Source organism: Dendrobates tinctorius, unplaced genomic scaffold, assembly GCF_039654945.1.
Source record: "Dendrobates tinctorius isolate UK_male_01 unplaced genomic scaffold, ASM3965494v1 ptg000022l, whole genome shotgun sequence".
Lineage (NCBI taxonomy): Eukaryota > Metazoa > Chordata > Amphibia > Anura > Dendrobatidae > Dendrobates > Dendrobates tinctorius.
Window position 1 is genome coordinate 82,308,070 of NW_027361690.1, and position 576,716 is coordinate 82,884,785.

General features: G+C 45.4%; 3 protein-coding genes and 1 long non-coding RNA gene across 10 annotated transcripts; 3 read left to right on the plus strand and 1 right to left on the minus strand.

Moving 5' to 3' along the window:
* Positions 1–29,852: 29,852 nt before the first annotated feature.
* CERS3 (ceramide synthase 3) lies at positions 29,853–438,424 on the plus strand. Of its 5 annotated transcripts, XM_073568813.1 has the most exons (14): positions 29,853–29,943; positions 141,825–141,966; positions 189,295–189,436; positions 262,378–262,429; positions 323,598–323,774; positions 386,245–386,362; positions 405,001–405,119; positions 425,432–425,489; positions 427,199–427,249; positions 430,012–430,104; positions 430,453–430,581; positions 430,670–430,776; positions 432,660–432,813; positions 436,840–438,424. In XM_073568813.1, the coding sequence occupies exons 5-14, from the start codon at positions 323,599–323,601 to the stop codon at positions 436,954–436,956; spliced, it is 1,122 nt and encodes a 373-aa protein (XP_073424914.1). In that variant the 5' UTR covers positions 29,853–29,943; positions 141,825–141,966; positions 189,295–189,436; positions 262,378–262,429; position 323,598; the 3' UTR covers positions 436,957–438,424. The 5 variants fall into 5 exon arrangements, with proteins under 5 accessions (XP_073424914.1, XP_073424913.1, XP_073424915.1 ...); XM_073568812.1 differs by lacking the exons at positions 29,853–29,943; positions 141,825–141,966; positions 189,295–189,436; positions 262,378–262,429 and adding an exon at positions 292,075–292,106; XM_073568814.1 differs by lacking the exons at positions 29,853–29,943; positions 141,825–141,966; positions 189,295–189,436; positions 262,378–262,429 and adding an exon at positions 294,099–294,114.
* LOC141084239 (uncharacterized) lies at positions 350,494–362,232 on the plus strand. The gene is made up of 2 exons (XR_012230960.1): positions 350,494–360,464; positions 361,262–362,232. It is a non-coding gene; the product is annotated as an uncharacterized lncRNA (long non-coding RNA).
* A 7,612-nt stretch (positions 438,425–446,036) lies between the features above and the next one.
* Positions 446,037–484,864, minus strand: LINS1 (lines homolog 1). Its single transcript, XM_073568816.1, has 8 exons — positions 484,698–484,864; positions 480,059–480,258; positions 467,931–468,139; positions 458,519–458,608; positions 454,511–454,652; positions 451,973–452,572; positions 448,063–448,246; positions 446,037–447,607 (listed from the first exon to the last, which is right to left on the minus strand). Exons 2-8 carry the CDS (start codon positions 480,189–480,191, stop codon positions 446,863–446,865), a joined length of 2,103 nt encoding a protein of 700 aa, XP_073424917.1. The 5' UTR covers positions 480,192–480,258; positions 484,698–484,864; the 3' UTR covers positions 446,037–446,862.
* A 6,889-nt stretch (positions 484,865–491,753) lies between these two features.
* ASB7 (ankyrin repeat and SOCS box containing 7) lies at positions 491,754–559,493 on the plus strand. 3 transcript variants are annotated; one of them, XM_073568819.1, is made up of 7 exons: positions 491,754–491,948; positions 496,147–496,191; positions 498,018–498,115; positions 500,723–500,830; positions 511,107–511,362; positions 514,753–515,358; positions 556,075–559,493. In XM_073568819.1, the coding sequence occupies exons 5-7, from the start codon at positions 511,125–511,127 to the stop codon at positions 556,212–556,214; spliced, it is 984 nt and encodes a 327-aa protein (XP_073424920.1). In that variant the 5' UTR covers positions 491,754–491,948; positions 496,147–496,191; positions 498,018–498,115; positions 500,723–500,830; positions 511,107–511,124; the 3' UTR covers positions 556,215–559,493. The 3 variants fall into 3 exon arrangements, with proteins under 3 accessions (XP_073424920.1, XP_073424919.1, XP_073424918.1); XM_073568818.1 differs by lacking the exon at positions 500,723–500,830 and having other exon boundaries at positions 491,754–492,259; XM_073568817.1 differs by lacking the exon at positions 500,723–500,830.
* The last annotated feature ends 17,223 nt before the right edge of the window (positions 559,494–576,716 follow it).

Sequence of the window (576,716 nt, forward strand, 5' to 3'; positions counted from 1 at the left end):
CATTATTGCCCCCTAGTGGACTAATTAAATGTGTTCATAGATTGCAAAAAGTTATGCTGTTGATGACTGTGATTTTTACTTTGATATTATATTTATAGATATTGTCACATAAATCACAGAAGTGCGTCTAGCATGCAGTTCAGCGATGTGCAATTACAGTAGCTAAACCCCTAAACCCACTTTCAGAACTAATGGTGATACAGTGAACTTGTGTTTTGCTGCATATCCATAGGTCATTAACATTAAAAATAAATTTGACTGCTGTTGTTTTTAAACCACGTGATCGGTGTGCTTGTATGATTTTTGGCATCAACATGGACGCAACATGGGTGCAGCATGTGAATGCAGCCTAAAGCTTTATTCAGACATTTATATCAGGGTTCCCCAACTCCAGTCCTCAAGGCCCACCAACAGATCATGTTTTCAGGATTTCCTTAGTATTGCACAGGTGATGCAATTATCACCTGAGCAATACTAAGGAAATCCTGAAAACATGATCTGTTGGTGGGCCTTGAGGACTGGAGTTGGGAAACCCTGGTTTATATGACTGTGATGCTTTAGGGTGTGTGCACAAGTTGCGGATTCTGCTGCGGAATTTTCCGCGCGGATTTGTCTAAATCTGCAGGTAAAACCGCAGGTCAAAAGCAGGTGCCAAACTGCAGCAGAATCCGCACAAAGAATTTACATGTTGCTGATTTGAAACCGCAGCAAATCCGCGTGGAAAATTGTGCACTGCGGATTTCATTTCCCATAGACTAAAAGGGTATTGTACACTGCAGCAGAAACTGCTGCGGATCAGCAGGGCCAATTCCGTTGCGGATCCACAGCAGAATCCTCAATGTGGGCACAGACCCTAAGGCCGGAGTCACACTGGCGAGGAATACGGGAGAGTGAGAGGCGCAAAAAGCACGCATTAGACACGGACAAATGATTCTCTATGGGGTCACTCGCACCAGCCGTATATTTCTCCTCAGTATCCTACGCTCCGTGCCACTCGCAGCATGCTGTGATTGTCAGCGTACTACGCCCGTAATACGCCAATGCAAGTCTATGGGTGCGCAAAAAATACGGATTACACACGGACCACACGTGTGACCTGCAAGCAATACGCAGGTCTTTTGGCTGGTGAACAGGAAATGGGCCAATCCATCTTCAGGAAGCCTAGACATGCAAATGAGCTCAAAAACCGCTCCAGACATCCAGGAAGTCAGCCTCCACGGAGTACAGCAGCATGGCGTCCACATACATTAATGTAGAGCTCCTCATTGTGCTGGTGCAGGAGCGTCCAGAAATATGGGACCCACGCGACGCAAACTATGCGAACTGCACAAGAAAGGAGGCGTCATGGAGGCGCATCTGTCGCCAGATGTACCATGACTTTGGTGACAGACCACGTGATGAGCAGCATAAAATTCGTAAGTGCAACCATAAAAATATAATTAACCTTAGCGCGCGCTATAAAATGAATCTACAATCAGCACCCCCCCCCTTCCTGTGCATGTACTTTTATTAGCCTCATGAGGCCGTTACATTAGGATGTGACACGTGGCTTCACACAGCCATAATTAGGGGTTAGGCCACAAGCTCCTCATCCTCCTAGCCAATAAAATTAGTTTCAGTGGAGCTAATGAGACCCTGGGTATCGGCCCAATTACATATGCCACCATGGGTAGAACGCACACCCCAGAAGGCCCCATGCCTAGACTACTGTTTGAAAATGTGACCTCTCAAATATGTGATTTTGACAATCTTTCCTGTCACATTGCAGTGGAAGATGTGATGAAACGGTGGAGAAGCATCCGGGACCAGTACCGCCGGGAACGCCAGCAGCGGTCCAGGAGTGGGGATGCTGGCCATGTAAAGCGCAAATATATATACTATGACCGGCTGAACTTCCTCGCCCCATTTCTGGCTCTGAGACCGTAAGTACATACCTCACACTACATGACACAAAAACATTACATAAATACTTTACAGGGACAAAAATATTGATGTATTTTTGCCTCTGTTCTATTTCATAAAAGAACTCAATCCTACCTTACGGATCGAGGAACGGCCTCAGAGGCAGAGCCCATTATAGATCCTGTAGGGGATGAGGTGGCTGGCCCATCTTCTCCCCCTACGAGAAGGATGGCTGAAGAGGAGGCATCACCAGAACACACAATGGCTGCCCTACACAACACACCACCAGGACGGTCTGCTGCTGCAACCTCACCCATCCTGGAAGAGCCGGGCAACTTGAGCAGCAGCCCAACTGCCCAGATCAGGCCCTCCCCACAGGCTGCTCTAGCATCACGGCGAATAAGAAGAAGGCGCCAGGTCACCATTCAAGAGAGCAGGACCAATGTGGACACAGGGGTGCTGAATTACTTGTCCAGAGTCACTACAGATGATGGTGAGGAGGCCTATGCACGTAGCCTCACCCTTTATCTCCGTGCCCTTACCCGTGAGGTCAGGCTCCGTACTAGGGGATGTATTCAGATCCTGCTTGATGCAAGCACCCCCCCCCAATACCCCATATTAGGTGTTTGAATTTCTGGAGAGGTGGCAGCTCTCACCAAGAAATTTAATGCGCATGAGACCATCCACACAGATGCTTGCTCAAGCAGGGTCTGAACAGCCCCTAATACGTGGGCCAACACCTCAAGCCCTTCCTCCCCCTACCCATCCTTCTATTCCGCAGCCCCAAATGTCTTCCTCAAGCCAACCCCACCAATATGGCCACTTGTACCCACCCAGTGTTGGAGGCTGGTCCCAACCTGGTTGGGGACGATCTGGCTATCTTGGTGGGTATGAGCCACGGGCCTACCAGAGCCAACAAGAAGCCCCTCACCATCATCATTACTCTGGCCAGTATCCCCAACAGGCCCAGGAGGCTGGACAACTACAGCATCATGGGCAACAGTATGGCCCCACACAGGGCGATGTTGCCCACAATGTCCAGCAGCACCCACAGGCTGTTCCTCCACGTTCCCCTTCCCTTACATATGAGGATTTATGATTCAAAAGTTTGGAGATGTCCAGTGACATGTAACTGGTGCTTCTAATCTAGACAAAAAACAGGTGTTCTCCTTCACCAACATTTAGAACATAATTTAACACTCACATTTTAAAAACAATGTTTTCCAAACATATGAAACAATCCATCATGACAGGCAACGCTACCTCACACCTTTCACACAGATATTACATGTGTGTATAAAAGAGAATATTTAAATGCGCTATATAGAGTTGAGCGACTTTTGGTTTTTTAGGGTCGCGTTTCGTTTCGTGAAACCCGACTTTTCCAAAAGTCGGGTCGAGCAAGATCGTCCGATTATAGGGAAAAGTCGGGGTCGTCCCGAAACACGAAACCCAATGTAAGTCAATGGGGAATAAAAGTCGGCAGTGAGAGGAGGACAGGAAACACACCAACAGTGCCCATTTGAATGCCAAAAGCATCAATTCTTCTTACTTAAGCTTGTCAACCTTAATTAACTTCATAATACAAGTTACGCACTGAAAAATGGGGGTTATTTGGCTACAGACTGTGGGGGGGGAGGGCTGGCTCCAGGTTTTCATGTGCCCTGGGCGAAAGAGCGCCCCTTTAACACATACCACAACTCATCATGCTCCGATACGGCAGAGAAATAGCGGTATAGTACAATGAAAAATACTTCACTTTTTACATCTCATGACGAGGCCCATCTATTTCTCCATACAGAATCATTGGTCCCATATAATGTTTGAAACAGTATATGATGAGCTCCACATAATGCTACAGTATATGTTGGTCCCCATGGATGAAGCTCCACTGTCTTATGGGCCCAAATAATGCTCCAAACATAATGGGCCCCATTTCTAATGCTCTAGTGTATAATGGGCCCTGTAAATGCTGCTCCAGTGTCTGATGTCCACCTTTGGAATGTTCCAGTGTATGGTGGGCCCCATCTATCATTCTCCAGAGTATAGTGCTCCCCAAAAATTGCTGTCCCAACATTGAAAACAATCAAATAAGTCTCCTCGCTAGGGAATCCCTGTACTTGTCTGGACTCCTCGTTGTCCCCATCTTCCATCTCACTGCACAGTATTTCAACTTTGCAAGTGCTGTGATCCTGAGCAAGCAGGGGGGGCCCACTCGTTGGCGACGGCACTGGCACAGGGCCCCTGATAGTACGGTGGTGTGTCTGATGGCGGGTGGGCCGAACCTGCACTTTCATCTGCAGCTTCCTCTTTGTCACCGTGTAAGATGGAACTGTATATGGGAAGGGTAACCTGAGTTTCATCAGGGTCAGATTCAGGCCGTGTAGCGTGCGAGGGGAATGTAGTGGTCTGGGTCAATGTACCAGCAGATTCATCGAGCAGTGGCTGGGCATCAGTGCACTTGTGTCGCCCCCAGGAGTACGGTCGCCACAGTGGCATTACCTTCTTCCTAGGGAGTGTGATGTCATGCTTGGGAGCAACGAACGATCTCTCTAGCAGGTTAACTGATTGGGCGGCGTTATTCCCACGAGTCATGACCCTCCAAACAGCGTTCATGAAGGCAAAGTGTTTGTTTTACGTGGGCAGTATGGTTGCAAAGCTGAACCTTAAAGGAATGTCCAGAAGGGCACCACCAGGAGTGGAGCCTACGGTTAAATTCGACTCCACCTGGGAAACCTCAACCATGCCAGCTACAGAACAGATGCACACATTGCAAGCTTAATTCCGTTAATGAACGAGACTCCGTCATGCCCCGCGGTCCGAGTCCGGCTTACTAGAGGGACACGTGAGGCTCTGGCACATGAGATTGGCCAATAACTGGTGTGTCATGCCCTTACATGTCCGTGGCTGCATGTGCGCTACACTGAAAAGGCCAGTGTTTGTCGCTTACAGGTGCAGATAACCCGCTGAACAACGTTAGTGATGGGGATCACTGATTACAATTATTACACGCGAACAATGATTTCCCAGTAAGTGCAGGTCAACCGCAGTTCCGGAATTAGGCCTAACCGTCATTCCTGAAAAAATGAAAAACTTACGTGTGCAAACCACAGGTGCTGTAGCTTGCTTAACAGCTCGCCAGCCGTTCTCACGCCCAGTATGGATTACACGTGATTGCACAAAGGTGAGAAAGGGTACCGTATCCCCAGATAACATGTATGTATAGCGTACATATTCAAAATATATGTCTATACATCAGGAGGCAGGCTCAGACGGTGTTAGGCCCAGTATGGATTGCACGTGATTGCACAAAGGTTAGAAAGGGTACCGTATCCCCGGATAACATGTATGGATAGCGTACACATTCAAAATATATGTCTATACATCAGGAGGCAGGCTCAGATGGTGTTAGGCCCAGTATGGATTGCACGTGATTGCACAAAGGTTAGAAAGGGTACCGTATCCCCGGATAACATGTATGGATAGCGTACACATTCAAAATATATGTCTATACATCAGGAGGCAGGCTCAGACGGTGTTAGGCCCAGTATGGATTGCACGTGATTGCACAAAGGTTAGAAAGGGTACCGTATCCCCAGATAACATGTATGGATAGCGTACACATTCAAAATATATGTCTATACATCAGGAGGCAGGCTCAGATGGTGTTAGGCCCAGTATGGATTGCACGTAATTGCACAAAGGTTAGAAAGGGTACCGTATCCCCAGATAACATGTATGGATAGCGTACACATTCAAAATATATGTCTATACATCAGGAGGCAGGCTCAAACGGTGTCAGGCACAGTATGGATTTGACGGCCCAGACTACACAGCGGAGGAGCAGGGAGAGGTAAAGATTGCAAATGCTGGGGCCCTGCCCAAGCAAGGGGGGCCCACTCGTGGGCGTCGGTACTGGCACTGGGCCCCTCATAGTACGGCGGTGTGTCTGACGGCGGGTGTGCACCACCACGGTCAGAGACACTTGATTGCACTATGAGGGACCCTGTGCCAGTGCCCGCGCCCAAGAGTCGGCCTACCCACCTGTCCAGGGCAACGGCACTCGCACGGTGTCGTGCGCTAGGTGGTGACCCCGGCCATGGGGGGGGGGCAGCACAGTTAGGGAGTTTTAGAAAGTGGCATATGTTGATGTTGGACATTCAGCTGATGCAAAAGGTGAAATAGGTCAAGTCCCAGGAAGAGGTGGACCAAAGCAAGCCATTTTTCTGTCACCCTATGTGTCATCAGGGGAAGGTGGGACAAAATCCTTGGAAACCCATGCGTGGTTCATTTTAATGAAGGTTAGATCATCCACATTTTGGGTTGACAGACGGGTCCTTTTTTCTGTCAGGATTGATCCAGCTGCACTGAAGACTCTTTCCGATAGCACACTTGCAGCTGGGCAAGCGAGCTCCTGTAAGGCATATTGTGCCAATTCAGGCCAGGTGTCCAGTTTAGCGGCCCAATAGTCAAAGGGGAATGACCTGTGTGGGAGAACATCGATATGGGAGGAAAAGTAGTTTGTAACCATAGTTGACAACTGCTGTCTCCTGTCACTTTCCATCGATGCAGTATTACCAGTTGTGTGAGCGGTACTTGAAAAATCAGTCCACAACATTGTCATGAAACCCCTGTCTCCAACGCCACTTCTGCTGTGTGCACCACGAACACCTCTGCCAAGCTGACCCCGGCCCGTACGGCTCGTGTGAGAACCATCACCGCTGCTGTGTGCTGGGAATGCCTCAAGCAACCGATTTACCAGAGTTGCTTGTTTATTAGCCAATATTAGGTCAAGGTTCTCCTGTGGCATGATGTTTTGTAATTTGCCTTTATAGCGTGGATCAAGGATGCTGGCCAACCAGTAGTCATCATCGTTCTTCATTTTGGCAATGCGGGGGTCCCTTTTTAGGATCTGCAAGGCATAATCTGACATGTGGGCCAATGTTCCCGGTGTCAATCATGCACTGCGAGTGCTGGTTGGAGGAGCACTTTCTGGCAAATCCACATCCCTCCAGTCACGCACAAACCCTGTACCAGACCTTGCCATGCCAACATTTTCACTTGCCCCACGAGATGCATCCTCCTCCCCTAAGTAATCATCCCCATCATCCTCCTCCTCCTCCTCCTCCACCTCGTCCAGGAGAGGTCCCTGAGCAGACAATGGCTGAATGTCATCAAGGATTCCCTCCTCCTCTTCCTCCTCATCAACATTGGCTGCAGAAGCCTGCTCCTTAAGGTGCGTCAAAGTTTGCATGAGCAGACGCATAAGTGGGATGCTCATGCTTAGGATGGCGTCGTCTGCGCTTACCAGCCATGTGCATTCCTCAAAACACTGAAGGACTTTACAGAGGTCTTTCAGCTTCGACCACTGCACACCTGTCAACTCCATGTCTGCTCTCAAAGTGCCTGGCCGTGTATCCTCCCACAAATGCATTATGGCCTGCCTCTGCTCGCACAGCCGCTCCACCATGTGCAGGGTGGAGTTCCACCTTGTTGCAATGTCGATAATGAGGCGGTGGTTGGGAAGGTGGAGCAATCGCTGCAGCTTCTGCATACGAACGGAGTGTACAGGCGACCGGCGGATGTGAGCGCACAGTCTTCGCACCTTCTGGAGCAGGGCTGTTAACTCCGGATAATTTTTGAGGAAGCACTGCACCACCAGGTTCAAGGTGTGAGCCAAGCAAGGTATGTGGCTGAGTTTTGAAAGGGCTATGGCTGCCACAAAATTACGGCCGTTATCACTAACTACCTTGCCTGCTTCAAGATGTACACTGCCCAGCCATGACTCAGTTTGTCGCTGAAAGTACTCGGCCAGCACCTCGGCGGTGTGTCTGTCGCCCAAACACATCATCTGCAACACAGCCTGCTGACGTTTCCACTAGCTGCTCGATAGGGGGACACCTCGTGTGCAACAGTGGCAGCTGCAGATGGAGTGCTCGTACGACTGCGCTCTGTGGACGAGCTTTCGCTTCTGGAGGAGGAGGAGGAGGGTCGAACGCCTACAGCCAACTGTTTCCTATACCGTGGGCTAGGCAGCACTGTCCCACCACCGCTGTCCCCTGTGGACCCTGCATCCACCACATTAACCCAGTGCGCAGTCATGGACACGTAACGGCCCTGGCCATGCCGACTGGACCATGCATCAGTTGTGAGGTGCACCTTTCCGCTCACTGACTGCTTGAGTGCATGGACAATGCGGTCTTTCACATGATGGTGGAGGGCTGGGATGGCTTTGCGAGAGAAGAAGTGGCGACTGGGTAGGTCATAGCGTGGTACTGCATAGGCCATGAGTTCGCGGAAAGCTGCGCTTTCCACCAACCGAAAGGGCATCATCTCAAACGAGATTAGTTTGGCAATGTGGGCGTTCAAACCCAGTGTACGCGGATGAGAGACTGAGTACTTTCTTGACCTACTCATAGTGTCTGGGAGGGTGAGCTGGACTTGAGAGCTGCATATGGTGGAAGTAGCGGTGGACAGGGCGGACTGAGAGAGGGTTGATGATGGTGATGGAGTTGGTGTTCTTTCTGATGGCCTAGAATCAGTCTTTCGTTGATATAACAGTGGGATTCCCTGACTGCTGTGGCCTTGCAACGACACCTCAACATTTGCTGCTGTGCTAACCGGTTGGCTTACAGTGGGGGAAACAATGTAGCGTTGCTGACTACCTTCGTTGTGATCAGTTGCACATGTGGCACTTGAGGTTTGGTGTTGTGTCCACGCTTGGAAGTGCATGCTGGTTAAATGTCTAAGCATGCAACTGGTATTCAAATTTTTCAGATTTTTCCCTCGGCTAAAGGTCTTTGCGCACTTCTTACAGATAACCTTGGCCTGATCATGAGGATTTTGTTAAAAAAAGTGCCACACTGCACTCTTCCTACTTTGGCAGACATTTTGCGGCCTCGCACGCTGTGATGTTTTGACCCTCTGGACAAACTGTCCAGCAACTCTTTTGATTTTTGGAACCTGTCTTTGGAGTGCTCCGGGCCTGCCAGATAACAGCTGTTGCGATGTCGATGTCTGCTGTGGATGCTCCTCATCTGAGCTATTGGAAGCAGCACCCTCTTCCCCCAATGGATGCCAATCTGGGTCAACAACTGGGTCATCCATCAACTCCTCTTCATTGTCATGTGCACCTTCCTCTGTGTCACCGTGTATGGTGGTATAGTGTGCGGGAAGGGGCTCCTGAGTCTCATCAGGGTCAGAATCTAGCTCTGTACACTGCGAGGACAATGTAGTGCTCTGAGTGAATGTACCAGCAGAATCATCCATCAGCGGCTGTGCATCCGTGCACTCCATGTCAGATTCATCTTGGCCTGGGTAATTCACCATTTGACTTGATAATCCAGGCATGGTATGTGAAAACAGCTCCATGGAGTAATCAGTAGTATGGCCTGCGTCATCCTTCAATCTTGGTTGGGGTGAAGGACACAAGGAAAGGTGTGGTTCATGAACATGAGCCTCCAATGACGACTCTGTGCTTTTACTTTTTACAACTGAAGAAGAGGAGGCGATAGAGCTGGAGGCTGAGTCAGCAATGTAAGACAAAACTTTTTCCTGATGCTCTGGCTTTAAAAGCGGTTTGCCAACTCCTAGAAAACTAAGCCTTCGAAGCCTTATGGAGCCAGACGATGACGCAGGCTCAACACCTCCTGCATTCGGTCCTATTTTGCTCTTGCCACTACCATCAGATCCACCACCAACACCATCATTACCAGCTGCCAACCCCCGCCCAATTCCACGGCCTCTTCCACCAGCCTTCCTCATTTTTGGTAGAAATGTAGACAAAATCCAACAAACTATATAGTAATGTAAAACAAGGTACAAGGTGTCTATAGGACAGGGGAGATTTTGAATTTCTGCTCACACTAGTGGACACTGGACACTTTTGGATTGTGAGAGGCCCACTGAATATCTGAGCACTATGTCACAGGCTCGATGGCACAGCTGTGACCAAAGTGACTAGAGGATAAGTGAGATTTTGAATTTCTGCAGACACTTGTAGACACTGGACACTTTTGGATTGTGTGAGGCCCACTGAATATCTGAGCGCTATGTCACAGGCTTGATGGCACAGCTGTGACCAAAGTGACTAGAGGATAAGTGAGATTTTGAATTTCTGCAGACACTGGACACTTTTGTATTGTGTGAGGCCCACTGAATATCTGAGCGCTATGTCACAGGCTCGATGGCACAGCTGTGACCAAAGTGACTAGAGGATAAGGGAGATTTTGAATTTCTGCTCACACTAGTGGACACTGGACACTTTTGGATTGTGTGAGGCCCACTGAATATCTGAGCGCTATGTCACAGGCTCGATGGCACAGCTGTGACCAAAGTGACTAGAGGATAAGTGAGATTTTGAATTTCTGCTCACACTAGTGGACACTGGACACTTTTGGATTGTGTGAGGCCCACTGAATATCTGAGCGCTATGTCACAGGCTCGATGGCACAGCTGTGACCAAAGTGACTAGAGGATAAGGGAGATTTTGAATTTCTGCAGACACTTGTGGACACTGGACACTTTTGGATTGTGTGAGGCCCACTGAAAATCTGAGCGCTATGTCACAGGCTCGATGGCACAGCTGTGACCAAAGTGACTAGAGGATAAGTGAGATTTTGAATTTCTGCTCACACTAGTGGACACTGGACACTTTTGGATTGTGTGAGGCCCACTGAATATCTGAGCGCTATGTCACAGGCTCGATAGCACAGCTGTGACCAAAGTGACTAGAGGATAAGTGAGATTTTGAATTTCTGCTCACACTAGTGGACACTGGACACTTTTGGATTGTGTGAGGCCCACTGAATATCTGAGCGCTATGTCACAGGCTCGATGGCACAGCTGTGACCAAAGTGACTAGAGGATAAGGGATATTTTGAATTTCTGCAGACACTTGTGGACACTGGACACTTTTGGATTGTGTGAGGCCCACTGAATATCTGAGCGCTATGTCACAGGCTCGATGGCACAGCTGTGACCAAAGTGACAAGAGGATAAGTGAGATTTTGAATTTCTGCTGACACTGGACACTTTTGGATTGTGTGAGGCCCACTGAATATCTGAGCGCTATGTCACAGGCTCGATGGCACAGCTGTGACCAAAGTGACTAGAGGATAAGGGAGATTTTGAATTTCTGCAGACACTTGTGGACACTGGACACTTTTGGATTGTGTGAGGCCCACTGAATATCACAGCGCTATGTCACAGGCAGAAATTGGCTAGTGTATCACAAACTACAAGGTGTATGTAGAATTGGGCAGAGTAGGAATCTCCCTAGAGTGCAGGTCTGTAAGAACGGAACATGTCCTCGACTTATTCTCACAGAGTGACACAGATAGCTTCACTGTGGCTGTGATAACAGCCGTTACACGGTACTGTGTGAGGAGCGTACACCGCTGTATGGTGTGAAAAAATGCACGCTCAGTACCTCAGCAGGACAAAAAAAAAAATTGGGATTGCTTTTAAAAAAGCAGTTTGCAGCTCAGTACCTCAGCAGGACAAAAAAAAAAAATTGGGATTGCTTTTAAAAAAGCAGTTTGCAGAGCAGTGGGTAAACAGCAATGCAGCTGTCAGGAAGCCTTAGAAGGCAGCCCAACAACCAACACCACTGATACACCACAATATAGCCTCCCCTTGCACTGCACACACAGTGACTGGTGTGTTGTACAGGCACAATCGCTAGCAGCAGAAGAAGTTTTTTTTTCTTCTTCCCTGCCTAACGCTCTCCCTACAGAATCAGCAGCAACCTCTCCCTATGCTAAGATCGGCAGAAGTAAGATGGCGGTCGGCGTGCACGCCCTTTTATACCCCCTGTGACGCCCACCAAAGCAAGCCAATCACTTGCATGCCCTTCTGAAAGATGGTGGTGACCCGTGCCTATGTCATCACATTGCCCACAGTGTCCGTGGATCCTGATTGGCTGAAAAAGAGCGCAAAACAAACTTTTGAAACGCGACTTTGGCGCGTAAGTCGCCGACCTCGTGGCCGACCTCATCCTAGGGTCGGGTTTCGTTTCATGAAACCCGACTTTGCCAAAAGTCGGCGACTTTTGAAATTTTTCGACCCGTTTCGCTCAACTCTAGCGCTATACTGTTACATGAAAGGATGAAAATACACTAGTCACTTGCTAACGCATAGGAAAGGCGTGCTTGCCTTTAGTTAAGTAGTCAACTTTGTTGTTAGCAATCTCTAGTAAAACAATTTGAGGCGACCAGCATTCAGAATATCACGCTCTCTCTATGTCTTAACAAGTGAGTTTTGTATTTTCATCCTTTCCAGTATAGCATGCTTAAATATTGTCTGTTCTACAGACAGGTAATATCTGTGTGAAAGATGTGAGGTAGCCTTGCCTGTCATGGTGGAATCTTTCTATGATTGGATAACATTATGAGGAAATGTGAGTGTTATCTTATTGACTTTATTTAGGTGATGGAGCTCACCCTTTGTTGCCTAATCAAGGTTAATGTAGGCATGCAGCAATGTTGTAATTGCATAATGTTTGTTGCAGTTTTTTTCTGTAATGTTAATGTTACACCAAGTTAAAGAAGGCACAAAGGGTCATTTTGGCCATTGCCAAATTTGTGTTATGGCAAAATTATGTTTGCCTTTAAGCAAAACAAAAAAAAAAGGCAAAACTAAAAATTTGTCTACTCTAGTTAACGTCTCTGTGTGATTTTTCACAATCCCTCACAACATACTAACAGACACCAACCAATGCAATGAAACAGTCATAGAATCATAAAGGCTTGAGTAATATATATTTAGACACACTTTTAAAGAAACAAATTATAACATAGACACAGCATTCTCTTGCCAAGAAGTTGCCCCCTCAGGTGAGATAAAGTAATTCGTGAATATATCACGCACTTTGAGGCCAGAGAGCGGTCTACGTTGAGGGATGATAGGTGGTCTCACCCTGCGCACATTGTCCGGCCTACGCACAACACCATCAGAGGAGGAACAATCATGTATCCTGGTGAAGTTATGCAGAACAACACAGGCTTTGACAACTTCATTCACATTTTGCTCACTCAACTGAATGGCAGACTGGAGTACCAGCCATTTGGCACAAAGAATCCCAAAGGAACACTCCACCAGTCGCCTAGCACGTGATAGGCGCAAGTTAAAAATTCTGCGCCTGTGGTCAAGGTTGCGCCGGGGATATGGCCTCATGACATTGCGTGATAACTGAAAGGCCTCATCAGCCACAATGACATAAGGGACTGATTGTTCGGGGGAGCCTGGTAGCTGGCGTGGTGGTGGTAGATCCAACTGGTTGGTGCGTAGCCACGACCCATTATGGAAGTATTGAAGACTCTAGAGTCTCCCGTCCTTCCATAGGCCCCAATGTCAACAATTATAAACTTGTATTGAGGGTCTACCAGAGCCAACAATACAACAGAAAAGTATTGTTTATAATTGAAGAATTGGGAGCCTGAGTTCGGCGGCTTACGCACCCTGATATGTTTGCCATCCAGGGCCCCAATACAATTTGGAAACTGGCAGTCCTCCTCAAAGTCCCTTGAAATCCTTAACCAGTCTTCCATCCTGGGCTCGTGTAGGACCACCTGATGGAGTCTTGTCCAGATTTGTGCACATGTAGACCTCACTATGCCTGAAATGGTTGACTTTCCAATGAGAAACTCATGGTGGATGGCGGCATAAGACAGGCCAGTGGACTGGAAGCTGTAGAACAACAGAAATTAGTACAGTTTAGAATGGCTAAAGTAAAAAAAAATCAGTTACATGCCGACCAAACTTGTTAGAAAATGAGAGAGAACAACACACACATATTTGGTGGCACAATGACTAAGTGATATGCAGGACATATTAGATGTAACATTCTGCTGTGTCAGGTGAAACATATTTTGAGTAAGATGAGGGTATTAAACTTTGTCCAAGAAGGCCAAAAAACATACTTTAGCACACACATTATGAACATAGAGAATGTGGTTGTGTAGTACATACCGTATTGTGAGTAGAAGTCGCTCCTCTGCAGATATGGCTTTGCGCATCCTAGTGTCCTGAAAGGTGATCCCAGGGCGCACTGTCTCCAAGAGGCGATCAAATGTGGAAATGCTCATTCGACAGTACTGGTAAAATTTCTCCGGATGCTCCCGCAGAGACGAATAGAGGCGGTGAAAATGACCTCTTGTGAGTCGTTGCCTCAAAAGTGGATGTACCCACATGCGTCTCCTCCTCCGCGGATCCACTATCACAGGATATGGTTGCCCAAAGCGCCGTGACAAAAGCCAGGTAAAGAGAACCTGCTCAGTTGTATTGAATGTCAGACCCTCTGCCATCCTGCACAAAGAACACCAACACACCTCGTGAAAGCAAGGTGACAAATGTACAGAATGTAGGCAGCCACCTGTTTCTGAGTGTCTAAATAGGCTGCAGGCTAATGATTTAAATTGTTTGCAGGCCTCAAAACCGTTAAATGTCCATTTTGCAAGGCTGCGAGAAAATCTCGCCATACGGATTGCATATGGATTACATACGGATACACACATGCGCAAAATACGCGACCTCACCTTGCTTACGGATGACCTACGGACCACTATTTAGTGGTGATACAGGAAAGATGTATATCTTTGTACCGTGTTAGCCAGTAGATAGAAAAATATTCAGGATTGACTACTGAGGACTCTCAATCCTGAATATTTTTCTATTTAGTGGTGATTCATCCGTATTACGCATGTAAAATACGGAGCGTATTTTGCGCAGGTTAGTGTGACTCCAGCCTTACAGTTCGGTGTTTCAAAGACGTCTGAATTACTCTTAAGAATATTGTGTTTCTAGATTAACTGATACGTGTGTGATATTAAAAGATGACTATTTCCAGGGGGTTTGCTAGACCTCTGTAGGAAACAGAAGCCCAAAAGCATCCTCCCCCTTAAAAAAAATTTATAACAAAGACACTAATGCTATAAAACACATGGTACGTATTACCTACAGTGCCGCATCATTACATTGTCCCCGTGTGTTTCCTATGAGGCTGTAAGTCTAGTTCAGAAAACAGTTCCTGAATTCCTGGTGATTGTTCATTCTGCCTCCCAAAAATTGAAATAGAATGTGATCAAAAAATGTCAGCCCAAATGTGTGCCCAAACATGGTACCAATAAAAACATCAACTCGTCCTACAAAAAACAAGCCGTCACATGACTCTGTCGGCACACATATGGAAAAATTATAGCGCCCAAAATATGGCGATGCAAAAACTAGTTTTTGAAAAAAAAGTGTCTTTTAGTGTGTGACAGCTGCCAAACATAATGTGGAAAAGGGGTATACCGCACACCTGATTGAGCGACTCTAGTGCCTAATCAGGATTCCAATCCATAAACCAAAAGTAGCAATAAACCTGGCACTGAGGATACTTTGATCATATAGCAGATTTATTTGGCAATCCACAAATTAATGTTTCGGTCTGTTTAAACAGTTCCCGTGTGGGAACTGTCAAAGAACAGTGCTGACAAGAGCAATCTGAATTGCTGTAGAAAGGTAGCCAAACATAAACAACCAATATAAATCTGGTATCGCTGTAATCACACCGACCCGAAGAATAAAGTCACCTAATCATTTATACTGCAAGAAGAATGGTATAAAAAATAATAAAACCAATTCTTCACCTGCTGTTGATTCGTTCATTTAGCCTCCCAAAGATCGCAGTAAGGCTTGGCTCATATTTATCCTGTGCTCTATGCTGAGCGCGTACACTGGTAAATCTCTTACACATTAAAATCTCTGAAATACATGATTTAGACAGAATCCCCGGTGGAAGATTCCATATAATGAGGCAGATGGAGGCCCTGTGGATGCTGTCTGGCCTGTGATCCGGCAGTGTCTGTCTTTTTAGGCGTGCATAAAAGCGCAGTTGGCCACAGTTTTATTGCACTTCTGAAAAGAAGAACAATGCTGAACAGAAGCATGGGTTTCATCTGAATCACATCACTTGGAGATTTAGATGAAAACCCCAAAGTAATTGCTCAGCGTAGAGTGCCAGATAAATGTGATCCCAAACGTTATGTTAAATGTTCCCAATAGAAGCATCAAATCAATTCACAATAAAAGCAAGTCCCCACTCAGGTCCATCACCTGTTAATGGAAATATAGGGGGCTTCCATGTTACTGGAAGAACATAAAATCTGGAAAAGCAAAATGGCTCCTTGCACCCCAAAAGAAATACAGCGAATTCTGCGCTCCCAAATCCAAATGCCCCTTTCTGTTCTGAGACCCACAGGATGCCTAAACCACATTTAGCATCCACATATTTGGCATTTCTGTAGAGATGAGAGCCCACCTAATTTGCAGGTGCATGCCTCCAGAAGCACGAACTGGTCATAATGTACTGGTCACAACAATGTACTGGTCACTACAATAGCAGTTTGCAATTTTCATTTAGCAACATCCACTGCTGCTTGTTTTTGGAAAACATCCATGGAGTAAAAATCGTCACTACACCTGTAGATAAATTCCCAAAGAGGTATAATTTCCAAAATGGGATCACTTGAAGGGGAATTCTGCTCTTCTTGCACTTAGGGCTCTGTATATGGAGTTCGCAATCTATTCTAGGTAAAATATGTGCTCCAGGAGGCAAGTAGCGCTCCGTCCTTCCAGAGTCTCTCCATATGGCTAAGCAGTACTGTACAGCCACGTATGGGGCATTTTCACATTCAGCAGAAATTGTGGGACAAATTTTGGTCCCATTTTTACTCGTTTCCCAGTGTGACAATATAAAATCTGGGGCTAAAACAAAATTTTGGTGGTAAAAATGTAATTACTTTTTTCTTCTCAACCAAATGGAATAAAATTCTGTGACCCACTTGTGCTGTCAATATGATCACTGCACCCCTAGATTAATTCCTTGAGAGGTGTAGTTTGTGAATTGTGATCTCTTATGGGGGTTCTGCTGTCCTGGCACCTTAGGGGCTCTGCGAATGTGACATGGCACCCTCAAACTAGCCCAGCAAAATCTGAACTCCAATATGGCGCTTCTTCCATTCTGAGCTTTACTTTGTGCCTCAAAAGTAGTTTTCGACCACATATGGGGTATTGGTGTACTCAGGAGAAATTGTACAATACATTTTGGGGTCAATTTTCTCCTGCTATCCTTGTCAAAATGAAACTATTTGGGGCTAAAACAACATTTTTGGGTGAAAAATATTTTTTCTGCATTTCCACAGATCAACGTTGTAAAATTCTGTGAAGTACCTGTAGGGTCAAGGTGCTCATGACACAACTAGATAGATTTCTTAAGGGGTCTAGTTTCCAAAACAGGGTCACTTGTGGGGAATTTCCACTGTTTAGGCACATCAGGGGCTCTCAAAACATGACATGACACCTGCAGACCATTCTATCAAAACCAGAGTAACAAAACATCACTCCTTCCTTTCTGAGCCCTGGGGTATCTGCGTAATCAGGAGAAATTACATAACAAAATTTGAGGTTCATTTTCTCCAGTTACCTCGTGAAAATAAAAAAATTGGGACTAAAAAATTTTTTGTGGGAAAAATATGATTTTTTTATATTTTCACTGCTCTACGTTATAAACTTCCGTGAAGCACCTTAGGTCATAGGACCTTCATCAGAATAATCTTATTAGTGAAAACTAGAAAAGAGATCCTTTGTTGTTTTATCCCAGTAGAAATAAGCAGTGTTTCCACAGTTAACATAATTTTGTGCTGGATGTCATGTGAACTTATTGTAATGAAGGCTTCAGTAAGTGATCTGGTATCATGGGTAAATGCTGGACAACATGGGGCTGGATAAGCAATGGGAGGAGACAGCGCTTCAATAGTATGCAAGAACCTTGCGACAGGAATAGCGCTCGGTGCCCCGATCCGTGGTGCAGGGATACCGCCGTTCAGGGAAGACGCAAGGTTCTGCTTATTTCTACTGGGATATAACAACCAAGGATCTCTTTTCTCGTGTCCACTAATAAGATTATTCTGATAAAGGTCCTATGACGGACCAAAAACGTTTAACTTCATTTTGTCTGGATGCATTGTAATACCATGGCCGCCGGGGGGGTAGCTTCTGCGGTCATTCCAGTACTCACTATGCTGGAGGCTGTTTCATCACCCGTATGCTGTTCACTTTGGGGACTCAAATGACTGCAGACGGAGGCTGTAAACAACTTTAACAACTCAGCTTTAATCTCTTCAGGACACAGCATATCAACAATGGCTACTGGACTCTTTACTCGATAACAGCAATACATCTTCATCTACAGCAGTACGTCACTTCCTCCTTCACTTCACACGTATGAACCACACGGACAAGCTGGCAGGTCACACGGAGCACGATGAACACGGAATACTTCCCTTCTTCCAGAGCCTGACTTCAGCCCACGAAGGTACCTGACTTATCCGTTACAGCTCACCCCTTTATGGCACTGTTGCTCCTGTTCGTGTCCTAGGTTCGCAGCTCACTAGACTCTCCACAAAGCTCCCGTACTCCAGCTGCTACTTCCACAGGGGGCTCTCCCACCGACCTCCCTGGCTTGCACCACTCCAGACACAGGCTGGATTCAATAGACTGGCTTGGGTTGTCACTTCAGCTCTTCCTTGCTAGCTGACTTGACCACTGAGACTCCTTCTCTAGTCTCTTTAGTCCTGCAGTCCCCAGTCTCTAACTGCAGAACCTCCAGTAACACTACGTACTGGCTACTACTGTAGGCATTCGCTGTGCTTCACTTCTGTCCAGTATAGCTACCTCCGGCTCAACTAACTCGTGGAGGGAAAACTATCTCCTTTTCTGTATCTCACTAGCCACTCCTCTCAGGTTCCCTCCTAACAGTCTTCTCACTAGTTGAGCTCAGTACCCCCATCTAGTGGCCCTTTTCTAATACTACAACTAACTAACTAATGTGTGGATGCAAACATACACACACAACATACATACAACACACAGATAATACACAATAATGTTACTATTTACAGGGCGAGGCCCTTGACCTCCTCACACTCCCCCTTCCTGTAATCTTTGCCGTCCCTGGCAATGCAGAAGTTTCTCCAAAATAAATCACACATATTAATTTCTACAATATGTCCACATCTATATCTTAAAAAATTTTTTTTCCACATTTTTAATTGCTCCTATTAAGCATAAACACCTTATTTCACATATAAATATATACATTTTTCCATGTAAAAAAATATTATTTTTTATATATATTTTTTCATAAAATATATCAACCTTCTTTACTTAAGAAAACACAGTTGCACTGTACAAATTACAGCTACCCAAAAGACATTAAAGTGCAAACATTATTATTATTTTTTTAATTTGAGGTAGTACCAATATAAGAGCACACAAGGAATAGGGAAAAAAACAAACATGTCCCCTCCCCCCCTTCCTGTGAGGGGAGCACTTCCAATGTTCAGGTTTCACTGACAGGGACAAGCACTCCCTGTGGCCGCAGTTCCACAGAAGGGCTCAACAGGTGCCCAAAACAAGATGAGGAAGAAAAAAGGGAAAAAAACAGTTCATTCCAACAAGTCCCTGGACCGTACAACAGCCCTCCGTGAAAGCACAGCAGGATTCCCATACCCTGCGGGGACACGGAACAGTCCCGGTGAGTGCAACAGGCCCAGCCAAGTAATACGGTCAGGGTGTTCAGCGGTGCGGATCAGGAGCAGACGCATTTCCGGAGGCTCCTGAACGCAGTTCCTCAACATTCCCAGAGGTCTCATCCTCCCCTGGGCACAAAATCACAGTCATGGCATAATAGCCGCGGGGGCAGCACTCCTTATAAAAGGAGACCCAGTCTCCAATTTTGAGGGCTCTACCTTGCTTCACAGAGACGGCATTAACATATATCTTCCTCCGGGTGCCCTCTTCCTCTATGAAGCCGTAACCCCGCTCCACATTTGTATATACCAGCTGCCCATAGGTATGTGGGACATGCATGGCACTCTCTCCACACTGATGTAAGAGATCCCAGATCTCCTCCTTTGCCTTCTTCCTGGCGATGATGTCCATGATCCACATGGACGGGGACGCAGATGGCGGGGGGCTGTTACTTCCAGGGGAGGGCTGGCTGAAAAGTGGAGGGTCCGGGGTCTCGGGAGGCATCTTGCGGGAGTGCGGGTGCATAGCAGGATGGACCTTAGGCCGTGTGTCCCCGCAGTGGGACAACGCTGGGGCCGTGTGATCCACTGATGGCGGAGGCTGAACAGCAGTCACCTCCATCTGCACCGCAGCTCCGATCAGGCCAGGTCCCAGCTGCTGCTTAAACTTTTGCCAGCGGGAAGCCAAGGTCTCCTCTGGCTCTGTACTCTCTTCCACTGCAGTGTCACCACCAGGCTGGTCCTCTGCAGTTTGCTGGGGTCCTTCTTCCTCCGGCCTTCCTGTAGAAACAGCGTCCGCGTCTTCAGGCTCCTCGGGGTGAGAGGCGGGTCAGTGTCGCTGCCTGCGATGAGTGCGGGAGTCTCCGGAGCAGCAGGGCCAGGTGTCGGTGGCTCCGTGGGCAGCGGGACTGCGGTCCGGGTAAGAGCTCGGCTCTTCTGTAGCTGCTTCCAGCTCCAGGTGACACGTCTGGACTCTTCCTCCCATCACCAGCGCCACTCCGTGCACCCGATGCCCCTGCAGCTGCACCGATACATCGCAGACGCTGTCTCGTGTCTCACTGATGTCAGGCCACAGCACTCAGCACATTTTGCAGGTCCACTCCCGTTTCCGGGTGGGGCTCTCGCCGGCATCTCCACCGATTCCTCAGCATTCAGTGGGAAGGGACGGGTGTCCATCTGAACATACCACTCCTTCCAGAGGTGGACCCGGGAATACTGACAGTCCTCATTTGGCGCCATCCAGACGCTATCACACCAACAAAGTGCTCCTTGTTGACAAGAACTGTCCGGTTTGGCGCCAGAATTCTCCATCTTGTTGGCAGTCATTTTAGGTTTCACAGGAACACTTGGCAGATCTTCTGCTTTGATCACAATCGGTGTGTTGGTCTCATTTTTCAGCATTTTTCCAGTCACCATCGGTATTTTTATCATCATCATCATCACTTGCCCATCACTGCTTTCTTCAATTTGCATCTTATAGGGCGCTGCAGTCACTTGTCAGACTGTCTTCTTCCTCCCCTGTGGTCTCGCTGCCATTTTGGGCAGCGAGATCCTGCCGACTACGCCAAAAGGAATACCATGGCCGCCGGGGGGTAGCTTCTGCGGTCGTTCCAGTACTCACTGTGCTGGAGGCTGTTTCATCACCCGTATGCTGTTCACTTTGGGGACTCAAATGACTGCAGACGGAGGCTGGAAACAATTTTAACAACTCAGCTTTATTCTCTTCGGGGCACAGCATATCCACAATGGCTACTGGACTCTTTACTCGATAACAGCAATACATCTTCATCTACAGCAGTACGTCACTTCTTCCTTCACTTCACATGTATGAACCACACGGACAAGCTGACACGTCACATGGAGCACAATGAACATGGAACACTTCCCTTCTTCCAGAGCCCAACTTCAGCCCACGAAGGTAACTGACTTATCCGTTACAGCTCACCCCTTTATGGCACTGTTGCTCCTGTTCTTGTCCTAGGTTCGCAGCTCACTAGACACTTCACAAAGCTCCCGTACTCCAGCTGCTACTTCCACAGGGGCTCACCCATGACCTCCCTGGCTTGCACCACTCCAGGCACAGGCTGGATTCAATAGATTGGCTTGGGTTGTCACTTCAGCTCTTCCTTGCTAGCTGACTTGACCACTGAGACTCCTTCTCTAGTCTCTCTAGTCCTGCAGCCCCAGTCTCTAACTGCAGAACCTCCAGTACCACTACATACTGGCTACTATTGTAGGCATTCGCTGTGCTTCACTTCTGTCCAGTATAGCTACCCCGGCTCAACTAACTCGTGGAGGGAAAACTATCTCCTTTTCTGTCTCTCACTAGCCACTCCTCTCAGGTTCCCTCCTAACACTCTTCTCATTAGTTGAGCTCAGTGCCCCCATCTAGTGGCCCTTTTCTAATACTAAAACTAACTAACTAATGTTGTGTGAACGCAAACACACACAACATACATACAACACACAGATAATACACAATAATGTTACTATTTACAGGGCGAGGCCCTTGACATCCTTACAGCATAATCAAATCAAATCAAATTTATTATCGCCAAGTACATATTACATATATACAAGGAATTCTTTGTGGCAAAGAGGCAACATAATATATAACAACAGATACAACAAGTAACATCTAACAAGACAGATACAGTATATAGTCTACACATGATGATTTAATTGTTGAACAGAGAGTGGATAGAAGCTGTTCATATGGTGGTTGGTGCTGCATTTGGGGACTCTGAAGCGACGTTTTGAGACGGATCCTGAAAATGAGGAAATTTAAAGGAACCGCTGGCCGGGAAGGAGAGAGAGAGAGAGAGAGAGGGAGAGGGAGAGAGAGAGAGAGAGAGAGAGAGTGACGTTGGTGGATGGAGCGAGACATGATTTCCCAGATGTGCTCAATCGGATTCAGGTCTGGGGAACGGGCGTGCCAGTCCATAGCTTCAATGCCTTCATCTTGCAAGAACTGTTGACACACTCCAGCCACATGAGGTCTGGCATTGTCCTGCATTAGGAGGAACCCAGGGCCAACCGCACTAGCATATGGTCTCGTAAGGGGTCTGAGGATCTCATCTCGGTACCTAATGGCAGTCAGGCTACCTCTGGCGAGCACATGGAGGGCTGGGTGGCACTCCAAAGAAATGCCGCCCCACCCCATTACTGACACACTGTCAAACCAGTCATGCTGAAGGATGTTGCAGGAAGCAGATCACTCTCCACGGCGTCTCCAGACTCTGTCACGTGTGCTCAGTGGGAACCTGCTTTCATCTGTGGAGAGCACAGGGAGCCAGTGGCGAATCTGCCAATCCTGGTGTTCTGTGGCAAATGCCAAGCGTCCTGCACGGTGTTGGGCTGTGAGCACAACCCCATCTGTGGACGTCGGGCACTCAGACCATCCTCATGGAGTCGGTTTCTAACTGTTTGTGCAGACACATGCACATTTGTGGCCTGCTGGAGGTCATTTTGCAGGACTCTGGCAGTGCTCCTCCTGTTCCTCCTTGCACAAAGGCTGAGGTAGCGGTCCTGCTGCTGGGTTGCCTCCTACGGCCCCCTCCACGTCTCCTGGTGTACTGGCCTGTCTCCTGGTAGCGCCTCCAGCCTCTGGACACTACGCTGACAGACACAGCAAACCTTCTTGCCACAGCTCGCATTGATGTGCCATCATAGATGAACTGCACTACCTGAGCCACTTGTGTGGGTTGTAGAGTCTGTCTCATGCTACCATGAGTGTGAAAGCACAACCAACAATCAAAAGTGACCAAAACATCAGCCAGTAAGCATTGGTACTGAGATGTGGCCTGTGGTCCCCACCTGCAGAACCACTCCTTTATTGAGTGTGTCTTGATAATTGCCAATAAATTCCATCTGTCGTCTATTCCATTTGCACAACAGCATGTGAAATTGATTGTCAATCAGTGTTGATTCCTAAGTGGACAGTTTGATTTCACAGAAGTTTGATTTACTTGGAGTTATATTCTGTTTAAGTGTTCCCTTTATTTGTTTGAGCAGTGTATATGGCATTTATACAATTCTTGCAGCGACTTATTGAATAAGACCGGAGCTCAAAATTGAATATAGTCGCTCAAATACATTTTTCCTCTCTGCTCCACGAATTTTGTATATGACCACATACCGTATATACTCATGTATAAGCCGAGATTTTCAGCCAATTTTTTTGGGCTGAAAGTCCCCCTCTCGGCTTATACACGAGTCATATACCTGGGGGTCAGCGGGGGAGGGGGGGCGAGGGTGTCACAGATCATACTCACCCGTCCTGGCACTCTCTGTAGCCCCCTCCCTTCTCCACTGTCTCCCTTCCTGCCTTCAGCGGTCACGTGGTACCGCTCATTAAACTCATAAATATGCGCATATTCATGAGTGGTAATGAGCGGTATCCCATGACCGCTGAAGGCAGGAAGGGAGACAGTGGAGAAGCGAGGCTGCAGAGACGTTCCAGGACGGGTGAGTATAGTGATATTTACCTGTCCTCATTCCCATGCTGCTCACCGCCATCTGCTGCTTCCTGTGTCCGTAATGTTTAGCCAGCAGGGGGAGCGGTGATGTGGTTAGTGTGCACCATGCCCTCTGCTGGTTGAACAGTCATTGACAGAGGACGCGCAGACAGTGGTGAGCAGCGATGGACCCCGGACAGGTGAATATCACAGGTGTCGGGTCCTGAGCAGGAGAGGTGAGTATGGCATTTTTTTTTGCAGCACCAGCATATGGGGGCATAATATATGGGGCAGCATATGAGGCATATTCTATGGATCAGCATATGGGGGCATATTCTATGGAGCAGCATATGGGGGCATATTCTATGGTCAGCATATGGGGACATATTCTATGGGGCAGCATATGGGGGCATATTCTATGGAGCAGCATATGGGGGCATATTCTATGGGGCAGCATATGGGGTCATATTCTATGGGGCAGCATATGGGGCATAGTCTATTGAGCAGCATATGGGGGCATATTCTGTGGGGCAGCATATGGGGGCATAGTCTATGGGGCAGCATATGGGGGCATATTCTATGGAGCAGCATATGAGGGCATATTCTATGGGGCATTTTATGGGGGCATAATCTATGGAGCATATTATGGGGGCATAATCTATGGAGCATCTTATGGGGGCATAATCTATGGAGCATCTTATGGGGGCATAATCTATGGAACATCTTATGGGGCCATAACCTTTATGGAGCATTATATGGGGAATATTATTCTATGGAGCATCTTATGGGGCCATTATTAAACTTTGTGCAGCATTATATGGGGTGTATTTTGTATGGAGCATTATATGGGGCTCCTGATTCAATATGGATATTCAAAAACATTTAACCTACTGATGTCTCAATTAATTTTACTTTTATTGGTATCTATTTTTATTTTTGAAATTTACCAGTAGTTGCTGCATTTTCCACCCTAGGCTTATACACGAGTCAATAAGTTTTCCCAGTTTTTTGTGGCAAAATTACGGGGGTCGGTTTATACACGGGTTGGCTTATACACGAGTATATACGGTAAATAAATTCCTTTTTTGCCATCACCTTGCGGATAGTGTGCGGTGAATTTTCTTCACTCTGTTTACAATGATGGTCCAGCCATCAGCCATTCAGAAGGGGTTGTCCAAATAGTGGACAACCCCTTTAAGGCCAGACAGCAGCTACTATGGCTCTGATTCATCAATTCCCAATACTGATGCTGTTCATTCAGGGCTCAATGAGATGTGCTGGAGTGAGAGGCGCTGGATTCATTATGCCTCTTATAGAATCCTGCTGCATCTTAAAATTTTTCGACTAATCAAAGTGTTTTAAGCCAGATTTGTGGCTGAAAACACTTTGATGAATTGGGGCTTATGTGTCTCTATCCTCGAACATTGTCACATACTGCACCACTACATTGCAAACAATGTAGAATGCTGCATAATGTATAAATATAGAAACTTATGCACATTATATACAAGTACACAGCACACATACTGGACAACACAGTCTCATTACATACACCTGATATAAAGAGAAGGCTGGTAGTGCAATAAGAGTCTGCGCTGCTGTGGTAGAATTCAAGATATCTTTATTGCCAACGCGTTTCCTGAGCCAGTCCCAGCTCACTTCATCAGAGCATGCCCTGTTGAAGTGAGCTGGGACTGGCTCAGGAAACGCATTGACAATAAAGATATCTTGAATTCTACCACAGTAGCGCAGTCTCTTATTGCACTACCAGCCTTCTCTTTGTACCAAGTCCTTGGACCTCGTGCAGACTGCTGCAGCTGTTTTATGCGATTATAGGTGTTGTGACTCTCACAACCCTATCAGGTGAGCCTAACACTTGCTGTGCACTCTACTTTCCATACAGACCTACGCATTGGAAGCGCCCTGTCTCCCCCTTTTCTATACTCCAGACATAGTCACGCAAGCACACACATCATACATGTACTTACTGTACAAGTGTTTCTCACTAAATTAGAATATCATCAAAAAGTTAATTTATTTAAGTTCTTCAATACAAAAAGTGAAACTCATATTATATGAGTCATTGCAGAGTGATCTATTTCAAGTGATTATTTCTGTTAATGTTGATGACTGTGGCTTACAGCCAATGAAAACTCAAAAGTCATTATCTCAGTAAATTAGAATAATTAACAAAAGATACCTGCAAAGTCATCATGAGCGTTTATAAATGTCCCTTATTCTGTTTCAGTAGGCTCCACAATCATGGGGAAGACTACTGACCTGACAGATGTCCAGAAGGCAGTCACTGACTCACTCCACAAGGAGGGTAAGCCACAAAAGGTCATTGCTAAAGAAGCTGGCTGTTCACAGAGTGCTGTATCCAAGCATAGTAATGGAAAGTTGAGTGGAAGGAAAAAGTGTGGTAGAAAAAGGTGCACAAGCAACTGGGATAACCGCAGCCTTGAAAGGATTGTTAAGAAAAAGCCATTCAAAAATTTGGGGGAGATTGACAAGGAGTGAACTGCTGCTGGAGTCATTGCTTCATGAGCCACCACACACAAACGTATTCAGGACATGGGCTACAAGCGTCACATTCCTTGTGTCAAGCCACTCATGACCAATAGACAATGCCAGAAGCGTCTTACCTGGGTCAAAGAGAAAAAGAACTGGACTGTTGCTCAGTGGTGCAAGGTGTTGTTTTCAGATGAAAGTAAATTTTGCATTTCATTTGGAAATCAAGGTCCCAGAGTCTGGAGGAAGAGTGGAGAAGCCACAATCCAAGCTGTTGAGGTCTAGTGTGAAGTTTCCACAATCAGTGATGGTTTGGGGAGGCATGTCATCTGCTGGTGTCCACTGTGTTTTATCAAGACCAAAGTCAGTGCAGCCGTTCACCAGGAAATTTTAGCGCACTTCATGCTTCCCTCTGCCGAAAAGCTTTTTGAGATGGAAATTTCATTCTCCAGCAGGACTTGGCACCTTTTCTTACCTTTGACTCTGCAAAAACTCTTACTGTTTCTCTTATTCATTCTCGTCTCGACTATTGTAACTCTCTTCTAATCGGTCTCCCTCTTACCAAACTCTCCCCTCTCCAATCTGTCTTGAATGCTGCAGCCAGGATCATATTCCTCACCAATCGTTACACCGATGCCTCTACCTTGTGCCAGTCATTACACTGGCTACCCATCCACTCCAGAATTCAGTATAAACTTATTAACCTCACTCACAAAGCCCTCCATGGCTCAGCACCACCCTACATCTCCTCCCTTGTTTCAGTATACCACCCTACCCGCACCCTCCGTTCTGCTGATGACCTGAGGTTAGCATCCTCAATAGTCAGAACCTCCCACTCCCGTCTCCAAGACTTTACACGTGCCGCGCCAATTCTTTGGAATGCACTTCCCAGGTCAATACGATTAGTCCCCAATCCCCACAATTTTAAGCGTGTCCTGAAAACGCATTTATTCAGACTGACCTACCGCCTCAACACATTAACCTAATCTATCCCTGTGTGGCAGAGCCAAAAGTTTTACCATAACCAGGTTCCCCGCATCATTCTCCCACATGCTTTATGCATCCATTAGCCCTCTGTGTCCGTACTGTCACACACCTAACATTATGGCTGGTCCATACAATCAGGGCAACTGTTACCACCCACCTTTCGTGTCTACCTCTTTCCTCATAGACTGTAAGCTTGCGAGCAGGGCCCTCTTTCCTCTTGGTATTTGTTATAATCTACTGTATGTGATTATTGTTATGCTGTAATGTCTATTGTCTGTACAAATCCCCTCTGAAATGTAAAGTGCTGCGGAATATGTCGGCGCTATAAAAATAAAATTTATTATTATTATTTATTATTATTACCTGTCCAAACTGCCAAAAGTACCACCTGGTTTAAAAACAACAGTATCACTGTGTTAGAATCTGTTCAGTTTGTGACTATCCGCCATTTTCTTGTAGTGTTCTGGCTGCTGGTTTTTCCTCTGGTGCTGGGCTTGTCTTGGGTCAGGTGATTGTATCACCCTTTATTAACCTGCACCTGTCTCCCATTCCTTGCTGGACAACAGTGTTAATCAGCTTGAGTTCTGACTTGGAGCTTCGCTTTGCCTTCTGTGTGTTTAATTAGTGCAGTGGTGGGATCTCTGGTTCTGCTAGTCTTAGTTTCTGTTTTCAGTTTGTTTATGCAGCCTTCTCTTTGTTTTCTTCTAGGAGGGGACCTGTTTTTGTACCTAGTTCTTAGATCTTTCAGGGACCCCCTTCCCCCTATCTATAGGTCTTAGCTTAAGATTAACCTAGGATTGTCGGTGGGTTTATTCGCAAGGAATGGGTCGCCCACTCCATCGTAGGGTATCAGCCTAGTCGCAGTGCAGGGTCAGTTTTCCCCCCTCCTACGCTAGTCCTGTGCTGCAGTACCATAACATACTGTGCTTGATTGGCCAGCAAAGTCGCTTGACCTTAACCCCATAGAGAATCTATGGGGTCTTGTCAAAAGGAAGATGAGAAACACCAGACACAAGAATGCAGATGAGCTGAATGCTGCTATCAAAGCAACCTGGTCTTCAATAACACCTCAGCAGTGCACAGGCTGATCACCTCCATGTCACGCTGCATTGATGATGGAATTGATGAAAAAGGAGCCCCAACCAAGTATTGAGTGCATTTATTGAACATACATTTCAGTAGGCCAACATTTTGTATTTTAAAATCATTTTTCAAGCTGGTGTTATAAAGTATTCTAATTTACTGAGATAATGACTTTTGGGTTTTCATTGGCTGTAAGCCATAATTATCAACATTAACAGAAATAAACACTTGAAATACAGTGGGTATGGAAAGTATTCAGACCCCTTTAAATTTTTCACTCTTTGTTTCATTGCAGCCATTTGGTAAATTCAAAAAAGTTTGTTTTTTCCTCATTAATATACACTCTGCACCTCATCTTGTCTTGCTCAGTTTGGCTGGACGGCCAGGTCTAGGAAGACTTCTGGTGGTCTCAAACTTCTTCCATTTAAGGATTATGGAGGCCACTGCGCTCTTAGGAACCTTGAGTAATGCAGAAATTTTTTTGTAACCTTGGCCAGATCTGTGTCTTGCCACAATTCTGTCTCTGAGCTCCTTGGCCAGTTCCTTTGACCTCATGATTCTCATTTGGTCTGACATGCACTATGAACTGTGATGTCTTATATAGACAGGTGTGTGCCTTTACAAATCAAGTCCTATCAGTTTAATTAAACACAGCTGGTCTCCAGTGAAGGAGTAGAACCATCTGAAGGACGACCACAAGGAAATGGACAGCATGTGACTTAAATATGAGTGTCTGAGAAAAGGGTCTGAATACTTATAACCATGTGATATTTCAGTTTTTTCTTTTTAATACATTTGCAAAAATTTCTACATTTCTGTTTTTTTTCAGTCAAGATGTGGTGCAGAGTGTACATTAATGAGAAAAAAATGAACTTTTTTGAATTTACCAAATGGCTGCAATGAAACAAAGACTGAAAAAGTGAAAATACTTTTCGCACCCACTGTAGATCACTCTGTGTGTAATGACTCTATATAATATATGAGCTTCACTTTTTGAATTGAAGAACTGAAATAAATTAACTTTTTGATGATATTCTAATTTAGTGAGAAACACTTTTATGTGACCTTAATACAATGTGCCATTTATATTTATACAAGCCCCCTAAGCTTCATATAACCCTTTTCATTTTTTTGTTGCTCAAATGTCAGCTGTCATTTTGTGTTGACTGACACATAGACTGCCATTGGGAGCGAAAGTAATTGTATGGAATGCTGTATATTGTCAAGTCTTTGAAAAGTAGTACCAGTCAGTACCAAGCCCTGGGGAGGGACTGCTGGAGAATCAGGGCGTGTTCACCTGACATGGGAATTCTCACCTTTGAGATCAAGTCCTGGAGGTGTCTGTTCTTCCCTGCAGTTTTCTACAACTGGCGTGCTCCTGTGAGCTGCGACGGCCGTGTTCTTACCCAGACCAGTCTGATATTACACAGGTAAGGGACAGTGTGAAATGTTAACGTGAAGCTGCATACAAAATGACATATATATTATTTCTGCTGATCTATTATATGGACTGTAATCTGATTAAAATCAGTAAACGCTGCAGTTTTTTTAAAAAATTTTTTATTAATTGCATAATGTTAGTGTTCTTGTGTTAATACATTGACAAAGAAAAGTGAGATAATAGATTTTAATTTATTGAGTTGTGTGGTGCATTCATATCTATGATGCTGAATCGTAAGAAGTTCTCGGCTACTTTAGTGCCGTGAAGCAAGACTGTGGCTGTGACACAAGCTGCACGCCCAAGGATCGCAGTGTATTGAATTAAGTATGGCCACGTTTTAACCTATAAGATGCCGTGTCATAGAAGACACAAGGAGTCCATTAGATTTGGGTTTCATGCTATTTGCACTCCATGGCCTCAGTAGTGTGCAGGATTCGATGTGACCATATTCACTTTCATTATGGTGTTCAGTGGCATCGTGATACTGCGATTTTTGGAGGCCGGGAATTTTGCAGCCAAAATCACAGTGTAACCTCAACGTAAAAGTAGCCATATAATTAGTTAGAACATTATGTAATGTACCGTAAAGATGTAGTCAATTCTCTGTTATCTAGATCACTTTGGAGTAACCGAGTATCTTAAATAATTAAACGCAATTATGCAAATCACCTATTATCTACTTAAAATTATGACGAAAGACATGCAATGTGCCTCACGGTCAATTATCGCTCCCAATTCCTCATACTGCCAAGGAAATATCACAGCTAGATAATTGTAATAAATCAACAATTATAAAGTAAAAGATTCTTTCCAGTTCATTCAATATTGATTGCATTTTATCATTTTGGTATCTTTCCTGTCCGAATTTTGATAAGAATAGAACTATTATTATTCATATCATACAGAGAATAGTTCTAGAGCCAGGTTAATAGTCCTATATTTAATGATCTGACTAGTGGAAAAAAATGTGAGATTCCTTTACCTTACACTAGGAAATGACTTGCAGAATTCTGCTTTATGTGACACTCGGATACTGCACAATGCTATACAAAGAGCCCAATAATAAAACACTGTGTAATAAGCGTCTGAGCTCCTCTTAGTGTTGGTTGCAAACAGGAAAGATTTTACAATTTTGTCTGTCAATGCAAGGAAATGACTGTTATAAAGTTATATTAACCAGCTCAGGACCAGGTAATTTCCCTCATTCCTGAACAGGCACAATTTTGGGTGTTTCTTTTGTGTGCATGCGCGCTTTCAACGTCTCTAAAAATGTTTCTCGTTTGGATATTCAAATAGTTTTGCATCTTTTTTTCCACGATACATCTGGCTTCATTTTTATTTCATTTTTCTTTTTTTTGGCAGATATTTGGGGAAAATGTAAAGAAAAGTAGAAAATAAGTGTCTACTTTTCACATTTTTTGTTAATTTTTTTTAAACTAAGGATCACTAATAACATTTTACATTGTCCTCCCCTCTCCGAAGAAATGAATTTTATATATTGATTTTTTTTTATATACGGACTGATTCAGACTTGAGGTATCGCTCTTTTCTTTTTTTAGTTTTGTTTCATTTATTTTTTTCTATTATAGTTTTGCTTTTTTTAATTTATGTACAGTCGTGCTTACATACCCTGGCAGAATTGCTGCTTTCTTGGCCTTTTTTCAGAGAATATGAATGATAAAACCAAGCCATTTATTGTCAAACTACTGTGTTTTCTCTTTTTATGGTTCAATATATTTTTATTGAAGTTATAATTAACAATTGATGTTTCAACATACATCAAAATCAAGTTCAGGTTGCACAACAGGTACAATCAACAAAATCTAAGCACAGGGTAGGCCATTTATATGGATACACCTAAATAAAATGGGAATGGTTGGTGATATCAACTTCCTGTTTGTGGCACATTAGTATATGGGAGGGCGGAAACTTTTCAAGATGGGTGGTGACCATAGCGGCCATTTTGAAGCTGGCCATTTTGGATCCAACTTTATTTTTTCAATGGGAAGAGGGTCATGTGACACATCAAACTTATTGAGAATTTCACAAGAAAAACAATGGTGTGCTTGGTTTTAATGTAACTTTATTGTTTCATGAGTTATTTACAAGTTTAGGATGACTTATAAAATTTGTTCAAAGTGCTTGTGTTGGATTGTCAATGCAACCCCTATTCTCTCACTCTCGACACACAGATAGCAACACTGCAGAAGAAATGCTAGCACAGGCTTCCAGTATCCGTTGCTTCAGATGCTGCACATCTCGTATCTTCACAGCATAGACAATTGCCTTCAGATGACCCCAAAGATAAAAAGTCTAAGGGGGCCAGATTGGGAGACCTTGATGGCCATTCAATTGGCCCACAATGACCAATCCACTTTCCAGGAAACTGTTCATGTAGGAATGCTCGGACCTGACACCCATAATTGATGGTATGGTGTGGTATATGGGGTAAAAAGATAGTGGGGCCATTCTTCATCAATGGAAACCTCAATTCCACTGGATATCTGAAATTGCTACATAATGATGTGTTGCCTCTTTATGCACTGAAGATGGCACGTTCCCTGAGTTTTTACAGCAAGATGATGCACCATCACATTATGGGTGTCAGGTCCGAGCATTCCTACAAGGAATCTGACCCCCTTATACTAGTATTTCTTCTGCAGTGTTGCTAACCAAGCTCTCATATAAACTACCGTTCAAAAGTCTGGGGTCACCCAGACAATTTTGTCTTTTCCATGAAAAATCATACTTTCATTAATCAAATGAGGTGCCAAATGTGAATTTAAAATCTATTCCAGACACTTACAAGGTTCTAAAAAAAGATTTTTATGTAGAATAAAAAATAATATTCTCCTTCAATCTTTTGCTTTCGTCAAAGAATGCTCCCTTTGCAGCAATTACAGCATTGCAGACCTTTGGCATTCTAGCAGTTAATTTGCTGAGGTAATCTGGATAAATTTCACCCCATGCTTCCAGAACCCCCCCCCACAAGTTGGTTTGGCTTGATGGGCACTTTTTGCGTACCATACGGTCAAGCTGCTCCCACAACAGCTCAATGGGGTTGAGATCTGGTGACTGCGCTGGCCACTCTATTACAGATAGAATACCAACTGCCTGCTTCTTCCCTAAATAGTTCTTGCATATTTTGGAGGTGTGCTTTGGGTCATTGTCCTGTTGTAGGATGAAATTGGCTCCAATCAAGCACTGTCCACAAGGATGGGGGCATTGCTCTAGAATCACTGCGTTGAGAAACATGAGATGGTGTCTCTGCAGTGTTGGATGTTGATCTCCATGAGTTCATTCATCCTCATTTTTCACAGGGTATGGCATGGCATTGCAAAATGGAGTGATCAACAGATATCAAAGAAACAATTTTCGGATTTAAACGTGCGCTGCTAGACAAAACGACTCCTTTCCAGATTGTGTACTTGTATACTTTTATTTTCCCAACGCGTTTCGAAGTCTCAAACTTCTTCCTCAGGGGATGACATGTACAAACAGACAGAGTAGCTCCCAGTTTTATACATACACATTTCAAATATTGGCGCCAATATTTGAAATGTGTATGTATAAAACTGGGAGCTACTCTGTCTGTTTGTACATGTCATCCCCTGAGGAAGAAGTTTGAGACTTCGAAACGCGTTGGGAAAATAAAAGTATACAAGTACACAATCTGGAAAGGAGTCGTTTTGTCTAGCAGCGCACGTTTAAATCCGAAGATTGTTTCTTTGATATCTGTTGATCTATGGTCACGGCGGGGCCATTTGGATGTGCAGCAGCTTTGACCTCTATTCCTTTATGCCTCTAACTCTCCTGCTATTGGTGAGTATAATAGCTTGAACTGTATCTCTTTTACCTGGGTAAGACCCTATTGCGCTCTTTCTCTTTTAGTTTTAACCAAAATGGAGTGATAGCATTCCTTATTCAAAATCCCTTTTACCTTGTACAAATCTCCCACTTTACCAGCACCAAAGCAACCCCAGACCATCACATTACCGTCACCATGCTTGACAGATGGCGTCAGGCACTCTTCCAGCATCTTTTCAATTGTTCTGCGTCTCACAAGTGTTCTTCTGTGTGATCCAAAGACCTCAAACTTAGATTGGTCTGTCCATAACACTTTTTTCCAATCTTCCTCTGTCCAATGTCTCTGTGTTCTTTTATGGCTTTTTCTTTGCCACTCTGCCCTGAAGGTCCCGGAGTCACTGTAGACGTTGACAATGCCAGTTGAGGACCTGTGAGGCGTTGATTTCTCAAACTACAGACTCTAATGTACTTGTCTTGTTACTCAGTTGTGCAGTGGGGCCTCCCACTTCTCTTTCTACTCTGGTTAGAGCCTGTTTGTGCTCTCCTCTGAAGGGAGTAGTGCACACCATTGTAGGAAATCTTCAGTTTCTTGGCAATTTCTCGCATGGAATAGCCTTTAGGGATGAGTGAGCATAATCGTGGGTATTCGGTACTTGGCGAGTAATGCGGTACTCGCGGTACTCGATACATAGCAAGTATTTCACTACTCGCATCACACTATTTGGTTCTCCCGCCCAGCAGTTGTCAATCACAGTAATGTCGCACCCTTCTTGGTTGTGGGCGGCATTACTATGATTGGCTGTCCGCCCAGCGTCATCATATGCCATGACTCATCATAGCCTGGCACTAAGCCCTGCTGCCGCCATTTTCTGCACATTGCATGTGGGTCGCCCTCCCAGGGCTGTGGGGTACTCGGTACTGGGCCGGTCTCTCAGAAGGGAATGTCACAGCAGCGGGGACCCGGTCCGTGGCCCTGGGCGCCCAATGTAAAAAAGGGGATTGAATGGTGGAATGTAGTTTATTAAATGAATAGTTCGTGACGCCACCTGTGGTGTTCGGCAAGTGAGATGTTAAGCCGAAGCTGCATGCAGATCCTCTGGGACTGGTGGTGTGTTGCAGCCAAGATGGTGAAGCTCCCCACAGGTGGAGCTGTAGTCCCAGGGCAGTGTAGATGTAGGGGTAGAGGAGAGGCACAGGCGGTGTAGAAGCTGGTACCCAGATGTAGTGGTACAGGGTGTGTTGGCGCAGGAATAAATGGAGGACACCAGGGCTTGTAGTTCCAAAGCTTTACTCACAGTCTGTAGTACACACAGGTGCCTGCCTCCGTGCTGTGTCCTCCGGGTCAGGGACTCAGTCAACCTCCAGGCCAGATGGAATGCTCCCTTCCAACACTCCGCCAACATGTGCCTTTCTGAACGTCTCCTCTTATAGCGCCTTTAAGTGAAGTACTCCTAGTACTGAGTTACACTGGAGTTCCTCCTGACAGATGTTCCCAAGAACTTTCCTTGTACGGCAGACAGCTGTAGCCTGCTTTGGGGACTCCTCACTCCTAAGTCCCGGCTCACTATCAATGTTGCTGTTGTGCCCCCAAGTCTGAGATGGGAGTAGTGCATTTACAGCCCACTACTCCTCCGGTGTCTGCTGCATGACCATTAGTATCCATACAACCTCGGGGACCGGGCCCCGGCCTTGCGCTTAGAACTTCTAGGCAGGGTTCTCTCCTAACCCAAGTCCTCTCTTCCCTTTTACTCCTACATTCCGTACTAGTCTCTCCTTCTTATGGAAGATCAGGTTTCTGTTCAGTGTCTTTCTCCTTCTTCCTTTCCTGTGCCAGCAGACTCAGGTCACTGAGATCTGCTGCAGCACCTCCTTCTTCCATCCCTCTCCCAGAGATCTTCTTCTCCTTACTCCTCTCTCTCTGACTGACTGACTGACTGACATTCTAAACTTTCCCACTCTTTTATGTATTCTAACTCCACCCGCCTCCCAGCACGTTTCGTGTTCAATGCAGGGAGCCACCAAAGGTGCTCTGCTACACTTCAAGCAGGGAGCCGCAATGTGGCTTTGCTGAACTACTGTGTTGTGTATTATGCAAGTTTTGGAGCGTGGTCAGGAGCCTCCAACCTACCTGGATGGTGCAGTACCTCTGTGGCAACTGAATCCTCAGGGGCGCCACACTTGCAGAACACAGCTAGTGTAGGGAGAGTGTGAGCAGCTGCTAGGGAGAGTTATGTTTTTTGGTGCAAATCATTCAGAAATCCTCTGTAAAACCCAAAAGCTCTTTTCAGAGCTGAAAGTATAAGGTCAGGGACCGAGTAGTGACCGTTTTCCCAGCTTTTTTGGGGGTCACATTTAACCCTGCAGGGCAGTTTTTTTGTGCTGTTGTGGTGCTGTGTTCACAGCAAATAGTAAGCACGCACGGTACTGCACAACTGACACGCAGCCAGCACCGCTGTCTTGTGTGGTGTCTCAGGTGCGTATTCTCGCCTTAAACCTCAGGGCAGTATTTTTGTGCTGTTGCGGTGCTGTGTTCACAGGGAAAAGAACGCACGCACGGTACTGCACAACTGACACGCAGCCAGCACCGCTGTCTTGTGTGGTGTCTGGGGTGCGTATTCTTGCCTTAGACTTCAGGGCAATTTTTTTGTGCTGTTTCGGTGCTGTGTTCACAGCGAATGGTACGCACGCACTGTACTGCACAACTGACATGCAGCCAGCACCACTGTCTTGTGTGGTGTCTGGGATGCGTATTCTTGCCTTAAACCTCAGGGCAATTTTTTAGTGGCAGCACCGCTGTCTTGTGTGGTTATTGGGGTGTGTAATCTCACCTAAACCTCAGAGCAATTTTTTTCTGTTGCTGCGGTGCTGTTTGTAAAACACAAAGCAGTACTAGGCTGTAGTGCTACCTTCCACAAAGCACTAGCTGCTCCTTGTTCCCCAATATCTGCATCTGAACATCTGCGACTATGGCAGAAAAATCCAAAATTCCTAAAAAGGTTGTTGTGAAGGGACAGGGACGTGGACGTGGGGTCGTTGGTGCCCAACAAGGCACAGAGTCTGGGAGATCGAAGAAGGTTAATGCATCTAGGTTCCTGGCAAAAATTTCCCGGTCTGGAGCATAAACGGGCCTGGAAGCCAGAATAACAAGAGCAGATACTGTCTTGGATGGCTGATAAGGCCTCAACGAAATGTTCTAGCAGCATAGCAGCACCCAATCGTCCATGACAAAACAGTCTACTGTCCATACAGATAATGCCGGGTCATTCTATTCTCAACCTGTTCCTAGTTCATCACCCGGTCAGGAGTCACAGGAAACATTTGTCCCCAACCTTGGTCACTTTGAGGATCTGTTTGATCCATTTCCTTGCATTGCCTCTGGCCTCTCACCGCACGACATTGAAGAGGAACGTGAGGGGATATCGTCTGTTGAAGATGGCCAAATATTTGAATCTCCACGTCCAAAAGAAAGCTACTTTCATCCACATGATATACCAGGTGAAGAGGTGGAGGCTGATGGTGATGAAACACAGTTGCCATCTGGCCAGTCGCCAATATCAACATGGAAGGAGGATGACATGGATGACGAGGTGGTCGATGTTGAGACCACCGATCCGACCTGGATCATTGGCACGCATAGCCAACACAGCAGCACAGAGGATGAAGGTGGATACGTAGCACCAAAAAAGGCACCAAGGGCTACTGTTTGAGCAGAGTGCGAAGTGTGTCAACTGTTGCCAAGAGCAATCCCTCTGTGCCCCAAGTCAAGGCAAGGGTGCATTCAGGCGCTGTCTGGAAATTTTTTTCCGCTAGTCCTTCGGAACCAAATGTTATCATCTGTAGCATCTGCCATAGGAAGCTGAGCAGAGGCCAGGGCAAAGGCAACCAAAGCACCACCAGCATGCGGAAACACATGGCAGCCAAGCACCCTAGTCGGTGGGCTGAACAACAGGGTACCAAATCAGTGTCTGCGACTGCGGGTCAAACCACTGCCATGTCGCCTGTGATATGTCCTTTCTAGAGTTGAGCGACTTTAGTCGGATCGGGTTTCATGAAACAAAATTCGTTTCAAATGAAACTGGTCCGACTAGGGCAAAAAAAGTCGGAGTTTCGTCCGAAACCCGACCCCAATGCAAGTCAATGGGGAATATAAGTCGGCATTGAGTAGATGAATGCCAAACCACAGACTCATTTGCGACTTGCCAACACAGTGGAACTCAACATATAATATGTTGGCAAGGGTAAGTGAGCAACAGAGGGCACTTTCTGAATACCAGCTTAAACATGCCCGTCACACTGAGACTCAGCCAAGACACATAACAACTGTCGAGTGGGTGTGGATCGCTGATATTTGTGATAGCTTTGAGTATTGCACCAAGCTTGTGAGCAGTGATCAGGCTATTATCAGCGTAACCATCCCTATGTTATGTCTGCTGAAAAAAATCGCTGCAGAATCAAAAAATGGAATCTTTGCGTCCCCAGCAGCTGGGTATGGAGCAAAATTTCACAATGGGTGATCCTACCCAGCCCAGCCAATATCATCAGGTCATATTGGGGGATGAAGATGATGATGAAAATCAGGAGGGAGAGGACTTCTTTTTCAGTGGTACCGAGGGGACACCTCATGCTACAGAGGGGAATCCCAACCCCAGCTTCATGTCTGTCCAGCATGGGTGGGCTGAAGAGGAGGAGGTGGAGGAGGAGAGTCAGTGTGAGGAGAGGATGGGTATTGTTCCTCGCTCAGGGGTCACAGAACATTTGCCTCTTTGCAGCTTGGCACACATGGCACACTTCATATCTGACTGTCTGTGCCAAGACCCTCGCGTAATCCACATTTTCAATAGCAACCTATACTGGTTGGCCACCTTTCTAGACCCACGGTACAAGGACAAATTTCCTTCGCTACTGTTGCAGTCACCAAGGGGTTTCACAATGGAATCCTTCAAGAAGGCCGTTGTCGATCATTTGATGGCAACAGCACCCTCAGATACCACTGCTAGCAGAGATACCAGCTCTGTGCAACAGCCTGCATTAAAGGGGAGAGATACGCCAAGCAGGTCCAAAAGAGGTGGTGGTAAAATGTCCACAAACTGGGCCATCTTCAATAACCCGGCTCATCACCAAGGACTAGTTGGAAGAGTAGCAATGTCAAGGAGGGAGAAGTTGATCAAGATGGTCAATGACTATCTAAGTGACCATACCTGCGTCCTTCCTGACGCTTCTGTTCCATGTAATTACTGGGTATCCAAGCTGCATAGTTGGCCCGACCCCGCCTTCTATGCCTTGGAGGTGCAGGCCTGCCCTGCTGCTAGTGTGATGTCAGAGTGTGTTTTCAGTGCCTCTGGGGCAATCATAACAGATACACGCACACGGTTGACTACAGAGAATGCAGACAGGCTGACTCTGATAAAATTTAACAAGGACTGGATTTTGCAACAGTATTTAAGCCCTCCAGATCACAGTATCCCAACCTAAAGTCACCCAACACGATTTTTTTTTTAAATTGGTGATCACATTCATCCCTCCCCACACAAGCCCCTTTTCTACTTCTTACACATGTTTTAAAAACCTGCTTCTGACACATGTACCTCATGGTCAATAAGCTAAAAACAATGTTACATCTAATATATAAAGCTCAATGTGGGTGTATATGTATGTATGTCCGGGATTGGCATCCACACCGTCGCAACTACAGCCACAAAATTTGGCACAGTCACACGTCTGGACCCCGAGAGCGTCATAGGCTATGTTGTGAGGTGAAATTTTAACCCCGCGCGTTCCAATTCACCAAACAATTTTGCCCCTATCTACATAATGGGGAAAAAGTGTATGTATGTATTGGCATCTGCACCGTCGTAGCTACAGCCACAAAATTTTGCACAGTCACACGTCTGGACCCCGAGAGCGTCATAGGCTATGTTTCTGGAGCGAAATTGTAACCCCGCGCGTTCCAATTCAGCAAACAATTTTGCCCTATCTACATAATGGGGAAAAAGTGAAAGGAAAAGTGTTGGAGGCAAACTGACAGCTGCCAGATGTGAACAAGGGGGACTTAAAGAATGAGAGCGATGGCGCCAAACAGTATATACCGTACAGTTGGGGCCCTGACTCACCACACACACAAAATGTGCCACACACTACCACGTGCTTCAACACATACAGTATACCACCCTCAGCACACATTTCACCACACATACACCAACCTCGCCACATAAAAGTCGAAACACAAAAGTCGCCACTCAAAACTCGCCACTCTGTCCCGGAGCTGTTTAAAAGATGAAAAATGAGCTGTGATTTGTTGCTATCAGCAACAGTTTTCTTTGTAGACAGTTGTGGTAACTGAGGCCTATTATTCTTATCATTTCTATGGTGTTATCGTCCTTCTGTAAAGCTGGAAATAACACAATTTATTACCGTGCCAACACAGACCACCCTCTGACTCAGACTGCAGGGGGAGCCCAGTATCACACAGGATAGGATTAGATACACGGCTCAGCAGTCAGTATCACACAGGATAGGATTAGATACACAGCTCAGCAGTCAGTATCACACAGAATAGGATTAGATACACAGCTCAGCAGTCAGTATCACACAGGATAGGATTAAATACGCAGCTCAGTACACAGTATCACACAGAATAGTATTAGATACACGGCTCAGCAGACAGTATCACATAGAATAGGATTAGATACACAGCTCAGTAGTCAGTATCACACAGGATAGGATTAGATGCACGTTTTTTATGTGCAATAATCATTATAATTTGTTATAGCTAACCACAGTTGGTTACTATGCCCAGGCAACGCCAGGCTCTTCAGCTAGTTAATTAATATTTCCCATCGGAGGCACTTGTGATGAGAGTGAGACCCTTCTTCCTTCATCAACCATGGTATCATGCCCCTGGCTAATTTTTGGAGACACTATGGCTATGCCTGGACACTGGGCACTGCCACCTCTCTGCTAGTAGTCCTACCTTCATCATAATTGTTTGGCCCTTCAGACCTGTCTTGCTTCCTTCATCAACTATGATACAGCCCCTTGGGCTAATTTTTGGAGACACTATGGCTATGCCTGGACACTGGGCACTGCCACCTCTCTGCTAGCAGTCCTAGCTTCATCATAATTGTTTGGCCCTTCAGACCTGTCTTGCTTCCTTCATCAACTATGATACAGCCCCTTGGGCTACTTTTTGGAGACACTATTGCTATGCCTGGACACTGGGCACTGCCACCTCTATGCTAGTAGTCCTGGCTTTATCATAATTGTTTGGCACTTCAGACCTGCCTTGCTTCCTTCATCAACCATGATACAGCCCCTAGGGCTAATGTTTTGAAAACACTATATCTATGCCTACACATTGGGCAGTGAGAAATGGAAAACGGTCTTAGGAGCGCAGGAAAGAGACTCAGACAAGAGATGGGTTTAAAACTTCCACCTGATGAAGACGGATCCTCCGTCGAAACGCATTGTAGTTTAAACCCATCTCTTGTCTGAGTCTCTTTCCTGTGCTCCTAAGACCTTTTTTCATTTCTCATTGCTCCTATCCTCCATTGGAGGTTTTCGGCTGGAGATGCGGTGGAGACCTGACATCCTTGTCTACCCTTGGGTGGCTTCCTAAGCGTTTCTTTATGACGCCTTATCACTGACTCTCTTACACATTGGCCAGTGGCACAACAAGGACAGTAGTCCAAGCTTTATAATTGTGAATCCCTTGTGATGATGATGATGGGTGGCTTCTTCCTGCGTTAACCATAACACAGCCCCTAGGGCAGATTGCTCTCCTTACACCACTTACACACTTAGCTGTCAGAAGATCACCTCCATCATCACTCGTTCTTACGGCCAGGGCTGTGGAGTCGGAGTCGGTGCTCATTTTGGCGGAGTCGGAGTCGGTATAAAATGGACCAACTCCGACTCCTAAAATATATAATAAATTGGGTACAGTAGTTCAATGCAGAATGTGCTGAATATTTTTTCATAGGAATTTGGGAAAGTTATGAAATCTCTATATATAAAACTGAATGTATGTATGTATGTGTGTATCACCAACCAATCACGAAGCATCTTTCATTTCACCAGAGCTGTTCAAAAGAAGCTGAGCTGTGATTGGTTGCTATGAGCAACAGTTTTCCTTGCAACCAATCACTAAGCATCTCTCATTTCACCAGAGCTGGTTAAAAGAAGGTGAGCTGTGATTGGTTGCTATGAGCAAGTTTTCCCACTTGACAACACCTCAGCAGACACTGACATGGTGGGAGAAATCTAGCATCCCCGGGAACATAAGCTCCCAGCCATTGTCTGCCCCCCTGAAAGGAGCAGAGAGCACATGACAAAAATGAATCCCCATCCCTTTCCCATATACCCATCACACATCCTCCACCCCATAGGCACATCTTCCCTCTTAAAGGGATCATTGGTATGGAAGTTAGAGCAAATCCCTCAGCGCTCTGGTTCTGACCCCAGGCCTCTCTTTAAGGGATCCCCGTAATGGATGTCAGGACCGTTCCACTCAGCTCTGTGGTTCTGACCCCAGGGTTTCTTAAAGGGATCATTGTTATGGAAGTTAGGGCAAATCTACACTGCGCTTTGGTACTGACCCCAGGCCTTTCTTAACCCCTTCACTACCAAGGGTGGTTTGCACGTTAACTACCGGGCCAATTTTTACAATTCTGACCACTGTCCCTTTATGAGGTCATAACTCTGGAACGCTTCCATGGATCCCGGTGATACTGACATTGTTTTCTTGTGACATATTGTACTTCATGTTAGTGGTAAAATTTCATTCATATAACTTGCGTTTATTTGTGAGAAAAACGGAAATTTGGCAAAAATTTTGAAAATTCCGCAATTTTCCAACTTTGAATTTTTATGCCCTTAAATCACACAGATATGGCACACAAAAAAGTTAATAAGTAACATTTCCCACATGTTTACTTTACATCAGCACAATTTTGGAACCAAAATTTTTATTTGTTAGTAAGATATAAGGGTTAAAAGTTGACCAGCGATCTCTCATTTTTGCAACACCATTTTATTTTTACGGACCACATCACATTTGAAGCCACTTTGAGGGGTCTATATGATAGAAAATACCCAAAAGTGACACCATTCTAAAAACTGCACCCCTTAAGGTGCTTAAAACCGCATTCAAGGAGTTTATTAACCCTTCAGGTGCGTCACAGGAATTTTTTTAATATTTAAAAAAAATTAACATTTAACTTTTTTTCACCAAAAAAATTACTTCAGGTTCAATTTTTTTATTTTACCAAGTGTAACAGGAGAAATTGGACTGCAAAAATTATTGTGCAATTTGTCCTGAGCACGCTGATACCTGATATGTGGGGGGGAACCACTGTTTCGGCGCATGGCAGAGCTCAGAAGGGAAGGAGCGCCGTTTGACTTTTTCAATGCAAAATTGGCTGGAATTCTGATCGGACGCCATGTCGCGTTTGGAGAGCCCCTGATGTACCTAAAGAGTGGAAACCCCCCACAAGTGACCCCATTTTTGAAACTAGACCCCCTAAGGAACTTATCTAGATATGTGGTGAGAACTTTGAACCCACAAGGGCTTCACAGAAGTTTATAATGTACAGCGGTACAATTAAAAAATCATATTTTTTCCACAAAATGATCTTTTCACCCCCAATTTTTATTTTCCCAAGGGTAACAGGACCCTAAAAGTTATTGTGCAATTTGTCCTGAGTACGCTGATACCCCATATGTGGGTGTAAATGACTATTTGGGCACATGGCAGAGCTCGGAAGGCAAGCAGCGCCATTTGACTTTTTTGTCTGGAATTGAGATCGGACACCACGTCGCGTTTGGAGAGCCCCTGATGTACCAAAACAGTGGAAATCCCCCACAATTGACACCATTTTGGAAACTAGACCCCCCAAGGAACTTATCTAGATGTGTGGTGAGAACTTTGAACCCCCAAGTGCTTCACAGAAGTTCATAACGCCCAGGCGTGAAAATAAAAAAATTTTTTTTCCCACAAAAATGATATTTTTGCCCCCAAATTTTTATTTTCCTAAGGGCAACAGGAGAAATAGGACCCCAAAAGTTGTTTTGCAATTGTAGGTAAGGGGTTAAAGGGATCTCCGGTATGAAAGTCATGGCAATTGCCTTCAAATGCTCTGGTACTGACCCCAGGCTCTCTTAAAGGGATCTCCTGTATGGAAGTTAGGGCAAATCCCTCAGTGCTCTGATTCTGACCCCAGGCCTCTCTTAAAGGGATCATTGGTATGCAAGTCAGGGCAAATCCACTCATCGCTCTGGTTCTGACGCCAGGGCTCTCTTAAAGGGATCCCCGATATGGAAGTTGGGACCGTTCCACTCAGCGCTCTGGTTCTGGCCCCAGGCTGACGGGATGATGTGGGATATTAGGGGGAGTAGTTCGGTGGCTCTGGCTGACGGGATGATGTGGGATATTAGGGGTAGTAGTCCGTTGGCGCTGGCTTATGGGATGATGTGGGATATTAGGGGTAGTAGTCTGGCGGCTGTGACGAGATGATGTGGGATATTAGTGGTAGTTGTCTGGTGGCTCTGGCAGACAGCATGTTGTGGGATATTGGGGGTAGTAGTCCAGTGCCTTTGACGGGATGATGTGGAATAATAGTGGGATAATAGAGGTAGTAGTCCGGTGGCTCTGGCTGAAGGGATGATGTGGGATATTATAGTAAATGTGGCAATGTGGAGTGGGCGGGGCTCTGCACTTAGCTTTATATATATATACAGTATATATAGATATAATCATTATAATTTGTTATAACTAACCGTAGTTATTTACTATCCCCAGGCAGCTCCGGGCTCTTCAGCTAGTGTCCTATAAATGGCTGTTCTATTCCTGATCTAAGGCTACTTTCACACACAGCATTTTTGCTTCGTTTTTTGAGGATACATTTTTCAGCTGCAAAAGCAGATCAGCTTTTTAAAAAACCGCATCACCTGAAAGGTTTTTGAGCTCATAGATGTTTTCAATAGCAAAAGCAGATTAGAAACCTGCTCTTTCTATCCATTTATCCATATCTGTCTATCCATATCTTATCTCTACCAAAAAGCATGAAAGCCAGGTAGCACACAGACTAACACTCCTTTTTTTTAGCACCAGTCAGGCACACCTCATAGCTGCCCAAAAGGACACCCAGGACAGGCATTGCTCATCTTCAGTAACACATCAACATCAATTGATAGTTGGAATAAACAGACTGCATTCATCACCACATCTTCTTAAGGTGCAGGCTTTATTTTCAAGCGTAGGGGTGTGCAGTATGAGGTTCTGCAGCAGCTGAGGTGTGCAGTATGAGGTTGTGTGGAACAGTATGAGGTTCTCCCCCCCAGGTTTGATCCTGGCCACGCCCATGGTGTGAATGTAGCCTGAGGATCTAGGTTTTGTCTTAGCTGAGATAAGTCAGTGCTCACTACAGCACCAGTGAAGCTCCTCCTCTACAGACAAGGGTACAAACTAAATATGTTCTATCTAAATATCTTTATTATTGTGTCATAAAAATGATTAAATGTCTGATGTTCACATTGTACTACAATAAATTTTTCACTTAAATGTAAGCAATATATGTTGGAGTCGGAGTCATGGAGTCGGAGTTGGTGTCGGTGTAAGGGAAATTGAGGAGTCGGAGTCAGAGTCACAGGTTTGGCTTACCAACTCCACAGCCCTGCTTACAGCACTTATCACTGGCACTGCGTAAGTGGCGTACGAGTCCCTCTCTTCCGGCAAAAAACCACAGGACTTCAAATAGTGTTTGTACATTCTAGTGAAGCTATTGTTTAAATTCACTCGTGCAGCCCCTGACCAGGTGCCCCCATGTAATATACATTTGTTTACAGCATACATTTTTTTAACATTTACACATTTTTTAGCCTTTTCCTCAGCCCCCAGACTGCTTTGTAGGGTCCTGCAGACAATTACTCGCATTTTCCATTGACTATCATTGGACTCGCTATTCGTACCGAATACCCGAGTATTAAGGTATACTCGGTATGAGTATAGCGAGTCCGAATGCTTCAGTACTCGCTCATCCCTAATAGCCTTCATTACTAAGAACAAGAATAGACTGTCAAGTTTCACATGAAAGTTCTTTTTTTCTGGCCATTTTGAGATTTTAATGGAACCAACAAATGTAATGCTCCAGATTCTCAACTAGCTCAAAGGAAGGTCAGGTTTATAGCTTCTCTAATCAGCCAAACTGTTTTCAGCTGTGCTAACATACTTGCACAAGGGTTTTCAAGGGTATTCTAACCATCCATTAGCCTTCTTACACAGTTAGCAAACACAAAGTACCATAGGAACACTGGAGTGATGGTTGTTGAAAATGGGCCTCTATACACCTATGAAGATATTGCATTACAAACCAGACGTTTGCAGCTAAAATAGCCATTTACCGCATTACCAATGTATAGAGTGTATTTATGAATCATTTAATGTTAGCTTCCTTGGAAAAAACTGTGCTTTTCTTTCAAAAATAAGGACATTTCTAAGTGACCCTAAACTTTTGAACAGTAGTGTATTCGTATGAGTCCAAGTTCAGCCAAGTGTCAGAGACTATGAGCTCTGCCATGTGAATAAGGTTATCTACCACCTCAACCCATTCCAACTTAGAAGAAATGGTAAAAGCAAAGAGAAACAAAGATTATATGTTGCCAATAACTTCAAAAAGAAAACAGTGTATCTATCAAAAATTATTTTAATAAATTACCAATAATTATACAAAAGTTACGTAATACATCTATCACAAATTGCATGGGTATATTTATAAATCATGTGACTGAATCCATGGGTCAAAAAAATCCACGCCCCCTGAGGAAGTGACATCTTGTGTACGCGAAACGCGCGTCGGGGTATTTGACCTGGGTCCGGACGGGACTTCTCGCACATCTATGGGTAATTATTCCTCACTATTCTTTCTTTTATGATGCATTGTGTGATGCATATGTAGCGGCATATTACTTTGTGGGTCAGAGGCAGTCACAGCACTGGAAATGTTAATTTACCCATATATAGTACTATATGATTTATATGTAGTGACATAACACTTTGTGATTTAAGGCAGTCACAGTACCTGACATGTTTATTTATTTATATATAGTACTACATAATATATATGTAACGGCATAGTGGTTGATGTGTACTAGGTAGTTATTAAACTGTAAATACTTATTTATCTGATCCCACTATATCGTTTGGCACATGTTTTGGAAGGATTGGAGATCTGTATACAATATCATCATGTATGTGCACATGTGTCTTTATTTAGTCCGGTCCTGTATCTTCTGGTCATTTTTTTGACCCATGGATTCAGTCACATGATTTATAAATATACCCATGCAATTTGTGATAGATGTATTACGTAACTTTTGTATAATTATTGGTAATTTATTAAAATAATTTTTGATAGATATACTGTTTTCTTTGTGAAGTTATTGGCAACATATACTCTTTGTTTCTCCTTGCTTGTAGTGTTATATTTGAGTCGCCTAGCCACATGGGTATTTGAGATTTATTGCTGGCATTTTCATTTGCTTAATCTCCAGTGTATGGGGATAATCTCATTGCAGCTAAAAATACTCGAAATAGTCCCTTTTTAATGGTAGAAATAGAAATAGGGAATATCGATAATAAAGCTGTTTCTGGAGAGATCAGTTATTGTTGAATAATTTATTGAAGAGATCAAACAATCCTGTCCACAATTTAGATATTCGTGAGTCATGTTATCTACAGAGGAGTCACATCTCCAACACTTATTTGTAATATTAGGATACATGTGGTGAATGAGGTCTGATTTCCTGTACCATCTGGGGAACATCAGATGTTACAGACTGGGAAGATTTAAGTGAGCAAGCTTCACTCAGTTGCTGCTGGTCATTTGGTTTTCTTCCTGTGCATCTTGAAGTTCACTTGTCCCCTGCTTGGTCCTGCATCGTTCAGATAAGTTATTTGTTTGCTGGAATCTTTTTGCATTTGATCCAGTTTTGCCTTTCTCTGCTTTCTGCTTTGCTGTGTGGGTTCAGCATTGTTTCCTGCTGGGACCGGTGCTCGACCCCGTTCCATATGCCATAGCTTATGTCAGTCTGTTCAGTATTGCTAGTCCCCTGTTATATCAGTGTCTTTTGTTTTGCTTCCAGTTCACACCAGAATGGAGAGGTCGTGCGGCCTCAGTATTTTTTGCATATCAGACGTGTTGGATTTTTTAGGGTTTTTTGCGTGATTGCAGACAGTATCCTTTCCTGTCCTGTTCTATCCAGACAGTCTGGGCCCCATCATTTGCTTACTCTATTTTCTGCCTGTGTTTGTGCCTCATCTTGTCTCACAGGCAATATATGTTTGAGGGCTATCTATTCCTTTGGGGTTTCTCCTCCGGGGCAGTTTAGCTTTCCTCTTTCTTGCTTTAGGCTTAGTTTACTATTTGGCTGTGCCGAGGTGTCTAGGGCATCGTAGGTACGTCCCACAGCTAATTATAGTTGCATTGTTAGGTTTATGGGTCTGCAATCCGCTAAGTTACCAACCTTTCTGGTTTTCTGGTTGCCTAGCTTATTTCCCGGCTATCCTCCTTGGTGACCTAATCATAACACCTCCCAATACAGATTGTTTTCAAAAACCGTTAAAGGTCTGCTCCACGCTTCATTGATGGTAATACGGTAATACAGTAATACGGCGATACTCCATCCAAGCCTGAACTGATGAATGCCTGGTGTAATAAGACTCTCTAAGGGTTTTAAGCCACTCGAGGAGACAACCTGTCTCATCTGGGACAATGGATTATCTAGTGTGCCTAAGAAACGTAAACCACTATCATCATGAGGATTACAGAGTGTTACGCTGTGGACACAGGTGACGAGAGTGGACCCACTGGACCGTGGCGCCGAGCTCTCCCCGAGCGAGCGCACCAAGTGGACCGACCCCTATACAGGGACCGTTAGGGAACAGACTCGGGAAGTTCTAGCGCCACGGCAGCCAGGACCAGGGGTCGGCTCAGGAGGGTGAACAAGTGATGAGGAACAGAGGAAGGTCCAGAGAGGAACCAGGGTGACCAGGGTCCAGAGACTGCGGAAGAGGAAGAAGGACGGAGGAAGGCGGGGGTCCAGGAAGAGGCGAACTGAAAAGGAAGGAGACACAGGGGTTAGGCAGGAGGAACGGACCGGAGGGACAGAGGAACACTGAGGACACAGGAACTAACAGGAGGCACAAGACACAAGGAATAAACTAGAGCGCAGCTAGCAAGGAACAAGCAGCAGGGAGCGCGGCCTAGACAACCGAGAGGCAACTCAATAGTCAGGCGCCTCCACTAAGGGAGGGCGGCCTGAAATACCTGGTGGTGGCCTCTGATAGGTCGGGGGGCCGGTCCGGGTCAGGTCACGGCAGACAGGTGGCTGCCGGTAGGAGCGTGCGGCTTATCCCTCCGGCGCGTGCGCAGAGGCACAGTGCGCGCGGCCGAGGGAAGTGGAGGAGAACATCGGGACGCCGGCCGCCGGAAAGCAAGGAGAGCGGAGGCGCGCGTGCAGGACGCGTCAGAGGAGAGAGTCGGGGCAGAAGCAGGAGCGGTGAGTATGGCAGCGGGAGCGGCGCTAACAGTACCCCCTCTCTTACACTCCCCTCCACTGCGTCTGGCTAAAAACCTCTTAAGAATGCGAGGAGCATTGATATTCTCCTGCGGCTCCCAGGATCTCTCCTCGGGACCAAAACCCTTCCAGTCGATCAAAAAAAAGGTTTTACCTCTAACTTTTTTCGAGGCCAGGATGTCTTTTACCTCGAAGACGTCATCAGACGTAACAGGAAGAGGAGAAAGATTCGGGGCCGGGTGAAACCGATTCAGGACAACCGGTTTAAGGAGGGAGACGTGGAAGGAGTTGGGAACCCGAAGCGACGCAGGCAACTCCAGTTTGTAAGATACGTTGTTCAGACGTTTGAGAATCTTGAAAGGCCCAATGTAGCGCGGTCCCAACTTGTAGGAAGGGAGCTTTAGCCTAATGTACTTGGCCGACAACCAAACTTGTTGACCTGGGAGGTAGTTTGGAGCATCCAAGCGTCTTTTGTCAGCGTGCCTCTTCATGCGTTCCCCCGACCTCCGGAGGGCCTCCTTAGTTTCGGACCAGATCCTAGAGAACTCTTGGGTCAGGGAGTCGGCTGCAGGCACACCGGAGGAACCGGACAAAGGTAGAGGAACACCAGGGTGCATGCCAAAGACTACGAAAAATGGAGACTTGGCTGATGACTCGCTGGGATGGTTATTGTAGGAGAACTCTGCCCAGGGAAGTAGATGGACCCAGTTATCCTGATGAGCGTTAGAGAACTGCCGTAACTAGGACGCTAGTACCTGATTAACGCATTCAACCTGACCATTGGACTGGGGATGGTATGCGGATGAAAAGTCCAGTTTTATCTCTAGAAGTTTACACAAGGCCCTCCAAAACCGAGAGGTGAACTGTACCCCTCGATCGGAAACAATATGCTGTGGAAAGCCGTGGAGGCGGAAGATGTGCTGGATAAAAATCTTCGCCAACTCTGGAGCGGAGGGCAGCGCAGGTAGAGGAACAAAATGGGCCATCTTGGAGAAGCGGTCGACAGCTACCAGGATAGTCGTAGATCCGGAAGACTTAGGCAGATCCGTGATGAAATCCAAACCAATATGTTGCCATGGAACCGAAGGAATCGGGAGAGGAAGCAGAAGGCCGGCGGGTGGTCGCCTAGGAATCTTGACCTTGGCGCAAGAGGGACAGGAGGCCGTGAAGTCTGTCACATCCTGGCGGAGTGAGGGCCACCAGTAAAAACGAGCGATGAGCTCAAATGTCTTCTTGACTCCGACATGTCCGGAAACTTTAGAGGAATGTCCCCAATGCAGTACCTTTTCTCTTTCAGCATCAGGGACGTAGGTCTTGCCGGGAGGAGGAGTAATCAGTCTCACCGGGGCCACAGTGATGATCTTAGCGGGATCGATAATGTGAGTTGGTTCCTCCATCAGATCAGAGGGCTGCAGAGACCGGGACAATGCGTCCGCCTTGATGTTCTTTGGCCCGGGACGGAAACGCAATTCAAAATCGAACCGACCAAAGAAGAGGGACCATCTGGCCTGCCGAGGGTTAAGTCTCTGGGCTGACTGGAGATATGCAAGGTTCTTGTGGTCGGTAAAGATGGTAAACGGATGGACCGAGCCTTCAAGGAGGTAACGCCACTCCTCGAGCGCCAACTTTATGGCCAACAGCTCACGATCCCCGATGGCGAAGTTACACTCAGCCGGCGAGAAGGCCTTTGAAAAGAACCCGCAGGTAATCAGGCGGCCGGACGGGGACCTCTGTGAGAGCACTGCACCTGCTCCGGTGGAAGAGGCGTCTACCTCCAGGATGAATGGCTTATTAGCCTCGGGTCGGTGTAGAACAGGTGCGGTCGCGAAGGCTTGCTTCAGGCAGGAAAAGGCCTCTTCAGCCTCCGGAGGCCAGGACGAGGAGTTGACGCTCTTGCGAGTGAGACTGGAGATGGGTTTGATGATGGACGAAAAATGTGGCACAAATTGACGGTAATAGTTGGCGAAGCCGAGGAACCTTTGAATCGCCTTGACCCCCACAGGGCGAGGCCATCGAAGAATAGCCGACAGTTTCTCAGGATCCATCTCCAGCCCAGAATCTGAAACGATGTAGCCCAAGAAAGGCAAGGAAGACTGCTCAAAGAGACACTTCTCAAGCTTCGCGTAGAGGCGATTCTCCCGCAGACGTTGTAAGACCAGACGAACACTCCTCCTATGGGACGCCAGATCCGGGGAAAAAATAAGGATGTCGTCCAGATACACCACCACGCAGGAGTACAACAAGTCTCGGAAGATATCATTGACAAACTCCTGAAAGACCGCGGGAGCGTTGCAGAGACCGAAGGGCATAACCAGGTATTCGTAATACCCGTCCCGGGTGTTAAAGGCGGTCTTCCATTCGTCACCAGGGCGAATGCGGATGAGGTTGTAAGCCCCGCGTAGATCCAACTTTGAGAAAATGCGGGCTCCCCGTAACCGGTCAAAGAGTTCAGGAATGAGAGGCAACGGATATTTGTTCTTCACAGTAATGTCGTTCAGGCCCCGGAAATCAATACAAGGACGGAGAGAACCGTCTTTCTTCTTTACAAAGAAAAACCCGGCTCCGGCCGGGGAAGAAGATTTCCGTATGAACCCTCGAGCTAAATTCTCACGAATATACTCGGACATGGCCGTAGTCTCTGCAGGGGTCCCGGGTCGCAGATCAATAGGGCAGTCATACGGGCGATGCGGGGGAAGAACCTCTGCCTCCTTCTTGTCAAATACGTCAGAGAAAGCCCAGTATGCGGCTGGTAGAGCCTCGGGACCCGAGGAGGCTGGTGGAGGGTTAGCCGGGCGGACAGGCCCCAGACACTTCTCTTGGCAGGGATGCCCCCAGCGGAGGACCTCACCGGAACGCCAATCCAAGACAGGTTCATGAGTCCTAAGCCACGGAAGACCAAGCAGCACAGCATGGGAAAGGTTGGGAAGGACGTAGAAAGCGATCCGCTCCTGGTGCAAGGCCCCAATTTGCAGACACACCTCCTCTGTTACCAGGAACACGGATTCACGTAGGGGTCTACCATCTACTGAGGCGATGACACGTGGAGTCTTCAGGGAGACCACAGGAATCTGATACTTCTTTACCTCCTTCAACCTAATGAAGTTCCCTGCCGCGCCCGAGTCCACATAGGCCACCTCCGAACCACGTCTCCGACCCAAAACCAACTGAACTGAAAGGGTAAGGGGGTGAGAGGAGTGAGACACACCTAGATCGGCCTCTCTTACCTGCCCTAGGTGGAGGAGTTTCCCGGTCTCTCAGGACAGAAGCGTAGGAAGTGAGACGCGCTGCCGCAATACAGGCACAGACCCTCCATCATTCTCTCCTTACGGCGCCGTTCTGCCAACTTGACCCGATCCACCTGCATTGGCTCAGACGCCGGACTGGAGGATGACCCAGGCGGATGTGGGCTGGACGGCCTGTGAAAAGAAGCAGATGGTCTCAGCGGTCTCCTGTCCCTAGCAGTCTCTCTAGTGCGTTCCTGGAACCGAAGGTCGATGCGTGTGGCCAACGAAATTAAATCCTCCAAGGAGGTTGGGGTGTCTCGCCCTGCCAGCTCATCTTTAATTTTGCCTGAGAGGCCACGCCAGAAGGCCCCAACCAAAGCCTCGTTATTCCACCCCACCTCGGAGGCCAAGGTACGGAACCGGATGGCGTATTGTCCGACCGTAAGAGCGCCCTGGGAGAGGCAAAAAAGAGACTCCGTGGCGGAAGACAACCGTCCGGGCTCGTCAAAGACCCTACGGAATGTGTCAGTGAAGGTCTGGAGACTGGAGACCACGAGATCGTCCCGCTCCCACAGGGGATTTACCCAGGAGAGTGCCTCTCCCTCCAAATGGGAGACAATGAAGGCAACCTTGGCCCGATCGGTGGGGTATTGTTGGGGCAGGAGTTCGAAGTGCAACCTGCACTGATTCAAGAAGCCTCTGCACAACTTGGGGTCGCCGCCATACCGAGGCGGTCTACCAAGCCTGGGAGGCGGAGAGGGTCCGGGATCTGAACTGCGGGACGAATCGCGTCCGGCGGCCGATTGAAGGGAAAGCAGCCGATCGTCGACCGAAGCCATATACGAAAGAATATGGGATTGGGTGTCCCGTTGTTGAACCAGCTCCTGCTGGAGGCTGGCCAGTTGGGAGGCGTTACCAGGATCAGCGGCCTGCAAGGCCGACAAGCGGGAATCCATGGTCTTCATGAAAGACATAATACGGGTCTGGTTCTCCCTAAGGAAAACCAACTCCTTTTGGGTAGCGGCCCCGGCGGGGTCCATGGCCTGACTATACTGTTAAGCTGTGGACACAGGTGACGAGAGTGGACCCACTGGACCGTGGCGCCGAGCTCTCCCCGAGCGAGCGCACCAAGTGGACCGACCCCTATACAGGGACCGTTAGGGAACAGACTCGGGAAGTTCTAGCGCCACGGCAGCCAGGACCAGGGGTCGGCTCAGGAGGGTGAACAAGTGATGAGGAACAGAGGAAGGTCCAGAGAGGAACCAGGGTGACCAGGGTCCAGAGACTGCGGAAGAGGAAGAAGGACGGAGGAAGGCGGGGGTCCAGGAAGAGGCGAACTGAAAAGGAAGGAGACACAGGGGTTAGGCAGGAGGAACGGACCGGAGGGACAGAGGAACACTGAGGACACAGGAACTAACAGGAGGCACAAGACACAAGGAATAAACTAGAGCGCAGCTAGCAAGGAACAAGCAGCAGGGAGCGCGGCCTAGACAACCGAGAGGCAACTCAATAGTCAGGCGCCTCCACTAAGGGAGGGCGGCCTGAAATACCTGGTGGTGGCCTCTGATAGGTCGGGGGGCCGGTCCGGGTCAGGTCACGGCAGACAGGTGGCTGCCGGTAGGAGCGTGCGGCTTATCCCTCCGGCACGTGCGCAGAGGCACAGTGCGCGCGGCCGAGGGAAGTGGAGGAGAACGTCGGGACGCCGGCCGCCGGAAAGCAAGGAGAGCGGAGGCGCACGTGCAGGACGCGTCAGAGGAGAGAGTCGGGGCAGAAGCAGGAGCGGTGAGTATGGCAGCGGGAGCGGCGCTAACACAGAGTATAGGAGACAACGGACCCGGAGCAGATGATAATTTATATTTATTAATTATTTTGTCCGAGGTATTTAAAAGAACATGATATAGAGGTGTTAGGGGAGATGTTATGGATCTAAAAGTATGACAGCCCAAAAGTAGTTTAGCAAGTGGGACGGGGTGTTCCTCCAATTCAGTCCATAGTCCCTTGGAAGGCTTTATGATGATGTGCAAAATGCTATTTAATATTGATGCTCTATGGTATGCCACAAAATCCGGGACACCCATGCCCCCCGAGGTTTTAGGTCTCATCAAGACTGTGTATGATAACCTAGCTTTGGATGCCTCCCCATTTAAAATTTAGAAGAAATTGCCTTAATCTTCTGAAACAAGACTTTGGGTAAATTATAAGGAATAATCTGGAACAGATAAAGAATTCTAGGTAAAATGTCCATCTTCAGAATGTTGATTAGGCCAAACCAGAAGACCGAGAGCCTGGACCAGTGTGATAGATCTTCCTCCAGGTTTCACAATAGAAGCACAAATTTCTGTGACGTATCTACTTGAATTGTAATACCTAAATATTTGATATGGCCCTTTCTCCATTTAAAGGGAAATGTGGAGCTGAGGTGTGAGGCCTTGGTTTCCGGAATGTTCAAGTTAAGGATCTCTGACTTAGAAATATTTACCTTAAAGTTAGAGAGTAGAGCGAGTCGCTAAAACACCGCTAGAATGTGTTTTCTCTTTTTAAATCATAATGACAAACCAAAACATCCAAATGACCCTGATCAAAATTTTACACACCCCACTTCTAAATTACGTGTATTGCCCCCTCTAACAGCAATGCCAGTTTGAAGTTTTTTGTGGTAATTGTGGATGTTCTATATTTTTTCAGATGGTAAAGCTGCTTAACCTTCTTGGCAAAGAGCATTAAATTCCTGTAAATTCCTGGGATGTCTAGCATGAACTGCGTGCTTGAGATCTCCCGAGAGTGGCTCAATGATATTGAGGTCAGGAGACTGAGATGGCCAATCCATAACCTTCACTTTGGTCTGCTGTAGACAATGACAGATCAACTTGGCGTTGTGTTTTGGATCATTGTCATGTTGAAACATCCAAGTACGTCCCATGCGCAGCTTCTGGGCTGATGATTGCAAATTTGCTCCAGTATTTTTAGATAATGGGCTGCATTCATCTTTCCTTCAACTTTGAAAAAGTTTCCTGTGTCTTTGTAGCTCACACATCCCCAAAAAATCAGCAATTCACCTCCGTGCTTAACTGTAGGAATGGTGTTCCTTTCATCATAGGCCTTGTTGACCTCTCTCCAAATGTAACGTTTATGGTTGTGGCCAAAAAGTTAAATTTTGGTCTCATCATTCCAAATTACTTTATTCCAGAAGTTTTGAGGCTTCTCTCTGTGCTGTTTTTCTTATTGTAGGTAAGTTACTTTGTGGCATTTGCTGTTATGAATGAGTCACCGTAGGAGGCAAAAACAGAAATACTAGCTAAGTCCAGAAAACCAGAGAAGTTGGCAGCTATCGGATTGCAGACCCCTGAACCTATCAACAACAACTAGCAGTAGCCGTGGGGCTTCCTACGGTGCCCTAGACCCCTCGATCACAGCCAGAGAACTAAATAGCCTGAAGACAGAAAGGGAAATCTAAACTGCCCCAGAGCAGACCCCAAAGCAATCGGCAGCCCCCAACATATAATGACGGTGAAGCAAGATGAAAAAACACTCACACAGATAGAAAGATAGGCTGAGCAAATGATGGGGCCCAAGCTAACTAAATAGGACAGGATAGGAAAGCTGCTGTCTACAATCCGCCAAAACCCTATCAAAACAAGAGCCAACAGGATGATAGGGAAAACAGCCCTGAAGACGCTAGGCTTCAAAAAGACTATATCAGCACTCAGGTATCTTCTGAAGACAGAGCAAAAAGGAATTCAGCTCACCCCAGCAGGGAATGGCAGAAATCCAGAAAAACAAGGCAAAACAAAACCAAAACACAAATGCAACAAGCAGAGCAGAAAACTTAGCTTTTGAGGAGCAGGAATCAGACTGGTCTCCTAGAATCTCTCAGAGAGCTCACCAGCAAGGCAGAAGGGCGTCGGCTGCCTTATATCCAGTCAGCAATTCCCGTCACCCAGTCATCATCATCCAGCTCAGGTGCTTGGTAATCAGCCTCACTACCTTCCTTCACCAGAAGAGGGAGTTCATCAGACATCAATGGTGAAGGGGAAAATGAACTCACAACAGTACCTCCCCCTTGAGGAGGGGTCACCGAACCCTCATCCACGCCACCAGGGCGATCAGGGTGAGCCCGATGAAAGGCACGCACCAATCTTTTGGCATGAATATCAGAGGCAGAGACCCAGGAATTATCCTCCTGACCATAACCCTTCCACTTAACGAAATACTGGAGTCTCCGTCTAGCCAGACGGGAATCCAGTATCTTCTCTACCTCATATTCCATGTTACCTTCAACCAATACAGGGTCCGGAGGTGCCACCCCAGGAACTACTGGTTCAACAAACCTCTTCAACAAGGACTTATGAAACACATTATGGATTTTAAATGTGACAGGAAGAGCCAAACGAAAAGAGACTGGATTAATAATCTCCAAAATCTTGTAAGGTCCAATAAATCTAGGCTTAAACTTAGGAGAAGCCACCTTCATAGCGATATTTTTTGATGATAACCAAACCATATCACCAACCTTAAACTGGGGACCAATGGTCCTATGTCGGTTGGAAAACCGCTGGGCCTTTTCCTGGGAGAGAGATAACTTATCCACCACTTGGTCCCAGATCTGGTGCATTCTCCCCACCACAGTGTCAACACCTGGGCAGGCAGAAGGCTCCACCTGCCCTGAAGAAAATCGAGGATGAAACCCAAAGTTACAAAAAAAGGTGACATCAAAGTGGCAGAATTAGCTCTATTATTTAAAGCAAATTCGGCCAAGGGCAAAAATGAAACCCAATCATCCTGATCAGCGGAAATAAAACATCTCAAATACGACTCCAAGGTCTGGTTTGTTCTCTCCGTCTGCCCATTGGTCTGAGGGTGAAAAGCAGAGGAGAAGGACAACTGAATTCCCAGCTTGGAACAGAAAGTCCTCCAAAATCTAGACACAAACTGAACTCCTCTGTCAGATACAATGTTCTCAGGAATCCCGTGCAAGCGAACCACCTGTTGCAAAAACAGGGGCACCAACTCAGAGGAAGATGGCAACTTAGGGAGAGGTACAAGATGAACCATCTTAGAGAACCTATCACAAATCACCCAAATAACAGTCATTCTCTGAGAGACAGGCATATCAGAGATGAAATCCATTGAAATATGGGTCCATGGCCTCCTGGGGACTGGCAAAGGCATCAACAACCCACTAGAGCGAGAACAAGGTTTAGACCGGGAGCAAGTCCCACAGGACTGCACAAAATTCCTGACATCACGAGACAAGGCGGGCCACCAAAAAGACCAACTCACCAGATTTCTAGTACCAAAAATACTTGGATGACCAGCCAATGCAGAGCAATGAACTTCGGACATCACTCTCTTCTTCCACTGGTCAGGAACATACAACTTTCCACTGGGACAACGCTCAGGTTTGCCCTCCTGGAACTCTTCCAGAGCACGTCTCAAATCGGGCGAGATGGCAGAAAGAACTACCCCTTCGCCTAAGATGGTAGCAGGCTTGGTCACCACTGGAGAATCAGCAAAGAAGCTCCTAGAGAGAGTGTCAGCCTTGACATTCTTAGTGCCAGGAAGAAAAGAGACCACAAAATCAAAACGTGTAAAAAACAAGGCCCACCTAGCCTGTCTAGGGTTCAAGCGTTTGGCCAACTCCAGGTAAATCAAATTCTTGTGGTCAGTGAGGACCACGACTTGATGTTTAGCTCCCTCCAACCAATGTCTCCACTCCTCAAATGCCCATTTCATGGCTAACAGTTCCCGATTCCCCACATCATAGTTACGTTCAGATGGAGAGAACTTTCGGGAAAAGAAAGCACAGGGATTCATTTTAGATGTTACAGGATCCTTTTGGGACAAAACAGCTCCTGCACCAATCTCAGAAGCGTCCACCTCTACCTGGAACGGGAGTGAGAAATCAGGTTGCCGCAAAACCGGGGCAGAAGTGAATCTTCGCTTCAGCTCCTGAAAGGAAGAAACAGCCTCCGGAGACCAATTCAACACATCAGCACCCTTCTTAGTCAGATCAGTCAATGGCTTGGCAATACTAGAAAATTTTGCTATAAATTTCCGATAAAAATTAGCAAAACCCAAAAACTTCTGGAGGGCCTTAAAAGAAGTGGGCTGAACCCAATCATAAATGGCCTGTACCTTGGCCGGGTCCATTTCAATAGTTGACGGAGACAGAATAAATCCCAAAAATGAAATCCTCTGTTCCCCAAAAAGGCATTTCGATCCTTTGACATACAGGGAATACTCCCTCAAGATCCGGAACACAGTCCGAACATGTTCCACATGAGAATCCCAATCCTTGGAGAAGATCAAAATATCATCCAGATAGATAATCAAAAATTTATCCACAAAGTCTCGGAAAATGTCGTTCATGAAGCACTGGAAGACAGAAGGGGCATTAGTGAGCCCAAAAGGCTTCACCTGGTACTCAAAATGTCCCTCCGGAGTATTAAACGCCATCTTCCATTCATCCCCATGCTTAATGCGGATAAGATTATACGCCCCCTGAGGTCAAGCTTGGTAAACCAGCAAGCACCTTTAACTCTGGAGAATAGATCCGAAATCAGGGGTAACGGCTACTGATATTTAATAGTAATTTTGTTGAGGGCACGATAATCAATACAAGGCCTTAATGAACCATCCTTTTTGGCCACGAAAAAAAACCCAGCACCTAAGGGTGAAGAGGATGGTCTAATATGACCCTTCTCCAACGCCTCCTTAATATAGGATCGCATAGCCTCGTGCTCGGGTACAGATAAATTGAAGAGCCGACCCTTGGGAAATTTACACCCCGGGCTCAGTTCAATTGCACAGTCATAACTCCTATGAGGAGGCAAAGACGCAGACTCATTCTCACTAAATACAGTCATGGCCAAAAGTATTGACACCCCTGCAATTCTGTCAGATAATACTCAGTTTCTTTCTGAAAATGATTGCAAACACAAATTCTTTGGTATTATTATCTTCATTTAATTTGTCTTAAATGAAAAAACACAAAAAGAATTGTCCTAAAGCCAAATTGGATATAATTCCACACCAAACATAACAAAGAGGGTGGACAAAAGTATTGGCACTGTTCGAAAAATCATGTGATGCTTCTCTAATTTGTGTAATTAACAGCACCTATAACTTACCTGTGGCACCTAACAGGTTTTGGCAATAACTAAATCACACTTGCAGCCAGTTGACATGGATTAAAGTTGACTCAACCTCTGTCCTGTGTCCTTGGGTGTACCACATTGAGCATGGAGAAAAGAAAGAAGACCAAAGAACTGTCTGAGGACTTGAGAAACCAAATTGTGAGGAAGCATGAGCAATATCAAGGCTACAAGTCCATCTCCAAAGACCAGAATGTTCCTGTGTCTACCGTGCGCAGTGTCATCAAGAAGTTTAAAGCCCATGGCACTGTGGCTAACCTCTCTAGATGTGGCCGGAAAAGAAAAATTGACAAGAGATTTCAATGCAAGATTGTGTGGATGTTGGATAAAGAACCTCCAATAACATCCAAACAAGTTCAAGCTGCCCTGCAGTCCAAGGGTACAACGGTGTCAACCCGTACTATCCGTCGGCATCTGAATGAAAAGGGACTGTATGGTAGGAGACCCAGGAAGACTCCACTTCTTACCCCGAGACATAAAAAAGCCAGGCTGGAGTTTGCCAAAACTTACCTGAAAAAGCCTAAAACATTTTGGAAGAATGTTCTCTGGTCAGATGAGACAAAAGTAGAGCTTTTAGGGCAAAAGCATCAACATAGAGTTTACAGGAGAAAAAAGAGGCATTCAAAGAAAAGTACACGGTCCCAACAGTCAAACATGGCGGAGGTTCCCTGATGTTTTGGGGTTGCTTTGCTGCCTCTGGCACTGGACTGCTTGACCGTGTGCTTGGCATTATGAAGTCAGAAGACTACCAGCAAATTTTGCAGCATAATATAGGGCCCAGTGCGAGAAAGCTGGGTCTAACTCAGAGGTCATGGGTCTTCCAGCAGGACAATAACCCAAAACACACTTCAAAAAGCACTAGAAAATGGTTTGAGAGAAAGCACTGGAGACTTCTAAGGTGGCCAGCAATGAGTCCAGACCTGAATCCCAAAGAACACCTGTGGAGAGATCTAAAAATGGCAGTTTGGAGAAGGCACCCTTCAAATATCAGGGACCTGGAGTAGTTTGCCAAAGAAGAATGGTCTAAAATTCCAGCAGAGCATTGTAAGAAACTCATTGATGGTTACCGGAAGCAGTTGGTCGCAGTTATTTTGGCTAAAGCTTGTGCAACCAAGTATTAGGCTGAGGGTGCCAATACTTTTGTCCGGCCCATTTTTGAAGTTTTGTGTGAAATGATCAATGTTTTGCTTTTTGCTTCATTCTCTTTTGTGTTTTTTCATTTAAGACAAATTAAATGAAGATAATAATACCAAAGAATTTGTGTTTGCAATCATTTTCAGGAAGAAACTGAATATTATCTGACAGAATTGCAGGGGTGTCAATACTTTTGGCCATGACTGTACATCATAAAAGTCCGCCAAATAGGAACATCATGCGACTGAGGAGAGGTGGAAAAAACCGGAGCCTCACTAAGGGCACACCGACAACCCCAACTCACCACAGACACAGATTTCCAATCCAAAACTGGATTATGAATTTGCAACCAGGGAAACCCCAGAACAATGGTATCATGCAAATTATGCAACACCAAAAATCTGCAATTTTCTTGATGGTCTGGGGCGACCCGCATTACCACCTGGGTCCAAAACTGAGGTTTATTTTTCGCCCAAGGAGTAGCATCAATCCCCCTCAAAGGGATAGGTGTCCGCAGAGGTGTCATCGGAAATCCACAACGTTTAGCAAAATCCAAGTCCATTAGGTTCGGGGCTGCTCCCGAATCCACAAAAGCCTTGGCGGAAAATGTGGACAGGGAGCAGATCAGAGTAATTGCCAGAAGAAACTTACGGTAGGTTGAACACCACCCACAGAAAACGTGTGTGCAAAACGTTTCTCTCGTTTAGGACAGAGAGAAATAATATGCGAGGCATCTCCACAAAAAAAAACACAGCCTATTATGCCTTCCGAACTCCTGACGTTGCTCCCTGGACAAAACTCTATCACATTGCATAGGTTCAGACACTTGTTCAACAGGTGGCAACACCTCTCTTGCAGTCTTGCGTTCACGTAAATGCCGATCAACCTGAATGGCTAATGACATAGAATCGTCAAGACCAGCGGGAACAGGAAATCCCACCATAGTATCTTTTACGGTTTCTGACAAACCCTTCCGAAAGAGAGCTGCCAAGGCATTATCATTCCAGGTAGTAAGGACCGCCCACTTTCGGAATTTTTGACAGTACAATTCTGCAGAATCTCGACCCTGGCTCAATGCCAACAGGGTTTTTTCAGCCTGATCAATAGCATTAGGTTCATCATACAACAACCCCAAGGCTTGAAAAAATGCGTTCACATTAGTCAGAATAGGATCATCTGTTTTCAAAGAAAATGCCCAATCCTGGGGATCGCCACGCAGCAAAGAGATGACAATTTTAACCTGCTGCGCGGAGATCCCTGACGAGTTAGGCTTCAAGGCAAAAAATAATTTACAATTATTTTTGAAATTCAAAAATTTAGACTGATCCCCAAAAGACACATCAGGAGAAGGGATCTTTGGTTCAGCAGCATGTGAATGAGCAAGGTAGGCGGAAATTCCCCGCACTTCCGCAGCGAGCTGCTCCACGCGATCAAACAATTGCTTTATCTCCATTGAGAGAAAAAAAAATTCCCCCTACGGCCTCAGAGATATAGAGGAAAAAATATACACAAAGAAATTCTGACACCTTTTTTTATTTTTTTTTTTACAATTCTTTCCTGCTATTGAGTACTCTAGGATCTGCGGTATGGCTGGTGATTCTGTTATGAATGAGTCACCGTAGGAGGCAAAAACAGAAATACTAGCTAAGTCCAGAAAACCAGAGAAGTTGGCAGCTATCGGATTGCAGACCCCTGAACCTATCAACAACAGCTAGCAGTAGCCGTGGGGGGTTCCTACGGTGCCCTAGACCCCTAGATCACAGCCGGAGAACTAAATAGCCTGAAGACAGAAAGGGAAATCTAAACTGCCCCAGAGCAGACCCCAAAGCAATAGGCAGCCCCCAACATATAATGACGGTGAAGCAAGATGAAAAAATACTCACACAGATAGAAAGATTTGTTGTTCCCTTCTGTTGTCTGTAAGTGCATATTTGCATGACTGGTGTTTTTCCTTCATCCCTGTACGTCCTTCCTCGTTTGTCTGGTTTGTCTATATTCATACACTAGTACTCCTCACTTCCCTGGGTGGTGAAGGGGGACCCATATAGGGCTGATTCAGGAATTCAACAAGGTACATGGTCCTGGCATCCTCACCATCATAAGTAATCCGGGGAGCATCAGAGATAGCTAGGGTACCCCTAGCGTTAGGGACAGGAAAGGAGACCCTGGCCTAGGGTAACAGAGATGTGACGCCAGTGCTACATTCGCCCTTCAGCGTTACATTACGTCCGGGCCATTAACCCCACTCACAAATCGGGACCCAGTGACTCCAAGTCTGTGGTACAAGCCTTGTACATAGAGGTTTGTGCTCAACGGGAGCGTCAAGACCAGCTGATGCAGGTGATTAATGTGATAGCAGCTCAGCTGCAGGATTTTTCCACTTCTGTGTCCACCCTGTCTTGTGCCTCAACTGCGACAGGTCCACCTTCCTCAGCATCGATATTGTCTCCAGGAAAGCAGACAGGAGTTCCAGTGTCTGGTGGAGCAGTTAAGCTTCAGCTTCCACTTTTGTTCTCCTTTGATGCAGATCCCAAGGAAAGCTGCAGTTTCATTAACCAGTGCCAAATCCACTTCAACCTCCACATTCATCTTTTTCCTTCAGACCAGACCATGGTCCTTCATGGTTTCCTGGCTGAGCCATGGCTTGGGCAACCCCATTTGAGAACATGGAGGTCCTGAGACTCGTGATGTTGGGAGATTCTTGGAGAAGTTCTGAACAGTATTCAAGGAACCTTGCCGCACCTTGTCTTCTGCATCGTTCCTGCTGACTGTAAGACAGGGCATGGAGTCCGTGGCTCAGTATCTACCATCCTATTTGGATGTCATTATACACCTGGCTATTCTGATTGATTGCTGTTTCCATGAGCAAGTTCTAAAACAGGTTGAAGAGTCTTCTTTTTTTCAGGGAGCCTACTGTCATGATCCAGTCCAGAGTTTGTTTTCTGCTGTCTTCTCTTTGGACTGGTCATGCGGGGGGTTAATCCCCTCCTCCTCGTTCTGGAGCTGGCAAGGCTATTTCAGTCCTCTGCAGCCTGTTGGACAGCGTCAGCTATACTGCAAGCTTCCAAGCTAATGCCTCTGACCTGTATTCCTTTAGTGTTCCTCCTGCCCCTGATTACCTGGACCTATGTATGACTTGGCTTGATCTCTGGACTCTGCTTTTTCCATTTCTGATACCACACTTTGCGACTGGCTTTTGACCCTCTGGCTTGTACCCTGACAACAGCTTATGTCTTACGTTTCTGATACCACGTTCCTGGTAGGTCCTGGCTTCTCGCTCGTCCCTGACTACGCACTTGCTATCTCCCTTAGCACTTCTGCTCCTGACAGTTGCTGACTTCGGCTAGTCTGACCACTCTTTCATTACCTGTGACACCTGTTCTGTTGCTCTGTGTTACTACACTGTGTGTGTGTGTGTGCAACCTCTCTTCCCTCGCCATCACCCCCTGGTGGAGGTTGCACTGTACTGCACTGCAGCACGTTACACCTACCAGGTCGGTTCCAACCTTTAAGTATCCTTTGCTGCCACAAGCTCCACCTCCAGCTGATACAGATAGGGTGAGCCAAACTCTCTGTACAAAAGCAATAATGAAGGTATTGTGACAATGTGTGCATGTGCTGTGGAAGCAGGGACCATTATGTTCACTTCCCCGTGAGGCCCAGGGGCCTCCAGCGTCTTGGTACAGTCGAGAGATGACCCTGGATGGAAAAGTTAGCTCTCCAAAACTTTTGTCCCAGGTTACCATGGTTTGGGGAGAGAGGTCGCTCTCTGTGGAAGCCCAATTAGATTCCAGATCCATTGCCAATCTCATCCATCCTGACCTTGTTTGTCAGCTTCAGCTTCCTATGCAACAGCTTGTTTGGCCCTTGGTTGTTGCCTACTTTGCTGGGCAACCATTGACAGAGTCTATTCGTCATCTCACACTTCCTGTCACAAATGTACTATCAACTGCCTTGCCAGTGTCTCTCCCAAGTCCCCACCTCCCATGCCTTTGGACCTGCCTTCCCTGCCTGAGACTTGCAATGCGTCTGATTCTGAATAGGAATCACTGCACATCTATAACCCGGCTAAGGTTGTTGAAGTGGCTCCTGTAAGAGACGTCCCTCCGGTTAAGACAGTGGCTTCAACTCTGAGGTGGAGAATTGAGTCCAGGAGCAAGCCTGCCGAAACTTCCTGCACCCCTTACAAAGAAGGGTCATGGGGGGAGTACTGTCATGACGGTATCCTGTATGCTTCCTCAGCACCGTCCTATTCACCGTGTTCTTCACGTGGCTTGCTGAGTTTTGCCTCTTGCAGCACTGCTGCATCTTGAGCTGGTTTGCATTTTGCCTTATGGGGCATGGCCGGTCTCTGCAGGAATTTATCCCTGCTGTGTTCTGCAGAGATGTGGTTCCCTTGCCTATCCAGTGTCAGCAGGCTCTATATCTGGCAGCTCCTCCCACCACTCCTTGCTAAAATGTTGGTTTCTAGCCTGTTTGTGCTTTGTTTGTTTCTCCCGTTACTGACCAGGCTAGTATATCTGTACTGTCTGATGCCTATACCTCTCCACTCCTGACCTCGGCTACCTATCCTCAACCTGTGTTATCTGCCCCGAGCTCAGACCATCTGAAAACATTTTTTGCTTTTGTCCTTCTGTTCACGTGCCTCTTACCCTCCGGTCAGTTGCAGCAGTCCCAGGGACTGCCCTGGAGTTATAACTGGCAACTACCTGCGGCAAGCCTATCCTCACTACCACGGGCTCTAGCGAAAACCAGGTAGTCACTTTATCACACCCCTCCAACATTAGCCTAGCCTATGGCGCAGTGGGTTCACATCCAGAAGCATTGCATTCGCCCTCCAGTGTTATAGAGGGTGAGTAAATTTTCACAGCTCCTGTCCATGGCCAGAGAGCACTGACCTGGACCGTGGTTGTGCAAAGAGATTGACTCATCTCTAATTATTGCATTCTTTTTACTGCTTCTTTTTACTACTTCTTTTAGCTACTTTTGCCGGCAGGGCCGGATTGGGACAAAAAAGCAGCCCTGCCACACAAACCTCAACAGCCCACATACTATAACACTCGCCCCACACCCAATCAGTGGATTTTGCTATACTTTGTTGTACCCTTCAATACTCCTCTTAAAGGCGTTATTTGAAGAGCCATGTGTGAATGCCGCCGCAGTGCGCATGATCGACCACTTCTTTAGCGTGCTGGTTTTCGGGATCGTGGGGGTCCCAGCGGTCGAACCCCAGTGACTACAAAGTTCTCAGGATAGGGGATAACTTGGCATAATCCATTTTAATGGGTTTTCCAATTGTAGTGCAGCGGTGGCACCGTAAGCAGTGATGAGGCAGTGACCCACAAAGTTCAAACATAAAAGTCTCTTTAATCTGTTATCTTCACACAGAAAAGTTCCAATCCACGCAATTGCATATAGCTTCAGTGCATATAACTTCAGTGCATATTATCAGTGTTCAATTCACACCAGTTCATAGCACTACATAGTGCCTCTGTGCACTACATTTGAATTACAGTCCCTAAACATGCCGGACTTCACCTTGTCCAGTTTCCATGGGCAACTGCAGGCCGTGCCAAAGTCTCACACTTACAGCCTCCTTTAGTCTCTTTACTCATGCACACAGCCATACACAGTACTTGATATCCTCCGGATCGCAGCTCGGCACCATATCCATCTGTTTGCAGCCGTTACACATGTCAGTCTTTCTTCGGGACAGGAACTATCTACCTCGGTTCACCTCCGGGCACAAGACATCCACATCCAATACCAGTCACCGTGTACGCTGTGGGTTGCCAGGCCTCACTCTGGCCCTGATACACCTGAGACTCCCAGACTCCCTCAGACTTCACTAACCCTTTCCTGCAAGGCTTTTATCACAGAAACCTGTGGCTTTCAGACACATGGAAAACCTGGGTCTGGAATGGAACAGACTGCAACACTATCATACTGCAGTCTGTTTCAAACACAACATCCAGAGCAGGTTTTCTGTACCTCTGCCTTGGACATTAACATGTCCAAGACTAACACTTGCTTTTATTATCAGTCTGCATTGCAGTCACAGCTACACCCGTGACTGCCATGCACAACTATGGCCTTCATACACCTCCGTGCATAGCCTGGGGAGACTACACAGCCACCCCTACCTGTGATATCGGTCACTACGTCACCATTGTAATCCCAGCTACGCCTAAGACCGCAATGCATTCCCACCATACCTCAATACGCCTCTGTGCATATCCTGGGGAGAACATACAGCGCCCCTTAGCTGTAACAGGGGTCACTGTCTCACACATTATAGATATACTAGCTGAAGAGCCCGGTGTTGCCTTGGCATAGTAACCAACTGTGGTTAGTTATAACAAATTATAATGATTATGTTGCACATAAAAACCGTGCATCTAATCCTATCCTGTGTGATACAGACTGCTGAGCTGTGTATCTAATCCTATCCTGTGTGATACTGACTGCTGAGCCGTGTATCTATTCCTATCCTGTGTGATAGTGACTGCTGAGCCGTGTATCTATTCCTATCCTGTGTGATACTGACTGCTGAGCTGCGTATCTAATCCTATCCTGTGTGATACTGACTGCTGAGCCATGTGTGTAATCCCATCCTGTGCGATACTGACTGCTGAGCTGTGTATCTAATGCTACCCTGTGTGATACTAACTGCTGAGCCATGTGTCTAATCCTCTCCTGTGCGATACTGACTGCTGAGCCGTGTATCTAATCCTGTCCTGTGTGATACTGACTGCGGAGCCATGTGTCTAATCCTCTGCTGTGTGATACTGACTGCTGAGCTGTGTATCTAATCCTATTCTGTGTGATACTGACTGCTGAGCTGTGTATCTAATCCTCTCCTGTGTGAAACTGACTGCTGAGCCGTGTATCTAATCCTATCCTGTGTGATACTGATTGCTGAGCCGTATATCTAATCCTATCCTGTGTGATACTGGGCTCCCCCTGCAGTCTGTGTCAGAGGGTGGTCTGTGTTGGCACTGTAATAAATTGTGTTATTTCCAGCTTTACAGAAGGATGATAACACCATAGAAATGATAAGAATAATAGGCCTCAGTTACCACAACTGTCTACAAAGAAAACTGTTGCTGATAGCAACCAATCACAGCTCATTTTTCATCTTTTAAACAGCTCTGGGACAGCGTGGCGAGTTTTGAGTGGCGACTTTTGTGTTTTGACTTTTATGTGGCGAGGTTGGTGTATGTGTGGTGAAATGTGTGCTGAGGGTGGTATATGTGTTGAAGTACGTGGTAGTGTGTGGCGCATTTTGTGTGTGTGTGTGTTCATATCCCCGTGTGTTGTGAGTATCCCATGTCAGGGCCCCACCTTAGCAACTGTGCTGTATATACTGTTTAGCGCCATCGCTCTCATTCTTTAAGTCTGCCTTGTTCACATCTGCTAGCTGTCAATTTGCCTCCAACACTTTTCCTTTCACTTTTTCCCCATTATGTAGATAGGGGCAAAATTGTTTGGTGAATTGGAACGCGGGGGGTTAAAATTTCACCTCACAACATAGCCTATGACGCTCTCGGGGTCCAGACGTGTGACTGTGCAAAATTTTGTGGCTGTAGCTACGACGGTGCAGATGCCAATACATACATACACTTTTTCCCCATTATGTAGATAGGGGCAAAATTGTTTGGTGAATTGGAACACGCAGGGTTAAAATTTTGCCTCACACCATAGCCTATGATGCTCTCGGGGTCCAGATGTGTGACTGTGCAAAATTTTGTGGCTGTAGCTACGACGGTGCAGATGCCAATACATACACTTTTCCCCATTATGTAGACAGGGGCAAAATTGTTTGGTGAATTGGAACGCGCGGGGTTAAAATTTTGCCTCACAACATAGCCTATGACGTTCTCGGGGTCCAGACGTGTGACTGTGCCAAATTTTGTGGCTGTAGCTGCGACGGTGCGGATGCCAATCCCGGATATACATACATACACACCCACATTGAGCTTTATATATTAGATATATATATACACACACACTGCTCAAAAAAATAAAGGAGACTGAACGTGTACAGAAGGGGGCGGTGCTTTGGGCAGAGCAGGGTTTCCGCTCCGTCCAAAGCTTCAACAATTCGGCCCGTGGAGACTCACCCTTATATTCTATGGACATTAAACATCAAATACAGCCTATATTCCTAAAAAGTTGAGACACTGTGTAAAATGTAAAGAAAACAAGAAATGCAATGATTTGGAAATCTCTTAGAAATATATTTTATTCATAACAGAGAATATAACACAGGTTAAAATGAGACATTTTCCATTTCATAAAAAGCAGCAGCACATCAAGTTGACAGAGGGTTAACGACTGGAAAAGTAAGTGGCTTTAATGAAAATCAGCTGGACAGTCAATTTTCAACTGTCACATGATTGTGTAAAAACAGAGCATGTTAGAGAGGCAGAGTCTCTTTGGAAAGATGGTCAGAGGTTCACCAATCTGCAAAGAACAAGAAGAGTCTAAAAATTGTGGAACAATTTCAGAAAAATGTTCCTTAACATAAAATTGAAAAGTATTTAAATGTCCCATCATCTGCAGTACATAATGTCAACAAAAGGAAACTCAACAGGAAATCTACCATCCAGCTTGTTATCAGCACATAGTTCCTGCATCTCTGATAGTATGGGGGTGCATTAGTGTCTATAGAATGGGCAGCTCACACATCTTTAAAGCACTATTACTGCTGGCCATTATATAGAGGTTTTACAACAACATATGTTGCCATACAGACAATGCCTATTTCAGGGAAAGCCTTGCATGATTCAGCAAGACAATGCTAAATCACATACTGGAATCTATCACAACAACATGGCTTTGCAGAAGAAGAGTTTAGTGATGAACCGGCTGCCTGTAGTCCAGACCTTTCACCAATATAAAAAATTTGGCGCATTATGAAATGGAAAATCTGGAAGAGAAGACCCAGGACTGTCGAAAAGCTAGAATCCTACATCAGACAAGAATGAGACAACATTCCTCTCTCAAAACTTCGGTCTTCTCACTTTCAAGATGTTTCTAGACTGTTGTAAAAAAAGAGGGGAATCTACACAATGGTAGACATGGCAGTGTCCCAGCTAATTTGAGATGTGTTGTTGCCATGAATTTCTAAAGTACCGTATATACTTGTGTATAAGCCGAGATTTTCAGCCCATTTTTTAAGGCTGAAAGTCCCCCTCTCGGCTCATACACGAGTCATATACCGGGGGTCAGCGGGGGAGGGCGTGTGGGGGTGTCACAGACCATACTCACCCCCTCCTGGCACGTCTCTGCAGCCCCTGCTTCTCCATAGGACTCCTGCGCCTGTGTTCAGGGTTGCGTGGTAAAGCTAATTAAAGTCATGAATATGCGCATATTTATTACTTTAATGAGCGGTACCACGTGACCGTTGAACGCAGGAAGAAGACAACCGAGGGAGAAGCAGGGGCTGCAGAGAAGACCGTGCGCCAGGAGGGGATGAGTATGACAGGGGGAAGAGCAATATTCACCTGTCCCCGTTCCATCGCCGTGCACCGCTCTGTCTGTCAGCTGGGTCTTCTGGCTGTGACATTCAACAGAGGGCGCGATGACGTAGTCAGCGCAGAGACTCGGGAGACAGAACGGCGATGGAGCGAGGACCGGTAAATATTGCCAGTGCCGGAGGCCCACATAGCGCTCCAGTGTCACCGCCTGCTCAGGACACTTGCACCTGGCCCCCAGTGAGAGGTGAATATGTCATTTTTTCTAATTGCAGCAGCGGCAGCAGCAATATATGGGGTTTTTTATGGAGCATCTTCTTGGGCCAGCATTAACTCTTGTGCAGCAGCATATGGGGGGTATTTATGGAGCATCTTCTTTGGCAAGCATTAACCCTTGTGCAGCAGCATATGGGGGTTTTATCTATGGAGCATCTTGTTGGGCCACCATTAACCCTTGTGCAGCAATTATATGGGGGGATTTTATCTATGGAGCATTTTCTTGGACCACCATTAACCCTTATGCAGCAAGGCCCACGGCTTATACATGAGTCAATAAGTTTTCCCAGTTTTTTGTGGCAAAATTAGTTGGGTTGGCTTATATGCGAGTCGGCTTAAACACGCGTATATACGGTATGAAAAAAATGTTTCGGCTCACCTCTTTGCGTCCTTCAGATAGCAGGAACCACACCGTCGCACGGATCCGTCCTGGCCTGGCGGATACAAGGCCAATCACACAGTAATCTCCAGCGATCTCAGGCAGGAAGGTAGTTATAAAAAATATTCCTTTATTTCTTTTCGTTAAAAGAACATGTTACAGGTAGTGGATACCCCAGTGGATGGTAAAAAAATTTAACGCGTTTCAACTCAAAAGAGTCTTAATCATGGATTACAAATTCTGACAAAATGTGACATTTTAAAAGTCTCCAGACAGGAGTGAGGAGGTGGTAGGCAATGCCCTCATTAGCATGTTAAATTGATGTGTCTAATTATCCACACCCAACCTCCTGGTTGAAGACAAGTTGAAAAAAAGAGAGAGAAAGAGGAAAAAAAAAAACACAAACAAAAAAATATACAAAAAACCCCCTCTCAAAATTATTTACTTTACATGCAATACCACAAAAAAAGGGAATACATTAAAAGAATATATATAAGAGGACTATACACACCTATTTCTGAACAGTTAACTACATGCTTGACAAAGCAAAAACAATTATTTTGGTGATATTATTTTACTTGTACTGCATGATCAAATCTTGTCTGGTGTTCAGACCTGTTGGGACTCTTGTACATAATTTAAATATCCAGTAAGATTCCCGATTGAGGGTTTTTCTCTGAAATTTCCACCTCTTACTGATCTTTTTATTTTTTCTATGCCTATAAATCTGAAATGGTTATGGCAATTAATGAAATGCTTGGACACCGCAGAGACATTCAATGCATCAGGATTAGTAGTGTCGGACAGATGTCTTCTAATGCGTTTAATGGAGTAATAGTGCAACCTACATACTGCACCTCACATTCCATGCACTGAATTAAATATATGACACCGGGAGTATTACAGTTTATAAAACCATGAATGGGATAAGATTTTCCAGTTTGTACCGATGTGAAAGACTTACTTTTAAGTGCATAAGAACAAGAGATGCAGCAACTGTGGCCGTTAGGCAACTTGGGAATGAAATGTACATTTGAAAGAGGAAATTGTTAAAATTTGTTTTTCTTTTAAACCCCATTTCACATATTTGCTGTATCGTTGATTAAGCAGTGGCAATGAAAGAGTTAAGCAGGCAAGCGTATTTATACAGTGAGCTGGACAGTTCCACTTCTCGGCAGCACTGTGCTGTGTAAATAGAGCATGTCAGGCAAGTGGGAGACACTGACAATATTTATATACACCTGTCCCATTGCCCAATTGCAAAACTATTGTTTTTTTTTAGCCAAAGCCTCATATTTCCTGAAAAAGCAGAATGCTGATTACATAAAACAATATTAAGTCACCAGTGCCATTACTATGTGGGGTGTAGAAGTATCATCATTCACACTTCAAATCTGTCTCAGGACTTTTCTGTTATTAAAGGGGAGGCTCGAGTTGCATAGGAGTTATAAATCTGTATCTTATGACTAGTAGAGACATCCGTTTTTCACTTACGTGCTCTATTAGTACTTTTTATGGATAGGACATGTGCTCATTATAATTTATGGTGCTGCTCATATGTCCATATTATTTGCAGAGCAAGAGATTGCAAAAAAAAATTTTGGACACTGACATACGGAAAAAACAAAAATCCATAAAGACATTTCCGGATATGTAACATATCACATTGAACATAACATTAATTATAACTGGGGAAGACATAAAGAAATTATAACTGGGGAAATGAGAGAGAGCTGACACTTCAACCTCCATTAAGTAGGGACCTCCTGCAGTGACCATGCAATTGCATCAGGAGAGCGGCTTTGAGAGCCAGACACAAAACCTGGGATTCGTTTATTCAGAGGAGGAGAAGTACGCTTCCAATTGTAGAAATAAATAAAATAATAAAATAAATAAAATAATAAATAAGCTTCCTCTAATCAACGCACTGAGTGCAGACTTTTTGGAGCCAGTGGTCAGTGATGAATATTGGGAGTTGTATCAATCCAATTTTTATGGCAGATATATTTACTTGTTTCATCCCTATAACTAAAAGACCTATCACATCCCACAACCAGCCCCCATGTGAGCTCACCAAGAGGAGTGGGCTTGATCTAATAGAATTGAGAGTTTTGGTGTCTGTCATTGTTCATTCTGGAAGACATAGTTCGCTGTGAGAGTGTTCCTCTTTCCTAATCCGAGCACTTCCCTTCATAAAGATAAGAGACATTCCTGCAACATCAGGTTTAGTACTTCTTTCATTATTCCTTATTAGTTTATATAATTGTATATACCGTATTGTTTTGTTCCCATTTTGTAACATCTTTGTATATCTTATATAAACACTGCCTACCTTTATGGATTAAATATATAAAATATAATAGCTATGTTTCTCTTGCTCTGTAAACCGCACCCCAGAAGCCATGCGCTATCTGTAACGGGTGTCCTATTGGCCTGTATAAACGAATGGTAGTGGCAGCTCGTAGTTCTTTTGCTATTGTGGAGTTGACAGTGACCATACCGGGGCAAATAATATAGTCTATGTGTTGGAATCGGAGGTGTATATACCATGCGCTCTCTGTGTATTCCCCACTAACTGGCTTAGTAGTGAAAGCAGCCACGGCCTCATCCATCACTCGTAAGTCTATTGCGTAATTGTCATGATGATTGGAGGTGGCGGAGTTGTGTCTCCCTGACAAACTGGTGGCAAAGGTAGGATGTGCATGACTCCCTCTGCTGTTATCTTTGACACCTGGTGGCAGTGGTGGGATCTGCACAGCACAACCCCCCTGGCTGTTATTCTTAACATCTGATTGCAGTGGTGGGATCTGGACCACCCTCCCGGGCTGTTATCCTTAACATCTGATGGCAGCGGCGGGATCTGCACAGCCACCCTGACTGTTATCCTTGACATCTAAGAGCAACGGTAGGATCTACACCCCACTCGGCTGTTATCCTTAACATCTGATGGCAGCTGTGGGATCTGGATGACCCTCCCTGGCTGTTATACTTGACAACTGGTGGCAGTGGTGGGATCTGCAAGACCCCCCTTTCCTCCCGGCTGTTATTCTTGACAACTGGTGGCAGCGGTGGGATCTGCAGCCGCCACAACTGTTATCCTTCATAGACACATGTCCAGTTTCGATCCAGGTCACACACCAAACTCACCACTGCAAGTCAATGAATCTGTGAAAGAAATTGACAGTCTTGGGATGGTAAGAAATGGCATGCAAACCAAAAATGGACAAAAACTTAATCTAGCCCATTGATGTTTTTTTCCTTGTGCGTAAAAATAACTGGACATCTTAAAGAGGCCTTACTGAGTGTCATGGTGAACATTTCTCTGTTAACCAGGATAGATCAGTGTGTTACATTTTATTATACTCTATTAAATTATTTTTGCATTAGCCTGGCATCCTATTAACACACTGTATGCCAGATTAAGACTAGGGCCAGGCAGTTACTTTGGCTGTCACACAATTCATGTGGTCATGGAGTGCTATATGCCGCTGTCACACATCGCAGTGTATTGCACACGAATCGGGTGGTCGTGTTGCTTCACCTAGGGTACAGCGACAACCAAGTTGTAAAAAGTCATACCCTGCAGAATTTTTTTTCAACTTGCTTGTTGCAATCATGGTACCTAAGGGGCTCCAGTTGGACCTCATTCACCTGTATTATGCTACATTGTAGCATCGGCACAGAGAACTATCTTTGGCTGCGTGACCTGCGCCAAAATCGCTGTCTAGCCCCGCTACCCCAGCCTAAAACTACTGGCAGATATTACCCTGCTTGTAGTGGTTGTCATGCTGGTTTTGCTGATCCTAACGCAGTATTCTAATTAGATCATTTCCACATTTACATAATTCTTTGTGTATTTTATAGTACACCAAAATCAGGAGTGGATCCCATACAGAGATAAAACATTTGTATACTTTGGACCCTAGTTTTGATTTACTAGTACTGATACAAAATACTGCCCCTTGAAAGTGGCTTTATGCAGAGGTTACAGCTGCATTGTGTGTCACTATTTTAGCCTTATGGGTCCGATTTATTAAACGTGTCTGCAGGAAAAAACATTGTTGACCACAACAACCAATCACAGCACAGATTTCATTGTGCCAGAACTGTTTACAAAATGAAAGCTGAGCTCTCATTGGTTGCTATGGGCAACAAAGATGTTTTCATAGACCAAATGGGATCATCCCGGAAGAGCTTTGACGTCTACAAATCACAGATTTGTTGCAGAGATTTATGCTGCTGTCCCATTAATCCATAAAGGGCGTCCAAAAATGCAACAACAACATTTAGAATGAATGATTGAATTTTTCAGTCGCAGAAATTTCTGCAATGAATTTGCATGTGAACATGCTCTTACTTCACAGGCTTCGGTCCAACCTGCAACTAAATACTTAAAGGAATATTTTAATGAGAAGTAAAAGTCCTTTGATGCCAACATGGTGTAAGTGTTACAGTTTTCAGCCCCTCATGACATAAATGATGTCATGCTCCTAATTAAAAACACAAAACTAAAATATGAAGACAAGCGCCCCAGTCTGCAGTTATAAAATCTGCGCTGTGCTTTGAAGTGGGATTAGATGTTGGTTGTTACACGCAGGCAGCATGAAACCTGCTTCAGCAAGTCAATGCTGCTACTGTATGAGCGTGCGTCCATCACCGAGCCAAGAACTACATAGAAAAACACATCAGAGGGTACGCTGTAATGTCTGCCACTAATGTACAGCAAGCATGCAAGTCTGCTCTCTCACATGGATCAGAAGTGGCTAAACCTGCCATCAAATCTGCCATTTGGAAAAATGATTCATTAGTTTTTAGTAGGATAAAATGTAAAAAAATAAGCAATGGGGTCTTATCCGAGTAAAACAAGCCAAGGAAAAGGTATAAGTGCTCACATTATAGGGTTGTGTCTCACGCGACCATTAACCCCTTCACTACCAAGGGTGGTTTGCACGTTAACTACCGGGCCAATTTTTACAATTCTGACCACTGTACCTTTATGAGGTCATAACTCTGGAACGCTTCTATGGATCCCGGTGATTCTGACATTGTTTTCTCGTGACATATTGTACTTCATGTTAGTGGTAAAATTGCATTCAAATAACTTGCGTTTATTTGTGAAAAAAACGGAAATTTGGCGAAAATTTTGAAAATTTCGCAATTTTCCAACTTTGAATTTTTATGCCCTTAAATCACAGCGATACGGCACACAAAAAACTTAATACATAACATTTCCCACATGTTTACTTTACATCAGCACAATTTTGGAACCAAAATTTTTTTTTGTTAGGAAGTTATAAGGGTTAAAAATTGACCAGCGATTTCTCATTTTTGCAACACCATTTTATTTTTAGGGACCACTTCACATTTGAAGCCACTTTGAGGGGTCTATATGATAGAAAATACCCAAAAGTGACACCATTCTAAAAACTGCACCCCTTAAGGTGCTTAAAACCACATTCAAGAAGTTTATTAACCCTTTAGGTGCGTCACAGGAATTTTTTGAATATTAAAAAAAAATGAACATTTAACTTTTTTTCACAAAAAAAATACTTCAGGTTCAATTTTCTTTATTTTACCAAGGGTAACAGGAGAAATTGGACTGCAAGACTTATTGTGCAATTTGTCCTGAGTACGCTGATACCTGATATGTGGGGGGGAACCACTGTTTCGGCGCATGGCAGAGCTCAGAATGGAAGGAGCGCCGTTTGACTTTTTCAATGCAAAATTGGCTGGAATTCAGATCGGACGCCATGTCACGTTTGGCGAGCCCCTGATGTACCTAAACAGTGGAAACCCCCCCAAGTGACCCCATTTTGGAAACTAGACCCCCCAAGGAACTTATCTAGATATGTGGTGAGAACTTTGAACCCACAAGGGCTTCACAGAAGTTTATAACGTACAGCGGTACAATTAAAAAATCATATTTTTTCCACAAAAATGATCTTTTCACCCCCAATTTTTATTTTTCCAAGGGTAACAGGACCCTAAAAGTTATTGTGCAATTTGTCCTGAGTACGCTGATACCCCATATGTGGGTGTAAATGACTATTTGGGCGCATAGCAGAGCTCGGAAGGGAAGCAGCGCCATTTGACGTTTTTGGCTAGAATTGAGATCGGACACCATGTCGCGATTGGAAAACCCCTGATGTACCAAAACAGTGGAAACACCCCACAAATGACACCATTTTGGAATCTAGACCCCCCAAGGAACTTATCTAGATGTGTGGTGAGAACTTTGAACCCCCAAGGGCTTCACAGAAGTTTATAACGTACAGCAGTACAATTAAAAAATCATATTTTTTCCACAAAAATGATCTTTTCACCCTCAATTCTTATTTTTCCAAAAGTAACAGGACCCTAAAAGATATTGTGCAATTTATCCTGAGTACGCTGATACCCCACATGTGGGGGTAAACCACTATTTGGGCGTATGGCAGAGCTCGGAAGGGAAGCAGCGCCATTTGACGTTTTTGGCTGGAATTGAGATCGGACACCATGTCGCGTTAGGAAAGCCCCTGATGTACCAAAACAGTAGAAACCCCCCACAAATGACACCATTTTGGAAACTAGACCCCCCAAGGAACTTATCTAGATGTGTGGTGAGCACTTTGAACCCCCCAGTGCTTCACTGAAGTTTATAACGTCCGGGCGTGAAAATAAAAAAATCGTATTTTTTCCACAAACATGATCTTTTAGTCCCCATTTTTTTATTTTCCCAAGGGTAACAGGAGAAATTGGACCCCAAAAGTTGTTGTCCAATTTGTCCTGAGTACGCTGATACCTCATATGTGGGAGAAAACTACTGTATGGGCACACGTCGGGGCTCGGAAGGGAAGTAGTGACGTTTTGGAATGCAGACTTTGATGGAATGGTCTGCGGGTGTCATGTTGCGTTTGGAGAGCCCCTGATGTACCTAAATAGTGGAAACCCCCCACAAGTGACCCCATTTTGGAAACTAGACCCCCTAATGAACTTATCTAGATGTGTGGTGAGCACTTTGAACCCCCCAGTGCTTCACAGAAGTTTATAACGACCGGGCGTGAAAATAAAAATATCGTATTTTTTCAACAAACATCATCTTTTAGTCCCCATTTTTTTTATTTTCCCAAGGGTAACAGGAGAAATTGGACCCCAAAAGTTGTTGTCCAATTTGTCCTGAGTACGCTGATACCTCATATGTGGGAGAAAACTACTGTATGGGCACACGTCGGGGCTCGGAAGGGAAGTAGTGACGTTTTGGAATGCAGACTTTGATGGATTGGTATGCGGGTGTCATATGCGTTTGGAGAGCCCCTAATGTACCTAAACTATTGAAACTCCCCACAAGTGACCCCATTTTGGAAACTAGACCCCCCACCGAGCTTATCTAGATGTGTGGAGAGCACTTTGAACCCCCAAGTGCTTCACAGAAGTTTATAACGCCTGGGCGTGAAAATAAAAAAAACATTTTTTTCCGCAAAATTATATTTTTGCCCGCAATTTTTTATTTTCCTAAGGGTAACAGGAGAAATTGGACCCCAAAAGTTGTTTTGTAATTTGTCCTGAGTAGGCTGATACCCTACATGTGGGGGTAAAACACTGTTTGGGCACATGGCAGAGCTTGGAAGGGAAGGAGCACCATTTGACTTTTTCAACGCAGAATTGGCTGGAATTGAGATCAGACGCCATGTTGCCTTTGGAGAGCACCTGATGTGCCCAAACAGTGGAAACCCCCAATTATAACTCCAACCCGAACCTCAACACACCCCTAACCCTAATCTGAGCCCTAGCCCTAACCCTAGCCCTAGCCCTAGCCCTAACCCTAACCCTAACCCTAACCCTAGCCCTAACCCTAGCCCTAACCCTAACCCTAGCCCTAACCCTACCGGGAAAATGGAAATAAATATATTTTCTTTTAGTTTTATTATTTTTCCCTAACTAAGGGGGTGATAACGGGGGGTTTGATTTACGATTTATGGCGGTTTTTATGTTTGGCGGCTGTCGCACGCTAAAAGACGCTTTTTATTGTAAAAATAGTTTTTGCATCACCACATATTGTGAGCTATAATTTTTCCGTATTTTGACCCACCGAGTCATGTGAGGTCTTATTTTTTGCGGGACGAGTTGACGTTTTTATTGGTACCATTTTCGGGCACGTGACATTTTTTGATCGCTTTTTATTCCGATTTTTGGGACGCAGAATGAACAAAAACCAGCGTTTCATGAATTTCTTTTGGGGGGGTGCGTTTACACCGTTCCGCGTGCGGTAAAATTGATAAAGCGGTTTTATTCTTCGGGTCAGTACGGTTACAGCGATACCTCATTTAGGTCGTTTTTTTATGTTTTGTCGGTTTTTTGCAATGAAAACTATTTTATATAAAAAATAATTATTTTTGTATCGCTTTATTCTGCGAGCTATAACTTTTTTATTTTTTTGCGGATGATGCTGTATGGTGGATCGTTTTTTGCGGGACAAGATGACGTTTTCAGCGGTACCATGCATATTTATATGCGTCTTTTTGATCGCGCGTTATTGCACTTTTTGTTCGGTGGTATGATAATAAATCATTATTTTTTGCTTCGTTTTTTATTTTTATTTTTTAAGGGGTTCGCTAAAGGGGTTAACTAATGGGACAGTTTTATAGGGCAGGTCATTACGGACGCGGCGATACCAAATATGTGTACTTTTATTGTTTTTGTTTTTTTTTATTTTGAAAAAATGGATTTATTGGGGAATATTTTTTTTTTTTTTACTGATTTATTTAGCGATTTTTTTTTAATTATTTTTAACACTTTTTTTTTTTTTTTTTTTACTTTATTACCTTGTCCCAGGTGGGACATCACTGTCCTGTGACAGATCGCTGATCTGTCACATCACAGATCACTGTGACAGATCAGCGATCTGTCACAGGCACTGCTGCAGACTTCCTCATGCCTGCGCTTTGCAGGCACTGAGGAAGCCAGCTTCCTCAGGCCCCCGTCGCCATCTTGGATTCGGGGGCCTGGAGGAAAGGAGCCCCCCACAGCAGCGCTGCACATTGCGCTGCCGTGGGGGGCTCAGGGAAGCACGGAGGGAGCCCCCTCCCTGCCGATGCTTCCCTTTAACCCCCGGTACACCGCGATCGCGTTTGATCGCGGTGTGCAAGGGGTTAACGTGTCGGGGGCGGTCCGTGACCGCCCCTGACACATTGTGCCGGGTGTCAGCTATGATAATTAGCTGACACTCGGCCGCGATCAGCGGCGCTCACCACGTGGGCGCCACTGATCGCGATGACGTAATATTCCGTCCATGGTAATTAGGTCCATGGACACATGGACGGAATATTACGTCAATTGTAGGTAAGGGGTTAAAGAGCCTCTAATCCACATACTGTAGAGTTGCCGGATATTGAACAAAAATAATTTGCCATAGAAAGGGAAGTAAACTGCACTTCTGGAATAGTTATAATCCTCGAATGGAAGTGCTGGCTTATCATCAAGCGTTTCAGAGTCACACTGACTCCTTCTTCAGGACATACCGTATTTTTTGGATTATAAGTGGATCGCCTGCCAGGGCAGTGGGGTACTCGGTACCGGGCCGGTATTTCACTGGGAAGTGTCACAGTAGCGGTGACCCGGTCCGTGGCCCTGGGCGTCCATGTAAGGGAGTGAAGTGATGGAATAAAGTTTACGAATAGATGATTCGTGACGCCACCTGTGGTGTTCGGCAAATGTTAAGCTGACGCTGCAGACAGATCCTCTGGGACAGATGGTGTAGTGCAGCAATGATGTTATAGCCCTCCACAGGCAGGGCTGTAGTCCCAGGGCAGTGTAGGTGGGTGTTGGGAAGGAAGATGTAGTGTCAGGCACCGAGATGTAGCAGTGCCGGGGAGGTTGCAGCAAGAAGGCAAGGACACAATAGGTTGCAGTTTCTTTACCTTTACTTGGCAAATGCAGTCCAGGGTCCTGAGTACAGATGGCAGGAGCTGGTTAGCCTGGAAGCAAATCAGGAATCACTCTGGCAGATGGGTTGTGCAGTCTCCTTACTAGCACTCTCTATTAAGTACTCCCAGTACTGAGTTACACTGGAGTTCCTCCTTTCTGATGTTATCCACACTCCACTCGCATGGCAGACAGCCGTAGCCTTCTATCTCTCTTGGCTCACCCGTCGCTGTTGTGCTTCCGAGGATTATGTGGGAATAGGGCATTTACAGCTTCCTATTCCTCTGGTTTCTGGTGCAGGACCGTTAGTATCCATACACCCTTGGAGACCAGGCTCCAGATCATGCGCTATCACTTGGACTGAGCTCTCCAGTTTCCTCAGTCTCCCCAGCTCTTCTCCTCCATGTCTGCACACGATGCCCTCCACACACTAACTGACTCACTCCTTCCTGGCCCCCAGAGACAGCTCCTCCCCTCAGTTCTGGGTTCAGAGCTCCCTCTGCTGACCCGGAGTGGGAACTGTGTTGCATGCAGTGATTAACTGCCAGAGAGACCCTTCATTGCCTCCAGGCGTGACATCACCCTCCCTAGGAGGAAGGCAATGCCACTGTGGCGACCATACTCCTGGGGGCGCCACATAAGATGCACTTTTTTCCTCCAAATTTGGGGGAAAAATGGGGGTGCGTCTTATAATTCGAATATACCTTACTGGCCACGGTGGAGCAGGGTCCCAGGGTCGCTGCTGGAGGAGGCAAGAGTGGCACATTGCTGCAGGCCGCAGGGTGTTTGGAGGTGCGACACAATGGGTGTTTGGTGATGCGGGGGCTCTGCCGACATTTTGTGAAAGCCCGGGACCCCCGCACTTCCTTGGTTTACATTGTAGTGGACTCCAGGAAAATGGCTGCCGGGGGGCAGCGCATGCACAGAATTAAATCTTGGCACCAAGATCTCGGGAGATGAGATCTCAGCACCATGATCTCCATCTGCGCATGCGCCGCCCCCGGCGGCCATTTTCTTAGAGTCCACCGCAAAGTAAACCATGGAAGTAAGGGGGCTCCAGGCTTTCACAAAATGTCATTGGAGCCCCCGCACTACCGAACACCCGCAGCGTCGCACATCGGAACACCCCTTTCTCCCAGTCTGGGGTCCGCAGCATCGCTCCACCCCTGCCTTTGCCAGCAGCAACCCTGGGACACCGCTTCATCGCAGCCACCACCCCCCAGTAAGCAATAAGATGCATGGATTGTAAGAAGCACTACCATTTTATTAAAAAAGGTTTTTTTTCTATTTTTCTCCTCAAAATTTGGCATGCGTCTTATAATCTGATGTGCCTTATAAACTGCAAAATACAGTAAGTTTATGTGTGGTTATCCCGAAGTCGGTGTGACCCTGAAACGTGTTGACGATAAACTAGCACTTCATATCCATACGTGGATTATAGTTATTCCAGTAAGCGCAGTTTACTTCCCTTTCTCTGGCACATTATTTCTTCTTAGTAGTTTTCCACAGTGACGTATCGTGGATTGCCAGGATCTGAAGCAAGGCAAGTATTGGGCTCTCTAATCCAGTAGGAATGCCCCTCTGAATGCCTCCTTAAGTCAAAAGCCCTCTAACAAAAATATAATTGTCCCCTAAGTGCCCCGTTAAAAAGTAATGATGCCCCCAGAGTACCCACGCCAAAAAATAATAATGTTTTTCAAACTTTGAAATGCCCTTAAGCATTTTGTACCAATGACAAACGACCTCATGCCCCTCATCTCCACCCACACCCACGGTACACCACCTCACTTAGACCATTGTCACATCCACTATAAATGTACAACAGATGGGCGCAGGAATTGTTGGCCCTTTATTCTGTCTTTGGAGGTGTGCTGTAGTTGACCAGTTCCGACACCAGGAACAGCTGGTTGTTGGAGGTGCCGGGTGTTTCATTCCCACCAATCAGACATTGAGGACCTATCTTAAAGGGTTTGTACGGTCAAAACTGATAAGTTTTGACTTATGAATCCCCCCAGTGCACGCAGTGTGTGCTGTGGGGATTCACTGGTTTCTGAGCCGGGACCGGAGGGTACTGTATGTTTGAGTTATACATACCCCTGGCCAGTGGGCGCAGCCTCATTCTCCATACTCTCCATATGGCAGATACAAGTGAATAGAGCGAGGTCGTACCCTGCTGGTATTCAGAGTGGTAGTCCTCTTGTTTTGGTCATCAGATAGTGTGGTGGGCCACTGCGGAGGCGCCAGATGTTGCAGAAGGGTCAGCTGGGCAATGTAGTCCCACTGGCAGCAGATAATGATATCATGGTAGCTGAAGTAGGTCACTGGACCCCTCATCACTTCCCTCGTGTCCACAACAATTGTCAGTAGCGGTGGTGTTTGGGTGCAGGTTTTGGAGCGCCCAGTTGAGAAATAGATGGTGTTATTGCAGATGTGGACAAGATCTTTCAGAATCTCAGGCCACTCATTTCCCTTGGTGGCAGAAGCGGTGCGCGGCATGCCGATGATGACTTGGTTTACTCTTTTACATACTCTATTACCTAGGGGATGGTAAGTGGTGGTTTGCAGTTTCTTGCAATCAGTGAGGATGTAGTCTGGGCATCCATAGGGTTGGACGAACTCGGTAGAGAAGACTTCAGCTGCAGTTTTGGCTGTAAGATCTTTGTCAGGAGCAATAGCAGCAAGCTTTGCAGAATGGTCCACCATTGTGTGGGCATATATATAGTCAGAGCGAGTTGGACACAATTTCACATGATCAAGAGCAACAATTTCTCCTGGTTTTTGTGACTTGATAGGGTGTAGAGGTGCTTTTTGATCTCTGCATCCATCTTTTTTGATGTTACATGCGAGACATTCTCAGCACCAACTTTCAATGCCTCCTCTCATACCAACCCAGTAAACCGTGCGGATGATAGCTTCAGTTTTCTGGTCACCAAAATGGCCAGAGCGATCATGATAGGCTTCAAGGATGACCAGTGCATCTCTCAGTGGAATGAGTATTTGGTGAAGTCTGGCGCCTGAGACAACGTCCAAAGTGTTTCACATTATGAGCCCTTTCTGGACAAATAGGCATTTTTTTTCTCTCTCCAGAGGTGGTTAAGTTCCACATCAGGATGAGCTTGGCGCAGCCGAGTTGGAACTCTTTCAGTAGTAAGAAAGTCATGGAGTTCTCCCAGGGACTCTGCTCTCTTCTTGTAATTTCTTCCACAGGGAATGCTCTTGAAGAGATTTAGCAGGTGGCTTGGAATGAGATTCTTGCTTCTCAGCAGAGACAGTGATGGCACTCTGTTGGGCAAACCTTGATGCTGGTATTGTCAAGTTGAGTTGTTTACCTGAGGGGAAACGAGAGCATCTCGGCATCCCCTAGCCCCCCACCTTTATATAATTCGTTATGCCACTCACCAAGACACGGAGACTAGAAATATTTTTTGGAATTTGTATGGCCACAGCAGCCTTTATTAACCCCTTAGCGACCGCCGATACGCCTTTTAACGGCGGTATTTAAGTGTACATAAACCACAGCGCTGCTAATTCACGGCGCTGTGGAGAAAGTGAATAGCGCCCCCCAGTGTCGGATTTTCTCCGGGGTCTCGGCTGCTGGGGCTAGCCGAGACCCCAGAGAACATGAATCGGTCGTTTTTTACCGACCCCGCTTTTGCGATCGCCGTTATTAACCCTATAACGGCGACCGCAAAAAAAAGAGCGTGATTGTGCATTAAATTTCTCTTTCCTCTGATGTGATCACACATCAGAGGACAGAGAAATAGGGTCCCCGATCCCCCCCGTACCTCTCCGTGGTCCAGGGTCGCCTCCCGGTGGTGCCGCGTCCCGCTGGCGTCCTCCGGTGGGAGCCGCCATCTTGGATCCGGAGAAAATGGCGGGCGCATGCGCAGTGCGCCCGCCGGGAATCTGCAGGCTCCGGATGGCATTCATTTTGATCACAATGATAAACTATCATCGTGATTGAAATAAACAAAATAGTACATAATCCCCCCCCCCGTTTATCACCCCCTTAGTTAGGTCAACATAACAAAATAAAGAAAATATTTTTTTTTCAGTTTTCCATTAGGGTTAGGGCTAGGGCTAGGGTTAGGGTTGGGCTAGGGCTTAGGGTTAGGGTTGGGCTAGGGTTAGGGTTGGGATTAGGGTTAGGGGTGTGTTGGGGTCAGGGTTGGAGCAAGAATTGAGGAGTTTCCACTATTTACCAACTTTGGGGGTCTAAAACTTGGGTCTAAAAAATCACTTTTGTGGGTTGGGCTACGGTTAGGGTTAGGGTTGGGCTAGGGTTAGGGTTGGGCTAGGGTTAGGGTTAGGGCTAGGGTTAGGGTTAGGGCTAGGGTTAGGGCTATGGTTAGGGTTAGGGCTAGGGCTAGGGTTAGGGCTCAGGTTAGGGCTAAGGTTAGAATTAGGGTTAGGGCAAAATAGGATTAGGGTTAGAGTTAGGATTAGGGATTAGGGTTGGGATTGAGGTTAGGGTTGGGATTAGGGTTAGGGGTGTGTTGGGGTTAGGGTTGGAGCAAGAATTGAGGAGTTTCCACTATTTACCAACTTTGGGGGCCTAAAAATTGGGTCTAAAAAATCACTTTTGTGGAAATAAAAAAGACTTTATTTTCACGGCTCTGCATTTATAAACTTCTGTGAAGCGCTTGGGGGTTCAAAGTGCTCACCACACATCTAGATAAGGTCTAATTTCCAAAATGGGGTCACTTGTTGGGGGTTTCCACTGTTTAGGCCCATCAGGGGCTCTGCAAATGCAACATGACGCCCGCAGACCATTCCATCAAAGTCTGCATTCCAAAATGGCACTCCTTCCCTTCCGAGCTCTCCCATGCGCCCAAACAGTGGTTCCCCCCCACATATGGGGTATCGGAGTACTCAGGACAAATCGCACAACAACTGTGGGGGTATGATTTCTCCTGTTACCCTTGTAAAAATAAAAATTTGGGGGCGAAAAGATCATTTTTGTGGAAAGAAAATGGATTTTGTATTTTCACTGCTCTACGTTATAAACTTCTGTGAAGCACTTGAAGGTTCAAAGTGCTCACCACACATCTAGATAAGTTCCTTAATGGGTCTAGTTTCCAAAATAGGGTCACTTGTTGGAGGTTTCCACTGTTTAGGCCCATCAGGGGCTCTGCAAGTGCAACATGATGCCCGCAGACCATTCCATCAAAGTCTGCATTCCAAAATGGCACTCCTTCCCTTCCAAGCTCTTCCATGCGCACAAACAGTGGTTCCCCCCCACATAAGGGGTATCAGCGTACTCAGGACAAATCGCACAATAACTGTGGGGGTATGATTTCTCCTGTTACCCTTGTAAAAATAAAAATTTGGGGCAAAAAGATCATTTTTGTGGGAAAAAAATGGATTTCTTATTTTCACGGCTCTACGTTATAAACTTCTGTGAAGCACTTGAAGGTTCAAAGTGCTCACTACACATCTAGATAAGTTCCTTAATGGGTCTAGTTTCCAAAATGGGGTCACTTGTTGGAGGTTTCCACTGTTTAGGCACATTAAGGGCTCTCCGAAGGCAACATGGCATCCGATCTCAATTACAGCCAATTCTGCGTTGAAAAAGTCAAACGGCGCTCCATCCCTTGCGAGCTCTGCCGTGTGCTGAAAAAGTGGTTTACCCCCACATATGGGGTATATGGGGTAGACGAAACAACAAAACCTCGTAGTGCGAGGAACACACCGACTCCAAAGTGCGGCCCAACTGCTCCAATACATTAAAAGATATCGGACGCCTCAGATAGCCCCCGCTTTTGAAATGGCGGAAACCCTTTGCCGCCTGTTTCACCAAGACCATCTTTGTCAAATCACGACAGCTGAGCAAGCGAAAACCAAAAGACAACCCCGCCAGAATCCACATGGCTTTCGCACCGGACCAACCCTAGTAGGCGCCGCGCCCCAACCAAGACAACAAAATTCCCTCCTGATCCAGCCCGGGCCCAACAACCGCGCCGGCTGCAAGAACCTCCTCCCACATGCGCCAAACTGCCCGGTATGCCTCCCAAGTTTTCGGGGCTAGAGAAGATTCAATCAGTGACTCCGCGGCCCGTAAGCCACTTTCCACAGCTCCTCTGGACAAGCTAAACCCATGATCTCTGCCTCTGGCGCCAAAGAGCGGAACCGTTCCCATTGCGAACGAGAAAGAGAGTTAGCTATATCATTCTTGACACCAGGAATGTGTGTCGCGGTCACATGTGCATTCAAATCCAAATATAGTGAGACCAACTGTTGCAACACTCGAATGACTGGGGGAGACGATGTAGTAAGACCATTAATCGTGCACACCACGCTGCCCATGTTGTCGCAATTGAAACGCACGCGCCGGTTCCCAATCTCCCATCCCCACAAATGCACGGCCACGAGGATTGGAAAGATCTCCAACAACATGATGTTGCGTACCAGGCCATCCGTAATCCATTCATTGGGCCACTGGGACGTGCACCACTGCCCCCTGAAGTAAGCCCCAAATCCGACCCCGCCAGCCGCGTCCGTGAACAACTCTAACGCGTCGTTGCCAACCACCTCATCCATTACCAACAAACGGCCGTTGTACCCCTCTAGAAAAGACTCCCAAACCGCCAAATCTGCTCTGAGTTCTGACGACAATCTGATGAAATGGTGAGGGGCTCAAATCCCTGCAGTCGCGCTTGCCAGCCTACGTGAAAAAACTCGCCCCATCGGCATAACCCGCAAAGTTAACCTTTCCCAACAAAGACTGGACATCGCGCAGTGACAATTTTTTCAAACGGCGCGCTCGGACCAACTCCGCCTGCAGATCCGCTAACTTATCCTCAGGCAGTTGGAACTCCCAACCCACCGTGTCGATGACAATTCCCAAAAAACGCAGGCACATACTGGGGCCCTCGGTTTTCCCCGATGTAAGTGAAACTCCAAAACGCTCCGCCACCCACTCAATGGCTTGCAAGATCCTGTGACAACGCAATGAATCCGCTGGGCCAACGCACAAAAAATCATCCAAGTAATGAATGACCGAATCGAAACAGGAAACATCTCGCACAACCCACTCCAGAAAAGAACTGAAGGCTTCAAAATACGCACAAGACAGCGAACATCCCATGGGTAGAGGCCTGTCCACAAAAAACATGCCTTCCCAATAGCAACCCAGCAGCTTCATGCTATCCGGGTGGACCGGTAACAGACGAAATGCGGATTCGACATCCGTCTTAGCCATGAGGGCCCCCCGACCACATTTTCGCACCCACCGTGCCATCAAAGGAGGAGTAAATCACCGAACAGATCTCTGGATCAATACCGTCGATAACTGACCCCCTGCGTGGGTAACACAAATGTTGTCGACACCGGTTCGCTTGTGCGCCCAGCCAGCTCCGACCCGCTCTGCCCGGCAGGCCCCCCAGCCTGTGCCCCAACCCAAGCTGCTAATGGGGATGGTGCAACAAAACCTTGCTCCAGGCGGGACAGCAAATTCCGCATGTCCGCGAGCACATCCCTAACACCCCCGACTGCGGCTACCCCGCCGAACCCCGCCCCCCTCCGATACCGAGGGATTCCGCCAACGGCCCCCCACCTAACCCCGATAATGACGAAATTGGATTACAAACAGTGGACGCAGAAGCATACTCACCAGGCTGTGAGGGGGCTGTGTGCCCTCCAGCCAGAAAACCTGGATCCGCGGATGCATCCTCGCGATTGCCGGACCTCGGATAGCGATGCTGCCCGGGACACCGCGCTGCGAACTCCTGTTGCAATGCCTGTGTCCCGCGTAAAGGCATCAATGGCCCCCCGATGTGCCTCCAGGCAGCCCGGAAAGAACCCACTGCCTCCATCCTTTGGTGTCAATGGTGCCTGCCCTGCAGTGCTGCAGGCCGCTGTCCCGCTGCTATGACATCTGCCGCTCCCTGTTCCAGCTGCCAAAGCAGGCCGTGCTGCCGCGGCCCCCCGCCGAATACGATGTCCCCCCGCTGTTAGGAGATGATGATGGCTGCCCTGCTGGATGGCAGGCCGCAGCTCCAACGTCGGTTGAACTCGGCCTTGAGGGGAAAGCAGGCCACGCAGCGAGCAGGTTACCGCCGCGGCCCCCCGCTGATGCTGGTACATGGCGCTGCCCGGCGCGTGACGGCTCTGCCCCCTGCCGAGATCGAGGAGTAGGCCTGGTAACTGCTGCGGGCCCTCGCCGAGCCTGCGGATTCCTCCCCGAGAGGGGCTCTTGCAGCGACGCAAGGCCCGGGGAACGGAGTCGGGTGAGAGCCGCTCCGGAGGCCTCACCCGCCTTGAGCGCCGCTCCATCACCGCTGCTGGTGCCGACTGCCCGGAGGTCCCTGGGACTGGGATAATCCCCGCTACCTGCGCCTCCAGCCACCCTGGAGGCTGGGACCGGGCCGCAGCCCGCAACTGCTCCAGCATCAGGTCCACCTCTGACATGGTAGGTGCTGCTTTCTTGTTGGAAAGCGGGAACTGAAGGGGGGGCGCCGCCACACTCCCCCTATATACACCCGAACGCCCCTCTCTTATGGGCTACTTCCCCACTAAACCTTTCCACCCCCCCGTCATGCTGGCCTCCGCCTCCGCCTCGTATGGGAGGGTGGGGAGGCTCAGCTCCAGCCATTTCTTGAGTAGAAAGGAGGCATTTTAACCTCTTCCCAGATGTCATCTCGGGGTGGTTCTTCTCCAACAAACAGTCGGGACAACACATCGGCATTGACATTTGATTTGCCGCTGCGGTATTTGACTGTAAATTTGTAGTTTACTAGGCTTAAAGCCCACCATTGTTCCATAGAATCAAAGAATAGTAGAGTTGGAAGGGACCTGCTGGGCCATCTGGTCCAACCCCCTGCTCAAAGCAGGATTCGCTAAATCACCCCAGACAGATGTCTGTCCAGCCTCTGTTTGAAGACTTCTATTGAAGGAAAACTCACCACTTCTCATGGCAGCCTGTTCCACTCATTGATCACTCTAACTGTCAAAAAGTTTTTTCTAATATCTAATCTGTGTCTCCTTCCATTCACTTTCATCCCATTGCTTCTTGTCTTTCCTTGTGCAAATGAGAATAAAGATGATCCTTCTACAATGTGACAGCCCTTGATATATTTGTAGACAGCTATTAAGTCTCCTCTCCTCTTTTGCAAGCTAAACAATCCCAAATCCTGCAACCTTTCCTCATAAGACAAGGTTTGCAGACCGGTCACCATTCTGGTCGCTCTTTTCTGAACTTGCTCCAGTTTGTTGATGTCTTTTTTAACATGTGGTGCCCAAAACTGGACACAATATTCCAGATGAGGTCTGACCAAAGAGGAGTAGAGGGCAATAATGACTTCACGTGATCTAGACTGTATGCTTCTGTTAATACATCCTAGAATTGCATTTGCCTTTTTTTGCTGTTGCATCACACTGTTGACTCATATTCAGTCTGTGATCTATTTGTATACCCAAGTCTTTTTCACATGTGCTGTTGCTTAGCCCTATTCCTCCCAGTCTGTGTATGCTTTTTTCATTTTTATTGCCCAGATGTAGTACTTTGCCTTTTTCCCTGTTAAAAACCCATTCTGTTAGTTGCTGCCCACTGCTCCAGTTTATTTATATATTTTTGAATCCTCTCTCTCTCTTCTCTAGTATTAGCTATCCCTCCTAGCTTTGTGTCATCAACAAATTTAATTAGTTTACCCTCAATTCCTTCATCTAAATCGTTGATAAAGATGTTGAACAATACAGGGCCCAGGACAGAGCCCTGTGGTACCCCACTTGAGACATTCTTCCAACTGGATGTGCAGCCATTTACGACCACTCTTTGGGCCGGTCACTAAGCCAGTTATGAATCCACCTAACAGTTGCCTTGTCCATTCCATACTTAGTCATTTTTTCAATAAGGATTGTGTGAGATACTTTGTCAAATACTTTGCTGAAGTCAATATATACTGTATCTACAGCATTTCCCTGATCCACCCAATCAGTGATTCTGTCATAGAAGGAAATTAAGTTAGTCTGACATGACTTATTAGTTACAAACCCATGCTGACTATGTTTAATCACTTCATTCTTATCCAGGTACTGACATACATGTTGTTTATTAATTTGTTCAAAGATCTTTCCTGGTATAGAAGTCAGACTCACTGGCCTATAGTTGCCTGGATCCACCTTCTTCCCCTTTTTGAAGATAGGAACAACATGTGCTCTTCTCCAGTCTTCTGGGACTTCTCCTGTTCTCTAAGAATTTTCAAAGATTAATGAGCAGGGATCAAAGATTTCTTCTGCTATCTCCTTCAGTACTCTGGGGTATAATTCATCTGGACCTGGAGACTTGAATTCATTTAGGTTAGCTAAGTGTTTCCTCACTATCTTTCTGTTTATGGATATCCTGGATTCTTCTATTCCCTTAATAGGACAGTGAAGAACAGTTGATGTTACATTTCCTTTCTGAGAGAAAACAGATGCAAAATAGGAATTTAAAAGTTCAGCCTTCTCAACATCCTGTCTTACCATTTCATCATTGCCATCCTGTAAAAATCCTATAGCATCTTTGACTTTTCTTTTACTTTTGACATATCCCCAAAATCCTTTATTATTGCTTTTGATGTCTCTTGCAAGCCACAATTCATTTTCAGCTTTAGTAATCTGATTTGTGCCCTGCAGGTTCTGCAGACAGCATTATATTCCTTAGATATGCCTCCCTCTTTCCATTTTATAAACATTTCTTTCTTCCTTTTTAGCATGTGCTTAAGTTCTGTGTTCATCCATCCTGGTTTCCTTAAATGCTTCCTATTCTTCCCTCTTTTCGGAATTGTTAACAATTGTGCTTTGAGAATTTCATTTTTCAAGATTTCCCATCCTTCCTGGACATTTTTGTCCTTAAGGATATCCAGCCATTGGATCCCTCCAATTCTCTTTCTAAGTCCCTTAAACTCTGCCTTTCTGAAATCTAACCTTGACGTCTGAGTCTTCCCAGGTCTTCCTACTCTAGTTATCCAAAATTCTAAAAGCATCAATTCATAGCTCCTAGGCAGGCAGTATCCAGGTGTGCTAGTGGATTATTGTCTGTGTAGATATTGAAGGGCGTGGCAGCCAGGTAATCCTTGAATTTTTCTGTAACAGCCTAGACAAGTGCAAGCAGTTTAAGCTTGAACGAACTGTAGTTGTTGTCATTTTTCTCAGTTCCGGCTGTGGCTGGCGTACGAAATCACACGCTCCTTTTCGCCCTGGACCTAGGACAAAACAGCATATCTGTATACAAAAGGAATGGCTGAGTGTAATCAAGATAGGTGGTTCGGTAAGAAGGGTCTCCACTGTTTGGAATGCTTGTTCTTGACCATTTGTCCAGTCTACTGGAAGTCTTTGGTTGTAGTTTTCCTTGGGACATCCTCATAGCAACTCAGTAAGTGTGTCAGACACTTGAGCAAAGTGAGGAATAAAGTAGCAATTGTAGCCTGCAAAACCCAAAAAGCTTCGGACTTCTTTAACGGTAGTTGTCGTTTTCCCGTTTTGAACTGCAGCAATTTTGTTGGGATCAGCTTGTACCTTTCTGCGTTTACCATATGTCCAAGTTAGTTTACTCGTGGTTTTAGCAAGTGGCATTTGGAGGGCTTGATTTTGAGGCCACGTTGGCTTAGTACCTTGAAGATGCAGACAGACGATGAATGTGGTCTTCATATGTCCGTGAATCAACAATGACATCATCAAGGTAAAGGAGGACACTCTGGAAATTTTCATGACCAAGACATCTCTCCATTAGCCATTGCAATGTAGCAGGGGCAATGCAAAGCCCAAAAAGCATAAAGTTAAAATCAAAAAGCCCCATTTGTGTGGTAAAGGCAGTCTTCTCTCTGTCCTCTGGCACCATGGGAACTTGAAACACCAAAAAAGACTAGGTTAGATAAAAACACCAAAATGCAGGCAGAAATGCTTACCTGTCAAGGCCACAGAACAAATCCACTAAACAAGGTGCAGCGGACCCATTGAGATGGCACAGGTGCAAAAATACCTGAAGATGGGGGCTGAAGCAGGGCACAGCCTGAGAGGAAGCCCCCCGTGACTGCAATGGGTGGGAAAGTATTCAAAATGGTTTTTGGTCTTGGTGACCTGGTTGGCTGGACGGGGTATGGGAGGAGTTAGAATAGGGGCAGCCTGGGGTAGTGGGGAAAAAGTGCGGGAAAAAATGCATTCTGGATCAAGGAGCAGGAAGCAGAAGAGCCACCTGGCAGCGCTAATAATATGGAGTCTGTGGATGCGCTCATGTCCAGGCTCCAGGAGGTGGCACGGTCCAGTAGTGGGGGATGGCTTCAGTCCCAGCTGTCCTCCCTCCTCAGTGCTGCGGATGGTCAGGCAACGAGCCGGCGGGGCAGGAGAACCAGGCCCCCGGAGAGATTGTCACCTGAGGTGACTGCGCGCAGCAGGCGCAGGCTGTGGAGCCCCTCCAGGGACCCTGCGGGCGGCGGCAGTGCGGGTGGAACCCCCTCACATGGTGCCCAGCCGGAATCCGCCTAGCTGGCCTGCGGGCGCTGCAAGCAGGATAGCGGGAGCCGCGCAGGAAGTACAGGCCGGGCAGGAAGGGACGAGGTCACGGCCAGAACAAGAGGTATTGCGGGACCCGGCGGCGCCTGGTCGGCACTCAGACGCAGGAGCAGGCCGCGGTAGGCCTGGGGTGCAGCAGCGAGGAACGGAGCGGGCAGAGGCGGCGACGGCGAGGATGACAGCAGCAGGTCACACAGCGGGTGGTCCGGGGGATGCCTGCTTTGGGCCTACAAGATGGGGCGCCAGACAGTACATGACAGCGGGCAGGTGTGGGCAATATGGAGACGTCCTGCCTGGCCCCAGCACTTCGGAGGTGGCAAGGAGAGTGGCAGATAGCAATGTCCTGCTGTCTGGCAGTCGGTCAGATGGCGCTGCGGGCCGGACGGGTCGGTCCGTGTCCGGGGATCGACGCTGGTCGCGCTCGGGTTTGAGGTCCATGGAGCGCCAGGAGTCACGTGCTCAGGTCGCCCCTGGTGACGAGGAGGCCAGGGGCGTGGGCCGGGAGCAGCGGAGGGGGTCAGATGGATCTGACTCGGCCAGTGAACGCCAGGATAGCAGAGGATGTCTGGACTCTGAACATTCAGCTGGCGGGGACACAGCACCCACGCAGCTACGTGAATATGGTTCCATGTCATGTTTGTCGCCCGCAGGGGCTGTATTGCAGGAGAGTGGGGGTAGTCAAGGGGAGGCTAGGGAGCAAAGGGGGTGTAGTAGGCCTAGCGAGGTGGAAGTGCCTGGCCTGCGTGATATTTTGAGCAATATGTCGCAAATTTTGAGGACACTTGAAGGGGGAGTAATGGGGGAGGCAGCCCCATCTCCAGTGGTGGCTTGGTTAGGGGGTTGGGAGTCCGGCACCAAGACAGAGGGGGAAGTGTTGAGGCCAGTCGAGTGTGATGGAAGGGCATCTGCGGGGGTATCGGTGTCTGTCCAGATGGAAACGGATAAAGGTGACAAGATTAAAGTGGACGATAGGGCTAAGGGAGAGGTTTACGTGTGTTTTGAGGGGCCGTTGGGGGCCCATCTAAAGAAAGAGGTGAAGGAAAAGATTTGGCGGGACGAGTATGTCGAGATATTTTCCCTCCTCCCGTTGGAGAAATTTAATTTAGATAAAGCAAAAAAGGACGATAGTAAGAAGGAGGAGGAGGAAAAGAGGAGGTGGCAGCTGATTCCGCAGACGTTTGTAAATTGGATGCAAGCATTCGCTATTTTGGCGAGTGTTGTGGGTGAAAAGTTTCCCGAAAATTGTTCAGGGCTGTTTTGCTATCTGGATGCTATCGGGGAGGTGCATCGTATTTCATAGAATCATAGAATCGTACAGTTGGAAGGGACCTCCTGGGCCATCTGGTCCAACCCCCTGCTCAAAGCAGGATTCGCTAAATCATCCCAGTCAGATGTCTGTCCAGCCTATGTTTGAAGACTTCCATTGAAGGAGAACTCACCACTTCTCGTGGCAGCCTGTTCCACTCATTGATCACTGTAACTGTCAAAAAGTTTTTTCTAATATCTAATCTGTGTCTCATCCCATTCAATTTCATCAAATTGCTTCTAGTCTTTCCTTGTGCAAATGAGAATAAAGATGATCCTTCTACAATGTGACAGCCCTTTAGATATTTGTAGACAGCTATTAAGTCTCCTCTCAGTCTTCTCTTTTGCAAACTAAACATTTATGGGGGCCAAGCGTGGCTACGATACGATGAACAGTTTAGACAGAGGAAGGCGGTGAGACCAGAGATAAAATGGGATCAGAAGGACATTGGTTTGTGGCTGAAGGTTATGGCTCCAGTAAGGTATGGGCAGTCCTTTCACGGGAGCGGGGGTAGTGGCAATCAAAAGGCGGGACACGGAGGTAGTGGTCAGGCAACCCAGTGAGGAAAAGAAAAGTCTGGAACGTGCTGGCAGTTTAATGACGGGCAGTGTAAGTACGGGAATAGCAAGTTCAAGCATGTGTGCTCCCACTGTAATGGGAGCTCCCACAGGGCTTTAAAATGTTTCAAAAAGGGAAAAGGGAAAAGGAAAGCCCCACGTGGGTACCAGTCAAGGGGGAGAGCCCAGTGAGAGTTCAAGAGATGGCCCCCTTTCTAAATAGATACCCGGCCCGGGCGGAGGCCAAGGTTATTTGGGATGGTTTTGTTGAGGGCTTCAGGATTCCCCCCCCCCCCGGTCATGCGGTTCCTTTTTCAATTAAAAATTTGCGGTCTGCATCGGTGCATAAGGAGGTAGTGGATGCTAAGTTAAAAAGGAAGTGGGATTGGGTAGGATGGCGGGCCCTTTTCCCAGTGCACCAGTTGTGGGTCTGATAGTTTCCCCCTTGGGAGTAGTTCCAAAAAAGGAGCCGAACAAGTTCCGTTTGATTCAGCATTTATCATACCCAAAAGGGTTGTCGGTTAACGATGGTATTGACAAAGAGTTGTGTTCGGTGGAGTATACCTCCTTTGATACGGCAGTGCAATGGGTACGACGTTATGGTTCAGGGGCTCTATTAGCTAAAACCGACATTGAATCGACTTTTCGTTTATTGCCGGTACATGCGGAAAGTATCCCGTTGCTAGGTTGTTTTTGGAATGGGGGGTTCTACCTCGACAGGTGTTTGCCGATGGGTTGCGTGATTTCTTGTTCGCTGTTCGAGACGTTCAGCACTTTTCTGGAATGGGTGGTAAGAGATGTGGCAGGTGTGCAATCTATCATTCATCATGTGGATGATTTTCTTTTTATCGGTCCCCCAGATTCATCGTTGTGTAGGAATGCGTTGGCAGCCATGTTTTGGGTGGCGGAGCGTTTTGGAGTGCCGTTGGCAAACGAGAAGACTGAGGGCCCTAAGACTGTTATAAGTTTTTTAGGCATCGTTATCGATTCAGAAAACATGGAATGTCGTTTACCGGAAGACAAATTGTCACTGTTAAAGCAAGAAGTTGAGAGGATTGTGAGGTTGCGGAAAGTCACGCTAAAGGATTTTCAATCTTTATTGGGAAGGTTGAACCTTGCCTGTAAGATTATGCCCATGGGTCGCATTTTTTCTCGTCGTCTGGCTGGGGCGACAGCTGGTGTAAAGGCTCCGCACCATTATATCCGTTTGACTAAGGAGCATAGGGAGGACCTGATGGTTTGGCAACGTTTTTTACAGAGTTACAACAGGCGGTCATTGATGCAGGAGGAAACTTTGACTAATTTTGACTTTGAGATCTACACTGATGCAGCGGGCTCTTCAGGTTACGGTTTCTATTGTAAGGGAAAGTGGAGTGTTGGGCAGTGGCCGGAAGCATGGAAGTCGTTCGGCCTTACGAAAAACTGGGCATTGTTGGAATTGTTTCCTATTGTGGTAGCTGTCTCAGTGTGGGGTCCGATGTTTGCGAACAGGAGGGTGCGTTTTCATTGTGATAAAGCGAGTGTGGTGGCGGTAATTAACAGTCTGTCAGCTTCATCCCCTTCGGTGATCAGATTGGTGCGAGTGTTGGTGCTTCGTTGTCTGGAGTTGAATGCTGGTATCTCTGCAGTGCATGTGCCCGGTGTTTCAAATTCAATAGCAGATTCTTTGTCTCATTTTCAGTGGGGGCGTTTTCGAGAGTTGGCGCCAGGAGCGGATGCCTTGGGCGTGGAATGCCCTTCTTATCTGTGGCGAGTGATTACGGAAGAGCGGGAAGTTTGATTCGGGAATCGGTGTCGAACCAAACCTGGTCAGCTTATGAATCCTCATGGCGAGTATGGCAAAGTTGGTTGTCAGAATGGGGTGGGGTTGAAAGTGAGGAAGATAAGATGTTGGCTGTATTGTTTTTAATTGGAAAGGCGGCCGACGCGGGTTGGTCTGTTTCTAAGGTGAACAAATTTGTAGCGGGTTTGGCTTTTGAATTCAGATTGCAGGGATCGATGGACGTTACGAAGCAATTTTTGGTGAGACAAGCGTTGCGAGGTTTTCGCAGGGGTAGTAAAACTTGTGACAAGTGTAGGCCTATTTCCTTCAGTATGTTGGAAGGGTTAGGTAGATTCTTGGAGGGTATTTGTACTTCTGGTTTTGAGTTGGCATTGTTTAAGTTAGCCTTTTCTTTGGCCTTTTTCAGAGCAATGCGTATCGGTGAGTTAGTGTCCCGTAGCAAGGACAAGGCTGGAGGGTTGTTGGCGGAAGATGTGGAATTCTGGGCGGGGAGCATTGCGTTTTGGATCCGACGTTCAAAAACTGATCAACGGGGACGGGCAGGCGTGTAGTGTTGGGGTGAGTCGAAGGTGCGCTTATGTGCCCACGTAGGTGCTTAGAGTCGTATTGGGTCGAGTGGTCAGGTAGAGTGGGCCCTTTGTTGTGCCGTGCGGATGGCACCTATTTGTCTCGTTTTCAGTTCATCGCTGTTTTGAAGAAGTGATTCGTGGAGCTTGGTTCCTCCCGGAGATGTACGGGTCCCACTCTTTTAGGATTGGGGCTGCGTCGGAGGCTGATAGTCTTGGTTTGGGGGCGAGGTGATTAGGAGAATTGGCAGGTGGACGTCGGATAGTTATTTATTGTATGTTCGGCGATAACTATGGTTGTTGGATGCTACGGAATTTGTTTGCATATTCTGTTATGTTTTTTCAGGTGGCGACCCCTTTCTGGCCTGGATATTCGGACACTCATACGTGTATTGGGGTGCGCTGCGAGCTGACGCAAGGCCAGATGGTAGGCAATTGGGTTTTCGGAGGACCAGGTGGTGATTCGTTGCTTGGGTTTTCGAGGTATGGTGTGGAGTAGGGTGCTCCCAGAATTTGTCAAGTCTGTTCGCCGTTACAGACCGCCCGACGTTATTGTCATACATGCAGGTGGCAATGATTTAGGAGTCAGGCCTATGAGGGAATTGATCAGGGACATACGTTTCGACTTTCTGAAATTGTGGATGTCATTCCCAAAAGCGTTGACTGTGTGGTCTGATATAGTTCCTAGAAAGAAGTGGAGGCAGGCGAGGTCTGTCAAAGGGATTAACAGGGCTAAACCGAGCGGTATCGGGATTTGTTTCTAGGAATGGGGGTATTGGAGTTAGGCATTTTGAGTTGGAAGCGGGCGTCGGTAATTTTTGGTTGGATGACGGGGTTCATTTGAATTCAATTGGAATTGATTTGTGGGCATTGGCAATACAGGAAGGGGTTGAGAGGGCCTTGGTGGCTTTGGGGCACTCATGAGCCTGAGGTGGTCGGGGAAGGATTTGAAAGTAAAATTGCCGGCAGTGTTAAAATGGTATGGGGGATCTGGCTTTTGGTTATGGGCTCTGGACGGGGTTTTTACCTCGGGAGCTCTGGTGGTTAGTCTCCTGGAACGGGAGTTACGGTGCCCTCGAGCTGGGGATGGACGGCTGAGGGTAACATGGTGGTCGAGTTTTTCCCATTGGGGTTTTGGACAAAAAGGTTTTTAGCCAGATCTTTTAACTCCAAGAACCCTCCCCTCATATTTTGCATTATGATGATTGCTTATTGTTAAATGTTATGGTATGTTAATAAACTTGGCCGCTGTGGCCAAAAATGATCCAAAGAACAAGTCGTAGTGTGTTTTATTCTAATAGCGGGAATATTGGTGGGAGGGGGTTAGGATTGAGAGGTATGTCTAAAGAGAAGGCTGAACTCGCCATATGCGGTCATGAGGCAGCCAAAAAACAGTGCAAAAAACACATAGCGATATATGTGAGGTATTAGTTTACATTATGGTCACAATACTTAAGCTCGCAACCTCAGTCAAAGGTCCCCACTTTTGCGAGTCCCTGCTCTAACAAAAAACACCATGGGAACTTGCCAGTATCCGCAGGTTAAGTCAAGGGTAGAGAAGCAAGAAGCAGATCCGAGAGCAGTCAGGGACTCTTCAATTCATGGCAAGAGGTGGGCATCCTTGTGTGTGATGTTGTTCAATTTGCAGTAATCCATGCAGATGTAGGGTTCAGCAGGTTCGCAGGATGCAGTGACGAGACACGAGACTGAGTATGGTTTGTGGAAAGTATCGTTTATGAACTGGAGCTGCTGGGGCTATACTGAACAACCAAAAAGGAGTAACACTAATTGTCCTCACAGGGACTCAACAACAATAACAACACTTTCTTTTAACAAGAATGCAACTAACCCAGCAAGGCCGGATATTATGGGGCCACGAAACGGCCAACCACGGGTCCTTAGCTCCTATATTAAACTTATCCTTCCAGGGGGGTCTGTTAGGATCACAAGCGTGGCCGCGTTGAGATCGCTGATGCGGCTGCCTTGACGCCTCGATATTCCGGCATGGAACTGGGCTCGACAGGCCCTGAAGAGACGATACCGGTGGGGCACAACAGGCCCTGAAGAGGCGATGCCGGTGGGGCGCCACAGGCCCTGAAGAAACGATGCCGGTGGGGCACAACAGGCCCTGAGGAAACGATGCCGGTGGGGCACAACAGGCCCTGAAGAAACGATGCCGGCGGGGCACAGCAGGCCCTGAAGAAACGATGACAGTGGGGCGCAACAGGCCCTGAAGAAACGATGTCGGTGGGGCACAACAGGCCCTGAAGAAACGATGCCGGTGGGGCGCTGCAGGCGTCTCCTTGCGGCTCTCGTCCCGCCGCGGAGTTATGACGCAGTCTCTAAATATAGCTGTTCACTAACCTCTGCCTGAGGCCCCTTAGCCAACCGGATGGGGGCCTCTCCTGCCGCCTGTAGCGAGGTGGCGCCTCCTGGGCCCGGTGAAAACAGGGCCGCAGCTGTGGGAGAAGGCAGGGGGGCAGTGTCTTGACCTCTGTCAAGGAATGGTCTGTCGCAGCGGTCAGTGGAGGTCGTGGACCTGTCACAACAGGGCGGGAAACAGTGGGGGCGGCTGGATGCCACCGTACGAGGGAAGCGGCCGCCAGTGAACGACTCTCAAGTCTGACGTGTCGGAGAGTCCGCAGTTTTCCTTTCACAGGCCCCTGTCGGTCTCTCCACAACACACCATCCGCTCCCTCGGTTCTCTCTGTCTCACCCGCCTTCCTGTCTGTTGTCCGGCTCCCTGTCAACTGCCACTTCAGCGTGCCCCCTGCTGCCTTTAAGCTTGCCCCGCCCCCTGTTTCCCTGACAACTTCAGTCAAGTCTTTCTTTTTACTGTCCTCCCAGTATCGTTCCCTCAAGAACCCTGAAGGTGGTCCCCTGGGTACCTGCCCATTCACTGTCTGGGAGTCCTACTCCCCACACAGAAACAGATGGAGCCATCTTTTTTTTCACAAGGAGGATTCGATGCTGTATGTAGTCTTACCAAAATCCAAAGGGTACTTACTGAATGCTTGATGATGACACTTGGCAAGGTTCAGAACTCCACTGATTCTCTCTACTGGAGTAGTGGCATTTCCTACATTTAGCTCAGTCAACCAGGGGTCTGAAAAAGCTTTCTTACTGTCTTGGGCAGTTTGGAATGTTGATTAGCTGTTACTTCACTTGGGATGATGTCTTCTGGTGAGAGTTGAGACAACTGCGGTACTGGATGAAATATGTGGAGGTTAACAGGTGTGTCACTTAAGTTAATCAGTCAAACTGACACTCTTCCGTTGGAGACAGTTACAATGCTATGAGCAGCTTTCACTAATGGTTGTCCTTCTAGCAGGATTGGTTCGAGGAGATACACTTTTTCCAAAAGAAAGGAGAAAATAAATATCCTAAAACATATACCGTATATACTCGAGTATAAGCCGACCCAAATATAAGCCGACTCCCTAATTTTGTCACAAAAAACTGGGAAACCTTATTGACTCGAGTATAAGCCTAGGGTGAAAAAAATGCAGCAGCTCCTGGTAAATTTCAAAAATAAAAATAGATACCAATAAAAGTAAAATTAATTGAGACATCAGTAGGATAAATGTTTTTGAATAGCCATATTGAATCAGGAGCCCCATATAATGCTCCATACAGTTCATGATGGCCCAATAAGATGCTCCATACAAAATACACCCCATATAATGCTGCACAAAGGTTAATAATGGTCCCATAAGATGCTCCCTAGAATAATATGCCCCATATGCTGCTCCATAAAGGTTATGGCCCCATAAGATGCTCCATAGATTATGCCTCCATAAAATGCTCCATAGATTATGCCCCCATATGGTGCTCCATATATAATGCTCCCATATGCTGCACCCATATGCTGCTCCATGGATTATGCCCCCATATGCTGCTCCATATATTATGCCCCCCATATGCTGCCCCATAAGATGCTCCATAGATTATGCCCTCATATGCTGCGCCATAGATTATGCCCCCATATGCTGCTCCATATATTATGCCCCCATAAGATGCTCCATATATCATTCCGCCATATGCTGCCCCCATATATCATACCCCATATGCTGATCCCATATATCATGCCCCCATATATCAGGCCCCCATATATTATGCCCCCATAAGATGTTCCATATATCATGCCCCCATATGCTGCCCCCATAAGATGCTCCATACATTATGCCCCCATATGCTGCCGCTGCTGCTGCAAATATAAAAAAATGACATACTCACCTCTCCGTCGCTGCGTCCATCGCTGGTCACCGCTATCTGCCACGTCATCTGTCAGTGATGTTCAGGCAGCAGAGGGCACGGCGCGCACTAACCACGTCACCGCGCCCTCTGCTGTCTAAATGTCACTGACAGAGGACACATCAGACAGCAGCAAGCCGCGATGGAGCGGGGACAGGTGAATATAGCTTATACTTAACCCATCCTGGCGCGGTCTCTGCAGCTCCGTTCTCCCACTGTCTCCCTGCCTTCAGCGGTCACGTGGTACCGCTCATTATACTCATGAATATGCGCATATTCATGAGTTTAATGAGCGGTACCATGTGACCGCTGAAGGAAAGAAGGGAGACCGTGGGACAAGCAGGGAGGCTGCAGAGACCACGCCAGGAGGGGTAAGTATGACCTGACACCCCTGCTCCCCCCTCCCCCTCCGACCCCCTGGCGTATATGACTCGAATATAAGCCGAGAGGGGGACTTTCAGCCCCCAAAAATGGGCTGAAAATCTCGGCTTATATTCGAGTATATACGGTATATTAATTTAAGTAGACACCACAGAATCCAAAACCAAAAAAAACTACTGAAAAAGAAAAACTCAGAATAATCAATATTAAATATATTTAATTTGAATTAATTATATAGACACCAACAAGAATTTTTGTAAAAACATAAAAATAAAAAATATATAGGGCGCAGGTCAGCATACACAGTAGGAAATATAAGGGGTTATAATCCCCAAAACATGATGTATCAGGGATGTGGGAAAGCAGAACATTAAAAATTGTGTTATTTAATTTAAAGTGCAGTGCATATGAGCATATTATTAATTTTAAGTCTGCTTTACCCATCATACCCGAAACTCATATTATATGTAATCCATCATATAGATATCAAGAGTAAAGCATCATGATCAGTAAAAAAAAACGTAAAGTGCACAGTGCAAATCTCATCATGGAAGTGACCGTACCATCAAGGTGAAAAGTTCAATGAACTACTGACCTGAATTCATACTGTGCATGCGGGCGCAACCACCTCACACTGCAACGCGTGTGTCACGGGGTTACCGCGACAGAACAGAGCCAGAAGACCGTAGAGGCTGATGGTTACTGCTTTGCCGCTGAGAAGAATCAGTTCTCCGGCGTATTAAGGGTGTTTGTGTTCTTTAATCAGGACAGGGGTCGGTCATCGAAATAATAGCCTGTTGTAAACAAATTACTACGAGAAAGAGCCATGAAGGAGATATACACCCCTGTATAATGTCTGCGTAGAGGGGAGACTTGCCTTTCCGCCCAGATGGAGGACATAAGTGGACAGCTATAATTTTAACGGTTTTACATCAATAAATAATATTGAAAGGAGATATAATACATTGCACGGACTAGGGTAAGACCTGGCGGGGCTGAGGAGGAAACGAGGTTCAAGCTGGTCATACAGATTAAGAAGGGGGCAGCCGTTTATGACCCCTTTGGACAAGTTTCTTACTAAGAGAGACTGTGTTGCGAGTGACCCCATGCCACCAAAGTCACAACGACAATCAATCCATAAAGGCACTCAAGCGAAAAATAAAACTACGTGGTCGGGCCCAGTGGGTATGGACCTGGACTCTACGCCCTCACTGTCTGCTCTGGTGTCACAGCAGGAGGACGGGGGGGGTCGCGTGACTCCCCATCAGAGACTGAGTCGGGAGAGATGGAACACCATTTTGACCACAGAGGATTGAAGAAGTATCTGGATCTCCTCCCTACCAAACAGGACTTCAAATCCCTGATCTCAGAAGTAAAAGAAACCTGTAAGTCAGAGATTAACTCAATCCGCCAAGATGTTGGGCTACTAGCAGACAGAGTGGACTCAATGGAAAGGGATCACGATGCTACTAGACAGTACATCATCAAACTACAAAAGAACGTGACTTCTTATGCTCAGGCTCTGAGTGAAACTAACAAACATCTGGAAGACCTGGACAACAGAGGACGCCGTAATAATATCCGAGTGAGAGGCGTCCCTGAGGCCACGGGTAATGAGGATGTCCATGCCATACTTGAAACCAAATTCAACACTGTACTGGAGTGCCCCACAACTCAAAGGATAAAATTGGACAGAGCACATAGAGCATTACGCCCCAGGGGGCCGCAAAATCAGTCTCGTGACATTATTTGCTGTGTCCATGACTTCCAATTAAAAGAGTCTATTATGGCTAAAGCCCGTGCTTCGGAGAGAATTGAATATCAAGGGACTCGGATTCAATTATTTCCTGATTTATCTTGGATCACCCTACAGAAAAGGAGACATCTGCAGCCACTACTTGCATCCTTAAAAGATAAGGGCATCCGATATCGCTGGGGGTTCCCGTTTGCCCTCATAGCCTCAAAAGATGGTCGTACGGTAGTGCTTCGATCTATTCGGGACCTCCCAGCCTTCTGCACTGACCTGGGGGTTCCTCCGCCCTCCCTGGTGGACTGGGAATTGGAGATGCCGTCCAGTCCACTCCGTCCGGTTTGGCAACAGGTGGACTCTAGGGGGGGATCTCCCTCATCACGACCTAAGGCACGACCGGCTCCGACCTGAGATAACAATTTTTCATATTTTTTCTTCCTTCTGGGAACTGGAGCCCTGTGTTTGAATCTCTGGTTTCAAGCTGGAGTCCCCCCTTGGGGGGCAGTTGGTGGGGGATCTTGTGCCCTCCCCAGTTTATTATAGGGACTTTGGTTGGTTTTTTCTTTCATAAGTAGCTGTTCACTTTTTTCTTTTTCTTTTATGATAATATATCTGGTTAAGACTCCTCACACTATTTGCATTGGCTTGCTACTAGGGCGGTGAGAATTGAACACTCCCCTCTCTTAAATGTTTAGAATCTAGCTTTTGACACTGACTGTGATAGCAGTGTGTCCATAGCTACAGACCCCCTTTTAAGGGTTAGAGTTACCCTGGTTCCTCCTACGGAAGAGTTGGTAAAGGAGGTCAGGGTTTAGATATTGGTAAAGTTTTACGTTATGCCAATCTTTTTTTCTCTGACCCTGGCCGGATAGGACGGTAGCGGAGAAGGCTTTCGCCTGTGGCTTCACTCCTCTCTGGTAATATTTGTGACATGTAAATGTTGTGATCTATGTGTTGTGTGTATTGTAAATGTCTTCTCCCATTCCTTATGTGTCTACCCTGATTGTGGTGAGGGAATCTTCTGTACCTCTTTGAGACCCATCCATCGTGGGCATCAGGCAATTTTGAGATGGGCAATACCCGGTTGGTCTCTGTATGTAATGCTAATTTTGCTTTCTGCTACTACAACCTAAAATATGGTTAAAATTTTAACACTAAATGTTAAGGGTTTAAACTCAAACATTAAGAGACGAATGGCGCTTGGTGAGATGCGGACCCAGCGAGCTGATGTGGTTTTCTTACAGGAAACACACCTGAATCTCAATGGGAACTGCAATTTCGCTAAACACCTTTACCCCACAATTTTCTTAGCCTCCCAGGAAAGGAAAAAAGCCGGTGTGGCGATTTTGATATCAAGGACCTGTCCCATCCAAGTTACTACCTCCCTGGCAGACCCACAGGGTAGGTACCTTATCCTACAAGGGTCATATAAGGAAGTTCCAATTATTCTGTGTAACATCTACGCCCCTAATACCTCCCAGGTCCTCTTTTTGAACTGGGTACTCCTCAAATTAACACGCCTCCCCTCCTCAGCGTGGATTGTGGGTGGAGATTTTAACACTATTTTCTCTGACTCATTGGACAGTTTGACCATTAACAATCAATTGTCGAGCCCGTCTCAACGTAAATTGACAGCTGCCTTTCGAAGACTGATCCGCAGGTTTGCCTTATTTGATCTATGGCGAGTTAAACATCCCTTAGAAAAAACCTTTACCTTCTACTCCCCCCCTCATGGCACACACACCAGGATCGATTTTTTCTTTGGCAACATTCAGACCCTTAGATTGACGAGCAATGTGGATATTGGTGCAATAACGTGGTCAGACCACGCGCCAATGACTCTCACCCTAGACAAGACAATCCCACGTACAAGAGTCTGCCACTGGAGGCTCAATGAGTCCCTCCTCAAGAGGGCTCCCTACAGAGACAAACTGGAAGCCGGATTGATGGAATACCTCGAGAACAATGAGGGGTCAGTGCCTAATTTTTCTACTGTCTGGGAAGCCCATAAGGTCGTCTTTAGAGGGCAATGCATAGCATTAAGCTCTCGTATAAAAAAAGATAGATTATATCAGAGAGATCAGCTCCTCAAAAGTCTCAGAGACTTAGAGAATAGGATGACCCTTAACCCAACAATACGTACCCTTAGAGGTATAGTAAAGACTCGTGCCCAACTGAGGGACTTAGCGGTCAATACAACAGAAAAATTACTACTTTATAGCAAGCATAAATATTATGACAAAGGAAATATACCTCACTCCCTTTTAGCCCGCCAACTTAGAGAGGATAGGGGGAACTCATCCGTTTATGCCTTGAGAGATTCTGGAGGGAATATGTTCTATGATCCCACCAAAGTCGCAAACATCTTTCAGGATTATTTGTCAAGATTGTATTCTTTGCCTAGCACTCTTCCTACAGACCCAGGAAAACAGAGGGACCTAATCCACTCCTTTCTTGAGCAGTCTAAGCTGCGTACTCTTACTAAGAACACTGTAAATACACTGAATAAAGAAATCACGGGTGAAGAGGTAGGAGAGGTGCTTAAATTACTTCCTAATGGAAAATCACCGGGTCCAGACGGCCTGACATACTTCTACTACAAGGCGTTTGCGGTTCGACTCACCCCCTATTTAGTTAAATTATTTAATAGCTTCCTCACGGGCTCCCCTATACCCGCAAGTATGCTACATTCTTACATTACGCTTATACCCAAACCGGGGAAGGATGCTATGGAATGTGCCAATTATAGGCCCATAGCACTCCTTAATGCTGATATGAAAATCTTTACTAAACTACTGGCTCTACGTCTTTCAGCGCTACTCCCTCACCTAATAGACAAAGACCAGGTGGGTTTTGTCCCATGTAGACAGGGAGGAGACAATACCAGGAAGATCATTGACTTAGTAGAGGTTGTTAATAAGACAGAGAGTGAAGCACTCCTTCTTAGTTTGGATGCGGAGAAGGCATTTGACCGACTGGGGTGGCCATTCATGTTCGAAACGATACATCATTTTGGAATTTTGGGTGCATTTATTACTGCCCTGAAAAGTCTATATTCATGCCCCTCAGCTTCGGTCAGGCTTCCTTATGCCACATCTCAACCCTTTCAAATACACAACGGCACCCGTCAGGGATGCCCTTTGTCCCCCCTTCTTTTTGTCTTGTGTATTGAACCATTGGCTGCTGCTATTCGCAATGACCCTAATATACGTGGAGTAATGGTACGAGATAAGGAGTTTAAGCTATCTCTATATGCGGATGATGTCCTATTGATTTTGTCCCAACCACATATCACCCTCCCGAATTTGCATTCCTTATTGCTACAATTTGGAAGGCTGTCGGGGTATAAGGTCAACCAGAACAAAACGGAAGCTCTGCCTCTTAATATTCCACAGGTGCGGGTTTCCTCATTACAGGAAAACTACAACTATAAATGGAAAAATATATCCTTGACATACCTGGGGATACAATTAACATCTAAGTATAAGCTATTATACCAGCAGAACTATCCTAGTTTATTTACTGAGATAAAAAAGCTCCTGCTCAATTGGAACAGGCTCCCGTTGTCTCTGTTTGGCAGAATCTCTGCAGTCAAAATGTCTGTTCTGCCAAAGCTACTTTACCTATTTGAGACCCTTCCGGTGTGTGTGCCATACAAAGAGTTGCGCAACATTCAGTCTAGTATACTTCAATTTGTTTGGGCCCACAAGAGACATAGAATCAAGAAAACCACTTTATTTGACAGTAAACTGAGAGGAGGCTTGGGGGTCCCAGATATTACTAGGTACTACTGGGCAGTACACTTACGTCACATCCCTGCATGGTCTAATCGCTGTGCCTTCTCTAGATGGATGGAAATAGAGAAGTTATGGCTTGCCCCAATACACCCCAACTCCTACCTCTGGGGCACCTCATCTAACAAGCTTGATCCACATACCCTGCGCCCTATAGCCTTCACTAAGAGGATATGGGACTGTTGTGTCAAAAAGTTTCCACTTAAATCCGAACGTTCTCCCTTGACTTCTTTTCTTTTTAATCCCAGAATGCCAGACGGTATGCAGGGTATAGCGACTAAAACATGGTTTGACAGGAAACTCTTTTGCTTTGCTGACATAGTAGACGCAAGTTCCAGAGTCCTTCTCCCCTACGCCAACATAGCTGCTAAATTCAATCTCCCTGGCAATTTCCAGTATCGGTATTTACAAAGTAAGACACCTGATGCATTCCCTTTTTGCCTCCTTAGAAGTCTCTATCCCTACACTATTTGAAAGATTATGCAGAGCTGGGGTTTCTACTAAAGGCCTCATCTCAGATATATATCGTATTTTAGTTGCCCCATGCCCAGAAGACAAGCCAAATCACACCTATATGAGGAAATGGGAAGATTTCCTTGGTGAGACCATTCCCTTGTGTACGTGGAAACGGATCTGGGATACTGCCTCAAAGACATCTTCGTGCTATGTTTATAAGGAAAATCAGTATAAATTAATTATGTATTGGTATCACACCCCATCACTACTACATAAACTAAACCCAACTATACCTGACAATTGTTGGAGGTGTGGAGCTACAGGAGGAGACATACCGCACATATTCTGGGTATGCCCCAATATCCAGGGTTTCTGGACGCTGGTGCAATCTCTTATTTATAAAGTAACTAACCTTCGGGTTCCCCTGGATCCTAAATTCTACATATTAAATATACCACTTGTTCAGCTGGGGAAGAGAGTGAAGCGGTTACTGTTGCATATGACCACAGCCGCCAGGTGTCTAATTGCCTGTAACTGGAGGTTAGCCCACCCACCCTCACTTGCCGATCTCCATTCTCGGATCCAAGATGTGAGAAGGATGGAGTATCTATCTGCCTTGTCAAATGACACGGTAGATCTTTTTGAAAGTGTTTGGTCACTCTGGGACACTTATTGGGCCAATAAAGAATAACAGTTAAACTTGGCCTTGATGGAAGCCTGAAATATTCACCTTCCCCCCCTCCTTATATTTCCCTGTCTAGTATTGTATTGTTCGTCTTGTCATATTCCCTGTTTTCATTGTATTAGTGGATATTAAGATATGTATACTGATTTCTGGTTTACAGTTATTGCTAACAAGGGGGTGTAGTAGGCCTAGCGAGGTGGAAGTGCCTGGCCTGCGTGATATTTTGAGCAATATGTCGCAAATTTTGAGGACACTTGAAGGGGGAGTAATGGGGGAGGCAGCCCCATCTCCAGTGGTGGCTTGGTTAGGGGGTTGGGAGTCCGGCACAAAGACAGAGGGGGAAGTGTTGAGGCCAGTCGAGTGTGATGGAAGGGCATCTGCGGGGGTATCGGTGTCTGTCCAGATGGAAACGGATAAAGGTGACAAGATTAAAGTGGACGATAGGGCTAAGGGAGAGGTTTACGTGTGCTTTGAGGGGCCGTTGGGGGCCCATCTAAAGAAAGAGGTGAAGGAAAAGATTTGGCGGGACGAGTATGTCGAGATATTTTCCCTCCTCCCGTTGCAGAAATTTAATTTAGATAAAGCAAAAAAGGACGATAGTAAGAAGGAGGAGGAGGAAAAGAGGAGGTGGCAGCTGATTCCGCAGACGTTTGTAAATTGGATGCAAGCATTCGCTATTTTGGCGAGTGTTGTGGGTGAAAAGTTTCCCGAAAATTGTTCAGGGCTGTTTTGCTATCTGGACGCTATCGGGGAGGTGCATCGTATTTCATAGAATCATAGAATCGTACAGTTGGAAGGGACCTCCTGGGCCATCTGGTCCAACCCCCTGCTCAAAGCAGGATTCGCTAAATCATCCCAGTCAGATGTCTGTCCAGCCTATGTTTGAAGACTTCCATTGAAGGAGAACTCACCACTTCTCGTGGCAGCCTGTTCCACTCATTGATCACTCTAACTGTCAAAAAGTTTTTTCTAATATCTAATCTGTGTCTCATCCCATTCAATTTCATCAAATTGCTTCTAGTCTTTCCTTGTGCAAATGAGAATAAAGATGATCCTTCTACAATGTGACAGCCCTTTAGATATTTGTAGACAGCTATTAAGTCTCCTCTCAGTCTTCTCTTTTGCAAACTATACATTTATGGGGCCAAGCGTGGCTACGATACGATGAACAGTTTAGACAGAGGAAGGCGGTGAGACCAGAGATAAAATGGGATCAGAAGGACATTGGTTTGTGGCTGAAGGTTATGGCTCCAGTAAGGTATGGGCAGTCCTTTCACGGGAGCGGGGGTAGTGGCAATCAAAAGGCGGGACACGGAGGTAGTGGTCAGGCAACCCAGTGAGGAAAAGAAAAGTCTGGAACGTGCTGGCAGTTTAATGACGGGCAGTGTAAGTACGGGAATAGCAAGTTCAAGCATGTGTGCTCCCACTGTAATGGAAGCTCCCACAGGGCTTTAAAATGTTTCAAAAAGGGAAAAGGGAAAAGGAAAGCCCCACGTGGGTACCAGTCAAGGGGGAGAGCCCAGTGAGAGTTCAAGAGATGGCCCCCTTTCTAAATAGATACCCGGCCCGGGCGGAGGCCAAGGTTATTTGGGATGGTTTTGTTGAGGGCTTCAGGATTCCCCCCCCCGGTCATGCGGTTCCTTTTTCAATTAAAAATTTGCGGTCTGCATCGGTGCATAAGGAGGTAGTGGATGCTAAGTTAAAAAGGAAGTGGGATTGGGTAGGATGGCGGGCCCTTTTCCCAGTGCACCAGTTGTGGGTCTGATAGTTTCCCCCTTGGGGGTAGTTCCAAAAAAGGAGCCGAACAAGTTCCGTTTGATTCAGCATTTATCATACCCAAAAGGGTTGTCGGTTAACGATGGTATTGACAAAGAGTTGTGTTCGGTGGAGTATACCTCCTTTGATACGGCAGTGCAATGGGTACGACGTTATGGTTCAGGGGCTCTGTTAGCTAAAACCGACATTGAATCGGCTTTTCGTTTATTGCCGGTACATGTGGAAAGTATCCCGTTGCTAGGTTGTTTTTGGAATGGGGGGTTCTACCTCGACAGGTGTTTGCCGATGGGTTGCGTGATTTCTTGTTCGCTGTTCGAGACGTTCAGCACTTTTCTGGAATGGGTGGTAAGAGATGTGGCAGGTGTGCAATCTATCATTCATCATGTGGATGATTTTCTTTTTATCGGTCCCCCAGATTCATCGTTGTGTAGGAATGCGTTGGCAGCCATGTTTTGGGTGGCGGAGCGTTTTGGAGTGCCGTTGGCAAACGAGAAGACTGAGGGCCCTAAGACTGTTATAAGTTTTTTAGGCATCGTTATCGATTCAGAAAACATGGAATGTCGTTTACCGGAAGACAAATTGTCACTGTTAAAGCAAGAAGTTGAGAGGATTGTGAGGTTGCGGAAAGTCACGCTAAAGGATTTTCAATCTTTATTGGGAAGGTTGAACCTTGCCTGTAAAATTATGCCCATGGGTCGCATTTTTTCTCGTCGTCTGGCTGGGGCGACAGCTGGTGTAAAGGCTTCGCACCATTATATCCGTTTGACTAAGGAGCATAGGGAGGACCTGATGGTTTGGCAACGTTTTTTACAGAGTTACAACGGGCGGTCATTGATGCAGGAGGAAACTTTGACTAATTTTGACTTTGAGATCTACACTGATGCAGCGGGCTCTTCAGGTTACGGTTTCTATTGTAAGGGAAAGTGGAGTGTTGGGCAGTGGCCGGAAGCATGGAAGTCGTTCGGCCTTACGAAAAACTGGGCATTGTTGGAATTGTTTCCTATTGTGGTAGCTGTCTCAGTGTGGGGTCCGATGTTTGCGAACAGGAGGGTGCGTTTTCATTGTGATAAAGCGAGTGTGGTGGCGGTAATTAACAGTCTGTCAGCTTCATCCCCTTCGGTGATCAGATTGGTGCGAGTGTTGGTGCTTCATTGTCTGGAGTTGAATGCTGGTATCTCTGCAGTGCATGTGCCCGGTGTTTCAAATTCAATAGCAGATTCTTTGTCTCATTTTCAGTGGGGGCGTTTTCGAGAGTTGGCGCCAGGAGCGGATGCCTTGGGCGTGGAATGCCCTTCTTATCTGTGGCGAGTGATTACGGAAGAGCGGGAAGTTTGATTCGGGAATCGGTGTCGAACCAAACCTGGTCAGCTTATGAATCCTCATGGCGAGTATGGCAAAGTTGGTTGTCAGAATGGGGTGGGGTTGAAAGTGAGGAAGATAAGATGTTGGCTGTATTGTTTTTAATTGGAAAGGCGGCCGACGCGGGTTGGTCTGTTTCTAAGGTGAACAAATTTGTAGCGGGTTTGGCTTTTGAATTCAGATTGCAGGGATCGATGGACGTTACGAAGCAATTTTTGGTGAGACAAGCGTTGCGAGGTTTTCGCAGGGGTAGTAAAACTTGTGACAAGTGTAGGCCTATTTCCTTCAGTATGTTGGAAGGGTTAGGTAGATTCTTGGAGGGTATTTGTACTTCTGGTTTTGAGTTGGCATTGTTTAAGTTAGCCTTTTCTTTGGCCTTTTTCGGAGCGATGCGTATCGGTGAGTTAGTGTCCCGTAGCAAGGACAAGGCTGGAGGGTTGTTGGCGGAAGATGTGGAATTCTGGGTGGGGAGCATTGCGTTTTGGATCCGACGTTCAAAAACTGATCAACGGGGACGGGCAGGCGTGTAGTGTTGGGGCGAGTCGAAGGTGCGCTTATGTGCCCACGTAGGTGCTTAGAGTCGTATTGGGTCGAGTGGTCAGGTAGAGTGGGCCCTTTGTTGTGCCATGCGGATGGCACCTATTTGTCTCGTTTTCAGTTCATCGCTGTTTTGAAGAAGTGATTCGTGGAGCTTGGTTCCTCCCGGAGATGTACGGGTCCCACTCTTTTAGGATTGGGGCTGCGTCGGAGGCTGATAGTCTTGGTTTGGGGGCGAGGTGATTAGGAGAATTGGCAGGTGGACGTCGGATAGTTATTTATTGTATGTTCGGCGATAACTATGGTTATTGGATGCTACGGAATTTGTTTGCATATTCTGTTATGTTTTTTCAGGTGGCGACCCCTTTCTGGCCTGGATATTCAGACACTCATACGTGTATTGGGGTGCGCTGCGAGCTGACGCAAGGCCAGATGGTAGGCAATTGGGTTTTCGGAGGACCAGGTGGTGATTCGTTGGTTGGGTTTTCGAGGTATGGTGTGGAGTAGGGTGCTCCCAGAATTTGTCAAGTCTGTTCGCCGTTACAGACCGCCCGACGTTATTGTCATACATGCAGGTGGCAATGATTTAGGAGTCAGGCCTATGAGGGAATTGATCAGGGACATACGTTTCGACTTTCTGAAATTGTGGATGTCATTCCCAAAAGCGTTGACTGTGTGGTCTGATATAGTTCCTAGAAAGAAGTGGAGGCAGGCGAGGTCTGTCAAAGGGATTAACAGGGCTAAACCGAGCGGTATCGGGATTTGTTTCTAGGAATGGGGGTATTGGAGTTAGGCATTTTGAGTTGGAAGCGGGCATCGGTAATTTTTGGTTGGATGACGGGGTTCATTTGAATTCAATTGGAATTGATTTGTGGGCATTGGCAATACAGGAAGGGGTTGAGAGGGCCTTGGTGGCTTTGGGGCACTCATGAGCCTGAGGTGGTCGGGGAAGGATTTGAAAGTAAAATTGCCGGCAGTGTTAAAATGGTATGGGGGATCTGGCTTTTGGTTATGGGCTCTGGACGGGGTTTTTACCTCGGGAGCTCTGGTGGTTAGTCTCCTGGAACGGGAGTTACGGTGCCCTCGAGCTGGGGATGGACGGCTGAGGGTAACATGGTGGTCGAGTTTTTCCCATTGGGGTTTTGGACAAAAAGGTTTTTAGCCAGATCTTTTAACTCCAAGAACCCTCCCCTCATATTTTGCATTATGATGAATGCTTATTGTTAAATGTTATGGTATGTTAATAAACTTGGCCGCTGTGGCCAAAAATGATCCAAAGAACAAGTCGTAGTGTGTTTTATTCTAATAGCGGGAATATTGGTGGGAGGGGGTTAGGATTGAGAGGTATGTCTAAAGAGAAGGCTGAACTCGCCATATGCGGTCATGAGGCAGCCAAAAAACAGTGCAAAAAACACATAACGATATATGTGAGGTATTAGTTTACATTATGGCCACAATACTTAAGCTCGCAACCTCAGTCAAAGGTCCCCACTTTTGCAAGTCCCTACTCTAACAAAAAACACCATGGGAACTTGCCAGTATCCGCAGGTTAAGTCAAGGGTAGAGAAGCAAGAAGCAGATCCGAGAGCAGTCAGGGACTCTTCAATTCATGGCAAGAGGTGGGCATCCTTGTGTGTGATGTTGTTCAATTTGCAGTAATCCATGCAGATGTAGGGTTCAGCAGGTTCGCAGGATGCAGTGACGAGACACGAGACTGAGTATGGTTTGTGGAAAGTATCGTTTATGAACTGGAGCTGCTGGGGCTATACTGAACAACCAAAAAGGAGTAACACTAATTGTCCTCACAGGGACTCAACAACAATAACAACACTTTCTTTTAACAAGAATGCAACTAACCCAGCAAGGCCGGATATTATGGGGCCACGAAACGGCCAACCACGGGTCCTTAGCTCCTATATTAAACTTATCCTTCCAGGGGGGTCTGTTAGGATCACAAGCGTGGCCGCGTTGAGATCGCTGATGCGGCTGCCTTGACGCCTCGATATTCCGGCATGGAACTGGGCTCGACAGGCCCTGAAGAGACGATACCGGTGGGGCACAACAGGCCCTGAAGAGGCGATGCCGGTGGGGCGCCACAGGCCCTGAAGAAACGATGCCGGTGGGGCACAACAGGCCCTGAGGAAACGATGCCGGTGGGGCACAACAGGCCCTGAAGAAACGATGCCGGCGGGGCACAGCAGGCCCTGAAGAAACGATGACAGTGGGGCGCAACAGGCCCTGAAGAAACGATGTCGGTGGGGCACAACAGGCCCTGAAGAAACGATGCCGGTGGGGCGCTGCAGGCGTCTCCTTGCGGCTCTCGTCCCGACGCGGAGTTATGACGCAGTCTCTAAATATAGCTGTTCACTAACCTCTGCCTGAGGCCCCTTAGCCAACCGGATGGGGGCCTCTCCTGCCGCCTGTAGTGAGGTGGCGCCTCCTGGGCCCGGTGAAAACAGGGCCGCAGCTGTGGGAGAAGGCAGGGGGGCAGTGTCTTGACCTCTGTCAAGGAATGGTCTGTCGCAGCGGTCAGTGGAGGTCGTGGACCTGTCACAACAGGGCGGGAAACAGTGGGGGCGGCTGGATGCCACCGTACGAGGGAAGCGGCCGCCAGTGAACGACTCTCAAGTCTGACGTGTCGGAGAGTCCGCAGTTTTCCTTTCACAGGCCCCTGTCGGTCTCTCCACAACACACCATCCGCTCCCTCGGTTCTCTCTGTCTCACCCGCCTTCCTGTCTGTTGTCCGGCTCCCTGTCAACTGCCACTTCAGCGTGCCCCCTGCTGCCTTTAAGCTTGCCCCGCCCCCTGTTTCCCTGACAACTTCAGTCAAGTCTTTCTTTTTACTGTCCTCCCAGTATCGTTCCCTCAAGAACCCTGAAGGTGGTCCCCTGGGTACCTGCCCATTCACTGTCTGGGAGTCCTACTCCCCACACAGAAACAGATGGAGCCATCTTTTTTTTCACAAGGAGGATTCGATGCTGTATGTAGTCTTACCAAAATCCAAAGGGTACTTACTGAATGCTTGATGATGACACTTGGCAAGGTTCAGAACTCCACTGATTCTCTCTACTGGAGTAGTGGCATTTCCTACATTTAGCTCAGTCAACCAGGGGTCTGAAAAAGCTTTCTTACTGTCTTGGGCAGTTTGGAATGTTGATTAGCTGTTACTTCACTTGGGATGATGTCTTCTGGTGAGAGTTGAGACAACTGCGGTACTGGATGAAATATGTGGAGGTTAACAGGTGTGTCACTTAAGTTAATCAGTCAAACTGACACTCTTCCGTTGGAGACAGTTACAATGCTATGAGCAGCTTTCACTAATGGTTGTCCTTCTAGCAGGATTGGTTCGAGGAGATACACTTTTTCCAAAAGAAAGGAGAAAATAAATATCCTAAAACATATACTGTATATACTCGAGTATAAGCCGACCCAAATATAAGCCGACTCCCTAATTTTGTCACAAAAAACTGGGAAACCTTATTGACTCGAGTATAAGCCTAGGGTGAAAAAAATGCAGCCGCTCCTGGTAAATTTCAAAAATAAAAATAGATACCAGTAAAAGTAAAATTAATTGAGACATCAGTAGGATAAATGTTTTTGAATAGCCATATTGAATCAGGAGCCCCATATAATGCTCCATACAGTTCATGATGGCCCAATAAGATGCTCCATACAAAATACACCCCATATAATGCTGCACAAAGGTTAATAATGGTCCCATAAGATGCTCCCTAGAATAATATGCCCCATATGCTGCTCCATAAAGGTTATGGCCCCATAAGATGCTCCATAGATTATGCCTCCATAAAATGCTCCATAGATTATGCCCCCATATGGTGCTCCATATATAATGCTCCCATATGCTGCACCCATATGCTGCTCCATGGATTATGCCCCCATATGCTGCTCCATATATTATGCCCCCCATATGCTGCCCCATAAGATGCTCCATAGATTATGCCCTCATATGCTGCGCCATAGATTATGCCCCCATATGCTGCTCCATATATTATGCCCCCATAAGATGCTCCATATATCATTCCGCCATATGCTGCCCCCATATATCATACCCCATATGCTGATCCCATATATCATGCCCCCATATATCAGGCCCCCATATATTATGCCCCCATAAGATGTTCCATATATCATGCCCCCATATGCTGCCCCCATAAGATGCTCCATACATTATGCCCCCATATGCTGCCGCTGCTGCTGCAAATATAAAAAAATGACATACTCACCTCTCCGTCGCTGCGTCCATCGCTGGTCACCGCTATCTGCCACGTCATCTGTCAGTGATGTTCAGGCAGCAGAGGGCACGGCGCGCACTAACCACGTCACCGCGCCCTCTGCTGTCTAAATGTCACTGACAGAGGACACATCAGACAGCAGCAAGCCGCGATGGAGCGGGGACAGGTGAATATAGCTTATACTTAACCCATCCTGGCGCGGTCTCTGCAGCTCCGTTCTCCCACTGTCTCCCTGCCTTCAGCGGTCACGTGGTACCGCTCATTATACTCATGAATATGCGCATATTCATGAGTTTAATGAGCGGTACCATGTGACCGCTGAAGGAAAGAAGGGAGACCGTGGGACAAGCAGGGAGGCTGCAGAGACCGCGCCAGGAGGGGTAAGTATGACCTGACACCCCTGCTCCCCCCTCCCCCTCCGACCCCCTGGCGTATATGACTCGAATATAAGCCGAGAGGGGGACTTTCAGCCTCCAAAAATGGGCTGAAAATCTCGGCTTATATTCGAGTATATACGGTATATTAATTTAAGTAGACACCACAGAATCCAAAACCAAAAAAAACTACTGAAAAAGAAAAACTCAGAATAATCAATATTAAATATATTTAATTTGAATTAATTATATAGACACCAACAAGAATTTTTGTAAAAACATAAAAATAAAAAATATATAGGGCGCAGGTCAGCATACACAGTAGGAAATATAAGGGGTTATAATCCCCAAAACATGATGTATCAGGGATGTGGGAAAGCAGAACATTAAAAATTGTGTTATTTAATTTAAAGTGCAGTGCATATGAGCATATTATTAATTTTAAGTCTGCTTTACCCATCATACCCGAAACTCATATTATATGTAATCCATCATATAGATATCAAGAGTAAAGCATCATGATCAGTAAAAAAAAACGTAAAGTGCACAGTGCAAATCTCATCATGGAAGTGACCGTACCATCAAGGTGAAAAGTTCAATGAACTACTGACCTGAATTCATACTGTGCATGCGGGCGCAACCACCTCACACTGCAACGCGTGTGTCACGGGGTTACCGCGACAGAACAGAGCCAGAAGACCGTAGAGGCTGATGGTTACTGCTTTGCCGCTGAGAAGAATCAGTTCTCCGGCGTATTAAGGGTGTCTGTGTTCTTTAATCAGGACAGGGGTCGGTCATCGAAATAATAGCCTGTTGTAAACAAATTACTACGAGAAAGAGCCATGAAGGAGATATACACCCCTGTATAATGTCTGCGTAGAGGGGAGACTTGCCTTTCCGCCCAGATGGAGGACATAAGTGGACAGCTATAATTTTAACGGTTTTACATCAATAAATAATATTGAAAGGAGATATAATACATTGCACGGACTAGGGTACGACCTGGCGGGGCTGAGGAGGAAACGAGGTTCAAGCTGGTCATACAGATTAAGAAGGGGGCAGCCGTTTATGACCCCTTTGGACAAGTTTCTTACTAAGAGAGACTGTGTTGCGAGTGACCCCATGCCACCAAAGTCACAACGACAATCAATCCATAAAGGCACTCAAGCGAAAAATAAAACTACGTGGTCGGGCCCAGTGGGTATGGACCTGGACTCTACGCCCTCACTGTCTGCTCTGGTGTCACAGCAGGAGGACGGGGGGGGTCGCGTGACTCCCCATCAGAGACTGAGTCGGGAGAGATGGAACACCATTTTGACCACAGAGGATTGAAGAAGTATCTGGATCTCCTCCCTACCAAACAGGACTTCAAATCCCTGATCTCAGAAGTAAAAGAAACCTGTAAGTCAGAGATTAACTCAATCCGCCAAGATGTTGGGCTACTAGCAGACAGAGTGGACTCAATGGAAAGGGATCATGATGCTACTAGACAGTACATCATCAAACTACAAAAGAACGTGACTTCTTATGCTCAGGCTCTGAGTGAAACTAACAAACATCTGGAAGACCTGGACAACAGAGGACGCCGTAATAATATCCGAGTGAGAGGCGTCCCTGAGGCCACGGGTAATGAGGATGTCCATGCCATACTTGAAACCATATTCAACACTGTACTGGAGTGCCCCACAACTCAAAGGATAAAATTGGACAGAGCACATAGAGCATTACGCCCCAGGGGGCCGCAAAATCAGTCTCGTGACATTATTTGCTGTGTCCATGACTTCCAATTAAAAGAGTCTATTATGGCTAAAACCCGTGCTTCGGAGAGAATTGAATATCAAGGGACTCGGATCCAATTATTTCCTGATTTATCTTGGATCACCCTACAGAAAAGGAGACATCTGCAGCCACTACTTGCATCCTTAAAAGATAAGGGCATCCGATATCGCTGGGGGTTCCCGTTTGCCCTCATAGCCTCAAAAGATGGTCGTACGGTAGTGCTTCGATCTATTCGGGACCTCCCAGCCTTCTGCACTGACCTGGGGGTTCCTCCGCCCTCCCTGGTGGACTGGGAATTGGAGATGCCGTCCAGTCCACTCCGTCCGGTTTGGCAACAGGTGGACTCTAGGGGGGGATCTCCCTCATCACGACCTAAGGCACGACCGGCTCCGACCTGAGATAACAATTTTTCATATTTTTTCTTCCTTCTGGGAACTGGAGCCCTGTGTTTGAATCTCTGGTTTCAAGCTGGAGTCCCCCCTTGGGGGGCAGTTGGTGGGGGATCTTGTGCCCTCCCCAGTTTATTATAGGGACTTTGGTTGTTTTTTTCTTTCATAAGTAGCTGTTCACTTTTTTCTTTTTCTTTTATGATAATATATCTGGTTAAGACTCCTCACACTATTTGCATTGGCTTGCTACTAGGGCGGTGAGAATTGAACACTCCCCTCTCTTAAATGTTTAGAATCTAGCTTTTGACACTGACTGTGATAGCAGTGTGTCCATAGCTACAGACCCCCTTTTAAGGGTTAGAGTTACCCTGGTTCCTCCTACGGAAGAGTTGGTAAAGGAGGTCAGGGTTTAGATATTGGTAAAGTTTTACGTTATGCCAATCTTTTTTTCTCTGACCCTGGCCGGAGAGGACGGTAGCGGAGAAGGCTTTCGCCTGTGGCTTCACTCCTCTCTGGTAATATTTGTGACATGTAAATGTTGTGATCTATGTGTTGTGTGTATTGTAAATGTCTTCTCCCATTCCTTATGTGTCTACCCTGATTGTGGTGAGGGAATCTTCTGTACCTCTTTGAGAGCCATCCATCGTGGGCCATCAGGCAATTTTGAGATGGGCAATACCCGGTTGGTCTCTGTATGTAATGCTAATTTTGCTTTCTGCTACTACAACCTAAAATATGGTTAAAATTTTAACACTAAATGTTAAGGGTTTAAACTCAAACATTAAGAGACGAATGGCGCTTGGTGAGATGCGGACCCAGCGAGCTGATGTGGTTTTCTTACAGGAAACACACCTGAATCTCAATGGGAACTGCAATTTCGCTAAACACCTTTACCCCACAATTTTCTTAGCCTCCCAGGAAAGGAAAAAAGCCGGTGTGGCGATTTTGATATCAAGGACCTGTCCCATCCAAGTTACTACCTCCCTGGCAGACCCACAGGGTAGGTACCTTATCCTACAAGGGTCATATAAGGAAGTTCCAATTATTCTGTGTAACATCTACGCCCCTAATACCTCCCAGGTCCTCTTTTTGAACTGGGTACTCCTCAAATTAACACGCCTCCCCTCCTCAGTGTGGATTGTGGGTGGAGATTTTAACACTATTTTCTCTGACTCATTGGACAGGTTGACCATTAACAATCAATTGTCGAGCCCGTCTCAACGTAAATTGACAGCTGCCTTTCGAAGACTGATCCGCAGGTTTGCCTTATTTGATCTATGGCGAGTTAAACATCCCTTAGAAAAAACCTTTACCTTCTACTCCCCCCCTCATGGCACACACACCAGGATCGATTTTTTCTTTGGCAACATTCAGACCCTTAGATTGACAAGCAATGTGGATATTGGTGCAATAACGTGGTCAGACCACGCGCCAATGACTCTCACCCTAGACCAGACAATCCCACGTACAAGAGTCTGCCACTGGAGGCTCAATGAGTCCCTCCTCAAGAGGGCTCCCTACAGAGACAAACTGGAAGCCGGATTGATGGAATACTTTGAGAACAATGAGGGGTCAGTGCCTAATTTTTCTACTGTTCTTCTACTGGGAAGCCCATAAGGCCGTCTTTAGAGGGCAATGCATAGCATTAAGCTCTCGTATAAAAAAAGATAGATTATATCAGAGAGATCAGCTCCTCAAAAGTCTCAGAGACTTAGAGAATAGGATGACCCTTAACCCAACAATACGTACCCTTAGAGGTATAGTAAAGACTCGTGCCCAACTGAGGGACTTAGCGGTCAATACAACAGAAAAATTACTACTTTATAGCAAGCATAAATATTATGACAAAGGAAATATACCTCACTCCCTTTTAGCCCGCCAACTTAGAGAGGATAGGGGGAACTCATCCGTTTATGCCTTGAGAGATTCTGGAGGGAATATGTTCTATGATCCCACTAAAGTCGCAAACATCTTTCAGGATTATTTGTCAAGATTGTATTCTTTGCCTAGCACTCTTCCTACAGACCCAGGAAAACAGAGGGACCTAATCCACTCCTTTCTTGAGCAGTCTAAGCTGCGTACTCTTACTAAGAACACTGTAAATACACTGAATAAAGAAATCACGGGTGAAGAGGTAGGAGAGGTGCTTAAATTACTTCCTAATGGAAAATCACCGGGTCCAGACGGCCTGACATACTTCTACTACAAGGCGTTTGCGGTTCGACTCACCCCCTATTTAGTTAAATTATTTAATAGCTTCCTCACAGGCTCCCCTATACCCGCAAGTATGCTACATTCTTACATTACGCTTATACCCAAACCGGGGAAGGATGCTATGGAATGTGCCAATTATAGGCCCATAGCACTCCTTAATGCTGATATGAAAATCTTTACTAAACTACTGGCTCTACGTCTTTCAGCGCTACTCCCTCACCTAATACACAAAGACCAGGTGGGTTTTGTCCCATGTAGACAGGGAGGAGACAATACCAGGAAGATCATTGACTTAGTAGAGGTTGTTAATAAGACAGAGAGTGAAGCACTCCTTCTTAGTTTGGATGCGGAGAAGGCATTTGACCGACTGGGGTGGCCATTCATGTTCGAAACGTTACATCATTTTGGAATTTTGGGTGCATTTATTACTGCCCTGAAAAGTCTATATTCATGCCCCTCAGCTTCGGTCAGGCTTCTTTATGCCACATCTCCACCCTTTCAAATACACAACGGCACCCGTCAGGGATGCCCTTTGTCCCCCCTTCTTTTTGTCTTGTGTATTGAACCATTGGCTGCTGCTATTCGCAATGACCCTAATATACGTGGAGTAATGGTACGAGATAAGGAGTTTAAGCTATCTCTATATGCGGATGATGTCCTATTGATTTTGTCCCAACCACATATCACCCTCCCGAATTTGCATTCCTTATTGCTACAATTTGGAAGGCTGTCGGGGTATAAGGTCAACCAGAACAAAACGGAAGCTCTGCCTCTTAATATTCCACAGGTGCGGGTTTCCTCATTACAGGAAAACTACAACTATAAATGGAAAAATATATCCTTGACATACCTGGGGATACAATTAACATCTAAGTATAAGCTATTATACCAGCAGAACTATCCTAGTTTATTTACTGAGATAAAAAAAGCTCCTGCTCAATTGGAACAGGCTCCCGTTGTCTCTGTTTGGCAGAATCTCTGCAGTCAAAATGTCTGTTCTGCCAAAGCTACTTTACCTATTTGAGACCCTTCCGGTGTGTGTGCCATACAAAGAGTTGCGCAACATTCAGTCTAGTATACTTCAATTTGTTTGGGCCCACAAGAGACATAGAATCAAGAAAACCACTTTATTTGACAGTAAACTGAGAGGAGGCTTGGGGGTCCCAGATATTACTAGGTACTACTGGGCAGTACACTTACGTCACATCCCTGCATGGTCTAATCGCTGTGCCTTCTCTAGATGGATGGAAATAGAGAAGTTATGGCTTGCCCCAATACACCCCAACTCCTACCTCTGGGGCACCTCATCTAACAAGCTTGATCCACATACCCTGCGCCCTATAGCCTTCACTAAGAGGATATGGGACTGTTGTGTCAAAAAGTTTCCACTTAAATCCGAACGTTCTCCCTTGACTTCTTTTCTTTTTAATCCCAGAATGCCAGACGGTATGCAGGGTATAGCGACTAAAACATGGTTTGACAGGAAACTCTTTTGCTTTGCTGACATAGTAGACGCAAGTTCCAGAGTCCTTCTCCCCTACGCCAACATATCTGCTAAATTCAATCTCCCTGGCAATTTCCAGTATCGGTATTTACAAGTAAGACACCTGATGCATTCCCTTTTTGCCTCCTTAGAAGTCTCTATCCCTACACTATTTGAAAGATTATGCAGAGCTGGGGTTTCTACTAAAGGCCTCATCTCAGATATATATCGTATTTTAGTTGCCCCATGCCCAGAAGACAAGCCAAATCACACCTATATGAGGAAATGGGAAGATTTCCTTGGTGAGACCATTCCCTTGTGTACGTGGAAACGGATCTGGGATACTGCCTCAAAGACATCTTCGTGCTATGTTTATAAGGAAAATCAGTATAAATTAATTATGTATTGGTATCACACCCCATCACTACTACATAAACTAAACCCAACTATACCTGACAATTGTTGGAGGTGTGGAGCTACAGGAGGAGACATACCGCACATATTCTGGGTATGCCCCAATATCCAGGGTTTCTGGACGCTGGTGCAATCTCTTATTTATAAAGTAACTAACCTTCGGGTTCCCCTGGATCCTAAATTCTACATATTAAATATACCACTTGTTCAGCTGGGGAAGAGAGTGAAGCGGTTACTGTTGCATATGACCACAGCCGCCAGGTGTCTAATTGCCTGTAACTGGAGGTTAGCCCACCCACCCTCACTTGCCGATCTCCATTCTCGGATCCAAGATGTGAGGATGGAGTATCTATCTGCCTTGTCAAATGACACGGTAGATCTTTTTGAAAGTGTTTGGTCACTCTGGGACACTTATTGGGCCAATAAAGAATAACAGTTAAACTTGGCCTTGATGGAAGCCTGAAATATTCACCTTCCCCCCCTCCTTATATTTCCCTGTCTAGTATTGTATTGTTCGTCTTGTCATATTCCCTGTTTTCATTGTATTAGTGGATATTAAGATATGTATACTGATTTCTGGTTTACAGTTATTGCTAACAAGCCTGTGAGACATATCTATACATTCATGTACTTTTTCTGTATCTGTTTAAAATGTTAATAAAATACACAGTTAAAAAAAAAAAAAAAAATCAGGACAGGGGTCAATCAGCCATGTGGTCCCTGCTTCAGGTTTGCTTGGTTGTCCTATAAAAACTAGGTCTGGAGAGAGAGAGGGAGAGAGAGGGACAGAGAGGGAGAGGGAGAGAGAGAGAGAGAGAGAGAGAGATAGATGAATAATTGCATTGCTCTGTAGTCCGGAGCATGTGTCTCGCAAAGCCCTTTGAGCCCCCCTGTCTCTTTCTCGCTGCAGTCAGGTTAAAAGTTGAGCATGAGGGTGAGTGGTCGATTACAGCACAGTGACAGTGCAGTACGATGCCTGCAGCTGTTTCCTCCTGAGTCCTGATCATGGCTGCTCCTATCACTGTCCTGAGAATGGATATGCCTAAGTGAAGCCACAGAACCTGGTAAGAGCAGCAATTACAGGTCAGAGTACAGTGATTTCCTCTCTGTGGTCCGGAGCTCTGTGCTGATCGCTATAGGATCAGGATTCACAGCCACATACAGCAGCGATCAGCATCAGCCCTGACCACAGTCACTAATCAGTGCTTGTAATGTGACAGGGCGACCTCCTGTCACTACTGTCTGTATGACACAAGACGGATATTGTCTGCTGAGTCAGGGGATTTATGATATAGATATGAATTCCCATGTGAAATAATAAGGGTAAACCACACACATATATAGTACAGGTGTGCATAGGAATCAGCATTTTTGGTGCATTTTTTTCGCTGCCAAAGCCTGCTCTCTTGGCATTAAAAACACTGCTTTCAAAACACCTATATTTTAGGGTATTTGCAGACGATCCGCAAATGGCAGCACTTTGGACATGTACTCCGTCTAAAGTGCTGTCATCTTTTGAACGCAGGTGATTCCGCATGTGTTCATTGAACTGTGCGGAATCACCGCGTCCAATACATTGTACGGGTGAGATTTCTCTTGCGGAGACTCGCATCTACGCTGGTTTTTTTATTGTATAGTATTCATTTTGTCTACAGTACATGTTTAATAAAGTTAGTTTTTTCACCAAAAACACAGCGAAAAACAGCTTTTCTAAAACTTTTTCATTGCTTTCTACGGGTGAAAAAAAATTGCTGAAAGAAGAGACACGCTGCAGATTTAAAAAACGCTGCAGTTGTGAAATTCAGTCAGGAGAAAATAAAAGGGTGTGCGGGAGATTCCTGAAAATCTCAGTCTTTGCTTGTGCTATAAAATGCTGTAAATTTCTTATTTGCAGAAGAAAAAGCTGCAGAAATTCTGCATATGAACGTGGCCAAAAGCCAAAAGCTGCTTTTTAAAGTGCCAGCAAAGCATATGAGATTTCCGAAATCTGCATGCGCTTGTTTTTTTTCTGACTGAATTTCAGAACGGTAGTGGGTCGCCCTCCCAGGGCTGTGGGGTACTCGGTTCCGGGCCGGTGTCGGCGGGATGTGTCACAGCAGCGGTGACCCGGTCCGTGGCCCTGGGCGCCCAAGTATTAGGGGAGATTGAATGGTGGAATGTAGTTAATGGAATAATTCGTGACGCCACCCGTGGTGTTCGGCAAGTGAGATGTTGAGCCGACGCTGCGTGCAGATCCTCTGGGGCTGGTGGTGTGTTGCAGCCAAGATGGTGAAGCTCCCCACATGTGGAGCTGTAGCCTCAGGGCAGAGTTGATGTAGGGGGAGAGGAGAGGCACAAGCTGTGTAGAAGTTGGTACCCAGATGTAGCGGTGCTGGGTGCATTGGCGCAAGAATGAATGGAGGACACCAGGGCTTGTAGTTCCAAAGCTTTACTCAGTCTGTAGTACACGCAGGTGCCTGCCTCCGTGCTGTGTCCTCCGGGTCAGGGACTCAATCAACCTCCAGGCCAGATGGAGTGCTCCCTTCCAACACTCTGCCAACATTTGCCTTTCTGAATGTCTCCTATTATAGCGCCTTTAAGTGTGAAGTACTCCTAGTACTGAGTTACACTGGAGTGCCTCCTGACAGATGTTCCCAAGAACTCTACTTGTACGGCAGACAGCTGTAGCCTGCTTCGGGGACTCCTTACTCCTGAGTCCCGGCTCACTATCAGTGGTTCTGTTGTGCCCCCAAGTCTGAGATGGGAGTAGTGCATTTACAGCCTACTACTCCACCGGTGTCTGCTGTAGAACCATTAGTGTCCATACAACCTCAGGGACCGGGCCCCGGCCTTGCGCTTAGAACTTCTAGGCAGGGTTCTTCCTCTAACCCACGTCCTCTGTTCCCTTTTACTCCTACGTTCCGTACTAGTCATTCCTTCTTATGGAAGATCAGGTTTCTGTTCAATGTCTTTCTCCTTCTTTCCTTACCCGTGCCAGCAGACCCAGCTCACTGAGATCTGCTGCAGCACCTCCTTCCTCCATCCCTCTCTCAGGGATCTTCTCTCCACACTCTCCACTGCTGACTGACCGACTGACCTGAAGTCCTAAACCTTCCCGCTCTTTTATGTCTTCTAACTCCACCCGCCTCCCAGCACGTTTCGTGTTCCAAGCAGGGAGCCACCAAAGGTGCTCTGCTACACTCCAAGCAGGGAGCCGCAATGTGGCTTTGCTGAACTACCGTGTTGTGTGGGATGCAGATGTTGGAGCGTGGTCAGGAGCCTCCAACTTACCTGGATGGTGGGGCACCACACCTCGGGAGGAGGTGCAGTACCTCTGTGGCGACTGAGCCTCAGGGGCGCCAAAGTAGCGCTTTTTAAATATGCAGCGTGTAACTTCTTTCAGTGTGTTTTCACCCCTAGAACGCAATGAAAAAATATAAGAAAGAAAGCTGCAGATATTGCAACGGCATTTTTCGCTGCCATTTTTTAAGTGGTTTTAGTGAATTAAACTATTAAGTGTCATTTACATGTTCAGTATTTGGTCAGTATTTCATATCAGGATTTGTAATGCAGAAACAGCAGTGGAACAATGAGAGGAAAAGTATAGTAGAAACCAGGGGTGAACCTAGCCTATCTGCTGCCTGAGGCAAACAGCAAAATGACAAAACACACAAAGTAAATTTTCATATCTATCCTGTAAAGCTGAGTACAATAGTGGACATTTTGATTTAGATAAATAGAAAAAAAAGGTGTCCAAACACAAGGATGTCAGCGCCATCACACGCACATAGAAGAACAACACGTAAGTATCCAGAACAAGAGTCAATAATGGCAATGGTAGGCCTGGCACAGGGCCGGACTGGGACAAAAATGCAGCCCTGCCACACAAATCCCACCAGCCCACAAACTATAGCACTCATCACCCCGATCATTGAATTTTTGCTCTTCTTTGTCGTCCCCTCATCACTCTCTTTAAGGAGTTATTTGAAGAGCCACATGTGAATGGCACCACAGTGTGTATGATTGACCACAGCGACATTTACATGGTGCTCTTTCCCAGGATCATGGGGGGGTCCCAGCGGTCTGATCCACAACAAACAGAAAGTCATCCGCTATCCCCACATAATGCTCCATACAGTATTATGGGCCCCATATATTACTGCATACAGTATACTGGGCCCAATATATTACTTCATACAGCATAATGGGCCCCATATATGACTTCATACAGTATAATGGGCCCAATATATTACTTCATCCAGTATAATGGGCCCCATATATTACTTCATACAGTATAATGGGCCCCATATATTACTTCATACAGCATAATAGGCACCATATATTACTTAATACAGTATAATGGGCCTCATATATGACTTCATACAGTATAATGGGCCCCATATATTACTTCATACAGTATAAAGGGCCCCATATATTACTTCATACAGTATAATGGGCCCCATATATTACTTCATACAGCATAATAGGCACCATATATTACTTCATACAGTATAATGGGCCCCATATATTACTGCATACAGTATAATGGGCCTCATATATTACTGCAAACAGCATAATGGGCCCCATATATGACTTCATACAGCATAATGGGCCCCATATATGGCTTCATACAGTATAATGGGCCCAATATATGACTTCATACAGTATAATGGGCCCCATATATTACTTCATACAGAATAATAGGCACCATATATTACTTTGTACAGTATAATGGGCCCAATATATTACTGCATACAGTATAATGGGCACCATATATTACTTCATACAGTATAATAGGCCCCATATATTACTTCATACAGTATAATAGGCCCCATATATTACTTCATAAAGTATAATGGGCCCCATATATTACTTCATACAGTATAATGGGCACCATATATTACTTCATACAGCATAATGGGCCCTATATATGACTTCACACAGTATAATGGGCCCCATATATTACTTCATACAGTATAATGGGCACTATATATTACTTAATACAGTATAATGGGCCCCATATATTACTTCATACAGTATAATGGGCCCCATATATTACTTCATACAGAATAATAGGCACCATATATTACTTTGTACAGCATAATGGGCCCCATATATTACTGCATAAAGTATAATGGGCCCCATATATTACTTCATACAGTATAATGGGCACTATATATTACTTCATACAGTATAATGGGCCCCATATATTACTTCATACAGTATAATGGGCCCCATATATTGCTTCATACAGCATAATAGGCACCATATATTATTTTGTACAGCATAATGGGCACCATATATTACTGCATACAGTATAATGGGCCCCATATATTACTTCATACAGCATAATGGGCTTCATACATTACTTCAGACAGTATAATGGGCCCCATATATTACTTCATACAGCATAATGGGCCCCATATATTACTTCATACAGTATAATGGGCACCATATTACTTCATACAGTATTATGAGCACCATATATTGCTGCATACAGTATACTGGGCACCATATTACTTCATACAGTATTATGAGCACCATATATTACTGCATACAGTATAATGGGCACCATATATTACTTCATACAGCATAATGGGCACCATATATTACTTCATACAGTGTAATGGGCCCCATATAATTCTTCTACCCAAACCCCGCTGTTCTGGTCTTCTCAGTGTATTCTGATCCTCCGCAGTGCTTGGCACAGGGACATCATTAACTTTACCTATATAATTGTCCACTTGGACTGATAGTAATAGTGATTTGTTTGTACCCTGTTGTCTGGTGCTGGCCCACTTTATGGGGGTGCTCAGGGCATATGATTATACACCAGTAAAAAGTATGAGAGGCTCAATATGACCAGTGCCACCTATTTTCCTACCTCTCTTATTCGACTGGTACTGTGGGCACACTGACTTGTACTGAGGAAAAGAAAGAAAGAACAGAGAGAAAAAGAAACCAGAGAGAGAAAGAAAGAAAGAAAGAAAGAACAGAGAGAAAGAGAGAGAAAGAAAGAGGGGAAAGAAAGAAATAACAGAGAAAGAAAGAAAGAAAGAAGAAGGAAAGAAACAGAGAGAGAAAGAAAGATTTTATAAAGATACTACAGCAGCCCGGCTCCCACTGTAGTGCCCACCTGAGCCTCCCGATGCAGGACATATCATGATCCGCTCACATGGCCGGCATCCCGAGTCCACGGCAATCCTGCTGTCCGCGCTGTTGGGGGAGGATACGGTGATGGATCTGAAGCATTCCCTGAAGTGCCTCCATGGTTCCGTCACAATCTCCTCCCGAAATTACCTCATTTCCAGTCAGCTTCTAGCACGTCACTTCCGGTGGAACGTCATGTGCGAATTATAAAGTGCTCCTCGGGGCTCCGCCGTGTACTCCTGTGTCCGCGGGAAAAGTAAGCTCCCAGCCGGGGCAGTGGGGCAGAATCTCTCACAAAATCGGGACTGTCCCGCTGGGAGGTATGAATGCTCCCCACCATACACCTTGTACACGTATGGCTCTGCATACATCATACACACAAGGTTCTGCTTTTTATGCCTCATACACACACGGCTCCGTTCTGTACACCTCGCACACACACGGCTCCACTCAGTACACACATGGCTCCACTCCATAAACCTCGTACACATGCGGCTCTGCTCCGTACACCTTGTACACACGTGGCCACGCTCTGTAAACCTTGTACACAAATGGCTCCACTCTGTAAGCCTTGTACACATGTGGCTTTGCTCCATACACCTCGTACACACGCGGTTCCGCTCCATACACCTCACACACACGCAACTCTGCTCCGTACACGTGCGGCTCCGCTCTGTTCACCTCGCACATGCGCTGCTCTGCTCTGTACACCTCGCACACACGCTTCTCTGCTCCGTACACCTCGCACACGTGCTGCTCCGCTCCGTGCACACGGCTCTGCTCCGTACACATGCGGCTCTTCTCCTTACACCTCGCACATACGTGGCTCTGCTGCGTACAACTCGTACACACACAGCTCCACTCCGTACACATCTCTGCTCTGTACACCTCGTACACACACAGCTCCACTCCGTACACACACACACACAGCTCAACTCCATACACATCTCTACAACGTACACCTCGTACACGTGCAGCTCTGCTCCATGCACCTCCCACACGCGCGGCTCCGCTCCGTACACCTTGTACAGACACACGGCTCCGCTCCGTACACCTCGTACACACGCGGCTCTGCTCCATAACCTCGTACACACGCGGCTCCCCTCCTTACACCTCGTACACACGCGGCTCCGCTCCTTACACCTCGTACACACACGGCTCCGCTCCTTACACCTCGTACACATGCGGCTCCGCTCCTTACACCTCGTACACACGCGGCTCTGCTCCGTACACACGCGGCTCCACTCCGTACACCTCGCACACACGCGGCTCCGCTCCGTACACCTCGTACACACGCGGCTCCGCTCCATACACCACGTACACACGCGGCTCCGCTCCGTACACCTCACACACTCGAGGCTCTGCTTCGTACACCTCGTACACACACACGGCTCCGCTCCGTACACCTCGTACACGTGCAGCTCTGCTCCGTGCACCTCGGTCCTTGTACACACGCGGCTCTGCTCCTTACACCTCGTACACACGCGGCTCTGCTCCTTACACCTCGTACACACGCGGCTCTGCTCCTTACACCTTGTACACACGCGGCTCTGCTCCTTACACCTTGTACACACGCGGCTGTGCTCCTTACACCTCTTATACACGCGGCTCTGCTCCTTACACCTCTTACACACGCAGCTCTGCTCCTTACACCTCGTACACACGCGGCTCTGCTCCTTACACCTCGCACACTCGCGGGTCTGCTCCGTACACCTCGTACAAACACACAGCTCCACTCCGTACACATCTCTGCTCCGTACACCTCGTACACACACACAGCTCCACTCCGTACACATCTCTGCTCCTTACACCTCGTACACACACACAGCTCCACTCCGTACACATCTCTACTCCTTACACCTCATACACACGCAGCTCTGCTCCGTACACCTAGCACATACACAGCTCTGCTCCGTACACCTCACACACTCGCGGCTCTGCTCCGTACACCTCATACACACACATGGCTCCACTCCGTGTACACACAAAGCTTCACTCTGTACACATCTCTGCTCCGTACACCTCATACACTTGCAGCTCTGCGCTGTACACCTCACACACTCGCAGCTCTGCCACAAACAACCTGTAAACCCCCCTGACCCCACAAATAAACTCATCCAGGACGATGACAGCCAGCACAGACAGCAGAGTCCTGCATAAAACAAGGGCTGATACACACAGGACCTGTGATGAGGTCATAGGAGCTGAGGAGTCAGGGTCACATGAGATCCGGATTGAAGACGCTAGAGATGAGGAAAGGAGCAACTACAGGACCTGTGATGAGGTCACAGGGGGAGGAGTCGGCCCTGACTCCTTCCCTCCTGTGATGATCTCATCAGTTACAGCCTCTTGCACAACCTCAGCACCAGCATGCAGAGGCTAAATTGTAGGTGCTGCGGGTAGAGGAGCGCAAAATGCCGCCCCCTGCTGCCTGCCGCTTCAGCACCCGGTTCAACTTGGCTCATTATAGCTGCGGCCCTGGTAGAAACACGTCACCACTTCTGGATTTATCACCCACTCCTGGTTTTGACTTGCACATACTGATGTGAAATACTGACCGAATACTCAACATGTGAACGTGGCCTCAAACATACTGTAGACAAAGCAAACATCCTCACTTTAAAAAAAGCTGAAAAAAGTGCAAAGAACACCAGAAACAAGCTGAAAAACAGGTGTTTTGAACGCAACAATTTTACTGCCAATAGAACAGGTCTTGGCTACTGGAAAAAATGCATGTGAACATAGCCATAGCGTTTCAGAGTAAGACTATCTGTGATGTTACATAGGACTGCAGGTGACATCTACTACATTATCTGTTCTCAGAGAGTTATTACTGCTCTCTCTGGTGTTTCACAGGATGAGGTCACAGTTGTGTGACTGGTCACGTAAGCCGGGAGGGCTTCTGTTCTGGAGTGTGCTGTGCATAGAGGGAATTGTATGGCGATCGATACACAGTCCTTTCTGAAATGACAGGTGGGCGTGGCGGTTGATTTGCAGTGCGGGGAAAACTACAATCCCAAAGGTGGGAGTGTCAAAATCGGGACTATCCCGCTGGATCCAGGACAGTTGGGAGCCCTGCTGTGTTATCTGCAGTGTTAAAAAAAAAAAAAATTAAGAGGGGATTGGGGGACAACTCTTTGTCTTGGGGCTTGGGCCCCCCAATCTTTTCTGACCTAGCAACGCTCCTGTGTAATGCTAATAGTGACAGACCCGATGGCTGATATAAGGCACCTGTATCAGCATCCGGCTCATGTAATGTAACCTAAATGTGTGAGTTTACAATGTTAGCAGTTGGGGCCCCACTTTAAACTTTTGCCTAGGGCCCCAATTTGTCTAAAACCAGTCTTGCCTCTGTTGCTTGTGAGACTATTATTTGTGAGTGGAATTTTCTTTTACCCTTGTCTCGCTCCTCTGTCTGTCGGGTTGGTGTACTTCGGTACACGGTAGCGCCTCTCTTCCCTGGGAGGGGGAAAGGGGACAGACGCAGGGCTAAAGCTAGGAGACAGGGCTAGGGCCGAGGCCCCGGCATCCTCGCCATCTGAGGTATCCCGGGGAACAGGGCGAGTTAGGGTGCCCCCTAGTGTCAGGGCCAGGAAAGGTGCCCCTGGTCCCAGTTTACTCGCCAGCCCAATCGTGACAGCGTGTTTCACATGTTGCTTCGTCAGGGAGTCGCTTTTTTATTTTTTTTTATTTTTATGTTTTTACAAAAATTCTTGTTGGTGTCTATGTAATTAAATAAAATTAAATATATTTAATAGTGATTATTCTAAGAGCTTTTCTTTTTAAGTACCGTAGTCTTTTTTGGTTTTGGTTCGAGGACAGCCTGATAATCTTGATTTTCAATACCTGGTTGGGCATTGCACAATACCATGGACTCTGAACTAGGCTGTAGAATCACTGGTCGGGAGTCTCAGATGCGGACATGGCACATTTCACCAATGCTTTTTGCAAACTTTTGCTGGGCGACAAGCACACGGATAGCATGCTGAATGGTCTGCTGATCAGAAGATGTAGCTGTAGGGAGAGAGGCATGCAAGGCAGACAACGCTTCTGGAAAACAATTTCTGAGAACATTCATACCTAGAACAATTACAGCAAAACCGTCATCCTCTACATCAGTTACAAGTACACCCTGTCTTTGAAGCTTAATATCCCCAATCCAAATAGTGGGCTCCTAGTAACTCTGGTTAGGTATGGGTTGGCCATTACTAGCTATAATGTTCATCTAGGCATCTAGAGAGTTATTTAAGTCGCTAAAGTCCCAATGTTCAAGATATGCCCGCTTCTGCAAAGTGGCTACCTGTGAGCCAGTGTCGACGTGAGCTTCAAGTGGAAAACCGTTTACCAGGACAGTTATGTGTGGTAGGGCGAGATGAAGCAAGGCACTGACATCGATGCTCCCACTGGACCTAATCTTCTTCCTCCCGAAGGGCGGTCCTCAGCATCAGGGGTGGCCCATTTAACCGATAGCACTGGGCCTCGGTGTGTCCATATCTGTGGCAGTGCTGACAGAACGGTCTCTTACAGGAAGCAGCTTTGTCTGGATGTAGACTTCTGGGTGGAGGCTCAAGGGAGAGAGTATGGTCCTGGGATTGGTCTCTGGAGCGTGAAGGTGGAATAATCAGGTTTTGATCTGCTGGGAGACTTGCTCAAGTCCTCTGACAATGTCATCTACACGGGCTTCAAGGGATGCCTTGGAGTCCACAGCGGGAGTCTGTGCAGATTGTGTACCTTGCATGGTACCTGGTGATGTCATCTGGGAAGCAGGAATAGACCCAGCAAGAGGAGCAAGGGTGACAGAGTTTCCCTCTGTATATTCATTGCCAAGGACACGGATGGCTAGGGTCTTGAAGTCTGCAAAGGTGAAACTGGGATGTTGTGCAGCAAGCATGCGGAGTTGGCTCTGCGACAGTTCAGAACCTACCCCCTCTATAAAGCGGTCTATGAGGATTTTGTCAGAGTCCACACTTTCACGGGGGGGTCAACCTGTAGAACAGAGGAGAAAACCTCTTGGAGGGATAGAGCATAGTCCCGTAGGGACTCACCTGGTTGTTTTCATCTTGCAAAGAATCTCATCTTGACCTCAGAAATGGATGTAATTTCAAAGGCATCCTTCAGTTTCGCAAGGATTTGTTCAGGCGTTCTCATTTCTGATGGGGGCCAGGATCGAAGTTCCCTGGAAGCAGCACCCTCCAACTGACCCTGCAGAATCTGCACTTGCTGTTCTGGAAAAAGTGGGTAAAACAGAAAGAGAGCCAGCAACCTGTTATGGAAGACTTTGAAGGTGTGTGGCTCCCCTTTGCAGAGTGGCAACCAGGGTGCCCCAGGAAAAAATGGGACAGAGAATGGGATGTTGCATGCGATGAGCACGGAAGAGCTGCTAGCACCAGATTGGCTGTTGTCACTGGGTTCACCCATGATGTAGATGCTGAGGTGACTTCTCACAATCGGATAGAGTCTCTGATATAGGCACAAAGATGAATCCTGTTTGTGATGCCAAAAATTGTGGTTGGCCACTAGGGAGGCGCCAGATATTATAGAAGGGCCAGCTGGGGAATGTAGTTCTACTGGCAGCAGATAATGAATGTATAAAACAGCAAACTTTATTAACATATATCAGAAAAGTTCAAAAATACTAGTAGAAGTCATGAGGACATAATACAAGATACATGAATGGGGGAAGAGAGCAAGTCTCCCGGGCCTCCGTGCTGTACAATCACCCTAGGTTAAATATGTCAACCCCCCCAAAAAAGTCAATAAAGTGCTTATCTCTCTAATTGCCATATATCTGTAAGGGTAAAATAAATGGGGGGCAGCAGAAAACCAATGTATGGTAGTCAGCACCGGGAGCCGGGGAAAAACCAGCAAATCTCCAAGCCTGGATTGCTATACCACAAAAAGTACCAAATTGGCAGAGTGTCGTCCACAATAGTGCAATTAAAACCCGAGTGGGTGTAAGGCTAAAGTGAGACGGCGCTTACCAGTAGCAGGCAGGTATAGGGCACCAGGTTAGGATCCTATCTTGTATAATACCCTCATGACTTTTACTAGTATTTTTGAACTTTTCTGATATATGTTAATACATTTTGCTGTTTTATACATTTATGCTCCTTTTTTCTCCTCATTGCATATTAATTTTGGAGTTTGCATGTTGGACTGTCTGGTGTTAATTTTTGCACCTTTAGCTCAAGATATCATGCTACCTGGTTTTGTTGGCAGCAGATAATGTAGTCACCGTAGCAGAAGTGGGTCGCTGGATCCCTCACTTCCCTCGTGACCACAATTGTCAATAGTGGAAAGCGGTACTTGTGGATGGTGTAGGACCCCCCCCGGGGGCACTCCTGTAGCGGTGGTGTCTGGGTACAGGTTATGAAGCGACTGTGGGGTTTGTGCAATCTTCTCAAGCAGCCAGACACGCAGGTGAACTTGTAAACATAACAGTTTTACTGAAAGAGGTAACGGAGTACAGTCTCTCTCTTAAAGGCAAAGTTCACAGTATATTGGGCATATGAAAGTAATGATTCTCTCCTCAGGAGACAAGAGAGGTTATGGCCTCTCGGGGCGGCTGGAGCAAAGTTCTCTTCACTTGCTATTAGAGGAAGTGCTATGCGCAGTCTAAGAAGTATTACACTGATGGAGGGACATTCACAGATTGGCTCTCTGTGGAAACACACTAAGGCTGTGTGCACACGCTGCGGATTAGGTGCGGATTCATCCGCGCGGATTTTGTAAAATCCGCAGGTGAAACCGCAGGTCAAAAGACCTGCGGTTTTACCTGCGGATTGCTCTGCGGTTTTGCCCTGCGGTTTTTCATCTCCTCAATAGAGGAGATGGCAAACCGCAGGAGAATCCGCAGAAAGAATTGACATGTCAATTCTTTCTGCGGATTGAAAACCGCAGATAATCCGCGCGGAAAATTCCGCACCGTCTGCACTGCGGTTTTTGATTCCCATAGGGAATCATGGTACTGTACACCGCAGCAAAAACTGCTGCGGGTCCGCAGCGGCCAAAACCGCTGCGGAATCGCAGCAAAATCCGCAGCGTGTGCACACAGCCTAAAGTGTGGAATTACTGACAGTTTTGAGCCTACTGTTCCCTTTTGCAGGGGGTAGGTTAAACAAAGTTGGTGGCATGGCAGCCACGTGGATCTGGTACTGGCTAGAAACAAACAGGATAACTAGCATGCAGGAGAGCACATGTGCAGCTTTATCTCTCCTGACTAGAAAACTTCACTCCTTTGTGGAGGCAATTATGTAAAGAAAGATGTCCCCTCAGCGTGCACTTGCATTGAAAACTATGATGGGAGCAGTAGTTTTCTCCCTCAGGCAGCTTGAACCGCCCAAAACTGGAAGTTAGCGCAGGAAGTCTGTGTGAGCCCTGAGCTGGGAGGCTCCTCACTTCCGTTTATATGGCAGCTTGTTGTGAGGAGAATAATCATTTAACATTTATATACACATTGGCCAGTAGATGGCAGCAAAGCACATTTATGAGTCGTCGGTATACAATGCAACGTATTACATTTTCTAACTCTCAGTGCACAAACTAATTCTCACACACTGGAACAAATCTACTGTCACACGACAACTGCCTCATTCAGCAGCAATAGAACGGGTACCGGGATACCACAATAGTGCTTACTTGTTGGCCCGGTATTCTTATTTGCATGGGACAGATGGAAGGTCAATGATATTTAAAAACATAATGACACATGGAATAACTTGCTTAATCCATTGCTTGATTTTCATGTGTCAGTTACTTGTAACCTTGAAAAGTAAATTATTTCAGACCAAACTTAAGAGAAGACACATATTAGATTAGAAGTACAAAAGCAGAGTAAATGCAGATGGCTGTCGGCTGAATGATGCTTCTGCCAATTGTTCGTCCGACGGCCATGTCCCATACACAGGAGTGCTTTTCTGTTTTCTATGAGAAAACCAACACCCAGACCTTTCTGACGACAACTTATTTCCATGATAAAGCGATTGGAAGTCAGAAATAGGACATGCTCCAATAGACATCTCCTCCGACAATCAGTTGTCCAGGGCCCCCATATACATTAGACTAGTGGCCAAATCCATCTATATTAATTAGGGGGTTCGGGCACCATTTGTGTAGTGTATAAGGGGGCCTTAAAGGCTGACATAAGCAATAGCTTCCAGCCGATCCCATAAACATAACTGGACGACTATCTAATGTGGGTGGGTTTACTATCCTGATGATGTCGGTTGAGATAAGGCCCAACCCTTTTGATTTCCGGGAAAGTCGCTTCCAGACACCTCCATCCACTCCATCCCAACAGAAAACAAAGAAAAGCTTGTCTAAGCCAAACCCGAAATAGGTAGTTGTCATTTTATTATCTAAATCTGGCCATATGCGTTAGCTGTCGGCCAAGTGATCACTTAGCTGACAACTAAATCTCCTAATTACGCCATACACAGAAATATTCGGCTTGTCCAAACTTTCCTGTGTTCTGTATAAGAGAGCCACTGCCAGAATAATCTGGCAGTGGCTCATCTACCCACCGAATAAAAGGATCAGGTGATTGAATTCCATTCCTTACCTGCCCTGACATCATCTGTTTGATGAGAGTCAGGAAGCCGCCATACACATTACACGGTCAGCTGAAAGAAATTGTCAGGATTGCTAACTAATGTGTTTTGGGGCCATATGGTGCACAGGTAGCTTTACAGATGATAACTAGACCAGTCTGTATAGGGAATCTGTCACCAGGTTTTTGCTACCTCATCTCAAAGTAACATGATGTAGGGGCAGAAACTGTGATTCCAGCGATATATCAGTTACTGGGTTGCTTGCTGTAGTTTTGATAAAATCACGGTTTTATCTGCTGCAGATCAACCAGTTCTCTGCACTCTGAGCTCTGTATAACCTGACCCACACCGCTGATTGATAGCTTTCTGTGTATGTGTGTAAGGAGGTGGCAGGTCCCCTCAGTTGCACCCTCTCCTCCATCCGTGTGACCCCCCGTGCATGCTATGTAAATATGCTATGCATTCGTTGCTATAATGTCTTCATGTGTATTAACATGTACTGTATATGATGTATTGTTGGTAACATTTACCTGCTATGTCTGTATTCATGTTAGAGACAGGGATAGCAATGGGTTAAAATGTGGGCTGTCTATGTACTGTGCCTTTAAATAACCTGGCCACAACTATCGCCCCCTCACCCTTGTTACATCTACATCCCAGCACACTCCATGACATTGTACAGCACCCTTGCCCATGCCTCCTGTTGATGCTCATTTCAATATATTAATTTGCTTTAAAACTAAGAGTGTGCCGTGATACAATCTATCAGCTTTCGGTGTACACTGTGCATAGGCAGAAACATGCTAATCAGTCATGAGGACAGGGTTGTACATAGCTCTTGAAAATGGAGGACTACACTGCAGCAGGTTTAGGCTATGTCCACACGGTGCGGATTCTGCTGTGGAATTTTCCGCGCAGATTTAGCTAAATCTGCAGGTAAAATGACCTACATTTTACATGCAGTTTTAGTGCAGTTTTAGGCCATGTGCACACGCTGCGGATTCTGCTGCGGATCCGCAGCAGACATTGTACAGTACAATGTTAGCCTATGGGATTTACATTCTGCTGTGCACATGCTGTGGAAAAAAACATGTGGAAAAGCACCTTTTTTTTCCGCAGCATGTCAATTCTTTTGGCGGTTTTTCACCCATTGACTTGCATTGAGTCAGTGGATTCCACAGCAAAACCGCAGATGAAAAGATCTGCGTTTTTTGCTGTGGTTTGGGGTGTCAAAACCGCTGTAGAGGGAAGTGATGTCAGCGGGAGGAAGACGAAGTGTGTGTGGGCGGAGTGTAGTGTAGGGAAGAAGACGTCGCCATCATGGAATACCGTCGTATGGATATTGACGTCGGGCGTTTGATAGACTTGGTATGTATGTATGTTTGTATGTATGTATGTGTGTGCGTCTGTGTGTATGTCTGTCTGTCATTGTGTGTGTATGTGCGTCAGTCTGTGTGCGTCCTGAGTCTCCATGTGACGGTAGGCCCCCAATTGTGCTCAATCGCCGCATGGGACTGCTGCTCCCATCCGCCTATAGGATGGGAGAGTAGTCCCTGCGGCGACCGAGCACAATGAAAGTGTTAAAACATGTAACAAAACACATACATGACATACAACATACAATACATGTATACATGACAGACATGACATACAACATAGAATACATACTCACCATACAGCACATCTTGTTCCCCGAAGCCCTCGATCACCTAGGGAAAAAATAAAATAAAAAAGCACCAAAATACTCCCTGTCCACAGAAATCCAAAAAACGAGGGTCCCGCGGCGATCTCTTCTGTCCTCGGACGATACACTAGCAGGAGCGGTGCTCCTGTAGTGTATCGCCGAGTTTCCTGGAGTTCTGTGGCTCCGGGACCTCGCTTTCTGGCTTTGAGCTGCGTGAGAAAATTCCCACACAGCAATGCCATAAAGCGAGAGTACCGGAGTCAATGAACTCCAGTAAACTCTGGCGAATGCACAGTAACACACTGCAGGAGCTTAGCTCCTGTCAGTGTGTTTCTGCAGCCATGGAGAATGGTTACATCTCCCGATGTGACTGTTCTCCATGGCAGATTGTCATGGGACCCTCGTTTAATGGACTGCGTCAGAACAGGTGGCATAAATTTGGTTTGTTTTTTCCTTTTTTTCCCTAGGAGATCGAGGGCTTCGCTTTGGATTGAGTGTACAATAAAAATTTGTCAAAAACACTGTTTTTTATTTCATTAAATTTCTTTTTTTCTACTTTTACATTGGATCAATAATGGATCGGCGTCTTATTGACGCCTCTCCATTATTAACCGGGCTTAATGTCACCGATCAAAGGTGACGTTAACCCCTTTATTACCCCACATCCCAACGCTGCACGGGAGTGGGAAGAGAGGGGCTAAGTGCCGGAATTGGCACATCTTATAGATGCGCCATTTCTGGGGTGGCTGCAGGGTGATATTTGTAGCCGGGGAGGGCAATATCCATGACCCCTTCCTAGGCTATGACTATCAGCCCACAGCTGTCTGCATAGCCTTTCTGGCCCTAAAATATGGGGGGAGCCACTTCAATTTTTTTTTGGGGGGGTCCCCCTTTTTTTTAGAGCCAGAAAGGCTACGCAGACAGCTGCGGCCTGATATTCCTAGTCTGGGAAAGGGGACATTGATACTAACCCCTTCCCAGGTTGTAAATATCAGCCCGCAGCTGTCTGCATAGCCTTTCTGACACGAAAATATGGGGGGACCCCAGGTCATTTTTTTTTTGGGGGGGGTCCCCCTTTTTTTACAGCCAGAAAGGCTACGCAGACAGCTGCGGCCTAATATTCCTAGCCTGGGAAAGGGGCCATTGATATTAACCCCTTCCCAGGTTGTCAATATCAGCCCGCAGCTGTCTGCGCAGCCTTTCTGGCACGAAAATATGGGGGGACCCCTCGTCATTTTTGTGGGGGGTCCCCCTTTTTTTACAGCCAGAAAGGCTACGCAGACAGCTGCGGCCTGATATTCCTAGTCTGGGAAAGGGGCCATTGATATTAACTCCTTCCCAGGTTGTAAATATCAGCCCGCAGCTGTCTGCGTAGCCTTTCTGACACGAAAATATGGGGGACACCACGTAATTTTTTTTTTGTGTTACCCAGCTAATATATAAAGCTCAATGTGTGTGTGTGTATGTCCAGGATTGCCATCTGCACCGTCGCAGCTACAGCCACAAAATTTTGCACTGTCACACGTATGGACCCTGAGAGCGTCATAGGCTATGTTGTGAGGACAAATTTAAACCCCTCGCGTTTAAATTCACCAAGCAATTTTTCCATTGAGAATCAAACTGTGCTCTTTCCTTTCTGAGCTCTGCAGTGCTCACAAATAGTGGATTCCCCCACATATGGGGTATTTGTGTACTCCATGCAAATTACATAAAAACTTTGGGGGCAAAATTCTCCCTTTTGTGTTTGTAATGTTTATGCACATCAGGTTTGCACAAACGCAAACCTAACACCCGCATAACATTGCATTAAAATATGCATTCAAAAATGTCACTACTTTCCTCCTGAACCGCGATGTGTGGCTATTAGGGTTATGTTTATGGCTGGAGTTTGGGTAGTGGTTTTCGATAAGAAGATTTTTAAATAAGTTTATAATATAATTTGCGTGTTTGATATAGTATGTAATGACATAATTGTATACATTGTAGGTCCGAGAATATCCCACAATATGGGACCAGGCAGAGGATAGTTTTAAAGACCGTTACTTTAAAGAAATATGCTGGAACAAGATCTTTGTGGACCTCTACCCGGAATGGCATTCATTCCCAAGTTCTAAGCAGTTGCAAATCGGTAATTATAATGTTATTGTACACTTTAGATTACATTTGTTAAGAAAGGGATAGTGAATTAATTAATGTTTTGTTTTTGTATTTTTTTTTTTAAACACAAACTTTATTTCAAATTTTCATAAACAATGCACCGTTTCATATATTAAATCGTATTTCCAATAAACAGACAATAACTTAGCCTATCCTCCTCCCATCCAACCCTCCCTTAAGCTAACCCTAGTCATCGTACATTTTCGGTAACCCCCCTCGCAACTTCGCACACACTTTATGCATAGACCACTTGGAAAACACAGATTATAAGCACCACATCTGTGATATAACACCATGTGTTTTATCCCCCGTCCCAACCAGGACCTTACACCTCACCTTCATTATTCACCTTCAATTTCCCCAAATTGCCTTGGATATCTTCCAATATATACCATTCTGTATACTTAAAGGGAGTTACTATTTTCCTTATTTCCTCTTCACCGCACTGTTGTACTATGAAATTCCTCCATTTTTTGAAAAATTTACCCGTCAGGCCCTCCTTATTCCTTTCCGCCTCCAGCTGTTCGATTCTGAGTAATGATTTAATCTGCCTCAACACCTCTTCCTCTGACGGCACACTTCCTTCAAGCCATTTGGACAATAAAGCCCTTTTGCCTATCATAGCCACTCCATGGAACAATTTTGGTAATTTGGGCCTCTGGTCCCCCCCTCCTGCTATTATTTGCCCCTTGTTCCTATAATGGAAGATCCACAGCAATGGATCCAGTTCGACTTCCACACTCCCCACTTTTTGTATAAATGTTTGCAATCTTTTCCAGAATTTCTGGCTCTCTGGGCATTGCCAGATCCCATGAAACAGGTCCGTTTTTGACCATTTACATTTGGGACATTGGATCACTCTGTTTATCTGTTGTGTGTTTGGGATGTTAAAACCATAGATTGCTCTATGCATCAACCGAAATTGTGTATCCCTCCACCCTTCATTAATCACCTCCTTCCTCATCGTCATCCACCCCTGCAATATCTTGTCCCCTACTTCGACGTCCTCTAATTGTCTTGCCCATGCTCTCGAGTTTTGTTCTGGGCATATTGGAATCAAAACCTCCCTCATAGCTTTATATAATGCGGAAATGGTGTTCTCATGTCGATCTTCATAATAATTCGGTCCATGTCATTCGTCACCTGTTCCATTCTAACATCCCTCAATTGTGACATTAACCCTTTTTCTATCTGTTTGTATTGAAGGATTTGGAATGTGGATAGCCCATATTTTGTCACGATTTCCTGGTATGTCAACCATCTATTCTCCGTTTCATGTAATAGATCCGTCAACCCTTCTATCCCCTTATTCCTCCATTCTGAAAATAATTTATTGTCCCTTCCCGCTGGGAAATCTGGGAATTTCCATATATTGAGATGTTTGGAGATTCTCCAGGACAAACCGAATTTTTTTCTCACTGCTTTCCAGGCCATCACCGTATCTCTACATACCAGTGAGTGTTTGATTTTCTTCGGTATGTTAGCCAATGATGTGTGAAGTAATGCCCCCAAATCCCAGGGTTTACAGAACTTACTCTCTAAACGTATGTCTGAGTGCCCGTTTGTCTTCCTTAACCAGTCTATGGCGTGTCTCATCAGGCATGCCACGTTATACCCTCTAATATTTGGCATTTTGATGCCTCCTTTTTCCAAAGATTGTATTAATTTTTCCGTTTTGATTCTCGGTCTTTTCCCCCTCCACAGGAATGTCGAGAATGCTTTATTCAGTCTATTTATGTCTGTATGCTTCAATAACATGGGGATTGTCTGCATTGGGTAGAGTAACTTTGGAAAACTCATCATTTTTAAAAGATGATTTCTACCTAGCAATGATAGCGGTAGCCCCTCCCACATCTTTAGTTCCCGTTCTATTTTCTTTATCAAAGGTTTGTAATTCAATTCGTATATCGACGCTGTTGTACGTCCCATCTGTATTCCCAAATATTTAAGGTGAGACTGTGCTATCGGTATCCCAGAGATGCCATCCCTTGTTCCATCGGCCACCATTAATTGCATCTTTTGCTCATACAGAAACACTTTGCTCTGTTCAATTTAAAGCCTGACAAGCCCCCAAACTCCTCTCTGTTTTATCACTTTTGGGAGATCCCTCTGAGGGTTGTTCATAAATAGTATGATATCATCCGCAAATAGGGCTGAACGCAGTTGTTCCTTCCCGACACTAATACCTTCGAAACAATCTCCTTCATTTAACAGTCTAGACAGTGGCTCAATGGCCAGATTAAACAGGAGGGGTGACAGTGGACATCCCTGTCTAGTCCCCTTGCTCAATGGGAAAGATCTCGACAGGAACCCGGGCGTCGCCACCCTCGCCTGAGGATTCGCATACAAGTTTTTGTATTTTTGCAGAGAAAGATTTGAAGCAGAGGTGGCGGTCCGTTAGGGATCGATTTCAGAAATACATGACCTGCTTGCATAAAAGTGGATCTTCACCACCTAGGAGGCACAATTTCCCTTTCTTTGAAGAGCTGCAGTTCCTTATAACCAGCCGGACATTTCAGCGGTAACTATTTCCCATAAAAAAAGGAAATTGTTAATGATATATATCCTTTAGCTTTCAATGTGGCTTACCACTATTGGCTGTCTATTGAACGCTGCGTACACCTGCAGCATTCAATCCGCAGTGTCAAGATGTTACTGCAAAGTGGGTTTTGATTTTGGGAAATCACGCAGCCACTCTGCGTACAATCTTTGAAGTTCTAGACATGCTTTACCGTATATGTGGCTTGTCTTTTGACACCAAAGCATGTATAGTTATCTTGCGTTGGCGCTCTGTCTCCGCCAGATAACTAGAACACTGTATTGATGTATTGTATCATCATGCAAACACAAAAGTGGTCATCAATTTTGGCGCCACGTGATTTTTTGTGCTTAAAAACTGTTGGTCATACACAGCGTGGAAACATACACTAATTTTTTTTTTGTTTTCCCACAGTACTCAAGGGAACATTTGTCCTGCAGAGGAAGAGTCCGAAGATGGAGCAGGTTCCTCTGGAGCCGTTGACAGATCTTCGCCATCTGTAGCAACTGCTTCTGCTGGGGCAACTTCTTTATCAGCTGCTGACCCATCTGAAGCTGCTAGCCCAGCTGCAGCTGCTGGAGCATCTGTCTCCACAGAAGCGGTTGGTACTGAAAGAACTGCCTATCTGGTGAGAGGTGAGCCAAACAAGAAAAACCCAAAAAACAAATTGGGGATAAAACCGTAAAAGCCGCCACAGAGACTCTGGAGTTGCTCAAAAAAACAACTTCAGAGGATGTGTTTGACTTTTTTGCATTAACGATAGCTAATAAGGCTCGCTCACTGACGCCGGATAGGCAGTCTATTTTTATGAGCCTGGCACAGATGAGTCTGACAGCTTTGGAGGACCCTGCTCCAATCGCTCGATACAATAACATCCTCATGGGTCTTTTCGGACTCTTCCGGCCCACACAAGTACCCCAGCAGCCCTCAAACTTTGGACCAACCCAAAGGATTGGACCCTCAACACCAGCCCCCTTAAATTCAGAACAGTCATCATCATATGCGTACGGATACTGCCCAGATTATCAATACTTATAATCCTATGTTTGGGAGACACCCAGTTGTAGTTATAATGTTAACCTTTCTCCTTCGGTTCTATGAAAAATGGACATATTTTGAAAGCTCGCTCAGCACTTTGGCATGAGCGCTGTTGATGTTGAATGCTCCAATGACAGAAAATAGGTGTTTATTCAAATGAGAATGCTAAAGAGGTCTCCCAACCCTCTTAAATGCCCTGTATGGATAAAAATATCAAACTATCATTTTCATCCATTAAAATCCACAATCCTCCTGTGACAAGGAGCTGCAGGTCTCCCTCTCTACTCTTTGTGTTGCTTATAGCCACCAATAACATGTAACAGAGAGGAGATCTTAAGGCTAAGTTCACACGTAGCGGAACGCTTGCGGAAATTACCGCGAGAATTCCAGAGTTCCATTCCGCGGGAAAATCGCATTTTAAATTCTCGCGGAAAAACTAGCATTTTGCAAGCGTTATTAGCAAAATGCTAGCGTTTTCCAAGTGATCTGTAGCATCGCTTGGAGAACTGATTGACGAGTGTGACCAACCTGTCAAACAGAGTGTTTGACGAGTGTGAACAACTTTTTACTACTGCGGCCGCCTATGCAGCATCAGTAGTAAAAGATAAAATGTAAAAAAAAAAAAAAAAGGTGTTATTCTTACCTTCCGACGTCCCGCGCAGCCGTTCCCAGTGATCCTTTGCGAAAATGCCCGCGATGACGTACGTTCTCGCGGTTATTCGCGATGACGTCGTGTGAATGACCGCGAGACTTCGCGATCCCACGAGAACGGACGCCATCGCGGGCATTTTCACAAAGGATTACTGGGAACGAGAGTGTGGAGAGAGGCGGGAAGGCTGCGCGGGATGTCGGAAATCCATATAAATCTTTCAAATTCTTTACTAAATGTACTACAAAAACTACGCGTTTCGAGGAGACAAACCGCACCTCTTCTTCAGGCTACAGTACAGAGTTGTGTGGCATCAGATGGCTGGCAGCAATTCAATTAATCAATTCAAAAACTTAAAGGGAATCTGTCTTGTCTCAAAACACTATATTGGGTTAGTTTGCTGGTCAATAGCATTTCTAAGCTGCCCGGCCGCTGTACTGAAATCACAGCTATCGAGAGAAAAGGAACTTTATTCCTCCCAGCAGCCTTGGGCTTTCAGTCATAGAGGTGCGTCTTCGGTCACTGCTCTGTACATAGTGAGCAGCGGCTGTAGCCACAACCCTGCCACTGACGGGACAGCTGGCGCAGCACAGCATCAGTACAGAGCCGCTTGTCAGTTTGTGCCAGGGCGTGGTTATAGCTGATGGTCACTATGTACTGAGCGGTGACTAGCTGAACCTCTATAACGGAAAGCCTGAGGCTGCTTGGAGGAATAACGTTAATTTCTTCCCCGCAGCAAGGCTCTCAGTGCAGCAACTGGGCAGTTTTGGAATGCTATTAACTTGCAGGATATCTGTTTCTATGATTGTCCTATAAAAATTTGTGATATTCACAAATATCAACTTTTTGTACCAGAATCTATTTATACATTTTGAAGAAATGACAATGCTTGTCATGCTTTGTTGCTTGTTAATAAAATATTTTGATATGTTCTACTTTCTTGTCATGGCTATATGAGTGCATGACTATGTTATGTAGGATATGTGTGATGGTATATGTGCAAGTGACTATGTGATGGAGGATATGTGTCATGGCAGTGACTTAGCTGTATCCGCCTGTTGTGCCTCAGCCGTGCTCGCCTAAATTGTTGCCCTCCTGTCTGAATCTCAGCCCGACCAGCTAGCCAGTGCCCCATCCATGCTCTGTGCTTCCTTGAACCCACGCTGTCTCTGCACTTTGCATTGCGTGCCCTCTTGGCACGCGTAGGCCCTCGCATGTACCCTGGCGTGCCTCCTAGCATGCGCAGGCCCTAGCCTGAACACTGATGTGTCCCTTATCACGCTCCTTGACTTGGACCATGGTGTGCACCCTACCACACACCCTGGCTTTTACTCTGTCTTTGACACTGGTGTGCCCCCTAGCACGCACCCTGCCTGGAAACCTGCCTTGGACCTTGGCGTGTATTCTAACACGCACCCTGTGTTGAACTATGGCGTGCCTCCTTGCCTCAAACCCTGGATTGCCTTCCGTATGGCCGGAGCATGCTGATCGCTGCCAGAGTCCCCTTGCCTGATGACTGCGTCCTTATGTCCACAATCTGATGTCCAGATCCTGTCGATAGTTGCCAGATGTCCGTAAACCAATGCCATATAGCCCTTGTGGAAACAGTTATGCCACCTGGCACGTATCATGCCTTGGACCGAGTCGTGCCCCTGCACGCACCTTGCTGTGCTTCTCTTTATCCAGTACCTACGTGTACATCCAGATGAAACCATGTGACCACGTTTATTGAGGAAACTCTGTGACCACGCTTTATGTCTTGTTTCCTGCACATCCCCTGTTGTCAGACACTCACACTCGTGTCTTCCAGGAGATGGCCGTCTGGTTCCAGCAGTCATGGTGGCTCACCCCCTTGGTCTTGGCATTGACACTCCCTGTATCGGGGGTGGTTCATCACAAGGTCAGCTTGACCTCTGTGTGTGGGTGCCACGACCCAGAGTGTCCACTCTAGAAAAAGACTCAGCAATAGCTGACTCCCTCACAATATGTATGATGTGAATCTGGGACTGGGAATACGGGATGGAGAAGAGGTTTGATAGTATCTGCACACTGCACTATGTAAATTTAAAAAAACTAAGCAACCCAGTAAAAAAAAAAAAGTAACACACCTGAAATTAAGCTTTAAAATTTTTTATTACATAAAAATACATAGTGACTTTAAATTATTAAACCCCCCCCCCCAAAAAAAAAGGTACTTCTTTTGTGTCGCTCCATCTTCTTCCATCCTTCACTGCTGTTCAGGCTGCCCAACACCAGCGCAGGAGTATTGCCAGTGCACGGCACCTTCAGGACTCAGGACCCACATTTCTCGTGCTCGGATTCTTCTCTGCTGCTGCACCTAAAAAAAAATATATTGTTTAGTGCACAACACAGTGATAAACCAAAGGCTGTGTTCACATTGCGTTAAAGGTATGCATTAAACGCATCCATTACATAGCGGCATTACCGCTATATAACGGATGCATTTAACGCACCCATATGGTGCCACAGACAAGCGCATTGCTAACGCATGTCATAATTAGGCTAGGTTCACATTGCATTATAGCAGTCCTTTCAACGCATGCGTTAAACTGACTGCGCTAACGCAACTTCTTTTATGATTGCATTATGTGATCGCGCTAGCAGTGACGGACCATTGAATGCTGCAGCCCACGTCCAAGGATCCGTGACAGAATGACAGCACATCGCTAACACATGCCAATTATGACGTGCGTTAGCAATGCGCTCGTCTACGGCAGTCTATGGGTGCGTTAACGTATGCGTTACATAGTGTTAATGTCGCTATGTAACGGATGCATTAAACACACACGGACACAATGTGAACCCAGCCTTTGCAATGTGCTGTCATTCTGTGACAGAACCCTCACACGCGGTCTGCAGCGTCCGAGAGTCCGTCTGTCACTGCGGTTGCAGATGCAGCATCTGCACTAGTGGAATCACATAGCGCAATCATAAATAAGTGGCGCTAGCGCAGTCCATTTGCATGGATTGATCGGGCTGCTCAAACGCAATGTGAACCTAGCCAAAGACATATCAGTATTTTGTGACATCTACTTTCGCTTACTTGCTGTGTGTGACGATTGAAGATATTCAGCAGGAACTCAAGAATCCAAATTCTATCGGGCCTGCGGAGCCGTAGAATGGCGCTGTGCTCTAGTGTGAGCTGGCCGCTCTGCTGATCATTTTCCTGTCTACTCATTGTGTTATTTGGCAAGATGGAGAATGGAAGAAGAAGGGGCTGGACAAGGAAGTGACATCATTTTTTTTTTCTCCAGTCAAGTTTGTAAAAACTTTATAGGTCTCCATTGCTTCAAAAACCGCAGGCAAAACCGCAGCAACAAGAGAACTGCGTTTTCTTCCAAGAGCTGCGTTTTTTTTGCAGAAAAAATCCGCAGACAAATCTAGCCTTAGTGCAGTTTTTGTGCGGATTTCCCCTGCGGTATTCACCTGCAGATTTCTATAAGGCTATGTGCACATGCTGCGGAATGCTCTGCGGATTTGGCCGCGCTGATTTAGTAAAATCCGCAGGTAAATCTGCAGGTCAAAAGACGTGCGGTTTATCTGCGGATTAGCCTGCGGTTTTGCCCTGCGGTTTATCATCTCTACAATGAAGGAGATGGTAAACCGCAGCAGAATCCGCAGAAAGAATTGACATGTCAATTCTTTCTGTGGTTTAAAAACCGCAGCAAATCCGCGCAGAAAAATCCGCACCGTCTGCACTGCGGTTTTTGATATCTATAGGATATTATGGTACTGTGCACCGCAGCAAAAAACTGCTGCGGATGCACAGCAGAATCCGCAGCGTGTGCACACACCCTAATGGAGCAGATGAAAAACTGCTGCAGAACTGCACAAAAGAAGTGACATGCTGCAGTTTTAAATCTGCACCAAATCTGCGCGGAAAAATCTGCAGCATGCGTACAGCATTTTTTGTTTTACATAGCCTTAAATGGTACTGTACATCACTTGCAGTTCTGCTGCAGTTCTGCAGGGCCACATCTGCTGCAGAACTGCACCAGAATCTGTACTGTGTGCACATACCTTTAGGCCATGTGCACACGCTGCGGTTTTTGCTGCGGATCCGCTGCGGTTTTGGCCGCAGCAAAACTGCAGCAGTTCTGCAGACAGTGTACAGTACCATGTAAGTCTATGAGATTTATTCTGCTGTGCACATGCTGCGGATTTTTAACTGCGGAAAAACTGCGGTTTTGGATCCACAGAAAGAAAGACATGTCACTTCTTTTCTGCGGATTCTGCTGCGGTTTACCATCTCCTCCATTGTAGAGGTGATAAACCGCAGGCCAATCCGCAGGTAAAACTGCAGGTCATTTTACCTGCGGTTCCGCAGATAAAAAATCTGCAGACCAATCCACAGCGTGTGCACTTAGCCTTACTGGTACTCTGGGATAATTTCCTGCTGAACAGTGATTTTATCAAAACTGTAGCAAATATCCCAGTTATTGACAAATTGTTGGAATCGGGGTCTTTTTCTCTACATCATGCTGCTCTTTGATTAGAGACACATGTGACATGCACAAATTTTGCAAATTTGTCATTCTGTGTTTTCTTTTTGTGTTTTAGTCAGTGGGTGGTGTGAACACTGTCCGACCGACTTGTTCACATTTGTGCATGTCACATGTGTCTTTAATCCGTTTTTTCCTTGCCTAGCATGGTTTGGGAGACCCCACCCCTCTCTTGTGTCACATGCACATAAAGAGCCCTCTTACACCACGTGCCCACACTAAGAAGCGCCTGTCTGAATCCTGTTCATTTAGACACTGTTCATATGTTCAGGCTTTAAATGCATTAGATAGGGACTGCTCCGTTAAGGGTTACCGTGACGAGGTGGAGTGACATGGTATACATTTTTTGCAAAAACGTATCGACTAAATACCCTGTATTTGTTATCATCTTTTTACCAGCACTTGCTGATTACTGTCATATTTTTTACTGCAGAGTATTTTTGCAAATTTGTCATTCTGTGTTTTCTTTTTGTGTTTGCTCTTTGATTAGGTAACAAAAACCTGGTGACAGATTCCCTCTAATGAATGTATTGTGAGATATATATAGACTTATTATTGAGGATTTCTATGCTGCCCAGTCCTCTACTGATTGCTACTCCCTTCTGCAGCAATGATGTCCTGTTACAGCATTAGGTTATGTTCACACGTTGCGTTTTTGCAGCATTTTCAGCTTCTTTTTACAGTACCAGCAAAGTCTAGGAGATTTCAGAAATCTCACGCACACACATTGGTTTTATGGTCCTGATTGCTTTGGAAAACTGCTGTGTTTTTGCAAACTTCAGCATGTGTGGCGCCCCTGCGGGTTCAGTCACCACAGAGGTACTGCACCTCCTCCTGAGGTGTGGTACCCCACCATTCAGGTAAGGTGGAGACTCCTGACCACGCTCCAACACCAGTATCCCACAGAACATAGTAGTGTAGCAAAGCACCCTTTGGTGGCTCCCTGCTTGGAACACAAAGCGTGTTGGGAGGTGGGTGGAGTTTAGTATGCACCAAAAGAGCGGAAAGAGTTTAGGATTTAGTCAGTCTGACAGAGTCAGTGGAAGAGTGAAGATCCCCTGAGTGGGATGGATGAAGGAAGTGCTGCAGCTGACCTCAGAGACCTGGGTCCGCTGGCACAAGAAAGACATTGATGGAAAGCCTGACTCTCTCCATAAGAAGGAAGGATTAGTACGGAACGTGAGGAGAGGAGGACTAAGGATCAGGGTTAGAGCAGAACCCTTCCCAAGTTCACAGCGCAAGGCCGGGGTCCGGTCCCCGAGGTTGTATGGATACTAATGGTCCTGCAGCAGACACCGGAGGAATAGAAGTTGTCACCACTTTATTCCCACACAAGACTTGGGGGCACAACAGCAACGATAGTGAGCCGGGACTTAGTAGCAAGGAGTCCCCGAAGCAGGCTACAGCTGTCTGCCGTACAAGTAGAGTTCATAGGAACATCTGACAGGAGGAACTCCAGTGTAACTCAGTACTGAGAGTACTTCACTATAGGCGCAAAAGGGAGACGTTCAGTAAAGGCACTTATGTTGGCGGAGTGTTGGAAGGGAGTACTTCACCTTGCCTGGAGGTCGGCTGAGCCCCTGACCCAGAGGACACGGCACGGATGCGGGCACCTGTATGCTCAACAGACTGTGAGTAAAGTTTTGGAACTACATGCCCTGGTGTCCTCCACTTATTCCTGCGCCAACACACTCAGCACTGCTGCATCACTGTACCTGACACCGCACCATCTACGTCTCCTCCCTATCTCTGCACCTACACTGCCCTGGGACTACAGCCCTACCTGTGGAGGGCCACACCATCATTGCTGTCAGGAGCCCCGCACTGCACTTGCTCACTGAGCCAGTGCGGGTGTCCTGAGTACAAAGACAGTGCTCAAAGATACCTGTGGAGCAGGGCAGCAGCGGTGACGATGCGTGCTTCAGAGTATCAGGACCTGAAGCACGTGACTGCTGGGGACGTGGCATTAGCTCCACAGATCTAGGAGCTGCAGGGAAACTCCTAGAAAGGTAACTACAGGACAATGTTACCAAGGGGCATAGACAGAGACAGAAACCAGATCAAGCCGGGTCAAAGCACGAGATAGCAATACAATACCAAAGGTTTAGACAGAATGGATAGTCAGGACGTAGCAATAGGTCAGAAAACCAGAACGGACAATAGACGGTACAATAGGGACAAACTGTAACGGAGTAACGATAGCCAAACCAGGAGGTCAGAACCGGAGAAGACAATAGTACCAAAGCGAGAGACGGAGTACAGAGTGAGGGAAGAGGCCGGGTCATATAGGGGAAGCAAACAAGCAACGCAGAATACATGCACACCAGGGGTCAGACCCACCAGAACAACAGTATAGCTGACAGAGAACCCTGGTAAAGAGTGAGTATAAATACCCCTCCCAGATCCAGAACGAGGCCACGAACACTTAACGCTGTGAGTGCAGGGCAAGAACCCTGTTCAAACCATGACAGTACCCCCCTCTTAACGGGGGGCCACTGGACCCCCAGGCTTGTCTGGGTATCTGGCATGGAAAGCCCGCACCAGACGATCGGCATGCACCGAACTGGCCGGAACCCATGACCGATCCTCCAGAGAGTACCCCTTCCAGTGTATCAGATACTGGAGTCTCCGGCGCACCCATCGGGAGTCGACAATGCTCCCTACTTCATACTCCAGCTGCCCCTCTACCAGCAATGGCGGAGCATTTGATGAGGGATCCTCTCTCACCGTCCCCACAGGCTTTAACAGGGACCTATGGAAGACATCAGAAATTTTAAAGGAGGTGGGCAGCTGCAGTCGACTCGGTAGGCTACTGGGTTAACAACCTCCACAACTTTGTATGGGCCAATAAACTTGGGGCCCAGCTTTATAGATTGTATCTTAAGCTTGATATTGCGGGTGGATAGCCACACCTTCTCCCCTACTGCAAATGCTGGACCTGACCCCCTCCTCCTGTCACACTCTCAGCTCCAGGACAACCTGAATCCATGCGGGAAAACTCTCCAAAATGTGGGTTAAACCCATAGTTGATCTGAAAGGGAGACTTCCCAGTAGATTGACTCACACGACCGTTGAATGCAAACTCTGCCATGGGCAATACCTCACACCAGTCCTCCTGCCTGGAAGAGGCATCTCAGAATATGCCCCAACGATTGATTCGTGCGCTCCGTCTGTCCATTCGACTCTGGGTGGTAGGCAGAGGAGAAGGACAACGAAATCCCCAGCTTTTTGCAAAAAGCCCTCCAGAACCTGGCTACAAACTGTACCCCTCTGTCTGACAACACATTCATAGGCACTCCATGCAACCGAATTATATGCTGCATAAATAAGCGGGCCAGGGTTTCAGCAGATGGTAACGCGGGGTGAGGTACAAAGTGGGCTTGTTTTGAAAACCTATCCACCATCACCCATATCACCGAGTTGCCCTGGAAGGAGGAAGATTTGTGATAAAATCCATGGACAAATGTGTCCACGGTGTATCCGGAATTGGCAAAGGCACCAACTCCCCGGCCGGCCGGACCTGAGAACTTTTAGAATGAGCGCACACCCCACATGCAGTCACAAACTTTTTAATATCTGTTACCATATAGGGCCACCAGAAACCCCTCACAATTGCCCCCCGGGTAGCTGCAATCCCAGGGTGAGCACTCAACATAGAATCGTAAAATTCCTGCATAAGTCCGAGACGGAAACTTTCCGGTACAAACAATTTACCCGGGGGTTTACCACCCGGAGCCCAAGCCTGGGCCTCCAAAATCTCTCTCTGTAACTCAGATAAGATTTTGGCCACCACTACTCCTGGCTGAAGAATGGAGGAGGGAGGTTCTGGAGGGGACACCGAATCAAAGCTTCGGGATAAGGCACCAGCCTTGATGTTTTTAGATCCCGGGCGGAAAGTGATGGTAAACTGAAATCAAGAAAAAAAAAGCACCCACCAAGCCTGTCTGGGGGTCAATCTCTTGGCGGACTCGATATAGGCCAAATTTTTGTGATCAGTGATGACTGTAATGGGATGAATAGCCCCCTCCAGGAAATGCCTCCATTCTTCAAAAGCCAACTTTACCGCCAACAACTCTCTATTGCCGACATCGCAATTTCTCTCGGCAGAGGAAAATTTTTTAGAGAAGAAGGCGCAAGGCCTCAGATTAGTAAGGGTAGGAGGGCCCTGAGACAAAACTGCCCCCACCCCTACTTCCGAGGCGTCAACCTCCATGATAAAAGGTCTTGACGGGTCGGGTTGTACCAATACAGGGGCTGAAGAAAAGCACTTTTTTAATGTCATGAAAGAATTTTTTGCAGCTACAGACCAATGTTTTACATCAGCTCCCTTGAGAGTGAGGTCCGTTAGAGGGTTTACCACCTGCGAGAAGCCCTTAATAAATTTCCTATAAAAGTTAGCAAAGCCTAAAAATCGCTGCAACCCTTTCAAGTCATGAGGCTGCACCCAATCTGTAACAGCCTGGACCTTCTTAGGATCCATGCGGAACCCCTCCCCTGACCCAATCAAGCCCAGAAATGATACTTCTTGCATGAAAAATGAGCATTTTTCCAACTTGGCATACAAATGATTCTCCCTCAGTCTCAGGAGAACCATCCGCAAATGGTGCAAGTGAGATTGACTGTCCACCGAATACACCAGAATGTCATCCAAATAGGTGACCACAAAACGACCAATTGAATCAGAGAAAATTACATTAATAAAATTCTGAAAAACAGCAGGAGCGTTGGTGAGACCAAAGGGCATAACCAAGTTTTCGAACAGCCCTTCAGTCGTCAGGAATGCTGTTTTCCATTCGTCCCCTTCACGGACTCTTATAAGGTTGTATGCCCCACGTAAATCCAGTTTAGAGAACCGCTTGGCCCCGGTGAGTTGGTTACATAGATCAGGAATTAGGAGGAGAGGGTATGTATTTTTCACAGTAATTTTGTTTAAATCCCGAAAGTCGAGGCACGGCCGCAAACCACCATCTTTTTTCTTAAGAAAAAAGAAGCCCGCAGCCACAGCAGAAACAGAAGGCCTAATATGCTCTTTGCGGAGACTCTCGGTAATGTACTCCTTCATGGCTAGACGTTCGGGCCCGGACAAATTGAACAGGCGAGCCTTGGGTAACTTGGCTCCAGAGACTAGATTAATGGCACAATCAAAGGGTCTATGTGGTGGAAGCGCCTCAGCCTCACTTTCAGAAAATACGTCTTCAAAATCTTTCAGGTACTCCGGAATACCTTGCAGATCGACAGACGAAACTGACACAGATTTTACTGGGGTGACAAGAGTTGTCAAGTTACAACATAGACCGTTAGCCATACAACCCCACTGAATGATCTGCCCCGTGACCCAGTCAATAGTAGGATTGTGACGTTGAAGCCAAGGCATACCCAGTGCCAGTCCAGCCGGCAGATTATTTAGAACAAAACACCTTAATTTTTCCATGTGAGTGGAACCCACTTTCAGCGAAAAGGTATCAGTCATGAAACAAATTCCCTCCTGGGTGATAGGAGAAGAATCAATTGCCACAATTTTAACAGGATCTTTTAACCTTACTGTCCCTATCTTATGAAAAGTCACAACTTTGGCATCGATCAGATTAATAGAAGAACCACAGTCAACAAAGGCGGTAGACCCAACCGGACCGCCTGTAAGTTCTAGTTCCACCAGAAGCAGAATTTTAGTAAGTGAGGAAAAGGGTACCTGGGAGTCTGGGCAACCTCCTCGATTGTTACCCAGACTCAGTCGTTTTCCTGACGGCTTCACTGAAGAAGGGCAAGAAGGACAGTTCCTTCTCCAATGTCCAGCGGATCCACAGTAAAAGCACAATTGGTTGTTTCTATGGCGTCTCCTCTCTTTTTCCTCCAATGACGTGGCACCAACCTCCATGGGCTCAGGACTAGATGCAGAGTCTCTCAGATTGGAGAATAAAGGGGTCTCCTGCAGCATGACCCCTCTTGCTCGCAGCCTACGGTCCATGCGGACAGCCTGGATCATAGCATCCTCCAAAGAATCCGGTGGAGGATGAAGGGCTAGGGCATGTTTCAAACATTCAGACAGGCCTCTACAGAAAAAACCCCGGAGGGCAGCATCATCCCAGGAGACCTCCACTGCCCAGCATCTGAACTCAGAGCAGAACCATTCAGCAGAGTGCTTCCCCTGTGTCACACTCATCAACATATCCTCTGCCAGACGCACTCTATCAGGCTCATCATAAATGTGCCCCAGAGCCTCAAAGAACAAATTCACAGACATAGGTTCAGGAGCAGAGGAAGAGAGAGAGAAAGCCCATGCCTGTGGAGCCCCCCGAAGTAGGGAAATGACGACCCCCACCCTCTGGAACTCATCCCCGGAGGAGCGGGGCCTCAGAGAAAAAAAAAGCTTGCATCTGTCACGCCGTTCTGTCTGTGTCTGCTTGTCGGCGTGACAATGCATGTTTTTGCTTTAACCCTTTGCTCCTTTCCCCCTAATTGAGCTGGGATACTGCTGGCTTTTACCTGTATGGAGCCTGCTCAGTTCCCTGCTCTGCTGCATAGCTGCACATGTGGTGTTAGGTCTTTGCTCTGATGCTTGACCATCAGCATGTGCGGTCCCTGGTCGCTGCTGTGGAAGCTGTCCGTGGGATGAGGTCATTTGCAGCTGGTGCATGACTTTCCACGTGTGTCTAGGCTTGCAGACAATGCCAGGTGCTCTAAGCTGCAGTTCCTGCACAGATTGTGCTGCAATGGTTTCTGTGTGTGCTTAGGGCGTGCGCAGCCACACCTTCCCTGCTTTTATCAGGGTTAGTGTGTGTGCTTGAAATTCTGTCCCCAGCCAATTGCTGAGGGGCAGCCCCTTTATAAACTTACCCTGCCCTATGGGCGGGGCCAGAGCTACTCACAACTCACAAAGCTCCTGAACCTTGCCATGTGTGTCTCGTGTCTGTGTCCCTGGACCTCGTCTGTCTCTGTTTTGGTACCAAATTCCCTGCCTTGATTCCTGCTTTGTCCTGTTCCCTCGCCCTGCCCCGGAGGCGGTGTATCCAGGCTTGAATCCTTGATCCTGTACCTATCCCTTACCTGACTATGTCTGAACTGTCTGCTGTGTTATGTTCCTGGAATACCTCTGTGTTTGGAGCCCCGCACCCAGTGACTCTGAGACTCTTGCAACCGGTGTTCCTGCTGAGCATCTATTATGCTGTGCTCTGACTACCATGCGGTGCTAGCTCCATGCAGGCCCAGCAATCCTGCGGTGTTAGTACCATCACGCTTGAGTTCCTTCCTAGGTCTGATGCCCGGAGCCTGACGACCGCAGTCTGGAACCTGATTACCGCTGCCTGGAGCTGGATGACCGCAGTGGTGCCTGTAGGTCGTGTTGGATGTCCGGAACCAAACGACTCCCGTCTGATGTCTGCCGGTGACTCTGATGTCCTGTGGGTGACCCTGATGTCCTGCCTGCATCTGGATGACCTCGTGTATCCTGATGTCCTGATGACCTCGTGTGTCCTGATGTCCTGATGACCTCGTGTGTCCTGATGACCTCGTGTGTCCTGATGTCCTGATGGCCTCGTGTATCCTGATGACCTTGTGTGTCCTGATGTTCTGATGACCTCGTGTGTCCTAGTTTTGTCTATGTACTGTGAGTTGTGCGGTGTCATTAAGTCCTACGTCCTCTTTGTCCACATGCTCAGCTGCCACAGTATCCCGGTCGCTGCCCTTCCCGAGTTCGGGTAGGCCCGGGTCCCCCTCTGTGGTATAGAGGGTCCATATTGCGTCCCCGGGGGATGCCCGCCCCTCGCCATCGGCGTGGAGGCGCTTGCTGGGCCACGTCTGCGGCCGCAGTCGTGACAGCATCCTTCTCTGAACGACCTGAACTCCCTTTTATCCCCTGAGAAAGGGTCTGGCAATTTGACCAGAGATTCAGGGGATGCCAATGACACATCTCTATCCCCAGCACTAGGAACCCCTGCAGCAATAGCCCCCTGCACAGTATCCACCAACTGTTGCTGGGTATGGGCCATCGTGCGCTGTTCCACATTAAGTTTGTGGAACATTTGGGTCAGGTGCTTGACCTGATCAGCCAAAGCTTGTATGGGATCCATGAGGATAACACACTTTTTTTTTTTCTCTTCAGAGGAAAAAAAAAACTGAAATGGTCAGCTATAATGTCAGGAACACTGCACTGCACTTGCTTACTGGGCCAGTGCGCGTGTCCTGAGTACAAAGACTGTGCACAAAGATACCTGCAGAGCGGGTCTCAGTGGTGATGATGCATGCTCCAAGCTCACAGGACCTGAAGCACGTGACTGCTGGTGGCGTGGCCTCAGCTCCACAGAGCCAGGAACTGCAGGGAAACTCCTAGAAAGGTAACTACAGGGCAATGTTACCAAGGGACATACACAGAGACAGAAACGAGATCAAGCTGGGTCAAAGCACGAGATAGCAATACATTACCAAAGGGTTAGACAGAATGGATAGTCAGGACATAGCAATAGATCAGAAAACCAGAACGGGCAATAGACGGTACAATAGGGACAAACTGTAACGGAGTAATGATAGCCAAGCCAGGAGGTCAGAATCAGAAAAGACAATAGTACCAAAACGAGAGACGGAGTACAGAGTGAGGGAACGGACCGGGTCATACACGGGAAGCAAACAAGCAATGCAGAATACATGCACACCAGGGGTCAGACCCACCAGAACAACAGTATAGCTGACAGAGAACCCTGGTAAAGAGTGAGTATAAATACCCCTCCCAGATCCAGAAAGAGGCCACGAACACTTAACCCTGTGAGTGCAGGGCAAGAACCCTGTTCAAACCATGACACTGTGTTTGTAAATAGTTGCACCTCTTAAGGTGCCCTCTCTTGGTTTACATAGATCTTTTATGAATAAGAACTACCTCATCATGGAGCATAGCTCCAACTCAAGGACACTGCAAGAAATCCCGGCTGGGAGCGGTGTCCAGCACGTGCAAGAATTATTGATGTCTTAATGTGAAGTATTGTGTGATGTGTCTTATAAAAATGTTGACTGATTTTATAAAGAGCTTACTTGATAGTAGTATTTAGGTATTTGATTAGGAACGGATATTTTACAGAATTTGGTAATGTTGAATAAAGATTTGAATGCAGGTGATGAACCAGGCATCAGCGGTTGTCACCCAAGTCTAGTAGAGACAGTAAAAGAAAATGTGAAGAAAAATGTGTTGATGATAGTACTTGAAGTGGTAGTGAGTTTACTTCCATAGCACTTTAAAATTAGGTAATTATAGATAGCCTGTTAAATTGTTTGCAACGCTCAAGAGTGAGTGCCTCCCACATTGGGAAGTTTAGATAAGAATTGTTTATCAAGCATTTCAAAAAATTTTTGTATGTTCCTTTGTTTGTCTGATTTTGTTTCACTTGCAGCCCGCGGACGTGCTGTGTTTAACGGGGGGGGTGTGGCGCCCCTGAGGATTCAGTTGCCACAGAGGTACTGCACCTCCTCCTGAGGTGTGGTACCCCACCATTTAGGTAAGGTGGAGACTCCTGACCACACTCCAACACCTGCATCCCACACAACATTGTAGTGTAGCAAAGCACCCTTTGGTGGCTCCCTGCTTGGAACACGAAGCGTGCTGGGAGGCGGGTGGAGTTTAGTATGCACCAAAAGAGCAGGAAGAGTTTAGGATTTAGTCAGTCTGACAGAGTCAGTGGAAGGGTGAAGATCCAATGAGTGGGATGGATGAAGGAAGTGCTGCAGCCGACCTCAGTGACCTGGGTCCTCTGGCACAAGAAAGAGACATTGATGGAAAGCCTGACTCTCTACATAAGAAGGAAGGATTAGTACGGAACGTGAGGAGAGGAGGACTAAGGATCAGGGTTAGAGCAGAACCCTTCCCAAGTTCACAGCGCAAGGCCGGGGTCCGATCTCCGAGGTTGTATGGATACTAATGGTCCTGCAGCAGACACCGGAGGAACAGAAGTTGTCACCACTTTATTCCCACACAAGACTTGGGGGCACAACAGCAACGATAGTGAGCCGGGATTTAGTAGCAAGGAGTCCCCGAAGCAGGCTACAGCTGTCTGCTGTACAAGTAGAGTTCATAGGAACATCTGACAGGAGGAACTCCAGTGTAACTCAGTACTGAGAGTACTTCACTATAGGCGCAAAAGGGAGACGTTCAGTAAAGGCACTTATGTTGGCGGAGTGTTGGAAGGGAGTACTTCATCTTCCCTGGAGGTTGGCTGAGCCCCTGACCCGGAGGACACGCCACGGATGCGGGCACCTGTATGCTCAACAGACTGTGAGTAAAGCTTTGGAACTACATGCCCTGGTGTCCTCCACTTATTCCTGCGCCAACACACTCAGCACTGCTGCATCGCTGTGCCTGACACCGCACTATCAACGTCTCCTCCCTATCTCTGCACCTACACTGCCCTGGGACTACAGCCCTACCTGTGGAGGGCCACACCATCATTGCTGCACCACACTATCTGTCCCAGAGGATCTGTCTGCAGCGTCGGCTTAACATCTTCATTGCCGAACACCACAGGTGGCGTCACGAATCATTCACTCATAAACTTTAATCAGCATTCGCACACTCAACATTTCCGCCTTTTACAATGGACGCCCAGGGCCACGGACCGGGTCACAGCTACCGTGACAACTCCCATTGAAATCCACCAGGCCCGGCTCCGAGTACCCCGCCGACCTGGCGAAGACCCTGGGGGGCTCCACATGTCACTTCTTTCAGCATATGTGCAGCATTTTTTCACCCATAAAAAACAATGGGTAACTTGGCAGGTATCAGTTTTTGCTGCGTTTTTTTTTGTGCAAAAAAAATAAAGAAAGTTAAATCAGGCATTTTTGGGGGGCACTAAACTTTATCAACATGCACAAGAGGAAGCAAAAAACGTTGCAATAAAAATGCAGCAAAAAAAATCTGCAAAAACTACTTTTTGTAAGCAGCTTCTTTACTACCAAGAGAGCAAAAGTTGCCTGCGGGAAAAACGTAGAAAAAACACAACATTTGAACATAGCTTATATATTATATGCTTATGCTTGTACTCTGGCAGTACTGAGTTTTTTTTATTTATCCTCCCGCCTCACTAAAAAAAATACAATGAAAAGATAATTCATATTTGGGCTCCAAAATGTCACCAAAGACTATAACTTGTTCCACAAATAAGCCACCATAATTACAACTCTCTTGACATTTAAAAGAAATGTGGTTACACAAAAACAGATCATTTAAAAACTGTTTTATTGTGGACAAGCAGTAAATATTAAAAAATATATAAAACATGAATACCTCAAAATGTTAAGTTAAAAAGTATACCTTCATATAGCTGCATCAGCTGAAAAATGTATAACTATTTATGACCTTATAGTGTAACTGCACATATATATACAATGCAAATAGCAGGCGATCAGTGGTAGGCTTGGCCCTGAAACCCCAACCAACCGCACAAATAAAAGCTCTGAAGTGCGCAGCTCCTGTATGCATCGTTCACACGGAACAGTGTATGGGCTCAATGGTAATCCTACAGGTTCGTACAATCACTGCCATAAAGCAGTGTATAGATACATAAACCTACTATTGAGCCCATACACCGTTCCGTGTATACACTGCATCCAAGTTCTGTGCACTTCTGCACAGTATGCTTTGTGCGATTGGTATATATATATGCGATAGATCGTGAGTGTAAGGCCGGGGTCACACTAGAGAGGAATACGGATGAGTGAGAGGCGTTAAAAGCACGCATTACACACGGACAAATGATTCTCTATGGGGCAGCTCCCATCAGCCGTATATTTCTCGTCTGTATTCTACGGTCCGTGCCAATCGCAGCATGCTGCGATTTTCAGCGTACTACGTCCGTAATACGCCAATGCAAGTCTATGGGTGCGCTAAAAATACGCATTACACACGGACCAGATGTGTGACTTGCGAGAAATACGCACCCTGTGTCTTTTAGAAAAGCCGGCAATTCAGTGCGCGATACAGTAAAATCACACTGACAGGTTTAATAAAGAAAGAAAGAATAGATATATACACATAGAATATATATATATATATATACATACACATGTCATTGTCATTGAGACACATATATATAATTGACAAATTACCGCGGGAGCCCACACATTTTTTACAATGAATTAACCCCTTAAATTAACACCTACACCTCTCAAATTTTACACACCAACCCTCATCTAATTACTAATGAAAGACATACAAAAAAAAACATGAAATGAAATGGTTTACTGTATGTAAACCATGTGTCATTTCATGTCGGATTGGGGAATGATTTGACAAAAGCCGGCAATTGAATTAGCGGCTATTCTGCTATGAAGAACTCCTTGATATATAAATATATATATATATATATATATATGTGTCTCAATGACATGTATATATATATATATATATATATGTATTCTATGTGTCTATATCTATTCTTTCTTTTGTGTTATAAAACCTGTCATAGGGCTCCATTATATGTCCATTTTGCAAGCCTGCGAGAAAATCTCAGCATACGGATTGCATACGGATTACATACGGATGCTTACATGCGCAAAATACGCGACCACACCTTGCTTACGGATGACATACGGAGCACTATTTAGGGGTCATTCATCCGTATTACGCCTGTAATCTACGGACCGTATTACGCCTGTAATCTACGGACCGTATTTTGCGTCGGTTAGTGTGACCCCGGCCTAATAGAGAATGCATCCACTCAAAGGCAGAGCCACTTACCCAAAATCAAGCGTCCTCCACCCCCCATGTGCTTGGGTAGCAGGGACTGTTTCACAAAAGAACCATTTGGCACAAGACCTGCTAAGCATGGACACCTTTGTGCTTGCTAGTGCCCACATCATGCTGTACATTCCTGTGCAGGACTTCGATGTGGGTGTTGAATGTAGCCAGAGTGGCTGGCCATGGAAGAAGCAGCTGAACCAAAGGCGCAGAATATTGTAATGGGAGCCGCAATCCACTACACTGCTGAGTGCAGGGCACAATGGAGTGACTTTGGATAAAAGAGCTTCCTTCTCCCACCCACTACCCCAATCTTGGTACCGCCAACATCACGCTGCACATTTATGTGTGCTGACTGCGAGTGTAACAGCAGTTACTCTTCTGTAGACTGGTGAGTGGGTGGCATGGCATCGTTCTCTCTCAACTCCTAACATCTGCTGTTGAGTGAGGGCCACAGTATCCTCTACAGCCTCTGCAGTGGAAACATTTAGATGTCAATGGCTTAGCGTGTCATGTGGTCATCCAACCACATGGTGGCAGTATTTTGGCTACAAACTGACACAGGACGCACCAATATACAGTGTGTATACAGTCATATGTAAAAGTTTGGGCACCCCTATAATGTTAACCTTTTTTCTTTATAACAATTTTGGTTTTTGCAACAGCTATTTCAGTTTCATATATCTAATAACTGATGGACTCAGTTATATTTCTGGATTCAAATGAGGTTTATTGTACTAACAGAAAATGGGCAATCTGCATTTTAATAAAATTTGACCGGTGCAAAAGTATGGGCACCCTTATCATTTTCTTGATTTGAACACTCCTAACTACTTTTTACTGACTTCCTGAAGCACTAAATTGGTTTTGTAACCTCATTGAGCTTTGAACTTCATAGCCAGCTGTATCAAATCATGAGAAAAGGTATTTAAGGTGGCCACTTGCAAGTAGTTCTCCTATTTGATTCTCCTATGAAGAGTGGCATCATGGGCTCCTCAAAACAACTCTCAAATGATCTGAAAACAAAGAATATTCAACATAGCTTTTCAGGGGAAGGATACAAAAAGTTGTCTCAGAGATTTAACCTGTCAGTTTCCACTGTGAGGAACATAGTAAAGAAATGGAAGAACACAGGTACAGTTCTTGTTAAGTCCAGAAGTGGCAGGCCAAGAAAAATATCAGAAAGGCAGAGAAGAAGAAAGGTGAGAACAGTCAAGGACAATCCACAGACCACCTCCAAAGACCTGCAGCATCATCTTGCTGCAGATGGTGTCACTGTGCATCGGCGATCCCCAGGATTGGACTTTTTCTCTGACACCTGGAAATCCTATTCTGATTAATGTGGATGCATTTTTTCAAGCCTTGGGGTTGTTGTATGATGAACCTAATGCTATTGATCAAGCTGAGAAAACCCTATTGGCATTGAACCAGGGTCAGGATTCTGCAGAGTTATACTGTCAAAAATTCCGAAAGTGGGCGGTCCTTACTACATGGAATGACGGTGCCTTAGCAGCTCTCTTTCGGAAGGGTTTATCAGAAACCGTAAAAGATGTTATGGTGGGATTTCCTGTTCCCTCTGGTCTTGATGATTCTATGTCATTAGCCATTCAAGTTGATCGGCGCTTACGTGAACATAAAACTACACAGGAGGAGCTGCCACCTTTTGAACAAACGTCTGAACCTATGCAACGTGATGGGGTTTTGTCTAGGACGCAACGTCAGGAGTTTAGAAGGCGTAATAAGCTGTTTTTTTTCTGTGGAGACGCCTCTCATACTATTTCTGCCTGCCCTAAACGAGAGAAACATTTTGCGCACACATTTGCTGTAGGCAGTGTACAACCTAAGTTCCTTTTGGCAATTACTCTGATCTGCTCCTTATCTACATTTTCCGCTAAGGTTTTTGTGGATTCAGGATCAGCTTTGAATCTGATGGATTTGGACTTTGCTAAAGTGGTTTGCACATGTGGTTTTCCCATGATATCCCTGCGGACTCCTATCCCTTTGAGGGGTATTGATGCTTCTCCTTTGGTGGAGAATAAACCCCAGTTTTGGACCCAGGTGATAATGCGGGTCGCCCTGGACCACCAAGAAAATTGTAAATTTTTGGTGCTGCACAATTTGCATGATACTATTGTTCTGGGTTTTCCCTGGTTGCAAACTCATAATCCTGTTTTGGATTGGAAATCTGTGTCTGTGGTGAATTGGGGTTGTCAGTGTGTTCTTAGTGACACTCCTGTTTTCTCCACCTCTCCCCAGTCTCATGATATTCCTGATTATTTGGCTGATTTTTCTGATGTATTCAGTGAGAGTAAGGCCGGAGTCACACTGGCGAGGAATACGGGAGAGTGAGAGGCGCAAAAAGCACGCATTAGACACGGACAAATGATTTTCTATGGGGTCACTCGCACCAGGCGTATATTTCTCCTCCGTATCCTACGCTCCGTGCCACTCGCAGCATGCTGCGATTGTCAGCGTACTACGCCCGTAGTACGCCAATGCAAGTCTATGGGTGCGCAAAAAATACGGATTACACACGGAATACACGTGTGACTTGCGAGAAATACGCACCCAGTGTCTTTTAGCAAAGCCGGCAATTCAGTGCACGATACAGTAAACTCATACTGACAGGTTTAATAAAGAAACGAAAGAATAGATATATACACATAGAATACATATATATATATATATATATATAAATCCAACAATGTAGACCAGCTCACTCCTGTGAACCACCTGGAACCTCAGCTGACCTGGTTAACTCCGTTGTGCCCGGATCTGGATGTAGGAGTCCATCCATACAAATGTGAACAACGACAAGGCAAAGTCCAGCAATAACGTGAGCAATCCAGGATGCTGTTAAAAAATTTTTTCTTTTTATTCAGAAATCCATTAAAATGCAATGGTCCAAGCAGTTCAAAACAGCAATAACGCAGGAAAGTCGTGCTCCATTATATGCCCATTTTGCAAGCCTGCGAGAAAATCTCACCATACGGATGCCATACGGATTACATACGGATGCCGACATGCGCAAAATACGCGACCACACCTTGATTACGGATGACATACGGAGCACTATTTAGGGGTCTGTCATCCGTATTACGCATGTAAAATACGGAGCGTATTTTGCGCAGGTTAGTGTGACTCCAGCCTTAGTCTGCATCTTTGCCTCCTCATAGGAGTTATGACTGTGCAATTGAGTTGATGCCCGGGTGTAAATTTCCCAAAGGTCGGCTTTTCAACTTATCTGTACCCGAACATGATGCTATGAGATCTTATATCAAGGAGTCTTTGGAGAAGGGTTATATTAGACCATCCTCTTCACCCTTAGGTGCTGGGGTTTTTTTGTGACCAAGAAAGATGGTACATTAAGGCTAAGTTCACACGTACCGGAACTCTCGCGGAAATTACCGCGAGAATTCCGGAATTCCATTCCGCTGGAAAATCGCATTTTAAATTCCCGCGATTTTCCCGCGGAAAAACTAGCATTTTGCAAGCGTAATTAGCTTGCAAAATGCTAGCGTTTTCCAAGCGATCTGTAGCATCGCTTGGAGAACTGATTGACAGGTTGGTCACACTCGTCAAACATAGTGTTTGACAAGTGTGACCAACTTTTTACTACTGAGGCCGCCTATGCAGCATCAGTAGTAAAAGATAAAATGTAAAAAAAAAAAAAAAATGGTGTTATTCTTACCTTCCGACGTCCCGCGCAGCCGTTCCCAGTAATCCTTTGCGAAAATGCCCGCAATGACATACGTTCTCGCGGGATCGCGACGTCTCGCAGTAATTCGCGATGATATTGCGCAAATGACCGCGAGACTTCGCGATCCCGCGAGAACGGACGCCATCGTGGGCATTTTCGCAAAGGCTTACTGGGAACGGGAGCATGGAGAGAGGCGGGAAGGCTGTGTGGGACGTCGGAAGGTAAGAATAACAATATTTTTTATTTTAAATTCTATTTTTTACAGGGATCTGGTACCCAAAGCCCGGAGGACAGTCTCCTCTCCTCTGGACCGTGGGTACCATCCGCAAATGTTCTGCTTACTTTCCGCATGGTGTGCACAGCCACATGCGGGAAGTAAGCGGAACAATGAATTCCTATGGGTGCGGGATCGCCGCGATTCCGCAAAATTAATGAGCATGCTGCGGTTTTTACCGCGAAGCGATTCCGCCGCGGAAAAAAACGCAGCATTAGCACAGCATTGCGGAATCCCATAGGAATGCATGGAATGCTTATTTTTTGCGGCAAAATCGCGCGGTTAAAACCGCTGCGGAAACGCGAAAAAAATGCAACGTGTGAACTCAGCCTAAGGCCTTGTATTGACTATCGTTCCCTTAACAAAATCATTGTTAAATATCAGTATCCATTACCTCTGATTTCTGATTTATTTTCTAGAGTTAAAAGTGCCTGCTGGTTTACCAAGCTTTACGTCAGGGGCGTATAATCTTATTCGCATCAAGCACGAGGATGAATGGAAGACGGCGTTTAATACTCCGGAGGGACATTTTGAGTACCTGGTGATGCCTTTTGGGCTCACTAATGCCCCTTCTGTCTTCCAATCTTTTATGAACAATATTTTCCGGGACTTTGTGGATAAGTTTTTCATCATTTATCTGGATGATATTTTGATTTTTTTCCAGTGATTGGGATTCTCATGTGGAACATGTCCGGACTGTGTTCCGGATTTTGAGGGAAAATTGTATGTTGAGGGATTGAAATGCCTCTTTGGTGTACAGAGGATTTCATTTTTGGGATTTATTTTGTCTGTCGGCTATTGAAATGCACCCGGCCAAGGTACAGGCCATTTATGATTGGGTTCAGCCCACTTCTTTGAAGGCTCTCCAGAAGTTTTTGGGTTTTGCTAATTTCTATCGTAAATTTATAGGTAATTTTTCTGGTATTGTCAAACCACTGATTGATCTGACCAAAAAGGGCGCTGATGTGGTGAATTGGTCTCCAGAGGCAGTCTCGGTATTTCAGGAGCTTAAGCGAAGATTCACTTCTCTCCGGTTCTACGGCAACCTGATGTTTCACTTCCATTTCAGGTGGAGGTAGATGCTTCTGAGATTGGTGCAGGAGCTGTTTTGTCCCAAAAAGATCCGGTGACTTCTAAAGTGAATCGGGAATTGTTGGCCATGAAGTGGGCATTTGAACAGTGGAGACATTGATTTGAGGGAGCTAGACATCAAGTTGTGGTCCTCACCGACCACAAGAATTTGATTTATCTTGAATCAGCCAAATGCTTGAATCCTAGACAGGCTTGGTGGGCCATGTTTTTCATGCATTTTAATTTTGTGGTCTCTTTTCTTCCGGACACTAAGAATGTTAAGGCGGACGCCCTTTCTAGGAGTTTCTTTGCGGATTCTCTTATTGTGACCGAGCCTACTGCCATTTTAGGTGAGGGGGTAGTTCTTTCCGCCATCTCACCCGATTTGAGACGTGCCCTGGAGGAATTTCAGGAGGACAAACCTGAGCGTTGCTCTGTGGGAAAATTGTATGTTCCTGACCAGTGGAGGAAGAGAGTAATGTCTGAAATTAATTGCTCCATGTTGGCTGGTCATCCAGGTATTTTTGATTTTTGGTACCAGAGATTTGGTGAGTCGGTCTTTTTGGTGGCCTGCCTTATCTCGTGATGTCAGGAATTTTGTGCAGTCCTGTGGGACTTGTTCTCGGTTTAAACCCTGTTCTCGTTCTAGTGGGTTGTTGATGCCCCTGCCGGTGCCCAAGAGGCCATGGACCCATATCTCAATGGATTTTATTTCTGATGTTCCTGTCTCTCAGAGAATGACTGTTATCTGGGTGATTTGTTATAGATTTTCTAAGATGATTCATCTTGTACCACTCCCAAAGTTGCCATCTTCTTCAGAGTTGGTGCCCTTGTTTTTACAACAGGTGGTTCGGTTGCATGGGATTCCTGAGAACATTGTGTCGGACAGAAGAGTCCAGTTTGTTTCCAGATTTTGGAGAACTTTTTGTTCCAATCTGGGAATTCAGTTATCTTTCTCCTCTGCGTTTCATCCTCAGACCAATGGGCAGACTGAGAGAACAAACCAGACATTGGAGTCCTATTTGAGATGTTTTATATCTGCTGATCAGGATGACTGGGTCCCATTTTTGCCCTTGGCCGAATACACGCTAAACAATAGAGCTAGTTCTGCCACTTTGATGTCGCCCTTTTTTTGTAACTTTGGGTTTCATCCTCGATTTTCTTCAAGGCAAGTGGAATCTTCGACCTGCCCAAGTGTGGACACTGTGGTAGACAGAATGCAGCAGATTTGGGGCCCAGTGGTGGATAAGTTGTCCCTCTTTTCCAACCGGCATAGGACCATTGGTCCCCGGTTTAAAGTGGGTGATATGGTTTGGTTGTCATCAAAGAATATTCCTATGAAGGTTGCGTCTCCAAAGTTCAAGCCACGATTCATTGGACCTTATAAGATTTTGGAGATTCTTAATCCTGTTTCTTTTCGATTGGCTCTTCCAGTTACGTTTAAGATCCATAACGTGTTTCATAAATCTCTGTTGAAGAGATTTGTGGAGCCAGTAGTTCCTATGGCGGCACCTCCTGACCCTGTATTGGTTAAAGGCAATGTGGAATATGAGGTAGAGAAAATATTGGATTCTCGTTTGGCTAAACAGAGACTCCAGTACTTGGTCAAATGGAAGGGTTATGGCCAGGAGGATAATTCTTGGGTCTCTGCTTCTGACATTCATGCCGATAGATTGGTTCGTGCTTTTCACCGGGCCCATCCTGATTGGCATGGATGAGGGTTCGATGACCCCTCCTCAAGGGGGGGTACTATTGTGAATTCACTTTCTGGCCTACCTCTGGTTGCTGGTGAAGGTAGTGGATATGCTTGTATTGACAGAGGGGTTGCGAGTTCTCTTTCCGAGCTCCCTCTGGTGGTAACAGGAGGATATGGAGCTGATCTAATTAACAGAGGCCTGCCACCTGATAATGAGGAGGACGATTGGACATTGGGAGTTTCTGACTGGATTTAAGACAGCCGACTCCCTCTATCCCTGCTGGTGATTTTTTCCTGCCTCCTGAGGTCTTAGTTTCCAGCTCAGTCCCTGCATGCTCAAGCTAAGTGTTCTTTTGCTATTGTTCACATTTGATTTGGTTTTGTCTATTTCAGTTTTGTGTGGTCAGCCAGCCCCGTCTGGGGCTGTGCTGAATTTCCATCCTTTTGTTATTGTTTGTGCCAGTTTGTTTTTGTCCCTTATTAGACTGGTCTCTCTTTGCTCTGTTTTCAGAATATACCAGAGTGCTGATATAGTGGGCGAAGTCTAGTGACTTCAGTATTTTTTCTATCAGACGTGTTGGGCATTTTTTGCAGGGTTTTTTGTGTGATTGCAGACATTGTCTTTCCTTTCCTGTCCTGTCTAGTTAGTTTGGGCCCCATCGTTTGCGCAGCCTATTTTCCTACCTGCGTTTGTGTTTTCATCTTGTCTCACCGACAATATATGTTTGGGGGCTATCTATTCCTTTGGGGTCTGCTCTGGAGGAGTTTAGATTTCCCCTTTCTTGCTTTAGGCTTAATTAGTTCTCCGGCTGTGTCGAGGCATCTAGAATCATCGTAGGTATGCTCCACGGCTACTGCTAGCTGTGTGGATAGGATCAGGGGTCTGCAATCCGCTTAGCTACCAACCTCTCTGGTTTTCCGTGGCTTAGCTTGGTCTTGCTTTCCTCCTCGCTGACCCAATCATAACAGCCTCCAGCCTCTGGACACTATGCTATGAAAAGGAGGATGAATGAACTCATGGAGATCAACATCCGACACTGCGGAGACACCATCACGTGTTTCTCAACTCAGTGATTCTAGAGCACTGCCCCCATCCCTTATGGGAAATATGTAAAACATGCAAAACAGAAGCCGCGGAGACACCATCACGTGTTTCTCAACGCAAGCAATGACCAGCCAGGTCTTTGCCCGGGAAGGAACAACCACGGGAAGGGCAGTCTCCAATGAAGGAAACCACCTATGCCAAAACATGGTATCCATCCACATACAGCTGTTTCGGGGTATTGCCCCTCATCAGTGTGGAGTAGGAAACTGGCTGGTAGGAGCAATGCCTAGTAAAAAGACTATGAAAAGGAGGATGAATGAACTCATGGAGATCAACATCCGACACTGCGGAGACACCATCACGTGTTTCTCAACGCAGTGATTCTAGAGCACTGCCCCCATCCCTTATGGGAAATATGTAAAACATGCAAAACAGAAGCCGCGGAGACACCATCACGTGTTTCTCAACGCAAGCAATGACCAGCCAGGTCTTTGCCTGGGAAGGAACAACCACGGGAAGGGCAGTCTCCAATGAAGGAAACCACCTATGCCAAAACATGGTATCCATCCACATACAGCTGTTTCGGGGTATTGCCCCTCATCAGTGTGGAGTAGGAAACTGGCTGGTAGGAGCAATGCCTAGTAAAAAGACTATGAAATGGAGGATGAATGAACTCATGGAGATCAACATCCGACACTGCGGAGACACCATCACGTGTTTCTCAACGCAGTGATTCTAGAGCACTGCCCCCATCCCTTATGGGAAATATGTAAAACATGCAAAACAGAAGCCACGGAGACACCATCACGTGTTTCTCAACGCAAGCAATGACCAGCCAGGTCTTTGCCCGGGAAGGAACAACCACGGGAAGGGCAGTCTCCCGAAACAGCTGTATGTGGATGGATACCATGTTTTGGCATAGGTGGTTTCCTTCATTGGAGTCATTGCTTGCGTTGAGAAACACGTGATGGTGTCTCCGCGGCTTCTGTTTTGCATGTTTTACATATTTCCCATAAGGGATGGGGGCAGTGCTCTAGAATCACTGCGTTGAGAAACACGTGATGGTGTCTCCGCAGTGTCGGATGTTGATCTCCATGAGTTCATTCATCCTCCTTTTCATAGTCTTTTTACTAGGCATTGCTCCTACCAGCCAGTTTCCTACTCCACACTGATGAGGGGCAATACCCCGAAACAGCTGTATGTGGATGGATACCATGTTTTGGCATAGGTGGTTTCCTTCATTGGAGACTGCCCTTCCCGTGGTTGTTCCTTCCCGGGCAAAGACCTGGCTGGTCATTGCTTGCGTTGAGAAACACGTGATGGTGTCTCCGCGGCTTCTGTTTTGCATGTTTTACATATTTCCCATAAGGGATGGGGGCAGTGCTCTAGATTCACTGCGTTGAGAAACACGTGATGGTGTCTCCGCAGTGTCGGATGTTGATCTCCATGAGTTCATTCATCCTCCTTTTCATAGTCTTTTTACTAGGCATTGCTCCTACCAGCCAGTTTCCTACTCCACACTGATGAGGGGCAATACCCCGAAACAGCTGTATGTGGATGGATACCATGTTTTGGCATAGGTGGTTTCCTTCATTGGAGACTGCCCTTCCCGTGGTTGTTCCTTCCCGGGCAAAGACCTGGCTGGTCATTGCTTGCGTTGAGAAACACGTGATGGTGTCTCCGCGGCTTCTGTTTTGCATCTGGACACTATTCTGACAGACGCAGGAAACCTTCTTGCCACAGCTCGCATTGATGTGCCATCCTGGATGAGCTGCACTACCTGAGCCACTTGTGTGGGTTGTAGAGTCCTTCTCTTGCTACCACAAGTGTGAAAGCACAACCAACATTTAAAAATTACCAAAACATCAGCCAGAAAGCATTGGTACTGAAATGTGATCTGTGGTCCCCACCTGCAGAACCACTCCTTTAATGAGGGTGTCTTGATAATTGCCAATAACTTCCATCTGTTGTCTATTCCATTTGCACAACAGCATGGGAAATTGATTGTCAGTTAGTGTCGCTTCCTAAGTGGACAGTTTGATTTCACAGAAGTTTGATTTACTTAGAGTTATATTCTGTTGCTTAAGTGTTCCCTTTATTTATTTAAGCAGTGTATATATGTATAAAAATATATGCATGCACATTGCTCAGCATAACTGTGTATGCCTCTTTTGGAAAGTAAGATTTTTACTTTACATATCAGTGAACGCAATAACAATTTCCAAAATTTAAACCCATGACATTAAAGTAAGGTCAATGATATAACTTTCATTACAAAATCCTCAGTTTTATTCAAATTAACTGATGCAAAAATAAATACACCTCACATCAAAAACTACTAAATGTAGTATTTTGTATGACCTCCATGATTTTAAAGGACAGCGCCAAGTCTTTTAGGCATGGAATGAACAGGTTAGCGACATATCACAACATGTATCTTTTTCCATTCTTCGAGAACGACCTCTTTCAAAGCCTCGATGCTGGATGGAGGGTGATGCTCAACTTGTCTCTTCAGATTTCCCCTAGGTGATCAATTAGGTTTCGATCTTCTGACACTTGGCCACTGTAGTGAACTTGCATGTCAATTTTCTTCTACCATTCTCATCAGAAGACGCTCCTGCTTAGGTGTTAGGCCATGTGCACACGGTGCAGATTCTGCTGCGGATCCGCAGCGTTTCAGGCTCTGCAGGTCCGCAGCAGATTTAGGTGCATTGTACAGTACCATTGTTTTCAATGGTAATCTGAAAAACGCTGTGCACATGTTGCAGATTTTTCCGCGCGGATTTGCTGCGGGTTCAAATCCGCAGCATGTCAATTCTTTGTGCGAAATCTGCTGCGGTTTCACACCTTCTCCATTGTAGAGGTGTGAAACCGCAGGCTAATTCGCAGGTAAACCGCAGATCTTTTGACCTGAGAATTTACCTGCGGATTTTTCCAAATCAGCGCGGAAAAATCCGCAGGACCTCAAACTTCGTGTGCACATAGCCTTAACTTCCACGGTGGGCATGGATGTCTCTGTGAGATGGTTGCAGTTCTATCTTTGTATCACTTTTGCTACAGTATTCTGACTAATAAGTAAAGCTTTTCTGATCTTCTTGTAGCCTTCACCTTTCTTGTGCAATGAAATTGTTTTCTTTCTCAGGTCTTGTGACACTTCTCTTCCATATGGTGCCATTGTTGACAACATGAAATGGGAAGGGGTTTTCTTTGTTAAGGAATGCACTTATATAGTCAAATGTCTGCTGGACACCTGTTTAATGAACAATTAGACTTACCTGTGATTGAATTCTTGTTAACTGGAATTTTGTATTATAAACTTTAATTTTCTAAGACTTGCATTGGGGAGTACTCATTTTTGCAACATGTTCTTGAACAAATTTGTTAATTACTTTTTGGGTATGCAAAACAACAATTCTTGTTTGCAATCAAAGGCCCACATTTGTGGGAATATTTTGTAGCATGGTGTTCCAAAGAAAATGTTGAGTCTGAAAGAAAACTAAAGGTTTTCTGACAAATCTGTTGGGGTGTACTCATTTATGCTATCGCAATGTGTGATGATGCATTATAGGGGATCGATGCATTAAAGGGGGTTTCCACCTTTTATTACAAAACAAACATATGTGTGGTAGGCTGTATAAAAACAATACAAATAACAATACACACTATTTTGATGAGTGCTTTGGAAAAAAAAAAGTAATCAATGAAAAACCCAATTCAGACTTCACGTCACTGACTGAATTGTGGGTTTTTCTTGTTTAACTAATCATTTAAAGGGAAATTGTTACTGCAATTGACCTATCTAAACTAATAATATGGGCATACAGGCTACAGAATGCTGAAAACAGTTCTACCCATATGTCTGATATCAGATGTGTTGTTGCTGAGAAATCATCTTTTATCACTTTATGTAAATAACCTCTTCAAGGCTATGGAGAGGACGCTGCCTAGAAGATAACTCCACCTCCAAAGCTTATTTTAAATAAAAGGGGGAGTTACCAGTGTGTGACATGCAACTAACACAGAGCAGCCGAACTGAAATTTATCGTTTTGCAAACACTTTTGCAAATCTATAAGCTCTGTGGTATTGCAACAATATTGAAAATCTGTCACTGGGATACCACTACAGAGAGAGGCCAGAAGATCGTGATGTCTGGTTTCAATAACTCCTGCACTGGTTAGAAGTATTTCACCATCGTATTAAACAGTTTAGCTTTTTCCTTGCTGGCAGTACAAGGGTTAATCTGTTCAGTTGAAGCTCCTAGAGCTTTCCTACCTGGATTTTCTCAGCTGCTCATTGTTGGGTACTCCTCTCTGCTATATATGCTCGCCTCTGGCACTTAGGAATTGCCAGTATTAGTTCTTACTGCCTGGTTAGGAGTTGGAGTTAGTGTTTGGAGATTGTTAAGGAGATTGTTGCTTGGAGTTTTGTCTGTGTGCACATCCTCAGAGTCATCCTATCCTATGTGGTTTCTCCCTCTATTAACTCCTCTGTGTCCCACCCTGTTGTTTCATGTGTGTATTTTGTATGGTTGGTACTTTCATTTATCCCTGTTTGTCTTCCCTTGTTTGTCTGTTCCTATACATTTCAGCTTCCCACTATCCTGGGTGGGGGAAGGAACAGATCAAGATGAATATAAGAGCATAGAAGGCCTGTAAACCTGGCATCTCAACCACTTAGGAATAATCCAGGGGACAGGGATAGGCTAGGGCGCTCCTAGTTCTAGGAACCTAGTTAGCACCCAAAGTCCCAACACCTTTGTGACAGTGTGCTTGTGAGATGGAAGCTGAAGCTGAGAGGAGCCTGCAGATGTGCAGTTATAATCACACACAGCTCTGCAGTGAGATCAGGAGAGCAGAGAGCGGCCATTACTCATCACACTGGTAACCATTACACATCCTATCCTACTGGTAACACCTTCTTCAAGTAAAATAAGCTCTAGCTTATCTTCCAGGCAGCGTCCTTACCATAACCTGGAAGAGGTCAATAATATAAAAAGGATAAAAGATGATTTATCCACAACAAGGCATCTAATATCAGACATACAGGAAGGACTTTTTTCAGTCTATAACCTGTATGCCCATACTAATATTTTGGATAGGTCAAATGTAGTGATAGATTCCCTTTAAGTGATTAGTTAAACAAGAACCCACAGTTCAGTTAGTGATGTGAAGTCTGCATTGGGTTTTTCACTGATGATTTTTTTTTTCAAAGCACACATCAAAAGAGCATTGTTTTTTGATTTATTGTTTTTCTACAGCCTGCCACCTATATGTTTGTCTTTTAATATAAGATGGAAACCCCCTTTTAATGCATGTTCAACAGTATAAACAGGAAAGCAGCACTCACCAAATCCTTAGGTGAACAGTCCTTTATTTCAATCATTTTGGACATTGTTCTGGCGACATGCAGACAAAACAAGGGAGTTAGGCAGGGGGAGGAACACGGACTACAGCCGTCTTGCATCTAGCTCAGATCAGGCCTTCACAACGTGCGGCCCACCAAACTATGCGGCCTGAACAGCTGCCTGGGAGACGCATCCCTCTTCTTCCTGTATCCAAACGTATTTGCTTCTTTCAGACTCAAAATACACTTGAACACTGCGGCGCCGAGACTGAGGCATAGTAGTGAGCATCAGTCCTGACCCGACTTGCAGCAGCATGATGAGGTCAGCATGCTGCTGACATCATCACACTACTGCTGGGAACGCACCAGGTGAGGAGATGTCAGGCACAGGTATCTTCTCCACTGAGGACCTGTAGAAATAATAATCTTTATTTTTATATAGCGTTAACATATTCCGCAGCGCTTTACACACATTATCGTAAGAAATGTGCTTTCATTTAAGATGAGGGGGTTGAGATTACTGTGAGGGCACATAAAGGGGCAATGGAGGACATTGGACATTGTGGGATACATTATAACACAATGGGGAACAATTTAGGGTACATCATTAGGCAATGGAGGACATTATTGGACAATTGGCAGATTGTGACAGGGGACATAGTATAGTGAGGGGCTGTGGGGACTATATGCAGAAAGGCATTGTGGGGGAAATATGGAAATGGGCAGTTTGGGGTGATATTATGGAGACAGGCAGTGTGGGGGTTTCTTATGGGGGGCTGTGAGGGAATATATTATGGAGAGGGTCTATGAGGGGGTTTACTGTAGAGAGGGGCAGTGTGGGGGTATATTATGGAGAGAGGCAGTTTTGGGGTATATAATGGAGACTGTCCATGAGGTGTTATATTATGGACATAGGCAATGTGGGCGTATATTATGAAGAGAGGCAGTGTGGGGGTATATTATTGAGAGGGTCTGATGGTGGACATTACGGAGGGGGCAGTGTGAGGGGTATATTATAGAGAGGCAGTATGGGAGGGGAATTTTATTAATCATTTATTTATTCAGGGGCACAGCATACAGTGGGGGGAAAAAAGTATTTGATCCCTTGTTGATTTTGTAAGTTTGCCCACTGGCAAAGACATGAACAGTCTATAATTTTAAGGGTAGGTTAATTTTAACATTGAGATATAGAACAACAAAAATAAAATCCAGAAAATCACATTGTATAAATTATATAAACTTATTTGCATTTTGCAGTGAGAAATAAGTATTTGATCCCCTACCAACCATTAAGAGTTCTGGCTCCTACAGAGAAGTTAGACGCTCCTAATCAACTCGTTACATGCGTTAAAAACAGCTGTCTTACATAGTCAACTTTATAAAAGACCCCTGTCCACAGACTCAATTAATCAGTCAGACTCTAACCCTTACAACATGGGCAAGACCAAAGAGCTTTCTAAGGATGTCAGGGACAACAACATAGACCTGCACAAAGCTGGAATGGGCTACAAAACCATATGTAAGACGCTGGGTGAGAAGGAGATAACTGTTGGTGCAATAATAAGAAAATGTAATGAATACAAAATGACTGTCAATTGACATTGATCTGGGGCACCATGCAAAATCTCACCACGTGGGGTATCCTTGATAATGAGGAAGGTGAGAGATCAGCTTAAAACTACACGGAAGGAACTTGTTAGTGATCTCAAGGCAGCTGGGACCACAGTCACAAAGAAAACCATTGGTAACACATTACGCCGTAAAATTTTAAAATCCTGCAGTGCCCGCAAGGTCCCCGTGCTCAAGAAGGCACATGTGCAGGCCCGTCTGAAGTTTACCAATGAACACCTAGATGATTCTGTGAGTGACTGGGAGAAGGTACTGTGGTAAGATGAAACAAAAATTGAGGTCTTTGGCATTAACTCAATTCGCCATGTTTGGAGGAAGAGAAATAATGCCTATGACCCAAAGAACACCGTCCTCACTGTCAAGCATATTCCGTAGCACTTTACACACATTATCATCGCTGTCCCTGATGGGGCTCACAATCTAAATTACCTAGAAGTATGTCTTTGGAAAGGGGGAGGAAAGCGGAGTACCCAGAGGAAACCCACGCAAACACGGGGAGAACATACAAACTCCTTGCAGATGTTGTCCTTGGTGGGATTTGAACCCAGGACTCCAGTGCTGCAACGCTGCAGTGCCAAGCACAGAGCCACCGTGCTGCCCATATTTTGGGGGTGCTTCTATGCTAAGGGCACATTACTACTTCACCGCATCAATGGGAGACTGGATGGAGCCATGTACCGTAAAATTCTGAGTGACAACCTCCTTCCCTCCGCCAGGACATTAAAAATGGGTCATGGCTGGGTCTTCCAGCAAGACAATGACCCAAAACATACAGCCAAGGCAACAAAGCAGTGGCTCAAAATTAAGGACATTAAGTTCATGAAGTGGCCTAGCCAGTCTCCAAACCTTATTATCATTATTATTATTTATTTATATAGCGCCATTAATTCCATGGTGCTGTACATGAGAAGAGGGGTTACATACAAAGTTATAGATATCGTTAACAGTAAACAAGTTTCCACAACAAATTTACAGTGACAGACTGGTACAGAGGGGAGAGGACCCTGTCCTTGTGGACTTACATTCTGCGGGATAGTGGGGAAGAGACAGAAGGTCGGGGGTGCAGCAGCTCTGGTGGTCATGAGGCGGCAGCTCAGGCGGTGGTGAGGTGGCAGAATGGTTATTACAGTCTGTAAGCTTTCCTGAAAAGATGGGTTTTCAGGTTTCGTTTGAAGGATCCGAGGGTGGTGGATAATCGGACGTGTTGAGGCATGGCATTCCAGAGGATAGGAGATATTTGGGAGAAATCTTGGAGGCGGTTGTGTGAGGAACGAATAAGTGTGGAGGAGAGTAGGAGGTCTTGGGAGGATCCCATATAAAACTTATAGAGGAAGTTTAAGTTCCAAGTTGCCAAGCGACAGCCTCAAAATCGTAATGATTTAGAGATGATCTGCAAAGAGGAGTGGTCCAAAATTCCTCCTGACATGTGCGCAAACCTCGTCAGCAACTACAAAAAAGTCTGATTGCTGTTCTTGCCAACAAGGGTTTTACCACCAAGTATTAAGTCTTGTTTGCCAGAGGGATCAAATACTTAATTCTCACTGCAAAATGCAAATAAATTTATATAATTTAAAAATGTGATTTTCTGGATTTTATTTTTGATTTTCTATCTCTCAATGTTAAAATTAACCTGCCCTTAAAATTATAGACTGTTCATGTCTTTGTCAGTGGGCAACCTTACAAAATCAGCAAGGGATCAAATACTTATTTCCTCCACTGTAAGAGATATTTATATTTATGGGGCAGTATAATTACACTTTAATTTTTTAGAAGAGGGTTCTTCACGGTAAGAGCAGTGAGGCTCTGGAATTCTCTTCCTGAGGAAGTGGTGATGGCCAACTCACTGAACGAATTTAAGAAAGGAATGGATGCTTTTCTTGTGAGTAACAGTATAGAAGGTTACGAATAACATAATATTACAGGTAGATGGTTGACCCAGCTTAGGGGAAGGAATTTTTTTCCCTATGGAGAAAATTGGCTTCTACTCTGTGGGTTTTTTGCCTTCCCCAGGATCAACAATGCATAACAGCTGCACTAAAAATACAGTAGGCTGAACTAGATGGACATAAGGTCTTCCTTCAGCCTTCAAAACTATGTTACTATGTTAGGTCACAGTGTTGGGTGGAGATGACAGAGAAGAGGGATGTTTGCAAAGATGAGCTTTGAGCATGAAATTTCATGATGGTGTTATGGCGTCTGGACAAAATGGAGACGAAAAGAAGAATGATTTCAATCAGAACAGAGGTCTCTTATAAGGTACCTGGATGTAAATATTTGTGATACTGTCTGTGTGCCATCAGTACTGTCATTCATGTATGGTTCACAGTATGTCAATACCTGGATAAGAATGAAGTGATTAAACAGAGTCAGCATGGGTTTGTAACTAATAAGTCATGTCAGACTAACTTAATTTCCTTCTATGACGGTATCACTGATTGGGTGGATCAAGGAAATGCTGTAGATATAGTATATCTTGACTTCAGCAAAGCATTTGACAAAGTCTCTCATACAATCCTTATTGAAAAAATGACTAAGTATGGAATGGACAAGGCAACTGTTAGGTGGATTCATAACTGGCTTAGTGATCGGACCCAAAGAGTGGTCGTAAATGGCTGCACATCCAGTTGGAAGAATGTCTCAAGTGGGGTACCACAGGGCTCTGTCCTGGGCCCTGTATTGTTCAACATCTTTATCAACGATTTAGATGAAGGAATTGAGGGTAAACTGATTAAATTTGCTGATGACACAAAGCTAGGAGGGATAGCTAATACTAGAGAAGAGAGAGAGAGGATTCAAAAAGATTTAAATAAACTGGAGAAGTGGGCAGCAACTAACACAATGGTTTTTAACAGGGAAAAATGCAAAGTACTACATCTGGGCAATAAAAATGAAAAAAGCATATATAGAATGGGAGGAATAGGGCTAAGTGACAGCACATGTGAAAAAGACTTGGGTATATTAATAGATCACAGACTGAATATGAGTCAACAGTGTGATGCAGCAGCAAAAAAGGCAAATGCAATTCTAGGATGTATTAACAGAAGCATACAGTCTAGATCACGTGAAGTCATTATTTCCCTCTACTCCTCTTTGGTCAGACCTCACCTGGAATATTGTGTCCAGTTTTGGGCACCACATTTTAAAAAAGACATCAACAAACTGGAGCAAGTTCAGAAAAGAGCGACCAGAATGGTGACCGGTCTGCAAACCCTGTATTATGAGGAAAGGTTGCAGGATTTGGGAATGTTTAGTTTGCAAAAGAGAAGACTGAGAGGAGACTTAATAGCTGTCTACAAATATCTAAAGGGCTGTCACATTGTAGAAGGATCAACTTTATTCTCATTTGCACAAGGAAAGACTAGAAGCAATAGGATGAAACTGAATGGGAGGAGACACAGATTAGATATTAGAAAAAACTTTTTGACAGTTAGAGTGATCAATGAGTGGAACAGGCTGCCACAAGAAGTGGTGAGTTCTCCTTCAATGGAAGTCTTCAAACAGAGGCTGGACAGACATCTGACTGGGATGATTTAGCGAATCCTGCTTTGAGCAGGGGGTTGGACCAGATGGCCCAGGAGGTCCCTTCCAACTCTACGATTCTATGATTCTATGATTCTATGATAAAGGCTTATAACAGCAACTCCCAGCATCTCCTTAGGTGTAGTTGTCGTTTCATGCAATAAAATTGTATATGGTCTTGACCTGACATTGCAATTGATCACTGTACTAAGCTTGGTGCTGTATAGATGTATCGACGGTGGTTCTCGCGCTGAATTCATGTACTGATGATAGTTCTGGCGCTACTTTTATATACTAACGGTGGTTCTGGCGGTGCATACATCAACTGATGGCAGTTCTTGTGCCACACTCATGTGCTGATGGTGGTTCTGATCTTGTACAGTACATATGTAGCAAACCACAACATGTTAAAACTTAAAAATTCTCAAAACAAGAGATTTGAAATTATGAGGAGGATTTAGTGAGTTTCTGTTCCAAAAATTCAGCTTAAATTAGCATGTGTTCACACTGATTTTTTTTTTTTTTTTTTTTTTTTTTTTTTTAGCAGAAACTCTCCAAATCCTTCTCAAATGGTAAAACCTTGGTTCTGGTGATGTACTGTTTTAATGTACTAACGGCGGTTCTGGTGATGTATTGGTGTATTTACCCCTTTAACCCCTTTACTCCCAACGGTGGTTTTCACGTTAATGCCAGGCCAATTTTTACAATTCTGACCACTGTCCCTTTATGAGGTAATAACTCTGGAACGCTTCCATGGATCCCGGTGATTCTGACATTGTTTTCTCATGACGTATTGTACTTCATGTCAATGGTAAAATTTAATTGATATGACTTGCGTTTATTTTTGAAAAAAACAGAAATTTGGCAAAAATGTTGAAAATTTCGCAATTTTCCAACTTTGAATTTTTATGCCCTTAAATCACAGAGATATGGCACACAAAAAACTTAATAAGTAACATTTCCCACATGTTTACTTTACATCAGCACGATTTTGGAACCAAATTTTTTTTTGTTAGGAAGTTACAAGGGTTAAAAGTTGACCAGCGATTTCTCCTTTTTACAACACCATTTTATTTTTAAGGACCGCATCACATTTGAAGTCAATTTGAGGGGTCTATATGATGGGAAATACCCAAAAGTGACACCATTCTAAAAACTGCACCCCTCAAGGTGCTCAAAACCACATTCAAGAAGTTCATTAACCCTTCAGGTGCTTCACAGGAATTTTTTGAATGTTTAAATAAAATGAACATTTAAATTTTTTTCACAAAAAAAAATTACTTCAGGTCCAATTTTTTTTATTTTTACCAAGGGTAACAGGAGAAATTGGACTGCAAAAGTTATTGTGCAATTTGTCCTGAGTATGCTGATACCTGATATGTGGGGGGGAACCATTGTTTCGGCGCATGGCAGAGCTTGGAAGGGAACGAGCGCCGTTTGACTTTTTCAACGCAAAATTGGCTGGAATTCAGAACGGATGCCATGTCACGTTTGGAGAACCCCTGATGTACCTAAACAGTGGAAACCCCCCACAAATGACCCCATTTTGGAAACTAGACCCCCCCAAGGAACTTATCTAGATGTGTGGTGAGAACTTTGAACCCCCAGGGGCTTCACAGAAGTTTATAACGTACAGCCGTACAATTAAAAAAATCATATTTTTCCACAAAAATGATCTTTTCACCCCCAATTTTTATTTTCCTAAGGGAAACAGGACCCCAAAAGTTATTGTGCAATTTGTCCTGAGTACGCTGATACCCCATATGTGGGGGTAAACCACTATTTGGGCACATGGCAGAGCTTGGAAGGGAAGCAGCGCCATTTGACTTTTTTGGATGGAATTGAGATCAAACGCCATGTTGCATTTGGAGAGCCCCTGATGTGCCCAAACAGTGGAAACCCCCAATTCTAAATCCAACCCTAACCCTAACACACCCCTAACCCTAATCTCAGCCCTAGACCTAACCCTAACCCTAGACCTAACCCTAATGGGAAAATGGAAATAAATACTTTTTTTTAATTTTATTATTTTTCTCTAACTAAGGGGGTGATAACGGTGGGTTTGATTGACTAATTATGGCTTTTTTTATGCTTGGCAGCTGTCGCACGCTAAAAGACTCTTTTTATTGTAAAAATAGTTTTTGCATCACCACATTTTGAGAGCTATAATTTTTCCGTATTTTGAAACACAGAGTCAGGTGAGGTCTTATTTTTTGCGGGACGAGTTGACGTTTTTATTGGTACCATTTTCGGGCACGTGACTTTTTTTATCGCTTTTTATTCCGATTTTTGGGACGCAGAATGAACAAAAAACAGCAATTCATGAATTTCTTTTGGGGGGTGAGTTTACACCGTTCCGCGTGCGGTAAAATTGATAAGGTGGTTTTATTCTTCGGGTCAGTACAGTTACAGCGATACCTCATTTATGTCTTTTTTTATGTTTTGTCGCTTTTATGCAATAAAAACAATTTTACATAAAAAATAATTATATTTGTATCGCTTTATTCTGTGAGCTATAACTTTTTTTTTTCGCTGATGACGCTGTATGGCGCTGTTTTTTGCGGGACAAGATGACATTTTCAGCGGTACCATGTTTATTCATATCTGTCTTTTTGATCGCGGGTTATTGCACTTTTTGTTCGGGGGTATGATGATAAAGCATTGTTTTTTTGCTTTGTTTTTTTTTTTTAAGAGGTTCGCTAAAGGGGTTAACTAGTAGGATAAATTTATAGGGCGGGTCGTTACGGACACGGCGATACTAAATATGTGTACTTATTTTTTTTTTTTTATTTAGAAAAAACAGAATTCATTAGGGAATTTTTTTTTTTTATTTATTTTGTGATTTTTTTTAAATTATTTTTACACTTTTTTTTTACTTTATTATATTGTCCCGGGGGGGACATCACTATCTTTTGTCAGATCACCGATCTGACACTTAGAACAGCGCTGTGTCAGATCGGCGATCTGACAGGTGCTCTGCAGGATTCCTCCTGCCTGCTCTCAGCAGGCAGTGAGGAAGATGCCTCCCTGCAGGACCCCGAAGGCCCCTGCGGCCATATTGTATACGGGGGCCTGCAGGGAGGAGGTTGCAGGGAAGCACGGAGGGAGCCCCCTCCCTGAGCGCTTCTCTCCTATGCCCCTGGTACACTGCAATCATGTTTGATCGCAGTGTGCCAGGGGTTAATGTGCCGGGGCGGTCCGTGACTGCCCCTGACACATAGTGCCGGGTGTCAGCTGTGATAATCAGCTGACACCCAGCCGCGATCAGCGGTGCTCCCCCTGAGAGCGCCGCTGATCGCCTGTGACGTAATATTCCATCCTTGGGACTTAGGTCCCAGGTCACATGGACGGAATATTACGTCCAATGTAGGAAAGGGGATAAAAAACTTACCCAGCTTGGAATTGGTTCAGTATGACAAGGTGGCCATTGGGCCAAAAAATATTGTGCACCCTGTACTAGATGGTCAACAAATCCAACCAAAATCAGAAGATTCATCCAACATTTACCTTATTAATATGAACAAACATTCTCTCTTGTCCAGCCAAACCTAACTTCTCTGAGCCTTTAACATAGTGATTATAAGAATAGTAAACATTTCTTGTGAACCTTTCAAGTGAACACTATTTATTAAAGGAGGTAAAACATGTAATGATATCTTTTAACAAACAGTTGAGTGTCATTATGTTTGTGATGGGATCTGTAAAGTACAGAACTTATGATGCAACGCTAAATGGAGCTTTCTTAAAAAAAACAAAAAAAAAAACAGAGTTTGTTTTCTTAGTCAATTGACGATTTGTTTTTAATTTTATACCTATAATTGTGCCTCACGAGGGCAGAAAGAAGCATAATTGTCCAACAGCAATCTGTATTTCTAAAAACCAATGTCAGTATGCTCCACATGGCCCCTATATTAAAATCTTACTTATATTATACTGTATACAGGTGCTTCTCACTGTCATGATCCCAGTGCAGGTTTTGACCTGCACATCAGGGGTTAATGTCTTGAGCTCAATGCAGGCTTTGACCTGCACACCTGGGGTTAATTATTGTGGCCTCTCTTTGGTTCAGACAGAGCTTTTTATAGCCCTGAGAAACTAAAATCCCTGTCAGTTATACTTTTGCCTTTGGCCGAGTGTGGTGACCCCTGTGCCTGTTCGTTGTCTTCTAGCTTGCTTATATGGTTCTGATCCGGTTCTGTCCCCTGTTGTGAGTTTGCCTGTTGATTCTGTACTGTATATCTGCTTCTCTGGTTTCTGACTTCTTGGCTACATCTTGACTATCCGTTCTGTCTTGCCCTTTGGTAATTGTCGTGCTATCTCGTGCTTTGACCCCAGCCTGATCTGGTTTATGTCCCTGTTTATGCCAATTAGTAACTTTGTTCCGTAGTTACCATTCTAGGAGTTTTCCTGCAGCTCCTAGCTTTCTGGAGTTTAGGCCATGCCCCCAGCAGTCACGTGCTTCAGGTCCTGTGGGTCTGAAGCACGCATCTTCTCTGCTGCTGCCCGCTCCACAGGTAACTCTGAGCACAGTTTGTCTTACTCAGGACACGCGCACTGGCTCAGTGAGCAAGTGCAGTGCGGTGTTCCTGACACTCACAAAATTAGAATATCATCAAACAGTTAATTTATTTCATTTCTTCAATACAAAAAGTGAAACTCATATTATATAGAGTCATTACAAACAGAGTGATCGATTTCATGTGTTTATTTCTGTTACGGTTGATGATTACATATACGTGTATATACAGTCATATGTTAAAGTTTGGGCACCCCTATTAATGTTAACCTTTTTTCTTTATAACAATTTAGGTTTTTGCAACAGCTATTCCAGTTTCATATATCTAATAACTGATGGACTCAGTTATATGTCTGGATTCAAATGAGGTTTATTGTACTAAAAGAAAATGTGCAATCTGCATTTAAACAAAATTTGACCGGTGCAAAAGTATGGGCATCCTTACCATTTTCTTGATTTGAACACTCCTAACTGACTTCCTCAAGCACTAAATTGGTTTTGTAACCTCATTGAGCTATGAACTTCATAGCCAGGTGTATCAAATCATGAGAAAAGGTATATAAGGTGGCCACTTGCAAGTAGTTCTCCTATTTGATTCTCCTATGAAGAGTGGCATCATGGGCTCCTCAAAACAACTCTCAAATGATCTGAAAACAAAGATTATTCAACATAGCTTTTCAGGGGAAGGATACAAAAAGTTGTCTCAGAGATTTAACCTGTCAGTTTCCACTGTGAGGAACATAGTAAGGAAATGGAAGAACACAGGTACAGTTCTTGTTAAGCCCAGAAGTGGCAGGCCAAGAAAAATATCAGAAAGGCAGAGAAGAAGAATGGTGAGAACAGTCAAGGACAATCCACAGACCACCTCCAAAGACCTGCAGCATCATCTTGCTGCAGATGGTGTCACTGTGCATCGGTCAACAATACAGCGCACTTTGCACAAGGAGAAGCTGTATGGGAGAGTGATGCGAAAGAAGCCGTTTCTGCAAGCACGCCACAAACAGAGTCACCTGAGGTCTGCAAAAGCACATTTGGACAAGCCAGTTACATTTTGGAAGAAAGTCCTGTGGACTGATGAAACAAAGATTGAGTTGTTTGGTCATACAAAAAGGCGTTATGCCCTGGAGGCTAAAAAACACAGCATTCCAAGAAAAACACTTGCTACCCACAGTAAGATTTGGTGGAGGTTCCATCATGCTTTGGGGCTGTGTGGCCAATGCCGGCACCGGGAATCTTGTTAAAGTTGAGGGTCGCATGGATTCAACTCAGTATCAACAGATTCTTGACAATAATGTGCAAGAATCAGGGTCGAAGTTGAAGTTACGCCGGGGATGGATATTTCAGCAAGACAATGATCCAAAACACCGCTCCAAATCTACTCAGGCATTCATGCAGAGGAACAATTACAATGTTCTGGAATGGCCATCCCAGTCCCCAGACCTGAATATCATTGAACATCTGTGGGATGATTTGAAGCGGGCTGTCCATGCTCGGCGACCATCAAACTTAACTGAACTGGAATTGTTTTGTAAACAGGAATGGTCACAAATACCTTCATCCAGGATCTCATTAATAGCTACAGGAAGCGACTAGAGGCTGTTATTTTTGCAAAAGGAGGATCTACGAAATATTAATGTCACTTTTATGTTGAGGTGCCCATACTTTTGCACCGGTCAAATTTTGTTTAAATGCAGATTGCACATTTTCTGTTAGTACAATAAACCTCATTTGAATCCAGAAATATAACTGAGTCCATCAGTTATTAGATATATGAAACTGAAATAGCTGTTGCAAAAACCATAATTGTTATAAAGAAAAAAGGTTAACATTAATAGGGGTGCCCAAACTTTAACATATGACTGTATATATTTACACTCAGTGTATATATATATATATATATATATATATATATATATATATACACACAGTATATTCTACATATATACATACATACCCATATATATATATATATACCCATAATAATAATAATAATAAATTTTATTTCTATAGCGCCGACATATTCCGCAGAACTTTACATTTCAGAGGGGATTTGTACAGAAAATAGACATTACAGCATAACAATAATCACATAGATCATAACAGATACCAAGAGGAATGAGGGCCCTGCTCGCAAGCTTACAATCTATGAGGAGAAGAAGAAAAAAAAAAGGGAGACCCATAACTAAACTTATTTATAACGATGATGATCAAGCTTGTTCCAGTTTGTTGTTCAGACCATTCGGAAATAAACTTTGCAATTTAAATATCCAAAACGGTTCTTTAGCATTCAGGGTCTTTTTCTATTTAGTGATTCTATATTGATTTGTTCTAGTGGTGTAACTTTGACAAATTAAAGTCTAGATAGACTTTGTTTTAAAAAAAACAAAAAAAAACCATTTTTTACATTATGTCTGTGAGCAATCATGCATGATCCCAGGGTCTGGGACCCACATATTGAAGACCACAGACACAGGGTACAACATAAATCACAAGATTGGAATTACATGTTAAGTTTTGTGAGATTCTATGTTTTTCTCCCGTACTGTTAGAATTAATTTCTTTAGCTCCATGATTTATAATAATGAAGTAGCAGCATTTTTTAAAAAGAAGGCATTTATAAACTGATCAACATTGATATTTTGAGGCCTCTTTTTCTTTAATTTACTTGGAGCTATCATGTTTTTTACCGTTGTACCCCTTCTAAAGGTGACTTGTTCTTGTGGTAAAATTGTTTTTAATATAAAGTCTTCTCTCAATAAGTACCAATATTTGTTTAAGGTGTCACGGATATACTGGTTACCCCGGTTGTATGTCATAATAAAATTGTCTCCATATGTTTTTATCCGCCTTACTTTCTTCTCCCTTCTTATTTTGTTTGAGACAATCCGATTGCGTGAAATTAAATTTTTTTTAAAGGCTATTCCCACAATTCCCATGGGATTATGGGATTCCTTTTTTCTTGAAACTTTTTTCAATAAATTTTTGATTACTGTATTTGAAGGATTATAAAATGCACTTTTTTTCCCCCCAAATTCCACCTGCAGCTCCGGACACCCGCAGCACCAGACACCTGCAGCGGTGCACTGCACATCGGACACCCCCTCATCCCAGCCTGCGGCATCACCCCACTTCTGCCTCCTTCAGCAGCGACTCTGGGGCCCTGCTTCACCGCAGCCACCCCCTCCGGTAAGCAATAAGACACATGGATTATAAGAAGCACCACCATTTTTTTTTCCTATTTTTCGCCTCAAAATTTGGGGTGCGTCTTATAATCTGAAAAATGTGGTAATTAATGTAGTCAGACGTTAAGGTACAATTTCTCTTAATTTGGTGAAATTGACTTATTATTTTTTTCATTTTGGAAAATTAGCACTATTGAAGTCTAACTATCCATTTCCGACAACTGTTTTGAAGTGTGTTTTGCTCATGATAGTCCTATCTGTATAAAATATATCTAGGTTTGAAATGATAATTTTGTCACTCACAATATGAGCCATGAATGTAAGGCCCCATTCAATGTCATTGAGTCCTCTCATAAATTTTATAGCCTCCTGTTCCATACCACTCCATATGACGATCAGATCATCAATATATCTGTGATAGTATTTAATTATTTAATTAATTAGTTATAGAAAATCACTGTGGAAGCATGATACTGTGTGAGGGGTGGAGCTATCATACTGCAATGGGAGGGCTATGTGGGACATCATTCTGTAAAGAGGCCTGGGAGGCCATCATGTTGTGTGGGAGGGCTTAGGGGGCCATGTGTGGTGCGGCTATGGGGGCATCACACTGTGTGGGTCACTGGTGGCCTCATTATGTGCATGGAGAAACTTGAAGCATTATTTTGTGGGGAGGGGCTCACTATGGGACCTCATAATGTTTGTGAAGGAACTGTAAGTAAATCATACAATCTGGAGGCACTGTTGGGGAATAGTACTGTGTTGGGGCACTGTGGGGACATTATACTGTGGGGGTATGATATGCTAGAGGTACTGTGATGTAATCTTACTGTGCATGTGGGGTTACTTTGAAAAAAAATCACTGCAAGAGTATCAAACTGTGTGGCATTTTGGGGGGATTCACACTCTATGGGAGCCATGAAAGGGGTATCATAGCAGTTGAGAACACTATGGTGCTTCAATAGGGCCAAATTTACTCTTTAACTACCACAATACATGTCCTCCACCTTGTCTTTCAAAATTAGGAGGAGTGCCATTTTGTACCTGTGCCTATGTGCCATGACCCCACCTACTCTATTGAATACATTTTTTTAAAGGATGGGCCAATTAGAACTTTTGCTATGGCACTTCAGGTTTTCTCTAAAAGACCCTGCTTGTACTGTATAGTAACAATAGTCTTGCAAATACTGTACTTTGTAAAAAAAAAAAACATTGCCATTGTGGTAACAACCTTTTAAATGTTCACTGTCATAAGTTAATATAAGAAACTTTCCATTACTGTAAAATATCTTTTTCATTTTTTTACCGGTATTGCCGTCTGCCAGGTTCTTTAGCATTGCAAAACTATTGCACTGTAAGGCGAATTATTTCAGTTTTTCTTTTTTAATAAATTTGCAAAAATTTCTACATTTCTCTTTTTTACAGTCAAGATGAGGTGCAGAGTGTACATTAATGAGAAACAAAATTAACTTTTTTGAATTTACCAAATGGCTGCAATGAAACAGAGTGAAAAATTTAGAGGAGTCTAAATACTTTCGGTACCCACCGTATATATCTACTATATAATCGTCTAATTCTGGCTGCCTGTAACGGAAATCCCACGTCGCTGATTGGTCGCGGCAGGCTGGGCACGACCAATCAGCGACAGGCGCAGTCCGGCCGCCATTAACTAATGAGCGGCCACAGCTCTCTTATGTGTCATTGACAGGACCGGGCGGCACGCTGCGAAGCAGCTGCCTGGTCGATTCTGTACAGAGACTCTGCACGCTGCACAGCAGCAGCCAATAGGAGAGTCTCACTGCAGCGCTGCTAACCTGATAGTGTGACAGGCTGGCAGCAGTGCGGGTAGCACCACCCAGGGCCGGCGTTAGAGGCAGGCAGCTGCCTAGGGCCCCCCGCTCCCCCAGGGGCTCCAAACTAGCAGCACATCATGCAGCCGCTATGGGGCCCCTGTGAGTCAGGGGGTCCCGCCTGCCCCCAGAGCCGACTCCCCCGCCACCGCATTGAATTGTAGAGTTCACAGCAATGATGGAGGAGAGAGCATCAGCTGACGCTCCCTCTCCCATCATTCCCCGCTCTGCCTCTGACACAGCAGGTGCACGATGATGTCATCACGCACTCACTGTGTACCAGGCAGAGCAGGAGACAGGAGCAGCGCGGGCTCGAGGAGAAGGTGAGCAGTGTGTGTGTTTTTTTTATTCAACAGTAACTGTGGGGGCCATTCTGGAGGGGGGGAAGGCTATGCTGTATACCATGGTGCTGTGCTGTATACCATGGTGCTGTGCTCGGGGGCTGTGCTGTATACCGTGGTGCTGTGCTGGGGGGTTGTGCTGTATACCATGGTGCTGTGCTGGGGAGAGTGGGGCTGTGCTGTATACCATGGAGCTGTGCTGGGGGGGCTGTGCTGTATACCATGGTGCTGTGCTGGGGGGGCTGTGCAGTATACCATGGAGCTGTGCTGTATACCATGTGGGGCTATGCTGCATACCATGTGGTGCTGTGATGGGGAGGGGGTGGCTGTGCTGTATACCATGGTGCTGTACTGTATACCATGGTGCTGTGCTATATACCATGTGGGCTGTGCTATATACCATGTGGGGCTGTTATATACTATGTGGGCTGTGCTATATACTATGTAGCTGTGCTATATACTATGTGACTGCGTTATATACAATGGGGGGTACATTATATTCTATGGGGGAGGCTGTGTTATCTAATATGGAGGGGTTACATTATATTCTATGGGGAGGTGGGCTATATTATATTCTATTTGGGGCTACAATATAATCTATGGGGGGGCTGTATTATATTTATTCTATGGGGTGATTGCATCATACTCTCTGAGGGGGCTACATTATACTATATGAGGAGGCTACATTGTATTCTATGGGGGGCTAGATTATATTGTATGGGGTCTTCATTATACTTTATGAGGGGGCTACATTATATTCTATTAGAGATGCATTATACTATATGAGGAGGGCTACATTGTATTCTATGTATTCTATTCATTATACTATATAAGGGGTTGCATTATATTCTATGGGGGGCTGCATTATACTCTATGAGGGGACTGCCATATATTCTATGGAGGGGCTGCATTATATTCTGTGGGGTGGCTGTATTATGCTCTAAGGCAGTGGTTCCAAAACTCCAGTCCTCGCGGATCCCAACAGGTCATGTTTGCAGGATTTCCATAGTGTTACACATGTGAGAGAATTCCTGATGCCTTGATGATACTTCCATCACCTGTGAAATACTAAGGAAATCCTGAAAACATGACCTGTTGGGGTCCGCAAGGACTGGAGTTTGGGAACCACTGCTCCAAGAGGTGACTGCATTATACTATAAGAGGGAGGCTGCATTATATTCTATGGGGGGTTACATTATATTGTGTGGGGTGGCTGCATTATGCTCTACGGGTTGGCCGCATTATAGTATATGTGGGCTGCATTATACTGTGGGGAATACTATTATTGTGAAGACTATGGGAAAGACTATGGGGAATATATTATACTATGTGAAGAACTATGGGGTGTATTATACTATGGGAAATGAATTGTACTACATGGATGACTGGTGGTGTATTATACTATATGGAGCACTAAGAGGAGTGTATTATACTATATGGAGGACTGAGTGTATTATAATATATGGAGAGCTATAAGGAGTGTATTATACTATATGGAGGGCTATGGGGAGTGTAGTATACTATATGGAGGACTATAGGGAATGTTTTATACTATATGGAGGACTATGGGTCACATTATATTATATAGAGGACTATGGGGTGTAAACTGTAGATGTGCTGCTGATAACATGATACTGTATGGGGACAAATTGATCCATTAGTGATCATTCTGTCCCCATTATTCTTTCTCAGACGGTGGAAAGAGGCCGGGAAACAAGTGTTGAACGACATAAATATTGTCGATCACACTCATTTAGCGTCCTGATCTCAGTGCATGTAAATATAATTGAAATGCTTCTGTGTGATGTGCAATATGGGATCATTTGGGGCCCCATGTTAAACTTTGCCTAGGGCCCCACTTTGCCTAAAACCGGCCGTGGCTCCATCTCAGGCGGCAGATGTGTCCTGATTGGTCCATGCTGGCCCTGTGTCCTAGTGAGCAGCTGCAGATTAGGTTGTGCCAGGACTCAGGAGGACCCAGGAGCCCAAGACAGTGTCTGGCCTGGACGGTCACTATTACGGACAGAGATGGACATTTTCAGAAATGTAAGGGCCAGGGGCTGATGACTGATGTGGAACAAAATGTTTGTATTTTTAAAATAAATTAAAAGGCTTGGATTGGAAGATGTTACTGTGGAAGTGCTGAGTGGGGTGTGTGTGAGGGGAAGAGAGGGACCTGAATTAGGGTATAGGGGTGGTGCTGTAGGGGCCTTCGTATTCCAAATTCCATCCTTATCTTAGATTATATGGAATCATCTTATTTAAGGCCGGGGTCACACTAGTGTATGGTATCCGATGCGATACCTCTCGGCTCCTGCTCTGCTGCGAGCGGGAACCGAGTGTCATGCGCCTGTGCTCCGAGCTTCTCGTGCTCCTTGGCGTATATTGCACAGCACTCGGATGATATCCGAGTGATGTGCATTGTCTCACTCACACCCATAGACATATATGGGTGCGAATGAGCCGAGACTCGGCTGAGTGTCTGTGACAATTTCAGCATGCTGCGATTTCACTCGCACGAAGAATACGGCCGAGAAAAAAAAAAAACGCTGATGGGAGCTGCCCCACAGATGAATACGGACGAGTGCTATGTGATGTTTCATCACATAGCACTCGTCCGTATTCATCGCTAGTGTGACTCCGGCCTAATAGTTGTTGTCTGGGGAGGGTGGAGGTAGCTGGCTTATTATATTTACAGCTTAGGTCTTATAATAAGCCCCAGCCTGTTAGGGCTCATGTTCACATGCGAGAAACTCGCACGATTCTCGCATGTGAGCATGAGCCCTGGGACCGGAGCGTGTGGCTGCATAGAAATACATGCAGCTGCACACTCCGGTCTGAGTGTCGGCGGCAGTGTTGGGTATTGAGGTGAGAGACTCGCACGAGAATCGTGCGAGTTTCTCGCATGTGTGACCCTGGCCATAGGGACACATACCGCAGCAGCGGCTCAGTAATGGGCTATGAGCAGGAAGAGGAGGTTGTGCAAGTTGGGAATAGATGGGGACGGTGCTCAAAATATGAGAAGTCAAATGTGTCTTTTTTGTAATCTCTGCAGCCGTGTTGTGGCAATCTGCGCCTGGTTTAAAGACTGGAAAAGTAAACGACTCCATTAGAAAGAGCATCACCTATAAGTCTCTATAACTGCACTGTAATTGCCGATATGTTCTTAAGGCCGGGGTCACACAGGAAACTCGCACAATTCTCATGCGAGTCTCTTGCATCAACACCTGGCACTGCCACGGCACTCGGACCGGAGCGTGCAGCTGCATTGAAATACATGTAGCCGCACGCTCCAATCCGAGTGCCCGGGGCAGTGTTGGGTGTTGACGCGAGAGACTCGGACGAGAATCATGCCCACAAGTGTTTAAGCCACCATAATTATGTAAGCAAGTGTTACTCAGGATAGAGGGCCCACTCAGAGGTGTTTCGCCTCCTCTAGGCTGAACCCTTAGCTACGCCTCTGCTTTGCGCGCAAGACCGCTGATGACGTCGCGCTTTCGCAAGAGTAACGTTATCTCCGGTCCTTCGCACTAAGCATTACTGGGACCGGAAGATGCCGGGAGCGGAGATCAGGGGCCGTCGGAAGGTTTGTATAACCCCCACTGGCCATTTTCTAGAATACCCGATGCGTTAGAATCGGGCCACCATCTAGTATACATATATATATATATATATATTAAGGTAGCGCTGTTATTCAAGTAGGGGATACTCGATTAGCAGCCACAAAACCAGATCCGGCACGGGTTTTCCATAAACAATCATAGTCCATGCGGTTTATTATGCAGCACAAACCCACAGCAGCAACATAAACTTCATAACATCAGCATAGCGTCCATGACAGAGTTCAGCTCTGTAATCCCCGTGGTCACACAGGTTAGGCATACACAGGCTCTTCAGCCTCAGTTATCTCACTCACGTCAGGCTTTCCTCATAGTTCCTTCATCATGCTGCAGACGTCCATTCCCTCCAGGGAATCATCAGGCACGTGCCATTCAACACAGCATTCCTTGCTGTCAGGAAGACAGCCCCCATCTCTCCCAGATGGGCCTTCCAAAACGGACCAACCAGGTCCCAGCATTCACCCCCATGTGACCTACCCTGGCCACCTTATATGGTCCGTAGCCACACCCACCGTGTCACATGGCTATGACCTCATCACAGGTCCTTGAACACATTTTACAATAGCGTTCTTAACCACACACCTGGGTGGATTTGTAGGTAACTGATCCCTGACACATTGAAACAGCACCTCAGCAGTATCTGTTATGATTGAGTCACCGTAGGAGGCAAAAACAGAAATGCTAGCTAAGTCCAGAAAACCAGAGAAGTTGGCAGCTATCGGATTGCAGACCCCTGAACCTATCAACACAACTAGCAGTAGCCGTGGGGGGTTCCTACGATGCCCTAGACCCCTCGATCACAGCCGGAGAATTAAATAGGCCTAAAGAAAGAAAGGGGAAATCTAAACTGCCCCAGAGCAGACCCCAAAGCAATAGAAAAAAACCACAATGCACACTAAGTAGGATGGAAGTTGAAACTTACAGGAATCAAAATACGTGTAATAAATATGGCAACACGCAAAAAAATTAGATAAAATACCCTTTATTAAAAAATGGGTGTACACATTAAACATAAAATGGCATCACCAAAATTTATACATAGCATAATAGCATAATAGGCTATAGGAAGAGGTTAAATAAATAACCCTGTAATACAATCACAATAATAAAAATAAAGAAATATATATAAAGTGAAGTCCCCAAAGAAATAATGTGTGATAATATATATCGTGCTATAAAAAACACTGTGAACGTGCCTAAATCAAAAAAACATTAGGTTCCAGTGTGTAATAAAGAAAGAGCAAAAAATCGCTGAATACAATGGGGAATCAAAAAATATTAAAGGGTTAATACCTCATGAGCCAAGAATGAATGCCAAGGAACGCGCCCCGATGCACGTTTCGGAGAAGAAAACTCCTTCGTCAGGGCGTAGGTGTATTACTGGCCAGCACATCCATATATAATGGATTCAATCAGGCCGGACACATGACGGCGCATGCGCCGCCGCCGCGACCCGGAAGTCACATGGCACGCAGCGTCACATGATCAAACACCGCCGGGTGAATCCGGCGTGTCAGAGCATGGGAAGACGCCGTTACCATGCGAACCACCGGCGCCGATAATACCATAACCACATAAGTGTGAAGATAAAGAAATTTATTTAAAATTATGTGGTTATGGTATTGTACACTGATATATATACCTTCACTTTGTATTATTTTTCATTATGTGTATTATCTTATGGATGGCATATATATTATTGTATATATGTTTTCTGCATCTGCGTCTTTTAAGCTTTACATACACCACTCCATTATGATGGGTTCCGCAGCAATTACTGCATCTGTGTGTTTCTCTGGCGGGCACTGGTGCGCATGCGCCGCCTCGGCGCCGGTGGTTCGCATGGTAACGGCGTCTTCCCATGCTCTGACACGCCGGATTCACCCGGCGGTGTTTGATCATGTGACGCTGCGTGCCATGTGACTTCCGGGTCGCGGCGGCGCATGCGCCGTCATGTGTCCGGCCTGATTGAATCCATTATATATGGATGTGCTGGCCAGTAATACACCTACCCCCTGACGAAGGAGTTTTCTTCTCTGAAACGCGCGTCGGGGCGCGTTCCTTGGCATTCATTCTTGGCTCATGAGGTATTAACCCTTTAATATTTTTTGATTCCCCATTGTATTCAGCGATTTTTTGCTCTTTCTTTATTACACACTGGAACCTAATGTTGTTTTTTATTTAGGCACGTTCACAGTGTTTTTTATAGCACGATATATATTATCACACATTATTTCTTTGGGGACTTCACTTTATATATATTTCTTTATTTTTATTATTGTGATTGTATTACAGGGTTATTTATTTAACCTCTTCCTATAGCCTATTATGCTATTATGCTATGTATAAATTTTGGTGATGCCATTTTATGTTTAATGTGTACACCCATTTTTTAATAAAGGGTATTTTATCTAATTTTTTTGCGTGTTGCCATATTTATTACACGTATTTGATTCCTGTCAGTTTCAACTTCCATCCTACTTAGTGTGCATTGTGGTTTTTTTCACCGGATGGTCTGCCATCCATCATCTCAGAGGGGCTGTGTGTACAATTGGCCTATATTATTATATTGGATTTATTATTAAATTAGTATTGAACATCATCCCCACTGTTTTAATATCCCAAAGCAATAGGCAGCCCCCAACATATAATGACGGTGAAGCAAGATGAAAATACTAACACAGACAGAAAGATAGACTGAGCAAAGAGGGGCCCAAGCTAACTTGATAGAAAAGGACAGGAAGGCTGCTGTCTGCAATCCGTGAAAAACCCTATGAAAATAAGAGCCAACAGACTGACAGTGAAAAAGGCCCTGAAGACGCTAGGCTTCAAAAAAGCTATGTCAGTACTCAGGAATATACTGAAGACAGAGCTACAGGCAAAAGGAGAGTCAGCTCACCCCAGCAGGGGATGGCAGAATACTGAAAAGCAAGGAAAACAAAAAACAAAACAAAAAAGCTAACAGGCAAAAAAGAAAACTTAGCTTTAGGGAGCAGGAATCAGACTGGTGTCCTAGAAGTCCACAGAGAAATCACCCGCAGGGCAGAAGTGCGTCGGCAGCCTTATATCCAGTCCGTGACTCCACTCAGCCAGTCATCCTCATTAGACTCAGGTGCCTGATAATCAGGCTCATTACCTTCCTTTACCAGAATAGGGAGTTCACCAGACCCCAGTGACGAAGGGGAAAATGAACTCACAACAGTACCTCCCCCTTGAGGAGGGGTCACCGAACCCTCAACCACGCCACCAGGGCGATCAGGGTGAGCCCGATGAAATGCACGCACCAATCTTTCGGCATGAATATCAGAGGCAGAGACCCAGGAATTATCCTCCTGACCATAACCCTTCCACTTAACCAAATACTGGAGTCTCTGTCTAGCCAGACGGGAATCCAGTATTTTCTCTACCTCATATTCCATGTTACCTTCAACCAATACAGGGTCTGGAGGTGCCACCCCAGGAACAACTGGTTCAACAAACCTCTTCAACAAGGACTTATGGAACACATTATGGATTTTAAATGTGACAGGAAGAGCCAAACGAAAAGAGACCGGATTAATAATCTCCAAAATCTTGTAAGGTCCAATAAATCTAGGCTTAAACTTAGGAGAAGCCACCTTCATAGCAATATTTTTGATGATAACCACACCATATCACCAATCTTAAACTGGGGACCAATGGTCCTATGTCGATTGGAAAACTGCTGGGCCTTTTCCTCGGAGAGAGATAACTTATCCACCACTTGGTCCCAGATCTGGTGCATTCTCTCCACCACAGTGTCAACACCTGGGCAGGCAGAAGGCTCCACCTGCCCTGAAGAAAATCGAGGATGATACCCAAAGTTACAAAAAAAAGGTGACATCAAAGTGGCAGAACTAGCTCTATTATTTAAAGCAAATTCGGCCAAGGGCAAAAATGAAACCCAATCATCCTGATCAGCGGAAATAAAACATCTCAAATACGACTCCAAGGTCTGGTTTGTTCTCTCTGTCTGCCCATTGGTCTGAGGGTGAAAAGCAGAGGAGAAGGACAACTGAATTCCCAGCTTGGAACAGAAAGTCCTCCAAAATCTAGACACAAACTGAACTCCTCTGTCAGATACAATGTTCTCAGGAATCCCGTGTAAGCGAACCACCTGTTGCAAAAACAGGGGCACCAACTCAGAGGAAGATGGCAACTTAGGGAGTGGTACAAGATGAACCATCTTAGAGAACCTATCACAAATCACCCAAATAACAGTCATTCTTTGAGAGACCAGCATATCAGAGATGAAATCCATTGAAATATGGGTCCATGGCCTCCTGGGGACCGGCAAAAGCATCAACAACCCACTAGAGCGAGAACAAGATTTAGACCGGGAGCGAGTCCCACAGGACTGCACAAAATTCCTGACATCATGAGACAAGGTGGGCCACCAAAAAGAGCGACTCACCAGATCTCTAGTACCAAAAATACCTGGATGACCAGCCAATGCAGAACAATGAACTTCAGACATCACTCTCTTCTTCCACTGGTCAGGAACATACAACTTTCCACTGGGACAACGCTCAGGTTTGTCCTCCTGGGACTCTTGCAGAGCAAGTCTCAAATCGGGCGAGATGGCAGAAAGAACTACCCCTTCGCTTAAGATGGTAGCAGGCTTGGTCACCACAGGAGAATCAGCAAAGAAACTCCTAGAGAGGGCGTCTGCCTTGACATTCTTAGTTCCAGGAAGAAAAGAGACCACAAAATCAAAACGTGTAAAAAAACAAGGCCCACCTAGCCTGTCTAGGGTTCAAGCGTTTAGCCGACTCTAGGTAAATCAAATTCTTGTGGTCAGTGAGGACCACAACTTGATGTTTAGCTCCCTCCAACCAATGTCTCCACTCCTCAAATGCCCATTTCATGGCCAACAGTTCCCAATTCCCCACATCATAGTTACGTTCAGATGGAGAGAACTTTCGGGAAAAGAAAGCACAGGGATTCATTTTAGATGTTACAGGATCCTTTTGGGACAAAACAGCTCCTGCACCAATCTCAGAAGCATCCACCTCTACCTGGAACGGGAGTGAGACATCAGGTTGCCGCAAAACCGGGGCGGAGGTAAATCTTCGCTTCAGCTCCTGAAAGGAAGCAACAGCCTCAGGAGACCAATTCAACACATTAGCACCCTTCTTAGTCAGATCAGTCAATGGCTTGGCAATACTAGAAAATTTTGCTATAAATTTCCGATAAAAATTAGCAAAACCCAAAAACTTCTGGAGGGCCTTCAAAGAAGTGGGCTGAACCCAATCATAAATGTCCTGTACCTTGGCCGGGTCCATTTCAATAGTTGACGGAGACAAAATAAATCCCAAAAATGAAATCCTCTGTACTCCAAAAAGGCATTTCGATCCTTTGACATACAGGGAATTCTCCCTCAAGATCCGGAACACAGTCCGAATATGTTCCACATGAGAATCCCAATCCTTGGAGAAGATCAAAATATTATCCAGATAGATAATCAAAAATTTATCGACAAAGTCTCGGAAAATATCGTTCATGAAGCACTGGAAGACAAAAAGGGGCATTAGTGAGCCCAAAAGGCATCACCAGGTACTCAAAATGTCCCTCCGGAGTATTAAACGCTGTCTTCCATTCATCCCCCTGCTTAATGCGGATAAGATTATATGCCCCCCTGAGGTCAAGCTTGGTAAACCAGCAAGTACCTCTAACTCTAGAGAATAGATCCGAAATCAGGGGTAACGGATACTGATATTTAATAGTAATTTTATTGAGGGCACGATAATCAATACAAGGCCTTAAAGAACCATCCTTTTTGGCCACACAAAAAAAACCGGCACCTAAGGGTGAAGAGGATGGTCTAATATGACCCTTCTCCAACGCCTCCTTAATATAGGACCGCATAGCCTCGTGCTCGGGTACAGATAAATTGAAGAGCCGACCCTTGGGAAATTTACACCCCGGGCTTAGTTCAATTGCACAGTCATAACTCCTATGAGGAGGCAAGGACGCAGACTCATTCTCACTAAATACATCATAAAAGTCCGCCAAATAGTCAGGAACATCATGCGACTGAGGAGAGGTGGAAAAAACCGGAGCCTCACTAAAGGGACACCGACAACCCCAACTCACCACAGACACAGATTTCCAATCCAAAACTGGATTATGAATTTGCAACCAGGGAAACCCCAGAACAACGGCATCATGCAGACCATGCAATACCAAAAATCTGCAATTTTCTTGATGGTCTGGGGCGACTCGCATGACCACCTGGGTCCAAAACTGAGGTTTATTTTTAGCCAAAGGAGTAGCATCAATCCCCCTCAAAGGGATAGGCGTCTGCAGAGGTGTCAAAGGAAATCCACAACGTTTAGCAAAATCCAAGTCCATTAGGTTTAGCGCTGCTCCCGAATCCACAAAAGCCTTGGCGGAAAATGTAGACAGGGAGCAGATCAGAGTAATTGCCAGAAGAAACTTAGGTTGAACACCACCAACAGAAAACTTGTGTGCAAAGCGTTTCTCTCGTTTAGGACAAACAGAAATAATATGCGAGGCATCTCCACAGAAAAAACACAGCTTATTACGCCTTCTGAACTCCTGACGTTGCGCCTTAGACAAAACTCTATCACATTGCATAGGTTCGGACGTCTGTTCAACCGGTGGCAACACCTCTCGTGCAATCCTGCGTTCACGTAAACGCCGATCAACCTGAATGGCTAATGACATAGAATCGTCCAGACCAGAGGGAACAGGAAATCACACCATAGTATCTTTTACGGCTTCTGACAAACCCTTCCGAAAGAGAGCAGCCAAGGCATTATCATTCCAGGTAGTAAGGACCGCCCACTTTTGGAACTTTTGACAGTACAACTCTGCAGAATCTCGACCCTGGTTTAATGCCAACAGGGTCTTTTCAGCCTGATCAATAGCATTAGGTTCTTCATACAACAACCCCAAAGCTTGAAAGAATGCGTTCACATTAGTCAGAATAGGATCATCTGGTTTCAAAGAAAAAGCCCAATCCTGGGGATCGCCACGCAGCAAAGAGATGACAATTTTAACCTGCTGCGCGGAGCTCCCTGACGAGTTAGGCTTCAAGGCAAAAAATAATTTACAATTATTTTTGAAACTCAAAAATTTAGATCGATCCCCAAAAAATACATCAGGTGAAGGGATCTTTGGTTCAACAGCATGCGAACGAGCAAGGTAGGCAGAAATTCCCCGCACTTCCGCAGCGAGCTGCTCCACATGATCAGACAATTGCTTTATCTCCATTGAGAGAAAAAAAATTCCCCCTACGGCCTCAGAGATATAGAGGAAAGAATATACACACTTTTTTTTTTTTTTTTTAAACACAATTCTTTCCTGCTATTGAGTACCCTAGGATCTGCGGTATGGCGGGTGATTCTGTTATGATTGAGTCACCGTAGGAGGCAAAAACAGAAATGCTAGCTAAGTCCAGAAAACCAGAGAAGTTGGCAGCTATCGGATTGCAGACCCCTGAACCTATCAACACAACTAGCAGTAGCCGTGGGGGGTTCCTACGATGCCCTAGACCCCTCGATCACAGCCGGAGAATTAAATAGGCCTAAAGAAAGAAAGGGGAAATCTAAACTGCCCCAGAGCAGACCCCAAAGCAATAGGCAGCCCCCAACATATAATGACGGTGAAGCAAGATGAAAATACTAACACAGACAGAAAGATAAACTGAGCAAAGAGGGGCCCAAGCTAACTTGATAGAAAAGGACAGGAAGGCTGTTGTCTGCAATCCGTGAAAAACCCTATGAAAATAAGAGCCAACAGACTGACAGTGAAAAAGGCCCTGAAGACGCTAGGCTTCAAAAAAGCTGTCAGTACTCAGGAATATACTGAAGACAGAGCTACAGGCAAAAGGAGATTCAGCTCACCCCAGCAGGGGATGGCAGAATACTGAAAAGCAAGGAAAACAAAAAACAAAACAAAAAAGCTAACAGGCAAAAAAGAAAACTTAGCTTTAGGGAGCAGGAATCAGACTGGTGTCCTAGAAGTCCACAGAGAAATCACCCGCAGGGCAGAAGGGCGTCGGCAGCCTTATATCCAGTCCGTGACTCCACTCAGCCAGTCATCCTCATTAGACTCAGGTGCCTGATAATCAGGCTCATTACCTTCCTTTACCAGAATAGGGAGTTCACCAGACCCCAGTGACGAAGGGGAAAATGAACTCACAACAAGTATCACTGCTGATCCACACACACATATGTCTCCATATTGTGAACCTTTTTTATAGCGGTCTTTATTATTATATATATATATATATGACTTGCAATCTTCTGGTTCCTACTCCTGAAGCAGTCTGGCAGTTCAGCAGCTAGTACCATTTTATTTTATGTTACTTTGATGGATTTTTTCGCATTAGCCTTAGCCTAAGCAAGCATTGTTCTTTGCATTGCATATTTGCTCATTGGGTCTCCAGCATGATTTTTTGTATTGTATTATATTATGCAACATGTCTGCACATTGAGTGGATGAATGTCATGCGCTCAGTGCCGACTTTTATTCCCCATTGACTTGCATTGGGGTCGGGTTTCGGACGAAACTCCGACTTTTTTTTGCCCTAGTTGGACCAGATTCATCCGACTCAAATTTTGTTTCATGAAACCCGATCCGACCAAAGTCGCTCAAATCTAGTCATGGGAATTAAAGGCCGTCTTCCTTTTGTCACCCTTGCAGATCTGGATCAAGTTATAAGCTACTCTTAGATCCAATTTGGTGAAAATCTTTGCCCCATGGATTCTGAAAAATAGTTTAGAACTCAGCAGTAGTGGGTTCTTGTTCTTGTTGGTGATTTTGTTGAAGTCCCGACAATCAATGCAGAGACATAGTGAGCCATCCTTCATCACAAAGAAAAATTCAGCACTGGCTGGAGACTAGGCCTTATGGATGAATCCCTTAGTTTGGTTTTCTTGGATGTATTCTGACATGGCATGAGTCTCTGGTAATGATAGTAAATGCACCTAGCCTTGAGGTGGAGTGGTGCCAAGCTGCACATTGATAGGAAATTCACAAGGTCTATGGCGTGGCAAGACCTCTGTGTTCTTCTCACAAAAGACGTCTACGTAGGCACGATTCTGCATGGATAAAGAAGCAAGGTTTGAAGGTACATGAGGTGGAGTCTTGGGCAAGACCTTGGAGGGCCCATGAGGACTGAAATCACAGATCTGGGTTGCTTATATAAGGAAATTTTCTCAGTATGCAAGACTTTTATCTGCAGTGTGACTGGCAGCGTGATGAATCTAATAGCTTCTGCCAGGAGTTGTCTGTCAATAGTGGAGATAGTCAGGGGATGATCCAGCTATTGAATATGAAGCTGAAGTTGATGGACCAGATTCAAATGAATGAAGTTGCTCGTGAAGCAGGAACCATAATGGGTAGTAACGGAGAGGGAAGTTGCAGCTCTCCTTGGAGTCTCCATCGTAGAGGGACAAAAGTGGAAGCTGGAGCTTAGCAGTTCCATCAGAAACTGGAGCATTAGGCATTTCCTTTGCAGAGACTTACTGTCCAAGGGAAGGTTGGCCAGACATGGTAGAAGCGGGAGACAAAGAGGACATAGTGGTAGACAGGTCATGCAGCTTGGTTGCCACATTGATGGCCTGCTTCAGCTGGTCCTGACGTTCACTGTGAGAGACCTCCTCGTACAGTGCTTGTATGCTAGATTTGGGGCCCCTGATCCTGTTTTGTCAGCAGGGTCGTTGGCCTGAACTTACTGTAATGCTGGTGGGTGTGTACCCACTCTGACACAGGCTGGAGTTACCCTGGAGGGCATGGCTAAGTGTCCCTCACACAGCATGATGACAATAGTAATAATAGTAATATACTTACCAACCGCTGTCTTCAGCTATTCCCAGTGCCAATCCGGTCCCGAGTTGCCATTTTGTGACCTGCAACTTCTGACTGACCAGAAGTCAGAGGGAACACTTACAGACACTCAATGTACTCCATGACAGTACACACTGGAGTGATATGGCAGGTCAAAAACTGCGACACAGGCGTAGACACTAACAGCTTGGGGCCCCTGTGCAAGAAAGGTGTCTGGGCTCTCCTCCTTTTATGACGACAAAGCTACAGAAATAAATATATACATGTACAGTTCGGCTCAAAAGTTTACATATCCCGGCATAATTTTTGCTTACTTGGCCTTTTTTCAGAGAATATGAATGATAAAACCAAAACTTTTTCTCCACTCATGGTTAGTGGTTGAGTGAAGCCATTTATTTTCAAACTACTGTGTTTTCTCTTTTTAAATCATATTGACAAACCAAAACATCCAAATGACCCTGATTAAATGTTTACAAACCTTGGTGATTTTGGCCTGATAACACGCACAGAAGTTGACACAAGTGGGTTTTAGAAGGTGTATGTTCCATTACATCTGGCACAGAAGTGACACACCATTTCAGAAAAGGAACATCATACCAACAGTAAAATATGGCTGTGGTAGTGTGATGGTCTCGGGCTGTTTCGCTGCTTCAGGACCTGGAAGACTTGCTGTGGTAAATAGAATCAAGAATTCTGCTGTCTGCCAAAAAATTCTGAAGTAGAATGTCCGGTTATTTGTTCATGACCTCAAGCTGAAGAGCACTTGGGTTATGCAGCAGGACAATGATTAAAAACACACCAGCAAGTCCACCTCTGAATGGCTTAAGAGAAACAAAATTAAGACTTTGGAGTGGCCTATTCAAAATCCTGACCTTAACCTAATTGAGATGATGTGGCATGGTCTTAAAAAGGCTGGAAAATCATCCAATGTGGCTGAATTACAACAATTCTGTAAAGATGAGTGGGCTAAAATTCCTCCAAAATGTTGTAAAAGACTCATTGCCAGTTATCACAAACACTTGATTGCAGTTGTTGCTGCTAATGGTGGCCCAACCAGTTATTAGGTACAGGAGGCAAACACTTTTTTTCACACAGGGCCCTGTAGGCTTGGAGGACTTTTTCCCTTAATAATAAAGACCTTTGTTTAAAAACTGCAAACGATGAGAGAGGCCTGTAATTGACATCATAGGTAGACCACAACTATGAGTGTCAAAATGAGAAAACAAATCCAGGAAATCACCTTGTCTGATTTGGCAAGATTTATTTTGCTAAATATGGTGGAAAATAAGTATGGTGAAGACCAAAGAGCTGTTGAAGGACACCAGAAACAAAATTGTAGCCCTGCACCAGGCCAGGAAGACTGAATCTGCAATAGGCAAGTACCTTGGTGTGATGAAAACAACTGTGGGAGCAATAATAAGAAAATGGAAGACATACAAGACCACTGATAATCTCTCTCGATCTGGGGTCCACGCAAGATCTCACCCCATGGGGTCAAAATGATCACAAGAACGGTGAGCAAAAATCCAAGAACCACATGTGGGGTCCTAGTGAATGAACTGCATAGAGCTGGGACCACCGTAACAGAGGCTACCATCAATAACACACTACGCCGCCAGGGACTCAGATCCTGCAGTGCCAGATGTGTCCCCCTGCTTAAGCCAGTACATAGAATCATCTGAATCATCATGTCCGGGCTCATCTGAAGTTTGCTAGAGAGCATTTGGATTATCCAGAAGAGTATTGGGAGAATGTCATATGGTTTGCTAAAACTAAAGTTGAACTGTTTTGTAGAAACAAAACTCATTGTGTTTGGAAGAGGCAGAATGCTGAGTTGCATCCAAAGAACATCATATCTACTGCGAAGCATGTGAGTGGCAATATCATGCTTTGGGGCTGTTTCTGGGTCGCCCTCCCAGGGCTGTGGGGTACTCGGTACCGGGCCGGTGTCAGTGGGATGTGTCACAGCAGCGGTGACCCGGACCGTGGCCCTGGGCGCCCAAGTAATGGGGGAATGTAGTTAATGGAATGGAATAGTTCGTGATGCCACCTGTGGTGTTCGGCAAGGGAGATGTTAAGCCGACGCTGCAGACAGATCCGCTGGGACTGATGGTATGGTGCATCAAAGATGTAATAGCTCCCCACGGGTGAAGCTATAGTCCCAGGGCAGTGTAGATGTGGTTGGCACGGGGATGTAGCAGTGCTGGAAAGGTAGGAAGCAGACAAGACACAGCGGGGTGCAATTTCTGTACCTTTACTTGATAACTGCAGTCCAGGGTCCTGATTACAGATGGTAACGGAGCAGGCTAGCCTGGAAGCAATTCAGGGATTCTCTCTCAGCAGACGAGCTGTGCAGTCTCCTTCCTAGCGCCTATTTGAATGAAGTACTCCAAGCACTGAGTTACTCTGAAGTTCCTCCTGTCAGATGTTCCCAAGAACCTTACTTGCACGGCAGACAGCTCCTCGCTCTGAGTCCTGGCTCACTATGCAAGCTGCTGTTGTGCCCTCAAGTCTTAGATGGGAGCAGGGCATTTACAGCCTCCTACTCCTCTGGTATCTGTTGCAGGACCGTTAGTATCCGTACAACCGTGGAGACCAGGCTCCAGTTCATGCGCTGTCACTGCGAGGGGGCTCTCCTTTCCTAGCTCAACCTCCAGCTTCTCTCTACACGTCTGCACACTTCACCCTCCGCAGACTAACTGACCACTCCTTCCTCTTGGCCGTCAGAGAGCACTCCTCCCCTTAATTCCGATTCAGAGCTCCCCCTGCTGGCCTGGAGTGGAACTGTGTTGCATGTATGGATTGACTGCGAGAGAGACCCATCATTGCCTCCAAGCCTGGCATTACCCTCCCCTGGAGGAAGGCAAAGCCACTTTGGCGACCATACCCCCTGGGGGCGCCACATTCCCCCCTAGTGCAAGTCAGCATTCCTGGGCTGAACAAAACAGGAAACATATAAACAGTTAAACAATGACACTTGCACAAGAGTTAAAAAAAATGAAAAAGTTACAAAAACCAAGTGCTTCAAAAATGGTCCTATGATGATAAGTCCAGCATCAATGTCCATGGTCCTTTCCTGGGCAAATGGTGAAAGTTTTTGACCACACAAGTCCTGTGGTACAATGTCCATAAACAAAACTGGCAATTCAAAGGAAACTCTTACAGGTTACCTGTAGGCACAAAACTTGAAAAACAGTTCCATATTTACACATACACAATTTCAACATTTACATTTACCTATATACGATATCTGATGGGTGGTACCCCTTGTGTAATGCGGGTAGACCTGCGTAATACTGGTGTAGTGGGTAATGTACTGGATACACTACTGAGGGCTCTATGTAACACAGGGATACTAGATTGTCTGTGAACTCTTAGACTCACCAAGGGCATAACAGGTTCACCACTGGCAGGGCGAGGGTTCTCTGGCTCCACTGCTGGTGTGGCATCTGCTACCCGATTCTCCTGATTCTCTTGAGTCACATCTTCCTGTGCTACTAATTGGGGAAACAGCAACACTGGCACCACTATAGCATCGTTCACTTTAGTCAAATTCGCAGGGAATTCCCCAAGCACTGTGCAGACCTTCTCTTCTTCCACTATGGGTTGGATGTTATGTGGTTCTTCTTTTCTTTCTTTTAACTGGTCAGGGCATAACTTCAAATGATCTCTCGATACCGCTGCTGAGGTCTCTCCTCCATCTTTACTAACAAGGCATACCTTAGTATTATCAAAATTTGAGGGCAGAATGATATAAGGTTCAGCTTCCCACTGATCATCCAATTTGTGCAATCTTCTCTTTCTTTTCAAGACTTGCTCTCCCGGCGACAAAGGAACAGCAGGTGCATTCTGTTTGTAAAGCTTCTCCTGCTTTTGTCTTGCCTGAGCCAGACTCCTTTCCATGCATTCTTGAACTCTCCTGTACTGTTGCTGCCTCTCCGTGTCCCAATCAGCATCTGGTGATGCTACTTCATGTGTCAGGACTCCCATGTCTAAGTCAATAGGCAGCTTACCAGGTCTTGCTCTCATTAAATAGGCTGGGGTACAGTTGGTAGAGTTCACGGGAATATGGTTGTAGAGGTCTACCAGATCAGGCAACTTCTCTGGCCACAGATTCCTCTCCTCCAAGGGCAAAGTCTTCAGGAGGTCCATCACTACCTGGTTCATCGTCTCGCACATGCCATTGGTCTGTGGGTGATACGGCGTTGTCCGGATCTTTTACAAGCATACAGGTTACAGAATTCCTGGAACACTTCTGCCTCGAAAGCTGGGCCTTGATCTGTAAGCACTCTCTCCGGGTACCCATGTGGTCTACAGAAGTGCTGCTGGAACGCTCTGGCTGCTGTCCTGGCAGTTTGATCTTTGACAGGCACAACTACCAGAAATCTTGAGTAGTGGTCCACAATGGTAAGAGCATAGATGTAGCCTGACCGGCTTGGAACCAGCTTCACATGGTCCAGGGCTACCAGCTTAAGGGGCTGTTTGGTGATGATTGGCTGTAGAGGAGCTCTCTGGCTGTCTTGATCCTTTCTGCGCAGGTTACATTGTCCACACTCCCGGCACCACCTCTCAATGGCTTTCCTCATACCAGCCCAGTAAAACCTCTCTCGGAGCAATGCTTCCAACTTCTTCCATCCGAAGTGTCCAGCTCCATTGTGGTATGCTTCCAGGACCATTGATGCCTCTCGCTTTGGGACTATCACCTGCCAAACCAGCTCATGAGTGCGGGCATTGATACTCCTCCAACACAGCTTCCCTTCATAAATGAACAGCCGGCCTCTCTCCTTCCACAACTGCTGAGTTTCTTCAGGAGCATTCGACTCTGGACTGCTCGTGTCAGCAGCTCCTTCACCAGGCGGACTGCAGGGTCACTATCTTGCGTTTCTGCCCAATCATGATGGGGCAATGGGTTCAGGGTGACCTCCTTCAAGCCAGACCATCTGTTTCTCACTCCTTGAGCATGCTGGGCCGCAAGTGGCCGGTGGAAGGGAGGTAGCTCTATCTCTTCAAGAGCCTCCGGGTCTTCTCCGGCATCTGGTAGGTTAGGCATTCTGGACAGCGCATCAGCATTGACATTCTTGTGCCCTGCCCGGTACTTGATGGTAAACTCATAGTTCCATAGCCGAGCCATCCATCGCTGTTCCAGTGCACCTAGTTTTGCAGTGTCCAAATGCGTTAACGGATTGTTGTCCGTGAAGATAGTGAAATTGGCGGAGGCTAGGTAATGTTTGAACCTTTCGGTGACAGCCCAGACAATGGCAAGGAACTCCAGCTTGAAAGAACTGTAGTTATCAGGGTTCCTTTCAGTGGGGCGCAGCTTCCTGCTGGCGTAGGAGATCACTCTTTCTTTCCCATTCTGTACCTGCGACAGTACTGCTCCTAGTCCCACGTTGCTGGCATCTATGTACAGCACAAAGGGTTTGTCATAATCTGGGTAGGCCAGAACTTCGTCTCCTGTGAGAGCCATCTTCAATCTGGTGAAGGACCTTTCCAACTCTTCAGTCCACTCAAAGGTGTAATTTTTCTGTTTGGTCTTCTTGGACTGCCCCACCAGAGGGTTTTGCATAGGGGTGGCTATTTCGGTAAAGCCTTTGATGAATCTTCAGTAGTAGCCTACCAGTCCAATGAATGGGCGTACTTCATGAAGGTTGCTGGGCTTCGGCCAGTCCCGGATGACTGTGACCTTGTCAGGATCTGGTGCCACACCTTCTGCACTGACGACATGACCGAGGTAGTGCACCTTGGGCTTCAGGAGGTGGCACTTGGAGGGCTTCACCTTCAGGCCAAAATTGGATAAAGCTTCAAACACTTCAGCCAGGTGCTCCAGATGATCTTCATAGGTTTTGGAGAAAACAATAACATTATCCAGGTACAACAGGACCGTTTCAAAGTTCATTTGTCCCAGGCAGCACTCCATCAGCCGTTGGAATGTTCCTGGAGCAGTGCAGAGCCCAAATGGCATATAATTTAACTCACAGAGACCCACTGGAGTGGTAAATGCTGTTTTCTCCTTGTCTGCCTCTGCCACGGGAAACTGCCAATACCCACTGGTGAGATCCAAGGTGAAAAAGTAATTAGCAGTTTTAACTGCAGCTAATGATTCCTCAATTCTAGGTAATGGGTAGGCATCTTTATGTGTAATGCTGTTGATTTTCCTGTAATCAACACACATTCTCATGGTACCATCCTTTTTCTTTACAAACACTATTGGAGCTGCCCAGGGGCTACAACTGTCTCTGATAACCCCTGCCTCCTTCATCTCCCTCAACATACTCTTAGCACACTGGTATTGTGTTGGGGGCATAGGTCTGTACCTTTCCTTTATGGGTGGATGGTCTCCCGTGGGGATATGATGTTGAACCCCTTTTGCCTGCCCAAAATCTAGTGGGTGTTTGCTGAATACCCGCTCATACTCTTGTGTCACTCTGTAAACCCCATTTTTCTGGTATGAAGGTGTAGAGTCAGTTCCCACCTGCAGTTGCTGACACCACTCCTCTGGCTGATTCACAGAGCCATTGTCCTCCACCTGATCGGATGAGACCAAGGGCTCTGCTGCCTGCAAAGAGTTGTTATTAACGGTGAGCAGCTTAGCAACTGTGGCGTACCGAGGTATTGTGGCTTCCTCTTCCCCACAATTCAAAAGGCGTACAGGTACTCTCCCCTTTCGTACGTCAACCACCCCTCTGGCTGTCAGGACAGTGGGCCTGCTCTCGGACTATACTGGTTCTACCAACGCCTGGTTATCTCTCCCTCTAAGACCTATAGCTGCCCGACACCAAACCAACACTTCACATCTGGGGGGTATTGCAATGGGGAAGGGGTCACTCACTCTGACACTGCCAATTTCTCCGCCAGAGAGTTCTACCTGTTGCCTTTGCATCAGGGCTCGGATCTCCTTCTGCAGGACTCGTTGTTCTCCGGAACCAGCAGTCTCAGCCACCTGTTGCAACAAGACAATAACCTCGGACAGACAGTTTTCAATTACATTTGTACCAAGAGTCATCATGGGAATACATTCACGTCAATCAATATCAACAACTATTAGACCTTGAGACTTTAGCTCTACCCGCCCCACTTTAACAGTAATTTCTTTGCATCCTATCTGCGGTAAAGACTGACCATTACTGGCAACTACTGTCAGTTCATCAGTTGGGCCACGGGTAAGTTCTGAATCAGCCCAATACCTCTTGTACAGAATGTACGGCATAGTGGTCACCAGGGAGCCAGTGTCCAGCAAAGCGTTCATGGGGATGCCGTCAATCACCACAGCAAGGATTGGTCTCCCTCCCACATACTTGGCTCTCCAGTTCTTTGGGCCTGGGGATCCTACTCCTGGGGGTTGGCCCTCTGCCCCAGGGGTTGCTCGTTTAAAGGACAATATCTTGCAAGATGACCGGCCTTGTAGCAGCGACGACAGATGGGACGTCCGTCCTGGTCATAGCGATCATTGTCCCTCCCTCGAAGTGGCGGGGCTCTCCTCCTCCGGAGCCACGGGACATCCTCTGGACTGGAAGCAAGCTGGATCTTTTCCTTGGATGACACCTGCAGGGACTGCACGGTTTTGGTAAGTGTAGCCATCCCTTTGGTCAACTCCTGGACTTGAAGACGCAGCTCCTCAGTTGGATCTTTATCCAGAGTCTGTGCATCAGCCTCCACAGGGATGGAAGGAAAAGATGTTGCTTCCTGATGGTAGGTGATCGCTGGGCGCCTAGGGGGCGCTGGACGGCTGTCAGGGGACTCCTGCAGTCCTTAAAATAAGCAAAGTCCAGATCAGGGTTTTGCAGGGTTATAATACGCAACTGTCCTCTATGGGTACTGGATAGGAGTCCTTCAATGAACTGCTCCTTTAACAGTTTATCTTCCTCCTTCACACTGTCAGGATAGACTTGCTTAACTGCTCGCAGCGCCTCCTGCAGGTTGAGAGCATAGTCCCTGATACTGTCCTGCGCCTTCTGTTTACAGCCAAAGAACCTCATCTTGATTTCAGCTGCAGTGCGGGTGTCAAAGGTGCTCCTCAGCTTGGCCAGGATCTTTGCAACAGTCTCTTTATCAGTGTCCTGCCAGGCTTTCACCTCTCTCTGGACAGCTAACGGGTGCAGCACAATCAGGATATTCACTTTCTGGCTTTCAGACAGAGGGTATACTTTAAACAAACTGCACAGTCTCTTTACATTCATTCAGGGTATGCGACTCACCCGAGTACTGCGGTAGCCAGGCCGCTCCCGGTATGTAGGGCATTATGGAGACCGCTGCGGTGGGCGCTCCTCCTGGCGGTGCTGCGCTGTTGGCAACGGCGCCTGCTGCTGCATCGCCGTTTGGCACGGACATCCTCTCCCCCCCTAGTTAACGTTAGCCAGGGCCGGGGGTTATGGGAGCTCACCGGCGGCCGCTTCACAGGCCCGACGCTCTGGGCTGTAGGCCTCAGCTCCTCCTCTTCTCGCGCGCTGTCCTCTCTTCCCGCGCATCACTTCACTTCTTTGCGCTCTGTGGCAGGCTTCACCCATGAAGGCCTGCCCCTTCTTCACCCTGCGCGCGCCAAGCAGCGGGGCAATGGTGGCAATTGGCGCCAATTTCTCACACAGTCTTTTTGCACAAACAGTCTATGGCACACAGGACCCGGGGGTACCGGGCTCCGTAATCCTGTTTGTGACGCCAAGTTGAGTCACCCTCCCAGGGCTGTGGGGTACTCGGTACCGGGCCGGTGTCAGTGGGATGTAGCACAGCAGCGGTGACCTGGACCGTGGCCCTGGGCGCCCAAGTAATGGGGGAATGTAGTTAATGGAATAGTTTGTGATGCCACCTGTGGTGCTCTGCAAGGGAGATGTTAAGCCGACGCTGCAGACAGATCCGCTGGGACTGATGGTATGGTGCAGCAAAGATGTAATAGCTCCCCACAGGTGAAGCTATAGTCCCAGGGCAGTGTAGATGTGGTTGGTACGGGGATGTAGCAGTGCCGAAAAGGTAGGAAGCAGACAAGACACAGCGGGGTGCAATTTCTGTACCTTTAATTGATAACTGCAGTCCAGGGTCCTGATTACAGATGGTATTGGAGCAGGCTAGCCTGGAAGCCATTCAGGGATTCTCTCTCAGCAGACGGACTGTGCAGTCTCCTTCCTAGCGCCTATTTGAATGAAGTGCTCCAAGCACCGAGTTACTCTGAAGTTCCTCCTGTCAGATGTTCCCAAGAACCTTACTTGCACGGCAGACAGCTGTAGCCTCTCTCGGGGACTCCCTTCTCTGAGTCCTGGCTCTCTATCCAAGCTGCTGTTGTGCCTCAAGTCTTATATGGGAGCAGAGAATTTACAGCCTCCTACTCCTCTGGTATCTGTTGCAGGACCGTTAGTATCCGTACAACCGTGGAGACCAGGCTCCAGTTCAAGCGCTCTCACTGCAAGGGAGCTCTCCTTTCCTAGCTCAACCTCCAGCTTCTCTCTACACGTCTGCACACTTCACCCTCCGCAGACTAACTGTCCACTCCTTCCTCTTGGCCCTCAGAGAGCACTCCTCCCCTTAATTCCGGTTCAGAGCTCCCCCTGCTGACCTGGAGTGGAACTGTGTTGCATGTATGGATTGACTGCGAGAGAGACCCATCATTGCCTCCAATGGAGGAAGGCAAAGCCACTGTGGCGACCATACCCCTGGGGGCGCCACATTTCTCTGCAAAGGGACCAAGAAAACTGATCCGTGTACATGCAAGAATGAATGGTGCCATGTATCATGAGGTTTTGAGTGCAAACCTCCTTCCATCAGCAAGGGCATTGAAGATGAAAAATTGGTGGGTCTTTCAGCATGATAATGATCCCAAGCACACCACCAGGGCAACAAAGAAGCATATGAAGGTCCTGGAGTGGCCTAGCCAGTCTCCTGATCTCAACCCCATAGGAAACCTTTGGAGGTATTTGAAATTCTGTGTTGCCCTGCAGCAGGTCCATAACATCACTTCTCTAGAGGAGATCTGCATGGAGGAATGGGCCAACATACCACCAACAGTTTGTGCCAACCTTGTGAAGACTTACAGAAAACATTTGACCTCTGTCATTGCCAACAAAGGATATATAACAAAATGTTGAGATTAACTTTTGTTAATGACCAAATACTTATTTTCCACCATAATTTGCAAACTAAATCTTGCCAAATCAAAGTAATTTTCTGGATTTGTTTTCTCATTTTGACTCTCATAGTTGTGGTGTACCTATGATTTCAATTACAGGCCTCTGATCTTTTTTAGTGGGAGAACTTGCACAATTGGTGGCTGACTAAATACTTTTTTCCCCACTGTATGTACAGCACTGCATGGGAAAGTTTATTTTCTAATGGAGGATCAGCTTCTCCATCAACATTCTTTTTATGTCTAACAAGAGAGGACTATAATTAAAAGAGGTGAATAACAAAAATAATAAGAATACACTATGTAAGAGACAGCACTGTACATAACAGCAGAGGAAGCTATATAATAAGGGACAGCCCCATACATTACTAGAGAGGTTGGTACATAATAAGAGATGGTGTTAAACATAATAAAATAGGAAACTATGTATCGAAGGACAGCACTATACATAAATGATCACACTATATACTAAGGGATTGTGCTATATATAATAAGGTTATATTCCTGAATCCATATGTAGTGTCGGTGTGCTGCCCGCTTTTACAGACGCATTGAGCATGTCCTGTTCTGATTATCAAAATCAGATCAGAGCAAAACATTATCTGACCCTCATAGATCTCATTCTCAGATACATGATTTTCACAGATGTGTCAATGGAGCTATAAAACTCTACAAGTCTATGTGCAGTCCAATAAAAAAAAAATCTGGCAGCACACGGACATTTCACACGAATGTGAGAATGTGGTCTAAGGGATTTTACAAATAACATTATCACTCCAAGTTATACAGAAGATACAGAATAATAATTACACCCAAGTACTTGCAGGCACGACTCGTCTAGTCAGACTGATCACCGCAGCCCTGAAAATAACAAGGTCACCCTTTAAATTTTTCACTCTTTGTTTCATTGCAGCCATTTGGTAAATTCAAAATATTTCATTTTTTTTTTCTCATTAAGGTACACTTTGCACTCCATCTTGACTAAAAAAAACAATGTACAAATTTTTGCAAATCTATTCTATTATTTCTAAACACTGTGATTCCTTTGTATCCCCATTTGAAAGGTAAACTTGCCCCCTTCAGCAAGAAAATAGCCAAACAAACCACACTTCCACAATTTGATCACAAAATACAGTTTAAACATTAATTTTCATAAACCTGTAGTAAGGAAAAATGACCTGCAGGTGGCACCACAGTACCCCAAAGCAAACTACCAACACATTTGTATACATGCACTGCTTTTTTGGGGATTACTTCACCCCACACACACACATAAAACACCTTTTGAAAGGTAAACTTGCTCCCTTCAGCAAGAAAACAGCCAAAGAAACTACACATTCACGATTTTATCACTAAATACAGTTTAAACATTAATTTTCATAAACCTGCAGAAAGACACAATGACCTGCAGGTGGCACCTCAACCGGAAAACATTTTTTGGCCTCTACTTATCAAAACAATTTATTTTATTACCAATCTACATATATAAATACCTGTCTGTGTTCATCAGCTCATGAAATGCATTTACATTTGACCAGCTTGCTTTTTCTGAAATTGCCTGCGTCTCCGACGACCAATGTGCAAAAATTTTGCACGGGCCAAACTAGTTTAAAAATAAAATCTGAAATATCACATGAACGTGATAAATGGTCACAGAAATAACTTGAAACTGTGATGGCCGTCTGCGAATCTGGGCTGCAGTAGGAACAGCACCCCGAGTAACCCCGAGACCCTTAACCCCTATACAGGGATCTGGAATTGTAGCAAGACCCAGGGGGTAGCTGTTTAGAGGAGCAGTGGACCAGAGCAGGACGGCCGCCAAGGGGTCAAAACTAATACCCGTAATCAAAGTCAGGAGGCAGGAGTCGGAGGCCGGAGGGCAGCAGAGGTACGAAATCAGCAGACAGGAGAGTCAAAAGTTCAGGCCAGGGTCAGTAAAACCAGGAGGGCAGCAAGGTACAAAAATCAGCAGGCAGAAGGAGAGTCGGGAATCCAAGCAAAGGTCAGCGTCAAAATATCAGAAAAGAGGCAGAGGTAGAAAAAAGGCAGGCAACAGAATGGTCAGAAATCCAGGCTGAGGTCAGCGTTTAACTATAGCAAATTAGACAGTAGCACACAGGGGAACCAAGAATATATCCGACGGCTTGCAAGACGAGTCCCAAGGTATTTGAGGGATCAGGTCATCCCTCAGAGGTTCCCGGACTGATGATGTAACCAGGACCGCCCCCAGGACCAGGCCAGACGGACATGCATTAAGCCCTACATGATTGACAGAGGGGCGGAGCCTGCAGCCACCAGATGCCTGCGCAGGGGCCTCTTCTCTGTCACCACCCTCACCCTGAGGCAAACCACGGCGCCTCCCAGTGGTCGAGGCAGGAACAGCCATCCCCGAGTCTGACGGCGACGTAATGGCCCGGAGCCTCCTAGTGACCGAGACTGGAACAGCAGGCCCCGAGTCTTGCGGCGAAGTGTCAGTCCGGCGCCTCCTAGTGGCCGGAGCCGGAACAGCAGGCCCTGAGTCTGGCGGCGACGTGCCAGTCCAGCGCCTCCTAGTGGCTGAAGCCGGAACAGCAGGCCCTGAGTCTGACAGCGACGTGACAGTACCCCCCCTTCCAAGAGGGGCCTCCGGACCCTCAAAACCTGGTTTGTCAGGATGAAGGAGGTGAAACCGTCTAATTTACCCCTTGGCATGGATGTCATCAGCGGGGACCCAGGACCTCTCCTTAGGACCATAGCCCTTCTAATACACCAAATATTGCACGGACTTTCTCACCAAACGGGAATCAAGGATACCCTGGACTTCGTACTCCAAGGCACCCTTGACCAAAACTGGAGGAGGAGGGGACTGGACGGGATGAATTGGGGAGCGGTACATCTTGAGGAGGGATTTGTGGAAAACATTGGGTATTTTGAAAGACTGAGGGAGCTTTAAACGAAAGGCTACCGGGTTAATTACCTCTAATATTTCATAGGGACCAATAAATCTGGGGCCCAGTTTGGCAGATGGTACCTTAAGCTTAATGTTTTTGGTAGACAGCCAAACTTTGTCCCCAACTCCCAGATGCGGCCCCTTGGACCGCCGTTTATTTGCGGCCGAAGCCTGTCTCTGACCTGGGAGGAGGAGGAGGAGGAGGAGGAGGAGGAGAAGGAGAAGGAGAAGGAGAAGGAGAAGGAGAAGGAGAAGGAGAAGGAGAAGGAGAAGGAGAAGAAGAAGAAGAAGAAGAAGAAGAAGAAGAAGAAGAAGAAGAAGAAGAAGAATCCAGCTTACCGTACTGCCCTGCTGGCAGAATCCAAATCCTTGCGCATGGACTTGACCAGGCAGTCAATCAACAGTGAAAAAGAAAAAAGAGAAATTCCAGCAGGTACAGCATACTAGTCGGATGACTGCAGAACAACGCGTTTCGACGCCTCAGGTCTTAATCATGTTCTGAACATGATTAAGACCTGAGGCGTCGAAACGCGTTGTTCTGCAGTCATCCGACTAGTATGCTGTACCTGCTGGAATTTTAATATGCATTGGCACAATAAAATGGATTTTTAATTTTCCATTTCTCGTGCTGGAATTTCTCTTTTTCCCTTTCAAGTTTGAGTTCACCTCCGACCAGATGGTCTTTAAGTGATGTATGGATTTCTCTACCCCGGAAGCTCGAGACATCTTAGCCGAAAATGAACCAAAACGTGGGTGTAAACCATAATTGCAGAAGAACGGGGTGGTTTTGATGGACTCTTGGTATTGGTTATTTAGGGTGAATTTGACTAATGGGAGATGTTCCACCCAATCAGATTGGTGTTCCAAGACATAGCAGCGAAGATACTGCTCTAGGGCTTGGTTGGCACGCTCAGTTTGTCCATTAGTCTCAGGGTGGTAAGCGGAGGAGAAAGATAATTCAACGCCAATGCATTTGCAGAATGCCTTCCAGAATTTAGAAACGAACTGGGTGCCTCGGTCGGTCACGATATTCACTGGAGCGCCGTGCATTCGTATTACATGAATGACGAACAATTTACTTAAGGTTTCTGAATTAGGTAGTCCAGAGAGGGGAACAAAATGGCACTGCTTACTGAACCTGTCCACCACCACCCAGATACATGTCTTCCCTTCTGAGGGCGGCAGGTCAGTAATGAAGTCCATGGAGATGTGGGTCCATGGACTCTCTGGGGCGGGCAAAGACTGGAGCCAGCCGGCAGGCCGATTATGGGGAGACTTAGCACGAGCACAAGTTTCGCAAGCTAAAACGTAATCTTTACAGTCCTTCACGACCATTGGCCACCAAAAGTTCCTGGTTACTAGTCTGGCAGTATTATTAACACCAGGATGGCCTGCCAGGACAGAGTCATGTGACTCCTTCAGAACTTGTAGACGAAACAGGGCTGGAACAAACAAGTTTCTGAGGGGGCGTCGTGTCCGGGACTGGCTCTGAGGACCTACGGATCTCCTCCAGAAGGTCCAGAGACACGGCCGACACCACGATCCCATTGGCCAGTATTGGAACTGGTTCCGAGTCCTCAGCCTGTGAGGGGCAGAAACTCTGAGAGAGGGCATCAGCCCTTACATATTTAGTCCCTGGACGAAACGTGATCACAAAGTTAAACCTTGAGAAGAACAAAGCCCACCTAGCCTGCCTAGGATTCAGTCTTTTAGCTGACTCCAAGTAGGTCAGGTTCTTGTGATCCGTGATCACTGTAACCTTGTATTTAGCACCTTCGAGGAAGTGGCGCCATTCTTCGAAGGCCCACTTTATGGCCAACAATTCCCGATTCCCTATATCATAATTTTTCTCAGCAGGAGAGAATTTTCGGGAAAAGAAGACACATGGACGGAGTTGAGTGAGGGAGGCAGTGCCTTGGGAAAGCACTGCCCCTACTCCAACCTCAGAGGCATCAACCTCTACCACAAAGGGGCGGTCTAGATGAGGCTGAATTAATATTGGGTTGGCAGAAAAACAATCTTTTAAAACAGAAAATGCCTGGAGTGCCTCAGGCTTCCAATTAACCACGTCTGCCCCCTTCCGGGTCAGATCCGTGAGCGGTTTGGCGATCTCAGAGAAGCCTTTGATGAATTTACGGTAATAATTTGTAAATCCCAAGAATCGCTGCTGCACTTTTAGAGTTTTGGGTTGCACCCATTCTCTAATGGGTCGGATCTTGGCAGGATCCATGCGAAACCCCTTAGCAGAAATCATGTACCCCAAAAATTGTACCTCCTCAGCCATAAAAACACACTTCTCCAGCTTGGCAAATAGAGAATGTTCTCTAAGTCTTTGGAGCACAGAACGGACATGTTGCGCGTGTGTAAGAACATCAGCTGAGTAGATCAGGATATCATCTAGATAAACCACTACATATACCCCACAGATATCCCTGAAGATATCATTCACAAAGTGTTGGAACACGGCAGGTGCATTACTTATCCCAAACGGCATCACAAGATACTCAAAATGACCAAGAGGTGTGTTAAACGCGGTTTTCCACTCATCTCCATCTCTTATGCGAACAAGATTGTAAGCTCCCCGGAGATCAAGTTTAGTGAACCAACGGGCTCCCAGTACCTGGTTAAAAAGATCAGGGATGAGTGGAAGCGGATACTGATTCTTTACAGTAATAGCGTTCAGCTCCCGATAATCAATGCATGGTCTGAGTCCACCATCTTTTTTTTCCACAAAGAAAAACCCAGCTCCTACAGGTGAAGTGGAGGGTCTAATAAAACCTTTTTGCAAGCTGTCTGCTATGTAATCATTCATGGCTACACGTTCTGGACCAGAGAGGTTAAATATTCTCCCCTTAGAGAGACGGGCACCTGGAACCAAGTCTATAGGACAGTCATATTCTCTATGAGGAGGTAATTTCTCAGACTCCACTATGGAAAAGACATCTTCATAGTCTCTGAATGCATATGGTATAAAGGGTGTTTTAAGTTTAATTTGGTTCACTGACAGCGACATACAGTGGTTTTGACACTGTGGATTCCAGCGCACGATATCCCCTAGGTGCCAGTCAATAACCGGATTATGCTGGTGCAGACATGGCATGCCTAACACAACTGGATGTGATAAATTGTGAATAACAAAAAACGACATATGTTCTGTGTGTAATGCCCCCATTGACATAGCAATTTCTGTAGTAACAAATTCTACTCCACCCTGGATAATGGATGTACCATTAATCGCAGTGGTTTGAATAGGGGCATTAAGTCTTAGCAAACATACACCAAGATTCCTTGCAAGCAAAAAATAAATAAAGCTGCCCGCGGAACCACAATCCACATAGGCCTTCACACACAGAGATTTATTAGAAAACGAGATCGAGACGGGTAACAAAAGTTTAGTCGCATTTGCGGGCAATACCTGAGCCTCTGGGCCAGCACGACCAAAGCTGCCCAGAGGCCAATGCTCCAGGAATGTGGATCTCTGACGTTCAGCTTTCTCCCTGAAGACTCCAGACTGCAGCACGCTTGTGAATGAGAATGATCTTCCAGGCTGTGCACTGCAACAGGTGTTCAGGCCAAAAATCAGCTCAGTCAGGAGAAGGAGAAAAAAAAATTCAGGAGACTGCTTTTATATATGATGGACATATAATGTGACGGCCGTCTGCGAATCTGGGCTGCAGTAGTAACAGCACCCCGAGACCCTTAACCCCTATACAGGGATCTGGAATTGTAGCAAGGCCCAGGGGGTAGCTGTTTAGAGGAGCAGTGGACCAGAGCAGGACGGCCGCCAAGGGATCAAAACTAAAACCCGTAATCAAAGTCAGGAGGCAGGAGTCGGAGGCCGGAGGACAGCAGAGGTACGAAATCAGCAGACAGAAGGAGAGTCAAAAGTCCAGGCCAGGGTCAGTAAAACCAGGAGGGCAGCAAGGTACAAAATCAGCAGGCAGAAGGAGAGTCGGGAATCCAAGCAAAGCTCAGCGTCAAAATATCAGAATAGAGGCAGAGGTACAAAAACTGCAGGCAACAGAATGGTCAGAAATCCAGGCTGAGGTCAGAGTTTAACTATAGCAAATTACACAGTAGCACGCAGGGGAACCAAGAATATATCCGACGGCTTGCAAGACCAGTCCCAAGGTATTTGAGGGATCATGTCATCCCTCACAGGTTCCCGGACTGATGATGTAACCAGGACCGCCCCCAGGACCAGGCAAGACGGACATGCAGTAAGCCCTACATGATTGACAGAGGGGCGGAGCCTGCAGCCACCAGATGCCTGCGCAGGGGCCTCTTCTCTGTCACCACCCTCACCCTGAGGCGAACCACGGCGCCTCCCAGTGGTCGAGGCAGGAACAGCCGTCCCCAAGTCTGGCGGCGAAGTGTCAGTCCGGCGCCTCCTAGTGGCCGGAGCCGGAACAGCAGGCCCTGAGTCTGGCGGCGACGTGCCAGTTCGGCGCCTCCTAGTGGCCGAAGCCAGAACAGCAGGCCCTGAGTCTGACAGCGACGTGACAGAATCTGACAAAAGTAATTAGGTCTATGACATCACATGATTAAAAACTGACTAGCTGAATCTTTTTAAGTCAGGCCCATATACATTTGTGTCTCATGAACCTACAACTCCCAGTATGGTAAGGAGATGCTGGAAGTTGTTATCAGTCTTTATCAGACTGTGGACTATACAGGAGCCACAGTACTGATGAGAAGCAGACAGTATCAAAAAGTAAACATTTACATCCAGGTATCTTAGGGGTGAGGTCTTCTCTGAGTCTTTTCGTCTCCATCCTGTTAATACGCCATGAACACTTTTCACATCCACAGCACAACCCCACTCAGTTCCCTTTAAAAACAGTGTTATTAAAATGCCATCTGTATAAAAAAATATCTTCCATACTATTACCTAAATAAGCCTCCTATAGTATATGGCCTCCACGCCATCCGGCTTAATGAGCTACACCCGCCACACTGTCTGCCACTATCAACTATAACCGCTACACTATTCGCTCCGATGAACTATGGGCTATACCATGTCGTCTGTCCCCTCTCGTTATCTCTTACACTCTCTATATCTCCACACTGCGCCTCCGTCATGCTGTCCTCTCTCTATACTGTGCCCCCATTTCACGCTCCCTTTGTTCCATATCCATTCTGTGCCCTTTTTAACACTATGCCCTCAAACTGCCCACCATGTTGCCCTCTCCAAACCTCACACTGTTCCCCTGCACGGTATGATGAACATCATAGCTGTCCATACATTGTGATATCCACAACATGCCTCCAATATACAGTATGATGTCCCCTACAGCCCTCTATACAGTATAAAGTCCCCTACAGCCCTCTATACAGTATCATTCCCCCCCCACAGTCCCCTATACAATGATGCCCTCCCATATCCTATATACTAGTATGATATCCCCACAGGGCAGGTATAATGTCCTCCACAGTCTCTAATATAATGTCCCCCACAGCCAGCCCCTTGTGATAGCTCCAACAGCCAGCTCCTTATATTTCCCACATAGGCAGCCTCTCATAGGACCTGAACAGCCAGCCCCTCATATGCCCCCATAGCCAGCCCCCATATGTTCTTCATTCATTGGCAAAATATCAGGGGGAAAAAAGGCTTATACTCGCCTAATTCAGACCACTGTTTCGTCTTGCTTAATGTACATCAGTGGATGCAATGAGTTACAGTATCGCGCCATACGACATCCCCTGCATGTGCAGTGTCCAACAGAGTGTAGCCTGAAAGTGATTACAGCATCTCTGCACCCGTCCTGGGTGGCATGGCACTGACATCAATTGTACTGAGTGGGGGAAGGAGTGACAGCCGGGGTGCAGGACAGAGAGGGGTGAGCAATGTCCGTGATTGACATCACTCACCTCCGTGTCTGCTCCTCGGCCATCACTATGCTGAATGTCTGCGGCAGGAGGATGATGCTGGGCAGCCGCAGGCATTCAGCCATGTCACTTTTTTTTCTCCCCAAAGTGCGCCCCTCTTGGGAAGGCAGGACGCAGCACCCTAGGTGGGTGCCTACCCTCGTCCCAGCCCTGGCTGTAGTCACAGAATTTTTGGTCCTGTGTGTTACTTATGACAAGAGACTGTTACAAAAAGGGACCCTAAAGCACCACAACCACTTAGACACCAGTGTTAAAAATGACACATAAGGGGTTTACAATAAAAATTTTGAACTAGAGTATAACACCTTCAAGTTATGAATTTAGATAGACACATACTTAAAGGAACCTGTCATATCTGATACCGCTATTAACCTGCAGATATAACGTTAATTTACAAATTAATAGTGTTATGAAGGTGCCCAGACGCTTTAGTAAAAGTACAACACCAGGGAGAAAATGAAGTTTATTTCTCTGGGGAGTCACTGGCTTTCAATAATTCAAGCGTGCCCAGAGCAATTACAATGACAACTTCTGCATTTTTTTCCTGCTCCTGATTTTGGCTTACAAATACTGATGTACAAGACTCAGCAAGTACTCAACGTGTGACCGTGGCCTAAGTGTTTCTCTCGTAATACAGAGTAAAATAATATACTGGCAGACACTTACCAGCAGTGCTTTGCAGTGTGGACCACAAATGACAGCAGTCACCAATTAGCTTTAATTAGCTGTAATCTAGCTAAGTGAACGGTTGGTGGATAGCCATAAACCTAATAGAAAAGGGAAAAATTAACTGGATAAAAAGGTAAAATGAGCAATTGTAAGTACACAGTGCTATATAGTATGATGACTGCAATATATTAAAAAATAAAAATTTTGAAGGGAGGAGTGCTTCTTTAACCCCTTCCTGACATCCGACGTACTATCCCATCCATGGGACCCGGGCCCCTATGCCCATGGACAGGATAGTACGTCTACCGCGATCAGCGGCGCCCACGTGGTGAGCGCCGCTGATCGCGGCCGGGTGTCAGCTGATTATCACAGCTGACACCCGGCACAATGTGTCAGGGGCGGTCACGGACCGCCCTGACACGTTAACCCCTTGCACACCGCGATCAAACATGATCGCGGTGTACCGGGAGTTAAAGGGAAGCATCGGCAGGGAGGGGGCTCCCTCCTTGCTACCCTGAGCCCCCTACGGCAGCGCAATGTGCAGCGCTGCTGCGGGGGACTCCTTTCCTCCAGGCCCCCGAATCCAAGATGGCGACGGGGGCCTTCGGGGGCCTGCAGGAAGCTGGCTTCCTCAGTGCCTGCAAAGCGCAGGCAAGAGGAAGTCTTCTTCAATGCCTGTGACAGATTGCTGATCTGTCACAGTGATCTGTGATGTGACAGATCAGCGATCTGTCACAGGACAGTGATGTCCCACCTGGGACTATGTAATAAAGTAAAAAAAAAATAAAAAAAAGTGTAAAAATAATTTAAAAAAAATCGCCAAATAAATTAGTAAAAAAAAATAAAAAATTCCCCAATAAATTCATTTTTTGAAAATAAAAAAACCCAAAACAATAAAAGTACACATATTAGGTATTGCCGCGTCCGTAACGACCCGCCCTATAAAACTGTCCCATTAGTTAACCCCTTTAGCGAACCCCTTAAAAAATAAAAATAAAAAACGAAGCAAAAAATAATGATTTATTATCATACCGCCAAACAAAAAGTGTAATAACGCGCGATCAAAAAGACGCATATAAATATCCATGGTACCGCTGAAAACGTCATCTTGTCCCACAAAAAACGAGCCACCACACAGCATCATCAGCGAAAAAATAAAAAAGTTATAGCTCGCAGAATAAAGCGATGCAAAAATAATTATTTTTTATATAAAATAGTTTTCATTGCATAAAACCGACAAAACATAAAAAAACGACCTAAATGAGGTATCGCTGCAACCGTACTGACCCGAAGAATAAAACCGCTTTATCAATTTTACCGCACGCGGAACGGTGTAAACGCACTCCCCCAAAAGAAATTCATGAAACGCTGGTTTTTGTTCATTCTGTGTCCCAAAAATCGGAATAAAAAGCGATCAAAAAATGTCACGTGCCCGAAAATGGTACCAATAAAAACGTCAACTCGTCCCGCAAAAAATAAGACCTCACATGACTCGGTGGGTCAAAATACGGAAAAATTATAGCTCTCAATATGTGGTGATGCAAAAACTATTTTTACAAAAAAAAGCGTCTTTTAGCGTGCGACAGCCGCCAAACATAAAAACCGCCATAAATAGTAAATCAAACCCCCCGTTATCACCCCCTTAGTTAGGGAAAAATAATAAAATTAAAAAAATGTATTTATTTCCATTTTTCCATTAGGGTTAGGGTTAGGGCTAGGGTTAGGGTTAGGTGTTGTGAGGTCATTTTCCCCTCCGTCACTGAGGCCTGGTGAACTCCCTATTCTAGTGAAGGAAGGTAGTGAGCCTGATTATCAGGCACCTGGGACTAATGAAGACGATTGGCTGAGTGGAGTCACTGACTGGATTTAAGGCAGCCTACGCCCTTTCTGCCCTGCGGGTGATTTCTCTGTGGACTCTTGGACACCAGTCTGATTCCTGCTCTCCTAAAGCTAAGTTTTCTGTTTTGCCTTTTTGCATCTAAGATTTGTTTTTGTTTTTCTTGCTTTTTGGATTCTGCCACTCCCTGCTGGAGTGTGCAGTGTTCCTAGAGCTCTGTCTTCTAAAAGTACCTGAGTGCGGATTTAGTTTTTGAAGCTTAGTTGCTTCAGGGCCATTTTTATATCAGCTTGTTGGCTTTTGTCTCTGTTAGGGTTTTGGCAGATTGCAGACAGCAGCCTTACTATCCGTTCCTATCTAGGTAGTTTTTGGGCCCTGTCTTTGCTCAGCCTGTCTTTCTGTCTGTGTAAGTGTTTTCATCTTGCTTCACCGTCATTATATGTGGGGGGCTGCCTATTGCTTTGGGGTCTGCTCTGGGGCAGTTAGATTTCCCCTTTCCTTCTTTAGGCCTATGTATCTCTCCGGCTGTGATCGAGGGGTCTAGGTCATCGTAGGAACCCCCCACGGCTACTGCTAGTTGTGTTGATAGGTTCAGGGGTCTGCAATCTGATAGTTGCCAACTTCTCTGGTTTTCAGGACTAGCTTGCATTTCTGTTTTTGCCTCCTACGGTGACTCAATCATAACAGTTAAGGTTAGGGCTAGGGCTTGGGTTAGGGCTAGGGTTAGGGCTGAGATTAGGGTAAGGGGTGTGTTGGGGTTCGGGTTGGAGTTAGAATTGGGGGTTTCCACTGTTTGGGCACATCAGGGGCTCTCCAAATGCAACATTGCGTCTGATCTCAATTCCAGCCAATTCTGAGTTGAAAAAGTCATATGGTGCTCCTTCCCTTCCAAGCTCTGCCATGCGCCCAAACAGTGTTTTACCCCCACATGTAGGGTATCAGCCTACTCAGGACAAATTGCAAAACAATTTTTGGGGTCCAATTTCTCCTGTTACCCTTAGGAAAATAAAAAATTGGGGGCAAAAATATCATTTTTGTGGAAAAAAAATGATTTTTTTATTTTCACGTCCGAGCGTTATAAACTTCTGTGAAGCACTTGGGGGTTCAAAGTGCTCACCACACATCTAGATAAATTCCGTGGGGGGGTCTAGTGTCCAAAATGGGGTCACTTGTGGGGAGTTTCAATAGTTTAGGTACATCAGGGGCTCTCCAAACGCACATGACACCCGCAGACCATTCCATCAAAGTCTGCATTCCAAAATGGCACTGCTTCCCTTCCGAGCACCGACGTGTGTCCATACAGTAGTTTTCTCCCACATATGGGGTGTCAGCGTACTCATGACAAATTGGACAACAACTTTTGCGGTCCAATTTCTCCTGTTACCCTTGGGAAAATGAAAAAATTGGGGACTAATTGATCATGTTTGTGGAAAAAATACGATTTTTTTATTTTCATGCCCGGGCATTATAAACTTCTGTGAAGCCCTTGGGAGTTCAAAGTGCTCACCACACATCTAGATAAGTTCCTTAGGGGTTCTCGTTTCCAAAATGGGGTCATTTGTGGGTGTTTCCACTGTTTTGGTACATTAGGGGCTCTCCAAAGGCAACATGACACCCGCAGACCATTCCATCAAAGTCTGCATTCCAAAACGTCACTACTTCCCTTCCGAGCCCTGACGTGTGTCCATACAGTAGTTTTCTCCCACATATGGGGTGTCAGCGTACTCAGGACAAATTGGACAACAACTTTTGGGGTTCAATTTCTCCTGTTACCCTTGGGAAAATAAAAAAATTGGGGAATAATTGATCATGTTTGTGGAAAAAATACGATTTTTTTATTTTCATGCCCTGGCATTATAAACTTCTGTGAAGCCCTTGGGGGTTCAAAGTGCTCACCTCACATCTAGATAAGTTCCTTAGGGGGTCTAGTTTTCAAAATGGGGTCATTTGTGGGGGGTTTCCACTGTTTAGGTACATTAGGGGTCTCCAAAGGCAACATGACACCCGCAGACCATTCCATCAATGTCTGCATTCCAAAACGTCACTACTTCCCTTCCGATCCCCGACGTGTGCCCATACAGTAGTTTTCTCCCACATATGGGGTATCAGCATACTCAGGACAAATTGGACATGGTGTCCGATCTCAATTCCAGCCAAAAACGTCAAATGGCGCTGCTTCCCTTCCGAGCTCTGCCATGCGCCCAAATAGTGGTTTACCCCCACATGTGGGGTATCAGCATACTCAGGACAAATTGCACAATAACTTTTAGGGTCCTGTTACCCTTGGGAAAATAAAAATTGGGGTGAAAAGATCATTTTTGTGGAAAAAATATGATTTTTTAATTGTACCGCTGTACGTTATAAACTTCTGTAAAGCCCTTGTGGGTTCAAAGTTCTCACCACATATCTAGATAAGTTCCTTGGGGGGTCTAGTTTCCAAAATGGGGTCACTTGTAGGGCGTTTCCACTGTTTAGGTACATCAGGGACTCTCCAAACGTGACATGGCGTCCGATCTGAATTCCAGCCAATTTTGCATTGAAAAAGTCAAACGGCGCTCCTTCCATTCTGAGCTCTGCCATGCGCCGAAACAGTCGTTCCCCCCCACAAGTCAGGTATCAGCGTACTCAGGACAAATTGCACAATAACTTTTGCAGTCCAATTTCTCCTGTTACCCTTGGTAAATTAAAAAAAATTGAACCTGAAGTATTTTTTTTGTGAAAAAAAGTTAGATGTTCATTTTTTTTTTTAAATATTCAAAAAAATTCCTGTGACGCACCTAAAGGGTTAATAAACTTCTTGAATGTGGTTTTGAGCACCTTAAGGGGTGCAGTTTCTAGAATGGTGTCACTTTTGGGTATTTTCTATCATATAGACCCCTCAAAGTGGCTTCAAATGTGATGTGGTCCTAAAAATAAAATGGTGTTGTAAAAATGAGAAATCACTGGTCAACTTTTAACCCTTATTACTTCCTAACAAAAAAAAATTTTGGTTCCAAAATTGTGCTGATGTAAAGTAAACATGTGGGAAATGTTAGTTATCAAGTTTTTTGTGTGCCATATCTTTGTGATTTAAGGGCATAAAAATTCAAAGTTGGAAAATTGCGAAATTTTCAAAATTTTTGCCAAATTTCCATTTTTTTCTCAAATAAACGCAAGTTCTTTGAATTTTACCACTAACATGAAGTACAATATGTCACGAGAAAACATTGTCAGAATCACCGGGATCCATAGAAGCGTTCCAGAGTTATGACCTCATAAAGGTACAGTGGTCAGAATTGTAAAAATTGGCCCGGTCATGAACGTGCAAACCACCCTTGGGGGTGAAGGGGTTAAAAACAATTATACACATCCATATTTCCTTGATCTATAATGGGGTCTATGTAGTTTTCATTAGGGCATCTGCCAAATGATAGACACTTTAATTGAAACCCCCAATATTATTAAGCTATATTAGTTTCCATGATGGTCCTTGGATATGACATTTAAAATATAGGATGTCAGGGATGAATATTGCTATTTATCCCTGGTATTGTGTAAATGGTCTGCAAACAATGAATAATTCCATATCTAGCTTTGAAAACACACTCCCTGTTGCGCCTCACCCTTAAAGTACTTTTTTTTTTTTTACTTTTGCTGGTATTTTTTGGTGAAGAAGGGGGGTACTTTAGGGGTCCTGTTACCTTTGTCTCTGCCCCATTCCTTTACTTGAGTGCTGAGGGGTCATCCGGGTGGCGGGGTAGGGGGCGCAGTCAGCTTCATCTGCCTAGGGCACCAAAATACCTAGTCCCAGGCCTGACTAAAACAACCATGCCCCCTGAGAGGAGCCCAACTGTCCCCTCCTTCAGCCAAGCATGCCTGCCTCGTCTGATTACTGCAAAAGTTGATCGTAACCACATCATCTCCACCGATTTCTTCTTCCTTTTAAGCAAGAGACAAACTGTTGGCACTCCAGACATCTCACCTTATAATCTTTCTCCTGTCCTTTCCCATTTCTTTCCTAGCAACCATGTTCCCACTCCTTCACCACATATTACATATTTTCACAATCCACCATCCCTTCCATGCCTAGACACCTTTCGCTGCGAACCATGCAGTCAGTGCCAAGATACTGTCACTTGTTCCCCCTGCTCCTTGAATGAACGAATGAACATCTAACATGCTCTTGGAAGCTCACCATACTGGGACGGACATGGCATTGGTGCTGCCTGGGCAGCTGCTCAGGGACCCCAATAGGTAAGGGGGCCATTTGGGAAAACAATCGCCAAACAAATTCGGCATGAATATGGCACATTCAGATTCGTGATTGGAAACACGAGGAAATTTAATAAAATCAGTAAAAATTGGTAACATTCGGTAAAAAGTTCGGGAAAATATCTGTGTCGCCACAAAAAGTATTTTCAGCCCTTTAGAAACGATAATGGTGGTGTATCATGAGCGTTTGGCACGTGTTTGATGAGGGGAGTGGGTTTGCAGAGCTCAGAGGCGCGGCGTTCTTGTAAGCAGTAATTTTTTTCTTCCCCTAACTTTATATGTGCACATTGCAACTAGCCAATCAGGGCACAGGAAACACCCACAATATCCTGACACAATGGCTTGTGTCATTGGCTGCTGAAATCACATGTTCCTCTCCATATAAAGAGCGGACATCTTGTTCTAGCGCCATTTTGACACTGTAACAGTGCAGAGAGGCTGCTCCTGACACTGGCACGGTTAGCAGGATTTCAGTTAGTTAGCTAGTCGGTTGGATAACAGAGAAGAAATAGGGGAAACAAAAGACGATCATAAAGTCCAAATGTGTAGTGAAAAATAACATCTTTATTGAGTAAAAGGGCATGAGGAACCGCAACAGTGTGACACACACAAAATCATACCCAGAAAATTGCAAAGGACTCACAGAGCCAGATGAGCACACATAATCATCAATTCTGATTTGTAGCATATAAAAATGCTGCATATGTCCAACAGTGTTTAAATGTATCAAGGTACGTACTTAGTCAATTCAACAAGATGATGACTAAATATAGAACTTTATAGAACCTTCAGCATGGTGTAGGTATGAACCTCATAGCTTACAAGTGTAGTTGTAGCAAATACCAACATAGCCTGATTTTCACATAATCACATAGTAAAGTGCATGACCATCTGCACGGAAATAAACATAGCACGATGTTGGAAACAAAATAGAAAGGAGTATAGATGTATAGTACCTGGAAGGTGACACCAGCAGGGGCCCACTGGATCCGATCGTATACCCCAACGCGCATTTCGGATGGCGCCTTCATCAGGGAGCATGGCATACAGTGGGGAACCGAAGTTTAAAAAAAAGAGTGCACACTGGAAGTGATGTTGCCGTGGACAGGACGTGATGTTGCCGTGGACCGGAAATGACGCATCCGTCACCCTGACAACTGCAAAGCCAGGCCGTCGCCAGCGTCATGCAACAGTAACACGCAATCCCCACGTGAGCTGATCCCTGGAGCTGCATAGAGACCCGGAAAGCAGGTGGGCATGGCAGTGACAAGATGCGCATGCGTGCTATCCACGGCAAGTGATCACAGTATGGGAGAGATGTGACAGAAGTGCCTAGGCTACACCAAAAATGTCATGTAGTGTAGCTAGTAGTGATGAGTGAATTTGTTTGGAAAATAATTGCCAAACATAAATTCGGCACGAATATGGCACATTTGGATTCATGATTGGAATCACAAGCAAAATTTTATAAAATCGGAAAAAAAATTCGGTAACATTCAGTAAAAAGTGCGTGAAAATATTTGCGTTGCCACAAAAGTATTTTCAGCAATTTAGCAACGATAATGGTGGTGTATCATGAGCATTTGGCACGTGTTTGATGAGGGGAGAGGGTTTGCAGAGCTCAGAAGCGCAGCGTTCTTGTAAACAGTAATTTTTTTAAATTTCCTAACTTTGTGTGCACATTGCAGCTAGCCAATCAGGGCACAGGAAACACCCACAACGACTTTTGTCATTGGCTGCTGAAATCACATGTTCCTCTCCATATAAATAGCGAACATCTTGTTTTAGCGCCATTTTGACACTGTAACAGCGCAGAGAGGCTGCTCCTGATGCTGGCACTGTTAGCAGCAAGATTTTAGCTAGTTAGCCAGGCTGTTGTATATCAGTCAGATAGTGTAGCTAGCTACTGTCCTATATGGCCGTCCAGCATTTTTTTTTTTTTGGCTACAGACAAAGCCAGCAGAGCACATGTCCTACATGTGTGTTGTGCACTTCTTCTATTGTACTCCATGCACGAGTATAGCATTCTAAATAATATTTTTTCACTAGCTAAATGTGAAAGAGTCTTCTGTGTCCCAGATTTTAGCTAGTTAGCTAAGTGGTTGTATATTAGTCAGATAATGTAGCTAGCTACTGTCCAGTGTGGCTGTTAAATTTACCTTCCAGCACTTTTTTTGGGGGGCCATTACTGAGGTCCACAGACAAAGCCAGCAGTGCACATGTCCTACAAGTGTGTTGTGCATTGCTTCTATTGTTCTCCATGTGTTAGGATGTGTTGGGGAACCTCACGTGCCTCCTCTCCCCTGGACACTGTTCACACGATTACCTGAGGCACCTCATTGTTATTAATATGTAGTGTAATGTTTATGTACTGTGATGGCTTGTATCTGCTATGTACTCTGTATATGTCTAGGATTAGGGATAGAAGTTAAGGGTCTGTTACACATAGCGAGATCGCTAGCAAAATCGCTAAAGCGTCAACGATTTTGTGATGCAGCAGCGATATCACTAGCGATATCGCTACATGTGTTACTCACCTCCGACTGGCTCCCCCGCTGGTTATCGGTGATCACGCGAGATCGGCCTGGTCCATTTCTCGTTGTCGGCTTCCTGCTGGCGCCGACGAGCAAGCCATGGCCCGCGGGCAGAAGATGGTCACCCTCGCCGCGTCTGACAGGTAAGTATCGACCGCCGACCACTGCTGCATCGCTAGTGAGATCTGCCTGTTTGGCAGCTCACTAACGACCATTTAGTGATGCACCAGCGATCCTGACCCGGTCATATCGTGGTCGGGATCGCTGTTGCATCGCTAAATGTAACGGGGCCTTTAGCATAGAGTAAAAGCGGGGTTAGAATGGAGGGAGGGCACATTAGAGTTAGAGAATAGGATAGATAATAGTGTTAGTTTAGGCACAGGCAGCAAGGTTATTTAGAGGGGAGGAGTTAGAGCAGAGCAACACAGAGCAGGGAGGTATAGGACATGCACTTCCTGATTTGTGTGAGACTCCTGGGCAGCCTGCCCAAGGGCAGGGTGCATGCAGTTCAGGAGACAGTTACAGGCCGTGGGGATAAAGCTGCGGATGGTGCTGGTGATGCTGAAGGTACAGATGGGACACGAACTGTCCAGAGAGTATGCTCGGATGCCAGAGGAAAGAAAAGTGCAGAGAGAATAGAGTCTGCCCGTAAGGCAGGGAAAGTACAGGAAACATTGCCCTGTGTGAACTGTGCTGCTGATGTGATGGATGCCTTGCTGTTTAGTAAAGTTCAACTGTTGGAAAAGAACTGTGACTCTGTGGTGCTTCATGGGACTAGAATTCCAGCAGACACAGTGAGTGCCCATCTCTCCATGTGCAAGGTGCCGGAGTGTTCACTGACTGTTGCTAATAGACTTGCCCACGACTACCACCCCATGCTGCCTTGTTACACATGCACGAAAATAGCATTCTAAATAATATTTATTCAGTAGCTAAATGTGAAACAGCCTGCTGTATCCCACCTTGTCATTGTTGTGGTGATATGAAACTGTCTGCAGACCTAACACACATTAAAAAAAATTATGAATTTTCAGTTGCAAAAAGTTAGACAACCCGCCATATCACACTTTGTCATTTTGTTGGGTTGAAATTAAACTGGAGAGGCCTGATCCAGAGGCCACCAAAAAAATTATTCTGTTGCTAGTGTCATACAATAGGGGACATCTCACATTCAAATAGTTTGTAGCATCTAGTGTGTTGTAGAGGCCTGATCCAGAGGCCACAAAAAAATCCTTGTGTTCCTAACGTCATACAGTAGGGGATGTCTGACTTTCAAATTGTTTGTAACATGTCTTTGTCATACAGGTCTCATCCACACTCAAACAATTATTTCTTCTATAACGCGATACAGCACGCCATATTTCACCTTGGAATTTACTGCCACTGAAATTCAGCTGTTTGCAGAGGTGGTGCAGAGTTTAAAATCTAATTTTTTTGTTGCTAATATTGTGCTCCTACGACACTATCTGAGCAACATGCCTGGGAAAAAGCAAGGCCGTGGTGGAAGGGGAATTAGGCTTGGTGTTCAAGGTGTACGTAGGGTATGTGGTGAGGTTAGTGAAAGCACTAGTGAACCAACAACATCATGTCCTATACAAAGACATCTGAAAACTTCTGTTACTGGACAGGCTACTCCACTACCTTTCTTTGGCAGATGCACAGTGGTATGCCTTGTTGATGAGGCCCAGAAAGAGCATGCGCTCAAGTGGATGGCAAGCGCAGCTTCAAATGGCCTCTCCTACTCTTCCTACACCTCAACATCACACCCAGTACAGTCCACAGAGGTGGCACTCAAGCTCCCATTGCTTCGCCCCATGTCCCAACTCTCCAACCGTGCAACTGACTGTATGGAACCACAGATGGTTGAGTCTGAAGAGCTGTTCACACATTCTAAGCCATGGTCATCAGAAGTGTACTCAAAAGCTTCACAGAGTCAAGACGAGGAAATCTGCACTGATGCCCAAATTTTTTTTAGCTTGGATCCGGAGCAGGATGAAGTAGGGTCCGAGCAGCATCCTGACGTCTTGTCATCAGACGTTAACCCCTGTGGAGGGAGGTGATCCTGATGAGACTCCGATATCTGAGGCTCACGCGGACTGTACTGTGCTAAAGGGCTGGAAGAGGAGGAGGGCGACTCCAAGGGTGAAGAATGTGATAACAGAGAATGATGATGACGAGGTGTTAGATAGAGGCACACAGCTGAATAGATCATCTGAGGAGGAAGACAAGGAGGTAAAGTTGAACCGTACGTTGCAGACACATAGTAATGCAGCCACGACGAGCAATGCATCCTCAGTCACAACTGTGGCTGTGACCAGCAGCGTCCGCAGGTCTGCAGCTCGCAGGGGTGGCAAAGGTTGTCTAGCCTGGACCTTTTTTGACACTGCAAAGGATGAGCCAACTCATGTAATCTGCCAACTTTGCAAAAAAAATTGAGTAGAGGTAAAAAGTGCAATAATTTGACTACTACATGTATAAACAACCATCAGCCGCCCCATCAATTGCATTTGCTGCTTTTTCCTCCTCCTCTGTTGCCGTACCAACTACTGAGACGCAGGTCTTCGACCACAGAACCTCGGGTTCTTTACTCACTCCAGTCACGCAGACTGAGAGCCCGCCGTTAGCTGTAGCAGATGCGGACATGCCTCCTGTTTTAGACCCATCTCAGAGAAAGAGCACACCACAAGTTTCGCAATCCACCATAACATCTCCACCTGCACTTCACCTCATGGCCCAGCAGTTTGTCTGGTTCACCATACTCTGCACTCTCTCAGCACTGCAACCAGCCCACAGTACCGCAGTTGTTTCCTCCTACGCATGACAAAGCTATGAAGTGGAACTCCACCATCTCCAATCTGTTGGACAGGGAAATGCTGCCTTTCCACCTGTTAGATACAGACATTTTTCGAAAGCTGATGGCCATCGCGGTCCCCCCGTACCAATTGCCCAGTCGCCTACTTTTCTGAGAAAGCTGTGCCTGCGCTACACCAGCATGGCGCAGACATCACCTATTCGTTTACGAAATCTATATCTGCCAGGGTGTATTTCACCACAGACACTTGGACGAGGGCGTTACATCTCGCTGACTGGGCACTGGGTGACTCTGGTGGCTGTGGGAGCAGGCGCTGCTCCACATCTCTGGGAATTTCCAAGGCTTGCAGGACAAACCTCTACATTTAACCCTTCCTCCACTGCTTCTGCTGCCTCCTCTATCTCCTTTAGGGCCTCCACCTGTGCCATTTATTTATTTTACTCATTTACATAGTGCCATTAATTCCACAGCGCTTTACAGACATTATTGGCACTGTCCCAGATAGGGCTCACAATTTAAATTCCCTATCAGTATGTCTTTGGAATGTGGGAGGAAACCGGAGAACCCGGAGGAAACCCACGCAAACACGGGGAGAACATACATAACATACAGTACATACTCCCTGCAGATGTTGTCCCTGGTGGGATATGAACCCAGGACCCCAGCACTGCAAGGCTGCAGTGCTAACCACTGAGCCTCTGTGATGCCATATCAGCCTCTGCCTTAATGACACACGCGTTCCATCAGTGCAAAGTGAATCCCCACCACCTCCGAACTGCGCAGCCAGGGCTCACCACAATCAGTGCTAAAATTGATGTGTCTTGGAGATCACAGTCATACAGCTGAAGAGTTGTGGACACCTCTCCAGGCTGAGTTTGATCAATGGCTCTCTCCACTGTACCTGCATTCAGGGAAGACCGTGTCTGATAATGGTGCGAGTCTGGTGGCAGCCCTATGACGAGGCAAGCTCACACACGTGCCTTGCTAGGCTCACGTCCTCAACCTGGTGGTACAGCGTTTTCTCTGCCACTATCCTGGCCTGGGTGAGCTGCTCCAGAAAGCATGTAAGCTGTGTGCTCATTTCTGCCTTACGCACCCCTCAGGTCATTGACTTGCGTGAATACAGAGTTCTTTGTCCATGCCAGCTAACAGGTTGATATGCGATGAGACGACACGCTGGAATTCCACACTGCGCATGTTGCAGCTACTGTGGCAGCAGCAATGAGCCCTGACGCAGTATGTCATGTCATATAGCCTGGGCCAATGCAGTATGAATGTGGCGCATATCAAGTTTACAGAGTGGGCACAGATTAAGGACCTCTGCACCCTTCTGCACAGTTTCGAAATGGCTACTAAGATGGTTAGCGCTGACGACGCCATCATTAACATCACTATTACGGTCATCTATATGCTGGAGCAGACTTTGAATAGCCTGTGGGATGAGATGGTGGTCCCAGAAGAAGAGGACGAAGCAGCAGAGGAGGATGTGGAAGGGATAACATTGTCTCTAAGTACAAGACTGTCGTCACACAGGCGGGTGCCAAGGGAGGGTGGATTACTGCGATTGAGGTGGGCTGATGATAACAGACAAGCTGTTATTGAAGGTGCAAGATCCGAGGAACAAATGGAGGAAGAGGTGATGGGCGATAATCCTCCCCTCTGTGTTGTTCATGGTTGGCGGGAGGGGACGGAGGAAACAAGCATCATTATTACCCAGTCACCAACACAGCATGGCCTTGGACCTCATGGTAAAGCCCATGAATGGAGGATGGTGCAGGAGTGTATAGAACTGAATATCAATACTATCAGGGAGGGTTTGGACCTTTAACATTTTGGCCTCTCACGCCTTGGAGGTTTTATCGTGCCTGGCAGCCAGCGTTCTCTCAGAACCTGTCTTCACTGCTGCTGGTGGTATCCTGATGGATAAGCGTAGCCGGCTGTCCCCTGAAAAAGTGAAGACCGCCTAACTTTCATCATTATGAACAAGTCATGCATCTCCATGGACTTTTGCACCCCAATAGCAGACTGTACAGACTAGGTGATATTGCATTTTTTAGTGTGCTGCATTAATGTCATGTAACTGCACTCTGTGATATCGTTAGTGTCGCTTCTGTGCCTGCTGTGGCTGCTGCTGCAGATGTTAACACAAATTTGTGGAAATGTGAACAGTCATGGTTGGTCTACAACTGTTGGGTTAGCTGTAGTGGAAGACGGGTCAGTCCCAATTATATTATTTCTACTCTCGTGAAATTATGCCACTTCTGTCATGTAAGACCCTCATTTGTTTAAATGTGAACATTCCTGGTTGGGTGTCTATCTGCTGGACTGGGGTGCAGTGGAAGACCTGTTGGTCCCCATTATACTATTTCTACTGTGGTGAAATTGATGCCACTTCTGCGATGTAAGGCCCTCATTTGTTTAAATGTGAACACCCCTGGTTGGGTGTTGTGGAAGTACTGTCGGTCCCTGTTATACTATTGCTACTTTGGTGAAATTGATGCCACTTTGGTGGTGTGTGCCAATAATTTTTGGAAATGTAAACACTCCTGGTTGAGTCTCCTTCATGCATGTTTCCTGTAGCAGTAGGCCTCTGAGATCGTCAGGCCTCCACTTCCTTGGACTCAACTACCCATATTACTATTGTGGTGTAGTGACCACTGTGTCCGCTAGGGGGCGCTGTGTGGGTGTCGCAGGACAGGCGTATAAGCATTTCCAGTGTCCTGATAGGAGTAGGATGCTGAATGATCGTAATGTATCTCAAGGTGGGTGGCCTTGAGATGAAGGCTTGCTTATGTGCTGATCAGCAGAGCTGATCTTTCGTTCCAACGTGCCAGGGGTGTGTCTGAAAACGCTGGTAGTAAAAGACTATGTGAGTGTGAAGGACCTGTGATGAGGTCATAGCCAAGCTCTGTCATGGACGCTATGCTGTTGTTATGAACTGTCTATTGCTTTGAGGGTTTATGATGTCTAATAAACCGCATGGACTGTTGGAGTTATGTTAAGAAACCTGTGCCGGATGTGATTTATTGACTGCCAAGCGATTATCCCCTACCCGAATGACAGCGCTACCTTACACTATCCTTAAATTTTTCTGGCAATGGTAGTTTACAAAACTGATATTTGTGCCATCTGAGTGCAGCTCAGCATGAAAGCAGGTAGAGGTGTTGCATGTGGTATCAGGGCTCCCAGCAAAGGAGGCTTACTCTGATCCCTCACCCACCTCATCTTACTGTGACGTTCAATTGAAAGCTGTAAATGCTGTCCCAGACCCTGATACCTCATGCCTGGCTGATTGCTGCAGTGCCATGCTAAAATTTGTTCGGCGGGTGAATTGAGGCCACTTTCCTGGTATCTGTCCCTCATTTGATGTGTTTTGGCAGCATTTGGGGCCGTTATAAACTGTTGTGCATGCATTTGCTTTTGCCTCCCATTGACATGAATGGCGTTAGGTTATGTTCGTCGAATATTCGACTAATTGATCGTCGATCGTAATCCGAACTGAACATTGAAATATTCGCTCATCTCTAGCCATTACCGCTTAAAAAGAACTATAAACCACTTGTGTGACAAACACATTATTGGACTGCCAAGGGCCCATATATTGTTTTTGCACAGGGACCCTCTTATATCTGTGTCCAGCCCTGCCATCATAGAGTTCACTATTCTGCTGTAAGATTGTTGCATATTCTCACTATTTGGTGCTGTTTGTTGGACTTTGCTTGTAATCTCCTTGTGCAACGGAAAATTGGGGAGGGATTCAAAATTAAATTTCAGCAAACATGTCTGTAAGTAAACACAGGAATGCAAACAAACCAGTGGTCTCCATCAATACTAACTTGTTAGAGGTTCCTGTTGATGCAGCTAGCAACGAGGCTGTGTGGATTGTTTCATAGTGAAGTATGCTCGGCAGAAACAGACCTTCTCTAATGTTTGTATGCAAACACTAGGCTAATGCGCTTTACCAAGACTCAATACTACAGCTGGACTCTTTCAATACTATAATAATAATAATCTGTTCCTGGTGCTCCCCTCAAGGGCGCATTGCATGTTTACCTGACCCCTTTAGACACCTTGTAGAAGAGAAGGGCTATGTTACCCTCAGGTTGACTTGATAGATGATTTACAAGAGGCTGATAAAAATAAGGAAAGTACTGATCTTGGCTGTCACCTTCAGTCCCATAGACAATAGAATGGAGTGACAAGGTAAACACTGTTCATTCAAACTTCTCCTCATTGTGGTTGTGCTAAAAGAAAAATATGGGCTATGGAACTCCATTATTCCAAGCATGGTGGTCTCATCTGTTGGGCACCAAGCAGTTAGACATTTATCAACCATTCAGTGAAGGAATGCCAACTGTGGGAATTATGATGTGATCTCCTATAAGATTGTAAAAGGCCATAAAGCACCAATGATAAAAGGATATGGGTTTATCAGGACGTTACTATGTGTTAGGTGTTATACACAGAAATAACACAATGTTTTTCCCTTGGAATCATAGAGAATATGATGGCCTCCAAATTATTTTCTTCTCTAGAAATGATTTACAATAAAAATTTATATTGTGGCACCGTGTTAGCCCGAAAAAAAATCGATGCAAATACTTTTTTCTACAAAAAATTGAAAGTGATGACAAGATGGAATCGGTGTAAGCCACAATAGGACACCCAGGAAAAATGAATCATGGATTTTGGGTAATATATAAAAAACAGGGGTCACTGGTTGTTAGTGAGAAAAGTGGCAGGTTTTTTTTATCAAGTATGTTAAGATCAAGGTATCTAGTCTTAACACTCCTGATCTTGTTTCTGATCCTGGGAGTGGGGTCAGACGGAATATTTTTATATGTTGCTATACTGTATTAGATAGTTGTCTAGATATTTCATTGAGATATTGGGAGCGATCCATCCCTACAATAACATTGCCTTTGTCAGCTGGTGTGATAATAATTCTATTGTTGTTTCTTAGGGAATCGTTATCTTGTCTCTCAGTGGTTAAGAGATTCCGCTTTTTTGGAAGGCAGGCTAAATGATATTGGGATAGAAGGTTCTTTATGTCCCTATTGATTAGATTTATACAGTCCTTTGCTGCATGATATGAGCTTGGAGGGCTGAGCATACTGGGGTTGTGTAGGCCAAGTAGGTTCAATAGGTGATGATTTTGAGCATAACACTGTCAAAAATGTAGGTTCAGATCACATAATGGTTGGTTCTGAATAAATTGCTTCTTGAGTCCTGAGGTTATTGATTACGCAATTCAAACACAAGAAGCACTGCTTTCTGAATCTCCCAGTACAATGGTACAATAGAGAGCCAGCATCAATGCCTAGAAATGAAAAGTACATTGAAGGACTGTGCAACACAATGGACTTAGATACTTTGTTATAGTGAAAGACATTGTAGAATACTCTGAAGTTGCAACATTGTGGCAGATTTACACATTTTTTTAATGTTTAAATAAGTTTATTAGACAGTCTTAAAATACACCAAATTTATCAAGTTGGCTCAAGCTAGATAGGAAGCGTGGTGCATCTTTATACGCTTTTGCCTCAGTTTATACCACTTTGACTATGCACACCAATATAGTTAAGCTGTGTTGTAGACAAGGCTGACATGATCTTCCTGCACTACTGCTCCCGAAGGTCGCTTTGTAACTGCAGCCTACAGAACAGCAGGAGGATGCAGAGTCAGAAGCGCCGATGCATGCACAGTATTCCAGCATCCAGGTGCGGTGACGTCATTGCGTCGCATCTGGACTCTGATATCCAGTGAGCGCACCTGCACTTTGCAGGCAGGCTCGTCAGGATCGTGGATTAGGTTAGCATGTGAATTTTTTTTAATTGCAATTAAAAATTGTGTGATGTCACTGTAGGGGCATCACAAAGTATGAGGGCCCCTTATACATTGTAAGGGCTATTGTGGGGACTACTGCGGTGGGCTCTCAAAGTGTGGGGGGCATTATACAGTGTGTGTATAAATGTAGGGGCCATTATACAGTGTGGTTGCAAATGTGGAGGCCATAATACTGTGTGCGTGCAAATGTGGTGGGTTCTCAAAGTGTGAGGGACATTATACGGCTTGGGTGTAATTGTAGGCGCCATTATACAGCGTGATTGCAAATGTGGGGGCCATTATACATTTTGGGTGCAAGTGTGGGGTCCATTATACAGTGTAGGTTCAATTGTGGGCCATTATACAGTATCTGTTTAAATATAGGGCCATTTTACAGCATGGGAGCAAATGCAGGGGTCATTATACAGGGTGGGAGTAAATGTGAGAGTCACTATACAGCGTGGGTGCAAATGTGGAGGCCATTATACAGCATGGATGCAAATGTGAGCACCATTATACTGTGGGGGTGTAAATATGGGGGCCAACTTAGTGTGGGCGTCCTCATAAAGGGTCAGTACTAGTGAGGGTTCCACAATACATTGTAGTGCCTACTGTAGGGGCCATAATACAGTGTGGTTACTACTGTAATGGTCATTATACTGTGTTTTGGGGGAGCATTGAGTACATCATACTATGTATAGGGGACCTGTGGGCCCATCATACTGTTTATAGGGGAGATGTGAGGGCATTATACAGTGTATAGTGGAGCTGTGTCCCCATCATACTGTGTATAGGGGAGTGGTAGACCCAAACTGTGTATAGGGGAGTTGTACATGGAGCGTATTATTACTTTCTAGGGGCAAAATGTGGACACTTGCCTCGGTGTAGCTGTGGTATAGCAAATGTTCTCCTATACTGACCCTCAGACTAGGGGCCCCTAACTATCCCTGTCCCCAGGATTACCCCTGAAGGTGGGGATGCCTGGACCTCGTTCCTTACTATGCTCATAAGTAGAAATAGTCTTGGAAGTGTATGGGGAGAATACAAATAAAACAAATGGAGCAAAATGGAAGCACAATCACACAGCACTCTCTCAGGGAAACACACTAAGGAATTAAAGTGTAAAGCCCGAGAGACAACAAAGTAATATAAAAATAACTAGGGGAAAAGGAAAGTGTTAACCAAACACCGCTTGCAGCAGCTTGGGAAATAACCACTAGTAACTAGGACATGTCCACCTCTCCAGACCAGGATAGAGATACTCTAGCTGGCATTACCTGTATAGCAGAGCCAGCTTAAATAGAGAAGGAGCAGACATGACTGGTTCTCCCATACCTCCCAACTTTTGAAAAAGGGAAAGATGGACAAAGGCAGCCACCGCAAATGTTAGCCCACGCCCCTGACCACACCCATTTCATGGCTAGTCACACCCATCTCCACGCCCAACCGCACCCATTTAGCACTGCTAATCACACTGATTGGTACTGGGGGCATAGTGGCTGGCATTATGGGCACAGTGGCTGGTACTAAGGAAAAGAAAGAAAGAAAACAGAAAAAAGAAAATACAGAGAGAGAAAGAAAGGAGAGTGAGAGAGAGAGAACAGAGAGAGAAAGAAGAATAGAGAGAGAAAGAAAGAGGGGAAAGAAAGAAAGAAAGAAAGAAAGAAAGAAAGAAAGAGGGGAAAGAAAAAAAGAACAGAGAGCGAAAGAAAGACCAGAAAGAGAGAAAGGGGAAAAAAAGAACAGAGAAAAATAAAGAGGGGAAATAAAGAAAGAACAGAGAAAAAGAAAGAGAAAGAAACACAGAGAAAGAAAGAGGGGACAGAAAAAAGAACAGAAAGGGAGAAAAAGAACAGAGAGAAAAAAAGAGGGGAAGAAAGAAAGAGAGGAAAAAAAGGGGGAAAGAAAGAACAGAGAGAAAGAAAGAGGGGAAAGAAGAAAAGAAAGAACAGAGAGAAAGAAAGAGGGGACAGAAAAAAAGAACAGAGGGAGAGCGAAAGTGTCATGATCTCAGTGCGGGATTAACTCGCACACGTGGGGTTAATGTCTGGAACCAGTGCTGATGACTGGCATTTCTGGGGTTAAAGGTTGTGATCCCAGTGCAGGCTTACCTGCACATCTGGGGCTATGATTGTGGCCTCTCCCTGGTTCTGGGAGAGGCTTCTTATAGCCTCAGGACACTCCCATCCCGTCAGTTATACTTTCGCCCTTGGCATTGTGTGGTGACCCCGAGTGTGTTTGTGCTGTGTTCTGGTTGCTTGATTCTCTGTGTACGACTCGGTCTGTTCTCTGGATATTGCTTTGGATTCTGCTTGGTACCTTCTATGTCTGTTAGGATTTGACTTCTGCTTGGCCCTGACTATCCATTCTGTCTCATCCCTGGTACTTTACTGATATCTCTGTGTATGACCTCCGTTTTGCCTGACTCTGAGTATTTCTGTATAGTGTCCTGCCATCTCTGAAAGCAGGATGCTAATCCCCACCCCCTTGCAGTCACATGACCGTAGGTCCTGTGACTGCTTGCTAAACTTCAGCGTCCACAGGTCCTGTGTATCTGTACTTTCCAGCTGTACCTGACCCCGGGCCCCCCTACAGTGCGGGTGAGTCCCTGCTCAGCGGAGGCTGCACGCCGGCACTGACAGAAAGAGGGGAAAGAAAGAACAGCGGGAGAGAAAGAAAGAACAGAGAGAGAGGGAAAGAAAGAACAGAGCGATAGAGAGAAAGAAAAAGGGGAAAGAAAAAACAGAGAAAAAGAAAGAGAAAGAACAGAGAGAAAGAAAGAGGGGAAAGAAAGGACAGAGAGAGAAAGTAAATAAAGAAGAAAGAAAGAGGGGAAAGAAAGAACAGAGAGAAAGAACAGAGAGAGAAAGGAAAAAAGAGATGAGAGATAAAGAAAGAACAGAGAGAGAAAGAGAGGGAAAGACAGAACAGAGAATGAGAAAGAAACAGAAAGAAAGAAAGAGCAGAGAAAGAAACAGAGAGAAAGAAAGAAAGATTCTATAAAGATACTATAGCAGCCCGGCTCCCATTGTATAATGCCCACCTGAGCCTCCTGGTGCAGGACATATCATGGTCCGCTCACATGGCCGGCATCCCTGATTCCAAGGCGATCCTGGAATCACCTGACATGGTGATGGATCTGAAGCATTCCTGGTTCCGTCACAATCTCCTCATGAAATTACCTCATTTCCGGTCAGCTTCCAGCACATCACTTCCGATGGAACGTCATGTGCGAGTTTTAAAGTGCTCCTCAGGGCTTCGCCGTGTACTCCTGTGTCCGTGGGAAAAGCCCGCTTTGTATGCCTCGTACACACTTGGCTCCATTCCGTACATCCAGTACACATATGGCTCCACTCCGTACACACGCGGCTCCGCTCCGTACACCAAGTACACACACGACTCTGCTCCGTACACCTCGTACACGTGTGGCTCCGTACGCGCGCGACTCTGCTCCGTACACCTCGTACACATGCGGCTCCGCTCCCCACACCTCGTACACACATGGTTCCACTCCGTACACCTCATACACACGTGGCTTCGTACACGTGCGGCTCCGCTCTGTACACCTCATACACACGTGGCTCGGCTCTGTTCACCTCATACATATGTGGCTCTGCTCCGTACACCTCGTACACACACGGCCCAGCTCCCCACACCTCGTACACACACGGCTCCGCTCCCCACACCTCGTACACACGCGGCTCTGCTCCGTACACCTCATACACATGTGGCTCCGTACACCTCGTACACACTCAGCTCCGCTCTGTACACCTGGTACACACACAGCTCCACTCCGTCCACTCCATACACCCCAAACACACACAGCTCTGCTACATCACCCTGTAAACCCCTCCTGACCCCACACAGAAACTTCACCTCATCCAGCACCATGACAACCAGCACAGCAGTGTCCTGCAGACACTGCCGCGATCATGTGACCCCTGACTCCTCCCCTCCTGTGACCTCATCGTCCTGTGCGCACAGAACACACAGCCCAGCCACATCATTGCAGGCTGCGGTGGATCTCTCTGGGACGGCGAGGATGGGGTCGGTGCATGGGGGGGCGTGGCGGCTCAGTGCAATGCGGGAAAAATAGCATCCCGGGAGGGACGCGGGTGGGGGGTGTCAAAAACGAGACTGTCCCGCGGGAATCGGGACGGTTGGGAGCTATGGTTCTCCTGTAACATCTGACCACAGGCAATCAACCTCAGCCCAGCAAATATTTAACTATTGCTAACCTACCTAGGAGCTGCATCGAATCAACGCCCAAGTCACCCTGCACTGATCACAGCTAACAGTGTAGTCACAAGGAGTGTAAGAATCTGTGTAATCCACAGACCTTGATGCCACCATGACAGTTGGTGATGTGTAAGCAGGTAAGAGGATGCAGTAACTCAGGGATGCAGAGCAAGGGTTAACAAGAGTGTGGTTTAATTTACAGCAATAAACTCACAGGAAGATAACAGGGGAATAACAAGGAGATAACAGGAAGGGGACAAGCAGGTGGAAACAGTGTTATTGTGATACAAGGCAACAGTCTTGCTATCAAACTCAACTTATCATGACTCCGCTGTTCTTTAGTCGCGTGCGGTCCGATGGATGATGGAATGCCAGCGGAGGCTGACACTGCGTTTTCAGGCTTCCCCGCTCAACAAACGGTTCCTCTTCAGGCGGCAACGGGCAGTCACCGGTTCTGCCTGTTGAGCCCCTAGTGCATTAATCTACAAAGCCAAAGTGTGGAGCTCTGCACAAGTCTCTACTCAGCTGTACACCCGCCGATAGCTGGATACACACCCCACGATGCTGCTCCTGGCGCTCGTTCCTCTGTGCATCCGTGCCGTGCTGCTTTGCTCGGCACCAGTCCCTCTGCACACTCATTGATACTCGGGAGCCCTCACTGAACCCCTCCTGAGTCTCTGCTCCACGTTTCACCTTACTTTGCAGAGCGCAGCCGGCCCCTGCCTTCTCCTTCCTCCGGCCGGAACTCCTTGACTTTTCCCACGCTACAATCTCTCTTATCCCCCTGTTTACCACGCCCCTTCTCTCCAGGTCATGGACCCTGTCCGGTTCCCATTTCCTTCCCCCCTGCAACGCTGAATGCAGCCTCGGCAGTTCCAGACCTGGCACTGCACAGGTACCCGCAGCGCGGTCTTCCTCCTTACACCCCCACTCTCCTTTAACTCGCCATTCCACGGGCGAGAACTCCTTCATCAGGGGTTCACATTCTTCCACTCCTTGAATGATTCATTACTAGATTAATTCGTCTTGTTCATAACGGGTGGGAGGCACTCCAGCTGTTGTCCACTCCGACCGCCGCAATCCGGGTTGACTGATAGAAGGCGAGGGCATATTTTAGTCAGATGGGTCTGCCGTTTCTGCTCCTTCAGGCATTGACACTCCATTGCTCACGTCCCTGGGGGCGGTAGACAGTGAATTATTCAGGTCTGGGGGCGAGGCTAACATCCCTTCCTCGTCACAGCCGAGAACTGTCGAAGTAGGCGCATCGATGATGTTCGGCACTCCTCTTTCCTCAGGACTCTGGGACAGACAGGGCCGCAACATGCTACGGTGAACTATCTGGGTAGACGCTCCTTCTCGTTAAGACTGGACTTCATACACCGGCCCGTCAGAACCGGCTCGGCGTTTCACCTGATCCGGGGTCTTTTCCATTTCGGTGTTACAGTTTTCCCCAGGGCCGCTTGTTTCGAATCAAAACCCGATCTCCTTCTCTCAGAGCTTTTCCTCGAGTAGTCGTCATTTCATGGTGCTGGCATTCTCAGAACTTCGTCTGCACCAGCCGATGAAGAGTCTGTAGTCGATGTCGGTGTTCCCAAACCCAGGAAGACACCCCCTTCCGCGGGTAGTCTTCTCCTGGGTCTAACTCCTGCTCGGTGATCTCACGTCCCTTTCGCCTGAACAGCAAGGTATATGGGGTGTATTCCGTTGTACTGTGCACTCGATTGTTGTACGCCAACACCAGTTCCACCAGGAACTCAGGCCACCATATCTTTCGATCTTCCTCCAATGTTCGGAGCATCTGGATCAATGTCCGATTGAAGAGCTCACAAGCTCCATTCTCCTGAGGATGATAGGGTGTAGTCCTTAACTCCTCAATCTGGTACAAACGATGTAACTCGACCTTGGAAGCAAGCGCCTTGGTCAGAATGGATCCTTTTCAGGCAACCGTACACCCGGATGAAGTCTTGGCAAATGGCCTGCGCAGCTGGCTCAGCAGTCTGGTCCCGGGTCATAGTCACTACAGCGAACTTAGTGAAGTGGTCGGTCATCACCAGGCAATGTTCATACCTGAGATGCGCCAGGCTTACGGCTAAGTAGTCAATCAATCGCTCTAGGGGGGCAGTAGTCATGATGGTCTGCGTCAGAGTTCTTCTCTGGAGGTTTAGTTAGTTCACAGCTCCGACATCTTTGACAGGCCTCCTCTACTGCAGTCCTCAATTGGGGGTGATACACCAGCTTCTGTTACCACTGGAATGTTTTCTCCGGACCAAAGTGAGCCCCTCTCTCATGGGCCTCCATAGCCAGCACACAGATCAACTTTTCTGGGAGCACTACATGCCAAATGACTCCCAATTCCTGTACTAGCTGTACTCTTCTGTATAGCAATCCATCTTCCAACTGGAGCCTCTCCCACTGTTTCAGAATCTACAGAGCCCCTGGGGACAGAGCATCTCTCTCTAGTCGGCTGGGAAGTTGCTTCAGGGCCACCCACTGTCTCAGCTGGGCAAGTTTTTTATCTGCTTACTGGAGTTGCACCAGCAACAACCAAGTCATCCCGAGGTCGTCCCAGCACCCGTTCTCCCGAAGTCTCTATGATCTGTCCCTGCATCGCCACCAACGACCTGGTAAGGTCCCTAAAACCAGGAATCTCTTCTGCCTCCAATTCTTTCTCTCGGACTCGTTCAGGCCTCTCATGAACCACTCGAGAGAGCATCAGCGTGTGTATTCTCGGCCCCGGCCCGGTAAGCGATCTTGTACCGATACTACGCCATGCGGGCCACCCATCGTTGTTCCAAGGCCCCTAATTTTGCATTCTCCAGGTAGGCTAATGGATTATTATCAGTGCGCACCAGGACTTCGGACCCCATCAAATACTCTGCAAACTTTTCGGTCATTACCAACACCAACGCCAGCAGTTTCAACTTGAAGGAACTGTAATTGTCCGGGTTCCGTTCCGAGTCATGAACAGACCAGCTTCCATAGCCTATCATTCGTTCCTTTTCTTCCTGCATTTGTGATAGTACGGCCCCCAGACCATGTAGACATCCATCAGTATGAAGGATGAAGGGCTGTGAGAAATCCTCATAGGCGAGTATTGGGGCCTCTGTCAAGGCTATTTTCAATGCTCTGAAGGCTACTTTCTGGCTGCTTCCCCATTGAATAGCTCGATTCTTCGAACCAGATGGCACTCCCTTTAGTAGTTCCAGCAGCAGATTAGCGAGATGGGCAAAATTCTTTACAAGCCTTCGGTAGTACCCGGTAAGCCCCAAGAAGGCCCAAACGTCTTTCACTGCTGTCGGGGTGGGCCATTATTGCACAGCCTCCATCTTTTCACGCGAAGGCCTCACTCCTTCAGCAGATACGATATGTGTCCCAGATACTCAATTTGTTTGCGAAAAAGGTGACATTTTTGGGGCTTCACTTTCAGGCTGTGATTCTGCAGCCGACTCTACACTTGCTCCAGCCACCAAAGATGTTCTTCAAAGGTGGCCGCATAGACAATGATATTGTCGAGATGAGTGTTGCTTGAAAATTCAAGTCCTCCAAGCATTTTTCCATTAATCGCTGAAATGTCCCAGGAGCAACAGTCAGGCCAAAGGGCATCCTATATAATTCAAACAATCCCATGGGCAGTATGAACGCCGTCTTCGGCCGGTCATGTTCAGCCATGGGCACCTGCCAGTACCTGCTGACCAGACCCAGGGATGAGAAATACTTCGCCTTTCCCAAGGCAGACAGAGATTCCTCAATTCTTGAAAATGGATAGGAGTCCTGTTATGATTGAGTCACCGTAGGAGGCAAAAACAGAAATGCTAGCTAAGTCCAGAAAACCAGAGAAGTTGGCAGCTATCGGATTGCAGACCCCTGAACCTATCAACACAACTAGCAGTAGCCGTGGGGGGCTCCTACGATGCCCTAGGCCCCTCGATCACAGCCAGAGGACTACATAGCCTAAAGACAGAAAGGGAAATCTAAACTGCCCCAGAGCAGACCCCAAAGCAAAAGGCAACCCTCCACATATAAAGACGGTGAAGCAAGAAGAAAGAACAAAACACAGACAGAAAGATAAACTGAGCAAAGATGGGTCCCACGCTAGCTTAGCTAGGAAAGGACAGGAAGGCTGCTGTCTGCAATCCGTGAAAAACCCTATGAAAATAAGAGCCAACAAACTGACAGTAAAAAAGGCCCTGAAGACGCTAGGCTTCAAAAAAGCTATGTCAGTACTCAGGAATATTCTGAAGACAGAGCAACAGGCAAAAGGAGATTCAGCTCACCCCAGCAGGGAATGGCAGAATCCAGAAAAGCAAGGAAAACAAAACACTAATGCAAAAAGGCAAAGCAGAAATCTTAGCTTTAGATGAGCAGGAATCAGACTGGTTTCCTAGAAGTCCACAGAGAAATCACCCGCAGGCCAGAAGGGCGTCGGCAGCCTTATATCCAGTCATTAACTCCACTCAGCCAGTCATCATCATCAGCCCCAGGTGTTTGACAATCAGGCTCACTACCTTTCTTCACCAGAAGAGGGAGTTCCTCGGGCCTCAGTAGTGAAGGGGAAAATGAACTCACAACAGTACCTCCCCCTTGAGGAGGGGTCACCGAACCCTCAACCACGCCACCAGGGCGATCAGGGTGAGCCCGATGAAAGGCACGCACCAATCTTTTGGCATGAATATCAGAGGCAGAGACCCAGGAATTATCCTCCTGACCATAACCCTTCCACTTAACCAAATACTGGAGTCTCCGTCTAGCCAGACGGGAATCCAGTACTTTCTCTACCTCATATTCCATGTTACCTTCAACCAATACAGGGTCTGGAGGTGCAACCCCCGGAACAACAGGTTCAACAAACCTCTTCAACAAAAATTTATGGAACACATTATGGATTTTAAATGTGACTGGAAGAGCCAAATGAAAAGAGACCGGATCTCCAAAATCTTGTAAGGTCCAATAAATCTAGGCTTAAACTTAGGAGAAGCCACCTTCATAGCAATATTTTTTGATGATAACCACACCATATCACCAACCTTAAATTGGGGACCAATGGCCCTATGTCGGTTGGAAAACCGCTGGGCCTTTTCCTGGGAGAGAGATAACTTATCCACCACTTGGTCCCAGATCTGGTGCATTCTCTCCACCACAGTGTCAACCCCTGGGCAGGCAGAGGGCTCCACCTGCCCTGAAGAAAATCGAGGATGAAACCCAAAGTTACAAAAAAAGGAGACATCAAAGTGTCAGAACTAGCTCTATTATTTAAAGCAAATTCGGCCAAGGGCAAAAATGAAACCCAATCATCCTGATCAGCGGAAATAAAACATCTCAAATATGACTCCAAGGTCTGGTTTGTTCTATCTGTCTGCCCATTGGTCTGAGGGTGAAAAGCAGAGGAGAAGGACAACTGAATTCCCAGCTTGGAACAGAAAGTTCTCCAAAATCTAGACACAAACTGGACTCCTCTGTCAGATACAATGTTCTCAGGAATCCCGTGCAAGCGAACCACCTGTTGTAAAAACAGGGGCACCAATTCAGAGGAAGACGGCAACTTAGGGAGTGGTACAAGATGAACCATCTTAGAGAACCTATCACAAATCACCCAAATAACAGTCATCCTTTGAGAGACAGGCATATCAGAGATGAAATCCATTGAAATATGGGTCCATGGCCTCTTGGGGACAGGCAAAGGCACCAACAACCCACTAGAGCGAGAACACGATTTAGACCGGGAGGACGTCCCACAGGACTGCAGAAAATTCCTGACATCACGAGACAAGGAGGGCCACCAAAAAGACCGACTCACCAGATCTCTAGTACCAAAAATACCTGGATGACCAGCCAAAGCAGAGCAATGAACTTCAGACATCACTCTCTTCTTCCACTGGTCAGGAACATACAACTTTCCACTGGGACAACGCTCAGGTTTGTCCTCCTGGAACTCTTCCAGAGCACGTCTCAAATCGGGCGAGATGGCAGAAAGAACTACCCCTTCGCCTAAGATGGTAGCAGGCTTGGTCACCACAGGAGAATCAGCAAAGAAGCTCCTAGAAAGGGCATCAGCCTTGACATTCTTAGTTCCAGGAAGAAAAGAAACCACAAAATCAAAACGTGTAAAAAACAAGGCCCACCTAGCCTGTCTAGGGTTCAAGCGCTTAGCCGACTCTAGGTAAATCAAATTCTTGTGGTCAGTGAGGACCACGACTTGATGCTTAGCTCCCTCCAACCAATGTCTCCACTCCTCAAATGCCCATTTCATGGCTAACAGTTCCCGATTCCCCACATCATAGTTACGTTCAGATGGAGAGAACTTTCGGGAAAAGAAAGCACAGGGATTCATTTTAGATGTTACAGGATCCTTTTGGGACAAAATAGCTCCTGCACCAATCTCAGAAGCATCCACCTCTACCTGGAACGGAAGTGAGACATCAGGTTGCCGCAAAACCGGGGCGGAGGTGAATCTTCGCTTCAGCTCCTGAAAGGAAGAAACAGCCTCCGGAGACCAATTTAACACATCAGCACCCTTCTTAGTCAAATCAGTCAATGGCTTGGCAATACTAGAAAATTTTGCTATAAATTTCCGATAAAAATTAGCAAAACCCAAAAACTTCTGGAGGGCCTTCAAAGAAGGGAGAAATGCAAAGTACTACATCTGGGCAATAAAAATGAAAAAAGCATATATAGAATGGGAGGAATAGGGCTAAGTGACAGCACATGTGAAAAAGACTTGGGTATACTAATAGATCACAGACTGAATATGAGTCAACAGTGTGATGCAGCAGCAAAAAAGGCAAATGCAGTTCTAGGATGTATTAACAGAAGCATACAGTCTAGATCACGTGAAGTCATTATTTCCCTCTACTCCTCTTTGGTCAGACCTCATCTGGAATATTGTGTCCAGTTTTGGGCACCACATTTTAAAAAAGACATCAACAAACTGGAGCAAGTTCAGAAAAGAGCGACCAGAATGGTGACCGGTCTGCAAACCCTGTCTTATGAAGAAAGGTTGCAGGATTTGGGAATGTTTAGTTTGCAAAAGAGAAGACTGAGAGGAGACTTAATTGCTGTCTACAAATATCTAAAGGGCTGTCACATTGTAGAAGGATCAACTTTATTCTCATTTGCACAAGGAAAGACTAGAAGCAATGGGATGAAACTGAATGGGAGGAGACACAGATTAGATATTAGAAAAAACTTTTTGACAGTTAGAGTGATCAATGAGTGGAACAGGCTGCCACGAGAAGTGGTGAGTTCTCCTTCAATGGAAGTCTTCAAACAGAGGCTGGACAGACATCTGACTGGGATGATTTAGCGAATCCTGCTTTGAGCAGGGGGTTGGACCAGATGGCCCAGGAGGTCCCTTCCAACTCTACGATTCTATGATTCTATGATTCTTAAGTGGGCTGAACCCAATCGTAAATGGCCTGTACCTTGGCCGGGTCCATTTCAATAGTTGACGGGGACAAAATAAATCCCAAAAAAGAAATCCTCTGTACTCCAAAAAGGCATTTAGATCCTTTGACATACAGGGAATTCTCCCTCAAGATCCGGAACACAGTCCGAATATGTTCCACATGAGAATCCCAATCCTTGGAGAAGATCAAAATATCATCCAGATAGATAATCAAAAATTTATCGACAAAATCTCGGAAAATATCGTTCATAAAGCACTGGAAGACAGAAGGGGCATTAGTGAGCCCAAAAGGCATCACCAGGTACTCAAAATGTCCCTCCGGAGTATTAAACGCCGTCTTCCATTCATCCCCATGCTTAATGCGAATAAGATTATACGCCCCCCTGAGGTCAAGCTTGGTAAACCAGCAAGCACCTTTAACTCTGGAGAATAGATCAGAAATCAGGGGTAACGGATACTGATATTTAACAGTAATTTTGTTGAGAGCACGATAATCAATACAAGGTCTTAATGATCCATCCTTTTTGGCTACAAAAAAAATAACGGCACCTAAGGGTGACGAGCATGGTCTAATATGACCCTTCTCCAACGCCTCCTTAATATAGGATCGCATAGCCTCGTGCTCGGGTACAGATAAATTGAAGAGCCGACCCTTGGGAAATTTACACCCCGGGCTCAGTTCAATAGCACAGTCATAACTCCTATGAGGAGGCAGAGACGCAGACTCATTCTCACTAAATACATCATAAAAGTCCGCCAAATAATCAGGAACATCATGCGACTGAGGAGAGGTGGAAAACACTGGAGCCTCACTAAAGGCACACCGACAACCCCAACTCACCACAGACACAGATTTCCAATCCAAAACTGGATTATGAATTTGTAACCAGGGAAACCCCAGAACAATAGTATCATGCAGATTATGTAACACCAAAAACCTGCAGTTTACTTGATGGTCTGGGGCGACCCGCATTACCACCTGGGTCCAAAACTGAGGTTTATTTTTAGCCAAAGGAGTAGCATCAATCCCCCTCAAAGGGATAGGCGTCTGCAGAGGTGTCATCGGAAATCCACAACGTTTAGCAAAATCCAAGTCCATTAGGTTTAGAGCTGCTCCCGAATCCACAAAAGCCTTGGCGGAAAATGTGGACAGGGAGCAGATCAGAGTAATAGCCAGAAGAAACTTAGGTTGAACACCACCAACAGAAAACGTGTGTGCAAAGCGTTTCTCGCGTTTAGGACAGACAGAAATAATATGCGAGGCATCTCCACAGAAAAAACACAACTTATTACGCCTTCTGAACTCCTGACGCTGCTCTCTGGAAAAAACTATCGCATTGCATAGGTTCAGACATCTGTTCAACAGGTGGCAACACCTCTCATGCAGCTCTGCGTTCGCGTAAACGCCGATCAACCTGAATGGCTAAAGACATAGAATCGTCAAGACCAGAGGGAACAGGAAATCCCACCATGGTATCTTTTATGGCTTCTGACAACCCCTTCTGAAAGAGAGCAGCCAAGGCATTATCATTCCAGGTAGTAAGTACTGCCCACTTTCGAAATTTTTGACAGTACAATTCTGCAGAATCACGACCCTGGTTCAATGCCAGCAGGGTCTTTTCAGCCTGATCAATGGCATTAGGTTCGTCATACAACAACCCCAAGGCCTGAAAAAATGCGTTCACATTAGTCAGAATAGGATCATCTGGTTTCAAAGAAAACGCCCAATCCTGGGGATTGCCACGCAGCAAAGAGATGACAATTTTAACCTGCTGCGCGGAGCTCCCTGACGAGTTAGGCTTCAAGGCAAAAAATAATTTACAATTATTTTTGAAATTCAAAAATTTAGACCGATCCCCAAAAAATACATCAGGTGTAGGAATCTTTGGTTCAGCAGCATGTGAATGAGCAAGGTAGTTGGAAATTCCCCGCACTTCCGCAGCGAGCTGCTCCACACGATCAGACAATTGCTTTATCTCCATTGAGAGAAAAAAAAAAAAATTCCCCCTACGGCCTCAGAGATATAGAGGAAAAAATATACACACTTTTTTTTTTTTTTATTATACAATTCTTTCCTGCTATTGAGTACCCTAGAATCTGCGGTATGGCGGGTGATTCTGTTATGATTGAGTCACCGTAGGAGGCAAAAACAGAAATGCTAGCTAAGTCCAGAAAACCAGAGAAGTTGGCAGCTATCAGATTGCAGACCCCTGAACCTATCAACACAACTAGCTCCTACGATGCCCTAGGCCCCTCGATCACAGCCGGAGGACTACATAGCCTAAAGACAGAAAGGGAAATCTAAAACTGCCCCAGAGCAGACCCAAAGCAAAAGGCAGCCCCCCACATATAATGACGGTGAAGCAAGGAGAAAGAACAAAACACAGACAGAAAGATAGACTGAGCAAAGATGGGGCCCACGCTAGCTTAGATAGGAAAGGACAGGAAGGCTGCTGTCTGCAATCCGTGAAAAACCCTATGAAAATAAGAGCCAACAAACTGACAGTAAAAAAGGCCCTGAAGACGCTAGGCTTCAAAAAAGCTATGTCAGTACTCAGGAATATTCTGAAGACAGAGCAACAGGCAAAAGGAGATTCAGCTCACCCCAGCAGGGAATGGCAGAATCCAGAAAAGCAAGGAAAACAAAACACTAATGCAAAAAGGCAAAGCAGAAATCTTAGCTTTAGATGAGCAGGAATCAGACTGGTTTCCTAGAAGTCCACAGAGAAATCACCCGCAGGCCAGAAGGGCGTCGGCAGCCTTATATCCAGTCATTAACTCCACTCAGCCAGTCATCATCATCAGCCCCAGGTGTTTGACAATCAGGCTCACTACCTTTCTTCACCAGAAGAGGGAGTTCCTCGGGCCTCAGTAGTGAAGGGGAAAATGAACTCACAACAGAGTCCCACCCCGTACAAGCATTCAGTCATCTGTAATCAACACAGAAGCACAGGGTTCCATACTTTTTCCGTACAAAAACAATGGGAGCTGCACACGGGCTCTGACTCTCCCGTGCGACTCCACTCTGCAGCATGTGAGCCAGCATCTCCTTTACTTCCTTATACATCTGAGGCGGTATCTGTCAATATCTCTCTCGAACTGGGGCAGCACTTCCTGTAGGAATTTTGTGGGTTATAGCTGTAGTGCACCTGAAGTCATCTTTATGGCGAGTGAAGATCTCCTAGTAGCGCTCCAGTACAGCTTCCACCTGTTGCACCTGTTGCGGTGAGAGTCCCGTCAATTCGGCCTACATCTGCTCGAAGATTCGATGACCATCCTTCATACTTCCAGGCGGTTGCTCCGGTGTCATTGTAATGGCTAGAGTCCGTGGATCTTCTTGCATTACTGCCTCCAGTTGCACCAACTCTTCCGGCATTTCTAGTACCTGAGCCACTTCACTCTTAGGCGGGAGGGTGAGATTATCTTCTCCCAGGTTGACGCGCCACACCGCTACAATCATGGACTGTGTCTAATGACCGAGCGACGAGGAGTCCTGGGGGTACTTGATAGAGCCGACATCAGTTTTTCTGCATTTCTACCCCCTCGAGGGGCATACAGGCTTGTACTAGCAACATGAGCACAGTCTGACCAGGCAGTAGAATGAGTTTAGCAGCTGCAGGAACCATCACATTTACCAGAACTTTCCCCTTGCTTGACGTTTCCTGGGCCTGGGCAGCCCGTATTAGTTGCTGAAATACCTTTCTCTGGGGGGGTTCGCTGGCTCCATCGGTCCAGAAAGGCCTCATGCGGCTCACTGATCAGGAGAGATCTGATTTCTTTCTGTACATTCATCCCAAGAGTCACCACAGGACTGCTGCCGACATCTCCAGCGACCATCACGACCCCTTTTCGGCCCACATCCTTCCTGCACACTAATTTCCATCCAGACCACCCCTGCGACTGGGATGGGCAACTGATTGGTCGCCATTAGTCTGATCACTGGGCTCCACTCAGGCTGCGACACTTCTGGAAAATGACGTCTAAAGTACGCTTCCGGCACGTTGGTAACTTGTGATCCTGTATCAATCAAGCAACGGACGGCTCACCCGTTCACTTCTGCCCAGATGGTAGGGCTCGTAGAGATTAAACCTTCGGGACTTCCCTCTCTCCTCCTTGGTCTTTCATGCTCTGTGGCGGTGTCCCCCAGTCATGGAGCCCACTAGTTTAACGGCTGTCGGGGTAAGGACCGTCTCTGTCTCGCACACCCTCGGGCATAGTGTCCGGTGTGCCCATACTTGAAACAACTCGGATTCCACTCAGCACGGGGCTGGCTTGTTCCCTGACGAGGCTCAACAAATAAGCGGGACTATGACTCGCTCCTTTCTCTTGACATATTTTGGGCTGAAGCGGGCACTCTTCTAATGCTGGACCACTCTTCTCGCATTTCCCGTATTTCCTTCCAGATTTCTCGGACCCATTCTGGTTCAGCTACGGGCGGGGTGGGTACCTCATTACTCCGGATCTTACCTGCCGTCCCCTGTTTCTGCTCTCACGCACGCTTCTGCCCCAATTTCTAAGAAGGTCATACGCGGTTTGGTACGCAGGCGCTCTCGCAAAGCTTGTTTAGGCAGCACATCCCTGAGGCCCGCCACAAACTGATACCTCAGTATCACAACAGGGGGTCCCGCTCCTATAGCCCCCACTTCATCCCGTTTAGCGATATACGTGTTCACCTCCTGCAGCGCATGAATGTACTGAGTTACCGACTCCCCCACCCTCTGGACACAGTGAAACAGTCGCATCCTTAATTCCCCAACATTGGTGGGATACCCATGCATCTCTTCCAGAATCTGGACGCTCACTGATACTCGGGAGCCCTCATTGAACCCCTCCCGGGTCTCTGCTCCACGTTTCACCTTACTTCGCAGAGCACAGATGGCCTCTGCCTTCTTCCTCTGGCGGGAACGCTCTGGCTTTTCCCGTGCTACACTCTCTCTCATCCCCCTGCTTATCACGCCCCTTCTCTCCATGTTATGGGTCCTGTCCAGCTCCTATTTCCTTCGCTCCTGCAACACTGGACGCAGCCTCAGCAGTTCCAGACCCGGTATTGCACAGGTACCCGCAGCCCAGTCTTTCTCCTTACACCTGCTTGAAAAAAACTCCTTGTAACAGCACTGTTATCTACGGCTTTTGCACAGGGCATTCATACCAATTTTACCACCTAGAGGGCACAAAGGAGGCATTTACTTTGTAAGGGGCACATTGGTGTGCATTACTATGTAGGGCAATATAAGGAGCACAGTTTTTGTGCCACACAGGTGAAGCAGTAATAGGGACAAATATGGCAGTAGCGGCTCAGCATTGGGGTGAGGAGATTGTGCAGGTTGAGAATAGATGTGGACGGTGCTGGAAATGCAAGAAGTCAAATGTGTCTTTGTTATAATCTCTGCAGTTGTGGCTGGAGAAGTTACAGTAAGTCAATCTGGGGCAGATGGAAAAGACGGAAAAGTGAACGACACCATCAGAAAGAATGTCAGCTGTAAGTCACTATCTATAACTGTACTGTATTCTCTTACATGTACTGCAGGACTGATATCTACCACTATATGGTCACCATATGGCGGTAGTATCAGTGTTGGTCTTTGCATAAAGATTTTGAGTAATAACAAGGTCATCGGCTGAGGTTGCCCTGAATCCACAATTAGGGTGTGCCACCGTAGTTGTGCACATGGTTACCTGCTTAGGGGCCCACTCAGGCAGAGTTGAAACCCCTAGCTACACCTCTGATCTGCTCCGATGACTGGAAATGTGTGGCCGCATTGAGGATATAAGGTAATTTTTTCCCTGTGGCTGCTGCTCTACTAAAACAGGCAGGCAGGATGTTAAGACTATTTAACTCCAAATTAACCATATATCTGCAGGTAAATAGTGTTTCTGGACATGTTCCTGGTGGCCTACTTAAAGTGGTTAAGAGCCACTTGTTGCTCGAGTATCTGTTGTCCCCTGGATAAGTGACCTTGGTCTGATTTTTGCCAAATTCTACCTGCTTGTATCTTGATCGGGCTTGGTTATTTTGATACTTATTTCTCGTTGACTCTTTATTTTGACCTATGGCTTGGAGGTCTGACCTCCTGGTTCTCACTGCCAATAGATGAGTGTTCTGGAGATCTTGACTTGGGGACCTGACTAAGTCTAATCTTTTGTGCAGGGATCCCAGGTGAAGAATTAGATGATCACTTTTCGCTCACTTCCTTACTGAAGAGGGTATTTTCAGTTTTAAATTCCCACAGTAGCATTGCGTGGCATCTAAGTGTCTTTACTCCAGCTTGCCACTCTCCACAAGGAGAAACGTTTCCCCAAAGGGAAAGTTACTACAATGAGCTTTTGGGGAGGTTTTTTTTTGTTTTTTTTTAGGTGCAAGCAACTTATTTACAGTAACCTATTTACAATTAATCTTGTTTTATTAAAAATGTTTAAACAATTGTGCTGAAAAACATGTCAACATAGGCATATGGCCACCAGATATAAAAAAAAAAAAAAAAAAAAAGGTATGCAATAGCCTCGTGCTATTGAATTTATAAAAAAAAAAGTACTCCTGGTGTATTGCACAAAAATGTATGGTAAAATACACCCTATCAAATATTTAACCAAAAGAGAACAATGAGATATGTCAGAGGCTCCTAAGGGGCAAAGTCCATTTAATTATTATCCTGTTGGCAACTGTTTATGATCAGGTTTCCATCTGGATCCTATTTTCCAACAGGACAGAAAAACATGTCAGATCCTTATATTTTGTGCATTAAATGTCTGTGGCATTAGGTACCTGGAAACGGACCCTGGCAGAATTGAAATGGAATTGATAGCCAAGTATCTTAATAAATGAGTTAAGCAAATTAAAGATCTGTCCACTACAAGGACAACCTCTTTATTCAATAAATACTATATTCCCCATTGTAAAATAAAAACGTCATATACTTAACTCCCATACTGACACAGTCACAGAAATGTCAGTACTAGATCACCCAAGACTTGCGTTACATTATTTCACAACAGCCCTGCAGCCAATTAGCGGTCGCTGATTTTGTGACGCCACAGCGATCTCGCCAGCGAGATCGCTGTGTGTGACGGGGATCAGCGACCGGCCCCCCTGCCGGGTATCGCTGATCGTGCTCGATCGGCTTGGGCCATTTTTTGATCGCTGGTCTCCCACTGGCCAGCACGCATCACTGCGTGTGGCAGCAAGAGACCAGCGACGCTGGTTTCTAATGTAAACATCGGGTATCCAGGAGCCGCGTGGCTCTTAGATACCCGATGTTTACCTTGGAAACCAGCATGTACGCCGGTTTCCAAGGTAAACAGCGGGAATCCAAGAGCTGCGGCTCCTGGATACACGATGTCTACATTAGAAACCAGCTTGCCGCTGGTCCCGATCGCTGGAGGGGCTGTCTAGCGATGTCCCAGCGATCCCATCTATGTCGGATCGTTGGTGGGATCGCTGGGACATCGTTATGTGTAACGGGGCTTTACATGAGCCTTTGGAGACCCACTGCTAACATCACTGGAATGTCGATGGTGAGGGAGGTGATTATTGGGGAATATAGTGTTTGATGGGTTCTCTGAGAATGAGAGAATTTGGCAACCCTGATGTAATTTGAACTGCAGCCTATCCTAGTCATGTGTCAGTACAGGCTGCAGACTGAAGACATACAGCTCCCAAGACCTGCATCTCAACTGACAGTCGCTGCATCATACAAACCTACGTTGGCGGCCAGGAGGATGTCTGTCATGTGAAGAAATATATTTCTTCCCAGCTGAGCACAAACGTCCAGCTTCATCTTCATCCATGTTTATGTGTTTTCAAGTTGGGCACAGTCAGCCTGCACTGCTATAAAGCTGATAGACTAACAGAGGAGGAGAATGAAGCTGGAGATCTCCTTGCCGTGCACAACATGGGTTAAAATATATTTCTTCTCATATTGCAGCCTGTTCCCAGCCGCCATCGGAGTATGCTTGATACAGGTTTTGGCAATTGAGACGTAGGTCTTGGGAGCTGTATGTATTCAGTCTGCTGCCTGTACTGACTAGGAGGGGCTGCAGTCTCAATTAATTCAGGAACTCCATTTTATCTGAATTTTTTGCGATAAATACTGGGATTTTTTGCTTGAGATAAACATGTTAGTGAAGCAATGTGCATCACTAACAAGACATTGGGGGCAATTTAATAACAAAAAAAAAAAAAAAGATGTGACAGGTTCCATTTAACTATTTCTACCATGCCGAGAATAACATTAATATTCTGGCTTTTTTTTTTTACGGAAGTATTGAAAAAATGTAAGCCTCTGCTGGTTAAAAATTGAGAAAAAAAATGAATGAAGCAGCGTACAAAACTGTTTTAGTAAAATTTTCTTGAGTGTAAAAACATTCCCCCAAAACATGTGTGTGTCCAAATGTAGAGATCCAGTAGGTGGATCGTAGCTGAGCACGCCTTGGAAAGATGATGGATGCACACAGCCTACAGTATATTCCTCCTGATTAGCTCTATTATAATCCTGGCCTTTGAATCAGGTTCACCGGATGTAACAAATAATTGGTCACTTGCTCTAAAGCGTTACAATTTGCTTTGCGCACACTGTGTAAACCGAGAGGGCAAGGGTACGATTTCTGATGTGCGCTGCACCTATGTGACCTTCACACAGCGTTTCTCTGTGTGGATGCTGTGCCCATTCTGTAAGTACATTCTTCTCATTGGCAATTTAATCATCTACAACCAGTGGTTAGTAAGCAGAGTTACTGATTTGCAGATACATTGATAATACAGGAACTAAGCTGTCCTGATGTGTCTTCTCCTTTTGTGATTGCAGAGCTGGGAAGCTACTAGTCAAGGCAGGAGAAGGCGGCTCATGAAGGAAAAAAGTAAGTCATTCCTCATCTCCATTCGCATTCGTCTTTATTCCAAAAGGGGAATTTTTTTTCCGAGTGAATACAGAACAGCGGATGATATTCGATCCACAGGCTTAACCCAAGTTATTCTCATTTCCTACTTTGAGCGCCAGCACCACCTCTGCTGAAAAACTCTCTACCACTCACTGGTATGATTTCATACACTTCGGCCTATCCTGGCAGACTGTGGTTGAAGTCTATTGAAATTTCCAGTTCTGGCTCTGTTCCTTGAATTTGCTTTCTCTGCTGAATGTTGTGGAATAAATCTCGTAATGTATGTGAAAGGTTTCTATCGCAACCCCCTCAGATTTGGCTTTCGCAGGCTAGATGAGTCCCACAGTGCTGGCTCAGCTGCCTCCGCCACAGTTTGCTAGCCTACATTTTAACTTGAACCTTGGACACTGTACATTTTACGTTTATCCACCTGCGGATTGCAAAAGAGAAGGGGCGCCATTACAGCCCGAGCCGTGGATATATTTGCTAATGGGTCATTGCACTTTACAGGGACAGAGCTAAAACTGATCTTATCTCCATAGGTCAGGCAGGTCTATTGCTATCTGTAAGCAGACATTTTAGGCTAGTATTCTTTGATTGTGCTACTGGTTTTCTGTCCCAATGTTGTCTCCAAACAGCGTTGCCCACCGGTCACAAAGTCCTAAACACGCCGTAAAAATAGGACACTTTTTTGCCCTGTTCATAAAAAACATTTCAAATATGGGCTGTAGACACAGATCACTTATAATCAGAATGAGTTTTTATGGTTTTCCAATATGTTCGCAAAAAAATATTATTTGGTTGTGATTTTTTTTTTATAAACTGTCCAGAAAAAAATAAGTCAAGTTGGCAAAGCTGCCTCCAAAGTGTGCTTAGTAACACAAGGCACATCACTTGTCACAACAGAAGGGACCATATAATCGGCCTGGTTACCCAGAACCTTCAGTCCTAAACTTGGGCCCTGATTCATCATTGCCGTTTCTCCACTTTACTGAAATGCTCCTTCTTAGTGGCTTTAGTATTTGCTCTATATCCTCTGTACATTTTATGCCATTTTTTAAGTGTTTTTTTTCCTATTTTTTTTCTTGTCGGCTTTGCCTATCTGCATGTTTTAGGCAGATTCGTGAAATGTGGCTTGTACCAAATGCAGCACTTTATTGGTGTGTCTCACTCTGGTTCCCCCTGGAGTGAGGTTAAAGAGGGAGTTTTCAATTTGGTACATATTTGCAACTTTTTCTTGTGTGACTTTTTAGTATACGTAAAGAGCATTTTTAAATTTTGCCCCAAATTCATGGACCGCTTTTGTCATTTGGAGCAAAAGAAAGCGTTAGCGAATACCACAAAACAAAAAAAAAAGGAAGCAGCTTCAATAAAATGCAAATGATGAATCGGACCTTAAGTGTTGAACCAATAGAGGGGCAGCTACAAAGCCTGATTGGGCAATTGTTTTACGCACCATCTAGGAGGAGCTGCGGAGGGATGCGGACTTCCTCCGTGAAGCTCCACCTCCGTCGGCATGCAGTCTGCGTACCCTACCTTTAGCATTGGGTACGCAGGCTGTGCCGATGTATGCAGATGCCTCCGCATGCGACCTGCGCCGAACGCAACATGTTGGATTTTGTTGCGGTTGCCGCACCGTCAAAAAGACGCATGCGGAGGCATCTACATACATCGGCACTGCCTGCGTAACCAATGCTAAAGATAGGGTATGCATGCCAACGGAGGCGGAGCTTCACAGAGGAGGCGCATCAGTGGGCGGAGCTTCACAGAGGAAGTCCGCATCTCTCCGCAGCTCCTCCATACGCTAGTGTGAAACTAGCCTAACAGTGTTATTTGGGTACTGTGTGGTTGTATTATTTAGGCACTACAAGATTACAATATCCGAGTCTTTATAGAACACTAAGGAGAAGGGTGGCTGAAGATGAGTGGAGGACCTCACCGCTTGGCTGAAAAGACTAGCTTTATCTACAGAGAAGAGGGGCGATAGCTCAGGAACAGAGAGATGCATGAATAAAAGGGAAACTACACCAGATTCAGACGAACACCATATACCCCAGATAAAAAGTTATGTCAACCACATGGTTTCAAACAAAAGGTTGTTGATGAGAGATCCCCACCTCAGCTTTCCAGTACACAATGTCTCCTATATGGAGACACAAAGCCATGCACCATGAAGAGGAGGTCCTCTACATCTACAATCACTATGCTTGAAGGGGCACAGAATGAAACATGGGCAATTATTGTTACAGGCGCTCAGTTGATGCCATTTTGAAAGATTACATTTGCTACATTGATTTATACCACAAAGGTTTTTATCTAGAATCTGAGAGAATCAAATCATACTGTGATCACACTAATCAAACTCTCAAATTCTGATCAAATTCTCTCAGATTAGACAATATACGCTGGTGTGGCAATGGCCTTAGAGTCAAATAAATGAGAGTAAAGTGACAGTCCTCTGTGGGCTCTCTAGCCATTTTCACACTATGCGTAATACTATTGTTTGATTTATAGTTCAAGACTCTCGATTACTATTATTTTTAGAGCACAGTGGCGGATTAAGTGGACTATGGGCCCGGGGCTGTTCATAAAACCTGGGCCCCTGTACCCCCCTTCCCACCTGAGCGCTGCGGTCCCCGTGCGGGAATTGACAGCCGTACGGACCGCAGCACTTGGTTTGCTGTGGGTCCATACGGAAAACCCGCCACCATTCCACCACGTGTGGACATGGCCTAAAAAGACGTTGCACATAAGCTGTAGGCCTACGGCCAATACGCACAAAATCGCCCAACGTGATCCTGGCCATAGGGGATCCACTTTAATGTCCCCACTTTAATTTGAAGTCCCCTTACTTCATCCATTGCAGTCCCCTATCACCCACTCACTTCATCTGCAGTGCCGCTTCATCATTTGCAGCCCTTTATCCCCCCTTCCATTTCATCATGTGCAGTCCCCTTCCCCCCCAACTTCATGTGCAGCCCCACTCCCCCATCATCATGTGCAGTTAATTTTACCCCCACATCATGTGCAGTCCCCCTTACCCCCACTTCATGTGCAGTGCCCCTTACCCCCAATTCATCATGTGCAGTCCCCCTTACCCCCAATTCATCATGTTCAGTCCCACTTACCCCTTAATTCTTCATGTGCAGTCCCACTTACCCCTTAATTCATCATGTGCAGTCCCCCTTATCCCCCACTTCATCATGTGCAGCCCCACTTATCCCCCACTTCATCATGTTCAGCCCCACTTATCCCCCACTTCATCATGTTCAGCCCCACTCACCCCCCCTTCATCATGTTCAGCCCCACTCACCCCCCTTCATCATATGCAGCCCCACTCACCCCCCCTTCATCATGTGCAGCCCCACTCATCCCCCCTTCATCATGTGAAGCCCCCACTCATCCCCCCTTCATCCTGTGAAGCCCCCACTCACCCCCTTCATCCTGTACAACCCCAGTCACCCCCCTTCATCCTGTACAGCCCCACTCACCCCCTTCATCATGTGAAGCCCCCACTTACCCCCTTCATCCTGTACAACCCCACTCACCCCCTTCATCATGTGAAGCCCCCACTCACCCCCTTCATCCTGTACAACCCCACTCACCCCCCTTCATCATGTACAGCCCCCAGTCACCCCCCTTCATCATATACAGCCCCCAGTCACCCCCCTTCATCATATACAGCCCCCAGTCACCCCCCCCCGTCATCATATACAGGCCCCAGTCACCCCCCTTCATCATGTACAGCCCCAGTCACCCCCCCTTCATCATATACAGGCCCCAGTCACCCCCCTTCATCATATACAGGCCCCAGTCACCCCCCTTCATCATATACAGGCCCCAGTCACCCCCCTTCATCATATACAGGCCCCAGTCACCCCCCTTCATCATGTACAGCCCCAGTCACCCCCCCTTCATCATATACAGCCCCCAGTCACCCCCCCTTCATCATATACAGCCCCCAGTCACCCCCCCTTCATCATATACAGGCCCCAGTCACCCCCCTTCATCATATACAGGCCCCAGTCACCCCCCTTCATTGTGTACAGCCCCCAGTCACCCCCCTTCATCATATACAGGCCCCAGTCACCCCCCCTTCATCATGTACAGCCCCAGTCACCCCCCTTCATTGTGTACAGCCCCCAGTCACCCCCCTTCATCATATACAGGCCCCAGTCACCCCCCCTTCATCATGTACAGCCCCAGTCACCCCCCTTCATTGTGTACAGCCCCCACTCACCCCCTCCCCCATTTAATTCATTTTATAAATAAAAAAAAATAAAAAAAGTTCCCCACTTACCTCACAGCCGGCTCGCTCCCCAGCAGCGCCTCTGCTTTCAGCATCCTCCGGGACATGTTGGCGCGTGCACGATGACGTCATCGCGCACGCCCGACATCTGATCCGGAAGTACAGCCGGAGGGAGCCGGAGCTGAGCAGCCGTCAGGGTGACGGCCGTGCACCGTGCACAGCTCCCGGCCCCGGCCTCATAGAATGTGACGCGGGCGGCTGTCTGCTGCCGGCGGCGTCATAGCACAGGGCACGGCCGGCCCTGTACAGGTGCTGGGGGAGCGGCCCGGGGGGCATTTGCCTCTCTGCCACCCGGCCCAGCCCGCCCCTGCCCCTGGGCCCCCAAAAAACCTTGGGCCCGGGGCGACCGCCCCATCCGCCCCTATTAAGATCCGCCACTGTTAGAGCACCATTAATTCCATGGTGCTGTACATGAGGAGGGGTTACATACGAGATGCAAATATAAATTGCAATGAACAAACTAACCGTGACAGACTGGTACAGACATGAGAGGGCCCTGCCCTTGTGGGCTTACAGTCTACCCGATAATGGGGAGGGAGACAGTGGGTTAGAGGGATGCAGCAGCTCTTGTGGTGGTGAGGTGGCAGGAGGGTCATTGGAAGCTGTAAGCTTTCTTGAAGAGATGGATTTTAACCCCTTTACCCCCAAGGGTGGTTTGCATGTTAATGACCGGGCCAATTTTTACAATTCTCACCACTGTCCCATATGAGGTAATAACTCTGGAACGCTTCCATGGATCCCGGTGATTCTGACATTGTTTTCTCATAACATATTGTACTTCATGATAGTGGTAAAATTTATTTGATATGATTTGCATTTATTTGTGAAAAAAAACGGAAATTTCGTGAAAATTTTGAAAATGTTGCAATTTTCCAACTTTGAATTTTCATGCCCTTAAATCACAGAGATACGGCACACAAAAAACTTAATAAGTAATGTTTCCCACGTTTACTTTACATCAGCACAATTTTGGAAGCCAATTTTTTTTGTTAGGAAGTCATAAGGGTTAAAAGTTAAACAGCGATTTCTCATTTTTAGAATACCATTTCTTTTAGGGACCACATCGCATTTGAAGTCACTTTGAGGGGTCTATATGATAGAATGGTGTCACTTTTGGGTATTTTATAAAAGCTGCACCCCTCAAGGTGCTCAAAATCACATTCATGAAGTTTATTAACACTTCAGTTGCTTCACAAGAACTTTTGGAATGTTTAAAAAGAATGAACATTTAAAATTTTTTCACAAAAAAATTTACTTCAGATCCAGTTTTTTTTATTTTATCAAGGGTAACAGGAGATATTGGACCGCAAGAGTTGTTGCGCAATTTGTCCTGAGTATGCTGATACCCCATATGTGGGGGTAAACCACTGTTTGGGCGTATAGCAGAGCTCGGAAGGGAAGGAACGCCATTTTACTTTTTCAATGCAAAATTGTCTGGAATTAAGATCAGACACCATGTCGCATTTGGAGAGCTCCTGATGTGCCTAAACAGTGGAAACCCACCACAAGTGACACCATTTTGGAAACTAGACCCCCTAAGGAACTTATCTAGATGTGTGGTGAGCACTTTGAACCCCCAAGTGCTTCACAGAAGTTTATAACGTAGAGCCGTAAAAATAAAAAATCATATTCTTTCACAAAAATGATCTTTTTCCCCCCAATTTTTTTTATTTTTCCAAGGGTAACAGGAGAAATTGGACCCTAAAATTTGTTGTGCAATTTGCTCTGAGTACACTGATACCCCATATGTAGGGGTAAACCACTGTTTGGGTGTATGGCAGAGTTCGGAAGGGAAAGAGCGCCAGATTTTACTGTTATGGTTTACAGGTGCCATGACCCACCTTTGTATTGTCAGGTGACATAGCCCACAGCTTAGTGATGGATAGGCGTCTATAAGACACCCATCCATTACTAATTCTATAGCTGTATTGTAAATAAAGACACAGCCATAATAAAGTCCTTTATTTGAAAAAAAATGACAGACTCCTTTATTAATCTCAATTAAACCATACCTACAACCTCGCTTAATTCCACCGAAGCCCTCAATCTCCTGTAATAAAAGTAAAATAATAAAACAACAATAAACCATACCTGTCCGTTGTTCTGTCCCACGCAGTAATCCATGTCTGGGGGATAATTAGTTTTCAATCTGGACGGTGCCAAGATGCGACCGTCTCGGCTGAAAACCACTGGTGATTGAGCTGCTGTGAATGCAGCGTCAGTGACCGGGGATGACATCATAGAGGTTACCTTCGGTTACTGGGCTCCATTCCCAGCCGGACTGAGCTGAGGTGATTTCAGTGAGATCCCCGCTAGCACCGTGAGCAGTTGGCGCCCAGTGACCAAATGGAGCCCAGTGACCAAAGGTAACCTCTATGACGTCACCCCCGATCACTGACGCTGCAGTGGTTTTCAGCCGGAATGGTGGCATCTTGGCACCATCCAGGTTGAAACCTAATTATCCCCCAGACATGGATTACTGTGTGGGACAGAACGACGGACAGGTATGGTATATTGTTTTATTATTTTATTTTTATTACAGGAGATCTGTTACACCGCTCCGCCATACTCACCCGGCCTCCGCTCCCACTCCGCAGTCGCCCTCCGCTCCCACGCCGCAGCCTCTCTCCACCCGACGGCCGCGGCGGTCACCTGAGACAGACCCGCGACCGATGCCTTCCCTGCATGCTATGCGCATGCGCCATAGGCCGCGGCCGCGCCTCCTTCCTGCTTCTTATGCTCCGGCTGTGCCCTGACCCGGAAGCACATTTGGACCAATGGCTGACCAGACGGGGCCATATCAGGCCGCTTCCCCCTGAGGGAGGCGCCTGATCGTTGTGTTTCCTGACACTCTGGCCTCGCTCCATCGTGCACACTCTGCTCCTGCAGTTCCTGTCTCGGCTGCTCCTCACAGCAGCTTCTCAGTCCTGCTACCCGTGTTCCTGTCGTCCTACTCCAGTCCTGCCTTGTGTTCCTGCCGTCCTACTCCAGTCCTGCCTTCACTGTTCCTGCCGTCCTACTCCAGTCCTGCCTTGTGTTCCTGCCGTCCTACTCCAGTCCTGTCTTCAGTGCTCCTGCCGTCCTACTCCAGTCTCAGTCTTACTCCGGTCCATCCTGAGCCGCCCCTCTCGGTACCGGCTACCGTGGTACTCGAACCCCTGGGCCTGCTCCTAACGGTCCCTGTATAGGGGTCGGTTCCACCTGGCAGCTCGCCCGGGGTCCCTCGGTGCCACGGTCCAGAGGGTCCACTCTCGGAGCTCCCGCTCCTGACCACCCACGCTAACAGTACGATCAGGCCATGGACTCCGCCGGTACTACGGCTGCTACCCAGAAAGAGTTGCTATTCCTACGGGAGAATCAGGGGCGCATTATGTCAATCATGAAGTCGATGGACACCCGTTTGTCGGCCTTACAGGTGGCCGATCCTGGAAATGCCACTCAGCTGGCCAGTCTCCAACAGGAGCTGGGCCAGCAGCAAGATACTCAAACCCACATTTTGTCCTACATGGCCTCCTTTGATAGTCGCTTGTCGGCCCTCCAGGCTGCCGCTGCAGTGCCGACTCCTCCCCCTGCGTCTGCTGCTCATCCGACGCCCCGCCTCGCCAAGCCGCCTCGTTTCACCGGGGATCCCAAGCTCTGTAGGGGGTTCTTAAATCAGTGTAGTCTCCACTTTGAATGGCTGCCGCAGCAATATCCCTCGGACCGGGCCAAAGTGGCCTTCATCATGTCCCATCTGGAGGGAGAGGCCCTTTCTTGGGTAAACCCGCTCTGGGAACGTGACGACCCGGTCGTTTCGAGTCTCCCGGTTTTCCTGGATACGTTTCGTAAGGTTTTCGATGAGCCGGGCCGGTTAGCCTCTCTCACTGAGTCACTCTTTAACTTACACCAGGGCTCTCTCACGGTCGGACAGTACGCTATTCGCTTTCGCACTATTTCCTCTGAGCTCGGCTGGAATAACGCAGCTTTGGTGGGGGCATTCTGGCGCGGTCTTTCTAGTAAAATAAAGGATGAACTCGCTGGTCGAGATACCCCGTCCACCTTAGAGGACCTTATCTCGCTGGCTACCCGCATTGACCTGCGCTTCCTGGAGCGCGCTCGGGAGTCAGTGAGAGACAGGCGCTCCTCCAGATCAGTTCCTCCTTTCGCTCAGTCGGCCAGCTCACGTTCAGTCGGATCTTCTTCCCTCTCTTCGGGTGAGCCCATGCAGATAGATCATCTCAGGTTGGCCGAGTTACGTCAGAGAGAGAGACGGGCACAAGGTCTGTGCCTCTATTGCGGTCATTCGTCACACTATATCCGCACCTGTCCTAAGAGACAGGGAAACGACTCCACCTAGGTCAGGTAAGAGAGGCCTTCCTAGGTGATGATGATGATTCCTCTCAACCCCTTACGATTTCTGTGCTTTTGGTTTCAGGAGGGAGGCGTGGTTCCGAGGTGGCCTACGTGGATTCGGGCTCAGCGGGTAACTTCATTCGGCCGGAAGAGGTAGACAAATACCAAATTCCTGTAGTCACTCTATCTAACCCAATTCAGATTGCCACCGTGGATGGCAAACCGCTACAGGTGACCGTCACCTTGGTCACTGAAGAGGTGGAATTGCAAATCGGAGCCTTACATCGAGAGAAGATAGCCTTTTACGTTTTACCTAAGCTCTCTCACGCCATTCTACTCGGTCTTCCATGGTTAAGGACTCATCAGCCTGTTCTCGACTGGTCTTCTGGGGAGATACTCCGCTGGGGGCACCCGTGCCAAGCTCGCTGTCTGACTCCTGTCCGCCTGGCGGCCGCTCCACGGTCACCTCCAGACCTCCCGGGTCTTCCTCCAGCTTACAGCTCCTACGCCGATGTTTTTGATAAGAAGGAAGCAGAGGTCCTCCCTCCACACCGGCCGTTTGACTGCCCAATTGAACTTGTTTCTGGTTCAACCCCCCCAAGGGGCAGAATCTACCCTCTGTCTCCCGTGGAGACCACCGCCATGTCCGAGTACGTCCAAGAGAACCTCGCCAAAGGCTTTATACGGAAATCCTCTTCGCCCGCGGGAGCCGGGTTCTTCTTCGTCAAAAAGAAGGACGGGACTCTACGGCCATGCATTGACTATAGGGGCTTGAATGAGATTACCATCAAGAACAGGTACCCTCTTCCACTCATTCCGGAACTGTTTGACCGTCTCAGAGGGGCTCGGGTCTTTACCAAGCTGGACCTCAGAGGAGCCTACAATCTGGTCCGTATCAGTGCAGGTGACGAGTGGAAGACCGCTTTCAACACTCGAGATGGCCATTACGAGTACCTGGTCATGCCCTTCGGTCTTTGCAATGCTCCTGCAGTCTTTCAAGAGTTCGTCAACGAAATCTTCCGGGATCTCTTGTACTCCTGTGTGGTCGTGTACTTAGACGACATCCTCATCTTCTCGCCGGACCTCTCGTCCCACAGAAAGAGTGTCCGCCTGGTGCTTCAGCGTCTTCGGGAGAACCGTCTGTATGCAAAGATCGAGAAATGTCTCTTCGAACAGACCTCTCTGCCATTTCTGGGATACATTATCTCCGACGCTGGTCTAAGGATGGATCCCGAGAAGTTGTCTGCCATCCTCAAATGGCCTCGCCCCGTCGGATTAAAGGCGATACAACGATTCCTCGGGTTCGCCAACTATTACCGGCAATTTGTCTCCCACTTCTCCGCGATCACAAGACCCATTTCTGTGCTTACCCGTAAAGGGTCTACTTCCAAGGATTGGTCTCCTGAGGCAGAGGAGGCCTTTCTGTCCCTAAAACGGGCTTTCTCCACGGCTCCGGTCCTGCATCGCCCTGAGAGCGATCGACCTTTTGTACTCGAGGTGGACGCTTCCTCGACTGGTGCCGGGGCGGTGCTGTCCCAGAGAACCGCCTCCGGTCGCCTGCACCCTTGTGGCTTCTTCTCGAAGGCCTTTTCTCCATCCGAGTGTAACTACTCGATCGGTGACCGGGAACTTTTGGCCATCAAGTTGGCCTTGGAGGAATGGCGCCACCTCCTGGAAGGAGCTGTCCATCCTTTTGTCATCTTCTCGGACCACAAGAATCTGGCCTATCTCCAGTCTGCCCAGAGACTAAACCCTCGCCAGGCCAGATGGTCTTTATTTTTTGCCCGATTTGATTTCGAGCTCCGATTCCGTCCCGGCAGCAAGAATTCCAAAGCCGACGCCCTGTCCAGGGTCTTCCAACCACACGAATCCACGGAGGAACCGTCACATATCATTGATCCCACTAGGATCATCACCGTGGCTCCAGTGAACTGGCTTACTCCTCCGCCTGGCAAGACGCTTGTGCCAGAGAATCTCAAGCAAAAGGTTCTTCTATGGGGGCACTCCTCCAAACTGGCCGGCCATGCCGGAACTAAGAAGACCCTTGATCTTATCAAACGTCACTACTGGTGGCCCTCACTTCATCCCTCTGCCCGGTCTTCCCTCAGCGCCGGAGCTGGCCGAGATCTTCATTCATCAAGTCTTCAGGCTTCATGGACTACCTCGACGCATTGTGTCTGACCGAGGGGTTCAGTTTACCTCCAAGTTCTGGCGTTCGCTTTGTAAGCTTATGAACGTTTCCCTCGACTTCTCCTCGGCCTACCATCCACAGTCCAACGGACAAGTAGAGCGTACCAACCAGACGCTTACGGGATACTTACGCCACTTCTCTAACGCCCACCAGAACGATTGGGTCAGCTTACTCCCCTGGGCAGAGTTCGCTTATAACAACCATGCTGGTGAGTCTTCGGCCAAGTCTCCGTTTTTCATTGTTTTTGGCAGACATCATGGTGTCCCTCTTCCGATAACCCCTGCCTCTGAGGTACCCGCGGCCAATGCCTTGTCCTCGGAATTTTCTAAGATTTGGGCTGAGACCAACACATCACTCAAGAGATCCGCTGATCAGATGAAGAACTATGCAGACAAAAAGAGGTTGGATTCTCCTCCGTATCGTGTTGGCGACAAGGTCTGGCTCTCCTCCAAATTCGTCCGACTAAAACTGCCCTCCTACAAGTTGGGTCCACGCTACATCGGTCCGTTTGAAATTCTGGGACGTATTAACGAAGTTGCCTACAAATTGAGGTTGCCTGCTTCGCTCCGGATCCCGAACACCTTTCACGTCTCTCTCCTGAAGCCTGTGGTGCTGAATCGTTTCCATTTCTCGCTTGATCTTGGTCCTCAGCCGGTGGGTGCCGACAACGTTTTTGAAGTGCAGGACATCCTCGCTGTGAAAAGGGTTAGAGGTAGGACTTTCTTTCTCGTTGATTGGAAGGGCTTTGGTCCTGAGGAGAGATCCTGGGAGCCTCGGGAGAATATTAATGCTCCCCGTATCCTCAAGAGGTTTCTTGTTAATCTCCGGGGGGGGCGGCTTAGGGGAGGGGGTACTGTTACACCGCTCCGCCATACTCACCCGGCCTCCGCTCCCACGCCGCAGTCGCCCTCCGCTCCCACGCCGCAGCCTCTCTCCACCCGACGGCCGCGGCGGTCACCTGAGACAGACCCGCGACCGATGCCTTCCCTGCATGCTATGCGCATGCGCCATAGGCCGCGGCCGCGCCTCCTTCCTGCTTCTTATGCTCCGGCTGTGCCCTGACCCGGAAGCACATTTGGACCAATGGCTGACCAGACGGGGCCATATCAGGCCGCTTCCCCCTGAGGGAGGCGCCTGATCGTTGTGTTTCCTGACACTCTGGCCTCGCTCCATCGTGCACACTCTGCTCCTGCAGTTCCTGTCTCGGCTGCTCCTCACAGCAGCTTCTCAGTCCTGCTACCCGTGTTCCTGTCGTCCTACTCCAGTCCTGCCTTGTGTTCCTGCCGTCCTACTCCAGTCCTGCCTTCACTGTTCCTGCCGTCCTACTCCAGTCCTGCCTTGTGTTCCTGCCGTCCTACTCCAGTCCTGTCTTCAGTGCTCCTGCCGTCCTACTCCAGTCTCAGTCTTACTCCGGTCCATCCTGAGCCGCCCCTCTCGGTACCGGCTACCGTGGTACTCGAACCCCTGGGCCTGCTCCTAACGGTCCCTGTATAGGGGTCGGTTCCACCTGGCAGCTCGCCCGGGGTCCCTCGGTGCCACGGTCCAGAGGGTCCACTCTTGGAGCTCCCGCTCCTGACCACCCACGCTAACAAGATCTAGGGCTTTGCTGGGATTAGGCGAGGTTGTAAGTATGGTTTAATTGAGATTAATAAAGGAGTCTGTGTCATTTTTTTTAAATAAAGGTCTTTATTCTGGCTGTGTCTTTATTTACAATACGACTATAGGATTAGAAATGGATGGGTGTCTTATAGACGCCTCTCCATTACTAAGCTGAGGGCTTGATGTCACCTGACAATACAAAGGTGACATCAACCCCTCAAATATTACCCCACTTGCCACACCTACAGGGCAAGTGGAAGGAGCCGGGCATAGCGCCAAAATTGGCGCATCTAATAGATGTGCCTTTTCTTGGGCAGCTGCGGGCTATTTTTAGACTGGGGGGTCAATATCCATGGTCCCTTACCAGCCTGAGAATACCAGCCCTCAGCGGTGAAATTTGTCTGGCTGGTTATCAAAAATAGGGGGGAATCAACACCATTTTTTTTAATTGCTGTATTTATTTACAACGCAGGAGTGGCTGATAAATATTCCCATCCGCCACTGCTGCTGTCACTGTTATCAGCAGCAGCAGGGTTAGGCTGATGTGAGTAATAGTCCCATCAGCCGCCGCCTGCTGTCTCTTTTATTACTTAAATGTAACTCTCTTCATTCTCCCCTGCTTGCCCCGATCGCTGGCAGAGCAGGGGAGAATGATGAGAACCTTATACAGTACCCAGCACCGCAGAAGAGCGCTTACTGTAACGCTTCTTCCCTGGTGCCCGTCCTTGTGGTACTGATGCGGCGCACTCATGCCACACTTGTGCCGCAAGTATTACATACACGGACACTGACATCTCCGGTACCGGAAATATCAGGACGTGTGAAAGAGGCCTTACAGTGGGTTTTTATGATTGGCTGGTGTAACACGCTAAAAGATGCTTTTATTGCAAAAAAATAGTTTGTGCATCACCACATTTTGAGAGCTATAATTTTTCCATATTTTGGCCCACAGAGTCATGGGAGGTCTTATTTTTTGCGGGACGAGTTGATATCTTCATTGGTACAATTTTCGGGCACATTATATTTTTTGATTGCTTTCTATTCCGATTTTTGGGAGACAGCATGAGCAAAAAACAGCAATTCATGAATTTCTTTTTTTGTGGGGGTTTATACCGTTCCGGGTGTGGCAAAATTGATAATGCAGTTTTATTCTTTTGGTCAGTACGATTACAGAGATACCTCATTTATTTTTTTGTGTTTTGGCGCTACTATTTTATAGAAAAAATAATTATTTTTGCATTGCTTTATTGTGAAAGCTATAACTTTTTTATTTTTCTGCTGATGGAGCTGTTTGGCAGCTCGTTTTTTGTGGGACAAGATGACGTTTTCACTGGTACCATGTTATTTATATCCATCTTTTTGATTGCGTGTTATTCCACTTTTTGTTCGGTGGTATGATGATAAAGCATTGTTTTTTGCCTTTTTTAATGGTGTTCACTAAAGGGGTTAACTAGTGGGACAGTTGTATACTGTAGGTCGGGTCGTTGCGGACGCGCCTATACCAAATATGTGTACTTTTGTTTAGATTTTTTTTTTTCGTTCAAATATTTATTTAGTGATAGAATATATATTGATTTTTTTTATTATTTTTGATTTTTTTAAAATTATTTTTACAATTATTTAAAAATGTTTTTTACTTTTTCACTTTGTCACACTATGGAACAATCATATTTTTGCAGGCTGACCGCCTCTATAGCATGCAGATGAAGCAGCATCTGCATGCCATAGAAGCTGTCAGCGCTGCACTGACAGGGAGACTTGCTCATCATACACTGCGCATGATCAACAAGTTTCCTAGCTCTGGTGACCCGGATATAGTCATGACGACATCCGCTCACCATGGCAATGATCGGGACCCCGCGTCACACTGCAGGGTCTCCGATCCAAAGGCAGAGGGGCTGTCAATCCTGTGCCGGCTTCCGGAATGCTGCGATCTTGTTTGATTGCAGTATTTCAGGGGGTAAAGTGCCGTGAGTGGTCTGTGACCACTCCTGGCAACTAGTGCCGTGTGTCAGCTGTCTGAATCAGCTGACACTCGGCCACGCATCCCCCGTGAGCGCGCGGCCAATCATGATGACATAATGATCCATCCATGGTCAAATTGGCCCAGGTCACATGGACGGATCATTACATCCGTTGTCAGAAAGGGGTTAAAGTTCTATTTCATAGTTGTTGAGTGTGGTGAATAACTGGACGTGCTGGGGAACAGAATTCCAGAGGATGGAGGATACTCAGTAAAAGTCTTGGAGGCATTTAAGTGAGAAACGTACAAGTGTGGGCGAGAGAGGTCTTTGGAGGACCTGAGATTATTTGTGGGAAGATATCTGGAGGTTAGTTCAGAGATATATATGGAGGAGTCAGATTATGGACGGCTTTATAGGCCATATTAACCCCTTTCTGACATCAGGCGTACATTTACACTGATGTCGGACTCCCTCCCTTTGATGTGGGCTCCGGCGCTGAGCCCACATCTTTCCTGGGACAGCTGAACAGCTGACATGTGCCCACAATAGCCGCAGGTGGAATCGAGATCCACCCGTGGCTATTAACCAGTTAAATGCCGCTGTTAAATGCCACTGTCAGCGTTTAACAAGCGCTTCCTGCAATCGCACCGGAAATACGCACACCGGTGACCTCTATGGTTGTCAGTGCCGGATTGCTGTGAGCGCCAACCAGTGGTTGGCACTCATAGCAAGTGAGTTATTCTGCTATATAGAGGCGATCTAATCATCGCCTCTATGTAGCAGAGCCAATCGAGTTGTGGCATCTTCTAGGCCATGGAGCCTATTGAAGCATGCCAAAAGTTAAAGAAAAATGTTTTTAAAAAGTTCAAATCACCCCCCCTTTCGCCCCATTCAAAAAAACCATTAAAAAAAATCAAAACATACACATATTTGGTACCGCCGCGTTTAGAATTTCCCGATCAATAAAAAAATAGGATTAACCTGATCGTTAATCGGCGTAGCGAGAAAAAAAGTCAAAACGCCACAATTACGGTTTTTTAGTTGCTGCGACATTGCATTAAAATGCAATAACGGGCGATCAAAAGATTGTATCCGCACCAAAATGGGATCATTAAAAACATCAGCTTGGCACGCAAAAAATAAGCCCTCACCCAACCTGAGATCATGAAAAATGGAGACGCTATGGGTATCAGAAAATGGCGCAATTTTTTACAAAGTTTGGAATTTTTTTTTCACCACTTAAATATAAAAGAACCTAGACATATTTGGTGTCTATGAACTTGTAATGACCTGGAGAATCATAATGACAGGTCAGTTTCTAGCATCTATTTAGCCTACTAAAAAAAAAGCGTGGGATTACACATTTTTTGCAATTTCACCTCACTTGAAATTTTTTTCCCCGTTTTTTAGTACACCACATGGTAAAACCAATGGTGTCGTTCAAAAGTACAACTCATCCCACAAAAAAACAAGCCCTCACATGGCCTTATTGAAGGAAAAATAAAAAAGTTATGACTCTGGGAAGAAAGGGAGCAAAAGATGAAAACGCAAAACAGAAAAAAGCTCCTGGAGTTAAGGGGTTAGTAGTTTGAACTGGATACGTTGAGGAATTGGGAGCCAATGAAAGGATTTACCAAGGTGAGAAGTAGAGAGGTGGTGGATTAGTCGGGCAGCAGAGTGACGGGCAGCAGAGTTAAGGACGGACTAGAGAGGTGTGAGACTATTAACAGGGAGGGCCGCAGGGGAGGATATTGAAGTAGTTGAGGTGGGAGACGATGAGGGCATGCATCACGGCGGCAACTAGCATGTATGCTCAGTGCCACCCCACTCACTGTGCAGTTTCTCCTTGCGGCAGGCTGTGCCACTGAACTTGTTTCCTCCTGCACTCCCTTGTATGGCTGCTACAGCAGGAGTTTCCATCTGGCCTAAGGGGGAGTGGCCAGTCTCTGCAGGAATTTAACCCTGCTGTGTCCTGCAGAAATCTGTCTCCCCAGCCTATCCCATGCGAGCAGATTCTATTTAAGGCAGCTCCTCCCACCATTCTTCAACCAAACATTGGTTCCTGCTCTGTTTGTATCTGTGCATGCTTTCCTGTAGTCTGATTCTCATTACTGATCTGGCTACTTACTCGTCCTGTCTTTCTCACTCCTGACCATGGCTATTCATATTAATCCAGTGCTGCCTGCCCTGACTTTGGACCATTTGACCACGTTTTGTCTTTGCCCTCCTGTACCATGCCTCTGACGATCTGCTGCAGACCTGGTGACTGCCTTGGAATAGTACTTGACAACTACCTGCGGCCAAGCCAGCCTCGCCACCAGAGGCTCTAGTGAATGCCAGTTAGTCACTTAGTCATGCCCCTCCAGTATAAACCTGGACCATGGCGCAGTGGGTCCACACCAACCAGCCTTACAGCATGCTATAGCATTTTAGTAGATTCAGGTTTGAGGGAGCGACCGATTCTGGAGATATTTTTTAGTCGGAGATGGTGAGAGCTTGAATGTGTGTTTTGAAGGACAGAGCAGAGATGAAGGTTACTCATTTATTGTAATATATACACTCACTGGCCACTTTATTAGGTACACCATGCTAGTAACGGGTTGGACCCCCTTTTGCCTTCAGAACTGCCTCAATTCTTCGTGGCAGAGATTCAACAAGGTGCTGGAAGCATTCCTCAGAGATTTTGGACCATATTGACATGATGGCATCACACAGTTGGCGCAGATTTGTCGGCTGCACATCCCTGATGCGAATCTCCCGTTCCACCACATCCCAAAGATGCTCTATTGGATTGAGATCTGGTGACTGAGGAGGCCATTTGAGTACAGTGAACTCATTGTCATGTTCAAGAAACCAATCTGAGATGATTCGAGCTTTATGACATGGCGCATTATCCTGCTGAAAGTAGCCATCAGATGCCTGTTCTTAGCTGAGAGGAGTGGTACCCAGTGTGGTCTTCTGCTGCTGTAGCCCATCTGCCTCAAAGTTCGACGCACTGTGCGTTCAGAGATGCTCTTCTGCCTACCTTGGTTGTAACGGGTGGCAATTTGAGTCACTGTTGCCTTTCTATCAGCTCGAACCAGTCTGCCCATTCTCCTCTGACCTCTGGCATCAACAAGGCATTTCCGGCCACAGAACTGCCGCTCACTGGATTTTTTTTCTTTTTCGGACCATTCTCTGTAAACCCTAGAGATGGTTGTGCGTGAAAATCCCAGTAGATCAGCAGTTTCTGAAATACTCAGACCAGCCCTTCTGGCACCAACAATCTTGCCACGTTCAAAGGCACTCAAATCACCTTTCTTCCCCATACTGATGCTCGGTTTGAACTGCAGGAGATTGTCTTGACCATGTCTACATGCCTAAATGCACTGAGTTGCCGCCATGTGATTGGCTGATTAGAAATTAAGTCTTAACACACAGTTGGACAGGTGTACCTAATAAAGTGGCCAGTGAGTGTAGATCAGGTAGGGGAATTAGGTGAGATGGACGAAAGAAGAGTTCAGTTTTGTCCACATTGAGCTTTAGGAAATGAGAGAAGAAGAAAGAGGATATGGCTGATAGACACTCTGGGATGCTGGACAACAGAAAAGATGAGTGTTATCAGTATATAGGTGGTACTGAAAGCAATGGCACTGTGAGTTGTCAGGGCAAAGTTATAGCTGGAGAAGAGTAGAGGTACAAAGAGTCTTTGGGGGACACCTGTAAGCAGGTACAGGGATGCAGCAACACAGGAAATGCAAGGCAAAGGGTTAACAACAATGCGGTTTAGTTTATAACAATAATGAACTCCTCGCAGGGAGGCAACAGATAATTAACAATAGAATTATGGTATAACACAACAGTCTTGTTATTAAACTTCACTTATTGTGACTTCTTTGTTCATAGAATCATAGAATGGTAGAGTTGGAAGGGACCTCCTGGGCCATTGGTCCAACCCCCTGCTCAAAGCAGGATTCGCTAAATCATCCCAGAGAGATGTCTGTCCAGCCTCTGTTTGAAGACTTCTATTGAAGGAGAACTCACCACCTCTCGTGGCAGCCTGTTCCACTCATTGATCACTCTGTCAAAAAGTTTTTCTAATATCTAATCTGTGTCTCCTCCCATTCAGTTTCATCCCATTGCTTCTAGTCTTTCCTTGTGCGAATGAGAATAAAGATGATCCTTCTACAATGTGACAGCCCTTGAGATATTTGTAGACAGCTATTAAGTCTCCTCTCATTCTTCTCTTTTGCAAGCTAAACATTCCCAAATCCTGCAACCTTTCCTCATAAGACAGGGTTTGCAGACCGGTCACCATTCTGGTCGCTCTTTTCTGAACTTGCTCCAGTTTGTTGATGTCTTTTTTAAAATGTGGTGCCCAAAACTGGACACAATATTCCAGATGAGGTCTGACCAAAGAGGAGTAGAGGGCAATAATGACTTCACGTGATCTAGACTATATGCTTCTGTTAATACATCCTAGAATTGCATTTGCCTTTTTTGCTGCTGCATCACTCTGTTGACTCCTATTCAGTCTGTGATCTATTAGTATACCCAAGTCTTTTTCACATGTGCTGTTGCTTAGCCCTATTCCTCCCATTCTGTATATGCTTTTTTCATTTTTATTGCCCAGATGTAGTACTTTGCATTTTTCCCTATTAAAAACTATTCTGTTAGTTGCTGCCCACTGCTCCAGTTTATTTATATCTTTTTGAATCCTCTCTCTTCTCTAGTATTAGCTATCCCACCTAGCTTTGTGTCATCAGGAAATTTAATCAGCTTACCCTCAATTCCTTCATCTAAATCATTGATAAAGATGTTGAACAATACAGGGCCCAGGACAGAGCCCCTGTGGTACCCCACTTGAGACATTCTTCCAACTGGATGTGCAGCCATTTACGACCACTTTTTGGGTCCGATCACTAAGCCAGTTATGAATCCACCTAACAGTTGCCTTGTCCATTCCATACTTGGTCATTTTTTCAATAAGGATTGTATGAGAGACTTTGTCAAATGCTTTGCTGAAGTCAAGATATACTATATCTACAGCATTTCCCTGATCCAACCAGTTCCTCAATCCTATGCAGTCTGATGAGAGTTGCAATACCTGCAACGGCCGGTACGGCGTCTTCAGGCGTTACCCGCCAACATGCCATCCAGCTTCTGGTGGCAAGAGACAGTCACCGGTTTTGCCCATTGAGCCTATAGGCCATTAATCTGTAAAGCCAAAGTGGGTAATGCCATGGAAGTCTCTACCCGGGGTGTGCTCCACCGCACGCCTGTTAGCAAGGGGGCATATACCTTAGTATCTTGCACCTGGCACTTGCTTCTCAGTGCGAGCACCACACACTGTCTGTAAGAGCGCCCGAAGCTCTGTGCGCTCACTGGTTCCGTGGAGCCCTCACGTAACCTCTGCCGGGTCTCAGCTCCGCACTCTTTCTCCTCGCAGAGCGTGGCTCACACCTGCCTCCTCTCCCTGCTGGCGGGAAACACCCTCCTTTTACCACGATTCCCGCTCTCTCTCCTGTCTCGCTACGCCCCATCTCACCAGGTCATGGGTCCTGTCTGCCTCCCCATTCTTTCCCCCTGGCAACACTAGATGCAGCATCAACAGTTGGACCCGCCATTGCGCAGGTACCCGCAGCCTGGTCTTCCTACTTAAACACCAACAGAGAGAGGGTTGGATAAGGTGGTAATATGGGAATGGGGGATGCTGAATGTGCTGTTAGTGATGAATGTGCCCATAGACTACTATTTTCCAAACTTGTATGATAAAATACCTTTCTCGCATGGTTAGCTTAACTTCCTTTGCTTACTTTTTATGACTGCTATCCATGTCATACAGCTGTATAAGCCTGGGTGCACACGTTCCGGAAGTAACAGAGCTTTGGACGCAGTGCATGTTTGCTGCGTCCAAAGCGCTGCAGTCTATTGAATGCAGGTGAATCCCCATGTGTTCACTAAGCCGTGCGGATTCACCGTGTTCAATACATTCTATTGGGGAAATTTCTCTTGCGAAGATGCTAGAAATGGACATTTCTTGAAATCCCATCCACTATGCTGTAACAGCTGGCTGCTGCGGGTTTGACATTGCACAAGTACGCAGTGACCAACCCGCAGCGTTTACTGATCATATGCACATACCGTTAGTCTAGCACATAATTTTGGCAGACAGATGATCAAGGGAGGAGTGCAGAAGGGAAACAGACTTGTTTAGGGGTGCAAAGCCTTGCTCTATAATCTGGTCTCCATTAATTTAGTATAACCGCTGGTGTACAGATATAATCGTTACTTACAGGCTAATGCTCATCAGGCAGGCTTAAATGAAAGCTATACGCTCCCTGCTTTATGACCTCCGGCAGCCTTTGGTTTATAGACAAACAATAGGCAACAACCAGAGGGAATTTGATATTGCTGTGGCTGAGATTCACTAGCTTCTTCTGTTTGTGGCAGGAGCTATTCAGAGAATGAAAACATGTCAGGGAATATAATACTGAAGAGTCAGTGTAGCTGGCAGAAGGCCATTATGTAATAGGCCCTGAAGATTGCTGCGGCGTTCTATAAGGCTGTGTGTCAGTTATGACTTCACAGGATGTTATCGTCTCCTTTTGCTTTTATTATGAACAGGTGGAGTTTGCAAAAACATCTTCCTTCTTATCTAAGTCTCATATCGTAGGCTTCCACCTATTACGGTATTTTCTTAGCTATTTAATCTGTAGTGCTGGAATCAGGTAATTATTTCCTAACTTGCGGCTGAATAAGGATATAAGCTAAAATGCTGTAACTCATGGCTCAGGTAGAATCGCTGGAAAAGAGGAGCACATATTAGTGAGGCTCAGCTTTGGGGCAATTTCAAAAGCAAAATAATTTGCCTCCTTTCTGTCCTTTTCTACTGTCCTCTTCTCTGCTGTTGGAGGTAGATACTGTACAGCCCTAGTTCTGGCAATGACTTCCCAGTATGTTACACCATGCGTAGCTCAATGCATAAACTGTGATGTACTGTTGGGGTACAGGGAAAAAATATCCCAATGTATACACACTTTTGCACATACTTGGGTCCTACAGGTTTTAAATGATTTTTTTGGAGTTTTCAATAAAAAAAATCAACTGGACGATATGAACACGATCTGGCCAAACAAATTAGCGGTGCAATGCAAATTTAGCCTCAGGTGCGAAATAGTTACCCTAAAATGTGCTTTCATTAATAAGTTATACTGCTTACCGATACACTTCATGTCTCAAATCTGCCTCGATCTTCAGTTATCAGCTCTGGTTCCTTGTCCCAAGAGTTCCCTGCATTGGGATCTGGTGAGAGCTGTGTAGGAAGGGGGCTGGCTGATTGGTCATTCCAATAAGTGACCCAACAGGAGGCTGGCTTAGCTACTGAACAGTCAGCTAGATGATTAAAAGGAATCTGTCAGCAGGTTTTGCTATGTAATCTGACAGCAGCATGAGGTAGTGACAAAGACCTTGATGCCAGCTATTTATCACTTAGTATATTGGGTGCAGCAGTTAGGATAGAATCATAGTTTTATCTGCTGTACATCTAGCAGAGCACAGTTGCTGAGCTCTATACAACCTCACCTGCTTTTCTGATTGGCAGGTTCTTGTGTACAATGTATAGTGACAGCTGCTAATCAGTGCTAGGGACGTGGTTGCACTGCAAAGCATGAGGCCAGTTGTCCTATACTGATAACGTCCTGCTGATAAAACACTGATTGTACTGAAACAGCAGAACACAGACCAATAAGTGACACATCACTGTAATCAGGGTTTCTGCTCCTACGCCGCAGAGGCGTAACTAGGGGGGCATGTAGGGAATCTTCCCTGGGTGCAGCCGGCAGGAGGGGCACATTGAAGCTGCCTAATTCAGCAGTCTGAGGTGTCTCCCCTGACATCTGCACTTTGCTTCCCTCCCACACAGGTATTTGGCCATTCTCTTCAGAGGAAGTGCATCGCGCCGACTCCAGTTGACAATTGTATGAGCATCTTTTAGACCCAAGGACAACTGAAACTCTGACCACCGGGTCAGTGACGTCAGCGGCGTGATCAGGTCATGTGATTACGCTGCTGATGTCTCTCGCTGGAGCGCAGAGATGTGAAGAACATTAGTGGTAAGTGCTCCAATGGAGCTGAAGACACCAAAGATTAAATGTAACAGAGAAATTTACTGTGGTGAGGGAGATTTGCTGTGGTGGGGAGGGGTGGGGGAAATTTAATGTAATGGAGCTGGGGAAAATTTAGTGTAATGGGGGGAGAATTGAGAACATAAGTTTGGGGAGTAGGATAGGGACAGATCCAGACAAAATATGGGGAGGGGGATAAATTAGAAAACATAGTATGGGGAGAATGTATGAGGAAACAGTATGGGGGGATAAGTGCGGACACAGTATGATGAGTGGGGGTGAGTGCGGACACAATGAGGAGCGAGGGGGGAATGTATGAATGGGGATGGATGAAGGCACAGTATAGTGAGTGGGGGGATAGGTGTGGATGGCACAGAATGGGAAGAATGGGTGCAAACGCAGTATGGGGAGTGAAGGGAAAATGTATGTGGACACAGTATGGGGAACAAGTGAGGGGATGTGTGGTGACACAGTATGGGGAGTCAGGAGGATGTGTGAGGAGGCAGTATGGAGAGTGAGGGGGTAAATATGAGGAGACAGTATGGTTGCCAGGGGGTATGTGGGAGGAGACAGTATAAAGAGGGAGAGGGAAAAGTGTGATTGGGGAATGTTGTGAATTCGCTTTTTGGCCTACCTCTGGTTACTGGTGAAGGTAGTGGAGCTGGTTATATTGACAGAGGGGTCGCGAGTTCCCTTTCCGGGCTCCCTCTGGTGGTTACTGGAGGTAATGGAGCTGATCTAATTAACAGAGGCCTGTCACCTGATAATGAGGAGGATGACTGGAGATCTGGAGTTTATGACTGCATTTAAGACAGCCAACTCCCTCTATCCCTGCTGGTGATTTTTTTCCTGCCTCCTGAGGTCTTAGTTTCCAGCTCAGTCCCTGCATGCTCAGCTAAGTTCACATTTGATCTGGTTTTGTCCATTTCAGTTTTGTGTGTTCGGCCAGCTCCGGCTGGGGCTGTGCTGAATCTCCATTCATATGTTATCTGGGTGATTTGTGATAGATTTTCTAAGATGATCCATCTTGAACCATTCCCAAAGTTGCCATCTTCTTCAGAGTTGGTGCCCTTGTTTTTACAACAGGTGGCTCGGTTGCATGGGATTCCTGAGAACATTGTGTCGGACAGAGGAGTCCAGTTTGTTTCCAGATTTTCGAGAGCTTTTTGTTCCAAACTGGGAATTCAGTTATCTTTCTCCTCTGCATTTCATCCTCAGACCAATGGGGAGACTGAGAAAACAAAACAGACTTTGGAGTCCTATTTGAGATGTTTTACATCTGCTGATCAGGATGACTGGGTCTCATTTTTGCCCTTGGCCGAATTCGCGCTAAACAATAGAGCTAGTTCTGCCACTTTGTCGCCCTTTTTCTGTAACTTTGGGTTTCACCCTCTATTTTCTTCAGGGCAAGTAGAATCTTCAACCTGCCCAAGTGTGGACACTGTGGTAGAGAGAATGCAGCAGATTTGGGACCAAGTGGTGGATAAGTTGTCCCTCTCTCAGGAAAAGGCCCAACGGTTTTCCAACCAGCATAGGACCATTGGTCCCCGGTTTAAAGTGGGTGATATGGTTTGGTTGTCATCAAAGAATATTCCTATGAAGGTTGCGTCTCCAAAGTTCAAGCCAAGATTCATTGGACTTTATAAGATTTTGGAGATTCTTAATCCTGTTTCTTTCCGATTGGCTCTTCCAGTTACGTTTAACATCCATAACGTGTTTAATAAATCTCTGATAAAGAGGTTTGTGGAGCCAGTATTTCCTATGGCGGCACCTCCTGACTCTGTATTCGTTATAGGCAATGTGGAATATGAGGTAGAGAAAATATTGGATTCTCATTTGGCTAGATGGAGACTCCAGTACTTGGTCAAATGGAAGGGTTATGCCAGGAGGATAATTCTTGGGTCTCTGCTTCTGACATTCATGCCGATAGATTGGTTCGTGCTTTTCACCGGGCCCATCCTGATCGGCCTGGTGGCGTTGATGAGGGTTCGGTGACCCCTCCTCAAGGGGGGGGTACTGTTGTGAATTTGCTTTCTGGACTACCTCTGATTACTGGTGAAGGTAGTGGAGCTGGTTATATTGACAGAGGGGTCGCGAGTCCTCTTTCCGGGCTCCCTCTGGTGGTTACTGGAGGTAATGGAGCTGATCTAATTAACAGAGGCCTGCCACCTGATAATGAGGAGGATGACTGGAGATCTGGAGTTTCTGACTGGATTTAAGACAGCCGACTCCCTCCATCCCTGCTGGTGATTTTTTTCCTGCCTCCTGAGGTCTTAGTTTCCAGCTCAGTCCCTGTATGCTCAGCTAAGTGTTCTTTTGCTATTGTTCACATTTGATCTGGTTTTGTCTATTTCAGTTTTGTGTGTTCAGCCAGCTCCGGCTGGGGCTGTACTGAATCTCCATCCATATGTTACTGCTTGTGCCAGTTTGTTTTTGTCCCTTATTAGATTGGCCTCTTTTTGCTCTGTTTTCAGAATATACCAGAGTGCTGATATAGTGGGCGAAGTCTAGTGACTACAGTATTGTTCTATCAGACATGTTGGGCATTCTTTGCAGGGTTTTTTGCGTGTTTGCAGACAGTCTTTCCTGTCTAGTTAGTGTGGGCCCCATCGTTTGCTCAGTCTATTTTCCTACCTGCGTTTGTGTTTTCATCTTGTCTCACCAACAATATATGTTTGGGGGCTATCTATTCCTTTGGGGTCTGCTCTGGGGCAGTTTAGATTTCCCCTTTCTTGCTTTAGACTTATTTAGTTCTCCGGCTGTTTCGAGGCGTCTAGAATCATCGTAGGTACGCTCCATGGCTACTGCTAGTTGTGTGGATAGGATCAGGGGTCTGTAATCTGCTTAGTTACCAAACCTCTCTGATTTTCTGTGGCTTAACTTGGTCTTGCTTTCCTCCTCGGTGACCCAATCATACCAGGGGAAACTGTTGAAGGGAATAGTGCGAGGAGAGTCTTTATTCTGTGCCCACTCACATTTCCCCCCCCATACTGAGTAGTGTGTAGTGGTAGCATGGGGGTACAGTAAGCTAAGGAGTGGGGAGTGTGATGAGGGGGTACAGTACAGAGACTAAGCCCCAATAGGGGGGACATAGTGTGGAAGAACAGTGTGAAGAGGGGACCCAGTATGGGAAGGAGAAGGCAGTGTGGAGGACCTGTACCATAAGAGGCTGTTTGGCTCATAATTTTGTGCAGGGAATATAGTGAGGGACAATTATTTATTCAGGGGCTCAGCGTAGGACAGCTATTTTCATTCAGAAGCATTATAATGACACTGCTATTTTTAAGGGCATCGTGTGGAGATGTGCTGGAGAAAACAAGAGAAGATAAAAGTCTTCAGAGATGGGCTGTGGATAAGAAAACCCTGGACAAGATGAAAACAGTAAGAGAATAACCTTAATCAGAGACAGCGTCATCCATCAGGTACCTGGATGTAAATGTTTTTTGTGATGCTGACTAATTCTCAAATTTTTTTTTGTTAGGAGCATTAAAAGAGTTGTCCAAGTTTGTGAAGAGTCAGCAGTCATTCTATGTGACTGCAGAAAAGTCAGAAAAAAGTCAGAAACTGATTAGCGTGGGAAAGATTCTGAACTTAGTAGTCATGGTAGTCACTGAGGCAGTGCAGACTCCCCGCCTGACCCGCGGTGAACTGACAGCATGGGAAAATGTTCAGAACCTTTCCCACGCTAATCAGTTCATCTCCGGTCTAGCAGGGAGGCTGCGCAGGCAGCTTTTCCTTCATTCTTCCGTGATTTACAGCCGGGCTGGTCGCATTAGCGCCGCTCGCAGTTGTAAATTATTTAAACCCTTCAGATGGATTGCAGCGTGGGACTTAGCTGTACGGCGGCCATGTATGGGATATTGTTGTTTTTTTATTTTGGATTTCTTACAGGAGAACGATGGCTTCCATTGGATTGGGAGTTAAATAAAGATGGAAAAAATGTGTGTTTATTTATTTAATTAAAAGTCTTTATTCTTAATGTATGTGTGTGTTTTTTAATCCTTTCAGACTAGTGGATTAATAATGGAGAGGTGTCTTATTGACACCTCTCCATTATTACCCAGGCTTAATGCCACCTTACAATAGCAAGGTGATGTTAACCCCTTATTACCCCATATGCCACCCGCTACAGGGCAATGGCAAGAAAGAGGGTGTGCCAGAATTGGCGCATCTTACAGATGCCCCTTTTCTGGGGTGGCTGGGGGCAAAAAAGAATGGTCCCTCTCTAGGCTAGAAATATCTGCCCTCAGTCACTGGTTTGCCCTCTCTGGCGGAGAAAATTGCGTGGGAGTCCACGCAAGTTTTTTCCGTGAATTAATCCTTTAATTTAACACCTACAGCTCCAAAATTTTACACACACACACACTACTAACATTATTAGTGAGGGACATCTATAAATCTAACGGATATGCAATGGTTTACTTTATGTAAACCATGCCTCATATCCTGTCGGGTTCTGTAATGATTTTACAAAAGCCGACAATTGAATTTATATATGATTATATATATATATATATATATATATATATATATATATATATATATATATATATATATATATATATTATATATATATATATATATATATATATATATGTTTTCACGATTATTTGAGGTCATGGATCCATTATATGTCCATTTTGCAAGCCGGCGAGAAGATCTTGCCGTACGGATGCCATACGGATGTCACACGGATGCTTAGATGCGAGATAATCGCATCCTCGCATTGCACACGGATGACATACTGGATCACTGTTCAGGAAACATTTCTGCAATTCTCGTCTGTGTAAAACGGACCGTAGTGTTATACGTTGTGTGACTCCAGCCTAAGACAGCGGACAGGCTATGGTTTGCACTTTAGATTAGGAGACAGACTGTTTTGCCTTTATCTCCTAGTCTACCTTATTCAGTATGGGGGCCAGAACTATCGGACCCCCATTCTACTGCACTACTGGATAAAGGTGAATAGGAGACACGGCAGGTCACCAAATTATCATGCACAGATTTATTAGCTCAGGGTTCCCCAACTCCAGTCCTCAAGGCCCACCAACATGTCATGTTTTCAGGATTTCCATAGTATTACCCAGGTGATAATTCCATTACCTGTGCAATACAAAGGAAATCCTGAAAACATGACCTGTTGGTGGGCCTTGAGGACTGGATTTGGGGAACACTGTATTAGCTCACCGAATGGCTGGCTCATGCTTTCATTTGGAAGCAAAATCTGATCTACAACGCATTTAGAAACGTTAATATTGCGCACACTCTTGCACTATAAAAATGTTATATATGGTAAGATCACTGTTAGGGTGCAGTCAAACAGCCGAATAAATTGGAGCGAGATCGGTACGCAGTGCACGGACTGGCCGGTGGCTCTCCTGACGCAAGCATGACCGCATCATAGAAATACATGAAGTTGTCCCGATCTGGTCGGGAGAGCGGCCAGCCAGTCCGTGCACTGCGCTCTGGTCCAATTTATATGGCTGTCTGAATGGGCATTTACATTTTAATGACTGTGCTACCCAAAGATGTATACTTTGGTTAGAAGAAAATAACATCATGAATGGGAATAAACACCAACTGGTCCATCTAGTTTGTCAGTTTTACTTGTCGCTGAGGCTTAGATTATGTGCAGTACATTACAAGAATGGAATGTTTACACCATGAACAATCGATTTTCTGCCTCAAATTGCCCCAAAAGCCAAATCAGACATCATTTCACAGACGGACTTTTTCAATAAAGATAAAATGGTCAAATGCAGAAGAATTGCCGTGTTATTTTCTGCTTAAAGACAGGATTGTTATGGCGGCTAAAAAAGTATGCAACCATTTACATTTAAAGCAATGATGCTTCATTTCATGTGTCCTCTACTAATCCGCATTCTTAGTATGCATATGGCTAGGAAAAAGGAGCAGGAATGTTCCTTATATTAAAGTGTTGCAAAGCTAAATTGGTAAGGGCAGAGAAGAATGCTGAGACCTTGTCACAATACTGTAACGAGCACTGTTTTGGGTGAGTGCACAAGCCCCCCATAAAATGAACATGCTGTGCAGCAATGTCAGGAGAATGACCACTGCCGTTTTCCTGAAGTGGTTGCGCCTGGGAAAACTTAGTGATGGCTGAGTCAGCGTCCAAATATCACCATGTGAACTTACCATGAGGCCATGTGCACACGAGTGTTTCGAGGAGTTTTTGGAGCAGAAACTCTTCAAACCATCATTCAAATTTCCTCCAAAAATTTGAATTTCTGCTTCATTTTTGCCCTGAAAACTCAGCATAGCCATCGAGTTTTTGAGGAGTTTTGAGCTTATGAAAAGGATTTGGAAGGTTTCCGCTGAGTTTGGTTAAGTTCCCAAAATATGTTTTTTTGACGCTGTGTGTTTCTGCTGTACAAAATAACACTGTGACTTTAAGTTTTAGCAAAGTGGAAGGGATTTATAGAAATTTCGTGCAAACTGTGTTTTTTTTACCCTGCGTAAGCTGCGTATTTGAAATCCACAACATGCCAATTTCTGTTGCGAGTATGCCGAGTTTTATGTGCAGATTTTCCACATAGAATTGCATTAAATATAAAAAATCACGTAAAAACCGCCCATGAGAGGAAATGGACTGAAAACATATGTAATCCGCTCATGACTGTATTAATAAAGTTTAGTAGAAGCCAAACACCAGAAAGTATAAAAACAAAGCAGTTTACTTAAAACTTGACATAAGACCAAAGTTGCAGGATCAAAAATGCAGGGAAATAACGGAGTCAAAAGTGCAATGAAAAAGACACATGTAACCTAATTTACCTAATAAGTTCAGAAATGCTGCAGAAAATCTAGATCAAAAACTCACCAAATACTGATCATGGGAATGAAACCTTTTTATCCCCCCTCTAAAAAAACTCAATGTGAACATACCCAAGTCTAAGTTCCCACAGTGAATATTTGGTGTGATTTTACGCTGTGTATTTTATAAAACACAGTGTAATACAGTTCCAGGAAAGTGCATGGGATTTCTTTAACTCTCGTGTCCACTGTGCTTTTTTTTTTTTACGCTGCGGAAGCTGACCGGAGCAGTTTTGAAATCTGCAACATGTCAATTTCTCTAAATATGTGTTTTTTATATTCACAGATTTTCCCCAAAGACCTGAATGAGGAAAATCTGCAGGTAGAAAATTGCATATGCGTTTTTTTTGTATTTCCACAGTTAAAAGGCACTAAAACTTCATGTACTCTACACGACATTAATAAAATGTTATCAAAGCTAAGTAACAGGAAGGATCCAAAACTGCACAGTTTTATTTAAACATGACAAAAAAAAGGAAAAACACTTTGAAAAAATGCAAGCTGTTACCTAATTGGTACAGAAATGCTGCAGAAAATCTATAGCATCACAGACGCACTAAATACTCATTGTGGGAACCTAGCCTCAGGGTATGTTCACATGCTGCATTTTATAAGCATTTTTTCTATGGAGAAAAGAACTCAGCATTTCACAGCAGCAGCAAAATGAATGAGATCTCTAAAATCTCTTTCACACTGTGCTTCCCCCCCCCCCTCTTTAGTTGAGCAACAGTGCATTTTTTGAAAACTGCTGCATGTCAATTCTTTCAGGGATGTATTGTTTTTTTTTTTTTATCCATTCAGTTATAATGAACAAAAACAACACAGATTTTTTCCACGTATAAAATGGACTTTATGAACATAACCTAGCAATCCGCACCTCTCTGAGTTGGGCCAGGATCACACTTGCGTGTGTAATGCGAGAAACTTGCGCGAGTCTCTAGCATCAGTACCCGGCACTCGGGACTGGTGTGTTCAGCTGCATAGAAATACATGCAACCGCACACTCTGGTCCGAGTGCTGCCGGCAGTGCCGGGTATTGAGTGCCGGCAGCAGTGCCGAGTACTAACGCGCGCAAGTTTCTGGCAATGCACATGCAATTGTGACCCTGGCCTTAAAGGGGTTTTCCACTACTCTGACTTTGATGAATCATTAATATCAGATCTGTGGAGTTCCGACACCTGGCACCCCATGATGAACTTTTATGTGCCCCGGCAGTAAGCAGTGTATGGAGCAATACTTCACAGTGTAGTGGCTGCTCCCAGGTACTGCAGATCAGCTCTGATTCTTTCTGCTCTGTACATTATTTACAGATGGAAACTGCTGTATCATGAGGATGTCGGACGCCATCGATCTGATATTGCTGACCTAATATTAGAAGACCCCTTTAGCAGAAGACAGATGTTGTAAATGGCACCTGTAAGACATAAGTTGCAGTGTGACGCCTGATGCCGGCTTGTTTGTTCTCATTTTCCATTTGGTAACCTGTATGGGAAGTAATTTTCTGCTCTGCACATAATTTCTTGCTTTTACCAGAAGTCATTCCAAATAGGTGTTTTCTCACATTTTATTATGCCCCAACATGTTTTATTAGGTTGAATTACATGTTGTGTCATTACATTTGTCTCTCCCATACTGGCCTAGTTTTCAACGTAACTACATCACCTTTTATTAAGCCCAAAAAATCCTGAAGTGTTATTTCAAAAGAGAACCTGTCGTTGCTCCTTATACATCTGTTTTAGTAAAAAATTGCATGCTTCAGGAAATAAGAACGCAAGAAGATCTTTAGCTGTAACTCTGAGTTGTAACATTTCTCTGTTATTCCTCATTGAAGTTTTTGAATAAATTGACAAGTGGGTTTTACCAGTTGAGGGTGTCTCCTTTTCTATGGTCCAATCAGCCTGAAACGACATACCTCCTTTCACTACTGCTCCATTCACACAGGGGTCTTTGGGTGCCAAGTTTTTTGGATCAGTGTGGTTTTACACCAGGTTGTGTACTGAATACACCGAATGAACCAGTGACGTCCCTGTATTCCCAGCATATGGAGATATATTGTTCACGTCAGGTATATGTCAGAGGCATGTAGGCAAACCAGATGAATTCACGTTTACTCTCGCACACATGACCTTTACCATGTCATGAACAAGATGAAGTAAGACAAGGGAGGACACGGTTTCCTGTCATGTGATATTGTTTCACGCGCTCATTGTCAGTTTCCTCTGAAGACAACATTTCATCATTTCTCAGATTCTTTCTACCTCTAATGTCTCCCATCATTGCCTCTGCTGATGCACAAAGAAGGAGTTCTGTAGAAAAATAATACGGTGAAGGCAAGTATGATAAGCAAAACTCATTGGCCCCGATTCATCAAAGTGACTATGTTAGCATAAATCACAGATTTGGGCATATTTTTCTCTATTTTTGCCATTTTCATGCCAGTTCCCGTGCCAAAATGGGCAGAGCTGTGGAGGAACCAGGTTGGAGCTGCGAGTGGCTTCACCTGTCCATCAAAGTCATGAAAAGTGGCGATGTTTATGTCTGAAATATTACTCCAATCCTAGACTTGTGTAGCATTTTTGGAGAGGTGCTCAGATACGTCAAATTTATTAGGTGGCATGCATTTCTTAATGAATTTGGCTCCTCTTATTCCCAAATATCCCTCATTAAGAATGGCATATGAAACACCAGCCTTAAAGTAGCACTCCAGCGGGATTTTTTTTAATTTTACCATTGGAGTGGTGTTATTAATGTAAGTTCTCTGCCCCTGGTATTACACTTACCAGCCGCCGTCTTCATCTGTTATTGGCACTGCTTCGATCGGTCTCCAGCATTTTGTGACCTGCTGGATGATTGTTCCGCTCCTGGTTTTGGCTTACAAATACTGATGTAAAATACTGACCAAACACTCAACGGTGTGAACAAGGACTCATTGGGAAAATCTGTCAGTTTTCGGATGCCATCCTGATGCTGTCTCATACGCCAAAAAAAACTCATGTCTGAATGAGGCCTTACTCCTCGACGTCTTACTCCTCGACGTCTTACTCCTCATGTCTGTTCTGTTTGGCATGAAGCCATAATAGGGCTTTCATTGAGGATCATGAACACTATGATTTCATATGGAAGCATACAAAGTCTTTTCATCAGTATTTGGCATCGTGTTGGGATGCAGGTTTTTTGCATCTACATATTATATTCTGCTTTGCACCTGAGGCCTAAAGTAGTTTCCCAACTGATAAATATTATTTTGCAAAGGGCTCAAATGGATTTAAAAGAAAATAAGTGATGCTTGACTTGGCTAATCCCATACAGCTCTCCAAAGCTTACTGGGTCTACTTGGCTACTGTTTGACATGCAGGAAATGGCAATGACTTGCCTATTTGGCCAGTCACTGGCTAAGGAGAGTCACTGCTGTCACCAATGATTGCTGAGCCGATTTCCTGCTGCTCTTGATTAGTAACCCTTCCACCATGTTCTCTTATATCTAGCCCCTCACCCCACAGTTCTTCAGCTCATGATAAAGTAAGCAAATCATTGTCCTCACCACAAACTCCTCACAAGCAATTGGTGGTCAGATCATTCTCAGTCTATCATACCATCACAAAGGCCTCGCAGATCTATAAAATGAAGGCAAATCGTCAATTTTTAATTTAAGTACTCTTATAATAAATCAAAATATTTTGCTTCAATAAAATTAGACCTTTTAAAGAAGCAATTTAGCATACTGAATTATTCAGTCCACATTACAGAGCAAAAGCCATAATGTAATGTACAGACTGTGGGACACAATTTGGATCACTTCTATGAACATTTGTAATGATCAGCAAAGTGTCACCTATAAGCAGTGGCGTAGCAACTGTTTGTGGCGCCCGGGGCGGTCGAAAAATTTGCCGCCCCTTTGGTCGATGATAATCCGGAAGCATCAGGAGAGCCCACACTACACTCAAAGATCTAATTTTTAGTCTGCTACTAACTCTGCTGTTATTATTTCTACATTTCTAGACTTTCATCTTCTTGCAGTTCTCTCTCTCTCTCTATATATATATATATATATATATATATATGTATGTATTAGCTTGATGATGCTGGATGAAGACCTAATGGCTTTTTTTAATAATAATTTTTAATAATGTGACAGAAAAAAACAGAAAATATATGGGGAGGAGATGTACGAGGACACGTATATGGGGGGATGTACGAGGACACGTATAGGGGGAGATGTACGAGGACACGTATATATGGATATGGGGGATGTACGAGGACACGTATATATGGATATGGGGGGATGTACGAGGACACGTATAGGGGGATGTACGAGGACACGTATATATGGATATGGGGGATGTACGAGGACACGTATATATGGGGGGGATGTACGAGGACACGTATAGGGGGATGTACGAGGACACGTATATATGGATATGGGGGATGTACGAGGACACGTATATATGGGGGGGATGTACGAGGACACGTATAGGGGGATGTACGAGGACACGTATATATGGGGGGATGTACGAGAACACTTATATGGGGGATGATTATTGTATTAGGACACCTGTGGTGTGATGTCTATGTGGCATGTGACAGCTGTCTGTGGCTTCTCCCGTACAGATGTTGGTGGTGCATTCTCCGGTAATGGCCGCGGTGCACCCAGCAGCCTCTCCCACAAATCGCCCCCATACCATGCTCCCCAGTATCCCACCTCACCCCGTGCAGTACTGTCCTACCCTTTTCCTCTCGCTCCCAGCCGGGGCAGCAGCACCGCCATATTCTTTCCTCCTCCCGGGAGCATCAATAGGGCGGAGCCTCTGCAGCTGCTACGGTGCCAGGACGGGACAGAAAACCTAGGAAAGCAGAGCTGCTGCTGTGCTGACACATGCGCAGAGTGTACACACACAGGTGTATACACACACACAGACACACACACACATAGGTGTATACACACACACACACATAGGTGTATACACACACACACACACAGGTGTATACACACACACAGGTGTATACACACACACACGTGTATACACACACACACAGACACACAAACACAGGCATACACAAACACAGGCATACACACACACATATGTGTATATACACACACACACACAGGCACACACACACACAGGCATACACACACACATAGGTGTATATACACACACACACAGGTGTATACACACACACACAGACACACACACAGGCATACACAAACACAGGCATACACACACTCATAGGTGTATATACACACACACACAGGCATACACAAACACAGGCATACACACACACATATGTGTATATACACAGACACACACACAGGCGTACACACACACAGGTGTATACACACACAGACACACACACAGGCATACACACACATAGGTGTATATACACACACAGGCGTACACACACACACAGGTGTATACACACACACACACAGACACACACAGGCGTACACACACACATAGGTGTATATACACACACACAGACACACACACAGGCATACACAAACACAGGTGTACACACACATAGGTGGATACACACAGGCGTACACACACACAGGTGTATACATACACACACATAGGTGGATACACACACACAGGTGTACACACACACACATAGGTGTACATACACACACATAGGTGGATACACACAAACAGGTGCACACACACATAGGTGTACATACACACACATAGGTGGATACACACAAACAGGTGTACACACACATAGGTGTACATACACACACATAGGTGGATACACACACACGGGCGTACACACACACACACAGGTGTATACACACAGGCATACACACACACATAGGTGTATATACACAGACACACACACAGGCATACACAAATACAGGTGTACACACACATAGGTGGATACACACACACACAGACACACACACACAGGTGTACACACACATAGGTGGATACACACAGGTGTACACACAGGTGTATACATACACACACACACACACACACAGGTGTACATACACACACACACACAGGTGTACATACACACACACACATAGGTGTACATACACACACACATAAGTGTACATACACACACACACAGTGTGGCTGCATGCACAGATCCTTTCGCTGCTGCACATGGTGAGACACAGGCAGCGGTGTTGGTGGCACATAACTGCACACAATGGAGGCAGGCACACACCCAGCGCAGCCTGTGATGAGGATGACAGCTGCCTGCACACAGGGCCGCCGGGGGCAGCCGCAGACCACCTTACCCCAGCCCCGCACTCACCAGCTCACTGCTCAGCTCTTCCTAACATGGCTCCTTGTGTGCATCACATTCCTGGCAGTCGCGACCATCCCACCATGACAGTCCTCCAGTGCAGCAGGGCTGAAGTCAGCACTGCCTCTGCCCAGCGCAGCGCTGCTCACTGAGGGTCCAGGCGGAGAGGAGGGAGAAGCTGCTAGGTAGCAGGGGTACAGAGACTCCCGATAGGCGGAGGAGAAGGATGGAGGAAGGGTGGGAAGAGGCTGCATTACATTACCCCCTCACTGCACAGCCCCGCAGGCCGAAATGTACAGTCAGTGAGTCCAGGCTCCGCGCTTCTCCCACAGAGGAGAGGAATTGCTTCTGCTGCCGCGCCGCCCCCACACACGTGCCGCCTGGGGCGGACCGCCCCCCCCGCGCTACGCCACTGCCTATAAGTAGGGAGAAGTGTGACTGTTGTTTTCCATAAACCAGGTCTTCCTGGATGTGTGCTGCTCATCACCTGCCAGCGGCAGGTGCCCGGTGTCAGCAGCTTCTAGGACAAGCAGAAAAAAGTTCCTGTGTTTATGAAGATTCTGAGCAAAAGGCGTATGATGTGTACTAAAAGTGCGATGGGGTCCCTGTCTATGTGCCGATAGGGTCCGATCCTACTCTTAAAGCCTTAGATCTCATTCAAATGCCCAATTTTCATGAAAGTGTTCACAGACAGAACACGTACACATTATAATCTACAGAGCTGTTCAAAAACGTCTGTGTTTTTATGCGGACATTGCGTCGGCGAAAAAAAAAAATCGAGATGTGTCTGTTTTATCTGAGTCATGGATTAAAATTACCTATATAAGTTAATGGGTCCATTAAAGACCACAGTCAGCACACAAAGCCAGCCAAGTGCAGTCAGTGAGTAACATTGCACTGGGTAGTTGAAGCTTTGAAATGTATTTTTTTTTCATACGAGAAAATCACTGATGGTAAAAACCAACACACTGACCACAATCAGATGTTTTTTTTCCATACCAGGAAATTGCTGCTGTCTGAGGCCTTAGGCCTCTTTCACACATCAGGTTTTCGCCGTCAGGCGCGATCCGGCGCTTTTGACAGAAACCGGATCCGGCGAAATGCAATGCCGGATCCGGTTTCCCCCCCATTGACTTGCATTTGCGCCGGATTGCGCCAGATGGCCATGCGTTTCATCCGGTTTTCGCCGGATCCGGCAATGTGTCGCGATCCGGCGTCTGGAAAAAACGGCTACTGTAACGTTTTTTGTCTCCGGCGAAAAAGCCGGACACGCCGGATCCGGCGCGTCCGGCTTTTTCACACAATGAAAGCCTATGAGCGCCGCAATGCGCCTGATCCGGCGAAAGCCGGATCCGGTGGCCAGATCCGGTTTTTTTGGTCTGAGCATGCTCAGTAGCTCTGCCCACAAGACATATATAAAAGCAAGACAGTGGGACCCACAGCCACACCCAACATGCCACCCAAGAAAGCAACCAAGCGCAGCAGGAGAAGGCAGGAGACCACTGCAGCACCATCAGCACCACCACCACCCCAAATGGAGCAGCAAATGGAACATGCTGAGGAGGGGAGGCCAGCAGCAGATGAGAGACGGTAATTATCAAATCCCCCATTCCTCCAAACTAGGGCTATTGAATATCAAGATATTCATTGGCCCTTTGTTTCTCTTTATTCAACAGCCGCCCAATAGATGCAGCAGCAGCAGCAGCAGCAGCAGCAATGGCAGCAGCTGGAACACCACCCACAGGCATGGAGTGTGGCCACCAGGAAGACAGCACATCATCTTCTGGGAGCCCTCCCTCGCATCGTCAGCGTTTGACGGTAAGTTTTTATTTCCAAAATCCATCATCTCTGTAATATATGTCTATTCATTGCCTTTTATTTCAAAACAGGATTCACAAGATGAAGAGGAGCTCCCAGAAGAAGGAAGGGGTGGACAGACACTTGGGAGTGGGCTCACAATTGGTAAGTTTTTTGCATCAAACGCAGAAACACAACATCACACTACACACAACACATAGAAAACAATGTTCTGCAGACCACACACAGCAAACAAATGCCTACATCCAAAGACATAACATTTTTTGTTTTCTTCTCTAGTCTTCCCAATCTGGTGCTCGGCCAAGAGGTCCTCGCAGTGCCTCCCAGGGTCGTCGGCGACAGCAACGCGGCGGTCACCAGCGTGTAAGTATAAATATTTTTGCTTTGTTTTTTTGCACTTTTTATTTCATTTCTTTTGTGGAGGCTAATTATGTTATTTTTGTCTTTTTCTTTAACAGCCTTCACAGCGTGCTCCCGACTCTGACGGTGAGGATGGAGGACTCGATGTGGACCACCTCATCGATCTCGTCAGACAAAGGGAGCCGCTCTGGAATATGGCTGGCCGCCGCCACGCTGACCTCATCGTTACCCGACGACTCTGGGAGGAAATCTGTTCGCTCCTTGTGGGCCGCTGGGAGGACCTCGATGTTCGGGCCCAGATTAAAGAGCGTAAGTATATACAGTACCGGTTGCTTGATGTAAACCAGTGTTTCCCGAACTCCAGTCCTCGTGGTCCCCACGGATCATGTGTTCAGGATTTCTATTTACTATGGAAATCCTGAAAACATGACCCCTGGGGACCATGAGGACTGGAGTTTGTGAAACACTGATGTTGTATACTAACCACTCCTTCCTCGTTTCAGGGAACAGAATTGTGAAGCGGTGGCGGTCTGTGAGGGATCGTTTCAAGGAGTTCAATAAAGAGATGCGGGCCCCGAGTGGATCTGGAGGACGCAGGAGCAAGTACAAGTACGCACAAGCCCTGTCGTTCCTCCGGGAAACAATGGTCACTAGAAGGTAAATATTACACACCACATGTGAAAAAAAAATGTTAGATGTAACTTTTTTTTTTTCAGCCAGGGCCATACCATGTCAGTATTTTAATTGTTTTTTTTTCTCTTTATTCCACAGCACGGTGAGCAGCACTCGGGAGCCTGCACGATTGGACCCTTCTGAGGCGATCCCTGAGGAGACCGGCACCGAGGGACACTTCGACCGCCCCGGTACATCTGCACCTTCCCAGCCTTCCCACACATTCGACCCATCTGTCCCATCCACCAGCACAGGAGCATCGTGGCCGCCTACATTACATGAAGCTGCTGGTGAGGAGATCGCTTTCCCTTTACCCCACCCTTCTGCCCCTGCCACCTCTAGTACACCTGCGGGTACTGGGCGGCAGCGGCAGAGGGGTCAGGAAAAGAGTTATGCGCCAGAGTTCTTGCATCTGAATGCATCTTTCCAGAACTGTCTAAAAGTCTTGTCAGAGCAAATCTCCGCAGGCTTTCAGCAGATCAACTCCAGCATTCTGGAGGTGAAGACACTTCTGCAAACCATGCATTCAGAAGCAAGATCTTCGCCAAACCACACCTTTTTCAGGTCTGTTGTGGAGCGCATGGCAACACTATCTCCTACCCAGCAGATGCATGTAATGCATTCGTGCCACGGTGCTCTACAGCAGGTTACCTCCCAACCTCCACCTCCCACCACTGTAGTTCCTCCACCTGCACCCCCTCCAGCCACTTTCCATCCTCCCCCTCCTATTACATCTGCACCCCCTCCAGCCACTTTCCATCATCCCCCTCCTATTACATCTGCACCCCCTCCAGCCACTTTCCATCCTCCCCCTCCTATTACATACCAGCAACCTTCCCAGTACCAGCAACCTTCCCAGTACCAGCAACCTTCCCAGTACCAGCAACCTGCCCAGTACCAGCAACTCCTGCCCCGTACCAAACTCCTTCCCCGTACCAAACTCCTTCCCCATACAACTTTCCATCAACATCATCTGCTCCTACAGTCCCTGCCCAACCCTCCACTCCACCGCCCACCACCTCTTCTGCCTCCCACATGTCCACCCATTCTGTAGCTTTTTCCACACCATCACCTCTAACTGTTCCTTCCCCACCATGATCCCAGTCCTCTCTCCACACTCCCATTGTCGAAGTGTCCCGCAGCCCCTCCAGCAGTATTTCCACCCCACACTACACCAAGTTATAATGTTTTTTTTGTAATAAAAATGCCCATTTGGTTGGTTTCAAACCTTTATTAAAAAAGTTTTTTTAACTTTAAAAACAGTTTACACAAAAAAAAATATTTTAAATAAAAGTTAAATTATTGTTTACACTGGTTGTCTGTCATTTCTTTCTGCGGCGAAATATGTTTAAAAAAAAGGTTAAATACAGGGTATTTAAAAGGTAAAAAGGTATTCAAAACCAGGTATATAACTGTGGGTAAATTGTAGCTTTTTGCCACAGTTGTGGTCCTGGTTGTGTTTGAAGCAAAGTATTTCACCTAAAAAGTTGTGTTTATTGTTGGTGATTTCCTAACAATGTACACAACTTTTGTTAAAAGGTGAAATACTTTGCATAAAACACAACCAGGTACACACCTGTGGCCTAAAGCTAAAAATAGTAAGATCATGACAAGATAGCCAACTTTGGTTGGCAAAGGTATATACTGTTGGTCCAGAAGGTACACAAGTTTGGTTAGGGCACAAATCTTTCACACTCTGTCATCCTGCCAGTGTACTCAGCCTTGAGGTGACATAAAGTATAGTGCAAAATTGTCCCTCATTACTGAAACCGTCACAGAACTTCTAGTGGTAATATTTCCAATGACAACATCCATCTTCGCCAGTAACTTGCTCTTCTCTCCAACCTGCACTTTCTCCTCTACAACCTGTCAAAGAAGGGCTGTAGGAACATGCTATATATAGTTTTCCAGTAGCCAATCCCGTTCGGAAGGCCACAAGGGTCAATTTTAAAAACCAGATCCGGCGTAATCCGTCGAAAAACGGATAGAAAAACGGATGAACCGGATGAGACGGATCCGGTTTTGTCTGTCAAGAACAAGACGGATCCGGCAGAAAACCGGATCCGGCACATCAGGTTTTACAAAACATTTGCCGGATCCGGCATTCCGGCACGACGCCGGATCGCGCCTGACGCCGAAAACCTGATGTGTGAAAGTAGCCTTAGAGCTCATGCACACAGAGCCTCCCGATTCATCATTGCCGTTTCTCCTGTTTCCTGGAGTAAATTGTTCCTATTTAGTGGCTTTAGTCCTTGCATATTATTCTCTATATGTTTTGTGCCACATTTTAAGTTGTCTTTATTTTTTTTTTTTCATTTTTCCTAAACAATTTTTCTTATTCAGATGCTTTAGGGCAGTCTCACACGTCCAGATAATTCTGGTACAGAAAAACGGTACCGGAGCTGTCCATGAGGCTACGTGGTACATTCGTGTGGCACACGTGTATGATCCGTGTGCCGCATCAGGACCACATGGACGTCCGCAGGGGAAGAAGCGCTACAGTAAGCGCTGTTCCCCTGCGGCTGGTGCTGAACTCGGCTGTCATTTTTGTCTCCTGCTCTGCTGGCAACAGCGAGTCTTCGCTGTTGCCGGCAGAGCAGGAGAAAAGAATGACAGCGGCATTCAGCACCATTCGCCGGGGAACAGCAGCTTACAGTAGCGCTTCTTCCCCGGCGCGGCCGTCCGTGTACACGGAGGACAGTGTGAACTGTTCTCCGTGTGCAGCACGTTTTGCGGACCGAGCACTCCCACAAACACTGACATATCTCTGTGTTTTGCACTACACGTATTGGAGCCACTGACGTGTGACACCGGCCTTAGGCAAATTCGTGAAATACGACTGTTACCAAATATCACATTTTTTTGTCGTGCACCTCTCTCCAGTCTGCCCCCTTAGAGTAAAGTTTTTAGAGGAGTGTTCAATTTGGCACGTTTGCGACTTTAAAAAAAAAAATTGGAATTTTGATGCTGAAAATGTCACAAAAAAACTTTAAAGACAAAAACAAAGAGCATTTTTGATCTTGCATCAAATGCATGAACCGCAGGTGCCATCTGAAGAATTTGGTACAAAATATGTTAACAAATACCACAGGACAGAAAAAGAAAAGTGACTTAAATAAAAAGAAAATTATAGTTTTTTTTTTTTTACAGTTGTAATATGGCCGGGATAAAAGTGCTTAAGGCCTCTGCTGTACTTCTGTGTGTGTTCAATTTCAAAAGGATGCAAACAGAAACAAAACAAAGCCACGCTGTGTGTCACATCTGTAGTGAACTGTGTGTGTCACATCTGTAGCGAGCTGTGTGTCACATCTGTAGTGAGCGGTGTGCGTCACATCTGTAGTGAGCTCTGTCACATTTGCAGTGAGCTGTGTCACATCTTTAACGAGCTGTCACATCTGTAGTGAGCTGTGTGTCACATCTGTAGTGAGCTGTGTGTCACATCTGTAGCAAGCTGTGTCATCTGTAGTGAGCTGTGTGTGTGTCACATCTGTAGTAAGCTGTCACATCTGTAGTGAGCTGTCATCTGTAGTGAGCTGTGTCACATCTGTAGCAAGCTGTGTCACATCTGTAGTTAATAATAATAATCATAATAATAATTTTATTTCTATTGCGCCAATATATTCCGCAGCACTTTACATTATAGAGGAGACTTCTACAGACAATAGACATTACAGCATAGCAATAAACACATAAATCAAAACAGATACTAAGAGGAATGAGGGCCCTGCTCACAAGCTTACAATCTATAAGGGAAAAGGGGAGACATGAAAGGTGGATGCTAACAATTGCTTTTATTGTTTGGACCATCCCTAGCGTAAGAATCGGGTGTTCCTGTTGCTGCATGAACCAGTTAACAGTCTAAATATGTAACAGTACAGACACAGAGGGCTATTAAATGCAAAAAGCATGTGAGAACATGATGTGAGGAACCTGGTTATGGTAAAAAATTTTGAAATAAGCCACACAGGGATAATTAGGTTAGTGTGTTGAGGAGATAGGCTAGTCTGAACAAATGCATTTTTAAGGCACGCTTAAAACAGTGAGGATTGGGGATTAATCGTATTAGCCTGGGTAGTGCATTCCAAAGAATCCGCACGGCACATGAAAAGTCTTGGAGACGGGAGTGGGAGGTTCTGATTAATGAGGATGTTAACTTCAAGTTATTAGCAGAACGGAGGGCACGGGTAGGGTGGTAGGCTGAGATGAGGGAGGAGATGTAGGGTGGTGCTGAGCCATGGAGGGCTTTGTGGGTGAGGGTAATAAGTTTATACTGAATTCTGGAGTGGATGGGTAGCCAGTGTAAGGACTGGCACAAGGTAGAGACATCGGTATAACGATTGGTGAGGAATATGATCCTAGCTGCAGCATTCAGGATAGACTGGAGAGGGGAGAGTTTGGTAAGAGGGAGACCGATTAGCAGAGAGTTACAATAGTCCAGACAAGAATGAACCAGATCTCACACTGTTAGTTAGCTGTGTGTCACATCTGTAGTAAGCTGTGTGTCACATCTGTAGTAAGCTGTGTGTCACATCTGTAGCAAGCTGTGTGTCACATCTGTAGTGAGCTGTGTGTCACATCTGTAGCGAGCTGTGTTACATTTGTAGCGAGCTGTGTGTGTCACATCTGTAGTAAGCTGTGTGTCACATCTGTAGTAAGCTGTGTGTCACATCTGTAGTAAGCTGTGTGTCACATCTGTAGCAAGCTGTGTGTGTTACATTTATAGTGAGCTGTGTGTGTCACATCTGTAGCGAGCTGTGTGTGTTTCATTTGTAGCGAGCTGTGTGTGTGTTACAACAACAGATTAACTTAATTGTGCGCCTGTTCCCAAGAAATTAGGTCAGCAGTAAAGTTCGGGCTGCTGCGTGCATTGCTGTATAAGGGTAGTTTCACATTTGCGTTTAAGGCCGCAGCCTCCTTCGGTAGCTCCGCCTATGGGAGCATGACGCTGCATACGTCCTGCGTCCCCTATCTTTAGCACTGGGGACGCAGGCCGTGCGCAGGTATGCGTTTGGCGGCGCATGTGTCCTTTTGACGCTGCGCCGACCGCACCAAATTGCAACAGGTTGTGTTTGGTGCTGGTTAAGGTACCGTCACATTTAGCGATGCACCATCGATCCCGACAACGATACGACCCGGTCATGATCGCTGGTGCATCGCTAAATGGTCGCTAGTGAGCTGCCAAACAGGCAGATCTCACCAGCGACGTAGCGGCGGTCGTTACTTACCTGTCAGATGCGGCGATGAAGATGTCCTCCCGCCCTCGTCCACGCGTCGCTCGTCGGCGCCAGCAGGAAGCGGCCAACGAGAAACGGCCCAGGACGTTCTCGCGCGATCAGCGATAACCAGCGGGGGAGGCGGTCGGAGGTAAGTATCACACATAGCAATATCGCTAGCGATCTCGCTTAGTGTGACGGGCCCTTTATGTAAAACTCACATCTTAGGCTGGTTTCACATTTGCGTTTTTTTTCGCGGTATTTTAGCGCTAAATAGCGCATGCGTCTCTTTTCCCTATACTTTGCATGGGATGCGCTTATGTGCGCATACACATGCGTTTGTACGCGTTTTACCGCGCATGCGTTTTTTTGCGGTATGCGCTCGGGCGCACAAAATGCAACCTGTTGCATTTTTTGGTGCGTCCGACTTGCCTCAAAAAAACGCATGCGCGCACAATGCGTTTTTTTACAGCAAGACACCCATTATAGTCTATGGGTGCGCATTGGCATGCTTATGTATGCGTTTTTTTGCACATGCGTTTTTTTTTGTTAACCATGGAATTTAGGGGTTTGGGTTAGAGTTAGGGTTAGTTAAGGGGGTTTAGGGTTAGGGTTAGTTAGGGTTTGGGTTAAGTATGGTTTGGTTAAGGGTTAGGGTCAGGTTTAGGGTCAGGGTTAGTTAGGGTTTGGGTTAAGTATGGTTTGGTTAAGGGTTAGGGTTAGGTTTAGGGTCAGGGTTAGTTAGGGTTTAGGTTAAGTATGGTTTGGTTAAGGGTTAGGGTCAGGGTTAGGTTTAGGGTCAGGGTTAGTTAGGGTTTAGGGTTTGGGTTAGGGTTAAGTATGGTTTGGTTAAGGGTTAGGGTCAGGGTTAGGGATAGGGTTAGGTTTAGGGTCAGGGTTAGTTAGGGTTTAGGTTAGGGTTAAGTATGGTTTGGTTAAGGGTTAGGGTCAGGGTTAGGTTTAGGGTCAGGGTTAAGGTTAGGTTTAGGGTCAGGGTTAGTTAGGGTTTAGGGTTTGGGTTAGGGTTAAGTATGGTTTGGTTAAGGGTTAGGGTCAGGGTTAGGGTTAGTAAAGTCATGGTTTGGGTTAGTGTGAGGGGCCACCTAATGTTGGAAAAAAACGCAAACGCGGTAAAAACGCACTAAAAACGCATACAAACGCATAAAAACGCTGCGTTTTTTTCATGCATGCTCATAAAAATGCTTGAAAAAAACGCAGCAGTTGTATGCTTTTGTATGCGTTTTTTCAATGCGTTTTTTTGCGGGAAAACGCGCTGCAAAAAAAAGCAAGCGTGAAACCAGCCTTAGCTTTATCTACTCCTGGGAAAGTCGAGTGACAACAAAGATAGCTGCAATTGTAACCTCTCTCTATTGTCACCCAGCTTTCCTAGATTATGGTAACAGATCTGCACCATAATCCTGCTTGACCAGGCATATTTACCATTCACAAATCTTATAATGCTGAATGACAACCTATGTGGGAGTGGACACGGCCGTCATATTGGATGTTGCTAATCTTTTCTAGAAGCATAAATAATTAGTAAAATCTGTTTTAAATTTTGACAGGATAATTAAATAACATATTAAGAGGTGCGTTTTGTTACTACATGGGGAGGCAGCCTGTGGAGGTAGAGATCTACTTTAGTGATATGTTGAAACATTTCCTAACCATCTACTATACTAGAAATGTCCTGCTTTCACGCAGAAGTCACCATAATTAAGTCACATGATGATTTTTGCTTTTTTTTTGTGCCCCCGTATATTCTACATGGAGCCAGGGAACCACATGCAGGATAATAATGGTATATCACAGAAGAACGTATTCACTGGAGTGAAGAACCGAGGGATGTGCCAGTCAGTTTGTTAAAAGAAAGAAAAGAAGGCTCCAGCGAGTCTGGGCCAATGTGTTTGATTTTTGTTGGTCCTTGTCAGATGCAATTAAATCAATGATTTTACACTATCTGAGGGGGAGATTTTGATATTCATGATCCCCACCCATCTGCCAATGATTGACAGCTTTATACCAGGACTCCGCTTGCACACAGTAATAAAATCTGTGATTTTCTGAAAACTACAGAATTAAAATAAGTGTCCGTGAAATGGGGCAGCAGAAACCTAAATCTGTCAGCAGATTTTACAATACAAACCACATACATTATTAAATAACCGGTAATTTTTAAGGCTATGTTCCCATGATGAGCTTTTTGTGAGTTTTTTTAAGCTATGTTACTTAAAGGGGTTTTCCCCACAAACAAATTTAACTTTAATCAACATCTTACTCAACAGATCTTGGAATAATAATAATTTCCACAATTGGATGTGTTTAAATAAAATATTCCTGTTCTGAGATAATCTTATAAATGTGCCCCTGCTGTGTACTGTGTAATGGCTGTGTCTGACCGTACAGGGACATGGTCTGATTATACCACAGCTCCTGGGCAGGGGGGAAGCAAAAGAGAGGATACAGACATTACAGCACGGGATCACAGATGACTCTCTCTTTAAGGTAAAACCTTGCTTAAAAACATACAGGCAAATGTTTGACCTCACATAAAGAATCAGCTGTGATCCCATGTTATCCTTTCTGTACACTCTTTTTCTTCCTCCCCTGCCCAGGAGCTGTGGTATGGTCAGTCCATGTTTCTGTACGGTCAGACACAGCCATTACACAGCAGGGGCACATTTATAAGATTATCTCAGCACTGGAAGATTTTTCTTAACGCATCCAATTGTGGAACTAAATTTTATTCCAAGATCTATTGAATAAAATGTACTTTGTTTGTGGGAAAACCTCTTTAATAGGTGTATAAATGCTGCAACATCAAAAACTCACCAAAAGCTCATCATGGGAACGTAGCCTCAAGGTACTGTCACACTTAGCGATATCGCTAGCAATATCGCTATAACTTGTGACATTATAGCGATATTGCTAGCGATATCGCTGTGTCTGATACTTACCTCCGACCCGCTCCCCCGCTGGTTATCGCTGATCGCGCGAGAACGTCCTGGACCGTTTCTCGTCGTCAGCTTCCTGCGGCGCTTCCTGTGGAGAGACGAGCGTGGAGCCGGGCGGGAGGACGTCAGGATCGCCTAGTGTGACAGGTAAATAGTGACCGCCGACCCCTGCGATGTCGCTGGTGAGATCTGCCTGTGTGGCAGCTCACTAGCGACCACTTAGCGATGTACCAGCGATCCTGACCGCGTCATATCGCTGGTCATGATTGCTGGCGCATCGCTAAGTGTAACATTACCTTTAGACTCAAGAATGGTGTGCATTTTCAAGCAAATTACACCAACCTCATCAGGTCTAAGAGAGCTATTTATTAGTTCATCAACAGATTTGCACCCTGCCAATAGCAACTTTGATCAAAGCATAAGCCCAGGTTATCATTTTTTATTTTTACTTGTGACATTGTCATCCATGATGGCAACCGTTGCAGACCAGGTGTGAAAGACGAGTTGTTTAGAAAATGTATGGTACATCTCTTATGTATGCCCAGCTTAAAAGGAAGCTATCATCATAAAATTACCTATTTTTTATTTATTTTTTGTGTTACTTGTATATTTGAAAATATTTTGCCATTTTTTACATTTCATAATATGTATCAAAAAAAATTAAAATCTTGCGATCTTCACACTGGTCACTGGGGCCTTTTTACACTCTAATTTCCTGTTGTTTCAATAAACAATACATGTACATTACCCATAAAGGCCAGGGAGGGGGAGCGGGGTCAGCTGTGACTTTACCTATTCTGATCTGTGGATCTTGTGCTATCAGTTGTATATAGATGTATTACCTGTCATTGTAGTTCTGCCTTTGATAATATGGAGCCTTGCTGAAAACGACTCCTGAAAGGACCGATAAGGAATACATTATATGCTAAAATGAGTGGTGTCATTAAAACTATAACTTGTCCTTCAAAAAAAGCCCTCATACGGCTAAGTCTTTATTTATCTAACTCACTTATATAGCGCCCTTATTTCCACAGCTCTTTACAGACCTCATCATCATTGGTACAGTTGGGTCTGACCATCTAAATTCCTCATCTGTATGTCTTTGAGGTGTAGAAGGAAACCAGAGGAAACCAAAGCAAACACAGATAGAATATAAATACTCCATGCAGATGTTGATCTTGATGGGATTAGAAGGCTACAGTGCTAGCAACTGAGCCACTGTGCAGCCTAGTACAGAAATACATCACAAAACACACCATACGTACATGAATAGATCATCAGAAACACCATCAGTACATGAATACATCACCAGAAACTCCATCAGTACATGAATACATCACCAGAAACTCCATCAGTACATAAATACATCACCAGAAACACCATCAGTACATGAATACATCACCAGAAACACCATCAGTACATGAATACATCACCAGAAACTCCATCAGAACATGAATACAATGCCAGAAATACCTTCAGTAAATGAATACAGTGCCAGAAATACCATCAGTAAATGAATACATCACCAGAAACACCATCAATACATGAATACATCACCAGAAACTCCATCAGAACATGAATACAATGCCAGAAACACCATCAGTAAATGAATACAGTACCAGAAACACCATCAGTACATGAATACATCACCAGAAACTCCATCAGAACATGAATACATCACCAGAAACTCCATCAGAACATGAATACAATGCCAGAAACACCATCAGTAAATGAATACAGTGCCAGAAATACCATCAGTAAATGAATACAGTACCAGAAACACCATCAGTACATGAATACATCACCAGAAACACCATGAATACATCACCAGAAACTCCATCAGAACATGAATACAATGCCAGAAACACAATCAGTAAATGAATACAGTACCAGACGCTATAACAATAGAAATATTAAAAAGTTATGGCATTTCGAAGATGAGGAAAAAAATGAAGGAGCAAAAATGAAAACCAGATAGGAACAGATAGGCGTATGAACAAAAAAAGGCAACTATTCTGTTTTAGAAAATAAGGTATCTAACAGATTGTGTAGAAAAATTTTCACTTATTTGGTGATTTCCAGATAGTGCCCACTGTACATTTAATAGTCTATTTAGACAGTCTGATCGCACTTCCATGCACAGAGAATGATCAGTGATAGACTGATTTTTCCATGTGCATAGACTGTCATTGTTCTTGGTAGCACATGTCCCGTTTGCACAAGCATAAAAATGACATTGGGTGATTGACAGCTTGCTTACATTGGCTGATTATCGGGAACAATACGCTGATACCCAATATTTGGTCAGTGTAAATGAACCCTTAAGGTATGTGCACATGGAGCTTTTGGAGCAGAAACTGAGCAGAAACTCTCCAACACAGAATAGAATTGTTTATTCTTTTTATGCCTCAAGGTTTCAAACATTCAAAATGGTTAAAAAAAGTAAGACAGAACATGTGCACAGCAGTGTTTTTACATTGCTGTGCATTACATTAATTTTTGTGGCGCTTTTTCAGGCGGTTTTCAGGTGTTATGTGCACAAACCACAAGAATGTTTTCATAGATTTTTCTTTGTGGAGTTCGAAAACTCTGATGCTGTTAAAGTAACATGTTCATTGTTTGGGCAACTTCAGCTTGGCAGCTGACCACTCTCTTAAAGAAGATACAAGTGAGAAAAATGCTGGCGGCGGAGCCACTGTGAAAACGATGGCAAGACCGCTAGTAGTTTCGCCTGAGAAAACTAAGCTGCGGCACCAGCATCTAAATGACACCGTGTGCATGTAGTCTATGTGCATACGGTGTCTTCTTGGAGTGGAAACTGAAAGGAAATTCTCCAAATCCTCCTCAAAAACTTTGATGTTCTGCTCAGTGGCTAAGTGCACACCAAATTCTATTTGATTTTTTTTTGCAGAAAAAATGGCCAGAACTTCAAGGTATTTGAAGAGTTTTTAATTTTTAAGAAGGATGTCATAAGTTTCCCTCAGTTTCTGCCCCAAAAAGTAATTGAAAAACTCTGTGTCTGATGTCCAGTTTCTGCTCCAAAAAAACAGGAACAAACCAATATATTGATTATGCCATATCTTAAATCTATACTGCCTCTACATAAAGTGCATAAGTGCCAAAAACCGATGATAGGAAAAGCAGCCTGTAAAAGCAAAAGCATAGCATACAGCCGAGCCCAAATGGTGAAAAATAACAATGAATGCTTAAATGCCTGAATAAGAACCACCAGATGGGAACAGCAGGAGCCGTGTCCTCCCCACACTCGACGCCGTTTCGCCTACGCTTCTTCTGGGGGCATGTCTAACTAGAGAGGGCTCGGTAACAAAAAAAAAACCTCTTGTTCACCCAGTAGGGTGATGCTACGTTACAGAGGTAGATGACTGCATATCTAAAGTAGGAGGTGCTTGGCGTGTTTGCTCTGCCCCTTATTGAAAATGGAACTTCTGAGTGAGTGCTGGGCGAACTGCATGCTGGAACGCATGGTTACCGGTATCGAGCCTACAGAGTCAGAAAGGGTCCGGCCAGCGCGCTTGACTTTGTTTCAGGACATTTATGACTAAGTATGCTTCTAGTAGCATGTTCAGTGATTATATATATACACAAATACATATGACCTGCTCCATGGACTATAATGGGTGCCAATATATCTGTGTTGACCATACGATTTCTATCGGTTTTCTTCACAGATACATTGGTTCCCATTTTAGTCCATGGAGCAGTTCACGTCTTTGTTTTTTCATGGACGTTTATCTGTACAAAACTCATGGAGACTTGTCCGTTTTTTTTCTGGCAGCATGGGTGAAAAGGGCCAATGCAAGTCTATGGCTCCTTGAAAAACTCGTCCAGCACATGGCGGGCATCAATAAGATGAGTGTGTTTACCCCTGCAAAAGATAGAAGAAGCTTTGTCATTTATTTACTTATTTATCCATACATGAAAATCACTGATGAAACACTGATGACGTTCTGATCCAAAACAATGATGAGACAAGTAACATTTTTTTTGGTCCCAATGAGGCTCTTGCTAATGTCTGTATTGATTCTGGGAAAAAAACTTTAAACTCAGTGTTCTCTACAAGGCATAATAAATAGCAGCGTGTGATGGCGGTCTAAGAATTGTTATACACCTGCTAAACAGAATTTTTCGTTATTTTTCTTATTTATATAATACGATTTGGTTTTATAATTTTGTATTCTGGGATTCAGAATTTTATTGTGTGCTTGTGCAGATGAGCGTATTTTCGATCACACAAAACGTTAGTTTGCACTCGGACTAATGTCAGTGTATGTGGCCGAGCAGAAATTCCAATTTTATTCCTCGGGCAGGGACGGTCCGAGGAAAATAAATAAATAGCTGCCTGCCCAAGTGTTATCCAATATTCAGATTGCATTTGGCTGTGCAAGTCAATGAGTCCGTGGAAACCAAGGGACTGCACTCAGATGTTGTGATCTGAGTGCAGTCTGATTTCCACAGACTGACAGAATGGAGACCATCTTGTCCTCATTCGAGTACTGGATCACACTCTGATTAGAGTTTGATCAGAGTGTGATTAGCAGAATTGATCTGATTTTCTCGGATGACAAAAAACACGCTCATCTGCACCTAGCCTGTGACTGACAACACACTTTTACCCTCACTGCTCTGCTCCTCCTTTTAAGCTAAGGCCACATGCACATGTTAAGTAATTGGTGATTTTTGCCTCAGTATTTAGAAGTCAAAACCAGGAGTGGAACAATCAGAGGAAAAGTATAAGGGGATGTGCAGATGTTTAGGATTTGGCAGCACTCTGGAAGAAGCACATGTCCGCTGCGTCCAAAGCGCTGCCGGCTTTTGAATGCAGATGAATCCGCATGTGATTACTGAACTGTATCCAATACGTTGTACGGGTGAAATTTATCTTACGGAGGCTCGCATCTCTGCAAGATAAATTGACATGCTGCGGTCTGGAGAAACACGCCATGTGTCCATCTCCATGGGTGCGTCGCGGGCGTCTGTGGACACATAGTGGACATGAGATTTCTTGAAATCCCATCCACTATGCTGTAACAGCTGGACTCTTCGGAGGTAGGAGGAGCGTCCAACCCGCAGCAAATATGATCGTGGGCCCGTACCCTTAACGGACAAACTGACACCTAGGCCTCTTTCACATGTCCGTTTATTTCCAGTACCAGAGATATCCGTGTCCGTGTGTCAGTAGCGTAGATACTGAGGGGGCCGTTGCCCCGGGCCCAGTCATATGCAGGGGCCCACTGGGAGACATGGCCAGTATCTGAGGTCACAGTGTCAGAGAGAGAGCAGCACAATGCCCGCTCCCGTCTGACAGACTGCACAGCGGCAGGTTGCAGAGCCTGTCTGTGCAGTGTATGGTGCTACTGTCTCACCCCAGGATCTGTTGGGCAGCAGTTGCAGTTTCTGTGTGCGGGCTCTGATTATCTCAGCCACACTGGGTCCTAGTGCCCTCTGTGTGCATACACTGGACACTTCCTGATCCTGCCTCAGTCAATGCCTGCAAAATTCATGGTAAGTGGGGATGGAATTTATTAAATTCATTCAGCTTAGGCATGTCATGGTCACTGTGGGGTGAATGTGAGAGGATGGGGGTATTGTGGGGGAGGGGTACAGGGCGCTGGGGGTGAATGTGAGAGGATGGGGGTATTGTGGGGGAGGGGGTACAGGGCACTGGGGGTGAATGTGAGAGGATGGGGGTATTGTGAGGCGGGGAGACACGGCACTGGGGGTGAATGTGAGAGGATGGGGGTATTGTGAGGCGGGGACAGGGCACATGGGGTGAATGTGAGAGGATAAGATAAGATAATCCTTTAATCGTCCCACCATGGGGAAATTCAGAGCATTACAGCAGCAAGGCAGGAACAAGTACAGATACAGATGCATAAAGGCATTACATTGACAGTAGGTAGGTACATATACGAAAAAAAAAAAAAAGATATAACCGGACTGTCACAACTTTGGATCTATCAGTTCTCTGTTTCGGTCGTTCTCCATTTTGGACAGTGCTGGTTATACAGCCTAACTGCAGCAGGAAGGAAGGACTTTCGATAGCGCTCCCTCTCACATTTAGGATGAAGTAGCCGGTCACTGACAGTACTGCACATCTTTGTCACGGTCTCATGCATGGGATGGGAATTATTCTGCACCATGTAGCTCACCTTGGCCAGTATCCTCCTGTCGCCTACTTCCTGAACTGGATCAAGGGGGCATCCCAGGACAGAGCTGGCCCTTCTAATCAGTTTGTCCAGCCTATTCCTGTCCCTGGTTGATATGCCACTACCGCAGCACGCCACACCAAAGAAGATGACTGATGCCACAACAGAGTTGAAGAAGGATGCAAGGAGTGCCCCTCTAACTCCGAAGGCTCTCAGCCTTCTGAGCAGATAAAGCCTACTGTGGCCCTTCCTGTACACTGCATTCAAGTGATGGGCCCAGTCAAGCTTATTATTGAGGATCACACCAAGGTACTTATAGGTGTCGACTATCTCAATGGGGATATTGTGGGGGCTAGGGAACAGGGGGTTAATGTGAGAGGATGGGGGTATTGTGAGGCAGGGGGGACAGGGCACAGGGGGTGAATGTGAGAGGATGGGGGTATTGTGGGGTCAGGGGACAGAGCACTGAGGGGTGCATGTAGGAGGATGGGTTGTTGGGGTGTGGGAGGTAGATGACTTTTTTCTTTACTTGTGAGCGTGTTAATACTTCAATAATAGAATAATATTTCTGTATTAGTATAACAAGGGCACAGACAAACGGCCGTATAACTCATGCGAGGATCGCACCGCAATCTTCGGACTGGCCGGTACCGCTCCTGACATGAGCGTGATGGATTACTATGCAGCTGTCACACTCAGGTGTGGAGAGCTGACGGTCAGTACGAGGATTGCGATGCGATCCTCTCATGAGAAATACGTCTCTCTGTCTGCCCCCTAACAAGTATAACCATACAGTTAACCACGAGCTGCATTCTATGTAATAATTTAATAATAAGCAATTTATTATTATAAAGTTATTAAAGGCTTGGGATAATTGTCTGCAGTCACTCTTAGACTACAGACCACAAAATCATGATGGGGTGCGCCTGCAGTCATGAGACCCCAAGACCACAGGTGTGATCAGGCAGTCATGCGACCACGTTTGCTGGTTGCACGTTTCGACTAGATTAGTTTGACTTCACTTAATAGAAGATAATTGTGAGAAGTCGAAAGAGTCATCATATCAGCAATGCTGGGGCCATTACTACTGTACATAGGGGGACTCCGTTAAATTAAGTGGGCACTTAAGAAGCATTATTATTTATAGGGGTACCAGTAGTGTAACTACCGGGTGGCAGATGGTGCTGAGACGGCTTTCAGTCAGTGCCGGGGTGAGGTTACAGCCGTTGCTCTCTGTACACAGGGTGGTGACTGAAACCGTGCCAGCGCAACCCTTATGACTGGAAGAGCAAGACTGCCGGGAGGAATACAGGTATTTTCCTCCCTGCAGAGGGGTTCTCAGTGTGGGCGTCACAAGGTGTCAGAACACTATTAACTATTATACTGTGTATTGGAGGAGCAGTGGGGACATCATTATATGTGTAGAAAAACTCTGGTGGACATCATACTGTATGTACGGGAGCTGTGGGCCCATCATTCTGTGTATAAGGGAGCTGTGGGATCATACGGTGTATAGGGGAGCTGTGGGCCCATCATTCTGTATATAAGGAAGCTGTGGGATCATACGGTGTATAGGGGAGCTGTGGGATCATCACACAGTGTATAGGGGAGCTGTGGGATCATCATACAGTATATAGAGGAGCTGTGGGATCATCATACTATGTATAGGGGAGCTGTGGGCCCAGCATACTGTATATAGAGGAGTTATACATGGGGAACTCAAAGGACATTATTAAATGTTAAAGGGGTTGTCTGGGCTTTTCACATAATCTCAGTACATATCTGGGCTGCAGAATGGTGACATTAAGTAATTTACCTTCTGTCACTAGTTTGCAGGGTTTTCTAGATATCACTCTCTTGCTTCTGAGTAGAGCGTCCAAGGGGGGGTGTTCTGGCATTGAAATGAGAACTGGTCGTTTCCTCCTAATCTACTAAAAACCTGCCCTCTATAGCAACAACCCCACCCTCCATAGCAACAGGCCCTCCCCGTCCACATGAACAAGCCCTCCTCACACAGTAACAAATCCTCCCCCTCTAGCAGCCTCAGTGCAGAGAGCAGAACCACCCAGCTGCTCCTCCCCCAGACACACGCTGAACAGTGATCTATGGAAAGTGAAACTCTAGTGAGGAGGAAAAATCATCCTGTATTCTGGGCCACTCCATGATTACAATACATAACTCACTCATTGTCAGTGATTCTTTCCCTCAGTGTCCCAGGCTGCTGGCAGTGATGGGGCTTGGGCTGGCAGTGATGGGGCTCGGCTGCTGGCAGCAGTGAGAACAGATTGTTTGATGGCCAGTGATGGGGGTCTGCAGCTTCTAATCTGCACAGGGGATGGCAGTCACTGATGTAATCTGTTGTGTGACAAAGCCTCTGCTGTGTGAATGAGACAGCTCTGTGTCACTGATGTCTTCACACAGCAGCAGATTTGGTGCAGTGTATGTGTGAGCATGTCTATTTGGTATACAGCCTGCAGCAGCCATCTATTCTGTATACAGCCTGCAGCAGCCATCTATTGTTTATACAGCCTGCAGCAGACATCTATTGTGTATACAACCTGCAGCAGTCTCTATAGTGTATACAGCCAGCAACAATCTATATTGTGTGTGTATGTGTAATATATATATATTATGCTGGAATGGAGGCAGAGCTGGAGTGGAGGATGGGCGGCATCTCCAGGGGACCCGAATATGTTGTCAGTAAGGCCATGTGCACACGCTGCGGTTTTGGCCCTGCAGAACTGCAGCAGTTCCGCAGACATGGTACTTTACCATGTTAGCCTATGGGTTTTCAAATCCGCAGTGCTCAAGCTGCGGTTTTTTACCTGCGGAAAAGCTGCGGGTTTTTTTTCGCAGCATGTCAATTGTTTCTGCGGATTCTGCTGCGGTTTCACACCTTTAACATAGTAGAGGTGTGAAACCGCAGGGCAAAACTGCAGGCCAAACCGCAGGTCACTTTACCTGCGGTTTTACCTGCGGTTCCGCGGGAAAAACCCCGCAGGTGAATCTGCAGTGTGTGCACATACCCTAAGGGACCCTGAAATTTCGAGTGTCAGCCCTGCAGGGATGAGAGCATAGATGGAAGAAGACATCAAGGTGGAGAGAGCACAGAGGGGAGAAGACAGCAGAGGGGAAGAGCACACAGGGGGAGACAGCACAAAGGAGAGAGCACATCAGGGGAGAAGACAGCACAGGAAGAAGAGAGAGCGGACATGGTGAAAGACAGCTCCACAGAGCTCACCCCATCGTGACATCACTGCCCTCCTGATGCAATAGCATCGGGCCCACATCTAGTATATATATTATACAGATATATCTACTATAGACTTGCATTCGGTGCTATATATAGTTTTCATTACACAATATACAATTATCATCAAGGAGTATGGCATGGAACATGTAATGGCCCTATCTATTACCATTGTGGATGTGATGTAGATTGTGCTGCTTTCACAAATACAGGATCACTGCTGTGTTCTTTACAATGCTGGAATGATGATAAAGATGAGTGCTGGTACAGTTTACTACCAGCCAATGAGTGGGCAGTGGGTGGTGCTGGTCACTGGAGCTTGGTGGAGCTTCACACATACACTGCACCAAATCTGCTGCTGTGTGAAGACATCAGTGACACAGAGCTGTCTCATTCACACAGCAGAGGCTTTGTCACAGAACAGATTACATCAGTGACTGCCATCCCCTGTGCAGATTAGAAGCTGCAGACCCCCATCACTGGTCATCACACAGTCTGTTCTCACTGCTGCCAGCAGCCGAGCCCCATCACTGCCAGCCCAAGCCCCATCACTGCGAGCAGCCTGGGACACTGCGGGAAAGAATCACTGATAATGAGTGAGTTATGTATTGTAATCATGGAGTGGCCCAGAATACAGGACGATTTTCCCTCCTCACTAGAGTTTCACTTTCCATAGATGACTGTTCAGCGTGTGTCTGGGGGAGGAGCAGCTGGGTGGTCTGCTCTCTGCACTGAGGCTGCTAGAGGGGGAGGATTTGTTACTGTGTGAGGAGGGCTTGTTCATGTGGACAGGGATGGCCTGTTGCTATGGAGGGTGGGGTTGTTGCTATAGAGGGCAGGTTTTTAGTAGAGTAAGAGGAAACAACCAGTTCTCATTTCAATGCCAGAACACCCCCCCCTTTGGACGTTCTGATCAGAAGCAAGAGAGTGATATCTAGAAAACCCTGCAAACTGATGACAGAAGGTAAATTACTTATTGTCACCATTCTGCAGCCCAGATATGCACTGAGATTATGTGAAAAGCCCGGACAACCCCTTTAAATGGGCACTTAAACATTATTGTTATAGGGGCTCTCAGTATTGTGACCATCAAAGTTGCACATGGAGTATTATTACTTTCTAGGGACAAAATCTGGAGGGCACATGCACAGGAAATTAATATTTTCTAGGGGGCAATTTTCGATCTAGAGAGCACAAAGAAGGCATTATTACGATGTAAGGGGCACAGTGGTGGCATTACTATGTGGGGCAGTAACAGTAGCTCTGTTTCTGTACCATACAGCAGGTGCAGTAATAGGGACACATATGGCAGCAGCGGCTCAGTATTGTAGTACCGGCAGGATGGAGTTTGTGCAGGTTGAGAATACATTTACACACGGAAACACGAGAAGCAATGGGATGAAACTGAATGGGAGAAGATACATATTAGAAAACACTTTTTGACAATGAGGGTGAGCAATAAGTGGAACAGGCTGCCACGAAAGGTGGTGAGTACTCCTTCAATGGAACTGTTCAAACAGAAGTATCTTTCTGAGGTCGTTTAGTGAATCCTGCATTGCTGCATTGAGCAGGGGGTTGGACAAGATGACCCTGGAGGTCCCTTCCAACTGGAACATTCTAGGATTTCATGATTCTACATGTGACCGATGCTGGAAATGTGAGAAGACAGATCTGTCTTTGTTGTAATCTCTGCAGACGAGTCCTGGCTGGAGAAGTCAACATGTTGGTCTGGGCCAGATGGAAAAGACGAGAAAAGTGAATGACTCCAGCAGAAAGAACATCATCTGTAAATCACCGTCTATAATTGTGCAGTAATCTCTATATGTCCTGCAGGACTGGTATCTATCACTATATGTCACCATAAGGTGGTAATATCAGTGCTGGTCTTTGTATAGACTTTTATTTTCAATAACAGTGCGGTTATCTCCTGAGGTTCCTCTATACCACCATAGTTATAATCATGATTATCTGGTTAGGGGCCATAGGTGGACACAGACATAAAGGGCCCCTGTGCAGGAACAATATTTGATCCCTTTGCAGCCTAAGAGCTCCTAAAAGTGCTAAATTGTACCTTTTTTGGAGGTAAAAATGGACCCCCTTAACCTCTTGCTCCCATGTGCGGCCACGCAGGTTGCACCAATGATATGTCCTCCTGTTAGGGGCCCAATCAGATGTTTCACCCCCCCCCCCCCCCCGAGCTGAACCCCTAGCTAAGGCTGCTTTCACACATCCGGCTTTTTGAATCCGGCACGATGCGGCGAAATTTGGAACAACCGTATCCGGTTTTGTCCCATTGAGTTGTATTGTCGCCGCACCGTGCCAGATGGGTATGCGGCACATACGATTTTTGCCGGATACGGCAAAAAGTAGCCGTCCGGCGTCTGCAAAAAACGTTCGCTGCAACGTTTTTTGACAGCGCCGGACTGGTTTTTCTCAGAGCGCATGTGCGGAGACTGAGTCTCGCGCTGCTCTTTTAAATGTGGGCGCCACTGTATCCGGCCACACAGGCATCCGGTGTCTCCGGCACATCCCGGATCCGCCCCTACGGGTTTTCGCCGCACGGTGCCGGATTCAAAAAGCCGGATGTGTGAAAGCAGCCTAAGCCGCTGCTGTGTCCATTACGTTTGGCAACCGTGTGCCACGTCAGTTCCACACGGACATCCGCCAGGGAAGAAGCACTCTTCCCCGGCGGCAGGTGCTGAAGCTGGCTCTCATTTTCCTCTGATTGCCGGCAGAGCAGGGGAGAATGATGAGAGCCGGGGAACAGCGCTTACTGTAGAGCTTCTTTCCTGGTGCCAATGCATGACACACAGAGGACATCAATGTGTGTTCTCCGTGTGCGGGACGTTTTGCTGTCCGTGCTGACGGGAAAAAGAAACGACGTCAGCGTGTTTTGCCCACGGACACACGGTCTGTGGAAACACACTGACATGTGCACAGACCCATTGATTTGAATGGGTCAACGTGTTTACGTAAAATGAGGATGATTGACCTCATGGAAATCAACATCCAACACTGCTGATGAGGGGCAAATACCCCGAAACAGCTGTCTGTGGATGGATACCATGTTTTGGCAAAGGTGGTTTCCTTCATTGGAGACTGCCCTTCCCGTGGTTGTTCCTTCCCGGAGAAAGACCTGGCTAGTCATTGCTTGCGTTGAGAAACATGTGATGGTGTCTCCGCGGCTTCTGTTTTGCATGCTTCTGCATATTTCCCATAAGGGATGGGGGCATTGCTCTAGAATCACTGCGTTGAGAAATACGTGATGGTGTCTCCGCAGTGTTGGATGTTGATCTCCATGAGGTCAATGATCCTCATTTTTTAACGTGTTTACGTGTCTCCGGCACGTGTGAAAACTGTCACCACACGCACCAGAAACACGGACGTGTGAAAGGGGCCTTAGGGGCAGAACTAACTAATAACTGGTTTTCCACTGTTATCTGTAGCCACCAGAATATTTCCCAGAAGTCTGTGCCTTTGTCTTGTCATAATGCAATATTCACTGTGGCAGTAGGTATTACAGGATAACAGGCCTCATTCACACTTCTCTGTTTACACACGTACCTGAAGAAACGGTTATGGTGTCATCAGTAGTTTTCATCGGTGTACGTCATCATTGTGTGTCATCGGTGTGCGTCATCATTGTGTGTGTCATCGGTCTGCATCATCGGTGTACGTCATCATTGTGTGTCATCGGTGTGCGTCATCATTGTGTGTGTCATCGGTCTGCATCATCGGTGTGTGTGTCAGCAGTGTGTGTGTCATCGGTCTGCATCATCAGTGTGCGTCATCATTGTGTGTCATCGGTGTGTGTGTCATCGGTCTGCATCATCAGTGTGTGTCATCGGTGTGCGTCATCATTGTGTGTGTCATCGGTGTACGTCATCATTGTGTGTCATCGGCGTGTGTGTCATCATTGTGTGTCATCGGCGTGTGTGTCATCAGTGTGTGTCATCGGCGTGTGTGTCATCATTGTGTCATCGGTCTGCATCATCAGTGTGCGTCATCGGTGTACGTCATCATTGTGTGTCATCGGCGTGTGTGTCATCAGTGTGTGTGTCATCGGTCTGCATCATCAGTGTGCGTCATCATTGTGTGTCATCGGCGTGTGTGTCATCATTGTGTGTCATCGGCGTGTGTGTCATCGGTCTGCATCATCAGTGTGCGTCATCGGTGTACGTCATCATTGTGTGTCATCGGCGTGTGTGTCATCGGTGAGCGTCATCAGTGTGCGTCATCGGCGTGTGTGTCTTCGGTCTGCATCATCGGTGAGCGTCATCAGTGTGCGTCATCGATGTGTCCGTTTTTACAATTAGTGTTTGGTCATCGGTGTGCGTCATCTATGTGTCCGTCTCCTATACTTTTCCATGTTGACCATGGCCGGGGACCCATAGACTTGTATTGGCCCGTCATCCGTGCTGCCGGATTTTTCCTGAGTCGTTATTTGCAGCTCTGTGATTGGACAGCGCCCAGTTTGTAGTGTTTTCCATCAGGAGCCGCTACAAAGACGTCACACACATTTTCTGCTTTCCACCACGTGTTTTTCAAACCCTGAAATGGAAGAAAAATGCTGAAACCAATGAACATAAGAGCAGGAATGAGGCTTTTACAATAGATGAGAACAGGCAGTGTTTCATGTGTTTCTTGTGCGGTACTTGTGCCGTCTGATCGGGTGTGCACAGACTCTGAGACAGCCATGCTGCTGGAGCCCAGCAGTGCAGACGGGTCCGTGTACTGGCGGCACAGCCAGCTCCCTTGTGTGCCCCCTTGGTGAGTGCCCCTGTAAATAAAGGCGTGATGGGCTACCTGTGGCTGTCCCTGATCCCACTACATGTGCAGCTCCACAGGTCGGTGACTGTGCGGGAGGCTGGCAGGATGTGGCAGTGCAGCCCAGCACATGCCCTCCACATCCTCTTGGCCAGGACACAGGCCCCTCTCTTATAAAGCTGCGAAAGTACAAAAAAAAAAAAAAAAAGTGAAGTGAAGAGAGGGGGAAAGCGAGAGAACACAGCCCAGCGGCAGCAGAAGAATGAATCACTTCCCCTCCGCGCAGCAGCGCAGTGTGCCAGGACGCGTCTTGTAGCTGCCCCGGGGAAGAGTGCAGCGCCGCTAACCCCGTGCCTCTCCCTGCAGGATGGCGCTGCGGACCCTGAGCGACTGCTTCTGGTGGGAGCGGATCTGGCTGCCGTGTAACTACACCTGGGACGACTTTCAGAACAGCGAGGGGACCGGCGCGGCGTCCACGTCTCAGCTCCTCGTCACCCTCCCGCTCGCCCTGCTCTTCACACTGCTCAGATATGGCTTCGAGAGGTAAGTGACCGGCCCCTGCACGAAGACGCCCCACAGCAGACCCTGCAGACGTGTACGGTCACACACCCTACAGACGTGTACGGTCACACACCCTACAGACGTGTACGGTCACACACCCTACAGACGTGTACGGTCACATACACCCTACAGACGTGTACGGTCACATACACCCTACAGACGTGTACGGTCACATACACCCTACAGACGTGTACGGTCACATACACCCTACAGACGTGTACGGTCACATACACCCTACAGACGTGTACGGTCACACACCCTACAGACGTGTACGGTCACACACCCTACAGCACACCCTACAGACGTGTACAGTCACACACACCCTACAGATGTGTACGGTCACATACACCCTACAGCACACCCTACAGATGTGTACAGTCACACACCCTACAGCACACCCTACAGATGTGTACAGTCACACACCCTACAGCACACCCTACAGATGTGTACGGTCACACACCCTACAGACGTGTACGGTCACACACCCTACAGCACACCCTACAGATGTGTACAGTCACACACCCTACAGCACACCCTACAGACGTGTACGGTCACACACACCCTACAGATGTGTACGGTCACATACACCCTACAGATGTGTACAGTCACACACCCTACAGCACACCCTACAGATGTGTACGGTCACACACCCTACAGACGTGTACGGTCACACACCCTACAGCACACCCTACAGACGTGTACGGTCACACACCCTACAGACGTGTACGGTCACACACCCTACAGACGTGTACGGTCACACACCCTACAGACGTGTACGGTCACACACCCTACAGCACACCCTACAGATGTGTACAGTCACACACCCTACAGCACACCCTACAGATGTGTACAGTCACACACCCTACAGATGTGTACAGTCACACACCCTACAGCACACCCTACAGACGTGTACAGTCACACACACCCTACAGACGTGTACAGTCACACACACCCTACAGACGTGTACAGTCACACACACCCTACAGACGTGTACAGTCACACACACCCTACAGACGTGTACAGTCACACACACCCTACAGACGTGTACAGTCACACACACCCTACAGACGTGTACAGTCACACACACCCTACAGACGTGTACAGTCACACACACCCTACAGACGTGTACAGTCACACACACCCTACAGACGTGTACAGTCACACACACCCTACAGACGTGTACAGTCACACACACCCTACAGACGTGTACAGTCACACACACCCTACAGACGTGTACAGTCACACACACCCTACAGACGTGTACAGTCACACACACCCTACAGACGTGTACAGTCACACACACCCTACAGACGTGTACAGTCACACACACCCTACAGCACACCCTACAGACGTGTACAGTCACACACACCCTGCAGCACACCCTACAGACGTGTACAGTCACACACCCTACAGACGTGTACAGTCACACACCCTACAGACGTGTACAGTCACACACCCTACAGACGTGTACAGTCACACACCCTACAGACGTGTACAGTCACACACCCTACAGACGTGTACAGTCACACACCCTACAGACGTGTACAGTCACACACCCTGCAGCACACCCTACAGACGTGTACAGTCACACACCCTACAGATTTGTACGGTCACACACCCTACAGCACACCCTGCAGATTTGTACGGTCACACACCCTACAGCACACCCTACAGATTTGTACGGTCACACACCCTACAGCACACCCTGCAGATTTGTACGGTCACACACCCTACAGCACACCCTGCAGATTTGTACGGTCACACACCCTACAGCACACCCTGCAGATGTGTGCGGTCACACACCCTACAGCACACCCTGCAGATGTGTGCGGTCACACACCCTACAGCACACCCTGCAGATGTGTGCGGTCACACACCCTACAGCACACCCTGCAGATGTGTGCGGTCACACACCCTACAGCACACCCTGCAGATGTGTACGGTCACACACCCTACAGCACACCCTGCAGATGTGTACGGTCACACACCCTACAGCAGACCCTGCAGATGTGTACGGTCACACACCCTACAGCAGACCCTGCAGACGTGTACTTTCACACACCCTACAGCAGACCCTACAGATGTGTACAGTCACCCTACAGCAGACCCTACAGTTGTGTACACACACCTTACAGCAGACTACAGATGTGTACATTCACACACCCTACAACAGACCCTGCAGACGTGTAGTCACACACTCTACAGCACACCCTACAGATGTGTACAATCACACTACAGCACACCCTACAGATGTGTACAGTCACACTACAGCACACCCTACAGATGTGTACAGTCACACTCTACAGCACACCCTACAGATGTGTACAGTCACACATACCCTACAGCACACCCTACAGACGTGTACAGTCACACACCCTACAGACGTGTACAGTCACACACCCTACAGACGTGTACAGTCACACACCCTACAGACGTGTACAGTCACACACCCTACAGACGTGTACAGTCACACACCCCACAGCAGACCCTACAGACGTGTACAGTCACACACCCCACAGCAGACCCTACAGATGTGTACAGTCACACACACACATCCTACAGCAGACGGACCCTACAGGCGTGTACAGTCACACACACACATCCTACAGCAGACGGACCCTACAGGCGTGTACAGCCACACACACGCTACAGATGTGTGTAGTCACATACCCTTCAGGCGTGTACAGTGACACACACCCTACAGCAGACGTACCCTACAGGCGTGTACAGTGACACGCACACCCTACAGCAGATGGACCCTACAGGCGTGTACAGTGACACGCACACCCTACAGCAGATGGAGCCTACAGGTGTGTACAGTCGCACACACGCTCTACAGGAGACGGAGCCTACAGGCGTGTACAGTCGCACACACGCCCTACAGCAGACGGAGCCTACAGGCGTGTACAGTCGCATACACGCCCTACAGCAGACGGAGCCTACAGGCGTGTACAGTCGCATACACGCCCTACAGCAGACGGAGCCTACAGGCGTGTACAGTCACACACACATCCTACAGCAGACGGAGCCTACAGGCGTGTACAGTCACACACACGTCCTACAGCAGACGGAGCCTACAGGCGTATACAGTCACACACACGTCCTACAGCAGACGGAGCCTACAGGCGTGTACAGTCACACACACATCCTACAGCAGACGGAGCCTACAGGCGTGTAGTCACACACAGTCTACAGCAGACGGAGCCTACAGGCGTGTACAGTCACACAATACAGACACATAACACTACCATACGCTACACACACCCTACAATCCAATGGTTGTCCAACTTTTTCTTTGCACACTAATTGCTACATCACACACACATTTTATTATGAGTGTATAAACATATGTGGTGACAGTAGTATACAGAGATGTGCGGGCATATATACAGTAGATATGTAAATCTAACATATATGTTGCTCTATAACCCCCCCCCACACCTGCTGTATACTACTCACCAAATACTATGTATGTGTGTATAAATATATTATATGTTTATACACACAGGCTCCACTCTGCACTTTATATAACTCACACTAGACTCTCTACAAAGAATATAAATATTGTATATACTACAGTAAAACACACTCCCACACACAATTCTATACAAGTGTTTATATACATTGGGATGTACTCTACATTTTCAATACACACTATAGTACATGGGTGTGAGTGTGTTGTGCTGTAAACATTCAGTATCTGGGCTCTGTACATACAGGTGTAGAAAAGTTCTTTGTTATCTGCATTACGGTAAACTTTGATATATGTGTATACATTGTACCTGTGTATTACAGTACAACACACTCCTGCATACAGACCCAGAGTTCTCTACACTGTCCACTACAAATAAACACTGAAAACGCCTACACACAACTATATACAGCACACTCAAAATGAGCATACACTACAGAATATGACACAGTATAACACCTATGTACTACATCTAAACTCATTCTCTACAAAGTATATAAATACTATGCCCAGGTTCTGTATATACTATACAGTTATATACTCTTACAGACACATCTATCTACTACTCCTGCCCGTGCACCCATGTACTCCTGCACATACGCATACTACAGACATTCTTCATACTAAATACACTGCAGATGCAATCTATATACCAATCTATATACACTGTTTATGCCTTAAATGTAAACATGCACGCACACACCTATACATAGGACAGCTTAAAATACACAGACATATACTCTATACTTGTTAGATATGTTGGGAGTAGTAGTTTAATTGCAGTTGAGAGTTGTAATTTGACCACATCCTCGTTGTAGTACACGAGATAGGAAGGACACTATGATGTCAGCCACTTGTTGAGTATGAGTGACTGCCGGTGTGATGGCAGGAGGGGGCACCAGCAGCAGCGGGTACATAAAGGTCTGATTCATGGCATGTAATGAGTGGACTCCAGCAGATGAGTGGGCGGCTGTTCTATTCCTGTCTTTCAGCTCTGGGAGATCAGGCCTTGTGTGCAGCTGTAGAAGGGCCTGTATCTGTAGGATGGGGCAGGAATCCAGGTCTGCGCCATGCCCCTGCAGAATGTGGCCTACATCTGCAGCAACAACAAGTCTCGCTCAGACCGTGTGCCTGGGAGGTGACAGAATGCAGCCTGGATTCCAAGACCCAGGCGTTAAGCCTCACCAACATCAGAACCATCCACAGCTGAAGATTCTGTGACTTCCTTGCAGCGGTGGCAGGACGATCTGAACAATGCAATATAGTTATTCGCCAGGTGGTAGAACAGGTAGTGGTCCCTGCCGACGGCCGCACGAAATACAAAAGAAAACTTGTGAGTTGCTACGAACCAGCTCATTTTATACATCGGAAGATATTAGATCTGTAAAGTGGATCTAATTGGCTGATAGGGGGTCTCTATGTCTGGCATACTGTATAATGAGCGATTTCCTTGCTGGGAGGAGAGCGATGCCAATAATGATAATGATAATAAAGCATTTAACTTATTGTCAGCAACTTAAAGTGCCCAGACATTGATGGACTATCCTGATGATGGGGCCCCAGACAATTATTGCATTATTTATTAACCTCTCATACCTGTGCCTGGTTATGTGCATCAGCCCATTTGCTCTGATCACTGATGGGTCTGTAATCGGTGTCTGGACTTTGATACCCTTTACTGAGAATGGGCCATCAATATATGAAAGTGGCCATACACATTGAAAGAAAGTTACTAAACCTGCTGTTTTCAGTGGGATTTGATGTATTTCCGCTTTGGCGGTTTCCTGACTCTCCCTCAATAGCACATGTTGGGAAGGAGAAAGGATTGGGTGTATTGTATTTCTACCTCATTTTTGTTCTCACATAGGAGAAGCCACTGTCAGAAGCTGATTTGGCAGCGGCCTATTCCCCTCTCTTAAAAAAAAAAAAAAAAAAAAAAAAAAAAAAAAAAAAAAATATATAAACACATGAACATTCAGCCAAGCTGAGCATTCATGTATCTGGGGAGGAGGAAGACTAGCTGTTAGGCCAGAGTCAGACTTGCGAGAAACTCGCACGAGTCTCACATCTCAATACCCGACACTGCCGCCAGCACTCGGGACCGGAGCGCTCAGCTACATAGAAATACATGCAGCCGCACACTCTGCTCCCGAGTGCTGACGGCAGTGCCGGGTATTGAGATGCGAGACTCGTGCGAGTTTCTCGCATGTCTGACCCCGGCCTTAGCCAAACATGCTGATGTATGGCCACTATGTGAATCTTTGCCATACAGTCGTTTGGCTGATGGCTATCCCCCCTGACTACCCCATACGACTGGGCAGAGTTCCAGTATTTTCTATGGACAGAGAAGAGTAACGTGATAACAGAATCATCTGATTATTGGCCAACTTTTTCTAATGTGTATTGGCGCCATTAGATCCATAAAATCCATTTACGGTACTCAGTGGTCTTTGCTCAGTTCTTTTCACTGCACAACAATAATCTTCTTGTTTTCACATTACACTTATTACATCACTCAAATGTGAAAATTAAAGTGTGTCTGGAGGTGAGCTCATCACCTCATCATTCACAGTCATGCCTACAGGGGGGGCCGTGCCCGTCATCCCTATTGGGGTCCGAGAAAGAGTCTTGGGATGATGTTTGCTGGGTCTCTGGGCTGACGGACTCATTTAGCTGTCTCTGCACCTCTGCCTGTCGGTGATGACTCATACAAGTAGTCAGTATCCTTTGCTGATTAAAAAAAAAAATAATAATGGCTCTATAGAAATAACAAGTGGCTTTTTAGTGGATATTAGGCAAAGACATTCCCAGATGATAAATCCCTGAGTTATGTAGACACAAGGACAGCTGAAAGGGGTTGTCCTTCACAGAAAATCAGAGCTGTGATCTTATGTTATTAGGTGCCACACTGACACTTTTCTCTGGATTATGGCCTAAGGGTCCCGTTTCACTTAGCGACGCACCAGTGATCCCAACAACGATACGACCTGGTAGGGATCGCTGGTGCGTCGCTAAATGCTCACTAGCAAGCTGCCAAACAGGCAGATCTCTTCAGCGACGCAGCAACGATCCAGCGATCAGACATAGTGATGCATGCTGGCCAGCGGGAAGCCGAAAAATTGGCCCAGGACATACGAGCACGATCAGCGATATCCAGCAGGGGGGCCGGTCGCTGCTGCGTGTCACATGTAGCGAGATCACAGGCAAGATCGCTGTTGCGATCTCGCTATGTGAGACGGGGCCTTTACACCTATGCACATTAGATAAGTCATCCGAGCCCACCAATACCATCCAGACCAGGCCTCCTAAAGTGTTGCGTCAAACGTTGTGATCTGTACCTGGCTTGGCGCCTGCACCTGTTCGCCACAAGAGCTGATGTACTGGACGGGTGGGAATGATCACATTGCAAACAGTGGGAGTAGTCCACCCTCAATCTGCCTCTGGTGTATGGGAGGCCAGGCCGAGATGGCTATCAGCTGAATAAATCTTTGTCCGACAGATGTCTAAGGTGAATAGGTATATAAGGCCACATGCACACATCCAGCATTTGGTGAGTTTTTACCCCAGTATTTGTAAGCCAAAACCAGGAGTGGGTATTAAATACAGAAGGGGTGCAAATGTTTCTATTATGCTTTTCCTCTGAGCATTCCACTCCTGGTTTTGGCTTACCAATACTGGGGTAAAAAACTCGCCAAATACTGGATGTGTGCACATGGCCTTAGGCTACTTTCACACATCCGATGTGTGGTGTCCGGCGGCGTGCAGCCAAAAAGCCGGGCCGCCGGATCCGGCCTGCAGCGGTGACACCAGATGTGGATGCGGCGCCTGATACGGCTCGTACACCATTTAAAGGAGCCGCAGGAGGAAGATACACCGTGGGAGGAGAGAGACAGCCGAAAGGTACACCGTGGGAGGAGAGAGACAGCCGAAAGGTACACCGTGGGAGGAGAGAGACAGCCGAAAGGTACACCGGAGGAGGAGGAGAGAGACAGCCGAAAGGTACACCGGAGGAGGAGGAGAGAGACAGCCGAAAGGTACACCGGAGGAGGAGGAGAGAGACAGCCGAAAGGTACACCGGAGGAGGAGGAGAGAGACAGCCGAAAGGTACACCGGAGGAGGAGGAGAGAGACAGCCGAAAGGTACACCGGAGGAGGAGGAGAGAGACAGCCGAAAGGTACACCGGAGGAGGAGGAGAGAGAGAGATATATCTCTCTCTCGCCGGGCACTTGTGGGGTTAACACTCAGTGTCCGGGCATGCGCTGTGTAAAAAGCCGTTCCGGCGTTGCAAAAAAATGTTGCAGGGAACGTTTTTTGTTGACGCCGGACGGCTCATGTTTGCCGTATCCGGCAAAAAAACGAGGCAACACATGTCCATCCTGCACGATGCGGCGATCATTACATTCTATGTGACAAATCCGGATCCGATTTTCACACTTTTCGCCGCATCGTGCCGGATTTCAAAAGACGGATGTGTGAAAGCAGCCTTAGGCTGGAGTCACACTGCCGTATTTCTCGTGCGATAATCGCATCGCACTGCACGGACTGGCCCAGCACCTCTCCTGACCTGAGCGTGACAGCGTGATGGATTACTATGCAGCTGTCAAGCTCTTGTCAGGAGAGCCGACAGCCAGTGCGAGTTTAACAATGCGATTCTCGCACGAGAAATACGGCAGTGTGTCTCTGCCCTTAAATGGAATCTGTCAGTAGGATCAAGCCTCCTAAGCCGTCTGTATGGGCATGTAGGTCGTAGGAAGCTGAATAAAATGATACATTGATATCTGGATGTCTAAGGCTAGGTTCACACTTGCGGATGGGCAAGCTGCGGAGGGCTGCGGACTTCCTCCATGAAGCTCCGCCCACGGCCACACCCCCTACGGTCAGCTCCGCCTACGGCTGCATGCAGCCTGAATACCCTATGTTTTACATTGTGTACGGAGGCCTTGCGGATGTATGCGGATGCGTCCGCAATCCGCATGCGTCCTTTTGGCGATGCGGTGAAAAAAGAAATTCCAACCAGGTGCGTTTGACGCGGGTGGCTGTATAGTCAAAACAACGCATGCGAACACATCCGCACGGCCTGCGTACCCAATGTTAAACATAGGGTATGCAGGCCGCATGCGGCCGTAGGCGGAGCTGACTGGAGGAGGTGCGGCCGTGGGCGGAGCTTCAGAGGAATTCCGCAGCTCGCCCATCCGCAAGTGTGAACCTAGCCTTAGTCTATATAAATCCATATTTTTCTAGTATGTAAATGGGCTGTTAAGATCTCCATGAGAATCTTCCACCAGAGCCTATTTTAAATTAAAGGGATCATTACCAGTGTGAGTCGTAATGACACCAGAGGCAACACAGTACAGCAGAAGTGAAGTTTGTCTTATTACAAACACATTTCCAGCTGTAGTCCTCTCCTAGTACTTAAGCTTCCATCTCCTAAGCCGCCAGTGTGGGGGAAGGACAGTACCGCAGAGCTGATCGCACTGTGAGGGGACAACAGTTGCTGCAAATGTGTGTAATGACACAAACTTCACTTCTGCTGTACCATGTTATCTCTTCTCTCACTGCAGATGTGAGTATTGTTATGAGACCAAAGTGTCAGTCGTTACATGTCTCAGACTGGTAAGGCTCCCTTTAATTTACAATGAGCTCTGGAGGCAGATTCTCATGCAGATCTGTGTCCAGCCCATAGATCTTACCAGATCATTTACACATAAGAAAAATGTGGATTTCTCTGGAATAAGACATCGGATCGCAAATATCAAGATATGATTTTATTCAGCTTTGACCTACATGCTCATATCGTCTGCTTAGGACGGTTGCTGCTACTGACAGATGCCCTTTAAGTCACATCAGAAATTTGTAGCGCTTCTGCATCAAGGTTTATCTAAAAACTTGGGGATGAGTAAGGTCAATGCCTCACCACCACATCATGGGAAAAACAAGTTCAATGTTAACCTGGTAGAGTTCTGCAATAAGCCTCCATTAGACTCATCTGCAACTGACACATCAATCAAGTCTCGCCATTAATTTCCAAATCAAACGACGCTTACTTTTTCATACAATGTGATACCTGTCTGGTGAGGAGATGTTTACTGTAGAACCACCAGATGCCAAGGATAAAAGTGGTTTATTGGTTATACTAACAAAAAAAAAAACATTTAAAAGCCCTGATAAAAATATACACCAACTGCCAACACGTGACAATGCTGATCACCTAACCGGACTCAGGTTCTCTGCTCAAATACCAGCTTCTCCACGCTCTGGAAGAAGGCGAAACCCTGGGTCCGGCTAGGTGATCAACGTTGCCATGATTTGGCTGTCTGTATTTTTTTTTTTTTTTTACTCAAAAGTGTTATTAAATAACTTTTTTGTGCTTCTGGATTGAATTTGTTTTTCCCCTTGAATCGTTATATGGTGGTGAGTTTGTGACTTCACTCAGCCTCAAGTTTTTTGTTTTTTCAATACACTTTGGTGTATAAGAAAAACAATTTAAAGGGAACCTGTCACCCCCAGGGCGTTTTTAAGTAAAATAGCCACCTTCAGCAGCAGTAAGGTTGCACTCTGTGGAGGTCGCTCTTCTGTTTCTGACCCCTAGTAATGCAGAAATATTGACTTTTAGAAATAGGTCCCCATACCTGTAATGCGTCCCATAGGTATGGTGTGTCCCCCTGTATCAGCCGCCTCCCAGCCATCCATCATGCCCCTTTTGTGCTTGAGCACTGCCTCCCAGCCGTCCATCATGCCCCTTTTGTGCCTGGGCGCCGACTCCCAGCCATCCATCATGCCCCTTGTCTTGCGTGTGGGCGCAGCCTCCCAGCCGTCCATTATGCCCCTGTGCGTCACCGCCTCCTGTGTATTATGCCTGCGCTATGACAACAGTTCTCGGGCATGCGCAGTGCGCGCTGCCCAAGAACCGACATCAGGCTATTGCGCCTGTGTTTTGCGGAGGGGCATGATGGATGGCTGGGAGGCGACTGATATAAGGGGACACACCATACCTATGGGATGCATTACAGGTATGAGGACCTATTTATAAAAGTCAATGTTTCTGTGTTACTAGGGGTCAGAAATAGAAGAGCCACCTTCATAGAATGCAGCCTTAGTGCTGCTGAAGGTGGATCTTTTACTTAAAAACGCCCTGGGGGGGTGACCTTTGATTCTAGACTTTAAAGGGAATCTGTCACCTATTTTTTTCCCCTGAGATGCGGCCACCGCCATAAGGGGCTTATCTACAGCATTCTGTAATGCTGTAGATAAGCCCCCGATGTAACCTGAAAGATAAGAAAAATGAGTTAGATTATACTTACCGGGGGACGGTCCTGGACCTGGACCGATGGGTGTCGCGGTCCGGTCTGGCGCCTCCCATCCGCTAGCAATGACTTCCTCTTCCTTGCTTCTGTTGCGGCTCCTGCACAGGCGTACTTTATCGGGCGATGCAGCTTATGCAATAATGGAGGCCTCCTATGAATACCATTGAAAGTTGCACAGTGATTGGATGCAGTGGGCACCAAAGACAGATTTTTAGAGCTAGGAGTGGAAGCATAGTAGAAATATATCTATAACACATACAAAATTAGAGGGTTAGAACGTGGAAGAATTAGAGTGGTAAAGACTAATAATAATTATACAGTATTGATAATACTGTCAGATATGTCAAAAGTAAAAGAAAAGTCAAAGATGCTATAGGATTTTTACAGGATGAAAATGATGAAATGGTAAGACAGGATGTTGAGAAGGCTGAACTTTTAAATTCCTATTTTGCATCTGTTTTCTCTCAGAAAGGAAATGCAACATCAACTGTTATTCACTTTCCTATTAAGGGAATAGAAGAATCCAGGATATCTATAAACAGAAAGATAGTGAGGAAACACTTAGCTAACCTAAATGAATTCAAGTCTCCAGGTCCAGATGAATTACACCCCAGAGTACTGAAGGAGATAGCAGAAGAAATTTTTGAACCCCTCTCCATAATCTTTGAAAATTCTTGGAGAACAGGAGAAGTGCCAGAAGACTGGAGAAGAGCAAATGTTGTTCCTATCTTCAAAAAGGGGAAGAAGGTGGACCCAGGCAACTATAGGCCGGTGAGTCTGACTTCTATACCAGGAAAGATCTTTGAACAAATTATTAAACAACATGTATGTCAATACCTGGATAAGAATGAAGTGATTAAACAGAGTCAGCATGGGTTTCTAACTAATAAGTCATGTCAGACTAACTTAATTTCCTTCTATGACGGTATCACTGATTGGGTGGATCAAGGAAATGCTGTAGATATAGTATATCTTGACTTCAGCAAAGCATTTGACAAAGTCTCTCATACAATCCTTATTGAAAAAATGACTAAGTATGGAATGGACAAGGCAACTGTTAGGTGGATTCATAACTGGCTTAGTGATCGGACCCAAAGAGTGGTCGTAAATGGCTGTACATCCAGTTGGAAGAATGTCTCAAGTGGGGTACCACAGGGCTCTGTCCTGGGCCCTGTATTGTTCAACATCTTTATCAACGATTTAGATGAAGGAATTGAGGGTAAACTGATTAAATTTGCTGATGACACAAAGCTAGGAGGGATAGCTAATACTAGAGAAGAGAGAGAGAGGATTCAAAAAGATTTAAATAAACTGGAGAAGTGGGCAGCAACTAACAGAATTGGTTTTTAACAGGGAGAAATGCAAAGTACTACATCTGGGCAATAAAAATGAAAAAAGCATATATAGAATGGGAGGAATAGGGCTAAGTGACAGCACATGTGAAAAAGACTTGGGTATACTAATAGATCACAGACTGAATATGAGTCAACAGTGTGATGCAGCAGCAAAAAAGGCAAATGCAATTCTAGGATGTATTAACAGAAGCATACAGTCTAGATCACGTGAAGTCATTATTTCCCTCTACTCCTCTTTGGTCAGACCTCATCTGGAATATTGTGTCCAGTTTTGGGCACCACATTTTAAAAAAGACATCAACAAACTGGAGCAAGTTCAGAAAAGAGCGACCAGAATGGTGACCGGTCTGCAAACCCTGTCTTATGAGGAAAGGTTGCAGGATTTGGGAATGTTTAGTTTGCAAAAGAGAAGACTGAGAGGAGACTTAATAGCTGTCTACAAATATCTAAATGGCTGTCACATTGTAGAAGGATCAACTTTATTCTCATTTGCACAAGGAAAGACTAGAAGCAATGGGATGAAACTGAATGGGAAGAGACACAGATTAGATATTAGAAAAAACTTTTTGACAGTTAGAGTGATCAATGAGTGGAACAGGCTGCCACAAGAAGTGGTGAGTTCTCCTTCAATGGAAGTCTTCAAACAGAGGCTGGACAGACATCTGACTGGGATGATTTAGCGAATCCTGCTTTGAGCAGGGGGTTGGACCAGATGGCCCAGGAGGTCCCTTCCAACTCTACGATTCTATGATTCTATGATTCTAATAATAGAAACTATGCCCATCACCGTGTACCCTGCTGTCAGCGCTGCCCAGGGGCCATTAGCAGATATCTGGAGCAGTTAGGGGAGTAGCTAATTATTTCAGTGCCTTGCGAAAGTATTCGGCTCCCTGGAACTTTTCAGCCTTTTCCCTCATATCATGCTTCAAACATAAAGATACCAAATGTAAGTTTTTGGTGAAGAATCAACAAGTGGGACACAATCGTGAAATTTAACAAAATTTATTGGTTATTTTAAATTTTTGTAGAAATACAAAAACTGAAAAGTGGGGAGTGCAATATTATTCGGCCTCTTTACTTTCAGTGCAGCAAACTCACTCCAGAAGTTCATGTGGATCTCTGAATGACCCAATTTTGTCCTAAACGACTAGTGATGATAAATATAATTCACCTGTGTGTAATCAAGTCTCTGTATAAATGCACATGCTCTGTGATAGTCTCAGAGTTCTGTTTGAAGCACAGAGAGCATCATGAAGACCAAGGAACACAACAGGCAGGTCCGTGATACTGTTGTGGAGAAGTTTAAAGCCGGATTTGGATACAAAATGATTTTCAAAACTTTAAACATCCCAAGTAGCACTGTGCAAGCGATCATATTGAAATGGAAGGAGTATCATACCACTGCAAATCTACCAAGACCCGGCCGTCCCTCTAAACTTTCATCTCAAACAAGAAGACTGATCAGAGATGCAGCCAAGAGGCCCATGATCACTCTGGATGAACTGCAGAGATCTACAGCTGACATGGGACAGTCTGTCCATAGGACAACAATCAGTCGTACACTGCACAAATCTGGCCTTTATGGAAGAGTGGCAAGAAAGCCATTTCTCAAAGATATCCAAAAAAAATGTCGTTTAAAGTTTGCAACAAGCCACCTGGGAGACACACCAAACATGTGGAAGAAGGTGCTCTGGTCAGATGAAACCAAAATCAAACTTTTTGGCAACAATGCCAAACGATATGTTTGGTGTAAAGGCAACACAGCTCACCACCCTGAACACACCATTCCCACTGTCAAACGTGGTGGCAGCATCATGGTTTGGGCCTGCTTTTCTTCAGCAGGGACAGGGAAGCTGGTTAAAATTGATGGGAAGATGGATGGAGCCAAATACAGGACCATTCCTGAATAAAACCTGTTGGAGTCTGCAAAAGACCTGAGACTGGGACGGAGATTTGTCTTCCAATAAGACAATGATCCTAAACATAAAGCAATATCTACAATGCAATGGATCACAAATAAATGTATCCAGGTATTAGAATGGCCAAGTCAAAGTCCAGACCTGAATCCGTTCGAGAATCTGTGGAAAGAGCTGAAAACTGCTGTTCACAAACGATCTCCATCCAACCTCACTGAGCTCGAGCTGTTTGCCAAGGAAGAATGGGCAAGAATTTCAGTCTCTCGATGTACAAAACTAATAGAGACATACTCCAAGCAACTTGCAGCTGTAATCGCAGCAAAAGTTGGCGCCACAAAGTATTAAGTTAAAGGAGTCGAATAATATTGCACGCTCCACTTTTCAGTTTTTGTATTTCCACAAAAATTTAAAATAGCCAATAAATTTCGTTCAACTTCACAATTGTGTCCCACTTGTTGTTGATTCTTCAATAGTTTCGCAAGGCACTGTATCTGTGCATGGGAGACGGCAGAGAGGCTGGAGCAGAAGCAGGTGCTTGTGGGAAATGTAGTTTTCTGTGGTCACATGGGCACCACTGGAGGACCGCCCACTGAGCATAGAGAGCCAAATATTGAGAGCTGGAACCACAATGATATTTAAGAACTTAGCCAGTAAGGATCAGAAAGCATGGCTTTTTAGGGGAATTTTTAGACTACTAAAAATAGTGTAACCCCTTTAAGGCACATTCATAAAAAAGGAAATCTGATTTGACCATTTACCTACTTAACCATACTTGCGGCTTGATATGTCCAACGGCTATGTTTCTAAAGCTGCATTATCACTGACATATAATCAGGAACAAATGTTCATAAAAATGCATTTTACATGATAGCCTTTCAGTGGAAATAGGCTGCCGATCACCTGATGAATGAGCAAAACGCTGGTTCATCAGGTGGTCATCGTTCTCAGCAGCGCATCAGCTGTGTGAATAGGACTTGCACTGGCCAGTACCACGGCAGACTGTAAGGCTGAGTGCAGACGGAGTTTTGAGCCCTGCGGATTTTTCCGTGCAGAATGGAAGAAAACCGCAGGTCAAATGACCTGCATTTTTCCTGCGGATTTCTTCCATTTTTCACGCGGTTTTCATGCGGTTTTCCATTGCGGTCTTCCCCCTGCGGATTTGGTAACAGGGGAGATAGAAAACCGCACAAAAGAAGTAATATGCTGCAGATTTTGTACCGCAGGAAAACCGCGCGGAAAAATCCGCAGAGTCTGCACAGCGTTTTTTTTTTTTTCATTCATTTTAAAGGTACTGTACATCACAATGCGGATATGCAACGTTTATGCGCGGTAAAATCCGCTGCGGAAACGCTGCAAATCTGCATCATGTGCACATGGCCTAACACTGAGCCATCTATTCCAGATCTCTAATTTTGCTTACCGTGAAACAGGTTATTTAACAACCACGATCAGTAAAGGTTTACCGATCAGCGTTCATTTAGTGCTGCCGGTTGAGTTGTGTATTTGGACCCTAAGGCCACATGCACACTGAGTATTTGATGAGTTTTTTACCCCAGTATTTGTAAGCCAAAACCAGGAGTGGGTGAAAAATGCAGAAGTGGTGACGTGTTTCTATTATGCTTTTCCTCTGACCGTTCCACTCCTGGTTTTAAATTACAAATTCTGGGGTAAAAAAAACTCCTCAAAAACTCAATGTGTGCACATGGCCTTGATGTGTCGCTATACCACTTTTTATATTCCTACATGCTCTAAAAAAATTAGGCTTAAAGTCACGTCCTATGTGGTTGAGGAAAATTTTCCCTCAACAGATAGAGATGGTGCTCCTCTTTTTCGTCTGGTAGTAGCACTATGTGGACAAAGCTGAGGTGCATTTTACTGCACATCTGTGGATGCTGTTGGAGATGGTTTACAGTGATGTTTCCAGATGGATGTCGGTCAGTGTGACTATCTGGGAGAAAAGCACCACTACCAAGATTTCAGGGGAATTTCTGTGTGCTGTAGCATTTCTAAACTTGCATGATAGTCCGTTTTTCAGTGAAAGTCGAAAAATATCAGGCATTGTGTTTTTAGGGGGGTATGTGCACAGAGTTTTTTGAGGAGCCTTTTGGAATGGTCCTGCTCCAAAAGACGCCTGCTGAACTTTTTTTTTTTTTTGTAATTATTTTCTATTGTAAAACCACTTTGCTGTTACTACGTTCAGTCTTTTGAGCGGTTCTTCTTTTGCTTATGGTTTTGAAAAACTGCTGGTGGCAAAAAAAAAAGTACATGTCACTTCTTTTGAAGTGACCCCTGATCGGAAATGCTCAAAACTAGACACTGTATAATCAAAAGGCTGCAAAACAATGCTTCAGGAAAAAAACACTTCAAAAACTCACACACATTGGGCACATTTAAGATTTTTGAGTTTTTTTTTTTTTAGAGAGAAAAGAACAGCGCAGAAACTCTTCAAATTCTCCTGAGAGAGGCAAAACTCCTCAAAAGCTTTCCATTTCTTTTCACATGAAAGGGGGAGATACCAGTGTGAGACATGTAATGACTGACAATCTGCTCTCATAATCGCACACAGCTCTGCTGTGAGATCAGAGCTAACGCAGTTCTGCAGAGCTAACAGTACAGCAGAAGTGAAGTTTATCTCATTGCAAATATTTGCATCTACAGTTATAATAATTTTTATTTATATAGCGCCAACATATTCCGCAGCACTTTACAATTAAGCGGGGACATGTACAGACAATAAATTCAATACAAGTTAAGACAATTCAAACAATGACATTAGGAGTGAGGTCCCTGCTCGCAAGCTTACAATCTACAAGGAAATGGGGGGACACAGTAGGTGTCCTCTAATAGTGCTGATTATAACCATTGCATTACAGCAGACTTGAAATTTGTCTCACTACAAACATATTTACCTTGTCATTTTTTTCAAATATTAAATCCACAGCAGAATTGAGCATGGTGCAGATTCTAAAATTTATTGTGTAATCTCAAAACCAATTGTGTTTTTTGCAATATATTTTTTAAATATGCTGCAAATATTCATCCGTGTGAACATGGCTTTAAAGAAACCTGTAACTAGGACACTAAAGCTACAGTACCTTGCAAAAGCGGGCACCTCCTTGGCTTTTTACCTGTTTTGTTACATCCCAACCTGTGTTATTTTTCTAATCTGATTTGTGTGTGATGCATCAGCCGTAAATAGTCTAAGTTGGTGAAACTAAGTGAGAAAAATATAGGCATAAATTAAATTTATGGGATCAAATGACTAAAAATTGGCATGTGCATATGTATTCACCCCTTTTGCTATGCAGACCCTAAAAAATTCTGATGCAAGCAATTACCCTCATAAGTCACATGCTTAGTGAAAGGAAGTCCACCTGTGTGCACACCTTTTCTGAAAGGCTACAGAGGCTGCGACACCATTAACAAAAGGCACAATGAAACAAACAACATCATGAAGACCAAGGAGATCTCCAAACAAGTCAGGGACAAGGTTGTAAGCACAAATCGGGGTTGGGTTATTAAAAAAAAAAAAAAAAAAAATCCCAATCTCTAATGATCCCCCAGAACATCATTAAATCCATTATCATCAAATGGAAAGAACATGGTACCACAACAAACCTGCCAAGAGAGGGCTGGCCACCAAAACTCTCAGTCTGGGAAAATGGGGCATTAATCGGAGAGGAAGCGCAGAAGCCAAAGGTAACCCTAAAGGAGCTGCAGAGTTGCAAAGCAGAGACTGGAGAATCTGTCCATACAACCACAATAAGTCATACATGCCATAGAGGTGGCCTTTATGGAAGAGAAGGCAGGAAAAAGCTGTACTTGCACACAAATTGTAAAGATTGTTTTGAGTTTGCCAAAAGACATGTGGGAAACTCCCCAAATGTATTGAGGAAGGTACTGTGGTCACAAGACCAAAACGAAACTTTTTGGCTACCAAGGTAAAAGCTATGTCTGGCGCCCAACCAACACCGCTCATCACCCCAAGAACACCATCCCCCCCAGTGAAACATGGTGGTGGCATTATGCTGCTGGATGTTTTTTGGCAGCAGAGACAGAGAAAATGGTCCAAGTTGAGGGGAAGATAGATTGTGCAAAATACAGGGATATTCTTGAGCTAAACCTGTTTCAGTCTGTCAGTGACTCGAGACTGAGACGGCGGTTCTCCTTCCAACAAGACAATGACGCAAGGCATACTGCTAAAGAAACACTTGAGTGGTTTAAGGAGAAATGTGTAAATATTCTGGAGTGGCCTAGTCAAAGCCCAGACCAGAATCCTATTGAGACTCTGGTCAGACTGGAAAATTACTATTCACCTGGGGAAACCATCTAAGACCACGTTCACACATTTAATATTTTACATCAGTATTTGTAAGTCAAAACCAGGAGTGGGTGATAAATACAGAAGTGGTGACGTGCTTCTATTATATTTTTCCTCTGATGGTGCCACTCCTGGTTTTGGTTTACAAATACTGATGTAAAATACTGACCAAATACTGAACTAGTGAATGTAGCTTAACTTGAAGGATGTGGAGCAGTTTTGCTTTGAGGAATGGGAAATATCCCTTTGGAAAACTCAGAGATTTATCCAGTCGACTTGCAGCTGTAATTGCTGCAAAAGGAGGCTCTACAAAGTACTGACTTTAGGAAGGGGTGAATAGTTATGCACAATGAATTTTTCAGTTATTTTGTCCTTGTTGTTGTTTTCGTCACAATAAAAAGAAAAACAAAATGTTCATAGTTGTAGGCATGTTCGTTACATGAACTGATGCAAACCCTTAGGACAAAAAAAAAAAACAGTGAAATTCCAGTTTGTGAGGTAGCAAAACATGGGAAATGCCAAGGGGAGGGAATACTTTCGACAGCCACTGTACATTCCTGTGATGAGCATTTTGTGAGTTTTGATATTGCGGATTTTCTGCACCTATTAGGTTACTTGTGTTTTTTTTTTTTTTTATGTGCGTTTTAATCTTTTTTTTTTTTTTGTTTTAAGCTGTCTTTTGTAAATAAAGCTGCTTTGGTTTTGATAATAGTTCCTGGCATTTGGCTTTGACAACTCTGTCTATACAGTCTTATGTGGATTGCATGTGTTTTTAGCAGCAGAAACATACTATGAACGCATATGTTATTTTACCTGCTGATTCTCTGCATCTAGTACAATTCTTTGGGGAAAATCTGCACATACAACTCTGTGTACCCGCAAGAGAAATTGACATGTTGAGGATTTGAAACACGCACGGCATGTCACTTTACACTGAGATTTCTATGGATCCCCTCCATGTTACTGGAACTTCTTGAAACTGCGATTTTTACCTCCGAGAGAAACCACAGCATCAAAAACTCATCATGGGAACTTAACTTAGTATGTCTTTATGCAGCTTTCCAAACGTGAAAAATGGGATCCAGTAATCTTGTCCAGTGGTATTTTTCCAGGGAAAGCTGCAGATAGACATTTCACTTTAGGAGAAATCAGAAGCTGATACCAGGGAATAAACCCCTCCTTTATGTCCTTTATATACCCTAAGGCCACGTTCACACGTTCAGTATTTGGTCAGTATTTTACATCCGTATTAGGAAGCCTAAGGCTATGTGCCCATGTTGCGTGTTAAAACGCACACTAAAAACCGGACTCCTTCCCAGAAATCGCGCGTTTTTTTCCGCGCGATTTCACAGTGATTTTACCGCGATTCTGTTTGCGATTTTCTTAAGCACTTTCCAAGCGATTTGAAGCATCGCTTGGAAAGTGATTGACAGGTTGGTCACACTCGTCAAACATAGTGTTTGACAAGTGTGAACAGCTTTTTACTATTGAGGCCGCCTATGCGGCCTCAATAGTAAAAGATAAAATGTTAAAAATGATAAAAAAATAAAAAATCGGGGTATATTTACCTTCCGACGTCCCGCGCTGCCATCCCGGGCCTCAGCGTTCCCAGTAATGCCTTGCGAGACCTGTGATGACGTTGGTCTCGCGTTACTATAGCGATCTCGCGAGACCACGTCATCACAGGGCCTTGCCGCAAGGCATTACTGGGAACGCTTAGGCCGGGATGGCAGCGCGGGACGTCGGAAGGTAAATATACCCCGATTTTTTTTATTTTTTATTTTTTTTACAGGGGTATGGTACCCAGGGCCTGGAGGACAGTCTCCTCTCCTCCACACCGTGGGTACCAACCGCACATGAGACGCTTAACTTCCCGCATGGTGGGCATAGCCACATGCGGGAAGTAAGCGATTCTCATGCATTCCTATGGGTGCGGAATCGCGGCAATTCTTTGTGATTCCGCACAAAAGAATGACCATGCTGCGATTTTTTTTTTTTTTTTTTCCGCGATGCGATTCCACCGTGGAAAAAAGCTCAGCATTAGCACAGCATGTGCGGAATGCCATAGGAATGCATGGGGGGCGTTCTGTACACGATTTTTAAATGTTTTTGCGCCGAAAATCGCGGCAAAAAAACGCTTAAAAATCGCATCGTGGGCACACAGCCTAAATCATGAATTCAACAATCAAAGAAAAATACACATGTCACCGATGCTGCATTTTTTTTACCCACTCCAGGTTTTAGTTTACAAATACTGATGTAGAATACTGACAAAATACTGAACCTGTGACCGTGGCCTCATAGGGCGAATAGGTTTTGATTCATTTTATGAGCCTCCTCATGTAAAAACATGTGACATAAAATTAAGTTCTGTTCAAAAAGTAAAACACCTCACAGCCGCTCCTTTCCATTAGAGACAGGCTGTTTAGGCCATTCTTGTACGCCTCGTGTATTTACAATGATGTGGATTACTTTGATCACATCTTGCTAAGTAATATACGTTTCCTTTATTTTGTATGCACCTTGTAAACTGTGATGTTTGCAGAAGCTGGCACTTCCTTTTTCTTCAGACTTATCAGTCTCCTCCATGCACACTACCTGCTATTGAAAGGCCCCAGATGACGTCTCTCGGGGGCACCATGAGTCAGAGCCATTTCCATGTGTCGCTTAGCAGGCACAGGCGATCAAGAACAATGAGGCGGGTAGGAAGAGCTGGGAAGGCTTGGCAGTTCTACCCCAGGCCGCACATACAAGCTCTCATTCCCCTGCTTATTGTCAAGTAAACCAGATGGGAAGATTGTCAAACTTTCAGAACATTTTTTTTACTTTTTCTGTTATTGAGTCATATTTTCATTGAGAAATATAAAATTAAAAATTCTCTTTTTAGAGTTGTAGATATTTTTTTTTGTTTTTGCATTAAAAAGATCTAAGGTTTCTGGTTACACTTCGTTATTAATGTATTAGTTGCAACAAAATGGATGGGATTTATAGAAATGTCATGCCCGCTGTGCTTTTTTTATTTTTATGCAGCGTAGACTCACCTGTGGTGCATGTTTCAAATATTTTCATGGCCATGTTCACACGCTAAAGGGAATCTGTCACCCCCCCCCCAAGGACGTACAGTACAGACCAAAAGTTTGGACACACCTTCTCATTCAAAGAGTTTTCTTCATTTTCATGACTATGAAAATTGTAGATTCACTCTGAAGGCATCAAAACTATAAATTAACACATGTGGAATTATATAATTAACAAAAAAGTGTGAAACAACTGAAAATATGTCTTATATTCTAGGTTTGTCAAAATAGCCTCCTTTTGCTTTGATTACTGCTTTGCACACTCTTGGCATTCTCTTCATGAGCTTCAAGAGGTAGTCACCGGAATGGTCTTCCAACAGTCTTGAAGGAGTTCCCAGAGATGCTTAGTGTTAATTCATAGTTTTGATGCCTTCAGAGTAAATCTACATAAAGAAAACTCTTTGAATGAGAAGGTGTGTCCAAACTTTTGGTCTGTACTGTATATGACCTATTAAAATGGGCATACAGGTAATGCCTCATATTTGTGGTCTTTTTATGGAGAAATGTTATAATCTGTCTTTATGCTAATAATTTCTTCCAGGCTCCGGGGCGTGCGGTGCTGTAAGAAATCCCTGCCTCCTGTCCTCATTACAATACTACCTCCCTCCCATCAGTGTCAGTTATGGCCCGGGAATCCTGCGCCCTGCCTTCCCTCAGAACGCCATACCTCATCCTTCCTTCTATGGGCACAGCACTCAGGGATCTCCTGCACAGGTGCCAGCGGGTCACTGTGACCTCCGGTGTGTGCGCCAATATGCTCTCCCCACTTCCTCCCTGCACAGTCATCGCTAGGAACCATGTGTACGTGGCCATGACTATGCAGGGAGGAAGAGGGGAGAGCACATTATCGGCGAGCACACCAGAGGTCGCCTGCGCAGAAATCCCTGAATGCAGTGCCCATAGAAGGGAGGATAAGGTATGTATTTCTGAGTGAGTGCAGGATTCCAGGGCCGTATCTGACGCTGATGGGAGGGGGTAAGTATTACAATGAAGACAGGAGGCAGGGATTTCTTGTACGCACCACACGTCCTCGAGCCTGGAAGAAATCATTAGCATAAAGACAATACAGCATTTCTCAGCATCAAGACCATTAAAGGTCTGTAATGCTGTAGATAAGCCCCCCGATGTAACCTGCAAGATAAGAAAAACGAGTTATATTATACTCACCGGGCGGGGGGGGGGGGTGCTGTCCGGTCTTGGTCTGATGGGTGTTGCGGTCCGGCGCCTCCCATCTTGTAGCGGTGACGTCCTCTGCTTTGCTTCCCGTCGCAGCGCAGGCGTACTTTACCTGCCCTGTTGAGGGCAGAGTAAAGTACTGCAGTGCTCAGGCATCGGACCTCTCTGACCTTGTCCGGCGCCTGCGCACTGCAGTACTCTGCTCTGCCCGGGAGCCACGACGGGAAGCAAAGAAGAGGGCGTCATCGCTAGCAGATGGAAGGTACCGGACCGCTACACCCATCTGACCAAAACCGGACCCGGAGCGCCCCTGGGTGAGTATAATATATCTCATTTTCCTTATCTTTCAGGTTACATCAGAGGCTTATCTACAGCATTACATAATGCTGTAGATAAGCCCCTGATGGCGGTGTCGACAGCTGTTACTCGAAAAATGGGGTGATATATTCCCTTTAATATGAGGCATACAGGTAGGAATAGTGTAACATTTCTATTACCTGTATGCCCATAGTAATAGGTCATATACAGGTGCTTCTCACAAAATTTGAATATCATCAAAAAGTTCATTTACTTCAGTTCTTCAATACAAAAAGTGAAACTCCTATATTATATAGGGTCATTACAGACAGAATGATCTATTCCAAGTGTTTATTTCTGTTAATGTTGATGATTATGGCTTACAGCCAATGAAAACCCAAAAGTCATTATCTCAGTAAATTAGAATACTTTATAACATCAGCTTGAAAAATGATTTTAAAATCCGAAATGTTGGCTTACCGAAATGTATGTTCAGTAAATGCACTCAATACTTGGTCGGGGCTCCTTTTGCATAAATTACTGCATCAATGCGGCATGGCATGGATGCGATCAGCCTGTGGCACTGCTGAGGTGTTATGGAAGCCCAGGTTGCTTTCATAGCAGCCTTCAGCTCATCTGTGTTGTTGGGTCTGGAGTCTCTCATCTTCCTCTTGACAATACCCTATAGATTCTCTATGGGGTTAAGGTCAGGCGAGATTGCTGGCCAATCAAGCACAGTGATACTGTTGTTTTTAAACCAGGTATTGGTACTTTTGGCAGTGTGGACAGGTGACAAGTCCTGCTGGAGAATGAAATTTCCATCTCTAAAAAGCTTGTCGGCAGAGGGAAGCATGAAGTGCTCTAAAACTCCCTGGTAGACGGCTGCACTGACTTTGGTCTTGATAAAACACAGTGGACCTACACCAGCAGATGACATGGCTCCCCAAACTATCACTGATTGTGGAAACTCCACACTAGACCTCAGGCAGCTTGGATTGTGGCCTCTCCACTCTTCCTCCAGACTCTGGGACCTTGATTTTCAAATGAAATGCAAAATTTACTTTAAACTGAAAACAACACCTTGGACCACTGAGCAACAGTCCAGTGGGTTTTCTCCTTGGCCCAGGTAAGACGTTGTCTATTGGTCATGAGTGGCTTGAGTGGATACTTCTGTGTGTGGTGGCTCTTGAAACAATGACTCCAGCAGCAGTCCACTCCATGTGAATCTTCCCCCAAATTTTTAAATTGCCTTTTCTTAACAATCCTTCAAGGCTGTGGTTATCCCGGTTGCTTGTCCACCTTTTTCTACCACACTTTTTCCTTCCACTCAACTTTCCATTACTATGCTTGGATACAGCACTCTGTGTACAGCCAGCTTTTTTTGCAATGACCTTTTGTGGCTTACCCTCCTTGTGGAGTGTAAAGTCAGCAGTCTTCCCCATGATTGTGGAGCATGCTGAAACAGACTAAGGGACCTTTTTACATGCTTAGGAAGCCTTTTCAGGTGTTTTTGTTAATTCTAATTTACTGAGATAATGACTTTTGGGTTTTCATTGGCTGTAAGCCATAATTATCAACATTAACAGAAATAAACACATGAAATAGATCACTGTCTATAATGACTCCATATAATATCTGAGTTTCACTTGTATTGATGAACTAAAATAAATTAACTTTTTGATGATATTATAATTTTGTGAGAAGCACCTGTACGTCCCGGGGAGGGTGACAATTACCTTTAAGTATTTGGTCAGTATTTTACCTCTTTATTTGTAAGCCAAAACCAGGAGTTCAGACTCTGCTTGGGTGATTGCAGATCTGCACTGCCCTATAGTATAACATTGGGCCGAGTGCTATCTGATAAAACATCGCATGGCAATCGGCCATGTTATAAGCGAGCCCTTTGTTGCAGAAAATTTGCAGGTAGAAATACATGTAATGCACATGTCTAAATCAATAACATTTTGTCAAAGCCAAATACCAGGAAGTGTAAAAAAGCAAAGCCGCTTTATTTCAAACAGGATATATCACAGAGACAAAAATACACTCAAAAAAGCAATGAAAAAAATCACAAATAAACCAATTTACTTAATAGGTGCAGAAAATCTGCAACATCAAAAACTCACCAAATACTCATCATGGAAACATAGCCAAACATGCATATACTACAGATGTCTCTTTCAGGGTTCGCTCACACTGGCGTGTAACATGGCTGAGTGCTATTTGATGTTTTATCTGATAGCACTCAGCCCAATGTTATACTATAGGGCAGTGCAGATCTGCGACTATTTCTCATGCTGGTTAGGCAGCATGGTGCGGGAGTGCATCTGATATTCTAATCACGCACATCCATACAAGTGTATGGGTGTGTGTGGAACATCGGCTGCACTTTGATGTCATCAGAGTGCAGTCCGATGTACGCTCGCAGATCTTCTCCACACCTGTGCTACGATGCTTTCATTTGAAAGAATTGGATCACAATGACACGACACTTGGATCACACTCTGAAGTGTCCTTGGCATAAATCGGCTCAATTCTCTTGCATGATAGAATATAGAGCAATGTGAGAAGACCCTAAGCGCTTCAAACTTTGGTATGCTGAACTAAAGACATGAAAAAAAGTGAAGACACAGATCAGTTGCAAAATTGATGCAAACAGAAGAAGATGAAAATCATTGATTATTGTAGTGTCACCCTGGGTTCTGAAGAAACCACAGATCTTATGATCCAACCAGGTGCCCTCTGGGGCTGGTCTCTTGAAGAAGCTACACACAAGGCTATCCCTAACCGAGCGTCCCTTCTTGAAAGTGACCCTTGATGAGGCACCTACCACCCCCTCCAAATCAGGGTCCGCAGTCAGGATGTCCCAGTGTTTACTCAGGACCTTTAAACCCCTCTATTTTGGCAATCAAAAGTACTGATGATACAGGTATAGTCCTGGCCATCCTGGGTGGGTTTTGTGCTAGATTTGAGCAATTGCCCTCTATCACATGATAAGGCATGAGAGAATGCTGCTTCAATTGTATGTCTGGGGTACCCCTTTTCAACGAACCTCCTTTTCATGTCAACTGATTGTTTAAGAAAGTCATCCATGTCGGAGCAGTTCCTCCTCAACCTCAAGAACTGTCCCTTAGGGATACCTTGTTTGAGCACTTGTGGGTGATGACTATCCCATTTGAGTAAACTATTTGTGACGGTGGGCTTGTGGTAGATTTGAGGGCTCAATGAGCCAACCGCGTTCTTGTGAAAAAGAACATCCAGGAGCAGCAAAGTATCGGTCTCTAGCTCAAAGGTAAACTTAAGACCTATAGTGTTGTTATTGAGGTCCATGATGAAGTTTAAAAAATTGTCTCTAGTGCCCTGCCAGATAACAAAAATATCATCAATGCACCCCAATGTGGGGATGCCAACACCTAGGTTCCTCTGTGAAGGCTGTGGTTTCCTCCCACCAGCCCAGGAAGAAGTTAACATATGATGGGGCGCAGGGACTCCCCATTGCTGTGCCCCTGAGCTGGTGGAAGTGTTTCTTGCCAAAAATAAAAAATTGTGGGTAAGAGTAAATTCAAGGAGATTGAGAACAAATTGTTTATGAGCCTCACATTGAACTAATCTTGACCTCAAAAAAATCTTTTATACCTGCTAGGCCATATTCGTGTGGATATTACTATAAAGGGACTCGACATCTATGGAGGCTAAGAAGGAACCCCCAACAAAATGGATGCCTTCCACTTTCAGAAGGAGGTCAGAGGTATCCCTGATGTAGGAGGGTAAGACAAACACAAAGGGACAAAGAATTTAATCTGTGTATACTCCACAATTCTGAATCAGGGAATCAGAACCGGTGACAATAGTGCATCTCTTAATGAAGTTTAGAACTTTGTGCACCCTAGGTAAGGTGTAAAGCCCCCATCTCACATAGCGAGATCGCTGAAGCGTCACCGATTTTGTGAGGCAACAGCGACCTCGCCAGCGATCTTGCTACATGTGACACTCAGCGGCGACCGGCCCCCCTGATGGATATCGCTGATCGTGCTTGAATGTCCTGGGCCATTTTTTTCATCGTCGGTGTCCCGCTGGCCAGCATGCATCGCTGTGTTTGACCCCGACAAGCGACCTCGTTGGCAACGCAGAACTGAGGGACGCAGGCGGGAATCGTCAGAAAAGCTGCTGTGTGACAAGGTACCAACGACAGCCGAGGTCGTTAAATGGATCGCCGGATCGTCGCTGAAGAGATCTTCCTGTTTGACAGCTTACTAGCGACCATTTAGCGACGCACCAGCAATCCTTACCAGGTCGTATTGTTGTTGGGATCGCTGGTGCATCGCTAAGTGAAATGGAACCCTAAAAGTAGCTAGTAGTGGATGCACCAGTAACAAAAATTCATATTCATTTTTGGAAATCAACCCCAAGCCTCTTTCTGTCTCTAAAATACCACCAAGCTCCTTCCTATAGTAGAGGGGTCATGCAGTAAAATCTCATAGGTATCTCTGTCTCTGATAATCACATTACACATATCAAGCTAGTTAGATTGTTCCATGATCACAAGCTTACCCCCCTTGTCAGATGGCTTGATGATCAACCTGTCATTTTTGGTCCGATTCAGCAGAGCCTGTTCCTCCCCTCGTGATAAGTTTGAGTCCGGGATGAACAACGTGGAAGGAATACTGCGTAGATCTTTCCCCACTAGTCTCCTGAATATATCTACACTGTTGATCTCCCCATGCGGTGGCATCTTAGTGCTTTTGTCCCTGAGGGCCAGTAGACCCCCCTCCTGATATTTTTCTCCAATAAAAGCCCTGTAGCCCTCCAATTCATCATCTTGCAGTCCCAATTTCTTGCATTGTTCCTGGTCATGACCCAGAAAAAACCCTGGGTTCTGTTATGTGTCTTTTAGACTGTAAGAAAAAGTTCTGCATTTTTTTTTCTGTTTTAAATATTGACACAAAATAGATCCCAGACAGATTCCAGTCTGCATCAGTTTTGCAACAAATCCAATTATTCCGTTTGTCTTTTCATCTAAACGGAAGTATGAATATAGCCTGTAAAAAAAAAGAAAAAAAAAAAGCAGAAATGCTTTAACCACAGTGCACAGCATTGTCACCAGATCATCACATAGGAGAAGGTTAAGCACAACTAGTGTAAGGGAAAGGGGAATCAGTTGCCTGTAGGGATGAAACACAAGTTTATAAAAGGGTATTTGAGTATTAAACAATGATCACCTATTCATTGAATCCCTGGTTCAAGTCTGCAGCCAGGAGGAGTTGAATGGAGCTGCTGGTCGCATATGTATTTTTCTGAGAGTGCAGCTAAGTTTACACATTCCGCATTTCCAGTCCGAGTCCTGTCCATGAAAAAACGGACAATTCCCGGACCAATATTATTCAATAGCGCTGAGGTCGCGTATTCGTATGGAACAATATTCTAAGTAAAAATAGTAGATGATATACAGCTATTGGATAGAGATCCTCTAGTTGCATGTTCAGTTTTATTTTAATAATTAGACTATAAGAATAAAAACTGTGAACCCCTATGTAGTTGGAAATTTCTTTCAAAGATTGCAAGCTAAATGGTTGTTTTAGGATTTCTTGTTTTAAATACTTGGATTAAATAGGGAAGGGCAGAATTATTTGGATGTTATTAATTTATGAAACTGCTGATGTATAAAAATGGCATATATATGATAATACAGATGAAAAGACATCATGTTTAAAGATGAAAATCAGACAGTTTTTTTTTTATGTGTTCATGTGACCGTAGCCTAACAATGAAAGCCAAGTGCAGCGCTCAGCTGTGTTGGTCAGTGCACAGACAGAAAGAGTAGAGTGTGCTCTCACTGATGCTGCTAAAAATGTTTTCTTTATTCCATCTCCATTAAAACAGCACATACAGTAGCATTATACAAGGGAGGGAACTGGAGCAAAATTACATTGTACCCTGGGCTGCAAAGCTTCACCTTGTAGAAACTATGGGCCCGATTCACTAAGACTGGCGTTGTATACTGCAGTATTCGTAACGGGTCGTAAAGTGAACCAAATTCTTTAAGAGGCGCACCCCACTATGGTTTAACACTTACTGCATTTTTTGTGGTCTGTTATTGTGGCCCATTTTTGCGGGCCGTATCGCCGCATTTTTTGTGTTGTACCGCAATAACGCGCCGCAAAAAATGTTTGATCGCCGTTTTTTTTTTTTCTTCCAATATTATGGAAATACTATTGCAAAAAAACCCCAAAACCTGGCGTTCTGCAAAACCGGAAGTGACGGCGCGCCGCAAAAACAAACTTCCGTTTGTTTTTACGGCCCCATTTATTTAAATGGAGACTCGATATTTTTTCACAGCCGTATATACAGCCCTCATGGCCTTACAGGACACGGCGCTTCGATGTAGTTTTTCGAGCCGTTTTTGCAGCCCCATAGAAAGCTATTGGGGCCACAAAATCGGCCCGCAAAAATACGGTAAGTGTAAAACCAGCCTAAAGGGGTGTTCTCAAGTTTGAGCCACCAATCCCGAGAACCGGGGCTGTTCACCGTGGCTGAATGAAGCTGAGGTCGATTACACAGGTCTGCGACTAAAAAGCTGTTTGAATATTTTCATCTAATTTCCATGAATTTTGGTGTGCTGAAAGCGAAAAAAATATTGAAAAAAATCCTGGACGTCAGGATTTGCCACAAAATGCAAAATTCTCTTCAAATTTAGTAAATTTTTCTCAATTTTTTTTTATCTTAGGGTTTTGAAAGTCAAAATTACTATTAATTCACATCAATGCATTGAAGATATACAATGCCAAAAAAATATAACTTTCAAAAAAAGAACTGGCAGAGTGAGCTAATGAAACCAGCATCAACATGTTGCAAGCTGAACGAGCGGGCTCTGACATGCCCGGGCTTGTTTCAATTATTTTATCTTGGTTCTCGCCTGTTGACACTTTTTAATCTCAGTTTGTGTTAGCTCGTCATATTCAACCGTGTTTCCCAAAATTAGCATTATGGCTCAGCGGAAGTGTATTAATTCGCCTGACAGTTTCTGTTACATTTGTGGTGAATATACAGTGTTGAAGCAACAGCTGAATATTACAGACTTTGTGAAAAAAGTATACTTCGCATATTTCGGACTAAAGCTTTGAGATCAAGATAAAGCTTGGGTGCCTCAAAGTGTGCAAACGGTGTGTTGAGGACCTCCGAAATTGGTTCATGGGTAAGAAAAAAAGCTTTCCGTTATGGGATTCCTATGGTATGGCGAGAGCAAAAGAACCATGGTGACGATTGTTACATTTGTTCATTCGATGTGAAAGGGTATAATTCAAAATGGAAGCATTCCATTTCATACCCCAATATTCACTCAGCAATTCGTCCCATCCCCCCATGGCACAGATATACCAGTACCCAAGGCCCCTGCTACCTTGGAAGAGATAACTAGCTCCGATGAAGGTGGCGTCATACCTGAACAAGATGATGAATCAAGTTCTGACTTTGAAGATGATACAAGACCAAAATTGTTTTCCCAGGAGGAGATGAATGATTTGGTAAGAGACTTGAATCTTCCCAAAGATGCCGCTGAGTTACTCGGATCAAGGCTCAAAAGCAAGAATTTATTGTTGCCAGGAGTGTCTTTTTCATGGTTCAGACATCGTAAAGACGAGTTCGTTCCTTACTTTGCCCAGGAAGATAAGTTGGTTTATTGCATCGATGTCGAAGGTTTGATGGGTCAATTCAAAATCCAATATAATTCAGCGCAATGGCATATTTTTATAGATTCTTCAAAAAGAAGTCTCAAAGCAGTTTTACTCCACAACGGCGGTTTTTATGCTTCCATCCCTGTAGGTCATTCCGTACACCTCAAGGAAACCTACGAGAATTTGGAATTGGTTCTTCGTAAACTTAAATATGAAGACCATGGTTGGCAAGTCTGCGGGGATTTGAAAGTCTTGTGCATGCTGCTCGGGCAACAAGCTGGGTATACCAAATACCCTTGTTTTCTATGTCTTTAGGACCGTCGAGACCGACAAAATCACTGGACCAAGAAGAATTGGCAGCCGAGGGTGCTCACAGTTGGTGAAAAAAATGTCCTCCGAGAAACTTTGGTTCCTCCCCATAAAGTTCTTCTACCACCTCTCCTCATCAAATTTGGATTGCTGAAGCAATTCGTAAAATCACTTCCAAAAGATGTAGAATGCTTCAAATACTTGGTCACCAAGTTTCCAGGCCTCTCGGAGGCAAAATTGAAGGAAGGTGTATTAGTCGGACCAGACATTAGAAGGCTTATAGCTGATCAAAAGTTTATCAATACCATGACGCAAAGAAGGGTGGATTGCATTTAAAGAGGTCGTAGAGAAATTTTTAGGCAATAACAAAGACCCTGACTACAAAAAAATCGTCGGACGAATGCTGAAAGCATTTCAAGCTTTAGGTTGCCTGATGAGTTTGAAAGTGCATTTCCTCCATTCCCTCCTTGACAACTTTCCTGAAAATTTGGGAGCTGTGAGTGAAGAGCAAGGTGAACGATTCCACCAGGACATTAAAGAGATGGAAAGAAGATACCAGGGAAGATGGAACATTACAATGATGGCAGACTACTGTTGGACGCTTCAGAGAGACATTACAGATGCTACTCACAAGCGTAAATCTACCAAGAGAAGCCTCACAGGGAAGAAGAATCAATTTTAGTGTGTGTTAGTGAGCTCATTGCAGTTAAAAAAATGATTTTCATGAAACATTTGATATAAAAAAATAATTTTATGAGTCTATTTTCATTTATATTGAGGTATTGTCTTATTTAACATAGTTACTTAAATTGTCAGAAAACGTGATGTCCTATGACAAAACGGAGGTCATTTTCGGATTCAGCGCACTCAAAAACAAAGATTATGTGTAATAACCAAAACAGCTCTTGAAAATATATATATTTTTTTTTTTTGCAGACCTGTGTTATGTGCACAACTTCCCCATTCATTCTTAAAGAGGTTGGAACGATGCTGGCACGAGAGTGTTTTTATTTTTACGGAGGCAAACCTTCAGATTGATAGCCTTCAGATTGAGAAGGGGTTGTCCTAGTAGTGGAGAACCCCTTTAATGGGGGCACTGAAGATTGCCAAGTGCTGCACTCGGCTAACACTCAGTGCTTCTATTACAATGTATAGAGATTCAGTGTGCATGGTAGACCTCCACACCATTTACCCAGGGGCTTCCCGGTTTTTGGGATTAGTGGGGGCCATGGCTGTTGGACCCCCAGCAATCAGGGACAACTTTCAAACTTGTGAATTCCCTTTTAATGGATTTGACGCATTTTCTCAGTGGTGTGTACCTCGCCAGAAATGCTCCAGTGAAGGAATGGGGTAATATTTCTGGTGTAGGTTACATCACCGAAGTGGCATAATTCTTGATGAATTCAGCAGGCAGGCACTGCCACTTTCCTTCTTACAGATTCTCTGCCAACTTTGGCTAAGCTGGCCGATACTGGCATGAAAATGCCAAAAGTAATACGTTTTGCTCAACTTCGTGTTACACAAATGTTTTACACTTTTGAAAGCGTTTTACTTTTTGGTGTAAAACAATTGAGGTCATGGTGTCACACTTGTACTGAAATCCACATGTTACACACAGATTTTGGTGCAGATTTCACGCTGTGCATTGCAGGCAGGTGACAAGTGAGGGCGTACTAGGCCATAGGCCATAAGAGGGAGGCCGTCATGACAAGGCTGAGAGGGGAAGAGGAAGCTGCAGTTGTTGGATAAGGAGTGTTGCGTAAGGGGTTAATCTGAGTTAGGCAGAGCTGGGCTGGGTTTACCAAGGGGGGGGGGTCAAAGAGAAGGTGGGTCGAGAGAAGTTGGTATAAATAGGAGGAGCCATCTTACAAGGGCAACCATTTTAGGTACCCCTTAGTAACTGAAAGAATCTGTGAGGTACCTGCCATTATGGAGATTGAGTCCGTTCTCCAGATGCTGAGGGATGCCGCGGGTTCTCGGGGTGCAGGATGGCTTCAGGCTTGTGTTCAGGGCCTGCTTCAAGGGGTGGCGGGGCCCCCTCAACCCCAACCAGAAGGACGCCGGCCACAGAGAACTAGGCCTCCGGGGGGCCTCAGTCCAGAGCCCATCCCTCGGGCCCGGCGCCGCATTAGGAGCCCCTCTAGGGACCCTCCGGCACAGGCTGCGAGCGGCAAGCCAGGAGCTCGCACACAGAGTCGGGAGGAATCCTGCTACACGGGGCCTGCATTGGGGGGGATCGGCCTCCCCCTCTTCATCTGCAGGAGCTGGGACACAGGATCCGGTCAGTGGTACGGCGGGAGCTCACCCTGGAACGGGCCCCGCTCAGCGCAGGTGAGGGGAGGCGGTGAATCGGCGGAGGCCTGCCTCTCTCAGCAGAGAAGCGATGGTGGCGAGAGGAGCTGTAGCCCCACCCACCGGCCGGGACCGCAGACAGCAGGTGTGCGTGATCCACGCCGGGATGTGGGGGCGGCGGGGCTGCAGCCTGGAGCAGCAACCGCTCAGCACGATCCAGCTGAGGTATATGGAGGCAGAGTACATCGGCACTTCAAAGCAGCTGTCAGAGTAGCGGTAGCTCCACCAACTTGATTCTGACAGCGGCGCGACAAGGGAATAGCGGGCAGTGCCTGGCTGACCCGGGGGGTGAAGGGTGGGGATGCTGCAGCCATGAGAGCACGGGGGAGCCTGGGATAGAGGGCAGCAATCAGTGGGGTTAGGGCTACAAAGCTGCGATAGGCAGAGGGGCTCAGGAGGAGCTCAAGCATGCGGGCAGCATATGGCTGGCCTAGGGGGGAGTTTTGGGCAGGGCGTAGGGGTATTTCAGGACGGCGGGCTACAGCCGGCTACATTGGGGGTGAGCGGGGGTAGGGGTTCCAGCGGGCATCTCATCATGGAAGGGAACCAGGATGTCTGCAGCAATCGGCTGGCCTACCGGCGAACAACACGGAACACAGTATGGCACTTCACAGTCGATTAAGCGGAAATGGTGCCGTTTCTTCACGTCTGGATTCCGGATCTTTGGCTGCTGGGCCCACAGCACCCAGGCAGCCAGGGGAGACTTATCATGATTTTAATATTAACCATTGTATGTCTTCTATTGATAGTAGAGATACTGTTGGGTCTGCAGAGGAGTCTATTGGGAATGTGGGGTCCTTGTTATATGGCCTGCGTGATCTAGTCCGTTTGTGGGATTCGAGGGGTGGGGTTTCTCCTACGTCAGCATGGTTGGGCAGTGGTAGGGATACAGGTCTCGGACAAGTATTGGGGTCTACCCTACCAGGCTCGCTTTCAGGGGCGAGTGCAGCTGGTTCAGCAAATAATTCAGTTACAGCTGCAGAGGAGGGAAGGATCCAGAGCACAGGAGCCATACCATTAGAGGGTGGGGAGAAGGATAAGGATGAAGCAAGCAGAGTTGATGACACAGCCAGGAGTGAGGTTTATGTCTGTTTTGAAGGTCCCCTTGGGTCGCACTTGAAACAGGAAGTCACGGAAAAAATATGGAAAGGGGAATAGTATTGTATTGTCCTTGCTACCTCTAGAGCGTTTCAATCTAGATAGGGTGAGGAGGGATGACAGCAAAAAAAGAGGACGAGGAGAGGAGGAGGTTCCGTTTAATTCCCAGGACCTTTTCTAACTGGCTGCAAGCATTTGCGATATTAGCCCTGGAAAATTGTTCGGGCCTTTTCTGTTACATGGATGCAATTGGGGAGGCTTATAGGGTCTATGGAGGACAGGGTTGGTTGAGGTATGACTAACAGTTTCGTCAAAGGAAGGCTGTGCGACCCAACATTTGTTGGGACCACAAGGACATAGCTTTGTGGATGAGGGTGATGGCTCCACCTAGAGTGGGCCAGAGCTCACAGTGGTTTCAAGGGGGCATCGGGGGTTCAGGACAGTCAGGGCACTCGGTGTCAATACAAAAAGGACTGTTTTTCCTTCAATGAAGGCTCATGTAGATTCGGAGCAAAATGTAAATTTAAACATGAGTGTTCCTCTTGTGGGGGCAGTCACGCGTCATCAAAATGTTTCAAGGGTGGGAGGAACAGAGGGGCCGATAGTGTTGAGAAAAGGAGTGACACCGGTTCGTCTGGCAGAGATGGAGCACTTCCTAAATAAGTATACTGACGAGGCGGCTGCATCATTATTACGGGAAGGCTTTAGAGATGGTTTTAAAATTCCTTGTGTTGATGTTGAGGTGCGAATTTCCACAAAAAATTTGAAATCGGCATTGCAGTTTCCGGAGGTGGTGTCAGAAAAGTTAGCCAAGGAAGTTTCTTTGGGTAGAATGGCAGGGCCCTTTGACTCAATTCCGGTAACTAATTTGAGAGTTTCCCCGTTGGGGGTAGTTCCAAAAAAGGAGCCTAATAAGTTTAGGCTAATTCATCACCTCTCCTTTCCAAGAGGTTCTTCTGTGAATGACGGGATTGACCCGGAATTGTGTTCAGTGATGTACACATCTTTTTGATGCTGCCTTGGATTGGGTACGTGTTTGTGGAAAAGGTGCCTTGTTAGCAAAAACGGACATGGAGTCGGCTTTTCGGTTGTTGCCTGTTCATCCGGATAGTATGCATTTGCTAGGTTGTTTTTGGGATGGTGGTTTTTACGTTGATCGTTGTTTGCCAATGGGGTGTTCGCTGTCGTGTTCTTATTTCGAGGCATTTAGCACGTTTTTGGAATGGACGGTTAAGGAAGTGTCTGGTTTGAAATCATGCATTCATTACCTTAATGATTTCTTGTTCATTGGTCCAGCGCAGAGCACTGATTGTTCGTTGTTGTTGCATACCATGGAGAGTTTGGCTAAACGTTTTGGAGTTCCTTTAGCGCAGGACAAGACGGTTGGTCCTGTTACCTCGCTGAGTTTCTTGGGCACTGAAATCGATTCTCTAAAGATGGAGTGCAGGTTGCCCGTGGATAAAGTGTCGGACATGCGTCCGGAAGTCCATCGAGTTAGTGACTTGAAAAAAGAGACCTTACGGGAGCTGCTGTCTTTATTGGGCAAATTGAATTTCGCTTGCCGTATTATGCCCATGGGGAGGGCATTTTGTTGCAGGTTGTCTTTAGCGACGGTTGGAATTAGGTCTCTGGGCCATTTTATCAGACTGAAGAGGGAGGTTCGCGATGATTTGAAAGTCTGGGCGCTTTTCCTCGATTCTTACAATGGCAGATCTGTGTGGATAGCGCCAGTGTTGCCAGCTAAAGAGCTGGGTCTTTTGGTTGGTCTAGCAGATGGCAGCGGTTTTTGCTTATTTTATTTCAAGGAGAGTGGCTGGTGGAGGCTTGGCCCTGAACCTGACCTGGAAGGAGGAGGGTTTGTCATCTAGTCAGGTGGTTCGAGAGATTTTCCCCATAATTGTTGCATTGTCGTTATGGGGGTCAAGGATTCAGAACAAGAAAATTCGTTTTAGGTGTGAATCGTTTGGTGCGGTTAGGGCCTTGAACTCTTTATCTTCTTCGGACGGTGCTGTCGTGAAGATGCTTCAGCATTTGGTTTGGTTAGGATTGAGTAATTTGTGGATTGTGTCGGAAGTTTATTCTGTGGTCACGTCACCTATTCTCGAAGCTCTTTTTACTTCACAGTGGGATCGTTTTCGGGAATTGGCACCTCAGGCGTCACCAGGAGAGTTGAGTTGTGCGACGGAGTTGTGGAACCTTCCATTGTCGCAGTAAGGGATTTATTATCCAGGTCTTTGTCAGCGGGAACTTGGGCTCACTATAGAAAATCCTGGAACATTTGAGAAGAGTGGAAGGCTTCCATGAATGATGAGTTGGACGAGGAAAGTAAGTTGCTGATGCTGGTAGGTCACAGTTGGGAGTCGGGTTGGTCAGTTTCAAAAATTAATAATTTTATGTCCGGATTAGCATTTGGTTTTAAATTTAGAAGCTTACAGGATTTAACAAAAACCTTTTTGATACTGCAGGCGAAGAAAGGTTGGAAAGTCTCGGACGAGAGACTGCCAGTATTGTACGAAATATTGCTAATATTAAACTATCAGTTAGGGACAGTTTGTTTTTCTCAGTGGGAAAGGACTCTTTTTAGGTTAGCTTTTTCTTTGGCCTTTTTTGGGGCCTTTCGGATAGGTGAATTAGTTAGTCCGTCTAGAGAGAAAAAAGGTGGTATTATGAGGCAGGACGTGGACGTTGGTGGGGATAGGTTGGTTATATGCATCTGCTTGTCTAAAACAGGTTGGGAAAAGGTTGTAAGATTGTTCTTTTTGAGGTTAAGGGTTCTCCCATGTGTCCGGTGAAGTGCGTACACAATTTTTTGGGGAATGCCGGCATACCTGACGCTCCACTTCTGGTGCATGAAGACGGTTCATTTTTGTCACGTTTTCAGTTTGTGACGGTATTTCGGTCCTGTTTGGAAAAAGGGGGTCTTCCGGCCAAAAACTATAGCGGCCACTCCTTTTGGATTGGAGCGGCAAAAAGAGGTTTGGGCGATGAGGTGGTGAAGAGAATTGGGCATTGGGAATCGGAGAGGTTCTGTTCTTATATTCGCCCTACTTCGGTTTAAGTACAATATTTTCACATTTGTTAATGTCTCCTTAACTTGGTTGTTATGTTTGGTTTATTTTCAGAGTTCGGACATCTCCTCTGCTGGATCATGGGGCACTCGTTCGTCTTTTGGGCAGCATTGAGAGCGGCAGTTCGTCCGGACAGAAGGCAGCTGGGTGTGCCACGTGATGTAGCAGTCGTGAGATGGATTGGAAAGAGAGGCATGGTTTGGAAACAACTTCTTCCGGAATTTCACAGATTTGTAAGACTTGACTGAGCTCCGGATTTGCTAGTATTACACTTGGGGGTAATGACCTGGGGAAGCGGCCTTGCCGGGAGTTGATTAATGACGTTAAATTTGACATGTTGCGTTTGTGGTCCATGTTTCCGGGATTAAGAGTAATTTGGTCGGATATTATTCCGAGGAAAGTTTGGTACGGAGCTCGCTCTGTTCAGGGTGTTAACAGGGCTAGAATCAAGTTAAATAGGGCGGTGGCAAGATTTATGGCACGGAATGGGGCAGTTGTTGTTAGACATCTGGATTTGGAGTCGGGAAAAGGAGAGTTTTGGAGGAAGGATGGAATTCGTCTAAATGCCGTGGGGCTGGACATGTGGTGCCTGGCTATACAGGAAGGTATAGAAAAAGGTTTACAGGTGTGGAGGGACACAAATGTTTGAGGGGGTCAAAACATTTGTGTTGGTGGTGGTCCTCGAAGTTGGTAAGACTGGACGCTCTGGGGGGGGGGATCGGAAGAGGTCCTGGACTCCCACCAGCGCGGGCCCAAGTGGTCGGATATTTGTGGTATCCCGAAGGAGGGATAAAGGGGACTTGGACATGGTAATGGTTCATGGCTAGGCAGGTTGTTTTGGTGCCTCTGAGCTGGTGCTTTACGGCTGGAGGCAAGACTCGACCTGGAGGCCATGTTGGCATAATATCATCATGGATGTTTTGGTTTCGGGGCTTCGAGGACCGCCTCTCAGGGTCGTGAATTACTGTAAAACGTTTGTTTATATGTTAATAAATGGCTGCTGTGGCCAAATTATCCAACAACAAGTGTATCCGTCTTTATTCGACTCACGAGGAAATGGATAGGGGCCATGAGGCTGGAAAAAGAGGTATGGGATTTGTCTAAAAATGGTAAAAGTGGTTGGAAGCTACGAGGAGTCTCGAATACCCTTTGTCAATTGAGGCCGTACTAGGCCATAGGCCATAAGAGGGAGGCCGTCATGACAAGGCTGAGAGGGAAAGAGGAAGCTGCAGTTGTTGGATAAGGAGGTGTTGCGTAAGGGGTTAATCTGAGTTAGGCAGAGCTGGGCTGGGTTTACCAAGGGGGGGGGGGGTCAAAGAGAAGGCGGGTCGAGAGAAGTTGGTATAAATAGGAGGAGCCATCTTACAAGGGCAACCATTTTAAGTACCCCTTAGTAACTGAAAGAATATCCCACCCACCCTCCCTGTTATATTTGGGCTACGGGTTTATGTGGTTTTTTTTTTCAATCTCTTGCTTTATTTGAATATTAATTGTATTTTATTATGTTGTAATATTATTTTGCTTGTTTGTTCTTTGTCACAGCAGTGTGGGGTGGGGGTGGTCCTCGAAGTTGGTAAGGCTGGACGCTCTGGGGGTGGGGGATCGGAAGAGGTCCTGGACTCCCACCAGCGCGGGCCCAAGTGGTCGGATATTTGTGGTATCCCGAAGGAGCGATAAAGGGGACTTGGACATGGTAATGGTTCATGGCCAGGCGGGTTGTTTTGGTGCCTCTGAGCTGGTGCTTTACGGCTGGAGGCAAGACTCGACCTGGGGGCCATGTTGGCATAATATCATCATGGATGTTTTGGTATCGGGGCTTCGAGGACCGCCCCTCAGGGTCGTGAATTACTGTAAAACGTTTGTTTATATGTCAATAAATGGCTGCTGTGGCCAAATTATCCAACAACAAGTGTATCCGTCTTTATTCGACTCATGAGGAAATGGATAGGGGCCATGAGGCTGGAAAAAGAGGTATGGGATTTGTCTAAAAATGGTAAAAGGGGTTGGAAGCTACGAGGAGTCTCGAATACCCTTTGTCATGCCTCGCATTGGATCATCTGCAGACTTCTTTTCTACTCTGCGATTTGTGTTTTTCTAAATGCTTATCTCCATGTATTGTTCTCTAAAAAGCTGCAGGTTTAAAGCAAAGAATACACACTGAAATTCTGCAGCTCACGGCTCGGGGTCATCCTATGGTTTTGATGGCGGGTTATAAGGCATCCAGACACTGCCGATGATGTAGCTAAACCATAAAGAGACCATTTCTCCTGCACACGTGGTCATTGCTGATGTCAGTTATCTGATCGAAGCAATTTGAAGGCTAAGTGACCTCTATATTTAATAATCCACTTTAATTTCACAGAATTAAATTGGACAACGCCACAAGCCCTATGAGAATGTGATAGTCACTTTCAAAAAATAGAAACCAGCTACAACAGGCTGCAGTGAGTCCTGCCGCTGGGGCACTTATCCCACTAATGGAGGTCGGGGACCACGCTGTGATGGCCACCAATGATTTATCTAACTGAATGTAGTTTACAAGATTATTCAACTTTACAAACAGCCAGATGCAAATTTCCAATATTCTTGCACTTGTCCCTTATTTACCATGGTCGTCTCAGGTTTCTAAGTGAGTTCATGGAAATTTCTGTCCATGGAAGTTTTCCAAGTATTGTACATTAGCAAAAGCATACAAGCGAATACAAGGCCTCTTGTGGAGGGGAGCATAGTCCTAAAATGGCGAAATCTACCATTTACCTTAGGCTCATTTCACAAACAGCAGTTTTTGCATAAATACTGGAAGGTTTTTCCACTTTTTTTCTGTAGGAAAAAAAATGATGCAGCCAGTTATTAAATGTGGTGCATTTTTTCCCCCAACGCTTTTTGGTGCGTTTTTTTTTTTTTTTTTTTTGCATTTCTGGCTTTATTTTTACAATTGCAATTGTGCCATTATTATCATGAATTTTCCAGACCTTATGTATGGAATTATAAACAGCCCTGCACCTAATGGAGCCCGGAGTAACTGCACACAGAGACCCTCTGCTGTTTGCATGAGACATGAAGGCCCTATTCATCCTAGGACTTCGGCACTCGGTAATGGAAATATACTGCACTGCCCTGACCAGAGGAAAGTGCCGGACAGGCTAATTAAATTATTGCAAATTTACATCATTACCAGAAGAGTAAAAATATGTCCCAAACGGGATGTCACCATAATCCTAAACGGGATACTTCACCATAATCATAAAGGAGAAGAATGTCTTATACAAGAGTGATGTTGTTCTATTACTTATCGTTTAAAGCCATGTTCACATGTTCAGTATTTGGTCAGTATTTTACATCAGTATTTGTAAGCCAAAACCAGGAGTGGGTGATAGAAGCATGTCACCACTTCTGTATCTATTATACTTTTCCTATTCCACTCCTGGTTTCGCTTACAAATACTTATGTAAATACTGACCTAATACTGAATGTGTGAACGCGACCTAAAGGGGTTATCCAGGGCTGTTATTATTTTTGTGCATGGGGCTAAGTACTCGCAGACAGGTAGTTGCTTACCAGCTGCCTGTTCTGCACGGGGACGATTCCTGCCGGCTCAGCCCACGATTCCCCTCCTTCATTTTATCTCTCATCAACAGATTAGCAGCAGTAAGGCAACGGGGAGGCGGCTGTCAATCAGCTTGACATCGGCATAGATGCCCTGTCAACAGAGCAGAGCGGAAAAGAAGACACTGCTTTGTCGACGTGATGTCAGCGAAAGCAGGGGAGTCACCGGCAGGTGGTGCAAGTCTAACCCCTGCCGCCCCCACAGATCTGATGTGTATAAAAGGCAAAATCCTCTGGGCTTGTTCAGATGAACGTATTGCACGTCCGTGTGCTATAGGTACGGAAATGGCTGGCATACTGGTGGCACACTGACCAATGCAAGTCAACGATTTTGTTAGTCTGAATATTTTTCCGCAGGAACTGATGGCTTGCATGTTAAAACTCACAGTATTCACTAGTCTGATCCGTTTTTCAGCTAGTACTCTCCCAACAAAGTCAGTGGGTGCATTAAAAAGAAAAAAAACAGATGCCACACCAACACTATTTACAGTATATCAAAGTGAGTACACCCCTCGCATTTTTTGTAAATGTTTTATCATATACCGTATTTTGTGGGACAACACAGAAGTGATGACGCTTTGATACAATGTGAAGTCGTCAGTGTACAACTTGTATATCAGTGTACATTTGGTGTGTCCTCTAAATAACATCACACAGCCGTTGATGTCTAAACCGCTGGCACAAAATGTGTGTACATGCCTAAGTAAAAATGGCCATATTATGCCCAAGTAGCTATCTTCTCTCCCTGCTGTCATGTGACTCACTTGTATTACAAGGGCTCACGTGTATATGGGGAGCAGGTGTGGTAAACTTGGTATTCTCATGCTGTCATACTGGCCACTGAAAGTTCAACATGGCTCCTCATGGCGAAGAACTCACAGGATCTGAAAAAAAAAAAAAGAATTGTTGCTGTACATAAAGATGGTGTAGGCTATAAGAAGATTGCTAACACCCTGACACTGAGTTGCAGCATGGTGGCCAAGACCAAACCGTGGTATAACAAGACAGGTTCCACTCAGAACTGGTGTCATTGTGGTCGACCAATGGAGTGGAGTGCACATGCTCAGTGTCGTATCCAGAGGCTGTCTTTTCAAAATAGACGTATGAGTGCTGCCAGCATTGCTGCAGAGGTTAAAGGGGGGGTGTGTGGGAGGGTCAACCTTTCAGTGCTCAAGACCATACGCTGCATAAAATTCGTCTGCATGACTGTCATCCCAGAAGGAAGCCTCTTCTAAAGATGATGCACAAGAAAGCCTGCAAATAGTTTGCTGAAGACAATCATACTAAGGATATGGATTACTGGAACCATGTCCTGTGGTCTGATGAGACCAAGATAAACTTATTTGGTTTGGATGGTGTCAAGCGTGTGTGGCGGCAACCAAGTGAGGAGTGCAAAGACAATTGTGTCTTGCCTACAGTCAAGCATGGTGGTGGGAGTGTAATGGTTTGTGGCTGCACGAGTGCTCCTGGCTGTGGGGAGCTACAGTTCATTGAGGGAACCATGAATGCCAACATGTACTGTGACATACTGAAGCAGAGCATAATCCCCTCCCTTCAGAAACTGAGCCGCAGGGCAGTATTCCAACGACCCCAAATACACCTCCAAGATGACCACTGCCTTGTAAAGAAACTGAGGGTAAAGGTGCTGGACTGGCCAAGCATGTCTCCAGACCTAAACTCTAGTGAGCATCTGTGGTGCATCCTCAAATGAAAGGTGGAGCAGCACAAGGTCACTGACACCCACCAGCTCCATGATGTTATGGAGTAGTGGAAAAAGAATTCAGTGGAACCCGTGAAGGTCTAGTGATCTCCATTTCCATAGAAGAGGTAAGGCAGTGCTTAAAAATAATGGTGGGCACACAAAATATTGACACGTTGGGCACAATTTGACCATTTTCACTTGGGGGTGTACTCGTCTTTGTTGCCAGTGGTTTCCACATTAATTGCTGTGTGTTGTTATTTAGAGGGCACACCAAACTTACACAGTTATACAAGCGGTACAATGACTACTTCACATTGTATCCAATTACCATGTTGTCAGTGTTGGCCTATGAAAAGATATAAAATATTTACTAAAATTTTAAATTTAATTTATAAAACTGGAGTAAAAGAAGACATACAGATAAAAATTATCTTTTATTTTTTTCAAACGAAAAACAGACTATTTGCATACGCTCATCTGAACTCAGTCTAAGGGCTTGCTAATAATAGAGTTGAACAAATTTGTTCGGATTAATTTCGGTTTGGATTGTTTTTGCAATATTCGTCGAACACAGTCGAACGTCATTAGAGTCAATGGGAGCAGAAATTACCATTTACCTTGTCTCCCCCAATTTCTCATAGATTAGCGTCATCACTCCTTGGTATGTGTTGTATTACCGTATGTGTTACTCTGTAACATGTCACCTCTGAATTGTAAAGTGCTGTGGAATATGTTGGCGCTAAAGAAATAAAATTATTATAAAGATTCAGTCAGACGACCGTATAAATTGGACCGCAATGCATGGACTGGCAGGGGGTCTCCCCACTCAAGCATGTCCGCTGCATAGAAATATATGTAGCTGTCACGCTCGGTTCGGGAGGGCCGCCGGCCAGTTTATGAATTGTGATCCGATCTCTGTCCACTTCATACGGTTGTCTGACTGCGCCCTTATAATGAACTAGGTTGTACTCTGAACCGCAGTGGCTTCTCCCAGGATGGTGTGGCTTGATTGACAAGTCTCTCCCTATACACAAATATCAATCAAGTCAATTAGAAAATTAATTATTCATGAACTATTGAAAAAGCATTCTGTTCTGTGGCATCAGTGTAGTATCATTTGTCCTTGGTTGTGTCTGTGTACTAAGCTTGGCCTTATTTTACTTAATTCACTTATGCAGGTCACAGTCTTGTTCACTCGGATTTTTTTCTAGTTTTTTTTTTTTCCCTGTAGAAAAAAAAACAACAATTTAATGTAGCATTTTACAGCACCACCAAAATGAATCAGATTTCTGTAACCTCACGCCCAAGCTGCTTACTTTTTTTCGTATTGATTTTAAACCTTCAAAGTGTTTCTGAAATCTGCAGCTTGTCAATTCTGTCAGCAGTTTTGCAGCATTTTTCACCCATTCAAATGAATGGAAACAAATTGCACCCAAAAAAAAGTGCGCACTTTATGCAGCGTTTCTTCTGCTAACACTTTTTTTTTGCGGCAGAAAAATCTATTAAACGTGTACATACCCTAAGAGAGCTACTACTGATCTAGTTCCTATAGGTAGAAAATAGTAAACTTAGGCCTCATGCAGACATGGTCTAGCCACGTTATTTTACAGACAGAACATGTGCCGACTGTAAACTATGGGGATGTTTACAATTTTTTTTTTTTATAGGTGGATCAAAATTACTCACAGGTCTATGGGTCCATGAAAAATCACTGAAATCTGAATGAGGCTTAGTATCAAGCACATTGAGATGATTGGCGTTCGCTTACACTATGTTATGCTAGCTCACTCAGGTAGATGATTATGGCCATTGACTTAGAGTATAAAACACGCAATCACTGCCATAGGATTGCCACCTGGCCGGCAAGTTACTGGCGCAGCCGGTATTTCTACTTGGAGGCTGGTAAAATAATAACAAAAGCTGATTTTTGCATTATAAATGGGCGTGAGGAAGAAACGTTGCTTCCTATATGAATTACTACTCTTTTACCATGCCATCTAGCCCTATAAATGTCAGTAATGTCAGGGAATTGTAAGGCTGCTTGCACACACTCAGTATTTTACCTCAGTATTTGTAAACCAAAACCAGGAGTGGAACAATCAGAGGAAAAGTGTAATAGAAACACGTCACCAGTTCTGGATTTATCACCCACTCCTGGTTTTGACCTACAAATTCTGAGGTAAAATACTGACCAAATACTGAACGTGTGAATGTGGCCTAATGGGAAAGCCAGCAGAGCCATCATTTTGCCGCCCTGGGACTACAAAGCAGAGCAGTATGCTCCCTTACCATACGTGTTTTTACTCTGCACGTTGCACTGTCTGTCTGCTTTATGCATCCTTTTGGCCTCTGTCATTATTGTATAGTTTGGTCCTTTTTTTTTGTTTTCTCCCCAAAATTATTACAAAATCACAGTTAAAATCAAGTAAAGCCTAAATGTGTAAATAAATCACACTGCATTTCTGGTTCTTACTCGAACCAGTGTTATTCTATGGGGTCGTGCTCATGTCAGATTTTTACCTTAGACTGCGCTGGTCCAGGAAAAAAAAAAATCTCAGCATGCCTGAGTTTAATCAGATATTCAGATTGCACACGGTCATGCAAGTCAATGAGTCTTGGACTGCACTCGAATGACCTCTTTTTATATCTGGCCGGTAATTTTGTGTGAAAAAGATGGCAGCCATACTACCATGCGTACATGGGCTATTGATTGGGAGCAATTCTTCTGAAGGACGGTTATCGGCTTTTATAATGTTAGCAAAGTAAAATGCAGTGGTAGCAAAGTAACATAGTGACATAGTTATTAAGGTTGACGGAAGACTTTAACCCCTTTCCTACAATGGACGTAATATTCCGTCCATGTGACCCTGGACCTAATTCCCATGGACGGAATATTACGTCATAGCGATCAGCGGCGCCCACGTGGTGAGCGCCGCTGATCGCGGCCGGGTGTCAGCTGATTATCACAGCTGACACCCGGCATAATGTGTCAGGGGCGGTCACGGACCGCCCCCGACACGTTAACCCCTTACACACCGCGATCAAACACGATCGCAGTGTACCAGGGTTAAAGGGAAGCATCGGCAGGGAGGGGGCTCCCTCCGTGCTTCCCTGAGCCCCCCACAGCAGCACAATGTGCAGCGCTGCTGCGGGGGGCTCCATCCCTGCAGTTCCCGGAATCCAAGATGGCGACGGCGACCTTCGGGGGCCTGTAGGGAGCTGACTTCCTCAGTGCCTGCAAAGCGCAGGCACGAGGAAGCCTTGTGCAGTGCCAGTGACAGATCGCTGATCTGTCATGTGACAGATCAGAGATCTGTCACATGACAGTTATGTCCCCCCTGGGACAATGTAATAAAGTTAAAAAAAAAAAAAGTGTAAAAATAATTTAAAAAAAAAAATAAATCGCTAAATAAATAAAAAATAAATATTCCCCCAAAAATTCATTTTTTGGAAATAAAAAAAACAATAAAAGTACACATATTTGGTATCGCCGTGTCCTTAACGACCCGCCCTATAAAACTGTCCCATTAGTTAACCCCTTTAGCGAACCCCTTAAAAAATAAAAATAAAAAACAAAGCAAAAAAATAATGATTTATTATCATACCGCCGAACAAAAAGTGCAATAACGCGCGATCAAAAGGACGCATATAAATATCCATGGTACCGCTGAAAACGTCATCTTGTCCCGCAAAAAACAAGCCAACACACAGCATCATCAGCAAAAAAATAAAGTTATAGCTCGCAGAATAAAGCGATGCAAAAATAATTATTTTTTATATAAAATTGTTTTCATTACATAAAAGCGCCAAAACACACAAAAAACGACCTAAATGAGGTATCGCTGTAACCGTACTGACCCGAAGAATAAAAGCACTTCATCAATTTTACGCAGGCGGAACGGTGTAAACGCACCCCCCCCCCCAAAAGAAATTCATGAAACGCTGGTTTTTGTTCATTCTGCGTCCCAAAAATCGGAGTAAAAAGCAATCAAAAGATGTCATGTGCCCGAAAATGATACCAATAAAAACGTCAACTCGTCCCGCAAAAAATAAGACCTCACATGACTCGGTGGGTCAAAATATGAAAAAATTATAGCTCTCAATATGTGGTGATGCAAAAACTATTTTTACAATAAAAAGCGTCTTTTAGCGTGTGACAGCTGCCAAATATAAAAACCGCCATAAATAGTAAATCAAACCCCCCGTTATCACCCCCTTAGTTAGGGAAAAATAATAAAATTAAAAGAAAATGTATTTATTTCCATTTTCCCATTAGGGTTAGGGCTAGGGTTACGGCTGAGATTAGAGTTAGGGGTGTGTTGGGGTTAGGGTTGGAGTTATAATTGGGGGGTTTCCACTGTTTGGGCACATCAGGTGCTCTCCAAATGCAACATGGCGTCTGATCTCAATTCCAGCCAATTCTGCGTTGAAAAAGTCAAATGGTGCTCCTTCCCTTCCAAGCTCTGCCATGCGCCCAAACAGTGGTTTACCCCCACATATGGGGTATCAGCCTACTCAGGACAAATTGAAAAACAACTTTTGGGGTCCAATTTCTCCTGTTACCCTTAGGAAAATAAAAAATTGGGGGCAAAAATATCATTTTTGTGGAAAAAAATGATTTTTTTATTTTCACGCCCGGGCGTTATAAACTTCTGTGAAGCACTTGGGGGTTCAAAGTGCTCACCACACATCTAGATAAGTTCCGTGGGGGGTCTAGTTTCCAAAATGGGGTCACTTGTGGGGAGTTTCAATAGTTTAGGTACATCAGGGGCTCTCCAAACGCACATGACACCCGCAGACCATTCCATCAAAGTCTGCATTCCAAAACGTCACTACTTCCCTCCTGAGCCCCGACGTGTGCCCATACAGTAGTTTTCTCCCACATATGGGGTATCAGCATACTCAGGACAAATTGGACAACAACTTTTGGGGTCCAATTTCTCCTGGTACCCTTGGGAAAATAAAAAAATTGGTGACTGAAAGATCATGTTTGTGGAAAAAATACGATTTTTTTATTTTCAAGCCCGGGCGTTATAAACGTCTGTGAAGCCCTTGGGGGGTTCAAAGTTCTCACCACACATCTAGATAAATTCCTTGGGGGGTCTAGTTTCCAAAATGGTGTCATTTGTGGGGGGTTTCCTCTGTTTTGGTACATCAGGGGTTTTCCTATCGCGACATGGTGTCCAATCTCAATTTCAGCCAAAAAAAGTCAAATGGCGCTGCTTCCCTTCTGAGCTCTGCCATGCTCCCAAATAGTCGTTTACACCCAAATATGGGGTATCAGCATACTCAGGACAAATTGTACAATAACTTTTAGGGTCCTGTTACCCTTGGGAAAATAAAAATTGGGGGTGAAAAGATCATTTTTGTGGAAAAAATATGATTTTTTAATTGTACCGCTGTACGTTTTAAACTTCTGTGAAGCCCCTGGGGGTTCAAAGTTTTCACCACACATCTAGATAAGTTCCTTGGGGGGTCTAGTTTCCAAAATGGGGTCACTTGTGGGGGGTTTCCACTGTTTAGGTACATCAGGGACTCTCCAAACGTGACATGGCGTCCGATCTGAATTCCAGCCAATTTTGCATTGAAAAAGTCAAACGGTGCTCCTTCCCTTCTGAGCTCTGCCATGCGCCGAAACAGTGGATCCCCCCACATATCAGGTAACAGCGTACTCAGGACAAAGTGCACAATAACTTTTGCAGTCCAATTTCTCCTGTTACCCTTGGTAAAATAAAAAAATTGAACCTGAAGTATTTTTTTTGTGAAAAAAAGTTAAATGTCCATTTTTTTTTTTTTTAAATATTCAAAAAAATTCCTGTGATGCACCTGAAGGGTTAATAAACTTCTTGAATGTGGTTTTGAGCACCTTAAGGGGTGCAGTTTTTAGAATGGTGTCAATTTTGGGTATTTTCTATCATATAGACCCCTCAAAGTGGCTTCAAATGTGATGTGGTCCGTAAAAATAAAATGGTGTTGCAAAAATGAGAAATCGCTGGTCAACTTTTAACCCTTATAACTTCCTAACAAAAAAAAATTTTGGTTCCAAAATTGTGCTGATGTAAAGTAAAAGTGGGAAATGTTATTTATTAAGTTTTTGTGTGCCGTATCTCAGTGATTTAAGGGCATAAAAATTCAAAGTTGGAAAATTGCGAAATTTTAAAAATTTTCGCCAAATTTCTGTTTTTTTCACAAATAAACGCAAGTTATTTTAATGAAATTTTACCACTAACATGAAGTACAATATGTCACGAGAAAACAATGTCAGAATCACCGGGATCCATGGAAGCGTTTCACAGTTATCTCATAAAGGGACAGTGGTCAGAATTGTAAAAATTGGCCCGGGAGTTAACTTGCAAACCACCCTTGGTAGTGAAGGGGTTAAGTATATCTAGTTGAACCCATATCCTATCCTAACCTGCCCTAACATGTTGATCCAGAGGAAGGCAAAAAACCCATGTGGCAAACAGTAAGCTCCACATTAGGGAAAAAAATTCCTTCCCGACTCCACATACGGCAATCAGACAAGCTCCCTGGATCAATGCAATATTAAGGAAAGTAGTGTATATAACCTGTAATATTATGCTTTTCAAGAAAGGCATCCAGTCCCTTCTTAAATTTTAGTAGGGAATCACTCATTACAACATCATATGGCAGAGAGTTCCATAGTCTCAATGCTCTTACAGTAAAGAATCCGCGTCTGTGAGTATGCTTAAACCTTCTTTCCTCCAGACGTAGAGGATGCTCCCTTGTCCCCGTCACAGGTCTAAGAGTAAAAAGATCAATAGAAAGGTCTTTGTATTGTCCCTGCATATATTTATACATTGTAATAAGATCACCCCTAAGCCTTCGATTTTCCAAACTAAATAACCCCAAGTGTAATAACCTGTCTTGGTATTGCAGACCCCCCCAGTTCCCTAATAACCTTGGTCGCTCTTCTCTGCATCGGCTCCAGTTCAGCTATGTCTTTCTTATACACCGGAGACCAGAACTGTACACAGTATTCTAAGTGCGGTCGCACTAGTGACTTATATAGAGGTAAAATTATGTTCTCCTCATGAGCATCTATGCCTCTCTTTTAATGCATCCCATTATTTTATTTGCCTTTGCAGCAGCTGCCTGACACTGGCCACTAAATTTGAGTTTGTCGTCCACCCATACACCCAGGTCTTTTTCAATGACAGTTTTGCCCAGTGTTTTACAATTAATCACATAATTATAGATCTTGTTTGTTCTACCCATGTGCATGACCTTCCATTTATCCCCATTAAAGCTCATTTGCCATTTATCAGCCCAAGCTTCTAGTTTACATAAATCCTCCTGTAATATAAAATTGTCCTCCTTTGTTTTAATTACCCTGCAGAGTTTAGTGTCATCTGCAAATATTGAAATTCTACTCTCTATGCCCCCTACAAGGTCATTAATAAATATGGTAAAAAGAAGCGGGCCCAAAACTGACCCCTGTGGTACCCAACTGCTAACCGTGACCCAGTCCGAGTGTGCTCCATTAATAACCACCCTTTCCCTTTATTTCCTATCCCTGAGCCAGCTCTTAACCCACCTACACATATTTTCCCCTATTCCCATTGTTCTCATTTTATGTGTCATCCTTTTGGGTGGCACCGTATCAAAAGCTTTTGAAAAGTCCATGTACACCACGTCCACTGCATTCCCTTGGTCCAGTCTGGAGTTTACCTCTTCATAAAAGCTTATCAGATTAGTCTGACAGGAACGGTCCCTTGTAAACCCATGTTGATATTGGGTCATGAGGTTATTCTTCTCCAGATACTCCAGTATAGTATCTCTTTAGAAAACCCTCCAGGATTTTACCCACAGTTGAGGTTAAACTTACTGGCCTATAATTCCCAAGTTCAGTTTTTGTCCCCTTTTTGAATATTGGCACTACATTTGCCATACGCCAGTCCTGTGGTACAGACCCTGTTATTATGGAATCTTTAAAGATTAAAAATAATGGTCTATCTATGACTGTACTTAATTCCTGCAGTACTCGGGGATGTATCCCATCCAGGCCCGGGGATTTGTCAATTTTAGTGATTTTTAGACGCCTGTGTACTTCCTGCTGGGTTAAGCTGGTGACATTTAATGGAGAATTTTTGTTACCACTGATCATGTTATCCGTCATGGGATTTTCTTGTGTAGATACTGTTGAAAAAAAGTCATTTAGCATATTGGCTTTTGCCTGATCCTCATCCACCATTTCACCCAGACTATTTTTAAGGGGGCCAACACTATCATTTTTTTAGTTTCTTACTATTTATGTAGTTAAGGAATATTTTTGGATTATTTTTACTTTCTCTGGCAATGAATCTCTGTCTCAATCTTTGCTATCTTGATTTGCTTTTTACAGAATTTATTTAATTTTCTGTATTTATTTAATGCCTCATCACTACCTGCTTGCTTTAATTCTCTAAATGCTTTATTTTTGTCACTTACAGCTCTATTTAACCATAGTGGTTTCCTCCTATTTCTAGCATGTATTGTGCAAAGGTCCTATTCAGGATGCTAATAAACGTCTTCCATTTTCTTTGTGTATTTTTATGTCTCAGGATATCGTCCCAGTTAATTGCACCAAGATCATCTCTCATCCGTTGGAAATTTGCTTTCCTGAAGTTTAGTGTCCTTGTAACCCCTCTACTACACATCTTATTAAAGGATACATGAAAACTTATTAATTTGTGATCACTATTACCCAAGTGACCCTCAACCCTTATATTTGATATGCGGTCTGGCCTGTTGGTTAATATTAGGTCTAGCAGTGCCCCCCCCTCTTGTTGGGTCCTGAACCAGTTGTGAAAGGTAATTGTCTCTCATAGTTGTCAAAAACCTATTACCTTTGCTGGAACTGCAGGTTTCGGTTCCCCAATGTATTTCAGGGTAGGTGAAGTCCCCCATAATAATGACTTCTCCTTGAGTCGCTGCTTCATCTATTTGCTTGATGAGAATATTCTCTGTTGCTTCCATTATTTTTGGAGACTTATAACAAACCCCTATCAGTAATTTATTATTTTTTCCCCCTCCCCTTATCTCCACCCACAGGGACTCTACATTTTCATTAGATTCATATATATTATCACACAGGATGGGTTTTACATATAAACATACGCCTCCCCCTCGCTTATTTGTACGGTCATTTCTGAACAGACTATAGCCCTGTAAATTAACAGCCCAGTCGTGGCTCTCGCCCAGTCATGTCTCAGATATCCCCACCATGTCATAATTATGTTCCAACAAAATTAACTCTAATTCCTCCATTTTGATGGCAAAGCTTCTGGCATTATTATACATGCACTTTATGTATCTCTCTGTACCTTTCTTAAATTATTAACTGTTATAACCCCACCCCCCATGCCACCCCCACCCCCAATTTCATTATTTGTGTCTCTATCTGCACAGTCTTTTCCTCATCTAAAAGGAATACCCTCCCCCCCGTCCCTAGTTTAAACACTCCTCCAACCTTCTAGCCATTTTCTCCCCCAGCACAGCTGCATCCCCCCATTGAGGTGCAGCCCGTCCCTAGCGTAGAACCTGTAGCCAACTGAGAAGTCGGCCCAGTTCTCCAGGAACCCAAACCCCTCCTTCCTACACCAATTCCTGAGCCACTTATTAACCTCCCTAATCTCCTGTTGCCTCTCTGGTGTGGCACGTGGTACAGGAAGTATTTCCGAAAATACCACCTTGAAGGTCCTTGCTTTAAGCTTGCAGCCTAATTCCCTGAAATCATCTTTAAGGACCTTCCACCTACCTCTAACTGTCATTTGTGCCAATGTGCACCATAACCGCTGGATCCTCACCAGCCCCTCCCAGTAATCTGTCAACCCGATCAGCGATGTGTCGGACTCGAACGCCAGGTAGGCAGCACACCGTTCGACGATCCCTGTCTTTGTGACAGATTGCCCTATCTGTTCCCCTAATAGAGTCCCCCACTACCAGCACCTTTCTGGCCTGGCCTGCTCTCCTATTTCCTCCCTTAATGGAGCAGACACTCCTCCGGCTTTCAGAGGACATGCCTTGCTGCAGCAGTACTACTCCTGTACTGACACTCCCCTCATCTGCCAACTTATTGAGGTGTGCCAGATCGGGACTAGCCTCCCTAGCGCTCTTCCCTCTACCCCGCCTTCTAACTGTCACCCAGCTGGCTGCTTCACTGTCCTGCAGCTCCAACCTAGCATCCCCCCCTCATCTATCCCATTGAGCGTCTGCACAGTGAGCAGAAGACTCCTTTCATAGAATCATAGAATCGTAGAGTTGGAAGGGATCTCCTGGGCCACCTGGTCCAACCCCCTGCTCAAAGCAGGATTCGCCATTTACGACCACTCTTTGTGTCCGATCACTAAGCGAGTTTTGAATCCACCTAACAGTTGCCTTGTCCATTCCATACTTAGTCATTTTTTCAATAAGGATTGAGTGAGATACTTTGTCAAATGCTTTGCTGAAGTCAAGATATACTATTATCTACAGCATTTCCCTGATCCACCCAATCAGTGATTCTGTCATAGAAGGAAATTAAGTTAGTCTGACATGACTTATTAGTTACAAACCCATGCTGACTCTGTTTAATCACTTCATTCTTATCCAGGTACTGACATACATGTTGTTTAATAATTTGTTCAAAGATCTTTCCTGGTATAAAAGTCAGACTCACCGGCCTATAGTTGCCTGGGTCCACCTTCTTCCCTTTTTTTGTAGATAGGAACAACATTTGCTCTTCTCCAGTCTTCTGGGACTTCTGTTCTCCAAGAATTTTAAAAGATTATGGAGAGCGGTTCAAAAATTTCTTCTGCTATCTCCTTCAGTACTCTGGGGTGTAATTCATCTGGACCTGGAGACTTGAATTCATTTAGGTTAGCTAAGTGTTTCCTCACTTTATTTCTGTTTATAGATATCCAGGATTCTTCTATTCCCTTAATAGGACAGTGAAGAATAGTTGATGTTACATTTCCTTTCTGAGAGAAAACAGATGCAAAATAGGAATTTAAAAGTTCGGCCTTCTCAACATCCTGTCTTACCATTTCATCATTTTCATCCTGTAAAAATCCTATAGCATCTTTTGACTTTTCTTTTACTTTTGACATATCCCCAAAATCCTTTATTATTGCTTTTGACGTCTCTTGCAAGCCTCAATTCATTGTCAGCTTTAGATAATCTGATTTGTTCCCTGCAGGTTCTGCAGACAGCATTATATTCTTCTTTAGATATGCCTCCCTCTTTCCATTTGATAAACATTTCCTTTTTCCTTTTTAGCATGTGATTAAGTTCTGTTTTCATCCATCCTGGTTTCCTTAAATGCTTCCTATTCTTCCCTCTTTTCGGAATTGTTAACGATTGTGCTTTGAGAATTTCATTTTTCAAGATTTCCCATCCTTCCTGGACATTTTTGTCCTTAAGGATATCCAGCCATTGGATCCCTCCAATTCTCTTTCTGAATCCCTTAAAATCTGCCTTTCTGAAATCTAACCTTGACGTCTGAGTCTTCACAGGTCTTCCTCCTCTAGTTATACAAAATTCTAAAATAGCATGGTCGCTACCTCCTAGGGTACCAGCCACTTTTACCTCCTCAACCATTTCCTCCCTGTTTTTAAGGATTAAATCCAAGGTAGCAGTTCTCCTGGTTTTCTCCCCTACCTTTTGGAAGATAAAGTTGTCAGCAAGAGAGAATAAGAATTTCCTTGACCTGTTAGTTTTGCCTGAGAGAGATTCCCAACAAGTGTCTGGATAGTTGAAATCTCCCATGACAACTATGTCATTTTTTGGAGAACTTGGCCATTTGATGCATAAAGAGTTCATCCATATGATCATAAGCTTGCACAGGCAGCCTGTAGTAAATGCCTACAATGGTGTCCTTTCCATTGTTCTGTCCTTCTATTCTTACCCAGTTTCCACAGAACTCCCAGTCTCTGAAGCTTCAATCTCTGTGCAGATATACGCGTTTATAACATGCAATGCGACACTTCCTCGTTTATCAAGTCTGTTTCTAGCAAATAAGTTGTATCCTTCTAGCCTTGTATTCCAATCATGTTTATTGTCCCACCAAGTTTCTGTGATTCCAATGACATCATATTTCTTTTCCTGCGTTAGTATTTCCAATTCTCCTTGTTTGTTGCCCATGCTTTGTGCATTAGTATAGAAACATTCCATATTATCTATGGATCTCAGTGTTGCCAGCTGCACATTTAGATCCCGTATCTGGGCTTCCAAATGCACAACGTGCTCACATCTCGCACAGCAGTATGCACCCTCGACTGGCTGGTCAAGGATTCTATACATGCGGCAAGACGTACACTGGATGGCATTGGCAATAGTGGAGCACATCCTAATGGGGATTGCACCAGACAGAAAAGATAAGTAAAAAAATAAAAAGTATTAATAAAATATAATAGTAATTCAGTAATACCTCCCTCGGAAACTCCCTGAATCCAAAGTCACTGAATCACACGTCACACACTTACCACAGTTCGCCCTTACGCTCAGGTCACACTCGCTCAGGCAGAAGATTTAAAAGAGATTTTTTTTTTCCCCCTTTTACCAGCAAACCACCCTCCTGCTCAATGCACTTCCAAAAGGAGTTGAGCCCCACCCAGCTGCCCCTTATAAACCCTTAATTATGAACCCCCACCCTTAATTAACCCCTTGTGAATATAGTTACACCTCAAAATTTAAATGCAATATAGTTAACCCTTAAAAACACAGATAGTAAAATAAGAGATTAACCCTGTAGAGAGGAAAAAATAGGATAAACAAGCCCCCCAAAAATTGAACAGGTAGAAAAGCACTCAGCAACCCACAATTCAGCAACTCACACCAATTCACACAGGTATTTGTTCCAAATACCTCTTCACTGAATCACAAGTCACACACTTACCACAGTTTGCACTTATGCTCAGGTCACACTCAGCTCGTTCACACTCGCTCAGGCAGAAGATTTAAAAGATTTTTTTTCCCTTTTACCAGCAAACCACCCTGCTGCTCAATGCACTTCCAAGAAAAAAAAAGGAAAATACAATATGGAGCCAGGTCACAATCACCCAGTCCTTGCAGTAAAGCTTTCTTAACTTTTTTTAAATTATGTACGGTATTCTGTAATCTGTACTTATGGGCCAAAATGCTTCTTTTATGAATGTTATTGTTTTATGCAGTCTGCAAAGCAGACACAGGATCAGGGTGCTGACGGCTATCACAAATGCCGGTCAGTATTGTCAGTAGCACTGGTATGACCCGGACATGCGGGGGAAGTGGGGCGCAGACACAGCACTCACTGTGAAGAAACTGTAATGGTGGGAATAGGTTACCGTACTTTAACCCCTTCCTGACATCAGACGCACTATCCCGTCCATGGGACCCGGGCCCCTATGCCCATGGACGGGATAGTACGTCTACCGCGATCAGCGGCGCCCACGTGGTGAGCGCCGCTGATCGCGGCCGGGTGTCAGCTGATTATCACAGCTGACACCCGGCACAATGTGTCAGGGGCGGTCACGGACCGCCCCCGACACGTTAACCCCTTGCACACCGCGATCAAACATGTACCGGGGGTTAAAGGGAAGCATCGGCAGGGAGGGGGCTCCCTCCTTGCTTCCCTGATCCCCCCACGGCAGCGCAATGTGCAGCGCTGCTGCGGGGGGCTCCTTTCCTGCAGGTCCCCGAATCCAAGATGGCGACGGGGGCCTTCGGGGGCCTGCAGGAAGCTGGCTTCCTCAGTGCCTGCAAAGCGCAGGCATGAGGAAGCCTTCTGCACTTCCTGTGACAGATCGCTGATCTGTCACAGTGATCTGTGATGTGACAGATCAGCGATCTGTCACAGAACAGTGATGTCCCACCTGGGACTATTTAATAAAGTAAAAAAAAAATAAAAAAAAGTGTTAAAATAATTTAAAAAAAATCGCCAAATAAATTACAAAAAAAATAAAAAATATTCCCCCAAATAAATCCATTTTTTGAAAATAAAAAAAAAACAATAAAAGTACACATATTAGTTATCGCCGCGTCCGTAACGACCCGCCCTATAAAACTGTCCCATTAGTTAACCCCTTTAGCGAACCCCTTAAAAAATAAAAATAAAAAACGAAGCAAAAAATAATGATTTATTATCATACCGCCAAACAAAAAGTGTAATAACGCGCCATCAAAAAGACGCATATAAATATCCATGGTACCGCTGAAAACGTCATCTTGTCCCGCAAAAAACGAGCCGCCATACAGCATCATAAGCGAAAAAATAAAAAAGTTATAGCTCGCAGAATAAAGCGATGCAAAAATAATTATTTTTTATATAAAATAGTTTTCATTGCATAAAACCGACAAAACATAAAAAAAGACCTAAATGAGGTATCGCTGTAACCGTACTGACCCGAAGAATAAAACCGCTTTATCAATTTTACCGCACGTGGAACGGTGTAAACGCATCCCACCCAAAAGAAATTCATGAAACGCTGTTTTTTGTTCATTCTGCGTCCCAAAAATCGGAATAAAAAGCGATCAAAAAATGTCACATGCCCGAAAATGGTACCAATAAAAATATCAACTCGTCCCGCAAAAAATAAGACCTCACATGACTCGGTGGGTCAAAATACGGAAAAATTATAGCTCTCAATATGTGGTGATGCAAAAACTATTTTTACAATAAAAAGCGTCTTTTAGCGTGTGACAGCTGCCAAACAAAAACCACCATAAATAGTAAATCAAACCCCCCGTTATCACCCCCTTAGTTAGGGAAAAATAATAAAATAAAAAAAATGTATTTTCATTTTTCCATTAGGGTTAGGGCTAGGGTTAGGGCTGAGATTAGGGTTAGGGGTGTGTTGGGGTTCGGGTTGGAGTTAGAATTGGGGGTTTCCACTGTTTGGGCACATCAGGTGCTCTCCAAATGCAACATGGCGTCTGATTTCAATTCCAGCCAATTCTGAGTTGAAAAAGTCAAATGGTGCTCCTTCCCTTCCAAGCTCTGCCATGCGCCCAAACAGTGTTTTACCCCCACATATGGGGTATCAGCCTACTCAGGACAAATTGAAAAACAATTTTTGGGGTCCAATTTCTCCTGTTACCCTTAGGAAAATAAAAAATTGGGGGCAAAAATATCATTTTTGTGGAAAAAAATGATTTTTTTATTTTCACGTCCGAGCGTTATAAACTTCTGTGAAGCACTTGGGGGTTCAAAGTGCTCACCACACATCTAGATAAGTTCCTTAGGGGGTCTAGTTTCCAAAATGGGGTCACTTGTGGGGAGTTTCAATAGTTTAGGTACATCAGGGGCTCTCCAAACGCACATGACACCCGCAGACCATTCCATCAAAGTCTGCATTCCAAAACGTCACTGCTTCCCTTCCGAGCCCCGACGTGTGTCCATACAGTAGTTTTCTCCCACATATGGGGTGTCAGCCTACTCATGACAAATTGGACAACAACTTTTGGGGTCCAATTTCTCCTGTTACCCTTGGGAAAATAAAAAAAATTGGGGACTAATTGATCATGTTTGTGGAAAAAATACGATTTTTTTATTTTCATGCCCGGGCATTATAAACTTCTGTGAAGCCCGTGGGGGTTCAAAGTTCTCACCACACATCTAGATAAGTTCCTTAGGGGGTCTAGTTTGCAAAATGGGGTCACTTGTGGGGGGTTTCCACTGTTTAGGTACATCAGGGGTTTTCCAATCGCGACATGGTGTCCGATCTCAATTCCAGCCAAAAACGTCAAATGGCGCTGCTTCCCTTCCGAGCTCTGCCATGCGCCCAAATAGTGGTTTACCCCCACATGTGGGGTATCAGCGTACTCAGGACAAATTGCACAATAACTTTTAGGGTCCTGTTACCCTTGGAAAATTAAGAATTGAGGGTGAAAAGATCATTTTTGTGGAAAAAATGATTTTTTAATTGTACGGCTTTATGTTATAAACTTCTGTGAAGCCCTTGGGGGTTCAAAGTTCTCACCACACATCTAGATAAGTTCCTTAGGGGGTCTAGTTTCCAAAATGGTGTCATTTGTGGGGGGTTTCCACTGTTTTGGTACATCAGGGGTTTTCCAATCGCGACATGATGTCCGATCTCAATTCCAGCCAAAAACGTCAAATGGCGCTGCTTCCCTTCCGAGCTCTGCCATGCGCCCAAATAGTGGTTTACCCCCACATGTGGGGTATCAGCGTACTCAGGACAAATTGCATAATAACTTTTGCAGTCCAATTTCTCCTGTTACCCTTGGTAAAAATAAAAAAAATTGAACCTGAAGTATTTTTTTTGTGAAAAAAAGTTAGATGTTCATTTTTTTTTTAAATATTCAAAAAAATTCCTGTGACGCACCTAAAGGGTTAATAAACTTCTTGAATGTGGTTTTGAGCACCTTAAGGGGTGCAGTTTTTAGAATGGTGTCACTTTTGGGTATTTTCTATCATATAGGCCCCTCAAAGTGGCTTCAAATGTGATGTGGTCCGTAAAAATAAAATGGTGTTGTAAAAATGAGAAATCGCTGGTCAAATTTTAACCCTTATAACTTCCTAACAAAATAAAATTTTGGTTCCAAAATTGTGCTGTTGTAAAGTAAACATGTGGGAAATGTTAGTTATCAAGTTTTTTGGGTGCCATATCTCTGTGATTTAAGGGCATAAAAATTCAAAGTTGGAAAATTGCGAAATTTTCGCCAAATTTCCGTTTTTCTCACAAACGCAAGTTATTTGAATGAAATTTTACCACTAACATGAAGTACAATATGTCACGAGAAAACAAAGTCAGAATCACCGGGATCCATGGAAGCGTTCCAGAGTTATGACCTCATAAAGGGACAGTGGTCAGAATTGTAAAAATTGGCCCGGTCATGAACGTGCAAACCACCCTTGGGGGTGAAGGGGTTAAAGTCTCTAGTGAATGCCCAATTTAAAGAGGACCTGAAACCAGGTCAAAAGTGACAGTTGTTGCTCTTATTTTATTCCTGCTGCTCCTCTAAGTATTGTTTGTAAGACCTGCCATATGGTTAAAGAAATATGGGCCTTTTTATTCACTGTTTACGATGGGGCACTGCTTACGATGTAAATAACGCAGAGCAGTGTAAAGACATAGGGTATGTCTATGTAATGACATAGGGGATGTCTTTGTTCCCACCATGAGCTTTAGGTGTGTCTTTGACACTGCGTATCTACGCAGCATCAAAACCCCACCGTCTTACAGTTCCACCAAAGTGGATGGGATTTATAAAAATCCTGTGCCCACTGTGCGTCTTTTTAATGCAGGGTAATCTGACCTGTGGTGCGAGTGTCAAATCCGCAGCATGTCATTTTCTCTTGTGGGCACGCTGAGTTTTCTGTGTGGATGTTCCCCATAGACTCGCATAAGGTGCAGAAATTCCGCATGTAAAAAATGCACATAGGATTTTTTGTTTGTGTGTAGCTCCATGTTGGAAACGCATCAAAAATGCATGTAATCCTCACCTAAGTATATCAATTATGTTTTGTCAAAGCAAAAAAACAGGAAGTATTAAAAAAAAAAAAAAAAAAAAAAAAAAAGCAGATTTATTTAAAAGCATGGTGCCAACCAGAGACGAAAACCACAGCGTCAGAAGTGCCATGAAAACAAATATAAAATAAACAGACACAAAACCTTAATGAAAACCGCAAGAAATATAATTTACATAATGGGTGCAGAAACGGTACAGAAATTTTGCAACATCAAAAGCTCAATGTGGGAACATAGCCTAAAGGGCCTTTTACACATAGCGAGATCGCTAGCGATATTGCTAAAGCGTCACTGATTTTGTGACGCAACAGTGATATCGCTAGCGATCTCGCTTTGTGTGACGCGTACCTGTGACCGCACCCCCCCCTGCTGGATATCGCTGATCGCCCTCGAATGTCCTGGGCCATCTTATCCTCATTGGCGTCCCGCTGGCGCCGACTAGCGACGCATGCGGAAGTCGTCATCACTGCGGTGTGACAGGTAACAGTGACCGCCGACGGATCGCTTATCGCTGGTGCGTCGCTGGTGAGATCTGCCTGTTTGGCAGCTCACTAGCGACCATTTAGCGATGCACCAGCGATCCTGACCAGGTCGTATCGTCAGGATCGCTAAATGTAACGGAACCTTAAGACCATTCAAAGTAGCACAAAATAAAAGGACAATGTAGATCTATGGCAAACTTGGAAGCTATTTTTATTTTTGGGCTACAGAACCAAGGTTAAAGTATACCTAAGAATATCTATAACTTTCTAAATACATTTTTCCTTTAATACGTGTCCTTCAGATCGGGGCAGAAATATCATTGGTGCAATCTGGGCAGAGGCGCAAGGGGGCCACATCCACCTCCAAAGTAGGAATTGTGCATTATGATGAGCTATTGGACTATAAAGGGTCCATATATTGTTCTTGCACAGGGGCCTTCTTCAGTCAATGTGTGTTCCTAATTCTGATTTGTGGTAGTCCGCGTCCAGAGACCACCACTGTTCGTTTTAAAAACTTTTCTGAAGCTCATGGCTCAGCAGGCTGAAGAGCTCGCCTCCTACATGAGCGCACACAGATCAGTAGGAATCAGTTGAAACTGTATGAGCCTGTACACCGATCTGCCCGATAGATTCTGCCTGCTTAGCATCGTGTTCAGAGCAGTTTTTGGAGTGATCATGGCGGTCTTAGGAATCGGACCCCCACTGTTCTTAAGGATGTGCAATAAAGGAAGTACATATTTGAGAGAAAAAAAAGGTTCACTTTGATCTAAAACCTAACTTCACTGTTTATTTATTCTTTTCATGCTAAAAGAACGGTGTTTATATTTATTTTCCTTATAATACAGTGATTTATTGTTCTGGTATTTGACAATAAACTGCATCTAATATGTCACTTATACACAGCTACATTACTTTACAGAAGGTATAATTTGTTATTATTTTAAGAGATGTTTTGGATCAGTAACTAATGTGTAAGGCCACGTTCACACGTTCGGTATTTGGTCAGTATTTTACATCACTTTTTGTCAGCCCAAATCAGGAGTGGAACAATAAGAGGAAAAGTATAATGGAAACACGTCACCACTTCTGCTTTTATCACACACTCCTGGTTTTGGCTTTCGAATAAAGATAAGAGAGTGTGCTCGTTACTCGAGATTTCCGAGCATGCTTGGATGTCCTCCGAGTATTTTGGCATGCACAGAGATTGTTTGTGTCGCCGTAACTGCATGATTTGCGGCTTCTAGACAGCCTGAATACATGTGGGGATTGCCTGTTTGTTAGGGAATCCCCACATGTATTCAGGCTGTCTAGCAGCCGCAAACCATGCAGCTGCGGCAACACAAACTAAATCTCCGAGCACGCCAAAATACTCGGACAAACACTGATGTAAAAAACTCACCAAATACTCAACATGTGAATGGGGCTTAATTGGGAGAGGCTAGAAGTTTCAATGTTTTTGGAGCTTTTTTTTTTCAATCATTTAAATTAATGGGGATAAAAATGCACACAAACAAGGCAAAAAAGTACATATTTTACACTTTTTTTTTTCCTGCCAACACTCTGGTCTTTGCTGAAGAATAATCTTCTGCAAATACTAAACATGTGCCCATCCCCTAACATTGCAGAAATAATACACAATAGTCCATATAATATATACATATCATTGCTTTTCCATCAACTAAAACGTTGAGGCAAGATAACAGTCCCAGAGATTTTATTGTCCGGGCAGGGTTATTGGTGCCGTTATCAGTCGGATATCAAAGTCTCATTTACAATGTGTGTCTTTCCTATCCACAGAGCCATTGCTACACCTGTGGCCAGAGCCATGGGGATAAAGAGCAAAGTCCGACAAAAAGCTTCACTTAATCCGGTCTTGGAAAATTTCTACATCTCAAGCTCTAAACACCCATCTCAAGTAAGTGTTTCAGCAGTTGTTTCATAAAGCAGACTGGCGTACTATTCTGATACTGCTAAAGGAGGGTAACTATCCTCAAGAACTTATATTGTTCTACAGAGCAAAAACACGTAACTTGTACTGTCCCATCTAAAATCAGTGCTTAATCCGCAAAAGACACCACAGGATATATAAAGACTGGACTTCTGTTGTCACCTTTCATGTCCTTCTGAACATAACTATGAACTGCAAGGCTTGTCTAAAATTATCTCACCAAGGTCTGGTGTGCCAACCACAAGGCAAACTTTGAGAGCTTTTTAAGGGAACCTTAATTCGCTGGTTCCCTTGAAGAATTCCTTCAAATTATATACATATAGTTTGCGTGTGTGTGTATATATATTATAATATACACTAGGGATATTTGGCTTTCGGATCAAATTTATGGAAAATGTAAAAAGTTCACGCTAGAGTTATGTGTTATCAATATCATGAAAGTAGGGCATTTAAGTAGAAGCATGCAATGGAGATTTCCTCATCTCAAACAATTTATTGAAACAAAAGCCAATAACAGTGGTGGGTATACTCTAACAAACATGTCAATGTCTCAATAACGTGTCCTGTGGCCTTGAGCATCAATTACAGCTTTACCTTGATGTCTCATGCTGTTCACAAGTGAAGTTATTGTCTGCTGAGGCATGGCATCCAACTCTTGAAGGGCGGCTCTCAGGTCATTGAGGTTTTGGGGTACATAGTTACAAGCCTCTACATGGCGACTCAGCTGATCCCTTAGGTTTTCTATGGGATTCAGGATTGGAGAACGTGCAGGTCATTCAATTTCAGTTTCCCCAGTCTCCAGCAGCCGTTACCTAATGATGCCACCTCAATGAGCGCATTGTCGTTCACGAAGATGAAATTAGGCTTGTGTTGTCCATGCAGATGCACAATGACTGGATCTTCTTAAAGTAGTAGGGGCTTTTCACAAGTGTAGGACAGTTCTGTATTGACTAGACACACCTGCCCACATTGTAACACCAAGAAAGGCTTGTCTGGTGACAACAGTGGCTGATACATAGATCTCTCATTTATGTCACCAACATTGTTCGCACCCATCATTTCTGCTCAGCGTCAATCGACTTTCATCTGTGAACTGCACTGAGGCCCACTGGTCCCTCATCCACGGTAGATGCTCTCTGGCCCATGCAAGACGATGGTGGTGTGGTCAGATACCCTTGCAGGTTGTCTAGCATGCAGACTGCTCTCATGTAAACTGTTTGAATGGTCTGACGTGATACTTGGGTGCTTCTCGCCTCCCTTACATGTGCCTGGAGCTGTGTGGCATTCGTCATACGGTTCTGAAGGGCATTGTTCACAATGAAGCGGTCATCAGTGAGGGATGTGGCCAAAGGACGTCCACTTCTCTGCCTCTCTGTGACTGTTCCAGTCTTTGTATCTCCGTTACAACCTGCTGATGCCTATGTCTCTCTAAGCTCAGTGGCCTCTTCCGTCTGAAAACATCCTGCTTGAAGCCTTACAATGGCGAAGTACTGGTAATCGCTTGTTATGTGTCGTCTTGGTGTCAAAATGTGAACAGCATGATGAAGAGAACTGTTTTATACCAATTCTAACTGTACCCCGAAATTTATTGGACGAGTCATGGATCAAAAACCTGTTGTGAAATTTGCCATTAAGCTCCTTGTTAGAGAATAGCAAGTTGTGCAAAAAGTACTAAAACATTGAATAGTTGGACACGGCATTCAAGGTTACATTAAGTTCACCTGAAAAGTTTAAAGTGTATTTTAGGATCACCCTGAAATTTCCCTACAAAGCAAAATATCCCTAACTTTTTGTGAGTAGTGTATATGTATGTGTTATAAAGCCGCATCTCGCCACCCTGCCTGATATCACTATTACGTCGGATAGATCACACAATATGGTCTCCCCACTTGCACCAGTATGACGTTCCACACCCCTTGGAGTACGTAAGGTTAGCTTTACACAGACTCCCCCTATCTACACGGGCCCAGGGAGGCACGAGGAGTGAGTGATGGTGGCCCACGCAGCCGCTGACGTGGCGCCAAACTCACAACCCTGAAAGGCTATGAGGCCCCTTTCACTCGCACCAGTGAAACAGAGAGCTGTCAGACCAGTAAGACTGCCACCAGTTTCTGGTTAGATATAATCCCGGTGTGTTAACAAGATATCGGGCCAGAAACCAGGCCCAGTAGCATGTGAAGTTAAAACCGAGAACACAGGACAGGTGTGGATTTGTGGATCGAGATGGAAGAGCAGCCCAAGATTAAATGATCTTTTTGATCGCCTTATGGGCACTCTTGACATAGACTTTTCCACCCTGGAGTTCTAGAATGGATTGAGACCCAAGAATGTGTTCTGCCTGTTCCAGAGATCTCAAAAATGTAACCGCTGTCTGGCTAGGACGTACGATAGCTTCATATTTTCCTTAAATCTCCTTATGAAATCCTAACTAACCGACAAAGCAGATACAGAGCGTGGGCTTCACAGGAGGTCATCCTGTATGAGTCTGAATATAAGCTACGGTGATGGAGGTGTTAGCTTTCACTTAGAAGACAGTGAGGCTGGAGTACTTGCTGAGCTAGGTGTCCTGTTACACATGTGAAAGAGGATTGTAATCCTCCTTTAAATTCCTCCATATTCTCCACAGTATGTATGTGTGTGTTTATATATGAAATTGTGATATTTGCTGGACCAGGGTTGTGCTAATAAATTGACTCCTCTCTAAAATACATATTATATATATAATAAAATTGTGAACTGTGGAAAACTTCAGTTTTTGTTAGGCTTTCCACTTTAACGAAAGGTGACTGTAATGTTCTTGCACTGAGATGAGTGGCGGGATAGGTCTTGTTGAGTGGACATTGGAAGTGAAAGCTAAAATGAATGAGATGCAGTGAAAATAAAAATAGACGTCTATATTTGTGTGTATTAAAATATAAAAATAGTCATTTGTTAATGAGGTTGGGATGGGTTTGCCAGGAATCAAAATATGAAAATGGAAAAATTGGGTCTGTGAACTGAGACTGCGAGAAAAGCTGTGACGAAAGCTCCAGATATTTATATCGTGTGTTACAATATATAAAAGGAGGTCAGTTCATTTAACTAAATGAGTCCTTCTCAATCGTGAAAATGAAGAAGTACCTGAAACCGACTAACCCTGGTGACAAGAGATTATGCTGTATCTGAAATATTTCAGCATCCATTCTCTTAAGGTTAATTTTACCTGCTGGCTGTTGCATAATCTAGTTCACAGCTGTGCGAGTTTTGGACCTAAATTCATGCTGTCACGTGTTTTGTTTCCAAAATACTCCCATTGTATTGTTTAATATAGATTCATAGAATCATTTATTGTCTTTAAGAAACAACTTGTGGCCAAAATTCTTGGAGTAAAACAAATCTACCCTTCGCCTGCTTGGAGATCTCCATAAGGTGAAATCGTACCCTTTGGTTGTATCCATAGCGGCACTCGGGTCTGTTAGGGTTGTTCGGGGTACCAGTAGAGGTTGCATGGCCAATCCTATTTCTCTGTAGATACCTCATTTTTCTGTGATACATTTTCAGTTTCCTGTTATCCTATGATAACTGACTTTTTTTTTTTTCCCTCTAGCAATTTTTTTTTTTCATCAATTTTTGGTGGTTGCTGTTGCCCTCAAAACGCTGTCTACGGGCTGCCGCTTTGTACTGTACGGTAGACAGGAGCGAGGGATGAGAGCACACACTGACAATGTGCACAGCTGGGCTCCTGCAGGACAGTCGCTGCAAAGGTGCAGTGTCGCTAATTGAGTTTCCGGAAGCCGTCACTTGAGCGCTGTTAATCAGGATATGACAAAATGCTCAGTATGCAAATTGAGGGAGCATAACGCTCCACTGATCACCTGGCCAAGTCAAAGGTGCACCGAAACCACCTCATTTCTGGCAACTAAACCCCTAAAATCTATGCTTCAGGTATCGTTTTCATAGGGGAAAAGTCCCTTACGCACCCATATAAGTGATTTAATTAGCATTTTGGGGGTGACAGACTTTCTTTTTAATAAGGTTTTGTTGAATAGTTTGATGTTGATGTGAATTATAAAGCTATATCCTATAATAATCTTATTTTTATATAGCGCCAACATATTCCGCAGCGCTTTACAGTTTGCACACATTATCATCGCTGTCCCCGATGGGGCTCACAATCTAAATTCCCTATCAGTATATCTTTGTAGTGTGGGAGGAAACCAGAGAACCCGGAGGAGACCCACGCAAACACGGGGAGAACATACAAACTCCTTGCAGATGTTGGTCCTTGGTCAGATTAGAAACCAGGACTCCAGCGCTGCAAATCCTATGTATAGAAGCATGGAACGATGTGTACTACTTTAGCTCCCACTCCATGAACCATAATTTTGTCGTGACGTTGAGTTTCAGGCACTCTTTCCTCCATGGAAGCTCCTAAGCGCAGGCCTCATACACCCACAGACACAAGCATACAAGAAGGACTGTGTTATACTTCTGTAAAAGCCAGTCTCATGGCTACTATGCTGAGAAACAAACCTTACTAAAGTGGCCGGCTCACCAACAGAAGCACTGCATTTAGTGTGCAAGCTGCGATTTATTATTAAAGGGAATCGTACAGCAAGTTTTTGCTATGTAGTCTGAGAGCAGCATAATGTAAGGACTGAGACCCGGATTCTAGCGAAGTGTCATTTATTAGGCTGTGTGTTGCTGTTTCAATAAAATCAGTGATTTATCAGCAGGAGATGATCACTAGGCTGTGTGCACACGCTGCGGAATCCGCTGCGGATTAATCCGCACGGATTTTGCAAAAACCGCAGATAATCCGCAGGTCTAAAGACCTGCGGATTATCTGCGGTTTTGCCTGCGGTTTGGTCCTGCGGATTCACTATCTCCACAATGGTGGAGATAGGAACCCGCAGCGGTTTCCGCAGAAAGAATTGACATGCAATTCTTTCTGCGGATTCAAAACCGCAGCAAATCCGCGCGTTTTTTTCCGCAGCGTCGGCACAGCGGTTTTTTTTTCCCATTCAAATGAATGGTACTGTACACCGCAGCTAAAACTGCTGCGTGTCCGCAGCGGCCAAAACCGCAGCGGAATCCGCAGCGTGTGCACACAGCCTACTACAGGACTAGGTGTCTCATGCCTCCTAGTCAACTGCTCTGTGTAATCCCCACCATTGATTAGCAGCTTTCTGTCAATATACATTGTAAACAGAAAGCTGTCAATCGGTGGTGTGGGGGCAATAAATGGAGCTCAGCATTCATTAAAGAGTCTCTGCCCTTACATCATACTGCTCTCAGATTACAAAACAAAAGCCTGACGACAGATTCCCTTTAAATAGATCTTGTAGAAGTGAGGTGGCCGGTGTATTTACTTTGAAAATCCTTGACAGAATGGCTGTGTAATCCTTATATGAATGTTTAACTCATTCTCCACCCACCTGATCTGATTGACCGCTGAGGTCTGATACTGCTTGGTGCATGATGCTTCTGTCAGTACACTTGGACCCATGAGATTTTTTTCAACAACTGGACGAGTTTTTAATTTCAAGATTATAAAAGCCTTTTCACATGGATTTTCAAAGCAAGTGCACCAACATCATCAGGTGTAAGAGATCTATTGAATGTGTACAGTTTGTGTTGTGAAATCTGGTGACAAATTTGCTTTAAAGGTAGGTTCACAGCATAGAAAAGTTTCATCCAGAAAAGTGGCATAGTTTTTTTTTTTTTTTTTCACATGTCATCCATAAACAGTCTTTTTCTTACAGCTATTAATCATTTACAAGACCATTTACAGTTTCCTATGTTACAGAATTTCAGACACAATACTATAGCTTTTCATGGCATCTGATTATGTATTTATTTTTTTTAATACTCCCATAGACTTGAAAGGATGAGACTCCCCCTATTTGCAGAAGTTCGCGGTCAGTGTAAATAATCGCTCATCTGCACTGTCACATTGAATAACATTGGTCTGAGTGCTGTCGCGTTTTTCTTCCATGGACAGCACTGTCATGTGAACGAGCCCTAATGTGGATTCTATCCCCATGCATACACACAGAAGAGGATCACGATTAGGCCGGGGTCACACTAGCGATTAAAACGGTCGAATGCAATGCGATAAAAAATCGCATTGCATTCGAACCCATGTTATTCTATGGGGCAGCTCACATCATGCGATTTTTTTTTTTTTTTTTTTTTTTTTTTTTTTTTTTTTTTTTCCCGCATCCGATCCTCGGACCGAGACAATCGCAGCATGCTGCGATTGTCACCAATTTTCGGATCGGATTCCCCAATGCAAGTCTATGGATGCGATAAAAAAACGCATGGAAAACGCACCAAACGTGTGACTTGCGATTAAATCGCACAACTTCTCCAGGTCTACAGGATAGGGCATCAGGCATTGGCATTGGATGTCAATTTGATGCTTAGATGCGATTAAAATTGGTTCCTTGCTGGAAAATGGGATGACAGACGGATATCTGGCCAAGAATTCTTTGTGCAATTTCGTACCGTTAAAATGGGACCGATTTTTTAATGGTTGTGTGTGACTCCAGCCTTACTCTGAAATTTGCCTGTGCAAATCATTCATGTTGCATATTGTACAGACATGCAAAACATTTTTGGTTTCCTGGAATATTAAATGTCGTCATCGGGATTGCTGCAGGACGTTTACAGCATTCATCGCCATATACAAATTGAGCAACTGGGCCCGAGCTGGATGTTAATAGTGGATATACCCAAAAAGTCAGCTGTCAGGTTATCTGTATGTTTCATACATTTCTTTTAGATTGATGTCAGGGCGTTGCAAGTTGCAACCCTTACTTCATCGTAATGCATGGTGCTAGATCCTCCGTTGATAATGGTCCAACAATAAGTCCGGGTTTCCTAGCAGGACATTTCTGAGGGTATGTGCATACTTTGCAGTTTTGCCGCTGCGGATCCACTGCAGATTTCCTAGTGATTTACAGTACAATGTAAATCTATGGGAAATAAAAACTGCTGTGCACATGCTGCGGAAAAATCCATGCTGAAACGCAGCGGTTTATTTTCCGCAGCATGTCAATTCTTTGTGCAGATTCCGCAGCGTTTTTACACCTATTCCATTATAGGAATCCGCAGGTGTAAAAACCCAGGCGAAATCCCCACAAATTCCACAATAAATCCACAGGAAAAACACACGGATTTTGACCTGCGGATTCTGCCAAAAATAGATTCTGCGCGGAAAATTCCGCACACGAATCCGCAACGTTTAGGTTTACCCTAAATGTTTTCTTAGGACAGATAACCCCCTAGTTGTCTTCCTGGACCCCCCTCTATCTATGCTTGGATTGTCTGAGAAGGAGTTCTTATTATTGCCTCGGGCATAGGGGAAAATCCACTGTCAGACACACCACGTGCCAGCTGATTGTGCTCCTCCAGGTGATGCATGTCACGAATATTCCCTGCTTAAAAAATACTTCTTATGTTAAATACTGGTGATGAGCGAGTGTGCTCGTTGCTCTGGTCTCCCCGAGCATGCTCAGGTGTCCTCCGAGTGTTTTGGATATGCTCAGAGATTTAGCTTTTGTTGCCTCAGCTGCATGATTTGCAGCTGCTCGACAGGCTGAATACATGTGGGAATTCCCTAACAAACAGGCATTACACACATGTATTCAGGCTGTCTAGCAGCCACAAATCTTGCAGCTGCGTCGACAGAAACTAAATCTCCGAGCGCGCCAAAATACCCGGAGGTCACGCGAGCATGCTCGGGAAAACCCGAGCAACGAGTATACTCGCTCATCACTATTAAATACCTGAATATAGATTTTTTTTTCAGATTTGCACACAGTCTGATGTTAAAAAAAAAAAATGTCTGCCTCTATACAAAATCAGGGGTACAGTGAAGGTCCATACACTTCTGTGGGTTCCCAATTACAGCTCTATATAACTTTGAATCCTTAAAGGGGTTTTCCACTTTTAGAAAAGTGTTCCCCAAACTCACTAAAATAACAAGCAAAGTAGGCAGTCGCTCTCCCCTCAGTTCAGGGTTGGCCTCCTGTTGCTCCTCTCGGGTCTCTGTGTTTTGATTGTGGTTGTGACGTTACGTTGACAGTTCCTATCACCCCTGTAGCCAATCACTGAGGTTAAAACCTAAGACAAACAAAATGAACATAAACCCTACTGTAAGTAAATAAAAAGTAATAGGAATATAAATAACATAGGGTACTTAGTAAACACCATTTTGATGGGAAAAAAAAACTACAAAATTTAAAAGCCATCCCACCAGCGTCAAGGTGTACCCAAATCGGGATGGTCCTAACCTCTAGTAGTAAAACCTTACCATGTGTCAACGTGAAGTCAATGTGAATAAGGGCCAAGCAGGACCTGGTTCCTCATATGAATACCCAGCAAGTGAGAAGCTATACTGTATAAACGTAATGTAAAGTAAGGGAGGCCGCACCTTTACCTGCATTAAATGCAGAAACCTGAAGCTTAACTGAAAAAAATGAACTGCAGTATAAGGCTATGTGCACACGCTGCGGATTGGTCTGTGAATTTGTATCTGCGGAACCGCAGGTAAAATGACCTGCGGTTTTACCTGCGGATTGGCCTGCGATTATTCCCCTGCGGTTTATCACCTCTACAATGGAGGAGATGGTAAACCGCAGCAGAATCCGCAGAAAAGAAGTGACATGTCATTTCTTTCTGCGGATTCAAAACCGCAGCTTTTCCGCAGTTAAAAATCCGCAGCATGTGCACACCAGATTGTAAATCCCATAGACTTACATGCTACTGTACACTGACTGCAGAACTGCTGCAGATCCACAGCAGCCAAAACCGCAACGGATCCGCAGCAAAAACCGCAGCGTGTGCACATAGCCTAAGTTCGTATGCATACAAGATGCAAGTGGGTAAAATTAATAATTGACACCCTGCCGATTTTGCAAGCTTTCCTACCTACAAAGAATGGAGAGGGCTGTAATATTTATCGTATGTACAATTCAACAGTGAGAGACAGAATCTGAAAATAAAAACCAGAAAATCACATTGTATGATTTTTACACAATTAATTTGCATTTTATTGCATGAAATAAGTATTTGATACAATAGAAAAACAGAACTTATCATTTGGTACAGAAACCTTTGTTTGGAATTAGAGGTCAGACGTTTCCTGTAGTTCTTGACCAAGTTTGCACACACTGCAGCAGGGATTTTTGCCCACTCCTCCATACAGATCTACTCCAGATCTTACAGGTTTCGGGGCTGTCGCTGGGCAGCATTGAGTTTCAGCTCCCAACAAAGATTTTCTATTGGATTCAGGTCTAGAGACCTAGAAATGCTTCTAAGGCCAGGATCACACATGCGAGGAATACAGCGGAGTCTTGCATGTTAATACCCGGCACTGACGCCAGCACTCAGGAGCGGAGCATACGGCCGCATAGCAATACATGGAGCCGCACGCTCCGCTCCTCAGTTCCGGCAGCAGTTGCCGGGTATTAACATGCGAGACTCGGCCGTATTCCTTGTATGTGTGATCTCAGCCTTACGGAACCATTTCTTAGTTGCTCTGGTTGTGTGTTTCGGGTCAGTGTCATGCTGGAAGTCCCACCCATGACCCATCTTCAATGCTCTTACCGAGGGAAGGAGGTTGTTGGCCAAAATCTCGCGATACAAGGTGGAGAGGTTGGAGTGTAATTGAGTGTGTAGACAGGTGTCTTTTATACAGGTAATGCCTGGATCACACTTCCATTTTTTAAATCCGTCCAAATCCGTCGTTTTCCGTTGAAAAACGGATCCGCCATAGACTTGCATTAGCGGCTACCGCGGATCCGTCAAAAAAACGGATCCGTTAGCGGCAAAAAAACGGAAACGGATCCGTTTGGCGGACACAAAATACGGATGTGTGAAACAGGCATAACAAGTTCATACAGGTTCAATTAACGCAGGTAATGAGTGCAGAGTACGAGGGCTTCTAAATGAAAAACTAACATGTCTGTGAGAGACAGAATTCTTGTTGGTTGATAGGTGATCAAACACATATTTCATGCAATAAAATGTAATTTAATTATTTAAAAATCATACAGAACATATCAATGTGATTTTCAGATCAAAACTAGTAATTCAAGTCAGTGGGTCTGGGAAAAAAATCGGACTGCACTCTGACCAATGTGTTACATCTCATCTGCAATTTTTTTTTTTTTCTCAGCTGAAATCGGACTGAAAAAAAAAAATCGCAGCGTGCTGCGATTTGCTGCATATCTCGGACGAGACTGGCCAATGCAAGTCAATGGATGCGAGAAAAATACGCCGTCGCACAATGCGACTGCTGTCAGATTATTACACACCAGTGTGTTAGATGTCGAGTTTCCCCTACTGCACAGGGGGAATCTCAAGCCATGTCCTCTGCGGTCTCCCATTCCTCTCTGGCCGCAGAGATGCCTGATCAGCAGAGGCATCGGTCCAGGTGTCTTGCCCAGGCAAATGCTAGGCGTCTGATTGCGCCTTCAGGCTCTGCTGTAACACCATGCTTGAATCAGCAGCAAGCAGACGCTCCAGGGACTAAGTCCTGTATTTTGCCTACTGAGCATGCCCATGGGACGACCTCTCATTGGAGGTCGGAGGTCACATGCGCAGGTCCCGTTCGTGCTCTGATTGGTCCACTACTGGGAAGGTCCCGGAAGGATGCCGCTTTAAGAGTCGCATGGCCGCTCGGCCATGCGCTAGTATAGACTCTTGTTGGTATATGTGTGAGTGATGATGGATGCATGTAACTGGTGACTGACTTATTAAGATTCCCCTCCCTTTGATACGCATGTGTTAGGGAACTGTAGTAGAGTCGGCGCCTATCAGTGGCTTTGCCTTTGCACCACAGTGCTTCCACTCACAGCACTTCACTTAGCGCCATATTGTGCCATCCAGCACAAGGCACCTTTGTACAGCCTCAAGCAGCTGCAACCACCAGTAGCGTCGCCGTGCGCAAGTTGTGCGCTTTCCTTGCCCTAATCAGGGAGGTTAGTGGCGTCCGCCAGAGCGGTGCAGCGCGCACCTGGTGTGCTTATACTTCTGTTGTTCTTTCTGGCACTGCAGTTGCAGTGTCGAGCACTAGTGTGTCTAGAGGGACTCTAACCCAGCGTCTCGGGGGGAGAGTCCTGTGACTATACACTAGTGCTCATATTGCCGAGCTCTGTGAGCATTAACAGGCTCTGGCGTTTATGTTGCAGTGGCTCTGTAAAGTAACAGAGGTCGCTCCCGTACACACCGGGTCAGCGGTTAACACGCCGGTGTTCAGTTAGCGCTCCTCCATTACCTAGCTGCAATATTCCATCTCTGCACGGTGGACCCCAGGCTGCGAACTTCATTATTATTTTATTATTTGGTGCGTTCCGCCAGCCTAACATTGTGTCCTTTGAAAAAACGGCAATTCATATGCGGCTACAGTAAAATCACACTGAAGGGTTAGAATAGAATAGATGTATACACATAGAGTACATGTGTATATATACATGTTAGTGACACACACACACATGTATATGTATTTATATTACATAGAAGAAAAGCCGGTAATTCAGCAGCCGCGGTAGTGTAAAATCACAGCAGGAGCCAACAGGATAGAAGAGATGGATTACATACAGTAAATACAAATACAATAGGTAGATATATAGATATCAGTGACAAATACAATTAGTACAGTGTGTGCGCCGCTTACTGTACATGTATTTAAAGATTATTTTTTGGAAAAAAATGGCGCGCGCTCCCCCGCAATTTTGTAATCAGCAGAGAATAAGCCGCTGGATGAGGGCCAAGGTTTATAGCCTGTAAAGGGGGTAATACCCATGGAGCTTCCCAGGCTATTAATATCAGCTCACAGATATATAAAAACATCAGCTCTCAGCCACCCCAAAAATGTGCCTTACTCTTCCCACTTTTCCTGTAGCGGTGGCAAGTGGGGTAAGAGTTGGGGGGTTGATGTCACCTTTGTGACATCAAGCCCCGAGGTTAGTAATGGAGAGGCGTCAATAAGACGCCCCTATTACTAACCCCATAGTCAAATTGTAAATAAAATACAGACACCCTTTAATTGAAATAAAGACCCAGACTCCTTTAATATTCTTAATTAAACCATACTTACGACCTCGCCTAATTCCTGCGACGCCCTCGATCTCCTGTAATAAAAGTTAAAGAATAAACCAACAATATACCATACCTGTGCGTCGTTGTGTCCCACGCAGTAATCCATATCTGGGAAATATACAGTTTTCAACCTGGATGGTGCCAAGATGCGACCGCCCCAGCTGAAAAACACTGGTGAATGAGGAGATGCTGCGAGCGCAGCCTAAGTGACTAGCGGTGACATCACTGAGTCTGCGCTCCCTCAAAGCCTGAACTGTGGTGACCTCTGGACTGTGGGAAAATGCCAGTGATTAGGTGACTTCAGTTCATGCTCAGTGTATTCACAGCAGATCACCATGAGAATTTTATATCAATTATATGTGTGTGTGCGTTTTGACGAATATTTCCTTTTAAAATGATGTGTAAATGAAATAGAGAATTGTTGTATGTAAAAGCTCATGTTAACCCCTTCCTTACATTGGACATACTATTCCGTCCATGTGACCTGGGACTTAAGTCCCATGGACGGAATAATACGTCACACGCGATTAGCGGCGCTCACGGGGAGGAGCGCCGCTGACCGCGGCCGGGTGTCAGCTGAATATCACAGCTGACACCCGCCACTATGTGCCAGGGGTGGTCAAACATGATCGCAATGTACCGGGGGCATAGGGAAGAATCACGCAAGGAGTGGGCTCCCTGCGTACTTCCCTGAGCCTCTCGGAACAGTGCGATGTGATCATGCTGTTCCGAGGGCCCCCGGATTCAATATGGCCGTGGGGGCCTTGGGGTCCTGCAGGGAGGTGGCTTTCTCAGTGCCTGTCAGATGGTTGATCTGACACGGTGCACTGGAAAGTGTCAGATCAGCGGTCTGACACTTTACAGTGATGTCCCCACCTGGACAATATTTTAAAGTAAAAAAAAAAAAAAAAAGTGTAAAAATATATATTTTTTTAAATTCCTAAATAAATAAAAAAATAAAAAAAAATCCCTTTTAAATTATTTTATTTGTAAATAAAAAAAAACAAAACAATAAAAGTATACATATTTAGTATCGTCGTGTCCATAACAACCCACCCTATAAAACTGTCCCACTAGTTAACCCCTTTAGTGAACCCCTTAAAAAAAAAAAACCAAGGGCAAAAAACATTGCTTTATCATCATACACCAATCAAAAAGTGCAATAACACGCGATCAAAAAGACGAATATAAATAAACATGGTACCACTGAAAATGTCATCTTGTCCCGCAAAAAACGAGCCGCCACACAGCGTCATCAGCGAAAAAATAAAAAAGTTATAGCTTGCAGAATAAAGCGATGCACAAAAATTATTTTTTTATATAAAATTGTTTTTATTGTATAAAAGCGCAAAAACATAAAAACTGATATGAATGAGGTATCGCTATAATCGTACTGACCCGAGGGATAAAACCACTTTATAAATTTTACCACACGCGGAACGGTGTAAACGCCCCCCCCAAAGAAATTCATGAGATGCTGGATTTTGTTCATTCTGCATCCTAAAAATTGGAATAAAAAGCGATCAAAAAAGTCACGTGCCCGAAAATGGTACCAATAAAAATGTCAACTCGTCCCCCAAAAAATAAGACCTCATGTGGGTCAAAATATGGAAAAACTATAGCTCTCAAAATGTGGTGATGCAAAAACTATTTTTACAATAAAAAGCGTCTTTTAGCGTGTGACAGCTGCCAAACATAAAAACCCGCCACAAATAGTAAATCAAACCCCCTGTTATCACCCCCTTAGTTAGGGAAAAATAATAAAATAAAAAAAAATGTATTTATTTCCATTTTCCCATTAGGGTTAGGGCTGAGATTAGGGTTAGGGGTGTGTTGGGGTTAGGGTTGGAGTTAGAATTGGGGGGTTTCCACTGTTTGGGCACATCAGGTGCTCTCCAAATGCAACGTGGCGTCTGATCTCAATTCCAGCCAATTCTGCGTTGAAAAAGTCAAATGGTGCTCCTTCCCTTCCAAGCTCTGCCATGCGCCCAAACAGTGGTTTACCCCCACATATGGGGTATCAGCCTACTCAGGACAAATTGAAAAACAACTTTTGGGGTCCAATTTCTCCTGTTACCCTTAGGAAAATAAAAAATTGGGGGCAAAAATATCATTTTTGTGGAAAAAAATGATTTTTTTATTTTCACGCCTGGGCGTTATAAACTTCTGTGAAGCACTTGGGAGTTCAAAGTGCTCACCACATATCTAGATAAGTTCCGTGGGGGGTTTAGTTTCCAAAATGGTTTACCCCCACATATGGGGTATCAGCCTACTCAGGACAAATTGCACAACGACTTTTGTGGTACAATTTCTCCTGTTACCCTTGGGAAAATAAAAAATTGGGGGGCAAAAATATCATTTTTGTGGAAAAAATGATTTTTTTCATTTTCTGACTCTGCGTTAGAAACTTTTGTGAAGCACTTGGGGGTTCAAAGTGCTCACCACACATCTAGATAAGTTCCTTGGGGGGGTCTAGTTTCCAAAATAAGGTCACTTGTGGGGGGTTTCCACTGTTTAGGTACATCAAGGGCTCTCCAAACGCGACATGGCGCCCGATCTCAATTCCAGCCAGTTTTGCGTCAAACGGCGCTCCTTCCCTTCCGAGCTCTGCCGTGCGCCCAAACATTGTTTTACCCCCACATATGGGGTATCGGCGTACTCAGGACTAATTGCACAATAACTTTTGGGGTCCTGTTTCCCTTGGGAAAATAAAAATCGGGGGTGAAATGATCATTTTTGTGGAAAAAAAATATGATTTTTTAATTTTACGGCTGTACGTTATAAAACTGCTGTGAAGCCCATGGGGCACCACACATCTAGATAAGTTCCTTGGGGGTGGGGTCTAGTTTCCAAAATGGTGTCATTTGTGGGAGGGTTTCCACTGTTTAGGCACATCAGGGTCTCTTTAAACGTGACATGGCATCCAATCTCAATTCCAGCCAATTTTGCGTTGAAAAAGTCCCTTCCCTTTCGAGCTCAGCCATGTGCCGAAACAGCGGTTCCCCCCACATATCAGGTTTCAGCGCACTCAGGTCAATTTGCACAATAACTTTTACAGTCTAATTTAACCTGTTACCCTTGGTAAAATAAAAAAATTGGACCTGAAGTTATTTTTTTGTGAAAAACAGTTAAATGTTCATTTTTTTTAACCATTCAAAAAATTCCTGTGAAGCACCTGAAGGGTTAATAAACTTCTTGAATGTGGTTTTGAGCACCTTGAGGGGTGCAGTTTTTAGAATGGTGTCACTTTTAGGTATTTTCTATCATATAGACCCTCAAAGTGACTTCAAATGTGATGTGGTACCTACAAAAAAAAATGGTGGTGTAAAAATGAGAAATCGCTGGTCAAATTTGAACCCTTATAACTTCCTAACAAAAAAAAAATGTTGGTTTAAAAATTGTGCTGATGTAAAGTAAGCATGTGGGAAATGTTATTTATTAAGTTTTTTTGTGTGAGATAGGCTGGTTTCACACTTGCGTTTTTTGCGCTGGGTTTTTTCCCCCTATACTTAACATGGGTGCGCATTGGCATGCGTTTGTACGCATTTGTATGCGCATGCTTTTTTTGTAGTGTGCGCCCAGGCATCCTGTTGCATTTTTTGTGCGTCCGACCTGTCTAAAAAAAAAACGCATGCACACGCAATGCGCACAAAATTCACCCAAAAACACATTAAAATCTATGGGAGCGCTGACGTGCGCATGGTCATGCGCACGTCAGCGCAAAAAAAGCATGTTTTTTTTTGCAAAAAAAACAAGAAAACGCATGATGTGGTTTTTATGAGCGTTTGCACTGCGCACGCAGCGCAAAAGAACACAAGTGTGAAAGTAGCCTCTCTGCTATTTAAGGGCATAAAAATTCAAAGTTGTAAAATTGCGAAATTTTTGCCAAATTTCCGTTTTTTTCACAAATAAACCCAAGTCATATCAATGAAATTTTACCACTAACATGAAGTACAATATGTCACAACAAAACAGTGTCAGAAACACCAGGATCCATTGAAGCGTTCCAGAGTTATTACTTTATAAAGGGACAGTGGTCAGAATTGTAAAACTTGGCCCGGTCATTAACGTGCAAACCACCCTTGGGAATAAAGGGGTTAAAATCACATTGCAATCGGATAGCAATCGCAATGCACTCAGATGTAAATCGGATGCTAGCTGTGATTGTACTCGCATGGCACTCGTCCATTTTTTTCGGTCCAGATTACGGGCTGTTTTTTTCCCCATATATGGGTATGAGCCTTTTCACCAACTGTCAGGATGGAGAAAGAGGAGGTTTTTATTTATTTATTTAAATGTCTCCACTTCCGAGAAAATCTGATGACCCTTTTACCACACTCAAGCTCAGATCTTTGACCTCCTTTGCGGTCCTTTTGTTTTGTGCAGTAATTGAGGATTGTATCACTTTTTAATGCAGTGTCTGTGATAATTCCCCTCTATTTACCCTGGGAACATAAGTGTAAATGAAGAGGTTGATGGAGGGTCTATGATTCACACTCCTGCACATGTCAGTGCCTCGTCCGATGTTCCCATGTATGATACAGTCACTCCCCTGTAATGTAACCTTGTGATACGCTATACTCTGAGTCTGAACTCATCTGGTGCTGAAAACGCACCTTTTTTTGCCACGGTCAGCATCATTGTTTCTGATCTCAAACACTGAACAATAGGACCGGTCATCTGTGCACATCCCAGGGTCAGCTATTTTAGTGGTGCAAGGCTTTAGGGGCCTCATAAACCATAGATAGCGCTCTATTCCTCTCTCTTTCTTTCTCTCTCTCCATACAGAACACAGGAGCGCTCGCAGAGTTGTGTAACTAGAAGACCCCTCTGCTGGCTTATTTGACCGAAACAAAAGGATCAGATGTCCAAACTCAGGCATGATGGCTAATTCTTTCCCCCAACTTTATCTGACCGAAAAGAGTCAAGAGGCCTCCATACACATTAGACTGACAGCCGATCCCACCGATATTGGCCAGTTTGGCCCTTGTATGGAGGCCTTCAGATCTGTATGGGGATATTTATATTTTGGCCATTGCTGCTTGATCGTGTTCATGGATTTTATGAAGTATATTAAAAATTTTCAATAGTAGTATATATAAATATATAATGGAAAAATAAAAGCTAATATCTAATTATTTGCTGTTTGTAAATATTCAACATGTTTTGTCAGGTATATTCATCAATTTCGGATTGTTGGGTTTCCAGCTCCATGAATCTCTAACAATCAGTTGATACCATCACAAGTTATGGAGCTGTCATTTCCAGTGCACCATGGCATCTACACTCGGCTGATCGGTGATGGTGTGGGGAGTCCATCCCCACTGATCTAATAAGAATGACTGAAGAATAAATCATTGTAATCTTCTGAAACACCCTTTTAAAGGGAAACTGACCTCGCCTATTAACCTAACCCCGTGCTGCAGCAGACTATCACATGATAATTACGGTGGTGTTTGTAGCTAAGCTATATGTTCTGTGGTTCTGCTACAGTTATAAATTAAAAACTTGCCAAGTGTAAACCCGTTACCCTGAATCATCGGGGCGGTATGGGATCCTAGCTGAGTCATCTATTAAAAACAACACCAATTCCCGTTGATTGTTCTCTCCAGGCTGGTAATGTCAGCGCATGACAGAGGCGTTCTGAACCCAGATCCTGCAAGTTTGTGCACTGGTTTTCAAAGATGTCTGTGCTAACGTCGCCAGACTGGAGCCATCAGTCAACCGGAATGGGCATTTTTTTCAATAAATGACTGAGACTTGGCCAGGATACCGTGCCGCCTTGATGATTCAGGCTAATACACAACAAGTTTTAATTTATAAAACCACAGAGCATATAGCGTAGCTACAAACACCATAGTAATTATCATGTGATTGCCTGCAGATGCAACAGGGTTAGGTTAATAGGAGATTTTCTGACGTCAGGTTCCCTTTAAGGCTATCTTCACATCTGCATCCAACGACAGTCTAATACAAATGAATGGTGCCTTTGATATCCCATTTAAATGTTGCAGAAAATATGTAGATCTTACCCTCAGCATTACAAAGGGTTAAATCGATTTCCACTTCCTCATCAGAACCCATAAAGATAACAGGAGCCTATTATGGTATGAGGACAGCTCTGTCTAGCCACACAAAACAATGGCCTATGGTTATAAAGTAGGTCATGCCGATAAGATATACAGAGCAGCCTCCACTTACAATATTAATCCGTTCTGGGATGACTTTAGTAACTTGGAAATATTGAAACGTGAGCCCATGACTGCATAGAAAATGGTTCTAAAGCCTGAAAAATGTCACTAACCCTTGTAGATAGAGCGACGTGGAGAACTGCTGTAGGCTAGAGGGTCACTTTGTGGAGGACAGGAGCTTCTCCATTGTCCCGTACAGGGCGCACCATGTGAGGACGCGTTCATCACCTTACCTGGAATGTGTTGACTGCATTGGTTAGTGAAATACCGTGTATAGGATTATTAGCAGCTAAAGGTAATGATTTGCAATTTTTGTTTATGCAGACGGACATCTATGGCCTGGCTAAAAAATCCAACCGTACAACAGTGCAGATCGAAAGATGGTTCAGGAAGAGAAGGAATCAGGACCGGCCTGCTGTGATGAAGAAGTTCCAGGAATCCTGGTGAGAAAAGGTTCCTGGGGTTAGGAATACTTCGCCTATCTGCTAAGTTCTTCTGGCACTTCAGAAACAGAACTTGCCATAAAGTGCCCATACACAAGAGATAACTTTCACCCATCAGCTATTTCTCCAAACTTCCCCATACACACGAATGTTCGGCTTGGCAAGAGAGAATCGGGAGGCCCCCATACACTTTAGACGGTCCGCCGATGCCACCAGTACTGTCGGGTTTAGATAAAGGTTATCCAATGTGTAGGTGGGGCCTGTAAATACGAGATTAGGAATATCATACAACTCAATGGTCATGGAAGTCAGGGTACCTTGGTTGTCACATCAGCCTGTAGGCGCCATGCTAGTCTATGTTGCTAAACCAAGGGCGTTGGTTATTGTATTTTTTTTTATTCATAGAAGTATGTTTGTGTATTATTACACAGCTGATATATAGATCTGTTCGGTAGAAAACTTGACTTATTTTCCTTTACTTCTCATGCTCTGTTCATGAGTCACAGCCAACATTAGGGCATGTGCACACAATGTCTTTTTCAGGCTGACGAAACCTACCAATTTTTCCAGAGGAAGATGTTTTAGGAGAGACTGATGTGGTGGTTTGTTTTTTTATCTTTTGTTATCTGAAGCGTGTTTTTTGGGGGTGTGGGTCGTTTCAGGAGTCCTTTTTTTACCACCTGAGATTTTTTTTAGCATCTTTCCACAATTTTTGGGGCATCTTTTGTATTGGCGCTTTAAGGATGGTTTTTTTTTTATCTTTTTAAACTCCAACATTGGAGAACCTGCTATAGAGGTTTTTGTAAAACACTTGCAAAATGCTCAAAAAGCCCCCTTGGCATCTTCCGGATGTCTATTAAGCCTTCCAATTTACCTTCTGCTCTAAAGTAAAGTGTGTCTTCAGAATGGCAAATTCCTGAACAATGGCTCACTCAGTTCTTTTAACCACTTGGCATCTTTGCTTACCTGAAGCGGTTAAAAAACATTCAAAACCCTGAACATATGAACAGCGAGTTACTACATTACTATGCATATGTTGGGCTAGTTGCAGATGTATTTTTTTTTATCCTCTGAGAAAATCTGATCGATTATGCTAATTTACACTCTGATTAGACTCTGATCAAACTGTGATCAGATTGTGATTTGATTTTCTCGGATGAGGAGAAGATATAGAGAATTTTTTTTCCCATCGTCTCCATTTTGTTAGTAGCTGGAAATCTGACTGCACTCTGATGTCATCTAAATGCAGCCCGATGGTTTCTATGGACTCATTAACATGCATGGCTGAGTGCAATCCGAGTATCTGATCAAACTCGGAAATGCAGCGTTTCGTCTTTCCCTCGGACAGACTCCGTCCGAAGAAAAAATTGGACGTGCACGGCCCCATAAAATAATATTGGTTGGAGTGTGATCCAGTAATTGTCGGATCGCCACTCTGGCCAATAATACAGTTGTCTCCTTGAGCCCTTAATGTGGACATGAAGGGACTTCTGTCACAGGGATCAGCGATCCCACCAGTGTCACACATTTCACCAGCTTTTAAGCAGTGCATAATGTCTGTGGACAGATCCAAAAATCTAATTTGTGCCAGAGAAAATTCATCTGTTTTTTATTTTGCTCATGCTTAAGCTGATTGATCTGGAAAAGATCCTGTCATTGTAAACATCAGAGCGTATATTATTTGTCTTCATGTGACGAGATGACATTGCAGTAAGCTATCCTCTCGCCTGAGCACTTCATGCCACTGACACTAAGTATGAGCGCTGCACCCTGCTGGCACTGCTGGTGCCCGGCCTCTCATTCGCCAATGCTAACCACAAGTCACAAATGTAACTGCAAAGAACTCTGCCTAGAAAGGAAACGCTTCATTGTCAGGATCTCCAAAAAGGAGGCAGAGGAATACAGTAAAGGATTAACATGGGGTGGCGCATACATCACTCGCCGGAAATAAATATGGATGCTGGCAGGGCAGCAACATTCTGGAATTAGGGACGTTGTTTCCCAGAGTTATTTATACTGACAGCAGCGAGTAAATGATGTACAATATAAGAAACACAAACTTCTCGCGCCCTTTTGGTGCAGTCAGAAGGAACCATAAGGCTTGGAGGTACACGGCAAGCTTGGCTGGGAGACAGATTGCTATATGTCGCTGCTTCATCAGAGCCCAATGCAAGTGAATGGGGTCGCACTGCCATCCCTAGAGTACCATGATGCAAAAAAAAAATCAGACCTAGGTGGACATCTTTGTGTCTTGCTTGTTTTGTACTCTAGTGGATGCAATGTGACCCCATTCATGCAGCGTGATGTAGCAGTAGCCCCGGCCTTAGACTTGCATGTGTGTATAGACTTTCTATAGGAAGGACTTTTGGTTACAGTTTTGAAGTATAAATGTTATATTGCTTCTAGTGTAAAAAATTAAAGACGTTTTCCATGTATAATAATAATTTTATGCCAATCTGCTTTCTCCAGGGGAAAACATTAAATGGGGCTATTACTCACCATTTCCTGCTCCAGTGCGCTTGACTTTTTCAGCCAATTACTGAGCTCAGCTGTGATGAGGTAGTCAGCCTGAGACCATTGATTGGCTGCAGCAGTCAAATGTGCTGTAGTCATGATGTCACGATGGCGCATGTAAACACAAATGGGGACAGCAGTGGAGAGGCGATATTTTTAGCTGTGGAATGTGAGTAACTGTTCTCTTATCTTCACCAAGAGGAAGCATATCTGGATAAATAATTACTGTATATACTCATGTATAAGCCGAGATTTTCAGCCCATTCTTTTGGGCTGAAAGTCCCCCTCTCGGCTTATACACTAGTCATATACCGGGGGGGGTTCGGTGGGGGAGGAGGATTTGGGGGGTCAGAGATCATACTCACCCCCTCCTGGCTCATCTCTGCAGCCCCCCTGCTTGCTCCATGTTCTCAGCGCCCCTGCTCTTCCTGCTTCAGTGGTCATGTGGTACCGCTCATTAAACTCATGAATATGCGCATATTTATGACTTTAATGAGCGGTACCACGTGACCGCTGAAGCAGGAAGAGCAGCAGCGCTGAGAACATGGAACAAGCAGGGACTGCGCTGCAGAGACGAGCGCCAGGAGGGGGTGAGTATGAACGGGGGGAGCCATATTCACCTGTCCGCATTCCAGAGCCGGCATCGCTGATGAGCAGCGTTCAGCAGGAGATGAGTATACAGTTGTTTTTTTTTTCGTTTTTTTTTGTAAAGGAGGCAGCAGCAGCATCATGATGGGGCCACTCACTGTCCGCATTATCTGGGGCCACACACTGTCCTCATTATCTGGGGCCACACACTGTCCTCATTATCTGGGGCCAAAACACACTGTGCAGCATTATCTGGGGCCAAAACACACTGTGCAGCATTATCTGTGGCCACAACACACTGTGCAGCATTATCTGGGGCCACAACACACTGTGCAGCATTATCTGGGGCCACAACACACTGTGCAGCATTATCTGGGGCCACAACACACTGTGCAGCATTATCTGGGGCCACAACACACTGTGCAGCATTATCTGGGGCCACAACACACTGTGCAGCATTATCTGGGGCCACAACACACTGTGCAGCATTATCTGGGGCCACAACACACTGTGCAGCATTATCTGGGGCCACAACACACTGTGCAGCATTATCTGGGGCCACAACACACTGTGCAGCATTATCTGGGGCCACAACACACTGTGCAGCATTGTCTGGGGCCACAACACACTGTGCAGCATTATCTGGGGCCACAACACACTGTGCAGCATTATCTGGGGCCACAACACACTGTGCAGCATTATCTGGGGCCACAACACACTGTGCAGCATTATCTGGGGCCACACACTGTGTAGCATTATCTGGGGCAACTCACTGCAGCATTATCTGGGGCCACAACACACTGTGCAGCATTATCTGGGGCCACAACACACTGTGCAGCATTATCTGGGGCCACAACACACTGTGCAGCATTATCTGGGGCCACAACACACTGTGCAGCATTATCTGGGGCCACAACACACTGTGCAGCATTATCTGGGGCCACTCCACACTGTGCAGCATTATCTGGGGCCACTCCACACTGTGCAGCATTATCTGGGGCCACTCCACACTGTGCAGCATTATCTGGGGCCACTCACTGTGCAGCATTATCTGGGGCCACTCACTGTGCAGCATTATCTGTGGCCACAACACACTGTGCAGCATTATCTGTGGCCACAACACACTGTGCAGCATTATCTGGGGCCACAACACACTGTGCAGCATTATCTGGGGCCACAACACACTGTGCAGCATTATCTGGGGCCACTCACTGTGCAGCATTATCTGGGGCCACTCACTGTGCAGCATTATCTGGGGCCACCCTCTGTGCACCCTAGGCTTATACGCAAGTCAATAAGTTTTCCCAGTTTTTTTGTGACAAAATTAGGGGGGTCGGCTTATACACGAGTATATACGATATGTATGAAAAACATTTTAAGGCATGGTCGTAAAGAATTCAAACCATTGCTGCATAGTTACTTTAAAGGGGTTGTCCCATAAACAGCATTTATCACCTGTAATCAGGGGTCTGGCTGCCGAGACGCTTACCGATATTGAGGATGAACAGCCCAAAGTCCCCATATGGGGAATGGAGTGATAGTGAGGCTGTGCGACTACTCCTCCTATAGACAGTGAATAAAGCAGTGATCACATATTCTCACTACCTCTCCATATTCTCTGTAGAACCTCTGATATAGTGATCAGTGGGAGTCTCCGCATTCAGATCACTAGGGATGTCACATTTATCATCTATCCACATATAGTTTATGAATCAGTCCTCTTTAAATTTAAGGTTCATTCCCATGAGAACCATATATTAAAAAATACAACCCCCTTTAAAGAGGCTGGCACTCATGAAGATGAGCCCTTAGCATATGTCCTATTAGAACGTTGGTAAGAAGTGAAACAGTAGCACATGCTCTGGTGGTCCCAGTTTGTCCATTACATGGTCCTTGGGATGTAATTTGGGACCCCCACTAATGGAGAGAGACTTTCCTGCTGGAGTCATTGGCTCGTCTGGCTAGAGTGCAATATTAGAAGTGTGCTGCTCGCTGCAGATTCTACCATTTTACAGCTATATCGGCTAGTATTTGAATTTTATAAAGAGGGTGTCCAATTGTACATTGCCCAATATCCTCAGCAGGCACACATATAGCTGTCATATTCATATATTTGACAGTTACTATAATAAAGAATACAATATTGTTCCATCCACGTTAGAAAAGTTATTCCTGCAATTTTTACATTACTCCAAGTATATTTTGTTTAAAATGCTCTGTAATCTTCATTGTTCTGGGCTGACTTCTGTGTGTGTAATTAGACTTCTTCCACTATGTATAATTAATGGGTTGGGGTCCATGTAATTACAAGCCTTCCCATGATGTGGATTGCTCCAGACTCCGTGCACACTATATATAATAAATGATGTGCTCTTGCCTGCACGAGCTCTAAGGCGAGATACCCAGTGATTCTGTGCTTTGCTGGAAAGCTTTCCATTACACCGGCCAGCATTAAGGGCCTCAGCTTTAATGTATTGTAATTAGCGGCAGCGCGCGGTCTCTGGGGGCCGTAATTACCCAGCACCAGGGGAGCAGGCTGCCTTCATTTCTCAATGGGTTGGTGCTACTGCCAAGAGCCGCTCTAATCTCATTACCAGCACAATGGTCTCACAGGGGTTAAGTTCCTGCCTGGTAACGTTCCCCTTGTGAAATATTAAATGAGGAAATTAGAATATAGAGTGACTGAGGATGGAAGTTGATGTAGGCATTATGGCACCATTGTGTGGCTGATCCTAGAGGCTACATTCGCCTTGTGTACTTTGTAATGTGTGCTGGCGCACACTCCTCTCACGTGCCCAGTATCCAGAAAATGTACTTTTTTTTTTTTTTAACCTTATATTCTGGTTTATAATGCTACTTTGTTTTTCTGTGACTTTTTTTTCTTGAGATGGGAGAGTATTTGCTCCATAAAGTCAGTATGAACACATGCTAACTTAAACTGGCTTTTTGACGCAGAAACTTGCTAAATAATACGTATAATTTCAAATCATTAAGTTTTGAGGATTATAAGTGTTACCTACCCATGAAGCACATTATGGATTACTGAAAGTGTACAAAATAAGAACCACCATCAGCGCCAGAACTACCGTTGGTAAATACAGCACCAGAAGCAACAGAATCACACTTTCCCTCCTTTACATATTGCCCCCACGATACTTTACTGTCACATTAATATCCTTTGTATACAGTAAAAGTCCCTATAAACTGCGGCTCAATAAGGTGCTTAACTTGCCCTCTTCGGCAGCTGGGTGACAGCGGCAGCAAGGTGACAGCGGCAGCAGAGTGATTGCGGCAGAAAGTGGTGGACTCAGCAGGCTGACAGCAGCAGCAAGGAGACCGCCTCAGCTGAGTGACTACCTTTGACCGATCATGGATTGATACATGTGTACATGATCAGAACCACCGTCACTACATGAATCCAACAGACAAATCACCATCTGAACATGAAAGCTGCACCAAGTTTTTTATTACAGCGATCAATGACCATATCTTCTCAGCTGCCTATACACTTATATCGCATAAATCTCCAACGCCCAGTATGTATATAAAGAAGCAATCCTAAGTTTTTTTATGAATTAAATGTGTATACAGTTAGGTCCATATATATTTGGACACAGACAACATTTTTCTAATTTTGGTTCTAGACATTACCACAATGAATTTTAAACAAAACAATTCAGATGCAGTTGAAGTTCAGACTTTCAGCTTTCATTTGAGGGTATCCACATTATAATTGGATGAAGGGTTTAGGAGTTTCAGCTCCTTAACATGTGCCACCCTGTTTTTAAAGGGACCAAAAGTAATTGGACAATTGACTCCAAGGCTATTTCATGGACAGGTGTGGGCAATCCCTTCGTTTTGTCATTCTCAATTAAGCAGATAAAAGGCCTGGAGTTGATTTGAGGTGTGGTGCTTGCATTTGGAAGGTTTTGCTGTGAAGGAAACATGAGGTCAAAGGAGCTCTCCATGCAGGTGAAACAAGCCATCCTTGTTTCATCCTTAAGTCTGAACTTCAACTGCATCTGAATTGTTTAAAATTCATTGTGGTAATGTCTAGAACCAAAACTAGAAAAATGTTGTCTCTGTCCAAATATATATGGACCTAACTGTATGTGCATGTAAAGTATTGTAGTGTATTAATATACTCGCCTACCACCACTCTCTCCAGTTTCCAGCATTGTTCTTTTCTGCTCCTCAGTGACGTCACTTGTGACTAGCCGGCTCACTTTATGACCTACGCATGAGCCGAAGGTCTCTTAGGCCGGGATCACACATGCGAGAAACTCGGACGAATCTTGCGTCTTAATACCTGGCACTGCCGCCGGCACTCGAGAGCGGGTGTGGGGCTGCATAAAAATACATGCAGCTGCACGCTCTGCTCCCGAGTGCTAGCTGCAGTTCCGGGTATTAAGATACGAGACCCGTCCGAGTTTCTCGCATGTGTGATCCCGACCTTACAATGTAAGTCTACAGAGCCTCATTCTGACACTCCATATGCTTGCATTGTAGATGCCACTACAGGTCACACAGCCACATCTATGCTAGTCCCTCTTACACTGCCCCGTAATGTACACACACAGCAACACTACATCTACCAACTTTTAACTTTTTGTCTCCATGATAGTTCCCCGCAAGATCCAGGGGTGAACTTAGCCTCTCTGCTGCCTGAGGCGAACAGAAAAATGAGCCCCCCCCCCCCCCCCGCACATAAAGTAAATTTTCATATCTATCCGGTAAAACTGAGTACAATAGTGGACATTTTGATTTAGACAAATAAAAAAGAAAGGTGTCCAAACACAAGGATGTCAGCACCATCACACGCACATACAAGAACAACACAGAAGTATTCAGAACAAGGATCATTAATGGCAATAATAGGCCTGGCACAGGTCCAGACTGCCGGACTGGGACAAAAATGCAGCCCTGATACACAAACTCCACCAGCCCACAAACTATAACACTCATCAGCCCCAATCAGTGAATTTTTGCTATACATTGTCGTCCCCTCGTCACTATCTTAAAGGAGTTATTTGAAGAGCCACATGTGAATGGCACCACAGTGCGTATGACTGACCACAGCTCCATTTACATGCTGCTCTTCAAAGCTACGTTTCCCAGGATCACGGGGGTCCCAGCGGTCAGATCCACAACAAACAGAAAGTCATCCCCTATCCCCACATAATGCTCCATACAGTATTATGGAACCCATATATTACTGCATATAGTATTATGGACCCTATATAATGCTCTATACAGTATATTGGGCCCCATATATTACTTCATACAGCATAATGGGCCCCATATGTTACTTCATACAGCATAATGGGCCCCATATAATTCTTCTCATCATACCCCGCTGCTCTGGTCTCCTCAGTGTATTCTGATCCTCCGCACTGCTTGGCACAGGGACATCATTAATTTTATGTATATAATTGTCCACTTGGACTGATAGTAATAGTGATTTGTTTGTACCCTGTTGTCAGGGCATATGATTATACACCAGTACAAGTAGGAAAGGCTCAATGTGACCAGTGCGACCTACTTTCCTACCCCTCTTATTCTACCAGTACTGTGGGCACACTGACTGGTACTGAGGAAAAGAAAGAGCGAGAAAAAAGAAAACAGAAAGAGAAAGAACAGAGAGAGAGAAAGAGGAGAAAGAAAGAACAGAGAGAGAAAGAACAGAAAGAGAAAGAAAGGGACAGAAAAAAAGAACAGGGAGAGAGAAAGAAAGAGAGGACAGAAAAAAGAACAGCGAGATAGAAAAAAGCGGGGAAGAGAGAACAGAGGGAGAGAGAAAGAGGAGAGAGAAAGAGGAGAAAGAAAGAAAGAGGGGAAAGAAAGAACAGAGAGAAAGAAAGAGGGAAAAGAAGGAAAGAAAAAACGGAGAAAAAGAGGGGAGAGAGAGAAAAAAAAGAGGGGAAAGAACAGAGGGAGAGAGAAAGAGGGGAAAGAAAGAACAGAGAGAGAAAGAAAGGGGAAATAAAGAACAATGAGAAAGAGAAATAAAGAAAAAACACAGAGAAAGAAAGGAAGAACAGAGAGAAAGAAAGAGGGGAAAGAAAGGGGAAAGAAAGAAACAACAGAGAAAAAAGAAAGAAAAAGAACAGAGAGAGAGAAAAAAAGAGGAGAAAGAAAGAACAGAGAGGGAGAGAGAGTTGAAATAAACAGAGAGAAAGATGGGAAAGAAAGAGAACAGAGAGAAAAAGAACAGAGAGAGAGAGGAAAGGAAGAGGGGAAAGAGAGAGAACAAGAGAGAAAGAAGAGAGAGAAGAAAGAACAGAGAGAGAAAGAAAAAAAAGAAAGATTAGAGAGAGAGAGAACAGAGAAAGATTCTATAAAGATACTATAGCAGCCCGGCTCCCATTGTAGTGCCCACCTGAGCCTCCCGATGCAGGACATATCCTGATCTGCTCACATGGCCGGCAATCCCGCTGTCGGAGGACACGGTGATGGATCTGAAGCATTCCCTGAAGTGCCTCCATGGTTTCGTCACAATCTCCTCCTGAAATTCCCTCATTTCCGGTCAGCTTCTAGCACGTCACTTCCGGTGGAACGTCATGTGCAAATTTTAAAGTGCTCCTCGGGGCTCCGCCGTGTACTCCTGTGTCCGCGGGAAAAGTAAGCTCCCGGCCGGGGCAGACTCTCTCTCAAAATCGGGACTGTCCTGCTGGGAGGTATGGATGCTCCCCACCATACACCTTGTAAACGTATGGCTCTGCACACCTCATACACACGCGGTTCCACTTTTTATGCCTCGCGCGCGCACACACACGGCTCCACTCAGTACACACGGCTCCACTCCGTAAACCTCGTACACATGCGGCTCTCCTCCGTACACCTTTTACACACGTGGCCACGCTCTGTACTCCTTGTACACACATGGCTCCACTCCGTAAACCTTGCACACATGCGGCTTTGCTCCATACACCTCGTACACACGCGGTTCCACTCCATACACACGTGGCTCCACTCCGTACACACATGGCTCTGCTCCGCTCCATACACACAGGGCTCCGTTTTGTATGCCCCATACACACACAGCCCCACTCCGTACAACCCTTACACAGGCTCCGTACACCCTGTACACAAGCGGCTCCGCTCCGTACACCCCGTACACAAGCGGTTCCGCTCCGTACACCCCGTATTCCGCTCCGTACACCCCGTACACACGCGGCTCCGCGACGTACACACGCGGCTCCGCGACATACACCCCGTACACACGCGGCGCCGCGACGTACACCCCGTACACACGCGGCGCCGCGACGTACACCCCGTACACACGCGGCGCCGCGACGTACACCCCGTACACACGCGGCTCCGCGACATACACACGCGGCTCCGCGACATACACCCCGTACACACGCGGCTCCGCGACGTACACACGCGGCGCCGCGACATACACCCCGTACACACGCGGCGCCGCGACATACACCCCGTACACACGCGGCGCCGCGACATACACCCCGTACACACGCGGCGCCGCGACATACACCCCGTACACACGCGGCGCCGCGACATACACCCCGTACACACGCGGCGCCGCGACATACACCCCGTACACACGCGGCGCCGCGACATACACACGCGGCTCCGCGACATACACCCCGTACACACGCGGCTCCGCTCCATACACACGCGGCTCCGCGACATACACCCCGTACACACGCGGCTTCGCGACGTACACACGCGGCTCCGCGACATACACCCCGTACACACGCGGCGCCGCGACGTACACCCCGTACACACGCGGCGCCGCGACGTACACCCCGTACACACGCGGCGCCGCGACGTACACCCCGTACACACGCGGCGCCGCGACGTACACCCCGTACACACGCGGCGCCGCGACGTACACCCCGTACACACGCGGCTCCGCGACTTACACACGCGGCTCCGCGACATACACACGCGGCTCCGCGACATACACCCCGTACACACGCGGCTCCGCGACGTACACCCCGTACACACGCGGCTCCGCGACGTACACCCCGTACACACGCGGCGCCGCGACGTACACCCCGTACACACGCGGCTCCGCGACGTACACCCCGTACACACGCGGCTCCGCCACGTACACCCCGTACACACGCGGCTCCGCGACGTACACCCCGTACACACGCGGCGCCGCGACATACACACGCGGCTCCGCGACATACACCCCGTACACACGCGGCTCCGCGACATACACACGCGGCGCCGCGACGTACACCCCGTACACACGCGGCGCCGCGACGTACACCCCGTACACACGCGGCGCCGCGACGTACACCCCGTACACACGCGGCGCCGCGACGTACACCCCGTACACACGCGGCGCCGCGACGTACACCCCGTACACACGCGGCTCCGCGACTTACACACGCGGCTCCGCGACATACACACGCGGCTCCGCGACATACACCCCGTACACACGCGGCTCCGCGACGTACACCCCGTACACACGCGGCTCCGCGACGTACACCCCGTACACACGCGGCGCCGCGACGTACACCCCGTACACACGCGGCTCCGCGACGTACACCCCGTACACACGCGGCTCCGCGACGTACACCCCGTACACACGCGGCTCCGCGACGTACACCCCGTACACACGCGGCTCCGCGACGTACACCCCGTACACACGCGGCTCCGCGACGTACACCCCGTACACACGCGGCTCCGCGACGTACACCCCGTACACACGCGGCTCCGCGACGTACACCCCGTACACACGCGGCGCCGCGACATACACACGCGGCTCCGCGACATACACCCCGTACACACGCGGCTCCGCGACATACACACGCGGCTCCGCGACATACACCCCGTACACACGCGGCTCCGCGACGTACACCCCGTACACACGCGGCGCCGCGACGTACACCCCGTACACACGCGGCTCCGCGACATACACCCCGTACACACGCGGCTCCGCGACATACACCCCGTACACACGCGGCTCCGCGACATACACACGCGGCTCCGCGACATACACCCCGTACACACGCGGCTCCGCGACATACACCCCGTACACACGCGGCACCGCGACGTACACCCCGTACACACGCGGCGCCGCGACGTACACACGCGGCTCCGCGACATACACCCCGTACACACGCGGCTCCGCGACGTACACACGCGGCTCCGCGACATACACCCCGTACACACGCGGCTCCGCGACATACACCCCGTACACACGCGGCTCCGCGACATACACCCCGTACACACGCGGCGCCGCGACGTACACCCCGTACACACGCGGCGCCGCGACGTACACACGCGGCTCTGCGACATACACCCCGTACACACGCGGCTCCGCGACGTACACACGCGGCTCCGCGACATACACCCCGTACACACGCGGCTCCGCGACATACACACGCGGCTCCGCGACATACACCCCGTACACACGCGGCGCCGCGACGTACACCCCGTACACACGCGGCGCCGCGACGTACACCCCGTACACACGCGGCTCCGCGACATACACCCCGTACACACGCGGCTCCGCGACATACACACGCGGCTCCGCGACATACACACGCGGCTCCGCGACATACACACGCGGCTCCGCGACATACACCCCGTACACACGCGGCTCCGCGACATACACACGCGGCTCCGCGACATACACCCCGTACACACGCGGCTCCGCGACGTACACCCCGTACACACGCGGCGCCGCGACGTACACCCCGTACACACGCGGCTCCGCGACATACACCCCGTACACACGCGGCTCCGCGACATACACACGCGGCTCCGCGACATACACACGCGGCTCCGCGACATACACCCCGTACACACGCGGCTCCGCGACATACACACGCGGCTCCGCGACATACACACGCGGCTCCGCGACATACACCCCGTACACACGCGGCTCCGCGACATACACCCCGTACACACGCGGCGCCGCGACGTACACCCCGTACACACGCGGCTCCGCGACATACACACGCGGCTCCGCGACGTACACCCCGTACACACGCGGCGCCGCGACGTACACCCCGTACACACGCGGCGCCGCGACGTACACCCCGTACACACGCGGCGCCGCGACGTACACCCCGTACACACGCGGCGCCGCGACGTACACCCCGTACACACGCGGCTCCGCGACGTACACACGCGGCTCCGCGACGTACACCCCGTACACACGCGGCTCCGCGACGTACACCCCGTACACACGCGGCTCCGCGACGTACACACGCGGCTCCGCGACATACACCCCGTACACACGCGGCGCCGCTCTGTACACCTTGCACACACGCGGCGCCGCTCTGTACACCTTGCACACACGCGGCTCGGCTCTGTACACCTTGCACACACGCGGCTCGGCTCTGTACACCTTGCACACACGCGGCTCGGCTCTGTACACCTTGCACACACGCGGCTCGGCTCTGTACACCTTGCACACACGCGGCTCGGCTCTGTACACCTTGCACACACGCGGCTCGGCTCTGTACACCTTGCACACACGCGGCTCGGCTCTGTACACCTTGCACACACGCGGCTCGGCTCTGTACACCTTGCACACACGCGGCTCGGCTCTGTACACCTTGCACACACGCGGCTCCGCTCTGTACACCTTGCACACACGCGGCTCCGCTCTGTACACACATGGCTCCACTCCGTAAACCTCGTACACACGTGGCCACGCTCTGTACACCTCGTACACACATGACTCCACTCTGTAAACCTTGTACACACGCGACTCCGCTCCGTACACACGCGACTCCGCTCCGTACACACGCGGCTCCGCTCCGTACACACGCGACTCCGTTTTGTACGCCCAATAGACTCCGTACAACCCGTACACGCGCGGCTCCCCTCCGTACACCTCGGACACGCGTGGCTCTGCTCCGTACACCTCGCACACGCGTGGCTCTGCTCCGAACAACTTGTACACATGGGTCTGCTCCGTACACCTCACACACACACGACTCTGCTCCGTACACCTCGCACACGTGTGGCTCTGCTCTGTGTACACCTCAAGCACACATTGCTCTGCGTACACCTCACACACACATGGCTCTGCTCCGTACACCTCGCACACACACGGCTCTGCTCCGTACACCTCGCACACACACGGCTCTGCTCCGTACACCTCGCACACACACTGCTCCGCTCCGTACACCTCGCACACACACGGCTCCGCTCCGTACACCTCGCACCCACATTGCTCTGCTCCGTATACCTCGCACACGTGCGGCTCTGCTCCGTACACCTCGCACACGTGCGGCTCTGCTACATCCACCCTGTAGTGTAAACCCCTCCTGACCCCACACAGAAACTTGCCTCATTCAACACGATGACAACGAGCACAGCAGTCTTGCACACTGAGGCCCCTGATCATGTGACCTCGACTCCTCCCTTCCTGTGACCTCATCACAGGGCCTGGCTGTGGCAGAGAATAGAACATAGCGGCAGAGGAGAGCAGGGAGGGAGATGATCGATAGACCGAGGGCTGATGCGCACAGGACCTGTGATGAGGTCAGGAGGGGAGGAGTCAGGGGTCAAATGATCAGGGGGCCCTGACTCCTTCCCTCCTGTGACCTCATAACTTACAAGCCTTTGCACGCTACCAGCAGCACCAGCGTGCAGGCTAAATTGTAGGTGCTGCTGGTAGCAGAGCGAATAATGCCGCCCCCTGTGCATAGCAGCTGTCTGCCGCCTGAGCCACAACATCAAATGGCCTCATTATAGGTGCGGCCCTGGCAGGATCAATGCCATCTCTGCAGCATGATGACAACTGTAGCGTTGTGATGAGGTCAGCAGTCTGCTGATCTCATCATGCCACTGCATGTCTGGGCAGGGGGATAATCTCAGCCTGTCTTGGTGCTGCAGTTTTGTTCAGATGTACTCGGGTCTGAGTAACGTGCATACATCTGAATGCAGAGAAAAGGTACTGGCTGCGGCCCACGGGAAATACTCTAGAAGTCGCATGTTGTGCAGGAATAAAATAACTTACAGGGGGTGAAATATGTATTGAAAACGTTACCAACTTTCTAAGTAAATGTATTTCTAAAGGTGCTATTGACATGAAATTCTCACCAGATGGTAGTAACAACCCATCCAATCTACACAAAGAAATCAAACCATAGATATCCATAAATTATGTGTAATAATGAGAAATTACACAGGGAAACCGTATTGAACACATGAAGAAAGAGGTTCAAAAAGCAATGAAGTCATGAAAGCCGCTGAAATCTATCAGCAATTAGTAAGCAAAAATGATAGCAGCTGGTGCCACACAAGAAACATCTCATGATGGGTAAAACCAATGAGCTGTCACAAGACCTTCACAACCTTATTGTAGCAAAACATACTGATGGCATAGGTTACAGAAAATTTTTTTTTAACTACTGAAGATTCCAGTAAGCACTGTTGGGTCCATAATCCGGAAGTGGTAAGAATATCATTTGACCATAAAATGGCCATGACCAGGTGCTCCATGCAAGATTTCAGACAGGAGTGAAAAGAATTATCAGAAGAATTGTCCAAGAGCCAAGAACCTCCTGTGGAGAGCTATAGAAAGACCTGGAATCGGCATGTACAATTATTTAAAAAAACAAAACAAACCTATAAGTAATTCACTCATCCATGACTCCATTACTGGAAAAAAAAGCATGTTCAAGCGCTTTTAAAGTTTAAATTCTACTCAAAAATGTGAGTAGACACAGCAGTATTCAATAAAACACATTTTTTTTAATACACAAGGATAAAACCCATATACTTGTAAGAACAGTAAAAAGACATATAAGGGGGGACAGAATCCTACACAGGTGAATCACAGGTAAATGTATAGGAAGTGGGTATAATAAACAAATGGCATTTACCCTCAATGGTGCAACAAAATGACCAATGTAAATACAATAGTAAGGTCTATATACCAATGTATATGGACCTTACTTGTTTATTATACCCACTTCCTATATGTTTCCCTATTTAGCATACCTTGTCCCCTCTTAAATATCTTTTTACTGTTCTTATGGGTTTTATCCTTATATACAAATAAAAATGTGTTTTTATTGAACACTTCTGTATCTATTCACATTTTTGAGTAGGATTTATATCTAATAGTGAATACTCACATATATAATATGTATTAATTAAATACTTTGTCTCTGGCGTTATTTATCTTTTAAAGTTTTCTCAATAACACAGACAAGTCTGTGAAATACTTGGAGAATTTAGTCTGGTCAGATGAGGCCAAAATTGATCTATTTGGAGGCCATAAGGCACTGCATAGCACCTCAAAAACACCATACCAACAGAGAAGTTTGGAGGTGGGAACTTCAGTGTGTCGCTGTTTTTCAGCATACGGCACTGGCAAACTTCATGCAATTGAACGAAGGATGAACGGACAAATGTACCGAGACATTCTTGATAAAGATCTGTTGCCATCTATCAGGCAGATAAAGATGAAAAGAGGGTGGACATTGGCAGATTCAACATTGGCGACCTGTGCTCTTCACGGGTAAGAACAGGTTCACACTGAGTACATGTGCCATATGTGACCAAGTCTGGAGACGCCGTGGAGAACATTCTTCTGCCTGCAACATCCTCCAGCATGACCGCTTTGGCAGTGGGTCAGTAATGGTGTGGGGAGACATTTCTATCCTGACTGCCACTAGGTTCCAGGATGAGATCCTCAGACCCGTTGTGAGACCATGTGCAGGTGCCCCTGGGTTCCTTCTGATGCATGACAATGCTAGGCTTCATGTGGCTGGAGAGTGTCAGCAGGTCCTGCTAGATGAAGGCATTGATGCTATGGTCTGGCCTGTCCATCATGTGTCGTTCCATCCACCAACGCCATATTGCACCACAGACTGTCCAGGAGTTGTCTGATGTTTTAATCCAGGTCTTGGAGGAGATCCCTCAGGAGAACATCCGCCACCTCATCAGGAGCATGCCCAGGCATTGTAGGGAGATCATATAGGCACGTGGAGGCCACACACTACTAAACATCATTTCCTTGTCTTGAGACATTTCCACTGACGCTGCATCAACCTGTTATTTGATTTTCCACGTTGATTTTGGGTATCATTCCAAATCCAGACCTCCATGGGATATTAATTTTGAATTACATTGATAATTTTTATGTTAAACCTTCTCAGCGCATTCGCACAGTGTATATTTTCTTACAAAATTGGTAATGTGTTGAATACTTATTTCACCCAGTTTATACCATATGTATTTGTAAAGAGGTATAAACTAGTCATGCTCTGATATAGGCAAATGTCACTGAAGAGAGGGGGAGAAAGTGAGCTGTAACATCACTTACTGTAAATGGTGGCTTCTGTGTTATCTACTATTTATAGAGGTGTTACCTGTGTCATTGTAATCCAGTCTGTGGCGATAAGGATACTGCTGAAATGTAATCTGTAAAAGTCAGGTAATATGAGTCTAGTTTAAAGGGAACCTGTCATGTAAAAAACACTGTTAACCTGCAGATATAGGATTAATCTGCAGGTTAATAATGTTCTAAAGCCATGAGACCACCTCACTGAAAGCTAGACTGCTGGCAGGAAAAGAGCTCTATACCTCCTGGCAGACTCCGGCTTTCAGTCACGGAGGCGTGTCTTCAGTCACCGCTCAGTGCATTGTGAGTAACGGCTGTAACCACGCCCTGGCACTGCAGTTCATCAGTACAGACCTGACTGTCAGCTAGTGCTGGGACGTGTACTGAGCGGTGAAAAAATGTGCTCCGGCCGCGCTTCTATGACTGAAAGCCAGAGGCTGCTGGGAGGAATAAAGTTAATTTCCTCTTGGTAGGTGGACGTTCAGTGGGACGGCAGCACGTCTTTAGAAATCTAGTAACCTGCAGATTAATCCTATATTTGTAGGTTAATAGCGTTTTAGAACATGACTGGTTCCCTATAAGGCCTTGTGGTCAGTGTAAAAGCTACAATATTTCAGTATTTTTTTTTTTTTTTTCAATTTTCCATTTTTCAAAAAGGGTACGTGTCCTTAATCAGAAAATATGCTATGTCCAAATCGCTGTGTGCAATCAAGCAGTTAAATCCACATGTGTTCACTGAACAATGCAGATTTACGGCATCCGATACATTCTATTGTGGAAATTTCTGTTCAACAGATATTGACATGCTGCGGTGGGTGACTTTATGCAGCGTCAAGTAGAAGCACAGGGGACATGAGATTTCTATAAATCCCATCCCCTGTGCTTGTATCGGAGAACGCAGCGTTTTGGACGTAACGAAAGTGAGCTGCATCCAAAACGCTGCTGTCCCGGATTGTGGGCACATACCCTTAAAAAAGAAAAATACATTTAACATAAAAATCTGATATCAACAATAGGTCATTTTCTGATGACGCATTCCATTTAACCCCTTACTGATATGCTAACTCCCTTCCCCTGATCTCGCATCTTTGCCAGCACATGATGACTGTTATTTAGCCATCATCTGCTTCTAGCATCTGCAAGTGTAGCACTGCTTGCAGCTATTAACCTGTTAAATGCTGTTGTCAATTGTGACAGCTGCATTTACAGTTCGTATCCCAGGAGTGCACTGTTATAACTGGCCATCGGCTGTATCGCCTACGATCATGGTGTTCCAATGAAGATCAGCCTGTGGCTGGCTTTCATAGAAGTAGGAAGAAATATAGGGTGCATAAGGCAATCTTAAAATGGATATTAGTGATGAGCGAGTATACTTGTTGCTCTGGTCTCCCCGAGCATGCTCGGGTGTCCTCCGAGTATTTTGGCGTGCTCGGAGATTTAGTTTTCCTCGTCTTATCTGCATGATTTGCGACTGCTAGACAGCTTGAATACATGTGTGGAATGCCTGTGTGTTAGGCTGAATACATGTGGGAATTCCCTGTCTACAAGTTGCAAATCATGCAGCTGAGACGACGAAAACTAAATCTCCGAGTATGCCAAAATACTCGGAGATCACCCGAGTAATGATGCTACTCGCCCATCACTATTTGGATATCCTATACAGACTACTCGCATCTAGTAGTCCTCACACATGAGGAAGGGGGCATGTTCTACTAAAACGTTGCGTCCTGTGAGGCTATGTAAACTCAGCATTTTGTACAGAAACAGCGGGGCATTACTCTATATAGTACAAGCGATCAGTCAATTACAGGTCCCCTAAAAAGAATACAAAATACAGTTAAAAGTTAACAAAATATTAAAAAAATAATCAACTTAAATATTAAAAAATTAATTAAAAAATAAAACTTCAAATTGCCCTCTTTTTTCATATTAGAAATAAAGAAATCAAAAATACACATGTGGTATCTCTACGTCCTGTAAAAGTCAGTCCTATCAAAATATATATAATATCAAAGCATTAACCTGATCAATAAACGTAATGAGAAAAAAAAGTCAGAATTCCACTTTTTCAGCTTCCGCAACAATGCAAACATGCAAAAAGAAGCGATCAAATATTTGTATTTTCTCCGAATTGGTCCACTCAGGATGCAAAAAACTAACAAACCCTCATACAGCTCCATCTACCAAAAATTGAAAAGGTTGCAAGTCTCAGAAAATAGCAACACAAGTTTGTTATGAACTTTCTTTTTATTTTATTTTTTTTTTAATCTGTGCATATTTTGTATCACCATACTTGTACTGACCTGGAGAATCCTGTTGCAAGGTTCTTTCACCTTATAATAAACTTTGTAAAAACAATACACCAAAAAAAACTATTGTGAAATTACGCTTTTTTTTTAACAATTTTGCTGCACTCGGACTTTTTTCCTACTTTCCAGTACATTGCTTGAAAGAATGGTGTCATTTATAATTTCAAGCCATTCTGCAAAAAGCAATCCCTTTTATATGGTTTATCAACAGAAAACTAGATTTATGGCTCTTGGAATAAAGGGAAGAAGTAATAAAAGAGGAAAAAAAACAACAGAAAATCACTCAGTTAAGGAAGAAGTCACATGTGGCAGATTTGTTGTAGAAATTTCTGCAACGGTCAACTAATTGGGACTTTCCGAAATCCAAGAATCCCATTTATATGAAAACGCCAGGGATTTCTGCAGTAGGGATGTAGCATGTGAATTTAGCCCAATAGAGGCTGCCAAGTAATAGTGCTTTGTGCAGACAGGTTTGGCTAATATTTCCGATAATCGGCACATTGATTGTACACTGTATGGCCAGAAGCATTTTCTGTACTGCATGCAGACATGGAGGGTCGGCAGACGGCACTTGTACCTAACTAACTCCTACACATCTGTTTCCTTTCCAGCTGGAGGTTCACCTTTTACCTGTGCGCCCTGATTGGAGGAATTGCTGTTCTCCATGATGTAAGTTATTATTCATGCTTTGACCTCTGTAGGTGCCAATGCTTTAAAGTTGACATAAACCATTGCATCGAGAGTGTTGAGGCCACAGTCACACACTGCGCATTCGTTGTGAATGTTCAACGGTAACTAAAGGAAAATCGGCAGCGCTGACAATTTTTAAGAGGGAATGCACGCCTCTATGGACGTGGTCCAACAATCAACCGATCTAGAGAGTGAGGCAGCGCATCCCGTGCAGATAACCTTTTATTAACCGGTAAGACGTTTCAGCTCCAATGAGCTTTTCTCGATGTGACTGCTGTTACTTTGACTTTTTAGCAGGGCTGTGGAGTCGGTAAGCCAAACCTGCGACTCCGACTCCTCAATTTCCCTTACACCGACTCCAACTCCGACTCCGACTCCACGACTCCCACACATATTGCTTATATTTAAGTGAAAAATTTATTGTAGTACAATGTGAACCTCAGACATTTAATCATTTTTATGATCCAATAATCAAGATATTTAGATAGAACAGAATATATATTGGTGTACTACCCGGTTTTCATTCTTTTTGGTACAGATATGGATAAATGGATAGATAGAGCAGATTTCTAATCTGCTTTTGCTATTGAAAACATTATCTATGAGCTCAAAAACCTTTCAGGTGATGCAGTTTTTTAAAAAGATGATCAGCTTTTGCAGCTGAAAAACGTATCCTCAAAAAACACAGGAAAAACGCTGTGTGTGAATGTAGCCTTAGATCAGGAATATAACAGCCATTTATAGGACATTTCATAACTTTCCCAAACTCCTATGAAAAAATATTCAGCACATCCTGCATTGAATTACTGTACCCAATTTATTATATATTTTAGGAGTCGGAGTCGGTCCATTTTATACCGACTCCAACTCCGACTCCACCAAAATGAGCACCGACTCCGACTCCACAGCCCTGCTTTTTAGAGAGGTTTTTGAACCCAGTGTTAGCAACCTAATTCTTCACCAGAGACTCCCAAAATACACCTGTGTTATCCCCTGTCTGTACGAGAGGTGATAACTTGCTGATCGCTGGGATCTGCACTGATCAGTAGATCGGGGGATTTTTATCCCGAACAGGTAACTTCTCTGCCCGTTAGAAAATGTTTTGCCAGGATGGACGCCGATAGCCTCTCCGTTCATTCTTTATGGCCCTACTGGAAAAACATGAGCACAGCGCTCAGCAGCTCCATGGTGCGTAAACGGAGCAGTGTTTGGGCATGTGCACCTCCGCTTCATTATAACAGGATTAAAAATACCCCATTCTGCTGATCAGAGTGGTTCCCAGCGGTCAGACCACCCCTATGGACAGGGGTTAAAATAAAAAAGTTAACCCAACTTACATTCAGGCTCACATGGACTCCAGCTTTTTGCGTACACACTGTGCTTGCGTTTCGATTGAATAATTTTCATTGCTAATTGCGCTTACTGGACCCTGTAGTAAATTAAGTAATGTAACTTTTCTTGTCCGTTGAACCTAGTTTTAATAATAATTGACTAACTAGCATCTCCTAAGACAATGTTAGTTATCGGATGTGCTCCTCCAGCAGTGTGGGACTTTTAATAACTCCGGTGGACTGTAGTAACGTCACTGTCCCTTACCAACAGCCGGGTGTCCCAACTATTTACCAGAGACATTTTTCTATTGCTATAATGGGTATTTCACTGTAACAAGATATTTTTATCTTTTGCAGAAACCTTGGTTTCACGACGTGTGGGAAGTATGGGTAGGATACCCAAAGCAGGTATGATAACTAGAATGGACAGAGCCGAATTCTGATAGTAGGAAATTGTTCTAATAGGAATTAAATAATGATTGGTCCAGTGGTCAATATCCAACTTCCTTCTATATACTATTGGTTCCCAATAATTTGGTAAACCTGCCAAGTCATGGAGCGTAATTGTTCTATGACAGTGCAGTTTAGTAGCTAGAATACTAATGATAAAAGTTATACATTATTATAATAGTGAAGTCCAAATTCTTAAAAGCCAGTTTTTGATTGAAATGCTTAAAATCCATTATAGATGTAATCTACTAGCATTTTTCAGGGAACGCCAGTGCCCCTCGCATCACCCGACGAGCTGCGTCTAAAGCCCCCGTTACACACTGCAATATCGCTAGCAATATCGCTGTAAAGTCACCGATTTTGTGATGTTGCAGCGATATTGCTAGCGATATCGCTGCATGTGATACTTACCTCCGACCGGCTCCCCCGCTGGTTATCGCTGATCGCGCGAGAAGCTCCTGGACCATTCCTCGTCGGCCACTTCCTGCGGCGCTTCCTGCTGTAACGATGAGCGACGCGTGGAACCGGGCGGAGGACGCAGCGATGTCGCTAGTGAGATCTGCCTGTGTGGCAGCTCACTAGCGACCACCTAGCGATGCACCAGTGATCCTGACCGCGTCATATCGCTGGTCGGGATCGCTGGTGAGTCGCTAGGTGTAATGGTACCCTATGGCTAGTTTCACATTTGCGCTTTTGAGCGCAGCGACGGCCTGCGCACGGCCGCCGCTAAGCCCCGCCCCCTGCCGCGCCTCCGCCGGTAGCTCCGCCTACCGGCGCATGACACTGCATGCGTCCTGCGTCCCCTATCTTTAACACTGGGGGCGCAGGCCGTGCGCTGTATGCATTTGGCGGCGCATGCGCCTTTTTGACGGTGCGCCGAGCGCAACCAAACTGCAGCAGGTTGTGTTTGGCGCAGGTTGGCGCACCGTCAAAAGTACGCATGCGCCGCCAAACGCATACTGCGCACGGCCTGCGCCCCCAGTGATAAAGATAGGGGACGCAGGACGCATGCAGCGTCATGCGCCGGTAGGCGGAGCTACCGGCGGAGGCGCGGCTGGGGGCGGGGCTTAGCGGCGGCTGTGCGCGGGCCGTCGCTGCGCTCAAAAGCGCAAATGTGAAACTAGTCTTATGCATCTCACTCAGCCAACCATTACCTTCCATTGCGCTGATGAGGGGCAGAAACCCTGACACTGCTGTCTGCAGATGGATCTCTGATGGCTTCCTTCCTCTAGAACAAAGCTAATTAGCATAGCTCATATTGTGAATAAGAAGCATTGGTTTGGATTGTTCTGTCTGTTATATACAGCATTGCTATATCCTTCCTGGCAATGCTGTTGGGTTTTACATAATGCACCTCCCAGTTTTTATTTTAATTGGATCTCCTGTAAAAATGAAAAAAAAAAAAATAACCACGCTAAATGCGCTATGTGTACATGTTACTATAGAAAATAGAATAAATTTTATTTTTTGTTTTACTTTCTTTTTTTCCTCCAAGATGGAAATTCCCATTTAATTCCCAACTCCAAGTTCCTATCTCAATATGTAGTAGGTGTAATAATATTATTATTAGCAAATACCTCCAATTAGAAATTTAGTATAGTTCTTCAGATTCGTTATGTTGCTTACCCCATGTGCAGGGCATTGCAGTAGCTTAGGTATCTAAGGTTACGACCACTAAGAGCTGTCTAACTAACTGTCATCATATGAGGGGTCATAACCATGGATACCTAAGCTACTGCAGTGCTCTGCACATGGGATAAGTGGCATAGCAAATCTGAAGAACTATACTACAGGGTGGGCCATTTATATGGATACACCTAAATAAAATGGGAATGGTTGGTGATATCAACTTCCTGTTTGTGGCACATTAGTATATGGGAGGGGGGGAACTTTTCAAGATGGGTGGTGACCATGGCGGCCATTTTGAAGTCAGCCATTTTGGATCCAACTTTATTTTTCCAATGGGAAGAGGGTCAGGTGACACATCCGTGGAGCCTCATTTAAGAGTCTCAAACACGGGACTAGCCAGATCTTCCTCCAGGGAAGGACCCAGCCAAGGGGTGGCTCCTTTCGGAAGACACCATCCCTGGGATCTTCCTTCCCTGGAGGAAGATCTGGCTAGTCCCGTGTTTGAGACTCTTAAATGAGGCTCCACGGACTTTATTTGCATATTTGTATTTCCCAGGGAGCATTGCACCTAGGATTTCACTGATTGAGCGCCTTTGCCGGCTGCCGCAGTGTTTTCTTTGACTGGTCTCCCTGAGGTCAGTGATTATTTCGTGATGATGGTCTACTAGGCATTGCTCCCACCGAGCCAGAATCCTACTCCGCACTGATGAGGGGCAACACCCCGAAACAGCTGTCTGTGGATGGATACCTGGCCTTGGTATTTCCCTTGTCATATCTGTAAACTCATAAAGAGCTGGATATTGACTTAAAGGGCCACTTAATATGGTGGTAATGGTGGTTTCCGAAAGGAGCCACTCCTTGGCTGGGTCCTTCCCTGGAGGAAGATCTGGCTAGTCCCGTGTTTGAGACTCTTAAATGAGGCTCCACAGACTTTATTTACCTACTACATACTGGGATATGATGTTGGAGACTGGAATACCCTTTCAGCAATGTATTCCTGGATGATGTCTTTGTTACAGATGCAGAAAAATGCAGTATATGTTACACGTGTGAACATACAGTAACCATATTCCCTGTTTCTCTAATTCTAGGAAGTTCTGGAGTCACAATACTGGTACTATGTGATGGAATTGGGCTTCTACTGGTCCCTGCTATTTAGCGTTGCCTCTGATGTTAGACGGAAGGTAAGAGAACCTTGTATAGCAGCATGAAACTTTTTATCGGGATTTTCTGATCATCCTTTCAGCTGGTCCTTTCTTTCGGTTGGATACAACCCTACATGTGTTTTTATGCCCTGCCAAGCTGCTGAAGACACAGGAAATCAAAACTTTTCTAAGGACTAACAATGTAAATCCAGCAATGTCCCATGAATTTTTAAGGAAGCTGGAGGAAATTTGAGGATTTTATCTCTACACTTAATAATACGAGAGCAAAGGAATAATGTCATAAACGTTCCATTTGACAGAATTCTTCTTTTTTCAAACCTTGTATATCCTATTTCTGCTTTCTTGACTATTTGTTTCCTAATGCAGGACTTCATGGTACAAGTTGTTCACCACTTGGCCACCATTTTCCTATTGAACTTTTCATGGGGAGTCAAGTATATCCGAGTGGGAACTCTGACCCTGCTGGTGCACGATGTCTCAGATGTTTTGCTAGAGGTAAAGTGAAGATGCTGATGGCGGCAGCTTTATATTTCTGCACCATTATCCTGGTTGATTAGAATCTCGTCTTTGTTTCTTACTGAAGGCCGCTAAAATGTGCAGCTACGCCAAGTGGAGCAAGACTTGCAACATTCTCTTTGCCGTGTTTGCAGTCGTTTTTGTCATCAGTCGGCTCATTGTCTTCCCATTCTGGTACGTTCCCATCATTGAATATATGTCATCTGATCGAAGTAAAATTTGGATAGTTTGAGAGGGTGTATGGATTAATGCATTGGTAATAACAAGTGACAAAAATGCACACTGCCACTGCAGTTAATCTGATATACAGGAATTGGAATCACACTGGTATACGGATTCGTTCTGGGGGTGAAAGGCTGGATGTCCATCTTGTACATTTATGGCACATCTACAAGGTGATATATAATTGTATATTAGATGCAGATGTAGGTCTCATTTGTGTCACAGTGTAGAAGGATCATCTTTATTCTCATTTGCACAAGGAAAGACTAGAAGCAATGGGATGAAACTGAATGGGAGGAGACACAGATTAGATATTAGAAAAAACTTTTTGACAGTTAGTGATCAATGAGGGGAACAAGCTGCCACTGGAGCTGGTGAGTTCTCCTTCAATAGAAGTCTTCAAACAGGCTGGACAGACATCTGTCTGGGATGATTTAGCGAATCCTGCTTTGAGCAGCGGGTTGGACCAGATGGCCCAGGAGGTCCCTTCCAGCTCTACCCTTCTATGATTCTGTGAGATCTAACTTGAGAACGAGGCCCTGACATGTGCCGCTGACAGTGGAGAAGTTGTTAAAATTCCCATTAATTTCTATGGGAATTCCGACCACCTTGTCATTGGAGCAGCAGGCTACAGGGTCTCATTCTCAAGACAGATGCGGGACCAACAACTATTAGATATTCATGACATATCTTGTGGATATTCCTTAAATGTATGAGATTGGATTACTCTTTTATGGACAACAGTTGTGTATGGAGACTTATTGGCAACAGTCCATGTGAAAAAAAAAACATGCAGAAAAGAACTTTCCTGGAAGGAAAGAAAACTCTCGCTGGCACCAACCATTGGTCAGACCACACTTGGAGTATTGTGTGCAATTTTGGACACCGGTGCTCAAGAAAGACATTACTGAACTTGAAAGGGTTCAAATGTGGGCTACTAAAATGATAAATGGAGTTGGTTCACTACAATACCCAGAAAGGTTATCAAAATTAGGTCTATTTACTCTAGAAAAGAGAAGACTTAGGGGAGACTTAATATATATGTACAAGTATATCAGGGCAATACAGAGATCTCTCCAGTGAATTGTTTGTACCAAGGACTGTGACAAGAACAAGGGGGCATTCTCTTCGTTTGGAGGAAAGACAATTTCTGCACCAGCATAGAAGAGGGTTCTTCACGGTAAGAGCAGTGAGGCTCTGGAATTCTCTTCCTGAGGAAGTGGTGATGGCCAACTCACTGAATGAATTTAAGAAAGGAATGGATGCTTTTCTTGTGAGTAACAGTATAGAAGGTTACAAATAACAGAATATTATAGGTAGATGGTTGACCCAGCTTAGGGGGAAGGAATTTTTTTTCCCTATGGAGAAAATTGGCTTCTACTGGGTTTTTTGCCTTCCCCAGGATCAACAATGCAGAACAGCTGCACTAAAAATACAGTAGGCTGAACTAGATGGACATAAGGTCTTCCTTCAGCCTTCAAAACTATGTTACTATGTACCTTCCAACGTCACAAAGGAGTTTTGCCTCAATTCATTAAAACAGACGTCTCGTACTTGAGTCTTATTGAGGGGTATGTAGGAATAAGAAGCGCTGAATTCATTAAGAGGCATATGCCAAAAGTTGCAAAATTTTTGCACAACTCCTCATTGGCCAAGAATTTTGCAACTATTTGAAAGTCAGCCCAGTTTGGCGTAAACACTTATGTAGAGCCCCTATGTTAATAAAAAGTCAAATGTCTATTTTTCTTTGATTTTGTACAAAGTTGCAGTAGAGCCTAGCCGCAGAAAGCACAGCATTACTTGTACGAGAAATAACGAACATGTTTGTTTTGCAGGATAATCTATGCCACGGTGGTGTATCCCCTGTACTACTGCCCGCGCTTCTTCCTCTACTACTTCTTCAATATGGTTATGTTCATCCTCCAGTTCCTTCATATATACTGGGCTTACCTTATCTTTAGGATGGTGCGCAAAATGATCTCAGGAAATGTAAGTTCTAATGATAACCACTACGTCACTCTTTATAATCTAGCATAGGAGGAGATGGTGAGGCAAAATGACCCTTCATTCCTCCATTCTAGGAAAGCGGAAGAAGAATACAGCCAGGCTGTGCTCCGTGTGGATCTTACATAGAGTATAATGTGCACAGAGGCATCTGTTTTTGAATCCAGGTTCTGTTTTAGGTAGAACAGATGCATCAAGCTGCCCTACACACGCCTGGCATTGAGTGTCTTCAGCCTGGTATTTCCATGCAGTAGATATACAGCTTGCAATGAACATCATTGGCTTTGGAGTTTATAGGCATTTGCTTGATCTCATTTCTACGATGGCCAACAACATGGCCTCCTGTTTATATTCCCACTCTAAAGACCCCGTCACACATAAAGATGCACCAGCGATCTCGACAACGATACGACCTTGTGACGCGCGCCACTTAGTAACCCGATATTTACCTTAGAGACCAGCTCCCAGCGCCTGCGTGCTGGCCAGCAGGAGTGCAACGATGGAAAAATGGCCCAGGACGATGCTGCACGATGAGCGATACCCGGCGGGGGAGCCAGTCGCTGATCCCCGTCACACACAGCGAGATCGCCGGCACGTCACAAATCAGCGATCTCGCTAACGAGATCGCTGCGTGTGACGGGGCCTTTAGGCCCCTGTGCACTACTAATTTACAACTATGATAATCCCCTAAATTAGAGAAAGTTGCCTGTAGAAGGGTATAGGAACCTACTACATTCTTAAATTTCAGAAAATGGAAGAGTTTTCTGCTGAGCTCTGTACAAATCTGATGGTACAAAAAGTGCAATAGTTCCTTTGAACACCTTATGTGAGCGGCATTCTCCTAAATCTGCTGTCACACATCAGACAATCCCAATCTAAGTACAGACCGCGGTGTCTGGATTGACACAAGCCTACCTGCACAACCTGCACAGCCACAAGGCCATATATGATATGGTTATTAAGTTTGGGTCAGGAGATCCGCGCCCAGTTTGAAGATCTCGGTCTGTAATCGGATGTATGAAATTGGCCACAGAATCAGTGCTCGGTAAGGGAATGTTTACTCCGCGCTTTTTATATGGTGATCATACCAACAAGTTTTTCAAACTAAAACTGCTTCAGAAAACGTCGGCTTTTTTTTGATTATCTGGGAATTTTTCTGTTAGTGTTTCCTGAAGTGCTTTGTTTTTGTTTTTTTCTTTTGGTACTTTCTGCAACCATTTTTATTTTATTTCTGGGTGACTTTTCCGGCACTTTTTTTAAATCTGTTAAAACACTATTGTTATTTAGGCAAAAACTCTTCAAAATGCTCAAAACGTTGCCAAGGTTTCTTCTGGGCATTGTTTTCGCCTTCCATCGTAAAGTATGGAGCATCGCTCTAGCAGAAAGTGCCTGGAGAAAGGTCTGCGCACTTCTTTTAACCACCTTGGTGATTTGTAAACGTGAAGCAGTACAAAGACGCCCAGAAGGCTGAACATACGAACAACAAAGTGGTTTTACAATAGAAATTAATCGGAAGAGTCGAGCATTTTCTGAGAATCTTTTCAGACAAATTTTGGAGTGAACATGTGTGAAGAAATCCTAATACTGTGTTCTGGAGAGGAAACATGGAAGATAATTACCGTACTGTCTGGCGTCTCTGTGCCTGGGGCCTAAAACTGGGTACGCAGTCTGGCAATAAAATCAATCCCCAATAAGATGGCTTTATCTTACGGTCTGGCTCACTTTACATATTAGGCACCTGGATTGCACCTCCTGTGAACAGTACAATGGGGGTAAGAATTGTTGCAGATCTTTGGTCAGTTTCGGTCAGCTAGACTTCATTCATTGCTGCATAAGCGTACCATCAGCTAGGAGGCACATGTGGCCCGAGATGTGACCACATTTTAAACCTTTCTGGGCTCGTCAGCTTGCACGACGTATCACGTCCTTATCCGGTTACTGTAACAAGCCACATTGTGTTCAATGCGCCTGGGCAGATTTAAAACAAAATGCGGCTTTCGTTTACTAAGCTGCTCGGGAAAACTGAAAGTTTCATTGTGATTGGTAGCTGTGAGCAACAAAGAGTTTTCAGAAATCTGCCCCATTCTATTAAGTGAAATTGTAAATGTACTGACTTCCCCTTTTATTGGGGCCAATTTTCAGAGCTGGGGAAGCAGAGCCCCCTGCATGTGCAGGCATCCAGAGGCTTACGCTCTCGCTCTTTGTGTATGTGCCAAGTGAGGCTTTAAAAGCAGAGTTTTGCAATAAGCCACAGATCTTACACGAGCCAAGCACTGCCAGCAGGAAACTTACCAGCTCTGCGAGAAGAACAAAAGAATGTTCTGCATTCAGCCGCCTCTGCGGGAATGACATGCTCATCTGTAGAGGGCAACAATGCCACTTGTTTAGACATATCCTCCAGTTTACGACTTTGGTATCTCACCGTCACCTAAAAGCGCTGCCGTACAGACCGTTTCTAGCACAGGGGTTGGAAAGTTTCTGGTAAGGTGCTGCCATATGGAGACTTAAGCAGAGCTGTACTTTCCTAGTACCCATGCTCTTTTGTTCTAGTAAAAGTGTAGGGGTCACAACAGGATCCCGCCAGTTGGACATCGGTACAATGCCACCACTGTTTGACAAAACTAAATGGTACATTTACCTTTTGACAAACCTACAAAAAGATAACAATTGGTGCACGGCCATGAGCCGTGCGCCTGTGTCAGTGCGCGTGATCTGGACAGCTTTTCAGCCTCAGGATCTAAACCATTAGTGTCTAAATTCCCTGACAGCAAGCAGAGATCTTGAAAATAGGGAGGAAGTTGCTATTAAAGATATTAGACCTAAGCATCAGTGATTCATCAGTGATTTTCTTGAATTAAGAAAAAAAAAATATAAATCTGCTCCTGAACATTAAAATATTTTTAAAAAAATGGGCTGTACACGGATTGCACACTGATGGGATTCATAAACATGGGCAGTACACGGATTGCACACTGACGGGATTAATAAAGATGGGCAGTACACGGATTGCACACTGACGGCATTAATAAAAAATGGGCAGTACACGGATTGCACACTGACTGCATTAATAAACATGGGCAGTACACGGATTGCACACTGACTGGATTAATAAACATGGGCAGTACACGGATTGCACACTGACTGCATTAATAAACATGGGCAGTACACGGATTGCACACTGACGGGATTAATAAAGATGGGCAGTACACGGATTGCACACGGACGGCAATAATAAACATGGGCAGTACACGGATTGCACACGGACGGCATTAATAAACATGGGCAGTACACGGATTGCACACTGACTGGATTAATAAACATGGGCAGTACACGGATTGCACACTGACTGGATTAATAAACATGGGCAGTACACGGATTGCACACTGACGGCAATAATAAACATGGGCAGTACACGGATTGCACACGGACGGCATTAATAAACATGGGCAGTACACGGATTGCACACTGACGGCAATAATAAACATGGGCAGTACACGGATTGCACACTGACGGCAATAATAAACATGGGCAGTACACGGATTGCACACTGACGGCATTAATAAAAAATGGGCAGTACACGGACTGGTCACTGACTGCATTAATAGAATTGGGCAGTACACGGATTGCACACTGACGGCATTAATAGAATTGTGCAGTACACGGATTGCACACTGACGGCATTAATAAACATGGGCAGTACACTGACTGCACACTCATGGCACCTGTGTGCTGTCCGTAATGTTCAAGGACCTATAGCATTGCCTTGGCAATTTTGTTCCGAGGCTTGGATCAAAGTCAGACATGTCTCTATGTTTTTATGCTGACCACTTATTCCATAAAAAATACATGGATATGTGAACATCCCCATAGATTGTAATGTGTTCATGTTCTAGCAGTGGAAAATGCAGGTAGAACTCGTACATGAAAAATGCATGTCTGCATGAGCCCCTAGCTTAATATTTCTACCCCTGGGTACACCTATTATAAACCACTCTTCCTTTCCTCGTGCAGATGTCTGGTGATGATCGGAGTGACAATGAAGAAGAGGACAGTGACGAAAATGAGGAGCAGCCATTATCCAATGGGGACGGCAAGAAGCGCATCGTAAACGGGCAGCACGACCGCTAGGTTTGCTGCTCATTATCAGAAGTCGCACCCCAACCCTAATAAACCAGAGAATAATGAGTAAAGGATCGTTGCTGGATTTCTAGTCAGACATGCAACAGGGGACGGGACAGCGGACTACAGCGGGATGGGCACCACTGATCAGAAGGTGCAGGGTCCCTTTGTTTAGGACCAAATATGTTTGAGACAAGGTCCAGCCTATTTTCAGTTCCAAAACCTATAAACCTTAAAAAGAAGAAAAATCCACCTAAAAGTGACCTCTCGTTCTTTATGCTTTTAGAAGAAAATTTTTAATCCATGACCTATTTCCACCTGGAGACACCAGGAGACGGTACTGTAAAGTGTCAGCGTCTCCTGTACAGGGTGATTTACAGAATGTGCCTGTGTGGTGGGGCGGGATTCTTACAGTGTATTCCAGAAGGCAAATAGATCTGATGCCAACCCCGGACACACGCCAGCACCGCAGCAGTTTGGAAACAGTCTCTTTATTTTTCCTTTTCGGATACAAACTTTGAAGAGTGGAACTACAAGTTGTGATTGCACTAAAGCCTGGTTACCGTTCCTGTCGATTATTGCACAAGAGGGTTAACTTTGGAGTGCACTGAAGACCATGACGCGTCTCCCCACCTCCTCCTTGGCTCTATTTATACCACATACGGGAACACAAGAGGAGCTCTGTGTATAATACACACAAGATTAACAGTGCGCATGCTGTGACCTCATACTTCAGCTGTGTGCTGGGGGGTGGCGGACGGCAGGATAACTCTCCGCGTCTATCCCAGGGACGACCACAGGTGGCGCTAGCTGATCCTTCTTCCATTAACACAACACTGTTGTGCCTGCTTATAACAAATAGCAAAGGACATAGGTCTTTTAACACATATGCAACTTTTGTAAGGAAGTTTAGCCAATTCATAGTTGGTATTATAGCCAAAGATGTGTTGTTCATGCCAAGAGAGGAGAGATGGTTCCCTAATAGCTTTAATGTATACATATCGCAGTATATTTTCTGTCTAACTACAGCCTATTTCTAAAGCCCATAGTAGCTCCCTGCCTACATCGGCTCCACGTGGCACTTTTAGCTACGTCCGCTCTTCTTCTATATCTCCCATTCATAAAGCTTTTATACAGTTTGTAGTTACGCTCTGCAGTTACGCTCTGCCTTAATGTATACATGTCTTATAAAGCAGGATCAGCTGCCGGTAGATGTATATTTTACAAAGCAGTATTGCCCCCAATACATACACGAGTTCCACATTGGGTGATTATGCAGCGGAGTTTATGAAGACCAAATCTGGAGGGAATTAACTGTCCGCGTGTCGCCTGCAGTGGACTGGCTGGGATACACGTGGTTAATACCAGTCCTAAATATTCATTACACACTAATTTTGTACCTTTTATTGTCTAATTGTAAAAAAAAAAAAAAAAAAGGAACCTCCACAACAATAATAAAGCATTGGATTTTACCTGGTTCATTGGCACGGCTTGGTAATTCAGCAATTTCTGGACTTTATAGTGCGATATCTGCTTAGAGTCAATTTTCAACTCCCTAATGCTAAGTATTATCTTCATTTCATGGGTGCTTATGTCACTCACGATTGCTACCAGGTCCTAGTACCACTATTCTCTGTATAGATTACCCCCCCCCCCCCCTCGCACACTCTTTTCCAGAATGGCACTCTAAGGCTGTGTGCACACGCTGCGGATTGATCCGCGCGGATTTTGCGGTTTTGCCCTGCGGTTTATCACCTCTACAATGGAGGAGATGGTAAACCGCAGCGAAATCCGCAGAAGGATTGACATGTCAATTCTTTCTGCGGATTAGAAACCGCAGCAAATCCGCGCGGAAAATTCCGCACCATCTGCACTGCGGTTTCCATTTCCCATAGGATAATATGGTACTGTACACTGCAGCAGAAACTGCTGTGGATCCGCAGCATGTGCACACACCCTAAACCCAGTCTGGGTGTGCACCACCATGTTCAGAATGGCCACATTTCTCCTGATCCCAACTCAACAACCTCATAGACAAATATGAAGCTGTTGAGTTCAAATCGGGAGACTTGTGGCCGATCCAGAGATCGCAGTACGTAAATGGACCGGGAATATCGGATTTTTGTGAAAGTAGTCTTAACTAAAGGCTCATTCAGACAACTGTGGATTTCAGGCCAGTATCGGACCGCTAATGCATGGACTGGCCGCTCAGGTCAGGAGATTGAACCTTTAGCGTATATGGGTTAGAAAAGCTGTGTATTTTAACAGTAGATTTGCACAAGTAAAATCCACAATAGGTTAAAGTAGCCAGCAAATGTATCAGATTTTACCAATTCATCCATTATTATTTTAATACTGATACCGAAGGAGAGGTGGTTGTTCTCTACACTGTCCATATGAAGCTGCCATGACTTGTCACCAGGACTGATACTTTTCTCCATATAGTGTATTGGGACACCGGCACATTACACATACAGGAGCTTTTATTACATCTTAGTATAAATTCATATGCATTATTATAGGATTAGTCCTCCTTTGAAGATAAAAAAAAAATAAAATACTCCAACTCTTCCGGGAAGGTTTTCTATAAGATTTAGGAGTGTCTGGAAATTTGTGCCCACTGATCCACTGGAGAATTTGTCAGGTAAGATGCTGCTTTTGGAAGAGAAGGCCTATCTGTTTTAATTCATTCCAAAATATGTTAGATAGGGGTTGAGTTGAGGTCTGGTGAAGTTGGTATGTTAGATAATGGTTGAGTTGGTGTAGTTCTTCCACACCAAACTCACTCAACCGTACCTGTATGGACCTTGCTTTGGGCACAGGGGCACAGTCATGGTGGAACAGAAACCGGCTTTCCCCAAACTGTTCCCACAAAGTTGGAAGCATACAATTGTCCACGTCTTGGTGTACTGAAGCCTTAAAGGGAATCTGTCACCTCATTTTTCCCCTATGAGCTGCCGGCACAGCCATCAGAGGCTTATCTACAGCATTCTGTAATGCTGTAGATAAGCCCCTGATGTAACCTGAAAGAGAAGAAAAACAAGTTAGATTATACTCACCCAGGGGTCCGGTCCGATGGGTGTCGCGGTCCGGAGCCTCCCATCGTCTAGCGATGACGTCCTCTTCCTTACTTCTGCCGCAGCTCCTGCGCAGGCGTACTATATCTGCCCTATTGAGGGCAGAGCAGAGTACTGCAGTGTGCAGGCGCCGGGAAAGGTCAGAGAGGTCTGGCACCTGCGCACTGCAGTACTTTACTCTGCCCTCAGTAGGGCAGATATACAGTAGTACGCCTGCGCAGGAGCTGCGGCAGAAGTAAGGAAGAGGACGTCATCGCTAGAAGATGGGAGGCGTCGGACCGGTCCCCCGGGAGAGTATAATCTAACTTGTTTTTCTTATCTTTCAGGTTACATCAGGGGCTTATCTACAGCATTACAGAATGCTGTAGATAAGCCCCTGATGGCGGTGGTCGCATCTCATAGGGCAAAAATGAGGGGACAGATTCCCTTTAAAGAGTAGCCACTATTTTAATTTGTATTTTGTAAATCAATATTACACGTGAAATTAAGCAACTTTGTAACATATCTTTTCAGAGAAATCTGCTCTACTCCCCCACTCGGATTTAGCTTTCATTCTCAATTCATGGGTAAAGTCTGTGAAATCTGTAGTCAGCGGAGACAGGTCTTCTCATTAGGGCGCAGTCAGACAGCTGTATAAATCAGACTGAGATAGGTCTGCAGTGCACAAACTGGCTGCGACTCTCTGGACCTGAGCATGACGGTTACATAGAAAAATATCAAGCTGTCACGCTGGGGTCGGGAGAGCTACCGGCCAGTCTGTGGATAGCAGACTCATCTCTGTCCAATTTACACGGCCATCTGACTGCGCCGTTACCGAGCTACTGACAGTTGGTGCTGTTAACATTTTCATAGACTGTTAGGAAGAGACCTCCAGGGTCATCGTGTCCAACCCTCCGCTTTCTGGAGGAAGTAGGAGAAAGACAGGCATTTTTCTGCATTATTGCCCATAAAACTTTATAAGCACCAACTGTTATTTATCAGTAATAGTAAAATCTGGGTTCACTGCGGATATATTGTAACAGTGAATTGAGATTGGTCTAGGTGGAGAAAAAAAGATTTCTTAAAATAAGAAACTTAATGTACGTTCTTTAGCTTTTACTATTGAGATATGAAATAAAAATTAATGCAATGGTTACTCTGTAAGATTTCCCATCCCTGGAACTAAGGTGCATAGGCCAACCTCCTAAAGACAAACCACAAATCATTCTCTCTCCTCCACTAACTCCTTAAGGCCACGTTCAGTATTTGGTCAGTATTTTCCTCAGTATCTGTAAGCCAAAATCAGGAGAGGAACAGTCAGAGGAGAGGTGTTAGGCTATGTGCACACACTGCAGATTCACCTGTGGGTTTTTTCCCGTGGAACCGCAGGTAAAGTGACCTGCGGTTTTGCTGTGGTTTGGCCTGCGGTTTCACACCTCTATGTTAAAGGTGTGAAACTGCAGCGGAATCCGCAGAAACAATTGACATGCTGTGGGAAAAAACCGCAGCGTGAGCACAGCGGTTTTGAAAACCCATAGGGTTACATGGTACTGTACCATGTCTGCGGAACTGCTGCGGTTCCGCAGGGCCAAAACCGCAGCAAAAACCGCAGTGTGTGCACATATCCTAATAGAAACACGTCACCACTTCTGGATTTATCACCCACTCCTGGTTTTGGCTTACAAATAGGGATGTAGAAAATACTCCCCAAATACTGAACGTGTGAACGTGGCCCATAGCTGGCACAATGCAGTCAAGCAGGTAATGTTCTCCTGGCATTAACCAAACCCAGACTCGTTCATCAGGCTGTCCGATAAGTGTAGTTTGTCATTCACAGAACCATCCAGTGTCCAGTGGCGGTTTTAGACCAGTACATCCGAGACTTGGCATAGTGCTTGGTGACGTAAGGCTTGCATGAAGCTGCTCAGCCATGGAAACCCATGTCATGAAGCTTCGTGTGAGTTTTCTGCTGTCAGAGGAGGCTTGGAATCTGCATTTGAGTCAGCAGACCATTGGTGAATTTTATGCCCTTTGCTCCTCAGCACTTGGCAACCCCAAATACTGATGTAAAATACTAACCAAATACTGAACATGGCTTTAAGCTCAAATTGAGGGATCTCTTTAAAATGAGCCATTATTTAACAATGTTTGCACTGCATGGTGAGGGCCTCCATTTTATATACTTTTGGCAATAGGTGAAAAACCTGAATTCAATGATTAAAAGGAATCTGTTAGTAGGATCATCCCTCCTAAGCCGTCTGAGCATGCAGGTCATAGATAATTGAATAAAATGATAACTTGATATCTGACTGACAGTCTGCTCTCCTGATCTACCTGTCTCACACTGGTATTGCCCCTTTCATTTATAATAAGCGCTGGAAACAAATTCTCATGCAGATCTGTGTCCGGCCTGTAGATCTTAGCAGCTCACTTACATATAAGAAAAACATGGATTTCTCTGTCATAAGACATCAGATTACAGATATCAAATGATCATTTTATTCAATTTTCTTTGCCATACATGTTGTATAGACGGAGGGTTGATCCTACTGGCAGATTCCCTTTTGGAGGCTTATCTCAGTACCTGGACAACCCATTAAAGGGTTGTGACAACAGTCTGTCATCCTCATTAGCTGGGATCCTACACTACCTCTTGGGCCTAGGATTACAAAGTGAACTTGGAGCAGGTGGGAAGAGCGTATTACAGGTACAAATAAGGCTACTTCGGAAGATTTTAGACTGTGTTGGAAATTAATGAATATTAAGATAGAGCCAGGAGTAGTTTATCACTGCAGCCTAATAATTGCTCACATTTTCCAAATTGTATTAAAATGTGAGTGACGTAGAATTGGCTGGTATGGGCGCTTAACGTTATTTTCGCTAAATCACCCACACATTGTCTGAGCACGGGTGGAAACACAAGTATGGATAGTACAGGCCCATTAGTCCAACAAATGGACACTGGTTACATACTTTTCCAAGGAGATAAATAAAAATACAGTCAGTATGGAAACCATGCAGCGACTCAGTCGACTCATTCAAATGAATGGCTTTATCGGAATCCAGGTTTTCCAGGGTTTTGTCAGGAACCTTGATGTAGTACTCGATGGAGAGCACTGCATCAAGGTGAACCTAGCCTTAACCAGTTATCTGGAAATAAATATTACTTAATCTGTAATATTAGAGTACTGTACTTGATATGGAGTATGCTTATAATAAGCTATCAAGAGGCAAAGACTGAGTGGTGTTGCTGTGGCTTTGGGCGCACGGAGGAATTCGCTGGTGAGAACATTCCTTCACCTCCTACTGATAAGCTGATGGAGCGCAAACATACATAGCCTCAATGTGTGACATTCAGCTGATCTGAAATCGCGTTTTGCTTCCGAAACTATAGCAAAGACTATAGACGGACACCTAGAATTTCTCCAGCCGGTCAGAGCACAAGAAGCAGCCAGGTTTTCTTTCACTTTTCCAATGGTCAGTGAAATACAACCTTTTACAGTCTGTCCACATATTATTCTGTATATTTACTGAGTGTGTGCCGTGTAATACTGACCCACATGCTGGAGTATCCACAAAGCACTTTGGATCCAGAGGATCTGCCCCACACAAGGCCCGATTCATGATGCTTTCTTTTACAGAATTTTGGAGTAAAACACCTTGAAATGTCACCATATTTTTGCTCAACACAAATGTTTGTATGCCAGTTTCGGCTAGTTCTGCCACAGTGGGCGAAGCTGGAGCAGGATCGCCCAACGGTACAGCCCACCCAAAGAATTCATGTCAGAAAAGTTGAGTCGTAACTTATACCAGAAATGTTACTCCAGTCCTTGACTAGAGGAAGATTTTTGGGGGAGGTGCATGCCTCTTGTAAAATGCCCTGGGAAGGGCGGACACGTCTGCTAAACGCATACTCCCGGGCAGAACCTGTCTAATGGGAGCGGCCTTGCTCAGTACAACTGTATGGAGTGAGGCTGTGCCTACTAGTCGGGTTCTGCTCGGCAGCATGCATATAACATACTAGACCTGGTGCAGACACCGGCGATTTCTCGCAGCGCACGATGTGTGCGCTAGAGGGATTCACCAGTCTGCAGTCACACAGAGCGACTGCAGACTTTACACTTTAGACTGGACAACCCCTTTAATGCATTAGGCACATCTTACTCCAGCGGTTCATTAAGACTGGCATGCACAACATCAGTCTTAATGAATCGGCCCTGAGTGTATAGAGTTCATTCATTTGACCTCTGTTCTCGTCATTATATTTTGTGGACCGGTTGGTGGATTGTCTGAATCCCATTTTCATGGGGATTCAGAAGGAACACCTTGACATGCTGCAGAAATGCAGTGTGAACAGGGTCTTCGACTACTTGTCTGGCTTTTCTGTACACAGTTACTATACACTGGCAATACGTACTTTGTGTCAATGGAGAAGGAGGCCTCATAGGAATGTGCTTGCACCTCTGTAAGTTGTTCAGTCCAGGTATCCTCCTGCTCAGCACTCAGGAGGACTGTGCGGTGTGTCTTGCACAGGCATTACTATATTGTGTGTCCCCTGCACTGTGCCATCAGCAGTAACTCCTCTAGCACAGTTGTATCCAGCGATTCAATGCCAGATCCGTGCATTCAAGAACCAGCCTAATCTCACTAGTACTGGACTCAACTGTGCCGGAAGAGTTACTGCACAGCGCCGAGGACACGCGATGTAGCAGTGCTGATGCAGGACACAGAGATCCTCCTGAGCGGAGGAGACTTATAATACCTTGCAGGGGAACCAGCACACTTTTAAAGAGCCTGTCCCTCCACTACCAGCCATCGTACTCCTAGTGCACAGTAATGGAGTACAGAAAAGTCAGACAAGACCAAAGGGAACCTGTCAGCAGGATTATGCACAGTAAGGCTATGTGCACACGCTGCGGATTCACCTGCGGATTTGTATCTGCGGATCCGCAGGTAAAATGACCTGCGGTTTGACACCTGGACAATGGAATAGGTAGCAAACCGCAGCAGAATCCGCAGAAAGAATTGACATGTTAATTCTTTCTGCGGATTCAAAACCGCAGCTTTTCCGCAGTTGAAAATCCGCAGCATGTGCACTGCAGAATGTAAATCCCATAGACTTACATTGTACTGTAAACTGTCTGCAGAACTGCTGCAGATCCGCAGCGGCCAAATCCGCAGCAAAAACCGCAGAATGTGCACATAGCCTTATACTGATTAAAATGATACCTTGGTTAATGAAATCTGTCTTGTGGTTGTTGTTTAGTCTTTATTTTTAGTTTTGAGTTAATGATATGCTCGTGTCCCAGGGCGGCTTGTAGGGAAGGGTCTTCATGTGGTGCTGTGCTTACATACTCATCTGTATGGCTTCTGACAGGTCACTGATCCCTCAGTGACCTGCCCCCTTTTTTACATAATGCACATAATAGTGTTGGCTTAGAAGTTTTTGTTTTTTTTTACATCCAGCAAAATGGCGCCGGAGAATGTGCAGTAGCATCTATCGCTTGCCGATAAATGGTACTGCACAAGTGCCGCCATTTTGTTAAAGGAAAAAAAAAATTGCAGCAAAATGGCCAAATTGCTTAATGAGATTTCCAGACTTATTACAAAAGTCTGCAGTCAACTCCATGTGACTGCAGACTTGTCAGTTCTCAAATTGCCCATAGCGCGCACACCAAGCAGCCATGTGAACGCAGATATGCATACTCTCGGCCACATTCTGACTAGACGTGTGCGGTCTCGCTAAATCTACTTGATAAGCTCGGACGACTCCATTAATAAATAAACTTAAGTTTCATTCCTTCATAAAATAAGCAAAAAAAACTGTTTAGTTTCTAACAAACTCAATATCGTAAATTGCAAAGATACATTTCTGGCTGCACACATCTACACAGAACTTAATCACCTCGATGAATCTGGGCCATGATGTCAAAATTCTGGTGTAAATGCCTTTGTAAAAAAAAAGTTGCAAAATTTGTGCGCAATGTGGAGGAGCCTAGGTTTTTAAGCATTAAAATGACAAAACTCAAACCCTACTTTTACTATACTTTTATTCCCATGAGGACAAGATTTACAGCACAGTAACAGCAGACGAGCCAGAATAGCATAGGAATTACCAAGAGTTTGGCTCTGGCAATCTCACAGATAAGTGTCAGTGTGACGACACAATGGCGATCTATAGCACCTATTACTTATAGTGAAAAACATTCATGTTAGGTTTAACAGAATTTAGATTCTGATCCTTCAAGAACAGAATTATTCTCAAACTTGACTAAACGGTCAGTTGTCTAAGTAAGGTCATGTTCCCACCTGCAAAAATGCTGCTTTTAAGCTACGTTCCTACGACGTCGGTGCGTTTTTGATTCTGCATTGAAAACGCAACGTCTTAAAGTTCCAGCAAAGTGGATGGGATTTATAGGTAGCTGTAAAAAATGTTCAAAGGGTTGCCCCAAAATCACATAATATCACCTGTGTTTCATTGCAGTGGTCCAACTGCGGGGACCCTCATCTTTCCCAAGACTGGGGGTCCCATGTCCTCTAATTGAATGGAGCATGTGCATTGCCACGCCATTGGGACAATGGAAACAGTTGTACACTAGTGACCTTAGGACAACCCTAATAAATGACAGCCTGTCTTGAATAAATTACTAGGCAAAGCTCAGATAATATTTTTCAGCAACATACTGATTATGAGCGGTCAAGGAAGTATTGAGTTTTGGCCTAGTTACATGCATATAACATGGGTCAGTATTTCATTTTAAAGGAACATGGAGCGGGAATCTCAGAAACTTAGTGCATGTTCATTGCTTCCTTATTGGGGAAATGGATCCAGATGACATGATTTAGTCACGTGAGTGCTTCACTCTTTGCTCCGGGCACACACATGGGTCAGCAGCTTAAGTAAAGCAGATGGGTTGTATGGAAACAGCTTCTTTCTATGGAGTCTGCTAATGGCTTCCTGGAGATCTTGCAGACACCGTGCCGATTTCTGCAGGATGCCCACATTTACCGATGTGGAATGGAATACCGAACCCACGGCTGTCAGCCCCAGCTTCTTCATAGGTCTAGCTAAATCTGAACTGTCAGCCCCAGCAGGGTGCGAGGGAACCAGACAAGGATCGCTAGCTGACATTTCTGATTCTGAATCTTCAGAGCTGTCATATTCTACAAGGCGATGAAGAGCACCTAAAGAGGATGAACTTTCAGAGTCAGATGGGTGAGAACATCTTGACTGCCTATGCTTTGGCCCAGTAGACGTATCCACACGTGGATTACAAATGGTTTCTTGTGCACGTGACCTGTTCACTGCCGGCATAGGACAGTCGGAGACATTGTCCACACCATGAAACTGGAGAGAGGCTGACTTATCAATAAAGCTGCAGGTTAAGCAAAATTGAGGCCAGTCTCCCTTCAGAAGCTTCAAATACCTGACAAAATACTCAAGAAAGCAGGTCTCGGAGGAGATCAGGAAGTCCAACAGGACCGATACATCAAACGACACATTCTTCAACAGGAACAAGAAGATACAATGTGGATTGATCCCGCACTGATGTGATGGCAACTTCCAAACGTCCTTCTCAATATCAATAGTTGTAGAGTGCAGTCTGAACCGGAATACAAAAAAATAACATTCTTGTTATTATCATGAACTAGCCTAGGCTTGTCCCCCCTCCTTGTTACTCATTGTTCAAGGCCGTGCAGAAAAGGTCAAGGAAGCATAAAGATAATTCACATCATTGCTCCACAGCCTGGAGAAATGAAAAATAAAAAAGTTTGAAAAAAAAAAAAAAACGCACTACCAAAACTTATATTGGTAACAGTTGCATATGCCCTGTATGGTGGCACACATGCCAGCCAGTGGCCGCATGGAGGGTCCAAAGCCATTTTTATTCTAAAATACGTCAGTAACCAAAATTAAATAATTTTCTCTTTCATTTCCCAGATTTCTGTATCAATGCATCAGAAAAGGAAGCTGAACACAGGTACAGTATGGGCTCGCAGAAGATTATGGGTACAAACTAGTAAAACTGTCATTTGGGCAAGAGATGAAGCTGCACACCTTGGACTGTGTAGGTACATCTGGAGCAAACTCTTCGCTACCTCCAACATGTCATCGTCCTGCTCTATAAAGGTGAGGGACACCCATTCACAGAGGTGCGCTGGCTCCTTCCATCCAAGATGTGGTTTCAGGAAATTCAGGATGTGAGCCATACACATGGGAATTTCTGAAAATTCAGTACACCCTAGAAACAAATAAAAATAAACGTTAGTCTTCTTACCTTACAATTCGTCCGATCCAACCTCACCTAACAGTGAATGTTTCTGTAGTTAGAGGAACAATCCAAGAGGCTTTATCTACCATAACTCATGTTATGTCCAAGTGTAGGACTGATGAGGTCACGTAACACAAAATGTACTTACTACACCACCAAATAACTGCACTTACCCGGCACACAAAAATCACAAGTAGACCTGGAGGGGAACAAGAAGTTCTAATCAAACATCTTTGAAGTTTCCTTTTCTCATTTACTTCCATCTCCCCGAGATATCCAAACAAAGCCAGCCTCGTGACATTTGGAACATTGCCTCTCTTTTACAAGTCTCTAACTTATCTTTGAACAGTGTGTAAGTGAATGTATTCCTAAGTAAAGATGTATGGAAAGCTAATGTAAGAAAGTTCTAATGTTTTTGACAAGACAATAACGGGGTCCAGGAGAAAAAGCAATAAATGAAGATTTCTGCAGGTATCGAGGAGGGTGCGGGCAGCGATGGCATACTCAGGATTTTACTATGAACTTCCAGGGTGTTAGCGGATTTGGCAGCCATCATATCCTCCATAATGCGACCCCATTAGATCTAGAGGGGTGAGTGCACAGACTTCCATCTTCTAGGTAATATTGATTGTATGTCGGGGAGAGGTGCATATAATCCCTATATTGGGACCTGGAATGAGACACCGTAGTCTCACCTGCTAAGGCCTGTTTCACACTTCCGTTTTTGACCATCAGTCAAAATCCGCAGTATTGCAAAAAAAAAAACCGGATCCGCCATTTTTTTGGCGGATCCGTTTTTTTCCCCATTGATTTGCATTACCAGCGGATCTTGACGGATGGCCATCCGTTGGATCGTTTTTTTTGCGGATCCGTCAATTTTTTGGTGTCCGCCGACATGCCCGAACGGACCATGCAACGTTTTTTTTTTTTTTGCTGCAGGATCCGCATTTTATAGTGCGCGTGCCCGGAGGAATGAAGTCAGCCGAAAATTTAACCCTGAAATCATTTCTGGTGGACAGAAAAAAATTCTCATTCTCTCTCTCTCCCCTTCCCGGGCTGCGGTTCCTTTAAAATTCTTCATTCATCAGATCCGTCAAAAAACGGTCTGGTAGTATCCGTTCACATCAGCTAGCAACGGATCCGCTTTCCGCCATTTTGGCGAATTTTAACTGACACAAAAAAACTGAAGTGTGAAACAGGCCTTAGGCTTACTGAGGAAAGATGGGTCAATTCAGATTTATCAAGGTCCCAGTGGCCCAATATTTGGCAGCTCCACCTATTGTGTTCCACAGTCGCATTATTCATTCCTACAACTAAGGCCGGGATCACACATGCGAGAAACTCGGACGAGTCTCGCATCTTAATACCAGGCACTTGGCAGCGGAGAGTGCGGCTCCATAGAAATACATGTAGCTGAGCGCTCCGCTCCCGAGTGCCGGCGGCAATGCCGGGTATTAAGATGCGAGACTCGTCCGAGTTTCTCGCATGTGTGATCCTGGCCTAAGAGAGGGGAAGACTGAGCGCAGACAGCCTGGGGTGTTTAACCATTTAGTATTCAGTACGGCTTATTTAGTAAGAGTGGGTTTACACTACCTGACTTGCGGTATTATATGACCGCCGATCAGCTACTTGTAAGCCGAATGTAAACAAGCCATGAAACGACAGCAAAAGGCCAATAGCTTGTCCACATGCACAGAATGATCAGAAATAGATTATCGGCAGCACAGGTCCTGTTTACACTGGATGATGTGCTGCCGAGAACGAAGATTTTTTAAAAGTCATTTCACCGGATGAACGAGCGTTTTGCTTGTTTATCGGGTCTTCGTCAGCCTGTTTACACTGCATGATTATAGGGAGAGGAGCGTTTCTAGGACTATAACAGGCCAGTGTAAATCCAGTTTAAGTATGATATTAAGTTCTGGAGTAAAAGCATCAGTAAATGTGGAGGTGGAACGTCAAACTTCATAGTTCAGGGAAGAGTTAACCATAATCTGACCAAAAACCTTATTAAATGACTCCATTGTTGTACAGAGTAGTAAGACTGGCGCCATCTAGTGGTTGAAGCTTAGTCTTTTTCATACATACTTTACATAATCCTATCACAAATATCGCAGCTCCGCAGACGCTTTGTCACAACGGCAGTATTCTAGTTTGGGAAAAAAAGCAGACGTCGTTTTCAGTCTTGTTATTACCTTTCTCAAGTTACAAAACCTGAAACTTTATTTTGCAGTTTATAGAAAAGTGAAAAGCATCACTCACTGAATTCTTGTAGCTAAAAGTTCTTTAATCGAAATTATATGGATATAATTCAGCGGCATGCAGGTGGGCCGGGGAAAAGGGTGCGGGGATGAAAAAAGTGGACATCCCAACGTTTTGCTCCCTGCGTTTCACTAGGACTCGGTGAGTGCGGCTTTTCACTTTTCTATAAGCTGTATACCTTGGTCTTAGCCCGTAATACTACTCAACCGGTTGCTATAGTCTGTGACTATACATCCAAGCGTTGGAATACCGGTGCCTAAATACTTCTGCTCTTCATTATTATTTGAAACTTTCTTTTTCCATTGATATAGCAGTATGGGGGGGGGCTGTTTTTTTTGCAGGGCAAATTGTAGTTTTGAATGATAAAATACACTTAAAAAATATCCACAATTGTTTTTAAGGTTTTGTTTTCACAGCATTTAATTTTGTATTAAAAATATCCCAGCATTATGATTCCCCAAGTTAGTACAACTACATTTTCTCTAAGGCCTGTTTCAAACTTCCGTTTTTGTGTCCGCAAAACGGATCCGTTTCCGTTTTTTTGACGGAAACTGATGCAAACGGATCCGTTTTTTTGACGGATCCGCGGTAACCACTAATGGAAGTCTATGGGACAAAAAAACGGATCCTGCAAAAAAATGGCGGATCCGTTTTTTTACGGAAACCAACGGATTTTGACGGATTTGAAAAAACGGAAGTGTGAAACAGGCCTTAGACCCTCATTTTTTCCTTACTTTTCTATTGATGGAGCGCTATGAAGTGTTGCTTTTTGGCCTGCTGAGCTGGTATTTTCATTCATACCTTTTCAGATACATTCAAGATTTTGATTGCTTTTTATTACCGTGTGGCAGCTGAAAAACTGCAAATCTGGAGTTTTGATTTTTCTTTTTGACATTTAATGTACGCTTTAAATAAATGCCTACAGAGAAGCATGGCGGTGGCTCGGTGATGCATACAGAGAAACATGGCGGTGGCTCGGTGATGCCTACAGAGAAGAATGCCGGTGATGCTTTGGGGCTACCTTGCCCCCTGTGGCACTGAAAATGTGCAGCGTGTGGAGGGCAGGATGGATTCAATCAAGTATCATGAAATCCTATGAGTGCCCATGAGGAATGGGTTATGACTCCCCAGGAACGCTGTCAGAGCCTGGTGTCTGGCTGTGGACCATGATTGCAGCTGCTGATAACAGCCAAAGGGCTGTATTAAGTACTAAAGATGCTTGTCATTAAGGGGGTAAATAATTCTGCACCAGAAGTAGTCAGTAAAAGTAGCACTTTGCATAGGATTTGGAGAAACCCCTTATTAGTTGTGTTGCGCTATTTACATTGTTCTTGGTTGATTTGTTTACTGCAAACAGAAGAAAATTTCTTGACCTTGTTAATAAACCTGATTTGCACTGGGGATGGAACAATGATTACACTATATTGCAGATATTACCTTGTCCAGCGCTACTGTAGGAATTATCTTTATTATGGAACTGAATATCCAAGGCTTTGAGAACAGAAAGACTGGCAGCTCCCAGGAACACCAGGTCAGGACCACGCTCTGAGCCTTCGTTGGCACCGCCAAAGCTGCTCGACCTGTCACTTGAAGGCACTAGCAGTAGCCAGCCATGGTGTACTGCATTCAGCAGTGTGGAAGCCAGGATGGCTAACGCCTCATCTGAAGCTGCATCTTGCTGGTTACATATATTGTGAGGAGAAGACAGGAAATCTTCTCCAGCTTTATACAGCAGACATCGTTTTAGCACCAAGATGACCTGCTTCTTAACAAAGTAAGGAACAGGAACGGACATTAGGTCCAAGGTCTGAGGAAGAATCACAGATAAGACGAGTCTGCAGAGGGAAACGTCTAACTTCAGCTCTATCCTTAAGGCAACCAAGACTTCCAATAGATCCAAGAGGCAGGAGAGCTGACTGCTTGACTCAGCCTTTAATGGAGGGGGCTGGCAATCAGTTACTGAAAGGCGAGTGATACTGGTGGAGCAGAATCCTACAAATACATCTTCCAGAGCCCCCATAATCTGCAGCAGATGATCTAGAAGAAAAAACGCAAGTTACTTAACCAGATTGTGAATCATTGTATGGCATCATGAACTAGAAACAGTATACTCGCTGCTTCAGTATAGTTGTACGAGGGTGACAGCTCAATATGGTCAGCCAAGAAGGTCATTTCTAACCTGAGGGTATGGCAGACCCTAACCACTGGGAGGTTGGGGGCTATGATGCATTCTGAACATAAGAATAGACACACCGATCCTGATGTAGAGTTTCGGCAGCATAGCAGACCCCATACAGTGGTAAGGAAAGTATTCAGACCTCTAAATTTTTCACACTGTTTCATTGCAGCCATTTGGTAAATTCAAAAAAGTTCATTTTTTTCTCATTAATGTGCACTCAGCACGCCATCTTGACTGAAAAAAACCCAGAAATGTAGAAATTTTTGCAAATTTATTAAAAAAGAAAAACTGAAATATCACATGGTCATAAGTATTCAGACCCTTTGCTCAGTATTGAGTAGAAGCACCCTTTGACCTAGTACAGCCATGGGTCTTCTTGGAAATGATGCAACAAGTTTTTCACACCTGGATTTGGGGATCCTCTGCCATTCTTTCTTGCAGATCCTCTCCAGTTCTGTCAGGTTAGATGGTAAACGTTAGTGGACAGCCATTTCCAGGTCTCTCCAGAGATGCTCAATTGGGTTTAGGTCAGGGCTCTGGCTGGGCCAGTGAAGAATGGTCAGATTTGTTCTGAAGCCACTCCTTTGTTATTTTAGCTGTGTGCTTAGGGTCATTGTCTTGTTTGAAGGTGAACCTACGGCCAAGTCTGAGGTCCAGAGCTCTCTGGAAGAGGTTTTCATCCAGGATATCTCTGTACTTGGCCACATTCATATTTCCTTCAATTGCAACCAGTCGTCCTGTCCCTGCAGCTGAAAAATATCCCCATACCATGATGCTGCCACCACCATGTTTCACTGTTGGGATTGTATTGGGCAGGTGATGAGCAGTGCCTGGTTTTCTCCACACATACTGCTTAGAATTATCACCAAAAAGTTATATTTTCGTCTCATCAGACCAGAGGACAGGCCACTCTGCCATAAAAGCCTGACTGGTGGAGGGCTGCAGTGATAGTTGACTTTGTGCAACATTCTCCCATCTCCCTACTGTGTCCCTGGAGCTCAGCCACAGTGGTCTTGGGGTTCTTCTTTACCTCTCTCACCAAGGCTCTTCCCCCACGATTGCTCAGTTTGGCTGTATGGACAGGTCTAGGAAGACTTCTGGTTGTCCCAAACTTCTTCCATTTAAGGATTATGGAGGTACTTAGGAACCTTGAGTACTGCAGAAATTCTTCTGTAACCCTGGCCAGATCTGTGCCTTGCCACAATTCTGTCTCTGAGCTCCTTGGCCAGTTCCTTTGGCCTCATGATTCTCATTTGGTCTGACATGCATTGTGAGCTGTGAGGTCTTATATAGACAGGTGTGTGTCTTTACAAATCAAGTTCTATCAGTTTAATTAAACACAGCTGGACTCAATGAAGGAGTAGAACCATCTCAAGGAGGATCACAAAGAAAAGGACAGCATGTGACTTAAATATGAGTGTCTGAGCAAAGGATCTGAATAGTTATAATCATGTGATATTTCAATTTTTCTTTTTTAATAAATTTGCAAACATTTCTAAATTTCTGTTTTTTTTCAGTCAAGGTGGGGTGTAGAGTGTACATTAATGAGAAAAAAATGAATTTTTCTGAATTTACCAAATGGCTGCAATGAAACAAAGAGTGAAACATTTAAAGGCGTCTGAATACTTTCCGTACCCACTGTAAGAGCAACTTGGTGGGAGTCAGTACTGGGGCATCAGGCTCTCCCCTCCTCTCTATGGAGAAGTAATTTGCTAATTTGACTCCGTCAGCAGATCTAAAATTTGTGGATGGTACATGTCCATTGTCACATTCATAAAAAGGTGGCATAATCCTACCTGCTTTTCTGATCCGCTCATCCACAAGGAATCCTTTGTAAACAGATATCAGAGACATCAGACATGGCGTGAGTGTGCAGGATCCTAGATCATCACCCAAAGTATTTAGGCAGAACTGAATCCAATGAGCATTTACCTCATTCTAGAGGATAGAAGGAAGGGAGGAGAAAAATACAGTTAGTGCTAGCTGGTAATACAAGGGCGATCTTAGGCCATGTGATATTGCTGTAAATAGGAATGCATTCAGTAGTATCAAAATCTCAGCAAAATTTCTCCAGAATAGAAATTTATTTTATTCGCTTCATTCTTGGATTTCAAGTGATTTGAACAAAGCAGCAACCGCATTTCTTCTCTACAAAGGAAAATAAAAAAAATAAAAAAAATCACTTGAAAATCTTTTGTAACTTCAACAGCGATTTTAAGGCTGTGTGTGCACATTGAGTATTTGCTTGCAAAAATTCCTGCAAGGTTTCTGCATCTCTTAGCAGGAAAAATGCTGTGGCAAAACCGTGCGTTTTTGCCACGTTTTTTGCATGCATTTTGCATGCATATTTGTACAGCAATGAAAGCTTTTTTGAGCAAAATAAAGATATTTTTAAAAAAAGTTTTGTGATGTAATTTCTTGGTTCAACACCACCTTTTGCATGTTGATGTAGTGGTATTATGGTAATGGGATTAGGGCTTGGTGTCAGCAGCTGTCATTGACACTTAGCTCTAGGCTTAGTAATGAAAAGGTGTCAGCCCGACACCCTCATTACTAAGCCAATAAGTAAACACAAACACACACATTGTCACCTATGTAGGAGTGTTAACAGAATGAACCTACATAGGCTGTAACCAAAGAGCAACTGCTAATGAAAAAAAAAAATTGCGTGGGCTCCAGCGTAAATTTTCAGCCAACGTCTGATGCTAATATTCTGGGAAGGAGCCAATACCCATAATGGTTCCCAGGCTATTAATATCAGCTCACAGATGTTTGCTTAGCCTTTACTGGCTAGTTTACAAAGGGACCCTGGAAAAAAATGATATACGGTCCACCTATAAAATCTAACCAGCAAAGACTAGGTAGACAGCTGAGGGATGATATTAATAGCCTAGGAAGGGGCCATGGATAATTGCCCCATCCAAGACTAAAAACATTAGCTCTCAGCCGCCCCAGAAAAGGCGCATCTATAAGATGTGCCAAATCTGGCACTTTGCCTCGTTCTTCCCACTTGCCCTGTAGCTGTAGCAAACGGTGTTCATGTCACCTTTGTATTGTCCTGTGACATCAAGTCCACAGATTAGTAATAGAGGCATCTATAAGACACCTGTCCATTATTAACCCCATAAACCATACTCACCGAACACCTAATCCACTGACGCCAATGTCTCTTGCAACAAAAATAAAATAAACCACAATATTCCTCACCTGTCCACAGGGAAGATAATCCATAATGTCCCACGATGATCCTGATGACTTTTGGGGCAGTCACTGATGTGACTGTGAAAGTCGGCGACACACTGACAGGAGGTAACCGCTTCCTCAGTATCACTAAGCTGCCATAAGAAAGTTCTCACGCAGCGGTGTCGTAAGTGAGAGCACCGGAAATAATCAGCTGATGAACTCCGGTGAACTCTCTCACGGCAGCTCAGTGATACACTGCCGAAGCGATTACCTCCTGTCAGTGTTTCGCTGACGGCCGGGTAGAGCAGTCACATCTCCTGATGTGACTGCTCTACACGTGATATCGCCGTGGGACATTCGGGATTACATGGACTATGGCGGACAGGCGAGTATATGCTGGTTCATTATTTTACATTTTTTGTAGAAGACGAGAGCATCGGTGATTTGGTGTTAGGCGAGTATAATTTTTTTTTATTTTTATTTGGACATGCATGTAATTATTTTACTTTTTTTTTTTTAAACTGTGAGCACAGGCACAGGCAGATGAAACTACGTCCCCCATCAGCGGCTCCTGCCATCACTTGTCAGTGACAACAGACGTAGCCCAATGGGAGCAGTAGTATCATCAGCCCACGCCTGCTGACCTGCGGTAAGCTTTTTACCGTAGGTCACCGCTGAGGGACACAGTCACAGCTGCGGGGTCATGCTGACATCTGACAGCGTTACCCCACAGCGTTATGACCGATGGTCTTACCGGCAGTAGCGTTACCGCAGATCACCGCTGCGTGTCACGCTGACATCTGACAGCATTACCCCGCAACGATATGACCAACGGTCTTACCGGCAGTAGCGTTACCACAGGTTACCGCTGCGGGTCACAATAACAGCTGCGGGGTCACGCTGACATCTGACAGCATTACCCAGCAGTGCTATGACTGACGGCCTTACCGGCGGTAGAGTTACCGCCGATGAGATCGCCGCACCGGTGTTTCCCATGCTGTCACACAGATGACATAGTGGGAAAGACCACAGGAAGCGGGTAAAAAAGCAAACAAAAGGAAATTTACTGATCATGTGCACAACACTTCAGGATTGCCATCGAATTAGCTTGCATAAGGATTCCATAGCGTTTTTTGCCCATTTCCGAGCAGAAGAAAAACACAATGTGTTCACACAGCCTTACAGTCATCTCTCCTAAAACATACCAGCACCCTCACTATTAGGATATAAGCACACTGGGTCATTTCCAACTGGACCCTCTAAAGCAGAAATAGAGCTGAAAATTCTGTTGTTTAAATGGTGCAGGTAAGATGCACAGTCCACAGTGTGAACGAGATCTAATAATCCCATACACAATGATGGTACAGAAATACACAGCAAGTTTACCACATGGATGAGTCCCGATGTACGTACCCCTAAGTGGGCTGATGTATATTTTGCCATAAAATTGGGACGGGTCAGCAAATCATATGTTGCAGCTCGTTTCTCCTCCAATTTCCACGAATATCAAGCACCTAATACCTTTTCTATTATAATGTTACAGAGTGAACCATGTATGTAAGGGCTCGCTCACAATAGCATATAACACGGCCGAGTGCCATGTAATGTTTTATCGGAGAGCACTCGACCCAAGAAAACAATTGCAACATTCTGCAAGTGCATTTGATAATCGGATCACACGCACCCACACAAGTCTATGGGTGCGTGCGTGTGAAACATCAGACTGCACTCTGCTGCCATCGGAGAGCAGTCTGATGTACGAGCACAGAAACAATGGAGAAGATGGAGAAATTAAGTTCTCCATCCGCACCGCACCCGCGATTATCTCATCGGATCACACTATGGTGATACTCGGATCAAACTCTGACAAAGTTTGATCAGAGTGACATTAGCATAATCGTCCGGATTCTCTTGTACGGGAGAATATACGGCAGTGTGATTGTACCCTAAGGCTGGGGTCATACTGGCGTATAGCATCCAATGCAAGAGCACCAGATGCAATATGCTAATGGCTCCTGCTCTGCACCAAGTGTGAGCCAAGTGTCAGTCCACTGAGCTCTGATCCTGTCACATGAGGAGAATCCCAGCACAGCTATGGAGGAGACGGAGAAAGTAATTTCTCCATTGCCAACATCCACGCTAATCGTACTGCTCTGGGATGACATTCACTTGTATGGGCAAGTGTGACATGTTTGCGGCAGCCAATCGCAGAATGCTTAGTCAGCATGAGAAAATAATCGCAGATCTGAGCTGCCCCGTAGAGTGATTAACACTGGGCCGAGTGCTACGTGATGTTTTATTGCATAGCACTCGGCCGTGGTATACGCTTGTGTGAGTGAGCCCTAAGGCCGGGGTCATACTTGCGAGTGCAATGCGAGAAACTCGTACGAGTATCTTGCATCAATTCCTGGCACTGACACCGGCACTCGGGACCGGAGTGTGCGGCTGTATAGAAAGACATGCAGCTGCACACTCCGGTCCCGAGTGCCGGCGGCAGTGCCGGGTATTGATGCGAGAGACTCGCGCAAGTTTCTCGCATCACATTCGCAAGTGTGACCCAATAGTGAAATACAGACCACTGGCAATCACAAGGGCAAAAGGAAAACAAAATGACAGCTCACCTGGAATTTAAGTTGATATAGCACCAAAGAAGAGAGGCACTTGGAGGAGATGTGTGATAGCACCTTGTCTGAAGAGTGTAACAGTGCAATCTGCAGAAAAAAAAAGCAGATATTAAATATATTAGTATATAAGAACGTTGCTTTCAAATACAAATATGACTTTTTCTCAGAATTAAAGTTTTATTTGAAAGGTGATCAATCAAGACTGCTCTATTGCCATTTCTTATATCAGACATATGTCTCAAAAAAGAAGGTGCAGACATTATCTGTCTAACTTTCCTAAGTGCCCATTAACAGGTGGCAAAATACATAACAGTATTGGCACCCTTACACATGACACCTACAGGAGCGGTTACGACGTCCAATTCTAAACCCGCAGGCAGTAATATAGAGTTGGTCTCCCCTGTGCAGCTAAAACAGCATTCACCAACATCCGAGCCCCGTGTGACCGCTGGTGAGCTCCCAGCCGAATGGTGGCTGTTAAATGACCACTGATGGGCTGGCTACATGTAAGCTGTAGTTTAATAGTCTGCTCACAGTTTAATTTGTACAGAACAATCATTAATATGCACAGAACATTATGTACTCGGCAGCACATATCCTATTTCTAACAGACGAAGTGCTGCAGAGAACAACGATTTTCAAGTAAGCAAAAATTATTTTATCTGGGAAGAAGCATTTTCTCATTCATCATGTGATTGCCGGCCTGTTTAGATGGGATGATATTGGGAAAGGAGTGTGGCTACAAATGCTTGTTTTACATATATTGCCCTATCCAAATGAAACCGCATATTAGGGGAAATATTAGGGTGTCACTTGCAATAAAGGCCCAGATTCATCATTGTCACTGCCTTTTTATCTCGTGGTATCAGTTGCCGTTTTTGGTTCCAGATTCATCAAAATAACACACGCGATACACAAATTTAATTTTTCCTTGTCTTGAACAGTTTTGCAACTTTGAATGAATTGGGTGCAAAAAAAAGTGCTACACACACAAAACTAGACAAGAAAAGGTGCAAAAGCAATGAAGAATTGGGGGTCATTGGACTACCAGGCAAATCAAAATGGGGTTTTACCACTTAAAGAGGACCTTTCAATGGAAGTTTTACAGGCAATCTGTCACCAGAAAAACAATATACCAGGAGATATGTGGGTAAGCTGCAGGTTAATAGCATTACTAATCTGCCCAGCCCTTAACCAAACGCTGCAGAGAGAAAATGAACTTTATTCCCCTGGCAGCGTTCTGGTTTCAGTCACCGGGGCGGCGCCATTGCTGGTTCAGTCACTGCATCCCCAGTCTTGACTGACACTGGCTCTACATCGGGGCCGGCTGTCAGTCAGGGCCGGGGGGGCGGTTACAGTGGCCGCTCTGTATACTCAGCGTGGTGACTGAATTGGCGCCGACCCAGTGACTGAAACCGGAAAGCTGCCAGGGGCTATAAAGCTCATTTTCTCCCCGCAGCATGCAGGTGCCGGGCAGGTTAGTAACGCTATCAACCTACAGATTTACCCCATATCTGCAGGTTAGCAGCGGTTTTTCAGGTGAGAAGTTTCCTTTAAAACAAAAATGTTCTGTGGTATACACTCAGTTGGGTGAAGGGAAACTTTGGGGACATAACTTTGGAATAGAGGGACCAGAAGAAAAAACTATTCCAGAGTCATGCAGCAGCAATTGGCGGAGGTACTCAGGGCAAATGAAAACATCCAGTGAAAGGTCCTCTTTAAATCTAACTTTTATCCCACTTGCACCAAGTTCAGACACGGTGATAGACCCCTGATAAGGCACTAGGGAAAATGAGATCAGTGCTATAGCATGGCTGAATATAGAAGACAAGGGCCTGAGCCGTGCTGCAACCAACAATACGGTAGATGTCAGACTGGGCAGTCCTGCACTTAGGAATAGCCAGCGTCACTCTTGTGGGCACGGACGGAGGTCACACAACGTACACAGGAAACCACCGAGTATGTGCAGTGTGCACTCTCATCCTACTCCTTTCTGCATCACCGCTCAATGGTTTCAGTAGTGACAAGTGATAACGTATGGTAACCCAAATGGGCTAAAAAAATTATTTTTGCAGTAGGAGTTTATTACAAATGTTGACTCTTTTGGCTTCTGCAGCCACTACTACATATCACAGCACATAGCAATCACAATTGTTTTAACTTGCATTTCATAAATCAATAGTACACATAAAAATAAGCAATTTTATAATATATCTTATCAGACAAATCTACCACTGTCTCTACAAGACAGATTTTCCCATTACTGAGAAAGGAGATGGCAGTTGGTGCTTTTAAGAATCTATGGAGAGGGGAGGAGCTAGAGGCATACACTGACATTCTGCTGAAAGTTCTTCTGAAACAACAGTTGCAGTTCTCCATAGAACTTTATGAGCACTAACTGTCATCTATCTCAGTAATGTGGAAATCTGTATTCAGATGACTGATTTTACTCGAGAATTGAGAATGAATGGCAGAGAAAGAAGCAGATTTCTCTAATAAGATATAATACAAACTATTCTATTTTCATGTGTACTATTGATTTATGGAGAAAAAAAAAAAGATGGTTACTCTTTTTTGCTTCCATAAATTTTCCATAATTCATTAGTATAAGCAAACAAAATAAATGGAGTAATATATATAAGAAAGTATGCTTCTTTTTCCACTTATGAGCCATTTAATTCCCAAACCCCTGCCTCCTAAACTTATCATTCTCTCAGTAAAAGAGCTAACTTAGAGATAAGATTATGGCTGCTTATTGCAGTCTATGGGGGGTGAGGAGCAGTGTTAAGGTACTGTCACACTTAGCGATGTACCAGCAATCCCGACCAGCGATATGACGCGGTCAGGATCGCTGGTACATCGCTAAGTGGTCGCTAGTGAGCTGCCACACAGGCAGATCTCACCAGCAACATCGCAGGGGTTGGCGGCCGCTACTTACCTGTCAGACGAGGCGATCCTGACGTCCTCCTGCCCGCGTCCACGCGTCGCTCGTCGTCAGCTTCCTGCTGTGACGACGGTCCAGGACGTTCTCGCGCGATCAGCAATAACCAGCGGGGGAGCGGTCGGAGGTAAGTATCAGACATAGCAATATCGCTATAACGTCACAAAAACCAGTGACGTTATAGCGATATTGCTAGCGATATCGCTTAGTGTGACAGGCCCTTAAGAGAAAAGCAGAGATGGTGCTGGTGCTCTCTAGTAATTGTTGTCTCATCCCAACGTTAGATTCACAGCTACACTGCTCAGTACTGCGGTATAATGTTCCATGCTGCTGCTTCTGTCTGTCTGTTGTAGATAGACAGAAGATCAAAAATCCATTGTCTCTCTGTGTCCAGAATATGGGAGACATTATAACAGCTAGTCTCCACCTACTAGCTCTGAGACATCTGCAATTTAGAGATAGCCTGCCAAGAGAAAAACTAGTGGAAAATGCAAGATGCAAGTCATATAATGCAAGAAACAGGAAATAATGTGATTCTAAATGTACACACGTCATGTAATTCTGAAAAGTTAGCCGAAACATGAATTTTCTACAGTCCGTTATGCAGTATAATTTATAGAGGTTATAGAAGCCAAACTGTCCACTTTTTTAAATCTATTGAAATACATGGATTTTTGTGATAAACTCACCGTAAAATCGTTCTCTCCGAGACGCTCATTGGGGTACACTGGTACTGTGGGTGTATGCTACTGCTGCCTTGAGGCTGACACTAAGTGAAAAAAAGAGGTTAGCTCCTCCTCCGCCGTATACACCCTCGCCCCAATTGCGGGTTTAAACCAGTTTGGTGCAAAAGCAGTAGGAGAACAAACAAAAATCAGACAACATCAACCTTAATGCAGGTAACAACATGTCTAGAAAAGGCACCCCCCTAATATCATTCAAAAAGGTGTATTAATCAAACAAAACAGAAGCCAACTTGGCTAACAGGGTGGGTGCTGTGTCCCCCAATGAGCGTCTCGGAGAAAAGAATTTTACAGTGAGTTATCACAAAAATTCATGTTTCTCCTTCGCCTCATTGGGGGACACAGGTACTGTGGGACGTCCTAAAGCAGTCCCTGGGTGGGAAGTTGACTCACCGATCCAAGCTACATGCAGCGCCTGTCTAAAGGTGCGCCACCGCTGCTTGGAGAATCCTTCCACCCAGGTTCGCATCCGCCGAAGCCTGAGTATGGATATTGTAATGTTTAGTAAACGTGTGCAGGCTGGCCCAGGTTGCTGCCTTGCAAACCTGTTCCGCCGAAGCCTGGTGCCGAAGCGCCCAAGAGGAGCCCACTGCCCGAGTAGAGTTTGCTCTGATCCCTGCTCGCCTCTGATGCGGTAGGACTCCTGAATAACCAAACGAATCCATCTGGATATGGTCGATTTTGAGGCAGCGAGTCCCTTCCTGCGACCTTCAGGGAGCAAGAACAGCGCGTCTGACTGACTAAAGGGTGCCGTCCGCGACACGTACCTCCTGAGTGCTCTCACCAGGTCTAACGTATGCAGGGCCTTTTCCACACGATGTACCGATGCTGGACAAACAGAGGGCAAGACAATATCCTCATTAATATGAAACGAGGAAACGACTTTTGGCAAAATAGGAGGAGCTGGTCTAAGAACCACCTTGTCTTTGTAAAAGGTCAGAAACGGGGCTCGGCAAGATAACGCTGCCAGCTCCGAGACCCGCCTGATTGATATTATAGCTACCAGAAACACCACCTTCCAGGAAAGGTATGACAAAAATATCCTGTAGCGGCTCGAATGGAGCTTCCTGCAGAACACTTAGGACCAGGTTCAGGTTCCAGGCGTCCATAGGTGCCTTATAGGGAGGTACTAAGTGGGAGACCCCCTGGATGAAAGTCTTTACCTGCAAGTTGGTAGCAATCTTGCGCTGAAAAAGGACGGATAAAGCAGATATCTGTCTCCTGAGAGAACTGAACTGGGGGCCAAGCCTGAGTCTAGGGCAGACTGGAGAAAAGCCAAGATATTAGGGATGGAGAATCTCAGTGGCGAACAACCGTTGCCCCGACACCATGCAAAGAACACCTTCCAGGTGTGGTGGTAAATTCGTGCTGAGGCAGGCTTCCGGGCGTTAACCATCGTAGCAACCACTTTGCGTCCAAACCCGCCTGCGTCAGAATCCAAGATTCAACGGCCAAGCCGTCAAACACAGGGCCCCTGAGTTCGGGTGGCAGATCGGCCCTTGAGAAAGTAGATCTGGGAGCTCTGGCAGTCGCCATGGCACGTCGACGAGCAGCTGCACTAGATCTGCGTGCCACGACCGATGAGGCCAGTCTGGGGCCAGCAGAATCACTGGCACCCCTTCTGCCTTGATCTTCTTGATGACCCTCGGAAGTAGTGCCAGCGGGGGGAATAGGTATGGGAGGCAAAACTGATTCCATGGCAGAACCAGCGCATCCACGGCAATTGCCTGCGGGTCCCGGGACCGAGCGACAAATACGGACACCTTGGCGTTTACCCTGGAGGCCATCAGATCCACATTCGGTGTTCCCCACCGTTGGCAAATCTGCTGAAAGACCTCTGGGTGTAGTGACCATTCCCCGGACGCAAGACCCTGCCGGCTGAAGAAGTCTGCTGCCCAGTTCTCTAGCCCTGGGATGTGGACCGTCTATATCAGCGAGCGGTTCCTCTCGGCCCAGCGAAGCACGTGCCCTATCTCGAGCATGGTTGCCCTGCTTCGGGTGCCCCCTTGGTGATTTATGTAAGCCACCGCTGTGGCGTTGTCCGACTGAACCCGGACGGAGCGGCCTGCTAGAAGGTGATGAAACCATTGCAGAGTCAGCCGGATCGCCCGAGTCTCCAACAAGTTGATCGGGAGGCATGCCTCCTGCGGCGAACACTGTCCCTGGGTCGTGTGGTAGCGAAAAACCGCTCCCCAGCCGAGAAGGCTGGTGTCGGTTGTGACCACCAGCCACTGCTCCGGGGGAAGGGAGGAACTGATTGTCCACAACTCTAGTGACTGTCTGACCTGAGAGGACAACCGGCACCGATGATTGAGCGTGAATGGGTTTTTGTCCCAGGCTGACAAGAGAGCGTGCTGCAGGTGGCGAAGATGGAACTGGGCGAACGGGATCGCTTCCACCATTTTCCCAAGGATCCTCATGTAGAAACGGATGGTGTGAGGGACTGGTTGGCGCCATACCCGCTCTCCTTGCCGGAGGGCTAGGGCCTTGTCTCGAGGGAGAGTTACCAACCCTCAGCAAGTGTCGAAGGTCATCCCTAAAAAGGAAATTCTCTGAGCTGGCACAAGGGATGACTTCTTTACATTGACCAACCACCCTAAGCGGGCAAGAGCATCTAGCGTAATGCTGACACTTTCCTCGCATGCCCGCTTTAAAGGGCCTTTGACCAAGAGGTCGTCTAAGTAGGGAAATACAACTATGCCCCAGGAGTGCAGGATGGCCATGGGGACTGCCATGACCTTTGTGAACACTCTGGGGCAGTGGCTAGCCCGAAGGGCAGCGCTGCAAACTGAAAATATAGACCGTTGATGACGAAGCGTAGAAACCTTTGATGCGGAGGGAAAATGGGGATATGTAGATAGGCGTCCTGGATATCGATAGAGGCCAAGTACTCTCACTGCCCCATTGCCGATATGACCGAACGGAGAGACGCCATCTGGAAATGTCTGATCCTGATAAATTTGTTCAGGAGCTTTAGATCCAAAACGGGCCTGACAGTCCCATCCTTTTTGGAGACTGCGAACAGATTGGAATAGAAGCCCTGCGTCTTCTCGTTTTCCGGTACCGGAATGATAACTCTGTTGTGGCTGAGCGAATCGATGGCTCCTAGTAGAGCCTTTGCCCAGGTATCCACTTTGGGAAGACGGGAAAGAAAAAAAATAGTCTTGGGGGGGTACCTGACAAATTCGATCCTGTACTCTGTGGACACCAGCTCTCTCACCCAAGTGTCGTGTGAGACATTGAGCCAGGCGTGGTGAAACCTGAGTAGGCGGCCGCCTCCCTTGCTGGTATCGCCTGACAAATGCCCCAAGTCATTTGGCTGAAGATCTTTGGGACCTGGATCCTCTCGACCTGGACTGGTTAGCACACATCCTTCCCAATGGGTTGGTTCTATATGAGACCTGTCGGTCCCCATTCTGTTTGTGGCACCCTGACGCGGCGGAATTAGCCACTATCGTCCACCCGGGGTTGCAAAAGGCCCGAAAACGCGCTTGAAACTGGTGACGAAACGGCGGTTTGACCTTTTGTTGAGGAAGAAAACCGCTCTTGCCTCCTGTGGAGTCGGAGATGAGCTGATCTAACTTCTCTCTGAACAGGGGGCCACACTGGTATGGTAGCGCTGTCAAGGACTTTTTTGAGGCTGAATCGGCCTGCCATGTCCTTAACCATAGCGCTCTCCTAATGGAGACTGCATTTGCGGCCGCAAGTGAAGCGCAGTTGGCCGCATCTAAACATGCATTAATCAAGTAGTCCCCCTCCTTGGCTATCTGATTTGTGATTTCTGATACTTCCGCTGGTAGGTCTATGTCCTGCAAGGCTCTATTCAAAGTTTCTGACCAAGAAATCATGGCCTTGGCTACCCACGTTGCTGCGAACGAGGAAGAGAGTCCTGATCCTGATGCCTCAAACACTGAGCGAGCCAAGTTCTCTATGAGGCGATCAGTGGGATCCTTAATAGAAGAACCACTAGGCACGGATAGTAGAGTTTTTGTAGCCAAGCGCGACAGGTGGATCCACCGTTGGGGATTCCGTCCACTTTTTACGGAGATCCGGGGCAAACGGATACTTCGCCTTGAGTGCCTTCTGGCCTGAGAACCGCCTGTCCGGTCGTTCTCTGTGTCTTTGCACTATGTCCTCAAATTCAGGATGAGTGCAAAATACTCTATGGGGACGCTTAACCCGCTTAAATGACACCTTATGGCCCGCAGCCAGAGTGGAATCATCCTCAATCCCCAGAGTCTGGTTGACGGCTTCTATGAGACTGTCATCTGTTTCCTGACCACCTGGCGTATCTAGGTCAAGGGGTTCGTCCGAGTCGTAGTCCGAGCCTTGCTTGCTATCGACTGCTGGTGACGGGGACCGAGAAGCAGAGCTCACGGATGCCGAGGCACCGGATGGACCGGGAGACGCCATGTGGGTTCGTTTCCCTCGCGTCTGCCTGGAGTGAGAGCGGCCCCTGCAGGCCGGAGGCTCCTGTGAGGTAGAGGACCCCTCTAAGACAGGTGAGCCCCTGTCCGTGCCCCTATCTGGGGCCCGAAGGGACTCGATCGCTCCCGTAAGTGACGCCATAGATTGCGTCAGTGATAACGCCCATTCCGGGGGACTTGGTACACTGGGCTCGGTTGCAGGGGAGGACCTCAGAATGACGGCCGGGACCGGATCCGCCGCTGCTGGACGCTGCAGAAGCCCTCCCTGGCCATCCACCTCCGTCAGTTCAGGTAGAGGGGAGGGGGGCCATGTGAATTAAGGACGGTGCAGGCACCCTAGCTCCATCTAACCCCTTCAAGGGGTGAGGAGAGGGACCGTCCACCACCTTGCCCCACCGCAGTCTTAGCATTGGTGGGGCAGTGGGGGCCGCACGGACTACGCTTGTGCCTCTGTGCAGCCTAAGGTTTCAATACCCTAGGGTGGACAGGGCTAAGTCCGGCATCATGTCCCACGGTGCGGGAGAGGATACGTGGAGGGACACTCGCATGTGCTCGCCGTTGTTGGTTTGGGGAGATGGCACTCTTTCAATAGGATCTGTCGCCCCCATCTTCATGTGAAAAAAAAAAAAAAAATCAGTCATGAGACAGACCGACGTGTGCCTCCAACAGACACTAAGCAAAAACTGTTTTTCGCCCACAATCAGGACGAGGGTGTATACGGTGGAGGAGGAGCTAACCTCTTTTTTTCACTTAGTGTCAGCCTCCAGGCGGCAGTAGCATACACCCACAGTACCTGTGTCCCCCAATGAGGCAAAGGAGAAAATTATTTTACCCACATAAACATTGATCTAAGTAACTAGAAAAAACACAGGTCTATACCCTTTAAGCAATGTCCCACTATATGAGCACCAGAGGCAAATATTAAAGGTGCTGTCCGGCCTTAGACTACAAGTATGCAGTCACCTCATGCTACTTAGGCTTCTGAATCGTCACATCGCATGCACTGCCCACTGTGGGGATTCACCAGTGACGGGAGCAGGAGGTCACTTGACCATAAGTATGCGATTTGCATACTTCCGGCCACATTCCGACTAGACTTGTCTGGACACGGTCAATACACTTGCACTGAGCGAGGCCGCGCAAGTCTAATTGGTACGTGTCTGGATGTATGAAAATCGCATACTTGCGGTCACGCTCCCGGAGCCGGCACTGGAGAATCCTCACATTGTGCAGTCAGGATTCCCATATCTGCAGTCACAGAGATATTCAAGTTCTACTTAGCAGAGGTTAGTCCTTACTATTGTGGTGTCAACGCCATTTTGTTGCAACAGCTCCACTACATGTGAATACTGACTTCGAACTTTTGGCTCAGTGCAGAGATTTTCGGCTTTGATGATCAGAATCTGGATAAGAGACAGCTGAAGTAAGGTAGCATCTTGGGGAAACCGCGCAGTAGATACACTGTCCCAGCTAAGATTTGGCACCGTTCCAATATTTTCATGGATTGCTAAAATATATGAAAAAGGAGAAAAGACACAATTATTGAGATGGTGAAAGGACTACACACATAAGATAAGAGTCACCTGACCACCCCAGTCCAGGTCACTGCTCTCTGGCCACAGATGAGTGACTTTGCTTAACCGCTTAACGACTTTTAGTGGCGGCAGTTAAGTGTACTTAAGTGTATTGCACCCCCCAGCGTCAGAAAATCTCTGGGGTACATGATTCGGGTCGGTTTTTACCGTCCCAAGTCTTGTGATCGCCGTTATTCACCGAATAATGGCGATCACAAAAAAAAAAAAAAACCCTCTGGTTTTTCATTAATTTCTCTCCCCTCTGATATAATCTAGCAGAGGAGAGAGAAATGGGGTCCCCTGAGCCCTCCAGGTACCTCTGACATCCCCGGACCCTCCGGCTCCTTCCCCCGGCCCTCTGCGTCATCATACCGGAAGAAAATGGTGGGCGCATGCGCAGTGCGCCTGCCGAGATCTGCTTGCCGGTAACAGGCAACAATGGGAGATTTTTCCAGTTGGTTCATTTTGATCACTGTGATAGACCCTATCACAGTGATAAAAAAAAAAAAAAAATAAATCAAACCCCCTTTGTCACCCCCTTAGTTAGGTAAAAATAATAAAATTTAAAAAAAAAAAAAAATGTATTTTTTCCATTCTTTGCAGCTAGAGTTAGAGAGTTAGGGTTGGGGTTATGGATGTGTTTAGGGTTGTGGTTAGGGCTGTGTTACGGGGGGTGTTTCCATTGTTTAGGCACATCAGGGAGTCTCCGAATGCGACATGGCGCCCGCCTTTGATTCCAGCCAATTTTGTGCTCAAAAAGTCAAACGGTGCTCCCTCCCTTCTGAGCCCTGCCATGACCCCAAAGAGTGGTTTTCCCCCAAATACAGTGTATCGGTGTACTCAATAGAAATTGCAAAACAAATTTATTGGTCCATTTTCTCCTTATACCCTTGTGAAAATAAAAAAGTTTGGGTCCAAAGTAATTTTTTTATGAAAAAAGTAAAATGTTCATTTTTTTCCTTCCACGTTGCTTTAGTTTTTGTGAAGCACCTGAAGGGTTAATAAACTTTTTGAATATGGTTTTGCGCACCTTGAGGGGTGCAGTGTTTAGAATGGTGTCACTTTTGGGTATTTTCTGTCATATTGACCCCCCAAACTCACTTCAAATGTGATGTGGTCACTAAAAAAAAATGATTTTGTAAATTTTGTTGGGACAATGAGAAATCGCTGGTCAACTTCTAACCCTTATAACGTCCTAACAAAAAAAAAATACAGTATGTTTCCAAAATTGTGCTGATGTAAAGTAGGCATGTGGGAAATGTTATGCATTAACTATTTTGTGCGATACGACTCTCTGATTTAAGGGCACAAAAATTAAAAGTTTGAAAATTGCAACATTTTATACATTTTTGCCAAATTTCCGTTTTTTTCATAAATTAACGCAAGTCATATCAAATAAATTTTACCACTAACAAGAAGTACAATATGTCATGAAAAAAAAAAAAAAAAACAATCTCCTAATCAGTGGAATCCGTTGAAGCGTTCCACAGTTATAACCTCATAAAGTGACAGTGGTCAGAATTGTAAAAATTGGCCTGGTCATTAAACTAAGGCTAGTTTCACACTAGCGTTTTTTTGCGCTGCGTTTTTGCACAGTGCAAACGCATATAAAAAACGCATCATGCGCTTTGTATGCGTTTGCTGCTTTAACCATTTTTTAGCCATTTTTACTCTTAAAACGCATGCGTTTTTAAACGCAGACATGCGCACATCTGCGTTCCCATAGACTGTAATGTGTTTTTTGCGCATTCCGTGAACATGCGTTTTTTTGAGACAGGTCGGACGGACTAAAAATGCAACAGGTAGCGTCCAGCGCACACTACAAAAAAACGCATGCGCACGTAAAACGCGTCCGAACGCGTGCAAACGCTAGACCATGCGCCCCCATGTTAAAGATAAGGGAAAAGGACGCATGCGCATGTATGCGCAAAAACGCAGAGCAAAAAAACGCTAGTGTGAAACCAGCCTAAGGCGATAAGTTCCAGGATCCCATCTTGGCTTATGATTTGCAGGCTGTCACGTTGGCACCTGTGCACAGATGAGATCACGCCAGGTAGGCAGATCAGTCGTAATGCCGGGGGGACCCAGAAGCTCAGGAGATTTGTGTAGCCCCTAGCCACAGCCAGAGAGCACTGACCTGGACCATGGACTGGGATTGCTCGAAGCGATCTACTCATGTCTAGTGGGGTCTGTACCTTGGGACCCCTAGCGATCATCAGGTCTATGGGGCTTTATGGAACGCTACTGCTTCGTCAATGTTTTACAGATATAGGTCTGCACTATGGACTTTTCTGTGCGATACGGAGCACCATTTTACCGATACACGCTTGATACAGTGAACCCCTAGCGCTTTCTATTGCCATATTATTTTGTCTGATAACAGAGAGTACAATGTGTGCAGAATTATTGAGCAAGTGAGTATTTGACTATATCATTATTTTTATGGAGATTTTCCAATTCCAAGCTGTAAAAAAGTGAATGCTTATTAGACGAATCCAATCAGGCGACGTGTATTTGTGTAATGATGGAGGGTGAGGCCTGTGGATACAACACTCAAGGTGTGCAGAATTATTAGGGTGTGTGCACACGCTGCGGATTCTGCTGCGGATTGATCCACGCGGATTTTGCAAAATCTGCAGGTAAATCCGCAGGTCAAAAGACCTGCGGTTTATCTGCGGATTAGCCTGCGGTTTATCACCTCTACAATGGAGGAGATGGCAAACCGCAGCGAAATCCGCAGAAAAGAATTGACATGCCAATTCTTTCTGCGGATTAGAAACCACAGAAAATCCGCGCGGAAAAATCCGCACGTCTGCACTGCGGTTTCCTTTTCCCATAGGATAATATGGTACTGTGCACCGCAGCAGAATCCGCAGTGTGTGCACACAGCCTTAGGCAGCTTGTTTTACTCAGGCTGGTGGGGTGTGCACACACTGCGGATTGCTCTGTGGAATTTTCCACGCGGACTTCAGAAAAACCGCAGGTAAATCCGCAGGTCAAAAGACCTGCGGTTTATCTGCTTTCTTGTGCGGTTTAGCCTGCGGTTTGACAGCTGTCATGGAGCAGGTGGTAAACCGCTGCGGAATCCGCACAAAGAATTGACATGCTGTGGTTTTGAAACCGCAGCAAATTCGCGCGGAAAATTCCGCAGAGTGTGCACACACCCTAAATGAGCAAATATTTAACTGACTGAAAAGTTAAAACGACCCTCCTGATATTGCTAACATATTGGGGAGTAATGACAGAACCATTAAAAATTTTGTTGGAAAAAGTCAACAGGGTGACAACAATTGTGTTCAGAAAAAAAAAAAAAAAAAAAAAAAAGAGGCACACTAACTGCCAAAGATTTGAGAAGAATCAAACAAGAAGTGATCAGGAAGCCATTATTCTCCAGTGCTGGCACATTCCAGAGCTGCAGCCTCTCTGGAGGCCCAGAAGTACAATGTGCTCAGAGACACGGCCGAGAAAAGGAAGGCTGACACCCGACCACCACTGAGCAAGACACAGAAGTACAAGGTGTTCAGTGCTCAGAGACACGGCCGAGGTAAGGAGGCTGACACCCGACCACCACTGAGCAAGACACAGAAGTACAAGGTGTCCAGTGCTCAGAGACACGGCCGAGGTAAGGAGGCTGACACCCGACCACCACTGAGCAAGACACAGAAGTACAAGGTGTCCAGTGCTCAGACACGGCCGAGGAAAGGAGGCTGACACCCGACCACCACTGAGCAAGACACAGAAGTACAAGGTGTCCAGTGCTCAGACACGGCCGAGGTAAGGAGGCTGACACCCGACCACCACTGAGCAAGACACAGAAGTACAAGGTGTTCAGTGCTCAGAGACACGGCCGAGGAAAGGAAGGCTGACACCCGACCACCACTGAGCAAGACACAGAAATACAAGGTGTCCAGTGCTCAGAGACACGGCCGAGGTAAGGAGGCTGACACCCGACCACCACTGAGCAAGACACAGAAATACAAGGTGTCCAGTGCTCAGAGACACGGCCGAGGTAAGGAGGCTGACACCCGACCACCACTGAGCAAGACACAGAAGTACAAGGTGTCCAGTGCTCAGACACGGCCGAGGTAAGGAGGCTGACACCCGACCACCACTGAGCAAGACACAGAAGTACAAGGTGTTCAGTGCTCAGAGACACGGCCGAGGAAAGGAAGGCTGACACCCGACCACCACTGAGCAAGACACAGAAATACAAGGTGTCCAGTGCTCAGAGACACGGCCGAGGTAAGGAGGCTGACACCCGACCACCACTGAGCAAGACACAGAAATACAAGGTGTCCAGTGCTCAGAGACACGGCCGAGGTAAGGAGGCTGACACCCGACCACCACTGAGCAAGACACAGAAATACAAGGCGTTCAGTGCTCAGAGACACGGCCGAGGTAAGGAGGCTGACACCCGACCACCACTGAGCAAGACACAGAAATACAAGGCGTTCAGTGCTCAGAGACACGGCCGAGGTAAGGAGGCTGACACCCGACCACCACTGAGCAAGACACAGAAGTACAAGGTGTCCAGTGCTCAGAGACACGGCCGAGGTAAGGAGGCTGACACCCGACCACCACTGAGCAAGACACAGAAGTACAAGGTGTCCAGTGCTCAGAGACACGGCCGAGGTAAGGAGGCTGACTCCCGACCACCACTGAGCAAGACACAGAAATACAAGGTGTCCAGTGCTCAGAGACACGGCCGAGGTAAGGAGGCTGACACCCGACCACCACTGAGCAAGACACAGAAATACAAGGTGTACAGTGCTCAGAGACACGGCCGAGGTAAGGAGGCTGACACCCGACCACCACTGAGCAAGACACAGAAATACAAGGTGTCCAGTGCTCAGAGACACGGCCGAGGTAAGGAGGCTGACACCCGACCACCACTGAGCAAGACACAGAAATACAAGGTGTTCAGTGCTCAGAGACACGGCCGAGGAAAGGAGGCTGACACTCGACCACCACTGAGCAAGACACAGAAATACAAGGTGTTCAGTGCTCAGAGACACGGCCGAGGAAAGGAGGCTGACACCCGACCACCACTGAGCAAGACACAGAAATACAAGGTGTCCAGTGCTCAGAGACATGGCCGAGGAAAAAAAGGCTGACACCCGACCACCACTGAGCAAGACACAGAAATACAAGGTGTTCAGTGCTCAGAGACACGGCCGAGGTAAGGAGGCTGACACCCGACCACCACTGAGCAAGACACAGAAGTACAAGGTGCTCAGAGACATGGCCGAGGTAAGGAGGCTGACACCCGACCACCACTGAGCAAGACACAGAAGTACAAGGTGCTCAGAGACATGGCCGAGGTAAGGAGGCTGACACCCGACCACCACTGAGCAAGACACAGAAGTACAAGGTGTTCAGTGCTCAGAGACACGGCCGAGGTAAGGAGGCTGACACCCGACCACCACTGAGCAAGACACAGAAGTACAAAGTGTCCAGTGCTCAGAGACACGGCCGAGGTAAGGAGGCTGACACCCGACCACCACTGAGCAAGACACAGAAATACAAGGTGTCCAGTGCTCAGAGACACGGCCGAGGTAAGGAGGCTGACACCCGACCACCACTGAGCAAGACACAGAAATACAAGGTGTTCAGTGCTCAGAGACACGGCCGAGGAAAGGAAGGCTGACACCGGAGCACCACTGAGCAAGACACAGAAGTACAAGGTGTCCAGTGCTCAGAGACACGGCCGAGGTAAGGAGGCTGACACCCGACCACCACTGAGCAAGACACAGAAATACGAGGTGTTCAGTGCTCAGAGACACGGCCGAGGAAAGGAGGCTGACACTCGACCACCACTGAGCAAGACACAGAAATACAAGGTGTTCAGTGCTCAGAGACACGGCCGAGGAAAGGAGGCTGACACCCGACCACCACTGAGCAAGACACAGAAATACAAGGTGTCCAGTGCTCAGAGACATGGCCGAGGAAAGGAAGGCTGACACCCGACCACCACTGAGCAAGACACAGAAATACAAGGTGTTCAGTGCTCAGAGACACGGCCGAGGTAAGGAGGCTGACACCCGACCACCACTGAGCAAGACACAGAAGTACAAGGTGCTCAGAGACATGGCCGAGGTAAGGAGGCTGACACCCGACCACCACTGAGCAAGACACAGAAGTACAAGGTGCTCAGAGACATGGCCGAGGTAAGGAGGCTGACACCCGACCACCACTGAGCAAGACACAGAAGTACAAGGTGTTCAGTGCTCAGAGACACGGCCGAGGTAAGGAGGCTGACACCCGACCACCACTGAGCAAGACACAGAAGTACAAAGTGTCCAGTGCTCAGAGACACGGCCGAGGTAAGGAGGCTGACACCCGACCACCACTGAGCAAGACACAGAAATACAAGGTGTCCAGTGCTCAGAGACACGGCCGAGGTAAGGAGGCTGACACCCGACCACCACTGAGCAAGACACAGAAATACAAGGTGTTCAGTGCTCAGAGACACGACCGAGGAAAGGAAGGCTGACACCGGAGCACCACTGAGCAAGACACAGAAGTACAAGGTGTCCAGTGCTCAGAGACACGGCCGAGGTAAGGAGGCTGACACCCGACCACCACTGAGCAAGACACAGAAGTACAAGGTGCTCAGAGACATGGCCGAGGTAAGGAGGCTGACACCCGACCACCACTGAGCAAGACACAGAAGTACAAAGTGTCCAGTGCTCAGAGACACGGCCGAGGTAAGGAGGCTGACACCCGACCACCACTGAGCAAGACACAGAAATACAAGGTGTCCAGTGCTCAGAGACACGGCCGAGGTAAGGAGGCTGACACCCGACCACCACTGAGCAAGACACAGAAGTACAAGGTGCTCAGAGACATGGCCGAGGTAAGGAGGCTGACACCCGACCACCACTGAGCAAGACACAGAAGTACAAGGTGTTCAGTGCTCAGAGACACGGCCGAGGTAAGGAGGCTGACACCCGACCACCACTGAGCAAGACACAGAAGTACAAAGTGTCCAGTGCTCAGAGACACGGCCGAGGTAAGGAGGCTGACACCCGACCACCACTGAGCAAGACACAGAAATACAAGGTGTCCAGTGCTCAGAGACACGGCCGAGGTAAGGAGGCTGACACCCGACCACCACTGAGCAAGACACAGAAATACAAGGTGTTCAGTGCTCAGAGACACGGCCGAGGAAAGGAAGGCTGACACCGGAGCACCACTGAGCAAGACACAGAAGTACAAGGTGTCCAGTGCTCAGAGACACGGCCGAGGTAAGGAGGCTGACACCCGACCACCACTGAGCAAGACACAGAAATACGAGGTGTTCAGTGCTCAGAGACACGGCCGAGGAAAGGAGGCTGACACTCGACCACCACTGAGCAAGACACAGAAATACAAGGTGTTCAGTGCTCAGAGACACGGCCGAGGAAAGGAGGCTGACACCCGACCACCACTGAGCAAGACACAGAAATACAAGGTGTCCAGTGCTCAGAGACATGGCCGAGGAAAGGAAGGCTGACACCCGACCACCACTGAGCAAGACACAGAAATACAAGGTGTTCAGTGCTCAGAGACACGGCCGAGGTAAGGAGGCTGACACCCGACCACCACTGAGCAAGACACAGAAGTACAAGGTGCTCAGAGACATGGCCGAGGTAAGGAGGCTGACACCCGACCACCACTGAGCAAGACACAGAAGTACAAGGTGCTCAGAGACATGGCCGAGGTAAGGAGGCTGACACCCGACCACCACTGAGCAAGACACAGAAGTACAAGGTGTTCAGTGCTCAGAGACACGGCCGAGGTAAGGAGGCTGACACCCGACCACCACTGAGCAAGACACAGAAGTACAAAGTGTCCAGTGCTCAGAGACACGGCCGAGGTAAGGAGGCTGACACCCGACCACCACTGAGCAAGACACAGAAATACAAGGTGTCCAGTGCTCAGAGACACGGCCGAGGTAAGGAGGCTGACACCCGACCACCACTGAGCAAGACACAGAAATACAAGGTGTTCAGTGCTCAGAGACACGACCGAGGAAAGGAAGGCTGACACCGGAGCACCACTGAGCAAGACACAGAAGTACAAGGTGTCCAGTGCTCAGAGACACGGCCGAGGTAAGGAGGCTGACACCCGACCACCACTGAGCAAGACACAGAAGTACAAGGTGCTCAGAGACATGGCCGAGGTAAGGAGGCTGACACCCGACCACCACTGAGCAAGACACAGAAGTACAAAGTGTCCAGTGCTCAGAGACACGGCCGAGGTAAGGAGGCTGACACCCGACCACCACTGAGCAAGACACAGAAATACAAGGTGTCCAGTGCTCAGAGACACGGCCGAGGTAAGGAGGCTGACACCCGACCACCACTGAGCAAGACACAGAAATACAAGGTGTTCAGTGCTCAGAGACACGGCCGAGGAAAGGAAGGCTGACACCGGAGCACCACTGAGCAAGACACAGAAGTACAAGGTGCTCAGAGACATGGCCGAGGTAAGGAGGCTGACACCCGACCACCACTGAGCAAGACACAGAAATACAAGGTGTCCAGTGCTCAGAGACACGGCCGAGGAAAGGAGGCTGACACCCGACCACCACTGAGCAAGACACAGAAATACAAGGTGTCCAGTGCTCAGAGACACGGCCGAGGTAGGGAGGCTGACACCCGACCACCACTGAGTAAGACACATAAGAGGAAACTTCAATACTGGGTCAAGAAATATCTGAAGATGAATTTTTCAAAGGTTTCATTGGCTGACGAGATGAAAGTGACTCTCGTTGGACTAAATAGATGGGCCTGTGGCTGTATCAGTAACAGGTACAGACCTGGAGGTGGGGGCCTGTAATATTAAAGTTGAGCTAGCTGGACCTTTTCGGGTTTAAGATTGACTCAAAGTCAACACCCAAACGTGTGTGTGTGTGTGTGTGTGTGTGTGTGTGTGTGTGTGTGTGTGTGTGTGTGTGTGTGTGTGTATCACCAACCAATCACGAATCATTTCACCAGAGCTGTTCAAAAGAAGCTGAGCTGTGATTGGTTGCTATGAGCAACAGTTTTCCTTGCAAACAATCACTAAGCATCTCTCATTTCACCAGAGCTGGTTAAAAGAAGGTGAGCTGTGATTGGTTGCTATGAGCAAGTTTTCCCACTTGACAACACCTCAGCAGACACTGACATGGTGGGAGAAATCTAGCATCCCTGGGAACATAAGCTCCCAGAAATTGTCTGCCCCCCAGACAGGAGCACATGACAGAAATGAATCCCCCCCTCCCGTGGATCAATGGTTAGCAAGTTAGGGCAAATCCACTCAGCGCTTTGGTACTGACCCCAGGCCTTTCTTAAAGGGATCTCCGGTATGGAAGTCAGGGCAAATCCATCCAGTGCTTTGGTTCTGACCCCATGCCTCTCTTAAAGGGATCATTGGTATGGAAGTCAAGGCAATTGCATTCAAATGCTCTGGTACTGACCCCAGGCTCTCTTAAATTGATCTCCTGTACGGAAGTTAGGGCAAATCTCTCAGCGCTCTGATTCTAACCCGAGGGTTCATTGGTATGCAAGTCAGGGTAAATCCACTCAGCGCTCTGGTTCTGATCCCAGGCTTTCTTAAAAGGATCTCCAGTATGGAAGTTAGGGTAAATCCCTCAGCGCTGTGGTTCTGAGGCCTCTCTTAAAGGGATCATTGGTATGGAAGTCAGGGCAAATCCCTCAAGCGCTGTGGTTCTGACCCCAGGCCTCTCTTAACGGGATCCCCAGTATGGAAGTTAGGACCATTTTACTCAGTGCTGTGGTTCTGACCCCAGGGTCTCTTAGAGGGATCATTGGTATGGAAGTTAGGACCATTCCACTCAGCGCTCTGGCTCTGACCCCAGGCTGACGAGATGATGTGGGGTATTAGGGGTATTAGTCCGGTAGCTCTGGCTGACGAGATGATGTGGGGTGTTAGTGGTAGTAGTCTGGTGGCTCTGGCTGATGGGATGATGTGGGATATTAGGGGTAGTAGTCTGGTGGCTCTGGCTGATGGGATGATGTGGGATATTAGGGGTACTAGTCCGGTAGCTCTGACGGAATGATGTGGGATATTAGGGGTAGTAGTCCGTTGGCTCTGATGGGATGATGTGGGATATTAGGGGTAGTAGTCCGGTAGCTCTGACTGACGGAACGATGTGGGATATTAGGGGTAGTAGTCCGTTGGCTCTGACAGGATGATAAAAGGGGAGGGCGAAGATAAGCAACTTCCAGAAAACAATGAAGGTCAAAGTATAAAATTGCTTTATTGGACACAGGGCAAGGAACAATACAAGATTTAAAATAAAAGCGGATAGCTCATCACAGAAATATCAAAACACCGTTGTCCACACATGCTGCTTCAATGTATCCCCTAAAGGGAGGACAAAAAAGTGAGACCACCATTCGATATAATATATAAAGGCAGGCACCAGGTCTCCCAACTTGTCTGCGTGCACAAGCACTTATTAGGTAATGTAGGACATGTTTACTGTTTTTAATATGGTTATCTGCAGTGTTCTTTTGTGTTACTACCTTTAATTTGAGCAGGCTATGCCCTGACATAACCCTAACACAAACCTGACATAACCCTAACCATAACACAACCCTAACCCCAACTGCAAAGAATGGAAAAAAATTACATTTTTTTTAATTTTCTAATTTTTATCTAAGGGGGGGTGACAAAGTGGAATTTAATTTACAACTTTTTTTTCTTTGGATCACGGTGTTAGAGTCTGTCACTGCGATCAAAAGGAACCAATAGGAAAAACTCCCTATTGTTGCCGGGTATCGGCTGGCAGATACCGGAGGGCGCAGTGCGACCAACATTTTTTTTCCAGGAAGATGATGCGGTGAGACGGGGAAGGAGGGCATCATTTGATTGTAACAACGGGAAGTTTTTTTTTTTTTATATTTATGTATCATTCCCTTTACACTTCATAAATACCTGCTACTTTGTGTTTGTATATGACATAAAATACATTTAATTTTATGGGTGCAACGTGAAAAATTTTCTTGGGGTATGAATACTTTTTCAAGGTACTGTATGTGCAAGATTTGGTGACTATATACAGCAACTCAACCCTATTCAAGCGACTGGGCTAAATTTAGGAAGAATAGACTCATAAGACCCTGCCGCCATGTATGGATGCATTGCAGACCCTTTTTTTGGATGAAGCATCGAGAATCTAACCAGCAATAAGGCATCAATGTGTTTACTTGGAATTTAATACTAGTAATAATATCTGCAGCAAGATCACACTTCCTTTTTGTAATTAAATGGATGCAAAATAAGTCATTATGATTTAGACGAGAATAAAAGAACAGAGGAGCCTTTGGTCTTTCCATTGCACATCACTACTCCCTCCCATCCACACGCTGGGCATGGATCTGCAACAATGGTCAGTTCAATTACGGCACGGCAGCACCTGTATTCTAAGAGTGGCCATACATGTTTGATGGCTGTTGGCTGAATGTTCATTCGGCAGATGCTTGTTCCTTCCAACCCCGGTCAAATCCTGGATACTTGGATATGAGCGCAGTTCTCAAAAGAAAGATAAGCAGCTGGCAGACACCTCTGGAGGAACCCTACCTGCCATGAGAACAAAGGATCAGACATACTGAAATACAATATGTCCAATACTTCATTACCCTCAACAAATGCTGATTGGGGAGATCTGAGACACTAGAAGACACCTTAAATGGTTGGCTGGCCCCACTGATGTTCAGTTAATATGTATGGTCACCTTAACGATCGGCACGGATTTAAACAGCTGGGCACCCATCAGTCAGTACGGACAGGTATATCCTACTTACTGCACAAGCCAACTGGGCAATGAATACAGAAAAGAGATATAGAAACAGCAGTGTCACCTGAAAGGCTCCATGCTCCGCTTGCATTGCCTGGCATTAGGAGGGCCGCAGCAGCTTGCACATCTTCATGTAAGGGGGCAGCTTCCAGTAACTTCTTGTGCAGCTCCCTCAAGCCTGGGAACGGTCCTTCCATCTCCTTCAGACACTTGTGTAGAGCACATTACATGGAAGATCATTATTGGACTCCGCATCTAATCCTCCTAAATAAAGAAAAGTACAAAAGGAACATAAAGTGTGTATGGACACAAGGCAGACGCTAGCACTGATGGGGTGCCTCGGATTTAAGACCTCAAGAGTCATTGACTGAACCATTTGTAATCTTTTCAATTCCTCATCAATGGGGTGGTCCACCACTTAGACAACCTCTTCTCATTCCTCAGGTTTGGCCCTGTTAAAATAAAAACACCTATACTGATCTCCGACGTCGGCGCCATTTCAGCGTCCACATTTCCCGGGCTCACAAGAGGTTGGTAAGTTCCATGAAACCTGTGACAATTCAGCGCCGGCTTCACTGTCCTTGTATTCGGGTGTATGGGACATCAAATGGAGGTCAGGGCTGCGGCTGCTCTCTGACTTCCTCTTGACGTTCGATTGTCCAAAGACTTGAGCCACGGGAATGCGAGTGCTGACGATGCTGGAATGACGCTGGCACCGGAGGGGAGAATAGGGTTTTTATTTTAACGGGGTCAAACATGAGAAATGAGAAGAAGTTGTCCAAGTGGTGGAGAACCCTTTTAATGAATCTGATCCAGTCTATCAATGTGGGAAACTGGAAAAATGATGGCAAATGTTTACAAAGCGCGAGTGTAACCATCATTTTCATTTTTTTTCCCCATAAATCAATATTACACAAGAAAATAAGTAGTTTTGTAATGTATCTTATCAGAGGATTCTGCTTCTCTGTCCTCCTGGACTGTTCATTCCTTCTCAACTCACAGGTAGAAATGTTCTTCAGAGAATACAGACTTTCCCATAAGGGCTCATGCAGACGTCCGTGCAGATCGGTCAGAGCAAGGACTGGCCAGTGGTCTCCTAACCGGAGCTTGAAAGCCTCATAAAAACTCATGGATCAGGAGACCCGGAGCAGTCCGTGCATTGCGGCCTGAGATCCACGGACATCGGCATGAGCCCTTACTGAGAGAGGAGATGGCAGCTGCTGCTCATGAGATTCTATGGAGCTAGAGGCAGGCAGACATTCTGCTGCAAGTGCTTATCAAGTGTTCCACTTTAAAGAATAGAAAAGTGGAATAAAAACCTTAATAATTCTGCTGTGCAGTTTTCACTGACTAGTTCTTCCTCCCTGTAATAGCACCAGGTAAAATTAAAGGGGTATTCCCATCTCCAAGATCCTATCACAATATGTAGCAGGTGTAATCATAATATTAGCAACCACTTCCAATTAGAAATGTAGTATAGTTCTTCTGATTTGCTTTGTCACATACCCCATGTTCAGGTCATTGTAGTGGCTTAGGTATCCGTGGTTACGACCACTAACAACTAACTGTCACTATATCAATAGATGTAACCATGGATATCTAAGCTACGGCAAAGCCCTGCACATGGGGTAAGCAACATAGCAAATCAGAAGAACTATACTGTATTTCTAATTCGAAGTATTTGCTAATAATATTATTATTACACCCACTACATATTGGGATATGACCTTGGAGATGGGAATACCCCTTTAAATAAAATAAAGACACACGACATGGTGCCATCTCTGTGCCATATCAGACCTGGTGGAGTCTAGGGAAAGTGCTAGGAATATCTGATACATAAGTCGCACTTACTATAGTTTATGGGGCAACGCGCTATTTTCCTGCATATTTATATGAATCAGGAAAATGTGTTGCAGGATCCGGTTTTTTCCACATTGACTTACATTGGTGCCGCATTGCGCCGCAATATTATATATATATATATATATATATATATATATATATATATATATATATCTCTCGAGTCCTCTAACTTTAAATTTCAAACTTGGCTGGCTGAAATGGATCCGTCAACACAAAGGATCCGGTGCATCTGTGTTCTCAAACGGAAACGGATCAGTTTTTTTAATCTTTGCCGGATTGCACCTGACGTCAAACAACTGAGGTGTGAACGTAGCCTAATATACAGAAACTGATAACCGACTGGAATGTCAGACCCCCAGAAACCAAGCATGCCCCCCAGCAGCTCAACATCTCCCCTAGTGCAGGTGATCTACACGTCCTAGCACTGCTTGGCATCGGTGTCTTGTGTGCCATGCCCCGAGGCAGGTGTAGGTGGGTCTGGGGGTCCCGAGGAGCGTAGTAGTGACCGGTCTGTAGTCGTTCCCTTCTGCGCAGCGCTGAGGTCACATCCATGTGCCTGCGTCCACCAATCGCTGTCCTCTGCGGTCCTGTGCCCTATCCACGTGCCTGCGTCCACCAATCGCTGTCCTCTGCGGTCCTGTGCCCTATCCACGTGCCTGCGTCCACCAATCGCTGTCCTCTGCGGTCCTGTGCCCTATCCACGTGCCTGCGTCCACCAATCGCCGTCCTCTGCGGTCCTGTGCCCTATCCACGTGCCTGCGTCCACCAATCGCCGTCCTCTGCGGTCCTGTGCCCTATCCACGTGCCTGCGTCCACCAATCGCCGTCCTCTGCGGTCCTGTGCCCTATCCACGTGCCTGCGTCCACCAATCGCCGTCCTCTGCGGTCCTGTGCCCTATCCACGTGCCTGCGTCCACCAATCGCTGTCCTCTGCGGTCCTGTGCCCTATCCACGTGCCTGCGTCCACCAATCGCTGTCCTCTGCGGTCCTGTGCCCTATCCACGTGCCTGTGTCCACCAATCGCTGTCCTCTGCGGTCCTGTGCCCTATCCACGTGCCTGCGTCCACCAATCGCCGTCCTCTGCGTTTCTGTGCCCTATCCACGTGCCTGCGTCCACCAATCGCCGTCCTCTGCGGTCCTGTGCCCTATCCATGTGCCTGCGTCCACCAATCGCTGTCCTCTGCGGTCCTGTGACCTATCCATGTGCCTGCGTCCACCAATCGCTGTCCTCTGCGGTCCTGTGCCTGCGTCCACCAATCGCTGTCCTCTGCGGTCCTGTGCCCTATCCATGTGCCTGCGTCCACCAATCGCCGTCCTCTGCGGTCCTGTGCCCTATCCATGTGCCTGCGTCCACCAATCGCCGTCCTCTGCGGTCCTGTGCCCTATCCACGTGCCTGCGTCCACCAATCGCCGTCCTCTGCGGTCCTGTGCCCTATCCATGTGCCTGCGTCCACCAATCGCCGTCCTCTGCGGTCCTGTGCCCTATCCATGTGCCTGCGTCCACCAATCGCCGTCCTCTGCGGTCCTGTGCCCTATCCACGTGCCTGCGTCCACCAATCGCTGTCCTCTGTGGTCCTGTGCCCTATCCATGTGCCTGCGTCCACCAATCGCTGTCCTCTGCGGTCCTGTGACCTATCCATGTGCCTGCGTCCACCAATCGCTGTCCTCTGCGGTCCTGTGCCTGCGTCCACCAATCGCTGTCCTCTGCGGTCCTGTGCCCTATCCATGTGCCTGCGTCCACCAATCGCCGTCCTCTGCGGTCCTGTGCCCTATCCATGTGCCTGCGTCCACCAATCGCCGTCCTCTGCGGTCCTGTGCCCTATCCACGTGCCTGCGTCCACCAATCGCCGTCCTCTGCGGTCCTGTGCCCTATCCACGTGCCTGCGTCCACCAATCGCCGTCCTCTGCGGTCCTGTGCCCTATCCATGTGCCTGCGTCCACCAATCGCCGTCCTCTGCGGTCCTGTGCCCTATCCACGTGCCTGCGTCCACCAATCGCCGTCCTCTGCGGTCCTGTGCCCTATCCACGTGCCTGCGTCCACCAATCGCTGTCCTCTGCGGTCCTGTGCCCTATCCATGTGCCTGCGTCCACCAATCGCCGTCCTCTGCGGTCCTGTGCCCTATCCATGTGCCTGCGTCCACCAATCGCTGTCCTCTGCGGTCCTGTGCCCTATCCACGTGCCTGCGTCCACCAATCGCCGTCCTCTGCGGTCCTGTGCCCTATCCATGTGCCTGCGTCCACCAATCGCCGTCCTCTGCGGTCCTGTGCCCTATCCATGTGCCTGCGTCCACCAATCGCCGTCCTCTGCGGTCCTGTGCCCTATCCATGTGCCTGCGTCCACCAATCGCCGTCCTCTGCGGTCCTGTGCCCTATCCACGTGCCTGCGTCCACCAATCGCCGTCCTCTGCGGTCCTGTGCCCTATCCATGTGCCTGCGTCCACCAATCGCCGTCCTCTGCGGTCCTGTGCCCTATCCACGTGCCTGCGTCCACCAATCGCTGTCCTCTGCGGTCCTGTGCCCTATCCACGTGCCTGCGTCCACCAATCGCTGTCCTCTGCGGTCCTGTGCCCTATAACTGGCCTCAGCACGGGGTCCAGAGGTCAGGACCACTACCTCCAGCATGCCGTGGGCTGCTCATCTTATAGCATCACATCAATAATCCTGGACGACCCTAATAATGGATGGATGACTGCACTGCGGGTCTCCACACTTCTGCAATACAGATTCTTGCCAACTTTGGGGCAATCACACATAAAGGATGCTAATGTACCCTCCACCTCTGCAGCCGCACACCCCAGTGCACCAGAGGGACAACACGTGCTGTATATCATCACCTACCAGAGCCACAATGTCTTACTGCCGCGATTAAAGCCCGGGACATGCATCTCCAATCTCCATAGAGCCCTGCGGGTGCCCTACACAGGAGACACCGCAGAGCACGCATGGTAATGTAGTCATTTCAGGACATGACCTACTGCGCATGCGTATAACTTGTTTCCAACTGCCTGACAGTCTCTGGGTGGTGGGCGGAGTTTCATCTGTAAAAGTTAGCCAATAGGCTTCTTCGGTGTGACGAACTGTGTCTGCCACTGTGAGGAGAGGCGGCAACCGTATGATGGCTGTGGTGCCCGCAGTCAAGATGGCCGTGTGAGGGGATGTGAGGCAACGCCCAGTGTCCGTACACCGCACCGTGGACGCGCGTCTGGCAGTCAGCACGGTGTGGCTCGCAAGGAGTGTTTTTTTTGTAACAGTAATTCACTTCCAGATAAACTTTTTTTCTTCTGAAACGCTGTAATTGAAATGGGTTTTTGTAGGAGGCAGAATCCAGTGCGTTTTCCAATCAAATTCCACTTCAGGAATAACGACTTTGCGTTCCTGAAACGTTTCTGAGGAGGTTTTCGGCATTGTTCACGCTCAGCTTTTTTTGCGATCAAAATGCAGGTTTTGCTCTGTTTTAGCAGCTTTTTTTTTGTTTTTAGCAGTTTTTTTTGGCGTGGAATAGATGGGATTTATCAACGTATGTGTTTAATAAACTCAAAACTCTGTTTGTAGCAGGTTTGTTTGCAGCGATTTTACAATTTCTCATTGCTTCTTTGGAGTGAAAAAAATGCTGAAAGAACTGACATGCTGCAGACTTCAAAAACACTGCCATGTTCAATAAAGAATAATAATAAAAAAAAAAAAAACAGCGTGTGCATGAGGTTTCTGATAGCTCGTGGATTGTGCAGTTTCTTGTTTGCATAAGAACCAGCTGTATATGAAAATACCCTTAAGAGGATCTGTTAGTAGGAACAACCTCCCTAAGCCGTCTATATGGATATGTAGGTCACAGGAAGCGGAATGCAATGATATATTGATAGCTGCAATCCGATGGCTTATTCCAGAGAAAGCCACGCTTGTCCTACATTTAAATGAGCTGTTAAGATCTATGGGCAGGACATAGATCTTCAGGAGAATTACTCTCCAGAGAGAATTGTAAATGAAAAGGGCTGTTACTAGTGTAAGACATGTAATGACTGACAGTCTGCACTCCTGTAACATCTGTAAATTAGCATAATCCCTGGAGGCAGACTCTTATGCAGATCCTTGTCCAGCCCATAGATCTTAACAGCTCATTTACATATTAGGGAGAAGGCTGTTTTGTCTGGAATAAAATATCGGATCGCAGATATCAAGGTATCTTATTAACTCCTTAGTGACAGCCAATTTGGTACTTAATGACCAGGAAAATTTTTACAATTCTGACCACTGTCACTTTATGAGGTTATAGCTGTGGAACGCTTCAATGTATCCCACAGAGTCTGAGACTGTTTTTTCGTGACATATTGTACTTCATGGCAGTGGTAAAATTTCTTCGATATGACTTGCATTTATTTATGAAAAAACGGAAATTTGGCAAAAAGTTTGCAATTTTCAAATCTTTAATTTCCGTACCGTTAAATCAGAGAGATATGTCACACAAAATAGTTTATAAATAACATTTCCCACATGTCTACTTTACATCAGTACAATTTTGGAAACAATTTTTTTTTTGTTAGGACGTTATAAGGGTTAAAAGTTGATCAGCAATTTCTCATTTTTCCAACAAAATTTACAAAACCATTTTTTTTAGGGACCACCACACATTTGAAGTGAGTTTGGGGGGTTAATATGACAAAAGTATATATAAACTTGGCACACACCAAAGGTTTCTGATGCACAAAGGTGATTTTTTAATTATACAACAGTACATACATACACAGACGTTTCGGTCTAGGACCTTCATCAATGTACGATATATTGTACTGTGAGATTCTTAGTGACTGGGCTTTGTGAGATAGACCAATCCTGTGAGGAGGCACATGAAGCCGTCCCACTGCGTGGTGATTTGTGGAGTGTGGACGCAGTATCCACCGCGAATCCCAAGTGCACTTGGGATTCGCGGTGGATACTGCGTCCACACTCCACAAATCACCACGCAGTGGGACGGCTTCATGTGCCTCCTCACAGGATTGGTCTATCTCACAAAGCCCAGTCACTAAGAATCTCACAGTACAATATATCGTACATTGATGACGGTCCTAGACCGAAACGTCTGTGTATGTATGTACTGTTGTATAATTAAAAAATCACCTTTCTGCATCAGAAACCTTTGGTGTGTGCCAAGTTTATATATATTTAGTTCACGGATTGGGATCCTACTTGGGCACCACCTACAATTCTCAGGGTTGTGCCAACGGTTTTGTTCTTAAATATGACAAAAGTGACACCATTCTAAAAACTTCACCCCTGAAGGTACTCAAAACCACATTCAAGAAGTTTATTAACCCTCCAGGTGCTTCACGAGAACTAAATCAATGTGGAAGGAAAAAAATGAACATTTTACTTTTTTTCACAAAAAATTTACTTTCTAACCAATTTTTTTATATTTTCACAGGGGTATCAGGAGAAAATGGACCCCAAAATTTGTTGTGCAATTTCTCCTGAGTATGCCAATACCTCACATGTGGGGAAAAGCCACTGTTTGGGTGCATGGCAGGGCTCAGAAGGGAGGGAGCACCGTTTTACTTTTTGAATGCGAAATTGGCTGGAATCAATGGCGGCCTGATGTACCTAAACAGTGGAACCCCCTAATTCTAACTCCAACCCTAACCCCAACACACCCCTAACCCTAATCGCAAACATAACCCTAACCCCAACACACCCCTAACCCTAATCCCAGCCTTAACCATAATCCTAACCACAAACCTAACCCTTTGGCTATGTGCACATGCTGCGGTTTTTGCCGCGGATCCACAGCAGTTCTGCAGACAGTGTACTGTAGCATGTAAATCTATGGGATTTACAATCTGCTGTGCACATGCTGCGGATTTTTAACTGCGGAAAAGCTGCGGTTTTGAATCCGCAGAAAGAAATGACATGTCACTTCTTTTCTGTGGATTCTGCTGCGGTTTACCATCTCCTCCATTATAGAGGTGATAAACCACAGGGGAAAACCGCAGGCCAATCCACAGGTAAAACCGCAGGTCATTATTCCTGCGGTTCCGCAGATACAAATCCGCAGACCAATCCGCAGCGTGTGCACATAGCCTTACACACCCCTAATCCCAATCCTACCATAATCCCAGCCATAACGACAACCCTAACTTTAGCCCAACCCTAACCCCAACCTTAACCCTAGCCCAACCCTACCCCTAAATTTAGCCCAATTCTAACCCTAATAGATAAAAAACAATATTTTATTAGTTTTACCTAACCAAAGGGGTGATAAAGTGGGGTTTGATTTACTATTTTTTTTATTTTGATCACTGTGATAGGATCTATCACAGTGATCAAAATGAACCAATAGGAAAAATTTCCTATTGTTGCCGGGTGCCAGCCGGCAGATCTCAGCAGGCACACTGCGCATGCGCCCACCATCTTCCAGGAAGAAGATGCCGGCGGCCCGGGGGACTTCACGGGGGGGTTGCAGAAACTCCGAAGGTACTGGGGGGGGGATCCCATTTCTATCGCACATCAGAGGAGAGAAAAATTAAATGGGAAATCAGACTTTTTTTTTTTGTGGTCACTGTTATTGCGTTAATAACAGTGACCACAACACTGGGGTCGGTAAAAACTGACCCAAAACATGTTCTCTGGGGTCTGTATACTTATTTCTCAGCATCGTTAAAAAGCGGTGCTGAGGCATAAGTACCTTTAACTGCCGCCGTTAAAAGGCGTATCGGCTGTCGTTAAGAGGTTATTCAGCTTCCTATGACCTATATGCCTGTATACAAATCAAAAAACTGACCGTCACATCCAAACACGAACTAGATATGAACAGGTGCCTACCCAGAGTCGCCAACTCATACACAAACAAACAAGGCAGCACACTGTAGCGCTATAGTATGCAGACATTAAATATGAAAATTGAATTGCATTACTGCACTAGAAATATGAAAAACTGATAATGCTTAGAGCATAAATTGGCAAATTCATGTGTACCTGGCAGCCATGGTAAGGCGATTCTCGTTGCCAGGACCTAACTTAATACCAACAACAGGGCAGATAAGTACACCTGCGCAGGAGCGAGGAAGTAAGCAGGAGGACGGCGTCGCAAGAAGATGGGAGGACCCGGACCTGTGACACCCATCGGAGCAGACCGCCCCCCGGGTGAGTATAATAAAACTTGTTTTTCTTATGTTTCAGGTCAGACCGGGGCTTATCTACAGCATTTAGAATGCTGAAGATAAGCCCTGAAAGGTGGTGGCCGCATCTTATAGCGGCAAATACTGTACAGGTGACAGGTGCAATTTAAGCGGATCCATCCAAAATCCACATCACAATCCGCTTCGTACTTTAAATTCCAATAGAAAATCCACTTTGGTGTTCGTTATTCATGACAAATTTTTTCCAAGGTTTTGAGAATGCAGAAAAAGAGCTGAACCGGTGGACGGAGGCCGTGTGGAATCTACTCCAAACATCACACTGCAATGTTATAAGGCTGCAACGTGGGAAAAATTCTACAAAAACCTCTTCCGAACTGCTTGGAAAGAAAAGCTTATAGTAAAATAAAATCCTCAAAAAACTTGACGGATTCTCCTGCCTACAAAATACTGTGTGAGTGTAGCCTAAGGCCTGATTCAGACGTCCAATTCTCATGTACACATGATATACGTGTTTTCCACTAAGGTCTCGCACCCGTGATAGTCTATGGGGCTGACCACATCTCTGATTTCCTTCCTCGGACCGAGAGGTCGGTGACAAATATCGAGGACCTTTCTGATTTTAATCCAAAGATTAGATCAAAATCAGCAATATAAGTCAATGATTCCATGAAAAAAATCAGACTGCGCTTGGATTACATCTACGTGTGGCCCGAGTTTCACGGACTGTCGGAAAGGATTAGAGCCTTTTTTTTTTTATTTCTCCATGTATGAGAAAATCGGATGACACTCGGAGCACACTCTGATTAAAGGGGTTGTCCGGTCCAAATCAATAAGATTGCACTCACTCTGTGTGACTGCAGACTTATGAATCCGCCAGAGCACTGTGTGCTGCGAGGATTCGCCAGTTTCCAACCTGGGACCGGAGGGCATGTATAAGTTACACATACCCTCGGCCAGTGGGTGATGCCTCGCTTCCATATATTTGTATGGAGTGAGGCCGTGCCTGTAGTCAGCCACACGCACTGGCCGGCCACCAGTGTGTGAGACATGTAGAACAGGAGAGCAGACTGTCAGTCATTACAGGTCTCACACTGTGTTAATGCCCCCTTTCATTTAAAATAATCTCTGGAGGCAGATCCTTATGCAGATCAGCGTCAATTTAGGATCCTACTGACAGATTACCTTTACGATTTAGGGTTTTGCTTATCCCTTAACAGCACAGAAATATATTAAAGCCAGTTGCACATGTTTTGGATTTGATGCAGATTTTCTACTTTTCTACAGCATATCGGCAGCATTTCCACATCAAAATCCATACATCCGGGAATTTGTTGAGAATTTCACCCTATGCATTGTAAGAGGAGCCATAATGAATTGCATACCCATAATTCACATGCAACACATATTAAAATCTGCACAGTGGGTCAATTTGTGTGAAAAAATGTCTGCAATGTGAAGATGAGATTTTTAAAAGCTCTTTAACTCAACTGGTATTGATTAAAATGACTTTTTTTATGACAAATCCGAGAAGAAAATCTGCAACAGATACGCTCCATGTGCATCCTCCCTAACACAAAGTCAAGGTAACGCTGACCAGTCAAAAAGAAAAACACAAGGAGAAAATCTATTGTACTGTAGTAAAGGGAAAAAGAAGAGAAGAAATAAGGAAAAGCAGGGGAAGGATTCCCAGGACGGGGAAGATGGCTACTGTGGTCCACCCAAGGCGCTATTCACCTGCAGCAGTCATGTCGTGGTTCATTGCTGGGATTACCAGATTTTCTGTAACGTGTGGATGTCACAGAATTCACCCCTTTATATTGAACGATGAAAAATGCATGGTGAAAATCTAAGTTGACGGGTGCACCGCAGGTTAATTTCTATACAAACGAAATAAAAAATGGATGAGATTTCTCTAGATTCCATCTCCAGGGCTGTTACTGGAATTTTACACATATTTTCTGTGCACATATTTGAATGAAAAATCCACATTTGTTTTGTGTGTATTTACTTCAAAATTACATTCACGTGTCGGAATTCTCACAGATTTCAGTGCGAATTCTGCATCTAAATCTGGATGAAATTATATTATAGCGCCATTTATTCCATGGCGCGTTACATGTGAGGGGGGTATACATAATAATACAAGTACAGTAATCTAAGTCAGGACTGGTACAGGAGAGAGGACCCTGCCCGCGAGGGCTCACAGTCTACAAGATGAAATGGCATTTCATGGCTGAAACTAGGGTTTCTGCAACCCCGCTCACATGCATTGGACTTTTTCTGGGCTGTTTTTTGTTGCCACCACAGAAATAAGTGGTTACTTATATCCTGCCGATTGTATGACAGATCTGTGAGCAAATCCATGACAAAAACCTGAGGGTCAGCTTTGGATTTCTGCAGCAGAAAATACAGCTAAAAAAATAAATAGCCTGTCGTGAAATCAAACCTCATGTATTTGTTGTGGAATTCCCGTTAGAGAATCTGCACCAGTAAAGCACATTGCAATGTTCAATCACAGTATGAAACACAGACAACTGCAGACAAGCGCCAGACTTTCTACAAGGTAGAGATTTCAAACGATGCGCAAAGACAGACGGGAAATGTAGTCGTTGGACAATTTCGCTCTGTAGCGCATGCGTACAAGCTAACTGCAGCCTACAGCAGCTGGTCGTTGTTGCCTGGCAACCACTAGGGACTCTGAGGGGATCGGGGCGGAGATTTGGAGAGCTCCTGAGCCAATCGACGAGTTATCCGGCCCGTGCCGCCGGATTTCCTTTTCTTTTGGCGCATGCGCAAATCTTAACTTTTGCAGCGTCCCGAGCTCTATTTGCGGTGCTGTGTTCTGATTGGCTGTGCTGGAGGGGTTTTCTGTGCCTTCTTCCCCGTTAACGCGGAGGGTTATGGGGCAGGCCCCGGGAAGTGCGGAGCGGTGTGAGGCGCTGGGCAGTGGTGTGTCCCGGGGGTGAGTGTGTTTCCGTTCAGTACGCCCTTCCTGCACTCACCACTTCCCAGACAGGCCCTCACACCCAGCACCCGACCCCTGCAACAATGGGCAGCCGTGTGCCCCGTACCCAGTGCATGCAGGTGCCCAGTACATGCCCCGCCTGGGCCTCTGCTGCCGTCTGCCTGTGCTGGGTGGCTGTAATGCTGCCGTGCCTCACCGGATAATCCATTGTACTGCTGCAGACAAAAGCCAGAGCTGCCATACAGGGAGCCCACCATTACTGGCCCCACACTCTCTGCTCTCAGGGCCCCATATGCCAGTCTATGGAGGTGTGTACTGATGTGAGCTGGGCCATCTCCCCCTGTACACCTCACCGGCCTCATTATTGCTCTGCCCCCAACAGACATACAAATAATCCCCAATACCAGTCCTGTGGTGCCAGTCTATCCGCAGCCGCCGTGGCGTGTATGTGTCCGGATGCATGAGGAGCCCTCCTAGTTATGAAGGGATTACTGCCCATTAAAGAGTTAACAAACACTGTCCCAGACTACCACTGTTGTTAGGCCTCATTCACACATTACAGATTTAATGCCAAAATCAGGAGTGGATGTGAAAAGTGGAGAAGCATAAAACCGCTAATATATAGGATCCATCATAGATGATAAAACATGACCAGGGACTCAGTTACTTCGGGATCGGGTTCGATTTGGCTGTGAAAATACAGAAAAAAACCCCAAGTTGCACGAGTCTTACTATGTGGCCTGTGTTGTCAAAATTAGTTTTGACAAAAAAATCCATTAGGTCTGGATTTTTGAGAACAGTTGTGTCACTGATAATCCCTGATTTTCCCTCCTGACTGGTTCCAGTGTGGCCAGTAATTAGGAATAACACATTTATTCCAGTTCAGTGGTACCATCGTTGGTTTAGGTTGACTTTTTTTTCTATAGCTGGAGTTGGTATTTTTCTACCAACTGCACCCAAATCTGTCTCTGACTCCGCAGCCCTGGTGATAATAAGTGTGTATCATTTACCTTGGACCACGTTCAGTTTTGATCAGGTTTTTACCTCAGTATTTGTAAGCCAAAACCAGGAGTGGGAGAAAAATCCAGAAATGGTGACTTCTATTCTACTTGTCCTCTGATTGTTCCACTTTGTCTTCGAAATACTGAGGTAAAAAAGTCACCCAATACTGTCCGTGTGTCCAGAACCAGATCTGGCACTGTTGTATTCCTGCTGCTTCTCCAAGTGTTCTGTGTTCACCGTGCAGGTTTCATTGTTATTTAGTGCTAAATGGTCTTTAGCAAGGGGCTGTTTCTCAGGGCTTTAAGATGATGTGCATTATTCACAAGGCTCCGTTTTTACAGACTTAGCACTAAATAAAAAGGCCCTGATTTCTGGACCCGTATGGCGGATTTAAGAAAGGGGGAAAAAAAGAAAGCTGAATACTTAGCTAAGCAACTGGATTAAAATAAAAGCAAAAACTGGCCACTTCATTGTAGGCAGCGGTGCAGGGAATCTATCACAATGATCCACTCCCCAAACTGGTTATGTGGTCTTGTTAACCTCATTCGCACCTTTACTTGTGCAATACGTTGCTCCCTGACTGAAACAAAATGCTGTTATAATTCATACTTAAGGCTGAAAGGGGTTTTCCCACAAAGTACGGTACATTTTAATCAATGGATGTTAGAATAAAGTAACTTTCACAGTGGAATGTGTTTAGAATAATGTCCGTGTGCTGAGATAATCTTATGAATGTGCCCCTGCTGTGTGCTGTGTAATGGCTGTGTCTGACCGTACAGGGACATTGTCTGACCATACCACAGCTACTGAGCAGGGGAGGAAGCCAAAGAGAAGATACCGACAGGAAGACAGCAGGGGATCACCGCTGAGTCTTTCTGTGAGGTAAAACATTTCACTGCCCTGTTTTTAAACATGTTTTAACTCACACAAAGCAGCTGTGATCCCGTTCAGTCCTGTCTGTATTCTGTCTTTGGCGTGCAGGAGCTGTGGTATGATCAGACCATGTTCCTGTCCATTACACAGTACACAGCAGGGGCACATATATAAGATGACCTCAGCACAGGAACATATTTTTAACACCTCCAATTCGACAGTCTATCATTTTGAAGTGTACTTTATTTCTACAGCCCTTTTAAGTTTGGCAAGTGTCAAAGCACTTCCCTGGCCGCTGCCTCCGTGGACTTTTTCAGGTGGGCTTATCCCCACCTGCCTCTGCTTGACTGACAGCTCAGTGCTTTGACTGCACAGCCAGTGGGCTATCAAGTAGGGAAAAGAGCCAGGGAGGCAGAGGCCTGGAAGCGCTTCAACACTCAAAGGACACCCATCACCACTCTGGGGCTGGCCTTCTATTTAATAAGGGAGTGGGCAGCCCCACATTGGTGATTTGTCTGAATATTCTATAGTAGTAGAACCACTCAGAGGTGCCTTTAATGTTCCCTGAAGGGGCACCGACTTTCTAGCAATCTTTTGGCTCAAGTTTCTGCGTGTGAGATCCTGCATCCCTCCATTGCTGTTCTGTCAGTGAAAGAGCACAAGCTCGCTCTTAGCACTACACTGTACTTTACTAAGTTGTTGCTAGACAGTAACATAACACCGTTGCCACTTAGTAATGAATGCAGACGAGTTGTGCGAAGAGTGAGACTGCGATTTTTCACTGTGAGAGCGGCCACGATGGGTTGCAGGATCTCACGTTGCATGCCAGGATCCCATATATTTGCTTGAAAGTTCAGCCCTTTTGGGGGACACTGGAGATCCTCCTAAGCTTTTTTGTTAACTGGTGATATTTAGGAAAATCACCCACTCTTATTAAATGAAAAGTTATCGCTCAAATTGGTGACAGGGGCTCTTTAAGCCTCATTTCCATATGAATTAAAACAGCGATTTTTCAGTCAGGACCAACACGTTGCAAAAGTAAAGATGTGGATGACATTATCTTGCCCGTATAACAGGTGGAGGGATCGTTCTGACAATTCGTTTCAACAATCCCCCTTTTTATGTAGCGATATAATTTTCATAATTGTTCAGAAGATGAGTTCCTGACCAAACCTTTGTGTAGGTCATGGTATTCTCTGCAGAGGAGGAAGCGGATATGGACATTGACTGTCACAACACAATATTTGGTGCCGTATCTGTGTGCACACGGTGCGGATTTGCCTCTGCCGATCCGCTGCAGATCTGCAAGCAGAGTACAGTACAATGTTATCCAATGGCTTTTAAAAAACGGAGTGCACATGCTGCGGATTTTTCCGCGGTTTTAAGGCTATGTGCCCACGTTAGCGTTTTTAAACGCTCAGGAAACTGATCCCCTTCTCAGAAAACGCGCGTTTTATTTCTGCGTGCTTTTTTTGCACAAAAAACGCGTGTTTTGACGCGTTTTTTCCGTGCGTTTTCTGGGAACACTGGAAAAGGCTAAAAGCGCTCAGCAATGCGGAAATTAATGAGCATGCTGTGTTTTTATCCGCTAAGCGATTCCTGAGCGTTTAAAAACGCATGCATTGGCACAAAAAGCCAAAAACGCATGCAATTTAATGTGAAGCTTCTTTTAAGAGTTTCTGCAGCGTCTGAGCCGGCACAAACGCTGCGGAAACGCTTAAAAAAACACAACGTGGGCACACAGCCTAAATCTGCAGCATGATAATTCTTTCTGCAGATTCCGCTGCGGTTTGACACCTGTTCCATTGTCCAGGTGTCAAAACGCAGGCGGAATCCGCAGACAAGTCCGCAGGTCATTTTACCTGCGGCTTTACCTGCAAATCCACGCGGAAAAATCCACAGCTGAATCCGCACTGTGTGCACTCACCCTTATAGCTACAGTGCATTCTGGGAATGAGAATACATTACACAGAGCAGAAAAGAAAACCTGCAGCCTTTTCAGGGATTTTGTCTTACTTATTTTTGGGAAATAAAAATATAACAAGTTGTGAAAATAAATATGGGCTTTAATTGCAGGTGTATTTCTGCCTTTACTACCTTTAATGGGTAGTAAAGAAATTGATTTTGCGCAAGGGTGGACAAAGTACTGTTCAAAGTACTGTTAGCAATTATTTTTTGATGTGTGTGTGTATATATATATATATATATATGTGTTTTCTCCTTAAGCAATGTATATACATTTGGAAATGGTGATGTTTGATTTCCATATTGGACTCCTTTATCTTCTCTCACTGTTTTCTCTATTTTTACCATATTTTAGGTCTGCTGTTAGTGACTTTGTAGAGACAAAAGGACAGGACCAGAGGTAAGACTACTTTTAAACTGATTTTTTTTTTCATAGTATATTTATTAAAAATATTTTCAACTGTAAATCTTCCATATCATGCTGCTTTCGACACCCCTGGCAATCAGCTGACTTAGCCAAATGCAACCATAGTCATTGAGGCATTTTGATGCAGGGCAAATGTAGTATAACATGGCGGTTACTTAAATGATTAACCTTTATATAATAGAAAGACAGTTTAAGGCTATGTGCCCACGTATGCAGAAAATTTCTGCATCAAAACCGGACTCCTTCCCAGAAAACATGCTTTTTTTTCCATGCCTTTTTTTTCTAGCGCGGTTTTGCGGAAAAACTGCGCGTTTTGATGCGTTTTTCTGCGCGTCCCCAGACACACAGAAAATAGCTAAAAACGCAGACTTTTCCGCAAAATTAATGAGCATGCTGCGTTTTTTACCGCAAAGAGTTTTTTTTCGTGGAAAAATGCATCAATATACACAAAAAGTGCAAAATGCATTAAAATGAATGGGATGCTTCTTTTATGCGATTTTTAAGCGTTTTTGCCGGTAAAAACGCTTAAATGCGAAAAAACCGCTTACGTGGGCACACAGCCTTAGCCCACCAGCTGTTCTTATACTGTTCTTATAGTCTTTACTCTACTCATAGAAGGGGGCATACGGTCCAGGGTTGTCTTCATGTAACATAACCATTAACCAAAAACTGGCTAATTGCCACAAGGTTATTTACCTCTCTCCATTTGTTTTGAAGAAAGTAAAAAAACAAAAAACAATGTGATTATTTAATGCTCCAGCCACCACCATCCTCTCGTGAGCAGAGCTAGAAGTGCTAGTTCCACAAATGAATGTATACTTAAGCATTTTCGCTCAATGAGTGTAATTGCTAAATATCTGGTAATCGGCAGGCATCTGTGTTTTCCACTATTGGGCAGAATCCTCTTTCTAAGGCCGGGGTCACACTGGCGAGGAATATGGCCGAGTGAGAGGCGCTAAAAGCACGCATTAGACACGGACAAATGATTCTCTATGGGGTCACTCGCACCAGCCGTATATTTCTCATCCGTATTCTACGGTCCGTGCCAATCGCAGCATGCTGCGATTGTCAGCGTACTATGGCCGTAATACGCCAATGCAAGTCTATGGGTGCGCAAAAAATACAGATTACACACAGACCACACATGTGACTTGCGAGAAATACGCACCAGGTGTCTTTTAGCAAAGCCGGCAATTCAGTGCGCTATACAGTAAACTCACACTGACAGTTTTAATAAAGAGATGAATGAATAGATATAGACACATAGAATACATTATATATATATATATATATATATATATATATAATGTATTCTATGTGTCTATATCTATTCTTTCGTTTCTGTTTAGAAACCCTGTCATAGGGCTCCATTATATGTCCATTTTGCAAGCCTGCGAGAAAATCTCGCCGTATGGATGCCATACGGATTACATACGGATGCTTACATGCGCAAAATACGTGACCACACCTTGATTATGGATGACATACGGAGCACTATTTAGGGGTCATTCATCCGTATTACGCATGTAAAATACTGACCGTATTTTGCGTCGGTTAGTGTGATCCCGGCCTAAATGTTAGCCCACTGCGCAGCTAGGAAATAATTCATTAGGGCTTCTGAAAAGTTATTATGGGGTTAGCTGGAACATTAATCATCTGATTGCCGCAGGCCTTGTTTGAGAAGATACTGTTGATGACCTGCCGCTACCTATATGTATACTTTGCATAAAAGTATTCGTTTTGCTGCATTATCCCGACAACAGCCTTAATGTTTTTTTTCTGTTTCTATATTACATTAGGTGAGAACATTCACTCTGGGGACATGAAGTGGAAAGGTACCTCAGGTCAAGAGAGACATCACCACTGTTCGAAAAGGAAATAGTCACAGCACTGAGAGGTATTTCCATTCCCAATAATGGCCACAATGATGCCCTGTCAGGTGGCATGGTTAACCCCTTAAATATTACTTGTATTTGGCAGCTAAGTGACATTTATTGTGTATTGTTGAAAGGCAGTCGGTGTACAGAGGATTGTGCAGCCGCAGGTTTTGTGCCAAGGAGCCAATTAGAGGAGGGAGAAATGGGTTTCTACCTTTTCTGCCTTCTTGATCTATGTATCCACAAGTCTGAGAACACCACGGCTTCTATTGGTCTTGGTGGTTATTTAAAGAGTTAGTACACTACTTTTGTCTAATCGGCCAGAGTCCAGCACTCAGCACCTCCGCCAATCAGCCATTTTTGATGCCGGTAGCGGCGGCCGGAAGTTCTTGCAGAGCTTGACCGTCTACTTGTAGTGTCTGCCGCGGGGTACTACATATCCACCTCCTATTCATTTAAATGGATGCAGATGTGCAGTAGCAAGCACTAAAAGTAGATGGCCATGCTCCGCAAGTAAGTACTTCTGGCCACTGGCACCGATACCAGCTGATCTTTGACAGAAGCCTGGCAGTCAGCACCTCCAATCAGACATTGATGGCCTATCCTAAGACTAGGGCATGAATGAAAAAGTAGTGGGCAACGTCTTTAATTTTCAGAAAAATTGTGAAATGTCCAAGCCTGCAAGTTGCACACATCCATTTCCATCTTTCACAGTCTGTGTACGGACCAGGATAAACAGACTGACTGCAAGTTTGCTGACCTGTACTCAACAGCCTCGTAAATAGATATGTGACAGTCGTGTTTGTTTCAGTAGACTGACGGTCCATAATTGGGCCGGTTTCAAACATCAGAAAACTCTGTTCTCGACCCTCTCCAATCCGGTTTCCGCTCTTTACACTCCACTGAAACTGCCCTCACTAAAGTCTCTAATGATCTGCTAACATCTAAATCAAATGGTCATTACTCCATGCTAATTCTCTTGGATCTCTCTGCAGCATTCGACACTGTGGATCATCAGCTCCTCCTCACTATGCTCCATTCCATTGGCCTCAAGGACACCGTTCTCTCCTGGTTCTCCTCCTATCTCTCCAACCGCTCCTTTACTGTTTCTTTTGCCGGTTCCTCCTCCTCTCACCTTCCCCTTACTGTTGGGGTTCCTCAAGGATCGGTTCTAGGCCCCCTCCTCTTCTCCTTGTACACTGCCCCTATTGGTCAAACAATCAGTAGATTTGGTTTCCAGTACCATCTCTATGCTGATGACACCCAATTATACGCTTCTTCTCCTGACATCACGCCAGCCTTTCTAGAAAACACTGGCGATTGTCTAAACGCTGTGTCTAATATCATGTCCTCACTATATCTGAAACTGAACCTGTCAAAGACTGAACTCCTTGTGTTTCCTCCCGCTACTAATGTACCTACACCCGACATTGCCATTTCCGTCTGTGGTTCTACTATTACTCCCCAGCAACATGCCCGCTGTCTTGGGGTCATACTTGATTCCGAGCTTTCCTTTGCCCCCCACATTCGATCACTGGCTCGCTCTTGTCATCTGCACCTCAAAAACATTTCTAGAATTCGACCTTTTCTTACTTTTGACTCTGCAAAAACTCTTACTGTTTCTCTTATTCATTCTCGTCTCGACTATTGTAACTCTCTTCTAATCGGTCTCCCTCTTACAAAACTCTCCCCTCTCCAATCTGTCTTGAATGCTGCAGCCAGGATCATATTCCTCACCAATCGTTACACCGATGCCTCTACCTTGTGCCAGTCATTACACTGGCTACCCATCCACTCCAGAATTCAGTATAAACTTATTACCCTCACCCACAAAGCCCTCCATGGCTCAGCACCACCCTACATCTCCTCCCTTGTTTCAGTATACCACCCTACCCGCGCCCTCCGTTCTGCTGATGACCTGAGGTTAGTATCCTCAATAGTCAGAACCTCCCACTCCCGTCTCCAAGACTTTACACGTGCCGCGCCAATTCTTTGGAATGCACTTCCCAGGTCAATACGATTAGTCCCCAATCCCCACAATTTTAAGCGTGTCCTGAAAACGCATTTATTCAGACTGGCCTATCGCCTCAACACATTAACCTAACCTATCCCTGTGTGGCAGAGCCAAAAGTTTTACCATAACCAGGTTCCCAGCATCATGTTCCCACATGCTTTATGCATCCATTAGCCCTCTGTGTCTGTACTGTTACACACTTAACATTATGGCTGGTCCATACAATCAGGGCAACTGTTACCACCCACCTTTCGTGTCTACCTCTTTCCTCATAGACTGTAAGCTTGCGAGCAGGGCCCTCACTCCTCTTGGTATTTGTTATAATCTACTGTATGTGATTATTGTTATGATGTATTGTCTATTGTCTGTACAAATCCCCTCTGAAATGTAAAGTGCTGCGGAATATGTCGACGCTATAAAAATAAAATTTATTATTAATTTATTATCTTTCATGTTCTAAGTCTAGCTAGACCCCGAACAGCCCTGATTGATCACTCGCATCAGCATGTCTGTTTTCACATGAAACTGGAACAGTTATGATGGTTTCTCTTGCAGGGAAAATATTTGCTGTATTAATAAATGATGTCCCTATATAATTTTGTCCGACCTTCAGGTGAACAAGGCAAAGCACAAAAAGTAAAAAATAAAACAAATTAGTCAAATATAGTAAAAGGAACCTGTCAGCAGGATTGTGCACAGTAACCTACAGACAGAGTGACAGGTCAGTGCCATTATACTGATTGAAATAATATAAAGTAATACCTTGGTTAATGAAATCCATCTTGTGGTTGTTGTTTAATCTTTATTTTCAGTTAATGATACGCTCATGCTCTGGGGCGGCCTGTGGGGGGTCTTCATGTGGTGCTCTGATTAGGTATTCATCTGTATGGCTTCTGACAGGTCACTGATTCCTCACTGACCTGCCCCCTATTTTACATACTGTACATTTGGGAAAAAATTACATTTATCATGTAGCATGATTGGATCTATAATATCCACATATTCATTTTATTTAGTGATTTCTAGAGAAGAATAATTTCTTCCTCAAAATGGTGCCGGCTGTGTTTGCACAGTACGATAATTCAGAACGCGATAGATCCATCTGCACAGGTGCCACCACCGGCACCATTTTGCTAGAAGAAAAATAAATTTTCTCCACCAAGTTGGCGGTGATGCCTGCGCAGTAGCATCTATCGGGTTTCAAATTATTTTACTGCATCGGCGCCATTTCGAGGATTATATATATTTTTTTTTCTCAAAAAATTTATATCACTAAGTAAAATGAATATATGAATATTATAGATCCAATCATGTTAGCTACAGCGCAGTTGTCGCCACTGGCATCTGCATGATGGATGTAATCCCCCCCCCAGACAATAAGATATACATATAAGATATATATATAAAATAGGGGGACAATCCTGCTGACAGGTTCCCTTTAAAAAATAAATAAAAAGCTCAAAAGCCGAATTTTGGCCCACCAATATGTTTGCAGCCATAACCAAATGTGATTCCACCAGCTAGGTCATATTATATATCAAAACACGTGTTAAAAAACAAAGTACAAAAATAGAATATCCTTCAACCGTGAAACACTTGAATAAACACCAGGTGCAGTAACAGGGTTTGATAAGGGGTTTTCTAAGCAAAGATTTTTTCCAATGATTGAAGAACTTATATAAGAAACTGAAAGCAATCCTCACCGATTACCGATCACCGTTGCAGCAATGTGATTCCTGCATTCAATGCCTGGCTTTAGTGGAGCACCACTGTAGCCAGTGATTGGCTGCAGTGGTTACATTTCCCTGTAGTGGGGCATCATTGCTGCAGTCGGAGCAGAGACAAGCAGGGAGGGGACAGTGTTGGATTGGGAGAACAGAGAGATTGTTGAAGAAAGTAATGATTTTTCTTTTGATCAAACTTTTACGGATGCAGCAACACAAAATATGTTTATTTTGTATTTTGATTTTTTTTAGCAGGAGGAAAAAAAAGAGGGATTTGAAAAAAAAAAATAGATAAATATGTATAGATTTTAAAGTATTTTTAAAAACTTTTTTTTTTACAGTTGTTTAGGTCAGCTTATGGGACTTGAACCTGCAATATTTTGAGTGCTTTTACTATATACTGCAAAGACCGAGTAGTTAGATCAACATGAAATCCAACCAATAATAATCAAGTGCCTTTAAACAATATGAAATCCCGTCCGTCCCATAGGTAGTAATAATTACCCCAAGACAGAAAAAGCACTATACACAAACAATAAAAACATAAATTTATTGATAAATATTAAAAAACAAACAAACATGGAAAACCTCTGTTATAAGACACGTGCATAGCTATTTAAATCCAAAAGATCAATAATATTGGACAATGGAGAGATCATAAATGCTAAACCATGGATGAAAAATGCTATGGAAAAAATATATATTTATGGAAAAAATATTTTTTACCATGAGGTAAGCCGAATGAATATACACCTATAGCTCAAATAGCAATCATGGTAATTACTGATTCAAAAAAGGCTCCTCATGGACACCATACCAAAAATAGCACAACTCACTCTCCCTTCAAATGTCCGATACCACTAGGTAGCGATTCTTGCAACACAATTAATTATAAGTGCCCCAACTAAATTAATAGCACTACTATGTAAAAATCCGTGTTTGCAGATAATGCTGCACCCGCGATCAACAACAATTATAGCACAACTTGCTTACATGGATGTGAGTAGCTGCGTGTCCCACTCCCCAGTTGGACACGCAGCTACTCACATCAGCTCCTGAGCCTGCTGTATACATGGGAACCGACTCAGTATGTGCTATTATGTTTTATGTCAGAAAGGGGTTAAGGTTGTTCTATATTACCTTTAAAAAAAAAATGTTTAATCCCTTAACCCCTTCCTGACATGAGACGTACTATCCCGTCCACGGTACCCGGGCCCGTATGACCGGGGACGGGATAGTACGTCTACCGCGATCAGCGGCGCCCACGTGGTGAGCGCCGCTGATCGCGGCCGGGTGTCAGCTGATTATCACAGCTGACACCCGGCACAATGTGTCAGGGGCGGTCACGGACCGCCCCCGACACATTAACCCCTTGCACACCGCGATCAAACGCGATCGCGGTGTACCGGGAGTTAAAGGGAAGCATCGGCAGGGAGGGGGCTCCCTCCGTGCTTCCCTGAGCCCCCCACGGCAGCGCAATGTGCAGCGCTGCTGCGGGGGACTCCTATCCTCCAGGCCCCCGAATCCAAGATGGCGACGGGGGCCTTCGGGGGCCTGGGGAAGCTGGCTTCCTCAGTGCCTGCAAAGCGCAGGCATGAGGAAGCCTTGTGCACTGCCTGTGACAGATTGCTGATCTGTCACAGTGATCTGTGATGTGACAGATCAGCGATCTGTCACAGGACAGTGATGTCCCACCTGGGACTATGTAATAAAGTAGAAAAAAATTTAAAAAAAAGTGTAAAAATAAATTAAAAAAAATCGCCAAATAAATTAGTAAAAAAAAAAAAAAATATTCCCCAATAAATTCATTTTTTTAAAATAATAATAAAAAAAAACAATAAATGTACACATATTAGGTATCGCCGCGTCCGTAACGACCTGCCCTATAAAACTGTCCCATTAGTTAACCCCTTTAGCGAACCCCTTAAAAAATAAAAATAAAAAACGAAGCAAAAAATAATGATTTATTATCATACCGCCAAACAAAAAGTGCAATAACGCGAGATCAAAAAGACGCATATAAATATCCATGGTACCGCTGAAAACGTCATCTTGTCCCGCAAAAAACAAGCCGCCACACAGCATCATCAGCAAAAAAATAAAAAAGTTATAACTCGCAGAATAAAGCGATGCAAAAATAATTATTTTTTATATAAAATAGTTTTCATTGCATAAAACCGACAAAAACATAAAAAAACGACCTAAATGAGGTATCGCTGTAACCGTACTGACCCGAAGAATAAAAGCGCTTTATCAATTTTACCGCATGCGGAACGGTGTAAACGAACCCCCCCCAAAAGAAATTCATGAAACGCTGGTTTTTGTTCATTCTGCGTCCCAAAAATCGGAATAAAAAGCGATCAAAAAATTTCACGTGCCCGAAAATGGTACCAATAAAAACGTCAACTCGTCCCGCAAAAAATAAGACCTCACATGACTCGATGGGTCAAAATACGGAAAAATTATAGCTCTCAATATGTGGTGATGCAAAAACTATTTTTACAATAAAAAGCGTCTTTTAGCGTGCGACAGCCGCCAAACATAAAAACCGCCATAAATAGTAAATCAAACCCCCCGTTATCACCCCTTTAGTTAGGGAAAAATAATAAAATAAAAAAAATGTATTTATTTCCATTTTTCCATTAGGGTTAGGGCTAGGGTTAGGGCTAGGGGTGTGTTGGGGTAGGGTTAGGGCTAGGGTTAGGGCTAGGGTTAGGGTTAGGGCTAGGGCTAGGGCTAGGGTTAGGGCTAGGGTTAGGGCTAGGGTTAGGGCTAGGGTTAGGGCTAGGGTTAGGGGCGTGTTGGGGTTCGGGTTGGAGTTAGAATTGGGGGTTTCCACTGTTTGGGCACATCAGGGGCTCTCCAAATGCAACATGGCGTCTGATCTCAATTCCAGCCAATTCTGAGTTGAAAAAGTCAAATGGTGCTCCTTCCCTTCCAAGCTCTGCTATGCGCCCAAACAGTGTTTTACCCCCTCATGTAGGGTATCAGCCTACTCAGGACAAATTGCAAAACAATTTTTGGGGTCCAATTTCTCCTGTTACCCTTAGGAAAATAAAAAATTGGGGGCAAAAATATCATTTTTGTGGAAAAAAAATGATTTTTTTATTTTCACGTCCGAGTGTTATAAACTTCTGTGAAGCACTTGGGGGTTCAAAGTGCTCACCACACATCTAGATAAGTTCCGTGGGGGGTCTAGTGTCCAAAATGGGGTCACTTGTGGGGAGTTTCAATAGTTTAGGTACATCAGGGGCTCTCCAAACGCACATGACAACCGCAGACCATTCCATCAAAGTCTGCGTTCCAAAACGTCACTGCTTCCTTTCCGAGCCCCGACGTGTGTCCATACAGTAGTTTTCTCCCACATATGGGGTGTCAGCGTACTCAGGACAAATTGGACAACAACTTTTGGGGTCCAATTTCTCCTGGTACCCTTGGGAAAATAAAAAAAATGGTGACTAAAAGATCATGTTTGTGGAAAAAATACGAATTTTTTATTTTCACGCCCGGGCGTTGTAAACTTCTGTGAAGCACTGGGGGGGTCAAAGTGCTCACCACACATCTAGATAAGTTCCTTGGGGGGTCTAGTTTACAAAATGGTGTCATTTGTGGGGGGTTTCCACTGTTTAGGTACATTAGGGGCTCTCCAAAGGCAACATGACACCCGCAGACCATTCCATCAAAGTCTGCATTCCAAAACGTCACTACTTCCCTTCCGAGCCCTGACGTGTGCCCATACAGTAGTTTTCTCCCACATATGGGGTAGCAGCGTACTCAGGACAAATTGGAAAACAACTTTTGGGGTCCAATTTCTCCTGGTACCCTTGGGAAAATAAAAAAATGGTGACTAAAAGATCATGTTTGTGGAAAAAATACGAATTTTTTATTTTCACGCCCGGGCGTTGTAAACTTCTGTGAAGCACTGGGGGGGTCAAAGTGCTCACCACACATCTAGATAAGTTCCTTGGGGGGTCTAGTTTACAAAATGGTGTCATTTGTGGGGGGTTTCCACTGTTTAGGTACATTAGGGGCTCTCCAAAGGCAACATGACACCCGCAGACCATTCCATCAAAGTCTGCATTCCAAAACGTCACTACTTCCCTTCCGAGCCCTGACGTGTGCCCATACAGTAGTTTTCTCCCACATATGGGGTAGCAGCGTACTCAGGACAAATTGGAAAACAACTTTTGGGGTCCAATTTCTCCTGGTACCCTTGGGAAAATAAAAAAATGGTGACTAAAAGATCATGTTTGTGGAAAAAATACGAATTTTTTATTTTCACGCCCGGGCGTTGTAAACTTCTGTGAAGCACTGGGGGGGTCAAAGTGCTCACCACACATCTAGATAAGTTCCTTGGGGGGTCTAGTTTACAAAATGGTGTCATTTGTGGGGGGTTTCCACTGTTTAGGTACATTAGGGGCTCTCCAAAGGCAATATCACACCCGCAGACCATTCCATCAAAGTCTGCATTCCAAAACGTCACTACTTCCCTTCCGAGCCCCGACGTGTGCCCATACAGTAGTTTTCTCCCACATATGGGGTATCAGCATACTCAGGACAAATTGGACAACAACTTTTGGGGTCCAATTTCTCCTGGTACCCTTGGGAAAATAAAAAAATGGTGACTAAAAGATCATGTTTGTGGAAAAAATACGAATTTTTTATTTTCACGCCCGGGCGTTGTAAACTTCTGTGAAGCACTGGGGGGGTCAAAGTGCTCACCACACATCTAGATAAGTTCCTTAGGGGGTCTAGTTTCCAAAATGGTGTCATTTGTGGGGGGTTCCACTGTTTTGGTACATCAGGAGTTTTCCAAACGCGACATGGTGTCCGATCTCAATTCCAGCCAAAAACGTCAAATGGCGCTGCTTCCCTTCCGAGCTCTGCCATGCCCCCAAATAGTGGTTTACCCCCACATGTGGGGTATCAGCGTACTCAGGACAAATTGCACAATAACTTTTAGGGTCCTGTTACCCTTGGAAAAATAAGAATTGAGGGTGAAAAGATCATTTTTGTGGAAAAAATATGATTTTTTAATTGTATGGCTTTATGTTATAAACTTCTGTGAAGCCCATGGGGGTTCAAAGTTCTCACCACACATCTAGATAAGTTCCTTAGGGTGTCTAGTTTCCAAAATGGTGTCATTTGTGGGGGGTTTCCACTGTTTTGGTACATCAGGGGTTTTCCAAACGCGACATGGTGTCCGATCTCAATTCCAGCCAAAAACGTCAAATGGCGCTGCTTCCCTTCCGAGCTCTGCCATGCGCCCAAATAGTGGTTTACCCCCACATGTGGGGTATCAGCGTACTCAGGACAAATTGCACAATAACTTTTAGGGTCCTGTTACCCTTGGAAAAATAAGAATTGAGGGTGAAAAGATCATTTTTGTTTAAAAAATATGATTTTTTAATTGTATGGCTTTATGTTATAAACTTCTGTGAAGCCCATGGGGGTTCAAAGTTCTCACCACACATCTAGATAAGTTCCTTAGGGGGTCTAGTTTCCAAAATGGTGTCATTTGTGGGGGGTTTCCACTGTTTTGGTACATCAGGGGTTTTCCAAACGCGACATGGTGTCCGATCTCAATTCCAGCCAAAAACGTCAAATGGCGCTGCTTCCCTTCCGAGCTCTGCCATGCGCCCAAATAGTGGTTTACCCCCACATGTGGGGTATCAGCGTACTCAGGACAAATTGCACAATAACTTTTAGGGTCCTGTTACCCTTGGGAAAATAAAAATTGGGGTGAAAAGATCATTTTTGTGGAAAAAATATGATTTTTTAATTGTACCGCTGTACGTTATAAACTTCTGTAAAGCCCTTGTGGGTTCAAAGTTCTCACCACATATCTAGATAAGTTCCTTGGGGGGTCTAGTTTCCAAAATGGGGTCACTTGTAGGGGGTTTCCACTGTTTAGGTACATCAGGGACTCTCCAAACGTGACATGGCATCCAATCTGAATTCCAGCCAATTTTGCATTGAAAAAGTCAAACGGCGCTCCTTCCATTCTGAGCTCTGCCATGCGCCGAAACAGTCGTTCCCCCCCACATATCAGGTATCTGCGTACTCAGGACAAATTGCACAATAACTTTTGCAGTTCAATTTCTCCTGTTACCCTTGGTAAAATAAAAAAAATTGAACCTGAAGTATTTTTTTTATGAAAAAAAGTTAGATGTTCATTTTTTTTTAAATATTCAAAAAAATTCCTGTGACGCACCTAAAGGGTTAATAAACTTCTTGAATGTGGTTTTGAGCACCTTAAGGGGTGCAGTTTTTAGAATGGTGTCACTTTTGTGTATTTTCTATCATATAGACCCCTCAAAGTGGCTTCAAATGTGATGTGGTCCTAAAAATAAAATGGTGTTGTAAAAATGAGAAATCGCTGGTCAACTTTTAACCCTTATAACTTCCTAACAAAAAAAAATTTTGGTTCCAAAATTGTGCTGATGTAAAGTAAACATGTGGGAAATGTTAGTTATCAAGTTTTTTGTGTGCCTTATCTCTGTGATTTAAGGGCATAAAAATTCAAAGTTGGAAAATTGCGAAATTTTCAAAATTTTCGCCAAATTTCCGTTTTTCTCACAAATAAACGCAAGTTATTTGAATGAAATTTTACCACTAACATGAAGTACAATATGTCACGAGAAAACAATGTCAGAATCACCGGGATCCATGGAAGCGTTCGAGAGTTATGACCTCATAAAGGTACAGTGGTCAGAATTGTAAAAATTGGCCCGGTCATGAACGTGCAAACCACCCTTGGGGGTGAAGGGGTTAATGACCAGGGGAATTTCAGTTTTTGAATTTGTTTTTTGCTCCCCTTCTTCCCAGAGCCATAACTTTTTTTTATTTTTTGGTCAATATGGCCATGTGAGGACTTGTTTATTGCGGGACAAGTTTTGCTTTTGAACAACACCATTGGTGTTAATATATCGTGTACTTGAAAACGGTGAAATTGCACAAAAATTTAAACAGTTTCTTTTTTTTTTTTACCATGTTCACTAATTGCTAAAACTGACCTGCCATTATGATTCTCCCAGTCATTACGAGTTTTTAGGTTCCGTTTTTTAATTAAAATACTCCAAAAATTTGTTTAAAAAATGGCGCCATTTTCCGAGACCTGTAGCATCTTAATTTTTCGTGATTTGTGGCTGGGTGAGGACTTATTTTTTGTGCACCGCGCTGACGTTTTTATAGATACCATTTTGGAGTAGATAGATCATTTGATTGCCCGTTATTGCGTTTTATTGCAATGTAGCGGCGACCAAAAAAAAAAAAAAAATTTTAAGTTTTGACTTTTTTCTTGTTACATTGTTTACCGATTGGGTTATTTTTTTTTATGTTGATAGATCGGGTGATTCTGAACGCAGTGTTACCAAATATGTGTATATTCGATTTTTTTTTAATCCATTTTTATTTTTTTTTTAATGGGCGAAAGGGGGGTGATTTGAACTTTTATATTTTTAATTTTTTTTAATATTTTTAAAGCCTTTTTTTTTTTTTTATACTATGGAGGTACTCATAGCAATCTGGCAATGACAACTACAGAGGTCTGCTTCAGACCTCTGTTTGTCATGCTGACCCATCGGTGACCCACAATCGCGATTAACGACTTGCTTCCGGTAAGTGCAAGATTAATGCTGCTGTCAGAGATTGACAGCGTCATTTAATTAGTTAACAGCCGCTAGAGGATCGCGATTCTACCCGCTGCTGTTGAGGGCACATGTCAACTGTATAGATAAGCTGTCTTGTGCCCGGAAAGGTGTGGGCTCAGCGCCGGAGATCGCACCAAACAGGGGGAGTCCGACATGGGCGTACTATTACAGCACAAGTCGGAAAGAGGTTAAAGGGTTCCCATTGTTTTATTTTTTATTTCATAAATCAATAGTACATATAAAAATAAGCAACTTTGTAGTATACCTTATCAGGAAAATGTGCTTTTTTTTACTGCCAGGAATGGTCATTTAAATGCCAAACTCTTGGGTGAAATCTGCATTCCGTGAATACAGATTTTTTTACATGACTGAGATTGGAGAAGGCAGTGGCTACTGATGAGATTCTATATCAAAATGAGGAAATGGTTGCACTCAATTGCATTAAGGCATAGCAATGTGAAATATATGAAGTGTGAATAGTGTAAAGGCCTTTTGAAATTTAGGAAAAACACATGAGATGCTTAGCGCACAATTTGGCCAAAAAATGCGAGCCCATTCACAAACGTCAAGGTGATCTCATGATCGAATGGGTCCCTAATCTAACTGCCTAGTGTGAACACTTACCTCTGGCTAATAACTTGGTCAAACCTATATTTTTAGGTAGATGGGAACCAAATGTGATTGGATGTAATTAAAACCACAGCTTGGTGAAGGGCGGAGTGCTCAGTCAGAAAGCTAGCATACAAATAATAGAAAACTGACGGCACATCAAGAACTAGTCTGAACAATCATACTTGATTCCGATCTTCCTGTAAATATTGGCTTGTTTTTTTTTTTGTTTTTTTTTACATAGTTGTATGAGGACTTGTTTTTCACATGACAAATTGTATTTTGATTGACACTATTAATTTTACCATGTGATGCACTGGAAAGAGGAAAAAAATGTTTCTCTGCTGAGATCCTATATATATGTGCCCTCTCTATTACTGTCTTATTTGTTGTCTGACCATGCAGAGCCACTCCGAATTATGGTTGACAAATACCATAGCTCCTGGCCAAGCGATAAAGCATAAGTTCTGATAAGAGCATATAAGGATGAAGCAGAGGTTCACATCTGCTGCTGTCTGTGGTATCATTTCTTCTGCATGTTTTATCACAGGAGTGAGTATTACTACCATATTTTCCAGTCCTCTGAGGTCATCATAAATCAAATAAGTGATCTAGCTGTAGTGGCTGCTGTAGCTCCTATGTTACTTGATTTATGATGACCTCGAGGGCTGCATACGAGAAAGAAACACTCACTCCTGTGATAAAACATAATGGTATTCTAATGCACTATTTATGTACATGAACCCAGTGAATTAATAAGATTATTTAAGATTCGAGTTTGCCAGCTATAAGAAGCCATTCAGGCCCATATAGCCAAGCCAGTCCTGGTGGTCCTTATTAGAGATCTTGCTGCACTGGCAAACTGTCAACATCTCATGGTTGTGACAGAATGTTAATGGGATGACATTGCTTGTGCCTGTTGCATCCAAGGTGTCCTTAATCCATTAACTCTGCAATCATTGCCCTGTGATCTACTGATGGAAATGATAATCCTCTATATTTGTGACTTCAGGTGACTTCACTTGAATCTATGTGGAGGAAGAGCAGAGCGTGGAGGATGTTACATCATCACTGCCGCAGGAATCCTGAGCTGCAGGAGGAATTGCGGATCCAGGGGGCAGTGGCTGTAGGCGATGTCCACACCGTCCGCACAATGCTAGAACAGGGCTACTCCCCGAATGGCCGTGATACTAACGGGTGGACGCTTCTGCACTTCTCAGCTGCCAGAGGGAAAGAAAGATGTGTAAGAGTGTTCCTGGAACATGGAGGTGAGATGCAAGTTGTTTTTATGGGGAGCCAAACATTTTATGACAAAGTGCTTTCTGGTTGGGAAAAATCGCTGTTCATGTGACAGGTCCCCCAATGTTGTTCTGCAGGATCCTTGAGGAAAACAGTCAGCTACGGTTTTTTTTGCTTGATTCCCACTGTAATTTGTGTTCCTGCCCATTTAATGCTCAGATTCACTGGGACCTTAAGAAGAGTTGTTATCCAATAATTATTAAATACTTCTATTAAAATACTTCTCTGGTCATTACTTACCACCATTAATTTTCATTAAAACTTAAGAACAATTTCTGCTCTGAATGTTACCTCTACAATTTTGTAGCAGTCTGATGCCATATTGCTTTATTGCCAGAAGATGGCAGCACATCATATGTATATCTCGGTCTTTTATAGCAAATGCTCTAAATTTACCAATGTATGTGATGACACCCACAGAATGCCCTCACTGCTCTCCTCCAAGAGAAGGATTACCCTGCAGGTTCCACATCAAGAGCTGTACATGTAGATACACTACATGCCTAATTGTAGCCTTATGGGTGCTCTAACTGAGGTTAAAAGGTGGAGATAGGTATCAGATCTAGTGTTTTTAGAGAACTGCAGATAACAATTAATCTTACAGTAAAGGCACATACTGTAATAATTGTATGCTTTGCAAAAGGGTGCTCCTACAGCCGCTCAAGGACCTGATAAAGTGGCGGCGTGCATATGAATCTTTTTGTCTCTTGCCAACTTTACTCTGAGTTCAGAGTTATTCCACAAGGCATGTTTAGCTCAGCTTTCATTCCTTGTACCCGTCGGGACTCACAATGTGTAATTGTGAAATGTTAGTACCCTTTGATCATGCCTTATATGAACTTTTTTTTAATGTGTTTTCATATGAATCATTAATATATTCCATATATTCTGTTCTTAAAACGAGCATAAAGATTACACTGAGCAGATCCGTATGTTGTGCAAGCATAGCGTCGCAGTGATGTCAATCTGCCGATGTCTTTATTTCTCTGATTTAATTGCCAGAGATGATGTGTTTTTTTTCTTGTGGTTTCTAGTGCGAAAGTGATGTCTTCATGTGTTTTAATTCCACCAGTAATTGGAAACATTCTGGCGGCTCTGGTCATGAATATGGAAGATTTATTAAGAATCATTAAATATCTATTAACGATAATTTTGTAACAGATTTGATATCTTCTAGTGCTGCTGATCGGTGGGGGGGTCCAGGTCCTGAGATCATCACTGATGGGTCAAAACACTGCTCTTGTCAGCCCCTCAGACTTAATATTGAGGTCGTACACTGTTGTGTGCTCGCAGCTCTGCAGGAACTGCACCCTTCAGGATTCGGACCCCCCACCCATAACCAGCACTGTGCAATACCTATAATATATAAAACTGTTAACAAAATTGTTAGTTTGTTAGCACGTATGTTCTTTTATTGGATTGTCCTAATGCTCAATTATTTCAATTTAATATTTGCAAAAAATTCCATCGAAGTGCAAAACTGGAGGACAGTAGATGGTAATAACCATTATTGCAGTGTGTATGGACATCTTCTCATTTTGTCTATATGGCAAAGGTTTGTGAGGAGTGTACCCTGACGTATATCTCCTACTTGTCCATAGGCCCCTATGTACACAGAGGATCCCGGTTGACTGCCCTTTTCAGCATATGCTGCGTTTTCACTGTATATGAAAGGATAGTCTGCTAAGCTCTCTTATGCAGACGGACCCATTAAAAAGTACAATTTGTGCGGAAAGTATTCCGACCCCTTTAAATTTTTCACTTTTTGTTTCATTGCAGCCATTTTCTAATAGAAAATTGTCCAAAGCTATACATCTTTTTTTTTTTCTTTCTGACAAATCAATGAAACCTTCTGCTAAACTGCAGCAGAAATTACCCCCTCCAATCCCCCAAATAAGGGTCACCGCTCCCTACTCCCTGCTGTAAAGGTAAATCCTTTAGTTGTGCCCCATTGATAATTGTCAGTATGACACATTCTGGATACAGGGTTATAAGCGTATTCAGCCTCATCCGTTAATTATGAGGGTTGTCCATTCTTCCCAACCGGGTATAAATGTCCAATTTATGTCATTTTTGTTGCAATAAACCTTCGTGTTTGTACCTTGTGTGAAAACAGAGTATCTTTCTTATAGTGAAGTATGGTGACCAGCTAGGTATCATAAAATGTAGAATATGATTGCAGCATTTGACTTGGATGTCATGGTTTTTAGCAATGCAGAAAAAAACCTTAGGGGTTACTACCTGGTCTCCGGGGTGAATCGTGGTAATGCGTCTTATTCTGGTCGCCTTTGTCTTATATGCCCCCATTATTTTGCTGCTTTGATTTTGTGATATTGCTTTTGTAAACAGGTAACCGATGAATATGTTCCAGAAATGCAGTCTCCTCAGACAGCACATTAATCCAACCATAGTCAGGGGAAAACAGATTTCCATTACTCACTTCCTGTCCCTTCACTTCCATTTAAATAAACTGCAGGGGCACAATCTGTGCACACTGGACATAGTGTACCAGAAGACCCTTAAATAATGTATGTTGTATTGCTTGGACGGGCGACAAGCCACAGAGGAGCATGTTACCTAAATTCCTTACACCACTCGTGCCAGACCACAGGAAATCCACTGATCGGCAGATGTTCTGACACATGCTTTCTCTTAACAAGGACATGAAGCGCAGAAGACAATATTTGGAGGCATCAGAGGACACAGCCGGGTGGGAAGTCCTCTTATGTCAATTTGTGTAATGCCAACGTCCACAATGCTAATGCAGCGTAAAGACTTTCTCTCCGGTTATTAAAGGGAAAAAATATTCTTTATTCTTTTTTTCACACTGTATTTTGTCACTTATGTCATGGATAGCATTGTATATCAAAAAAAGACATATAAAAAGGTTTTACCTTTTATTTATTTTTTTTTACCTTAAATGCATATAGGAAATATGTATCAGATCTGATGTAACCCAGAAAATGGGTGGTATGAGGCTTTATTTCTGAGGTCAGAGGTTTTGTCAGAATAAAGCAGAAGCAAGATTTTTCACTTTTATAGTTGTAATGACTTTAGATGGCTCCAAGATGCATGATAAATCATCATGTAAGTCATTACATGGGGAGACTATAGTCGTAGGAATGAATTATACATACTCATGCACATGCATCCCTAATATGGCTGCTTTTCCTGGACTCTGTGGAAATCAGGAGACCGTTGCCTTTCCTGCCCAGCACCTTTCCTGCCCTTTGCCTCTCCTGCCCAGCACCTCTCCTGCCCAGCACCTCTCCTGCCCAGCATCTCTCCTGCCCATTGCCTTAACCATTGTGCTTTTCAGTTGTGCTCTTTATTAACCTCACTGTTGTTTTCTGTTACAGCGGACCCTACAGTGAAGGATCTGATTGGTGGCTTCACAGCATTGCACTATGCTGCCATGCATGGACGGGCTCGGATTGCACGCCTTCTGCTGGAGTCGGAGCATCGAGGTGACATCATTAACGCCAAGAGCAATGACGGCTGGACGCCCCTGCATGTGGCTGCACACTATGGCAGAGACTCCTTTGTGACACTGCTTTTGGAGTTCAAGGCTGAGGTTGACCCTTTAAGTGACAAGGGCACAACTCCCTTGCAGCTAGCCATCATTAGGGAAAGATCCAGCTGCGTGAAGATCCTACTGGACCATAACGCCAATATTGATATTCAAAACGGGTTCTTACTACGCTATGCCGTGCTCAAAAGTAACCATTCTTACTGTCGCATGTTTCTCCAAAGAGGTGCTGACACGAACTTAGGGCGACTAGAGGATGGACAGACCCCTCTTCACATTTCAGCACTCCGGGATGATGTCCTGTGTGCCCGGATGTTGTACAATTATGGTGCAGACACGAACACTAGGAACTATGAGGGCCAGACCCCATTAGATGTATCACTAAGCATCTCTGAAACTAGCCGGCCATGTCTGGATTTCCTGCAGGAAGTACGAAGTAAGTAACAAATTCATAATATCCACGCGTGTATATGAGTAACTTGACCAGCTTATCTTCTGTTCCACAATATTTTAAAGGGATTTTCTCAAATATTAAAACCTTTTTAACTCTTTAGTGACCAAGCCAGATTTTTAAAATCTGACATGTCACTTTGTGGCATTAACATATCGCAGTGATTTTGATAATGTTTGTTGTGACACATTGTAGTTTATGATAGCGGTAAATTTAGGTTGTTCTGTTTTGCGATAAAGTGGTTGTCCAGGCCATACCGATAAGTCTGCAGTCACTGCTGTGATTCGCAGGTTTCAGACTCTGGACTGGGAGGGTAGGTATGAGTTATACATATTCCTGGCCTGTGGGCGTGGCCTCACTCCATACACTTGTAGAATCGCCATGCTCTCAAGTCAGACGTGCCCACTGGCCGGCCACGTCTGTAGACAGGGCACGGCCTCTGCTCCATAGAAGTGTATGGAGGAAGGGCACACCCAGTGGCCGGGGGTATGTATAGCGCTTACCAACGCTCTGGTCATGGGTCTGAAGCCGACGAATCCCTGCAGAGCACAGTGTGTGTGCTGGGGGGATTCATAATTCTGCAGTCACACAGAGTGAATGCAGACATCAGTTTGGACCGGACAAACCCCTTTAATAAAAACCTCAGAAATTTGGCAAAAATCTAAAACAGAATAGCAATTTTCAAACATTGAAAATCGATCGCAGCATTTCGGGAGCCAGCAGAGGGCTGACAGCCCCGCTGTCTTTGGATCAGAGACACCGTGGCATGACGCGGTACCGATCGTTGCCATGGTGACCCAATGTCGTCATGATGACATCCGGGTCACCAGAGCTAGGAAATTTGCTGTTCATGCACAGTGCAAGTAACAAGTATCTGTGTCAGTGCAGAGCTGACAGTTTCTGCTGCGGCATCCCCATGTTGTACAAACGATCAGCCTGCAAAAAATGATTGTCCCATAGTGGGACAAAGTAAAAAAAAAAGTTTAAAATAATTTTTTTTTTTTTTTTAAATAATTGTAAATATATTTTTTTTAAAAATATCAAAAATAATGTATAAAATATCAAAAAAACATGGTACCGCTGAAAAGGTCATTTTGTCCCAGAAAAAAACAAGCCACGATACAGCACAATCAGGGGAAAAATAAAAAAGTTATAGCTCCCAGAATAAAGGAATCTAAAAATAGTTTTTTTCTATAGAATAGTTTTTATTGTGTAAAAGCGCCAAAAGATAAAAAAATGTATAAATGAGGTATCGCTGTAATTGTACTGACCCGAAGAATAAAACTGCCTTATCAATTTTACCATACATGGAATGGCACACACACACACACACAAAAGATTCCTGAATTGCTGATTTTTGTTGATTCTGCTTCCCAAAAATCGTAATAGAACTCGTCCCGCAAAAAAAAAAAAAGCCCTCACGTGACTCGGTGCGCCAAAATCTGGAAAAATTATAACTTTCAAATAAATGTGGTGATGCAAAAACTAGTTTTTGCAATAAAAAGCGTCTTTTAGTGTGTGACAGCAGCCAAACATAATCGCACTGACTCGAAGAATAAAGTCGCCTTTTCACTTATACCGCACGAGAAGCGTCACGAAAAATAAAGCGAATTCTTCACCTGCTGTTGTTTTTTTAAATTCTGCCTTTCAAAGATAGCAGTAAGGCTCGGTGCACATTTATCATGCGCTATACGCTGAGTTCTTGCACCTGAGTTTCCGTCTATATCTCTGAAATACGTGACTCAGGCGGAAGATTGTTTTTAATGAGGCAGATGAAGGCACTGTGGATGCCGTAAGACCCGTGACCTGGCCGTGTCCGTCTTTTTAGGATTGCATAAAAGTGCCGTCGGACAGTTTTGTGCACTTCTTAAAAGAAGGACACCTCTGAACAGAGGCCAGACGAAGTCCAGAGTAACTGCTGTCTCATTATAGTGAATGGATCCCTCGGGGGTTTAATCTGAATCACGTCTCTCAGAGATTTAGATGGAAATTCGAAAGTAAGTGCTCAGCATAGTGCGCCGGATAAATGTGATCTCTAACTTTATGTAAAATGTACCCAATAAAAGCTTCAACTCAATCCACATAAAAAAGCAAGCCCTCACTCAGGTCTGTGATCTGTTAAGGAAAATATAGGGGCTTCCTCGTTACTGGGAGCACAAAGGCTTTGGAAAAGCGAAATGGCTCGTCACTCTCCAAAAGATATTCAGCAAATTCTCCTCTCTCAAATCCAAATGCCCCCTCCCTTTTTAGTCCCACAGTGTGCCTAAACCACATATTGCGTTCATGTTTGGCATTTCTGAAACTGTGAGAGCCTGCCTAATTTATGGGTGCATGTCTCCAGAAGCACGGGCTGGGCATAGCGTACTGGTGACTACAGCGGCAGTTTGCAATTTTCACTCGGCAATATTCATTGCTGCTTGTTTCTTTAAAATACCGCTGGAGTGAAAATCATCACTACATCTGTAGAGAAATTCCCCAAGGGGGTGTAGTTTCCAACAGGGCTGTGGAGTCGGTAAGCCAAACCTGCGACTCAGACTCCTCAGTTTCCCTCACACCGACTCCACGACTCCGACTCCCATATATATTGCTTATATTTAAGTGAAAAATTTATTGCAGTACAATGTGAACATCAGACATTTAATCATTTTTATGATACAATAATCAAGATATTTAAAACATAATATATATTTATTGGAATACAACTTTAGAACACAAACTGTAATAAATTAAAAATATGTAATACACTATGTAATATCGATTACATATATACAGTACAGACCAAAAGTTTGGACACACTTTCTCATTCAAAGCGTTTTCTTTATTTTCATGACTATGAAAATTGTAGATTCACTCTGAAGGCATCAAAACTATGCGTTAACACATGTGGAATTATATAATTAACAAAAAGTGTGAAACAACTGAAAATATGTCTTATATTCTAGGTTCTTCAAAGTAGCCTCCTTTTGCTTTGATTACTGCTTTGCACACTATTGGTATTCTCTTGATGAGCTTCAAGAGGTAGTCACCGGAAATGGTGTTCCAACAGTCTTGAAGGAGTTCCCAGAGATGCTTAGCACTTGATGACCCTTTTGCCTTCACTCTACGGTCCAGCTCACCCCAAACCATTTCGATTGGGTTCAGGTCTGGTGACTGTGGAGGCCAGGTCATCTGGCGTAGCACCCTATAACTCTCCTTCTTGGTCAAATAGCCCTTACACAACCTGGAGGTGTGTTTGGGGTCATTGTCCTGTTGAAAAATAAATGATGGTCCAACTAAACGCAAACCGGATGGAATAGCATGCCACTGCAAGATGCTGTGGTAGCCATGCTGGTTCAGTATGCCTTCAATTTAGAATAAATCTCCAACAGTGTCACCAGCAAAGCACCCCCACACCATCACACCTCCTCCATGCTTCACGGTGGGAACCAGGCATGTAGAGTCCATCCGTTCACCTTTCCTGTGTCGCACAAAGACACAGTGGTTGGAACCAAAGATCTCAAATTTGGACTCGTTAGACCAAAGCACAGATTTCCACTGGTCTAATGTCCATTCCTTGTGTTCTTTAGCCCAAACAAGTCTCTTCTCCTTGTTGCCTGTCCTTAGCAGTGGTTTCCTAGCAGCTATTTTACCATGAAGGCCTGCTGCACAAAGTCTCCTCTTAACAGTTGTTGTAGAGATGTGTCTGCTGCTAGAACTCTTGTGTGGCATTGACCTGTTCTCTAATCTGAGCTGCGATTAACCTGCAATTTCTGAGACTGGTGACTCGGATGAACTTATCCTCCGCAGCAGAGGTGACTCTTGGTTTTCCTTTCCTGGGGCGGTCCTCATGTGAGCCAGTTTCTTTGTAGTGCTTGATGGTTTTTACCACTGCACTTGGGGACACTTTCAAAGTTTTCCCAATTTTCCGGACTGACTGACGTTCATTTCTTAAAGTAATGATGGCCACTCGTTTTTCTTTACTTACCGTAGCTGCTTTTTTCTTGCCATAATACAAATTCTAACAGTCTATTCAGTAGGACTATCAGCTGTGTATCCACCAGACTTCTGCACAACACAACTGATGGTCCCAACCCCATTTATAAGGCAAGAAATCCCACTTATTAAACCTGACAGGGCACACCTGTGAAGTGAAAACCATTTTCGGTGACTACCTCTTGAAGCTCATCAAGAGAATTCCAAGAGTGTGCAAAGAAGTAATCAAAGCAAAAGGTGGCTACTTTGAAGAACCTAGAATATAAGACATATTTTCAGTTGTTTCACACTTTTTTGTTAATTATATAATTCCCCATGTGTTAATTCATAGTTTTGATGCCTTCAGAGAGAATCTACAATTTTCATAGTCATGAAAATAAAGAAAACTCTTTGAATGAGAAGGTGTGTCCAAACTTTTGGTTTGTAGTGTGTGTGTGTATATCTATCTATCTATCTATCTATCTATCTATCACTATGACTTACCTCAGCTAAGACAAAGCCTAGATCCTCAGGCTACATTCACACCATGGGCGTAGCCAGGATCAAACCTAGCGGGGGGGGGCAGAACCTCATACTGCACACCTCAGCTGCTGCAGAACCTCATACTGTACACCCCTACACTTGAAAATAAAGCCTGCACCTTAAGAAGATGTGGTGAATGCAGTCTATTTATTCCAACTATCAATTGATGTTGATGTGTTACTGAAGACGAGCAATGCCTGTCCTGGGCGTCCTTTTGGGCAGCTATGAGGTGTACCTGACTGGTGCTGAAAAAAAAAAAAAAGAGTGTTAGTCTGTGTGCTACCTGTCTTTCATTCTTTTTGGTACAGATAATATATGGATAGACAGATATGGATAGAGCAGATTTCTAATCTGCTTTTGATATTGAAAACATTATCTATGAACTCAAAAACCTTTCAGGTGATGCGGTTTTTTTAAAAAGCTGATCTGCTTTTGCAGCTGAAAAACGTATCCTGAAAAAACGCAGGAAAAACGCTGTGTGTGAATGTAGCCTTAGATCAGGAATAGAACAGCCATTTATAGGACATTTCATAACTTTCCCAAATTCCTATGAAAAAATATTCAGCACATTCTTCATTTTATACCGACTCCGACTCCACCAAAATGAGCACCGACTCCACGACTCCGACTCCACAGCCCTGGTTTCCAAAATGGGGTCACTTGAGGGTGGATTCTGCTGTTCTAGCAATTAGGGGCTCTGTATATGGAGTCCGCAAACTGTTCTAAGAACATCAGCGCTCCAGGAGGCAGATAGCCCTCTGATCCTCCCGAGTCTCTCCGTATGGCTCAGTAGTACTGTACAGCCACATATGGGGTATTGCCATTTCAGTAGAAATTGAGGGACAAATTTTGGCTCAATTTTTACCCATTTCTTGTTTGAAAATGTAAAATCTGGGGCTAAAACAAACTTTTGTTGGTAAAAATGTAGGTTTTTTTCTTCACTGCCAATGGTATAAAATTATGTGACATACCCTAGATGAATTCATTGAAAGGTGTAGTTTGTAAAATGGGGTCATTTATGCGGGGTTCTGCTGTTTTGGCACCTCATGGGCTCTCCCAGTGGATCATTGCACCTGCAAGCCATAGCAGTAAAATCTGGCGCTCTTTGCCTTCTGAGCTTTGCACTGCACACTCAGGAAAAGTACACCTGTTATAAAAAAAAAAAAAAAAAAAAAAAAAGTCCTATTAACCCTTAGAAAAATTAAAAAATATGGGGTTAAAACAACTTTTTTGTGTTAAAAATGTAATTTATTCTTCACCACTCACTGGTATAAAACTTTGTGAGGCACATGTGGCGTCAATATGATCACGGCACCACTAGTTGAATTCATTGGGGAGTGTAGTTTGTAAAATGAGTTCACATATAGGGGGTTTCTATTGTTCTGGCACCTCAGGGGCTCTACCAATGTGACATGGCACCCTCAAGCCATTCCAACAAAAACAACTCCAGTATGGCGCCTCTTCCCTTCTAAGTTTTACACTGTACCTCAAAAGTAGTATTCCCCCACATATGGGGTATCAGCGTACTCAGGAGAAATTGCACAACAAATTGTATGGTGCAATTTCTCCTGTTACCTTTATGAAAATGCAATATTTTGTGCTGAAAACATATTTGTGGGAAAATTAGATTTTTTTTTTTTTTATTTTTACGGCTCAATGTTATAAACTTCTGTGAAGCACCTAAGGGTTCAATGTGCTCATCACACCTTTAGATCAGTTCCATGAGAGTTCTTGTTTCCAAAATGGTGTCACTTGTGGGGGATTTTCACTGTTTAGGCACATCAGGGGCTGTCCAAACGCGACATGGCGTTCGCCAATTGTTCCAGGAAATTTTGCATTCAAAAAGTCAAATGACGTGCCCTCCCTTCCAAGCTCTGCCGTGCGCCCAAACAGTGGTTTTCTCCCTCATATGGGGTATCGGCATGCAAAGGAGAAATTACATAAATTTTGGGGCCCATTTTTTCTTGTTAACCTTGTCAAAATAAAAAAAATTGGATCTGAAGTAATTTTTTTGTGAAAAAAAAAGTTAAATGTTCATTTTTTTTTTCCACATTCCAAAAATTCCTGTGAGGCACCTGAAGGGTTAATAAACTTCTTGAATGTGGTTTTGAGCACCTTGAGGGGTGCAGTTTTTAGAATGGTGTCGCTTTTGGGTATCTTCTTCTTAAAGTGACTTGAAATGTGACGGTCATCAAAAATAAAAAAAAATCTGGTGTTGTAAAAATGAGAAATCGCTGGTCAACTTTTAACCCTCATAACTTTCTAACAAAAGAAATATTTTGGTTCCAAAATTATGCTGATGTAAAGTAGACATATGAGAAATGTTATTTATTAACTATTTTATGTGACATATCTCTGTGATTTTAAGGGCATAAAAATTCAAAGTTGGAAAATTGCGAAATATTCAAAAATAAACACAAGTCATATCAAAGAAAGTTTACATGAAAAACCAGTCTCCGAATCACCAGGATCCTTTGAAGCATTCCAGAGTTATAATCAGATAAAGTGACAGTGGTCAGAATTGAAAAAATTGGCCTGGTCATTAACCTGCAAACCACCTAAAGGGGTTTTAAAAGGCACGTATTGATGGTTAATAAGGGGTTGAATTTACACACGTGGTCAAAATTGTTGGTACCCCTTGACCAGAGGAAGTATATACCTGAATGCTTTACATATGTGTAAAGTAAATTTGCCTCATCCTGCTAAGTCCTGACTGCACTCGAGGACACACCGCTTTCACTGTAGGAAATGCAATACTATGGGGAATTATTAGCTAGAACAGACCTGTCCGGAATGGTGACAGATCCTCGTTAAGCCTACTTAATACATGGAAATGGCTATTTTCTATAGAGCGTGCTTCCTTTTCAGAATATTGAATGTCCACCAGGTGTAATTGTAATCTCCAGATATCGCCAGTTGTCATCCACGCTGCTGGATGCAGTATTTTAGAATTGGCATGTATTAGGCTGCATTAACACATCCATGTGTCACAGTTCATGTTCTGCAGATCCAGAACAAGAGCCTCAGTCATGTTCTCGTCAGTAGTCCTGCGGCCAAATGTGTGCATCATATTCAGGCTGCTACATACGGGTGTGTGAATCCAGCCGTGATCCGCTGGAACTTGTAGTTCCGTATCAACTGTAGCATAAACAGTACTGTGCAAAAGTTTTGTTGTGGGAAAAAATGCTACATAGTAAAAATAATTTGAAAATCAAAATTTTGGAAAGTGAATGAACAAACTAGAAATCTTAATTCAATCAAAATTTGGTTTGATCACCTTTTGACTTCAAAACAAACATCAGGTCTTAGTTCTAGGTACACTTGTACACAGTTTATGGAGGAACTTGACATGGAGATTGTACCAAATATGTAACCAAATAACTAACCACAGAGCTGTGACTGTAGGCTTGTGCAAATCTTTCTGTCTCTTCGTGTAATCACACACCGTCTCGTTGATATTGAGATCAGGTTTCTGTGGTGGATATATCATCACTTCTCGGATTCCTTCTTCTCGTTTTGCTGCTGTATGTTTAGGGTCATTATCCTGCTGCAGACCAAACTTGTAGCAAAGCAGATGTGTCTCTGATGGTATTGCATGTGAATAAGTATCTGCGTGTATTTCTCAGCATTGAGGACACCAAGAAATGGATAATGTTGAGCACCATAGACCCACTGGTAAGCCAAGGAAACTTATTGCAGCAAATTAGGCACATGCTTTCTTCACTGCGAAATCAGAGGATGTCCAGCAGTGCTCAGCTCGGAACTGGCAACAACCATTAATACCCATCTACTGTTTGGAGAAGTGTGGTCAGAAGTGGTCTTCATGGACATACCTGCAACATCGAAACAAGACTTGCCTGTGCTCGATAAACAAGAACTTGAGTGCAGTAAAATGGCAGCTGGTGGTGTGAAGTAATGAGTCAAAATGAGAAATATTTGTCTGCAACAGAAGGGTTGGAGAGCGGTACAATAATAAATGTCTGCGGGTGACACTAAGGCATGGTGGGGTGACAGGGAGGCATGGTGGGATGACACTAAGTTTATAGTGGTATTTCCATAAACAGAGTTATGGATTTGGTCAGGATAATGGTGTCTTCAATACTGAGAAATACTCTCAGATACTTATCCATTATGCAATACTATCAGGGAGGTGTCTGATTAGGTCCAAATTTATTCTGCTGCAGGACACCAGGTCTAAACATAAAGCCAATGTCATTAACCCCTTCACTACCAAGGGTAGTTTGCACGTTAACTCCCGGGCCAATTTTTACAATTCTGACCACTGTCCCTTTATGAGGTAATAACTCTGAAACGCTTCCATGGATTCCGGTGATTCTGACACTGTTTTCTCGTGACATATTGTACTTCATGTTAGTGGTAAAATTTCATTCAAATAACTTGCGTTTATTTGTGAAAAAAATGGAAATTTGACGAAAATTTTTAAAATTTTGCAATATTCCAAATTTGAATTTTTATGCCCTTAAATCACAGAGATATGGCACACAAAAAACTTGATAAGTAACATTTCCCACATGTTTACTTTACATCAGCACAATCTTGGAACCAACATTTTTTTTTGTTAGGAAGTTATAAGGGTTAAAAATTGACCAGCGATTTCTCATTTTTGCAACACCATTTTATTTTTACGGACCACATCACATTTGAAGCCACTTTGCGGGGTGTATATGATAGAAAATACCCAAAAGTGACACCATTCTAAAAACTGCACCCCTTAAGGTGCTCAAAACCACATACAAGAAGTTTATTAACCCTTTAGGTGCGTCACAGGAATTTTTTGAATCTTTAAAAAAAAAAGTTAATATTTAACTTTTTTTCACAAAAAAATACTTCAGGTTCAATTTTTTTATTTTACCAAGGGTAACAGGAGAAATTGGACTGCAAAAGTTATTGTGCAATTTGTCCCGAGTACGCTGATACCCGATATGTTGGGGGGAATCACTGTTTCGGCGCATGGCAGAGCTCAGAAGGGAAGGAGCGCCGTTTGACTTTTTCAATGCAAAAGTGGCAGGAATTCAGATCAGACGCCATGTCGCGTTTGGAGAGCCCCTGATGTGCCTAAACAGTGGAAACCCCCAACAAGTGACCCCATTTTGGAAACTAGACCCCCCCAAGGACCCCCCCACTTATCTAGATATGTGGTGAGAACTTTGAACCCACAAGGGCTTCACAGAAGTTTATAACGTAGAACGGTACAATTAAAAAATCATATTTTTTCCACAAAAATGATCTTTTCACCCCCAATTTTCATTTTACCAAGGGTAACAGGACCCTAAAAGTTATTGTGCAATTTGTCCTGAGTACGCTGATACCCCACATGTTGGGGTAAACCACTATTTGGGCGCAAGGCAGAGCTCGGAAAGGAAGGAGCGCCATTTGACGTTTTTGGCTGGAATTGAGATCGGACACCATGTCGTGATTGGAAAACCCCTGATGTACCAAAACAGTGGAAACCCCCCACAAATGACACCATTTTGGAAACTAGACCCCCCAAGGAACTTATCTAGATGTGTGGTGAGAACTTTGAACCCCCCAGTGCTTCACAGAAGTTTATAATGCCTGGGCGTGAAAATAAAAAAATCATATTTTTTCCACAAGCATGATCTTTTAGTCACCAACTTTTTTATTTTCCCAATGGTACCAGGAGAAACTGGACCCCAAAAGTTGTTGTCCAATTTGTCCTGAGTACGCTGATACCTCATATGTGGGAGAGAACTACTGTATGGGCACACGTCAGGGCTCGGAAGGGAAGGAGTGATGTCTTGGAATGCAGACTTTCATGGAATGGTCTGCGGGTGTCGTGTGCGTTTGGAGAGCCCCTGATGTACCTAAACTATTGAAACTCCCCACAAGTGACCCCATTTTGGAAACTAGACCTCCCATGGAACTTATCTAGATGTGTGGTGAGCACTTTGAACCCCCAAGTGCTTCACAGAAGTTTATAACGCCCGGGCGTGAAAATAAAAAATCATTTTTTTCCACAAAAATGATATTTTTGCCCCCAATTTTTTATTTTCCTAATGGTAACAGGAGAAATTGGACCCCAAAAGTTGTTTTGCAATTTGTCCTGAGTAGGCTGATACCCCATATGTGGGGGTAAAACACTGTTTGGGCACATGGCAGAGTTTGGAAGGAGCACCATTTGACTTTTTCAACGCAGAATTGGCCGGAATTGAGATCAGACGCCATGTTGCATTTGGAGAGCACCTGATGTGCCCAAACAGTGGAAACCCCTAATTCTAACTCCAACCCTAACCCCAACACACCCCTAACCCTAATCCTAGCCCTAATCCTAACCCTAGCCCTAACGGGAAAATGGAAATAAATACATTTTCTTTTAATTTTATTATTTTTCCCTAACTAAGGGGGTGATAACGGGGGGTTTGATTTACTATTTACGGCGGTTTTTATGTTTGGCAGCTGTCACACGCTAAAAGACACTTTTTATTGTAAAAATAGTTTTTGCATCACCACATATTGAGAGCTATAATTTTTCCATATTTTGACCCACCGAGTCATGTGAGGTCTTATTTTTTGCGGGACGAGTTGACGTTTTTATTGGTACCATTTTCGGGCACGTGACATTTTTTGATCGCTTTTTATTTTGTTTTTTGGGACGCAGAATTTACAAAAACCAGCGTTTCATGAATTTCTTTTGGGTGGTGCGTTTACGCCGTTCTGGGTGCGGTAAAATTTATAAGGCGGTTTTATTCTTCGGGTCAGTACGGTTACAGCGATACCTCATTTAGGTTGTTTTTTTATGTTTTGGCGCTTTTATGCTATGAAAACAATTTATATAAAAAATAATTATTTTTGCATCACTTTATTCTGCGAGCTATAACTTTTTTATTTTTTCGCTGATGATGCTGTGTGGCAGCTCGTTTTTTGCGGGACAAGATGACGTTTTCAGCGGTACCATGGATATTTATATGCGTCTTTTTGATCGCACGTTATTGCACTTTTTGTTCGGCGGTATGATAATAAATCATTATTTTTTGCTTCGTTTTTTTTTTTATTTTTTAAGGGATCCGCTTAAGGGGTTAACTATTGGGACAGTTTTATAGGGCGGGTCGTTACGGACGCGGCGATACCAAATATGTGTACTTTTATTGTTTTTTTTTATTTCCAAAAAATGAATTTATTGGGGAATATATTTTATTTTTTTGAATTTATTTAGTGATTTTTTTAAAATTATTTTTACACTTTTTTTTTTTTTTTTTACTTTATTACAATGTCCCAGGGGGGACATAACTGTCCTGTGACAGATCGCTGATCTGTCACATCACAGATCAGCGATCTGTCACAGGCAGTCCAGAAGGCTTCCTCATGCCTGCGCTTTGCAGGCACTGAGGAAGCCAGCTTCCTGCAGGCCCCCAGAGGTCCCTGCTGCCATATTGGATCCGGGGACCTGCAGGAAAGGAACCCCCCGCAGCAGCGCTGCACATTGCGCTGCCGTGGGGGGCTCAGGGAAGCACGGAGGGAGCCCCCTCCCTGCCGATGCTTCCCTTTAACCCCCGGTACACCGCGATCGTGTTTGATCGCGGTGTGCAAGGGGTTAACGTGTCGGGGGCGGTCCGTGACCGCCCCTGACACATTGTGCCGGGTGTCAGCTGTGATAATCAGCTGACACCCGGCCACGATCAGCGGCGCTCACCACGTGGGCACCGCTGATCACTGTGACGTAATATTCCGTCCATGGTAATTAGGTCCAGGGTCACATGGACGGAATATTACGTCCATTGTAGGTAAGGGGTTAAGAACTGTCTTCAGTAGAAAAAAACCAAGGCATCCTGAAAGTGATGAGGCATTCCCCCCCCCTCCACAACTGACAGACCCCTGCTTTCGGCATCATATCTTCTCTCTGGAATTACATGAAGAGACAGAAGGACTTGTGCCAACCTACATCCACAGATCTGTGGTTAGGTCTCCTAGATGTGTGGTATAACTATCATGTCGAGTTCCTTCAATAACTGTGTACAAGTGTGCCTAGATGAATTGATGCTGTTCTAAAGATGAAGGTGATTTAGATTTCTTTTGTTAATTCACGTTGCATTTTGTTAATTGATAAAAATGAACTATTAACACTTCTATTTTTAAATGCATTCTTATTTTACGGCATTTTTTCCCACACTTGCCTAAACCTTTTGCACAGTACTGTGTATAAAATGCACACTCCCGGCTGTATCTAATGAGCTGTTGCTGTAGTACATTCCTCTGTCCGTTACAGGAGATGTGTTCTCCATAACTACCAGCATCGGCATCCAGATATGTTCTTCTGTAGCGTGTGCGGTTAGATGGCAGTAAGCACAGATCTGTGTATTACTAGGAGACCAAGTGTGCATGTCTAACTGCTGAGAGGAGGGGGATTAAGTGCTTATACTTGTGAGGTTCTTTGGCTGTGCAAGTCATTAAATGAAGCATGCCACTTTGCTTGCAGCATGCCAGAGCCGTTCAAAGGAGCGGGCCTTTTTAGCATTAAATTTTCATAAGTTTGATTTAATGGGGGAATATAAATCTTTCCCAAAGACTCTGACCGCTCCAATGAGAATTGAATACTGACCGATCTGAAAGAAAGTTCTTTGAAGAACAGAGGGCCAGAAAACAAAAAAAGTGACTTGTAAAGAAGCCTCAAGATGATGAACATCTTGGATAAGATCAGAGAGCGTTGGGAATAGCATAGGATAATGAGCCTGAGGTAATGTACTGTACAGACGATAAGATCATTATTAATGGATCTCACCAGCTCTGTTTCTTTCTATAGGGTGAATACTAATGATTTAACCTTGTCCTTTTCCTACGACATAACTTTGTACGACATATAACTGGGATATACAGAAAAGTTCTCTTTAATAGACCTGAAAGGTGATTTTGGATTATTAGCCCATCATAGACTTGTAAGGCCATGTGCACACGATGCAGATTTGCAGCGTTTCCGCAGCGGATTTTACCGCGCAGAAACATTGCATATCCGCATTGTGATGTACAGTACCTTTAAAATGAATGAAAAAAAAAAACGCTGTGCAGACGCTGCAGATTTTTCCGCGCGGTTTTCCTGCGGTACAAAATCCGCAGCATGTTACTTCTTTTGTGCGGTTTTCTATCTCCCCTGTTACCAAATCCGCAGGGGGAAGACCGCAATGGAAAACCGCACAAAAACCGCATGAAAACCGCGTGAAAAATGGAAGAAATCCGCAGGAAAAATGCAGGTCATTTGACCTGCGGTTTTCTTCCATTCTGCACGGAAAAATCCGCAGGGCTCAAAACTCCGTCTGCACTCAGCCTAAGAGCTCCTCTGTAGAAGAGTCTAAACAAAAATGCCATAAATTATACAACTAAAGTACTACCCTGTGTTACAATACTAATTTTTTTTTTTTCTTACCCCGATACCATTACTAGAACCTAAAACTCGCTTTATGGAAACTGTCAGTTAGGTTTGTGTCTCTAAATTATCAACCCTTTAAGGGTTTTCCCATTAATAAAAGTTCCTTGTAATTAATAGATCTTGGAATAATAATAATTTCCACAATTGGATGTGTTTAAATAAAATGTCCCTGTTCCCTGTGCTGAGGTTATCTTATAAATGTGCTCCTGCGATCGCGTCGCATTGTCCTGATGGAAGCGAGCAGGGAACCCCCTCCCTGCGCGATGCTCCTTTATGTCCCTGTCACTACTGACAGCGTCATTAGAGGGGTTAAATTCCCGCGATCGGTGCTAGCACCGATTGTGGGCGTTGCTGCGGTGTCCGCTCTCACACAGAGCTGACACCCGCACTCGATCACCATGGTGCTCAGTGTGAGGCTGCGCGATCGTGTGCTGCTGTACCATTACTGCTGTTTGTGGGAACGTAGCTCCCGCAGAGCAGTACATGTACGGCGGATGTCGGGAAGGGGTTAATGTCTGTATATTATTTTGCTTCCTCCCTTGCCCGCCCAGGAGCTGTGGTATGATCAGACCATGTCCCTGTATGGTCAGACACAGCCATTACACGTAACACAGCAGAGGCACATTTATAAGATTATCTCAGCACAGGAACATTGTATTTAACAACCAATTGTGGAAATTATTATTATTCCAAGATTTATTGATTAAAATATACTTTAGTTCGTGGGAAAACCCTTTTATGTTTTGTTTTTTTTTTTTAAAAAAGAAAATTAAAGGACTTGTCTAGACCTACACTTATCTCCAGGACGATGGTGAAAAAATGCATTATTTTACTTTCCCAGCTAAGTCAACGAGATTTCTGACATCAAGCAGTTTCACATCTGCAGCATGTCAACTCTCAGCTTTTTTGCAGCATTTTTCACCCGTTTTAATTACTGTAGGGAAAAATGCATGAAAAACACACGTTTTTATGGATCTTTTTTTTCTGCCAAGAGACTTGTTTTTAATGCAGAAACGTCTGCAGCAAATACTTAGGGTGTGTGCACACGCTGCGGAATGCTCTGCGGATTTGTCCGCGCGGATTTAGTAAAATCCGCAGGTCAGAAGACCTGCGGTTTATCTGCGGATTAGCCTGCGGTTTATCATCTCTACAATGGAGCAGATGGCAAACCGCAGTGGAATCCGCAGAAAGAATTGACATGTCAATTCTTTCTGCCATTTTGAAACCACAGCAAATCCGCGCAGAAAATTCTGCAGCATCTGCACTGCGGTTTTCATTTTGCATAGAAAATAAAGGTACTGTACAACGCAGCAGAAACTGCTGCAGATCCGCAGGGCCAAATCCGCTGCGGATCCGCGGCAGAATCCGCAGCGTGTGCACATACCCTCAAAGTGGCTTTCTCGCAAACAAAAGTATATTTTAATCAACAGATCTTGCAATAATTATAAATTCCACATTTGGATGTTTTAAATACAATGTTCCTGTGCTGAGATGATCTTATATACACTCACTGGCCACTTTATTAGGTACACCTGTCCAACTGTGTGTTAAGACTTAATTTCTAATCAGCCAATCACATGGCGGCAACTCAGTGCATTTAGGCATGTAGACATGGTCAAGACAATCTCCTGCAGTTCAAACCGAGCATCAGTATGGGGAAGAAAGGTGATTTGAGTGCCTTTGAACGTGGCATGATTGTTGGTGCCAGAAGGGCTGGTCTGAGAATTTCAGAAACTGCTGATCTACTGGGATTTTCACGCACAACCATCTCTAGGGTTTACAGAGAATGGTCCGAAAAAGAAAAAAAATCCAGTGAGCGGCAGTTCTGTGGCCGGAAATGCCATGTTGATGCCAGAGGTCAGAGGAGAATGGGCAGACTGGTTCGAGCTGATAGAAAGGCAACAGTGACTCAAATTGCCACCCGTTACAACCAAGGTAGGCAGAAGAGCATCTCTGAACGCACAGTGCGTCGAACTTTGAGGCAGATGGGCTACAGCAGCAGAAGACCACACTGGGTACCACTCCTCTCAGCTAAGAACAGGAAACTGAGGCTACAATTTGCACAAGCTCATCGAAATTGGACAGTAGAAGATTGGAAAAACGTTGCCTGGTCTGATGAGTCTCGATTTCTGCTGCGACATTCGGATGGTAGGGTCAGAATTTGGCGTAAACAACATGAAAGCATGGATCCATCCTGCCTTGTATCAACGGTTCAGGCTGGTGGTGGTGGTGTCATGGTGTGGGGAATTTTTTCTGGGCACTCTTTGGGCCCCTTGGTACCAATTGAGCATCGTTGCAACGCCACAGCCTACCTGAGTATTGTTGCTGACCATGTCCATCCCTTTATGACCACAATGTACCCAACATCTGATGGCTACTTTCAGCAGGATAATGCGCCATGTCATAAAGCTCGAATCATCTCAGATTGGTTTCTTGAACATGACAATGAGTTTACTGTACTCAAATGGCCTCCTCAGTCACCAGATCTCAATCCAATAGAGCATCTTTGGGATGTGGTGGAACGGGAGATTCGCATCAGGGATGTGCAGCCGACAAATCTGCGCCAACTGTGTGATGCCATCATGTCAATATGGTCCAAAATCTCTGAGGAATGCTTCCAGCACCTTGTTGAATCTCTGCCACGAAGAATTGAGGCAGTTCTGAAGGCAAAAGGGGGTCCAACCCCTTACTAGCATGGTGTACCTAATAAAGTGGCCAGTGAGTGTATGTGCCCCTGCTGTACTGTGTAATGGCTGTGTCTGACCATACAGGAACATGGTCTGATCATACTACAACTACTGGGCATACAGTGGATAAAAAAATGCTACAATGTCAAGTTTTTGTAACAAATCCAAGTAGAAAAATTTAAGAATTTTTTTCCACCTTTTAAGGTCACCCATAATCTATACAAATCCATTGAAAAACTGAAATATTTTCAGGGAGAAAAAGAACTAAAATGGTTGCCATTAGTGTTGAGCGATACCGTTCGATACCCAAAAATATCGTATCGGATGGTATCGCCCGATACGAAAAAAAATATCGGGTATCGCCGATTCCGATACCGGAAGTCCCATTCAAGTCAATGGGACTTCCGGTATCGGAATTAAAAAAAGGCCTTTATTTCCTTGTTGGCTAATTCTACATAATTGAAAACAAATAAGAATCATGTAGAATGTATTGTGGGAGGTGGAGGAGACATTAAAAGCATAGTGGTTTATTCAAATCACATGGCATAGCATTAATTCCAATTTTTTTTTTCAAGACGTTCGGAGTTAAAAAGATATTGACTATGTTAACTTTTTTATATTTAGTCAGATATGTATGTTTCGCAACTTCCATGCTCTTCACCTTCTTTTGTACTTCTCCCACACTTTCTCCTTCATGATCCGCAGCAGTAGCATTTTTTTCATCAACTTTTTCTTCACCTTATTCATCTTCTTCTTCTTCTTCACCTTCTTCCCATTAATTTTTTTTTTCCATTCTTCATATTCTTCTTCAGCTATTATTAATTTTCATATGCTATTTCTTCATCTTCTTCCTATTCTTCTTTTTCTTCATTTTCTTATGGTGACAGGCATTCCTGTTGTACTTATCTATAAAAGTTATAAGATTACACCTTACGTTCTGCCTGTCACAAAAGATTTACAACAGGATTTGTCCGCGTTCAGTTTGGCCTGCAGCAGCAGGCATTTTCCAGGGGCACCACGAGGAGGAACGGACTCACCCCCATTTACTGCTTAGTCTTCTTCTGCTTATAATTTTGATTTCTTCTATGCTGATTTTTTGTCTTATGCTTAATGTTCTTCTGCTTTCTGTTCTTCTGCTTTTGCTTCTTCTGCTTCTTGTTCTTCTGTCTTTTGTTCTGTATCTTGGTGGTTGTCTTCATGTTCTTTGTCCTCTTGGTCTTATTATTTAGGGTCATATTTCTGGTCTTCTTTGGTGTGGTCTTCAGGGTCGTCATCATCAGGGTCATCGTCATGTAGATCAGTAAGGATTACCAAAGACAATTTCAAAAAGCTTGATCTTGGAAATGTAGCAGAAGGTACAAGAAGGCTGAGAAACTGGCGAGAACCAGCAGACAGTGCTGGCACCCGGATGGGTAGCAGAAGGAACAAGAGCCAATGGCACTACCAAGGACCAACTGACGGTGCTGGACCACGGTTACTAAGCAGAAGGTACCTGTGCTAAAAAGCACTACCAAGGACCAGCTGACGGTGCTGGACCTCGGATACCGAGATGGAGGCACCTAGGCCAAAGGCTGTGGCGAGAACCAGCAGACAGTGCTGGCACCCGGATGGGTAGCAGAAGGAACAAGAGCCATTGGCACTACCGAGGACCAACTGACGGTGCTGGACCACGGTTACTAAGCAGAAGGTACCTGTGCTAAAAAGCACTACCAAGGACCAGCTGACGGTGCTGGACCTCGGATACCGAGATGGAGGCACCTAGGGCAAAGGCTGTGGCGAGAACCAGCATACAGTGCTGGCACCCGGATGGGTAGCAGAAGGAACAAGAGCCAATGGCACTACCGAGGACCAACTGACGGTGCTGGACCACGGTTACTAAGCAGAAGGTACCTGTGCTAAAAAGCACTACCAAGGACCAGCTGACGGTGCTGGACCTCGGATACCGAGATGGAGGCACCTAGGCCAAAGGCTGTGGCGAGAACCAGCAGACAGTGCTGGCACCCGGATGGGTAGCAGAAGGAACAAGAGCCAATGGCACTACCGAGGACCAACTGACGGTGCTGGACCACGGTTACTAAGCAGAAGGTACCTGTGCTAAAAAGCACTACCAAGGACCAGCTGACGGTGCTGGACCTCGGATACCGAGATGGAGGCACCTAGGCCAAAGGCTGTGGCGAGAACCAGCAGACAGTGCTGGCACCCTGATGGGTAGCAGAAGGAACAAGAGCCAATGGCACTACCGAGGACCAACTGACGGTGCTGGACCACGGTTACTAAGCAGAAGGTACCTGTGCTAAAAAGCACTACCAAGGACCAGCTGACGGTGCTGGACCTCGGATACCGAGATGGAGGCACCTAGGCCAAAGGCTGTGGCGAGAACCAGCATACAGTGCTGGCACCCGGATGGGTAGCAGAAGGAACAAGAGCCAATGGCACTAGAGAGGACCAACTGACGGTGCTGGACCACGGTTACTAAGCAGAAGGTACCTGTGCTAAAAAGCACTACCAAGGACCAGCTGACGGTGCTGGACCTTGGATACCGAGATGGAGGCACCTAGGCCAAAGGCTGTGGCGAGAACCAGCAGACAGTGCTGGCACTCGGATGGGTAGCAGAAGGAACAAGAGCCAATGGCACTACCGAGGACCAACTGACGGTGCTGGACCACGGTTACTAAGCAGAAGGTACCTGTGCTAAAAAGCACTAACAAGGACCAGCTGACGGTGCTGGACTTCGGATACCGAGATGGAGGCACCTAGGCCAAAGGCTCTGGCGAGAACCAGCAGACAGTGCTGGAAACCGGGTGGGTAGCAGAAGGTACCCATTGAAAGCAAAGTAGCCAGGCCGCAAGCCGGCCGCAGTTACCGAAACCCACAGTCCTACAGGGGGTCCATGTCCCATTGGCACTACGGATCCAGCCTTCAGTGCCAGTTCCCGCAGCCCACATAGGAGTCACCTAAACTGCAGGCACCGTAGAGTCGGCTAACCCGGCCGCAAGACGACAGGACAACGGATTGGTGGCATAGTGACCTTGACACTACCCGGAAACAGCAGGCGTGCTGGAACCAGGCTGGGCAACAGGGAGTCCCCGTGCCAAAGACACTGCCGAGCACCAACTGGCGTTGTTGGAGCCCAGGGACAATCATGGTGTAGGCCGAGGCCTACTTGGTGGTAGTTTTAGATTGTTTGTAGGCTACAACAGACTGTCAACGTGCTCCAATTAGGCATCTGTCTCCACTCTGTTTCCAGGATTTCACGTGACCACCAAGACCGCCAGTTTATGCGTGCAGCAGCCGTCTGCCCAATCCACACGTGTTGCTGTGTTACTGGGATTCTGTAATGTCAGCAGATCCCCTGATGTGTGTCTGCCACTGTCTCCTGCTCTGTCCACATTCCCACCGCTTGCAGTGGGAAGGTGGACAGCGCAGGAGACAGTGGCGGACACATATTGGGGGATCTGCTGACGTAACAGAACCCCAGTAACACAGGAACACGTGTGGAATGCGTGGACGGCAACTGTGAGCAGGAACTGGCGGTGTTGGAGGTCAGGGGAAATACTATTTTTCAGAGTGGAGACAGAGGCCAAATCAGAGAATGTTTAAATCTGAAGTAGTTACAATTTGGAGGCAGCAGCAGTTTGCCCTCCACACAGCAGGGGATCAGCTGACGTTACTGAACCCCACTTTCACATGAACGAGTGTGTTTTTCTGTGTGGACAGCACTTCCGAGCACCAACTGGCGTCGTTGGAGCCCAGGGACAATCATGGTGCATGCCAAGGCCTACTAGGAGCCAGGTGTAAAGCTGAGGTATTTTGACTTTGGATGGAGCAGGACACTTTGCCCTTCACACAGCAGGGGATCAGCTGACGTTACCGGACCCCACTTTCACATGAACGAGTGTGGTTTTTCTGTGTGGACAGCACTTCCGAGCACCAACTAGCGTTGTTGGAACCCAGGGACAATCATGGTGCAGGCCGAGGCCTACTAGGAGCTAGGTGTAAAGCTGAGGTATTTTGACTTTGGAGGGAGCAGGACACTTTGCCCTCCACACAGCAGGGGATCAGCTGACGTTACTGAACCCCACTTTCACATGAACGAGTGTGTTTTTCTGTGTGGACAGCACTTCCGAGCACCAACTGGCGGTGTTGGAGCCCAGGGACAATCATGGTGCAGGCCGAGGCCTACTAGGAGCCAGGTGTAAAGCTGAGGTATTTTGACTTTGGAGGGAGCAGGACACTTTGCCCTCCACACAGCAGGGGATCAGCTGACGTTACTGACCCCCACTTTCACATGAACGAGTGTGTTTTTCTGTGTGGACAGCACTTCTGAGCACCAACTAGCGTTGTTGGAGCCCAGGGAGAACCAGGGTGCAGGCCCGAGGCCTACTTGGTGGCAGTTTTAGATTGTTTGTAGGCTACAACAGACTGTCAACATGCTCCAATTAGGCATCTGTCTCCACTCTGTTTCCAGGATTTCACATGACTACCAACACCGCCAGTTTATGCGTACAGTAGCCATCTGCCCAATCCACACGTGTTCCTGTGTTACTGGTGTTCTGTAATGTCAGCAGATCCCCTGATGTTTGTCTGCCAATGTCTCCTGCTCTGTCCACTTTCCCACCACTTGCAGTGGGAAGGTGGACAGCGCAGGAGACAGTGCCGGACACACATTGGGGGATCAGCTCACGTTACAGAACTCCAGGAACACAGGAACAAGTGTGGAATGCGTGGACGGCAACTGTGAGCAGGAACTGGTGGTGTTGGAGGTCAGGGGAAATACTAGAGACAGAGTGGAGACAGAGGCCAAATCAGAGAATGTTTAAATCTGAAGTAGTTACAATTTGGAGGCAGCAGCAGTTTGCCCTCCACACAGCAGGGGATCAGCTAACGTTACCGAACCCCACTTTCACATGAACGAGTGTGTTTTTCTGTGTGGACAGCACTTCCGAGCACCAACTGGCGTTGTTGGAGCCCAGGGAAAATGAGGTAGTAGGCCGAGGCCTACTTGGAGCCAGGTGTAAATCTGAGGTTGTTTGACTGTGGAGGGAGCAGGAAACTTTGCCATACACACAGCAGGGGATCAGCTGACGTTACCGAACCCCACTTACACATGAGCGAGTGTTTTGTCTGTGCGGACAGCACTTCTGAGCACCAACTGGCGGTGTCGGAGCCCAGGGAAAATCAGGTAGTAGGCCGAGGCCTACTTGGTGGCAGTTTGCGATTGTTTCTAGACTACTACTAACTGTCAATGTACTCCAATTAGGCCTCTGTCTTCACTCTGTTTCGAGTATTTCCTCTGGCTTCCAACCACGCCAGTTGCTGCTCTGAAATGCCGTCTGCACAACCCACACTTGTTCCTGTGTTACTGGGGTTCTGTAACAGCAGCTTCTCCCTAGAGGTGAGTCAGGCAATGTCTCCTGCTCTGTCCACATTTCCACTACAAGTAGTGGGAATGTAGACAAAGCAGGAGACATTGCCGTGCTCAACTCTGGAGATGAGCAGATGTTACAGGACCCAGGTACCACAGGAACAAGTGTGGATTGTGCAGACGGCACTTGAGAGCAGAAACAGGCGGTGTTGTAGGCCGGAGGAAATACTCAAAACAGAGTGGAGACAGAGGGCAAATCAGAGAACATATTAAATCAGAGGTAGTCAGAAGTTGTAGGCAGCAGGAGAGTTTGCCGTACACACAGCAGGGGATCAGCTGACGTTACCGAACCCCACTTACACATGAGCGAGTGTTTTGTCTGTGCGGACAGCACTTCTGAGCAACAACGGGCGTTGCTGTAGCCCAGGAAATAAAGTTCAGGTCATAGAAACATGAACACAACAGGAGACCTGGATCCTGTTGCCAGCCAATTATTTATTCTGGAAGAGGACTGGCAAATTCAGGTGAGATCCAGGCCTTGTTCATTTTCACAAAAGTAAGCCGGTCAACATTATCGGCGGATAGTCGCGTGCGACGGTCTGTTACCACACCACCTGCAGCACTAAAGACACGTTCCGATAATACACTGGCAGCAGGGCAAGCCAGCACCTCCAATGCATACTGGTTAAGCTCTGGCCATGTATCCAGCTTAGAGACCCAATACTTGAACGGGGAAGAGCCGTCTGGGAGAACACTAACAGGGCACGACAAGTAGTCTGTCACCATCTGACGGAAACGTTGCCTCCTGCTGACTGGAGCCGTCTGTGAGGGTGTAGCCGTTTGTGGCGGTCCCACAAAACTTTTCCACATTTGGGCCATACTGGCCTTGCCTTGTCCTGCGGCACTGCCTCTGCTACCTCTTTGTGCAGAGCTTCCTCCACTGCCTCTACCCACATGACTGCTTTGAAAAGCACTACCAGCAACACTTGTGGGGGGAATGGAGAACATGATGGCCTGCACAAGTGTTTCTTGGTACTCCCGCATTTTTCGCTCCCGGTTCAACTGTGGTATGAGGCTTTGTAAGTTGTCCCGGTAGCAAGGATCTAGGAGGGTGTACACCCAATAATCAGCCGTGTGGAGAATGTTGGCGATGCGGCGGTCATTTAACAAGCACTGCAGCATGAAATCAACCATGTGCTGCAGACTGCCAACTGGACCGGAAACGCTGTCCCCAGCTTGAGGCAGCATCTCTGCCTGCTCAGCATCACCCCACCCTCGCTGTACACACTGACTACTAGAGCCTTGTGTACCTCCCTCCTCTGGAGAGATGTGTTCCTCCTCCTCCACTTGACTCCTCGTCATCCTCCTCACTAAGTGTCCCCTGCCTGGGCCTTTGTGTGGAAGCACGTTGCGCAGACTTGCCAGAAGCAGATGGCATTTCTGTCTGCTCATCCTCGACCTCTTCAAAAACCTCCTCACTTAGTGCTTGTAAGGTTTTTTGAAGCAGACAGATGAGGGGGACAGTCATGCTGATTAGTGCATCATCTGCACTGGCCATCCGCGTGGAGTCATCGAAGGCACGCAAAACTTGGCAGATGTCCCTCATAGTGGCCCACTCAGTGGTGGTGAAGTGTGTCCGGCGCACAGTGCGACTTGTTTGCGCCTGATGCAGCTGGTACTCCATTACTGCTGCCTGCTGCTCACACAACCGCTCCAACATATGTAACGTTGAATTCCACCTGGTGGGGAGGTCACATATGATGCGATGTTCTGGCAGGCGGAATCGGCGTTGCAGAGATTCAATGCGTGATCTTGCCATGCTGGAACGCCGCAAGTGAGCACACTCTAGGCGAACCTTGTGCAGCAGTGCATCAAGATCCGGATAGTCCCTCAGAAAGCTCTGCACGACCAAATTGAGCACGTGTGCCAGAAATGGTATGTGAGTGAGGTTGCCTAGGCCCAGAGCTGCCACTAGATTTCGACCATTGTCACTCACTACCAAACCTGGCTGGAGATTCGCTGGCACAAACCACACATCGCTCTCCTGCTTGATGGCATTCCAGAGCTCCTGTGCTGTGTGGCTCCGATTCCCCAAAGAAATTAATTTAAGGACGGCCTGTTGACGTTTGGCCACACCTGTGCTCATATCTGGCCTAACAGGCTCACGCAGTGCTGATTCCGAGGAACTAGAGTAGGAGGAGGACTCAATATGTACAGACTGCATTCCTGCAATCCTTGGAGTTGGCAGAATACGTACAGAGCCACTCTCCAGATCTGTACCCGGCTCCACAACATTGACCCAATGGGCAGTGAGGGAAAGGTATCGTCCCTGTCCATGGCTACTGGTCCACGCATCGGTGGTCAGGTGGACCTTGCTACTGACGGCATTTAGTAGCGCATTTTTAATTTTTCCCTCCACATGCTTTTGCAGGGCAGGGACAGCTTGCCTGCTGAAATAAAAGCGGCTGGGCGCATTGTATTGTGCAACTGCCAATGACATAAAGTTCCGGAAGGTGTCAGTCTCCACCAGCCTGAATGACAGCATCTCAAGGGCCAGTAGTTTGGCAATGCCGGCATTCAGAGCCAGTGCTCGGGGATGGTTTGCCGAGTATGGCCGCTTTTTCTCCCATGCCTGTGCTACCGATTGCTGGTGAGTGGCCTGGGAGTGTGCTGATGACTGCGAACGTGGTTCAGTGGGTGGAATTTCACTGGGTCTCTGGACAACAGTGGCAGTGGTTCTTCCATGGCGTTCCAGTGAGGAAGCCGAACCAGCTGTGTGTGAGCTGGAGGAAGAGGCCCCAACACGAGCTGAAGAGGTGGTAGGTGGTGCTGAAGGTTGGCCTACATCTTCAATGTGTCTGTGTAACTCCACCTCGTGCTTGGTACGCACATGTTTTCACATATTTGTGGTATTGAGGTTGGTCACATTTTTCCCTCGTTTCACTTTCTGATGACACAGCTTGCATTTGACAAAGCAAATGTCATCTGCAACTGTGTCAAAAAAAGACCACGCACTGCAAGTCCTGGGAGCGCCCGTTTTGTGTTTTGGAAGAGGATTGCTCCTCACGGGTGCCAAAGTGGAGGCTACAGGCAACCAAGTCTGCCCCCGCCCTCTCCCTCCTCTTTTGGCCGTTCGGGGAATCTCTTCATCATAGCTGCTCCCACCACCTTCCTGTGGCTGACGCCATGATGGGTCAAGGCTCTCATCATCTCCACTCCCCACTTCAAGCACCGGCTGGTCCTGGGTTGTCTCGCCAGCACCGTACGCACCAGAAATTGGCAACTGAGTCTCATCATCATCTGATGCATACTGAGGTGTGCTGACCATAGGCACTGGCCCACCCGCCTCTTCAGATTCAGTGGGACAAAGCAGTTGCGCATCACTGCATACTCCCTCTTCTTCACGCTCTAGAATGTTGCTTGGTTGGCCACCTCTTTCCAAGCCAACAGATTCTGAGAACAGAAGTAAAGATTGAGATGGCTCCTGTCCAGGGCTCTCAGACTGCCTGGGCAATTTGGCAGGTGGTGAAGAGACAGATGGTTGCTCTTCAGTGCTCTGGCCTTGGGAGGATGCGGAAGTCATTGAAGTGGATGCGTTAGCTGCCATCCATCCGACAACGGCTTCAATTTGTTCGTCACGCAGCAGTGGGGTACGGCGAGGTCCTACAAAGCTGCGCATGAAGGACTGTTGCCTGGTAAAAGTGGGGGATGCCGGGTCACTGGTGGCCGCAGCAGATACCGAATCCCCACGTCCTCTCCCTGCTGAAACTCCACGGCCACGACCACGTGCCTTACTCCCTGCCTTCTTCATCTTGGTAGACTGATAAAGATAGGCAGAAAAGTAAAAAAGGGGTGGCTTAGTGTTCTTATTCCTGAACACCTGCTAACCAGTATAAGAAACACTAATTTGGCTAAGAGTGTGTGTACTACACTTTAATATGATCTAATGTGGCCTAGACAACTGTAAAGTGGAGTGTTTGGTGAACTTTATTTCCTTTTTTTTGGGTGGGGGGAAAGGAAAGGATGTGACCAAAGTTTGAAAGCTATAGTATCACAAACTTTTTGGAGCGATTACAATGCAGGAAGCTAACCTACAATGCAATTGATGAGGCTCCAAAAAATAGGGTGTTACTAGCCTGGCTGGCCCTGAAGGGCACAAGCCAGCAAAAAGGCTCCTCTATCTAATCCTATATAGTGTTTGCAACCAACCAATGACAATGGATGCGGTTGGAAGCACACTAATATAGGAGCAAAAATCTGGCTAAATTAGCTGCAAAAAAAGGACTATGTATGAGGCAGTGACGCACGCTGAGCGGACTACAGCTAGCGGTGGCTGTAGAACACACTGCAACGTGAGCTGCACTCACACACAGAGAGACCTATCAGACAGCCAAAAACAGTGCAGAGAAATGGGCTATAGCACTGAAAGGCTGCTGAAAGGCTCCGCTGTCCACTCCTTTAGTGTTTGCAACCAACGTATATGGATACGTATGGAAGCACACTATAAAGGAGAAAAAAAAAGCAGCAATAAAAGAAAAATGTGTATGAGGCAGAGACACACGCTGGCCGGCCTACAAGCAGACGTGCCTGCAGGACACACTACACAGCGTGGGTCTGCACTCACACAGCCCTTGCAGACAGCTGTGAAAACAGCGCTGCTAGGGAAAAGCAAGCTACAGTGGTGGTTTATGTAGCCTGGGTTAAGCACTATATGTTTTGTGGAATCGCTATTTCTAACTGTCCCTCACAGTCTTCAACAGCAGCCTGTCCCTAACTGAATTCACAGCAGAGTGACCAGAAATGGCGGCTGCAGCGCTTTTTATAGTGCATCATGACATCATTTCAGCAGCCAATCACAGCCATGCCAGTAGTTAACATGCCTACATGCCTAACAGGATATGCCCACACTTCTGAGGATCCCCATTGGCTGAATCAAATTGAGTGGGCTCCTAGCATTATGGGAACTTCCGATTCCGGTATTCGATATGAAAAAAGTATCGGAACTAAGTATCGGAATTCCGATACAGCTAATATCGGCCGATACCCGATACTTGCGGTATCGGAATGCTCAACACTAGTTGCCATAAATAAGCTAATACTTTGTTGAAGTTCCCTTTGAATTTATGACAACAACATTCAGTCTTTTTGTGTGCTAGTCTATCACCATGGCACATCTAGAATTGGCAATCTTTGGACACTCTTCTTTGCAGTAATGCTCCACAGATTGCAGGAATTAACTCTAGCAATGCCAGGTAGGCTAGAGGTTAAATCCTAGCTGTACAGGTCCTGATTAGTTTACCTGGATAGCTACGACTAGAACCGGGCCATGTGTTAACTTTTTACATCTATAAGATTAAAAGAACTAACTGAGGAAGCACTTCAGGGAAACCTCTCAGCTGTTTCGGCCACTATAAGATGCGGCCACTGCATGCCTTTCTATAATGCTGTAGATAAGCCTCCGATCCGACCTGCAAGATAAGAAAAATACGTTTTATTATACTCACCAGGGGGGTGGTCCGGGGCGGTGTCGCAGGTCCTGTTCCGGCGCCTCCTATCTTCTTGCGACGACGACGCCCTCCTGCTTGTGTCATGCCTCCCCGGCATCGTGCTCCTGCGCAGGCGTACTTCTCTACCCTGTTGAGGGCAGAGCAAAGTACTGCAGTGTGCAGGCACCGGCAAAGGTCAGAGAGGCTCAGCGCCTGCGCACTGCAGTACTTTGCTCTGCCCTCAAAAGGGCAGAGAAGTACGCCTGCGCAGGATAATGATTCCTGGGAGCCATGAAACGTGTTCATTGGTCAGTCAGCTAGGGGATGCTGAGCAGCAGGTTGTGTTGGAGTTGGAGAGAGACGAGTTAGAATATCTCTGAGAAGAGATTGCACAGGCCGCGGGCATCAAACTGCAACCATCGCTGGTTGATATGGATGATGGCTGTTTTGTGTTGCCAAGCTGGGGCTAGCTCAGTCGTGTCTGAATGGCCAGAGTCTTATTGTTTAGTTAGTGCCTGAACAAGGCTTGGGATTTCAGGTTTGTTTTATTTTCGGTACTGTACAACCGGTAGAAATAAACACTATTCCATGTGTAATAGAAAAACCCCGGTTTTGTGTCCCAAGCGCCTACCCGAGAGAGTGAACCCCCTACAGCACCCACAGATGTTCCATTGTTTTCACATCTGAACTGTGGCTGGGCCATTCCAAAACTTTGATCTTCTAAAACCATTTTTTTGTTGATTTGGAGGTTTTCTTAGGGTTGTTGCCTTGCTGAAAGGTGAAATTTCTCTTCTCCTTAACCCATTCACTCCCCAGACAGTTTTCACCCTCCTGACCAAGCAAAATTTAGGCTAAGTTCACACGTAGCGGAACTCTCGTGGAAATTACCGCGAGAGTTCCAGAATTCCATTCCGCAGGAAAATCGCTTTTTAAATTCCCGCGATTTTCCCGCGGAAAAACTAGCATTTTGCATCGCTTGGAGAACTGATTGACAGGTTAGTCACACTCGTCAAACATAGTGTTTGACAAGTGTGACCAACTTTTTACTACTGAGGCTGCCTATGCAGCCTCAGTAGTAAAAGATAACATGTAAAAAATAATTTAAAAAAATGGTGTTATTCTTACCTTCCGACGTCCCGCGCAGCCTTCCCGCCTCTCTCCACGCTCTCGTTCCCAGTAATCCTTTGCGAGCGATGACGTCCGTTCTTGCGGGATCGCGACGTCTCGCGGTAATTCGCAAACGATTACTGGGAACGAGAGCGTGGAGAGAGGCGGGAAGGCTGCGCGGGACGTCGGAAGGTAAGAATAACACCATTTTTTTATTTTAAATTCTAATTTTTACAGGGAAATGGTACCCAAAGCCCGGAGGACAGTCTCCTCTCCTCCGGACCGTAGGTACCATCCGCAATTGTTCTGCTTACTTTTCTCAGGGTGTGCACAGCCACCTGCGGGAAGTAAGCGGAACAATGCATTCCTATGGGTGCGGGATCGCCGCGATTCCGCAAAATTAATGAGCATGCTGCGTTTTTTACCGCGAAGCGATTCCGCCGCGGTAAAAACCGCAGCATTAGCACAGCATTGCGGAATCCCATAGAAATGCATGGGATGCTTATTTTTCGCGGCAAAATCGCGTGGTTTAAACCGCCACGGAAATGCGAAAAAAACGCCATGTGTGAACTCAGCCTTACAATTCTGACCAGTGTCACTTTATGTGGTAATGACTCTGGAACACTTTAACGTATCCCAGTGATTCTGAGATTTGATTTTTCATCACACATTGTACTTTAAGTTAGTAATAAATTTAGGGCGATATCAGAATTTTGGCACACAAATTTTATAGATGTAAAACTTTTAATTTTTATGCCCTTAAATGAGATAGTTATCACACAAAATAGTTAATAACATATCCCATATGTCTACTTTACATCAGCAGCATTTTTAAAACTTTTTTTGTTAGGAAGTTAGAACGGTTTAAAAGTTAATCAGCTTGTTCTTATTTTTCCAATAAAATTTACAAAACCAATTTTTGTATGGACCACATCACATTTGAAGTGACTTTGAGGGCCCTATGTCACAAAAAATGTTTAAAAGTAACACAATTTTAAACACTGCACCCTTCAAAGTGCTGAAAACCACATTCAAGAAGTTTATTTAACCCTTCAAGTGCTTCACAGGAATTAAAGCAATTTGGACAGAAAATATGAATGTTAATTTAGTCCCAAATTTTGCATTTTCACAATGGTTACCGGTATTAAATAGACCATACAATTTGTGGTGCGATTTCTCCTGAGTACGCCGATACCTCATATGTGGTAAACTACTGTTGGAGCACATGGCAGTGCTCAAAAGGGAATGAGCACCATTTGAATTTGGAGCACCATTTTGTCTGGAATAGACTGTGGATGCCATGTTACATTTGAAGAGCCCCAGACATACCAAGACAGAAGAAACCCACACATTTAGGAAACTCTCGATAAATTCATCTAGGGGTGTACTGAGCATTTTTAAACCTCAGGAGATTCACAGAATTGTATAACCTGATTTGAGTAAATGGAAAATTGAGATTTGTTTCCACTAAAACGTTGCCTTGGCTCCAAGTTTTTAATTTTCAAAAGGGTCAATGGGAGAAAACCAATGTTAGAATTTATCCAGTTTCTCCTGAGTGTGCCAATACCCCATATGTGGTCGAAAACTACTTTTGACGCACAGTTCAAAGCTCAGAAGGGAAGGAGTGCCATGTTGTAGTTCACATTTTGCCGTAATTGTTTGGGTGTGCTATGTCACTTTGGCAGTGCCCCTGAGGTGCCAGATCAGCAGAACCTCACCATAAATGACCTCATTTTACAAACTACACCTCTCAAGAAGTCATCTAGATAGAGGTACAATGATCATATTGACACCTCGTGTGTCACAGAATTTCATACCATTGGGCAGTGAAGAAAAAATAATTACATTTTTACCACAAAAAAATTTTTAGCCTCAAATTTTACATGTTTCACATGGGGGAAATGGTTAAAAATGGCACCAAAATGTCTCACAATTTCTGCTGATTGTCTCAATACCCACTATTTGGCTGTATACTATTGCTTAGCCATACGGTGAGACTCGGGAGAGACCGAGACTGTGGAGCCAGGGAGACTGGGTCCCGCCTGGACAGCGGCAGTTTACATACATCTGAACCGATATAAAAAAGGTATTTATGCATGAAAGGTGTGGGGTCAGGGGGAAGCAAAAGTACTAAGAGAATCCTTATGTGACACACAATTGAATGATATCATTATATGATATCTCAAAAAAGGGCTGACAGATTCCCTTTAAATTCTTGTTTGTTTTTTCTCCTAATGGTGTGGGAAAATACGATTTTGCTTGTCAAATTAATCCTATATATGAATGTCCTTGAATGAGCCGGACAGGACACCATTACCATGGGAGCATTCTTCTGTAGGCACTCCTCTTTGATATGAGAATATCTTGTGTATGGAACAAGGGGAGTAGGCTTCAGATGTTGATTCAAGGAAAATGAGTATTGTGATCAATGGACGTTTGGCAGGACACGCTTCCTTCTGTCATGCAAAAATCTTTTTACAGGCTTAAAGGGGTGCAGGTGAAAATGTTAATGAATTTTACCTTAAACAGGTATTCCCATCTCCCAATATGTAGTAGGCGTAATAATAATAGCCGATTCTTCTGATTCGCTATGTCGCTTACCCCATGAGCAGGGTGTTGTAGTAGCTTAGTTATCCATGACTAAGACCACTAACAGATTAAGCTGCCCTCTGAAACGCTATAATATGTAAACATTGAATATATGAAATTGGAACTACATTACTACTGTCGAAAACATATTAAGTAATGAAGGCACTTGGCGCACAAATTGGCCAATTTGTGTAAACCCAACAGCCAGCGACCAGGCGTACCCCGACCCTAAACATAAGCCCACAGTTATACTATTATTTGGACAGGTAGGATCAGGCTCTATTTTAAAATGCCTTAGGCTGATGGGAGGAGCGCTTAGTCAGAGGGCATGTACTACAAACATCAAAGAGCTGACTGACACTTCCAGACAGAAAAAAAGGTGTGAACAGGTCCAAGCTAAGAGAGCCAGTCTCTTTTGTAGGATTTTCACCCGGGAGAGGCATCAGGTTTGGTTTAGGGTCCCAAAAAAGGAATATGCCTTGTCGCTGGCTGTTGAGCTTAAAAAATGAAAAGTAGTTAAACATGTTTTCTACAGTAGTAATACAGTTCCTTTTTCATTTATTCAATGTTTACATATTATAGCGTTTCAGGGTGCACCTTTAATTTGTTCGTTATATAGAGTTAATACTTGTCTGTTTCTTTTTGGAAGTGCCAGTCAGTTTTTTTGATATTTTCACTAATAACTGTCACTATATGAGTGGTAGTAACCATGGAAACCTAAGCTACTGCAATGCCCTGCACATGGGGGTAAGTGGCATAGCAATTCAGAAGAACTATACTACATTTCTACTTGGAGGTATCTGCTAATATTATTATTATTACACCTACTATATATTAAGATAGGATTTGGAGATGGGAATACTCCTTTTAAAGGTAAAACTCATTCGATAACTACACCTGCAGATCTGTTTACATGGGATTTACTTGTAGTATGAAGTGAATAGTGGTTCAGAAGGATAGATGGGCAGTTTTTCAAGAAAAATGTAAAGACCTATCCATGGAAAAGCCTTGTCTGTATATGTGGCTCTACAGAGTACTGCAACTTACCCCATACTTGGCATAGCCACTCTTACAACTGAGACTGGATGAACTATAGAACCCACTGTACTCCAGAGAGTGCTGCAGCATCTTCATTCATCTGATCAGTGGAGGTCATGGGATTCAGACGCCCCAATCAAACATTAGTGCAATATTTGAAGAACAACACAAATTCACCTTGTTCTATTTACATGTTGTACATAAAGAGCCTAAACAAAGCCTTAGACATATACCGTATATACTCTTGTATAAGCCTACCCGCGTATAAGCCGACCCCCTAATTTTGCCATAAAAACTGGGAAAACTTATTGACTCATGTATAAGCCGAGGGTGGTGCTGCACAAGGGTTAATGGTGGTCCAAAAAGATGCTCCATAGATAAATACCCCCATAAAATGCTGCACAATTGTTAATGGTGGCTCAACAAGATGCTCCAAGGATAAATACCCCCCATATATTGCTGCACAAGGGTTAATGGTGGCCCAAGTAGATGCTCCATACATAAAATACCCCCCATATGCTGTTTGCCGCTGCTGCTATATAAAAAAAACAAAAAAAAACACTCACCTCTCCGTCGCCGGGGGCCAGGTGCTGTTGTCGCCGCTGGCTCCGGCCTCCGGCAATGGCTATATTATCCGTTCCCCGCTCCATCGCTGTCTCCCGGGTCCTGTGCAGTGACGTTAGCAGAGGGCGCATACTGACTACGTCATCGCACCCTCCACTGAATGTCACAGCCAGAGGACCCGGGAGACAGCGATGGAATGGGGATCGGTAAATATTGCTCTGCTCCCCGTCCTCCCCCGTCATACTCACCCCCTCCTGGCGCAGGGTCTCTTCAGCCCCTGCTTCCCGCATGATCTCGCCGTCCCAGCTGTTCCTGCATTCAGCGGTCACGTGGTACTGCTCATTAAATATGCGCATATTCATGAGTTTAATGAGCGGTACCACATGACCGCTGAATGCAGGAACAGCTGGGACGCTGAGATCATGGGGGAAGCAGGGGCTGAAGAGGCCGTGCCAGGAGGGAGTGAGTATGGTCTCTGACACTCCACCACCGACCCCCGTATATGACTCGCGTATAAGCCGAGAGGAGAGGGGGGGCACTTTCAGCCCAAGAAAATGGGCTGAAAATCTCGGCTTATTCACGAATATATACGGTAGTTACATAGGTTTAAAAAAGACCTTGGTCCGTCAAGTTCAACCTTTCTCCACCAATTGTGTATTTTGTCATTAATTTAACTGTAACCCGCAATGTTATGTGTAACGAGGAAATTGTCCAGCCCTTTTATTTAAAAGCTGTCAGTAGTGTCTTCCATTACTACCTCTTGTGGTAGAGCATTTGACAGGCTGACTGCTATAACTCTAAAGAACCGTACATAATCTATAACTTTCATCTACATTTTATTATACTAAAAAGGAAAGATATTTATACAAGTGGAACATAACCTCTTGATCGCCAGGAGTTTGACTGCAGTGTTTCCAACCAGAGTATATTGTTTATCTTTCACTATAGTTCCCAATAGATGGAGGTTGTGTGCCTAACCAATGAAATGCAAGAAGTTTACGTCCTTTACGTTATACGGAGGTCTACTAATAGTTTCCATACATCCTTTCTATCAAGGAGGTGACTTCTTTCCAAAATGGTCCTATCTGTCTACAATCCCACATCACATGCATCAAATGCGCATAATCAATCCTACAACTAGGGCATTTTGCATAATGGCGATACTCTTATGTGGAAAGTGTAGAAAGCTTGGAGTTTTGAGAACAGGAGCTGTGTCCGCATGGAGCGGAGGTAAAGCATGCGCCCTTTAATCATATTTGCTGACAAGTCTTTGATCAAAATTCAATGCTTTCTTTCTTAGCTTACCCTGGAGAGTGCCTTTATAGGGAATCTGTCACCCCATTTTTCGACTATGAGCTGCCAGCACCGCCATCAGGGGCTTATCTACAGCATTCTGTAATGCTGTAGATAAGCCCCCGATGTAACCTGAAAGAGAAGAAAAAGGAGTTATATTATACTCACCGGGGGGTGGTCCGGGTCCGGTCTTGGTCCGATGGGTGTTGCAGTCCGGCGCCTCCCATCTCCTAAGGCCTCTTTCACACTTCCGTTTTTTACAATCAGTCACAATCCGCCAGGTTTTCAAAAAAAACGGATCCTCAATTTTTTTTTGAGGATCCGTTTTTTTCCCATTGACTTGCATTAATGGCGGATTGTGACGGATTGCTGTCCGTTGCATCCGTTTTTTGTGAGGATCCGCCAAAAGTTGCTGTCCGTCACCATCCTCAAAAATTTCAAAACGGAGCTTGTAACGTTTTTTTCTCTGGCGGATCCTGCAAACACTGATTTAACCCGAATTTCTTTCTGGGTGCCGGACCAAAAAAAAAAAATCTCTCTCTCTCTCTCTCTCTCTCTCGCCAGCGATTCCTTTAAATTTCTTCATTTTCAGGATCCGTCTGGAAACGGATCCTGTGCCATCCGTTCACATCAGTTTTGAACGGATCCGCTTGTCCGCCTTTTTGGCGGATTATAACTGATGCAAAAAACTGAAGTGTGAAAGAGGCCTAACAGTGACGTTCTCTTCTTTGCTGCCTGTCGTGGCTCCGGCGCAGGTGCACTGCTCTGCCCCTGTTGAGGGCAGAGCAGAACACTACAGTGCTCAGGCGCCGGGAGCCGGCGCCACGACAGGCAGCAATGAAGAGGACATCACCGTTAGAAGATGGGAGGTGCCGGACCGGACAGCAACACCCATCGGACCGGACCGAATGCCAGGGTGAGTATAATCTAACTCTTCTTTCTTATCTTTCAGGTTACATCGGGGGCTTATCTACAGCATTATAGAATGCTGTAGATAAGCCCCTGATGGCGGTGCCGACAGCTCATAATCGAAAAATGAGGTGACAGATTCCCTTTAATGGCCATTTGGACTGTCATTGAAGCCTGCTGTACCTCCCATGGGCAGAATACAAAGGCTGGACAGATCTCTGGCCCACATTTGAGCTGCTCCGTTAGTCCGCTGCTTTCCCCTATAAGCATAGTAATTTTGATAGACATTTGCAAGGAATTTCTTTACATAATTTTGCTTTTCGTATAAGGTCAGTAGAGGAGAACTTTGTCGGTGTCAAAAAGACCATATCAAAATATAATTTTGAGGAACAGTGGTAGACACACAGCTCCTGTATACTTCATCCACCCCCAATCCAGATGTCATTATTCCTGCAGTGTACGGAGACATGAATGCGAGTCTTGAAGTTAATCTGTCGCAGATTACATTACATTCTCCATCACAATAGAGAAACGTGAACACATCTGTGTGCAGACATAATGCAGCCATGTGATCAGGATTGAGCGGACCCACATGGTTCCCGAATGCTGCCAGATGTCCAGCCATATTCTGCCTGCGAGTAAATGGGATTGCCCCAGTTATAAGCATTGGGGCCCCTCTAAGTGGAAGATGTTTTGCTTGTTAATTTTCACGGGGGCTCTGTATCTCTGCAGGAAATCCCAGCCACACAGCTTTCCAGAAATATTTGGTGCCAGCCAAGGAATGGTCATCCATGGGAAGTGTTCCAGTGACACCTGCTATGGTATACACGATCCCATTCTGCTGATCAGTCTGCATATTTGTGAGGCTGAGAAACTGTACGGGTGACCTCATAATTATTGCGGAAAGCAATTCAGAAATCCTTGTAATGTTCATGGTCAAGTTGTCAGGGAAAGTTTTGCCCAAAAGATAGTTACTTGCTTCTGCTTTTATTTGATACCAAGGTTGTGATTGCATTTCTTCCTTAATCTCGTTCTCGTCCGAAATCACTAAAAAAAACCATTAGTATACTATTCATACTTACTCATATGTCATGTTGTAAATTGATCCAATGCTATCATTCCAAGTAAAAGCTAAATGAAAAAAACATAAGTGGGGCATTTATAAAACCTGGCCTATATATTGGTGTAAAAAAGCAAATTGATGTAACTGATGCAATTACACTTCATTTCCAGATTAGCAATCAGGAGTATTCCTAAATATGAAATCTGTACAGCTGCAGGTAAAGCACAGACAATCCCTGTCAGGGAGACGCAACTCTTCTGCCTCCAATCATCAGGTCATCAGGACAAGTACGTAATTGACTGACAAGTGATGGATTAGGCTGGTTATTGGGGAACTCACAGTGAGCGCCTGATCACTGCCAACTACACAATAGCAAAAGGAACCACACTAGCTGCCACCATCATTCGCTTATACAGGACGATTGGACACCAGTTACAGATAGCGTATAAAAATAAATATATATATATATATATATACACAAAGACGTTACAATATGGGAAGAAAACAATACAGTAAATGCAATCACGTGATAAAAGGGATAGCAAATTAAACGTACCAAACCTGTGTCACAGAGATGGCTCACAGCTTAGCACAGGGGAAGCACTACTTTTTAGGAAAACGGACATCAGCACAGCAAGCTATGTCTTCCATGACTGACGAATAACAAAATCGCAAACTCTGGTGAGCTCATAGGGGTAGCTTGTCGTGGGATGTGCTAGGTCTTTAAAAGATTGAGTTCCCCAACTTTCAGGATATCTTAACCCCTGGAAGTCCCAGGCAGGAGATATTGTTGTCATGTTTTCAATCACGATTTTACCTTTTTATGTAGATGAAACATGGCGTGGATAGCATCATCCATCTGACCAATATTAAACTGGAGGCATTAGGATGGCCTTATGGTGATGTGAGTTAATGTTTTATGTTCGTCACTTCACCACAACGCCAAGAAAATATTTCCCAGAAATATTGCATTGATTAAAATCCCAATATTCTTCATGGACCACTGGCTCTCGAGTGTCTGAAATAATTCCTTTGAACAGAGGAAGCTCTTGCCTCTGTAATTATACTTCTCTGCCTCTTCGTATACGAATTCTAGACTTGGTGGCTGGCTCTCAGCAGATCTTCGCTGTAATTACCTGTTCACGACAGGAGGCCCTACTTCAATGGAGGTTGAAGTGACTGCCACTTCCCCAGTTATAACTAATCTCATATGTTCAATGTAAGGGTGATATATTTCCTCTCTGGAGATGTTATGGATTTTACAATTTTTCTCTATGATAATCCGTATTTAAATCAATGGGCTTTCTGTTATTTAGAAAGGTATCTGTTTGCTTTATCTCCTTTTAATCCAACTTTTATGATAGTGCATATAAACAGTTAACTATAATATCTAGATGATATCTATGGGAAGTACTGGTTTCACTAGCTGAGTATAGCGTTCAAATTCTTCTACGTTGCCTCAAGGGCGTGACACTAAACCAGTCAGATCCTGCTCTACACTGAAACACCCCCGAAACAGGCCCTCTGTAGATGAGTAGTTTTCGTCCTGGTCATATTGCAAGGCTTGTCTTAGTGTCACAGATTAATTTGTCTGCTGGATGGTATTTGCAAGAGTTTCTTTCGTCAAGTGAGTGCTATTTTACATCCATAATATCTAGAAAGTTCTGGGATTTTGCTGACCAAGTATGTCTGTTCATTTGCAATGTACACTATTATTAGTTCTGTGAAAAAGGTTGACTCCTTAAGGCGCACAGGCTATTTTTTATCGTTTTTCGTAGTGAGTAAGCGACGGCAATTCATCACTACTGGGAGTTACCAGTGACCTTTCCTTCTGTTACTGGTTTTCTTGTATTTGCTTTCATTCATCTTCAACCAAGAATGACTAAGTGCTCCTGACACTGGCTTCTACGGAACCTCACACTGCTCAGGACTTTGCCTTTGGCTGTAATATAAAGGTTTGAGACTGGGAGAAGCGACTTGTTCCTGGAAAATGCGCTCAAGTATTTACCAATTCTGAATGGAAGGAATAATGTCTGATCAGAGTGAAATTGTGCAATAGTCTGCTGATATTAGGAATCTTTGGATTAAGAACCATTGTCACAGACTGCGACATGACTCTTCCTAAAGTCATAGCCTTCCTCCTGTGTAGTTGATGATGTATACAGACTGCACAGTGAGGGTCAGAATCTACTGCAGAAAGTGAGAAATTCTACTTTACTGGTGGTGCATAAGTATCTTAACGGGAACCTGTTACTTTCCATATTATATACTGGAAAAAATTTTTTTTCCCAGTTTTCCTTTTTTTTTTATTTTTATTATTTATAAATTACCTGGCCTAATAAATGCAGCTGTTTTCCTGAAACTGGCGTTTTTTTCTTTTGGTTCTGGTGTTTCTACTCTCTCACGAGTCCCTCTTTGCTCCGTGTTTCTCATATGGAGTTATGAGCTCTGACCTTCAGGCTGCAGAGACGTGAAGTTCTTTGGATGTCCTGTGACTTTCTGGATGAGCTGTTGCTACATTGTGTCTGTAGTATTGGCAGGCCAGACTGTTGTGAAGATGTATCCCTTTTCCAAGTCTTCTTTTGGAGATTTTCTCTCACTGTGGTTCATGTGACTCTCTTTGTTTTGTAACCCGTTCCAAGCTGCGGTTTGTACACGTTCTTGTTTTCTGTGTTGGGTACAGAATGGATTGAAGACCCAATGACTGTATTAGATTTTTTTCTTAACAAAGGTGGGACAGTTGTTTTTGGAACCACCTAAGGAGTTTAAATGTTTTTTTTTACATTGTGTGTGTATTGATAACATTTGTGCTGAGTCTCATAGCGTAAGGCCTCTTTCACACTTCAGTTTTTTGCATCAGTCAAAATCCGCCAAAAGGATGGATGGCGGATCCGTTTTAGTACTGATGACAACGGATGCCACGTGTCCGTTTTTTTGACGGATCCGACAAATGAAGATTTTTAAAGGAATCGCAGCCTGGAAAAGGAGAGAGAGAGAGATGCAACGGACGGCAAAACGGATGCAACGGACGGCAATCCGTCACAATCCGCCTATAATGGAAGTCAAAGGGGGAAAAAAACGGATCCTCAAAAGAAAATTGCGGATCCGTTTTTTTCAAAACCTGGCGGATTGTGACTGATTGTAAAAAAACTGAAGTGTGAAAGAGGCCTAACATTGAGAGAGTGAACGCCACTCCACACAGTCATCTGGCAGTATACACATACTGTCACGTGGTGCCGGAGCGGACTGGAACACCGATGGAACCAGGAGAAGACCTGTGAATATGCTGCTGCCTCATGACTCTTGCACACATGATAGTTATCAAAAGAGCAAATAAAAAAAAATAACTGGAGTAGGGCTTTAAGACTGGGTTCAGACCGCCATATAATCTGCAGTGCCCTGGTATATATAAGGCTGCAAGTTCGGAGCAAGAGGTCTACATTCACTCTGTATTTATGGACCCTGAAATATGGCTCTCTGCACGTGGCAGGGAACGTCTGTAGCAGCGCAAGGGCCCTTATGGCTTGTATTTTATTATTTGTAGACTGTAGCCACAATAGATCTGCTGCCGATGTCGGCTTTACACCATATGTTACCCCTGCACACGGACTCTCTTCCTGGAATCATTGCGCTGTTCCTTTACTATTAACTTGGTTTTACATGCTGTTCTGAGACAAAATTAATGCTGTTGATTATTGTAAGGACTGCTGGTATTCATGGCTTATCTCATCTGTTTAAAGGAAATCTGTCGCCCTTTTTTTCGACTATTTGCTGCCGGCACCGCAATCAGGGTCTTATCTACAGCATTCTGTAATGCTGTAGATAAGCCCCCTATGTAACCTGAAAGATAAGAAAAACACGTTAGATTATACTCACCCGGGGGGCGGTCCGTTCTGATGGATGTCGCGGTCCGGTGCCTCCCATCTTCATACAATGCCGTCCTCTTTTTTTCTTCCGGTCGTGGCTCCTGCGCAGGCGCACTGCTCTGCCCTGTTGAGGGCAGAGCAGAGTCCTGCATTGCGCAGGCGCTGGGAGAGGTCAGAGAGGTCCGGCGCCTGCGCACTGTAGTATTCTGCTCGCGCCGGAGCCACGACAGGAAGGAAAGAAGAGGACGGCATCGTATGAAGATGGGAGGCGCCGGACACCCCCCCCCCCCGGGTGAGTATAATATAACTCCTTTTTCTTATCTTTCAGGTTACATCAGGGGCTTATCTACAGCATTACAGAATGCTGTAGATAAGCCCCTGATTTCGGTGCCGCCAGCAAATAGTCAAAAAAAAAAAGGTGACAGATTCCCTTTAAAGTGGTTTTCCAAAATTATATTTTTTTTTCATTTTTATTCTTTTTTTATTTATTTTTTTGCATATCCAGTTTAAAAATAAGAAAACTCACTGACCGCTGCTCCCACACTGCCTGTTTATTGCTACCACAAGTCTCTTCAGACAGACTGCAGAGGTGAAGGTTACATGACCGCTACAGCATGTGACCGCTGCAACCAATCACTGGGCTTATCAGAATTTGGCCATTTTTAATCGCATCACCGCTGAGCTCCGTGATGGGCTGCAGCGATGAAGTACATGCTGTGGTTATGACATCACCTCTGTGATTTAAATTTCATTGTTATTTTTAAGCTAGTCAATTTATTTATTTTTTTTAACTGGGACAAGTTGACCATCTAACCTACTGCTACTTTTCCTCTTTTGCAGGACAGCCCCGATATTTGCAGGACTTATGCCGTATTAAAATTCGCTACTGTATTGGACTACAGAACCTCAAGCTACTGGATGAGCTCCCCATTGCCAGGGTTATGAAGGACTACCTAAAACACAAATTTGATGACGTCTAAGTGTGCGTGCGCCGTAGATAAAAAAAAACCTTTCTGAGTAATGCTAAGTGTCAATATTCCAAATCTGGGTTAGGCTGTTGTCTTGCACAAGTATATCCTATGCAATTTCTGATGTGGGACGGAGTCAGAAGGCAGATATACAATTTTATTTCATATTTTCCCTAAATTAAAATTGACCCTTAAAAGTCTTAACACTTTAGGGTCCCGGTTTTGAGGTCCATTATTTCAGTTTCACCTGAATAATTACCTTACAAGCTTTTAGTAAACTCTTCTTTAATTTATTTTTTCCCTGTTCGTACTTGACACAGAGCAAATTTGGGTACAATGGTACCACTTTATCTTCCCCCTCCCAATCTGGGATCCCTTTATTCCTTACTGTTTATATACATCTAGGACAGTAACTTTATTTTAGCTGATTTGTTTAATCACACCACTAATGATGGCACTAGTGAACGGATACTGACCGACCGGCTGCCTGTATTGTGTGTAGACGATGGAAACATAATGCAAAACTTGTTTTATCTTCAGTTGCTCCCAGATCTAATGGTCTGTGGGATTGGTGTTGTCAACTGAGACCTGAAATTGGATCTATCACCAGATTTTACAATAAAAACTTTGGTATATATTAATAAATGTACGTCTTACGGTGGTTTTGCACTGCATTCTTCGCCGCATTCAGTTTTCTCAGAGGGGCTTACATTCGAACCCCCGCAAAACGGGATTCTGGCGTATGCTCCGACTTGGCCATTGAGTGTAATGATGCAGATCGTGTCACCATGTCCTCTGTCGTGCATCATTTTCAGGGAGTACACGCCTACTGGAAGCGTACACCAGGACTTAATAAATCGTGTCTTTGTGTCTGCCTTCTGTAGGCGTATACGCCCAAAAATGATGCACGATAGAGCACATGGTGACTCCGTCTTTATGTATCGTTAAAGTTAATGGCCCCGTCTGCATATACGCCAGAATCCCGTTTTGCAGGGGGTTCGGACATAAGTCCTCACAGGACCATTGAATGTGGCGATGATCGCAGTGTGAAAGCACCCTTAGATTTGATGAGTCTGTTATACATACTTTTACTATCCATGTCAGAGAAGCTATGTAATGTTTTTCAAATGTTTCCTGCCTGATATTAAAATGAGCATTTTAAGAGACCAGCTCTAAACGGTATCCTAAAATCCTCATTTTAATTTCCTGATTATACTGCCATTCTACCAGGATAAATATCAAAGTACATAAACCAGCCTCATCAGGTCTAGGCTATCTTCTTAATAATGTATTTACTAAGTATTGTCAAATCTGGTAACAGATCCACACTAATGTATACCGGACCCCCACTTTCCACCCTATCTGGCCATTTTTAGGGCTGTTGGATCCTCGTGTTCATTTCTTTCCTCCATAGATGCATCCTTTATCTTACAGGTGGGAATAACTCAGAATAACTTATCTAGCAGCTTGAAGGAGTTTTCAGAGTTTGCAAAAAAAGAGGAAATGGTTTGTAGGGAATATTTCAGCTGATTCACACTGCCTGGACCACAGTCAAAGTGAAGCCGACAAATTCTGAATTATTTTAGTCGATTATGTTTTATTCTGAAATCCTGTGGTATTTTAGGGAAAGCATAGATGGTTGGGAGCATGCCTTCTAAGATGAGTAGTCCAAGAGACCGGTTACCGGTGGCTTCTCCCTGCGCCACTCCCCTACACTAAACTTACAGGTCGGACATGGGATGCCAGGCTAACTAATCAAAAGAAGAGTTATGGATCCAGGAAGGTAGGAGGTGGTTTACTCTGCCCCTGTCCTGTGACCACAGACTACTGACATTGTCACTGTGCACCATCTCTAGTCTCTTCCTATATGTGTGTGTATATAGGGAGAGACCTGTCGGTCTAGGTGACAGGGTCGAACTTGCCTGCACCAGCCTCTTAGACTAGTCATCCGAGACGCATGCTGCCTGGGGATCTTTTTAAAAAGATATTTCATAGAAAACATACTAAAGCATAAACAGATGCAGTAATGCAGCCAACATCTGATTCAGTTGTCAGGTTAACAATAAATAGCAAGCCAACCAGTGTTGAAATGCTAAGTCTCCCTCTGGTCCATCTCCACCGCTGAATTGTTCCCCAGCGGTCTCTGTTTACGTCTCTGCAGCGATTATGCACAGTCTTCCACTTGACCTCTGCGGCCAATTTACTTTCTTCCCTCTGGGAAATCTTTCAAAACGCGATCAAAGGAAATCTTCCTTTCTCTCTTTCTCATAGCATAAGATAGATACAGCACGTTGAGTAACTACACATACCTTTGCTTTACTTATCTTGTACTGCTTTCATTTCCTTGATGTTTCCTTTCACCATTCAAGCTGTCTCTGTTCATATCTATGTACTTGAGTATTGAAATACTTGGTTGTAGACCCAAAAACATAAAACTGATCTAATGCCTGACCCCAGTGTTTCATTATTTATTTACTATTTTGTCAATCTGTTCAGCTGTCTTCATGTGTTTCCCAGCATTTTGGTTGTTTGCTACTTTTTTGAATATACTCATGTTTTTGCTTTTGTCCTTTCTGGAGTCAACAAATTAAAAAAAAAAAACGCACATAATTACATCTCTATTCACTTTTTTACATAATTGCGTTTTGGCCTGGTAACGCTATAGTGGGAGCGGGACATAACTAGAGACCAGTGCATTGCAGGGTTTCGTGTGATCTTTACTTATAAGTAAGCCCGTGTTTCGCTTATCAGACAGTGTGCAGATACGATGTGTACGGACAACCTGCCAAAACTCTGAAAGCAGCCATGTGAATGAATGGAGAAAAGGGCAAGTGATCACTTAAAAGCAATACAAAGTGAGGAAAGCAAAGTGAAACCGTGAAATAGCAGAATAACCATTTAAGTCCCAAATACCAATGCAGCCAAAGGATTAGCCCCTCCAGAACCATCCGGTTCCCGTATATCCAGGGCCGTCTTTTCAGGAAATCTTTTATTTCTATTAAGAAAATAATTCTTTATAAAAAAAAAATAAATAAGTTTTCTAAATGATGCAGCAGATCAAAACAACTTGGTTACGTCATACTTTTTCTTTTATTACCATGCTGTGAAATATATATATGATTATATATTTTCGTTTAACCCCTTTTAGGCAGCATTATGTTTGCAGTTAAACATACCTTTAATTTTTTTTTTTTTTTTATTTCCTCTGCTCCGTGACTTTGTTTTCTTTCATGTGTATGGTGCTATGGTGTCTTATTTATATACATAATAAAAGTCACATTTTGAAATATTGTGGGTTTTGTGTATAGATTTATTTTGTATTCTGAGGATGTAATGCTCAGTGGTAAGTGCTTTAATTTATAATGGGTGTTGTTGGTTTTTACTGGTATACAGAAGGGTCAACTCAATAACGAAGCTGAAATGATCAACTTTTCATAATTACATTAAAGGAGTTTTCTTGGATCAGAATGTTGTTGACTCAATTTCAGGTGGGGTCTGAATCTTGGTACCACCTACCCCCACCGATCAACTATTTGAAGGGGCTGTAATGCTCTTGAGCCCACTGCGGCCTCTTCATGTTTCTTCATTCCCCTTTCTACACTTGGTGTTTCTGGTATTTCAACTTTGCCCCATTGACGTGAATAGAGCAATACCCAATGTTGCTACTGCCAAATATGCAGAGGCTTGCAAAAGTATTCACCCCCTTGTCTTTTTACCTATTTTATTACATTACAACCGGTGTTTAAATCTTTTTATAATCTGATTTGTGTGTGATGCATCAGCACTAAATAGAAAAAAAAAAAGACCAGAACATCCAAACTAGAGTGTACAAGTGCTAACCCCAAAAAATATACAACTACAAGGAAAAATTAAGTTGCGCCGTGAATTGGTTAGAATGATAACTTTAGAAAATTGTAACTGCATTACTGCCATAGAAAATGGGAAAATGCTACATTATGCACATATGTAATATAGGAAAAATGAAGCTGCATTATTGCTATGAAAAATTACAGTAATGAAAAAGGTACTTGGCACATAGATTGGTCAATATGTGTTGGCCCAATAGCCAACGTCAAGGCGTCCTTCATTGTTGGGTCCCTGTCTAAATAGTCTAATTTAGTGAAGTGAGAAAAATATAGGCATAAATAAAATTTTGGGGGCTCACATAACTAAAAATTGTCTTGTGCATATGTATTCAACCTTTTTGCGATGAAGGCCCTAAAAATTTCTGGTGCAAGCAATTACCGTCATAAGTCACAGGATTAGTGAAAGGAAATCCATCTGTGTGTAATCTAAGTGTCACATGGTCTGTGTATGTAGACACTTTCTCTTAAAGGCCACAGAAGCTGCAACGCAATTGAGCAAGAGGCACCACTAACCAAACACTATGAAGACCAAGAAGCTCTCCAAACAATTCAGGGACAAAGTTAAGTTGGGTTATAAAAAAAAAATTAAAATATATGAATCTCAGTTGATTCCCTCCCCCCCCCGGAGCACCATCAAATCCATGATTGTCAAATTGAAAGAACATGGTACCACAGCACACCTACCAAGCGAGTGCTTCCCACCAAAACTCTCAGCTCAGGCGAGGAGGGCATTAATCAGAGTCGAAGCACAGAGAATAAAGGTATCCATGTAGAGTTCTCTAGCAGAGACTAGAGTATCTGTCCATACGACCACAATAAGCCATACACTCCATAGAGGTGGCCTTTATGGAAGATTGGGCAGAAAAAAAGCCTTTACTTATGCACAAAAATTGTAAGGCACATTTTACGTTTGCCAAAAAACATGTGGGAGACTCCACAAATGTATGGAGGGAGGTGCTGTGGTTAGATCAGACCAAAATTGAACTTTTTGGCCACCAAGGTAAATGCTATGTCTGGTGCCAAACCAGCACAGCTCATCACCCCAAGTACACTAGCCTCACAGTGAAACATGGTGGCAGCTTCATGCTGTGGAGTTGTTTTATGGCAACAGGAAAAATGGTCTGAGTCATGGGGGAAGGTGGACGGTGCGAAATACAGAGATTTTCTTGAGCAAAACCAGTTTCAGTGATTTGAGATTGGGATGGAGGTTCACCTTCCAACAAGACATTGACCCAAAGTATACTGCTAAAGCAACACTCGAGTGGTTTAAGGGGAAACATGTAAATGTTTTGGAGTGGCCTAATCAAAGTCTGACCTTAATCCAATTGAGAATCTGTGGTCTGACTTGAAAATTGCAGTTAACCAGAGGAATCCATCTAACTTGAAGGAGCTGGAGCGGTTTTTCCTTGTGGAATGCACAAAAATCCCAGTGGCAAGATGTGGAAAGCTCAGAGAGACTTATCCAAAGCGACTTGCAGCTTTAATTGCCACGAAAGTCTCTCTACAGAGTATTGACTTTAGGGGGTGAATAGTTAATACACACTGAAGTTCTCATTTTTTTGTTTTATTTGTTGTGTGCTTCACAAAAGAAAAGAAAACCAAAAGTGCATAGTTGTAGGCATGTTGTTTACATGAACTCCTGCACACCCTAAAAAAAACTGTGAAATTCCAGGTTGTGAGGTAGCAAAACACAAAAAATGACTGGGGTGAATGCTTTCACAAGCCACTGTAGACAGGAATGTAAGGCTGAGTTCACACGTGGCGTTTTTTCCGCGTCTCCGCGGCGGTTTTAGCCGCGTGATTTTGCCGCGAAAACGCGAAAGATAAGCATCCCATGCATTCCTATGGGATTCCGCAATGCTGTGCTAATGCTGCGGTTTTTACCGCGGCGGAATCGCTTCGCGGTAAAAACCGCAGCATGCTCATTAATTTTGCGGAATCGCGGCGATCCCGCACCCATAGGAATGCATTGTTCCGCTTACTTCCAGCATGTGGCTGTGCACACCATGCGGAAAGTAAGCAGAACAGTTGCGGATAGTACCCACGGTCCGGAGGAGAGGAGACTGTCCTCCGGGCTCTGGGTACCATATCCCTGTAAAAAATAGAATTTAAAATAAAAAATATTGTTATTCTTACCCTCCGACGTCCCTCGCAGCCTTCCCGCTTCTCTCCACGCTCTCGTTCCCAGTAATCCTTTGCGAAAATGCCCGCGATGGCGTCCGTTCTCGCGGTCATTCGCGCGATGTCATCGCGAATTACCGCGAGACATCGCGATCCCGCGAGAACGGACGTCATCGCGGGCATTTTCGCAAAGGATTACTGGGAACGGATGCGCAGGACGTCGGAAGGTAAGAATAACACCATTTTTTTTTTTTTTTTTAACATTTTATCTTTTACTTCTGATGCTGCATAGGTGGCCTCAGTAGTAAAAAGTTGGTCACACTTGTCAAACACTATGTTTGACAAGTGTGACCAACCTGTCAATCAGTTCTCCAAGCGATGCTACAGATCGCTTCGAAAACGTTAGCATTTTGCAAGCTAAATACGCTTGCAAAATGCTAGTTTTTCCGCGGGAAAATCGCTGGAATTTAAAATGCGATTTTCCTGCGGAATGGAATTCCGGAATTCTCGCGGTAATTTCCGCGAGAGTTCCGGTACGTGTGAACTCAGCCTAAAAGTTGTAGAAACTGTGGCCCTCGTAAAAGTAAAAAAAAAAGCTCCTTCCAAAAAGTGATCGGCAATGGTGACAGTAGGACGCTCTCCAATCTGACGTTCATGGCTAATAGTCGATTTTCTGATACCTGGAAACATCGTTATAGCTCACCGCACACCACACTTCATCTAAATCCTACATTTCACATATACTGTTCATAGGAAAAGATCCAGTCATTTCATGAAGACTTTCCATAGAGCTCTAATAGTTGTCAAAAGATAGTATAGTAGATGTCAGGAAGACTTCTCTGACATTTAATTATGTCTGAACAGAAGATTTTGATGGATATGATAGCAGTACACCAAAACAGCTCAATCGCTAATTCAGCTCTGCTAGATCTGAATTTGATGGGGTCTCAACGTAAAAAGAGATATCATGTTTGCACATGTAAATCATGTATGCATAAACTAGGAAGAAGCATAGAGCCTGGACTAGACTCCCCCTAAGAACTGTCTGACAGCTGAGACATACAGAAAGGATATTTTAATAGTGGGAGATCATCACTTTCAGTAAGTGAGCACCACCCTGTCCGTACCGCCTTGTGTTGTACAGTATTTAACTTAATCATGAGTTATATCTCTTTGGCTATTGTTGTGATGTGCACTATCAATACAAAACATAAAACTGTCCTTCCCATAATAAAATATATGACGGGGAGCTTTATACATACCAAGGAGTATTGTAATAAACCAAAATACTTTTCGAAATGCCTCAATCCCAAGATGTCTCATTCCTTAGTAATGGCAAGTGGCCACACAAGCAAAATCAGACATTGTGACTTTTTGGCAGAAATTTAGCTGGTTGTCAGATAAGTCACATCTTTCTTAGTCACTAATTAGTATAGTTTTCATTCATTCACATTACAAACTGTTAAAATGAGCAAAATGTAACTAAGAGGTTTGGACAGATGGTAAATTGAGGACTATGTTCACTGGGAGATTGACAGTCCTGTGTGTGCTGAATGTCCATCACCATCTTTAGGCCAGTGTTCCCATACAACATGGTGTACCTGCCTGCCCTGAAAATCTGTCTGGACAGAATTAAATATTCCCTGCTCATACAATGGCTTGTGAAAGTATTCACCCCCTTGGCTTTTTACCTATTTTGTTACATTTACAACATGTGTTTAAATATTTTTTTTTAGTCAGTTTTGTGTGTGATGCATCAGCACTAAATAGTGTAAGTTGATGAAGTGAGAAAAATATAGGCATACATTAAATTTATGGAATCAAATAACCAAAAAATTCACATGTGCATATGTATTCACATATGTATTTTGCAATGAAGCCCCTAAAAATTTCTGGTGCAAGCAATTACCTTCCTAAGTCACATACTTAGTGTAAAAGGAAGTCCACCTATTTGCAATCTAAGTGTCACATGGTCTGTCAGTATATACACACCTTTTCTGAAAGGCCACAGATGCTGCAACACCATTAACAAGAGACACCACTAACTAAACAACACCATGAAGACCTAGGAGATCTCCAAACAAGTCAAGGACAAAGTTTTGAGAAGTACAAGTCAGGGTTGGGTTATAACAAAAAAAAAAAACATATACATACATTATATATATATATATATATATATATATATATATATATATATATTATCACAATTTCTGATGATCCCCCGGAGCACCATCAAATCCATTATTATCAATTGTAAAGAACATATTCCCACTACAAACCTGCCAAGAGTGGGCCGCCCACCAAATGTCTCAGCCCGGGCAAGAAGGGCCTTAATCAGAGAGTCAGCACAGAGACCAAAGGTAACCCTGAAGGCACTGTAGGATTACCAAGCAGAGACTGGCGTATCTGTCCATATGAACAAAATAAGCCATACACTCCATAGAGGTGGCCTTTATGGAAGAGTGGCCAGAAAAAAAGTCCTTCTTACATAAAATTGTAAGGCTCGTTTTGAGTTTGCCAAAAGACATGGGAGACTCCCCATATGTAAGGAAGAAGGTGCTGTGGTCAGATGAGACCAAAATTTAACTTTTTGGCCACCAAGGTAAACGCTATGTCTGGCACCAACCAACACAGCTCATCACCCCAAGAACACCATCCCCATAGTGAAATATGGTGGTGGCAGCATCACGCTGTGGGGATGCTTTTCAGAAGAAGTGACAGGAAAAATGGTCCAAGTCAAGGAAAAGCTGGATGGTGCGAAATACAGGGATATTCTTCAGCAAAACCTGTTCCAGCCTGTCAAAGATTTGAGACTGAGATGGAGCTTCACCTTCCAACATGACAACGATCCATTATACTAAAGCAACACTTGAGTGGTTTAACCCCTTAACGACCAGGGATATTTTTGGTTTTACATTTTCGTTTTTCGCTCCCCTTCTTCCCAGAGCCATAACTTTTTTATTTTTCCGTCAATATGGCCATGTGAGGGCTTGTTTTTTGCGGGACGAGTTGTACTTTTTAACGACACCATTGGTTTTACCATGTCCTGTACAACAAAACGAGGTAAAAATTCCAAGTGCGGTGAAATTGCACAAAAAAGTGCACTCCCATGCTTGTTCTTTACATGGCTTTTTTGCTAGCTTCACTAAATGCTAAAAGTGATCTGACATTATGATTCTCCAGGACATTACGAGTTCATAGACCCCAAACATGTCTAGGTTCTTTTTTATCTAAGTGGTGGAAAAAAAATTCCAGTTTGTTAAAAGAAAAAAAATTGCGCCATCTTCTGAGGCCCGTAGTATCTCCATTTTTCGTGATCTTGTGTTGCGTGAGGGCTTATTTTTGGCGCACCAAGCTATTGTTTTTAATGATACCACGTTTGTGCAGATACGTTCTTTTTATCGCCCGTTAATGCATTTTAATGCAATGTCACTGCGACCAAAAAAACGTAATTCTGGCGTTTTGATTTTTTTCCCCGCTACGCCATTTAGCGATCGGGTTAATCCTTTTTTTTTATTGATAGATCAGGCGATTCTGAATACGGCGATACCTAATATGTGTATTAGAGTGTCAAGGAAAAATGAACTTTTGCAAATTGGTAAGTCTTACCCCTCAAATTTGTTCCTTTTGGCATAAGGATTCACCATGTAAGATATGTTGACATTAAATTTAGACTTACCACTTGCTCAAGTAGATATAGATATATATATGTGTATATATATATATATATATATATATATATATATATATACATACACATATTTGGTATCGCCAGAGCTATCAAAATATAAAATCAATTAATCTGATTGGTAAACTGCATAACATACCATACATAACGCAGGATATGCATGATGGTAAATACTAAACAAACATTTAATACTGCAATATGATGTGCTATTGAGCAATCAGTAAATGATAACTAATCTTAAAAAAAGAAAATGATAGAATATCTGTCCAAAAAGGAACAAAATTAGGAGGTAAGACCTTCAAAAACTTGCTACTTAATTTTTACCATGCATTTCCTTGGCACCCTAAAGTGTATGTTTGATTTTTTTTATTTTGAATGGGGTGAAAGGGGGGTGATTTGAACTTTTATATTTTTTTAAAAATTTTTTCATATTTTAAAAACATTTTTTTTTTACTTTTGGCATGCTTCAATCTCCATGGGAGGTTAAATGCTGCCATAACTCGATCGGCTTTGCTACATATAGGCGATGCTCAGATCGCCTATATGTAGCAGAAATACAGCATTGCTATGAGCGACGACCACCGCGTGGCGCTCATAGCAATCAGGCATCAACAACCATAGAGGTCTCCAGGAGACCTCTGGTTGTTATACTAACGCATCGCTGACACCCGATCACATGACGGGAGTCTGCGATGCGCGCATTTCCGTTTGGCAGCGGTGTTTAACTGGTTTAGTTAATAGGCGCAGGTGGATTGCGATTCCACCTGCGCCTATTGCGAGCACATGTCAGCTGTTCAAAGCAGCTGACATGTCCCTGTTATGGTGCGGGCTCACTGCCGGAGCCCTCATCAAAGCGGGGGAGACGTACAATGATGGACTGTGTTTGTCATTGGACGTTAAGGGGTTAAGAGAAAAGGAAACCTGTAAATGTTTTGTAGTAGCCTAGTCAACACCCAAACTTGAATCCAGTTGCAAATATGTGGTCAGTCTTATAGATTACTGTTCACCAGAGGAAACCATATAACTTGAATTAGCTGGAGCAGTTTTGCCTTGAGAAATGGACAAAAATTCTAGTGGCAAGATGTGGAAAGCTCATAGAAACTCATCCAAAGACTTGCAGCTTTAATTGCTACAAATGGAGGCTCTACAAAGTACTGACTTTAGGGAGGTGAATAGTTATGCTCGCTGAAGTTTTCAGTTATTTTTTCCTATTTGTTGTGTGCTTCACAATAAAAAAGAAAAGCAAATGTTCACAGTTGTAGGCATGTTCTTCACATGAACTGATGCAAACCTTAAAAAAAAAAGTGACATTTCTGGTTGTGAGGTAGCAAAGCCAATGGGGGTGAATACTGTACTTTCGTAAGCCAATTTATGTGTTCACAAAAAGGTTTATACAAGGGACTCCAAGCAGTGAGAATAGACAGCCTTATCATTTTTGGGTTTCTGGACAGGTCGTCATGTGGTGTAGCCTACATTGTCCTCAGCCCACACTTTATCCCTGTGGGAATTTGAGTGCCACAAGGTACACAGAAAGGTATGCAATGGTAAGGCAAGAAAGCATAACTTGTGATTCAGGTGCCACATGAGATCAACTATCTGCAGAGATATAACTGTGTCCTGATAGTTCACAAAGACATGGCTGTCAAAAGATGACCACGTGCTGGAAACCCAATTACACAACTTCAGATGTATTAACACTAGTGTTGAGCATTCCGATACCGCAAATATCGGGTATCGGCCGATATTCGCGGTATCGGAATTCCGATAGTGAGTTCCGATACTTTTTGCATATCGAATACCGGAATCGGAAGTTCCCATAATGCTATGAGCCAGTTTGATTTGATTCAGCCAATGAGGAATCCTCAGAAGTGTGGGCACATCCTGTTAGGCATGTAGGCATGTTAACTAATGGCATGGCTGTGGTTGGCTGCTGAAATGATGTCATGATGCACTATAAAAGCCGCCACCGCCGCCATTTAGGGTTCACTCTGCTGTGAATTCAGTTAGGGACAGGCTGCTGTTCAAGACTCCGAGGGACAGTTAGAGATTGCGATTTGCTAAATAATATTGTGCTTTACCCAGGCTACATTATAAATCACTGTAGCTTTCTTTTGCCTTGCAGCGCTGTTCACAGCTGTCTGCAAGGTCTGTGTGAGTGCAGCTCACACTGTAGTGTTTCCTGCAGCCACCTCTGGTTGTAGGCCGCTCAGCGTGCATCACTGCCTCATACATATTTTTGTTTTATTGCTTCTCATTTTTCATTAATTCTCTTATTAGTGTGCATCCATCCGTATCCATCTACATTGGTTGCAAACACTATAGGAGTAGACAGTGGAGCCTTTCTGCAGCCTTTCAGTGCTAGTGCCCAGTTCTCTGCACTGTTCACGGCTGTCTGTGAGGTCTCTGTGTGTGAGTGCAGCTCACGTTGAAGTGTGTTCTGCAGCCACCTCTAGTTGTAGTCCACTCAGCGTGCGTCACTGCCTTATACATAGTCCTTTTTTTGTTTTATTGCAGCTCATTTTTCCTGATTTTTTTCTCCTATTAGTGTGCTTCCATCCGTATCCATCTACATTGGTTGGTTGCAAACACTATATAGGAGTAGATAAAGGAGCCTTTTTGCTGGCTTGTGCCCTGCAGCCGCAGCCAGATTAGTATTAGCCTATTTTTTGGAGCCTTGACAGTTTTGTAGGCCACATTAGTTTATATTAAAGTGTAGTCCACACACTTTATAAAATTAGTGTTTCTTATACCTGTTAGCTGTTCAGGAATAAGCACACTAAGGCCCCCCTTTGTACTTTTCTGCCTATCTTTATCAGTCTACCAAGATGAAGAAGGCAGGGAGTAAGGCATGTGGTCGTGGGCGTGGAGTTTCAGCAGGGAGAGGACGTGGGGATTCTGTGCCTGCTGCGGGCACCAGTGACTCAGCATCCCCCAGTTTTACCAGGCAACAGTCCTTTATGCGCAGCTTTTTAGGACCTCACCGTACCCCACTGCTGCGGGACGAACAAATTGAAGCCGTTGTCGGATGGATGGCAGCTAACGCATCGACTTTAATTGCTTCCACATCCTCTCAGGGCCACAGCACTGAAGAGCAACCATCTGTCTCTTCACCACCTGCCAAATTGCCCAGGCAGTCAGAGAGCCCTGGACAGGAGCCAACTCATTCTCTACTTCTGTTCTCTGAATCTGTTGGCTTGGAAAGAGGGGGCCAGCCAAGCAGCATTCTAGAATGTGAAGAAGAGGGAGTATGCAGTGATGCGCAACTGCTTTGTCCCTCTGAATCTGAAGAGGCGGGTGGGCCAGTGCCTATGGTCAGCACACCTCAGTACGCATCAGATGATGAGACTCAGGTGCCACTTTCTGGTGCGTACTGTGCTGGCGAGACTACCCAGGAGAAGCAGGTGTTTGAAGAGGGGAGTGTAGATGATGAGGTCCTTGACCCATCATGGTGTGAGGAACAGGAAGGTGGTGGGAGCAGCTCTGAGGAAGAGATTCCCCGAACGGCCAAAACCGGAGGGAGAGGGAGGGGGCAGACTTGGTTGCCTGTAGCCTCCACTTCGGCACCCGTTAGGAGCATTCCTCTTCCAAAACCCAAAACGGGTCCTCCCAAGACTTGCAGTGCGTGGTCCTTTTTTGACACAGTTGCAGATGACATTTGCTTTATCAAATGCAAGCTGTGTAATCAGAAAGTCAAAAGAGGGAAAAGTGTCAGCAACCTGAATACCTCAAATATGTGGAAACATGTGCGGACCAAGCACGTGGTGGAGTTACAAAGACACACTGAAGACGTAGGCCAACCTACAGCACCACCTACCACCTCTTCAGCTCGTGTTGTAGCCTCTTCCTCCAGCTCACACACAGCTGGTTCGGCTTCCTCACAGGATTGCCATGGAAGAACCTCTGGCACTGTTGTCCAGAGACCCAGTGACATTCCACCCACAGCACCACGCTCCCTGTCATCCTCACACTCCCAGGCCACTCTACAGCCATCGGTAGCACAGGCATGGGAGAAAAGGCAGCCATACTCGGCAAACCATCCCCGAGCACAGGCTCTGAATGCTGGCATTGCAAAACTACTGGCCCTTGAAATGCTCTCATTCAGGCTGGTGGAGACTGACACCTTCCGTAACTTCATGGCATTGGCAGTCCCATAATACAACATGCCCAGCCGCTTTTATTTCAGCAGGCAAGCCGTCCCTGCCCTGCAAAAGCATGTGGAGGGAAAAATTAAACATGCGCTACTAAACGCCGTCAGTAGCAAGGTCCACCTGACCACCGATGCGTGGACCAGTAACCATGGACAGGGACGATACCTTTCCCTCACTGCCCATTGGGTCAATGTTGTGGAGCCAGGTACAGATCTTGAGAGTGGCGCTGTATGTGTTCTGCCAACTCCAAGGATTGCAGGAATCCAGTCTGTACACATTGACTCCTCCTCATACTCCAGTTCCTCAGAATCAGCACTGCAGGAGCCTGTTACGACCGATATGAGCACAGCCGTGGCCAAACGTCAACAGGCCGTACTGAAATTAATTTCTTTGGGGAATCCAAATCACACAGCGCAGGAGCTCTGGAATGCCATCAAGCAGGAGAGCGACGTGTGGTTTGTGCCAGCGATTCTCCAGCCAGGCTTGGTAGTGTATGACAATGGCCAAAATCTGGTGGCAGCTCTGGGCCTAGGCAACCTCACTCACATCCCATGTCTGGCACATGTGCTCAACTTGGTCGTGCAGAGCTTTCTGAGTGACTATCCGGATCTTGATGCACTGCTGCACAAGGTCCGCATAGAGTGCGCTCACTTGCGGCGTTCCAGCATGGCAAGATCGCGCATTGCAGCTCTGCAGCGCCGATTCCGCCTTCCGGAACATCGCATCATATGTGACCTACCCACTAGGTGGAATTCAACGTTACATATGTTGGAACAGTTGTGTGAGCAGCAGGCAGCAGTAATGGAGTACCAGCTGCATCAGGCGCAAACAAGTCGCACTGTGCGCCGGTCACACTTCAGAACCACTGAGTGGGCCTCTATGAAGGACATCTGCCACGTTTTACGTGCCTTCGATGATTCCACGTGAATGGCGATTGCAGATGATGCACTAGTCAGCATGACTGTCCCCCTTATCTGCCTGTTTCAAAAAACTCTGCAAGCACTAAGGGAGGAGGTTTTGGAAGAGGTGGAGGATGAGGAGTCACAAATGCCATCTGCTTCTGGACAGTCTGCGCAACGTGGTTCCTCACAAAGGCCTAGGCAGGGGACACTTTGTGAGGAGGATGAGGAGGAGTCAATGGAGGAGGAAAACATCTCTCCAGAGGAGGGAGGTACACAATGCTCTAGTAGTCAGTATGTACAGCGAGGGTGGGGTGATGCAGAGATGACGTCTCAAGCAGGGGACAGCGTTTCTTGGGCAGTTGGGAGTTTGCAGCACATGGTTGATTTCATGCTGCAGTGCCTGAGAAACGACCGCCGCATCGCCCACATTCTCAACACGGCTGATTATTGGGTGTACACCCTCCTAGATCCTCGCTACCAGGACAACTTACAAAGCCTCATAACACCGTTGAGCCGGGAGCGTAAAATGCGGGAGTATCAAGACACACTGGTGCATTTCATCATGTTCTCCATTCCACCTGAGAGCAGTGCTGCTAGTGCTTTACAAAGCAGCTCTGTGCATCGAGGCAATGAAGGAAGTTCTGCACAAAGAGGGAGCAGAGGCAGCGCCTCAGCACAAGGCAAGACCAGTATGGCCCAAATGTGGCAAAGTTTTGTGTGCCCGCCACAAATGTCTACACCATCACAGATGGCTCCAGTCAGCAGGAGGCAACGTTTCCGTCAGATGGTGACAGACTACATGTCTTGCCCTGTCAGTGTACTCCCAGACGGCTCTTCCCCCGTCAAGTTTTGGGTCTCTAAGCTGGATACATGGCCAGAGCTTAGCCAGTATGTATTGGAGGTGCTGGCTTGCCCTGCTGCTAGTGTATTATTGGAACGCGTCTTTAGTTTAGTCTTTAGGGCAGCACGGTGGCTCAGTGGTTAGTGCTGCAGCCTTGCAGCGCTGGGGTCCTGGGTTCGAATCCCACCAAGGACAACATCTGCAAGGAGTTTGTATGTTCTCCCTGTGTGTGCGTGGGTTTCCTCCGGGTACTCCGGTTTCCTCCCACACTTTAAAGACATACTGATAGGGAATTTAAATTGTGAGCCTCATCGAGGACAGTGATGATAATGTGTGCAAACTGTGAAGCGCTGCGGAATATGTTAGTGCTATATAAAGATTATTTATTTATTTATTATTTAGTGCCGCAGGTGGTGTACTAACAGACCGTCGCACGCGATTATCCTCCGATAACGTTGACCGGCTAACTTTTCTGAAAATCAACAAGGCCTGGATCTCGCCGGAATTTGCCAGTCCTCTTCCAGAATAAATAATTGGTTGGCAACAGTATCCAGGTCTCCTGTTGTGTTCATGTTTCTACCACTTGAACTGTAATCACTGGGCTCCAACACCGCCAGTTGTTGCTCAGAAGTGCCGTCTGCACAAAGAATAACACTAGCTCCTGTGTTAGTGGGGTTTAGTAATGCCAGCTGCTCCCCTGCTGTGTGTCCGGCAATATCTCCTGCTCCCTCCACATTCACCCCGCATCAGATATTAAACTTGCTCCAATTAGGCCTCAGCCTACTCCTTGATTGACCCTGGGCTCCAACACCGCCAGTTGTTGCTCAGAAGTGCCGTCTGCACAGAAAAAAACACTAGCTCCTGTGTTAGTGGGGTTCAGTAACGTCAGCTGCTCCCCTGCTGTGTGTCCGGCAATATCTCCTGCTCCCTCCACATTCACCCCGCATCAGATATTAAACTTGCTCCAAGTAGGCCTCAGCCTACACCATGATTGATTCTGGGCTCCAACACTGTCAGTTGTTGCTCAGAAGTGCCGTCTGCACAGAGAAAAACACTAGTTCCTGTGTTAGTGGGGTTCAGTAACGTCAGCTGCTCCCCTGCTGTGTGTCCGGCAATGTCTCCTGCTCCCTCCACATTCAAACTACATCAGATATTAAACTTGCTCCAAGTAGGCCTCAGCCTACACCATGATTGATCCTGGACTCCAACACTGCCAGTTGTTGCTCAGAAGTGCCATCTGCACAGAGAAAAACACTAGCTCCTGTGTTAGTGGGGTTCAGTAGCGCCAGCTGCTCCCCTGCTGTGTGTCCGGCAATGTCTCCTGCTCCCTCCACATTCAAACTACATCAGATATAAACTTGCTCCAATTAGGCCTCAGCCTACTCCTTGATTGATCCTGGGCTCCAACACCGCCAGTTGTTGCTCAGAAGTGCTGTCTGCACAGAAAAAAACACTAGCTCCTATGTTAGTGGGGTTCAGTAACATCAGCTGCTCCCCTGCTGTGTGTCCGGCAATGTCTCCTGCTCCCTCCACATTCAAACTTCCTCAGATATTAAACTTGCTCCAAGTAGGCCTCAGCCTACTCATTGATTGATCCTGGGCTCCAACACCGCCAGTTGTTGCTCAGAAGTGCCGTCTGCACTGAAAAAAACACTAGCTCCTGTGTTAGTGGGGTTCACTAACGCCAGCTGCTCCCCTGCTGTGTGTCCGGCAAAGTCTCCTGCTCCCTCCACATTCAAACTACATCAGATATAAAACTTGCTCCAATTAGGCATCAGCCTAAACCCTGATTGAACCTGGGCTCCAACACCGCCAGTTGATGCTCAGACGTGCCGTCTGCACAGAGAAAAACACATGCTCCAGTGTTAGTGGGGTTCAGTAACGCCAGCTGCTCCCCTGCTGTGTGTCCGGCAATGTCTACTGCTGCCTCCACATTCACACTACTACTGATTTCAAACTTGCTCCAATTAGGCCTCTGGCTCCACTCTGTCTCTAGTATTTCCCCTGGCCTCCAACCCCGCCAGTTGCTGCTCAGAAGTGCCGTCTGCACAATCAACACTTGTTCCTGTGTTACTGGGGTTCAGTAACGTCAGCTGATCCCTTGATGTGTGTCCGGCAATGTCTTCTGCTCTGTCCACATTCCCACTACTAGTAGAAGAAGAATAGGAAGAAGATGAAGAAGCAGAATATGAAGAAGAATAATAGTTGAATAAGAAGAATATGAAAAATGTAAAAAAAAGAATAATAGGAAGAAGGTGAAGAAGTTGATGAAAAACATGCTGCTGCTGGTGCTGAGGATCATGAAGGAGAAAGTGTAGGAGAAGTAAAAAAGAAGGTGAAGAGCATGGAAGTAGTGAAACATACAAATCTGACAAAATATAAAAGAGGTTAACATAGTCAATATCTTTGTAACTCTGAACGTCTTTAAAAAAAAAAATATATTCCTGCTATTCCATTTGATTGGGCTAAACCTCTATGCCTTTAATGTCTCCTCCACCTCCCCCAATACATTCTACATTAATATTAGTTGTTTTTCTTCATGTAGAATTAACCTACAAGGAAATAAAGGTTTTTTATTAATTCCGATATTTCTGTCCCATTGACTTGCATTGGTTTCCGGTATCGGAATCGACGATATCCGATACTTATTGGGTATCGGTCCGATCCAATCCAATCCGATATTTCACGATATTGGATGGTATCGCTCAACACTAATTAAAACCAGTCCTCATTTTATCAAAATGCAAAGAGAACAAAAGAAATCTAATCTAAATTGTTACCTGGTGTGACTACCGTTTGCCTTCAAAGCAGCATCAGTGCACTTGCACAAAGTCAAGGAATTTGTAGGATTATAGTTAGATGCATGAGTAACCAATCGTATCAAACAGATGCTAATCATAATTTTCATGTGTAGGTTAAAAGACAGTCATTAACTGAAACAGAATCAGCTGTGTAGGAGTCGGGTGAGGAACAGCCAAAGTCTGCAAAGGTGAGGTTGTACAAGACTGTTTTATGTTAAAGGTCATACAACATGGCAAGGCTGAGCACAGCAACAGAACACAAGGTAGTTGTTCTCAGGGGCGGACACCTCATTGGCGCAATATATGAAGCCGCACAGGGTCCCAAGAGGTAAGGGGGGCCTACTTTCACCTCCAAAGCAGATGGAATTATGCATTATGAGGAGCTATTGGTCTAAGAAGGATGCATATACTGTTCTTGCAAATGGGTCCTTTTCTGCTTGTGTCTGCTACTGGATAGACTGCACCAGCAAGGTCTCTGCCAGGCAAAGATTTCAGAGCACATTGGGATTTTAAGAGGTGCTGTTCAAGCTATTTTGAAAAAGCACCAAGAAATTGGCAACAATGAGGAATACAGAGCCCGTAACCAGTCAAGGAATGTGCAGTGCAGCAAATGTAATAAACATCATGCTTACTTCACTCCACAATTGGAAGATGATCAGCAGTGCCATCAGCTCAGAACTGTCCTCAAACTGTTGGACCCAGCTACACCCATCTACTGTTCAGAGAAATCTGGCTAGAAGTGGTCTTCATGAAAAAATTGCTGCGCAAAATACTTGTCTCCCCCATGGAAACAAGATGCACAAAAATAAAACTGGGATGCAGAAAACATGGAAGCAGGAGCTCTGGACTCGTGAGTCAAAATGTGAAATATTTGCCTGTAACAGAAAGCAGTTTGTTCACTCAAGGGCTGGCGAGCGGTACAATAATGAGTGTCTGCGGATAACAATGGTGCAAGGTGGAGGGTCATTGAGAGTTTGGGACTGCATTTCATCAAATGGACTTAGGGATTTGGTGTTCTTAATGCTGGGAAATAATAATCTATTTATATAGTGCCAACATATTCCACAGCGCTTTTACATTACCATTGCTGTCCCTGATGGGGCTCGCAATCTAGATTCCCTATCAGTATGTCTTTGGAATCTGGGAGGAAACCGGAGAACTCGAAGGAAACCTACGCAAACACGGGGAGAACATACAGACTCCTTGCAGATGATGTTCTTGGTGGGATTTGAACCCAGGATTCCAGCGCTGCAGTGCTAACTACTGCATATACATATGCATAATGCAACATTATTGAGGCATCTGATTGGCTCCAAATTTATTCTGCAGGAGTGCAAGATACTCCAAACATACAGCCAATGTCATTAAGAACTATCTTCAGCGTAAAGAAGATCAGGGAGTCCTGCAAGTGTTGATATGGTCTCCAGAGAGCCCTGAACTGAACATCTTCGAGCCTGCGGGTGATTATATGGAGAAACAGAAGGATTTGCTCAAGCCTACATCTACAGAAGATCTGTGGTTAGTTCTCCAAGATGTTTGGAAAAGCCTTCTTGCCGAGTTCTTTAAAACATTGTGTGCAAGTATTCCTAAAGAAATTGATGCTGTTTTGAAGGTAAATGAAAGTCACACCCAATGTTGACTCAATTTAGTTTTCTCTATTGGTTCTTCACTTTTCATTTTGTTAATTGATGAAGAAACCATTGACATGTCTATTTTTGAAAGCATTCTTAATTAGCAGCATTTTTCCACACCAGCTTAAAACCTGCACAGTACTGTATACACACATACACACCCTGTATTTCATGTCCCAGTCTCCACACTTTTTCTTCCTCTGTTATTATTAGGAACTTTTTTTTATTTGCAGTCATCAACAGCAGAACATTTATTGTGTTTAACATTTCAAACTAACTTGATGTGTTTTCATGAAAGCTCCTGCCCACTGTGCATGTAAAGAGGCTGCAGAATTTTTTTTTCAGTGCCTTTTTTCTCCTATAGACTTCTACGTTGAGCTTGAAAACGTGCATGAAAAAAAACACACAATCACATTTTTCTGTGCAAAATCCTAGTGTCGGTCAAATCTGGCAGTCTAGTCTTTATATCTGAAGTTTTGGATACATACCAACTTTCCTCTTACATGTATGGTGTTG

Excerpts from the sequence above, each read along its gene's own strand:
- ASB7 (XM_073568818.1), top strand. The coding sequence starts at position 511,125 with ATGTGGAGGAAGAGCAGAGCGTGGAGGATGTTACATCATCACTGCCGC. Across the intron at positions 511,363-514,752 it reads AGTGTTCCTGGAACATGGAG|CGGACCCTACAGTGAAGGAT; the intron begins GTGAGATGCAAG and ends TTTCTGTTACAG. Across the intron at positions 515,359-556,074 it reads TTTCCTGCAGGAAGTACGAA|GACAGCCCCGATATTTGCAG; the intron begins GTAAGTAACAAA and ends CCTCTTTTGCAG.
- CERS3 (XM_073568810.1), top strand. The coding sequence starts at position 323,161 with ATGCTGCTGGAGCCCAGCAGTGCAGACGGGTCCGTGTACTGGCGGCAC. Across the intron at positions 425,490-427,198 it reads GAATTGCTGTTCTCCATGAT|AAACCTTGGTTTCACGACGT; the intron begins GTAAGTTATTAT and ends TATCTTTTGCAG. Across the intron at positions 430,777-432,659 it reads CTCATTGTCTTCCCATTCTG|GATAATCTATGCCACGGTGG; the intron begins GTACGTTCCCAT and ends TTTGTTTTGCAG.
- LINS1 (XM_073568816.1), bottom strand. The coding sequence starts at position 480,191 with ATGGAAGGACCGTTCCCAGGCTTGAGGGAGCTGCACAAGAAGTTACTG. Across the intron at positions 458,609-467,930 it reads ATGGCGTTGACACCACAATA|ATTGCACTGTTACACTCTTC; the intron begins GTAAGGACTAAC and ends TTTTTTCTGCAG. Across the intron at positions 447,608-448,062 it reads ATGTACCTACACAGTCCAAG|ACTGCACTCTACAACTATTG; the intron begins GTGTGCAGCTTC and ends ATTCCGGTTCAG.